Source organism: Mercenaria mercenaria, chromosome 5, assembly GCF_021730395.1.
Source record: "Mercenaria mercenaria strain notata chromosome 5, MADL_Memer_1, whole genome shotgun sequence".
In the NCBI taxonomy this organism is placed as follows: domain Eukaryota; kingdom Metazoa; phylum Mollusca; class Bivalvia; order Venerida; family Veneridae; genus Mercenaria; species Mercenaria mercenaria.
Window position 1 is genome coordinate 91503696 of NC_069365.1, and position 555646 is coordinate 92059341.

The 555646-nt window shown below is 34.8% G+C and overlaps 7 protein-coding genes and 2 long non-coding RNA genes across 39 annotated transcripts; 5 read left to right on the plus strand and 4 right to left on the minus strand.

The window, feature by feature from the left end:
* The first annotated feature begins 34374 nt into the window (after positions 1–34374).
* On the plus strand, positions 34375–36277 carry LOC128557515 (uncharacterized). Its single transcript, XR_008371203.1, has 3 exons — positions 34375–34484; positions 34846–35001; positions 35860–36277. It is a non-coding gene; the product is annotated as an uncharacterized LOC128557515 (long non-coding RNA).
* Positions 36278–51129: 14852 nt separating this feature from the next.
* Positions 51130–292497, plus strand: LOC123558649 (teneurin-m-like). Of its 24 annotated transcripts, none has more exons than XM_053544291.1 (34): positions 51130–51144; positions 62228–62370; positions 104869–104921; positions 129052–129126; positions 135932–135982; positions 166430–166499; positions 196028–196294; positions 201904–202011; positions 220143–220511; positions 231828–232193; positions 237714–237903; positions 240149–240205; positions 247876–248087; positions 250436–250600; positions 252738–253006; positions 257946–258054; positions 258801–258902; positions 262595–262789; positions 266104–266319; positions 268694–268879; positions 269829–269975; positions 270595–270802; positions 272139–272258; positions 272679–272958; positions 273466–273733; positions 274197–274337; positions 274852–275104; positions 275639–275871; positions 277567–277724; positions 278120–279194; positions 281515–281834; positions 284019–284318; positions 284925–286536; positions 287263–292497. In XM_053544291.1, exons 7-34 carry the CDS (start codon positions 196078–196080, stop codon positions 288117–288119), a joined length of 8733 nt encoding a protein of 2910 aa, XP_053400266.1. In that variant the 5' UTR covers positions 51130–51144; positions 62228–62370; positions 104869–104921; positions 129052–129126; positions 135932–135982; positions 166430–166499; positions 196028–196077; the 3' UTR covers positions 288120–292497. The 24 variants fall into 24 exon arrangements, with proteins under 24 accessions (XP_053400266.1, XP_053400281.1, XP_053400282.1 ...); XM_053544306.1 differs by having other exon boundaries at positions 281515–281756; XM_053544307.1 differs by having other exon boundaries at positions 278120–279113.
* A 9195-nt stretch (positions 292498–301692) lies between these two features.
* Positions 301693–326846, minus strand: LOC123557928 (lipoyl synthase, mitochondrial-like). 2 transcript variants are annotated; one of them, XM_045349724.2, is made up of 11 exons: positions 326718–326846; positions 325060–325226; positions 323641–323734; positions 322270–322350; positions 321879–322035; positions 319836–319893; positions 311449–311577; positions 310163–310308; positions 305382–305452; positions 304308–304419; positions 301693–302376 (listed from the first exon to the last, which is right to left on the minus strand). In XM_045349724.2, the coding sequence occupies exons 1-11, from the start codon at positions 326775–326777 to the stop codon at positions 302309–302311; spliced, it is 1143 nt and encodes a 380-aa protein (XP_045205659.1). In that variant the 5' UTR covers positions 326778–326846; the 3' UTR covers positions 301693–302308. The 2 variants fall into 2 exon arrangements, with proteins under 2 accessions (XP_045205659.1, XP_045205660.1); XM_045349725.2 differs by having other exon boundaries at positions 326680–326765.
* A 114-nt stretch (positions 326847–326960) lies between these two features.
* On the plus strand, positions 326961–402157 carry LOC123557927 (uncharacterized). Its single transcript, XM_045349721.2, has 8 exons — positions 326961–327094; positions 347136–347354; positions 356021–356148; positions 364702–364896; positions 370010–370105; positions 383726–383925; positions 387653–387716; positions 390132–402157. Exons 4-8 carry the CDS (start codon positions 364716–364718, stop codon positions 392114–392116), a joined length of 2526 nt encoding a protein of 841 aa, XP_045205656.2. The 5' UTR covers positions 326961–327094; positions 347136–347354; positions 356021–356148; positions 364702–364715; the 3' UTR covers positions 392117–402157.
* Positions 402158–408039: 5882 nt separating this feature from the next.
* On the minus strand, positions 408040–439424 carry LOC123557929 (galactose-3-O-sulfotransferase 2-like). Of its 7 annotated transcripts, none has more exons than XM_045349728.2 (4): positions 419364–419554; positions 418981–419070; positions 417136–417242; positions 408040–415944 (listed from the first exon to the last, which is right to left on the minus strand). In XM_045349728.2, exons 2-4 carry the CDS (start codon positions 418996–418998, stop codon positions 414660–414662), a joined length of 1410 nt encoding a protein of 469 aa, XP_045205663.2. In that variant the 5' UTR covers positions 418999–419070; positions 419364–419554; the 3' UTR covers positions 408040–414659. The 7 variants fall into 7 exon arrangements, with proteins under 7 accessions (XP_045205663.2, XP_045205662.2, XP_045205661.2 ...); XM_045349727.2 differs by having other exon boundaries at positions 418981–419054; positions 419364–419553; XM_045349726.2 differs by lacking the exons at positions 418981–419070; positions 419364–419554 and adding an exon at positions 439249–439424.
* A 4685-nt stretch (positions 439425–444109) lies between these two features.
* On the plus strand, positions 444110–445378 carry LOC123558650 (homeobox protein CDX-4-like). Its single transcript, XM_045350529.2, has 2 exons — positions 444110–444733; positions 444959–445378. The coding sequence occupies exons 1-2, from the start codon at positions 444110–444112 to the stop codon at positions 445376–445378; spliced, it is 1044 nt and encodes a 347-aa protein (XP_045206464.2).
* Positions 445379–452633: 7255 nt separating this feature from the next.
* On the minus strand, positions 452634–455169 carry LOC128557516 (uncharacterized). Its single transcript, XR_008371204.1, has 3 exons — positions 454792–455169; positions 453542–453679; positions 452634–452949 (listed from the first exon to the last, which is right to left on the minus strand). It is a non-coding gene; the product is annotated as an uncharacterized LOC128557516 (long non-coding RNA).
* A 1003-nt stretch (positions 455170–456172) lies between these two features.
* On the plus strand, positions 456173–457406 carry LOC123558651 (homeotic protein caudal-like). The gene is made up of 2 exons (XM_045350530.2): positions 456173–456796; positions 456987–457406. Exons 1-2 carry the CDS (start codon positions 456173–456175, stop codon positions 457404–457406), a joined length of 1044 nt encoding a protein of 347 aa, XP_045206465.2.
* Positions 457407–464833: 7427 nt separating this feature from the next.
* Positions 464834–472146, minus strand: LOC123559231 (uncharacterized). Its single transcript, XM_045351035.2, has 6 exons — positions 472044–472146; positions 470084–470167; positions 467413–467469; positions 466757–467058; positions 466000–466104; positions 464834–465401 (listed from the first exon to the last, which is right to left on the minus strand). Exons 2-6 carry the CDS (start codon positions 470124–470126, stop codon positions 464862–464864), a joined length of 1047 nt encoding a protein of 348 aa, XP_045206970.2. The 5' UTR covers positions 470127–470167; positions 472044–472146; the 3' UTR covers positions 464834–464861.
* Positions 472147–555646: the final 83500 nt, after the last annotated feature.

Below are 555646 nucleotides of genomic sequence, written 5' to 3' on the forward strand. Positions count from 1 at the left end.
AAAAGTTGCTTTCAGTAACAGAGAAGCTTTAAAGATATATCATGCATATATTTCAGTAAAATATTAGCTTCAAAAAAGGGAAAATCCTCATCAGATGTACTAAATTTGGTTAAATATAAGAATTGAATGTGTTTTTAAAGCTGCAGTCACAATTAAATGTCATGGAGTAACAGTTCTTTGTCAGAAAAATGTACTCCAATTTATACACATATAAAGTATGCACTATTTATAACCTATTAAGCACACAGCTCATTAATGTATATTCATGTTTACATATAAGATCCTTTGTAGTACTAATAAACTTTGATAATGTGGCAGTTGACCTCAATACAATCGACACTGTTTATTTTCCAATACAGGTAAATCCAGTAATTGCTTTACAATAGATCTGTGACGGATTATCTTTGACTACCCCTGGACTTATTGGACTCAACTGCCACATTATCAAAGCTCATTAGTATGTGCTTGTTTATTTAATTATGTAATTTGGGCATAATATACTATGCCCCAATGATAACATGATATTTACAAACATGACTATAAATAGATTAAAATGGAACATAGGGAATTCAGCATTTATCTATCTATAAATACTGCATGACACCCTTGCGAGTATTTTATGCAGGTGCGCGTTCTCACCCTGTGACAGGTGCATAAGAGTTTAAAAGCAGGAATGTACAGGAGAAATAAAGTAATACATATTTGTGAGAATTTGAGACAAAGCTGATAGTATTTTTCTAGCATGTTACAATCTAAATATATCTGGATTTTGTTCAAATTACAAATTAGCTCAGTGGTAAAGCATAATGTCCATGGTCAACAGATCTTTTGCCGCGTGGGTTCGAAACTCAGTATTGAGAATTAATTTTTATTTCACTTTTGCATAAAAATTAGGTTTCCTTCATGAGCTCTGTGACAATAGGACAGAGAGGTATCTAAAGCCGATATGGCAGATCAGAATAGTTTATTATATATCAGAGATGATAGATTAAATGCATGCACTCAAGTCATGCAAATAATGAACATGCTATTGTGTTATATAAAGACATATATACAAATTCAAACCATGAAAGAAAGAAACAAGTAATGAAATAAAAATGAAAATAAAAAAAAAAACAAATCTGAATAAAAAATCTCTTATGAAGATTCGAACCCACAAAACGACTTGCTTATATCCAATTGTTGTCTGCAGTTTACCCAACTGAACTATGTTGCCATATACATAATAACTATTTAAAATGAAAGAAATACCAATATTTAATTGTCAAGTAAATGGGTAACCATTATGAATTATTATTTCGTCAGTTATCATGAAATAGACTCGTCCTCGCGTTTCGGCGGGAATCGCGTTATCATTGGGGATTAGTATCTTAAGTTATTTTATATTTATTTTTCTCTTCCAGTCAGTGATTGATATTTGAACCATGTGAGTCCACAGTATATCTACTTGAGAGCGGATGCAGTGATCCAATGGTTATACTGTCTGACTACGAAACCAGGGGTCGTGAGTTCAAGACCCCACTCCTCCAGCTAAAACGTTACTAACACTGGGATAAGAGTCCCATATATGGGTGTTTTACACCTGGCATGCTAAAGAACCAGGGAAGCTTCTTGAATAGGGGCATTTTCTGTATCTTGAACTACCCTCCCATTAAAATTACTAACAGTCTTCTAGAGGAGTTGCCCATATGGGTTACCAGTGGGGACTCCCCTGTCAAATGTTTAGTCATACTTCATGAAGTACTCATGAAGCATTCATGACTTCTTCATGAGGAGACTTCATGAAGTCTTCATGACAAAAACATGAAGTGCAAATGAGACAAATGCATCAGCAGCTCATGAAAACAGATTCGTGAATTATTCATGAAGTGGTAAATGCATGAAATTAAGCATAGCCTGTGTTCATGAAGAATTCATGAAGTTTGTATTTATTAATCTTCATGAAGAATTCGTGAAAATATTCCTGAAAAAAATACTTCATGAAGAATTCGTGCATTATTTTGTTCTTTATTTCAATGTCTCATTTGCACTTCATGTTTTTTCCATGAACACTTCAAGAATAAATATTCTTATAACTTCATGAAGATATTTTTGCTTAAATTCTTGAATATTTCATGAACAATACAAAACATTATAAAAGGACTTTTTTGCCATAGATGATACAGTAATCCATCATATTTTCAGTTACTAAATAATACCTGTACTAATTAAGTAGTATCCATGCACTTGTTATTAAGAGCTGAGATAATGTATTGAAATTCATAAAACATAAATTTTGATTTTCATGAATATTTATTCATAAAACAATTTTTGTAAAAAAAAAAAGTTTCATGAACTAGTCAAGGTAACCAATGGTAAGAGTGAAACCTGCAAGTAATGGGATTCTTTGAACAATATCAGTATAGCTTGATACAAGAAATCAAAGCCTTGAGATGTCTGGTGGTTGCGGGTTTTGCTATGTTTATTTTCATTTTAAATACCAATCTATAAATATACATGTATAAGAAACAAATACTAATATGCCTTGATCTAAGATAAACTCTGCCTGACCTTACATGAACAGCTGGAAGTCAGTGATGTAACCATGGCCGGAATACCTAATCATTGACAAATCTTATATAATCTAAATGGCCAGTGTGAATGGATAGAGGAAGAATAAGAAATGCTTGATCATTGATAATTCATCCGCATTGTTCATGAATGGGACTACTTTGTGTAGCACATGAACAAATTCCTTTAGTTGTGATTTGGAATCAAATAAAGATGCTACATGATTGTTAGAAATACACTTAACTTTGTTTGGGGGATAAACCCGCAACCAAAAATCCTATAGGTCAAAGGGTTGTTCAGTTAGTGGCTAGAGATTGTTTTAGTCTCTGCTGAGTCACTGTGACAGTGACATTTTCCACCCTCAACAAATGAAATGTTGAGTAAAACAGTAAACTGGAGTGGGATTGGGAGCATAATAAGAAGTAAACAATTGCTGTATAAAATACAAAACATTAAGTTAAACAATGTATAATTTACTTTAATCTCAAGATTGAAATTTAGATACTAGCTTCAGGGTCGTGAAAACTTATGACATTTTAGAAGGATATTATATTTTTTAAATGAACAATTTATAACAACACCATAATTACTTTTTTGATATTTAGTATACTCATGTTCCTTTTAAGCCATTCCTAACTGTAGTATGATATATATTTCCTTCTCATTTGCTGCACAAACTTCTCAAAAATTGCTGAATCACATGTGCAAAAAATTTCCCAGCATGCAACAAAATAATGGAAACTGATCATGTGACATGAATTTAACGTTCATGAACATTCATGAACAGTTCATGAACTTATTCATTTATTGTAAAAGGTAAAACTAAGTTTTATGTATAATGAATGGACAGTTCAGAAACTCACAATTGGGTTCAAGAACTGGTACTGAACTAGAAAAAGGTTTTGAATTTTAGTATTTTTAATGAATCATAGATATACTCATTAAATATTCATGACTTTTTCTTAAGAACACATAAAGAATGTTTTAAGAATTTAATATTCTTAAACTGCTCATAAAATGTTCATAATTTTTTTCAAGAATTTTTCTTGAATTCTATAGGTATACTGACATTCATGAAAAAATCTTGATTCATTCTTAAACTAGTTCATGAATATTTCAAGGATTTTATGAATCTGTCAATAATGCTTGATATCTTCATGAAGTAGATCAAACGACACTTCATGCATAAAACTTCATGAAGTTAGATTAAGAAGTAATCCAGAACAGTTCATGAATAATTCATAATGGTGATGAAAAATTCATGATTTCATGAATTCCATTTCGCCGGGGCGAGTATAAATAAGCTTACAAACAAACAAACATATCTACTTAATGGATACAATATATTCCATGTAATGGAATTATTTGGATGGTATTCTCCATGTTAACTAAGAGATCAATTTAGAGCTGTTGGCCATTAAATGTATCCTCATGAATATCGGAATTAATAAATGCTTGATGCGGCATTTTGCATTGTTTAAAACAATGGAATTGTGTCCGTCTGATTGTTGTCCTTCATTACTGAGAAAAATAAGCATAGAATAAAATGTTTTAATCCTTACCCTGCTATATTTCTATAATGAACTTATCCATCTTTCAATTTGGACAGTACCATTAACTGTTTAAAAGGGGTGTTTAGGGAAAAAATACTGACTGAATGGCAACCATTGAAGATCTTGATCAGACTGCATGGATGTATAGGCTGATCATAATCTACACTGGTCGCACAGGCAGAAACAGTTCTGTCCAGCATATTAAAGGTTAAAATTGTTCTTCCAATACCGGATACATTTGGAACCGTTCTCCAATAAACTATGCTAAATTACCTAATAAACCTATAAAGTTTCTTCTACGAAAATATGGGCGATTTTACATTATATTGCGGAGAAATTAAGTTAAGCAGAAATTCAGACCAATGCAATATTTTACAAATATACTTTGAATTTGATTTCATTTATTGTATATTTATATATTTTCCATAATATTATTGAAAATAACTTTAAATCAGGGAGCAAAATATAAAAAAAAAAAATTGAAAAAAAGGAATTTAAATTTGTATCAAAGCTAACAGTAATTACAGGAAATTCTACTTTTGAAATGAATGCATGAGAGAAATAATTTGGAAATTTTAATTTTCCTTTATAGAAGTAAAAAATTTCTGTGCAGCGACTCGTCTTACCTGACTAAACTCTTCAGGCTTTTGTCTTCCATCAAAGGATGCGTTAAAAATGTTACGATTTCTTCATCAAGGGATATGATCACATTTCAAGTCAATAAAATCTCATTAAATTTTCATCCTAATGTCCATTTAGGGTAATAACATGCCTGTATTCAGGTGAAAACAGATTACGTCGGCGACGTGCAATCAGCAATTGCACTATGGAAGTTCCATTTTCGATTTAATTACGAATTAACTAATTACAATTGTAACGCAAAATCAACATAAACACAACCTTGTTTGCAAAATCTATTGGCTGGAACATCTAATGTCATGCTGAAAAAAGCATGTATACAAAAAACAGGATTATTTGCTGGTTTGAACAAGGGGGACATTTTTATCAAAAATGTTTTAAAAAATTTCGACAGTTACTGTTTTAGTAAAAATGATTTAATACCTGTATTGGTATGGTTAGGTGTATGATTTTTTATTTTATTTGTTTGGTACGTATTTAAATAAAAATGTCAAAATTGAAAACATTGAAACATTGTTGAATTAAAAAATATATGTTTATAAAATACTTGCAAACAGAAACAGACAATACTTATTATATAGCTGCTCAAGCTTACTTATATATTTTTTTTATTTCGCAGATCTTTTTTTAATGATATTCAATATGTAAAGATACTTTTCATTCTAACACGATCCGATTCATTTTCATATTAAACAAAGAAGGCAGAAAACAGTGAATTATTAAACAACAAATCACTGTTCTGACGTCACAATTATTACGTCATGGCGTCAAATGGCATAGCCGCGCACTGGAAAAGAAACCGATTGAAACAGGCAAATATTTAATGAATGTCGTCAAGGATGTACTTAAAAATCCTTGGTAACGTGTTAGAATCGAAATAATATATCTCATTTAGTGATTTGCTCTTGAATAAATCATTGTTTGTCGTTCAGATGTGTATTATTATATCACTCGGGCTGCGCCCTCATGATATAATTCCTTCGCATCTGAACTCCAAACAATGATTTATTCAACGACAAATCACTGGATGAGATATATTATTTCTTAACTAAAAATTGATTATACAGTAACTGTTTTCTTTCATCATGTTTGGGTAATTATATATAACATCAGATTTGTAAGGAAATAAATATAATTTGAGCCATGCCATGGGAAAACCAACATAGTGGCTTTGCGACCAGCATGGATCCAGACCAGCCTGCGCATCCGCGCAGTCTGGTCAGGATCCATGCTGTTCGCTAACAGTTTCTCTAATTGCAATAGACTTTGAAAGCGAACAGCATGGATCTTGACCAGACTGCGCGGATGCGCAGGCTGGTCTGGATCCATGCTGGTTGCAAACCCACTATGTTGGTTTTCTCATGGCATGGCTCATTTGTATTTTTTGCTGTAAAATTATTACCATAGATGGAGGACTTTTTAAAATGGACTTCATACTTGTATCAATTCACAAAATTAAATCAGACGGGTGGAAAATCCTTATTTATTTTGTTTATAGATTTGAATTCTACAAATTTATGTTGTTTTGAACCAAACTATAGAATTGTCTACCAGCAAAAAGCAACAGTTTTTCAGAACTTCATGTACAATCTGATAACATTGAATGTCAAACACTGTCAAATTATAAAATTTAAAGAAACATTCAACTACTATAGTATGGGTGAATGTTGCGGCACATTCACTTTCTGCACTATATATTTTTTCTCTAGGTACAACATTAAAGCATCTGGCTTTGTGGTTTGATAGTTACATTGCATGATGTCAAACATTAAGATTTTCACTTCACATGTTTAAATAGAGTCACCGGCATTGTAATTAAGTGATGTTAAAAATAAAATTAATGTTCCACGCCTCGTGGATTTGCCTTTGCTACTGATCAAAATTCTGGTTCTGAATAATTGATTATATAGTCATTAGTCATTAATTAGAAAAGAAAAAAATAGTTATTTCTATTTTATTTATTTATTGGCAATACTCTATTTCTTAGTTCTTTTAGTTCTTACCTAAATAAGGCAATGTAAATCATACAGATTTCCCTAATAGGCAGACGAGTCTCGAACATCAGAATCAAACTCTACTGCTTTTTCGAAGTTCATAACATCAAACCTATATTTCTCATATGAAACTCTTCTTTACCTCACTATTACCTAGCTTTCACTATATGTTTTAGATCAACAATGTTTCTGTATGATCTCACCGTATCTTTAAGTTGCTAAATGTATTAGGTTAAGTCTCTACCCAAAATCTGAATCCAGAATAGCAAATAAAGTGCAATTTGTTTCATGTTGTCTTCGACTTAACTTAATTCTTATATGTATTAATTATTTTCGCTTGTATTTTGTTTAATTTTTCAGACAAACATATAGCTTTAGGAATCACTTGTATGTGAAGAAAACACTGCAAAATACCTTTTGCAAATGAAAAGAATTGCAGATGTTCAGTTATTTTAAAGCACCTGAATTTTTTGACAGGAGAGTTCATTATTATGCCCCGGCCCCCAACCCTTCGAAGATGTTATTGTTTTGCAGATGTCTGTCGGTCGGTCTGTCAGTATGTAGACCAATCCGTTTCTGGATGATAACTCAAGAACGCTTAGGCCTAGGATCATGAAAGTTGATAGGGAGCTTGGAGGTAAGCAGCAGATATCCCTATTGATTTTGAGATGATGAGTAGATCAAAGGTCAAGGTCACAGTGACTTGGAACAGATAAAGTTTCCGGATGATAACTCAAGAACGCTTGGACCCAGGATCATGGAAGTTGATAGGGAGGTTAGTCATGACCAGCAGATGACCCCTATTGAAGTTTTGTACCCTCATCCAGTCACCCCCGCTGCCCGCCCTCCAACCCAAAAAAAAAGCATTCATTTTCTGTTAAATTGATTTTGAAATTGAAATTATTTGCTTCTTAGTAACATCCTTAACTTTTTGCCGGACATATTTTTTTCCTCACAACAAACCCTTTCGTCGGGGGATACCAATTCATCGAATTTGCTTGTTATATTTGATTCCAGTACAAGAGCAAAATGAACATGCACAAAGTAAAATGAACACGCATGCATGCACGCACACACGTGCACACGCACACACACACAGAGTGTATGTTTCAAGTATTATTAACATCTGTATAGTTTGATGCTTAATTGGTATATTTATGGTAAAGTGGAGGTGTCCATATTTTGAACAACTGAGTTTTTGCCCAAAGGCTAAAAACTTATTTTATAAAAATTGTTGTATTACAACATTTTTCAATGACAGCATTTTGCATATTTCACAAGTCATATAAATTTTCTGATGTATTTTCTTCCAACTTTGCTACCTCATACCATATGCGAAATCTTCTATTGCAAGTGGGAGAAGGTATTTTTTGTGCACATTCATATATATGTATAAGAGGTATTGTTTTTTGTTAATTTTTCAAATTTTGAATAATAATTATATGTTTGATATGCCATAATTATTTTCTATTTTTCATTGGTCTTTATAATAATGTCAGATATTTTCTACAGGATTTTTTTTCTCCCAAATAAAACAACCCCACACCATATGAGAAATCTGTAAAATATTTCAATAGACATCACTTTCTGTTGGTGGCCTCTGATAAAATACTTGAAAAATAAATTCATAGTATGATAAAGTTCTATTTTTTCCCTACTAGTTCTATTGCAAATTTTTGAAATAAAATAGCAATGTATCACACTGGCCATAGCTTTATCAGATCAAGTGGTTCCAACGTTGTTTGAGCGGTGAATTTTACGCTGATCAGATGGAGAAATATGGCCGATACTACAAATTTCCTGTATTGTATGTATGATTTAAAGGAATTTCTACCTGTTAAATAACGAATCAAATGAAAACGATGGGTGCACCTGGAGCGCAAATGTGTCTATATTTTAGCACATATGTTCATTTAGCTGATATTTGTACCGTTTATTCAAACACTTCTGTACAGTCCGGCGGGGGAGAGAGATTTTTTACAGTTTTTGACAATGTCGCCTCAAATATAGTGTACAACAAGTAACTGTTCAAACACTTTATATGTAAAGGGCTACCTCTTAAAACAAAGCGTGTGTATTTTCATAGAATGTTTCAGGGTTCTTTGTGAAAAATCGGCCGAAAACCTAATGCAACGTCGTTTCGAGTGGGTCGCAATGCAATGCAATCAAGTGGATACCGTTCTGTGTCTTACTTGCGAAGTCTTATCCTCTCAAAACAGTCATTAAAGCCTAACAATGAATAAATTTAGAGAGTTTGATATCATTATAATGATCCCGCCATTTCTAATATATTGTACTTTTACATTTTTATGCTCCCTAAACTTTTAACATATTTTTACGGACATTAGTAAAAAAACATCAACACAAAAACATAAAGCAAGAATAAACATCGAACAATATTGTCAAGTAGATAATAGTAATAAAACAAGAACCAGTTCACAGATATTTATCTCCTCCACGAATGTTACTGAATAACACGAAAAAACATGCGTTATCCCTACAGAAACGACGTAATAAACCTCTATTTGCCGCCATTCTAAAATGAAAATACAAATGAAATACAGACACCAATGTAAGAAAATAAACGGACCAGCAATACTCAGAGATGTGCCACAGTTGTATTATCTAACTGTCTCTAACCAAATAACAAAAGCGATGTTTGCCAACAGGTACTTATTCGATTCGATACGAGTTAAAATATTGTAAAATAATGTATCTTTTGCTACAGAAGGTTGTCTCAGGATAACCTTGTCGCTTGCAATTTCTAACAAGAGCTGTCCATAAGACAGCCAAGCTCGACTATTCGAAATATTGTCACAGAAGCTGGAAATTATTACCCAAAATGTTAAATATCAAAAGAGTTTTAAGTTCAAAAGGGGACATATCAGAGTTATGGGACTTGATGCTATCAACTAGTTTTATAACCCCGAAGAAACATGTTAAGTTTCAATTCAATATCTGCATTAGTTTTGGGGATAGTAACTTGCATGTAAAACTTTAACCAGAATTTTCTAAGTCCAAAAGGGGGCATAATTTGCTCAAAATACATGTTAAGAGTTATGGAACTTGACCCAGTGAGGTAGGTAATTGATCTAGAAAAAGAATAAATAAGTTTCAAATCTATATGCCTTTTAGTAATAGCTGTATGTACTTGCACGCAAAACTTTAACCAGAATTTTCTAAGTCCAAAAGGGGGCATAATTTGGCCAAAATACATGCCAGAGTTATGGGACTTGACCCAGTGAGGTAGGTAATTGATCTAGAAAAAGAAAAAATAAGTTTCAAATCTATATGCCTTTTAGTAACAGCTGTATGTACTTGCACGCAAAACTTTAACCAGAATTTTCTAAGTCCAAAAGGGGGCATAATTTGGCCAAAATACATGCCAGGAGTTATGGACTTGACCCAGTGAGGTAGGTAATTGATCTAGAAAAAGAAAAATAAGTTTCAAATCTATATGCCTTTTAGTAATAGCTGTATGTACTTGCACGCAAAACTTTAACCAGAATTTTCTAAGTCCAAAAGGGGGCATAATTTGGCCAAAATGAAGGTCAGAGTTATGGGACTTGGTGCTATCAACTAGTTTTATAACCCGAAGACACATGTGAAGTTTCAATTCAATATCTGCATTAGTTTTGGAGATAGTAACTTGCATGTAAAACTTTAACCAGAATTTTCTAAGTCCAAAAGGGGGCATAATTTGCTCAAAATACATGTTAGAGTTATGGAACTTGACCCATTGAGGTTGGTAATTGACCTAGAAAAAGAATAAATAAGTTTCAAAGCTATATGCCTTTAAATGATAGCTGTATGTACTTGCATGCAAAAACTTAACCAAGGTGTGACGCCGACGCCGACGCCAGGGTGAGTAGAATAGCTAGACTATTCTTCGAATAGTCGAGCTAAAAATCTGTCTCTTCCTCTGTTAATTCTTCAAACATTTCGTTACATAAAACTCTCTCTTTAATACCTTATTGTGAACAGTTTTATATTTTGTTGCTTGAAGTTCGAGTTAGCTGTCTTTTCTGGGTTTTTTTTTTTGAGTGTGTTGTTTTTTATTATTATTATTCACTTTGAGGACATGAAGAAAACACTCTTAATCGTTTGCTTGATGACACGTTTCTGTTAGTACATGTATTGCTGGTCCGGTTATTTTCTTTCATTGGTGTCTGTATTTCATTTGTATTTTCATTTTTGAACTGCGACCATATAGGTTTACTACGTCATTCCTGTTTTATGGAGGACAAATAAAATATTGTCTTTTCCTTGGCCAATTTTAACGTTCTCTGTGATTTATCTCTCTGAAAATAAATGAACGCTACACCAGGAATATGAATGAAAATATATACAAACAACTGATTAATACTTTTATCATGGACCAAATTTTATTTAATTTGTATGAACAGCTCAAATGCACGACAAATCAGTAATGAAATCGCAATGTATTGGTTTTATGGGACTAAAATGTAACCAACTGTAACTATACTGATTTAAAGAGTCAACCTGATTTTGGTATGCTGCTCAGTAACATTCCTGGAGGAGATAGATATCCGTGAACTGGTTCTTGTTTTTGCGGACTATTACTATTATTCACTTAATGATATTGTTCGATGTTCATCCTTGCTTTATGTTTTTGTGCTGATATTTTTTGACAATGTCTTCAAAAATATGTTAAATGTTAAGCTAACATAAAAATGTAAAAGTACAATATATATGAAATGGCGGGATCATTAAAATGATATAAAACTCTGTAAATTTATTCATTGTTAGGCTTTAATGACTGTTTTTAGACGGATAAGACTTCGCAAATAAGACAAAGAACGGTATCCACTTGATTGTGTTGCATAGCGACCCACTCGAAACAGCGTTGCATTAGGTTTTCGGCCGATTTTTCAGAAACAACGCTGAATAATTCTATGAAAATACACACCCCTTGTTTTAAGAGGTATCCCTTTACATGAAAAGTGTTTGAACAGTTACTTGTTCCCGATAAACACTATATCTGAGGCAACATTGTCAAAAACTGTAAAAAAATCTCCATCCACCGCTGGACTGTACAGAAGTGTTTGAATAAACGGTACAAATCTCAGCTAAATGGACATACGTGCTAAAACATAGACACATTTGCACTCCAGGTGCACCCATCGTTTTCATTTGATTCGTTATTTAACAGGTAGAAATTCCTTTAAATCATACATACAATACAGGAAATTTGTAGTATCGGCCATATTTCTCCATCTGATCGGCGTAAAATTCACCGCTCAAACAACGTTGGAACCACTTGATCTGATAAAGCTATAGCCAGTGTGATGTATGATTGATCCATGTTATAAGAGAAGTGACTTTTTATAAATCATCTGAAAGAGATATTTTCTAGCCAAATTAAACTGATACTTAGAAACCATGATAAATGAGGAGAAAAAAAAAAAAAAAAAAAAAAAAAAGACTAAAAATAACCTATTTAATTAAGTTCAGTTGGCATTGACATAAAATTAAATATTGCTTGTTTCTGATTATGTCTCAACCTGGCCTTATACATTTTACCACCTGCACTAGAAGTTTAAATTTGATTCTTTCCTGCTAATCACGTAGCCCTGGTTTAAAACAAAAAATGTGTTCAAAACAGATTATCCAGTTTTGTTGAATATTACATTTATTATAATGCACCCCACCCCACCTGAACCTAACCCAACAAAAACAAAAAAGAAGCAAAAAAATAAAACCAATTTTTAGACACTTAAACACTTGCCTAAGGAGTGGGATGTTTTCCATCCATCTGTCTATCGAAAAAATGCACTGTGTTTGTCATGCATACACTTTAACTAATTTTTTGTAATAAGGTATGTGTATAGTGATGGTCAGATTGAGATTTACATTGGTGCCAGTCATAATATGCTGCACTTGCGATCAGTAATTTTTTCGCTTTGTATGTTGGCAGTTTGAATGTTTTTGAGCTTAACTGGTATTGTATAGATGAAGTTTTCAAAAAAATGTTTCTAGAAGATATTGACTCTAAATTCTTTTTCAGCAAAATACTGGAACCAGCATTTTATGGCATTTATTAAAACATTTTTTTTGGGGTATCAGACACCTACAGCGGTAAAAACAACTCTTTAGTTTTTCGATCGAAGATTTAAGCAGTCAAGAATGTTTTTTCATTGATTTGAATAATTGCTTCAGCGGCAATAAAAATAACTTGATTTTGTTTTACAGTAACCATTTTACGAACACGAACCCGTTACCCCTTAGCATCTGGGGTTTTGACCCTAGAGGTCATGTTCCTGTTAGATAGGCGCAATTATTTTGTCAGAAGTTAAAAACCTGATCTCCCGATTATCAGAATTACCCATCATGCATGCATTGTCCTAAGTTGCCGCTGGGTAAAATTAAGAGATGTTTTTAGAACCTTACAATATAATAGTTTGGCGTAAGAAGCAATTTCAATGAAATTAATGTGTATTCGACAGTGTAAAATCATGACCGTTTTTGTTGTTTTTTCATTATCCCCGAAATTGATGTAAAAGATAATGTGAGGGAATGAACTTTACAAATTAAAAGAAGTGTTTTCGTCCCTATGGCAAAATATTAATATCTTATGACAGTTTTGATGTTCTTAGTGTTTTAAGAACAGATATTGTTTTATTTGATTGTTAAAATACATGCAAACTTTTATGCAGTTAAAAAATGAGAAAAGTTTCTAGATCAGCTGAAAATTTGAAATATTCCGGAAAATTGAGCCATTACAGAAATGAAATAGTAAAGGAGACAACTTTTTGTTGAAGGTTTTAAAGAATTTTTTTTAGCTCACCTGTCACGAAGTGACTAGGTGTGCCATTGTGACCGCTTGATGTCCGTCGTCTGTTGCCAGTCATCTAGTGGTCCTCTACCAGGATTGTTCAAATTATCCCCCTAGGGTCAAATATGGGGGTCACATGGTTTGTATAGACTTATATAAGGAAAACTTTGAAAATCTTCTTGTACAAAACCACATGGCCTAGTGCTTTGATATTTGGTATGTAGCATCATCTAGTGGTCCTCTACCAAGATTGTTCAAATTATCCCCCTTGGGTCAAATATGGCCTCGCCCCGGGGGTCCCAAGTTTTACATAGACTTATATAGGAAAAAAAGTTTAAAAATCTTCTTGTCTGAAACCACAACACTTAGACCTTTGATATTTGGTATGTAGCTTTGTCTTATGGTCCTCAACCAAAATTGTTCAAATTGTACCCCTTGGGTGAAAAGAGGCCCTGCCCTGGGGGTCCCAAGTTTTATATAGACTTATATAGGAAAAAGCTTTAAAAATCTTCTTGTCTGAAACCATACGACCTAGGCTTTTGATATTTGGTATGATGCATTGTCTAGTAGTCCTCTACCAAAATTGTTCAAATTATGGCCCTGGGATTAAAAGAGGCCCCGCCCTGGGGTCACTTAGTTATTGTGTGAGTTATATAGGAAAAATACTTAAAAAATCATCTGATCCTATTTCCAAGACTGTTTAATTATAATTACCTGATGATCCCAAGTAATATGATGTCACTTGACCGTGAACTTGACCTACTGACCTACTTTCTTGTTTTTTAAGCCTTGAAATTTTGATAAAGTACACAGTTTTGCACACAAATCGTAAAACTGAACTCATTGACCATGAATGTGACCTACTGACTTTCTTGATATTTTATTATTAGTTTGACATTTGAAACATGTAGCTCATATTACTCAGGTGAGCAATCCAGGGTCATCATGACCCTCTTGTTTAATATAACATGGAAACATGTATCATATATATATATATATAATGTCAGTTGGGTAAAACTAATGGGAAGGCTGAAATTTGTTTGTTTTGTGCAGTGTTTTTTGGAGGTGAAACTAGTTGACTGGGAAAGAAAATACATAAAATTCTGCATTTTTAGGGAGGTATCGTCTCTGCAGAGGTATTGTTAACACAGGTTATACAGTAGATCAGTGTCATCTTATGGAATATTTGGAATATTTTTTTATACCTCTTTTTAATTAAAACCATTTAAGGTAGTTCTGCATGTTTGATAAGGCATTACCCATTTTTCTGGAAAACATAGAATAAAGCCTGGATTCAGCATATGGAAATGAAAATCATTTTAACCGCCTCAATAGCCTACTGGTTGAGCTGCCGTCCGCTTCAAGTGCTGGAGATCATGGGTTTGATTCCCAGCCGCATCGTACCAAAGACGTGAAAAATGGTACCAGTAGCTCCCTTGCTTGGTGCTCGGCATTAAAAGGGAAACTGGCCTCTTCTCTCATACCCTCGTGGTGATGGATTTCATCAGGAATGAGGTGTGGATAGTGATTAATATAAGTTGTAGAACTTTCTTCACCATCGACCTAAAATAAATTATGTATAAACTAAAATCATTTTATGAATTAATGGAACTTGTTAGTAAATTTATTACAATGGCACTGTTTTTATCTTTCTAAAGTTAGAATATGACATTAAAACATCTGACAGTTAGGGGTGGGTATTGCCACGAAAATTGGTATTGCGATATATTGCAATATTGTATGTGGATATTGCAATATACTGCGATATATTGTACCAGTTATTTAATGAACAAAAACATGACGAATCATACTGTTTTTTTCAAATTTATTCAATTAAAAATGAGTAAAATGACTAGTATCAACAACACGAGTGTTTGCTCGACCTTCTCAATAAATAAAAATACCAGTAAACAAAAAATAAAAAGTTTTGACTAGATTATGGGGAGTATTACCGAATATTCAAAAGCGAAAGTAGACTGCATCAAAATATTATTTAGTTTATTGTGCGGCACTACATTCGGTTTACGGATACAATCATATAACACATTTTGCTCAATTCACCGATTATAAACGAGGAAAGTGGTATAGCTGTTGTATGAATAATAAATTCTAGTTGATAGAAAAATTACTAATGAGTCGCTGACAATTCTAACACGATCCACAGCAATTGCTATATAAACATATAGCGAAATCACCTATACATGAATCTACGATAAAATATGGCTGGCTGTTACATTTCACCCCCTATGATTGTGACATTAGAGATTTTACTTCAGTTCCATTACATACGAATTATTTCAGGGTCAAACGGTTGAAACAGCATTTCAAAAACATAAATATGATAAAAAGTCATACTGACTTATGTGTAGGACCGCAAAACACGTTCTGATCTCTACGAACGAATTCAATTAGCTCTATTATGATTCAGCGGTGACGTCATAAATGTATGACATAAAGTGTGACGTCATAATGATGTGACGTCATATAAAAGTTAAATTGTCACTCGTAACACAGGGTCAAATCGCCTAATTTGATGATTCTATTCATAATTAGTTTGCGAGCTGTTAGATTACTTATTTATAATACTTCTCAAAATTCTAATAAAAAAGAAAAAATATCTATACGTTCCATTGGCTATGCAACACTTTCTAAACATACGGGGTAAATTGTAACAGCATATGACCCGAATGACGTATTACGCTGAAAATGTAGTACTGTAAAATATGAATTATTTGCGTTGTTAGAATCGAAATAATAAATATGTTCCAATAATTTTATCAATTAATAAAACATGGGCAGTCGTTTGGATGCGAATAATTAAATCACTCGTGCTACGCACTCGTGATTTAATTATTACGCATCCAAACTCCTGCCCATATTTTGTTAACTGATAAAATATAGGAACAGAATTTATTATTTCTTAAATACGAAATTATATTTATCAAAATTTTCTTATTGGTTTTATTATGTGGAATTGGGTCCGTAAAATAGCTGTAAACCAGTCTGCTACCTGCACCGGAAATGAAAGGAGAAAAATGAAAACAAAGTTGAATCGTGCTGGCAAGAAAAGGATTTTTTTTGTGAATCTTCTTGGTTTACGTTAGTGTTACTTAATGTTATAAAATAACCGGTATTGGAAAATCATATCGCAATATCGTATTGTCGGAAAAAACATCGCAATAACAGGTCTACCGCGGTATATCGCCCACCCCTATCTGACACGTTAAATAATTCAAAATAAAAATTAGCATGAAATGTGCGGTTCACTTTAATCATGGTGAGATATCTTAAAAATAAGCACAACGGACCTATACATTTTCTTTCACCATATTATAGGCCATATGTTTATTTACAACTTTGAGAAGTTTCATTAAAATCTACATTGTAGAAAAAATTTTATTCGCAAAAATGTTATGAAAATTTGCATGAGGTCTAAATTTTTCAAATCAGTCTAGCAAAACCTCAAGCACACGACCTTATCATTTTTTTTTAATTGCAGATTTTTCTCAGTATATTCTGAAGTTTTAAAAAATCAAGAGTTTAATCGAATTCTACATTGTAGAAAAAAAATTGATCCAAATGTGCAGAACTACCTTAACATTAGAAATATCATAATACTCTTTCTTGTTTTTCTGCAATCCTTACTTTCACAATAATATTCTTTACATATAATGCAAAAACAAAACAAAAATAAATCAAAACTGATACAGAAAAAAGCACAGAAATTGCAAATAGCAAGAAGACTAACTGTTGAAGTTTCTGCCCCATTTGTCCTGTTGAGATTCTTGGGTACTTGCAATTTGTCCAGTCCCATATTTTGTCATTTTCAAGCAAGTTAATTACAGGGTATGACACACGTTGGACACACGTTTTACACATTACCTGCTAGAATTATGACTTTTAAATCGCATTTTGATTGGGGAATCGTGATACTGTGTGAGTCATGGTAAAAACAAAGGCACATTTGGTAATTCTGTTGTCTTTAAATGCTGCATAAGACCATATTTAGATAAAAATACTGTAAGGCTGATATTTAATTATTTCCTTCAAATACTTCTCTTATATTCTGGAGTCTTGGTAGTGTTGGTATTTTCAGTATTGGTGGAAAACGTGAAAACTAAACATTTCAAGTTGTCAAATTCCAATACCAGTAAGTATTTTGTCAAACTTGTACTAACACTCATTTTTCATAGGCGGTCTCCTAAGTTAATAGTCACATTGAATTTGCCTCAAAATGTTTCCTTTGCCAAAGTCCTGTTATTATAAAGAGCCACCTTCCACTGAATAAATTTTCTGACCCCATTTAATGGCCACATAAAAATATCACTCCTTTTCTTCCGCTCAATTTTGGACCTGTGGTGAACGTTACTGAAACAGTTGTAATCATATATTTTTTATTTCTTAATCTTAAAGACTAAAAGTATCTTCCATTCAGTAATACCAGAGAACAACATTACATCCTTTGACAAATATGTGTTATACTATCCATGGAAAAAGTTTGTCCTCATGAAAAAGTCTCTACCAGTGTAAGGAAGCCCCATATTTTAAATGGCAATTTTTTTTCCTGAACTGGCTGCTAAACGTGCAAATATACTGTCATATAAAATTCCAGTTTTAGTTATCACTTGAATCTATATGTTTCTTAAAATTGCAAACAGCTAGGCTGTCAGTAGTTGGCACTAGCTATGCTGTAAATAGTTACTAAATTGCCACTGGCCTTGCTGTCAATAGTTGGCACTAGCTAGGCTGTCAATAGTTGGTACTGGCTATGCTGTCAGTAGTTGGCACTAGCTATGCTGTCAATAGTTAATAAATTTCCACTAGCCTTGCTGTCAATAGTTTGCACTAGCTATGCTGTCAGTAGTTTGCACTAGCTATGCTGTCAACAGTTGGCACTAGCTATGCTGTCAACAGTTGGCACTAGCTATGCTGTCAGTTGTTGGCACTAGCTATGCTGTCAATAGTTGGCACTAGCTAAGCTGCCAACAGTTTGCACTAGCTATGCTGTCAACAGTTGACACTAGCTATGCTGTCAAACCTTGGCACTAGCTATGCTGTTAGTTGTTAGCACTAGCTATGCTGTCAATAGTTGGCACTAGCTAAGCTGTCAATAGTTAGCACTAGCTATGCTGTCAATAGTTGGCACTAGCTAAGCTGTCAATAGTTAGCACTAGCTATGCTGTCAGTAGTTGGCACTAGCTATGCTGCCAACAGTTGGCACTAGCTATGCTGTCAGTCGTTGGCACTAGCTATGCTGTCAACAGTTGGCACTAGCTATTGTAGTTAGTGGTAGGCACTAGCTATGCTGTCAATAGTTGGCACTAGCTATGCTGTCAACAGCTGGCGCTAGCTATTGTAGTTAGTAGTTGGCACTAGCTGTGCTGTTCAATAGTTGGCACTAGCTGTGCTGTCAGTAGTTGGCACTAGCTATGCTGTCAGTAGTTGGCAATAGCTGTGCTGTCAATAGTTGGCACTAGCTGTGCTGTCAATAGTTGGCACACGGTAACTATTATAATGATAATAATTTTTGTAATCCAAAATTTCCTTTTGAGTTAAAATGCATGAAAACATGAAAAAAGCTAACAAAGAAATTGTTAGTCAAAAGGTCACAGACTTCCCTGTATTTACTCATTATGCAGTCATAACAAATGGCCTAATGGATAAGGACTGGGCCACATGGCCCCCACATTATTTCCTCAATCACACAATTGGCAACAGTGCTTGTAGGACTTGAAACTTATTTAATCTAATCTTTAGCCTGCTGGCGGCAAGTGATTCTGCCTTTGCGACCAGTGCAGACCAAGATCAGCCTGCACATCCATGATCTTGGTCTGCACTGTTCGCTATTCAGTCAGTAAATTTTCAGTGAACACCCCTTTGAATGATAAGCAGTATTGCCCAAATAGAATGATGGACCCGTCCATTAAGTAAGGGTTAAAAAATATGATCTTTTAATATAGATCTTTAAAGAAATGCAGTACAAACAATTGTGCAAATAATTTCAAACAAAATACTTCACACTGATAACAAATAATACATGGCTCACAACATTAATCGTTAATCTCCAGATGCAACACTGCAAAAAAAGGCATGCAGATTTTGAAAGCTTCCTGACTGCGACATCAATTAAAATTTATGAAAAATGAGACCCTCAGTTCATCACCTCCAATCATTCAAATTTTTTTCCTTTATTCTTTCAAAGCTTTTTGAATCCAGACGTCTTGCTGTTTTTACCCATAATTCTTTTGTTGTGTTTGTATCATGATGTCCTGCTATTTCTCCGGAAATGAGAGTGTGCAGAACCTGAAATCTGATACGGTATTTTGGTCTCGCGAGACTGACCACTTTCACCCGGCGTTGCTGGAATATATCACTTTCAGCCGTTTAAACATGGCAGGATATTTATTATATGAATAGGGGACATAACGCCTTGGGGTGACAAACAATTGTAAGGAAATTATTTGGGTGTTTGTATCCTAGTAATTAACAGTAACATGGTTTTGGTCAAAATTTACACTTTGTTAGTGGACACATGTTTGTGGTGTCTTTAATATAAGCTTGTGTCAAATTGTCACTCTTTTATATTGGCTTAACACTTCTTTGTATTGAAACTGATGCCACAATTTGTGCCAAGCAACTTTTGTTTTCGAAGTTTTGATTTATTGAATAGCCGCACCCACCTCACCTTTTGCTGGTGATGATGATAATGCACATAGTTTTACAGTCTGCAGGCAAAGCAAGTCCAAAAGTTCTTTCAAAATCAAAGATCACTGAAGGTGTTTGCTTGTCAGGGCCCCATTATTGGTCTGTCTCACTCTTAAATCCACTATGTCATAACACAATTTTAGGTGTCAATTTGTAAGTATATACAATGGCAAATTGTACACCTATGTCACCTAAATAACCTGGCAAAAAGCATTTTTAAAAACACTAGTATGACACAGAAGAATATAGTCTTAAATGCTTTCAAGATATTTCTCAGATTAAGGGAACAAAGGTCAAACTTGATTAACATGTATACATACATTTATTGATTCTCTCTTCTTTTCGTTAATACACCGTACCATTTTACATTGGTGCAAGCTGCAGTATGTTGAATAATACATGCATCAGAACATTTTGTTGGGTCCAATTGCCGTAATTCTCAGTGATCCGCAGAAACTCCTTTTCAATTTTCTTGTAATATGAGAATTCTACATAGTACTAAATTGGTACGATGTCGTAATTTAATTTCTCACAGAGAATTCTTGCTATTGGCCTGTTCCAGTGACAGTCCTACAAACCAATCGGAAAACACAATACGCTAGCAGTTAAAATCACATCATATATCATTGTTTTGTGTAATCAATTTTAATTAACAATGTATTACAGTGCGGGTTTTTCCACTGAAACCCAGTTGCTAAGAATCATGGTTCAAACTATAGCAAATAGTGTCAAGAGAGTTGATGGAACATTTCATCTGTTTTCCCGCCTGGGGCGATAAACGTTAAAATAGAAATTAGTGCTTTCAAGTAATAACCAACAGTAAACTTGCTTCGGTAGTCCGGTTTAACACATAATATATCTTCAAGCTGACTTCCAGACAAAAATTAACAGAAATTGTCAAAAGAAATGTATGCGGGTAATGCATGTTTCAGTGCAGAAAATGAAGTGTAGTGCATATTGTGTCTGAAAAGTGTCTCCGGTGTACAATTTTCTTGTGACAATCTTCAGATTTTCATGCTTTTGATTTAATTTCTGTTTTTTTAATTTGATATTAACCCAAATCGTCATGCTGGTAGTATAGATTTTCAGGTTCTAACAAGAATTTATTGAGACAAGATTTGTAAGTCTTGAAGGTTTACTGCCAAGTCAGCATGTAATGAACATAATAATGTTTAGGAGAGTCCTCCTTAATGCTTATAAGATTTTTTTTTGTTTCTAAGTTCTAAGTTGTTCTTAAATTTTTCATTTAATCTGTAAATAATGTTTTGATTCCTAGTTGGGATAAGGATTGGAACATAGTACCAGCCCCTTTGTAAAGAATCAGTCAGCACTTTCTATAGATGTAAAAATAATGGATAGCAAAAGCCACATTATAATCACACAGTTGGCCCTATCTTGCAGTTACTCTTGGTGTCTTTTGTAAAGTTTCACATCTTACCTCTTGCTGACAGTACAAGAAGAGAATCGCTAACCTTCTTCAAGCCAGGTTGATGGTTTCTTCACCTGTGCTGAACAACAGTTTTGAGGAAAAAAACTAGGAAATGAGAAGGGTCAGTGATGTATCTATGAATGTATTACTGCTATAATAGATAGTAGTAAGAAAGCAGTCAGTTCTTAGAAGGGATGAAGATTGACTAAAGAGAAGAAGACTAGGCACAGGGTCATGGCAAAGAATAACTTCCAACAGAATTTTAAATTGCTTGCCACAAAGTTTTTCTTTAAAAAAAGTGACAAAAAGCAATTGACTTACTGAGCCCATATTCATATTACTGCTTTAAGTTTGAGACTTAGACTTTCAATTCTAAATTTTCTTTTTGCCCTATAATTATGTAAACTTTGCATGGATATGACATCTACTCAAACAAAAAGTTTTGCAAAGTTTCAGCAATAAAGAGAGATATAAAAGGAGGTAACAGCAATATGAATTTTTTTTAGTCTAAATCTCTTAAAAGGTTGATGAATACAGGGCCCTGGTATAGTCTGTAAGTATTGACCTGGCACTCATTAATCTTCTCTAATATTTTTGGACGTTTTCGTTCATTTACGCAATATTTGTATTCTGAAAATATCTTTATTACTAAGGTAACCGATGACAGGTTAGTGTAGTCGTAAGGTGTCTGACTTCCAAGCACGTTACCACGGGTTCGAAATCGCCTTGGATGTTTTTTTATGCTCCTGAAGGGAGGCATATAGTTTTTGAACCGTCTGTTGGTCTGTCCACAATTTTCGTGTCCGGTCCATATCTTTGTCATCCACGGATGGATTTTCAAATAACTTGGCATGAATGTGTACCACAGTAAGACGACGTGTCGCGCGCAAGACCCAGGTCTGTAGTTCAAAGGTCAAGGTCACACTTAGACGTTAAAAGTCATATTTCATGATAGTGCATTGATGGGCGTGTCCGGTCCATATCTTTGTCATTCATGCATGGATTTTAAAATTATTGGGCATGAATGTGTACCACAGTAAGACAACATGTCGCGCGCAAGACCCAGGTCCGTAGCTCAAAAGTCAAGGTCACACTTAGACGTTAAAGGTCATATTTCATGATAGTGCAATGATGGGCATGTCCGGTCCATATCTTTGTCATTCATGCATGGATTTTAAAATAACTACGCATGAATGTGTGGCACAGTTTGACGACGTGTCACGCGTAAGACCCAGGTCCGTAGGTCAAAGGTCCTAAACTCTAACATCGGCCATAACTATTCATTCAAAGTGCCATCGGGGGCATGTGTCATCCTATGGAGACAGCTCTTGTTTTCAATGTGATGTTATCGATACTGCTTTTATTCTCACATTATTTTATGTACCACATTTCATGAATTTTAATTGTTTCTCTTGTAAAATTTATTTCTTGAAACGCTGGTGACAGGCAATTTGTCTTTTTATCAAAGATAGGCCTACATTTAAGGATGAGAATCAGACCTTGAGAAACAAAACTCAAACAACACTAAATCATAGAAAGAAAGATTTGTTTGACATGAAAATTGAACAGCATGTAAAGCATGTATATTACTTTATGAAACTAGTGTCAGTAGACTGATAAAAACATTGAATTCCGGAAAAGGACCGCCTAAAGGGGCTCCACTTCCGGACAGTTAAACGCCTTTAAAAACTCACCATTTTTAAAGAACTGTTACACATGTTCGTTTTGATGCATTTGCAATAGCATGCGAGTGATGAAATTTCGCATAACAAGGTGGAACACAGTTTTCAGCAATTGTTTATCTTTATTTCTTTACAAATGGCATTCATTGTCAAAGGGAGACAACTTTTCCGGAATACTTTAGGTACAAATGGCATTCATTTTCAAAGGGAGACAACTTTTTTGGAATACTTTAGGTACAAATGCCATTCATTTTCAAAGGGAGACAACTTTTTCGGAATACTTTAGGTACAGATGCCATTCATTTTCAAAGGGAGACAACTTTTTCCGACTATTTTAAGTAATCGTCGAGAAAAAGTTGTTTCCCTTTGAAAATGAATGTCATTTGTAAAGAAATAAAGATAAACAATTGCTGAAAACTGTGTTCCACCTTGTTATGTGAAATTTCACCACTCGCACGCTATTGCAAATGCATCAAAACGAACATGTGTAACAGTTCTTTAAAAATGGTGAGTTTTTAAAGTGGTTGGACTGTCCGGAAGTGGGGCCCCTATAGGCAGTCATTTTCTGGAATTCAATGTTTATATCAGTATACTGACACTTGTTTCGTAAAGTAATATACATCTTTTACATGCTGTTTAATTTTCATGTCAAACAAATCTTTCTTTCTATGATTTGGTGTTGTTTGATTTTTGTTTCTCAAGGCCTTCTTCGTAACCTTAAAACAATTTTTATCCGACTTTTTCTACAACGTTTTGATAACTTTTAATAAATGAACCATAAAAATCACGATAAGTTTAATCAGGTAAGTGGTAAGTTTTCAATATAAAACTTGGAAAAAAGATGATATGGCCTGACGTAGGACTCGAACCAACAATCCTGAGATTGACAGCTAAACGCTTTGTCCAAACATCTGCCTGCACTTGCGACATCATATCAATTAAGAAATATATATATGCAATAGTTATATCACTATTTAGGTTCGTACAACGAAAATTAATTTACGGAATATTTATGAGTGCCAGGTCAATACTTATGGACAATATGAATTATCTGCTGTAGTCATAAATTAAACATTTTGTTTAACTAGTTATGTACACATAAAAGACCCTTTTAATTAATGTCACATAGTAGGGCTATGTCGACTAACTACTTTTAGCTGGAGAATTACTAATACATGTAACAGCTGCATCCCATCCTGAAAGAACATTTGAAGAATTTTTTTTACACATTTCTAGGAGTTTTCTATTAGTTAGTTTATGAAAATTTTAAAAATATTGCTATAGATTTTCATTCTTGTAATATTTGATGATGCTCCTATTGTTGCACACCATACTGCAGCCAGATTTCATATCTAAATAATTAGACACTATGGAAAAGAACATTTTTTCCGTCATTTTCAGACAATGCTGATTGTTTTCAGCTTATCGAAATCACATTAATTATTGTTGCCAATCAATTCGGTCACTGTTTCATTACATTACGAATAACTGCTTTCAAAAGAATGTGACGGTAGGATCCCAATTTTAATTTGCGGTATTCTCCCAGTTGGGTTAATTTTGGACCCGTTTAGATGTGGGCCTCCCAATGTTTAATCAGTCGCAGACTCACATAAATGTTGTGATTGATTCTCATTCTAATCATTTAATTTTGATAATTTGATTTGCATACCCAGTAAGGGGTTGTCATCTGTATTTTCCAAATGCTTTTTTGGAACAATTGTTACAAGAATTTCACGAATTACGAGAATTCCACGAATGATTTTTATATTCGAGTTATTACAGGGGTCCATGAAAATTATTATCTGATACACTTTCTGTGAGGGAATGCAGCTACAGTTTTTCATACTCAGTAACAATTTCTGATAAAAATTTTATTCTAATATTTGCATTACTTTATATTTCTAGGGCTCTACCAAGATGTCTCATAAAATGCCATGAGAAGTACTTTTGGTTGTTTTTCATCACCAGGTGACAGATAATAATAGAGGTAATGATGATGATTTCTTTGAGGGGTAATAGATTTCAGGTAAGGATTCATTTTTATCTTTTTTAACTATGAAATGAATTCTTTGCTAAAATTTCTTTTCATTTTGCAACAAAAAATTATACAGAGAAATTCATTAATTCTCCTTGATTGTTAGACTTTGATTCCTAGTGGGCCTGTCACTTTCCCCCTCCTACTCTACAGTTTGAACAAAGGGTAGTTTGCCTGTCGTTACACCATTAGCATTGCTGATATGACTCCGGGAATTCCGTTGGGCAGTTTCCTAATCGCAATTCCAAAATTGATAGCAATTCACCGTCCAACGGCCACTTGAACGTGGCAGGAAATTGCTGGTAGTTTAGAAAGGCCGTCATAAAAACAATGCCAATCAAAAACGTTCCCTCTGACAACTGGTTTAATGAAGTGAAACTGATAGAGTGCCGCATCAACTACAAAACACGAAATGTATTTTATAAACATTTGCAATAAAATAGCTATTCAGTGTTTAATAATTCTGAGTGCTCAGTCCTTACAGACATAAAAAGGTCTTCGAGTTCTTTGTCCTACTTCTTGTTATGCAAATAAAGTTGTTAGCACGCTTCAGTAACGACAATATCTTTATCTGAATTTTCTCAAGATGGGAATAAATTCTTTCAAAAGTAGTAATTGCTGTAAAAAAAGTAAGATCCTTTGAAGGGATGTGATGAAATTTTGATTCCATTGTTGCTATGGATGGCGTTATGCCATACAAGTGTTGTTATGGTTATAAAATGGTCATAAAATCTACTGTCACACTTCACAAGTCTTAAACTTAGACAGTTTGATGAAAGGGCGAAATACATTGTCTTTCAGGCTTCTTTTTTTATTAAGTACAGATGTATTCAGTAATTTAAGGGTAAAGACTCAGACTTTTTCATGAAAAGGACTGAGGAATATGTATTTTTATGACTGTCTATCCATTCATCCAAAAATTTCGTTTTGAAAGACTGTTTCGGTCAACAATTTTAATAAGTAGCAAATCCGGTTAAAAAGTCATTTTGTACAATTTCAAAAAAAAGGTTTGAAGCATGTCAGCTCCTGAGTTTATTTGAAGTTTTGAATCTTGTTATCACCAGAGCTTGTTTGAAGTTTTGAATCTAAATGTCAGCACCAGAGCTTGTTTGAAGGTTTGAATCTTGTTAGCACCAAAGTTTGTTGAAGGTTTGAATCTTGTTAGCACCAGAGTTTGTTGAAGGTTTGAATCTTGTTAGCACCAGAGCTTGTTTGAAGGTTTGAATCTTGTTAGCACCAGAGTTTGTTGAAGGTTTGAATCTTGTTAGCACCAGAGTTTGTTGAAGGTTTGAATCTTGTTAGCACCAGAGTTTGTTGAAGGTTTGAATCTTGTTAGCACCAGAGCTTGTTTGAAGTTTTGAATCTTGTTAGCACCAGAGTTTGTTGAAGGTTTGAATCTTGTTAGCACCAGTTTGTTGAAGGTTTGAATCTTGCTAGCAACAGAGTTTGTTTGAAGTTTTGAATCTTGTTAGCACCAGAGTTTGTTGAAGGTTTGAATCTTGTTATCACCAGAACTTGTTTGAAGTTTTGAATCTAAATGTCAGCACCAGAGCTAGTTTGAAGGTTTGAATCTTGTTCGCACCAGAGTTTGTTGAAGGTTTGAATCTTGTCAGCACCAGAGTTTGTTGAAGGTTTGAATCTTGTTAGCACCAGGGTTTGTTTGAAGGTTTGAATCTTGCTAGCACCAGAGCTTGTTGAAGGTTTGAATCTTGTTAGCACCAGAGTTTGTTTGAAGGTTTGAATCTTGCTAGCACCAGAGCTTGTTTGAAGGTTTGAATCTTGTTAGCACCAGAGTTTGTTGAAGGTTTGAATCTTGTTAGCACCAGAGTTTGTTTGAAGGTTTGAATCTTGCTGGCACCAGAGCATGTTTGAAGGTTTGAATCTTGTTAGCACCAGTTTGTTGAAGGTTTTAATCTTGCTAGCACCAGAGTTTGTTGAAGGTTTGAATCTTGTTAGCACCAGAGTTTGTTGAAGGTTTGAATCTTGTTAGCACCAGAGCTTGCAAGAAAGTTTGAATCTTGTTAGCACCAGAGTTTGTTGAAGGTTTGAATCTTGTTAGCACCAGTTTGTTGAAGGTTTGAATCTTGCTAGCACCAGAGTTTGTTGAAGGTTTGAATCTTGTTAGCACCAGAGCTTTGTTTGAAGTTTGAATCTTGTTAGCACCAGTTTGTTTGAAGTTTGAATCTTGTCAGCACCAGAGTTTGTTGAAGTTTGAATCTTGTTAGCACCAGAGCTTGCAAGAAAGTTTGAATCTTGTTAGCACCAGAGCTTGCAAGAAAGTTTGAATCTTGTTAGCACCAGAGTTTGTTGAAGGTTTGAATCTTGTTAGCACCGGTTTGCTGAAGGTTTGAATCTTGATAGCACCAGAGTTTGTTGAAGGTTTGAATCTTGTTAGCACCAGAGTTTGTTGAAGGTTTGAATCTTGTTATCAGTTATCACCAGAGCTTGTTTGAAGTTTTGAATCTTGTTAGCACCAGAGCTTGTTTGAAGTTTTGAATCTTGTTAGCACCAGAGCTTGTTTGAAGGTTTGAATCTTGTTAGCACCAGTTTGTTGAAGGTTTGAATCTTGTTAGCACCAGAGTTTGTTGAAGGTTTGAATCTTGTTAGCACCAGAGCTTGCAAGAAAGTTTGAATCTTGTTCGCACCAGAGTTTGTTGAAGGTTTGAATCTTGTTAGTACCAGAGTTTGTTGAAGGTTTGGATCTTGTTAGCACCAGAGTTTGTTGAAGTTTTGAATCTTGTAAGCACCAGAGTTTGCAAGGAAGTTTGAATCTTGTTATCACCAGAGCTTGTTTGAAGTTTTATTTCTAAATGTCAGCACCAGAGCTTGTTTGAAGGTTTGAATTTTGTTGGCACCAGTTTGTTGAAGGTTTGAATCTTGTTAGCACCAGAGTTTGTTGAAGGTTTGAATCTTGTTAGCACCAGTTTGTTGAAGGTTTGAATCTTGTTATCAGTTATCACCAGAGCTTGTTTGAAGTTTTGAATCTTGTTAGCACCAGACTTGTTTGAATTTGAATCTTGTTAGCACAGAGTGTTGAGTTGAATGTTAGCAAGTTGTTGAAGGTTTGAATCTTGTTAGCACCAGAGTTTGTTGAAGGTTTGAATCTTGTTAGCACCAGAGTTTGCAAGGAAGTTTGAATCTTGTTAGCACCAGTTTGTTGAAGGTTTGAACCTTGTTAGCACCAGAGTTTGTTGAAGGTTTGAATCTTGTTATCAGTTATCACCAGAGCTTGTTTGAAGTTTTGAATCTTGTTAGCACCAGAGCTTGTTTGAAGTTTTGAATCTTGTTAGCACCAGAGCTTGTTTGAAGGTTTGAATCTTGTTAGCACCAGTTTGTTGAAGGTTTGAATCTTGTTAGCACCAGAGTTTGTTGAGGTTTGAATCTTGTTAGCACCAGAGCTTGCAAGAAAGTTTGAATCTTGTTAGCACCAGAGTTTGTTGAAGGTTTGAATTTTGTTAGCACCAGTTTGTTGAAGGTTTGAATCTTGTTAGCACCAGAGTTTGTTGAAGGTTTGAATCTTGTTAGCACCAGAGTTTGTTGAAGGTTTGAATCTTGTTAGCACCAGAGTTTGTTGAAGGTTTGAATCTTGTTAGCACCAGAGTTTGCAAGGGAGTTTGAGTCTCTTTAGCACCAGAATTTGTTGAAGGTTTGCATCTTGTTAGCACCAGAGTTTGTTGAAGGTTTGTATCTTGTTAGCATCAGAGTTTGTTGAAGGAAGTTTTGAATCTTGTTAGCACCCGAGTTTGAGAAGTTTGAATCTTGTAGCACCAGAGCTTGTGAAGTTTTGAATCTTGTTAGCACCAGAACTTGTTTGAAGGTTTGAATCTTGTTAGCACCAGCTGGTAGAAGGTTTGAATCTTGTTAGCACCAGAGTTTGCAAGGAAGGTTTGAATCTTGTTAGCACCAGAGTTTGCAAGGAAGTTTGAATCTTGTTAGCACAGAGTTTGCAAGGAAGTTTGAATCTTGTCAGCACCAGAGTTTGTTGAAGGTTTGCATCTTGTTAGCACCAGAGTTTGCAAGGAAGTTAGAACTTTGTGGGCACTAGAGCTTGCAAGGAGGATTGAATCTTGTCAGCACCAGAGTTCTTAAGTTTGAAGTTTTGAATCTAAATGTCAGCACCAAACTTGTTTGAAGTTTGAATCTTGTTGCACAGCTGGTGAAGTTTATCTTGTTGCACTAGAGTTGCAGAAGTTTGATCTTGTCGCACCAGTTGCAATGGAGTTGATCTTGTAAGCACAAGAGTTTCAAGTCAGATTTGTCGCACCATGATTGCATGAGTTTGAATCTTGCAGCACCAGAGTTGCAGGAAGTTAAACTTTGTGGGCATAGAGTTAGGTTGATTTGTAGCACAGAGTTCAAAGAAGTTAATCTTTCACACCAAATGTGAATTTAGCTTGGCAAACTTATCTTGAAGTTGAAAGCACTAGGTTTCTTTCAGTGATGTTATTTTGACTGATTTATTAAGGTAAACTGATATAAACTGGTGACAGAAGAAGAAAATTTGACCAGACCAGACCAGAATATTAATATGAAAACACATGTCCATATCACTTTTGTCTAAAGATACATTTATTTCAAATCCATGCTATAAAATTGGTTGATTTTCACTTTATTGGGTGTTGTATCCCATTTGAGTTTCATACAAAAATGTTATAGTATTACCAAAATCAGGCAATAACCTTACCCAATAACCTTACCGGAATATGGCAGTGTCAACACAGATAACTCAGATGCTACTGTCAGTATCCCCACAACTGTAACTAATAGTAAGTTTTGATGAAGACATCATAAATAACACTAAAATTTTGTTAAAAAAAACTCCCCATTGCATGGTCAAATTTACAAAAATATTATCAAGATGTCAATTATAACCCTTCTGACTGCATGTACTGAATCTTTATTTATGGTTATCCCCTTCACCCATCAAACTAATCTAAAATGAACAGTGTGACCACAGGGTAAATTGTAGCCCATAAACTATGAAACAACAAATTCAGATAATGAAAATGACAAAGAAATCATTTTAAAGGAAGTTGTAATTAGCTTTTCAGAGTCAATGAATTCATAATGAACCTACCCTGTGTCATTTGTCAATTATATTGGTCCACATGTTATCAGTAGGGACTGCCTTAAAAAGAAATGGCTGTTTTTTTGTTTTTAAGCAGTGCGTGAATTTTTATGCCCCCACTTTGTGGGGGCATTTAGATTTGCCTTTGTCCGTCCGTCCTTCCAAGAATGTTGTGTCGTGCCTAGCTCAAAAAGTATTTAACGTAAAGTCACAAAACTTTACAGGAATGTTGGTCAGCATGTGTAGTTGTGCACCTGGGGTTTCGCTTCCAGATTCATTCAGTCATGTAGGAGTTATGGCCCCTGACTTTGTAAAAATTGGTCATTTTAGTGTTGTGTCGCGCCTTGCTCCAAAAGCATTTGACGTAGAGTCACAAAACTTTACAGGAATGTTGGTCAGCATGTGTAGTTGTGCACCTGGGGTTTCGTGTTCAGATTTATCCAGTCCTGTAGGAGTTATGGCCCCTGACTTAGTAAAAAATTGGACATTTTAATGTTGTGTCACGCATAGCTCCAAAAGTATTTGACATAGAGTCACCAAAGTTTACAGGAATGTTGGTCAGCATGTGCAGTTGTGCATCTGGGGTTTTGCGTCTGGATTCATTCAGTCCTGTAGGAGTTATGGCCCCTGACTTAGTTAAAAATTGGTCATTTTAATGTTGTGTTGTGCGTAGCTCCAAAAGTATTTGACCTAGAGTCACCAAAGATTACAGGAATGTTGGTCAGTATGTGCAGTTGTGCACCTGGGGTTTCGCGTCTGGATTCATTCAGTATTGTAGGAGTTATGGCCCCTGACCTAAGAAAAAGTTGTAATTTTAATGTCATGTAGTGGGGGCATCGGTGTCCCATGGAAACATTTCTAGTTGTACCCCCCGACAACAAAGTTGTAAGGGGGGGGTATACTGGTTTCAGGTTGTCTGTCTGTCTGTCCGTCCGTCCGTCTGTCCGTAGAAGCAATCTTGTGCGCACCATCTCTCCTTATCCCCTTGACACAATTTAATGAAACTTCACACAAGTGATCAGTACCAACAGTAGTTGTGCATGGGGCATGTTAGGTTCTTTTAGAAAAAAAATTTGCAGAGTTATGGGACTTTGTTTTTTTGTTACTATACTATTTACATAGAAACAATCTTGTGCGCACCATCTCTCCTCATCCCCTTGACACAATTTAATGAAACTTCACACAAGTGATCAGTACCAACAGTAGTTGTGCATGGGGCATGTTAGGTTCTTTTAAAAAAAATTTGCAGAGTTATGGGACTTTGTTTTTTTGTTACTATACTATATACATAGACACAATCTTGTGCGCACCATCTCTCCTCATCCCCTTGACACAATTTAATGAAACTTCACACAAGTGATCAGTAACAACAGTAGTTGTGCATGGGGCATGTTAGGTTCTTTCAGTGACAAAAATTGCAGAGTTATGGGACTTTGTTTCTTGTTGACATACTATGTACATACAGTCTGCATATGCAATCTTGTGCGTGCCTAATCTACCAAACCCTTGCACACACTTTAATGAAACTTCACACAAGTGATCAGTACCAACCCTGGTTGTGCATGATGGTGCATGTTACATTCTTTTAGATAAATATTCTGCATAGTTATGGGAGTTTACTGTACTGTATACATACAGTCTATATACATACAGTCCACATAATTATGCAATCTTGTGTGCGTCAAATTGCAATGTACTGTGTCAGTGCATGCGGGGGGATGCATTCATCACCTTTAGTGATAGCTCTAGTTTATTCATTTATCTAGATGATGTCTTTAACAGTATGACCTATACATGAAGTGATATCTATTGAAGTTGTTTTTGTTGTTATACGCCCATTATGTTATAACCCCCTTGTCCGTCCATCTGTCCGTTCGTTAGCAATTTTGTGTCCGCTCTGTATCTCTTGAACCCCTTGAATGATTTCAAAGAAACTTGACACAGATGTTCACCACACTGAGACGATGTGCAGAGTGCATGTTTTGGATGGCTTGCTTCAAGGTCAAGGTCACACTTGGGTGTCAAATGTCATATGAGTTTGTTTGGTGTCCGCTCTGTAACTCTTGAACTGCATGAAGGATTTCAGAGAAACTTGGCACAAATGTACACCACATCGAGACGACTTGCAGAGCGCATGTTTCGGATGGCTTGCTTCAAGGTCTGGTCACTCTTAGGGGTCAAAGGTCATATGACTTTTTTTCTTGTTTATTTTTTATTTGGCAGATCCCTTTTTTGTTCACTTACAAAAAATTTTTTTAATAACTTCCCTTTTATGTTACTATAAATAGCCTGTTTTGTAACTTTTTTATTATTGGCCGTAGGGAAAAACCGAAACCACTTTTCTGTGGCACAACATGGATGGTACCTCCAATTTTTAGGTGTATTTTGACGGTTAGATTTGCCAATCAATTAATCGGCATATTTGGACAAGCCAACTGATTCGATTAATCGGATATAATCGGAAAATCGGTTACTCTAGTTGCATATCTATAAGGTCATCTCACAGTGTATGTTTTATGTAATTACTTAAGAAATGAACCACACAGACGTCAAATATCTTATTTCTATTGTATCCCTTCATAAACACAAGTAAGTTAACAGCATAAAAGTAAAATATTTGTGAAGATAGTAAACTTCAAATCAGGTACTTGTCTTAATTTCTCAATTATTCAGTGATATTATGTTATCAAATTAAAATTGTTTGGAGCAAAAAACATATTAACGATTTATTAATTCTTAGTTTACGACTGGAATGATTTCAACCCCAAAAAATCAAAAAAATCAAAATTCCTTTGCTAATATGCTTGCGTAAGTCTTACGGCATGCTATGGATACTGCCATACTAATGTCAAGAGTTTAGGTTGATGGTTTTCTCAGCTTAATGTTGTAAAAGCCATATATCTTCCAAAATCTGGGTGATCACAGATGACCGCAATTTCTTTCGAGACTTTGGAGGAAGCCATGTTTGTAGTTGTAGAAATAGCTTTATCCTTGGTGAGTAATTGCCAGAAAGAACCCCAGTCAGCGACAACACGATTCGCCCATAAACTTAGCACTCGTTCAGAAGGTGCACAAGTACATTAATGATCAGAAAAGTAGAAGATTGCGATCGACTGCATATGACAATTGCCAGCTCGCAGTTCATTTCAGATAGTTTCAACAATTGAGCTTTTATTTGCCTTTCAAAGTTCACAAGTAGTGTCCTTATCTTTCAGATGTTATGAATTGTGTAGTTCTAGATGTTTTTATATTTTGACATCAAGAAATAGTTACTTCAGTATCAATATTTTCAATGTCATCAATAGTACATAACAAAGTTTTGTTCACCCCATCTCATACAGTATTTATACAGTAGCATTAGATCTAGATCAAAAGTAAAAAGGTGTATAATTTTTGAATGGATTTACAAGGGCAATACTGCAGACAAATTAGCCATTATATAGTCTTTCAGTGGTCACACTTCTAAACAGAACAATTTATCTAAAGGTACTCATTTTAATTTATGTATTGAAGGTTGTCTTACAAGAAAGACTGCTTTTTTACAGTAATAATATTTAAATGATGTGTCTTGATAGCATTCAGGTCAGTATAACTGATGCTTTCTGATTAAATTGAACTATGTCATTTTCAATGACAGATACAGTATATTATTTATTTATAGGTATTCAATAACATATCGTCTTTAAAATGATGCATAAGATAAACATAGATATTTGAATCGTTCATAACTTGTCTTTTTAAGTTTCGCATATAATATAGCCATTTTTCAATGATGATGATGGTCTTTGGTTTACAATAATGTTACAAGAGACACAGATGTTTGACCAGCTTCAGGATTTAGTAATCTTGTATCTGCATCTTGTAACTGTCCATATCTGTCTTAAGAAAACTTGCTTTTTTCATAATTGCCTGACCATTTTATAATTCTAGGGATTGAAGTGGAATCATGGCAGTTGGCAGTGCTTCAACTTGTTTCATAGAACAGACATGAATATGATGTAGAGAAATTGCATTTACCAGGAGCGCACCAGGGGTCAGTTCTTGCTCCTTATTGATATATCATGTTCATATTTACCTGAAATGACTCTTTAATTGATTTTGACTGAACTTAGTTGCCTGATATGTACATCTCCAGAGAATTTAAATATTTTGTGAATGGGGGGGGGGGGGGGGGAGTGTATTTAAATTGTCCCTTAAATGCTCAACATGTAGCATTAAACATATATGGCCCAAGATTATGTTACCTGGTTTTTGCATTTCAAATTGACCAGGAAAGAGGTTTTATTACAAGCTTTTAGCTTACTCCTCAATCCTATCACATTAATATATGTTTGTATGATATATATTTGGAAAAAAGATATTGTTTACACCAATTGTCCTTTATTGTAATTTAGGGCATTGGTCTGAAGTTTTCATAATTGGAACAGGACTGCGGACATTTCAGAAACAAACTTAATTATAATAGATGCAGATTGAAAATGAGAATGTACCAAGGATCAGTTGTTGTGCCAGTTTTGGATATGATCTGCATATTTGATTTGATTTCAAAGGTAAAAGTTTATTCTCTAAAGAGCTTTTCTTTTTTTAAATAAATAATATAATTGAATTCAGTAATAATATTAAGAAGCAAAATTATACTGCAATGTGATGAAATAATCCAAGATGGACACCCATATAGAAATTAGATGATAGGACCAGGAAATGAATGCCTAACTTCTTGTTGGATCTCTTTCCAAGGTGTGTTAATTACTAGTCCCCAAACAAGTCCCTAACTGATGGGCAACAATCCCTTAACACTTGCTAGATTTAATGGATGACAAATCTCTTTCTCTGCAAAAAGAAATGGTTAAAGTTGTAACATTTATTTCTGTTTTCTAATGACCGATTTGTGCAGAAATGCATGAGTTATTTGTCACAAATGAACCTGCACGCTGATTTTATCTGTTTAGAATGAAAATAACCTGTTATTATTTTCATTTAAACACCATATCAGCAACTCGTGTATGAAAGCATTACCAACTAGTGGGTCCTTTTATGGAAAACTAAAGTGTTGAAATTTTACTATCAGTTGAAAAATATTTCTTCACAAATTACTTTGCAATAGAATTTCTCACTCCAAGAGGAGAAGAGACCCATTACAGCATGTCATTATGTGAATTGAAAGATGAAATCAAGAGGCAATTAATGGTCTATGGTTTCTTTTTAATGTTTCTTTCAAAATGATTACTGCTGTTTTCTGCATCTGTTATGAAAAATGAGATGCAATCAGGGAGTAAATTACCCCATTTTGTATGCAAAAAGGGACATTAGCAAATGAAATTTAATGTAAAATTTATCAGACTCTTAAGTAAACTAGCATAAATGGCTGTCTGATAGAAATTCATAATATTTTAACAGTATATAAATAGATTTCAGTGTCAATAGCAGCTACTGGCAGTCTGTGATTCAGTGGGTTTTCCAAGAGTTTCTCTTGATGGATATTGTCCAACCAGCGAACACTGTGGTAATTCTAGTCTGAGTAAGGAAGAATATTCCAAATATGGGTAATGTGAAAAATACCACATCATTCTGAAAAATCACTATAAGAATCTTAGATAACTGCCTGTTTTCCAAAACCCGAGGGCAAGCATGGAATGGAAAACTGATTGCTAGCAAGGTTTTTTATCCATGCTGTCCCGAGGGTGTGGAAAACACCTGCCTTACTCGGGCAGACATTAAGATCATTTTTCTTGCCTACCATTACTATTATTGCAATATTTTCAGAGATATTGTAGATAAAAATTGCTGTACATTATGACATCAAATAATGACATGAGTATGTGCACAGGTAGCTTGTAAGGTGATCTCCTACCCAGGTAACCTTGTCTTTCCCAGTTTAGATATTCAAGAATGTGCTGTCCACAGATGCTTGAAAGTAGTCTAATTTGTTATTAAAAATATAATTGAGCCGTGCCATGAGAAAACCAACATAGTGGGTGTGCGACCAGCATGGATCCAGACCAGCCTGCGCATCCGCGCAGTCTGGTCAGAATCCATGCTGTTTGCTAACAGTTTCTCCAATTCCAGTAGGCTTTAAAAGCGAACAACATGGAGCCTGACCTGACTGCGTGGATGCGCAGGCTGGTCTGGATCCATGCTGGTCGCAAACCCACTATGTTGGTTTTCTCATGGCACGGCTCAATTATCCTTTCTTCTTCTGTTTGAAATATTAGAGCTGTTGTTGTCCTTTAGTTTGTGTCACCCGTGTCTTCTGCACGTTAGCAGGTTTCTCAAGGACTGCTTGATACAATGTTCTCTGACTGAACAGAAGTTTTTTAGCATCATGGAATGACCACACACTGTCAGGTTCCATAACTGTGACTTACAATTTAACAGAATTATGCCCATTTTTATACTTAGTAAAATTTTGGTAAAGATTTGTACAGTCGAACTTCGATGGCTCGAACTCGAGGGTCCCGTTGAAATAAGTTCGAGTTTTCCGTTGTTCGAGCCATCCAAATGGCGGCCATTTTGAATTTGGGAATTCGAGGGCATGATGTGTTACAAACCTTACATCGTAATATATTGTAATATTGTACCTACATGTGTGTATGATACGATGATTTGTAAAAACGAACGCTGAAATAGTCTTTATTATTTATTTTCAAACATGACATAGATACGAAAAAAACACAGATAAAACACTAATATATATATAATCATAAGAATCTGGTGAAGACAGCATCAAATAGAAAGACATGAATAGCAAACCTTTATGAATCATAGTCCAGCGCAAATATTTTCAAATATAAACACGTTAAAACGCAAACAATTAATTCACGGACATGTACACAGAAATATTTGAAAACGGTACTAAATGACGTCAAATGTAGACATAGGCTATAAATAGACACATGAAATCAATACACAACATTAATGAGCATACGTCAGATTATTCACAATATCAGTGAGTCATGTACAGTATACAGTTTTACAGTTTATTGTTTGAAGAAATCCTTGATGGAGGACTGAACCGCCTAACGCTTGTTGAACTCTAATTTGGAGAGAGATTTGTACATAGAGCACATGAGATTGAGTTTTTCACATTTGATGATGGCGTTATATACTTTGTTTCTAAAGGATCTTATTTTCGTTTTGTTCCTTGCATTCCAGTAGCCGACTTGGCAATCTCCCCATTTTCGGGTCCTTTTCAAAGTTATTCAGCCATTCTAAAGCAGTATGAAAGTTAACATCGAATCTCCCGTTTTTATGCAGAAAAAATAAAGACAGACATTGCTCAATTATTTTAAATACTTTTATTCGTATTAATCAATGCCCATTAAAGCATTGCAGTGAATGAAAGTCACTTTGTTTAATTTGTTTGTCGTATATATACGCTAATTACATAAGCGTGTGAAAATTACGCACGCGCCGGTTAAAGGCGAATGTCAGGCAGAGGTGTGAAAAACTTTTAAAACACAAGCCATTCCGGCAACAAATTGGCCGTTCGACTGAATAGGTGTAATTATCACTGTAATTGAGCCGAAGGGACCACCAAATGAGTTCGAGAGTTCGAATTTTTGAAGTTCGAGCGATCCGAGGTAGAACTATATAGAATAAAGAAGGAATAAATTCGGGACCAGGCGAAGAGTTCGAGCGATCCCGGGTGTTCGAAAGATCCGAGTTCGAGCCATTGAAGTTCAACTGTATATAAGTTTAATATTTGTGCAGATGGACAAGGTTGAGATCCTATTTTCAAATAGTTACATCATGCTCTTATTGTCTGATGTAGTAAATTCAGAAATAGACAGGCATGCTGCTTCAGTTGAATACAATGCAATTATAAACCATGAATTATGTTTTATTCTATTTCATCAAGGAACTGTAGCAAAATGGCTTCCCTATCAAAATAGAACAAAGATGAAAGCTGTAAAGAGATCAAAGACAAACTTCAAAGGGACCTCCCCTAATTAGGTAATCAATTTTAAGGAGATATTACACCTATTGATTGCACCACAGCTCAATACCCATGTTGACATAAATATTCATAAAATGTCTGCAAGTATTTATTCAATGTCTGCTAATATTTACTAAGTTGTAAGTGAAAGTTATCAATAATTTAATACCTTTCAATTAGTGTGGGTATTGTCATCAGGGTATCACTAAACAAATATTTCAAAGATATTTCTCTCTGCTAGGGCTTGATTGCTCAGTCTATGGCTGCAGTCTGAATTTTGTTGTATATATCTGAACTCGGATTCTTACTTCAGGTAGATTGTTCTGCTTAGGGCTGGCTTATCCTTGGGGACCGCAAACTGATAGTCTCTATGTAATACATTAACTAAGGTGTTTATTGTACCCTTCTTTCCAGAAGAGGCACACTTAGATTTACTCTTGTCCATCCATCTGTTTCTATCTAGAGTCATGACACTATAAAGGAATATTATTCAGCATGTGAAGTTGTACACCTGGGGCTTATGCATCTAGTAAGAGTTATGGTTTTTGACTTAGTAAAAAGTCTATTTCTAATTTTCTTATCGCAATATGAAATAAAAATAATTTTTACTGAATTTGGCATGCAATATTTAATTACTTTACATATTCTTTATGTTATAATTTTGTACTGTTAACTTCTTCACATAGATCTATAGTTGTGGCTGGTGTTTGGGCAGAGGTTCAGAGGGCAGACTCTACCCGGACAAAACGGGTTAAATCTGTTTGTTTGACTTGGTATAACCTCTTTTTTCCAGCTTCGTTTAAATTACACAAAGGTGGTCAGTTAACCTAACCGTGGTGTTCCTGATATTTGCACCAGTACTGACTAGTCTTGTTTTGACAACTTCTCCACATAGCTTCTGCTATGCAGAATATAAGGCATGCCAAGGATCAGACTCTTGACTTTAAGTCTTTAATTTTCCTTGGCTCCAAACATCAGAAATATTGCAAGGGTCTGAGTCAGTTTAATACAAAGCATTTTGAATGGATTTTGAACACTTTGAGAATTATCTGTAAGAATGTCCTACAAGCTATGTTACAGAAAGTTTTGAAGTATGCAGTGTGTGTAGAGGTTGTTCATTTTTCAGTGTCATATGTACTCATAATGTAAATGAAGTACCTAGAATGCTGGTCAATTGTTGGTCAACAAATTTGTCATATTTTACACCAGTTGACAGGTGATAAGGTGAAATAGCTGCTAATGCTTACATTGTGATCCCAGGTATAATTGCCTTCCCATGTTTGTGTTGGAATTAATACTCAGGTTTTAGATTGGCATGTTTATTTGTTTTGGATTGTTTATTAGATATCAGGTATTTAAATATTTTGTACTTTGACAACATTATTGGTATCCTACAAAGCCAGTCACTCTTCACAGAATGGTAATAGATAAAGCAAGTGGCAGTAAGTTGTTGAAAATGATGATTTTTCATAAGATGAAGGTACCATTGCATAAAAACGTTTTTTCTTGTTCTTGTATTCAGTTATATTCTTGCATTCTTTGAAGATGGCAGGGGTTTAAATAGCCACAATTTCTGTTTATACCAAGCAAAACTGGATAATCACCTGTGAGACAAAATAATATACAGGTGGCCCTGCCTTAGTGGTCACCTGTTTTAAACAGTCACTAACCTTAAAAAGCCAGTCAGCTTACTTCCTGAATTGACATTCTGTTCTTATTTCCACCTGCCTAAAGCAATCACATTGTTATCCTTTAACTGGCTGCTTAACCTTTAGCCTGCTGGCGGCAAGTGATGCTGCCTGTGTAACCAGTGCAGACCAAGATTAGCCTGCACATCCTGGCAGTCTGATTATGGTCTGCACTGTTCGCCATTAAGTCAGTAACTTTTTGGTAATAATGGTACTGTTCAAATTGAAAGATGGACAATTTCATTATAGAAATTTAGCTGGGTAAGGGTTTATACAGGTTTGGCCATATTTGATTTAAGTCCATATTTTCTAATGATTAATAGGTGCTCTGTAAGGCTATATGTTTGATGCATTTAGACTACTGTTGTGAAGTTTCATTTTTAGCTCGAATATTCATAGAATAGTGAGCTATTGCACTCGCCCATGCGTCGGCGTCGGCGTCGGCGTCTGCGTCCGCGTCCGCGTCCCGATTTTGGTTAAGGTTTTGTATGTAAGCTGGTATCTCAGTAACCACTTGTGGGAATGGATTGAAACTTCACACACTTATTGACTGTGACAAACTGACTTACATTGCACAGGTTCCATAACTCTATTTTGCTTTTTTACAAAATTATGCCCCTTTTTCGACTTAGAAATTTTTGGTTAAGGTTTTGTATGTAAGCTGGTAACTCAGTAACCACTTGTGGGAATGGATTGAAACTTCACACACTTATTCACTGTGATGAACTGATCTACATTGCACAGGTTCCATAACTCTATTTTGCTTTTTTACAAAATTATGCCCTTTTTCGACTTAGAAATTTTTGGTTAAGGTTTGTATGTAAGCTGGTATCTCAGTAGTTACTGATGGGAATGGATTGAAACTTCACATACTTGTTCACTATCATGATTTGACATGCACTAAGCAAGTCCATAACTCTACTCTCTTTTTTTTCAAAATTATGCCCTTTTTCGACTTAGCAGTTTTTGGTTAAATTTTTGTATGTAATCTGATATCTCAGTATCCACTAATTGGAATGGATTGAAACTTCACACACTTGTTCACTGTCATGATCTAACATGCACTGTGAAGGTCCCATAACTCTACTTGGCATTTTTACAAAATTATGCCCCTTTGACTTAGCACTTTTTTGTTAAGTTTTTGTATGTAAGCTGGTATCTCAGTATCCACAAATTGGAAAGGATTGAAACTTCACACACTTGTTCACTGTCATGATATGACATGCAGTACAGAGGTTCAATACCTCTACTTTGCATTTTACAAAATTATGCCCCTTTTTCAACTTGTATTCATTCAATTGACAAGGCTGTTGAATAGTCGAGCGTTGCTGTCCTCCGACAGCTCTTGTTTTTCTGGTGATTTTTCAGTAGTAGAAGATTTTTATGTGTTAAAGACAGGGTAAGAATCAGAATATATAAGTTAAAAGTATTTATATTGCTATGTTTTCCTTCATAGTCTTCAGTGTCAACATTCTAATTGAAAGAAAAAAATGACCATCTTCAGTTTTTCACTCCTCCAACACCTTAATTTTCCCAGAAGGGTACAGCAGCTGTCAACAAAGTGTTCTGATTAATGCTGTATTGTCAAAGTGTAACTTTATTAATTATTTACACAATCAAATATAAGTGTATAATAGTACAGATTGTACAGCTACTGGTTGTCACTTCAAAGTGAGCATGCGACGGTCAGATATGACAGACTGGACACTAGTTCACACCTAAGGTGTCCCATATTATATTCCTCACAGCAACATGTCTTAGATAATATTAATGTTAATGAGTTATTTCTCCATAAATGACATTGCTTACTTTGTTTTGTTTTGTCACATCTTTTACAATATTTTTTTGAATATATTTTAGGTAAAAAATGAAATGACTGAGAAACTATTGGATCTTGATTTTGGCTTAACAATTGTTTTTATTTCAGAGCTTTTGAGAAATTCGATAGCTGTGAATTCAGTTAAATTTCATTGGCATAAGATATTCTGATTTTCCTGAAATAGCTATTTTATGAGTAACAAAAATTCTTGGATTCAGCTTAATTATGAAAGCTGGTGTATTATCCATAAAGTTAGAAGAATAGGTTATAGATCATTTATTGACATTCTAATGCAATTAAGTTTGCCGAAATAGAACGTAGCACAGTGAAGGCAAAACTTAATGCATTAGAATGTCAATAAATGATCTATAACCGACTTATAGTTAAAATGCCCTGTTTCAATTTATTGAATGGTTAAAACAACAAAAATCTCCGTCTAAAGAAAAGTAAACCGCGCCCTCTTCAGTCTCTTGGATTTCATTGGCTAGTCTAAGTTTCCGTCTTGATCGAGGTGGTACATGTTTATTAAAAGGTCATTTTAATTTTATTAGAAGTCCCTGTATTTGGCAGTTGTTCTGCCTTCTTGAATATTGTTGATTCAAAGTAGGCATATCTATAAATTCCCATTAATTTTGAACCACTGCCTGATTAAGTGATTCATTTTTTACCATTATGAAATAATATGAAAATAAATTGGTTACTTTCTTGTAAATCCTTCGCGTGTCATTGGTTAAAAAAGATGTTTGAACTATAAGTGGTGTATAGAGCCAGTGCAAACTAATTTCGGCCGTTTCTCAGTACTCTAAATTGAATTACCGAAATGAGTAGATAGCGAATAATGAAAACATATACAATAAATCACAAATCACTCATAATACTGGAGGAAAATTGTATAAAATATGTTTTATGACTAAATATTCAAACATCACTCGTAAAAATGTCTTTTTAGCATAGTTACGATGTCGATAAGTGATTTTTTATTGCAGTGTGGTGCGTACGAAATATGATCATATCAAAAGTTAATATGCATTTTATGACGTCTCGTACTGGTATTGAAAACCACAAATTAATAATATGAAGTCATCTCGTTAATTTTTTTGTGAAACTGAAAACCGTCTATGTAACATCATTATCATCCGCCGCAATTTTTTTTTTAAAAACGCGGAATAGCATTCGAATATAAATAGGTTCATATAATATAATATTTAAAGCACCACACTAGAAGATTTTTTAAATGAAATCTTATTTCAATAACTGCTTCTTCATGTTGTTGAAATTGCTTTTGGTATAAAAATATTGAGATATAAAATTGATATATTCAAAGAAATCATTTTGTAAAGTATACTTTGGTGACAATCGTGAAATTCCAAAATCATATACGAAATTAATGTAATAGAACGGAAATTACCAGTTGTCTTTAAAGGTCCATTACGTTACAAGAAATAATCTCTGTTAGTCTGTAAATGAACACATTTTGGCATTCCAAGTTGTTCAGTAGATCTTGTACCATATAATATATTATATAATTACTGCATTCCTGAGAGGGTAATATGAAAAAATATTCACCTTGAGAGTTATGAATATCGACTGATGTTAATATACCGAAATATATAAACATAATTTTTAATTTTGGTTATAATATGAAAATAGATTGCGAAAAAAAAAAATCAGCATCTATATGAAGGTCCTGCTTTAATAAAGTGACAAATGAAACCTGACATTTTAAGATGTTATCTGGAAGCAGAGTGACTCCATTCATAGATAAATGACAATTTTTGCCTAGTTTGCCACATATGTTAACATTGTGATTCATAATTATTCATTTCACTTCGAAAATTGAATTAATTATCATTTATATTTCTTTTCAAGTTGATGGGTGATATTATCCATAAAAATTTTGGAACAAAGTATGAAATATTTTAGTGAGTGGTGATTTTTTTTGTTACAGAATATTTTCAACAAAAAATTTCATTTGTTGATATATGATATGAATGATATTACAATATAAATGCAGTCATTTCTTGGTTTCCTTTTTGAAATTTTTTGTTCACATTTTACTAATGCTTAAGGGGCATTATGGTTCTACTTAAACAATATATTATGTAAAAGCCAAAGAAGAATTTTTACCAGTTAATTTTGATATGAGAAATAATAGTTCAAGTCTAAAACTATGTATTTCACATTCGAAGTTCTTGTACCCGCTCTAGTCATTTCTATGGAGTTTATAGGAGAGGGCCTGTGGTTGTGCTTAAGGTTCAAGTCTTCTTCTGTTTAACCCTTACCCTGCTAAATTTCTATAATGAACTGGTCCATCTTTCAATTTGGACAGTACCACTTACTATTCAAAGGGGTTTTCACTGAAAATTTACTGACTGAATAGCGAACAGTGCAGACCATGATCAGACTGCACGGATGTGCAGGCTGATCTTGGTCTGCACTGGTCGCAAAGGCAGAATCATCCGCCGCCAGCAGGCTAAGGGTTAAGGTAGTTTTGCACATTTAATTAAGCCAAATTAATCGGATAATGTCCTTTATCCAGAAAACCCAGAATAATGCCTGGTAGGCATTATGTTGGTTGCATAAATGTTGCTGGAAATATATTATATCCTGTGTATTAAGAGTTAAGCAGTCAGTGCTACTGTTTTTCTTAAGGTTAATTTTGATGACTGAAAGGTTTTGTTGTAAAATAATTCAAAATAATAACCTAGCATGAGCTCGCAAATGATATTTGGCATGTTGTGAAAACTTTATGAACAGACCATACATTTTATATGATCATATGATTGGAAATATGTAAATCTGCAACTTTGAAAACTTTCAATAAAATCTGTGATGTGGAACTTTTTAGCTCACCTGTCACAAAGTGACAAGGTGAGCTTTTGTGATCGCGCGGTGTCCGTCGTCCGTCCGTGCGTCCGTAAACTTTTGCTTGTGACCACTCTAGAGGTCACATTTTTCATGGGATCTTTATGAAAGTTGGTCAGAATGTTCATCTTGATGATATCTAGGTCAAGTTCGAAACTGGGTCACGTGCCATCAAAAACTAGGTCAGTAGGTCTAAAAATAGAGAAACCTTGTGACCTCTCTATAGGCCATATATTTCATGAGATCTTCATGAAAATTGGTCAGAATGTTCACCTTGATGATATCTAGGTCAAGTTTGAAACTGGGTCACGTGGGGTCAAAAACTAGGTCAGTAGGTCTAAAAATAGAAAAACCTTGTGACCTCTCTAGTGGCCATATTTTTCAATGGATCTTCATGAAAATTGGTCAGAATGTTCACCTTGATGATATCTAGGTCAAGTTCGAAACTGGGTCATGTGCAGTCAAAAACTAGGTCAGTAGGTCTAAAAATAGGAAAACCTTGTGACCTCTCTAGAGGCGATATTTTTCAATGGATCTTCATGAAAATTGGTCAAAATGTTAAATTGGAGATATCTAGGCCAAGTTCGAGACTGGGTCACGTGGGGTTAAAAACTAGGTCAGTAGATCTAAAAATAGAAAAACCTTGTGACCTCTCTAGAGGCCATATTTTTCATGAGATCTTCATGAATATTGGTCAGAATGTTTATCTTGATGATATCTAGGTCAAGTTCGAAACTGGGTCACGTAGGGTCAAAAACTAGGTCATTAGGTCTAAAAATAGAAAAACCTTGTGACCTCTCTAGAGGCCATATTTCTCAATGCATCTTCATGAAAATTGGTCAGAATGTTCATCTTGATGATATCTAGGTCTAGTTCGAAACTGGGTCACGTGGGGTTAAAAACTAGGTCAGTAGATCTAAAAATAGAAAAACCTTGTGACCTCTCTAGAGGCCATATTTTTCAAGAGATCTTCATGAATACTGGTCAGAATGTTCACCTTGATGATATCTAGGTCAGGTTTGAAACTGGGTCATGTGGGGTAAAAAACTAGGTCAGTAGATCTAAAAATAGAAAAACCTTGTGACCTCTCTAGTGGCCATATTTTTCAATGGATCTTCATGAAAATTGGTCAGAATGTTAACCTTGATGATATCTAGGTCAAGTTCGAAACTGGGTCATGTGCAGTCAAAAACTAGGTCAGTAGGTTTAAAAATAGGAAAACCTTGTGACCTCTCTAGAGGCGATATTTTTCAATGGATCTTCATGAAAATTGGTCAGAATGTTAACTTGGAGATATCTAGGTCAAGTTCGAGACTGGGTCACGTGGGGTTAAAAACTAGGTCAGTAGATCTAAAAATAGAAAAACCTTGTGACCTCTCTAGAGGCCATATTTTTCATGAGATCTTCATGAATATTGGTCAAAATGTTCATCTTGATGATATCTAAGTCAGATTCGAAACTGGGTCACGTGGGGTCAAAAACTAGGTCAGTAGGTCTAAAAATAGAAAAAACCTTGTGACCTCTCTAGAGGCCATATTTCTAAATGGATCTTCATGAAAATTGGTGAGAATGTTCAGCTTGATGATATCTAGGTCAGGTTCGTAACTGGGTCATGTGCGGTCAAAAACTAGGTCAGTAGGTCGAAAAATAGAAAAACCTTGTGACCTCTCTAGAGGCCATATTTTTCACGAGATCTTCATGAAAATTGGTGAGAATGTTCACCTTGATGATATCTAGGTCAAGTTTAAAAGTGGGTCACGTGCCTTCAAAAACTAGGTCATTAGGTCAAATAATAGAAAAACCTTATGACCTCTCTAGAGGCCATATTTTTCAATGGATCTTCATGAAAATTGGTCAGAATTTTTTATCTTGATGATATCTAGGTCACATGTGCTCAAAAACTAGGTCACTATGTCAAATAATAGAAATAACGATGTCATACTCAGTTGAACACTGGGTCATGTGGAGATAGGTGAGCGATTCAGGACCATCATGGTCCTCTTGTTCTATATGCGAAAATGCATAAAAAATATTATTTTCCAGAGGTTCAATATTTTCAAATTGTTTTTTTACAAAAAATCTAGCACATGGCTGTATCTTTTAATTGGCTGAATTTCCTTCAGATATAGTGATGCTTTGAAAACAATATGGTTTGATTAAATTCTACATTGTGGAACAATATTTGTTTCATACATACTGAACTACTTGCAGGAAGGAGTGCAGTTGCCTTGTAGAAGATCTGAGGTTCTACCCAGGTGCTTGTGTCTACCTGAAATAATGCTTTGAAGGGCTTGGTATGATTTTTGTCCAACATTATGGCTGGAAAGGCCTCAGGTGACCTACTGATACATGTTGGTGTGACCTAAACCCTGTGTTGAAATTAAATTAAAATTTTAGCCATAGCATCCAGATGGTCTGTGTGCTAATATTGTTCCAATTTCTTGTATAAATATTAAAAAATAATAAATGCTTCCAGCTGCTTTTTCGTGCATTACCATGTTCATTACCAGATATTCATTCAAACAAAAAAAAAAACACAAGACAGAATGGAAAGATGCTAGTGTTTATGAGTGCAGTATGATCTCATTAACTGAAACAAGATCTGCAATTGCATAATATGACATGACTTAATGGTGACAATTATGTTAAATCAACCGGTGCGCCATCTTTTTCGGAAAATTAGGACTAGTATAATTTATTTGTAGATATGTAAGGTCAATGAGAAAAAGAAGGTTCTTTAAGTACTTATGTATGGTCTCTAAGAATACAAGAAAAATCTAATTGAGAATAATAAACTTTCGAAATATTAGTAGAGGTAAATCAACACAACCAAGCAAAGCTATAGTAGTCTTGGTTTGATTGTGTTTCTGAGAGGTAATGAAATGTGGTTTGATTGTGTTTCTGAGAGGTAATGAAATGTGGTTTGATTGTGTTTCTGAGAGGTAATGAAATGTGGTTTGATTGTGTTTCTGAGAGGTAATGAAATGTGGGTTGATTGTGTTTCAGAGAGGTAATGAAATGTGGTTTGATTGTGTTTCTGAGAGGTAATGAAACGTGGTTTGATTGTGTTTCTGAGAGGTAATGAAATGTGCAACACCCCACAATCCCCTGGTAAAATTGATGTACTCCGTGATCCCAAATGACCAGGAAATATAACAACATTGAGTCCAGATATGGGGAGACATTTTATAACTGCTATACAACACTTACAGGCACTGACCTTGAGATTTTGGCTGAAAGTGATCATTCTTTAAAATTGAAAGTTTGGTTATATCATGAACATTTTGTTTCTAAACTATCTTAAAAAAGCCAAATCAAGAAAAAAAAGTACTTTAGTCGAGGCCAAAGCCTTCTGGAGAAATTTAGTTATATTTTCCTGATATCTAAAAAAAAGTTATTTTTTTAGTTGTACCATTTGGAGGTCAGTGCCTTTAAATACTGCTGTTGTGATAGTTAATAAAATTATCATACAAGGGCCATTGTTTGCATGAAGAAGCTGTATGCATCTACTAGACACTCTATACTAAGAATATATCTGTAACATAACTAGAAATTTAGTTGTATCTTGTTTGTTTTGCTGGGTTTAAAGTCACAACAACAGAAGTTTAGGTTATATGGTGACTTTCTAGGTTTTTACGGTGTATGAAGACCACAGATATCCCTTCAGGAATTGCTTCAGACATGGATGTGTAGAAATACTGCCCTTCTGTAAACCAGCTAGAATTCTACTTCCAAAGCAAGGTGCCACACTCGTAGAGGTGAGTCTCAGTTGATTTGAAGTCAGCAACTTTAGCATTTTGGCCACAGAGGCCCTCAAGTTGAGTAAACTTATGACATGAAGATGACATAGAAATGGTCTGACACACTTAATATCTAACCAGAATATAAAGCTTCAATATTTAAAATATTCATAGCAAAACTAATTATTCATGCATGGACACCTCATCTGCAAAATACAGAATGACACCAATATATGGTTCCAGTCTGCAGCACCACTTTACACTGGGGTAGTTTAATGTAATACGATCTCATATATTCTTGGATAGCATCTCATTAACTGAAACAAGATCCACAATTGCCTAGTCTGACATGAGCTAATGGTGACAATTGTGTTAAATCAACCAATTATTTGACATGAGCTTTTTTGAAAATTAATATGGTATTTTGTACTTAAGGAAGGCCAAGCAAAAACATGTGTTCAAACTGTCTGTATTAAAGCAAAAAAAAAAATGTCATATGAAATAAGAACTTTGTCAGTTTTAGAGACTTCTGGAGAACACAAAAGGTTACAGAATACAAGGCTGTCTCCATAAAATAAGAGGTTATATAGAAACTGAGTGCAGAAGCGAGAAATAGGCTATGATCAAAGAACATAAATTTGCTACAAAACATCAGAGGCACATGAACACGATAAAAAGTGAAACTTAAAAAGATTTGCAACTTGATTAGTCACTATAACTAGAAAGAGAGGCACGTACTAGAAGTGGATTAGTAACCATAACTAGAAAGGGAGGCACATACTAGAAATGGATTGGTAACCATAACTAGAAAGGGAGGCACATACTAGAAATGGATTGGTAACCACAACTAGAAAGAGAGGCACATACTAGAAATGGATTAGTAACCATAACTAGAAAGGGAGGCACCTACTAGAAATAGATTGGTAACAACAACTAGAAAGAGAGGCACCTACTAGAAATGGATTGGTAACCATAACTAGAAAGAGAGGCACATACTAGAAATGGATTAGTAACCATAACTAGAAAGAGAGGCACATACTAGAAATGGATTAGTAACAACAACTAGAAAGAGAGGCACATACTAGAAATGGATTAGTAACCATAACTAGAAAGAGAGGCACATACTAGAAATGGATTGGTAACAACAACTAGAAAAAGAGGCACATACTAGAAATGGATTGGTAACAACAACTAGAAAATGAGGCACATACTAGAAATGGATTGGTAACAACAAAGAGAGGCACATACTAGAAATGGATTGGTAACAACAACTAGAAAGAGAGGCACATACTAGAAATGGATTGGTAACAACAACTAGAAAGAGGGGCACATACTAGAAATGGATTGGTAACAACAACTAGAAAATCGGGGAAAAACTAGAAATGGATTAGTAACCATAACTAGAAAGGGAGGCACCTACTAGAAATAGATTGGTAACAACAACTAGAAAGAGAGGCACATACTAGAAATGGATTGGTAACCATAACTAGAAAGAGAGGCACATACTAGAAATGGATTAGTAACCATAACTAGAAAGAGAGGCACATACTAGAAATGGATTAGTAACAACAACTAGAAAGAGAGGCACATACTAGAAATGGATTAGTAACCATAACTAGAAAGAGAGGCACATACTAGAAATGGATTGGTAACAACAACTAGAAAGAGAGGCACATACTAGAAATGGATTGGTAACAACAACTAGAAAGAGGGGCACATACTAGAAATGGATTAGTAACAACAACTAGAAAAAGAGGCACATACTAGAAATGGATTAGTAACAACAACTGGAAAAAGAGGCACAAACTAGAAATGGATTAGTAACAACAACTGAATTAATGACCACAACTAGAAAAAAGGCACATAGAAATGGATTAAGAACAATAACTAGAAAAAGAGACAACTAGAAATGGATTACCGGTAATAACAATAACTAGAAAGAGAATTGCATTTGATGAATTAATTGGTAACCTACCTAAGATACAGAGTCACATAGATGAAACAAAAGCTGAAAATGGAGGCATATAGACTTGTAATATAATTAGAGATTGGTTTAGAGGGTTTGTTACATAGAAACAGACCTGCATGGTGCATAGAGCAAAGATTGGAAACATAAATAGAAATGGATTGCTAAGATGAATTAGAACAGAGTTTCGTAATAAAGAACAGACTGACTCAATCAGATTCATAAAATAACCAGCATTGAGGAAATTTAAACCTGTATCGGACTTTCGTGTCTTTTGTGTCGGATGGACCATACATGTTTTCAGTTACTCAACATGACTTACCCATTTATTTGTTGTGTCCAGTATTTCACCTTGCCTATAAGAAAAATAGTATTATTATCCAGTACTTACTTTTGACTACATCTAATTTTAGTATCTTAACAAGTACGATATAAAAAACACTTTGTCATGAAGGTCGAACAATTTGATACTAAAATTTTTACTGATATCATCAGAACATTAGTTGATTATGCACAAAGATTTTTCAATCGTGTCGACTGTTTAATTGAGATTTTCAGATATCCAGTTTTATTCATTTAGATTTAGAGTGTAAAATATTTTTTTAGAAGTTTATATTGAGGATATTATTTGTGTTGTTTTTTTTCTTTGCAGTTTGGATTAAAAGCTATTTAATACTGGGTAAGGTGAATATTGCTTATGTCTGAAGGTAGGATTTGATAATATTTGTCCAAGACTGCATGTAATTTTCATGTTTTTTCTCATTGCCTGAGCTAATTGTTGACCATAATGGTAATAAAATACAGTAGTGTTATTTCATTAATCTTGGGGGGTTATAGGAATGATGTCCGTCCCTCCGTATGTAACACTTTGTGTCCGCTCTGTATCTCCTAAACCTCTTAAAGGATTTTCAAATTAATTGATGTCATCATATAAGATTCTTTCACTAGTTGTAGGTGCAGATGGGAATATCTGGCTCGAGGGTAACTGTTTAGGTGGTAACGAGGCTCCTGCCGAGTTACCACGTAAACAGTTTCCCCGAGAGCCAGATATTCCTGCACCTACAGCCAGTAATCGAATCTTTTTCTTGCATACCATATTCAAGAAATTCTTGTAAAAATAAAATCAATCAAACGTCTTTCGTTTTAGAACTATTTCTTATATAAGAGCACATTTAAACATTGGCGGGAAACCAACGTCAGTAAACAGGAAAGACGTCATAACGTCTCAAAGACAAATGGCAAAGCTTAGTTCCGGTTTTGTTTTATCAGTTGCAGAGATTTTTTGATGAAATAACGATTTTTGAATCGAGAAATATACTATCAGGAACAAAGAGGAACTGTCAAGGTATTGGATTTTTATTCCGTTTTATGAAATAAAATATAAATTACTACATAAATCTTCTGCATATAATTATGTAGTTCGTAATACGTCATTTACAGCACGAGAGTCATCTTACACCCCGAGGTGTAAGATGGATTTTTCAAGCACCAGTAAAAATACTGGAAATCCCTGTCTGGCATGCAAGAATACATACACTATAAAATATACTTAACAACGTCAATGCTTCCACCCAGTACCATCAACCCATTCACTATCCGTTAAACAGCGGCTGGGGATATAGCTGTCTTTCAGACTGCCTTGTTTTATACCTATTTTTATCTTCTGGGCAGTGATTCGCATGTGTCCTAGTGACGGTCCAGTATATTTCAGTACTGGATACAATATTTTCTGTATTAGATGATGCAATAACTATGGTTCGAATCCCCATGTTAACTTAATTATAAAAACTGATGACCAATAACAGTATCCACATGAAATTAAACATCAATAAGTGTCTGTAAACGTTTATAGAATAAAAAGATAAAAACTGATGACCAATAACAGTATCCACATGAAATTAAACATCAATAAGTGTCTGTAAACGTTTATAGAATAAAAAGATAATCTAACATTACAATACAGGACTTATCTGGTCTCGTACCTGGTCTAAAAATATACATACTACATATATAAATCTATACACAATGTATATATAAATTATTGAATCCATTGTTTTTTTATTACCTCCCTTTATGATTCTGATTGCGAAAATAGTGCTTTTCTAACCATGCAGTTAAACATACTTTTTTTTTGACAGTTGCTTTACTATGTTAACATAAAATCAAAAGCCATAATTATGGAACTTAAATTTCTGTCAGTTCATATCTATTTGTAATAAATGGAGCCATGCAATCGGTAAATAATAAAAGCAGACAGCATGCCTGTTACATTTCTAAAGGTGCAGTCTAATTTAAAAACCAAATAAAGGAACATTTACAAGTAACAACTAGGTGTCTAAGATTTGATGATACTATTCAGACAGGAGATGTAATGGTTACAACCTTTTTGTGAATATTTCAATACTTCACTGATTATGAGCATGCTAATGATAATTTTCAGTTACCTGAAACTCTTTCAAGTTAAATTGATGTTAAGTGGCAGATTTTTCAGATGTTCTGTCAAAATTGATTAATTTCGATGTTATCGAATATTCTTACACAATATAGGCTGTCTGCACTGAAGTATGATACCCAAGAACGACTTGATTTGTATGCTTTTTAGCACAAATTTAAAAAAAGTAACATATTATGTTTTGTAAAATGGGAAAATTGGGGATAGTGAAAAGAAAGATGTTCTAGGTTTGAGTACTAGTCTGGCTGTACCTTCTGCATCTGTTATTAGTCATTTGTTGCAATTGTACAATTAACAAAATAAAAAATGGCACTAAAGTTCATTTACAATGTATACTGGTTTATGGACAAGGCAGTCACAATATATATTAATTTCTTGTGTTTCCTGTTTTTGGTAGATGTTAACTCATGTGTTTGTCATGGTTTTTTAAAATATTATTAACATAGCTGAAAGAATGATTGAATTCATTTTTATTACCTCCCTTGATGAAATAAAAGTTGACAGTAGTGCTTTTCTTTATCATGTAATTTTCTTGTTGGGGAAAATGTAATACTTCTCTCTTAGGACAACTGCTTTGTCTTTTTAAACATAATATTAAAAGCAATATGGAACTTTAAGTGAGATTGTAGAAAGAATGGATCTAAAATTGATAAGTTTTTTACCTCTTTTCATTTAGATGTGAACAAGCTGTTCATATCTTGATAAATGCTCAGAGAGGTACGTATGTTTTTCCTCTACCATTCAAACTGAAAATCACATATGGACTTCAGTGAGATTTTTATTTAAGTCTGATTTGAACATGTTGTTGGCTCCACTTTGATTTCGGCTTAGGTCTAGCTGTTACATACAGTTTACCTATAATTGTGAGCATCCTCCCTATCATGGCTCTCTTGTTTCTCATTTCCAGTATTGGCTCATAGATCAGCAAGACCTTTACAGAATGTGAAATATTCCAGACCTTTATTATTGTATTGGTTTCATCATGGTTTCATGATTGTGATATGGTAATTAAATTATCCTGTCAAAACAAATGACTATTAATCGTCTGACTGTCAGATCTGAAAGAAATGAATTTCATAGATATGTTTTTATAGACAACAATGAGACAATCTGCAGGCAATGTTCTGGTGGCTGTTTTGATCAAGGCTTGACACCACAAAGAGTGCACTGCACTACTTTTCATCAATATTTATCATATCATGTGAGACCTATATTTGCAATAAGCAGTATACATACAAATAGAATTTTCCACAGAAATCACATGAAACCGGTCATTTGTTCATTGAAAAGCTGCATAATTATAATGTCTTTGTCTCCATACTGTTCATGGTTCTTGTTCATCACTTGGCTTCCACCATAACAGTTGAATATGGAACTACTTTTCATACAGTGCCTTGTTCACTATTTTCTGTGATACATGAAGCTCTAAGCCCAGTTGCAGTTTCTCATGTTTTTTCTGCCATTTATGTAGATTGAACTGAAAGATTTTGTGAGGTATTTAAAACAAGTTGTTTCTGTTGTCCTTATATCTGTCCATTGGTAACAATATGGACGTCAATATGCTGTATTTGAGAGAAACCTGATGATTTTTCTACCAAGTCTGTTCTTTACCCAATTTTGTTCAAATATGGTCAGAAATTTTATACAGATGAAAATCCTTTCAAGATAATTAGTATCATATAATTAGGTCACTGGATCAAGCTTGAGTGAAAATTGTAGTCTCACGTATGATAACAGTTGTATTTTGATAAAGCCTGCAGTTTTCTTGATAAACTACAACTGTTTACAAAACTCGGCAACAAATATAATTATGTTGTTGCAAGTTCATCTAAACTGTTCAGAATGTGTGTTATGATGGAATTTGTCTTGAAGGGTAACATAGCCATACATACATACATTTTCTTTAATTGTATTATACATGTCTCTCATACATGCAAATCTTATAAAACTTTAAGATACGTCCAACCCATTGCCCTTTCAATCATGCCTCTTGTATGTCTAACCATTGCCTTCTCATTCATACCTGTTTCATAGCCTTCTCATGCATGTCTATCCCATAGCCTTCTCATGCATGTCTGTCCCATAGCCTTCTCATGCATGTCTATCCCATTGCCTTCTCATATATGTCTCTCCCATAGCCTTCTCATGCATGTCTATCCCATTGCCTTCTCATACATGTCTCTCCCGTTGCCTTCACATACATGTCTCTTGTACGTTTGACCCATTGCCCACTCATACTTGTGTATCCCATTGCCTTCTCATGCATGTCCCTTGTATGTCTAAACCATTGCCTTCCCATGCATGTCCCTTGTATGCCTCACAGTCCTATTACTTTGTCATGCATGTCTGTCCCATTGCTTTGTCATGCATGTCTATCCCATTGCCGAATCTCATGCATGTCCCTTGTATGTCTAAACCATAGCCTTCTCATGCATATCTGTCCCGTTGCTTTGTCATGCATATTTGTCCCATTGCTTTGTCATGCATGTCTGTCCCATTGCTTTGTAATGCATGTCTGTCCCATTGCTATGTCATGCATGTCTGTCCCATTGCTTTGTCATGAATCTATCCCAATGCTTTGTCATGCATATCTGTCCCATTGCTTTGTCATGCATATCTGTCCCATTGCTTTGTCATGCATGTCTGTCCCATTGCTTTGTCATGCATGTTTGTCCATCCCATTGCTTTGTAATGCATATCTGTCCCATTGCTTTGTCATTCAAATCTGTAGTACATCTAACACATTGCCCTCAAATACATGTCTGTCCTCTTGTCATTTCATGCATGTACATCCCAGTGCTGTTTTATGTATACCAATTCAACTACCCTTTAGATATATATATCCTGTTGCATCCCTGTGGCAAGTTCACCCAATAAAATATGCATGCTAATGGAATTTATCTTGAAGCAATAGACAAGCAGAATACATGTTTGCTAATTAGCCCTCTCACAAAGGTCTGTCCTGTTGCCCCTCTATGTCTATCCTATCACCCTCTAATATAGGTCTACTCCAGTGCTCCTCTCCATAATGCCAAAATGAACACATATTTTCAAATACTTGTTTATTTATCTCTTTTGACATGACGCACAATTACAGTAACAGTGAAATATGAGATAATAGCACATACATTATTTACTATCTCTGTGACACTAGAAAATGCTTTTAGAAAAAGCCATTTTTGCTGTGTGTTTCCCGGAGAATTGTGTTTGACGGTGACGCCTGAGTTCTGTGGGTAGCCGACCATCTGACAATGCCAACTAATACATTATCTTGGCAAAGTGTATTTATTCTATACTTCAAAATCAATTAACAGTGAGGATTTCCAGAGGAGTGCCAGTCCAATTATGAACATTAATCATAGCACCCTCACAACTAACTGATAAAGCTCCTTAATTGATTTTTACTTGGAAAATTTATTGAAAATCATTCCCAAGATAAGGGTTGACCAATGCTTGGGGAATTAAGTTGTTTTGTTTTCTTAAGTAAATGTTGTCTAAATCAACTTACAGGGAAAACCAATCCCCCATGAAAGCCTGTTTCTAGATTTTGTCTAGGAACATCTGAAGCTTGTCTGAATATATACTCACTGAATATACTCTGAAGCCACTTGAGCTATGTTTGAACAGAAAAATCTGTTCTAAACATTTCTGAAAGCAGAAACAAGTTTGTCTGAAATTTTTCTAAACATTTCTGAATGTTTTCAGACCATTTCAGAAGGTTTCAGCTGAAGTCTTTGAAGGCAGTACTAGTGTTGTGTTTCTATTGTTCATATTTTGCAAAAACTGGCAACTATTTATGCAATTTCCTATAATTTGAGAAATAATGTGATAAGTAACTTGAACTTATTAACTGAAACCTTTTTCTTTATCAGGATTGTCAATCATATCTTTGGAGAGTGTGTTGTGAATAACCATGGAAAGACAGGTATAGAGCATGTTAGGAACAAACTTTGACAATGGTCTGAACTTTTTCTCAGAAGAGCCACAAGTTATTGTGAATGTATTGTGTGCAGTCCAGGAAGCTAGAATTGAGCATGATTAAGGTTTAATATGTTGCTGTATTTTCAGGCCCTTCTGGGATCATCCCTCAGTGTAACTATATAACTGAGATGTGCTTTAGCCAGTGCTAGAAGACATGAGGAGCATAGCATATTTCATTACTTCCCATGAACAGACAGGAGTGTTCTGTGCCTCTGCAAGGTCTTCTTGTAGATTGTGTTCAGTTGTTTAAACTTATTAATTTTACATCAGTTGTAGAAAACTTTTCTAAACAATGTTAAAACAGCACTCAATGGCTTTGACCTGAACAATGGAAAGTGATGGCCAAAGTTGTGAGAGTTGACTTGGTATAATCAATGTAAATATTATAATGTAATGGAAACCCGAAAAAATCTTTTGTAGTAGAAATGACATTGACTTGATTTCCCTGTTCTTTATATGAACAATAATAACATCCATCAAAGCTTCTTTTGTTCCGCATATTTATATTTCTGTCTATTTTGGTTGACTGGTTTGATGTATCTACTTTGGCTGTCATTTCTTGGAAATATTGGTGATTGAGTTCCATAAAAGGTTCTTGTGGCTACTATCTGCTACTTGTGGCTCATTTACTTCCCATTTCCTGGACTGTCTATCATTTAGTGCCAGAAATTTATCATTTTTGATACTGCATCTCAGTAACAGTTGACGATGGTTGCTCTGTAGTCCAGTGATGTGTTTTATATGAAAAATAGAGTTTGTAGAGTTTCTGTTAAAAATATGTTGAGAGTTGAATTGTATAGTAATATATATATGGTGATTTTGTAAAGAAGCAATATAATTGTTTTGCTGCAATTGAATTAAGATTAAATTTAATTGTAGTTGTTTTAAAATTAATTCTTTTCAATCTGGTTTGTTTCTATTTAAAATCTGTGCATATCAAGTGGTGTATATCCGAATCAGTTTAAAATTGTTAAAGAAATTCCAGTCTTCAAAAAAGGCTCTAGAACTATCCTCCTATATCAGTATTATTAAAATTGATACCAAATATGGCAGTTTTGTCCTTTAATAGTAAATCGTATTTAATAAATTTCCTAGAAGAGTCATTCCACTGATCTTTAGATTAGAAACATGCATTTGCAATAAATACATGAAGGTATATTGTTGCTATTAAAGATTTTCCATCAACTCTTGTTGTATATAGTTACATTGATGGTGTGCTGGTCAGGGCAACAAAGTTCATATTTAGTGTACATTTACTGCAATTTTGTCGATATAATGGTCAGTTTCAATAAATATAATGAACATTATGGACAATACCGGTCAGTTGCGATCAATGACAATGGGCTATGAGAGACAATCAGTAAAGTCCAGATGTCCATTGATGTCCCGTGATAAGGCTATGATTCAGCTCTTAGGACTGGATGACCAATGGTCAATATTTCAGTAGGAACAATGAAACAATAATGGAAGGAAAATGATAGCCCCACATTAATCGTGGAAAAAGTGACACAACTCCTGTCAAATGAAATGGAACTGTGGGAAAAAATGAGCTCATAACATGAGATGTTAAGCTGCGAACATTACTTTTTTACTGAAAATAATTGCCAGTATATCTTGTGCAAGGGCTAATAAAACAAGACTGATCTTTTCAGACTTACTTTGGAAAAAAGTGTATGAGCTTAATCCTGTTTTGCTGCTGGATGTCTTGAAGGACTTAGGCCCTGGAGACTTGTCAGAACACTAGCATCTGTTAGGTTGTTTCTGAGCAACCAGTTGCAATACTTTATTCTCAGACTGGTGTTCTGCAACTTCCAAATTAACCCTTATCATGCTGGACACAATTGCTTCTGCCTTTGCGACCTGTGTAGATCATTATCTGAACTGTACGCCATTCAGTCAGTATCTTTTTGGTAATCACCCCTTTTAACAGTTAATGGTACTGTCAAAATTGAAAAATGGACCTGTCCATTATAGAAATTTAGCAGGGTCAAGGTCAATAAGAGAAACAGCCTTGGAGTGAACATATAAAAAAAACTGTCTCATTTTCTCAGAGCCCCTGGGATGGTATTCCAAAACTGGTACCACTGTAATAATGATGCTGGAATTGTAATCTTTCATATAATATTCATGTTGTTTACTATCTAATCGGATCAAAATTGGAATGTATTTTCATTCTTTATGCAAACAAAATATTTTTATCTCCATGCAACATCAATAAACCAGTCAGGTGAAATAAAATGTGCATCTAACTTGTGCACTGTTTCACAATAGCCATGCTCAATGTTCAATAAAATTGTCAACATGATTTATGAATTTTATCAATTTTGTCTGGTAATAGAGATTGCATTATCAAATTCTGCATGCAGTAGAATTCATTTATGGTCAATGATGAGAGATAATTGAAATAATTAAAGAGATCAGTCATGATGGCCATTGAGCCATGGTTGACCACTGAGGGCTAGTTTCCCACATTTAAATATCAATTTACATAATTTTTGCATTATGATTGGCAGATAATTGATTGATGCATCTCTATTTTACATGACTGGTTAACTATTGTTACAGAGCAAAGAATGGTTTCATCAAAAATATGCAGCAAATATTTTTATAAGAGTGTAAATTAAATTTCAGCAAAACTTATTTATAATGCATGGCTAAAAATTCTATAAATAAGTACACAGGTTTTAATTAAAAACTGATGCTTGTGTGAGGAGATTTAACTGCTCAGAAGGTCCATGACTATGAATAGGTTCACATTAGAGAAAAAAATGTTTTAGAAAATATCTAGGTAGACTAGCCACTAGCCTGATAATAATGTTTCACGAATTTAAACTTTTGTAATTTTTCGGTTTGATATTTGACATGGGATATAGTCTGGCTTTTTTAAAAACAAAAATTTTAAAATATGTAATCATAGATTAGGAGCTAGTCTAATATCTAGGGTACATTTGTCTCTTCTGATCATGAGACAATATTAATAGTCAACTTCAGTGTGATATTGTTTTGATAATTATGTTCTGTTACTGCACATAATTATCATAATTTTGTTTCTTGCAAAGTGTGGTCTACTCAAGTAACTGGCAACTTATGTACAAACAGCAGAAATGGAATGGATAGATATTGTTTTTGCTCTGCTTTGAAATATGTTGACTGAATATAATTTTAAGTCACAATGACACATAGCAACTTTCCAGTGAAGACCCACAGTTGCCACCTAATGGGCCTCTAACAGCTAGGCACCTGGTGGCACCATAGACTTAGCTGTATAGCTGCCACTCATCCTCAAATGAAGAAAATAAATAAGTGTCCGAAGTTGAGCCTTGAACTGGTAAGGGGCAAGTCATTAGAGAGAATCATCTAATTCTATAAAGAAAATTTGAAAATACTTGATTGGTGAAAAATTTAATTTTTCCTCTGAAAATGGCAGACAAAAGTGTGTGTGTGTAAAAGAAAAATATGAATTTGTTCTGTCAAAGATACGAGGGAGTATTTTTTTTGTTTTACGGAGTGAGTTCCAAATTTGAGTGACCATATGTTCTGGCTGTGACAGTGGTCATCTACTTAACAGTTGTAGCGGAAAAATATGTGAAAACTGATAGTGTTATAATGTTTTTTGCTGCGTGTCCAGTGGTCATTTTATGGTTTATCCAGTCCTTATAAGGTGTTAGATTAGACCGATCATTGTTTTTGAAATGAGTTTCTGTGAAAGCACGGCAATTTTACGCCATTTGCCCTTGACTTAAAACATTTATTGTCAATTATCATGGGCCATTTCGGAAATATCATTTCCCTGATTTAAATGGGCTTAATTACTGAAACGAGAGAACTTAATGAAACGATTTTGTCAGAATGAATGATGTTTATTTTTACCAATGAAATTTTTTTAAAGGGTATCGTATCCTTCCGGCTGTATCAGAGCACAGCCACTGACATTTCCATGTAGATATTAGCAGTTAATTATATGGTAAATTTAAGTGTTAATTCTCCTTTTCTTTTGAAAAGGTATTAAAACTGCGCAGATAAAGTATAATAAAACGTCATTATGTTGGAATGTATCACACGTTCCTTCTTCATACCTCTCAGATAACATATTCGATATCATTTGATTAACGGAAATGAAATGTGATTTTTTAGTTCCTTATTTGATATTCAAAAAATAAATCATTATCTGGCACATGACATCTTTTCCTCAAGTACATGTGTCCAGCATTTCTAACTGGCAGTTCTTGAATCCCATATTTTGAGAAAAAAAATGACTAGATTATTCTTCTATGGAGAATTGAGTTATTTTTACACCATGATTAATGAGATTTGTTCAAACATCAAGTAACGTGTGTCCAGTCTAAACATTTTTAATTGTTCCCTGTCCGAGCATAAATCACAACAAAGAAACAAGGATTTGTCATAATTCGCAAATATCGCTACCAATTAAAACTTTCTCTGGCCGTTAATTAACTAATCATCACCCCGATTAGCCCAGTATGAACTTTTGTCCAGTTCGATTTCAATAAATCCACTTGGTACAATGTCTGCTATTTAGCATTTCACATTGGGAACAAATCCCATTTTGGTTTCTTTGTATTGTTTGTATGAACCCAGTGAAATGATTGTCGGTCGCCCAGGGAGTACTAAGGGCGAGTTTTCTCGGTCTTCCGCCTGGGTCAAGTATGATTATTGAATGGCATGTGAATTATAAACACTGACCAACGTCCAGTTGATCTATCAAGAAAGTTGTCACACGCGGGACGATCCTAGACAAGTATTTGCACAAAATGCAATCACATGGAATCGTTTGCAGATTTTAAATCAATTTTGTGTCAGAACTGACGTTTGTGTTTCGATTGGTGGTCAGTGCCATTGGCCGGAATTTGTTCAGCTGTGAAGATGTTAATTTGCTTTGTTTGTTTCAAAATTAACCTAAGAGCAAGAAAACAAAATGCACAGGTTGTAATCACTCTCTACATCACCCATATTGTCTCTACTGTTAATGTGTTCGGCTTTTACAAAATAATAACACCACAAGCAATATCATTTTTGTACTAGTGTATAAGGAACATGGCCTAAAAGCTAAGAGAATGTCATTCCTAAGTGAAACGAAAATATACCCTACTTAATATAGCATAAAGTATTTTGAATATTTGGTACAGGTTTATGTTTGTTAAAGATACATCTGGTGAGCAAATGCAGACATTTTCTTTCCCACTGAATGAAAATTTTTTGTGAATTAGTTTTTTTTATTGAATAATTACATTCTCTACAACAAATATGGTCATATCTTTTCAGTGCTTGCTCTAGAGAGGCTACATTCAAAGTAAGGATCTTTTTACAGATTTCAGGAGTTTCTATTAAACTTCAAAGATACAGTGGACAGAATCTGTGGCTAAAGATTGTTGCTGAAGTGGTGTTACAAGGTGTGTAGATGTTCAAGAGCCAGACAGTTGTTGTTGTTGTTGCTGCTGAAGAGAGATACAGGTATTTTTTCTTGAGTGCGATCTATAATATATTTGTAGCATTTTGCTCAGATTTTCTTTTAATGAAACAAACAAAAATCAAATCACATCATTAAGGTTGATGAACAAAATGTTTGTATAAACCCATTATCTGATAAGTTGCAAAATTATGTGACAAATCATCAGATCAAAAATGTGATCATCAAAATTCAGTTTTCATCCTATATCATTTGTACACGTAAGAAAAAATTCCAAAAGAAAAGTGTTAGAATTTATATAATAATAAATTTGAGGTAACATATTAACTTGCCGCAATGTAGATAATGAAAATCAAGCATGCTCTTCATTGATAAAGAGGTGGAGTAGTTTTTCTTAGTGGGTTGGGTGGGGGGTGGGGCGCAAATCCTTCATCCACCCCTGCTAATATGCATGTCAGTAAAAGATGTAAAATACAGTTACTGTAATAATCAGGGATTTTATTTTTTTTTTATCCACTTTGACTTTCCAGTCTCCGAATGACGTGTTTTTTTTTTCAGACAGGTGTTTACTTAACAACAGAAAAAAAATTTATTTCATTTTTATTTCTGTTAAGGATTTTTATTGAAATTTTAATGTTTGCTTTTGATATAAAAACACCCTTTAAAGAAATTGATAGCAGTTGAAGTTATAACAGCCAGAATGATAATGTGGCAGTCATTTTGTGACTTTGAGTAATAACGGACTCATCTTCAATAGTTTTGGTTCAGATTTCAGCTTTAACAAATGGAAATATTTTCTTTTTAAGGAATAAAAAGTATGGTATCAGTCATAATGGTGTGTTTTCAAATGAATAATATTGAAATCCTGTTAATACAATATTTGGGCATTCTTTGTTAAATATACTGATTGTAAATCAGTAAATAATGTTGACGAAGCTTACATATTCATGATATATTCACAATCCAAACATTTTCATGTATGCAGAATAGGTAAGACATGTATATCTGACATTGAGAAGTAATAAAAGAAGTTTATAAAAGCATATTCAATGTTTATATGAAACCCTCTGTGAAACGTTAATTTTCATTTTAAAAGTGTCTAACATTCAACTCCTTTTCATTTTATTGTATTTTGTAAATTGAATCATTATAAAAAAGTCTTGCCAAGAACTTTATACCAAAAGCCATTTTTATGTAATACAAGTTATAACATATTTTAAGAGGATTTATTTGCACCTCAAAAAAAAAAAAAGTGATCATGTCACATTAACAAAAAAAAAAAATGAAACATGAATGAAATATTGAAATCATAAATGAATACACTTTGAATTAATAGTTTTGATTTCACCTATAAAACCGTACAACCATACTACTGGTTGTACCCTGTGACTGGAGATTACATGTTTTATAAAGTTACATAAAAACTTAATCTCACTCAATATCTATGTGCTATCTTTTTATTTACAGTTATCAACAGTTGAAAGTGCTTTCTCAAATCAAAAAAAAAATGTGAAAATCTACAGGCATGTCACTTTAAAAGCCATTGAAATTAAAGCAAAGGATTTGTTGTTATAAATTTTTTGTTTTGTTTTAGAGGTCTGACATCTAAATGAGGAAAATTAGCAAAAAATAATTGTAGAGCTTTTCTGTCAATGTGTTTGTTTGTTTATGCATTTTCAATGCTGTTTTACTGCCGTTAGTTTCAAAAACCCGGAAACGAAAATCATAAAACATGATGGAAACCCTCAAAGCTTCAATTAATGACATAAAAGATTTATATTTTGCTATTCAGTAGATTACGCTTTTTTTTGTCTTCAAAAATTGACTTTCACGCTTTTAACCATGTTCTGCGTTTTATCCCAATTTCCTGATGAAATGTAAAACCCTCCCATCCACACGATTGAACTAACGACAAAACAAACGTCAATGATTAGCTGTTAGTCGATCACTGAGCATGTACTCGTGTACTCTCAGCCCGTCCCATTGTCAGCAAACGTGAAATTATTCGCACTAGATTGAAGAATGTTTTACCTGGGCTAAGTGAACAGAGATAACCCATCGGGTTGATATTGAATGAATTGGTAAAAATTACATGAGCCAGTTTTATAAACGTTGATAAAGACAGATAGTGTTCATTTAAATAAGGGCATAAAATTGTGAAAGGAGTTACAGTAGTGTGTATGTAATTAACTCAAATGACTAAATTATATGTTTCGAAAAAGGAGCATGGACCTATGGTTTCGGGTAATTGAGTTTTGCGGATAATAAATAATGTAAGTCTTCAGCCCTGCAGCAAAGTAGGAAATTGAACTCTTGCAGTGGGCGTTTAAAATTTTAACTTTTATCTTGAAACAATAAGTGATTATGATTCAGACTTTCTGTGTCGTAAAAGATTTTGGCCGATTTTGAGTGCATTCGTGGATTACTTAAAAGCATAGTGAATAAAAAAAAAAATTGCAATTGTATATCCAGGCACTGATGTTTACATAGTGAAATCGTAATTGATTTTTGTGGTGTTCTGTGTTTGAAATGCGATATATTTGAATCTGCATAATTAGAGAGAAGCATCTAATTACAGACATTTTTTGCGTAAAGCTAACAGTTTACAGTGGTGCATTCTGGGATGTGACAAATGTTTTTCGGAAGTTGGAAAGGATTGTCAAACATCATAATTTTTTGAAAGGGATATTTTGATTAATTTGGACTTTATTTCAACAGACAGAAGGAAGTCCATTTCAGGTAATATTTCAGAAAATTTTCTTTATAACTTACCAAATGTAGTGCCTTATCTGTTGATTTCTTTTACTTGAAATCAAAATTTTGAATTAAAAGAGTTTTAAACTTTCTGTATAAATTTTAACAAAAGAACTACAGAAAAAGATTAATTGCTTGAAGTTACATGGGGATGAGTATTTTGGAAGTTATCCAGGATTTCGAGAAAATTGCAAACAGAAAATAGAAGGAAAACAACCACGGGCCACATGAATTGTTCTATTAAGCCCTGTTACTCAAGTCGTGTTAGATACTCAGGGGGGAAAACTATGTTGTACTTGTCGCTCATTTTACAAATCAGAGAAAAAATAATCGGAAAATAGAAAACAAAAACAATTTTATTAATGAAATGTTTCATTTCCTATCATGAATTTTAACATTGAATTTCTAACTTTCAACCTTTCTAAATATTTTAATAATTCATTTAAAATGCTTGTAAGTGAATGAAAACACTTTATAGAATGAGATGAGCTAGTAAACAGGGACAGTATGTGCCCAGCCAGATGTATAGATATAATATCAAATTAGAAAAAAATAAAAGTAAAACAGAAATATTATAAATTTTTCAACATCATTTATTTTCATAATTTAGGAAGTAGTAACTTTAATCATTATTATTAAAGTGCTTTATTAATTAAATTTCTTTAGAATGTTTACGTCTGAGGACGGGCTAGGTGATTGTTAGTACACGTGACCATTTTCCTTCGAAATTTCTTTATGTGACAAACCAGTGAAATAATTCATATTTTTTGTAACAAAGATTTGGTTGTTCAGCTAAAGTCGAAAACCAGAAAAAAATGTCTGAAAGAATTAGGAGGGAAGGGTTTTGTATGTCGAGACGTACTCATATTGCAGTTTGATTGTGTTCCCGTTCTGTAAAACATTATTTTTTAAATGCTGCGGCTCGTCAACTGTTTGTTAAAGCTGTAATTGACATGATGGTACGGGAAAGATTGATCTCAGTTTAAGTCCTCGTATTACAAAAAAGTTGATGACACTTTTTGTAACATTTCGAATTCATCCACTTCACAATGTCATTACGGATTATTTTTTGGAGAGGGTATTCTAACAACTAAAGATTTTAGTCCTCCTACGATAGAAATTGAAAGAAAACATTGTGTTTAATTTCTAAACGCACCGAATATCACTTTTTAGTATTTGATTTTTAGAAAGCTGTATTACCTATATTTAACGAGCAACTTTGAATTTATGATAATAGATGTTGTTGTGTTGTTTTTTTTCAAGTATTAATTTTTGGAAAAAAAAAATAAAAATTTAAATTTTTTCTGTAATTAGGACTGATTAAAAATTATCATGTTTTGAAAATTTGTTGAAAATGAAATAGAAGATTCTGAAGTTATAATTACAATAATTTTCATGGTTTTCTTTGAATTAATTTTCTACCCGTATTTTTCTATTCATTTTTTTTTTAATTGAAATTGCTATTTTGGTTTTTGTATTCGGAATATTAAACTTTGCACAGGGACACATTTATAGATTTAAATTTAAGTAAGAATAATTGTCTGTATATTTTAATTGAAATGCTAACACTGTTTGACAGTACTTTTTCCTTTAATTATTTATATTGTAGGTTATTCTTTCAAAAGTTTATAAAAATAATAGAAAAGTTTACGTGCAAATTAAAACATTTGTTTGATTACAAAATAATTCAGTATAAAACTAAAGTCATGAAAATAAGATAAATTTTTATCTCAAATTTATTATTCTGTTTTGTTTTTGGAGTGTCATTGATCTAAATTTTATGATATTTAAACATTTTTATCACAATTTGTCAGGTGTAGGAATACATTGTGAAACAAGGTCATATTTGATGTATATAGGTTCAAATATTTGTTTAATATTATGACAGGTAATTGAGAACTTAAACCTTAGATAAGGCCATATGGCAGTAAGGCCTTCAATCTTGCATTTTTCATCAGTATTAAAACCAACTCTTTGTCATATACTGTGAAATCACTTAATTTTGAGGGCATCAAATTTCATGGTTTCGGTCAAAAAAGCTACTTCGTATGAATTTTTAAACATAAAGTGAATTTCAGTTTTACTTCTTTGTGGGAATTATATTTTGTGGATTGGCTCAGCCATAAAACCCATGAAAATGGGTCCCCCATGAATATTAATAATTTCACAGTATTTCAATCTGACTAAAGTACTTGATCTTCTAAACGAAGATCTGAGAACGACCCATTCATATACGTCTTCTGTATATTTTGGATTTCCAGTATTGCTATTTTTATTTTAACCAATCAGACGACTTGTTGGAATGTCGAAGAGTAAGAAAAATGTGCAGTCATTCCAGGGTTCGAACCCGTGACCCCTCGCTTACAATGCAAGTGGCCTACCGATTGTGCTAACCGGCTATCAAACACATTACGACATAAGAATTGTAAATATCAAAAGTCAAGTCTACAGGTAGATTTGCAAGATATTGTAAGTTAAGCTCTGATTGGCTAGCGAAAGGGTCGTCAGAACGAGGCTATGAATAGGTCGTTGTCAGATCCTATGCGTAGCGTAATAGGAGATGTACTTTAGTCAGATTGACAGTATTTAAATGGACTTGTCTCCAGATTGTTGTCAGAATATGGTAATTTTTCAAAACATAGGAAATCACCTATGGAGTATTTAAATCTAAACTTTGGCTATATAACAGCAAAGGTTAAATTTACTGTGTGACTTTCTATATTCACAGACTTTTTGCAGCTGCCAAAGAAATCATGGCATCACCATGTTTTCACTTAATGGAAGTCCCTTTTTTTTGAAAAAATTGACATAATTCAGAAGAGTGCTCTTTTATGAATTTTTACTTTTTTATTTTATTGTGATGGTCAATAGGAGGTCTGAAAACATTATATGCGGAAACATTTTCCCTAGATATTGAAGTTCATTATGACTTTTATTAACATAATTTAATGAGGTATATACAAAAATAGGTGTCCAAAATAGCCTTTATCATCAGTTTTGGGCCTTCAGTATATAAAAGGATACATATACAAAATAGATAGATAATATAAATTCCTTATCCAAGACTTTACAACAAGATATTTAACATTAATTAATAAAGTGATAATAAAATATCATTGAAATGGTACTGTATTATAATTATGGTTCCTTGTAGGATTCTATATAACCAGTGAGCATTTATGGAACCTATACCTACGATTATGTTTAGAGATAAAACCAAATAACTTTAAAGGTTTAAGAGTCTTGCCCTCCATAACATTGGAATGATTCAGAATCAATTCTTGTAAAAAATGCAAAGTCTGGATTAGGGATTTTCTCCAATCATAATAACTCCTTTCAGGCCAAGCCTTTGCTTCATGATAATTTTTTTTGTTATCAAAGTTTTTTTTTGTTCAGATCTACGGCACCTAGGGTATTTCTGTACATATAATAACTGTTCTTCACAGATTTTTTGAAACCTTTTATAGTAATTATTTGGATAATAGTTTACTCTTTGCTTTATCCTAATTGGAACTTTTGTGTTACTTCTGCATTACACTAATTTTGAATATTAATTAAACTTGTTCATCACATTAATTGGTATTTGTGCATTACTCTGACTGATGCTGTTGCATTACTTTTGCATTATGTAATTGGAACTATTACATTACTAATCCACATTACTCTAATTGAATACTATTGCATTACTTGTGTTTTACACAAATTTGTACTATTGCCTTACTTCCATGTCAAGCTTATTGGGACAGTGGCATTACCACACATTATATTAATTGGGACTATTGCATTACTTGTGCATTACACTTATTGGGTCTCTAACATAAATTGTGAATTATAATAATTAGAACTGTTGCATTACCTGTGAATTACTCTCTTTTGGACCATCCCATTATTTTTGTGTTACCTTCTGCAAGATTATAACTTTCTCATTGGTTAAAAGGTGGTCCCATTGTGACCCGTGATATTTCTGTGTAAGTTCAGAACATTTTAATGTTGGGTTAGGCTTTAATAAGTGGTCAGTAAAACAAATCAGTTACTGAGTTTGTAAGTGACCCTGCATTGAAATATATGGTAGCAGTATGATAAATATAGGGACTCTGAGCTAATGCCTCGCCCCCATTTGTCATACTGACCCCACATATTCCCATGGAGGGTCACGAACAAACCCAGTAATTGATAATGAATTACTGTGATTGAGACTATCCCATTATATGTGTATTACTTTCTTTGGGACTATCCCGATATGTGTGCATTACACTCAGTTGGACTATCCCATTACATGTGCATTACTGCCTTTCGGACTATCCCGATATGTGTGCATTACACTCAGTTGGACTATCCCATTACATGTGTATTACTTTCTTTCGGACTATCCCGATATGTGTGCATTACACTCAGTTGGACTATCCCATTACATGTGTATTACTTTCTTTGGGACTATCCCGATATGTGTGCATTACACTCAGTTGGACTATCCCATTACATGTGCATTACTTTCTTTGGGACTATCCCGATATGTGTGCATTACACTCAGTTGGACTATCCCATTACATGTGTATTACTTTCTTTGGGACTATCCCGATATGTGTGCATTACACTCAGTTGGACTATCCCATTACATGTGTATTACTGCCTTTCGGACTATCCCGATATGTGTGCATTACACTCAGTTGGACTATCCCATTACATGTGCATTACTTTCTTTGGGACTATCCCGATATGTGTGCATTACACTCAGTTGGACTATCCCATTACATGTGCATTACTTTCTTTGGGACTATCCCGATATGTGTGCATTACACTCAGTTGGACTATCCCATTACATGTGCATTACTTTCTTTGGGACTATCCCGATATGTGTGCATTACACTCGTTGAGCTATCCCATTCATGTTGCAACTTTCTTTGGACTATCCCGATATGTGTGCATTACACTCAGTTGGACTATCCCATTACTTATGCATTACTGCCTTTCGGACTATCCCATTATGTGTGCATTACACTCTTTGAGGCTATCCCATTGCCTGTTGATCGTACACAACTGTCTTTGGAACTATCACATCATGTCTGCATTACTGTCTTTGAGACTTTCACATTACATGGGCCTACTTTTGCAGCACATAGTTTATATATAACTCTTACATGAAATTAGGTGCTGCTGACCTGCAGAGAAATGGTGTGTTCAACCTGGCATTTCTTGAATGACAGGAAATTATAGGTATAGTCTGAGATATTTAACTTTTGAAAAGTAGCTTTATTGCATTAACCTTTAGCATGCTAGATAAATTGTCGTCTGCTGGAAATGTCGTCTGCTAAAATTGTAAAGTTCATTGAATTTGCTCCAAAATTGGAAGAAATATTGTCAGAGTAGCAAACAGCTTGGAACCTGATCAGACGCCGATTTAATCGGCGTCTGATCTGGTTCCAAGCTGTTTGCAAAGGCTGTTAAATTCGCCTGCAGCAGGCTAAGGGTTAAAAAGCTATTACATAGCCTGAGTTGCACTTTTCCAACAGACATTTGTACCAGTATCTTAAATCCAACTCCAAAGTATGAAAATGGTTCTTTAACATCTCAAATATCATTTTAATTCTCCTCACTTTCTGTCAAACCTGTAGCTGAAATTAACTTGTCATATTTCTTGAACAAGCAGCATTTAAGTTTTAAATGATATCAGTCAATTTTGATGCATTAGCTGTGCAATTTGCATAATAATATTTGTCACTTTGCCGGAAATCTTGAAGACAGTTTTTGGAATCATGTGTCAGTTTCTTACACAATTCTAATTGACATATCTTATGCGTAATTTTGGAAAAATGATGAAGCACTTCTGGTGGAAAAAACATGATCAGCAAATTCAGTGTAATTATACGATTTGACGTCTTTTTTGAGAAGTCTTCAAGTACTTGTTATGCCATGAATTTTTCAGAAATAGTGGAATAATATCAGTTTTTAACTGACAAGCAGTTTCAAGATGATGAGTATCATATGATTATACATTTTTGTTGAAATTTTTGGTTTGTAGCAGAAATTGCCTGCTGGTGATTTTCGTCTTACATTATTCTTAAAACTGATGAAATAATTGCACCAAAAAAAAAACCTAATAAAGAGATACTGTTGTACATAATTACAAATTCCTAGATTCCAAGTTGATCCTGATGAAACATTTCTAACAAAAACTGCAAAATTTGAAGTTCCGTTTGACATAACTTCACGTTGCACATTTCTAAAATTTCATCCTAGCACTTTAATTTTCAAGTAGAAGACAGGTATCTCAAGTGCCAAAGGGCCTGTTTAGAATGCTTACTTTTTGTCTGTTAAATCAAGTTTTATGTAAAATTTCTACTGCAGAGTCCAACAAAGCTTGAAACAAACCCTAAAAATCAAACAGTTCATTTATTTTAACAGTTCATCACTTTAAATCTGAATTTTTATGGTTATAAAACGGTGTTTGGAGACCAGTCTGAGAACCCCAGTATCTAATTGGTTGTTTCTCAGATCAGCCTTGAAACCGACCAATGAAAAGGCTTCATTCTGAGACTGGTCTCATAACTCAATTTTAAAACCTTGAAATCAGTGACAATGCAAAAGTATCAAGGCAAAAACACAGGAATTATTTGAAAGTGAAAAGTGTATTTTTGGTGCATCAACTTGTGCAGCTTGCGTAATAATATTTGTCTATTCTCAGGACTGCAGTCTAGCTGGCCCAGTACCTTACTTCTTCTAAGTTTCCGGTTGTGCTGAGTTTGCTGAGCGAAATTTTTATGGTCATTACTTCCAGCACTTAAGTAGGGATTCATTTATGCTGAAGAAGGCATGTAAACACAATTGAATTGTTGACTCATTTGTTTTCTTCAGAGGGTACTGTTTTTCAGAAATATTTAAATTTGTGTTTGAGCAATTGAGGTCTGGTAAACTCACTGATTAATTCAGGTGGGTAAGTTTTAGATGTGAAATGAAGACAAAATGTGACTTATGTGTGAGTAATTAAAGATAAATAAATTCATATCTTCACCTCATCACCAAAACAGGATGACATTAGGTCATAAAACTTGTAGAAAGTTTGATAAACTTTGTAAACTTTACCACAATGTATTTACACAGCCCAGACAGGATGTTGCAAAAGCCCTGAAGAATTTCAATAAAGTTAAGAAAAGGAGAAACATAAACCAAAGACAAACACTTTAAAAACAGTCCTTAATCTTCACATAATGAAACTTTGGTACTTTGTCCCCATATCTCAAGTAGATGAAAACAGTTACCTTGTAGAACTGGGGATTAATGTACTTTCATATTAACATTTGTTACTGTCCAAAATGCATATAAATTCAGGGAAAGTTGGTGTAGACAAAATTTAATGTTATAATTTTTTATTTTTTTTTTATGTTTCTGTAGCAACAAGTGTTTTTTTTTTTTTTCATGTGCATTCGGTACATATTTGGTATCATTTAAAGTTTAAGACTGTCATAGAATTTGGATTCAGTCTCATATTGGCCATATTTCTGATGTAGAACCTATTAATAAACTTTAGCGCTAAATATGTAACATTCAAAATGGTGTAGCCATGTGTAGATATCAGATAACAATTAATTACTGATGTAAGCCTTTAAAAATATATAGGAATGCTTGGCTATTCAATTAAATACAATAATGTAAATTTGTCATAGAATGATGACAAAACTTTCTTAAGGGAGTGAAAAAATTCATTTTACACCAGATTATCATAAAAGTGTCATTTTGGTGCAATTTAATTAATTTTGATGTAAATGTAAAAACATATATCCATTACAAAAACTATTTTGAACACCTCCTGTATTGTAATTAGAACTCTGTTTTCAGTTTCATATATCTTGAAATATCTCCTACATAGATAACACAATACTGTAAAATTATTTTATTTCGTGGTCACAAAATTTTGGTTTTTAGTTAAAGCAGCTATTTTATGGGGTTATAAATTTATGATTTTTACCTTTGAACATAAAATTAATTTAAATTTTACTTGTTTGTTGGCATTTAAATTCATATGGATTGTGTAAACCATGAAATCCACTAAAATAATAACATAAAAGCTACTCACCCACAGTTTTGGTGAAATTTTTCAACATGTTCATTTCCACCAAGTTTGACATAGAATATATAAATGACACTGAAAAATGATAAAGTGGATGAAAAAAAAAAAAATTAGATATTGGTAAAAATGCAAAAAAAAAGTCAGTTTTCACCTAAAATGAAATGTCTAGGTTAGTCTCTTTATTAATTTCACAATATATGGTAATACTGGGAGAAAAAAAAAATATTATAGAGACATAATTAATGCAATATATCATATACTATAAAAGAGGTTATTTTTGTCACAAATACGAGACATCTGAGATACAATTAGTCCTGGAGAAAGTGTCAATATTTATTAACTGTGGTATAAAACAGAATATATACCTCTCAGACACTATTGATGTTTCTGATCTTCAGGTACTTTTGCCATTAGTGTAAATATATATAGACAGAAGTACCTAAAACTTAGATTTACATGGAGCAACATAATTTTGAAATTATTTAAAACTAAGATATGAAATGCAAGAATGGCAAAAGAACTATAAACATTATTATAGTGAAACAAAAAAATATATATATATTGAGAATTTAAAACAATTCCATAATGCAGAAGTATCTTTAACTAAAATTTAAAAAATAATCTTTCCTCGAATTAGCAAAATATTAGTACTTATAACTAGAATATAAAGACCCACCCCCCACAAAAAAAAAATGGCAGTATATAGTACTTAAAGCTAAGATTTGTAAAACAACATCAGAATGCAGAAAGTACCAGAAGAAATAAAAGTACCTAAAAGTCAGATATGAAAACAATAGCATAAAAGTACTAAAATAATAACATAATGAGAAAGTACCTAAACACAATAACATTATGTAAAAAGTACCAAAATCTATGATCAGAACAAAAAAGTTGTTTTTTTTTCAGAGTTACGTAAAATTGACTGGATTTAAGTTAAACTTATCACCTTTTGGAGCACAGTGACACTACATGTTACAAAACACAATATAAGCATATTATTTCTGAATATCTGACCTGTTTTGAAAAGGCAGTTTTCGTGCAAAACAGCAGGTAACTTTAGAGAGAAGCAGATTGCTTTATATTGTCAATTGTTGCCGCTCAGCAGTAAATGCCTGGATTTATGAGACCACTTAGGAAGTAAATAAGCACTTTGTTAAATTTAACTGACCATTAAGTTTGGACACTCAAATAACTGACCACTTTATATGGAATGACCCGTTGGTTAGGGTCCAAATAAATTTCCCTGTGAAATGGAGAAAAAATATTTTGGTATAGAATTTTAAATGGATAAATATTGATATTTAATGCAATTTCAAACGATTACTGGTGGTTTTGAATTGTGAGAAAGACCAGACCTTATATGCCATTCATTTTATGTCATATTATAAAGTGACTCGGAGATTATAGTGAAATATATCTTATAAGTGTTTAAGGTAGGCTATAGTTGCAGTGATTTTGCACTTTTTTTAAAGTGATTTTTTCTCTTTCTGATATTCTGTTTTGATATTAGAAATGTTAGAATAAATACAGTAAATTGCAAAAGGAAAATATTGTGATTCTGTGATTTCCTAGGTGGATTTGAAAACAATAAACTGCAGAAAATGTGAAGAAGTAAATGGATTTTCTGAAACATTTAGTTTCATTGGGAATACAACAACCATATAAAAAGGTAATTTAGATTTTATTCAGAATTATATTAAAAAAGAAACTTAAAGCTGTGGTCATTTTAATATCAAATCTTTTAATGTTGTTGGACTTTTAATAAGTTTTATAATTGCAAAATGGTAAATGAAGAAAAATATATTATAAAATTTGGGCTTCTGGGTAGTTCCTTATCAGTTTAAAAGGTATCACAACTTTTAAAAGGGACGCATTTACAAAGATGCACAGTAATGTTCTGACCTCGGGACATACCAGTTTATATACCATATTGCCCCGCTGTAAGTAATTTATTAGCAAATTAAGATAACAGTCAGAATGACCTTGTATATTTGTATGACCATCTTATTACTGTCAGATGGTCATTAGTATACTGACCACTATCTAAATTACTTACATGCCCAGGAGCGAAAAAACTGACACCACAGCTGTAATTTAACTTTGTATCTCATAAAATTAAATAGATTTCAAATGTTATCTTTCTAATTGGCCCAAAGTTTTAGTTTCGCACCTTAAACAGGGCACAAGGAAGGTTTCAAGGTTGCATTTTTTCAGACACTACAGTTATTTTTGTGGCTTTAAAAAATCTAATATATAGGTTTCAGTTCCAAAAGATAGTGTTTAGATCACGAACAAATGCCAGGCCTTTGGTTAAGGCGATCAAACCCACTATCTTATTAACTTAAATTAAATTCAGACAGTTTAAACTATAATTTTATAGCAGTTTTCCAGATTCCCACCCACCAACATTGGCACCAATAGGACGCTCAAACCCAAACAGGTGAGGGGAACCTTACATAAGCCAGCTGGATGGCTTCCTCACATGAAGAATTCTATGCCCCAAGCGAGGTTTGAACCCACATTGGTGAAGGTTAAGTAACTCGAAGTAAGTGACCTTAACCACCGAGGCCCCTCATTATAATTAATGCATTCATTTAAGAGATTCGTCTTGGGTAGCTTCGAATATGTCTGTATCATAAGTAGGCTAATTTATTATTTATATATATTCCTAAGTTATAAGTTACATTGCAAGACAGTCTTCAGATAATACAAATTGCAAAAAAATCACCAGAAACTTGTGAAAATGTGTTTGTATCATGACACAAAAGTTCATCCATTTGCTTAGTTGTGATTGTTTACTGTCCTTTATATTAGACTAATATCAAATATTTGTCAAGCAGAGAACATATGGCCTCTGTTAGCATATGAATAGAAATTCAATATTTTAGATTTATTAGATAGCAAAATTAAACATAATTACAGTATTATATCAGTGCGATTTAGACTTTAGGTGTCATTTTCAGTGTAATTTTATAGATTGTCAAGAACAATGAAAATATAAAATTTCTGCGCATTAATGTTGTGGAGTGGGCGAAAATCTTCTGGCTTTACAGATCTTCTCCTAAGTCTTAAAGAGATATTAATTGTTCGTTTAGGGGGTGAAATGAGGTGTTTTTTTAATAATTTCTGTAAGGGCATACTTAAGGCCTTGAATAATTTGTTTAAAATGTGATTTTGAATTTTTTTTTTGGCTAACGCAGGAGGATTGGGGAAATTTTTATGATAATTCATCTTAATATTGAATAATTTCAATATGTTTTGTTGTAATATTGGGATTACTAAATATAACAGTATTTCAAAATTATAGTTTAATCTATACAAATTGAGTCTAATAATGTGTGTAGGAGTAATTGTATCAAGGGAAAATACTCTTGATGTCATATTGAAGAATTCCAAGTCATTCTAGAATTACCTTTCTTGTTTGTGACTGCATACTACTGTCTCAGCTTGAAGGCTGCAAAAAGGCAATCACTCCTTCCTTATGGGAAACAAACTCTGCACCCCACCCCTAAGCAATGCTCTTTAAGTTCTGTTAAAGTCTGTGAATCTCTCTCTGGATAATATCTCCTGTTCCTAACTTATTTTTCCTTTTCAAATTCTGCATTTAAAGTAAATTTTTCTGCCATTGCCCCTAAATCATTATGTTCGCTTCACCACCTTCCCCCTTGGGCTGTCTTTTCTTTTCTCTGCATCTTAAGATAGCAGTGCCATCATTTGATCAAACATATTATGCAAATGTTATAGAAACAAGTGCAAGTGTTCGCAGCGAAATATTCTCCCGAGGACTGTATAAAATATACAGTTGAAATATGTTTGGCAAGCGGTATGCATAATGATAAGGACTTAACATGCACAAAGAGTGATATTGGTCCTAGATATGGCAGAAACCTGGTATGAAGACACTTAACATGGTGCCAATGGTATTCAAGAAAATTACTTTGACAAAGTAGCAGCTGAAGGGGTCCTATAAACCTGTAGATTAAATATACATTTCTTCCAGGCACTGAAATTGACAGAAAACATGGGAAACTTCACTGACATGAAGTGGTTAGACTAAAAGGTAATTAGGTAAATGATTTTTTGTCAGCAAATTTACCTTGTTTCTGTATATCATGACATTTGTCATTTTGACCTGGTCAAACATGTTGAATCAGTTTCCACTGGAAACAATAGAAGAATATTTTGTTTATTTGAAGGCTGTTATGTGGATGCATGTCAGACAGAATTTATATCAATTTGCTGTTATACCAGCATGCATCTCTTGTAAAATGAAAATTAGAATAATTTTAACAAGACAGAATGGAAGTCTGCAATTTATTTTTGAACCTGAGACAAAAATATTTTAACATCATGTGTTACTGCCGATTAAAACAGCAACAATACTTCTCTTTTTCTGTTTTAAGATGTTAAATATTTTCTGGAAAAATAGGCGTCAATTTCTTCAGATTTCATCCCTTTCTGGTTGAAAATACCCGATATAGTTAATAAGTTATTATTTTGATCAAATAAATTTTGTATTATGCCATGAAGAAAAGTTTATAATTACCTGTTGCGTTAGGAAAGGTCGCCGTGAAATTTTCTAATTCTTGCACCAATTTGTTCTGATTTGTTAAATAAAGAACCCAAACTTGTAAAGAAAATGAACTTTAACTTGCTATTTGTCCAATATTTGCAGATAATTGAAAATTTGTGGTGAGTTGTTTCATAATTAATTAGTTTCAGTTCCTTTTATGGTGTTTAAAATGAAAATTTAATCAGAATTTCAAACAATTTTCTTGCCAGGATTATATTTAAGGTCTCCGATTTGAGAGGAATTATTTCAATGAATTTCTGGTGATTCCTTCTACCTAGTAGTTAAATAGGGATTCATTTATTTGTATAGAGACTATTAAGACAGAAATTATTGAAATAAATAGAAAAGATCAAGAATTTTATGTGTGTATTTCTCCCAATAAAGTTGGGGGTACTGGTATAAAGATGAAATTATCAGGAAAAGTCTGCAGAAGGAACTAAGTAAATGTTAAGGTTTCCAAATATAAAAATAATTGCAATTTTTTTTAGTGTTTTTTTTTTCTCCTTCCAGTACAACTTGTAAAACATGCAAATTTTAAGGTATCTAATTTACTCATGATTGCATGAGCTCTTCATCTGAGAAGGAAGGAAAGGGGTACACAATAGATCAATATAGTATCCCATTTCAAAATAGTAAATAATTCATTGAGATCAGACAAGAATTTTCCTTTGTGCAATTGTTTTCACAGCGAAGGAAGTATTGTGGTAGTTGGGTTTCATGTGTTTATAACTTGTTCCTGAACTCATGATAAAGGGTTTCTGATGTGATTAAAATGTTTTCCAATTCAAGAGATGCTGTTGTGTGAATCAGAGTTGTGTGTAATAATGCATCTTTGTACTCCTGTCTTTAATTCATATGTGGAAGTTGTCCTTTGATTGTGGAGAACAAATTAGTACTCCAGGTTAATATTTTGTTTTTAGGCACTTTGTGGTAATCTATTTTTGGACCTTTTCATCCCCAAAATAATGCATTTTGATCAGGATCAGAGTTATTTTTTGTATTTGAAGTTCAGTTTATAATTCAAAAAGAAAAGAAAGGAAGAAAAATGGGTTTAATTTTTATAACTTGCACAAACTTTGTAAACTTGATTATTGGACAGTATACTAGTATTTTTCACTATTGTTGACAAGCCACACTCAAAGGTTAAGAGCTTATTGTTTAATATAATATATGAGCCGTGCCATGAGAAAACCAACATAGTGGGTTTGCGACCAGCATGGATCCAGACCAGCCTGCGCATCCTGTGAAATGCCATTAGTTAAAGGCTACACCATTTTGGTTGCTGGTACATGAAGCTGAAGTCTGTGAAATGCCATTTGTTAAAGGCTACACCATTTTGGTTGCTGGTACATGAAGCTGAAGTCTGTGAAATTCCATTTGTTAAAGGCTACACCATTTTAGTTGCTGGTACATGAAGCTGAAGTCTGTGAAATGCCATTTGTTAAAGGCTACACCATTTAAGTTGCTGGTACATGAAGCTGAAGTCTGTGAAATGCCATTAGTTAAAGGCTACACCATTTTGGTCGCTGGTACATGATTCTGAAGTCTGTGAAATGCCATTCGTTAAAGGCTACACCATTTTGGTCGCTGGTACATGAAGCTGAAGTCTGTGAAATGCCATTCGTTAAAGGCTACACCATTTTGGTTGCTGGTACATGATTCTGAAGTCTGTGAAATGCCATTCGTTAAAGGCTACACCATTTTGGTTGCTGGTACATGAAGCTGAAGTCTGTGAAATGCCATTAGTTAAAGGCTACACCGTTTTGGTTGCTGGTACATGATTCTGAAGTCTGTGAAATGCCATAAGTTAAAGGCTACACCATTTTGGTTGCTGGTACATGAAGCTGAAGTCTGTGAAATGCCATTAGTTAAAGGCTACACGATTTTGGTCACTGGTACATGAAGCTGAAGTCTGTGAAATGCCATTAGTTAAAGGCTACACGATTTTGGTCGCTGGTACATGAAGCTGAAGTCTGTGAAATGCCATTTGTTAAAGGCTACACCAAGCCCGCCCGCTTAGCTCAGTAGGTAAGAGCGTTGGTCTACGGATCGCGGGGTCGCGAGTTCGATCCTCGGGCGGGGCGTATGTTCTCTGTGACTATTTGATAAACGACATTGCTTCTGAAATCATTAGTCCTCCACCTCTGATAATTCATGTGGGGAAGTTGGCAGTTACTTGCGGAGAACAGGTTTGTACTGGTACAGAATACAGGAACACTGGTTAGGTTATCTGCCCGCCTTTACATGACTGAAATACTGTTGAAAAATGGTGTTAAACCCAAAACAAACAAAACAAACAAATAAAGGCTACACCATTTTGGTTGCTGGTACATGAAGCTGAAGATCATCACAAACTCATGCAAGTTGTGTGTGGAGAAGTTGTCAGTGTTGTGAGCTCTGATAGATGTACTTCACCGAATAATACTGTTACCATATAACGGGTATTTTTTACCTGCTGCTAATTTTTACTATTTTTTACGACCATATCAGATTCGTAAAAAATGGCCTCGTATAAATTCGCTACATTAAGTCAAATAAACTGGTAAACCTTGTGATTTTGTGAATTCTAAAATTGTATAAAATACAATCATGTATTTTTACCCTAAATCCGTAAACTTTTACAGCAGTAAAAATTACCCGTTATAGGGTATATTGTTGAATAAGTATTAACCCTATCATAAAGAAACACAGTTAGTAATTATAAGACATAATGATGTTATATTCCTTTGACACATTTTCTCTTTTGAGCATACCAAATCACAAATACCATCCATCTTACATCCACATTTTCTTTAAATGAGCCGTGCCATGGGAAAACCAACATAGTGGGTTTGCGACCAGCATGGATCAAGACCAGCCTGCGCATCCGCGCAGTCTGGTCAGGATCCATGCTGTTCGCTAACAGTTTCTCTAATTACTATAGGCTTTGAAAGCGAACAGCATGGAGCCTGACCAGACTGCGCGGATGCGCAGGCTGGTCTGGATCCATGCTGGTCGCATACCCACTATGTTGGTTTTCTCATGGCACGGCTCAAATGACATCAATGCCTAACCCACATAGCCAGTTTCAGCCATACTCTACAAAAATCCAATCCATGCAGAAAAGAAAAAAAAAACTTTAAAAACCTTGTCAGAAACTGCTAGCCAGATTTCAGAATAACTTAACGCAAAATGTTCCTTAGTGACCCACAACATTGATCTTAATATAACATGGCTGCTGCAGGTCAGGTTTTAAATTTTCCCTATATGGCTCTTGCAAGACTTTGAAAATCTTCATTTCTGAATCTGCAGGCTAGTTTGCAGACATTTTTGTCGTTAATTCTCTTCTAAAGTTGTTACCTGTTTTATCTGTGAAACTCAGGTGAGTGATCTAGGACCATCATGGCCCTCTTCAATAAATTTAATGAATATGAGTCAATTTAGGAGACATAAAGTCTAGGCTATTAACAATTATTTCTTTCATAACTGATATCATTTGATTGCCAGGGAAAATAGAATTCGATTTTCAGCAATATTTTCTTTCTCTTAATTAAATGTTTCTATATAGACTTAATTTGAAGCTTTGCATGCCACATCAATTTATCATTTGGCACTAAATGAGATCGAAATGTCAGTGTGGGTGAGGCTAGAGATCTATGGTACATTGTCTATGTCGAGTAGCAAAGAGTGATTTGAAGTTACTGTTTATGGTTGCTTCAATTTAATCAAAGAAAACTCAAAATGTCCCGCATGATACAATAAACAAGAAGTTTTTCACTGGTAAACACTCTGAGTCTCATATTCAACTAAACCAATATTTGATGCAAATGTTTTATAAAATCATTGCCTATCTTTTATTTGGTCAACCTGCTTCTAATAGGAGAAAACAGTTTTCTTCCAAACCTGCTAGGTTAATTCAGTATATGATGTCCCTGCACTGAATATGTCTCACTGTGGCATTATTTCTAGGCTTAATTATCATCAGATAGAAGTTCTGTAGCACTCCCACAAAAGTTCATGGACAAACACAGATAATGGAAAACAGCCACAGTCGCCGAGGCGGCCGGAGTTCAACAACGTGTTACTGACACGTTCCATTGTTTGTCCACGTAATGCGATAGCAAATATGGATTATTACCTTTCATTTAGCTCTGTTGACAAGATATTTCGTTCGTCTACTTCACCTAAGAGTTCTTCTTTGAACAAAGGGTTTTCAGAAATTATTGTAAACTTCTAAAATTCATAATTCAGTTCCGTTCCGTGTGTGAGACACGTTTCGTTGTTTGCTCACATATTATTAAACTACAACTGCAAAACTGAATCCAGAAAGAATATTGCCTTTTCTCATTTAATAGCATCAATGTCTTTGAAGCAAGTTTTTTGTCCTTCCTTCAGGAGTATTCATTAAATGTAATTGTTCTTGTGTTTTCCTGTTTTCTACATTTTTCCATTTAGGGTAGAGCATGTGATTGTCCCCCCCCCCCCCCAAATCCTTGAACTTTTTTCTTAATTGGTTGTTGAAACAATCAACCGACTTTGGTTGTTTTACTGCTTCATTGAAGGTTTTTATCGGAGACAAGGATGTTGATATCTTTTTCATATTTGTACGGTCTTGTGTTGTTTGTTTAATGTAGTGATTCATCACCTTTTAAGATAACAATAATGTCGATAAAAAGATGATTCAAAGACCTCATGTGACGGTCATTTACCTTCTGGTACATGTACTTGAAGAGCTGTTTTTTAACTGCTCTTTATTGTTTGGTCAATGATTTCATTTTCCTTATTCATAAGACAGCAACATTTTTGCATCAGATTCTGACCTTTGTATCTTTGGAGAGACTTTTTGAATAGTTGACAAGTTTAACTTCAATGAGCATGTTCACTTGGGAACAACAGTGCAGACTTGGTAATGTTTACTCTACCAAAAAATTCAATGGAACAGGTACATTGACCGCATATTGATGCACGGTTCGAAACTGTAGGGTTACTAGTTCCTGAAATTCAATGCCTAACAGGGACTGACGGGTAAGAGGATTTGATTAAATAACTCGCTCGTTTTTAGAATTCATATTTAATTTTGGTCTTTGCATTGGGCCATCTATACCTGCAAGTAAAAACCCTCTTGACAGAATGTTTGAAAATTGCAAATAAACAATGTTTTAAATTCTAGAAACTTGTTTTGCAAGTGATTTATCAATGTGTGCTTCTAAATTCTAATGTTCTGAACCCAGACTAATTTGCTTATTTTAGTTTTTAGTACCTAAGTTTTAGAGCACTGTCATTGAAATATTAAAGCTTTGGTAAAAGAGCAAAGTAATGGCTAATTCGTCAGTAATGCTACCCATTTTAAAATGTTATAAATCTGTTTTTATGGTAGCTTGCAATGTGCTGATTTCCATAAAAGTCTTTGGAAGCTCTAAAACTGAAGAATAAATTCGATATAGGTTAGAATTATTTATTTTTTTCACGACTCTTTGATAGAGTTACCAACATACCCATAATGCCTGTTTATTGTCGAAACCACACAAATGTCTCAGCATCTTTATAATTATCTTGTCACAAAAACTTTCAGGGTTAGATAGCGGCGGCCCACTTGAATCATAAAAGGGCAATAACTGATTCCCTGCTAATCCCTTTTGGAGTCAAAACATAAACCCACTTCAAAACTAAGCTGGTCACATTCACGTTATTAAGGCCAGTCCACAATTAAATTAGGCAAACAACTACAGGATTTGGAAAATTATTGCGGTTGTAATCAGAAAGGTTTATTTCCAAATCTAATATCTCACGCTGACTCTTTGATCCTTAAAGTCCAGTTTTATCCAATTTCGGACCAATAATTTAAATTAAAAGGAAGTCTAAGGTGATTTTAGTGTCAGCGTACAATGCAATTTTCGTAATTCTGTCCACAGATGAAGCTTCACAAATGGTCTCATACCGATTTTAAAACTTCGAACTGGGAATAAACATAGTTAATTTTATGCCATTATGCCAGTTTGAGTAGGTTTGACTTTGATATTTACTGCAATGTCTTTAGCAGACTATAGTTAGTTTTCTTAATTAATCAGAGAAGTCGAGGTTTTAAGAGGCTTATATTATGTAGCCTATGTGTAGAAAACTTATATGTGTGGCTATAAATGTCTGCTGAAAATTGTCTGAATAAATTATTAAAGTTCCTTGCTTACCATTAATCTACATGGTTTAAACTTCAGGTTATGGTTTTACAAGTACCTTTTAAACATAAAAAATGCAATCCAACAATGTCATCCTCAGTGCAGCCTTAATTTTGCATCAAGTGCATAAAGTTGAGATTGAGTAGTTACTCACTGTAAGAGCAGAATTTTAATAACATAGTCCTGTAACTATTAAGATTGAAAATTCTTAAGTATACCAAAATTGAAAGGATTCTAAATACAAATATTTGCAATCACAAAATAAACAGTTCGCTTCTTGAAAGGAAGTGCAACAAAGGCAATATTTTTGTTCGCTTTCTGACAGGTAATTAGTATTCTCATGGGAACAAACTGTGCTCATCTTGTCGCAGATTTGTTTTTGTATTAATTTCTAATCAAGTTTGATGAAAGTTTATCACAGGAGTGCTCTCTAATTTTGCATTTCCAAAACCACATTTCTATTAGTTTCTCTATAAATAAGTTGCTAAAAATAAAATAATGGATTTTAAATACAAACAGACAGTCTCATGGAGTTTTGCAAAACTTTGATATTATAAAATCAGTTCTCAGTAATGAGTTTTTGTAGACTTTTAATGTTGTTTCTTGTTAAGGCATCACTCTGGTCCTGTTTAATTTGGAAACACTTATTCCGTTAATAATAGTAGGGGAGAAACATGATTGGGAATTAATGCATGAAGTGTTAGTTTACCAACCATTTTTCAACAGTATTGCAGTTACACAGTTACATACCTTTGAACAGGCAATCAATTGACCCTTTTTTCCAGTACTAGTATCATCCTGTTCTCAATAGGTAGTCTTGATTCTGACTACATTCTCTTAGATCATATATATATATATGTATTGTATTTGGTCAGTCATCACAGAATGCATACACCCTGCCAGGGGTTCAAACCTACAGTCAGTCATCACAGAATGCGTACATCTTGCCAGGGGTTCAAACCTACACAGTCATTCATCACAGAATGCATACACCTTGCCAGGTATTCAAACCTACACAGTCATCACAGAATGCGTACACCTTGCCAGGGATTCAAACCTACACAGTCAGTCAACACAGAATGCGTACACCTTGCCAGGGATTCAAACCTACACAGTCAGTCATCACAGAATGTGTACACCTTGCCAGGGATTCAAACCTACACAGTCAGTCATCACAGAATGCATATACCTTGCTTGGGATCCAAACCTACAGTCTGTCGTCAAGGAGAGCATACACCTTGCTTGGGATCCAAACCTACAGTCAGTCGTCAAGGAGAGCATACATCTTGCTTGGGATCCAAACCTACACAGTCAGTCGTCAAGGAGAGCATACACCTTGCTTGGGATCCAAACCTACACAGTCAGTCATCATGGAGAGCATACACCTTGCCAGGGAGGGTTACAAAGAAACATAAATGTATATAATTACTATTATAATGTAGTAATGTGTTTTAAAAACAGCCTCTTATTTGTGATGAGTTTTGTTCTAACATTATGACTCTCTACCATTACACAGAATGGTTTCTCGTTACAACTGCGATATGTCATGTTTCGCAACCATAACATTTTTCTCTCTGTACCATAGGTCAATCATTACCACTTTAGCAACTTCTCGAAATTGCCTCTGACAATGTCATGCGAGTCTCGAAAGCAGTGAGGAGTAAATGACGAAAACCTTTATTGACCATTCTGCCGGCATCTGTAGAGATAGACACAATTAGGCGAAAAGCTGATTAAGTAAGCTTAAATAAGGTCTTCATGTGGCATGTAAGGAGATTGGTTCTTTTGACGTACAATTATCTCCAAGTTTCAATGTGTTGTTGACGAATGCTAAATGTTAGGTAAAACAGCTTTGGTTCTTTCGACGGACAATTATCTCCGAGTTTTAATTTTTTGTTGACGAAAACTAAATGTTTGGTAAAACAGTGTTTGACGAAAAATCTTGGAGTCAGTGTGCTGTAATTTTCTAAATTGGAAGTTTAGAGCTGCCAGAAATACCAGTGCAGGAAAAGAAAGGGTTGAAAAGATGTTGATTATTTTCTTAACAAAGAAGGCAAAGGAATCAAGGAGGTCTGTGAATTAATTATAGTAACTTTTTAGATGCCTACAAACTTCTTTTTCAAGATAGTGTAGAAGTTTCTTTAGTGCTTTAAAACTAGAGAAGGAAAGTTTGGAAAATATTATTATGACAGTAGGAAAAAAATTGTAAAACAGTACCAGAAAAAAAAAATTAAAGAAAAAAAAACGATTCCACAAAGCGCATAAAAAATGCAGTAGAAATCTTTGTAACCTTTGATGCTATGTAGGTTACTCCCTCTGGTAATTCATTGTTTTCTGAGAAGTTCTAAAGTTGGAGAAAATTTTGTTATCGTAAATATGTTGATGAGGATATTTCAATTTTAAATTGCTTTGACTTGTCTTGGCGACAAATTGAATTTGGTACTTGTATGAAAAAAGCAATGCTTGTTCGGCAAAAATTCAGAAGATAGTCTTGTTGCCAGAACCATAAGCTTTTGATACCTTTACCTATTGAGGTTTGGAACACTTCAAATAATAATTTGAATACTGCTCAGAAAAATTAATTATCAAAATATTCATAGTTTGTCTAAGGATTTAGTCTGTATTCACATAATCTATAATTCATAATGAATTCCAAGCACTCATGAAATTTTAATTCATTTGAAACATTTCAAATTTTCCAAGGTGAACATTTTCACCATTTCCAATTGAATTGTAATACTTTAGATCGAATTTGTTTAATTAATTTAAAGGCAGTATGCTTTGTATCGCCAAGCGTCTCGGACAAGAATTGCAAATCGGAGGACATGAATTAGGCAGTGCAGTGGTAACAGCTTCAGCTTTACAATTTGATAATTGATTATTGTTCGACGAAGTGAATGAGTCCTATTATTGGTATAAATCGTCATATTGATCCTTTTTATTCTCGCTTTGTCGTTTCACAAGCTTGGACGCCTTCGCGAGCATCTTTTCAAGAGCTACAGGTTTGTTGTTTAATGTAAATAAATCAGAAGGGATATATTGGACTCGGAGAAACATACAGCTTCAGCCGTCAGTCACTCTCTCGGCGATCGGCTAGGATTTTCATTTGATTTTTATTTCCCCGAGTATTGAAGGATGGATGAGCATCTGGTATAAAATTGTGGTGTTGCGGCAAGATTTGCTCATGTTACAACTTATTTATTAAGTTTCGGTCGAACGAGTCGGAATAGATACCGTAATGGATGAAAATAAAGGAAACTGATATTACGTTAGTTTTGTGTCGCTCTAATGAAAAAATTTTCCGATGGGGACAAGTGTGTTGTGTTATTGAAAACTGAGCGGATAGTTTTGCAACAGTATATACTTATGGTAACAGATTAGAATGAAAATAAGGTAATTTGAAACGTGTGATAAGAAATTAAACAGAAGTAAATTGAATGTTTGAAGTGTAGAAGTGGTGCAATATGTGAAAGCTAAGGTACTTAAAAAAGGGAATGTTGAAAGAAATATGTGGATTTACAAAACTGATATAGAAGTATTGGTATGTGTTCAGTTGAAAAATTGTTAGGAAAAAAGAAAAGTTTATTACTCTAATTTGCAAATGGGAAGTGCTTGACTACTGTTGCTGAAAATTTAAGTGATGTGGGAGGCTGGAGTTAGTGACTAGAGCCAGTTGTCTCCATTCAGAAGATGTTTGTAAAGTTTGTGGTCAGAATTTCTTTTCACCAGGAAATCACAAATTTTCCATCTGAAAGGATATATTAGGATTTTATTTCTCTAACAAAAGTAAGCTGTTGTTTCTTTAATCTTAAAATTAGGATTCAATTATTATGTTGTTTCCCTGAGAAGCAAAATACTGTTGATTAACTTTATGTAAGATATCTGTATAAACTTGTAAGTCTGAAATATTTGATGATAAAATCTTCTGATGTATTAGTCTGGCAGATTTTAGATTAAATATTTTTTCTCCTATTTTGAGAAAATGTTTGATAATGCTTGTATATTTAGATACAATTATGTTAGCAAAATTGTTTCATTTAAAAACGGTAGTGTCTCCATCGTAAATCTGAGGTGGATCGTTTATTTGGACAGACAGACTTAACATGTAGGGATAGAACAGTTTCCACACATTAACATCAGCATTATGCATGTAAAGGAAGCCGGTGTGGATCAGTCTGGCTTGTAGATGGTGGTAGCAGATCCAGCCAGATGCTTGGGGTCTGTGCTTGGTACCATAAATGCAAGGATTCGGTTTTCTTCCTGTAGGAAGTTGAATTTAGTTATTGAGTTGACTTTAATATCAGACGTTGAATGAATAAATAAACAATTAAAAGATTTCTTACAGGTGTTGAGAAAGGGCAGTGAAGGGCAATTGAAACTGGTTTAATGAAAATTTCAGTTCAAAGGTGTATTTTTCTGTGTCATTCACTTAAGAGTTTTTCATCAAAATGTTTAATAACTCACCTGTTGCCCACATTTCTATTCAATTACATGTTTTTGGTTTGGATGTCAGGTATGAATTTGCATAAATAATATTGACAAATAGTATTAGTAGCTCTGAATATGGTTGAGAAAATTTCAATAAAAGTGTGTTGGTTGTACCATGAAAGAACGCTAAATTAAGCGAGAGAATCTGACAAATCCTAAATACTGGTCATCGTATTTACAGCTTGCAGCCATTCAGGGTGATATCTTGAATAAGAATTTTGACCGCTTTGGTAACGATTTTTTTCAAAAAGCGATGGAGGTGGTGTTAATGTTTTATAAAAATGTTTTTGCTTATTTATTTAATTTGATAAGATAGAATCTGTGTTTAGATAAATAAATATAAAGCTCAACATACAAGGTAGAGAAGAGGTAAAAATGCACTAATAGTAGTTTGTTTTTCCTTTCCATGCATTTTTTTTAAATATGCTATTTTCACTTCAGTTTGACAGCATTGTGTCTCTGACCAAGCGACATGAAACTTTTAGATTTTACATAAATCTTTTCATTGTAGTTTATATAATCCATGTAAGTATTATGGAGAAGCAATTTTACATACAGGCTAGTGCATTTCCACTAACTGGCACCAACTTTTTGGCTATGGGCAGCCGGTTAATTCCGAATACCTAATAACAAAAAGCTTTTATTTCTATTTATTACATCGTAACTGTGACAACTATCAATTTTGTGAAGATATTTTGGCTAGACACCTACTTTGTTAAATATCTTTATGGCACCAGAACATGGGTAATTGAAGGTATATAGTAAGTATTTTGTTGTACCAGAAATGCTTATTAAAGTGTTCTGTAAATGGACCCCATTGTTACCGAACCTACAAATTGCCTCACAGATAGATGTATAGAGCTGACAATGATCTCTCTGAAGCCTATGATTTTCTTCTGATCTATGTATGTAGATAAACCTAAACGGAAATTGGATGGCATTAAGAAATGAGACAATATAGGTCTTTTGCTTTTTCTGAGAGAAAGAACACCAAATTGCTATTTAAGTGTCTTCATTCAAAGTTTGTGGAGAAATTATGTATAAGTGAGATGTCTTTTTATTTATTTTGCAATGTTTATATATGGGAAATTTTCAGCTTTTAATGGTGATATAGGACCCTTTTTGCACCATGTTTAGATATGGGAAATTTCCAGCTTTAATGGTGATATAGGACCCTTTTTGCCCCATGTTTAGATATGGGAAATGTCCAGCTTTAATGGTGGCATCATTAGGACCCTTTTTGCCCCATGTTTAGATATGGGAAATTTTCAACTTTAATGGTGGCATCATTAGGACCCTTTTTGCCCCATGTTTAGATATGGGAAATTTTCAGCTTTAATGGTGGCATCATTAGGACCCATTTTGCCTCATATTTAGACATGGGAAATTTTCAGCTTTAATGGTGGCAACCGACCCTTTTTGCCTCAGATTATTTCTGATGACTGGCATATAGGTAATACTATCTGCCTTCCACAAGGCAGCTTGATGGCTTCCTCACTTAGAATAATTTGGGATTTATGGCCATCAGCATACTGTGAAATCATTTATAATTTCGTGGGCATGAAATTTCGTGGTTTTGGTCAAAATGGCAATTTCATGGGGATATGAATTTGTGGATTACAACTTTTGAACATAAAGTGAATGGGAATTTTACTTGTTTGTTGGGATTAAATTTCGTGGATTTACTCAACCACAAAATCCACGAAAATTAGTCCCCCACGAATATAATGATTTCACAGTAAAGGGATTTAAAGTCAGCTAAACTCAACCAGTTTACTGTTGACACTACAGTACAGGACACTGACAGTAACTAGACTTAAAATTTGAGCAATGTTCCTGATGGTAGGGTTCAAGGATATGAAATGCAATCTTGGAATTGTGGAATTTTAAATTTTGCTCTTAAAACATTGCAGTTTTTGAGACTGGTCACAAAACTGTATTTTTTTTTTTTTTTGAGTTTATGTTTAAGTCCAGGTCTAGCTGTTTAAGTGCTTCTCACTGTTGGTCAGAAGTATGGTGCCAAAGAACAGTCTAGGAATTATAAAAACATATTTTAAAACAAAGACAGCATGAAAGAGCAGATCCCATATGAATTGCTTTCAGTAAACTGTGAAATTTTCTTGTCATAGAATTCCCAAGATACTCATTGGAGGGCATTCTTAAAGCAGAGTAGTGGAGCTTTCATATATGATGGAATTCATTTTGTCTTTGTTGCATTAGATCTTATTTTTTTTTTAATTCTCCATTAAAGCACTTGTGATTTTAACTTTATGATCCAAAGGCTTTAATAGAGAATTCTCAAGATTATGCTGTCAGAAAAGCATTTTAATGAACATTTAAAATTCCTAAAGATTGATTAAAAAAGGGAGGTAATAATGGGATAATATAGTTAATAAATCTGTGCATCAGAGGGATAAATTTTGGCATCAGCTTGAAAGTTCCATGCAATAGGGAATATTATTATCTATGTTTCATAACCTCATTTGAATATGTATTGTATTTTTGAATGGCTAGACATCTTACACAAAGCCATTGTAAGCCATTGTACACAAAGCCATTGTAAGCCTTTGAACCTCTGGGAGAAGGGAGCATTGTAAATTATCCCCAAGTTTTGTGACTTTTCATTTCTTCTAAGAATTGTGAAGCATTTTCCTTATACTTCCTGATCTTTTATTTCATCTCCCATTTAGAACTAACCCGAATTTGACAATTCCATGTCCACAATATGTCCCCATTGAGGTTACTTAGTTAAGGACTACTCATAAATATTCATAAAGTATCCATGATTAATGATTCTTGAGATAGGATGTTATCAGGTTGAAATCATAATGTTGTCTCCTATAAAAGGCCAAAATATTGGAGATATTTGTTTCTCATTCGCAAGAAGTGAAAGGCAAAAAGAAATAAAAGAAATAATTAAAATATCAGAAAATTATTGCTATATTTCCTAAGAAGACTTTGAAAACTTAGTTACTGACAAATTATATAAGTTATGGAAACACATAAGAATTAGTTGTTTTTACTTCTTTCCATTCAAAATTGAACCATGTTTGCAGGGGGGTACTGGAGTTAAACTGCATTAATTTTAAAGCTTTATGTTTAACGACCATTAAGTATGTATTGGCCTCCATGGTGTATAGGTCAAGAACGCAGGAAAATTTTATTGCCCAGGTTCAATTCCCAACATGTTTTTTTCTTGATTTGGCATTTTAAAGATTATGTGATAGTTCAGAAACAAAAACACATGTTCTAATGTTCATAATTTGACCAAACCTCGATTTTAAAGAGATATCATTTTTAGGCAGTATTTGGAGGTCAGTGCCTTTAACTTGAGTATTTTCATTTCTTTTCAGTTTTTTTTTTTTTTTTTTTTTTTGGATCTAGCTTTTTTGTTGTCCAGTGCCGGCACTTAATTTTGCTTTAATTGTTTTTCTTGTATTATTACTTTGTTAGGAACAAAGTTGTTTTAAACAACAATTCTAACATAACAAGTATTCATATTTCCAGTATCTGCCTGACCCTTTTATTGAATAATCAGTTTTAAAAAGGGAGATAATTCAAAACAGGAATTAGTGTTTTACTCCAGCTTTGTCATTTTATACCAGTCTCTAGGATTGGCAGTGATTGAAAAGTTTGAGGTCAGATTTTCAGAAAAAGTATCGTGCTCAACGCGAAACTAGTCTAAGTGTATATAGAAATAGAAGCAGATAGACTAGTTTCGTGTTGAGCCCTCGGTATGTTGTTCTAAGAAACACAATGTTATTTTGTGATGCCTTATATATTATTGTATTGATTAAGAAATGTCATACAACTGCAAATATATGCTTTAATAAGCATGTCAGACTAAGTCAGCAGCTTTTCTTTGGGGAATATATGGAATAAAGAGAAATGGATTCTTATTAAACTGAGTTAAAGTATGAACTAAAATCTGAACTTGAAAAAGCTATAAAGCTTTGTCATGTCTTTGTTATTCTGATTTACAATGAATTTTTTCATAGAAAACGGCCTACCACCAGATGTTCATCTTAATGTTGAATAGAAAGTCAACAGTCAGAGACAAAGTCTATTTAAGGATTGTTTTGAGTTTAAGATGTTAAGTCACTTATTTTGGATCACTTGCCTCTCACTGTTGTGAGTTTGAAGCTGCACTTAGGACATACAAATCTTCATGTGAGCAAAACCATCCAGCTGATTTAAGCTGAAAGCCTGCATGTAGTTCTACCCAGGTTCTCGACTGAACCTTAAACAATGCCAATAGAGGCACTTGGGATCTTCCTCCACCATTCAAAGCCTGATATAAAACCAAACAAAACAAGATATATATGTGGATGTGCAGGCTGATCATGATCTGCACTGGTCGAAAAGACGGAATCAATCGTGTTCAGCATGATAAGGGTTAGATTAGGTGAAATCTCTTGATTAGTTACTGAAATAACAGTTGATTAATTAATATACTAAATCGAGATTTATCAAAACTTGATGCATTCCTTAATCAACAGAGTGATACAGGAGTAATCACCGACTGCACGTTGGTCTCGAGACCTACATTTAGAAATACGCTCACCATTTCTAGTACTATCCCAAATAAGGTAATCCATTTTATTACAGTCTGTTCTAAATCCCCAAAGAGTTTCAGAGTCGAATTGTTCTTGATCTGATATGTTTTTAATGCCAGCTTCTCTTTAAATATATGGTCTATTTTCTGTAGATACAAAAATGCCAAAAGAAGGCATAAAAACAGGCTGATTAAAGCTAAAGCAGAGGTGATTAATGTTAAAGTAGAAGTGAATACAAAAAAAAAAACAGTCCAGACTTTTCAAATCTGGTTATGGGACTTAACCTCTTAGACAGGAATAGAATCAGAAATAAATGAATCGGAAATATGTACTATGAAGCAGCAGTGATGTACTTAAGTACTGTTACCTTTTTTATCAGTTAATAGCAAAGAATTATTAATGTAAAGAGCTTGGCACCTAGACTAGCCATAGACTGATAATAAAGAATTTGTCACAAAATTTCAACTTTTGTAATATTTCTCTTATTTTGTGCGATAGTGACAAATGTCAGTCTATTTTAGAGATTTTTGCAGAGACCTTGTAATATTATCATGATATTGGACCTAAAAATGAAAATTTAAAAAAATATATCATAGTCTAGGAGCTAGCCTACTTGGCACCTTGACTTGGACTAATGTTGCCTTGACTGAACATTAAACAAGAGCACCGCCTTGCGGGTGCTGACGCTCATCTGATTTTTTTTGTATAATAGAAATATTGTCCTACCCATGATTTTCTAAGTCTAAAAAGGGCCATCATTCTTGCAAAAAGCAGGATAGAGTTATGTTTCTTGATGTACAGTGTCCACAAATGTTGCAAGTTTTAAAGCAATAGCTTTGATAGTTTATGAGAAAAGTTGCCTTAAACATAATACTCAACCAAGAAAATGATTTTCTAAGTCCAAAAGGGGCAATAATTATTGCAAAAAGCAGGATGGAGTTATGTTTCTTGACTAACAGGGTCTGCTTATGATGGTGAACAAGTATTCCAAGTTTCAAAGCAATAGCTTTGATAGTTTAGGAGAAAAGTTGACCTAAACATAAAACTTAACCAAGAAATCTGATATTTTCTAAGTACAAAAGGGGCCATAAATCTTGCAAAAAGCAAGATGGAGTTATGTTTCTTGCTATACAGAGTCAGCTTATGATTGTGAACAAGTATACCAAGTTTCAAAGCAATAGCTTTGATAGTTTAGGAGAAAAGCTGACCTAAACATAAAACTTAACCAGGCAACGCCGACGCCGACAACCGCTCAAGTGATGACAATAACTCATCATTTTTTTTTCAAAAAATCAGATGAGCTAAAAACTATTTACAATACAAGATTGTTGAAATTTAGGCGAATATTTGTTTATTGTACAGAGTTTGCTTCTCTGGAGTCTCAAGCATATTAAATTTTAAAGAAAATTTATGTGTAGAGAGATACCTAATCTTTTTCTTAACCATGATAGTAGCAAGACCTAAAGCATTTATGATTTTCAAAATCAGGCATTTTTCATATGAGCTGCACCATGAGAAAATAAACATAGTGGCTTTGCGACCAGCATGGATCCAGACCAGCCTGCGCATCCACGCAGTCTGGTCAGGATCCATGCTGTTCGCTTTCAAAGCCTATTGCAATTAGAGAAACTGTGTTAGCGAACAGCATGGATCCTGACCAGACTGCGCGGATGCGCAGGCTGGTCTGGATCCATGCTGGTCGCAAAGCCACTATGTTGATTTTCTCATGGCGCGGCTCATATGTTAACTTACAGTAAAAACAGAACAATGTTGCCTTATTTGTAAATGTTCAGGTTTATAGCTGTCCACAAAATGTAGATGTATTGATTGGTCAAATCATGTGCTCTGTTAGCCACTATCTTCAAGAGATTCTGGTGTAAGTTAATCGGAATTAGTGTTTATTTTGTGGTAGGTCTTCGGGGAGATCTCCGCCGAATATATTCTGGATTAGGCAGATTGCGATCATTATTCCATAAACGACAGCGAATAGTTCAGAATTTCCATCAGTGTCAATAGAAACGGATATAAATAACTGTCAACAGAAACGGACATTCATCGTACCCCTGACGCTCCAAGAATATCCAGAAATCTAGTTAAGCTTCCACGATCAATCAATGCATGCAGTCCTCAGTTTCATCGAGGGTTTCAATTTTCTTCTATTGCAGCGGATTTGTTCACAGAGCTCTATCATGATTATCCTTTAACTGTTCTGCTGCAAATTCTCAAATGAGTTGTACATTGTATGAAAAGTTCTAGATAAAACTAATAATAGATATGGATTGATAGATAAATAAGAAAAGACATAATGAGTTAAAAGTCTGTGCATATCAAACAGTTTACTTCTTATAATTTTTTGGGGGGTGGGGAGCACTTAACATCACACCTACACAATTATTGGTCATAATTATGGTGACATTGCAGCTGTTGATGGTGGAGGAAGACAGGTGCCCCTCTGTGGATTATTTCATCATGAGCATGTACCTGGGTAGAACCACCGACCTTCCATAAGCCAGCTCGATGGTTTCCTTACATGAAGAATTCAAGGCCCAAGCAAGGCTCGAACTTTGACTTACTTCTAAATGTGCATGTACAAAATTGAATTTGTGTCTGAGTAAAGATTTAGAAGTGTTTTCCCATCTTTCAGATCTAACTTTCTGAATAAAAACAACTTTGGAACAAAAGTCACTTTACCAGTGTTTGTTCAAAGGTTTGACTGTATGTTAGACATATTGTTTCAGTGATTTATCATTCTGAATATCAAAAAGTATTTATTTCAGTGGAGCTTGAAGCATTTCTGACACTTACTATGCTGTACATGCTTTATATGGAATTCCCTAGACTAAATCTGCAGACATTTATGTTGATTTTGTTATGAAATACAAAGAACTATTTTGTTGGTATACATTTATGAAATCCCATGTCTTCAGATGTCGACAGATGATAGCAGACATTTATATCTTAATAGCAATTTCATCAATTTCGATTTCTGAATTGTTCTCAGGTTTAGCTATTATTTGATTAAGAAAGATATGCTCACAGTCTAGACATTTATCTAGAACCTGGAAGATCTTAATTTCCATGTTTCTGACCTTTGGTTTCATCATTACACCACATTTGAGATGGTTGTAAGGTTTCATGTTAGAATCTTCTGAAGATTGTATGTACAAATAATTATTACTAATTCTAGATAACCAAGACAATTTTCATGATGTTTTTTCTTCTGTCGAGGAAATGTTACAATTATATATATTATTTTCTAAGGCAATTCACATCAGAAAATAAATCAAAACATGTTATTTTGTAAAGTGATTCTTGTAGATCTGAATGTCAATACAAAAGAGGCTTTCTCTTTTCAATTTCTCCTGTCTGGTACTTGCTATTATATTAAAGAGTAAGTATGCAAATTATTCATGAGGCTTTGTTGCTGTCATTTTTACCAGAGAAATTGAAGGCTGCACAAAGTTGTATCATATTTCTATGCCACCCTTCCAAGTAGAGGGGTATGTTGCTTTGCTTACTGTTGGCCAGTAGGTCAGTAAGTCCATAAGTTCATCCATCGGTTGAAAGAGGATATGGCTTTTGCTTAACCTTTACCAAATAGACTGGTCCATCATTCAGTTTGGGTAGTACCACTATTCAAAAGAGTGTTTGCTGAAAATTTGTTGACTGAATAGCGAACAGTGCAGACCATGAGCAGCCTGCACATCTCTTGATCTGCAGTGGTTGCAAAGGCAAAACCACTTTCTACCAGCAGGCTAATGGTTAATAACTAGGAAATGCTTGGTTTCAGAATGGTCAAACATTGCAGGTCTGTAGATGACTAGAGAGCTGAAATAAGACTTTCTCGAAACACATCGCAATTAGTCTTAATAGTCATAGATCGGTTGTATACGATATAAAAGGGTGTTTCCAATGCAAAATAATAGTGAAATTTGAAAATTTTTGAATTTTGACCATATTTTGAGTAGATGCACCTATTCAGCAGCGATTTCTGGGATTAAAAAGCCAATATTTGGTCTCCAGAATGTCAGAATATGCACAAAATGCATCCCGCTAGGTCTTATTCATGACGGAATGAATGATATTTCAGAATCCAAGTGAAAAATAATGCAAACGAGTGAAACTTTTACCAAAATACAACAAAAGGACCATAGGGCCAAAATTTAGCCCAGTAAATTGGTAGGGGGTGGTTTCTATTAAATGTCTATATTTCTCTAAAATCTCGAAATTTCACAATGAAACTTGGCAATATGTTTGGTATTACATCGTTCTTGAAAACAGAGATGAAAATTGTGTGAAATTTGATAAGAAACATTTCTTATAGGAATAAGGTCAGTAATTTGGTCGAAAATGTGCTTCCATGGTGTAGTCGAAAGAAGTCCATAATAAACAGATCCTAATTTTCCCATTTTTTGCGCAAATTCGTGTAGAACGAGTGCTTTAATCACCATTTTTCACTCCTGGAATACTTTCTGCATGAAATGAGACGGTTTTCATGTTCATACACCCCACATGGCAAGTTTTGCAGATCGAAACCAGAAATAGGTGTTTATTGCGCGGACGAGAGCAAATATGCGCCATTTTTAGGGTAGCAGACCACAACTGACTGGCATTTCACTAGGAACTACATAACCCCCTATTTTCTTTTCATTTTTTCGTTAATTTATGATAGAACTTTCATGAAAAATAGGTGTAGGAAAAACTGATGTTCTCTAAAGATACGTAAAGACGACCTGAAGTTGTCGTTTTTTATATGAAACAAAGAAGGATTTGAATTACTGACCTTTAACCTAGAGAATGTTTGGTTTCACAATTGCCAAACATTGCAGGGTGGTTGCCTGTGGTCTGTAGATGACTAGAGAATGCTTTGTTTCACAATGGTCAAACATTGCAGGGTGGTTGCCTGTGGTCTGTAGATGACTAGAGAATATTTTGTTTCACAATGGTCAAACATTGCAGGGTGGTTGCCTGTGGTCTGTAGTTGACTAGAGAATATTTTGTTTCACAATGGTCAAACATTGCAGGATGATTGCCTGTGGCCTGTAGATGACTAGAGAATATTTTGTTTCACAATGGTCAAACATTGCTGGGTGATTGCCTGTGGTCTGTAGATGACTAGAGAATATTTTCTTTCACAATGGTCAAACATTGCAGGGTGATTGCCTGTGGTCTGTAGATGACTAGAGAATATTTTGTTTCACAATGGTCAAACATTGCAGGGTGATTGCCTGTGGCCTGTAGATGACTAGAGAATGTTTTGTTTCACAATGGTCAAACATTGCAGGGTGATTGCCTGTGGTCTGTAGATGACTAGAAAATGCTTGCTTTCACAATGGTCAAACATTTCAGAGTGATTGCCTGTGGTCTGTAGGTGACTAGAGAATGTTTTGTTTCACAATGGTCAAACATTGCTGGGTGATTGCCTGTGGTCTGTAGATGACTAGAGAATGCTTGCTTTCACAATGGTCAAACATTTCAGAGTGATTGCCTGTAGTCTGTAGGTGACTAGAGAATGCTTTGTTTCACAATGGTCAAACATTGCAGGGTGATTGCCTGTGGTCTGTAAATGACTAGAGAATGTTTTGTTTCACAATCGTCAAACATTGCAGGGTGATTGCCTGTGGTCTGTAAATGACTAGAGAATGTTTTGTTTCACAATCGTCAAACACTGCAGGGTGATTGCCTGTGGTCTGTAAATGACTAGAGAATGTTTTGTTTCACAATCGTCAAACACTGCAGGGTGATTGCCTGTGGTCTGTAAATGACTAGAGAATGTTTTGTTTCACAATCCTCAAACATTGCAGGGTGATTGCCTGTGGTCTGTAAATGACTAGAGAATGTTTTGTTTCACAATCCTCAAACATTGCAGGGTGATTGCCTGTGGACTGTAAATGACTAGAGAATGTCTTGTTTCACAATGCTTAAAGATTACAGGGTGATTGCCTTTAGCCTGTAGATGGTCTTTAGTGTTATTGGGGTCAGTAGGCCAAAGGCCAAGGTAACAGTGTAGTTCCACTTGCCCAAGAGACAAGGTCTGTTAAGAGACCACATGCATGAAGAGACCACTTTTTCAGTTCCTTCTTGTGATATTCAGTAACAAATTATATTGTATTAAGATACCAGCTGTGGTAAGAGACCACTTTTTGCCTTCCTTTTAGGTGGTCTCTTAATGCAAGTTATAATGTAGATCTTTATAACTTGTACTTAGCTCACTCAAGTTAATGTTCTTCTGTTGAATTTCTGTTGCTTAAAAACACACTAATGTTTCTGTGCTTGGACCTTGTTGAGCTTTGCCAAGCTTACAGGTTTTTGTTGTTGTGTCTTAGTTAAAAAGAACTGCAAAGCCTTGTGTCCTGTTTCTGTGTTAACATTGATCTCTGTCCACACATCTTTGATTGCATTAAATGTTGCATGACTAGGGACAAGTACAAATGTCTATTAGAAATTGCCAATAAATCATTGTCCTCTCATTTCCTGTTGGGTCAAGTCTAATGGTGAACAGTGGATGGATGGGTCATTCAAGGACAATACTTCAGACTGAAGGTGACCTCGGCTGACCATTGATGGACAAAGAAATAAGTAAATGATCAGATTAAACCACTTATGGTCAGTTTGTCTGATTGAAACAGTGGTCAGAGTGATTAGTTTTGCTAGATTGGATAGGGTCACAAGATGGTACCGAGATAAACTAGCATTTATGGACATGCTTTTATACAGTCAAAAATGACAGTGGTCTTGCAATTTTAATTTGCCAGTGGCCTCTTACTTAGCTGTTTGCTGTTTTGTGTACAATGCCATTTTCCAATGCATTTACACTAGTAAGATGGCCTGCTGTTTGATAGATTGAATGTTTTTTGTTGTTGAGTTTTATGTCACACCAACACAGTTATACATTATATGGTACTTTCCAGCTGTTTACGTTGCAGGAAGACGCCAGGTGCTCTTCTTGGCATAATTTCATCAAAGGCCTGCATCTGGGGAAAAGCTTCTTGATATGAAAGAATTATACACGGCAAGCGAGGTTTCAAACTCACAGGAGTGAGGGGCGTGTGATTCTAAGTCAGCTACTGTAACCAACCAGCAGGGGAGGCCTCTTCCTAGATTGAGTACAAGTACGAGCCACCTACCCACATGAATCAAAGCTATTGGTGGAATGACCTTAGATGTTATCTGATTATCACAGAGAAATTTGTTGCCCATGGATTGAACAAGCAACCTCTGTTTGAGAAGTCGATGCCGAATGTTAACCTGACAGGCTCCCTTTTTGATATAATCAGACATGCTTTCTTATTTTCATATAATCACATTCACAACAGTCATTCAAAGCTGCTTAATAAGCAATTAATATCTTTTACATGCCTGTGTGTAATTTGTATGCATCTTATTTCTGCTTCTATGTTTCAAGTGTTCCTGTGTCATTTGCACATGTTTCCCTAAAGCAAAGATTTGATATGGAATAGCTTCCTGAAAGACCACTTTAAACAATCCTTTCAACAAGTAAAATGATTCTACTAGACCAGGTGGTATTGACAACTAATTGTTCCTTCGTTAAACAAAGTGCCTGCCTTTTGTTTGAGAGGATTTACATTTCTCTCGGTTTCTTCCAGCTTATTTGCTTTTTTTTTTGTGTGGGTTTTGCTTTTATTTGTTCATCAGCTGTTGCTTTCAACAAAAGAATGATCTTTGCAACTATAATTTTTTGACAGATTTGTTTGATATTAATTAGTAGCGGATTTGATCAGTCAATTATGTAAATGCCTGAGCAAAGCAATTACAAATTTTACACACAAAAGTTTATATAATTTATAAGAGTAGTTGACACATTTCTTATACACATGGCTATTTTCACACAAGTCTTACAAACATTTACTTGTACATCACCATGCATATGTTACTTAATAGTGATCAGCCACTTCCATTAGAGAAGACATGAGTTTTCCAACTACCATGGTTAACATGGATATGCAAACACTCGTCCAATCTCATAAGAGACATGTGAATGCTACCTGGTGACTTTCACAGAAGACTTCTCTGAGCTTTTCTCACATAACATTTTGACTTTTCTCAATAATGCTACCTCTTTCTTTTGTCAAATATTGCCATAATATCTATACAGATTGTTTGTTCCAGAGAACAACAGTTACTGGGTGACATAATACATCATGTACATAATGTGCAAGATAAATCCTGCCATTTCAACACATGACTTTTGTGTTCTATCTGTGACAATGTAAAGCTGGTTTCCATGCATTACTGCAGTCCCTGGTGACATTGTCTAACTATTCATCACTTGTCTGAATCTCCACTGACTCTCCACTGACAGAACCTGTATATCACTTCTAATGGAAGTGAACTATTACAGTTGGTGTGTATAAATCTGTATATTTTTTTTTTCATCTAAATTGCTAGAAAAATTATATTCTTTCTTTCAGACATAAAAAGCATAACCCTGATATGGATTTTTTTCCTGGTTGTTTGGTTTTGATATTGGGAGTACTTAAGACTGGAACTTGTTGTTTTCATACAGCAGGTACACAACATTTTTGTTAATGAAGCTTAACAGAATGATGAAAAAATGAATCCATCAGCTGTTGATGAGGAAACTTCGCCTTTGGTTTTTTGAGATTTCAAGAAAACTGGTTTCAAACAAATCACAGTTTCCTAAATATCCACAGGTACTGCAAGTAGAAATCTTCATCTGCTTTCATGTTCTCTACAAAGACTATCATTACATTGTTGTTGGATGTATTGACATTTTTCTGTTTTTCTGTGTGTAAATGGTAGAAATACCAGCAATCCTGGAAATTGATTACAGTAGTATATTATTTGATCTTCTGACCTAATGTCAGATATTGTAACTGTAAATTTGATAGATAAGGGCGGTATTATCAGTAAAAGGTATATTTTATTGTTCTGTTGCTCTGTTCACAGTAATTTTGCTAAGTGTTCTTTATGTCTGTATGTATATTTCAATCTCATGATCTTTGGACAGAAATAGATTTGATCTTGGCAGTTTATACCCTTGCTGGTAAATATTGCAAGGATGAGCAATTATTTTACTCAGTTAAAAAAAAAGAAAGAAATAATTAAGAAGTTATGCATTGGATCTCTTGTTTAGGGGCAAGATGTTTTGTCAAGTCATGTGTCACTTCAACTTGCCACCTAGGCTTCATGTTTGGAAGTTGTTGGTTTCTTTCAGACAACAGAATCAGATACAGATATCACTGGAATGGCTTACAAAAGTTAATATTATTTATGATACAAAAGTAGGAAATCATTTTGTAGATTTATATGCTGTTCAATTTTTATACAAAACAACTCTTTCTTTCTGTGATTTGGTGTTGTTTCATTTTTTTTTCAAAATACGGACCTAGATGTTAAATAATAAAACTTTTGCATATATAAGAAGTATATTCATTGAATGAGTTGAAAGGATGTTAATGATAGGTATGGCATCATAATTCCTGTCACTTTCATCAATTAAAGATGTCAATTGTTTCCAAATGGTGTCATATTTAAATTAAGTGCGCTCACATTTATGATAATTACGGTATTGAATGAACAAGACGCTATCTTAAGCTCCATCAGCATCATCTTACATTTGCATGCCAATCATTGATTTTTGTCTCCTATCAAGTTACATAATTTAATTAATTGTGTAATAGGAGATTGTCAGGTGATGCGCTATTGACTCGCAGGAGATATACGAGGCTTTGAGGCTTCGCTTCTTTGAGTCCCGATAATATAGCAGCCAACTGCATTAAAATTGTTTTTTGAAATTGTTGCATTGATAATTTGTAAACGTGATTTACAAACATATCAGTCTAGATGAATAGTAAGTGATACTTGAGTAGTGCTCTTTTGATTCCAGTGACACCGGCGCAGCAACTTCGTTAAAGATTTTTTCCTTGGCTGCATTGAAACTGTTTCTTGCAATCATTACATCATACCGTTATTGTCCTTTTTAATCTCTGCCATTGTGAGCTAAAGAGTTTGGTAACAAACTGTCGGAAGCAGTAGAAAATATCGCGTCTTTGGCTTAAAGAATTTTCATGTGAATTTTATTGGCGTCAGACACTTCCGTAATCATATTTATGAACTGATCGTTAGGATTACGATTGTTTGATGTACAGTCAATAATATTGGTCTTTGATGTCTTCTGTGCTACTTGTATAATTTCGTAAAATCTATTTTTGTCTTTATGAGTGTTTATATGAATAAAGCTTATGAGAAAAGGAGGCCCTGGTAATGTCTAAAGTATACTGATGGGTGCTAATTCCAAACCCTGTTACTGCAAATTAAAATGGCAACTTTTAAAGAGATGTTGAAAACATATATTACTCTGTCATAGCAAGGGAGTATCATTTTGAACAAATTTGGAACAAACTTCTTTAGAACTAGTTTCAAATCATTTTTCATGTTCATTAGGGGTTAAAATCGGTAAGTGTGGTTACAAAGCTTAAATGCAGTTACAAGATTTTTAATCACACTAAACTGTATGCAATCTTCTTCTGCCATTTTCAAAAATGGCAGTTCTTATTCACTTGTTTATTACTGGTATTTAGTATGATAAGACAGTTATGACTAACTGCAAAAATATGGCTGTTCAAGTTGCTTTAAATCTGTATCTGCCTAACGCCAAGTCAAAACAGCATAAGTGTACCCTTTTGTAAGAGCCAAAACCCCATAAGTCACAAAACAGATCCTGAGATTTTGCCTATATCACACAGTTGTTTCAACGAAATAATGCACAATGCTTTTGAGACTATTACTAGATAGAAACAAGAGGAAAACTTGCATCATTTATTAAAAGATTATTTTCTCACCAAATTTTGGTTATGCAAGACACTTGTGCCCTAGCTTTAACTATGCACAAAATTTGAACAAGATCTAAGCAGTTTTTGTCTGATTAAACTCCTGAAATGAAGAAATATAGTTCTTCAGACAAACCTTCTTTGATGTATGAGATATATGCCATTAAAGGGCCTATACACCATGTGTGCCCCCTTACTCATTCATTTATATTGGCACTTTTAGAATAAATTGCATAATATGATACTTTATGGTGTCGTTGTGACATCTGTTGGAAACTGGGAAGTGTTTTCTTGTGAACCATGCATTATTACATTATTCATTTCCCATATCAGCTTTCGAAAAATCAGATAAAAAATCTTAATTTTATATTAAATATCAAGATTGGATTTTTTTTATCAAATTTTGCATAACTTCATTAAGGCACGCTGTGTGATTGAGAGGAAAAATGTATTTTTGTTCAGCATTCAATCGGTGTGTCTTTAGGCGGTCTATTAAGATGAGTATGTGTTGACGATACCCCGGCTGCGGAGTGATATTTCACTCTCCTTTGATCAGCGTTGCGCGTACAGATGTCGACCGATCATGCAACAGCAGAAAATGCAAAAATGTGCATGTTCAACAGCATGATGCATTGTCCTTTTGAAAAATAGATGAAGGAAAACTGCTTTGTTAGGCAGTTGAGTAATGAGCTGTGGAAATGGTTATGATATTATACATTTTATTAGGGCTGTCATTGATTGAAAAAAAAATTGATATATTGACTGACAAAATATTGCTACAGGTTATGCAATTTGATTTAACTATAATCAGAGAAATAGACCCTAAGAATCATATTTAAATTCAGTCAGTATCTTTTTGGTAAGGACCCCTTTTAACAGTTAATGGTACTGTCCAGATTGAAAGATGGACAAGTTCATTCTAGAAATTTAGCAGGGCAAGGGTTAGCCCTAACAGAAAATTCTTTTTCATAACAGTTGAAAATGTCAAAGCCATATATGGAGAAAAATATTTCATGTAAATAAACAGAAATAGCTCATTGTAATCACAGGCCCACTACCTTAATGAAATGCAATATATGAGGAAAGTTTCCTGCTTCCATTATTTTGTGAAATAGTTTCAAAGTAAATTTTATTTTTCAGATTGTGTGGAGTCAAGAAAGCAAGCATTGTTGTTGTGGTCTTAATTAACAAATGTAAGTGATTTATAAGTTGTCTCCCTTGATTGCAAATTGTGGACATAATTCCTTTTACTTAATCATGAGAAATACTGTCTCCAAAATGCAATTGCATTAAAAGAAATAAGCACTCTGTTTAGTTTTTTTTTTCTAAATAGCAAGATATTTTTGCTGATCCTATATTACAACTCATATAATTATAATCTACCTGCAAATGGTTGCCAGTGTCCAAGGGAAGTAACTATTGTAAAATAACTGCACTATCAAACTAATGCTCTGCCTGTTTCCTGTTTTCACTTGAAAGATATTTATCAAATATTTATGCACAAAACATCTACAAAATCATAAATACCTCATCGAAAAAAAACAGCGGGCTCTGCATGTAAGAAAATAATTAAGCAGGGAAGGCTTATAAGCTGCATGTTGACATCACAATATCACTCATTTAACTTGACGTTTTCTCTTCTCTGCTTTTTTAATCACTTAAACAGAGGACTTTGGGTAGTTTAGAAAGTAGTTCACATTTCCTTGCCCCCCCAAAAAAGATCATGAAATCACAAATTAATCTAAGAATATAATCATGAGGGAAATTAGTACCTTGCCTCAGGCAAGGTCTTTTCATTTTCCTGACCAATTCATTTCCCCCTGTTTAAATCTAGTTCCGCAGTGAATAAAAATCTTGTTCCGCAGTGAATAATATGATTTTGTTACATATTTAGGGAGAGTAAATAAATGTGTATACAAGCATACAAGACAGGGTTTTGCCGTTAGGCAAATGGTAACGTAATGGTACTTTAGCGTGCCAGTGCCTAATCAAGTGAACGCACTCTTGATAAATTCCTTTTGAGGAATTTTTCCATGTAGGATTCTTTTAATCAAATTTTATTAATGGTAGAGCTACATTGATTGAAATTATGTCAATAAAATGTCTTATTTGAAAAGAAACTAAAACGTGTTTTATTATCTACAATAATTGTGTCGTGATTGTTGATCTTTTAAATTTTGTTGAAGGCACTGCCATATTCAGCTACAGTCTGAGAAAAAATGGATCAGATTTCCTCTGTATAATGCACAAACTGATTGTCATGGAGAAAATGCCTGATTTTTAAATTCAACTGTATTTAAGTGGATAATAGGCAGTAACAGTGTGTTGTATCAGATTTCTATAAAGCATGTTTTTTAGGGACAAACGGAAATACATTTAAGTTTATTTGCATTTTTTTTTTTTGTAAAACGTTACTGTTTAATTTAGGAGATTTGGTCAGATGAAGAAATTGAAGGATTTCTAAGAAACTTGACACAAATGTTCACCACATCAAGATGACGTAAAGGGCGCATGTTTTGGAAAGCTCACTTCAAGGTCAAGGTCACACTTAGGGGTAAAAGGTCATATGACTTTGTTTCATGTCCGCTCTTGAACTGCTTGAAGGATTTTAAATAAACTTGGCACAATTGTTTACCACATTGAGATGATGTGCAGAGCACATGTTTCAGATGGCTCGCTTCAAGGTCAAGGTCACACTTAGGGGCCAAAGGCCATACCTTCGGGCATATATTGCTCTGCATTGTGGTGCTCTTGTTGAAGGAATGGATTCAGAGTTACTCAGATGCACAACCCTCTCTTAATACAGTTTGCTGCAAACATCCATCCTTCATGTGAAGATGGTCTGTATTGAAAACTTTGCTATTTAGAGAATGGCACAATATGTGGGGACATCAATGTCCAATGGACACAATTCTAGGGTTTTTTTCTGTGCTGCAAAATGGTTCTCAAATTAAATATGTTTGTAAGATACCAGTAGGAACATTTTTTCTCTATTAAGGATATAGATCGGAAACTTAGACTTCCACAGATTATCTATAGAATTGGTTACACTGAAAATTCTGGAGGTATTTTATTGCATAATTATGATTAATGTGTCTGGGGGAACTTACTTATAAAACAAGTAACTGCTTGTACTAGGACATTAAGTCTATACCTCGTACTTGTGTAAAAGCTTAAAAAGGAAGATATGAATTTTATTGGTTGTCCTAATTTATCTTAAGAGTTAGGTCCATGTTTCAGAGTAAAAAGTTTGAACATCCTCAAATCATAGAAAGAAAAAATTGTTTTATATGAAAATAACATAAATTTCTTTACAAATAACATTCTGTTTTAAAAGGGGACAACAGAGTAAAGAGTAAAGGTTAATGTGGTCTTTGGTCATTTTCCTTATATTTTCTATCTTTGGGTCACTTAAAAGCCTGGATAACTTGAACATTAATTTTTACTTACTCACTTGCGACCTTGAGCGAACACTTCTTTACTGTACCTTCAAAAGTATGCGCTATTGGATCAGTGAAAAACATTATGAAATAAGGAGAAGACAAAACTGACATTCTAACATGGCTTGATTTGATTTCCAGTTAAACAAAGAAGAAAATCAAGCTCTATATATTCTGCGATAAACAACGGTTGACGCGCGAGAGAATTATGACGTCAAATTGCCACATGACGTCCGATACATTACTCCTGGCGTAAATGAAGCCCAGCATAATATTTATTAAAATATATCAATGACCATGTCAGAATGAAAATAATCAAGGCCTTCTTGTGATTTATCATCTAATTTACCACGGTTCATTGTTCAGATGCTTCAGTATTTAACCACTTGGGCTAACGCCCTCGTGGTTCAATTCCTACGCATCTGAACTCTGAGCCGTGGTAAATCAGACGATAAGCCACTCGAAGGCCTTGATTATTTGTTAAATATAAGATATAAATTTTCAAATTTGGTATAAAATACCATTGGTTGTGTTTAAAGTAGGCATGGAGTCCCCTCAGCCTTCATACATTTTTAACACACACATAAAATATTTAATACTGAAAATTCTTAACAGCAGTTATTTCAGAGATTTCTATGTCAGTATTGCCCTTAATTGTGAAAAAAAAATGTAAAACTCTGCGGAACAACAAACTGTTACACTCTACGACTATAAATCAATTGCTTCAAACACTGAACTGACTAGTATGGAAGAAATATGTTTTTCAGTTAATTAATGTGTCATAATAATTGTTATTTACATGAAGGAAATTTTCCTGGATCTTCCGTTAACGTAGCGGTATCTTCATACAGAAGTAGATCATTGCACGATAATAGGATTTTATGGATGTGTTTTTCCATTCTAGAGAATGATACTGTAGACCATTTTAAGCGAGGATGTAATGTTTCGCTAGAATTGACTAATGGGATTGTTATCGAATGACCATCTTCTTTTTTTTTTCCATTAAATATTGCGAAACAGCTTTATAAGAAACAAGAATGATTTATTATTTTTATGCAATGAGTTTTTTATTGCCAAGAAATGGCACCAGACACAAAAGAATAATGTTATGATATTACTTTAAAAGGGATTTATTTATGGTCTCGTAAAAGATTTATTTTACCAAGATAGACTGTTTTCAGCCTCCCACCAAAAAAATACAACCTCTGTAAATTATACTAACAGTATTTCAGTCATGTAACGGTGGACAGGTAACCTAACCAGTGTTCCTGGATTCTGTACCAGTATAAACCTGTTCTCCGCAAGTAACTGCCAACTTCCCCACAAGAATCAGAGATGGAGGACTAATGATTTCAGACACAATGTCTTTTATCAAATTGTCACGGAGAACATACACCTCCACCAGGGATCAAACTCAAGACTCCAGGATCTGTAGATTCACTTTCCCTATTGAGCTAAGCAGACATGTTTTGTTTAAAGACAAGACTTCATGTTTTCTTTCATGTATAGTAAAGCATTGCTTGGGCAAGCGTCTGTGGCTGGAGCACTTGGGGAGCACTCGGGCTTGCTGAAGGATCCATGTCCACTTTGGCTGTATTCCTTGCACTTTCTTTGTTCTGATTGCTTAAAACCTTGGATAACTACCTCCCTTCTGACCTCCTGCAATTAGTGTTTTCCAGTATACCAGTTTCTTAGTAATTAACCTCATAGGAGCAACAGTTGTATTAAATTCATATTTAACCTTTAACCTGCTGGCGGCAAGTGATTCTGCCTTTGCGACCAGTGCGGACCAAGATCAGCCTGCACTGAGAAAATTTTCAGTGAATACCCTTTCAAATAATAAATGTTATTGCCCAGATTGAATAATGGACCAGTCAATTTTAGAAATTTATCAGGCTAAGGGTTAAGATTTATTCCTGCTTGTGATAATTATATCCATAAATTAGAGTTCATCCTCTTTTTAAAGGTCCATTACTAAGGGAAAGTGAGTTGGCAAATTTTTTCATAGCCAGTGCATAGACTTCTGCAAGACACTAAATAATGAAGATTGGCAGGTCAAAATTTACAAAAGGTCTTTGGAACTCAAAGAAATGTATGTGTATTATGTTGAAATTTCAATGAATCGACAGAATGACCCCCCAGGTCTTTTTAAATTTCTTCATACTTCATAGAAAAATAATTGTACATATATTGCGATTTATTTCGAATTTCTACATACCAACTTTCATTTTCCAATAAAATGAAATAGTTTCTGTGCTTTTTAAAAGAAATTTAAATGTTCACTTTCCTTAGTATTGGACCTTTAAGTTATTTTAAGTGCACTAAAAATAAATGAATTTCCCTAAATAGATTTGGTACCTTAAAATATTGATGCTGCTGTTACTGGAAATATTTTCCACTCGTCTTATATTACAGCCACTTGCGGAAGTCGGTAATTGATTAGAATGTGGTAGGTTTTTCTGTCACATGAGAATACAAATCTCATTATATGGTCACTGTCATATGTTTGTCACACAGGCTTTCTTTATAGAGGTATATAAACATTATGAAAGGCCAATGTTGCCATATATTTGTGGCTATTTAAAATGGTATATACAAATTACTTAATACTAAATCCTACTTACAGATGCTAAATGTCAAATATGCTAAATTTTAATTGTTTTAATGCAAAATGCGTATTGCCCTATTACTAACATGAAATGGATCAATGTTTGCCTCCTTCAGGTAAAGAATAAGTGTGTCAGATGATTGTAGTCAATAGTTTCAGTTTTAGTATTGCATGACAGGTATCTTCTAACACTGTTCGATTGGGCATCTGGGGCTTAAAAACTAGGGCTTTAATTTAATTTGAGCAATTAATGTAGCACCCAGCGGGTTTTTGTTATTATCTTTGTTCCGCTTGAAACAGGCTGGGTAACTACTGCCTTTTGCTCAGTACCTTTCGACTTAATGGTATTGTAAGTTATATTCATTTTCTTGAAATATTAGATATTAGAGAAACAAGTTCTCAGCCCATAGGGTTAAAGAATTTGTCATTTAGCATTATGTATCATCTGGCATTTGGCAAACAGACTTTAACATTAAGAATTTGGCATTCAGTGTTTGTAACTTCTCCAATTGCAATTAGCATGGCACAGGCCTTCCATAGATTGTAGTTGATTCAAGTCACATAATCAGGAATATATCTGGACACTTGTGAATGTTTGTCACAGAGGCTGTATCTAGGTTTACAGGTGATCTATTCAATTGCTTTTGACTCTAAGAAAACAAGAAATGAAGGGGAAAAAACATGGTCAAATGTGTAGCCATCGGCCTTTGTTGTTGACTTGTTAGTAGTGGCACATGTGTGACTGCACACAGCATTGTATGTCTTACACACCTGTTATGTTTTTACTGTTTTTGGGGAGAAAGATCCTGTAATATTTTGTTCCTTCAGACCAGTTTGTTGCTTGCAGGCTCTGTGTCACATAGCACACAGATTACATATTATTACATGACTCCTTATGTTATAATTATCTAATAGATCACTGGTCTATAGTTTGTGCTGTATGACAGGTCTATATTCAACATAATTATGTAAACTGGGCAAAGTCAAGAAGTTTAAAATATCATTCTGTGAAAATTAATTGCTGATGTCCGGTAATAAAACACTAATAATAAATGGCTTGCCAGTCAACGGTCACAACTATTGCTCCTTGGTTCTTTGGATCTTGGGCAATGGTTTTGACTAATTGACCAGCGAATCATTAATTAAGTTTATGATATATGCTGGTATGCCAAAAATAAGTTCATTGTATTTTTATCAACCATAATAATTTATTTACTGAAATACTAGAAATATCACTTGTGCCGTGCCATGAGAAAACCAACATAGTGGCTTTGTGACCAGCATGGATCCAGACCAGCCTGCGCATCGTGCAGTCTGGTCAGGATCCATGCTGTTTGCTTTCAAAGCCTATCTCAATTAGAGAAACCGTTAGCGAACAGCATGGATCCTGACCAGACTGCGCAGATGCGCAAGCTGGTCTGGATCCATGCTGGTCGCAGAGCCACTATGTTGGATTTCTCATGGCGCGGCTCAAAGTCTTGTTAATATCCCTTACGAAAATGAAATATGGAAACAAGCTGGCATTAAGCTGCAAGGTAGCTGTCAATGATCTGGCAACAGTCTGTCAAAAAAAAAAGGTAACTGGAAATAATCTGACTCCTATATGGGAACAAACTTCCAAGAAAAAAATTTTAGCTGAAAATAATATGGACACTATTTCCATATTATTTCCAGTTTCTGGGAATAATCTGCAAACTAAATGACAATAAACTGGCTCATAACAATCAGCATGTAAACACACTGACAATATTGTCAGCTTGTTTCCAGTGTCTGGAAGAAATCTGGCAGGAAAATGGCAAGAAACTGGAAATAAAAAACATAATTTCTATAATCGAATTGAATGAGTACTGAGATACCAGCTTGCATACAAAAACTTAAGCAAAAACTGCTATGTGGAAAAAGGGGCTTAATTTTGGAAAAAAGTATAGTTATGGGACCTGCTTAGTACATGTCAGGTCATGACATTGAACAAGTGTGTAATTAGTTTCAATCTATAATTTTGTAAAAAAAACAAAACATAGGTGCATGTCCAATAACTTCTATTCTTTGAATAATCGAGATAAAAATTACATAAGTGACAATATTGTATGGATTGGCTGTCTGTCTGACAGTACATTGGATATAAATTTACTCAGAGCAGATTCTGACAATGCACTGGCTACACAATGGCAATACACTGGCAATATACCCATTTTAGCAATTTTCACAGCAAAACAAATATTACAAGACACCTTATCAAAATGGCCAAGTGTTGCATTTTTTCCCTCCAAAACTATTTCAGTTTCAATAGTTTTCCAGCACTGATGGCACATTGTAAAGGTACTTTTTCATCATTTTACAGTTACTTGTTTTCATTGTAACACAGATTCTGTCCGCAACAAGTATTTTTGCTAAACAGATACAGAAATTTTAAAAGTCATGTATTTTCGCTACCCTGTAAAATTAAACTTGCAGATTTACCATAATCTTTGTCAAATTTCCTTTGGTTTCAATATTATATTATTGATAACTGAAATATTGCAAATCTGAATTTGTATTAAAATTGAGTCACAAGCAAATGAAGGTTTTAAGTCACATTAAAATTCATATTAAACATTAATAAGGATAAATAGAAAAAAATATATACTGACACTAAACTGGAAACAAACTTCCCATACACTGACAATGCTATGACAATACAATGGTAATAAAGACAATTTTCCTAGGGGGAAATAAAAAAAATTAGTAACACTGAGTAGTAAGCGATATATTGGGATACTTGTCCATCTTTAGCTCAGTAGGTAGAGCGTCGATCTACGGATCATGGGGTCGCGAGTTCGATCTTAGGACTGGGCTTATGTTCTCCATGACTATTTCATAAATGACATTGTGTCTGAAATCATTAGTCATACACCTCTGATTCATGTAGGGAAGTTGGCAGTTACTTACAGAGAACAGGTTTATACTGGTACAGAATTCAGGAACACTGGTTAGGTTAACTGCCCCCTGTTACATGACTGAAATACTGTTGAAAAACAGCATTAAACCCAAAACAAACAAACAAAACTAGTCCATCTGCCACACTAATGTATACCCGCTGTTACATGACTGAAATACTGTTGAAAAACGGCGTTAAAACCCAAAACAAAAAAACACTAATGTATAAGTGCTCATAACTTTGTACTGCATAAAGGAATTTAGTTAAAACTTTAAGTAATGATTCCAGTTTGCTAAAGTGTTTCTCTTGTCCATGTAAGAGAGCCTGGCATGTTGTGACTGACTATAAACTGACAATACAATGACAACACACTGGCAATATGCCAGTGTGTTGTCAGAAAAATATTTCCAGTTGACTGGCTGTGCACTGACAATACAAGGACAACAGACTGGAAAGTCCAAAAAGCCGCTTGTTGTCAGTTGTGTATCCAGTGTGTTGCCAGATTGACATTGCATACCAGTTTGTTGCCAGATTGTTGTCAGTGTTTATTTCCAGATACCTCTATATAATTTAGCTCCTTCAAATAGTTTTATATGAAAAATCAATGAAATTTTGTTAAAACGTCATTACAAACATCACTGACAACAAACTGTATATAAACTGACAGCAGACTGGAAGTTAAATTTTACAGCTGGTTTTCAGATCTGGAAATTAGCTGACAAGCACATGGACACATGATGGTTATTAAGTGGCAACACACTGGATCAGTTTATTGTCAGCTCTGGAAATAGGCTGGCAAGTAACTGGATTTTAGAGTATTATTGACTGGAAACACACTGGACATAAACTGACCACACACTGACAATAGGGAAGGTTTTTCATAAGGGATACTATGACTGATGTTGTGCCAAATTCAATGAATGTTGTTTGCTTTGACCATTCTCCGGGCAAAATATGTTGTCTTTATACTTTTGCCAAGAAAAACTTTTTCTCTCATTATGTACACTTGTCTAGTATAAATGGGTTAGTATTTTTGCCTTTATGATATTACATATCACACTCATAGACTGGCAACAGACATTATGACATCCAGTTACAAAGGTGTGGGCAAATAGAAGACCTCTATGAATATTGTAGGTTATTCATTATATTTCTTAAATAAATGATTAGTTCTGAGGGATATATAGTGTTGTATGATCACAAGCAGTTTCGTATTAGCTGTCCATTAATATACAAAATCGCTTCCAAAGAGGAGTACTTGGTACTGACTGTGGGCAACCGTTGGAAACTGGGCAACATCACACCAGTAGTCTAGTCTCTTAATTGGATCAAGATTAAAATTAATGTCAGTTATGTCCCATTCAAAGCAGCAACAGTATTGTTTCCTTGTTAAATCATATGTCTTACAATAATGAGTTGAATGTGGCTCAAATTGATAAAACAGTTCTTCTGCTAAAGCATCTGAAATATTATTTGTTAATTACTATACAAAAATCAAAATTTATCATTTTGTCACTTGCCCCGACCTTTTGTTGCAAAATGACTGCAGGCTTTAATGTTTCATCTGAAACAAGCTTGTACTATTTAGTAGCAACAGAGTAGTTCTAGCGTTAAAGAGTATGGGCCAAAGAATGAGTTCATGGTCCTTACATTAATCTTGTTGTTTATTTACCAATACATCAGAAAGATCACTGGTAAATATACAGTAACCCAAACTATGGCATTTCATTGAATATCATTTGCTTTGACCAATCTTCTGGCAATATTACCGTCTCCATATTTCTGCCAAGACAAACTTTTTCTCTCATTTTATATACTTGTCTCCATATAAATGGATTAGTATTGTTGCCTTTATGATATTACCTATCACACCCAGAGTCTGAGCACAGACATTATGACATTCAGTTACAAATGTCAGGGTAAATACAAAACTTCTCAGTGAGTATCTAGTGTATTATATACCCTATATAAATAATTAGTTTTATAGGATATGGTTTTGTCTGGTAAGTTTTATATAAAAAATATATCATTATTCAATAGATCTGTCTTTGACAGCTGTCTGTATATAGGTGGAAGCACACAAGTCTGTTTTGGACAATTACAGTTTAGTTCCATTCACACTGTTAAATTATCTTTAAGCAACAAAATAGTAAGTTCAAAACAGTTCCATTACCCAGTCGAAATTGACAGTTCCTACCATGGTAATTCATGGTCATGGGACAATGGTTTAACATGGTTAACCATGGCTGTGGTAATTGGCACGACAGTCATAAAACATGGTGTAAGACCATGGTTGGTGTAAGATGGTCAACCATGGTCATCATTTCGCCTGGGCAGTTTATTGTTTCACTGCAGAAGCAATCAGAAATAATATTTGTACACAGACAAAGGTTGCAAGAACGGCAAATTCATCATAAGTTACTGGCCGTCAGTCCATTCTCAATACAAAGCTATTGCAGTCTTTCAGCCAAGACAATTGCTAAATTTGGCAATGGTGTCATTCTGTGCCAAATAATAAGTATATTTAATTAATTATTTACAGACACATCAAAAATATCACTTGCAAGTATACAATGACTGAATTATTAAGTTATGGAAAATTCATTGGCAGTCATTTGTTTTGACCATTCTCCAGGCAATATTAGGTCTTCATATTTCAGCCAAGACAATTCTTTTTTCTCTCATTGTATAAACTTGTCTGATATCTATGGATGATTATTGTTTTGGGGGTTTTTTTTAACAATATTACATATCCCACTCAGAGTCTGGCCACATATTACATTATGACATCAAGTTACAAAGGTCGGGGCAGTTGGAAGACCTCTGTGAATATTGTAGGTTATTATATATTAAATAAATCATTAGTCTTTTGTGAAATAATAGTAATTTCTGGTTACAATCATGTTCTGTAAGAGTTGTCTTAAAATAAATTGTTTTATTCTAGAGATTGGACTGACTTGTGAGTGCAGCAACAACACACCAGTGGTACTCTCACTGTCTTGCCTGATTTACAGTAGCAATAGTATTGTTTCCTTTATAAATAATATGTTCCAAAATAATCAGCCCATAGTAATAATAATAAAGACTTTATTTATAGGGGTGACACAGTTAGGTCTAGCCCAATCTTCCCTGTGAGCCTCATACAAAACACATATTTACAATGGTACAAAGTGAAACAAAACAGAGGTTGAAAATGACAGTCACATGGTATTTACATGTAATCAATCTTATTAAAGAGCTATATATTATATAATAGATGAAGAGATGCTTCATGACAAATTTTTAAACAAAGGAAATAGATATAAACATATCATCTCACAATGTTGATGACTGTACAAAACAACAACATAATAAAGTCATCAAAGACAAAATTTGGAATAATTACTTTACAATAATTTGAATACGACATGTTAATGTTATTGCTTATGAAGTTTGACCTGTAGAAGACATTCTCCAATGACTTGCGTATTTACTTTTAAAACTTGCAAGACTTTCTGCCTGAGGGACATCATTTGGCAGTGTATTCCAGATTTTTGCTCCTGAGTATTCAAAGCTTTTTCGGAAAAATTCTAATCTTGGTTTAGGAGGATACAAGTTAAATTCTGGGTCAGTTGATCTTAGACTGTGTTTGTGAATAGTATGGATGTGAGTAATATATCTTGTAGTTATTGAGGGCATATATTGTTGACAGACTTATAAACCATAATTGACTGTTTGTACTTGACTCGCTCTGGGGATTTCATCCAGTTTAGTTTAGACAGAATTCTACTGTCCGAAAATCTCTGAGCCATGAGAGTTTGTTACTAATAATAGGGATGACCGCATTGAGTGTGACCTAGTGATAAAAATGTGCTATAAACAGTTCCTGAGAGGGTGCATCAAATTTTGTGTCCTGGATAATCCTAGCTGCCCTCTTCTGAAATTTGAGCATGGAATCAGCCTGTTCTGAGTTACAGTTTCCCCAGATAGAACAGCAATAATCTAAATGAGGTAATATATACACATTGAAAAACAGTTTTCTAATAGGAATGTCTAAGAAGTATTTTATTCTTTTGAGGAGATAAAGTTTCAAATTACATTTTTTTAGAACATTATCAATATGATCTTTCCAATAGTTAAATTTCTGTCAACTTGTACACCCAGAAGTCTTTCAGAACTGGAGAAGTCAATGGGTGCACCAAGTGACTCCATTATTCATAGGCAGGGATGGGTACCATTATTTTAAAAAGTAATTAATTAATTATAATTACAATTAAATTGAAAACTTTCCAATTAAATTACAATTACATTGATTTTCAGATTGTAATTAAGTAATTACAATTATTTTGAGCAAAATAATTAATTTCAAATGAAATTGCTTTAATAAAGACTAGATCTGTATCATTTATTTACCTTTAGGCTATATGAGCCGTGCCAATTGAGAAAACCAACATAGTGGGTTTGCGATCAGCATGGATCCAGACCAGCCTGCGCATCCACTCAGTCTGGGTAGGATCCATGCTGTTCGCTTTCAAAGTCTATTGCAATTAGAGATACTATTAGCGAACAGCATGGATCCTGACCAGACTGCACGGATGCGCAGGCTGGTCTGGATCCATGCTGGTCGCAAACCCACTATGTTGGTTTTCTCATGGCGCGGCTCAATTATACTGCTAGAAAATTAGAAAGGTGTATTTTCTGAATTATCACCTCTTAAAAGATTATCAATAAATGTGAACAAGGAAGCATTTTTGTCTATTTGGGATCAAACTCTCAATGATCTATGTACAAATAATTGAGATTGATTAAATTCAATTGACAATTTAGTTACAAATTTTACTATGTAATTAAAAATTAATTACAATTTGATTAATTGAGTTTTGGCTTAATTAATAATTATTTTCAGTTATTTGAAAAAGTGTAATTAATTATAATTAATTAAGTTATAATTGTAATTGTACCCAACCCTGTGTACCCAACCCTGTTCATGGCGTTCTCAGTCTGTTGTAAATTACTATACAAAGTGTACCAAAGATGGCAGCTTCACCATTTATGTTACTGCAACCTTTAGTAGCAAAGGTGCTGTCTGGCAACACAATAGTTCCAGTCTTAAATAGTTTAAGTTCATAGTGTGTCCATAAATTATATAGTTTATTTATCTTTTGTAAATACACAATGACCAAGACAGTGTTTAGTGTATGGCAGATATATTGGCTGTTGATTGCTTTGACCACTTGGCATTTTTCAGCCAAGACAATCTTTTTTTCTGATATTGTATGTACTTGTCTGGTATTTATGGATGATTATTGTTTTGTTTAAGATATTGTATTTCACACCCAGAGTCTGGTCACAGACATTGTGACATCCAGTTTACAAAGGTCAGGGCAAATATAAGACCAGTGAGTATTGTAGGTAATTATATATGCAAGGGCAGGGCAAACTATATATTATAAGGACCTCTGTGAGTACTGGTATTGTAACTTTATGTATATCCTAGGTCAGGGCAGAACATATGACCTCTGAGTTCTGTAGATAACTATTATATCCTATGTGTGGGGTATAATATTATACTGCTGACACAAGTCTAGTTCTTCCTGTCCAAGACATTGTACTTTTAGAGCATATTCTAGAGAATGGGTACCCTGATGTTGCAGCAAGAAAGTGATAGCATCCAGCAGCACTGACAAAAATTGCTTTTGCAACAACAGTTGCTTATCACACGATTGCAAAGAAGCAACATTGTCATGTTACATGATAAACAGTCTGTTTTTTACAAAACACACAAAAAAATTGCTATCTGCCACTTTCAGTGCATGTTGTCTGTGATTTATTTGCGAAAAAAGAAAACAAAAACAAAATGGCAAATTGTGCGTATAGTTATAAAAAATGGCAACATTACTATCTTAGAAATGATATAACAAGAGGGCCATGATGGCCCTATATCGCTCACCTGTTATCATTGCACTTGAGGATAAGAAGGTCCTCAGAAAAAATATCTAAGTCCAAAGGACAGGAACAACAAAGGGAAGAAATTTAACCAAAAAGAAAAAAAAATTCTAAAAAGGTACAGATATGTCAAAATACACCTAAAAATTGGAGGTACCATCCATGTTGTATCACAGAAAAGTGGTCTCGGTTTTTCCCTACAGCCAATAATAAAAAAGTTACTAAAAATTAGCTATTTATAGTAATGTAAAAGGGAAGTAATTAAAAAGAAAATTATTGTCCGTGAACAAAAGAAGGATCTGCCAAATAAATCTGTTGACATAATTGAAATTTCAGATCAGTATCTTCATTAGTTACAGAGATTATACCAATTTTAATTTGAAATAAAGGGAGGTAATTTGACATAAAATCAGTCCATAGTTATCTACCCTGATTGGCTCAGTCCAACTAATGACAATAATGAAATTTCAAATAAGTCCTATAAGTACTTACTGATATAAATCCATTTTGATTACAATCAGGGGAGGTGATCAGATATAAAATAACTCTTGAACCTACGATTGGATCTGATTTGTCATGGAATCCAAGATTTATTGTTGTTGAAGATATTTTGGAAGTTTGTATCAAATAAAACCATAAATGAAGCCTCTACATGGCTGCAAAAGCCAAAATAGCCAATTTTGGACCTTTAAGGGGCCATAACTCTGGAACCCATGATGGAATCTGGCCAGTTCAAGTAAGGAACCAAGATGTTGTGGTGATACAAGTTGTGTGCAAGTTTGGTTAAAATCAAATCATAAATGAAGCTGCTATTGTGCAGACAAGGTCAAAATAGCTAATTTTGGCCCTTTCAGGGGCCATAACTCTGGAACCCATTAAGGGATCTGGCTGGTTCAACAGAGGAACTGAGATCTTATGGCGACACAAGTTTTGTGCAAGTTTAATTAAATTCAAATCATAAATGAAGCTGCTATTGTGCAGACAAGTCAAAATAGCTAATTCTGGCCCTTTCAGGGGCCATAACTCTGGAACCCATAATGGAATCTCGCCAGTTCAAGAAAGGAATCAAGATCTTATAGTGATACAAGTTGTGTGTAAGTTTGATTAAAATAAAATCATAAATGAAGCTGCTATTTTGCAGACAAGGTCAAAATAGCTAATTCTGGCCCTTTCAGGGGCCATAACTCTGGAACCCATAATGGAATCTCGCCAGTTCAAGAAAGGAACCAAGATCTTATAGTGATACAAGTTGTGTGTAAGTTTGGTTAAAATAAAATCATAAATGAAGCTGCTATTTTGCAGACAAGGTCAAAATAGCTAATTCTGGCCCTTTCAGGGGCCATAACTCTGGAACCCATAATGGGATCTGGCCAGTTCAAGAAAGGAACCGAGATCTTATGGTGATACAAGTTGTGTGCAAGTTTGGTTAAAATAAAATCATAAATGAAACCATTATCGTGCAGACAAGAAATTGTTGACGGACGGACGCACGGACGGACTGACGACAGACGACGGACGAAGGGTGATCATAAAAGCTCACCTTGAGCTAAAAATTTTGACATGTTAAAATCAATGATACCAAGTAATGTCTCAAAATCAGCTTGACATGTTTGAATCTCTTTAATCGTTGCCAAATATCTAAAAAAATAAGCACACAGACCTTATAATACATTTTATTTCACTATGTTATAGACTGTATGTTTATCTATAATCATGAGAAGTTTTACATTGTAGAAAAAAAAAATTATTCGCAAAAATGTCATCAAAATTATCATTTTCCCATAGACTCCCATTATGAAAACTTGTATGGGGTCCAAATTTTTCAAGTCAATCTATAAAAAAATCAAGCATACAACAGTTACTGTTATTTTACTTGCCTTATTTTTCAAAGTAAATTCTGAAGTTTTGAAAACTCAGGGTTAAGTTAAATTATACAGTGTAGAAAAATTTTTGATTCAGACATGCAGAACTACCTTAATGGCATATAGTTCAGTGAAATTAAAGGGAGACAATTCAATTTTGTATAAATGAATACATGGAATTCCTATTCACCTGGCTATTCTGTTTGTTATAATTATGATAATGACAATTGTTTCAATATTTGATGTTTATATCTGTGGATTATCTTTTATAAAATGCAAATATCTTTCATTATATGCCTTATTAATTATTCTATCAGGCTCTGTTATCTCCTACTGAACTTTTGACCACACAGAACTGTGGAGGGGAGTACAGAAGATTTTTCATTTCCACATTGTTTATAGAGGAAAGATAAAATAATAAATTAGAAAATATCAAGACTTATCAGCGTGATTGATTACTCTGCCATGTTTTATCATCATGTAAACCATGTATTTTGACACGCCCCAAGTTTTTTCTGGGTAAATGATGTGTGTTTTATTGTAAGCAATACTCCACAGACTCATTGTCAGTGCTCTATCAATTAGTAATTAATGACCATACTGAAAACTAAATGTAAGACAGGCTTCCAATGCTGATTGAAACATGGGCAACAGTTTTTCTGTTTGATAATTGAAGCATGCTTCAAGGTAATTGGTATAAAAAGGATGTATTTTGTTGTTTAGGTACAAATAAACATAGGATTTCCTTCACGGAAAAATGTACCCAAAAAGTTTAATGTACAACTTGAACTATTTGATTGGAAACACGTTTAAATTATTTGAATTTTGCCAAAATGAAAAAAAAAAAAACAGTTGAAATTAGAAAAAAGCATTATCAAATAAAAATTTTTTATTCTATACTATTGCTCAAGAATCAGGATGTATTGATTTGTGTTGGTTCTGACCCTGCAAAGGGAATGGCAACTATTTTTGCAAAAGAATGGCAAAGATACACAATTTATAAAGCACACCAACTTAAGAGAAAGGTAAATGTTTTTCGTGGCTCTGTTATGTTATTATGCTCACATGCTGAAAAGAAGAGTAGAATTGATTCTGAGAAATAAAAAAATGGTAGACTGTTAATTATTTACAAGCATTGACCTTTGGTATATTTAAGTGACGGAAATGTTTTATATCAAGTTTATATACATCATCGTATCCATTTCAGTAAAATGTTCTTAATTTTAATGCACATTACTCAGGCTAGATGACCGGATCTGTAATTTAAAGAAAATTGGTTCTCTCACGTAATTTATCACTAAAATATAACTGTTTTTGTGTTTACCTTCGGGAAGACCAAAATATAGCATGATAGGAATTGAATGGAAGTTTTGCATGCTGTAGTATATTAACACTTTATTACATTAATTATGCATCATTTAGGCCATGTAAAATACAAACTATAATTAGATGTGAGTGTCTCCATAGTTTCCAGGTATCCTGTACTGGAAGGGTTTATTAGCATCGTTGCTGAAACAAATGCGAGTTTTGTTCCTAATACTTGTACGTACATTAAAATAGTGATTTTTTCCCCTAATAAATTTACATAGAGAGATTCTTTTACACTAAAAGCATGTCTTAAACTTCAGATATAGGTTTTACAAGTGTTTTGGAATGTGTGTAAAATCCTCAAGGATTAAATTCTTTACGTAAGCATACTCACTGACCATAGCTTACATAACATTTTACTGTCATACTGGTGAAAAGGCTACTTTTGGGTTTTTGCTGTCTTAAGAATTAAATCCTCCACAAAAGCATACTGCTGACCATAGCTTACAGTGTTATATAGAGACCGTACCATAGCTCTTCGCATACTTTGATCTTTCAAACTAAAGTGATTTTTACAAATGCACCGGTTACAATAAAAAATGTAAACAAAAGACTCTGTCTATAATCTTTGAAATGTATAAATGACACTCGATCTTAGTCATAATACTAATTGACAGTGAATGCTAATGACTCCATGTGTTGCAGAAAGGTATCTAGTTTGTAACTGTAATTTCCCATCAATTGAAATCCTCTCAAAACTGGTAAAATAGTTACTTATATTTGGACAAAGCTTACGGTCTTTTCCGTTCGACAGCTGCTAAAAGGGCAAATATAAAAGATTCAGTGTAAGTTATATTTCACTGGTACCACCAGTTAGTTAGTTCATACTCTGAACAACACGTCAGAGAAATTTGGGCAGATTTGACCGATTATGACGTTGGCAGCATTATATTATATTTTTTCTTTACACGGAAATTGCTGTTAGATAACAAAGCGAATACGCCGATAATCCGGAGTCACCGATTATTGTTCCAGTTCACGCAATGTAATCCAGGCAATTAAACTGCATAGCTATTAGCTGCTGCTGTTATAGGGAAGTGGTAGAGTGTCTGCCTTAGGTGTGAGAGGTCCTGGGTTCGAGTCCCAGTTAGAGCTTCACTATTTGCATTCTGCTACAGCATAGTTTTGCTGTTAATAGACTGTTCCAGATGTTCTATTTTTTTAGCACACAGTATCATGGATCATTATTTAGCAATCCAGATCAAAGTTAAATGTTAAATCAAATGCACCCAATTAGTAAATATTCACTATATTATGTCCCTTTGATGTTTATGCTCTCCATGTTCGAGAAGAGTTACATTTCCTTGATCACAAAATTTTCTTTAACATGAAAATATTAAATGCTCATAACTCCACACTTCTGGTTAAAATATTGTCTATATTTCTGTTTTTGAAAAATATATGGACACTTGTCTTCATTTCAAAGCTTTTTAACTTCAAACCTATGATTTGAAAAACTTAGGTACTATCTCTATGTTATACTATTGAAAAATTCAAAACAAATTTCAACTGTTGTTATGTTGCTTGGTTGAGTTCTGGATTGTATTATAAATCAAGTTAGAAATATTCTACATAAATTCTGCGAACTCTGCAAGTTGAACTGATTTATTCTGTGCATGTTCTAATGTGTTTTCTGAAGGAGTATCGACTGTCCTCTTTTACAGCTGTTAGATAATTATTTCATCAATATCCAAATATGTTTTTTCTGGAAGTTTAATATGACTTGAAAATCGTCTTATCGCCCCAGGCTCCCTGGAGTAAACTCATTCATCTATCTTGTTTAGAGAGGAAATATATTTTTTATATGTTGTATATTCAGTAGGCGCAGCGGGAATATGCAGAACTTTTGTAATTGTTAAGTCTTAGTTTTTACTTTTATATCAGAGAAACGTAATAACGTCTAATTATATGAAACTGGTGTTTTAATGGTGGTCTCACTAGGTCAAATCAAAGAAAAACTTTGTGTATGCGATAGAGGCTATATTTTTCAATTGATCTTCCTGAAATTAAGTCAGAATGATTGCCTTGATGAAATCTAGGTCAAATTTGAATATGGGTTATCTTGGGTCAAAAAATAGGTCACTAGGTCAAATCAAAGAAAAACCTTGTGTATGCTATAGAGGCTATATTTTTCAATTGATCTTCATGAAATTTGGTCAGAATGATTGCCTTGATAAAATCTACGTTAAGTTAGATTATGGGTCATCTTGGGTCAAAAAGTAGGTCACTAGGTCAAATCAAAGAAAACCCTTCTGTATGCAATAGAGGCTGTATTTTTCAATTGATCTTCATGAAAATTGGTCAGAATGATAGCCTTGATGAAATCTAGATCAAGTTCGAATATGGGTCATCTGGGTCGAAAAGTAGGTCACTAGGTTAAATCTGTGTATGCAATAGAGGCTAAATTTTTTCAACTGATCTTCATGAAATTTTGTCAGAATGATATCCTTGATGAAATCTAGGTCAGGTTCGAGTATGGGTCATTTGAGTTTAAAAACTAGGTCAAATCAAGGAAAAACCTTGTGTATGCAATAGGGGCTGCATTTTACACTGGATTTTCATAAAATCTGGTCAGAATGGTTGTCTTGATGAAATCTAGGTCAAATTCATATATGGGTAGTTTGGGGTCAAAAACTAGGTCAAATCAAAGAAAAACTTTGTGTATGCGATAGAGGCTGTATTTTTCAATTGATCTTCATGAAACTCGGTCAGAATGATAGCCTTGATGAAATCTAGATCAAGTTCGAATATGGGTCATCTGGGGTCAAAAACTAGGTCACTTCACTAGGTCAAATCAAAGAAAATACTTATTTATACTCAAAATTTTTGCTACAATTTTAATGATAATTGGTCAGAATATTTTTTTCCATGAAATCACTATGTCAAACATGTTTACACTGTTATGGTGTGTTTCTCAGGTGAGCGACCTAGGGCTATCTTGGGCCTCTTGTTTAAACTTTTGCGGCATTATTTTTGGGTTTTGAAGGTCATGTGGCAACTTTCCATCTTTTGATGGTTGATGAAGGCCTAGAGTGCTTCTCCAGGCATTTTTTCAGGTTCATGCAGGTATCTAGGCAGAACTAGTAAGCTTCAGTAAGCCAGCAGGTTGGCCTCCTCACATGAAAGAATCCTACACCCCAAGCCAGATTTCAGACCTACGGCAGTGAGAGGCAAGTGATTCGGAGTAAGTGACCTTTGCCGCTCTAAGCCATGGAGGCCACACACAACTTGTTGAAAATGGAGTTTAATAAATGTACTGCATTTTGTATAGATATTAAAAAATATAAGTAAAACAATATCAAAATATAAAGTGAGTGTTATTTGATTTTTTACAGAAAAATCATTATGTTTATGATGGCACTAGAAAACAATAGGCAGCAATTATAAATGATTGAACGCTTATGCCACATGCAATGTCACATGCGAGACAGTCTGTTGCTTATAACACATAATTGTTTATGACATTTGTTTCCACGGAAACTAGTCATTGTTTCTGATCTCAGTTAATTTCTGCAAATGCAGTAGAAAATAATCCTTCATTCGGGAATATTTCTCACTATTGTTTGTCATAACTGCAGTGAAAAAGGAGTATTGCACATTCTGTGCATTTTCAAGGAAGTGTGGACTTTGATATTATTGCAACAGACCGCTCAAGACAACAGGAAAGATGTCTGAACAAATTAAGAGTCTACAATAATTGTGTATATGTGATATAGCAAATAAGGTAAATAGCAGAATAAGCACCATAATGCAGGGTTCAAGACTTTTTATTAGCTTGACTTTTTCAAAGAAAAAGTAGATGTACTGCACCCACCCGGGCGCCGGCCTTGCCGTTGGTTAAAGTTTTTTATCAAGTCAGATATCTCTTTTACTGTCAAAGCTATTGACTTGAAACTTGAAAAGTTATTTACTATCAAAGAGTACACCAGGAAAAACAATCCCCATAACTCTGATTTGAATTTTGACTAGAGTCATGCCCCTTTTTAACTTAGAATTTTTTTGTTAAAGTTTTTACTGGCAAAGCTCTAATTCAGAGTCAGGCACTGAGAAAAGTCGATCGTGCTGTCTTACAGACAGCCTCTTGTTAAAATGTGAAGGCACCTTCATGAAAAAATTATTTCTTAAGACATAGAATGTTGTCTTCATATTGAAACTGGTTAAAGGGCACTTCTGCTATATGTAATTTCTTAAGTAATTCCAGGCCAAACAATGATACTGAAGTCACTATATACGGGAGATGAACGTCTCCTCTCAGACTATCTTTATTTATTTTGTATGTTTAAAAATTCCATTAACTGAAAATTTGTTTAAATTTTAATGTCTGGAGATACGTAAAATAAATGTAACACGAATACTTAGTCGCGGAAATAATAGAATGAGTGATTTAGTTATAACATGCGGTTCTCTTAAATTCTTTCTTTGTCTCTATGGAAATTAATCTGCATTGTTGTTAAAATTTACCCTCGGGAATAATAAATTTCACTTCCCTGGAGGTTTCAGTCTTGTCCAATATTTCTACTGTCTTTCTTTTATAAATTACTTATTCTAAAGAAATTGGATCTAAAAGTAAGTTGGAAATTTCTGCTGTAACTTTACAAGAGCAAACTTGATTAATCCCTTTTCTAGTCTCGCAAGGTTAGAAAAAATCTCCATAATGCCCAGACGATATGAATCTTCATAAGAAACGATGGAATCATTCAGTTACGAAAGAGCGATTTATTCAATCAACGTAGGTATGTTTACACAGCTTCAGTCTGTCTTCTTTCATCCGTAATGAATATCTGTCTATATCTGTTGATACGACTGAAAGGAACGATTCCGAGAGTTTAGTCTGAAGAAGGGTTTTCTTCCGGAATTAGATGACTACATGGTTTAATGGGCTTTACATTGTTTGTTTAAGCATATTTGCACACTTAATGGTAATGCTACTGTGGCGCCGCAAAAAGTAGAAAGCTATTACTATTAATTTTACTTACGTATAGAAGAAAATCGTAATGTTTACATTTTTGTTCCCAACAAGAAAACTACAAATCATGGAAACAATTACGCTAATTTAGTCATTACATAAATGCCAAGAGGACTAAAGGCATCTCAAAAACATGAATGATTGTCAGCGTAGACAGTTTGTACATAAATAGTTCTCACTCTGCAAGATGTATATTATTTATAAGTTCTTTAGCGACAAAATAGCTGGCTGACTATAGCCGGATAGCCCTAACAGGATTGCGGACCAACTTGAAGGCATATTGTTATCCCTCACAGTAGCTTTTAGATGTTTATAGCTATACCATTGTAGCCAAATAGAGTTTCACATAGTTTTATTTCAAGAACTGCCAATTTTTAATGTATTTTATTTACAATGAAATATATGATTTTGGATTTTTTTCTTATATCAGTATATCAGAAGGTTTAATTTCCTTGGTGTAATTTCCTTGGTGTATCAGATATGAAGATTGTTTGGAAGATGACAACTGAAGCCTCCATCGCAGCATCCACATTTCAGTATTCAGAATTATGTCGGTTGTTATAATGACATTTTGGAGTGAAAAATAAAATAGGTAATAAAGCAATATCTTTGACTCGGCACCACTCAAGTAGAGGGAAACTATAATAATGATATTCAAATAGTCGCAGCTTCTTGCCCTCCCATGAATTTCAGTGGAAATCAGTGGAAACCAAATTGTTTTTAGTTTGTCTGAATTGTCAGATGTTAATAAGATCATTAAAAATAAAATCGGGGGGAAAAAACATGAGAAAAGGATCAAGTTGTCTTGAACATGCGCAGAACTAGAGTTATCTCTCCTGATATTTACCCAACTGTTGCTTATGGTGTAAGAATGTGACTCATAAAACAAGATGTTTAATGGGACTGAAACAAGGACTTAAATTGTCAAACGGATTATTTTCATTTGGCGATAGTGTTACTCTCGAAGCTTTTACATCATTCTTCTCATATTGTTCTTCTAAAATCCCAAGATGCTGTCTGTCGTTTTATTTCAAGCTGACACAAATCCTTTCATTTCGTATTTCTCAGGGAAAAAATCAGAATCTCTGAATCCAAAATAAAATGAAATTGACGTTGTCGGGTTCCAATATGTGTAAGAAAACTTGCTATGTAATTGATTATGTTGTAAGCAATAATGTTCGACTTGATTGAAACCTCCCTGAGTCATTGTTTTAATTTTGTGAGATAAACGTAAAGTGAGAGAAATGTCTTGTTCTGCGATAATGAAATAATCTGTCAACGTGTCACACGAGTGGCTACTTGTTGTCTTTTCTGGCAATCCCGCGTATTAACATGGCTTTGCAATTTCTGTCTGTATTTCTTGGGGAAGGTCGACTGCTGTGACTGACAAGCAGGCGATCTTTATATAGATTTATATATTTACCTAAAGAGGATTTGGGAGTTTCTTTCCATTCATTTCCCACATCGCCTTGAATTTAAAGATGAGAAAATTGGTTCAAGCCAAGAACTAATGCATAGCATATATTGCAAGTTTAAATTCTTTTCTACACTTTTCTCAGTATGAAAATTTTAGACTGTCAACATCTTCCTATACTTTTTGAGAGATTTTTATCATTTTCTGAAAAATGATGCCAGATTTTTATATTGAATAATAGAAGAAATCTTGGTAGATATGCATATAGATTTGAGCACGTTTTGTGAATTTGCAAGATTTAGTCCCAGTGTGGTTTATACCTATAGAAATGCATAAAAATTAGCCCCAGTGTGGTTTATACCCATAGAAATGCATAAAAATTAGTCCCAGTGAGGTTTATACCCATATGAATGCATAAAAAATTTCGCTTCCAATGCTTATACGTAAGCTTGTTACAGAAATGATTTGCTCTCAATGAGTATCCGATGAGAAAATCAAAAATAAATATCAGAATACATATAAATAGAACAGCCAAAAAGCTGGCTTGTAATTCACCTTCCAATAATAGTGCAACGTTAAACCCAATAAACATTTTAAAAAGTTAAAAGTCGATTGTGTCTATTCAGTTTTAGTTAAAATTTAATGTTCTCTTTGAAATTTGGTGTAAATTTTTGAAAGAATTTTTTTAGCAATACTGTTTTATTCATGTTCTTTCAGTCAGATTTCGGATGTAATCTAGCGGAAAGGGCAATTCTTGATATAATAATGTTACATGAATGTTGTTCATACATAAATAAACACTTTTTCCTTTTATACAAAATAGGTATTGAAAAAAAAAGAAGAAAAAAGGGAAAGTGAGAGGGTTGCTTATTGCAGCAATGTACATACATGAACAGTGGTAAGGACTTTAACAGAAGTTATAAAAACATCACCAGATGCTCAAATTTGACTTGAATGGTTTTAAAGCTTAACAGAAATCAATAGAAACTAAAACTGGAAATTTTCCTTTCTTTCACAAGTCATTGACATGCTTAAAATTTGATTTTAAATGTTGGCGGAATTAAAAGTCTGTTTTAATGATTTAATTACCATTGATTATTCAATGAAAACCTTGGTGAAAACTTAACAAATATCTGCAGAGAAGATATAAAATTGACCCAAAGACCACAAAGTCATTGGAAAGCATCAATGTGGAACCTTTTATTGACTATAAGCAAAGATTCAGGGGTATATTATTACACATTAAAGTCACTCTACTTGAAACTATCATGAATAATTAATTCTTTTCCAATAGGGAGACTTCCTTATTTAGTTCTAATTGAAGTGTAGAGTTAAGTCTGCGTACTTTAGCAGCGGTGAAACATCATTACAAGTGTAATGAAATAAGTGGATTAGTGCCTTCATGGATTTATCTATAGTTGATAAAGTTTGATATTGTACTATTTTAGTATTTATGAAATTCTTCTTCGAATTGAATTATTTTTAGCGCGAAGCGTGATACTGGATGACTTTATGGAGTAAGTTCGTTAATCGTCATACTTTTTATTAGTGTTGGGGGTTGCATGAATTCATTCATTAGTACACAATAGTGTCAGTAGAATGTTTTTTTGTGAGCATATGATAAATGAGGGAGGGACCAAACATTAGGCCAATAAATGAATATCAGATCAGAGGGGATCGGTCATTAATGCACTTGATGTTTTTTGAGCAGTTGACTGATCCCTGAGGCATAGAATACTCTTCCGTTGGTCACTGGAGATATTGTTCTTTGAACTTGTGGATAAAAGTGCTTAATGAAATTAGATTGCATGTCCAGTTTGAAGTGTCACAGAAAAGTAATTTTTGGTGCGAAATATGCATTACCGGTGGAGCAATGGTCGTGGGAATGTAGCAAATTTCCCGAGTTTAACTCATAAGATTGCATTAGTCACAGTGAATAAATTGAGTTTCCCACTTTACAGATTTTTATAATGGGATTGTTTTCTGCTTTGTTGCAAATGGCCGGAATTTTCTAAATGACCTCAAGGTTGTCTTTTTATGATTTGCAGAAACAGTCACTTTTGCGTCAAAAAGCGTCTAAAATGCTTTTTTCTATGGGGCATGATTACCCTTTAAATTCTTTCAATACTTCAGTTCTTTATTGTCAAAAAAGGACATGACATGTATGACATAGATCAACTGTGTGAGAGATGTTATCATTTTGTTTACATCCTTATCCATAGGGACAAATTGATTGCCGAGTTCTTCTTTAGCCTTTTGTTTTTCCCTAATATTTATAAATTAAATAAATTGTTGCCTTGGTGCAGGACTATTATATTTACTTCTTTTATCTATAAATAGATACAGTGGTTCAGCACTAAGGTGAGGAAATATGTATTATCAGTTGCAGACAGTTTGCAGTTCGATTACAAAGATAAAGGGAGATAAACGGCAGCATGGGTGATCTTAATCCTGTCTTTACATTGTCAAAAATTAGATAAGGGGCTTAATTTAGGGGCCTACAAAACAAGGAAGCATTGTTTAGGGGCAGAGTATTCATCTGTCAGGTGCATAGTTCACAAATATTCAGAATATTTTGGATTTCTTTCCAAGGTGATTTATTTTTAGGGAATTAACCCACATGTAGATTTACTTTGCTTTGCACAATGTTTGGAATAAGCAGTTATGGTAAGCTTTTTATAATAAAAAGCTCATTTAAGCATGCATTCGGAATACTTTTATAACCTCATGATTTACTAAAATTTTGAAACCATCCAAGAAATTTTGATTTATTTGTTCTGGTTGCACTTAAACAAAAACCTTCTAAAATTAAGTGGATGATTTATGATCTAAAGGAAAGTGTAACTTCTGTTTAAAAAAAGGCGACATATTGTTTCTAATTTTTTAACTTCTGTCTTCTGCAGCACTTATGTTTTCATTCATGAATCTGTTCATTTTAAAGACAGATTATATCTCTTATAGAAACACATAAGAATTAGTTGAAAAGCATTTTTAACAGGATTCTGGAGGTAAACTGCCTTTAATAATTATAAAGCTTTATATTCAAAGACTGTTAAGTACAATATTCCTCCGTAGTGTAATGGCATACATGTCATACGTCCCGGATTGTCCGGGATTGTCCCGGAAATCACATACTCGTCCCGGTGTCCCGGACAGTGTTGAAATGTCCCGGAAAATTAAAAATACAGAAAAACAAAAATAACCCCCCAAAAAACTAGTTTTTTTGGCCTATCAGTTGTTGAATTTTACATGAATAAAACAAAATAAACAGTCACCGGTGTCACATTGTTTATTCCTAATTATCCGATAATCAGTTTCATGCCCTCGAGCGGGAGACATGTTGATTAATTAAGCTAGCTCCGATCACCACTCATATTGCGCACTGCGATCTTTTGATGACCCAGATTAATTTACAGTCAGCTATTTTGATGACCCTGATTATGAATTGACAAATTTATGCAATCAGTAACAGTTTTATGATAATTTAATATTAGGAACAATAGCGGAAAATCTTGTTGTTGTTAGCACGTAGGCGGTGAAGCTACATGTAGCCTTGATTGGAAGAAATGGCTGATAACGGTCAATTAAACGATAATTATTTTAAAAGGTTGTAATCTTTCAAAATGTAGATTGATTGTCACACATATTCTAAATTAAACTTTTGACTATTGAATGCCTTTGCCGGCCGGTCCTTGAAAATTGAAATATTTTATATTAATTTTATCTACAAGATTTATTTCATTCCTTTGAGGATTCCATTTTATTAATGATTAGGTAAACTTTTAAGCTTTAAAAAGATACCAAATAAGCTGGATTCTAAATCACGATGACCAGATTAATTCTTCGTATATAGCAAGTCTCCCAATTCAGTTCACCTCGGGAACGCAACCAATTCACGTGCCAAACTATATACGTAAATTACCCTATTTATCTCCCTTAGAAAGCTAGACGACATTTGCTACAAATTATTCCTAAGTGAGGGAACAATGTTTATCTCCGGAAACGGCTGTAATTTTATGATATTTATGCATGAAACAGACGAATAGTAATGTCACAGTGTATGTCCCGGACAAAGGGTAAAAATCCCAGAAATTTTAACTCAGAATCCCGGAAAGGTCCGGAAAAATTATGGCATGTATGGTAATGGTCAAGAATGCAGAAAAATTTGTATGGCCACGAAGCCTGGATTTGATTCCAGACTCAGGCATGTTTTCTTTCTCTTGATTTGGCTTTTTTTAAGACAGTTTAGAAACAAAAATCATGTTCTAATGTTTATAATAAATGACCCAACTTTAGTTAAAGAAAGATCATTTTAGCCAAAGTCTGGAGGTCAGTGTCTTTAAAGAATACAGCAGAAAAGGTCTGTCGAATATTGAAAGGAACTTGCTTTTATGACAGTGCATTATCGGTCAATATAATGATCAGATCCTGGCGCACGCCCGATCTAAAATTGTTCTTCTAGAAAATATACAATACTTTTCTCCAAATTTCAAGACTTGTTTTCATATGACTGGATGAAATGTGATGTTTAATATATCTTATCTATCTGCTGGTATTGTCAAACCATTTTCAGGGATCTAGAATTTTGAGAATTTATAAAAAATAATATTCTTCCCCATGTGTGATGTATAATCTATACTGGATGAAACAGAGATTCTCAAGAAATTTTACAAAAAGCATGTCTAAGACTCGCCCTTACGTGATTGATGAGAAAAAGCAATAATCGTTCATCTTCCACTGGTACATGTACAATATTAAATAAACATGATGATTGACCCTTACTGGCTTCATATGTTAACATGCTGTCAAACTTTGATCTGCTATACATGTATCTAGGGAATGTCTCCTGAATTAATTTAATAACATGCATTGATTGAGAAAAGAAGGCACTCTGTGATTAACTATCATATAAATTTTCCAAGGAATAAATTCTGTTACAAACTCAGATGTAGTATGAATGAATTCATGCAGGCTTTTGGCAAGACAAGACAATACAATTATTTCGTAATTTGTATGATTGTAAGGGGGTGGGGGGGGGGGGGGTTGTGGGGGGAGTGGGTGTGGGGAATATAGCTTTGCCCTATCTGTACATCTAAAAATGTACTAATTTGTTATTAATCGTTTTCTGTATCATATTTCTAGAAAGTCCTGACATTTTTTTTTAGAAAAAGGAGCATTGTTTATAAAATGAAGAAAAAACAGCTTACAAAAAGTTAATGTTTTTTGTTGTATTTCTTGCAATTATACTAAATATGTTGAAAGTTTGTGTAAACATGTCACATGTTTATGGATGTTCTCCACAACCATAAGCTTGGATGTCAGCAGAATGTAAACGGTAGATAAAAGATTTATTGTTTCCATGCTGATTTCACAGAATTTGTTGAATTTCCAAGCCATATGGTGTTTCTCAAATTTAACAATTTCTACAAAACAAATAGTCAAAGAATTTGCCAATTAAATTGTGGAAGTTACAAGTTACTGTAATTCAAGACATTGAAAACATTGTGATTCTTGTTGCGAAGAGCTTGTAGAATCGCTGGTGATAAAATTTATTCCGGTTGGCGCTAGCTTTATGCTTTCTCGTTTATTGTTGTTGATTAAATTTATGTAAATTTGTAAAGTAAAAGCTTAAATAGTTGTCACGTTATAAAACCGATCTGACATTCACTCTCAAATGGTCATAAAACTGGTACAGAAATAGGAAAGTAAGTTTTGTCAAGAAAACATGATTCTCAAGTTGGTTTTCTGTAATCTTTGACTTGCTGGAGATTGAAGGTTCCGCAATGACCTCATTCCCATTTCTGCTTTTTGATTCGCTTGCTGAAGACTACAGTGGTTCCTGTTTCTGCTTTCATTCTTTTACTTGCTGGACAGTCAAGGTTCCACCCAGGCCTGGTTCTGCAATTTTCAGTTTGCTTTGTGATACCCTCAGATAAGAAGTACTGTCTATATATGGGGGCTACATTGGAGTCAGGCATGTCCACTATTCTATCAGTTGGTCCATTCATCCGTACATATTTGTGTCCACTCGTTATTGCCCTAATCCCTGGGAAGTCATTTTTGAAACAAACACTAGTTGTTAACCTCAGCAAGATGACATGCATAGCGCAAAGCCCTTGTCGGTTGGTCCAAGGTCAAGGTCAAACTTGGACGTCAAACATTAGGTAGTGTAACTTTGTGTCCGCTACATATCTTCTCAACAGCTTGGAAGATTTTCACAAAACAAGCATCAGATATTAAACTTATCAAGATGCCATGCAGAGCTCACAACCAAGGTCACCAGGTCCAAGGTCAAGGTCACACTTAAAGGTCATGTATCAAATATCTCAAATTTGTTTCAGCTCCATATCTTCTTAACTGCTGGAAGGATTTTCATACAAACTAGTATCATTTTACCATATCAAGGCAACATGCAGAGTGCATGATGCAGGTCATTAGATTCAAGGTTAAGGTCAAATCTGAAAGTCAAAGGTCATGATCACAACATTGTACTTTCCCTGTAGAAAGGTGGTGTCTGTTAGTAATAGCTCAAGTTCTAAATGGCTCGTTGGAGGGTGATTGTTACACTTGGGCCTGATTGCAGTTTTGGTTGGCCCCTGCACCTGCTTTCGAAATAATGCCTGGAGGAGCATGTTGTGTCTTGAAATCATTAAAACATAACATGTAATGGTATGACTCAAAAGTCAACAAACTAAAAAAGAAACAAATACTAATTTCTATATTCACCTCTGGTGGAATCTGAGGTGCAAAACATGACTGCAATTCATACAGATGACGTCAAGAAAATTTTGCACACAGAAAAGTATATATCCAGTAATAATAATTGTGAAACCTCTTGAAAAAAGCTTGTTTTGTAGCATTTTATGAAGTAAGATTAAATGAGTACTCTTCATGCGGAGTCATAAAAGTACATGCTTTTTATATACTTTTCATGACCCCGTCTTGAAGACGACAGAAAAAGTACAATTCCAAGACAACTTTGACATAATTATGTCAAGCAGTTGGAGGAAATAAAATATGTTTAGATTAATTAGATTTTGATGAGCTCTTTACAAATGTAACACAACTATAGATATATAAATTATTTTTTGTGGGGTGTGGGGGAGGCAAACTCAGTTTTTGTCAAGTGGTAACAAAGCAGCTTTTAAGCTTACCTGCTCTGGATAAGCTGTTATAATGGTGCCCTTGGTGTGTTGAATAATTTTTAAACCAAATAATCAACCAAAAGACAAAAGGAGACATGTTCATCTCTGTATCCAGGGTTGGTTTTCATGTGTTTTTCCCCAAACATTTATGTTAGGTGTTGCGGTGAGCAATACAGGACCACAACCACCTCTTGGTTTAATGACCCAAATAAAAATTAAGCTATAATCTAGCTTCTGTCTTCTGATTGGCTGACAGATTTCATTCTCCAGCAAAAAGTTGGTATAGGCAGTCTGTGATCCAGATGCTTGCATTTCATTATCTTTGCACTGTTTATAGGAAAACAATAAAAATATAATTATGTTAATTAAAAATATGGGATATTTATACATGTGACATAATTAAAAATGTCTTACTGGCTATAATTAATGTGAATAATACAGTTTTACAGGGTAAGTGTTTTGTGCAGCTTCTGTCATCCTGGTATTTAATTTGCTGATGCAATATAGATAATTCATTATGGATAATAAATATATAACCTGTTTGTATTTTCTTTTCAGAGATTGGATTTATAGACAAATATTTTGCTGTCACTGCTTTCAAAATAAGGGGTAAGTTTGTTTTGTTTTTGCTCAATATGTGGGGCCTCCGTGGCCGAGTGGTTAAGGTCGCTGACTTAAATCACTTGCCCCTCATCGATGTGGGTTCGAGCCTCACTCGGGGCGTTGAATTCTTCATGTGAGGAAGCCATCCAGCTGGCTTATGGAAGGTCGGTGGTTCTACCCAGGTTCCCGCTCGTGATGAAATATTGCACAGAGGGGCACCTGGGGTCTTCCTCCACAATTAAAGCTGAAAAGTCGCCATATGACCTAACATGTGTCGGTGTGACGTTAAATCCAAAAAAAAAAAAGAAAAAAGGAATTTGCTCAATATGTAGAGCCCAGTGAAAAAGTGTTAGAACTGTAAATGCTCAATACTGAATTGGAACGGTTGAGGTATATTGTCTAATATAATGCATTCTCAACAGTCTTGATGCATGTGGGGAAGTTGTAAGCTTCTTGATATTGGTATAACTGCAATACTGTCGAAAAATAGCTAAAACCGAGCAAATATAATGCATTCTCAACTATAAATCAGTATAAAATGTACTAAACCTCTAAAAACTTTTCTTATATTGTTTTCTGCAGGTTTATAACTTGAACATTTGTTATAATAGCATTGTTTTAAGAGGTAAGAAAAGATCCCTCCCTAGCACCATATGTTTTGCATCTCTGTACAGAATTGCTAATGGTGCAGAGTTGTCGGTAAAGGCATGTTCTAATCTCTGGCCTGGCCTGGCCCGGCCTGGCCTGGCCTGGCCTGGCCCGATGAGCCCAATTTCCGACTGAGCCGGGCCAGGCCAGGCCAGGCCAGGCCATAGATTTCAATTTCGTGAAAGTGATTTCTTTAAAATCTGACTTTTGGAATAAGTTTGGATATTTCAGACATTATATAAATACATTTTGAACTCCCACTCTGTAAAATTATACACCTGGGAATAAGCCTGTAGCTAACATAACTATTATGTCTAATTTAAAGGTGATGCCTGATTAATTGTTATGACTATTATCAGGGGACCTCCACCTCAATTGACCCTTGACTGGTGGTTTGGTTTTCCCCAAATTGAATAACCTAACTAATTTTATTATTTTGTCTATTGAGGGTCCGAAATTATTGAACTAGCACTCAAGAATATATTTTGTATGCTTCCGTAAAAAAAAAAATTGTGCCCAAACATAAATAAAAATATAAATATTGAAAACCAAATAAAATATAAACATTTCTTTACTGCCAGGTCGTACATGCAGATAAAGCTGTGCTGACAAAACGTTCAGCTACCAATCTCGGGACTGTAAGTTCGAAACACCTGTTTGACCATTTTCATTATCATTTTTTTAAAATTTCCTCTGTAAACTTAGAATGCAGGAAAATTATCACTTACCGTGATTTATTGTTCATTTATTGAAAGAAATACACAAGTATTTGACATTCTTCTACATACAAGTTATTACCATAAAATGTTGTAAGAATAAAACCAGTATCAATAAAATGACATTATATTGATTTAGTGAAAACAATCTGAATTGAAATCGAACCCACGGTAACATGTGTGAAAGTCGGAGAACTTACCACTACGCCTCTGTGCCATTGGTAAACTTTGCATATTATTTTGGTCAATTTAGATATTTTCAGGTTACAAATATGATGTAAAATAAAGAGAGGCACCTGTCAATACTAACGGACAACAACTTTCAATTTCTAAAATAATGCTACCTCCGTTCTAGAACCTGGGATAGTATGGTGTGGGGAAGCGATATATAAATTTTGTAGTTTAGGTTATACACATACTGAATATTTTTGTAAGATTGTTTTTATATTGATCTAAGTATGTGGAAAAAAATCATACAAAGTCTTGTGAAACAGGCTCAAGAGCATCTTTTAGCATGAAATATATCACTTAGAAATAACATAAACACAATGCACCATTATTTTTTTGTGCAAGAAAAATATCAATAATCTAAAATGCCAACACCCTGACAATGAGTTAGAGGTCCCACAGTTAATGAATATTATTTTCATTACTCTTCCATAAATTGAACATCAGCTTAACTAAACCAAACACATTAAAAGTTCAACTGAACAGTTAGAAGGTCAGCTAAGGATAGTAGGGACACAACCTGTAATTACAATTCCCAAAGAGATGTGTTCTCAGTGCATGTAAATATTCAGTTATATTGCAGCAGGTAAACTTATCAATGAAATAAGCCATTAGTTTTAAAACCAAGTGTTAAAGTTGACTTTAAATAATTTGATTACAGAAAAAATGGGTAGTTATCATTTAGTTACACCATTTTCTTCAGTGCAAATCTGTATTTCAAATAAGATGAATGACGGCTAATTAATGATTCTCCAGAGGACTGGTTGACATGCAGCAAGTAAACAATGCAGGTTAATACTGCCTGCTATTGTAATTGTATATTTAGATTTTATGCCATTCATTTCTCTATGTATAATAAAATCTGGCCTGGCCTGGCCTGGCCTGGCCTGGCCTGGCCCGGCCCAGTCGAAAATAGAGCTCATCGGGCCAGGCCAGGCCAGGCCAGGCCGGGCCAGGCCAGGCCAGAGATTAGAACATGCCGTCGGTAAACTGATCTTTAGGGGCCCTCATTACAATCAACTGAAGACTGCGTAAAACAGGTGCAGGCTTCCTTTATTTCTTAAGGATTGACTTTTTTTTGGTTGAGAAGAAAACAACACTGGCATACATTTTTTTTACTTCATTTAGTGAATGCTGAAATATGTGTTACATTTTTTTTTGCAGTTTTTGTTTTTTCAAGGAGAAACACAGATCTTGCGCTGGATTTTTTTTTTTACTTCTGTATATTGAAATTCATGTGGCAACTTACTTTTATACCTTGGTAAATACCGTAATCAGTTGTAAGAGTTTTGTTGTGACTGAGTTGAAAACAGTGTTTTGGAGATAAAAACATACTTTTCTGTTTGTGCCAATTTAAATATCAGCAATTTGTTTTTCTGAAATGTGAACTGCAGAAGTGCAGAAGATAAGGTATTTGTTTGGAATTATTCATGGAACAGTTTTTCAGGTAAGAAAATGGTGCTGCTTGATTTATTACAAGGCTAAATTGGTCTTTTTTCAATAGCAAAATCCAAACAGGAAAAACAATAATTGACCATGTCATCTTGATAAATGTAGAATTTAGTGATGAATTCAAAATCCATAAAAGCATTATATTGAACATGCACAGGGATTCTTCTGCAATGTCCATTTTGTTTCATATAATTAATTGCTGAAATAGTTGGCTATTTATCATTTCACCACCTTTGATAGAAGACATATGAATTACTGGAACTATCAGAAAACAAGTAAATTACACAGATGTACAAGTGCTTGTTTATGAAAGATGGAAGACATTTTCCTTTCATCACAACTTTGCTTCCATTAATTGAGTTTTTTTTTTCATTCAGTCTCTGCAAATATTTTTCTTGGCAAAAGTTTTTCCAAAAATTAATGGAAGTTTTATTCACTGACAGGAAGTGAGGGTATTTAACCCATAATGCATCACTGATGTTTTAAAACAAGTTTAAGGAGATGGTAAATAAATGGAAAATGGATTCCATTGATTAATGATTAGATTAATTTTGAATGAGTAAAGGTTTTGTATGTTCAGGCAAATGGATTTATTACTGGGCATTTCTGATCAATAGGTCTCCAGAAATTTTTTTTAGAGTAGGGTTTTTGAGGAAACAGCACTTTGAAATGAAAAATACGCAAAAAAAGCCTGATACTTTTGCATTTGATAATAAAAAATTGACATATATAGATCAAGATTAAATATTGATATAATTTTATATAACTCAGTCAAACAAGGTAATACAATATATTACCATTTATTTATACATTTATTTTTTTCAAAAAGTTCGAAATTACACATAATAATTATTACGATGAATTAACACTAGGTTGGACTTGGTTGGCTGGTTTGAGCTTTGATGGCTCGAGCACCAAAGCTCACATGAGCAATTCTTGTACTCCCTTGTTGTTCCTATAATGTTTGAATCATTTGAAAGCCTGGATTACTTAAGCATTTTGCCATCATCCCTGTGATTGGTGTTTTACTGTAATACCATAATGTCCCTTAATCTATAATGGTTTTAACCCTTAGCCTGCTGCAGGCGAATTTAACAGCCTTTGCAAACAGCTTGGAACCAGATCAGACGCCGATTAAATTGGCGTCTGATCAGGTTCCAAGCTGTTTGCTACTCTGACAATATTTCTTCCAATTTTGGAGCAAATTGAATGAACTTTACAATTTTAGCAGACGACATTTCCAGCAGACGACAATTTATCTAGCATGCTAAAGGTTAAGTATCACTTTCTTTTGCTGGTCAGTTTTCTTCATGATGGTATAAAAGCTAATAAGATAATATTTGGCACCATGTTGATATTTTATGACATACCCCTCCTGCTCTATCTCTGGATCAGAAGCCTCTCTATCTCTGACACTTGACTGCTGAAAGGGTGTAAAAGTGAAATAAATTTCAAAATCATCACTTGCCATCATGTTGCTTATTATTTTTATCAGGAAACATCAGTGTGGGCAAGCCTCCTTTCCAGATTAACAGATCATAAAGGGAGGTAATTTGTCCCCAGTGAAAGTTTTATGGTTTGTAATTAGTAAGTCAAGTGGTCCCCAGGGGATTCTTTATTAATTGGTGTGTGTTTGATGGAGTTATTTTTGAATTAGGTTTTCACTATGAACAAAAGTGATTGATAGACTGCATCCAAGTTATTATGTCTTTTTTCCTGTATTTCGTCCATTCTGTAACACTGTCAGTTTTTTGCTACGGAAAAATCATTAATTTAAGGTACACTCAGGTCAGTATTTTGACAGAAAATTTAAACCATTATAAGTACATTTTTGTATGAGATAGAAACATTACTTCCATACCTCATGTTTTTATTTCGATGTAAATGAGATGTGAAACCAAAATTTGTAGTCTTGTTTGGCACCATATAACCATATACTGTGTTGGTGCGCCGTAAAACCCAAATAAAATAAATAAATAAATAAATAAAAGAAACATTACATTTCATATTTTGACGCTATTTCCAACAAAAAATGATAGAAAGTGAAAAACTTATAAATTTTTATGTATTAGCTAGGAGTAACATGTGTAGCTTGGATACAGTTCATGAAAAATACCTGAGTCTCTCTTCAGTTGTTGTTTAGAAATTATAATATTGAGCCGCGCCATGAGAAAACCAACATAGTGCGTTTGCGACCAGCATGGATCCAGACCAGCCTGCGCATCCACCCAGTCTGGTCAGGATCCATGCTGTTCGCTTTCAAAGCCTATTGCAATTAGAGAAACTGTTAGCGAACAGTATGGATCCTGACCAGACTGCGCGGATGCGCAGGCTGGTCTGGATCCATGCTGGTCGCAAAGCCACTATGTTGGTTTTCTCATGGTATGGCCCATTTAAAAAGAAACAAGATTCATACTGACTTGAATCTTACCATCTTCAGGAAAATTTAGACAGTCTGTACAGTATCCTATTTCACAATTGCATTCCAAAACACAAATCTAGAATCATTGTTATAATGCAAGGCCAGAGCATTACTGACAAAGGTATATAGTTTAATTTATTTAAGTCGCATCTGGCAAATCATTTAAAAAATATATGTTATCGCGTTGTTTTGTCTTTCAAGACACTAGTAAGTCAGAAGGTGTTACAGCTTCTGCTGTGGCTTTCAAACAAGGCAGTGATTTACTAGTGTCAATGTAAATTCTACGTTTGTTTAGAATTGATCAAAAATGTTTTTCCATGATTTTCGATTTTCCATTTTTTTTTGGAGAGTGCATATATACATGGGTTTGCATTATATCTATGTTAAATATATACTTCATTATACTTTTTGTATATATGTATGATAGATAACATAATGTAATTAGAATCATACATTTTCTTCAATTCATTCAGTAATCCCTGTTAATGTTTTCATCTGAATTACTTCCCTTTAGTATGAAAATATAAGGAAACATGATATATTATTACCATTAATGTCAGTTCCTTTTTCTTTTCTCTGTCTCACCATTGCCTTTTAATTTGCAAAGTAATATTTTTAACTTGTGTAAATACTAGAAATATAAGACCGTCATAATCAGGTTAATGAGAATAACCTCCCTTAAATTTTGGACTTACTGATTAATCTACCTTTTTGGTAACAAAATTTTGCCTTCAGTTCTCTTTAAAATATAATTATAAAAGATAATACCATTTAAGATTATACATCATTCTTATCAAGACCTAGAAGTTTTTTAACTTTTGAAATTTTAAGGATATTTTGCTTATTTCAATGCAGAAATTTTTATAAATATTTTTTTTTTTTTTTTTTTTTTTAAATTTTTATTAATATCTGATTTTTGCATTGGAAAAATACTACAAAATATATAAGGCCATATAATTGACATTCTTATATAGATATATTCTAAAATTTGAAAAAGGTCATGCTACCACCTTCGCAGACCTATATAATTTTAGAGTAATGTGCAGTTTATATCTGAAGGCAAAAGTTGCGAAAAAACCTGTCATGTTTATAAGGCGGATCCAACAGCATGTACCATAATTTTTTCATATTCCACATCAGTATTCCACATCTCTTTTACTGGCTCAAATTTACTGCCTTTCAAATGGGCGTAATTACCTGTCTTTAGAATGCACTGGTGTTTGTCTATTATATTTCAAGGTATTTGTGTTTTCCTGTCAATTAAACTTCAAAGATGTTATGACTGAGTCTGCAAATTTGTTCAAGGCATGAATGTATTTGTAAAGTGAGCAGGCCATTTATTTGTTTGCAAAATTATTAAGAATACCGTACTTACCCATGCAAATGCGACTGATAAAATCTGATTTATATTACAAAGCTGTAAATGATACATAAAATTATAGTCGTAAAGAAATAATACAGTATTTACATAAAGAACCAATAAATACCATATAATGTTTGCCTATTCTCTTTTTAATGGTTACTAACTGTTAAGTCAACATTTAAACTTTTAAAATTGGTTTTTGAAATAGAACCAGAATAACTTTTTATTCGGTTAATGTAGTTTTCGATTTTACACGATTTGAAAATTGCTTTATATATAAACATGATCGATATAAATAATTGCCTCTTCAGATATATCACTTCAGATAATTTCTCTGTTTATGACATTACCCTTGAAATATAAGGACAAAACATGTTAAGAAATATATTTAGGAATGTTTAATGTTCTAAGTGAATTTTAATATTCAAAGTGGATTTTTATTTGGTATGTACAAGTAAAAATTATTTTTTTCAGATTTTTTATTTTTTTTTATTTGAAAATTTGCTAGATTTTATATCTTTAATTGTATGTATTACATTACATTATTAGAAGTGATTTTATTTTATAATTCCAAGTTACAGTTCTTTATATTTGACAATTTTGTTGGGGGGAGGGGGGGGGGGGGGTTAGGGTTAGGGTTAGGGGAGGTGTTTCTGCACTGCTATGAAGTTTGATGTTATGATATAATAATTAGAGGTACAGTGATTTTGTTGTATCGTAACATCACAGTTCCAGTAGGAAAACAAATAGGGTTGTGTTAGAATAGTGGCTTATGCATTTGGAACTATGGCGCATGTCTTCTTGAGACTTGTGTTCTGTTATTTTGATTGACCTGTCTGCACATCATTATTATTCTCTCCTGGTAATTACAGTAATTTCATTGCATGGGAAAAACCTGCACGAGAAACATGCTGAAAACGAGCAAAGCATGCTGACATATGACTGGTACTCAAACATGTTTTATAGAGAGCTTGTTAGCCGGGACATAATCAATGACTCCCCGCCGTTTCAGTAACTCACCGTTTCCAGTGCCCTCTAATAACATGTGTTTTGTGCTATTCTACAATACTGAAAATTTTGTTTATTATTCAGTGTGAACAAAATGATGTCTGCAGAATCTGGTTTATAGGAATGTGAGAAATGTGTAAATTTTCTAGAAAGCTCGTTTTTTCCAGTCTGATGCATTACAGAAGAAATTTTATGTACTATTGCAACAGTTACAGACAATTATATTTCTCTCCAAACACCAGTTTTGTTTCCAGTTAATTTAGAATAATTGTATTTAGCACTCTTACTTATTCTGAAGTTTACTTTTTTGAATATTTCTATTTGAAGAATTCGTTTTTCCCCATAGCTATTTCATTTCAAATTTATTATTGATAATTGTAATTAAACATTTTTTTCAGCAAACATCATCTTCATCAACATCATCATCCACAATATCCACATCATCATCATCATTATCATCCACATCATGATCATCATCATCATTGTCATCATCATCATTTGTTCTGTACATATTATGCATGTAAATAAAATATCTGGAGAGGCCCACATGGAAGATTGGGTTACCCAAATGTGTAGCCTCTGTAAATAAAGACATTATTATTATTATCATCATCATCATCATCATCATCATCATCATCACTGGCACCAAATTCAGCATTGCTACAATCATTATCACTTTCAATGATAGAAGCTCTGTCTTTATCATCATCTTCATAGTCACCATCATAATCATCGTAGTCATCACCATAATTCTCATCATCATAATAATCATTATCCTCATTATAGTTATCACCTGAGAACCATTAATTAATTCTTACAGAATTTGTTTGTTTATATAGAAAACTATAAACAGAAATAATTTGTTAAGACATTGACACCATTGAGCTTGCTGTAAGTGAAGGCACTTTATTACAAGTGAAGTGCTTTGATATTTTGCCAGGGCTCTGATCAGTTATATATTCACTATTACATTAAGTGGTGCCTTTGAATTTATCCAAGATCTGTATAATTTTGTCAAGTGGTTTCACTTTGCCTGTTCTTTGTGAAAAAGTAACTGGATCCTGGCTTTTAGATTAGGTTTTTTTAGCTATTTGGATTTTGTTCCTTGGTTCTGCTGGATTCTTGGAATTTCAGTGTCAGGTTAGTTTAAAGATTTGTTTGTAAGATTCTGTTTATCAGATGTTTATAATTAAGAGAACCAGTATGAACTAACTCCCACACAAGTAACTGACAAAATCCCCACATGAATTAGAAGTGGAGGACAAAATAATTTTAGATGCATTGTTCTCAGTCAGTCATCATCAAGATCATATACTGTGAGATTGGTTAACCCATATCATGCTGGACATGGACACGATCAATTCTGCCTTTGCGGCCAGTGCTGATCATGATCATGGTCTGATCTGATGCCCTGCACTGTTTGCAGTTCAGTCAGTGTCTTTTTGGTATGTCTCTCTTTTAACAGTTAATGGTGTAGTCCAGATTAAAAGATGGACAAGTTCATTTTAGAAATTTAGAAGGGAAAGGGTTAATTTTGTGGCATTAAATTTGGTGGTTTTGGCCTAACCGTGGGGATAAAAATTTGTAGATTATGAAACATTTTGAACATATAAGAATTTTCCTGGTTCTTTGGGGTTTAATTTCATGGATTGAAATGCACGAAAAATTTATCCCCAACAAATATTAATGATTTTACAGTGTCTTGCCAAGGATTTGAATGCATGTGACCTGCACAACATGTTGAGCTTTACAGTGTCTTTCATGCATCAAGGGCTGAACGAAAAACTGTCACAACTCACGATAATTTAAGGAATTACGGCTCTTTTTTTGTTCATCCCTAGAGGCCTATTACTTATGCTTATGAATATTTTGATGAATTATGTTGTAAAACAGTAAAAAAAACCAGGACTGGAGAAGCTGATTGTTCCTTGTCTGTGCCAGGTCTTATTAAAGACCATTAGATTCTATAAGCATCATAGGGAAAAGAACAAAAAATGTTAGTAGCTCATTAAGTTAACAGAGGACTGTCAAACACAATCTGGTCCTGAGTTTGACCCCTGGGCAATAATCATTTGAAATCATTTGCACTTTACTTCTGATTCATGTTTGGAAGTTGTTTAAAGTTTCTTGAGGAACCTAGTGTGGTACAAAATCCAAGATGGCATGTTGGGTTAGCTGACAGAAGTATTGGAATGCAGAACTCCTGTCAGACAAATAAGCAGTTAGAAAACTTGCGACTCAAAATAGATAGAAGTTTTTTGTTTTGGAAGTGTTGAAAGATATTTCCAGATTAAGATCTTGTTTAATCAAGACTGAAAAAAAAAATGATTGAAAAGGTAATCCTAACAAAAAATTAGACATTCAGAATAAATGACAGACATTTCTGCAGGGAAGCTATGTGTTGAAAGATTTTTGCAGCAAGTATCTTGTTTAGTGTGCATTCCTGGTTGCCAGGGTGGCATATCAGATTATATAGAATGTACCCAGGTGATATATAACTGGCATTTATCTAAGTGGTAGACATGGGCATCCTTTCATCTTTTGTTACATCAAATAGTTCTATGTACATTAACAGGAATTAGAGTTGACATGGTACATCCTTGTTCACACTAGTAGATGCTGGTACCATCAAAGAAACCACACATGATGTGTGTATATAAGTTTATACCTAGGAAGTCACCATATCATTCACTTGAGATCTCAAGGGGTTGAGCAAAATTTTTGAGTAATCTATATATATAGCTAAGATTTTGAGCAATCAAAAAATAGACAGTATAAGTGAAATGGGACCATTAAAATCGCTTGAGCCCAGCAGCTTGCGCTGTTGGTGCTTGAGCCCAGCAGCTTGAGCTGTTGGTGCTTGAGCCCAGCAGCTTTAGTTATTGGTGCTTGATGCCAGCAACTTGTGCTATCGGCACTTGAGCCCAGCATCTTGAGCTATTGGTGCTTGAATCCCACAGCTTTAGCTATTGGTGCTTGAATCCCACAGCTTTAGCTATTGGTGCTTGAATCCCACAGCTTGAGCTATTGGTGCTTTAATCCCACAGCTTGAGCTATTGGTGCTTGAATCCCACAGCTTGAGCTATTGGTGCTTTAATCCCACAGCATCTTGAGCTGTTGGTACTTGAGCCTTAGCATCTTGAGCTGTTGGTACTTGAGCCCAGCAGCTTAAGCTGTTGGTACTTGAGCCCAGCATCTTGAGCTATTGGTGCTTGAGCCTTAGCATCTTGAGCTGTTGGTACTTGAGCCCAGCATCTTGAGCTATTGGTACTTGAGCCCAGCATCTTAAGCTGTTAGTACTTGAGCCCAGCAGCTTGAGCTATTGGTACTTGAGCCCAGCAGCTTGAGATGTTGGTGCTTGAGCCCAGCAGCTTCAGCTGTTGGTGCTTGAGCCCAGCAACTTGAGCTATTGATGCTTGAGGCCAGTGCAACTTGTGCTGTTGGTGCTGGAGCCCAGCAGGTTAGGCTATTGGTGCTTGAGCCCAGCAACTTGAGCTATTGATGCTTGAGCCCAGCGCAACTTGTGCTGTTTTTGCTTGAGTCTAGCAACTTGAGCTTTTGGTGCATGAGCCGAGCAGGTTTGGCTATTGATGCTTGAGCCCAGCAACTTGAGCTATTGATGCTTGAGCCCAGCGCAACTTGTGCTGTTTGTGCTTGAGTTCAGCAACTTGTGCTGTTTGTGCATGAGCCCAGCAGGTTGGGCTGTTGGTGCTTGAGCCCAGTAACTTTAGCTATTGATGCTTGAGCCCAGCACAACTTGTGCTGTTGGTGCTTGAGTCCAGCAACTTGTGCTGTTTGTGCTTGAGCCCAGCAGATTGGGCTGTTGGTGCCAAGCAGCTTGAGCTATTGATGCTTGAGCTATTGGTGCTTGAGTCCAGCAACTTGAGCTGTTGGTGCTTGAGCCCAGCAACTTGGGCTGTCGGTGCTTGAGCCCAGGAGCTTGAGCTGTTAATGCTTGAGCCTAGCAACTTGAGCGGTGCATGAGCCCAGCAACCTGAACTGTTGGTGCTTGAGCCTAGCAGCCTGGAGCCAGTTGTTCGAAACTTTAACAGTTGATTAAGCTAACAGCCAATTAACTTTTAGATTAATATTTTGACACTTTAGAAAACTTAGAAAAACAAATGTATGACTTGAGGTTTATAAACACTAAAATGTCTTTACAGTAAAAATAAAACATCAGACTAGTGTTTCCCACCAAGACTAGTATTTTGAATCAAAATTTAATAGGTGATTAGTTTAACAGTCTGTTAAAGTTTCGAACAACAGGGCCCTGAGCTGTTGGTGCTTGAGCCCAGCAACTTGAGCTATTGATGCTTGAGCTCAGCAACTTGAGCTGTTGGTGCTTGATCCCAGCAACTTGAGCTGTTGGTGCTTGAGCCCAGCAACTTGAGTTATTGGTGCTTGAGCCCAGCAACTTGAGCTATTGATGCTTGAGCCCAGCAGCTTGAGCTATTGGTGCATGAGCTATTGGTACTTGAGCCCAGCAACTGCTTGAGCCCCAGCAACTTAGGCTGTTTGTGCTTGAGCCCAGCACTTTGAGCTATTTGTGCTTGAGACTAACAGCTTGAGCTATTGGTGTGTGAGTGAGCAGTTTCACTGTACCTGTGATTGGTTGGGTTGCCCATAAGGATGACATCAAGAACCCTGTGGATCATATCCGAAGATACAAAAGAATTGCTTCAGTTGGAGGAGCTTAATTAAAAGGAAATTAGTTACTGAAGATGGAGAAGCAAGGACTCAAACCCAAGACTTTATAATCTAGCACATTACCAGTGCATTCAGTCTGCCACTCTGCAGACTTTTATGATGAACTATAACAGTCTGCTGTTGCTTTTAGCTTTATTAAACTTTCAGATATTGTTAACCATATACTGAGTTTTATAATGATTAGCTGTCGAATCACATTACAAAGTTAGCTTTAAGACGACCATACAGGATATAGACAAAGTTTATGCATCAGAGAGATTCAAACAGTTCTTGTTGCAGATCCAGTGCATCTCAGCACTTCTAGTATCGAGCCTGTTTCTTGCTAAATTTTAGACTTTGGTTTCTTATCAGTACTTTGTTCAAAGATGAGAGCAGTCATAAATCAAGCAGTACTATTTTTTTAAGGAAAAGAGATAGTTAAAACAAAACTGTTTTCTTGAAATTTCTAGGATTACTCACAGAATGATTCCGAGTGGCGAGTGGTGCTACTTTGCTCTTCATTTAGCTTTTTGAGAGAATGTGCTTCGCTCTTTCAGAGAAAAATGAGATTTTTTTCCCAGCATTGCTATGAAATGTGAATTATTCTCCAAATATAATAAACAAGGTGATGATGAATTAAAGAAAAGGTTTTTATTTTGGAATTGGCTACATTGCAATCAACAGAGTTATGTAATCAGTTCTGTTCATCAGAAGCTTTGAGCAATGAGTCAGGGAAGAAATTAATGCTTTTAATGATGTTTGCAGAAATTGAGAAACAGAAAATGTGAAGAAAATCAGTGAGATGATTTTCTATGTCTTTGAAGTCTGAGACTGTTAAATGTCTCAGGTGAAAGTGAGAATTGCAAAAAGTGAGAATAGCAAATCGAGAATGACATATCGTTTGATTTATTGCCTTGAAATAAAACTTATTTCAGAATTGATAAGCAGTGATTAAGAAAACTGCTTTTAAATTTGTGATAATTGAGTCAATTGAGAAAGTATGGTGGATTTTTGTTCTGGTGTAAGAATTTATGTTGATTACTATTTCATTGATTCATTACTTCCAGTGTTGACAGTTGCGGTAATGATAGTACTTGTAAATAACAAAAGAAATTACATTTATTTTTTTTTATCAGTGACATTTTTTCACTAAGATTACTTAATTAATTGATTTTTTTTAATAATTACTTTTAGTAACCCAGAAATGTAATTTGTTACTTTTCAATTACAGCAATGATAGAGCATTTCCATTACAGAAAGGTTGTTGAAAATAGAATTACTTTTCAGTTATAGTAATATGAATTGTTTTCCATTACAGCAATAGGATTACTTTCCACTACAGTAATGTTCTTACTTTCTAATTACAAAAATAATTTTATGGTAATTGTAAACATATTACTTAATATTATACAGTAATGGTATTACTTTTCAATTAAAATAATTATAGTACTAACTTTCTGTACTGGAATAGGATTACTTTTCAGCACTAGTAATAGGGTTACTTTGTCAATTACAGTTAATTTGGTTCCATTATTTGCATTATTTTTTTCCAGCAAAGTTGCTAATACGTTTGATAATTACTTTGTTATACTCAGCTTACCACCACAACAGAAACAAATGTAACAGACAGTCTACCAGTTTTGATAGGTAATGATAGAAATGTGGTGTAAGAATCACATACCTGTTTTTCTATGACTGTGAGTATCACTGAAATCACTTTAGTCTTAATTATCACTGAAATCACTTTAGTCTTAATTATCATTTCTAGTAGAGGTCCAACAGAGATGAGAGGGGAGGCTTCATATAAATATGATCTATAAAAGATATAAATGTCAAATCATAGGGTGCACAGTTTGATACATATATAGACCGCAAGTAATAAAATAGAAATTAATGAGTTTATAGATGTAAAGAAGGCTTAAATTAATTTAGGTATAAAGTAATTTCTACAATTGGTTTTAAGTTTTTAAGGGATTTGTGGTAGAAGTGAAGCACTTTGCAAATTGGCACGGCAGCCCTATATTGAGTGGCACAAGGTAGGTGGTAGGATGTCAGTCAAGTACAAGCATATCAGACTTAGTGTCATAACATCGTAAAATGTCTGTTATACACTGTGAATTCTACTAACAAACTTTTTTAGTTTTGCTAGAAGTTTTAATTGGATTATTACAACAATAAGCACTTGGTGTAGCAACATTTTTCACACAGAACTTAATACAACAGGAAAGAAGTTGTCAAGACTTAAGGTAATGGCAAAGATAAATAAAGGACAGTCGTTGGGTTTTTGGGTTTAATCTTGGGAGCTGGCATTAATTTTCTCTGTAAATTAAACTTGGTGGATCATCCTCTCCCTAATTTGTCAGTATGTCAGTCATGTTAGACTTTATAAAAAGGATTTTAAAGACTGTAAGTTTTCTTCAATATAAAGCCTGAAATATTGTAAAATGATTAATATTTGTGGGGTGGCTAATTTTTGTTGATTTCATGATGGAGTTAATCTACAAAATTAAATCCCAACGATCAGTAAAACTTCCAATTCATTTTATGTTCAACGTTTGGGGGCATCCGTGGCCGGGTGGTTAAGGTCACTGATTTCATATCACTTGCCCCTCACCGATACGCATGGGTTCAAGCCTCACTTGGGGTATTGAATTCTTTATAAGAGGAAGCCATTTGGCTGGCTTTTTAGGTTGATGGTTGATGAAATAATGCATGAAGTGGCACATGGTCTCCTCCACCACCACCAAAGCTGGAAAAGTGCCATATGGCCTATAAATATGTCAGTTGATTTTAACCCAACAACAACAATGACAAAAAATGTTCAACATTTGAAATCCATGAATTCGTGTCTCCAAAAAATGTCCATTTAGGCCAATTTTTTTACCACCAAATTTCTTGCCCAGGAAATTGAATGATTTCACAGTACTGCTTAAAATAATTGTGAGAAAACGTGTATTAGATCAGTGACTTATTTTAGAAAGCTACGATGTCTCTGGTCGCTTTCCTAAGTGGATACTTCTGTGTATTTAGTATAAAATAAATAGCTAGGAATTCTTGTGGATGGATTATTGCACCTCCCAGTGTATACCCTAGATGTTTGTAGTTCTTGTTAACATAGACAAACAGTATATATTGGAATCAAATGTATGAGGGACAAGAAACCTTAAGTGACTTGTGGCATAGCATACATGTTTTACATGATTTGGTACATCTCCCAAAGAATCTGTTAATTCTCCTGACAAAAAATATAAAAGCCCAATGGCATATATCACTAATAACAATAGTAATATATTTGCAAGAGAAAATAGAATAAATAGTATAGACATGAAGCTTGAAGTGAAGCATTGCATTGTAAACATAGCAACATTTATCTCCACCAGAAATCACTATTCACCTGGTCTATATGTATGAAGGCGGCACCTGGAATATCCTCATATATTCCACTGACAGTTTCATTATGTGGCTTAAATAAGAGAGTGTATTATATGTGAGGCAGACAGATGGATAAGTTTACATAGGAATTGTGGGCAACATGTGGGAAATATAGCATGGTGATATAAAAACAGGTTTTATGTGGAATTAATGGTTTTGATATGTCAAAAGCCCATGTTGTCACGACAACTGATTTCTGAGTGATTAAATGATTGTATAATGGTTAAAAATTCTGTGATTAGATGAATTCAGGTTAGTGAAATTTTATTTAATTCTTATAGATTGATTTTAATTAATATGAAACTAGTGTTAAAAAAATTTCATCTGTAGAAATTATTTCATTGCAATTTTCTTTTAGATATACCTGAATAAACATCAGGTCATGGATATGTTCCAATTAATAAAAAGTAATATATCACTAAATTACAGTATCCCGGCACAACCAGTTTTCAACCGCTTAACAAGTTTTCTGTGCAGTTTTGTACAAATGCAAGTCCAAATCTTTGGTTTATTGTCTAACACTTTCTATCAGCATAAGTGCTATAAAAGCACACCATTTAAGTTTCAAGTTTCTAACTGATCGAATCCCTGGCAGGATGATTTTGAAAGCCATCAGTAGGAAGTCATGCTGAAAATTTACAACCTATATTCGAACATGGGTGGTATTTTCCTTCCAGCAAAATGAAACAGCACTAAACCTTTATTGTAGTTTCATTACAACATGGCAAACATAATACACCCAAAATTCAAGTCTGGCAACAAACACTAAAACCAACATGGCAGATCAATATACTGTAGGTACACTTGCCTAAATTGGCACCTAAATTACAGGGGGTAGGGTAAATTAAATGGCAGCCAAAAGTTAGTGCATTGTCTAAAGAACTATATCATGTGCTCACTTACTCAAGAGAACCAGGGTGTCACATCTGCTACATTGATAGCTGCCACATATGACAATGTATTATATAATTGCTAAGCTTTTGACACTCCAAATATTTCAAGTTGCTTAAAAAAAAGGTTGCAAGGACAGGCATCATGATTGCATTGTCAAAATAATTTAATAATAATATGCTTCACAATTCTGGCAGTAAGCATGTATTAAGCAATAAACATTTAGTGCAAAAGATATATAAATACTGATATTGGCTTAAGCAAGAATAGGTAGTAGACAAGGAAAGATGCAGGTTTTTTAGTAATAAGAAAAACCTCATGAAAACATAGTACTGCTACATTAATGGAATTTATATAATTTTCTAAGTACCAAAACTGAAGGCGAATAGGTTCCTAACATGTTCTGTCTCTGCTGTAATCAGTGAAACAATCACAACTGATAAATTTGGCTTCTAAATATTTTTATCATCCAAAGTCCTAGGCAGTTGAAAATAAGTTGTGTTTGAAAATAGGTTGTGTGGGGATAACTGTGGTGAATGCTGATTAATATTTCGGGACATATTAGATCAAGTTAACCAATTTTGACTAAAATATAAAACCATGGTGATTGAATAGTATCCGATTTACAGTATTTTAACATTTTTATATATTATGTTTTTATAGCCAATAAATATGCCTATACAGACTCATATACTGTCATCATGCATTGTACATGTTTTAATACAAGGAACTCAAGACAGTCTGTCTGGGATTAATGTACATTCCAGATTCAGAAATATCTTTAAAGATATATAATCCCAACTTTTATGGCTGATGCTTATAATTTAGACAAATTTCGAACACTTGGTCTGCTTTTGAGTAATTCTATAATTTGTCATATCTGTAATGAAAAAGATGATGAATACCACTTTTATGTTATTTTGTAGAATCTGTGTCAAGCCAGACACACAATGAAATTAAAATATTTGAAAAAAAAAAACGCGATGAAGTTACCATTGTAATAAGGACTGCCGAATATTTTGCCGAAATGGCATTTGAGTGAAAAAAAACACAACACATTAAAAGCATATAGGCATACATGATGACAGAAAGCAAAATTTGAATATTTCTTTTTTTCCTCATTACTTTTCATTCATTGAAGAACTTCAATGAGCATTTCCGAGAAGTTCAGAGAGCATTTTAGGAGTCGAGGGTTGGAACATGTTAGTATAAAAAGATGTGGCATGTATAAAATGCCTCATTACAATCTGATTGCTAAGATTTTGAAATATTTCCAATTTTTTCTTAGTTCTAACCTGCAGGAAGAATTTTCTTTCATCTGAGTTCCATAAACTCTTTGATAGTTATGCACTCTAGTTTAAAACCCAACATATCCCATACTGGGTTATTGTCCTATAATATTAATTGCATTTGGGCTCCTGCAGGGTAATGTTTTTCAGCCTGACTTGATTGAGATTTTTCCTATACAGATGATCCATGCATTTTAATTACAGCATTAGGTCTTTTATGTGAAAAGTTTTACAACCTGTGATTTTATACCATAAATGCCCTTGAGTAGCATAAAATGGCAATCAAAAATGCCATAATTGAAAATTAAATGACAGTTTTACCAAAACAAGTGAAATTTGATTGTTTAATGGTGCATAGGGGTTCAAGCCGTTTATAGGAATTTAACATGCCACTGCAGTAAATGGCATGGCTTCATAAAGTACCAGCTCATAAAATTGTCATGAAAATATGCCTTTGGTCTCAAAATGCTTCATAAAATCCTCATTAAATCAAACAGAACCTTCTAAAGACTAGATATTGTTTTATGTCCTTCACTTTTTTTGTGAAATTAAAATGCATGTTCTTCCTGTGGTGTAAAAGCCACTAATTTTTATTGTTTTTCTGCTGAAATGTTTCAGGCAGGAGAATGTTCTTTTTTGCGAAGTTATAATGAACAATTTATTAAAGGCCATGTGATTCAGTGCCTTCAAAATTCACATTAGCCAAGATTCAGACCTTTGGCATTACATTCTCATCAATGGCCTTGTGGGAATGGAAACTGAACGTTTGGCTTATTCTAACATATGCTTCTTCATTTCTTTAGGTCATTTTTTATAATGTGAAAGTCACATGGATAAAATTTTACAGAAATGTTTTTCTTACTTGTTTCAAAAATAGTTAAATTAATATGTGTCCTGGAAAGACCAGTCTTTGAGAAATGGAAATATATCTTGTTTGTTAAAATGTAAACTCTTTTAACAGGTAGAAATGTAAACAGGAGTTTTCATGATATTTGCTTTGTGGAGGTGGTCTAACACCAGGTTTGTCAGTATTGACATTGAGAGGCTTTGAAATATCAAAGACGTTGATGTTGTTGACAAAATTTCTGGAATTTTGATAGCTACGACTTAGGTATTTGACATAGACAACAATTCTAGAAACATTGATAGAAATGGTCTAGAAACGTTGACAGAAATGGTCTTTGTATTTGACAGTGACAAAAATTCTAGAAACATTGATAGAAAGGGTCTTAAGAAACACTGTAAAAATTGTCTGGATATGCAGTAGTACCAAAAAGTCTGAAAAGTGACAGAAATATTGTAGATTTTTACATTGACAAAGCATCTATAAACATGATCATAGGTGGTACTGATACTCACTTTGACAATAAAGCTAGAAATATCCACAGAAATGATAAATAGACACTGACACTGATAAAAATTCTAAGATTGAAAATAAGACTTCAGATTTTTACAACTTACACAGGTAAGTGCAACAGAAAAAAATGGATAAAAAAAACAATAGTCATTTTGTGATGTGAAATATAAAATGGTAAAATGATGAGAAAAACAAGAACAGAAAATTTATACTGATCTAACAAAATGACAAGGTATTTTTGATTAAAAGCAGTGGGGCAAAATTGAGAGAACATTTTAGCAACACATAAATGCTTCAAGGAGAAAATTCAGATGAATGATTGGTATATTATATTTTGAGCTGCCAGCTTAAATTCTTAATGTTTTAATTTCCCACAAGGCCTGTTTCACGAAACTTTAGTTCTTTGTATCTTGCATCTCACTTGGTTATATTTCTGATAAAGACTGTGTGATATTCATCAGCATGCTAAGGCTATAATATCAAATTATTATAAAGGCTATGAAACAAGTGGTTAAACCAGTTAAACATTAAAATTTGCCATGAAAACAAATATTTATTGCTCAAAATGTCATAAAATGTTCATAAAAATAATGCAACAGAAGCTGAAGCCATATTGACACCAGTGGTTTGCTTGATTGGCAAACTCTGGTCATAAAATTGTCACACAAATTGAATGCTGTAAAAATTTTATGTTCTTAAATTTAATCGAACAAACACCCTGGGGTGATGGTGAAAAATTAGAAATAAGCTTAGCATTGTTTAATTAGCATCAGTGAAGATCGCAGTTATGCCCAAGGGTGGGCATTTGAAACAATAAGTTAAAGTGATGACTATAAAAATTACAAGATATTCTAACAAATATGTAGATCTCTGGCTCCACTACTTGAGTAACTTGCATCTTGGGAGAGTGTTTTTGTAGTTCATGCTGTGAAATGTAATAGTAAATTTTTATTTCAAGTGAAATGAACTATATAGTTCTGAGTCCTGTCTGCCAGAGTGTGAACATGAGACTTTCTTTTAACAGTCTCAGAGAGTTTACAAGAAATTTGTCAAATTTGAGAAAATGTGGTCCCTATGGACTGATAAACATGTTTTGTCTGTATTGTTTTCATGTTAGTATGGATGAACTTTGATCATACTAGCTCAGTAAAGCATGTATTTGTAGTTGTACTATCTGCAGATCCTTCGTTTAAAGTTTCGTTCATGTTTTCATCACTGATGCCATCAAGGGGCATTTTCTGTCTGAGAGATTGGGAAGTTTTTAGCTTCACCAATTGAAGGTAGCTGTAGACAATGAGAAAGGAAGAGCTTCTATGAAATTCAAGTGTGTGTTTGTCTTTGCATATGGATGTGTCAGCTATGGAGACTTGATTTCATTAATGAAATAATTCCATGGACCAGAATGTTACTGCTATTTAAAGTAATTGTTACAAATTGATCTTGATGATCTACCATAATTAGATTTGTCTGCCCTTTGGATTTGTTTGTCTGATAGGTTCATTAGGCCAAAGATAAATGTTAGCTCTGGAATGTGAGACCTAACATCATAGGTTAGAATAAACATAATTATCCTTTGACCACATTCAGAAGTGTGGCATTAAACAGGTTAGATTTCAAAACATTAAGAGTCAGATGGGTACAGTTATGGCATATGGTTAATCTGGGAAAATACATACTGCCCACTGGAGATACCACCTACCTGCCTTTTACTTATCTCTGTTGAAATGCATTCACATGATGAAATTTTTGTTTGTATGTATGTAAGCTTATTAATAGTTGCCACTGGTAACTCATATTTGCAACACTCCAGAAGACTGCAGTGGTAGTGGGAGGATAGTGCAAGATACCGAAGACGTTCCAGTTCCCACTGGTAACTCATATTGGCAACACCTCCAGAAGACTGCAGTGGTAGTGGGAGGATAGTGCAAGATACCAAAGACGTTCCAGTTCCACTGGTAACTCATATTGGCAACACCTCCAGAAGACTGCAGTGGTAGTGGGAGGATAGTGCAAGATACAGAAGACGTTCCAGTTCCAGAGGCTTCCATGGTTCTTCAGCGTGCCAGGTGTAAAGCACCCATACACGGGACTCTTATCTCAGTGTTAGTAATTTTAAGTGGAAGGAGTGAGGGCTTCCTCTCGGGACCCCAGGTTTTGTAATCAGACAGTGTTACCACTGGACCACTGCGTCTGCTCTTGATGAATTTTCTTTAAATGGATAGTAGTAAAAGTAGTTGTTGATACAGCAACAGCAGGTTAATATAGCAGTTGCTGAGGTCAAAATAGCAGTAGCTGCTTAAGAAATTTTAGGAACAAAAGCAGCAATGTCAGAGTTCATGCAGTGTGTTGTTGATAACATCACAGGACGAACAGGGAAAACTTGGTGCTATAATGCTTTACAGACATTTTAGTGCAACAGAATAGTTCTACTGTTTTGAGGGACTGATTTATTCGGAGGTGTCTTATTGTATTTATCTAACAGACTATCTTGGCTGGTGTTACTGTTATGAAATTTTACAGGGACTTTTATTAACACTTGCTACCAGGAACACACTAGGTAACCAGCAATTTTCAGTGCAGGATGCTGCATCCTGTATGGTAAGCTTTCTGGATGGTTTCACCTGTACTGCTGTCTATCTGGAACACAGGAATTTAAACGGGCAATGTTTGGTAAAAGATTATGTATAAAGATACAAATTGAATTTATCAAAAAGGCGGGAATTACTTACTATATTGAACATTTCAGATGCTTTACTGATTCTGCACTGACAAAATGTCAAAGCTATTCGGAACATTGTCTGTTACTTATTTTGTGGAAACTTCAAATGAATTATTCAAACTCGCTGACAAAAACTCCTTGCTTGGCTTCTGTGGTAGGTATGTGGTGGATACTGTTTGTTAATGGGTAGAACAGAAGTTGTTTTGTTATTTGCTGGACTATGGTTTGTTTCACACAGCTGGGTGTTGTGATACTTTAATGAGCCCTTTTCTGCCAAATAGTTGAGATATCTCCACAGGTAGTGGAGAAACAATATATGCACCAAGTGGTGTATGGTGTCCTGTATGTCAACATTGGTCTAGAAATAATGGTTCTTCCAGAACATGTTGTACACTAGAACTGTTGAAGAAATTTCTATGTTTTTGAAGTAAACTACTGAAGAAAGATGGTCAGTTGAATATGAAATGTGATGCTCAGATGTTGTATGGTAGTAAAGATTGAAAAGCAGTCACTCTGTCAACCTTGGGCTTTTTTTTTTCGAAGCTGTTCTTATGAATTTAAATGATCAGTGAAAAACATTGTTAGTGCATTGATTACTTCAGCACCAAGTCTCGTGCAAGTCTCAAGCAAATTGTGTGGTTCTGGCCGTTTTTGTTATATTTTCGATGATTAGATCACTCAAAGTATTTTGTTCATCCCCTTTTTGAGCTGAAACAATCGATGTTCAGTTGTATATGAAAAATAAAGACTTAACAATGATAATATTAAGACTCGCAGTTGGGTGTCAGTATACTGACAATAAATTTTTGCAAAGTATCATCATGTTTTGATTTTATATTGAGTTGTTGCAAAATTTATTGCCAGCTGTAGTTTAGGAATTCATGGAGAAAGGTTTTGCAGGAAGAATGCCTCTTTTATTATTTCAATATGTCAGTGCATTACAGTAATAATTCTTTCATTGTCACTATATCTTTTGCTTGAGACTAATAAATGTGCAATTCTGTGAATTTTATGTTGTAAAAGTGTGTGCAATCAATAGCAGTGTAAGAAAGTTTTCGAGAATTTTATCACTTTCTAAGGCGTTAAATTGCAGCAAGATTCAATCTTTTCTGCTTTCATTGCCGCAGTCTTCACTTGTTTTTCATCAAATTTGTCTGCTGAAAATCATTTTGCAATTATTTTCTCATTGTCTTAATTTCATTTAAATGAACAAAGTTACTTGGGTGTCAATTGCAGTTTAAGTTTTTAAGACATACTGGGAACAAACTACCTTTTAAATTCCTTTCTTTTATCCTTTTTTTTGCAGACTGAGTTTTTTTTTCATTGCCGCAGAAGGAATGAATAACAATATCTCTAGTTTTCATTTGGATATGAAATACATTGGACCTCAGAAGGCTTTAAACAAAACTACACAGCTAGGTTTATCATTCTGATGTAATATGCATTTTTAGTACTGTAAAATTCTAAATTATTATATATTTAATTATGATTATTTTTTGTGGCCAGGATACGAACATTTAATAATTTTTCACAAAATTGCACTTTGCTGATTATTATTAAACTCTGTTATGCATTGTGGGATTTTCAAAAAAACTTTGCATAAATAGCTACCATAACAAAGACAATATGTCACATGCATAATCAAGCTCATAGGTCAAGGTCACAATGAAAGGTCAAAGTTAAAGCCATTTTTCTTGTCTGCTAAAATTATAACTTCTTAAGCATGCATGTTTTTTCAGATAGATGGGCACAAACTATCAGTACAACAAGAGAGCTTGTCATGTTCTAGACCCATCCTGTACTTTAAAGGTCAAGGTCACACATAGACATCAAAAGTTTAAAGGTTGTTTTTCTTTATTGCTGTATAATTTTTTTAAAGCATGTGCTTACACTTAGGTAACTTAGCACAAAAAATCACCGTAACAAGTTGATTAGTAGCCTTATAGACACATACTCCTCCCTTAAAGATCAAGGTCAGAATCAGAAATGAAAGATTTTACAGAATTTTTTGTGTCCAGTCAATATGTTCTTTATGAATGGATGAATATTCAAGTACTGTGGCACAAACATTCACCATAACTAGACAGTGTGTTCTGTGCTAGACTTTGACCCCTAGCTAAAAGGTCAAGGTCCCTCTTAAAGGTAAAAGATTTCATGTCTTTAACATCTATTTGCATACATGTAGAAATATTCAAATAAACTTAGCACAAATAGTCACATGTAAGACCTAGACACCTTGTTGCAAGGGTCAAGTTCATTTATAACTTAGGTTACACATTTTTTTTGATTTTATGTCATTTTTCTTGCCTGGTCTTTGAATGTATATGAATGGAAATATTTAAAGAACTCGATGCAAAATTCACCATAACAAGACAATGTATTATAACATTTAATCAATCTAAAAGTGTAATAAATATTTATTGTACCACAGTTTATTAAGTTTGAATGATTTTTATGTGTACATTTATCAAAGTCCCATAACTAACTGGACACGGGTACACTTTTATGTCATAATATGACATAGGAGTGCATCTATGTCCTTGAAAGTTGACTTTTTTACATTACTCATGCTCGCACTTTTGCAGTTCAGTCTTGCCGCACATTTTATATTCGGATACAAGATAGCCAAAAACATTCATTTACAGAACAAAAAACAAACCTGTAGAGTTCCATGTTTTTCGACACATATTTTTTGTCTCATTTATTTTGCTTGCCATTTCGGGAACTTTTTTTGAAAGGAAAGATTGAAAAGAATGCTGAGAACTTGAATACAAGACTGTAATATTGTAGTTTAAGTCTGGTTTTCGAAGTTTTTTCCGGCTGCAGATTATTATGTTGTAATGTATTTTGCAGCCGTTGTGTTGCAGGGCAGATAATATTCTGTTGTGTTGCAGGGCAGATAATATTCTCGTTTGCAGTGAATATTGTTAATTGCTTTCAGAGATTAACTTGATTCTGAATCAGACACTAAATTACTCAGATCATTTTTCTTCTGCATTTTTTTTATTGGTAAAGGAGATATATAGCATAACATTTAGATGAAATAACTCATTAGTTTTTCTCTCTTGGCGAGAATTTACAGGAACTAAATCACCACCGCAATATACCAGCCCACTTACGGCAAAGCACCTAGCAGTGCAAACCAGCACCCATATGCTTAGTTTCGATGCTGCTTTATATACATGCCTGGATTGTACTACACATTTGTACTAGTTCAACATTTGCATATATACTCAAATCTCTGTTTTCATGTCTCACAAATCAGTAGTGACATTTTTAGTCTTTTTAACTGATTGGGACTATAGAAGCTATATTTTCTCTCTCTGAAAGTTATATAATATCAATGATATTGTCTTATAATATTACGGCTTTTTTACGGAAGAGTTAGATCAAACAGTTGGTAAACTATTTTTGATTAAAACGGCTCTGGAATTGAACTAGCATGTTTCAGATGGGGTGCTGTCATTTGCCTTACAAAAGTCTTGCGTTACACTGAACTGTGTGTGTGTGTAAGCAAATTTGTAGTCACCACAGTAACCCATGTGTCAGACTCTTCCAGAAGACTGTTAATAGTTTATTTATGGAGGAAACTGCAAGATAAGAATCCGCTGCACTTAAATTTAGCATGCTAGGTGTATTTAAGCACCAATACAGAAGACTTACTCTAGTGTTAGTTGCAAAAAGTGTTAGTTGCAAGATCTTGAGAGATTGAACTCACAACCCCTGGTTTTATAGCTACTGGACCACTGTGCCCACTGCCTACACTAGCTGCACAGTTCTTTGATAAATAGTACTTTCAATTCAGAGTGGCAATCATGATTTATATTGCGCAAGTCTGTGTTATATATTTCACTTTAATTGAATATTTCTTTGAATTGATTTAAAGAAAAATTTGAATTACAGTAAGGAAAAATATTCTCTCAAAATTTTCAAACCAATTACTGTTATTATCCTGCATTTTCCTTGCAGATAAATGGGTGTAACTTGGCACACCAATTTGTTGTGAGGTATTAATGTAGTAAAAGACATGAGGTATTAATGTAATAAAAGATTGAAACACATCTCACTTTGTAATGAAGTGAAATTAATGGGTTATTGAGCTTACTGCACCACACAGGAATTAAATATAGTTTTCCGACTTGATGAAGCATGATTCAGTAACAGAACTGTATGCTTTTTCAGGCAACATGCAAGCATGCTTTTGCCTGCCTGTTTGAGATTGTCCAATTGTCATCATCTTTGTCTGAAAATTGACAAAACATTGTCCCTACTGTAACCTATTTAAAGCCAGTCATTAAGATACAACTTAATACTGATTTTTGTCAAACCCACTGGTTGTGAGCTCAACATAGTTGTCACAATGGCGGTTTGGCGTATGTGCATGCGTCCATCTGGATTTGTTTGTCCGGACCATAACTTTGACATGCATGGAGCAATCTTGTTTATATTTGGTATGAATGTTAATCTCAGTGAGATGGAGTGTCATGCGCAAACCTCAGGTTCCTATCTCAAAGATCAAGGTCACAGTTGGAGGTCAAAGATCATGTCAGATCTTGTCTGGCCCATAACTTTTGACATGCATTGAGGAATCTTGTTTATATTAGGCATGAACGTTTAAGACAGTGAGACGGTGTATCGTGTGCAAACCCCAGGTTCCTGTCCCAAAGGTCAAGGTCACAGCTAGGAGTCTAAGGGTGGGCTCGACATGTTGCCCTGGGCAACTTTGAGTCTTTGAATACCATGGTCTCGTTCATGTATTCCTGTGTGTACTTTATAGTTACTGGAGCATACAGAAACTACATGATGGAAATAGACTGTCAATTAATACAGTCTGTGCCAGTAATATGTTACAGTTTTTCCCTGGAGTTTTAAAGATTTTTGTTACAGTCAGGACATTGTTACAAATAGATTGCCACGATACCAGTAATTATTTTCATAATGAAGATCTTATTACTGTTATAATGACAAAGAAATGTCTTTTAGATCCAGGCTAATGATGGAACGTAATCTTTTATTTCTACGCTTATCATATCTTCAGGATAAAGACTACATTGGCAGCACTCTATTGCTTATTTTATTCAAGGCAATTGAAGAGTCCTGTCATTAAATGATAGTTATGAATATTATTGTTGTAGTTATGCCAGAAAAGCTTCTCCAGATTATTTGAAAATTGATAATTTTCTTATATCTCTCATGAATCACGTATTTATGAAAATAAAAGTTAATGCTCTTTTAATATCACCTATTAGGAAGAACTGATTCAATTCAGATTTGATTATTACATTTTCAAGCTTGTCAAAAAGTAAGGTTTGCCAAGCTAGCTGTAGGTAGGGGCCTCTGGCGATGTAGGGTTGTCACTGTGGGTGTGTTGGATGATTTGTTTGTTTTGGGTTTAACGCCTTTTTCAACAGTATTTCAGTCATGTATGGCGGGCAGTTAACCTAACCAGTGTTCCTGGATTCTGTACCAGTACGAACCTGTTCTCTGGAAGTAACTGCCAACTTCCCCACATGAATTATCAGAGGTGGAGGACGAATGATTTGAGACACAATGTCTTTTATCAAATCGTCGCGGAGAACAAACGCCCTGCCTGGGGATTGAACTTGCAACCCTGTGATTCGTAAACCAATGCTCTCCCTACTGAGCTAAGCGGGATGAAGTCATCCAGAAGGCCGAGAACGACCACCATGTAAAGCGTAAATTTTGTTACCATTTATAATTCGTTACAACAGAAACTGTTGGGTGGATGTGACTTTAAATCCAACAAAACAAAACTTGAATGGTTTCTTTTGTTTTTTCACAAATCCTGAAGCTTTTTTGTAAAACTCTTGCATTATCTCCAAGTTTGTTTCTTATTTCATCATAAAAGTTGTAGGTCTCACCCAAACTCTTGTGTTCTATCTTGCCTATCAGTCACAGTATATCCTGTCTCCATTGATTATTTAGAGTGAACATTGATGTTTGATAAGCTTTCACTTACATTTTCTCCACTAAGTCTGCTTGACTACTTTGTGTCCAACAAGTCTGTTTGGGTTCTTTATATCAGTTCAGGGTCGAATATTGGTTTAGATATTTAGGGATTGAACTTGAGAATGCCCAGTGCTTAAATATCCTCTAATTCAGAAAGACAAAATGGTGTTCAGGTTGTGAAGGGGTACCTGCCTATGCCTGTTGGTTCCTGAAATTGTTAGAAATTTCTAAAAATTTCTACAGTGTGTCTTTGTTCTTGGTATAACACGCAGTAATCTATCTGCTCTAGGAAGCTTGTGTTCTATCTTGTCTATCAGTGTACAACCTGTCTCTCTTGATTGTTTAGCTGTTGATGGAATTGTGATAAGGTATTCTTCATTTTCCTTTTCTTCATTAACTTATAATCATTCAATTTCTACAGTAGTTGTCTGGAGCAAGGTTTTCTGTGTTTATTAATGATTTAATTGAGTTTTGTATTTTTGTACATGTGACATGCATTTTAGTTTCATTGAATTTGATGTAATTATTAAAAAGTGCTGTGGGTTTAAAAAGAAAGGGATAGTATTTATAATTAAAATACATGCCATGACCAAATTTACAGTGTAATTATATTGAATGAACTAGGAAAATATAGACCTAGTTTGTGTAGGATCTACGTATTTTTTTTTTTCAATAAAGGAATTTCTGTTGGAGTTGAAGTGGCACAACAGAATGCAGATTTAATTAATTTAAATTACCATTATCATGGCATATCTAAAACTGACTCTGTTATTTTGGATTATCTTAAGATAAGGAAATTTTGGGGAAATTTCAAGGTGCATCTATATATTTAATCCCCCGCCATGGCGGAGGGATTATAGGAATGGTCTGCGTCCGTCCTTCCGTCCGTCCGTCCTTCCGTCCGTCCTTCCGTCCGTAACAAATTCGTGTCCGGTCCATATCTCCTAAACCCCTTGAAGGATTTTCATGAAACTTGGGTCAAATGATCACCTCATCAAGACGATGTGCAGAACCCATGAGTCAGCCTTGTCGGTTCAAGGTCAAGGTCATAACTCAAGGTCAAAGGTTTGAGCCTGCCATTTTGTGTCCGCTCTATATCTCCTAAACCCCTTGAAGGAATTTTATAAAACTTGGGTCAAATGATCACCTCATCAAGACGATGTGCAGAACCCATGAGTCAGCCATGCCGGCTCAAGGTCAAGGTCACAACTCAAGGTCAAAGGTTTGAGCCTTCCATTTTGTGTCCGCTCTATATCTCTTAAACCCCTTGAAGGAATTTTATAAAACTTGGGTCAAATGATCACCTCATCAAGACGATGTGCAGAACCCATGAGTCAGTCATGCCGGCTCAAGGTCAAGGTCACAACTTAGGGTCAAAGGTTTGAACCTTCCATTTTGTGTCCGCTCTATATCTCCTAAACCCCTTGAAGGATTTTCATCAAACTTGGGTCAAACGATCACCTCATCAAGGCGATGTGCAGAACTTATGAGTCAGCCATGTCAGCTCAAGGTCAAGGTCACAACTGAAGGTCAAAGGTTTGAGCCTTCCATTTCGTGTCCACTCTATATCTCCTAAACCCCTTGAAGGAATTTTATAAAACCTGGGTCAAATGATTACCTCATCAAGACGATGTGCAGAAATTATGAGTCAACCATGCCAGCTCAAGGTCAAGGTCACAACTAAGGGTCGAAGGTTTGAGCCTTCCATTTGGTGTCCACTCTGTATCTCCTTAACCCCTTGAAGGATTTTCATCAAACTTTGGTCAAATGATCACCTCATTAAGAACTCATGAGTCAGCCATGTCAACTCAAGGTCAAGGTCACAACTGAAGGTCAAAGGTTTCAGCTCTGTATCTCCTAAACCCCTTGAAGGATTTTCATGAAACTTTAGTCAAATGATCACCTCATCAAGACGTTGTGCAGAATTCATGAGTCAGCCGTGTCAGTTCAAGGTCAAGGTCACAGCTAAAATCAAAGGTTTTACCCTTTCACTATCCATAGCAGTGGCGGGGGATTTAGCTGTCTTTCAGACTGCCTTGTTATTGCTGTTTTACAGTCATGTAACAGGGCAAATCAGTATAATTGATGTTAATAACTCTTCTTGCTACAGATGAAAGAACATTAATTTTGCTCAGTTATATAACTCAATTTTGTACAATGTGCCACTTTATTACTGCAATAATGATAAATACATGCTAAACTGAAGTTTTGAAAATTTCATTCAAGGTTCAAAACAGGTTATCACTAACATTATTCTCATTTTTGTTTTCAGATTTCCAGAATGAGTGTATAACAATGGATTAAAAAGTGATCATAACAGACATTAACATGTGAGAACAAAGGTAATTATCGGTCTGTCCTTTTTTTTTTTATTATACATTACTTTTTACAAGTGTGCCTTTTGACTACCAAGGATATAAAACTGTTTGGAAAAACAGCGTCAAAATTCCAGCATCTGATTGGTCAATTCTGAAAAAAAATGAAATTGACCAATGGCAAGTTGGCATTCTGAGACTGGTTGCCAAGAGAAGTTTCACAGTCTCGAGGTCAAAGTTCATTTTATTTGATCTGAGGGTGGGACATAATACTATGTTTCTGTGCAAATGTAACACAAAAAAAATGAGTCAATGTCTTGGAAGAAGTTACTTTAGGAATTCTTTTATTGTAACACTGAAATGTTTTGAAAAATGATTTTAAAAGCCTCAAACAAACATTATTATTGTGAGAATTCTGAATAAATGCTTTAACTTGCTGTTACATATCAACAAGTAGAAAAACTTAAGAGATTATTGTATTTACAGAGAAAATAATTCACCAGGGTATTTGTGAGAGAGAACATTGTTCAGATTTCAAGAAGATAGTGATTCTTGGAAAATGTGTGCAAACATCTTGCAGCCTAATTGTATGCATATATTTCAATTTTCTGTTGCATTATGCTAAGTCCCTGTAAATGTGTTTTAATGGTAATTGAAAGGTAGAAAACATACTAAATTATGTATATTGGAAGATGGCAGCTTTTATGATAATTATCAGAACATGAAGTAGACTTGAAGCATCAGTGAAAGAATCAAACATGTGCACCAAATAAGCATGTTTTGATGATATAGTGAACCCTGTTCTAATGGTTATATATTCAGTGGTCACTATTTTTGACATATTTCTTTAAATCTGAGATGGGTTTATCGAAGTTGACAGTTACCCTTACTGCTTGACTAGCACACATGTAAAGAATTTCTTGTGAGAATCAAATGATCAGTCTTTAGGCCTAATTCACCAGCTAGCCATTTGGTCGCAATGGAGAAAACTGCAGTTAGATAATAGACTATATAATATGCCAATGTATAATACCAGTACAGTGAGTACTTAATTATTAAAGGCAAGTTCCTGATTCTGATTTTGAATCTCCTAACTTCTATGGGTTCAAGACTCCATTAGGGTTTTGGCTAGGTTGTGGAAGGTCTGTGGTTCTACACAGGTCCCCACCAGTGCCGGACAACTTTCCTGCAATCACAGAGGGTAGAGGACAGAATTGAGCCGTGCCATGAGAAAACCAACATAGTGGGTGTGCGACCAGCATGGATCCAGACCAGCCTGCGCATCCGCGCAGTCTGGTCAGGATCCATGCTGTTCGCTAACAGTTTCTTCAATTCCAATAGGCTTTAAAAGCGAACAGCATGGAGCCTGACCAGACTGCGCGGATGCGCAGGCTGGTCTGGATCCATGCTGGTCGCAAACCCACTATGTTGATTTTCTCATGGCGCGGCTCAGATGAATTGAATTTTAGACATGAAACATTGCTCATACTACAGGTCTGAAACTCTTCAAATATTCAGCTGGCTGGGTGGCTTCTAACAAGAAGTATATAGTATTTCCTTATATCTTCAGCAATGGCTTATCTTTCCTTAAATCTTGGAATCTGTTTTTCATATCTTGCAGAAAGTCTGGTTGTGTTCTAGTGCCATTTGACAAGAACTTTATTTCAATTAATATAATCACTGCAGGGCTTATGATATAATGAGGTTTTCTTACGGATTTTACACATCCTGACCACCTATCTAGACAAACTTGGCACTATCATGCCCGCCAGTTTCATAGATAATTAGATTTGCTGTGTTATTACAAGTTGGTACAAATGTTCATGGTTAAGCAAACTATCATTCCATTATTTATTGCATAACATTTTTGCATGTGTTTGAGAAATTGTTTGTCAGCCTTCTGGGAGAAAAGTATTACTAGAGAAAATTTCTTTTAATTAAGTTATGTTCTGAAAAAAAAACTCAAATAGTTACAGATGGAAAATAACATAATTAGACATGAAAGTAAATTTAATTGAAGTGCTATTTTTTAATTCAGAGTTCAGAAATAGGTTGTTTTAATTGCAACATTCCTTTATGACAGACAAGAACATGTCAAAACCAATTAACCATTTAAGTCAATTTAGCCAGGTAGTTATTTCCTACAAAACTTTTGAGTTTTTTTTTTTGTTCTTTAAGAAGTGTAATTTCTGAGATACAGTATACACGTTAATTTGATAATGCTGAAGAAATGTATAATTGTTGGAAAAGCTGGATGTATTTTACCCCATTGTGAAATCCATGTTTGCAAATGTTACATAGACCTGCAGAACTTCCACTGAAGGTAGATAAAATATATAATTTTGCAGTGCTGGAGCTGTAATGTTTTACAGATAACAAGGTACAATATATTTATATTGCTAATAAAAGAATATTATTTTACATAAAAAATGAAATGGATTTTTTTTACCTATAAACCTGAATTGGTTTTAAAGGGCAAATGTTACATAGAATGATCTGTTTCAAGTAGCTGATATTTTATTCCACTGTTTTTTGTCTGCCTTGTTCTACTTTTTCCCCATTTGTAGAAGAGTACATTACTGTACATCTACCATAATGTGAAATATCATTATCTCAGATGTTTCTGGCCAGTTCTGAGCCTTTGGTTTTAGGTTTATTCTAGGGTATCTGTCATCAGTGCACTTTGTTTCTCAGCTGGGAACCATCAACCAGTTGAAAGGCAAGCCTCTTGAGCATCCTTGTAACCCTGATCATTTTAGTGGACATGGGTAAATAAACTACCAGCAGGTTCCATATTGTTGTCATCACCATCATCAAGAGTTAATGAAACAAACTGTATCTGCTGTAGATCATATTCAAATAGAAATATAAGTTCAAAGAAGGATTGAACTTTGTGTTTCTGGAAGAAAGTTGATATTAATATAATCCATTTATATACATGTATAGAATAAGACAGAAAACTTTGTTTGTGATTTTGGACATTGATCATGAAGTAAAAAGAGAAATAAACCAGAACTGGAGAAAGGATAGATTTGCTTTGATTTTGGAAAAAACAGAAATGGTAAAAATCTAAAGTCCTTCAGAATTATCCTAATTTTTGTTGACTGATTCTACAAAGTATCCTTCTAATATTCTTATCTTTGTACCTGTAAAGCTGCATGTGATGAAAATGAAATTAATCTGCAAAATTTCAATTGGATTATAGTTATAGATTAGTAGATTAATGCATACTTTTGATAGTTTTGACTCTCAGATGGTTATATAAAAACTGCCAGAATGTGTGAACTGTTTAGTAGATGCAGACATATGGTGCTATAAAGATTTAGTGGAGCTTTAAAACTATGGTTTCCAAGAGATGAAAGGGTTCCTGAAAAGTGATTTTTAATGGGAGAACTTGCTGTGGGATTTATGTTAACTTCCCATCCATAAACTTTTTATCTCTTTTTTGTTTCTGCTAATGCTTCTTTTAATGTGCAATAATTGTATAATCATATTCACAGAGTGTTTGTATTATGAAAGTAACCAATCATTTCTCCAGTATTTTGATATAGTTTGCTCATGTTAGATGTCTATACTGCGGTTTGCAAGAAAAAAAGATAACTTTTACATTTACTTTTGATTATGTATTTAAGTAATGATAGTGTTCAATTATGATTTTTTGTGTTCAGTTAATTAGAATTTCCATATATTTAGAATTTTATCAAGTGTTTAAGATAATTACATGCAGTAAAGTCTCCCGATGGCATTCTTTAAAATTCAATTAAGCCATCTAAGTACATTTGCATTTTCTACAGCAGCAGTTCTGGTATGTTGACATTTTCCAGTTTAACAAGTATTTTATTGTTTCAAAAGATTAAAAGTATGCAGTTGAGCAAATAATTTGAGGGCAAGCACTTTTCAGAACCAGTAGATTGACATTTTTGGGAAAAGTACATTTCAGAGCCAGTGAACCAACATTTTCTAGTAAGGCCAGCAGTCTTAATATAACCAACAGGGAAAGCAGTTTGCTTACCATTCCGGTAGATTAGCATTTTCCAGTAGAGCAACAGTTACTGTACTCTGCAGTACCAGTACTATATTTTCCAGTTTAACATGTACTTGATCTAGTATGTCAACATTTTCTAGTTGTGCATCTCCCACTGGCTGATCAACATTTTCCAGATAGTAATGTACTGTACGTCTCTGGTAGATAAAGATTTTCCATTTGGATGGTACTAAAAAGTTCTAATACATCTACATTTTCCAAATGGAATGTTCTTTCTAATTCCAGTAGATCAGTTTTTTTCCAGTTTGGCATGTATGTTTCAATTCCATTAGATCAGACCAGTACTTGGCAGTGCCAGTAGTAGATCAACATTTTCGATGGTGGCTGTAATTGTTAATAGATTAACATTTTCCTGTAGTGCAAGTAACTGTAGATGAGGATCTTTCAAGTAGGACCAGTACTTAGGAAATTGTTCTTTTCTCATAAAAATGTGATTTGGTGTGGTTGTATTTTCTGAATAGACATGCAAACATTGCTAGGGAGAAGGAAAGGGATTGTTCTGACAGAAAACGTGGATGTGTTTGACTATAATGCTCCTGGAATGGTTCTGACGGAAGGTGTGGAAGTCTTCAGCTGTAATGCTCCTGGAATGGTTCTGACAGAAGGTGTGGAAGTCTTCGGCTGTGATGCTCCTGGAATGGTTCTGACAAAAGGTGTGGAAGTCTTCAGCTGTAATGCTCCTGGAATGGTTCTGACAGAAGGTGTGGAAGTCTTCGGCTGTGATGCTCCTGGAATGGTTCTGACAGAAGGTGTGGAAGTCTTCGGCTGTAATGCTCCTGGAATGGTTCTGACAGAAGGTGTGGAAGTCTTCAGCTGTAATGCTCCTGGAATGGTTCTGACAGAAGGTGTGGAAGTCTTCGGCTGTGATGCTCCTGGAATGGTTCTGACAGAAGGTGTGGAAGTCTTCGGCTGTAATGCCCCTGGAATGATTCTGACAGAAGGTGTGGAAGTCTTCGGCTGTGATGCTCCTGGAATGGTTCTGACAGAAGGTGTGGAAGTCTTCGGCTGTAATGCTCCTGGAATGGTTCTGACAGAAGGTGTGGAAGTCTTCGGCTGTGATGCTCCTGGAATGATTCTGACAGAAGGTGTGGAAGTCTTCGGCTGTGATGCTCCTGGAATGGTTTTGATAGAAGGCACAGAAGTGTTTGGCAATGGTTCTCCTGGAATGGTTTTGACAGAAGTGAAAGTGTTTGGCTGTGATGCTCCTGGAGTGGTTCTACAGAAAGTGCAATATTGGCTAAGATGCTCCTGGAATGGTTATGACAGAAGTTGCGGAAGTCTTTAGCTATGATTCTCCTAAAAAGGTTCTGACAGAAGGCATGGAAGTCTTTGGCTTTGGTGCTTCTGGAATGGTTTTGACAGAAGGTGTGGAAGTCTTTGGCTTATAATGATGCACATGGAATGGTTCTGACAGAAGGTGTTGAAGTGTTTGGCTATGATGCTCCTGGAATGGTTCTGACAGCTGTTGAAGTGTTTGGTAGTGATGCTCCTGGAATGGTTCTTACAGAAGGTGTGGAAGTATTTGGCTGTGATGCTCCTGGAATGGTTCTTACAGAAGGTGTTGAAGTGTTTGGCAGTGATGCTCCTGGAATGGTTCTTACAGAAGGTGTGGAAATGTTTGGCAGTGATGCTCATGGAATGGTTCTTACAGAAGGTGTTGAAGTGTTTGGCAGTGATGCTCCTGGAATAGTTCTTGCAGAAGGTGTGGAAGTGTTTAGCAGTGATGCTCATGGAATGGTTCTTGCAGAAGGTGTTGAAGTGTTTGGCAGTGATGCTTCTGGAATGGTTCTTACAGAAGGTGTGGAAGTGTTTGGCAGTGATGCTCCTGGAATGGTTCTGACAGAAGGTGTTGAAGTGTGTGGCAGTGATGCTCCTGGAATGGTTCTTACAGAAGGTGTGGAAGTGTTTGGCTGTGTTGCTCTTGCAATAGTTCTGTCAGAAAGTTTGGAATTAGCTATGATGCTCCTGGAATAGTTATGACAGAAGGTGTAAAATTGGCTGTGATACTCCTGGAATGGTTCTGACAGAAGTTGTAGAAATCTTTGTCTATGATTCTCCTGAAAAGGGTCTGACAGAAGGCATGGAAGTATTTGGCTTTGATGCTCCTGAAAAGGTTTTGACAGAAGGTGTGGAAGTGTTTGGCGATGGTGCACATGGAATGGTTCTGACAGAAGGAGTAGAAGTCTTTGGCTATGATGCTCCTGGAATTGGTTTGACAGAAGGCACGGGACGTGTTTGGCGTTAATGCTCCTGGAATGATTCTGACAAAAGCATGAACGTGTTTGGCTATGATGCACCTGGAATGGTTATGACAGAAGATGTGGAAGTCTTTAGCTATGATGCTCCTGCAATAGTTTTAACAGAAGGTGTGGAAGTCTTTGGATGTGATGCTCCTGCCTTTCTCAAGGGTGTAATGTTGTGCTTCAAAGACAATCATTTAAACATGTTTTTCAAAATAATCACTGGCAGTTCCCCAAGTTTGGAAAGCGCAATACCTGTTGAATGATATTTGTTTAGGTAACAAATTAACTGGCAGATGGGTTTGGGGTGCACAGTTTTCATGTTTGGAATCTTGTAGGTATGTGCTTAGGACAGTTGCCAGCCTGCTAATTGTCAATTAGACGCATTTACCGATCATTGATGAAGTGTTGTGCCAAAGACATTTAATACTAAATGCATGTTTCATGGATCACTCCCAGATCATGGGAGATATGTTATTTGTGGTGGATATGTTTTGAATATTGTGTTGATGGTTTGTAGAAGGAAACTGATGTAACAGTGTATGGATAGTAATTAGGATAGAAACTAATGAAATGTTTCAGCATTTTGTAAATTTTGTAGTCAGTTAGTTGAAAAGAGATGATTTTTTTTGTAAGGTAATTTTTGGAAATAGGTATACATATTAAAGAAACATGTCAGAATGATTAATATTGTATAAACGTTTTTTTTTTCTGGTGTTTTTTGGTCATTATTATGCCGGTTAGGTCATTATTTAAAGGATCTGTCTAGCTGTTGTTTTTGTGTGTTTTAACCATCCCTGATACAGTACTAGGTGCCAGAGTTGTTTGTTTTTCTAAAACTTTCACAGGTTTCCTGTAAATTGATATATAGCAGGTTTTACAGACACAATTGCTTAATACTTTAAGATACTGATCAAACATGTCGGCCTTGTTTAATCCAAGACAGAGATTTCTGGGATAAGCCTATATAAACATCCTAGTGCTGTAAAATTTACTTTTTTATAGGCCATGTGGGGGGCTCTTGGATCTGTTTCTTAGATAAACATGTAGTTTTTATGTTTTTTGAAAATTAAAGAGTGGTTAACCATTGTTGATATTTAGGAAAAATTCACAGCATGGCCAACATCATGTTGATAGGTAAGAAATGACTTCACAGTGAGCATGTTGTTGAAGAAAAATTCACAACCAGTTCCAAACAGAAACATTGGTTCACAGCATGAATACAATGTTGATGATCAGATACATGAAAAGTGACTTTTCTTGATGTAAAAGGAATGTATTTAATTACTTTTTTTCAAGTGGAATTCTTGTTAACAGTGATGTCTGGCATGTAAGCGGAAAAGAAGGAATTGAGGTAAAATTGTTCCTGATGAAATTTTGGTAATTTGGATTTTTTTCTGGATTTATTTTACATCAATTCTAATGATTTTTTTAATTAAAAGAGCATTTTGTGGAATTTTAAAGTTTTCAAGAAATATTATGATACTTCTTAATGACATATGCTTACAGGTAATGTAGTTAGTGAAGTGTTTTAACCAATTTCCCAGTTCTGGTATAAAAAGCAGTTAAGTTGGCAGATGGAAAATTCGAAGACATTGTGACCCACTTACTTTCATAGTTGTGAGTGTTGAAGATGTCCTCTTTTTAGCTGTTTGAAAAAGTTTAAACTGCAAATAAAAATTAAAAAGCAGTTAAAAAAAATTGGTACATTTTGATTCTGTAAAAGCAGCATGTCAGAATTTGTAGCCGAAAATATGCATGTTGGAATAGTGGATAGCATTTTTCAATGTCTGAATTTTCTTTTTACAAGTTTAGTAGCAACTAAAAACCTGTTTCTGGATTTTACAGATTCTTTTGTTAGTTAATATTTTTTGCAGCTTTCATTACAAATAGTACAACGCATTTTATCTGGAAACAATTTTATTCATTTTTAATGCAGGTATTTCATTGAAAGGATTTTCATCCAGGCTTTAAAACAGTTTTAAGGCATGTCGATTGAATTGCTTTTTAACCCTAAATAATGCCTTGAAAAACGTGCTAATTGTTGGAGGATAAAAAGGAGATCAATCTAGATTCAAGAGGGTATTTCTGCATCCGTTCTACTGGCAATGTAATCAGTTTCTTTGTTATTTAAAAAAAAAAGCTCCTACAGAACAAAAATAATTTTCATGGAAAAAATGGAGGAATTACCGATTCATGAAACAATCAAATTTTTACATCTTTCATTAAAACGCTTGAAAGCTCCTAAAGGAACTCGTCTTGTGTTTCCAGCGGCTAATGGGAGAAATATGGAAATATTGTATGCTGGTTGTCAAACAGTAGATCTAATCATCTTGGAATCTTTGTGTGCGTAATTCAATGTAACTCTTGCGTACGGTCTCGTTGAGACGCATGTTTCGATGGTGCTTGATTGTTTTTTTCGTGCTCGAAAATGTGAATTTTATGTAAATATGCTTACAATTGCTACATGGTTGATCTTTCAAGATAGTTTTGCTTGTGTTATGATTCCATAAATCGTCAAAAAGTGAGCATTTGTATGCTATTAATTGATTACACATTGAGGAAAATTGTCCTTAAAGATGGTTATCACAACTGGTGCTTTACTTTATGTTCCTACTTGTAATGTTTTGCCTTTTCCAGTTTAGGAGCTTTATATTTTTTTTTGTTTATTTGTTTAAATTTGTTGATTCATTTTATGGTGACTCCAGTTTCAGGATTGGAGGGACATGCAAGAAAAGACTGGTGTGTTTGTGTAACTGCAGAGCATTTTCTAATCAATTTGATATTTCCCTTGTATGTATCATCATCATCACCAGGAGAAATTAAAATGTTACAAAAGATTTTAAAGTAATAGCCACCTTCCCTGTTGTCACTGAGTACTTAGACTAGTCACTAGATTGATGGTAAAGATATTTCTACATTTTTTCCTTTATTGTTAAGATTCAATTTGGTACCTCGATTCTGAAGATTTTTTTTAGAGAAACAATGTTAGAATTTATCATGATACTGGAAAATAGGATAGAGACAGGCTCAGTTCACTACATTGAATGACAAAAATGTAAAAAAAGGTATATCATAGTCTAGGAGCTAGTCTACCAAGTACTCAGCCTAGCATTATGGCACATGCCACCAGTGAAGCTGCCATCCCTGCCTCATTTCAAATGAAATCAATTAAATTTATTCTTAATTCATTAACGTTAATGATCCATGACTTTCCTCTACCCTGAAATCACTCTTGACTGCATCTATATGATTTTGTTCAATAAATATATTACCTAGGCATTAATGCAGCCAGACTGAACAGTATTAGGCTTAGTTTGGAGCTTAAATAAGTCAAAAGGATTTATTTACACAGTGTTTCATGTTTCTCAAAGGAAAGGACTGTGTCTAAAGACTGTCTGGGTGTTTTCTTTATCATCCTGATAGTGATGTAGATAGGAAAGTAAGTCTAGAACTCTCTCCAACAAGTAAAGTAAGGAAGACATAAGCAATCACTCAGACCTGATCACTATCTCACTAATAGCATCTTTCACTGATAAGCCCCAAACATGAGAAACAGGACAGCTTTTTAGTCATAAACTTAAAATCTGGAAACAAACCAGACCAGTTTTTATACACTTAATGAATTCACTAATATCCATCTTTTTTTAGCTTGTTTTACTACATAGTTTTGATACATGTGGCCCTTATGCATCTTTGCACCATCCTCAACCATAGTCAACTGGGTAGCAAATGCTTATATTGCATATGATAGACTTAGCAGTTAGTTGGCAGCAACCTACATCAAACTGCCAAAATACTAGTTTTCATGTGTTCATTTACTGAACATCGAGTATCGATCCCTTTTAATGTTTTGATGCATTCAGCTTTCAGAATAAATCGACAAACCCAACAGAAATAATTTGACAAAGAATAACTCTGAACTGTTATCCCGATGTCTTGTTGCTTAGTCATGTGTTTGTATCAGACAGTCAAATAGACCAATTTATAGGCACTGTTGATTTAAAACCTGAATATGTTGGCACCAGTCTTTAAATTTATAGAAATGGGGGATCCATCAATCCTAATAATCAAATCAAACTCCCATTAGTTTTAACTTCCTACTTATTGTCTATAAATTCATATATTCCATCTAAACAGATTTTGGATGAAACAGACAAAATAGATAATGGTTTCATAAAAACTTTATCACAATGCAAAAGATATATGACATTACAATTAGATTTGATTTGTTCAAATACATTTTAAACTTTTAAGTTCTAGAAATAAATTCTCCTAAGATTTATTCTGTAATCATGTTTCATTTTTAATGACATGAACAAAAATACAGTCTTATTTTTGTAGAATTATTCAGACATAATATTTGATCTTTAGATTTTTATCAATTAAAACACAATATAAGTTAAACTAAGATAAGGTCAAATATTTCTGCCAATTTCAAATAGATCAGTTAATTTATTCATAGATTTATGATACTGCAACTGGCAGATTTATAGTGATTGGTATGTTTAGAAAATCATAGCGTATGTTATAACAGTGGTATTTTTGTTATTAAATAATTAATTAATTAATTAAATCTGCTGCATGATGCTATCACTTAAGAAATAATTTATAGCAAAAGAGTGTTTTAACACTATTTATGCACGATGGGCGGTTATATGTCGGCGTAATAATTTCACGAGGGCGCAGCCCAAGTGAAATTATTTGTACGATGTATTACCGCCCGAGTGAATAAATAGTGTTAAAACAAGGTTTCGCTAAAAATCATTTCGATTCTAATATTCCCTTATATATTTAAAACAGTAGATAAAATATAGTAGCGTTCTTTCTTGGTCACAACAAAAACATTGACGTCTGTGACCGCATGTTAACATGACCTCATTCTAGCGTAAGAGTGTTTTAACAGAGAAAAGCATATTAGAATAAGATATACATGAGTTTATTATTTAAACTTCATCCGCATTTTTTTTTCAGTTTGCTAGTGTAGTTCAGTCCTGGATGAATAACATTGTGGTTTAAATTTCGTCAGGTTTCCCCAAACCAAAATGGCGAGCTTAATTAAGCTTGCATTAAGGTCGCAGCAAGATTGCGAGGAATAAATTTTATTGATTTCATTTGAAATGAGGCAGAGATGGCAGCTTCACTGGCGGCATGTGCCATAATGCTAGTGTGTGGCAAACTTGTTTTAGCATGCAGCAAGATTGCGATTGGAACCATTGCAACCATAATTTAAGCTTGCGCAAACTTAAATTCACACGCTTCCTTTGACATACTTAAGATCTTGTAAGGTTGCGCATGCTTGCGATTGGAACCCTAGCGATCTTAATTGCAACCTTGCAAGTTTGCACAATCATAATAAGATTGCAAGCTTGCGCAATATTGCAAACTTGCTTGCACAATCTTGCAAGCTTACACACACTTGTATGGGTGTAGACAAAAACATTTGCTAGTCTCACACAACCTTGTTATGATTGCACAAGCTTGCAAACTGCACTATTTTCCTTAACCTTCTTTAAGTTTGTGAGACAGTTTAAATAACTTTAGAGTCTAAAAATTTAATTATATACTTCCTTTAATTTGACAAACTGCATAGTTTATAAAACTTTCTCACTTTCATAAAACAATATTTGTAATGATCAGTAGATAAAGACTTAAAAATCAGGGACAATAATTTTTAAAACAACTTATTTTGACATAAAAAATTTAATATTTGGTTTAATATATTACCTCCCTTTTATATGTATCAGTGAAATAAAAGAGTTTTAAAAAGGTTACAGGATCACAAGCTAGTTGCAATCTTAAATAGTATTAAGATCGCAAGATGCCCGCTGCAAGCTTGCGAAGCAAGACTATCCGCAAACTTAATCTCTATCGCAAGCTTAGTCGTAATCTTAAATAGTATTAAGATTGCAGGATGCCCGCTGCAAGCTTGCAAAGAAAGACTTCTCCGCAAACTTAATTTCTATGCGAGCATCTGCAAGCATTATACATGGCTGCAATCTTTTTAAGATTGCAGTAAGCTTATGGCAAACTTCTCACAAGCTTGCCTCATGCTTGTATTTTGGTTTGGGTCAGTTGAGATATGACATTAATGATAAAGTAAATTGCTGTTATATAACAGCAGATTATTGTTTCAAGAAAATGGAGAAAATAAAAAAAATGCTAAACAAATATATTTAAATGGTAGAATTTTGATCCCAAGGAAGTTGTGATCTTGTATATTCCTGATTCGATGGACTAGTAATTGTAAACATTTGAAGCCTTTTTATGAAAACTTAGTTTACATCTTTGATCTAGACATTTTAATTAAATTGGTGATCAAGTCTTTTTAGTTCGCTCAATGTCAGAAGCTTCATCATGCAGTGTATTATCTTCTGTTACCCTTACGAAATTTAACCTTCCCTATTGTCAGTGTGTGGTCAGTTTATGTCCAGTGTGTTTCCAGTCAATAATACTCTAAAATCCAGTTACTTGCCAGCCTATTTCCAGAGCTGACAATAAACTGATCCAGTGTGTTGCCACTGAATAACCATCATGTGTCCATGTGCTTGTCAGCTGATTTCCAGACCTGAAAACCAGCTGTAAAATTTAACATCCAGTCTGCTATCAGTTTATATACAGTTTGTTGTCAGTGATGTTTATAATGACGTTTTAACAAAATTTCATTGATTTTTCATATAAAACTATTTGAAGGAGCTAAATTATATAGAGGTATCTGGAAATAAACACTGACAACAATCTGGCAACAAACTGGTATGCAATGTCAATCTGGCAACACACTGGATACACAACTGACAACAAGCGGCTTTTTGGACTTTCCAGTCTGTTGTCCTTGTATTGTCAGTGCACAGCCAGTCAACTGGAAATATTTTTCTGACAACACACTGGCATATTGCCAGTGTGTTGTCATTGTATTGTCAGTGTATAGTCAGTCACAACATGCCAGGCTGTCTTACATGGACAAGAGAAACACTTTAGCAAACTATCATTATTTAAAGTTTTAACTAAATTCCTTTATGCAGTACAAAGTTATGAGCACTTATACATTAGTGTTTTTTTGTTTTGGGTTTTAACGCCGTTTTTCAACAGTATTTCAGTCATGTAACAGCGGGTATACATTAGTGTGGCAGATGGACTAGTTTTGTTTGTTTGTTTTGGGTTTGATACTGTTTTCAACAGTATTTCAGTCATGTAACAGGGGGCAGTTAACCTAACCAGTGTTCCTGAATTCTGTACCAGTATAAACCTGTTCTCTGTAAGTAACTGCCAACTTCCCCACATGAATCAGAGGTGGATGACTAATGATTTCAGATACACTGTCATTTATCAAATAGTCACGGAGAACATAAGCCCCGTCCTAAGATCGAACTCGCGACCCCATGATCCGTAGATCGACGCTCTACCTACTGAGGTAAAATGGACTAGTATCCCAATATATCGCTTACTACTCAGTGTTACTATTTTTTTTATTTCCCCCTAGGAAAATTGTCTTTATTACCATTGTATTGTCATAGCATTGTCAGTGTATGGGAAGTTTGTTTCCAGTTTAGTGTCAGTATATATTTTTTTCTATTTTTCCTTATTAATGTTAAATATGAATTTTAATGTGACTTAAAACCTTCATTTGCTTGTGACTCAATTTTAATACCAATTAAGATTTGCAATATTTCAGTTATCAATAATAAAATATTGAAACCAAAGGAAATTTGACAAAGATTATGGTAAATCTGCAAGTTTAATTTTACAGGGTAGCGAAAATACATGACTTTTAAAATTTCTGTATCTGTTTAGCAAAAATACTTGTTCGGACAGAATCTGTGTTACAATGAAAACAAGTAACTGTAAAATGATGAAAAAGTACCTTTACAATGTGCCCATCAGTGCTGGAAAACTATTGAAAACTGAAAATAGTTTTGGAGGGAAAAATGCAACACTCAGCCATTTTGATAAGGTGTCTTGTAATATTTGTTTTGCTGTGAAAATTGCTAAGATGGGTATATTGCCAGTGTATTGCCATTGTGTAGCCAGTGCATTGTCAGAATCTGCTCTGAGTAAATTTATATCCAATTGTACTGTCAGACAGACAGAAAATCCATACAATATTGTCACTTATGTAATTTTTGTCTCGATTATTCAAAGAATAGAAGTTATTGGACATGCCCCTATGTTTTCTTTTTTTTTTTTTTACAAAATTATAGATTGAAACTAATTACACACTTGTTCAATGTCATGACCTGACATGTACTAAGCAGGTCCCATAACTATACTTTTTTCCAAAATTAAGCCCCTTTTTCCACATAGCATTTTTTGCTTAAGTTTTTGTATGCAAGCTGGTATCTCAGTACTCATTCAATTCGATTATAGAAATTATGTTTTTTATTTCCAGTTTCTTGCCATTTTCCTGCCAGATTTCTTCCAGACACTGGAAACAAGCTGACAATATTGTCAGTGTGTTTACATGCTGATTGTTATGAGCCAGTTTATTGTCATATAGTTTGCAGATTATTCCCAGAAACTGGAAATAATATGGAAATAGTGTCCATATTATTTTCAGCTAAACTTTTTTTCTTGGAAGTTTGTTCCCATATAGGAGTCAGATTATTTCCAGTTACCTTTTTTTTTTGACAGACTGTTGCCAGATCATTGACAGTTACCTTGCAGCTTAATGCCAGCTTGTTTCCATATTTCATTTTCGTAAGGGAAACCTTCCCTATTGTCAGTGTGTGGTCAGTTTATGTCCAGTTTGTTTCCAGTCAATAATACTCTAAAATCCAGTTACTTGCCAGCCTATTTCCAGAGCTGACAATAAACTGATCCAGTGTGTTGCCACTGAATAACCATCATGTGTCCATGTGCTTGTCAGCTGATTTCCAGACCTGAAAACCAGCTGTAAAATTTAACATCCAGTCTGCTATCAGTTTATATACAGTTTGTTGTCAGTGATGTTTATAATGACGTTTTAACAAAATTTCATTGATTTTTCATATAAAACTATTTGAAGGAGCTAAATTATATAGAGGTATCTGGAAATAAACACTGACAACAATCTGGCAACAAACTGGTATGCAATGTCAATCTGGCAACACACTGGATACACAACTGACAACAAGCGGCTTTTTGGACTTTCCAGTCTGTTGTCCTTGTATTGTCAGTGCACAGCCAGTCAACTGGAAATATTTTTCTGACAACACACTGGCATATTGCCAGTGTGTTGTCATTGTATTGTCAGTGTATAGTCAGTCACAACATGCCAGGCTGTCTTACATGGACAAAAGAAAACTTTAGCAAACTATCATTATTTAAAGTTTTAAACTAAATTCCTTTATGCAGTACAAAGTTATGAGCACTTATACATTAGTGTTTTTTTGTTTTGGGTTTTAACGCCGTTTTTCAACAGTATTTCAGTCATGTAACAGCGGGTATACATTAGTGTGGCAGATGGACTGTTTTGTTTGTTTGTTTTGGGTTTGATACTGTTTTCAACAGTATTCAGTCATGTAACAGGGGCAGTTAACCTAACCAGTGTTCCTGAATTCTGTACAGTATAAACCTGTTCTCTGTAAGTAACTGCCAACTTCCCCACATGAATCAGAGGTGGATGACTAATGATTTCAGATACACTGTCATTTATCAAATAGTCACGGAGAACATAAGCCCCGTCCTAAGATCGAACTCGCGACCCCATGATCCGTAGATCGACGCTCTACCTACTGAGGTAAAATGGACTAGTATCCCAATATATCGCTTACTACTCAGTGTTACTATTTTTTAGCTCACCTGAGCAATGCTCAGGTGAGTTTTTCTGATCGCTCGATGTCCGGCGTCCGTCGTCCGTCGTCTGTCGTCTGTCGTCTGTCGTCCGTCGTCTGTCAACATTTAGCTTGTGTATGCGATAGAGGCTGTATTTTTCAATTAATCTTCATGAATATTGGTCAGAATGATAACCTTGATGAAATCTAGGCCGAGTTCGAAAATGGGTCATCTCGGGTCAAAAACTAGGTCACTAGGTCAAATCAAAGAAAAACCTTGTGTATGCGATAGAGGCTGTATTTTTCATTTAATCTTCATGAATATTGGTCAGAATGATAACTTTGATGAAATCTAGGCCGAGTTCGAAAATGGGTCATCTCGGGTCAAAAACTAGGTCACTAGGTCAAATCAAAGAAAAACCTTGTGTATGCGATAGAGGTGGTATTTTTCAATTAATCTTCATAAATATTGGTCAGAGTGATAACCTTGATGAAATCTAAGCCGAGTTTGAAAATGGGTCATGTCGGGTCAAAAACTAGGTCACTAGGTCAAATCAAAGAAAAACCTTGTGTATGCGATAGAGGCTGTATTTTTCAATTCTTCTTCATGAATATTGGTCAGAATGATAACCTTGATGAAATCTAGGCCGAGTTCGAAAATGGGTCATCTCGGGTCAAAAACTAGGTCACTAGGTCAAATCAAAGAAAAACCTTGTGTATGCGATAGAGGCTGTATTTTTCAATTGATCTTCATGAATCTTGGTCAGAATGATTGCCTTGATAAAATCTAGGCCGAGTTCGAAAATGGGTCATCTCGGGTCAAAAACTAGGTCACCAGGTCAAATCAAAGAAAAACTTTGTGTATGCGATAGAGGCGGTATTTTTCAGTTGATCTTCATGAATTTTGGTCAGAATGATTACCTTGATGAAATCTAGGCCGAGTTCGAAAATGGGTCATCTGGGGTCAAAAACTAGGTCACTAGGTCATATCACGTAAAAACCTTGTGTATGCGATAGAGGCTGTATTTTTCAATTGATCTTCATGAATTTTGGTCAGAATGATTGCCTTGATGAAATTTAGACCAAGTTCGAAAATGGGTCATCTGGGGTCAAAAACTAGGTCACTAGGTCAAATCAAAGAAAAACCTTGTGTATGCAATAGAGGCTGTATTTTTCAACTGATCTTCATGAAATTTAGCCAGAATGATTACCTTGATAAAATCTAGGCTGATTTCGAAAATGGGTCATCTGGGGTCAAAAACTAGGTCACTAGGTTAAATCGAAGAAAAACATTGTGTATGCAATAGAGGATGTATTTTTCAATTGATCTTCATGAAATTTGGTCAGAGTGTTTGCCTTGATGAAAACTAGGTCGGTTTTGAATATGGGTTATCTGAGGTCAAAAACTAGGTCACTAGGTCAAATTAAAGAAAAATCTTGTGTATGCGATAGAGACTGTTTTTTTTCAGTTGATATTTATGAAATTTGGTCAGGTTGATTGCCTTAATGAAATCTAGGTCGAATTTGAATATGAGTCATCTGAGGTCAAAAACTAGGTCACTTGGTCAAATCAAAGAAAAAACTTCTGTATGTGATAGAGGCTGTATTTTTCAGTTGATCTTCATGAATTTTGGTCAGAATGATTGCCTTGATAAAATCTAGGTCGAGTTTGAACATGGGTCATCTAGGGTCAAAAACTAGGTCATATCTAAGAAAATGCTTGTTTTATCGCAAGAGACCAATTTTTTGGTCGAATCTTAATGAAAATTGGTCAGAATATTTGTTTCCATGAAATCACTAGGTCAAACATGTTTTACACTGTTATGGAGTGTTTCTTAGGTGAGCGACCTAGGGCCATCTTGGCCCTCTTGTTTTATTTCCCCCTAGGAAAATTGTCTTTATTACCATTGTATTGTCATAGCATTGTCAGTGTATGGGAAGTTTGTTTCCAGTTTAGTGTCAGTATATATTTTTTTCTATTTATCCTTATTAATGTTAAATATGAATTTTAATGTGACTTAAAACCTTCATTTGCTTGTGACTCAATTTTAATACCAATTAAGATTTGCAATATTTCAGTTATCAATAATATAATATTGAAACCAAAGGAAATTTGACAAAGATTATGGTAAATCTGCAAGTTTAATTTTACAGGGTAGCGAAAATACATGACTTTTAAAATTTCTGTATCTGTTTAGCAAAAATACTTGTTGCGGACAGAATCTGTGTTACAATGAAAACAAGTAACTGTAAAATGATGAAAAAGTACCTTTACAATGTGCCCATCAGTGCTGGAAAACTATTGAAAACTGAAAATAGTTTTGGAGGGAAAAATGCAACACTCAGCCATTTTGATAAGGTGTCTTGTAATATTTGTTTTGCTGTGAAAATTGCTAAGATGGGTATATTGCCAGTGTATTGCCATTGTGTAGCCAGTGCATTGTCAGAATCTGCTCTGAGTAAATTTATATCCAATGTACTGTCAGACAGACAGAAAATCCATACAATATTGTCACTTATGTAATTTTTGTCTCGATTATTCAAAGAATAGAAGTTATTGGACATGCCCCTATGTTTTCTTTTTTTTTTTTTTACAAAATTATAGATTGAAACTAATTACACACTTGTTCAATGTCATGACCTGACATGTACTAAGCAGGTCCCATAACTATACTTTTTTCCAAAATTAAGCCCCTTTTTCCACATAGCATTTTTTGCTTAAGTTTTTGTATGCAAGCTGGTATCTCAGTACTCATTCAATTCGATTATAGAAATTATGTTTTTTATTTCCAGTTTCTTGCCATTTTCCTGCCAGATTTCTTCCAGACACTGGAAACAAGCTGACAATATTGTCAGTGTGTTTACATGCTGATTGTTATGAGCCAGTTTATTGTCATATAGTTTGCAGATTATTCCCAGAAACTGGAAATAATATGGAAATAGTGTCCATATTATTTTCAGCTAAACTTTTTTTCTTGGAAGTTTGTTCCCATATAGGAGTCAGATTATTTCCAGTTACCTTTTTTTTTTGACAGACTGTTGCCAGACCATTGACAGTTACCTTGCAGCTTAATGCCAGCTTGTTTCCATATTTCATTTTCGTAAGGGAATTCAATGCCTGTTTTGATGTAATAATTATTGATATCTTTTTGAATATAACTTCTTCATTTGATAATATGTTGCGGCTTGCAATCGGAGGTATCAATTCTAGTTAGTGTTTTCTCTTCAGCGCGTTTTACGTCATATGAGATATAATAAAAACGCAGAAATAGAAGAAATGGCGTACTGTATGAAGGCGATGGCATTTTAGATTATGAGTTATTTGCTGGAAATGATATTACTTCCAGCGGTTTGGAACGCAGATTTATCAACAAAAACGTTGCAACAGTATCACCAGTTATCTAGCTTTTATGATTTTCCCCCAATAAATCGAAATTATTATAGATATCAGATGTTTGGATTTGTTGATGAAGAAGATAGAGAACTAAAGCAGTGCATTGTTGTCCCGCAATTGCTGTTAAATACAGAATTGTGTAGATTCTATGTTATTATATTTTATATCATTTTATTACAGTAATTTAAGATATTTTATCATGAAGAATTTCTGTTGATACAGGAAATAAAGTGAAATTGCAAGCAATTTTGTTATTTAGCACTTTTGATACGTTTTCAAATGAATTCATAGCCCTGTAGCATTAGTGAAGAGTAAGTGAAGAGTAGGTGGAAATAGAAAAATAAATAGAAGTTTTTAATTGGCAATTCATAGTGTTCCAAAATGAGAATACTTAATTGTCTTTTGCAGAAAAATAGATGACATGTGCCAAAATTTTATTTTCATGTTAAATCTATCCTGCAGTACAATGGACAAAGAAGCATTAAAGATAAAGCACTAGTTTGAATTTTTGATTACAAAATATCATGTTGAAATGAATAGTTTTTTGTTTATTACGTAATAACTCTTGCTATCTTGATTAAAGGAACATTCGGCAACATGAATGAATAGAAAAATACTGCTTATGATACAGGAACTGTGGGAAAAGGAAGTGCATGGATTCTAGTTGTCAAAAATTAAATCCTGACAAACTGCATTTCTCCGGTTAATCAATGAACTGTGATGTGTCTTCGAAATGCAATTTCCCCACTAGATTTCATGTCCATCAAACAAGATGAAATGTCAAATCATTTATCGTTAAAAATGGGTTTTATTTACAAAACAGGCTCCCCGAGATCAATCTGCTTCAAAAATCATTTTGCAGAGTGCTTGCGATATCTAAGAAAAATGATATTTTCCAAGAAGGAATTAGAATCGGCGACTTGCAGTATATATGTTTCTGGCCTGTTGAACTTACTGGAGTTATTGCATAATAGCGTGATAAATTAAATAATCGAATTGTCATTTGGATGTTTGATACAGCAATTTGTGTGTTTTCTGGAAGATTTCTGACGGCAGTATTTCAGTCGCGCTGTACAGAGGACTGTGCATTCATTATGTAAAATAATGTTGGATTTTGTCTTTCGTTTAATCTGAATTTCTTAAAATTCTCTTACTTTGATTATACACGCAACATTGTTTTTTGTTTGTTTTTTTGTTTTGGGTTTAATGCCATTTTTAAACAGTATTTCAGTCATGTAACGGCGGGCAGTTAGCCTAGTTAACAGTGTTCCTGGGTTCTGTACCAGTACAAACCTGTTCTCCGCAAGTAACTGCCAACTTCCCCACATGAATTATCAGAGGTGGAGGATGAATGATTTCCGACACAATGTCTTTTATCAAATTGTCACTGAGAACATACGCCCCACTCGGGGATCGAACTCGCGATCCGTAGACCAATGCTCTCCCTACTGAGCTAAGCGGGCGGGCTACGCAACATTGTTAATATGCTTTAGCAGTTTGTCTGCGGATACTTTTGAGCTGGCCCCCCACGTACACTAAACCCAAGGTCTACTACTGTCATTTGCAGCTTATACTAACACAGGCATTGAATAAAGAAATAATGTATAGAAAAACCGTGTTTTAATGTTATTAATACATGGAAAGAGGTTATACATCTGCGGAATAATTTCACGAGGGCGTAGCCTGAGTGAATTATTCTGGCGACATATAACCGATGTTGTGTGTATTAATTTAGGTAAAACACGATTTTGCTATACATTGTTTCCCTTCTAATATTACCCTTTATAATCTAAAACAATAGATAAAGTATAGTAGTGCTCTTTCTTGGTCACATCAAAAACAATGACATTATCACACATTAACATGATGTCATTTTAGCGTAAGCATGTTTTAACAGAAAAGAGCATATAATTAGAATTGGAGTTATTGTCCCTTCCAATGGAATTGAATGGGAGTTATTAACCTTCTACCGCACTTACAGTGCAACTACATTTTTAAACTAGTATGAGGAAGAAAGTTTACTTTTGGAATATGGAACAGTTCAAAAAATTTCTAAATGCGTACAGTTGGCTGTAATGGTATATTTTGTTAACTGATTCATCTCATTAGCCATTTATAACACTTCATATAATATGAAAAAACAAAAACAAGTAATGTGAAACATAACAACCAATTTCTTGTAAACAAGTCATTACCAGTTTAACTGCCGCAGTTGATATCGCATAAAAAGGCAATAGTATCTGAACGGGAAAACCAACATGCCTGCTAACCAATTCTCATGGTAAGACTTCGTTTACTGAGATTTTAATGGAACAATTAGTGATTTTTAGCCCAGGGGTATATTGAGAGGTAAACAAGAGGAATCTAAATACTCTGTGAGAGACAAAGCAATTCATTTATGCAGATTTGAACCATTAAATGAGCTTTATTAGCCGTTACTCTGAGAGACACCCTTCCAAACATGAAATCCTGATATTTAGCAGAATTTTTTTTATAATAGTTGCCGCAGATATGATAGTGCTCCAAATGTTTTTTGTTCTTAATTAAGATAATGGCTGCTTTGGATCAGACAGGAATTAGTGCACATTATTTTTCATGGGAAAAAATTAAGACAGGCTTTATAGTTCAGCTTTGCTTTGCAAAGAATGAAATGGGTCCAGAAACTAAAATTTTAGGAAATTGTAATGGCAGGGTTGCGCATTTGCTCTAAGCCTGCAAAACTAGTATAGCAGAGCTGTAGACTACCAAATCGATAGGAGTTTGAGCTCCTATTGAGGCTGTGATTTCTTCTACAGGTGGAGTCAAATGGTCTGTCTCGAGTTTTGTTGTAAGGGTGGTAACCTTAGATCGTAATATTTGGCGCAACATTTACACGAGAGACTTTCTTTTAGGCACTTTTTTTGAAAGTAGCAATATATGAATTTAAACATTCATTAAGATGCATTCAGTCATAAATAGTATAATTAACAGCATGCAATTCTTCCCACATCTCTGGATAGTAAAAGACATTTTAGTTTAGCATCTAATAGAACACAAGAAACTGTAATCCTATAAGGGAGAATGCAATTTCATTAATTATACATATTCTTAAAAAAATCACTTTTTCTTTCTCCCCATAGGATAATATTTTGTATACGGTGCAGTGTAATTTGTTTAGTAATGAGAAATTTTCCTTAATTTGAAAAAGGTTAAGATACTGGATTGAGAGACATAATGTATTAAAGACATGTAAATTAAATTTTGATTCTAGGTAGTTGACATAATGCAGTCTTCCCATGTTTAAAATGAAGTGCTCATTCTTATTTCAAGTATCGTGTTCTTGAGTTAAACGGTTTTTACCCAACGACAGATGTGCCGCTACTTTGGGACAATGCTCTGTAATTGCTCCCGATATCAACAATTTTGTCACCATTCGATACCAAAACTATCATTTCCGCTCGGGGAAACTTTTTTTGTCATTCGTACACTACGAAATTGAATAGATTTTGTTAATTTTGTATTATTGTACAAGCTTTAATCTAGTCACTGTACAAGATGCGCTGATTAATGAAATTTTACCAATTTAAGGGTATTATGTATAGGATGGCGTACACATTCCTTTGCTTGTTCACGGTAAATTCCGGCATTATTAAAACAGACTCAACAAATTGATACAAGTTGCTATTGATGATCGTTCTGATTACTGCAATTTATTTCGTCCAAACTAATCAACAGTCTTGTTTAGGAGACAAAACCCCGAAAAATCGATCCAAAAGGTCGTCTTAGGGCGACCATTAATTTTGATGGTCATGCAGATGCATTTGTTGTTGACTGTAACTTTTCATTGCTAGCGAATGCATTGTATTAATAAAAGTCGGAACTCTGATAAATGACCATGTGCTCGATGACTTGTCATTTGTTGATTGTCTTTTGCTTTCATGCCTTTGGGTTCGAGATTAAATAGCTGAGAAATGAAAGTGCATTCCATCCAACAAAATGTTCATTTTCTGATAAATGTGTTTTTATTGCATGAAAATGAAATGAGCCGTGCCATGAGAAAACCAACATAGTGGCTTTGCGACCAGCATGGATCCAGACCAGCCTGCGCATCCGCGCAGTCTGGTCAGGATCCATGTTGTTTGCTAACGGTTCTCAAATTGCAGTAGGCTTTAAAAGCGAACAACATGGATCCTGACCAGACTGCGCGGATGCGCAGGCTGGTCTGGATCCATGCTGGTCGCAAACCCACTATGTTGGTTTTCCCATGGCACAGCTCAAATTGGTTATTTCGAGATGAACAGGAAATTTAACTTTCTTAGTTATGAAATTGATTTGCAATTCCTTATAATCCTAAAGGGGACAAGTAATTTTTAAGGTGCTCTGTGCCTATGTCTTAAATGCGATATACAAAGGAACTATATAAATGTTATGTTCAACTTTCATCTGCTCTGTTCCTTTCATTTATGTATTTTAAAATGATATTTATTTTTATACTTGAGCCTGTCTTCTAACCAGCTCCCCCCACCACACCAGTCCACAGTAAACTGTTTTGCTCACATCAATGGGTCTGACCATCAGAATATGTTTGTAGACATTTTAGTTGTGGTTTCTGAACGATTATACCTACAGAAGGCTTTGGTCTACATTGGTCATCTTCATAGAATGATTTCCTGTGGTTGAGACAAGAACCCAAGGTCAAATGTCAAGGTCAGAGTCATCATGAGGCTGAACATGATTACCAGTCAAGCATTTTGAATGCTAAATTGGTAGAGGATTGACAAATTCATTGCATGATTGCCTTTTGGTGAGTAGATGACACTTCTGTTTTAGGTGTCAGTTTGTCACAGGTTAAAGTTGGCTAAAGTTAACCTTTACACCGCTAAATTTCTAAAATGGACTCATCCATCATTCAGTTTGGGCGTACTACACATATTATTTGAAGGGGTGTTCACTGAAAATTTACTGACTGAATAGTGAGCAGTGCAGACCATGATCAGCCTGCATGGATGTGAAGGCTGATCTTGGTCTGCACTGGTCGCAAAGGCAAAATCACTTGCCGCTATCAAACTAAAGGTAAAATAACCTAGAGACTAAAAATGATTTCTTCATATAAATAACTGGAGGGTCTACGACCATCTAACTTCTTACCAAGATTTGTCTACGCGTAATTGATCAATGTTGTTTTGGGGGTTAGGAGGACAAAGGTCAAGGTCACAGTTTCATCTGCTTTCGGCCATTTATAGTAAAATTATTTATGATAAGTAGATGACCAATAAAAAGTGTTAATATTCTTCATCCATTTAGCTGCCTAATGGCAGTCCTCAGAAATGAGTGGATTTCTCAAGCAATTTGGATATGTTAGTTGTCACCATCAGTTGTCTCATATAGCAACAGTTACAGGAAGTCGTCGTTTCATTTTTACTTGTAATCAAGATTTAGATTATGTTGTTTAGGGAGAATTTTGAGATATTTTAATGATGTTGCATGCGGTCATAGAACATCTCCTGAGGGTTGGCGGGAAGATTTAGTTGCAATCTGTAAAATAATTCTAGTTCAGTTATGCAGTAATGGACATGAATCAGCAAGGCCTTTTTAGCTGATGAGAGTATCATCATAGCAGCCGTAATTATTATGCTCCCTTCAAAGATTGATAGCGTGGTTGTTGTTGGTTGTTTTTTTTTTGTTGTTTTTTTTTTGCTCATGTCTGTCAGTTGTTTGAATTCTGAAACTACAGAACACTATAATGCTCAAACTTCATCAGTTGATTGCCTGTGGTCAGACAACATTTGTTTAATGGGTCAGTAGGTCAAATGTCACAAACATCATTAGGCTGAAAACTTGTCTCCAATCATAAAATGGACAATACTTTGGCCCCTGCAGTCTACATATGATTGCATGTGGTCAAGAAATGACCTCGTATTGTTTTTAGGTCAGTTGTCAAGGTCACTGGATACTTGTGATTGAGAATTACATACAACGTTTTCTCCAGTTGGTAGGGGAGGACATCATGTGTGTTTAACAAACAGCTCTTTTTCTTGTTTTCTTTTTATGCTGTTTGTTTTTAAGAAAAATGACATCCCCCGTTAGACATCTGCTCAATTTACTGGTTCATTTAATACTAGTCTCTGTTACATTTTCAACAATATTCCCCCATGATGCTGTTGAACCATTTTCTAAAGGATGACCTACATTTTGAACCCTACAGATGCAGCCTCAAAGCTTGGTCATCCATCATTTTTTGGCATATCCTTAATTGTATTGTCATAATTGGTGAGAATGTTCATAATTTCTGCATTAGACAATAATATCTTATAACAGAGTGCTGAGAAATATTGGTAAAATATTGTTCCTGTGGGAAAATATGGAACTAATAGAATTTAAGATGCCATAACTGCTGTGGAATCTGCTCTGCAAAGTACTGTGCAGAGGATTTTTACATAGGTTCCCTAAAGAAATTTCTTGAATTCAGTTCATTAACTTTAACCCTTACCCTGCCAAATGTCTAAAATGGACTTGTCTATCATTCAGTTTGGACAGTACCATTTATTATTTGAAGGGGTGTTCAGTGAAAGTTTACATGATCAGCCTGCCCGTCTTGGTCTGCACTGGTCGCAAAGACAATCACTTGCCGCCAGCAGGCTAAAGGTTAAGCTTTTATTTATGTTGTTGATTGCAAAAAAGACTTTCAAAAAGTAATGCATTGCTGGTCACTCCATTGTTGAGTTATAACCTTTACAAACTACTGTAAAGTTCTGCATCTCTAAGACATGGATGAATGGACATAAATTTGTATTTTACAAAATAGCGGATTGTTTCCCTTTAGTACATGAAAATTCACAAATAAAGTACAGTGAAACGCCGCTCGCTCGAGCATCGATGACTCGAGCACCCGGGCTCGCTCGAGCAACTAATGTGGTCCTGGTCGATTTCCTTCTATTTTCTATGTGATATTACCATGGCTGGGTCGAACATCGATAACTCGATCGCTCGAGCATGACACCTGGTTCCAGTGTATTAATTTACTCTTTGTTGCTTCTGGCTAACTCGAGCACAGGTGTCAAAATTTTTCACACCTTCGGCGGTCAGAATGTATCGGTTAATTAAACATTTTCACACACCGTGAGGATTGTGTAGTCTATTCCCATCTTAAATGTTTGTTTGTCGGTATATTCGATATTATGATGAGATTTATTATTGATAAAAGCTTAAAGAAAGTTTTATTGATCAAATATCGATCAATTACTGATAACTTAAAGCATCTTTTCTGCGGGATCGAGATCTTAGTAATTCAATCAGCGGTTATTTGCATGCAAATGAAGGAAATGATATAGCCATTTCATAAAATTGAGACGACAATTATAATATGCACTTGTTGAGGAATAAGAATTAAATGTTTCTTCGCATGTACAAATTACATATTGAAACGTCTATCAATAGATAACGTTTGTAATACGTTTGTTTTCGAAAATGTCACAAGTATGTTATTATTACGCATGACCGTAAACTTTAGTTTTCTTCGTTGGGTTCGAAACCTCATTTGGGGCGTAGAATTCTTCAAGCCATCCAGCTGACTTACGGAAGGTCGATGGTTCTACCCAAGTGCCCGCTCGTGATGAAGTTGTACACGGAGGGGCACCTGGGGTCTTCCTCCACCATTAAAGCTGGAAAGTCGCCATATGACCTAAAATTGTGTCGGTGCGACGTTAAACCCAACAAAATAAATAAATAAATTAGTTTTCTTCGTATGTTTGTCAATGTTTGGGTCGCTCGAAACCATGGATAACTCGAGCATTTTGCTTGTCCCCTTGCGACCTCGAGCGAGCGGTGTTTTACTGTAGTTATTGCATATATGAATTAAATGGGTTTAATTTGTATTATCAGATACCACAATCATAAGGTTGTGATGAGGTAGCTTCTTTATTTGTGACCTTTGACCTTGACCACATTATGTCCATGACCTCAATATATAATGTTGCATTCTGGGGTTATTGAGACAGAGACAGAACACAAATGAGGTCAAAGTCACTCTCATTGTGGTGACTTTCCAGGTTTTAATGGTAAAGAAAGACCTCCCGAGATCGAAACTTTGTTCTCTGAGATCAAAACTTTGTTCTACGTAACAAAAAATTGTTAATGGTAAACTGTAAAATACAACTGAAGTATCAGTGAAAATGAATTATATTGTCATTGGAATTAAACTTTGCAGAAAACTATATTTCTATAGGTAATTATAATCACACCTTAGGGATGTTTTCAAGTGTAGCATGTAAAAATTACCATGGAAACACATCAATATTAAGTAGACTGAATCAAAAAACAGTTTCTCTATGGATAGAATAATGATATTCCTTTTAATATGAGAGCTTCGCTACTCAACATGTTCTGAATTTTATAACTGATATGTTTTTAAATGTTCAAACAACTTGATTAAATGAAATCATGGCATCTCAAACATCAAACAGTGATCTTTCGGTGGTGAATCAGCAATGATTTTAATTCTACAGTTATTGATTTGAAAAGGAAGGGTTAAGACATCAATTTTCTTTGAATTACCCTGAAAAAATCTAAAAGAAGTGAGGTTTCAAAATTGGTTTTTGTGATAGAAGAGTATAAAATTACATAATTTCTGGTGGGCTTTAGATGTTTTTGTCATGCATACTGGCAGTTAAATGTTTAGATGGTTAACATCTTTTGTTTCACTATTAAAAAAAGAGATAAAGGTCTGCTCAGATTTCATTTATTATGCTATTCCAAAAGAAACAAAACTTGTCCAATTAGTTCAAGTTCAAGGTCTGATTATAGTCAAGTGATTTGGAGTTTGATCTCTGTGTGGGGTTGTCTTCTCTGTTATGCTTAGCTACTGTCTGAAGAGAAAATGCCCCCAAGAAGTTTATTCTCCACCTCTGGTGAATGTGGGGAAGTACAGTAAAATTTTGTTTGCTTTAACTTGGATATTTCGTACACGACTCTTCACTTGAACTCATTGTCAGGTCCTGGCAAAATATCTATATGATGCAGGTTTTTTGATGACTCGAACTACTGATAACTCGAACAAATTTTGCTTGTTCCGTGGAGTTCAAGCGAACAAAGTACGGGTTAGGTGAACTGCCTGAACAGTGTTCAAAATAGTGTTTTTAAACCAAATTAAACAAATCTGCTGCAGAGAAATAATTTTTTCTTGAGAATTTTTATTTTTTAATTTTAGTAAAGTCACAAGGGCATTCGTTCAATCAGCATAATAAGTTACTGTTTTACTTTTGGGCTTTATCCCGTTATTTTTTCATTTACATAATATGCATAACTGTATCGTATTTTAACAAAAATACACAACAAAATTTCCTTGTATGTTTAAAATTTTATTTTCTACTGTGTTTACTTTCCTCTGACATGTAAGCATTTTGTATTTTTGCCATCGGAGAATTAGCCAAAATCACCAATAAATTCAAAAATCATATCATTTTGCAGACATTAAATAATATGTAACTTTAGTCCAATGAATACAAATTAGACCATCAGGAAATAAGATTATTCAAAAAGGAAGTCAGCAGTTTCGCCAGAATTGGTGAACTGCAAAAAATTGGGTAATTGAATCTAAGAAATATGCATGAAAATTCATGACGGAAATTTAAAACATGCAAAGCCGATACAGGATGTGAAACATTTATCTGAATTGTATTTCATGCGTGTTGCATTTTCCATTTATATTCACATGTTATAAAATAAATAAAAAAAAGTTCTGTGAAATCGAAACAAATTACTGTCTGAGAAAATTTCATGGAATAAAATTCAGTTTGGGCTTTTTTCAGTCTTAGAACTGAAAGAAATTGAAACACTATCAGTTTCTCGGGAAAATTTTCTGTGTTCAAAAATTAACCAATTACACAAATTTTGTATATGACCTTCGCTTTGAATTTTAAGTTAAAATTGAAGTGATCGTAACAGCCATTGTGAAATTTGGAGCTATATCAGGAATTAATGATTGCAAATTAGTGTTGATGAATGTTTTATATTTTTTTCTTCAAATTTTGTGAAGTCAAATTGTTACCATGGCAACAGTGGATTTTACTTCCTGATGATTTTTTCCCTTGTCGAGATTGAAATGAGTTTACTGTTTGTCAAGTTCTAAATATATTGGTTTCTAATTTCAGAACAAAACATCAAGAAAACCTGCTACCATGACAATATTTATAAAAACTTCATGAGAGTTATTTCCCCTGTCAAAATGGAGATGAGTTCATTGAGTACAACACCAAACTATAAGCCTCAAAACAGGGCATTAGGTCGTCCAACATCTAAAGACAAACGGGGCAGTAAAACATACAGCTCATCTGAGGACGATTTCCATTCGGATGATAATCTGCGGCCATACGAGGAAGTAAAGACAGCTCTTCATGACAAAAAATTAAACGCTTTAGGTAAGGGTCAAGGTTATTTGCGTATGAGGATAAGCATGCTGTATGTCCTCGATATCTGTTTGATAGAGTGTTTGCTAAATAGAAGTGCTAGGTTATGGCACAACGGTCTGGGATGTCCATATGTTACGTCACCATCTTTATAAATTATAACTGTATGCTGAATGTGACGGCTAAATTTTAATTCAACTTGCACTGGTTTGGAGTTGAATTCTATTTATTTTAACCTAAAATGATGTAATTTTATATAAATGAAAACAGTTCTGGTGTGTTTCAAAAATTATTAAAAATAGGACAGTACTTGGAAATTTGCTCAGAGAAAGCATCCACTTTTGAGCATGTCTAACCTCATGTATCACAAATGTTACCTCACACATTTTGTCACACTGTACAAGTTTATCAACAACACCAAATAGATCAAGTTTTGCAGTTGCTGATTTGTTTATGGTGCATGCAAATTATACTTGAAAATGAGTTCCCAAAGTTGGATTGGTATATAGGAACTATTTTTACAAGCCAATTTACAATTTTAATGATAGCATTATATTTGACTAGAGGGATTCAGTTGCGAAGTCCATTCAGGCTTGATAATTGACATTATCTTTGCAAGAACAAGTTGTTATTGATTTGACGTCTTCTTATGTCATCTCTCAAACAGAATCTAACAATTTTACACGTATTTGATTTTCCTTGCCTAGAACTAAGCCGTTATTCTTCTCTTGCTAACGGGAAGAAAATGAAAACTGTTTCTTTAATTCTTGACTCAATCAGCTCTTATGTATTACGCATCTTTTCTCCCGTGACCCTAAAAGCTATAACTCAACAAAACCTTTTTATTCTGTACCATCCAATTTGGTATGACAGTCTCGTAATTTCCATTATTTGTCTTTATTTCCGGTGATTTATATCAATATTTAATACCACTATACCCTCCCGACAGTAACATTTATTCCTAAAACATTTAATTCCATGCTTTTATGAAATGATAGAACAGTTTCCACTTGTTTTTTGACGTTCGTCTCTGGAGTAACCTGCTGAGTGCCTATTCATTTGTAACAATAGAATTAATTTTTGGGAACAATATGAGCGCATGCGACATTTTGTGCAACATGTCGTAACTGAATTACATCATTGAATGCTGCAATATGTTCAGCAATAATTCTTCCAAATGTTCGCAAATGAAATTAGTTTGCAAGTTTTGGATTGTTCCTTAATCTGTCTTTTGTCGTTCATGAAAATTCATGATGTTACAACAACATTTACACCAAATTTAGTGCTAGGGAGGTGCTTCATGAAAAAAAACAAAACTAGAAGTGCATCAAGAAATGTTAGTTCAACCTGGAGGTTTTCTTCAGAAATTTTATGTTCACTTAAAGTTGCCAGTTTATTTTAAATATGAAAGCTTGTCAGTCTAAAGTTGGTTAAGTAATGGATTTGTTTAAAACTTTAGCATCTGGTCATACACTTATTTTCACTGGGTATTTAAAACATGTTAGATTTTCACATTTGATTTTACTATCCAGGTCAGAGTTCTTTTAGCATATATTATAAATTTGGTCAACATATTTTGCATAAGAAAAGATATGAATATAAGAACAATGTTTATTCAACACTTTGAAAGATTTACATAGTACATAATTATATGTTTAACAGAATTTCATTAAAATTGCAAGTTTATAAAATTATCATTACCTCCCCTTCTTTATTTTTTACCTCCCTTTTTTCTATATTAGTTGTGTAACTAAGGTGCATTTGAAATTAAAACATTCTGAAGTTACACACAGTTTAAAAACTTGCAGTTTGATTTAGATTGATGAACTTATCCCAGTATAATGTCAACTGGAAATAATAAACCAGATATTGTATTGAAAATCAAGAGAAATCCTCATTTTTTAAAAATATGTTTTGTATTAAAGGGGGATAATTACAAAATCTGATAAAAGACAGTAAAGCATACATTTCTAATAGAAATCTAACTCTGTGTAAATTTGGATCTTCTTGTTCCTAAATAAATGTAATAATGAAATGAAATGGGTACAGTGTCATATGCATACCATAGACAGAGGCGTCCGCAAAGCATTACAGTCGTGTTCTAAAAACACGTCAGCAAGATACATTTTTAAAAAAATTTAATGTATTATTACACTTAAATCTTGTCAGTTATTGTTGTCAGATTATGATTACTAATTTGGCCAAATATTTAAGGAATTACTGTTATTATATGTGTTGTAAGACAAATTTGAAAAAAAAACTTGTCATTAGAACTTTGAACATAACATGGAAAGCCTGATCTAATCCATGTAGGCTAATTCTGTGACAGGTTACGGAAGTTAATTGTAACAGCTTCCTTACGCTAAAAGCAAGCAGACGCATTCTCAATACTTTCAGGATAACACTTGCGATTTTTATTTTCGCAAAGAATACTCCAGAAAAGAAAAAAAAATGGGGAGAAAATATTTTAATACGATGACTGATTGGTTATCGATACTGGTAATTAAAGAAAAAAGCATCTAATAATCAATTGTCTCAATGTAACTTTGTTGTTTTTATAGTACAATTACATCATAAAGGCATGTTTTTTTCCTTTGAAAGTCTTGTCTTCGTTCTGCGTGTGCGTCTGCTTTGCTTCCTGTGGCCATGAGAAATATTGTAATGAATTCTGATTGGGCAATATGGCTGGATCTCCATTCTTTTTATTTTAGTAATAAATACTTGATGATGTTTTTTATGCATATGAAGATAGAAAATTGATACTTTCGTAAAATAAATACATCATAAAAGTGGGGCCCATGTCTGTTTTTTTCCCTCCCAAGTGTTATGAAAATGTCTGTGTTTTATGGAAATTATTGCCATTTTCTATCAAAGTATATCATAAATTGGAACTTATTGGTATAAATTTACACAGCATGTCTACAGGTCTTTGAAAACAGTAGTGTTTTTATCCTGTGTTTATGGAGAATTGCATCCATAACAAATTACGCATATCTTCGGGTTATTGAGTACTTACAAGTTCAGTCTGCTACCTGTCAGAAAAAAGATGTCACATTCAAAGTTGTTTTGTTCCTGTGTCCCATATCTCTACCCCACCTCGGTCCCCGCCTTTGTCCCCATCCCACCATCATATCTTTATTTTATGTGGAGAAGTTGTAGTTTCCTTGCAGAAAACCAGTTGGTGCTTTTTCTGAAATTAAGAAATATTTGTGGTTGATTTGACTACTCTCTGGAGGTTAACTTGAATACCCTTAGAACATGAAATACAATGAAACAACCATGCTGTAAAAAAGAAAACAAAAAGGAAAGTGATCTTTATCTTAAATTTGTTTGTTTGTTTTGTCTTTGCTTGTATTTGTTATTACAAGGTACTCTTTTAAGATAAAAACAACATTGTTTTCAGTATTGAAACCAAGATAAACTGGTTACGTTTTCCTTAATTTTTATCAGTTCATCTATATTGACAATCACTGCCCTAAGGGGTGATGTAGGACCAGTTTCAAACTAGGGTGAATCCATAAATATTTTAATAACTTCAATATAACCAGAAGCTGTGTAAGCTGACATTTGAAGTGTGTCACCTTGCCATGTGTGATTTATGTGACCCTTAAACGGGTCATAAAACAATGAGAACTGCTTGTTGCAGCCTGGGCCACGTCTGCCATGTCATTCAACTTTCCTCTTCCCTTTCTGCAGTTCTGGCAGGTTTTCAGAGCTTTGTACGTGATTCTAGAAACACTTGGACCACCATTTCTATATGTATTTCCTTGAACATTCAGGCTTTGACCGATTATAGAATTACTTAGAACATCTATATTTATTGACAAAGGATTTATTTTAAGTTTGTTGGAGGCATCATTCAAGTTCCTACCTATAATTCATGAACTTGCTTGGAGACAGATTAGTTCTGACTGCAATAGTACGTAAAATGGAAAAAGAAAAAGATGAATTTATGGAGATTAAAAGAGAAATTTTGCTGTATACAATGAGCAAACATCAAATAATATTTGGAAGTAATAAAGTTTAGTTGAAAATAAACCCTTAATGAACAAAACTAAAATTCTTAATATATTATAAGCAATCAGTAGCCGACGGTTGTGCCACTGTTTAAAATATTATAAGCAATCAGTAGCTGATGGTTGTGCCACTGTTTAAAGAATAGAAGCATTGTTTTAATGTGCAATTACATTTAATGTTTTCCTTCAGGTTTTATTGCCTTTTGTTATTATTAATAATTAGGAATCAATTTAAGTTTCAAAAGTACAACAAATAATTATACCGTTTTAAGCGTAAGTACCAAAGATACACAAAACTGGCTGACCAACAGTTCTTACAATAATTTAATAATAAGCAATTATTATCAGATTTTTTTCTTTCAACAGGTTGTATTATTCAAAACACCCACCTGTTATGATATGACATAAGTCTCCTCCCTCGCAGCCCCTGGGGGTGTTCCAGCTATGCTGGACCTTCAGCAACTGCCTATCATGAGGAAATGATTATATTGATGTAAATGTTTAATATGATGTTGACAGCATTAAGCCCCTGGCAACAGAATATTATACAGTGTTACATAGCATATCTCCCAACAATCTTTGAAGAAGAAAGAACCTTGTTTATTTGTCTTAAGATTGTGAGAATTAGGACTAAATTGATATTTGTGGAAATAAAGATAAAGATAAAGATAAAGATCATGTGTCTGATGGCAAAGTAGAGAGTGGAAACAGATGAAATAGATTTTAGCAAAAAGGAAACAGGATTGAATGAAAGAAAACTATTGGAATATGAATTTATATTGTGAGGAATATGGCAGTGTGTTTTGAACAAATAACTTTGTAGGGACTTTATTAGTTTACTGAATTTGGTATAAATGAAGAACTGGTGTTAAACAGGGTGGAGTTTTTAAACATGTTCTGTTCTGTTGTGTTTAGATAAATGAATTGAAGATTATTGGATTTAAGCAAAGTGTTATGGTTAGAATGACAGCAGAAACAATTTTTTTTGATGATGGTAAAAACTTTTAATTTATTTGCTTTTGAAAAAAGGATTTTTTTTAATTATTATAAAGTATTGGTTGTGTTGTTTTTTTTTAATCTATTTATAAATTACATATGTTTATGAATAAAATATGTTTCTTTCGGTTGCCCTTAATTTAATGTTTGAATTAAAGGCATGGTTACCCCCCCTACAAAAAACAATACAATGTTTCTTGCATAAAAAAACATAATTTCTTCCATTTTTAATTATGTTTTAAAATTTAAATTAAAAATTTAACAACATGGGTTTTAAAAAAAAATTTTTTGTCCCCCAATATTAAATGACCTTTCCTCTGTTTTCTTATAATTCTGTTTTGCTAATTGCATTTCTTTATGATTCCCCTAGCCTGTATAAACAGATTGCTTTATCAATTAATACCTTTTGCCAATCTTTAGACCATAGTCAAAACAATTTCTTAAGATGCTAAGATAATTATCTTGTTTCCCAGTTCTATCAATATCAGAATACTGACATCTCTCATTGTCATCTACATCATTCTTTGTACTTACTTACAGTGCCACAAATGTGTTTAATCATTCTTTTAAATCCATTAGCAGTGTCCATATCTTCTTGCTTTCTTCTAGACTCTGATGACGGTGGTGGTTGCAAGCGGTTGTCATGGTTTCTATCAAATGACCAGGAACAGGTCTACAACTATCCAAAACAACTTCTCCTTATCCCCTACAGTGAAGGTTTGAATCTCTTTCCCCCTTTTGGATGTTGTTCAAACTCATTGTTCATTTTGGTTTATTTCTTCTTTTCTTGCTTCTTTCATACTTCTGTTATATATCTATTGTTGCAATTTCGTTTTGTTAATTGTTGGATAATCTTTCAATAATTCTCTTGGAGGCTGTGCTTATAGATCTAGGTATGCTATATAGAAACTAGACCTTCTCTAGACTAGATGCTTGCAGTAGATGCTTGATTGTAATATGTTGAATATTATGCATTACTAATAGGTAACCATGACTGATTTCTTAAGGTGAATCTCTAGGAGAATTTTAGATGAGAAATGTTTGCAGCCTATTTCAGTAAACATTACTGTCTGAAAATAGCTCAGCTGCACTATAATTATTTTATCTGTAAAAGAAAGAAATTTACATTATCACTGTGCTTTATCACTGCGATATGATTTATGGTTCTTGAGAAATGTTGATAATATTAAACACTGTAAAAACATTAAGAATTTCCTGGTAAAGAGTAAGTTTTGATCATCAGTTGAGATACTGATCTTGTTTATGCTTTTTCAAGCTATTTGATATAGAAAACATATTATGGAAATGACAGATTGTATCACAAAGTAAAACAAAGTAAGAAAGCCATTTTCTGTTTGGAGATTAGCGTATTTTGACAGACAATCGTGGATATGTCAATATAATCTGGTACATCATTTTTTTAACCTGCTACTTCTGGTTGTTAAGTTTTAAGATTGCCATGTACAGTATTGAGTACGAATGTGTGCTGTAAGTGTTGTAGTGGTTGTAGGTATATACAGCTACTTCAAAAGCCTTACTGTTGGGTTAGCCATTTGAGGATGAGCTTAGAGTGTCTGCCTGCAGATCACATTTCGTCCAGGGTTCGAATCTCAGTAGAGACTGAGGTATTTTCTCTTCCAGTAATAACACTAAAACAGTTGGTGGAAGCAGAAGCATGAGATTAAGGTAGATGAGCATATAATTGTGAGGAAATATGATCTCTGTTAAATCTAATGGCGTCTCATACATAGACTGCAAAAAACCCGTTAAGTTTTAAGGGGCATGAGGGCCGGGTGTTGCATATTTTGATCATTACCTGTCATGAATAGACTGATCAAATCTAGTCTGCCATTATTTTCTCCTAAAGGATCTTGTTTTTGATGAAAACTTAGAATTTTGTCTTTCAAATTCTGTTGAAAACGTGAGATTTTGTGTTTTGCTGACTTCTAGGGAATGGTTCAGTTCTTTGCTGTCTTTGTTGTTACCATTGATTCTACTACTGTCTTGTATTTATATAAATAATCACTGATAATTGTGTCTCTGCTTTCTGCATAGGTAATTTGTTTGGCAGAAATGATTTAAAGAACATGTTCCATACATTTTTACCACTAGTTTTCATTCCATAACCATAAATCTCTCCAGTGTTTTCCGAACAGTTACCTCTATTAACATACATGCAACAAATGTTATATACATCCAGCCATCTGTCTATCCAGTATGATTGATGACTTGGCCTATAATATCTCCGAAAGATCTACTTTTTCCACTAAATTCTCCAGGGTATTCTTCATGTAAGTTGTCATGAAGATTTGTCAAGGGGGACAGTTTTCTTGCTGTTTCAGGAACACATTCTGTAATTGAGGCAGTTCCTTTGTCATTACAAGGGAATGAATCCTGAAATGTTGCATTTAGTTCTAATGCATTTAGTTCTGATTCTTTTACTGGTTATAGTATAATATTTTCTTAGAAAAGCTATTGTATTTTTTACATTACTGAAATCAGTCATTACATCCTTGTTCTAACTTACAGTAACAGTTAGGTGGTCAGCATTGCACTTGGAATTGAATTTTAGATGTAGTTGTTACAAGTATATTTTGAACATGTATTACTGAATTGATAAATATTGAAATGATCTGAATGTAAATGTCAAAAAACTGCATACTTACTGGTAACATCTCTAATAAAGTTGTTTCCAGAAAATTAAATTTCTGTTGAGGATGTTGCCCTTGCATTATTTTTTCTTTAATCTGTTAAAGGGAGCTTAGCTATTTTCATTTTTTGTACTTTGATGACGAAAGACAAACTTGTAATTAAATTATAGAGGAGGAAAATTATGGTAATAGTATTACTACAGGTTACATGGTATCTGTTAATATCACAGTCACACATACGGCGCGGATAGCTATGCAAAGAAACGTAGTAATCCTTATCGATCCGTACCTGAGCCGTACCTTAAAGTAGTAATCCGTACCAATCCGTACGGCTCAGGTACGGATCGATACGGATTACTACGTTTCTACCCGTGGCTAGACGTAACTATCCGCGCCGTATGTGTGACTGGGGTATAAGACATTAAATTCTTTGCAGACAAAAAAAAGAAGATATTTTGTCTTTGAAAGTGTTTCTGTTTTTTTCTGAAATTCTGTTTACTACGGGGTTTAAAACACATCCAAGAATGCTGATGAACACAATAAATATTCTTTTTGTCAGATATATTTCACCCCAGAGGATACACCAATTTAAAAGATGCCGGATGAATATCAATGAAAGTGGTGTATTACTGGTTCAAATGAACAGTTACCAAGCAAAAATTGCATTGCTGGCACCAATGATATTTAGTGGTCTCTTAAAATTCATTGTTTAAAACTGTTTAATTAATGATGTTCGTTTTAACTTGCATAATGTTTACTGGTCCAAATCATATAAATACAGCTGGCATAAATATTATTTGTGTTTCAAATGTTCTTGTAATGAAAGTGATTTTTCTGTCTGAAAAGAAGTATATCTTCCTGTATGTGGGTGATACTTGAGTTCTTGTATCGTAAAGATGATAGCAGAAGCTAATTGGTGTCAAATTGATGTAAACATGACATAAAATAGTGAATTTCTTTGCCAATGTTATAACTTGATGGTATGTTATGGCCAATTAGTAAAGTCATTGACTCCGGTCATATAAATAACTTAGGCATTAGAGTTAATGGTCAGTGTTACATATACATATTTCCTTGGTTTTTTTTGGGGGTTTTTTTATGTAATATTTCAGGAATATTCTAATCACCTGGCTAAATTAATCCATCAAAGGATCAGTAGACGTGAAAGTACACGATGTTATATCTGACCACTTACAATTACTGATCATCTAGGATAATGTGTAAGCTGAGCAGACGGGTATAAAACATATTAATAGAATTATTATTTAATATGGGTAAACAAATTAGTAAACAAGAGCTATTTATATTTTAGTAAAAATGGATATTTTCAAGAGAGTTTAATTTTCGCTATATTCACATGGCACTACATCTCGCAAAAATTAATCCTCGCGTATAAGTGTACATAAGTATAATTCAAAGTGTTCATATTGACCTGTCCAACTGACACTTTATCCTGAATGATTTGAACTTTGTACCAATTAGTAGAGATTTGTGGTTGCTGATCATTATGTATATACATAAACAAAGTGTGTATGGAGTGGTGTTTGGTACCTTCTTGCAATGGCTGGTATTGATTGTTACTGATGATAAACACTGACATGGTCCACGTCTGACCAGTGTCTGTACAGCATACCAACAAGTCATTACATTATGTGGGAATGAACTTGGATGCTGCGAAATTATTTAATTTCATCAACAAAAACAGTATTTTCATGGAGACATGAATTTGGGGAGGTAAAAACCAAATAAAAACAGGGATATAGTTTTACAAATTTACACAACCATAAGATCCATAAAAATGAGACCCCCACAAATAAAATTGATTTCATATGTTGCATTTTCATTAGTCTGGCTGTCAACTAGATAGTCTGTTTAAAGTTTTAGATGTTCTTCCTAATTTCTTTTTTTCACTTTAACTACCTCGGCAAAATTCTGTCCTGGCTCTGATTATTTTATGTTTTTGAAAGAAAAGGGGAACAATTCTACAGAGCTTCAGGAGTTATCTCCTGTAAACAGAACATAGGGTCCAAACACAGACGTTTCAACTTTCATTACCTCTCTCAGCACAATATGGCAAAAGGTTGCGTTTTCAAAGTTGTGGTCCTGAAGAGGAAATAATACAAGTTCTAATATGCAGAAGTAACAAATACTTAAACACGATTTTTGGTCAGAAGGAAAAATAAGGTTTGGGATGGTGACGATAACTGAATTGTAGAATGTGAACAGTAATTGTTCTATAAAAAGAGTATTTATAAAGAAAATAAAGGCAAGAGTGTCAGGCTCTTCAGATGCTTTATCAATCAAGTGTGGACAGCAATCTTTTCAGTGATCAAGATGGTGTCATCTTTAGTTGATGTACAGTTATTGAACATGATTAAAAGGATGTAAGCAAATCAAATTTACTGGGAATCTGGCAAGTCTCAATATGGTTGTCCATGATTGTGACAGTTCAAGAAAATTCGATTTTGTACCACTGGTAGGGATTTGAATGTTCCGAGTAGACTGCACGAGTGATTTCATTTGCTGAGTGTAGATCTTCAGCGTAATTTAATTTGTACGATCTTTTGTACTGTTCTCAGTTTAGAACTGTTATTTTGTCTGGAAACAATTTGTTTGACAGCAGCGTAATTCTTATTTAGGGATTGGATTCTTTGTGCCAAATTTATATGTACTAAACATTGAATGACCTGCATATTCATGTTTACAATATCGTCTTTTATAATCATGGATATAAAATATTATGAAAAATTCAACAAATTTGCAGTAAAAAATATTGTTCTTACAAGATTTCATATTTATGTCGTAGGGCGCCCCACAGGGTCTCGCTGGTTCAGGGGGGGTAATTGGGGTTTTAGCTCGGGTAGGGCCCCTGTGGGTTCCTTTTCCGCATTTAAACGACAAGCTGCCCAGTGACAGGGGGGTCAGCCCAAGACTGTAGGGCTTACTCAGTTATGTTGATTGATAACAGTTCTTAAAATTTCTATAAATTTATTCCGTGTTCTATTCAGCAATAACAATAACAATGATATAACATTAAGTCCCAATTTTCTGTTGTACTATTCTTAAAGTCCTCAAAGTTGTTTTAACTATTTGTATTCCTGTGTTTTACTATTTTCCTATATGTTTCAATGTATTCCAATGTTCCATGTATCTGAGTGTGGCAGACTGTTATACAAGTCTTAAATTATGCCACTGTGGCTAAGTTATGCCACTCAAACAATACAAATCTTTCTTTCCTCAAGTCTAAAAATCAAATCCCCTCAAAATAAAAAAATCTAACATTTTATTTAAGTTTCTGCCAAAAAAAAGTAACCAATCTGATAGTTACGGGTTGTACCCTAAAAATTATTATCCAATGAAATTCTAGATTAAAAACAATGCTTATCTGACAGATAAGTAAATCTTGAGAATTTCTTAAAATGCCTAAAGTTGTCAATGAAAGTTGACACATATTATCAAACAATAAAAGTGCTAAATTACTTAAGATTGTCCAGAAGCCAAATTGATTAAAGTCCTTTTAAGATGAAATATTTGTCTACATTTTATCAAAACAGAATCAGCTTTATTATAGTGAAAATTTAACAACAAAAAGATAAATTCCTGCCCACAGGAAAAGTAGGATTTCCTGCATTTACACTTTTTGAAATAATTCTTTACTGTAATAACAATTTAATGTAAAGAAATCAGAATAACATTTTAAAGAACTAATAAAGATACTGATATTGTAATTCATACATAAACAAGCATTTCTATAATAATTATAATTTGAAAATCTGATGTTTGAAATAAAACCTAAAATAAGCCAAAAGAATCTGACCTTAAAATTTACATTATCACATATTCCCCAAGTGTAACGCAGCGCGTGTTACGTGAAGTTTCTTTGGGGAATATTTTAGCTCAAAGTCAGTTTTTCGGGTATTTATTATTTTTCGCTCGAGTCCACTTAATTGAGGGAATTAGCATAATATCCAGATTCTGTTTCTTCTTTTATTCAGTTTTCAACAACAATATATGGATGTCCACATTATAACAATAATTTCTATGAACACAATTAAATTAATCAAAACTTTGTAATTATCTAGTCGGATATCTCGACATGAAACACAGAAGTATATGTCCTTCTTATTTCGTAGGTAAAATTCTTCTGTCCACAATTATTATTGACTTTTTATGATGTTCATGACAACAATAAAATCAACCAATAATATTGCAGGAAACCTACATGTCCCCTAGCAACAAATCTCGCATATCGCGATACCTAGTGAGATTTCACGTGATTTCACGGGGCCAGGGACCTTTGTCTGCGTGTCAAAAGATTATTATCTTACTAAACAGATATAAAGATTATGTAATAAAATGCAATAAGTCTATTAACAGACATTTAAAAGCAATTACTTTGACACTGCAATATTTTATCAATCTAGTAAGAAATAAAACATTTCTAATATAATGACAGCGTGTATTTTTTTTAAAGATTATTCACAAAATTCGAGTTTTTACATAGATCTATACAACTGCTTTTTAAACATTTCAAAACAAATAATTTAACCGTTGTTTAACACTTATGTCACTGCATGACATCACCCCCTCGTCTTTTTTTTTTCACTCCCGTGAAATGAAATATGAATAATGTTTTTATAATAATTTTAGAAATAAACAATTTACTTAATCATAACGCCGCTGTCAAAAAGCAATATATATATTTTTTTAAATTTGAAATAGAATTTCCCGTACTTCTGATTTTAAGTCAATTCACAAATTTAAATATTTGTTATCTTCTGAAATAACCACGTCCTCTTTTATTGTAATTCCATTGTTTGCCAGTACTTCTGCCATTGTTTGTATTACAGTTTCGGTCATTTACACCGTTCATATTCTTTGCTAACTCGGACACAGTTTCTGTCAATTTCTTCAACTGTTCTTCGTGATTCCGTCTTACGGATATGTAATGGTAGAAATACTGCATAAGTTGCTCACTGGCCGATCCTATGAAGCGATTCCCTGTATCTTCATGTAACCAGAGAAGGAGTGTCTCTAAATTCTCATCTTGTTTCTTATATGATTGTCTGACCGCCTCGATGTCTTCTTTCTGAGACTCGTTTCGTCGAGACGCCAGTTCCAATTTCAATTCTGCTACACTGGACTCCATCTCAGCTGCAGCATTCCTTAGCTTTTCATTTTCTGCGATGAGTACCTCCTTTTCTCGGCTGATCTCGTCAAGGGAATGTCTTACTCTGTCAATTTCCTCCTGCGTTTGCTTCGCAAGTGTGCTAGCATTCAGAGTATTACATTGTCGTTTTCTCGACCCATTACATTTAAGCAGGGATGTATTCGTAATGCAACTTACGAAGAACATGTCGTCTTCCTCATGGAATGGAAATACCAATTCCATTAGTTTCCGGTTCACAAATTCTGTCATTCGTAGCCTGTCTCGTACTTGTTGTCTTGCTGATTTTGTGATGGTATTCCGCACTCTGTTTGCCGAGCAGGTTCTAGCGAAATGTCCTTGTTTCAGACATTTATTACACATAGCGGACTGCGCGCGGCACTTCTCATATTTATGTGTAAGTCCACATCGCGTACACGTAACACAATTTTTGGCATTGTCGTTCCGGTATGTCCATTTGTTTTGTTCTCGGAAGTCCGGTTTACGTCCACAAATATTCATCTTTTCAATTAAAGTTATATCAACCTATTTTGTGAATTCACAAGTTCCAATATTTTACGTGTAGATGCACTCGCTTTTGTGATGGTACCAAGAAAGTCAAGTGAACATAGAAGCTCCTTGTACCTGGTTTCTAGCACCATCTCCTGTCGTAGGGCGCCCCACAGGGTCTCGCTGGTTCAGGGGGGGTAATTGGGGTTTTAGCTCGGGTAGGGCCCCTGTGGGTTCCTTTTCCGCATTTAAACGACAAGCTGCCCAGTGACAGGGGGGTCAGCCCAAGACTGTAGGGCTTACTCAGTTATGTTGATTGATAACAGTTCTTAAAATTTCTATAAATTTATTCCGTGTTCTATTCAGCAATAACAATAACAATGATATAACATTAAGTCCCAATTTTCTGTTGTACTATTCTTAAAGTCCTCAAAGTTGTTTTAACTATTTGTATTCCTGTGTTTTACTATTTTCCTATATGTTTCAATGTATTCCAATGTTCCATGTATCTGAGTGTGGCAGACTGTTATACAAGTCTTAAATTATGCCACTGTGGCTAAGTTATGCCACTCAAACAATACAAATCTTTCTTTCCTCAAGTCTAAAAATCAAATCCCCTCAAAATAAAAAAATCTAACATTTTATTTAAGTTTCTGCCAAAAAAAAGTAACCAATCTGATAGTTACGGGTTGTACCCTAAAAATTATTATCCAATGAAATTCTAGATTAAAAACAATGCTTATCTGACAGATAAGTAAATCTTGAGAATTTCTTAAAATGCCTAAAGTTGTCAATGAAAGTTGACACATATTATCAAACAATAAAAGTGCTAAATTACTTAAGATTGTCCAGAAGCCAAATTGATTAAAGTCCTTTTAAGATGAAATATTTGTCTACATTTTATCAAAACAGAATCAGCTTTATTATAGTGAAAATTTAACAACAAAAAGATAAATTCCTGCCCACAGGAAAAGTAGGATTTCCTGCATTTACACTTTTTGAAATAATTCTTTACTGTAATAACAATTTAATGTAAAGAAATCAGAATAACATTTTAAAGAACTAATAAAGATACTGATATTGTAATTCATACATAAACAAGCATTTCTATAATAATTATAATTTGAAAATCTGATGTTTGAAATAAAACCTAAAATAAGCCAAAAGAATCTGACCTTAAAATTTACATTATCACATTTACCTCCAAATGTAAATGCTTCAGTACTATCGAGATAAAAATTTGAATTACAGAAACACTATACGGTATTAAAATCAAATGTTTCGGTAATTTGAACTGTTTCTGTTATCTTTTCTTCAGATCTTGAAAGTTTTCTGGAATTTTTTTTATGATATTATGGAATTCAATATGAAATATAAGAAGAAATAAGAAAATTATCCAATATTTTAATGTCAAAGACAGAACTGAGACATGGAGTGCACCTGCTTCAACATGATTCAGCATTTTCTATGTACAATTCAGTTCTAAGAATTTCTTATAAAATTGTCTGCACATGCAACATACCCGTATAAATCACATATTTTAGAGATTTCATTACTCTGCTCTTCCTCTGTTATTATTATTTCTAAAATGTGCTCTCTGCAAAGGAGTTAGATTTATCATGTTTCCTATAAAGTACTCTTCAGGAAGAAGGTATAATTTGTATTCTCAGGAAGTCTACAATTTCAATGCATCCTGTTTTGTTATTTTCTGCTGTTGAGGTGGTTATTTATGATCACAACTGATCAAAGTTTGCTTTTAAACAATTTTAACAATGATTTATATTGGATTATCCTTAGAATTTGCCAGTCATTGTAGTAAAATGCAATACAATTCAAGAGGCAGCGCGAGGCATTGAAGGAAATAATCCTGTATAATAATAATCGGAGCTGTGCACTCTGTTGCAGTTCTTAGAAAACAGATTATTTGCATATTTAATCAAAATTACCCATCAAAACAAAAAAATACCTTTAGAAAATGCTACAGAAGACAGCCAACTTGGTGGCACAGGGTTTTGGCATTTCTTGGAAAAAAATCTCATCTTTAAATAAATATTTTCATAATGATAATTTTGGTGCTGTTGTTGTTATAATTTTTGTCCAACTCATTCACTCTTTGCCTCATGGACAGTCAGACTGGAGACCAAAAGGGACAATGCTTTTGTTTGTTCTGTTGTTGTTTTTTTCTGCTAAATTGTTCGGATTTTACATTAAGAAAACAAACTTAGAACACGGATTATGTTTGCAGTTACTGGATGTCTTGAAAATGTTCAGGCTAATAAATTCAGTGACCATCATGATTAAATTATAATTATTTTGAATGTGTTATTGAGTTGGCTAAACGCTATCAAGCGTTCCCTTACGAAAATGAAACATGGAAACAAGCTGGCATTAAGCTGCAAGGTAACTGTCAATGATCTGGCAACAGTCTGTCAAAAAAAAAAGGTAACTGGAAATAATCTGACTCCTATATGGGAACAAACTTCCAAGAAAAAAAGTTTAGCTGAAAATAATATGGACACTATTTCCATATTATTTCCAGTTTCTGGGAATAATCTGCAAACTATATGACAATAAACTGGCTCATAACAATCAGCATGTAAACACACTGACAATATTGTCAGCTTGTTTCCAGTGTCTGGAAGATATCTGGCAGGAAAATGGCAAGAAACTGGAAATAAAAAACATAATTTCTATAATCGAATTGAATGAGTACTGAGATACCAGCTTGCATACAAAAACTTAAGCAAAAAATGCTATGTGGAAAAAGGGGCTTAATTTTGGAAAAAAGTATAGTTATGGGACCTGCTTAGTACATGTCAGGTCATGACATTGAACAAGTGTGTAATTAGTTTCAATCTGTAATTTTGTAAAAAAGAAAAAAAAAAAAAAAAAAAAAAAAAAAAACAGGGGCATGTCCAATAACTTCTATTCTTTAAATAATCGAGATAAAAATTACATAAGTGACAATATTGTATGGATTGGCTGTCTGTCTGACAGTACATTGGATATAAATTTACTCAGAGCAGATTCTGACAATACACTGGCCACACAATGGCAATACACTGGCAATATACCCATCTTAGCAATTTTCACAGCAAAACAAATATTACAAGACACCTTATCAAAATGGCCAAGTGTTGCATTTTTCCCTCCAAAACTATTTTCAGTTTTCAATAGTTTTCCAGCGCTGATGGCCACATTGTAAAGGTACTTTTTCATCATTATACAGTTACTTGTTTTCATTGTAACACAGATTCTGTCCGCAACAAGTATTTTTGCTAAACAGATACAGAAATTTTCAAAGTCATGTATTGTCGCTACCCTGTAAAATTAAACTTGCAGATTTACCATAAGCTTTGTCAAATTTCCTTTGGTTTCAATATTATATTATTGATAACTGAAATATTGCAAATCTGAATTTGTATTAAAATTGAGTCACAAGCAAATGAAGGTTTTAAGTCACATTAAAATTCATATTAAACATTAATAAGGATAAATAGAAAAAAATATATACTGACACTAAACTGGAAACAAACTTCCCATACACTGACAATGCTATGACAATACAATGGTAATAAAGACAATTTTCCTAGGGGGAAATAAAAAAAATTAGTAACACTGAGTAGTAAGCGATATATTGGGATACTAGTCCATCTTTAGCTCAGTAGGTAGAGCGTCGATCTACGGATCATGGGGTCGTGTGTTCGATCTTAGGACGGGGCTTATGTTCTCCGTGACTATTTGATAAATGACATTGTGTCTGAAAGCATTAGTCATCCACCTCTGATTCATGTGGGGAAGTTGGCAGTTACTTACAGAGAACAGGTTTATACTGGTACAGAATTCAGGAACACTGGTTAGGTTAACTGCCCCCTGTTACATGACTGAAATACTGTTGAAAAACAGCATTAAACCCAAAACAAACAAACAAAACTAGTCCATCTGCCACACTAATGTATACCCGCTGTTACATGACTGAAATACTGTTGAAAAACGGCGTTAAAACCCAAAACAAAAAAACACTCATGTATAAGTGCTCATAACTTTGTACTGCATAAAGGAATTTAGTTAAAACTTTAAATAATGATTCCAGTTTGCTAAAGTGTTTCTCTTGTCCATGTAAGAGAGCCTGGCATGTTGTGACTGACTATACACTGACAATACAATGACAACACACTGGCAATATGCCAGTGTGTTGTCAGAAAAATATTTCCAGTTGACTGGCTGTGCACTGACAATACAAGGACAACAGACTGGAAAGTCCAAAAAGCCGCTTGTTGTCAGTTGTGTATCCAGTGTGTTGCCAGATTGACATTGCATACCAGTTTGTTGCCAGATTGTTGTCAGTGTTTATTTCCAGATACCTCTATATAATTTAGCTCCTTCAAATAGTTTTATATGAAAAATCAATGAAATTTTGTTAAAACGTCATTACAAACATCACTGACAACAAACTGTATATAAACTGACAGCAGACTGGAAGTTAAATTTTACAGCTGGTTTTCAGGTCTGGAAATCAGCTGACAAGCACATGGACACATGATGGTTATTAAGTGGCAACACACTGGATCAGTTTATTGTCAGCTCTGGAAATAGGCTGGCAAGTAACTGGATTTTAGAGTATTATTGACTGGAAACAAACTGGACATAAACTGACCACACACTGACAATAGGGAAGGTTTTTCATAAGGGTTTGACAAGTCCTTGCTATCGCACGATTTCTCATTCTTAAATGGCCTCACAACACAGCGAAGTGATGTAGTTCCATTGGATTGTCTCTAATTTCAAAGAGTTCATTGATCGCATGAAGTTCATTTATGTCAATCCTATTTGCTATGACCAATATATGATGTAATCTGTCATATTTATGACTTGTAATTGTGCAATACTCGAATAAAGCCATGTATTTTCTTCCGCGGTAACTCATTAAGCATAAACACGCATAACGATTCTGCGGGATTTGGTAATACATTTGCGCATATGATTATGGTGATGAATTTTATGCCCTTTTGTCACAAAATAGCAAATATGATGTTCACAAATTCAAATAAAAACTGCATATTAACTTACTAGCCAAATTATCCATTTGTTACCCTGTCCGTTTCAAAAAATAATCTTTAAAATCATTGCGCAAATAACAAATTTATTGTGCTGTGCATTTTATGAATTGCGCAGGCTTACAAAGCTTGCGTAACATCCAGCGAAAGACAAAATATAGTTCCAGAACATACTGCTAGTATTTTATTGAGTGGGAGGGGCCTCCGTGGCCGAGTGGTTAAGGTCGCTGACTTCAAATCACTTGCCCCTCATTGATGTGGGTTCGAGCCTCACTCGGGGCGTTGAATTCTTCATGTGAGGAAGCCATCCAGCTGGCTTACGGAAGGTCAGTGGTTCTACCCAGGTGCCCGCTCGTGATAAAATAATGCACGGAGGGGCACCTGGGGTCTTCCTCCACCATCAAAGCTGGAACGTCGCCATATGACCTATAATTGTGTCGGTGCGACGTTAAACCCAACAAAATAAATAAAATAAATTTATTGAGTGGGTACCTCTGAAAGCATTATGGAATGTCTCTTATCAAAGAGTTTACATTCTCATCCATCAGAGGTTCGTCAAAATCCCGAGACAAACCTCTGATTTATTTCCATCGTTTACTTGGTGAGCATGCGCACTCGTAATTACTATCGGGAGTGGTTTCAGCCAATCATTGTTCGCCATTATTTGGAACTCCGAATTGAAACTTCAAAAAATATGTAAACAAGATACTTGCTTACGATGGATAAAGGCTGTATTCCATGACTGCGATAAATAAAGATTTATTACTGTAATTCGACGTTAAGAGATTTACATCAAGAAATAATAATATTCGTCGTAAATATACATCGAATTCCCTCGATAATATGGAAAGGATGCGGTCACGCTTTTCGCGGACGATTTTGATTGGTTCGCTACGATTTGTCGCGAAACGACGCTGATTGGCTGAAACGTTTTACCTGTAAAGTAACCAAACCATAAATATCGGCGAAATGTGCCAGAGGTTCATCCGGAGAACCACGGTAGACCTCTGGTATGCGAGAATGAGAGTTTACCACATCGATGAAATTAAATTATGACAACTTCATTTTAAATGACCCGAAGAAGATATGTGTAGTACGTTAATTCTTCCGCGAGACTTCGCGGATGAATCCTAACTACATTCTGGACACTTCTCGGCGAACACACGTGACCTGTTTATAACAACACTTCTACAACTTTGCGTGGGTTGAATTTTGCAGTCAGTAAACGGATAAATTATCGGAAGAAGAAGCTCTTACTGGTTTGTTTAGTTACTACTGATTTTAAAAATGATATTAATTCTTATTTTTCGAGAAATAAACAAATCGGCGAAACATTAAATTGTATTTTCTTGTATTCTGGACACTTCTCGGCGAACACGCGTGACCTGTTTATAACAACGCTTCTACAACTTTGCGTGGGTTGAATTTTGCAGTCAGTAAACGGATAAATTATCGGAAGAAGAAGCTCTTACTGGTTTGTTTAGTTACTACTGATATTAAAAATGATTTTAATTCTTATTTTTCGAGAAATAAACAAATCGGCGAAACATTAAATTGTATTTTCTTGTAGTTTTTGAAATCGAAAGTAGATCGTCTATGTTTGGCTACATGATAGATATTATTGTAACAGAAATGATTCTAGAATTTATTTTTATTACACCTACATATAATCTATGTCAGACTCGTATTCTAGTCCTGAGGCATGATCTGAAAGTAAAAAGATGAAGTGACAGTCATACTTTGGATATTGTAATACATGTACTAGAAAGAATCTAGGTAATATTTAGAAATTGAAACAGAAGATTTTCAGTTAAAATCGCACCAAAGGCTGTATCAAGGGTCTACATATTCAAATATTTCTTGTGTTAATACCCCAAACCCTACTTGCAGGAGGGGGTATCCTCCCAGACCCTTCCCCCATATTGCCACTTTACAGTTTGATACATTTGCCCTTTTACCACCTGCCGCAATGCCCATTTCAAAATCTGACTGCAATTTAAAGCGGAAAGAAACACCCCTTCCCACACCCACCCTGCTACCGACCAAGTAAAAATGGCTCAAACGTTTTTCTGCCCAGTCTGGGCCTGTCTGTCTACATGAATCAAAATGGATAATTGAAAGTGGATGGACTTCGGGATAACAGACATGATTTTTAAGGGGTTAACAAGTCTGAAATAGAATAAATGATAGTTTTAACTAAAAAAGAACTGCATTTATTAATATCGGTTACACTATATATTTACACTCGGCAACATTTACATACATGTATCTCTAAACACAAAAGTAAGTATACTTTAAATTGACATCACTTATAATATGATTTAACAATACCTAACATATGACAAGGCTATCGCCAGGCCCATTATAATATCTGTAAAATATCAGTTCTTTCGTCCATCCATTACAAATTGTATGTGGCAATCCGTGCTGTAAAATTTTAATATTATAAATTGTCATATTCAAATTTTATCATGTGCGAATATATACCAGCCGATAATTGCCTCTTCTGGCAATGCCGGAGGCAAATGTTTACTGGAAAAATATATAAAGTCATGGGCAGTATCTTAGTGTCAGCTGTCAAATTGTAGTTTGTACTTTCAACAATTTTATTTCTGCGAGCCACTTCAATTTTAGAGAAATATATTGGGTTTAAATACTTGTATAATGTCAATCAAAGTTTTACTAGGCATCGACCGAATGTTCATTTCATTTATTGTAAAAAAATCTCTCTTTAGTTGGGGGAAAAAAACTGAAAACAAACTGAAACTGGTTCACTATACTGTCAGTACATCAATCATTAGCCGACTCAGGCCCTTCAGGCCTTTGATTTTTTTTACTAAAATCATTTCCAAAATAAAAATGTGAACATTGGGCAGAGGCTTAAAAATTATATAGGTTTATTTTGAGAGCAATAAATTCATACACAGACTGTTGTATTTTGATGCCAAGTTTGAACTGAGATTTTTCTATGCCTCTAAGTTGTTTTATGTGGAAGAGATCCTTACAAGAATGCTAGACAATTTTTCCACAGTTCCACTGAAAATTATTCTGTCAGCTGGAAGCATGTTGTATGTAGTTCCTGCATGCGTCTTCAGCATTAACCTGTCAGGCTGAACCATGTTTTATACAAAGTTTTATCATGCAATTGTCGGGTCTCGGACCACCAAAGCTGTTGTGGCACTCAAATGGGACAATATTGATTTAAAAACCATTTGTTTCTGTAAATAACAGTTTTACACAGGATTGATCGAAAGATTGTACAAATTTATTTCATCATTGGTGATATATTGTTACAGTTTATAACTTCTATCTTAGATATATTATGGCACTTCCATTTAACGATTTGAGGTTTCGTTTCAAATAATTGCAATCTGAGATTTGGTTTCAATAAATTATCTCGGCAGGAAATGTATTCTGACGATAAAAGGTTACATTCCAAATATAAATTCCATCTCGATATGTCTTAAATAATGACAGTGCAACTAATACCAGTTATTGCATTGAATTTTAGTGCTGTTACAATTTAATTAAACAATATCTTCTGCAACGGCAGGTGAATAAGTAATTATTAAAAGTGACACTGGTCTCTAGAGATATTGCTGAAAATTCTGTCATTTGAAACAATGTTGTTTGTTGTTCTGCTTATGTTGCTATTAAACATAAACTTGTCAGATTGTACCAAATTCTGTATAAATCTACTTCATATCAGGTCTCACAACACCAAGCCATTTAAATGAGAAACTTTGTTTCTTTAAATAACAGTTTTACACAGGATTTAATTGAAAGATAGTACAAATTTATTACAGCATTGTTGATATATTATTAAAGTTAATAACTTCAATCTTAGATATATTGTAACACTTCAATAAAGCAGTATGAGGTTTCATTTCAAATAATTGCAGTCTGAGGTTTGGTTTCAATAAATAACCTCAGCAGGAAATGCAATCTAATGATAAAACGTAACATTCCAGATATAAATTCCTTCGCAATATGTCTTAAATAATGAAGTTTCAGCTAATGCCAGTAATTGGATAGAAATCTAGCAATATTACGATTTAATTTAATGACATCTTGTACAACAACGGGGAATACGTAATTAAATTGCAGTCTTCATTTCTCCAAATGTCTCAACTGTAACCTTTTATTGCTTTTCTTAAGCCGTCTTTTTCGTTTGAAAATCGTACAAATTGATTCATACAAAATTAGATTATTAAAAAGAAATATTTAAAAAAATTAACGAAGTCATTTAAGTCATGTTCGAGATATTAGAGTTAATTAAGATATAGAAATAATTACTTTATGAGTTGATACGTTACATTATTTTGGGGGATAATTACGACTTTGTAGATGATGAATTTGAAGATGTGATGTTGGAGATAGTTTCCTGAAAATGAACATTATCTGTTTTATTATGTACCGCCTTCTGTCAATTAAACTTAATAATGTCAGTTAAGATAAGTGAAAATGTGCGGAATTAAAATTACCCCAAGTTAAGAACTGACGTTAGATATAATATTAGACAAAAAATATGCAATTTATCGTAATTTGATGACATTTTCTTATGATCTGATCCAGAGTAGGAGGCAGACTTACATATTTCTGTAGAAAATGTTGGTTTTATGTCCGATAGGGGCTTATTTAAATGTTATTGCTGGAATTTTTTGATAATTTTATCATTGTACAATATCTGATGAAATAGCATTAATAACATTCTGAAAGACAAAGTGAATGTTGATATATTCAGGTTATCTGAATTGAGTGACAATTACTGTTCTCTTCCAGAATTAAGATATTCTGCCAGACATATTTTTCCTGAATTTGTTATCAACTGACATCTGTTTTCGTTTTATTGTAGATTTTTTAACTGTTTCAGCATGAATTAATTTTGGTTTTGATGTAAACAATTTGTATTTTATTTAAATAATCGAGTCTGGATCAGTTTTTCTGTTTTTATCTTATTTTCTGCATTCTATCACAAATCTTTCTAAATCTGTAGTTCATGAGTATCATAAAAACTTATATAAAAATTGATGTACTTCTAATAATTATTATGAAAAGTAAAATGTTCGAAAAAAAAAGAAGAGAAAAGATACACATAAAGAACCAGGGACCGGTTTCACAAAGCCCTCTTTGGACAGAGTTTCAGAACATTTCTTATGTAAATTTATTTTTACTATTCGGTTGTTCTTAAAACTTAAGTGGAATGTAAACACAATGTTAAATGAAGGACGTCTTCTTTAAAATGTTGCAAGTAATATCCTATGAAAGGAAGCAGATTACTTACTGTAATGAAACAGGCCTCAGTACTAGTCCTGTTCCATTTTATAACTTGACCAGTGGTGCATCAGAGTATTTTAAAATTCTAACTTAGTAAAACTGATAAATATCGTGTATTTATTGTAATATGTAGCTATTATATGTTGCACATTGTTGTTATGTTACGTGTTGCTCACGATAAATGTTGTGTTGTGTTTATGTTGTCAGGAATCACAACGGGAAATGAGTACATGAGCACTCCAATAACCCCTCTGATGGACAAAGCAACCAATAAAAATATTCCGACACACAAAAAGCTGAAAGGTCGTACCCATTCTGCAACTTCTACATCATCCAACGGTCGTTTATACAGTTACGTTAGTGGGTCAGACGGCGATGAGGATGAGAACGACAACGACACATCATCATCAAGTAATCGGAGACGTCGGCATTGGAGAAAGGGTTCTCCGCACAGTACGATATCCTCGTCCAATGAAATGGACACTTACAGAATGAGAAACGATCAAGTTTCACATTTGTCACTGTCAGAAGATTCAGATGGTGAAAATGGAACGCCGTCACGATACTCCCAAACAGGTAATATAGTGCCCCTTTGTTTGAAGCGGTGGCTTAACAAAACTAATTACCAATTAGTGACCAGAGTTCAGTTTTTAAAGGTCAGGTCAAATGACTGCTCTGCAGATTCTCATCAAATTTCTTTGGTTTTTTTTTTTTTCAATTGTCATGAACTACACTGTGGATTATCAACAGATTTGGTCTTCCTCACAATAAAAGTCAGATGCGTTGGTTTTTAGCTCACCTGAGCACGAAGTGCTCAAAGGTGAGCTTTAGTGATCACCCTGTGTCCGGCGTCCGTCGTCGTCCGTCGTCCGTCCGTCCGTCCGTCCGTCGTCAACAATTTGACTGTTAACACTCTAGAGGTCACATTTTTGACCCAATCTTAATGAAACTTGGTCAGAATGTTACCCTCAATAAAATCTTGGACGAGTTCGATATTGGGTCATCTGGGATCAAAAACTAGGTCATCAGGTCAAATCAAAGGAAAAGCTTGTTAACACTCTAGAGGTCACATTTTTGGCCCAATCTTAATGAAACTTGGTCAGAATGTTACCCTCAATAAAATCTTGGACGAGTTCGATATTGGGTCATCTGGGGTCAAAAACTAGGTCATCAGGTCAAATCAAAGGAAAAGCTTGTTAACACTCTAGAGGTTACAATTTTGGCCCAATCTTAATGAAACTTGGTCAGGATGTTACCCTCAATAAAATCTTGGACGAGTTCGATATTGGGTCATCTGGGTCAAAAACTAGGTCACCAGGTCAAATCAAAGAAAAAGCTTGTTAACACTCTAGAGGTCACATTTTTGGCCCAATCTTAATGAAACTTGGTCAGAATGTTACCCTTAATAAAATCTTGGACGAGTTCGATATTTGGTTATCTGGGTTCATAAACTAGGTCACCAGGTCAAATCAAAGGAAAAGCTTGTTAACACTGTAGAAGCCGCATTTATGACTGTAACTTCATGAAACTTGGTCAGATTGTTAATATTGATGATCTTAAGGTCCAGTTTGAATCTGGGTCATGTAGGATAAAAAACTAGGTCACCAAGCCAAATGAAATGAAAAGCTAGTTTACACTAGAGGCCACATTTATGACCATACCTTAATGAAACTTGGTCAAATCTTGATGATCTATAGCTCAAGTTCAAATCTGGGTTAGGTGGGGTCAAAAACTAGGTCACTAGGTCTATATCAAAGAAAAGCTTGTTAACACTCTAGAGGCCACATTTATGACTATATCTTCATGAAACTTAGTCAGAATGTTAAACTTGATGATCTTTAGGGCAATTTTGAATCTGGGTCATGTCGGGTCAAAAACTAGGTCACCGGTCAAATCAAAGGAAAAGCTAATTAACACTGTAGAGGCCACGTTTATGACCATATCTTCATGAAACTTAGTCAGAATGTTAATCTTGATGATCTTTAGGTCAAGTTTAAATCTGGGTCAGATGGAGTCAAAAACTAGGTCACTAGGTCATATCAAAGAAAAAGCTTGTTAACACTCTAGAGGCCACATTTATGACTATATCTTCATGAAACTTAGTCAGAATGTTAAACTTGATGGTCTTTAGGTCAAGTTCGAATCTGGGTCATGTCGGGTCAAAAACTAGGTCACGGGGGTCAAATAAAAGGAATAGTTAGTTAACACTTTAGAGGCCACATTTATGACCATATCTTAATGAAACTTGGTCAGAGTGTTAATCTTGATGATCTATAGGTCAAGTTTAAATCTGGGTCAGGTGTTTAAAAAAACTAGGTCACTAGGTCAAATCAAAGGAAAAGCTTGTTAAGACTCTAGAGGCCAGATTTATGACTGTATCTTCATGAAACTTAATCAGAATGTTAATCTTGATGATCTTTAAGTCAAGTTCGAATCTGGGTCATGTGGGGGCAAAAACTAGGTCACCGGGTCAAATCAAAGGAAAAGCTAGTTAACACTTTAGAGGCTACATTTATGATCATATCTTAATGAAACTTGGTCAGAATGTTGATCTTGATGATCTTTAGGTCAATAGGTCAGGTGAGCGATACAGGGCCTTCATGGCCCTCTTGTTTCTTTTAAATTGCCATATTAGCTTTTGTGTTGTGTTGCATGATATTTTGTGGTGAATGTACATAATTATATTATTATTATATACAGCGCTTTCCATGTCAGTTACATACAAAGGCAGCGACTCTGGATGCCAGATTAATAAGCAGTAACAGAATCTAGTGAACAACAATAATTGTTAAACATTTTGTATTATAGAAATAAGCAGGTAAATAATTGTATTATTAAGATAATTTAGGTTTAAGGTGCTTCTTTGACACATTTTGGTGTAGGTAAAGAGGTTAATTTTGAAACTTGCAAGACCTGTAGCATAGTGTACAAGCTGTAGATTTTTTATAACCTTTGAAAATGTTTTCATATCTTTGCAACTTTAAGTCAGTTCTTGACTTTTAAGTCAGTTAATACCACAATATTATGATGCAAGGGGATAATTGTCACAAATATTATCTCTCACTTATCTAAGACCTTTGTATATAATCCTATTAAGGGGATTTTGTCCATCTATTCAGGTATTTACCCCCTTAAGTTACACAAAAAAAGAAAACTATCAGGCGGGTTTGGTAAAACTGTAAAATATCTGATTGTGTTACACAAACAATTGAATAGGTTGAATAATATATAAGTATAGAGTTGGTGTGAAACATTTAAGCAGTTTTTGTCAAAAGGTGTTTTGGGACCATAAATTGCGACTTGGTAATAGGAAACACTATATCAAAGTGGACACGCTATTAGCACCAAATTTGAAGCAAAGTTGCTAAGCTATTTCAACAATGTGCATAACTTGGGACAAATGATTTCAGTTTTGATGTTAAATTCCCTGAGCCCACATTTCATAAATTTTCTGTTTATGAAAGAATAATAGAATTTAAAAGGGAAAATTTGCTGTTGCAGATTTTGATAAGATGTTGCAGTCATTGAAAAGCAATGTTAAAATGATATTTATGCAATATAAACAAAAGTTGTAGCAATTTATAATATTGGAAAAGCATTTTTAAGTCCATTTCAATATTGGAAATATGGAAACTGCAGATCTGTAATAGAAATAAAGAATACAGAAATAAACTGTACACGTTTTCTTTGGTTAAGGAGTTGCTGTGAAGTTTGTTGCATTTAATTAAGTTTTACTATTCTTCAGTGATTCATATGCGGATGTTGTCAGTTTTTTGAGTCTAGGTTATGACAAAATAAACCCAAAGAAAACAACAGTAAGTCCAAGAAAAGAAACTAAAACTTTGATACAGCCCTACTTAATTGAAAATTTTAGGCTACAGAATTAATTGTCTGTATTAGGAGCATTATAGACAACTGCTTGACCTATTCCCTGTAGAAGAAAAAAAAATGGATAATATTTGAAAAATAACAATGTTTTAAAAGTCTGTGAAAAATATGTTGTAGCTTTTTTGTGTCCCAGTTGCTCATGGACATCTAGTTGAAATCCTTTTTCCATGAGAAAGAAGGATGACACATAATTAAGAATTAAATTTTAGAAAAATAAAGGGCAGAAATTACCTACCACAAGGCCGGACAAAATGGCAGCTGCAACCTGCGGTGCATTTTCATTCTTGTTGTTCACAGTTGTAACAAGGTGGAAATAATACATAGCAAACACCTGCAAAATATATCAGCATGTGAGATAATTGATGACATCACTGATTGGCAGCTTTGATTGACAGATGAGAAACAATCAACAAGAGTGATCTCCCTTGAATCTAAGAAGTAACAAGAAATATGCTTTTGTAGATGTGTGTGTGTGGAATTTGGATTATAAAGATTGTAAAGTATTTGGGCAGAAAGGATAGCTTACGTTTTTTGTGTACAATTTGTCTGGAAGTACCATTGTTTTCTTGTTTAATTCATAGTTACTTTCAATAGTGCTGACGGATTTAGGAGAAAATTATGGGAATTGTGAAGTTAATAGTTATAATTTGGAACTAAATGATCATTGATCGTAACAACATGCTTTCATTATACATATGATTATTCTCCCAGTTTATGAAGACTGATACAAAAATAATAACTGGGAAAAATGTATTTACATTTTTTTCTCCCTCTTTCTCTCATATTTTTGAAAATATGATTTATTTATAGAGAAAAATGAGAGGAATTTATACTACCAATTACTAAAGGACACTTCAAGTTAAAATGATTAGCTGCTTTTTGGCTGAATTGCCATTTTTATGATTTATTGGACAATTTTAAATGGGGGAGTCTTCATTCTCTATGCATGGACAAATGGTCAATTAAGCGTAATATCTCCCTCAGTGAAAAAGGTTATGACAAAAACTGTTACAATCAGAGGACTTTCAGCATTCCAACTGAACAAGAATTGTATTAAGTTACACTATAAAGCTGCTTTATAAAGAAAACATGCAAATAAGCAAGTTTTTGAGGTTCTGACGAGCAAAGAAATGTTGAATAGCAAGGCAAAGATGGTTGGCAGAGGATCAGTGTTAATGTGTTTTCATTTGAGCTAGAATGTGAGAAGTGGATTAGTGAAGAGTTAGTTAGAAAACGTGCCGATTTCTTTTATAATGCTCTTCAGTAGAAGATTGGATTTTGACAGATTTAGCAGATTTTTGTGCAAATATTGAATGTGGATTTAAGACTTTGGCTTTTCTGCTTAATATATGCAGAAATATGTATTGTACTGGTGCGATTATTTGGATAAACATTTTTTTCGGAAATTATAGAGTAAAGATGATTTTATTGCTGCAAATGATTGGCTGAGTTTGATTGGCATTATGTAAATTATTTGAAATAAACTGGAATTAGACGCAGGACTTTAATTACAGAGTTAAACTTCTTGTGAAATGGAAGCATTGAAATAGTCTTGTGGAAACTTTTTTGCATGGTTTACTGATGAAATAACTTGGCAGAAAGAAGGTGATATTTTTGTGGGAGCAACAGTGATATACAAGAAGTTTGTTTATAAACATTCACTCTGGTATAAATCAGATTACTCCTGTAGGTACACAAAAATATAACAGAAAAACAGTGTACTTGAGAGGAATTTTCTGTGAAGAACTAAGTTCATTAGTAAGATAAACATTGTTTGTGATTTTATGTGAATACGGGTAGAATATTGTGTTTGCGACTGGAATAAATATGTTTGGATGTGACTGCACCTGCGACAATATGAAACGATCAAGTTATCATGGCGGAAGTGCGTTTTCGTTCAGCTCTGGAATATACTACCAGATAGGGTCTGACCAAGGAGGTATTACAATCTTTTAGTGAATTAGGGGAAGAAGCTAGTTTTCATATAAGTTCCAGGCTGTTTGTATTTCATACATGGAATTTTAATACTACATGTATGTATAGGGTTCAATAAGTGACTCTGATGGTCGCAAAGGCAGAATCACTTGCCGCCAGCAAGCTAAGGGTTAAATGATTACATTGATTTGATATGCTTTAATTCAGTTTTCTGTAGAAATAAGTCTCTACGGCTCCAGATTTAGTTAATTTTTCTGATTATTTTAAGCTGAACCTTACACAACATAAAATATTTTCACATAAATACATATGATACATTCTGTACATATTGACACAGCCGTGTTGTTTTTTTCATACACTATTGAAAACTAGACCAGACTGAAAACATGTGCAATATTAAATTATTAATCAAAAGAAAAATATAAACAAATGTGTTGTGGGAGTAGTCATCTGGATTTCTAACCCTTTATCAATTAATATGGCAATTACATGCCATATGACAACATAATTAATGGTGTAATCATATAAAGACAACACTTCTACTTGATGGAATTTATTTATAGATAATTACTGCAAAATCTCCCTCAGTATGTGCTTATCTGTAATCATTATCTAATGTGCATGCATCTGTAGCATCTGGTAGTAATAAACATGGACCTCCTGTTGAGTTATCTGACTTTTTACGTTTCATCAAGGTCTTGAGTTAATTACCTCCCTTTACAAACATTGTTTTTTTATCAGTTTAAACAAGTTCATCTCTATTTATAGTAGATGTAGAAATAAAATCTACAATTTTTGACAATTGAATATCCTGTTTGTCCAAAATGTGGTTTACTTGACGATCTTCTCATTCAGAATTACCTCCCTTTGTGTATTTTAGTGTACTGTGTTATTCAGCCAGACATGTTATAAATTGTAATGTAATGTTATAAACTGATTTTTTGATAGTTTTAAAGTTATTACAAGTCTTTGTTAAATTTCTGTAATGCTTTTAATTTCATGTTAAAAACATTTGAGCCGTGCCATGAGAAAACCAACATAGTGGGTTTGCGACCAGCATGGAGCCAGACCAGCCTGCGCATCTGCGCAGTCTGGTCAGGCTCCATGCTGTTCGCTTTAAAGCCTATTTGAATTGGAGAAACTGTTAGCGAACAGCATGGAGCCTGACCAGACTGCGCGGATGCGCAGGCTGATCTGGATCCATGCTTGTCGCACACCCACTATGTTGGTTTTCTCATGGCACGGCTCATTTAATGCAGCTATCCAAATAGTTGTTATGTATAATTCAATCATGGTACTTTAATATTACACACATAGTGAGCGTAATAAAGGGAGATAATCATAAACAATGAATATTACACAATATTTCCTACTATGTTAAGCAATATTCAAACCTTTGGTAAATACCTGAGAAAACATTTTTCAGACATAGAATTTAACAAGAAATAGACAAAGTTTATGTCCATGACAAAAAATATGGCAGTTCTATTATAAACAGAGTCATTATGAGCCTTTAAACCAATATGTGAACACCAGTCTGGTAAAGCCTTATTGCAGAAATCTTTAAAAGTTAAAAGTACAAACTAAAAGTACAAACATAATTATATCCAGGTTTGGGTGTTTCCTGGACATTCAGTTATCATCAGATTTCAGTGCCAGTTATTCCAAGGTGAAATGATTACACCTTTTTTATGCTTCACACTGTGTATAGGTATCATTCCATCAGCTAATATTATTTTTTATTGCTTTCTACCCAAGAATATCATTTTTTACCGGTTTTGGACAACTTCCATGAACAATCAGCACAAAGTGTGGATTTGTATAATGATGAAGTTTATGTTTATGTAGGTATAACTGTCAGACATGGTGAGAAATTGCAAAAGAAAAGTGGGAAAATTAGAAGAAAAAATAGTTCACTTGAAAAAACTTGGAAGCATATTATGTGAAACATGATTGATTTAGCAGGAGTATTGTCTGCCATATTATGTAGCGTTTTTTTTTTGTTGTCTGTTAGTTTCTTCGTAATAAAATTTTGTTTGCACTTAATTTTGATTGTTCCAGAGTTAGATACAGTCAACTTGCCTTAGGGACTACCAGAAACGTTCTGTTACTAAGATAACATTCCAGATTCATTTATTTATACATATTTAGTTAATTAGTTGTACAATCAGACAGCTCTTCTGTTTTGGAGGTGTAACTTAACTACCAAGAACACACCTCTATTTTGCAGTGCAGAATGTTTTTTTCATTGACTTTGTAAGTTTCAGTTTTTCTGCAAAAGTATAGATTTTTTTCTCATACTGTTAGTAATAAGTTTCAGTTATGCTACAAAGTATAGATATAAGCATATACTGTTGGTAGTGACTCAAGAGAGTCAAGGTCACAATTTTCTTCTAGCAGATACATGTAGTTTTGGAACTGTATTCCACATCAAACATGTTAGAGTAAATATCACCAGGGACCAATGGTTGTTTGATCTGTATGGTCAATATTTATTCACCCTTTTTATAGCAGAAATCTAAGAGATATTTATGGAAATTGGTCTTGATTGACTCCAGTCCCTACAGTATTAGAGACTTGCACTTAAACCCTCTTTACTCAAGGGAAACAACCTGTTCATATAGTGAACACCGTTTTCAAATCTTACCGAGTCAAAGGGATATTTATTGAACTTAGACACTTTATTTTATCTTAAAAGAAAATTCCACAGACCTGCTTGTTCTTAAAATGTGTACATTGTGACCCTTTTTGCTAGAGAAATATAAAGTGAAAAGCAACAGTTTTGATTCATCACTTCTTAATATACAATTAAAATATTTGTCCCCTCTGTATAAAGACCACCTGAAAATAGACAATGTTCTGGCGGTCTGAAATACATCATTATTACATGTTTACCGAAAATCAGAAAAAATGTTTTGTCATAAAATTTCATCTGAGTATATTATGAAAATTGTCTCCCTTGTGGACGTTTACATCTATCATACCATCTTTTTAGTGGCATTGCTTATCTCATTACAAACATTTGTTCCATTTATTTAATAATAAAAATCTCTCTAAAATGTTCCATTTTACCCCCATGAGACTGGTCTACAGATCTGCATCAAATATTTTTTCAGAAATTGTGTGAAGCTTTCCTGATACCCATGACATGCACAATTCCCAAATGAGGCTTTGTCAAAAATAGAAAAAATATGGATCTGTGAAAAACTGTTTTTTTTTTAACCATCTGGAATGCCCATTTTTGTGTTGTTTAATTTAGCTGCTAGGGCTATATAAAAAAGGGATCGGCTAAGTATTTTAAGGTGTATGATTGAACTATATATGAGAGTTTGTCCATTATGCAGCATTGCACAGGAATCAGATGAATAAAAAATGGGTGCATAAATACTGTCTGCTCATATTAACCCTTACCATGCTAAATTTCTATAATGGACTGGTCCATCTTCCAATATGGGCAGTGCCATTTATCATTTGAAGGGGTGTTTACTAAAAATTTACTGACTGAATAGCGAACAGTGCAGACCATGATCAGACTGCACGGATGTGCAGGCTGATCTTGGTCTGCACTGGTCGCAAAGGCAGAATCACTTGCCGCCAGCAGGCTAAGGGTTAACTTTTTGCACATATTAACTTTTAACAAACTAATATATTTTACTCACAATGGCAGCTGGCAACTTCTGGTCAGTTATTCTTTAATATTATTTCAGAATGACAGACTGTTGTTCATGGTAGTTTATTACTCACACATGATTCTTTGTATCAAATGTGGAATACTGAAATACGGAATCCTAGAATACATAATAGTACAATTCAGAGTGGTAGAATACGGAATAGAATTAAAATTTCTGATGGGTCATAATGGGTGTGCTACCTTAACTATCACAACCATATTTCTAGATTCTGAAAATAAAAAGAAATAATGAACAAACTTTGTGTTACATAGCAACACCTAAATATAACGGCTGCTTAAACTGCAGTTCATTTTGAATTACAGGCTGAATACATTTTTTTAGCTCACCTGAGCACGAAGTGCTCAAAGGTGAGCTTTAGTGATCACCCTGTGTCCGTCGTCCGTCCGTCCGTCCGTCGTCAACAATTTGACTGTTAACACTCTAGAGGTCACATTTTTGACCCAATCTTAATGAAACTTGGTCAGAATGTTACCCTCAATAAAATCTTGGACGAGTTCGATATTGGGTCATCTGGGATCAAAAACTAGGTCATCAGGTCAAATCAAAGGAAAAGCTTGTTAACACTCTAGAGGTCACATTTTTGGCCCAATCTTAATGAAACTTGGTCAGAATGTTACCCTCAATAAAATCTTGGATGAGTTCGATATTAAGTCATCTGGGGTCAAAAACTAGGTCATCAGGTCAAATCAAAGGAAAAGCTTGTTAACACTCTAGAGGTCACAATTTTGGCCCAATCTTAATGAAACTTGGTCAGGATGTTACCCTCAATAAAATCTTGGACGAGTTTGATATTGGGTCATCTGGGGTCAAAAACTAGGTCACCAGGTCAAATCAAAGGAAAAGCTTGTTAACACTATAGAGGTCACATTTTTAGCCCAGTCTTAATGAAACTTGGTCAGAATGTTACCCTTAATAAAATCTTGGACGAGTTTGCTACTGGATCATCTGGGGTCAAAAACTAGGTCACCAGGTCAAATCAAAGGAAAAGCTTGTTAACACTGTTGAAGCCGCATTTATGACTGTATCTTCATGAAACTTGGTCAGATTGTTAATATTGATGATCTTAAGGTCCAGTTTGAATCTGGGTCATGTAGGATAAAAAACTAGGTCACCAAGCCAAATCAAATGAAAAGCTAGTTTACACTAGAGGCCACATTTATGACCATACCTTAATGAAACTTGGTCAAATCTTGATGATCTATAGCTCAAGTTCAAATCTGGGTTAGGTGGGGTCAAAAACTAGGTCACTAGGTCATATCAAAGGAAAAGCTTGTTAACACTCTAGAGGCCACATTTATGACTATATCTTCATGAAACTTAGTCAGAATGTTAAACTTGATGATCTTTAGGGCAATTTTGAATCTGGGTCATGTCGGGTCAAAAACTAGGTCACCGGGTCAAATCAAAGGAAAAGCTAATTAACACTGTAGAGGCCACGTTTATGACCATATCTTAATGAAACTTGGTCAGAATGTTAATCTTGATAATCTTTAGGTCAAGTTTAAATCTGGGTCAGATGGAGTCAAAAACTAGGTCACTAGGTCATATCAAAGGAAAAGCTTGTTAACACTCTAGAGGCCACATTTTTGACTATATCTTCATGAAACTTAGTCAGAATGTTAAACTTGATGGTCTTTAGGTCAAGTTCGAATCTGGGTCATGTGGGGACAAAAACTAGGTCACCGGGTCAAATCAAAGGAAAAGCTAGTTAACACTTTAGAGGCTACATTTATGACCATATCTTAATGAAACTTGGTCAGAATGTTGATCTTGATGATCTTTAGGTCAATAGGTCAGGTGAGCGATACAGGGCCTTCATGGCCCTCTTGTTTCTCTAGGAATTATAATCTGTTCTGGTAATAATGTAAATGTTTTTTGAATATACCTTGTAATACGATGAAAATCGCTCATTTGCAAGTTTTGCTTTTGCCAGAATTGAATAAATTCCTCGAAACTGAAATTAGTTTCTGTAATTTTCAAGGTATGATTTCCCAGGTCTCATAATTTTTTTTGCAGATATATCTTTCAGATTCTTTAATAAACTTTATAATGCTATTTTTGATTTTTTCTTTTTGTTTAATTGAAATTAAACAGAGTGTAGGACAAAAAAATTCCATAAAATTTTAATGTGTTTATTGAAATTGAACTTTAATTTTGTTATATTGTTTTTCATGCCATTTATATTAAATTAAAGTGAATTGTTGTTTTTTTTTCATGAATACTTTAATGATGTAGACTTCAGTGTATTCATTTGAAATCTGACTTGTATTTGTGATTGCTTTCAAAAGATTATGCCATGATTTTAAAACGGTTTTGAAAATCGGCAGTTTTGTGTGAATAAGAGATTAAGAATGTTACATGTGCTTTTCTTTTCCAGGAACAATGCCATTGCCCCCACCTAGTGCACCGCCCCCGCCCCCACCACCAATTGAGGACATTCCACAGAGAGGTCAGACCACACCTCAACACCAACAGTTGTGTAAACATCATCAGTTGTTACAGCAACAGAGATCGTTACAGTTCGGACCACAAATAAGGGGAAATTACTCTGATGTGGAAAATATTCGTAGAGGACTACCTAGTGATAATCATGAGCATCTGCGGAGGTTACATTCAGACTCAGAATGCATGTGCGCGCACACACGAGGGGCTAATCATTATTCAGAAGGGGATAGTTGTGAATATGAACCCCATTATTTAGTGCAAACCCCAAATGGAAGTGTATTTATTCCACAGTCACAAGGTGAGTTATTTCCCTTTGAATTACATCATTAAGGTTCTGGTACCTTATTTATCTCAGTGAAATTTTATGGGGCTTCTGCTGCTAAGAAGTTGAGTATGAGATATTCATCCAACTTGCTTGTTGAAGTTGGTTTACCTGCAACAGCATATAAGGTACTTCTTACTTTTTGCTTACACGTACTGTATGACATCTGTCATGTGACACGTAAAAATTAACTCTAAAAGGATATTCTTTTACAACATTGATCATTCTTGCAGTAACAAATTACACATGTAAAATGGAATAAAGGCAGACAAAAGTATTCACAAAAAATTAAGTTCAACGACTACATCAGGAAATAAAAATATTGGACCTAATTTCATTTTCAAAAAGGTATTGACAAATTCTGATATATCGCAGAATTTGTTCTGAAAGAAAGGCCATATTTCAAAGAGAATGTCAGTTATTTGTTATTTCATTTTATTGTTTCCAGAACATTATGTTTTCAGGCGAGTCAATATCTAGCGACAAGTCATGCGGCAATGACACTTTGAGAATAATGGCTGCCACTTTCCCATTTCTGTAATATTCATCTGTCACATTGCTCTGGCTAAAACACTTTCATTTGTTATGATTACATGCTCGAAAGTGTTAATTTTGCAATTAAGCTTTATATAAGGAACCTTTTCAGGACAAAACGACAAAATGTTGTTATTTTTTTCTAGTTCTTGACAACATATTTTGAAAATCATAAAAATTACTGCTCATTTGCAAAAGATGTGCCAATTTAAATTTGTCCCCTACAAAGAAAGTTTAGAAAGGGAGTAGGGTGTGTGCAGATGTGGAGATATAAGGGTCATTTAATGGTCGGCATGTAGGTTGGTTGGTCCTACAAAAGAACTGTGGCACAAACTTCTTTAACAATTTTTAAGGAATTCCAATTAAATTTTATACACATGAGCATATATGCCTGACATATATTTTAATAAGTGTTAAATGGGGCAATGAAAATTTACAGAGTTATACACCTTGAACTTTGAAATTTGTATATAGCACACTATTGGTACATGGAATGTTACGAACACAAATAATTAATTGTATGATGCTTATACTGAAATGCTGGTGACGCCATATTGCAGGGGTAGTATTCACTTCCTGGCCAGTTCTAGAATTAAGTGGTATGTACATCATTGTATATAACACCTCAGTTTCTTCTTGAGAAGATGGCACATTTCAGCAAGGGAAAGTGGCAAAAGAGACGTGTTGACATAGAAAAAAAATCGAAGAATTATATCTTCATTGACATGGTTTTAAAGCAAGACGTCTTTTATAAATATTGTCCATTGCCTCTCATCCCATTTTGCCGTGTGTAATCAAACCAGCTTTATCCCGGAAATTACTGGTTTTCTGAATTTAAATTTTTTTTCTTTCCAGAGGACAAATTTACCCAAAAGGCAAAAATGAAATTAAATACTGACACTCGCTTTATTTAAAAGTCTGATTTAGTTTCTAGGGATCAGAAATTAATTTGAGTGATTTAAAAGCGTAAGTGAAAGTTATTCACTTGCTAATCTGATAATATTACCAGCAGATTCACGATCACAGGAAATAATTTCTGATGATGAGACTTCCGTTGCCTTTGTTTTTTCGCCTCATGATTTTAAATTAGCTAAAATGCCTTTTAAAAATGAAGATGAAAATTAAAGTTCATTGGACTCAGTTAGCAGAAATTTTATTTAATGTGGCAGAAGGAGGCAAGTGTTGACAGTTTCAGGATTGAGGATTTTATAATAGAAGAAGTCTGACAAAATCATGCAAAACTTTTTGTTATGTAGAATGATAATCCACATTTTTGATTTGCGCAGTGTAGTTTATCCATTAATATAAAACTTATCCAATTAATAAATTACCTCGCTTAAATTTGTTATGCAAGCATTTTTTTACACACATGCGCATCCAACTTTGGTTAAAACTGCTGTGTTCTGAAATTTGACTTCATAGGAGCTTATTGAATTATTATAATTAAAATATATAAACTCACCACCTCTCAAACTCTCTAATAGAAGATTGAATCCTACTTTTTGTTCTGACTGCCAGGGTTTTTGGTGCTATGCCTTCCAGCTAATCAAGTCTTGTGAATTTCTTCTTCATCTCTGTTCCATGTGAAAAAGTTGTGTTTGTTAGGCAGAAACATGTAAGGTTAATGGATGTACAGAAAAATGTTGATTCCCATAGAAGAAAATACCTGAGTTATCCAGAGTTTCGAGCAAAGGCAGAAAACGAAAGGCAGACTGCAAGGGCAGAAGTTGAATTGCACTAGCAAGCCGAATGCTGAAGCCATTAATGCTCTTTCTGACTTCAAATCACTTGCCCCTCACTGATGTGGGTTTGAGCCTCATTCTCGGGCATTGAATTCTTCATGTGAGGAAGCAATCCAGCTGGCTTATTAAAAAGGAAGGTTGGTGGTTCTACCAAAGTGCTTGACTGTGATGAAATGAAGCTTGGAGGGGCATTCCCCCACCTTCAAAGCTGGGAAGTCGCCATATGACCTGAATTGTGTCGGTGCGACATTAAACCCATCAAACACAACACAAACACCATTGCTCTCGGTTTACTGCTTGTCTGAAAAAAATATGTCAGATTATGATATGCAGTCTTTATGATGGTAAATTTCATCTTGTGACCAATTTACATGTTTCCATTAAACAAATTTTACATTTGTAATATCTAAAACATAATTTGATATAAATGAATGAGAAAGTTTGTAATACTGTATTTCCAGAGGCAATTTGTTGAGATAACATCCCAATCATAGAGACAGGCTAGCATGATCACCATGATTTCGCTTGATTTGACAATGATAGATTAGTTTGAAATACAGTTAAAATTGTTGTAGCTGGTCCAGAACTCTGGAACCAATGATGTTCTGCTAGTTAACAGGAAATTAATCCAATCAATCACTGTCACACCAGGGGGAGCTGTGAGTAGCTCCGATCATGGTCATTGGGAAGCTCTCATGACCAGCTGCCATGCTGAGAAAATCATATTGAACATGTTACTGGAAAAAATCAAATTTAATGTTTATATTAACAAGAGTTTTAGTGATTTATGACTGCTTAATGAACTTGTAATATGGAGCAATGATTTCTGCTGGGCTGAGGCAGAGTTGGTTATCTATAGACTTCAAAATCCTAGAAACTAATGTGTCGGCTAAAATATAATGTTATGGTTTATACTGGAAATAACAAACTTGACCCTTACCCTGCTAAATGTCTATAATGAACTTGTCAGTCTCTCAGTTTGGACAGTACCATTTACTGCTAAAAGGGGTGAATACCAAAAAGATACTGACTGAATGGCAGACAGTGCAGATCTTGATCAGACTGCATGGATGTGCAGTCTGATCATGATCTGCACTGGTCGCAAAGCCAGAATCAATTGTGTCGGAGCATGCTAAGGGTTAGGACCTTCTTTTCATACATCTAGGATCAACACAGAACCAGTGATCTGAACTTTGATCCAGTGTCACTAGTCCCACTATAACAGTTACACAAACTGTCTGGATTCTGCACCCTATTTCTATAACAAAAAATCCAAGGCTCGTAGGTTAATATCCAGTAATAGTCCCCTCGCTTCTCAGAATGGGCAAGTAATAAAGGGAGATAAAATAACCCTTCAGATTTCTGTAAGTTAAGTCACCATTAGGGGTGTTGATTGGGGATTGAGGTAGAAATCACTATAATATATTATGTAAATGAGATAATTACCAGATATTGCTACCAGGTGTTCAAATTTGAAGAATTTTAAACATGCAAATGTTCAGGCAATCACAGAAAATTTCAATGTGCTCCAGATATCACTAGTCATCATTGCAACAAAGAAGTTCTTCCATACACTCATATTAAAACAACTGTATGAGTAAATAATCATTCTATTTAAGAAAGAGAAATAGATGTATCATTCTTGCTTTTAGATAGCACCAGGTTGATTGATCATCTGTTGCCCTAATGGCTGCAATTGTCTGTCTTTATTTGATGTAAAATAATTTTGTTATCTAAAATTTCCGAATCATTACTTTCGGAATTAATTTTTGACCGATAAGACTTAATGACTGTCTGTTGTTTGAACAAAAGCATCACTTTTGTTAAGTTACATATTTAAAACACATTTGTTAGAAATGGCCGTGCCACAAAGCAGTTACTAGTAAATGGTAATGGATTCTAAATTGATGTCATGGGAGTTTAAATGTCTTTTAAATGGCTTTAGATTCATACAGATAAGTCAAAATCACATTTTCTATAGTTTCAGTATTAATATTTGAAATTGTCATTAAAGTTATTTCTTTGATATGTGATCATTAATGCTTTATTTGTTGATTTATAGGGATGCCATAGGCTTATCTATCACAGGGAAAATAATTTTTGTTATGTAAGGGAAGTAACTCTAAGAAGAATAATGATTATTTCCAGGAAGAGTGATGTAGAAATAGTATGATTCTACACTCACTCCAAACATTTTTTTTAGGGGCGGATTGGGCTGAGGGCACTTAAGTTTACCCTTGTTGATATATCTGTCTGTTTGCACACCTCTCTGTCTTGCTGCATGTCCATCTGTCCATCCAAAATTAAGTCACACATATCTCTAAAAATGTTTGACTTGTACCCATACAAGTTCTTCCAGAGAAAACATATGTAAGTGGCACAGTGTTAGATATAATGTCAATTACCCCACGGTCAGCATTATTTTGTGTTTAGTTGTTGTAAATTGGTTTCTGTTGTGTAACATTTCTGACTCATTGCTTTTTTTTTTATAAAAGATGAACCCTAATGACTTTCTCCAGGAGTTCACCTGAAAGGTGTAGGATAGGGTAGCTGTCATGCTAATATCAGTTACTCTCACCTTTAAAGTAACTGACCATTCGCATTCTTGGCACAGGCAATAAGTAAAACTGCTTTTACCCTGCTCATTCTGCATAACCATTATAAGCCTGGAACTAGTTGACCCTAACTCACAGAAACTTAAGTAGGTTCTGCTCTTCTGTGAGGAAGGAAGGATTAGACGTTACCAGAGTTACTCTAGTTTGAACTAGACCTGAACTCGCACAGTGTCAGTACGAAACTCTGTAACTTTCATATTTAAAAATAGATTTGTTAGAAACGTTCCTTAGTAATTATTATGACTGATTCTAAATTTACATCCTGGGAATTAAATGGCTTTTAAATGGCTTTAGATTTGTTATAGATAAGCTAATATGGCATTTGCTTTTAATGATTGATATTTTGTTTCAGCATTTACATTTGAAATTGCCATTAGGGAGTATAGCTTTCCTTTGTTTCAAGGGAAGTAACTCTTTAGAGAATATTGAGTATTTCAGCAAGAGTAATCTAGACTTGATTTTACTCATACCAGATGAGTGTCTTTCAGAGGTTCTGCTTTGTAGTGTTGTATTTCTTTGTAAAATATGGACAGTTGGTTTGTTCAGTGTATACTTTTTTTTTTACATTATCAAATTTACGATGAATTATATTGTTCATTTTTCAGTGCTTGGGCCAGATGGGCAGCCAAGATTTCCCCGTACGGTACCTCGATCAGGGTCAATTCCTTTAATGAGGAACAATGACCTACAGAGCCCTAATGGTGGTGTTGTACGGCCCCTAGAACCTACCACAATGCCAAGACAGTTTGCCGCACCCCCGGACCAACAACCCCAAAATATTGTGCTAAATGATAGGTAAGAATTAATAAATTTTTATGCAAATGGCATGCAGCAAAACACAAGCACTACTTTCCCAGCTAGTTATCATAGGCATTTTTTTAGCCAGTTGATTTGACATTTTTTTTTCTCATCCATTATGTTTGTCACAATAAAACTACTTCACAATTTTTGGAGGACTTTTATATCTACAAAGTCAATTGGAAGATCTTTTGGAAGTATAGAATACAACCAAGCAAGTTGATAGCAGAGTTTGGTTGTGTAAATCTGTTTCACAAAAGGTAATAAACGATGCAACTGTCCTAGCTTCCGGAAGCACAGTCTTACAGAGAACTATATTATATAAATACAGTGAATGGATCTTGCAAAGGACCACAAAATTGAACCATCTAGCTATGTGACAGTCAGTGGGGCAGCAGTATAGAAATTTGAGGCCATTTGTTCGAATTATTTTTTCAGCCGAACAATTTATCTCAGTCTGGTATGTGGGTGAATAAATGAGCACCTTTTTAAGTTTTAGTTCTTTTGTAAATGACAGAATGCAGAACCAGCAAGAGAGAAAAAAAGATAACTCTTACTGCCTTCTTTAAATATCTTTCTGGATTATTTCCCTTGCGTCACTGACTACCAATATTTGGCAGTATTTGATACTCCACATTTCTATGCATATGCATGCAATATTTTAGTTATGAATGTAATGTATGAAATATATCAAATGCTGACAGCAAAATGAAAGAAGGATTTCTGTTTCAAAAAAATAATGAAAAAAGCTATCAAGTTTTGGCCACAGGGTCAAATTTAGATAAAAAAAAAAGATTAGATTATATTTTGTTACCGTTGTCCTCAATAATTTCCTCAGCAGAAAAATCAATGCCAAGTTTTGTTGTTGTTGTTGTTCATCTTGATTGGATTTAGGATAAAAAATGAATGAAAGAATTTCCTGGAGTGTGTGACAAGGTTTAACAGGCAACTTTTTTTGCCAGATTATGATATCCATTCAAATTAGTGGTTAGTTTATTTGACAGTTCTCATTTCTGTCACTATGAGCTGGTCTCCTAATAAGACAAAACTTATCCTAGCTTCTAAATATAGTCAGTAATGTTCATTTTCTTCCTTTTGATTGTTATTCCTATGGATGAGAATGCAGTGTCCTGTATCTGCTTGAACATTAACCCTTACCTTGCTAAATTTCTATAATGAACTTATCCATCTTTCAGTTTGGACAGTGCCATTAACTGTTAAAAGGGTTGCTTACCAAAAAGTACTGACTGAATGGTGAACAGTGCAGATCTTGATCAGACTGCACAGATGCGAAGGATTTCACCGTGTATTGTCTTGTCGATTAGAACATGTTTTGCAAAATGACCTACCTTTGGCTATTCCGGTCTACTTCCTCATATTTAAAACCGCATTTTATTCCAGATTAGTATCCCTTCCTGGTGTAATTCGAACGTATTAGAATGGAATAGATTTTAGTTTTGCGTGTGTTGTTGGCAAATAAAACACGTTTTGAGTTTAGATGCGTAGTAATCTAATCACAAAGGCCAAAGTTTTGAGTTCAAATGTGTCGTAATTAATCACTCAGGCCTTCGTGATTAGATTACTACTGATCTGACCTCAAAACCGTGTTTTATTTGCCAACAAAGCATTAAAAGCTAAAATCTTTTTCCCAAATAAATAGATATTCTGCTTGTTTTGTTATGTTTCGTTCACTTTTACTCATTATAGATAGACTTCTTGCAATATCAAGTTTGTATCTTACTAGCTAGATATATAGAGCATGATAATTATTTAGCAGTTTAGTATCATGAAATAGCTTGTTTTATTATTGACGTTTACTTTTGATTTGGAGTCACTTAGTCAAAGCTCCAAGGTCTTAATAGTTCGTTTTTAAGAACCAGTCTCAAAATCTTAGCATATGATTGGTTCAGTTTAAACATTATCCTAAAATTGACCAATGGTGAGGTTGGATATTTAGACTGGTCTCCAAACTTTGATTTGTAGACTTTGAGCCTGGCTTTCAGGTGATGAAATAAAGAGTTTTGAGATCTGTCTCGGAATACAGCCTCGCCATTGGTGAATTTCCAAATGTGCTCAGAAATGAGCAGTCAGATGCAGGTGTTTCCAGACTGGTCTCAGAACTGTTAGTTTTATAACCTTGGGTCCTTGTATTTAATGTGAAAAGAAAAAGCTTTGTGATAGTTTGTCAGCACATCCTGCTTGCACTAACCTTGTGTTGTTTTGTTCTCTCTTTGCATGTCAGAGTGCCAAATGGATCGTGTAATCCCCAGAACCATGAATATCAGGAGGCTTGGGACACGTAAGTTATCTCCCTTTATCTAGCTAAGCTTAGGAAATTATCTTGGAATGGGTTAGTTCCCTTAGTTAAAATACACCATTTAGGCTATATACCAATAAAAGAAATTGTTCTTTGTTTCATATAAAATTAGCTTCTTCAGTTGAATTTTGATACAGTTCTAGATTTTCACTCTATCCAAGACCTATCCATACATCTGCTTCAAGAAAACGGAAAGAAAATTGGGTGTTGAATAGTATGGAGTGAAATGAGAGTGAAGTGAAGTCAGGTACCCTCAATTTGCCACATTTCAGAAAGCGGTCTGCAGAATAAACACTCTACTTTTGTTTTCAAGTAAACAGCTCAAAAACATGCGAATATCACCAGGATAAGTGTCTTATTTTATGTAAAATACATTCTACTTGTGAATTTGCTAAATGCTAATTTGGCCCTGGGTTTACGCACAGATACACTAAAAATGGAAAAATTAGGATCAATTTATTAGGGACTTTTTTTTCGACTACACTGCGGAAGCACATTTTTGACCAAATTACTGCTATATAACCTTTACATTTTGTTATATGAGTTATCTCCCTTCATCTTTTGACATGGAATTATAGATTCCCTTTTGGGTAAATGGATAATTGCTATGGTATCCTTCCCCCCCCCCCACTCCCTCACACACACATTGCAGAAGAGGAGGTATATTGTTTTGCTGACTGTGGGTTGGTATAACTAAAGAAGCTGTGGTCTCACAATGGTCAAACTTCATAGGATGATTGCCTGTGGTCAGTAGAGAACCTCTGTTGTTTGGGGATCACTAAGTCAAAGGTGAAATACTCAAATGGCAAGTGTTTCCCCAGTGATGAAATTAAGATAAAAAGTTTTAAAAAATTGAACTGCATTTAATTCTGTTCAAAGCAAAGTAGGCTTAACACCTTAATTAGAAATGGTTCTTCCTGTACTTGTCAGCAGAAATTATGTCAGGAAGCTGGCTTGTCTTCTAATACCAGTTATTTCAAGGTTTCTTTGTGCCTGCTAAAAGATATAAAACTTGATACCCACCATTTTCGTAATTAAATTGACATTTTAAAATCTTTAACAAGATTTCAGTTTTGTTTCCTTTCAGGAGAAACTTTTTAGAAGAAAATTTAGGAACACATTTTTCTGGTGATGCGTTATCATTTAAAATAATTAGCACAATAATCGAGGAGAATTTAAGTAACTGGCGATGCAGTGCAATAGGAGAACGTGCACAGCATGCTCAAAAGATCGATGTTGCACAATTTAACGATGCATTTTTGCATGACAAAAGAAACAACAAAGACACAATGCACTCACATGTGCAGCACTTGCATGACCTCAAATGCCTGGGGGATGTATTTTTGACAATTTATCGTGGCCAATTATGGAGCTTGAATTCACCCTAATGAGATTTTCTGAAAGGATAACGTAATTTGTTGAAATGTAAATTTCTGTAGTGTTTTCATACTGGTCTCTCTCGTGTAACTCAGCTTTAAAATATTCTTAATAGAATTTTCTGCATTCTTGAACTTTAAAAATATGTATTTTTTTTTCATTCCTTTTCATATTGTGCTGTGATTCATGTATGTTTAGAGGTATTTAGATAATCGCCTAATGAATGTTTTGTGTTCATTTAATGCTTAACTGATATGTCAATATTTTGTTTTCTCATTCATTAAATTTAAGTGGGAAGTTTGAGTAACTAAAAGTTCTTTGATGTTTTGAGTCAGTGAGCAGTTCTTAGCCTCAGTACATGAAATATGGAGAGCTATTAGCACCATCTGCACATCAGCGTCGTGTCCGCATTTACAGTTTCGTTCAAGTTTAGATGCATTTTCACTTGATTTATGTTGTCACATGATGGACTGGCTTCAAACTTTAAAAAATTGTTCCTTACCATCAGCCATGTCATGACACAAGGGTCATAACTCTCATGTCAATATTTCATTAATTATGCCCCCTTTTCACTTAGAAGTTCAGGTTAAAGTTTTAATGCACTTTCACTCTGTCCCTTTTATTATGCTTTGAATTTTATTCAAATTTAAAACAGTTGTTTCTTATCATCACCCACATCTTATGACACAAGGTGCATCACTTTGGCAGAAATCTTTCATGAATTCTATCTGTTTTATACTTAAGAGTTCAGGTTAATGTTTTGATGAACTGTCACTGTATCGGGAACTGTTGTCCCACATCACCATCTGTATCAGTGGTATAAGTCATTTCAGTGATAGCTCCAGTTTCCTCAGGTATGCCCTATTTTGATGAACTGTCACTGTATCGGGAACTGTTGTCCCACATCACCATCTGTATCAGTGGTATAAGTCATTTCAGTGAGAGCTCCAGTTTCCTCAGGTATGCCCTATTTTGATGAACTGTCACTGTATCGGGAACTGTTGTCCCACATCACCATCTGTATCAGTGGTATAAGTCATTTCAGTGATAGCTCCAGTTTCCTCAGGTATGCCCTATTTTGATGAACTGTCACTGTATCGGGAACTGTTGTCCCACATCACCATCTGTATCAGTGGTATAAGTCATTTCAGTGATAGCTCCAGTTTCCTCAGGTATGCCCTATTTTGATGAACTGTCACTGTATCGGGAACTGTTGTCCCACATCACCATTTGTATCAGTGGTATAAGTCATTTCAGTGAGAGCTCCAGTTTCCTCAGGTATGCCCTATTTTGATGAACTGTCACTGTATCGGGAACTGTTGTCCCACATCACCATCTGTATCAGTGGTATAAGTCATTTCAGTGAGAGCTCCAGTTTCCTCAGGTATGCCCTATTTTGATGAACTGTCACTGTATCGGGAACTGTTGTCCCACATCACCATCTGTATCAGTGGTATAAGTCATTTCAGTGACAGCTCCAGTTTCCTCAGGTATGCCCTGTTTCAGTATCACACATTGAAATAGCTGAGCACGCTGTCTTCATTGACAGCTCTTGTTGTTTTACTCTGCACAGTACCACATTTGTTTGATCAGCTTTTGCAGAATTTATGAATTTTTAAGCGCAAAATGATTAAATTACATGCATTTGATTTCCCCATTTTATTTTAACTTTTATTCATTTGTTTGATTTAATTGCATTAAGGCTAAAAATTTAAAATGGGTTCTTGCTGCCAGATGTTCAAATGGCCATTTAAGTACAATATTTGAGTGAAATATGGTGTTTTTGTGTGTCCTCTGTCTTTAACAGTGTTACTGTTCATGCAATGGAGATTCTATTTCTTTAGCAGTCTTGATGAAACTTACACAGTATGTATATATGGCTGCAAGGCCTTCGATAATGGGCAGAACTACTCCAGTAATACTGGAGTTTTGTGAAATTCATTTGTCACATTTTTTTGACAGTCTAAACCTTACACAAAATATATATGCCCCTACGGTCTTGGGTCAAGTTTGATATGTTGTGTGGTGTAAATACTAGAATCATTGCCGTTGAATTTGTCAAAATTGTTTTATTCACTTTGTTAAAACTATATATAGAGGCCATATTTCTTGAGCATTTTCATGAAGCTTTGATAAGTTAAATTGTGTACATAACAGTCATCATAATATCTTGGTCAAGTTCATAAAATGACAAATGAGCAAGATTTCTCAAATAACACCTTAGTTATGGCCCTTGTTGCAGGTGACATATTTTACATTGCTAACACATTAGAGGTCACTTTTCTATAGCAATATCCATAATGTATATAAGATCTTGGACAGTTCCATAAAGGGCAAAATTGCTTTAGTAAATATAACCAACACAAAATGTTTTCACAGAAACAAAAACAAAAACAAAAATTGACTCACAGTAAAGTGTTTTCCTTGTTACCTTTGGTTGAAGTTAAGACTGTACAATGACTTCACATTCCCCATGTTTCAGATCTGTAGCTCATCATGTCCACTTTACCATCTCATTTCAAGCACTATCTCAATGCATTTCTGCCTAACTTGCAAATATTATTTTTTTCGAAATATTCCCAAGTGTCACTAAACCCAATCCATTCTACGAAATATTTATTGCTAGATCAGCATTTTTTTTAATTAATTTTCATACTGCATTAATATAGCTGGTAGCTGTCAGAAGTTCATGAAGAACTTTGTCTATTATAGTTATTAATTAGCTGAAAATTAAAGCTCAGGACTAGCTCACCATGTGCAAAAATTAATGAATATTTTTCTTTTATGCATTGTGTTTTTTACTTAAGCTTCATTAAGTTAGCCACGGTGTCCATGTGCCAAGAAGCTGTGGGCTCTTAAGCTGTAGAAACAAAATATGTGTTATTTTGAGGAAAATATAAGCAAATTAATGATTTATTGGTTGGAAATTGATGAAAAAAAACTTTCAGACTACTGTTCTATAATGTGAAATCATTACATGCCAATATTTGCATGGATCATGGTTTTATTAACTGAGTAAAAAAAATAGCAGATTTTGACTTTACGTGGTAATAAATGCTGAAGGATGTTGGCTTATTAAAGACCCACTGCAGAATAACTGTATTCTTTTGTATAGGCCAAAACAGTGTCTTTAAAGACTAAACATTTTATTGAATTAATGTAGCAGTATGCCAAGTATTTAGATAAATTTAGACCATGTTGTTTATCTATGCTTTTAAAACTGTAAAAAAAATACTCGAAAGAGATTTACTTAATAAGTTTGAAGATGAAGTTGTAAAAACATTAATTCAGGAAGAGCCTAAATTTTCCATCTGTCTCTTTGTAGTATAGCTGTATACAATGACTTTAATGAAGTTCTTGGCAAGGGGAGGAGGAAGTGGGAAATGTAGATCACTTTTTTGTGTAGGGTCTTTAACCTTTCTGAACTTAACAATTGTAGCAACCAAAATCTCATTGTATTTTCTTCGAATTCCTATTTCTTTAGTAACTAAAGTTTGATTGAAACTTGACAAAAGCAGTCTTCAGGTTGAAGACGAGGTTATAAATATGCATAATGGCAATAAAGAATCAATTACAGACTATCAGTGATGTTTTTAATTATAGAAAAAAGAACCGCTTAAAAAAAGGAGAGAAAAAGCCGTAAACAAAAATCTCAGTATTTATCAATTTTATAAGGCACAAAATAATCACAAGAAGTAATAAAACACATTAGTCACTTTTGGTTCAGTCCTATAACAACAATAAAACATGCCAAAAGCTTAAACATTTCAAAGTGGCCTCTGACAATAATAGTAGCAGTTTATGCAACAAAATTGTAATGCATTTGAATTATGACATTTTCGTCAAAATTTAGAGGTTTTTAGCCTTCTTTATTTTCTCTGAAGATTCGAAGGATGTCAATTTGCTGTATTTTATGTGCACATGTCTAGGAACTTTCAGAAAGAATACAATCATATAATTATTGATTTAGCCGAATGATAGTTTCTGTAATGGTAGAAAATTGAGTAAATCATAATTTTCACTGATTAGCGGTAGGCAGGGCGGTGATTTCCAATGAACAAACAATTCTCCAGCAACTGATTGAGATGTTGCAATGCTTTTTTGTTTAGATACAGTCTTTGTTGTTCTGTTGTTTTAACATGCAATGGAAGTATTAATTTTCTGTCGAACGTGCAAGATAGTATCATTCTTTTATTTTTTTGTAAGCAGCTAAAAGGCAGGTTTTTTTTATGAAAGGTATGATGGCTTACTTTTAAACGACAAAATTTATTATCCAAATTTGGCTCTGCTCCTTACAGAAAATGCAAAAAATTGCACATCAGTTGAAATAGAGTTTTTTTCAAGTGTCTTTTTATGTGAAAATTAGAATTTATTTGATTGAAATATAAGTTGAAAGTTAGTTCTGCTGGATAAATTTTATTTGTTTAGGAGAATCATCAAAAAACATTTTTGTTATGAAAACGGGTATTAAAGTGATTTCTGTTGAAAACTTTTAGGCAGCATAAATCAAGTAAAAAAATATCTCGGAAGTCGGGAATAAAGAAAGGATAGATAAATTCAAGTGACATTGATCGTTCTGTCTTGGATTAAGAATAGGGTACGGCAGTTATTTGTCTTTGATAACAGAGGTCTGAAGACGTAAAATCAATCTGACCTTTGGTTCTGTCGATACTACATACTGGTACAAATAAAATATAACAACAGTATTTTCTGGCATGTGTCGGAGTTGGACGGAATGAATGAAATATTTTTTGTAGAAGATAGGCATACAACTAATAACAGTTTGAATAATATATGAGATATAGGATTATATGTATTTTAATATTCAGCTCTTTTTGCCCTTTAGGTTAATAATTTTAGTTTTATAGTTGTCTAATATCATTTGATATCTGTATTATTTGGAAGAGATTGAAATTGATGGAAAATACAGAACTTGGGGAAAAAAATGAAGTGATATTCTTGGGAATATGCAGTATCTGAGTTTGTAGTGGATAGAAGCAGAATATAAAAGGCTTCATTAATATCGTTTCATAGCAGTCCTCACCTAATAGAAAATTGAACGGATCGTAATGGCAGGACGTTCCAAGTTTTTTTAGATATTGACGATACAGTTGTATTCGATGTATATAAATTCAATATAATTCATTTTTTTGCTTTAGATTATGGAAAATAATTGAATCGTAACTGGAAATCTTGCTGTAACAGCAGTTTGACGATATTACAGTAACTGTTTAGAAAAAACTTCTTATTCGGAAATTATTTAGAGCGTTATTAAATCCTCAGAGAATTATATGCAGAACAGCAGAAGGAGAATTTTGAGGGAGCAAAATTATTGGTGAAGTAAGATAATCTGAGTAATTACAAATTTGATTGTTCGGAAAATAATTGATCTTCCGGAGAAAATTGCGAAAGGTGTTTCTAATGCACTTTCTCGGTGAAATCAAAGAAGGGAACTGTTGAAAGCTGTTGCGTTTCCAATTTTCAAGAGGAATTGTAAAAATAAAAGTGCTTTTAATTCTAAATAGATAATTATTATTACTGTGTGGAGATTTTAACATAGCCGCCTCTGAAAATGGTTGCTAGAAGGAAGGTTGCAAAGTAAGTTTTAGTTAGTTAATTTCTAACATTTATAAAAAAATTCATTTTGTTCTGAATTTTTCTTGAAATGGTTTTAATAGCAAGACAAATTCAAATTCATAAGTTTTGCTTTCATAAGTTTTGGCATTTTTTCAAAAATTAAATTCTTCACAAAATAATGCTTTCAGCGCAGACTTAAGTAAGAGTTATCCAATTATTTTAAGGACCAAAATGGTTTTGAAATGAATCAAAAAGAAATAGGAAAGTAAATAAGATATATTGAAGAAAGTGTTTTGTAAGAAAAAAACTATTTAACATGATTTTAACATCTAAGTTTCACATGAAGCCTATTAAGCAGTATGACCATTTTAAGATTTGCTGATAATTTGAAACGGCCCACTACTAATAGTAAACACGGTCGTTTATATTTCTGAAATATTGTTGAAAAAAGACACTAGATCTAAATAGGCACACACACAGTGTGAAATGAAAAAAAAAAAAGACAATAAATTCCTGGAAGGCATCTAAGTTGTTGGCAACCTTGAAAAAAATATTTTAAAAAATAGGTTATGGATATTATTTGCCCATGTTGTATCTTTGGGCAACATTGGGGCAGTGGGTTTAATTTATCGTCAATCCACGCAGTTTAACAGTATCAAAGTAACGTTATATCATTGTGTGTATTTTTCTATTTTCAGGCAAAACTTTGTATATCCACACCAGTTCACGACGACCAGTCCCACAATTCCTTTCTACCCGAGTGGCCAGCTGGCGCACTATGACAAGTTTCACAGTACAAAGCATGAGTGGAAGGAAAAGTTACGGGAGAGATGTTCGTGGCGATGTCTCGCAATTATTGTTCTAGTCTTAATGTTGCTCATATCTCTTGGTGTCATAGCTTATTTATTAAGTAAGTATAGCATTATTTCTTTTATTAGGCATTTAGTCCTAAAGACACAATTTAAGGCCATATTACGTCTTTCCAGCTTTTGATGGTGGTGGAAGATCTTGTGTTCCCCAGCAGGAATTATTTCGGGTGCAGGCAGACATCTAGAACTGGTAACCTTCAGTAAGCCAGCAGGATAATTTCCTAACCTGAAAGAATTCTATACCCGAAGTGACATTTCAACCCCGCTGTAGTGAGGGGCTAGTGATTTGAATTCACCAGCCATAACCACTCAGTCATGGAGATCATCCAAAAGATTTAAGCTTACAGATTCATTGTTGTGTCTTAGTAACAGGTCTGACTAGTTTCGTTTCTGTTTTAAACTTTTTTGGTGTATATTAACTTCTGAATAAAGACCAACGACAAATAAATACCATATTTGGCTATCTAAGGTTTAGTCCTTATATTCAGACTGAAGTGCATTTGGAAATTAACGTTTTGTGTTGCGCCAATAACACACTTAAATACGGTACTGTAGAAACTCAGTATAATAACTCAACCTGGATAGTGGCTATTTGCAGCAATTCTAAATTAAAGTACATGTTTTTCTCATTGAAAGATTAATGGATTCTCCAATAAACCAGAGAACCTATTACCCAGTGTGCTGCAGTAATTTTTTGCATTTTCTTGACTTTTATTTTTTTCTGACAGTGAGTTACTAGACTTTTATAAGGGAAAATAAATTAGAATCTGATATGGGAAGATTCAGTTTTAGATTAGATTTTAAATTGGAAAATGAGGAAATTTCTTTTCCCTTGTAGCTATGTCAGCTTGCTCACTGTTCTGTAAAATTTCTGTCAGATTGCGCTTTTTGAGTACATTTTCATGAAATTTGTTTGAAGTCCAAAAAAAAAAAAAAAAATGAAAATTGATTGTTTAAAAGTTGAGTTGAGTTTGTAAAATTTGTTTAGTTTTAATTATTAGAGGTACAAAGTTTTTCCTTTTGTCTTATATGATTAGTGTAAAAGTAAACAAAATGGCTGTCATTATGATCAAATATAGAAATATTCGTTACCTTTTCCCTGTAGATTTTAAGCCATTTTGAAAGTTCTTCCATTGCTCTCTGTGATTAAAGAAGACTTAGAAGAAAGCATGAACATTATAACAACGTTGCCTTTCCCTTTAATATAGAAGACAGCTATCTTAGTGCCAGTCTGGGAAATTTCCTGTTGACATTATATATATAAACAATTTTTTCTTGACAATAAGCGGATATTGAAATATCAGCATGGTGTGTATCCGAGAAAGATTTTATGATGGAACATTTGTCTGTCTGGTCTTATACAGGCCCTCAGCATTACTGTATATTATCAGCCTGCATTGTTTTACCAGGTCTCGAAAAACATTTGAGCCACACCATGAAAAAACCAACATAGTGCATTTGCAACCTGCATGGATCCAGACCAGCCTGCGCATCTGCGCAGTCTGGTCAGAATCCATGCTGTTCGCAAACGGTTTCTCTACTTGCAATAGGCTTTTAAAGTGAATAGCATGGATCCTGACCAGACTGCGCGGATCCATGCTGGTCGCAATTGCACTATGTTAGTTTTCTCATGGCGCGGCTCATTTTTGTTCCGATGAAGTCTGGGGCATTGCTATATGGTGATTGTATTGCTTTGTCTCGTACAGAAGTGTTGCCTCAATTGTGAAAACTAATCATGTGTAATACAATTTTGGCCGAAAAAGAATCACATTAGGGATGTTTGCAAAACAAAAACACCAGCATCTATGTTTTAGTTATATTTTCTAACAAAAACTTCTTCTTTAACCCTTACCGTGCTGAACACGATTAATTCTGCCTTTGCGACCAGTGTAGATCATGATCAGCCTACACATCCATACAGTCTGATCACGATCTGCACTGTTCGCCGTCCAGTCAGTATTTTTGTGGTAAGCATTGCTTTTAACAGTTAATGGTTATGTCTAAATTGAAAGATGGACAAGTTCATTATAGAAATTCAGCAGTGTAAGAGTTAAATCTCTGGTTATTTGCAGTGCTAGTTATGTGTCTTTTATTCATACTGTCAGTTTATTCAGGTTACTATTAATGCTAGTAGCAGTTAAATTTGCAAGCGTTTAAAGTCTGTAGATTTCTGAAGAGCAAAGCAAAAAGTGATCATGCGTTTTCACCAGTTTTCTGAATATGGAAAATATTCTAGGTTTACCACTCCTGCAAATAGGTCTTGTGGGAAAAGTCTGATAACACTATTAATATCCAAATACAGGATTTAACTTCTCTTATTTTAACAGGTTAAAATGTAATTATTGGTCCCTATGATGAGAAATGATTTGATTCTACTCTTTGTTTTCAGAAACAAGATACGTGGATGATGCAGTAGAGGTTGACGCAGGTACGACGTCACGTGATGGCGGAGGAGGATACGGTAATAACAGTACACCCTGTTCCCCGTCTTGTCTCGTCTATCTTCAACAAAAAAATGTATCGTCTGTACCTAGTGGTAGTTTAGTGCATGCAGGTAAGTGGGGTAGGAATCTTGTGATCTGCCTCACTAAAAAGTAGTTCTAAAAGCAAGCAGAAAAGTAGTACCTGAGATTTTGGCTTTTAGCAAGAGAATGCTACTGTAAGAAATAAATTGATACACGATAGAGTTGTCATAATAAAATCATGTTTGTTTAAATTTTTAAACTATTTTATTGAGTATACACAAAATGAGGTACCAATATACTTTTCTGCTTTTCATTAATATGCTTCAACAATGAAAGTCTTTTTTTTCTTCAATTTTCTCCTCAGCTTTACTGAAAGGACACCCATAATTCAGTAATGTTAACAAAAAGCCTTAGTTACCTTTTTTGCATGTTTTTGTAGTGACTCTTTATTACTGATTATAGTCTGTTTAGTTCATGTTGTGACCACCATTTTTCTTGTATCCATATTTGTCTTTTTTCTCCCTGAATGATAATGAGCAAACTTCAGTATACCGGTAGCTTGATATTGGTAAGGACTGCTTCGTAACAGGCTCAAATCACAAAAAAAAGTCTTTAGCGTTGTATGGCATTTAATCTGATTTTCAACAAATCTGTTTCTATTTAAGATACATTGGAGACTTTATATTGTCTTAGATATATCGTATTTTCCTGAATTTTTAAAGTAGTTCTCCATACGGAGATAGATCTCATCACTATGTATAGAACAGGTCTAATCTCCTAATAGAATTGATTATACGCCACATAAAGTAGTCCCGTAAGATTCTGTAGTGATCCTAAAGTACAGGAAATGAAGACAGCCCATCCAATTAAACTTGTCTAAATCTGTTAATGATAAACCCTAGTATAAAAATCCTATATCCTAAGATTTTACTTAATGTTATAAAAGCTGAATGATGGGATAAGTTAAGAGGGATTTATTTCAGCAAAAATTGCTGATTTGCTTGCTTAATTGAATGTGTTTTTGGGGCAAAAACTTTGATACATATCCATGTGAAATTGGAAAAGCATAAGCCAAGACTCCATAACTCGTTCGTGCCAACACATAATAAGAAAAATGTCAATAGAAATCAGGCATTTGAATTTGGAAGTGAACCTGTTTGTTATGTTGACACCACTTTATCTGGTAAATGACCTTTACCTTAACTGCAGATCCACAATTATTTGTCAAGTGGATAAATTACTTTCCCCAGATATTTTTTCCCATTTATATCTAATTAGATAAAACATGGGCCACTGTAAAAGCCAATTATCAATTTGTCTGACCGAGGCTTATTATTTAGCAATTTGACCAGAACTTTCTCTGAAGGATGGCATATGCGAAACAATCTACGAAAGTTTCTCAAAAGGGAGGATTGTGCAGCGAATATAAAAACCAATTTTCTCTACTTAAGATGAACAAAGCTTGCTTGCATGTAAAATTAGATGAATTGTTGTTTGTACGAATACTCTTCGACAAAACACAATTATCGTTGAGTAGAATAGAACTTGTCATACTGTCACACGTAATTTGGTAACTTCTGTTTATTTGTTGCCAAGAGGTTTGAATGTCTATTTCAGTAGAAAATGACAGTGACAATTTTTGAAAACTTAAAATTCTCATATTGATCTTCAAAAATTGTCAAAACTGTCACAAAACATTTTTCATTACAGCTAAATGACTACAAAAATAGATGTATGTATTAGATGTGAAATTTTATTGCTACATTAAGTAATTATTGTGTATTCTCTTACTTTGGGACATGGTCAAATCTTGTACAGCTTTGCCAGAAACAGTTAGGTTTTATTTTGGTTTTCTCAGTATTGGACCATTTCATTCTCAGGATTGGACCATTTCACCCAACTATCATTATGGTAATTAAAATGACGAAATTTCAGATTACTAAAAAAATGTGTTTGTGTTTTAGCAACAGTATAACTAAAATACAGTAAGTTTTTTGTGACAAATGCAAGCTAACAAGCTTATTTTTGTGTATTCGGTGTTTGTCGTTCTGCATGGAGAGCATTAACCATGTCCAAATTGTTTCAAAGTGCTGTATTTTACATAATGATATCAACCTAATGAAATATTAAACTGCTTTTTGTAAATGCATAAGTAAAACGAGTCTATCAGCGAAAACAAAAAGATATGATTTAATTTTTAGTTCTGTCTGTTTCATCCATCTACAGCAGGAAGTACCCTGGCTCCGCCGTCTTTACCTATAGCACAGTATCAAGTTGGCGACAAAATGGAACAAACAATTCCACCAAAAGCTTTCTGGACATCACAGTTCAATCAGCCCGATTCTAAGTTTGTGAAAATTAATTTGACGGTACCAGATGATGGCATTTTTGGAATTTACGGACGACGCGGTGCTTCTCCCTCCATTGCTCAGTTTGATTTCTTCGACATCATTGATGGACGCACTCTTAGCTCGAGAGTTAAGCGATCGCCTAAGGTAAGTTTTACTTAGTGGGAGACTTTACGCAATCTGCAACAAAAGAAAGGAACATTTTTAACTTAAAATTGGCAATGTCAAAAAAGTTAGAGTAAATTTCATTTACAACATTCATAGAATTATACAATAGGGATAAAACTTTTTTCTTGTCATAACATGTAGAACGTGGAATGATTGTTTGGTGCACCAGCGTGTCCCAGTGGATTCTACAGAATGATGCTATAAGCACAAAATGCTATTCATGCGTAGAACATGTAAAAAGTTTGAATGACTGTTATGTCGCTAACCATTCACTTCCTTTAAGACTTGTTCTAATAATGCGCTATGGGATCTAACCATGGAACGTGCATACATGTATATGAAAAATGATGTTAGCACATGATCTCGTGTTAAAACGGTCTTCTTGAAAATGACCATAATGGCAGTTTCATTCTAGAATTTATATTCCGTCCTGTTCCCGGGTTTCACAAATTGAGAAGTGAACGCATCCTGAAAGAAACAACTTTTTTGCGTAAACATAATATAACCGAAGCCATTGTAAGAAACATATTTATCAGTCTCGAATGTCGGTTTCCAGTCCCTAGGTAGATATATGGACAATATAAATAATGAGAGAAGGAAAGCCGAACACAGAAATATACCATGGTGGTAATTATAGGATATTAGTCTTCCAGGAATTTATATAGCAGCTTTGTGAACATCCAGGGATCCGGCAAGAAGGTTTTATGGTAATGTAAAGATTAAAAAAAGCCTGGAAAAATGAGCATCAGAAAAAAATGAATTTATTTGGAACTTTTGTCTCTCTATGGAGCAAGTTTTAAGCTTTGAAGAATGATTATTGAGTTACTGGCTAATACGGTCAAATTGTTAGGCTTTGAAAAATTATTTCGTACTTTGTAAAATTGTGTTATTTCTTATTAAACTAGATTAAAGTTAGGCATTGCATAGTAAGAAAATGGAGCTGAGACCTAGACCTCATAAAAAGATGTTTTTGTTACCATAAAAAGTCTGAAGCCATTCCAAGAAATATATTTATCTGTCTTAAACGTCAGGGTTCAAGTCCCAAGGTGTATATATAGATAGTAAAAAATAATGATAGAATGAAAACTAAACATAGAGGTAATTATAGCAAATTAGTCTACAAGGAATTCATACATCAGTTTTGTGACAAGTCAGGGCTGTACTAATAAGGTTTTATGGTAAATTAAGGATTAGAAAATGTCTTGAAAAATACAAAGATAAGAAATAATTAGTTTCTTGGGAATTTTACCCAGTATTTATAAACCATTATCATTCTGAACACTGTTGTTTCTGCGTTTGCGACCAGTGTAGATCATGGTCAGCCTGCACATCCATGCAGTCTGGTCAAGATCCACACTGTTCACCATTCAGTCAGTATTTTAGGTAAGCACCCCATTTAGTAGTTAATGGTACTGTCCAAATTCAAAGATGGACCAGTTCATTATAGAAATTTAGCAGGGTAAGGGTTAAGCAGACTTTAGGTTATAATGAAGCATACAGACTGATGTTGCAACTATAAAACATGTAGGTCATTTAATTTTTGTTAACATAAGAATTAAAAAAGCTTGGCAGATTTTAGAATTTTATAGCCAAGGAGAAACATAATATATCTATGGACTGCCATATTTTATAGATATATTTGGTTGTTGTTTCTAAATTTGATAGAATATAATGACAGTAAATTCTGGTTACAGCTAATTCTGGATGCCAGCTGATATATAGCTATTTTATATTTACTGGCAATTTATTATGATTGTGTTCATTATAAGTGGTTTACTGTAGCTGCTAATGGGGATCTCAAGCACTATTCCTTCATATGCATAAAATTAATTAAAAATAAGGCAGAAAATATAGTTTATTCCTTTCATGGATATGGTAGTTATGTTACTGCATATTTTCAAATCTCACTGTGATATTTTGAATCTTCACAATATTAAAAATCTCAGACAGCATTGTTCTCCTGGACAAATTGCAGTTCATCAATGTTACTGCCCGACAAATAACTTCTTTCAAGAATTGCTGACCACCTGTCATATTAGACCACAAAAAAATGACGGACAGGCAATCTCTGTCTGTATATTAGATTATATTTTCTATGAATAATCTTCGGTCTAATGACTGAGGTAAATCATTGGAAAGAATGCTGTGTAAAGATTAATGTTTCCGCCAAATTAGCTTTCTTGGAAGACTTACGACTTCTAATTACCAATTTGGTGTTTTTAGTATAGTCTGCGTAAAATAATATTTACATCTGAATATAATATCTCCATAATAAATGTTGCCGCTTATTCCCCGTTTATAGAAAATATTATATTAAAGATAAGAAAATGGACAACTTGTAAGGCAATATTTCATCTGCAAGTTATAACGAAGTTCTGCCATCAGAGAAGGGTAGGCAAACAGGAATTGCAGTCAGAACTTGTTGAAATAGGGAAAATACAGTCAACTCCTGATTACTTGAACTTCTTTAGACCATTAACCCTTCGCCTGCTGGCGGCAAGTGGTTTTGCCTTTGCGACCAGTGCAGACCAAGATCAGCCTGCACATCCGTGCAGGCTGATCATGGTCTGCACTGTTCGCTATTCAGTCAGTAAATTTTCAGTGAACACCCCTTTAAATAATAAGTGACGGCCTCAAATTGAATGATGGATCAGTCCATTTTAGAAATTTAGCTGGGTAAGGGTTAATTGTCTGTAGAAATGACCTACCCGTTCATTTGTTCTGTCCCTTGACATACCTTTAACTGTTGAGCAATAATATAAATGAAAAAGGGAAATAAATGTTAGTATAATTGAATTTAAGAGTAAAGGTGTGTTTTGCAACGCAAATATAAAATAAATGAAAACTATGAGCAAAATGTGTATCAGATTACTCTGTACTCTCTCGATATATATAAAATGTATTTACCCTGTGTGTGGGTGTGTGTGTATGTGTGTGTGTGTGTGTGTGTGTATATATATATATATATATATATGAGGCTTCAGCAACACATATACATCATAACATACACATATACAACAGCATATATATATATATATATATATATATATATATATATATATATATATATATATATATATATATATATATATATATATGAGGCTTCAGCAACACTTACAGTGAAAAATACCTGCAACATATAACATAAGTGGAAGTTCATTAACCTGTAAAAGTAAAATGCTTGGTCCCTTGGAATTTGAGATATCCAGTATCAACAGTAAATTTGACATGAACAATTGCTTATCTGCAGTAACAGGGGAAAAAATGGGATTACTGTGTTTACTTACTCTTTTTCAAAGCATTAATTTAACCTCTGAGATGAAACTGTCATGATATTGAATATAGGTAGAACTTTGTATTGAATATTCTAAAAGCAAAAAAAAAGATACTATGAGAAATTTAATTAAATTTTAGATGCTGTTTTAAAGTATTAAACCAGTAGGCAATCACCTTTTACAGTTCAACGTATGAATAATTTAAGAGAGCAGAAAATTGCATTACGGCTGAAGAAAATTTGCAATTTACTGTTCTTTCAGTGGATAAAAAGCAATCCAGACTTGGTTCCCAATATGTAGAGTACTTACAAATTCCAAAGATCAGTCTGTAATATTATTTTCTACAATTCTTGTCAATGAAATCCTTGAGAAAAAGCAATTGCTGGTCCTTCTGTAGACATGAGTCTGCGGTGAAGGTTGCCATTAACTTCTAGACAAGGTGGAATAGTTTTGTAAAAAGGCCATATCATTCAGACAACTAGGAGTTAACTTTTAAAGGGCAAGGTCGTATATTTCTTGTATGGTATTGCAGTGATGTCAAGGTCATACAATACTGAAAAGTCTTTCATGCAGACTTGACAATGGCAATGTCTTCAAACAATACTGAAAAAAGTCATGCCTTTCAAATTACCTGGTGGGTCGTTTAATATTGTCAGTGTCATGGAGAAGGATTAGGATAAGGTCTTTCATTTCATTTTAAATAATACAATACTGAAATATGTCACCATCTTGCAAAGTTGGCAAGGGCAAGGTCATTTTACATTACTGAGAAAAGGTCAGCACCAGGATAGGGTCAGCATACAGTACTAAAACAGATTCATGTCATGCAAAGTTGGCAAGCATTGTATAATAATGGAATAGTTCATTGTCATGCAAATCTTGCAAGGGCAAAGTCATTGTACAATATACTGAAAAAGGTCAATGTCATGCAAATCTTGCAAAGGCAAGGTCATTGAACAATACACTGAGAAATGTCAGTGTAATGCTAAGTCAGCTAGGGAAAGGGTATCATACAATACTGAAAAAGGTCAATGTCATGCAATATCAGTAAGGGAAAGGCTATTGTATAATTGTATAATTTAGGTCATTTCATTCAAGCAACAAGGAGCATCATTTAATAGTATCAGTGTCAAGCAAAATGGGCAAAAGAATTAAACTTGCTTCTGTAGTAAATATTATCTACACAAATGCACCAAATTGCATTGGCTGTCTATTAAGCAATATCAGACGTTCAGTTGACAGTGGGCAAAAATATTTATCCTTTCCTCGCAGCGGCAAGTTTTGTTGAGATCCCTTGAGTTGATAATGATGTATGAGCCAGTCTTTCTGTTATTTTTTTTTTGCAGTAATGATGACTGATGCAAACTGCAAGAAACTTTTTCGCTGTATCAGCAGAAGACTGAGTGAAATTTAATGAATTTTGGCATAATATCTGTCTTCATATTGCATGAAGTTTGGCATCTTTATACTTTTTGCTTTTAGGTGTTCAATTGTTGAGAGAATGAAACACTATAAAACTGTAGAATTTTGGATGCCAGTTTGGGAATAGCAAGTCATAAATGAAGTATCATGCAAAATAATTATGCCTAAACAAGAGTCATAGTAACACAGAGTTTTAAAAAATGCTTTTGATTTGTTTGCAGACCCTGGAAACAGCGTTGAGCAAGTATTTAGAAGCTGGTGTATGGTTTATTTCTGTGTACAATGACCAGGATGATGCACAAACTGTTACACTGAAGACAGACTTTTACAGTAAGTTATAGCCTTTACTTTGAACCCCCACCCCAACTGTTACACTGAAGACAGGCGTTTAAATTAAGTTATAAACAGAAATACCCCAAATCATTACACTGAATACAGACGTCTGCTGTAAGTTATTCCTTTACCCTGAGACCCCACCCCTACTGTTACACTGAAGACAGGCGTTTAAATTAAGTTATAAACAGAAATACCCCAAACCATTACACTGAAGACAGACTTCGACTAAGATTCTCCCACCCCTTTAGTATCGTACTGAAAACTGTCTTTACTGTTAGGAACACTTTTCCTAAGCCATACTTCATTTGATTTCCATTTACATAATTCCAGTTAATTTTGCTCTTTTACTTGACCCAGACTTTCTCTATAATTGACCAGTGATTACATTTTGTGTGCTTCAATACCATTCTGAAATTACATTGTCTGGACATTGGTCATTATAGGGAAACCCTGCAATTTCTCGGAACTCTATCAGACAAGACTTATTTCTGATACAATGTCAGTAATAGGAAATTAACTTATGAATGTGTGTCTTAATTTAATTTGAGAAAGAATTGTTTAGACAGTGTCATTTCTGTGAACCATGTTCTGTTTACTTCCTGTTCGTTGCCATGGTGATATGTGGTTGCCATGCAAAACTGTTTTCTGATAGATACAAAATGCTTAGCTTAAAAAGCATCTATTTATAGAAAAAGAAATAATTATGGCTGTTGAAACTGTCATGTTGTTTCTATTTTTAGAACCGGAGACTGGTTGTCCTGGTGATTGTTTTCTCCATGGAAGCTGTGTAGATGGACAATGTCAGTGTTTCCCAGGTTACACAGGATGGGACTGCAATCAGAGTATGTATATTTGTAAACCTTTACATGTCATGAAATATTATGGCTGTCTTTGCTGTTTTAACATCTGTGGTTTTACAGAAAGACCTTGTGTGTGTTGAGCTAGCTCTCTTTATGTCCGAAGAATGCCACATTGTCTACCAAGGACATGTAATGGAGCTTCATTACAGGTTCTCTACCTTAGAATGATAAAATATGGTGACTTTAGTTCATGAAACAACTCTGAGCCATCCCAAAATACTTGTACTAAGTTCTGGGGTTACTAAGGGTGACAGAAACAGTTTGGCTTTCTTCAAAGGAACTCGAAAATTGCTGACTATTTCTGTGCTTATGGTGGTGTTTTTATTCACCAGGAAAAGTGAATTGAAATGACTATAAGCAATATTTCTAAAGAGTCGGTCTAAAGATGCTATATCTTTCTGACAAATGTTTCGACAAAATGGCAATGAGGGAAACAAACTGGTCACAGAAGATTCTTTCCGAGGCCAGGATTTTATCTTTGGATGAAATTGGGATTGGGAACTAAACAAAAAAGAATGTTCTGTTTGAAGCAGTTTAATCATGAAATCTCTTCCATGATTTCTTTGATTTTAATGACCAAATTTTCAAGGGAAAAGCCTTTGCAAAAGATGTTTTGTTAACATTGATTTTATCAAGCTTGTTACTGCTGCGTGAAAAAAACATGGAAATGACAGGCATAACAAATTACGTGCCAGAAATGTGGTGAATTTTGTTTGACTCATGCACACAACATTTTTGTGAAATGCTAATCTTGACAGAGTGCTAAAGATGTGAAAACTTGCACAACAATAAAGCTTTTCGCCAATAACTTGGAAAGGCCGCAGCCTTTCTTACTGGGTTTAAAATTGATACACAGGATTTTCTCTGCAATTTTCCTGGCCAGTTGGTGCAATTTTCTCCTTGTCCAGATATCAACTTTCAAATTTGAAGATTTAAAGAAAATTCATAATTCAATTGAATTCTGAGTGAAAGGAATTTTACTTAGGGAATGGAGGAGTGGTTTATTACAGATAGCATTTTTTTATGCATTTTTTTTTAGCTCACCTGTCACAAAGTGACAAGGTGAGCTTTTGTGATCGCGCGGTGTCCGTCGTCCGTCGTCCGTCCGTGCATCCGTAAACTTTTGCTTGTGACCACTCTAGAGGTCACATTTTTCATGGGATCTTTATGAAAGTTGGTCAGAATGTTCATCTTGATGATATCTAGGTCAAGTTCGAAACTGGGTCACGTGCCGTCAAAATCTAGGTCAGTAGGTCTAAAAATAGAAAAACCTTGTGACCTCTCTAGAGGCCATATATTTCACAAGATCTTCATGAAAATTGGTCAGAATGTTCACCTTGATGATATCTAGGTCAAGTTCGAAACTGGGTCACGTGGGGTCAAAAACTAGGTCAGTAGGTCTAAAAATAGAAAAACCTTGTGACCTCTCTAGAGGCCATATTTCTCAATGGATCTTCATGAAAATTGGTCAGAATGTTCATCTTGATGATATCTAGGTCAAGTTCGAAACTGGGTCACGTGGGGTTAAAAACTAGGTCAGTAGATCTAAAAATAGAAAAACCTTGTGACCTCTCTAGAGGCCATATTTTTCATGAGATCTTCATGAATATTGGTCAGAATGTTTACCTTGATGATAACTAGGTCAAGTTCGAAACTGGGTCACATAGGGTCAAAAACTAGGTCATTAGGTCTAAAAATAGAAAAACCTTGTGACCTCTCTAGAGGCCATATTTCTCAATGGATCTTCATGAAAATTGGTCAGAATGTTCATCTTGATGATATCTAGGTCAAGTTCGAAACTGGGTCACGTGGGGTTAAAAACTAGGTCAGTAGGTCTAAAAATAGAAAAACCTTGTGACCTCTCTAGAGGCCGTATTTTTCATGACATCTTCATGAATATTGGTCAGAATGTTCACCTTGATGATATCTAGGTCAAGTTCGAAACTGGGTCATGTGGGTCAAAATCTAGGTCAGTAGATCTAAAAATAGAAAAACCTTGTGACCTCTCTAGAGGCCATATTTCTCAATGGATCTTCATGAAAATTGGTCAGAATGTTCACCTTGATGATATCTAGGTCAAGTTCGAAACTGGGTCACGTGCGGTCAAAAACTAGGTCAGTAGGTCTAAAAATAGGAAAACCTTGTGACCTCTCTAGAGGCGATATTTTTCAATGGATCTTCATGAAAATTGGTCAGAATGTTTACCTTGAAGATATCTAGGTCAAGTTCGAAACTGGGTCATGTGGGGTTAAAAACTAGGTCAGTAGATCTAAAAATAGAAAAACCTTGTGACCTCTCTAGAGGCCATATTTTTCATGAGATCTTCATGAATATTGGTCAGAATGTTCATCTTGATGATATCTAAATCAAATTCGAAACTGGGTCCTGTGGGGTCAAAAACTAGGTCAGTAGGTCTAAAAATAGAAAAAACCTTGTGACCTCTCTAGAGGCCATATTTCTCAATGGATCTTCATGAAAATTGGTGAGAATGTTCAGCTTGATGATATCTAGGTCAGGTTCATAACTGGGTCATGTGCGGTCAAAAACTAGGTCAGTAGGTCGAAAAATAGAAAAACCTTGTGACCTCTCTAGAGGCCATATTTTTCACGAGATCTTCATGAAAATTGGTGAGAATGTTCACCTTGATGATATCTAGGTCAAGTTTAAAAGTGGGTCACGTGCCTTCAAAAACTAGGTCATTAGTTCAAATAATAGAAAAACCTTGTGACCTCTCTAGAGGCCATATTTTTCAATGGATCTTCATGAAAATTGGTCAGAATTTTTTATCTTGATGATATCTAGGTCACATGTGCTCAAAAACTAGGTCACTATGTCAAATAATAGAAATAACGGCGTCATACTCAGTTGCACACTGGGTCATGTGGGGATAGGTGAGCGATTCAGGACCATCATGGTCCTCTTGTTTGAGAGAGAGAATAGGATGCTTGGTGCATTTCTAGTATTAGGCACACTTGATGAAGTAGACAGACAAGTACATATTTCTCTTCTGTTTTGCAAATAAAAATGACTGATTTCAAGGAAATGTATTAAACATGAGTAATTTGATCTGAAATATTTATTGCATATGGTAAGCTTCTTGTGGCAGGGAATTTCAATAAAATTTAGTCTGCTTCTGTGACAAGACAAATTAATGACCCAACGGAGACTTTCTTTATGGCGTGTTTGATGAAATTAGAAAAATACACTCGCACATAACGTAATAGAAAAACTCCCTCTTTGGTTACGATAATATCATACGTTTATGTCCTTTACCAGACAAGTTTCCCTCAACAGTAACCAGACTTTTCATTTTGAGTAAAGTAGGATACATTGTGCAGAAAAATCTCAGTTCTTTTCAGCTGCCTTTTATACTTTTATGAAACTACTCGTTAAAACATGAATGATTTTTCTCTCCAGAAGTCTTCTTACTGGTAGCATACATATCTGTAACAAATGCCATTGTCCTGTCGGAAGGTCAAGGTCATTATTTATGTATAACAATAAAAAAAAATTTTTTCTGCAGTTTTATGCAATGGTAATGATTAGTACATTAAGGATTGCTGTAAGTCCCATAAGGAAATTAATAAGGTCACAATTTCTAAAGGCTTTTATTCCAGGAAGGTGTCAAGGTGAGCTCCTGAGGGTCATTATTTCTAAAAATAACTTTATTCCAGAAACCTGCCCGTTGTTATGCAGTGGAAATGGGATGTATATCAGAGGTCAGTGTCAGTGTCACACGGGTTGGAAAGGAATTGAGTGCGACATCCGGGAGAACGAGTGTGTCGTGCCAAATTGTAATGGAAATGGAGTCTGCGTGGATGGAAAATGTGAATGCCATGAAGGGTTCAAAGGGGTGGATTGCGGAAGTGGTAAGTCCTGGACTTGCAGCTTAAGGGGTTTTATCAATATTAATGTGTTAAAAGTGGTAATCTTTAATCTCTTTGCTTTCCGTGGTGTAGCTTGTAGTTATATTTTAAACGGAGATTTTAATATACTAAAGTAGGAAATAGAAAACAGAGGTGATTTAACATGTTGTAGTCTAGCATTTAGAATTTTACAGATGATTTCAGATTTGATAAATACATAGATTATTATCATATCTGAGATACCATTTAATTTTAGTCATATGATGTTAAAACTTGGTCAGTTGAAGGGAAACATTTCGATGGAAGACTGTAGAATTTCAATTCCGGTGAAAAATTAAATAGAACAGATTATCTTTTCAAAAATAAAAAAGAACATATTTGCTTAAGCCAACATGTTTTCCTCTATTATCAGTTATTTTGGAGCATTCTGTATTATAAGTTTTTCAGTTGTGAGAGAAAAAAAAACAACTAAACATGTTACATGGCCCTTGATTGAATTGTTAATGCACCGAATTGATTTCAGAGGTTTTATGTATTTTTTGTGAAACATACTGTCATATTTATTGTGCAAATGTGAAGTGAAACTGTACCACCATTTCATGCGTCTAGACTTTAATTTTCTGTTTTGTTATTTATGGTGACACTGTCGTACATTATTTGTAGCGTTTTTCATATATTTTCCAATTTCTGTGTAGATTTCGGATAACATCATTGTAATATTGTCACATTTTGTCGTGTTTTATTGCTATACTATCAAAGTCTGTAGTTCTTCTTGTGTTTTGCTCTCACTCTTAGTGCAAAGGAGGCTTTACAGAATATTCTAATCGCTGAGAATTTTCATGACTCGAGTTATTCGGAATTTTGGTGGTTTGTGAAAATGAAGAATTGACTTACTCTGAGTAAATCATGACCATTTCTTGTTAAACAAGTTCTATGGATATCAAAACTTAACTGAACCTAGTTGAGCAGCACCTTCAGGTGTATGTTATTTATCAGTTAGTTTTTGCTAACAGGTTTACTTTTTCAAATTTACTCTTTTTTAGCTCATCTGATTTTTTGAAAAAAAATGGTGAGTTATTGTCATCACTTGAGCGGTTGTCGGCGTCGGCGTCGGCGTCTGCGTCGGCGTTGCCTGGTTAAGTTTTATGTTTAGGTCAGCTTTTCTCCTAAACTATCAAAGCTATTGCTTTGAAACTTGGAATACTTGTTCGCCATCATAAGCTGACCCTGTATAGCAAGAAACATAACTCCATCTTGCTTTTTGCAAGATTTATGGCCCCTTTTGTACTTAGAAAATATCAGATTTCTTGGTTAAGTTTTATGTTTTGGTCAACTTTTCTCCTAAACTATCAAAGCTTTTGCTTTGAAACTTGGAATACTTCTTCACCATCATAAGCAGACCCTGTACATCAAGAAACATAACTCCATCTTGCTTTTTGCAAGAATTATTGCCCCTTTTGGACTTAGAAAATCAGTTTTCTTGGTTAAGTTTTATGTTTAGGTCAGCTTTTATCCTAAACTATCAAAGCTATTCCTTTAAAACTTGCAACACTTGTTCACCATCATAAGCTGACCCTGTACAGCAAGAAACATAACTCCATCCTGCTTTTTGCAAGATTTATGGCCCCTTTTGGACTTAGAAAATATCAGATTTCTTGGTTAAGTTTTATGTTTAGGTCAACTTTTTCTCTTAAACTATCAAAGCTATTGCTTTAAAACTTGCAACTCTTGTTCACCATCATAAGCTGACCCTGTACAGCAAGCAACATATCTCCATCCTGCTTTTTGCAATAATTATTGCCCCTTTTGGACTTAGAAAAATCATTTTCTTGGTTGAATATTATGTTTAAGTCAACTTTTCTCATAAACTATCAAAGCTATTGCTTTAAAACTTGCAACAGTTTTTCACCATCATAAGTGGACACTGTACATCAAGAAACATAACTCTATCCTGCTTTTTGCAAGAGTGATGGCCCTTTTTAGACTTAGAAAATCATGGGTAGGACAATATTTCTGTTATAAAAAAAAAATCAGATGAGCGTCAGCACCCGCAAGGCGGTGCTCTTGTTTTTTTCAGTAATTGATTTTCTTTAAGTGCGAGTTTGATATATAACTTGTTCATCTGTATCATTTGTGCAAATTTTAGCGCTTCCTTTCATTGGAAATTTTCTGACCTGAAATCTGACAAGACTTTTGTCGCCGCTTTTTGCTGTGCTTTCAGTAAACGGCAATTCTGTGCTTACTCTTGCTTTTAGCTAAATGCTGTCTATTTGTTAGAAAATATTATATGAGAAATAGATCAGACATTGTCAAAATTTATAAGCTTCTCTTTATGAAAAACTATAAAGTATTCAAACCAGTCTATATTTTGTCATAAAAATGTCTCGTATTCTGTCATCAAAATAACTGTTTATGACATGACTCTAATAGCCTGATTATGGTTTATTGGTTATGGTGAAAGTAAATTGGTTTGCTTGCAGACATTTCAGGAGGAGGGTCTTTTAGTTAATGCATTTTCACAAGTTTTTTTATCGAACTTATTACATGTATATTTTACGCTGTCAAGAGTTATCTCTCTTAATGCAAATATAAAAATAAATGGAAGAATGCTTATTGAAATGCTATTTTTGCAACAGCTGCAAATGGAATTTATAAATCTTTTATATTTAGTGCATACAGTCCCACCTGCCCTAATGGTCAGCATTGAATAAGCAGCCACCTGTCATAAACAACCAACTCACATCCTCTTACCAGTTTTATTCTATAAATGACTTCCATTAAACTGTCTTGTGCGGTAAGCTGATTTCACACCAAAAAGCATATTTTGACCTTAATTAGGGTCACTTGACACCTTTTCTCAGCCACTAATCAGCCAAGTATTAGTTCTTAATCAGCAATGATGAAAACAATAAATAAAATTAAAAGTGAACATTATTTACCGTCATCTTCCATTTATTTTTGTTCAAATAAAGCTTTATATTTTGCTTTCTGCTTTTTCTATTGTAACCGCTTTGTGACTGTAATAACCATGCACTCTTCTACTCTATGTAACTTGGAAAAATGAGGCCCCAACTTCACTGCAACAAAGAAAACTTTGCTTCAAAAAGTCTGGGTTTTTTCTTTCATATCTACTTCACAATCAATGTCTTAAGTGGCTTGATAATAATAAAAATATTTGAAAATTGAAAACTGAAAACTTCCTGTGGGAGTGAAATCAAAGTATAAAAGTTAAAACATACTAAGCATATTTCAGTGAAGATGGGGCCTCAAAATTTTATGACTTTTTCACATCTTTATATCTGAAATAATTTTTCCAGTTGACTGCCTTATGCCTAACTGCTCGGGTAATGGGGTCTGTGCCCTTGGTGAGTGTGTATGTTATAAAGGGTTTAAGGGGACTGACTGCAGTATCCCTGATAAACTCAACATTACACACTTGTGCACGAAAAATTGCTCGGGTCACGGCATATACAATGTAGAGGAGGGAAAATGTGAATGTGAAAGATTTTTCACTGGGAAAGATTGCGATACAGGTAAATGGAAAGGCCCATTTGTTTTGGAATACCTTTGTTATTTTCCCTGTGCATTTAAAATAACATGTCAAATTATTAAAACTTTTTTGTATTTAAGACTTGCGGCATGTTGAAGATGAAACTTAGATCAAAGTTCTAGAAAAAATTTGCTCGTCAATTATTGTCAACTAATAAAAATATGATTTTGAAAGAAACATAGCATGTTGGATTGAAATTCACATGCACACATGCAGGCACGCACGCACGCACACACACACACACACATAAATAGCAAATCATGTTTGGAATACCTCAGTTTTATCCATATGGAATTCAAATATCATGCAAAATGTTTATAGATCAAAATGCAATTTGAAAGCTAGCATAGCATAATGGGGTAATACATTTACTAAGAAATGAGGAAAACTCTAGATTTTCATGTCTGGCAGTGTTTAAGAATATCAAGATAAAGAAAAATCTCATGTAAATCAAATAATAAAGCATGGCATGTAACAGAATGGTAAATTATACATAATCAGACGGACAGCAATTTTACCATATTGTTGTGTTATTGCTGGCTATCAGTGAATTTTTCTCTAGAAACTTGATTAAGACTGTGATTTTTGTAATACAATTCTATTTACATCTTCAAATTTCAAGGCAATAATTACTTTCTTTGTCTGCAGGGTGAAAAACAGCTGATAACATGCATTTTAGATTGGATGTTACTAAATTTGTTTCGTGGGAACAATATACCTTTGTGAATTGGGAATGAGAATATATTGTATATCCACTGGCATACCAAATTTGTACTAACAACTAGTTATACTTAAATCAAAACTTCCAGCAGTAGTAATCTCCCCTAGCAATTTGTTAATCACTGCAATTACAAATACCATGTGACCATGAAAGTCACATGACCTTTGAGAAGAAATTTGAATGTAATTTTCTTATTTTCAGTTCTATTTTTTTATTTCACCAATTTTCATTTATCTTTAAATCTCTACAATTTCATTAATTAAAACGTCATATGATGAAAAAAATGTTAAGATTCTTGAAAAAAAAAATTGTTTGCAGTGGCAACAGTTTCTTTACTGTAAGAGGATACTTCTGCATAGGAGATTGCCGAAAATATAGTTTTTACGAAAACCTGTCGAATACTAATAAATTATTTATACTAAACTTCTCTCTCAAACTAACCATTCCATCATTACAATACAAAATGTCAATTTTCAGATCTAACAGTAAACAATGTAACAGGTAGCTAAGGCAATTTGTTTCCTGAATATTTTTTACCCATAATGCATATTTCCTGAGTCTATTCCCACAATTCATTCTGCTTTTGTTTGACTTCCTGTTAGAGCAGACTTTGTATGTGCTATTATTTGCATGGTCTGCCTTTGCACAGTTTTAAACTTCTGTTCCAAGAGAACCAAAAGGGGATGTTACTCTGAATTAAAACTGTGAAAAGGGGGACAACTCTGTAGCCACATTTGTCAGAATGATCTTTTCCTTGCTTTTGCTGTGGCATGCTTGCAGTATTATAAGCCTTGGCTATAGGAGAGATCGCCGTGACGTCACGCGTTAACACCTGTTTATCTGGTGGTTGGCAAAACAAGTGTTTTTAACACCATTTGCGTATTGAATCAGAATTTTTAATTTTTAATAACTTTTTTGCTCATTTATGGATTTTAAAAATTCAAAAAGATTTGAAATACTAACAATCTTCATATTTTTGTATCCAAATATCTTTTTTCAATGAATAACCGTTTTAAATGACATATAATTTTAAAAGCGGCGTAGTGATTTTCACAACCTTTAGTAAAACAGTGTAAGTTAAGCGTTCATAACTAATCCATTTTATTTCGAAATAACAATTAAAAGTAATCAATAAATTGCTTGTTTTATAACCTTTCCATTGATCAAAAAATTATTTATGTAATTTATGTTTTAAGAAAGTTTAGACCGTTAGAAAAGCATCACTGTTTACAAAAAACATGGACAATCAGCTTCTGCCCACCCGATCACTGTCTTATCAGTTCTAAAAATAGAAAATACACCGGATTTGTATACAAACACGATCTCTCCTATACATATGATATTGTAAGACTTTTGTTGTATGCAATTTGTATGTTTCATGTGCTTTGAAAAGATCTTAGATGATACATTTTAACTGATATTATAATTATGTATAAATTGTTCTAAGTAGGGAAAAAGTTTTTACCAATTATTTTTGATATTATTATTATTTTTGGTGTGATTCAAACATCCTGATAATATTGAAAGAAAATGCTGTTATTAAATGACAGAATTATGGAGCGTTACAATTCCCATGCAAAAGTTTGAAAAATTCATTGAACATGAAAGGTCAGGATTATCCTGTTTTTGTTTACAGAGAAATGTCGGCTAGAATGTTACCATGGTTACTGTCATAACCAGCGCTGTCTGTGTTATGATGGCTGGAGCGGGGCACTATGTGACCAGTTGAAATGTGACCCGAGATGCGATGGTGTCCGTGGTAATTGTAACAACGGGACTTGTCAGTGTTTGAAAGGTTACAATGGAAAGCATTGCAGTCTGGGTAAGTTTGATTGTTCTGTCGCAGTTACACTTTAGCTTTACTGATGGAGAAAGACCACTGATGTACCTGTGCATATTTCAGGCTTGGGCTGGCTTAAATAATAGCTTAATAGTTAAAACCATTTTTTAGAGCCAGCAGGGATAGCTGCGTGGCCAAACTAGGTCTTGAACCTACAGTGCTGAAGGGCAAAGTTGTTCATAGCTGAAAACCACTTTGTCATAGAGGCATCTTCATTTGGTAAATAAGTATTTGGTAAAAACAGAGTATCAAAAACGCATATTTTAGAAAGGAAGATATGGTGTGGATAAATTCTTTGTATTGATAAGATCAGGCATATTTCAGCAGTGACCGACCATGTTATTCATAGCAGCCGAAGGTGAAAACAATGGCCATATTACCTTTTCGGAAAAAAAAGAATATATTTTGTTTAGATTTAGTAACACTTTGAAGCAGAAAGCTTTTTGAAACCTGTGAAAGGAATGAAAAGTTCTTGATTAAAAATGAAGGGAAAAGTCTCCTTTGTGACAATGTGCACATCAAATTTAGTTTTGTCATTCTAACAAAAATATCAAGTACTTTGCTCTTATTAAGAAAAATTGACAGGCACCCAGACATTGACATTGCAAGATTTCTTTTAACCTTTTAACAATTTTGCTGTTGCTGGATAATTATGAGTAAATCAAGAAGTGTGTTTGTGCAATTTTGTTCCATACATATTAAAAATTGATATGCAACAAAAATTAGATATGGCAATTTTATGAGAAAAGTTCAATATCGTAATGGAATTCTACAAAAAAAAAAGATGAAAAATTGCACATTTGGTTGTCATTTTATGCCGTTTCTGTGCATTGGGGGGACATCAGATACTGGCAACTGAATCGTAATTTGGAAAACAGCAGATATTTCAGATATTTTTGACATTTTCATTGACGTTAGATGTTAATTTCAGACGGATGCCCAAGCGACTGCAGTAATAATGGTGTGTGTACCCTGGGACTGCAGGGATATAGTTGTAAATGTCGCCCAGGATGGAAGGGCGAGGCTTGTGATGTTTCCATGGAGATGCAGTGTAAAGATCATGTTGACAATGATGGAGGTAAAACATGAAATTATTGCAAAATTACCCATCATGGTACATATGATGTCAAATCAAAGAACCTTTCTTTGATGTTTGAGAACAAGTCATACATCTGTTCTCAAAATACCAACTTTGCATTTCGGAGATAAAGTGATAAGACGATGGATCCAAATGAAAGTCTGGATCTGTGAAATTATATCCTTGCAAAATTGAAAAGTAATATGTCATTGAAACTGGATAGCTCAAAATGTTATACAGTTATGTAAATACAGAATGATCAAGACAAGTGTAATATTTCAAGTGCTTTACTTGGCATGAACAAGATTATACTCTGTTTAATAGTGGTCTAGTAATTGGATCTTTAATTTTTGTTTGTTTTATAACAACTGTGAACTTCATTGTAGACAGCATTTGATAATATCACTATAAACAGGTATTTAATACATGTGACCGTATAGAAGGCTGTGCAGTCTGTCCGGGGACCAAACCCATATCCCTTGCTTACAGAGCGAGAGCTGTACCGATCGAGCAAACCATCTGCTTACAATTATTGTCCCCATTTAAGTAATGAAGTCCTATACCATGACACATACAAGACAGCTAACTTTGAAAGGTTTGTTATTTTATCTTATCACAGATGGACTGCGAGACTGTATGGACCCAGACTGTTGTTCAAGCACAGAGTGTGAAGATAATCTGTATTGTCGAGCATCACCAGACCCCGCGGAAATCTTGCTACGTAAACAGGCACCATCTACAACTGCGTCTTTCTACGAGAAAATGAAATTCCTGGTGGAAGAGAATAGTGTGCAAATGGATACATCTAAGAATGCTTTTAATGAAAGGTAATTTTGTTCAAGATATCTTAAGATTAACTCCTGTTACCAAAGAAGTGTTCCTCCATTCATAGTTAATATCATGTCATGATATCATTTTTAAGTTTACATGGTGTTTATTGATAAATCTTGTTCATAAATCACATACATACAATTAAGTTGTTTAAAATCAGTATACTGGAAACATGCTTTCCTTGAAAACTTAAACTTGTTCACTTCCATATATAGCTTGTTTTACATGACATAAATTGGTTTAAATCTCCGATTAATTATTACATGTCAACAATTTATCATGTCAGAAGATGGCATTTTGAAACAATTTGGTAATATGTATCTTAACACTTAATGCAAGGCTATAGATTCTGCTGCAAAGTTAGAAATATTTGTGTGGGGTTAATTTTTGCTCATTCGTATTTTCTTCATTTGGTGGAAATCGTTCATTATGTAAATTTGGATGGTAATAACTTTTCAGGGTAAAATTTACATCCTACACAAATATTAAGCCGGATTCAGCTAGACCATATACCGTAGATACCCATGTATAATGCGCAGTTTTTTGACCCCCGGGACCACCCCTGAATCGTGGGTGTGCATAATACACAGGTATAGACAATTTTTCAACTTCAGAACAAGTTTGTTACCAATGTTCGCCATTTTGGTAAAGGAAAACTACTCCCCGCGCTTACTGTCTCCGCTAAAATCTAAGATTGCCATTGTTTATTTTTCTTTCAAAATTAATTTCATATAAATTTAAAAGTATTTTGACGAAAGAAATGTTTACAAATCACAAAAATTATGATACTAATTAAAGATCGAGAATTATCTTTGACCGAGGTCAAACTGTGAACAACATAACTGACACGAGGTGACACGTTAATTGCCGGTAATTACTGGCTTTATGATCGTGACAAAAAGACTATCACACCTTTTGTTATCAGTTTGAATTGAGAAGCTCATGTCATTTTGAAAGATACCATTCCGAAATATTGAATCAGCTGCTATTTATTTATTCAAAATAGTGAATTAAAAAAGGTAAAACAACAAATGTAACAATAATTTACTGGTTTTATTTTCGAGAAAACAAAAATCAATAGTACCGTGAGACCGATGCTGCTCTCTGCCGCGGAGATAAAATTTATTACCGGTGTCGATGTAAACTCTACTTTCGTTTTCCATCCACCTCAAAATTGACCAAAATTTTTTATTTATTTTTTTTCCCAGGATTTTGGACTAAGATTGGGGGTGCGCATTATACACGGGTGCGCATTATACATGGGTATCTGCGGTAATTATCTGAACTTACGGTAATATAAAATACTTCATCATGTTTATTTTTATATCTCAGTCAAGTGTCAGTTATCAGAGGAAAAGTACAATCTGTGGACAAGACGCCGCTGGTTGGTGTGCGTGTAGACATTGATAAACAACCTTTGTATGGTTACACTCGTACCCGTGAACATGGACTGTTAGTTCTCATATATTATTTTATACCCACATACCCCCTTATAACTGAGTCTGTTGCAGTTATATTGGAGTTGTGCATCAGTGATAGTTCTAGTTGATACTATCATGTGGTTATAGACTGATGGAATAGTTATTACATTTTCTAAGATTTTACTTAAACACTATGAAATGTTGAAACTATTACTGGTATAGATATCAGGAAATTTATGCTAAAGAAGTAGAACTTTTTTATAGGGGGATTGTTTAATATTTGTACATATGTCTATTAGTCATTCAACACAACTTATTAGTGGTCAAAAGCTTTTTCCTTTAATATGTAACCCTAAAGAGTCTGAAATATATACAGTCAGTGTTACTGACAACATACTGGTATTAAATTAGTTAAATGTAAAATTAGTTAAATGTAAATGTTACGTTGCAGGTTTGACATTTTGGTCAATGGTGGTGGATCAGTGACGTTGAAATTCTCACGGCAACCGTTCCTGACTCGCACTGTCAGCGTTCTAGTACCCTGGAATCAGATCATCACCATGGAAACAGTTGTCATGGCATTGATCGAGAGAGATATACTACTTCCTGACCCGAGCCTCTGCGGAGTGTCACATGACCACTACAAACTACAGCCTGTTGTACTGTCCACATGGCAACATACACAACTTGGATCCTGTCCAGAGAAAAGTACAATCATCCCTGAATCCCAGGTACATTTTGTGCAATATTCTGTATAAATTGTCATTTGGTAGAGCTCACTGATGTGTGTGAGTTGATGCAATGTATTGAAAATAATTGTTATATAAATGAAGGTCAGAATATTGATTGAAAGATATTCTGAGCACTTTGTAACTAATTCAGAAATGAGGATGTAGGGATGTAGAGTTGCTGATGCTGATTTGATAATGTTTCATTAAAGTCTTTGTGCTCTGTATAATTATGAATAGTAATGAAACAAGGGAAAAGTAATAGCTGTTACCAGATGCCTCTTGAGGTGGCCCTCTAGAGTAAAATATAACAGTATTTTTACTATCCATTCTTTAGAATAGAATATACAGGCCAGCATAGCTAAATATCTAAATATGAATCCTGAAAAAATGTGTTGTAAATGATAGAAGGTATATATTTAGTTTAATATAAAGTTTAAACAAACTGAAGAAGAAATCGTTTTAACTGTTGCTTGAAAATTTTTGTAAAGCTGTCCTCTTATTAATCAGGTTCTACAAGAGAGTATAAGTATCCCGGGAACCAGTGTGAACCTTGTGTACCACAGCAGTGAGACCCCCGGGTACCGGTCAGTGATCATGATTCAGATGACCACCAAGGACATACCTCTAGCGTTAGCTGTCGTACATCTCAGAGTGTCGGTGGAAGGCATTCAGTTTGAGAAAACATTTGAAGCTGACTCAGAACTGAAGTATACATATGCTTGGGATAGACGAAATGCATACAGACAGAAAGTTTATGGAATAGTACCAGTCAGGGGTAAAATACTACTATATTATTTTTTTTAAAACGAGCACAGCACTATAATCTCCAGTACTTTATGTAAGGAGAACATGTGAGGAAATTTCAGGGAGTTAATCATTTGATCAGTAAATGTGTAGAAGCCATGTTTCTCAAGATACTATGCTGTGTCCTTCTTAAAAACTGCTAAAGCCAGTGCATATAAATCACACTACATTAATATTGCCTACCAATAACAAATTGACTTTCAATGCCAGTTTGATTCTGCCTAAAATATTTTTCACTGGTTTAAGGCTAAGATTTTCGTCTGCCGTCTTCATAGAACTTTATTGTTTGCAAAACTTGATACCATATAGTCGAGACTTGTTTCTGTTTGATTTTGTTAATACTTTAAAAGAGTTTGCCTGTCTTGAGATGAAAAATTTTCTATTTTGGTACGAGAAATTGTTTGAATAATTCTTGAATGATTATCTTTTGACAGTGAATGTTGGTTACCAGTATAGTGGGTGTGGTTATATTTTCTGGGAGACACGTAGCTCAACAATGAGTGGCTTTGACCTTACCTCGTCTGAGATAGGACGTTGGAACCTGGATATACATCATACATACAACTTTCAGGAAGGTAAAAAAAAAAAACATGTCATTTAATGACAAATATCTGAGACACATCTTCTCCATTTTGTTTGAATACTGAAGTAAATTACACTTTGTGGTCTTCCAAGTTTCATGGAGTTTTCTGGAGCCTTGATTTTGTGGGTGTTTTTTTTGCATGTAAAGTTAAAATGAAAGGAATTTTTATGTGTTCTTTGGGATATAATTTTATGGAATGATCTAACGATGAAATCCACCAAAAATAGTCCCCTGCCAATATTAATTATATCACAGTGTATTCGTGTCCTTTGATACTTGGTGAATAAAAACCAAACATAAATGTTTCATATAAATTTAGCAAGTTATTTTTAACATTTTTGTCTGTAACAAATTTTGTTTGCGTCCTGTTTCTTGTAGCATTTATTAGATCTTTGCAGCATAGAGTTATAAGGAGACTTGTTGTGAACCAGCTATTTTTCACCAGCATATAAATACATGCTGAAAATATTTCTGAAAATGTTAAATGCATAAAACATTATTTTCAGGCATTCTACATAAGGGAGATGGTACAAATATCTACTTGAAAGAGAAACCAAAGAAATTGATCAGTATCCTCGGCAGTGGACAGCGACGACGTGCAGATTGTGATGGTTGTAATGGTCCTGCACGTGACAATCGACTTCTTGCTCCTGTGGCACTGGCCAGCAGCAGGGATGGTAGTTTATATGTGTGGGATTATAACTTCATCCGGAAGTTGTCACCAAGCAGAGAAGAAATTGCCAGCATTTTACAGATTATGTAAGAAATATTTGTGTGTTTCATAAAGATTTTAATGCAGTTTTATGTCATGGGTTTAACAGTCTTAATATGTAAATTTGGCTTTCAACATACTGATTTCACAGTATTTAACAAGGCAATTAGTCTGATGAAATATTTTTGATTACCTTGTAATTGGCATGTCTTTCAAACATTTTGAAAATAAACATCATTTGATTACATGCTTTGAAAATTCTCTCAAATACAGTTAAAACCCGGTATCTCGAGCTTGCTTTTCTCAAAATTCCAGTAATCTTGAAAACATTTTCAGGTCCCGTTGCGAAAATACGTGCGATAAATATCATTTTAAGTCGAACTACGGCTATTTCGAAGTACAATGCTTTATCCCATGGAATTCGAGATATCAAGTTTTAACTGTAATAATACCTTTAGCTTGGGAATATTAATGGAAACTTCACAGCAGTTTCTATTAAATCTGATGATGATTACTGTCAATTTTCTGTGAAAATATGTGTAATTCGCATTTAATTACTTTTAAGCATGTTTTCATTACAGGACATATACCTCCCATAAGCCGTATATGACTGTGAGTCCAGTGGATAGTAGACTGTACATCTCTGATTACATGAATAGGAGAATTATACATGTAAAAACCATGGGACCAGTCCGGGAACTTGAGGATAACTTTGAGGTTGTGGCAGGGACTGGGGATGAGTGTACTCCAGGGGAGAGAGACCTTTGCGGGGATGGAAAACAGGCATTGACAGCAAGATTCTTACATCCAAAGGGTGAGTAAAACTTCTTTCAAGAATTGTTGCCATTATATAGCATAAATGGAATAACTCCTATACCAGGTACGGCAAAAATAAACACATGTTTGGGAAAAAAATAATTGGACCTTATTTTCCAGGTGTTCTTAGGTGTCTTAAGGTGATTATATTAAAATGTAAGTTTTGTAGGCAACAAAGTAAGAAGAAATAGAAGTTATTAAAATGTTCTTCAAAAGTTCTTCAATTTCATGCATTGTTTTTGCAAAAGGCCTCCATTGCGATATTATTACCAGCCTAGAGACACTAGAAAATCATTTATTTTTGTGTTTTTGTCCAAAGTGGCTGTCATAGGGACTTAAATTTGTTGATTTCTACACTTGAAGATAAACCGTGTAGGAATTTATTTGTTTCTCTGGATTTAATTTCACGGATTGGCACAACCTTGAAATTCACAAAAAGTAGTCCCCCAAGAATATCTGTGATTCAACAGTATCAGTTTCATGGTCTATCAGATCAATATTACTGCTCAAAATACAATATTATTTCAGTAAAACTTGTTTTAGCGTGAAAATTTCTTTACGCTTACTCATTCCACATGAGTGATGTGCAAGTTTGATTCCTGAGAATTATCGCAGATATTGGCAGACCAGAGCTAACAAATGGGTTTTTAAAATGAAAATGTAATAAAAGTAAAAACAAAAATCATGAAAAAGTCATGCTTTCAATAGATTCATGTTTGCTGCGTATTGAAGAGAAAGAAATAAAATCGAGGAATGTGACCATTCAAAGGAATTCATCTTTAACTGCATATATGATTTTTATGCAATAAATTTTATACGATTGAATATGTTAACATCGAATAACATTTAACATCAATTTAGATTCTTGACGAATCATGTCTAATTATCTTGAAAAAACATGGTTTCTTGCATGATAACTAAGCTCACAGTTTATAATTTGAATTGCAGATTTGTGAAGGAAATAAATGCAGATAAAATACTGCTTTTTGTGCGTCTTGATATTTCTTCATGATGGGAACGAAACTAAGTGCAAAATGTTAATAAAGAAAATGTGGAGATATTTGAATGATGATTAATACTTCTGTGGCAAGAGAAGTCTTTCACTCCAAATGATTTTTGTTTGCATGGCGGGTATTTTTTGGGTTATAAATCTTGAGGTGGAAAAAAAAATATGGAATTCCTGTAGAATTGCCAAGTTAGTTTTCGTATAATTGCATAAAGTTTTTTGAGTCAGTTCCACTTAATTGCATAATTTGTCTTTAAGTTCCTGCTGAGTGTCTCGTAAATGATCAGAGACTGCTATGATAATGATCAGTTACTGTTAAATAATTTAATTTCATGGCTTTGGCCAAAACTGCTTATATTGAGGGATATGAAATTGTTGATTTCAACTTTACAACATAAAGTGGATGGGAATTTCAGTCCCTCCTTGAGATTTAATATTGTGAATTAACTCAGTCACATAACCCACAAAGATGAGTCCCCATAAATATGAATGTTTCCAGTGTATCATTATTCTTATTGTAAACCCCCCTACCCTGTCGTATGGTGGGACAGATGAGGAATTGTTCTATTTTCATCACAAAAAGGTATGGCAGTCAACACAAAAATAAGTCAGGCATGAATAATGTTCATTTGTCACTTTGAAAACTAAATGAAATCAAATGCTAACATGAAATTTAAATTGTTTCAGGGATTGCAATAAATAAGGACGGAGTGATCTACATCGCAGACGGAGCCAATATACGTAAGATTGATACCAATAAGATTATCTCAACAGTGATTGGTTCACAAGATCAGCCAAAGGCATGGAAACCAATGTCATGTGACGAGAGTATGCCCGCTGACCAGGTAAACTTGTTTCTCGAGTAGCTATATCAGGTAGAAGGACAATTTATGAATTTTACAAATAAAACAGGTTTGTAATTAGATTTATAGGTTGCTGAATGCTGTAAAAAAAGAAAAAAAAGAAATATTTAGGCACAGTTTACTTAATTACTGTTAATACACATTAGATTATAGATATTGAAGTTGTTGTTCTTTTTGTATTGAAATTTGAATAAAATTTATTATAGAATTATGAAATTCAGAATTTAGTTGCAATACCCAACTTTGCCAGCCTTGCAACAGTTTAGTGATACAGATTATGCTTAAAAATGGTTTGAGATTGTTAAACATGAAAATCAGATCTGTTATACATGCCTTGTGTTTGTACCTTTACATTTGATGTAAATTTTCTGTACTAGGTGAGGTTGAACTGGCCTACAACACTGGCTATTGACCCTCTGGACGATACACTACATATTCTTGATGATAATATTGTACTGAAGCTCACCAAAGATAACCGAGTTGTTACTGTTGCCGGGCGACCAATAACTTGTCCACAGAAGGATGTCAGCTTCTTACCGATGGGTGTTTTAACTGATGATGAGCAGGCTTCTAGTATCGCTGACCATGTCAAACTTGTGCAGCCAGAGAGCTTGTCCTTTGGTCCGAATGGAGATTTGTATATCCTAGAGAGTGATACACATCATATCAATAGAGTCCGAGTCGTCACCACTGACGGACGTATTCATCATTTTGCTGGCACAAAATCAAAATGTGACTGTCAACAAAGTAACTGCAGATGTTACGATCCTACAGAAAATTCTGCAGCACAAGCTTTATTTGAAGAACTTACGTCCATTACGGTAACTCCAGATGGTATCGTACATTTCGCTGATTCTGGTAATCTGCGAGTATTTTCTGTAATCTCTGAACTTCCAACTCTAAACTGGCTTGGACAGTATGAGGTTGTTTCCACAGAAACAAAAGAACTGTACATATTTAATCGCTATGGTCAGCAAATACACACGGTCAACCTAATGACTGACCAGTACATGTACAATTTTACATATAATATCAATTCCTTTTACGGTAGACTGGTTGCAGTTACTGACAATGCAGGAAAGAGTGTTCAGATTGAAAGAGACTATGACAGACAAGCAAAGGAAATAATTTCTCCAACTGGGGAGAAAAGTCGTCTGCAGACGGACAACATGCAACGGTTGCAGAAATTTCATTCTCCTGATAACACAAGCTTCACCTTCACCTATGATGCCACTTCAGGACTCCTGCAGAGTAAGAAGTTGTCCGACGGGAAAATCTACATGTATACTTACGATGAAATGGGACGTCTGCTCAGTGCTATCCAGCCAACAGGGGAGGTCACCCATCTACACACCGACGTGAATGCAACAGGTTCTATTGTGCACGTGACTACAGATAACAGTAACACAGTTGCTATGGCAACCTATGGCAGTGTACAGTCAGCTCTGCATGGCAAGTCTCGCTAGAATACACTCTCTCACCTTTCAGCTTCTCGGGTCAAGGTTTTTTATAGAGGAAAATTTTAATAATCTTTTACTTGGTGCAATTTTTTTTCATAACAGATGAAAGTCAAGAAGATTAAGTTTGGTTAAAAGTACCAGTTTATGTTCCAAAATTTGATCAGTTAAATGTAAGATGAGGTAGAATTGTAGGGCGGCATATAAAAAAATGCCAAGTACATCTCATGAACGTCACTGCTGAGGTCTTGACCACACTTTCTCTTACGGTATAATTTTTTCCAAGAAACTGGCTTAAAAGCGTTCTAAGTATTTCTCATTTTTGCCTAAAAAATTGGTATTCAGTAACAAATACAAATAAATTGTATGACCTTGACCTGAGTTGTCTGATCACTGATCCTGGTTCTCTCTGTTTACACTTGCATATCATTATAAAAGTTGAAATTCATAAACAAAATTTATTTATGCATAAGCAGTAATCAAATTTTCAATGAAATACAGAAGTTCATAATACTTGGTTCTGATACTTGGTAAGGGTGATAGAAAATTTCTTGTGTGTAATGTATACAAATAAAAATGTAGATATATGAAACGGATGTGGAATGAAATAGCATTATGTACATGTACTAATCCTGATTGTATTGTACAAGTATGCATGTAAATGCCATGTTAGTTTGTGGACCAGTCATCAGGTAGGACATGTAAAATTACTTACCTCCCTTTGCTACTCTTCCCAGTCGAGGGGATTCTAAAAAGTCATAAATTCACTTGGGTAGTTTTGTAGGAGATTTACTGTTTTTAAAAAACAAATTCAGACTGCTTTTGAATGAATGGTTCCCAGCAACATTGTGAACAGAGTTTAAACGATGTAAAAGCTTTTTTTTTAAAAATCCAAAAGATTAACATACGTTAGAATTCATAGTTGTTTCTGTATGCAAATTTCTGGTCTAAAGTTTAAAATGCCATCTGTGTATTAAATTTGCATATTTCGTTGAGTGAAAACAGAACAGAAAACTTTTATAATGGCTCGGGTTAAGATTTGGCGAATTTTATAGTCAGTAAAGACATCATCTTCCATTCATGTTGTTCACATATCTCTGCCCTTCCTCTATCAGGCAGTAGTTTACCCACAATGCCTCGCTTCATATATACACACACCATTGGCATAGAACAGTTTGCTTTCATATAAACCAGTATGTAGAATTTGTGTGTTTAGATGTTAGATGCATAATTAAGTTGAAACATTTATACCTAAACATTTTGTTTTTCTTCTCTTCTCTTAAAGATGTGCTTTCTGAATCTTGTAGATCTATGGCAAACCTCTTGTATTAAGAGCAAAAAAATGCAAATCTATAACTTCATGCTTATTCATTCTTTAATTATAGTTTGTTTAACCTTTACCATGCTAAATTTCTATAGTGGACTAGTTTGTCATTCAATTTGAGCAGTACCATTTATTATTCAAAAGGGTGTTCACTGAAAATTTACTGGAATAGTGAATAGTGCAGACCATGATCCATGCAGGCTGATCTTGGTCTGCACTGGTCGCATGGGCAAAATCACTTGCCGCCAGCAGGCTAAAGGTTAATTTACCATTTTCATTCTATAGTTGCTATGACAACTCCAGTGTCTCTTTACTTCAGCATTAAAAATGTATATTCAGCTCCCATTGTATTCTACTAGTATCATATATATGCTGATAGATATCCATTACAAATATATTCTGCACTGTTTTATGTAGCAGCTTCATGTATTCTCCATGCAGACGTGTCCCTAAAATCTGTAGGCCAAATAGACTGACTCAGACTGCCATATAGAATATTGTTACCCAATGTATATTCCGAAATAAATGAAACGTTTTAGAAATTGATCTTCTTCAGATGCAAATGGTATTTGAACCAAAGTTGGCATTTTGAAGAATAAAATGTATAATTTTCTTTCTAGCACACCTTTCATTCCCTGTATTTTGGTATAGACTGTTCCATAAAGCTTACTGGACTTGCCTAAACAAAAATGCAGGGATGTTCCACAAAATTAAAACAAAGAGTTCAAGGAAGCTTATGTCTTTTAATAGCATGAAGAAAAAAATTGTTTTAATATTTGTTAAAATGTTGCCTTTTAAATTCTGCTTTTAGTAAAGATTTGATTTCACATCCAGTACATCACAGTACAGGTACATTTTTATTTTTGTTGCAAAGAACTAATGACACTTAATGACTTTCGAGCAAAATGTGTGTTTTGTTCAGATGTAGAATGTTTAATGATAAAGTGAAGACTCTGTACAGTATAAAACATGTCTTATCTATCATTTTCAGGAGCCTCAGAAACAAAAGTTACATATCTCCCAGATGGCGCTGTGGTTGTCGTGTTTCCTAGCAACCTCACTATTGCTCTTGAATCTGGAGGGAATCCAGTTCTCGAGAATCAACACCGAATGCATTTCAAGCGCAAACTTATTGCTCCTAACAAGCTTGTTCACCGGCTGGAATGGCGATTTTTCCTGCGTCGTAAAGGTCGCCCGAAGGAGAGTGTTCAGAAACTGGGTCGTCGTATGAGGGTAGGGGAGGTGTTTACGAGGCATGATAGCATGCTTGACTCGCATGAAGAGGGCGGATACAAGGAGAAAGCCCTGTTGGTATGTGAACATTCCTTCGCTTGTAATCTTGTACACCTAATATCACTATTGTCACAAATTTAGAGATAATTTTAAAAATGTACAATTGGAATCTCAACATATTTTACATGTCAGTTAACTTTACTGAAAGACTTTCTCTTAAATTAATATCAAATAAACTTAATTGAAACATTTTTGCTAAAAGAATAGGATTTTCAGCCATACATTTTGCTGCAGAGAATATTGAAATTTTCAAGTCAAGAAGACTTGTGTTTCATAAAAAACTGTAATAGACAGTATTATATACATAATTATGTAATATTATTATTCTAAAGTTCTTATTCTGTCAAAGATAGGAAATAGTCAAAAAAGGTAATTGCAGATATGGCAGAAGTAGTTAATTTTAATTACTGCAAATTTGAAGCTTCACCATGTAATTAACAAATGAGCCGCACCATGAGAAAACCAACAGAGTGTGTTTGCGACCAGCATGGATCCAGACAAGCCTGAGCATCCGCGCAGTCTGGTCAAGATCGATACAGTTCGCTTTCAAACCCTATTGCAATTAGAGAAACTGTTGGCAAACAGCATGGATCCTGACCAGACTGCGCGGATGCACAGGCTGGTCTGAATCCATGTTGGTCGCAAATGCACTATGTTTGTTTTCTTATGGCGAGGCTCAACTGTATTTTAGGTGTACACGACTACGTAAACATATTTAATGCTTCACCCTCCTCTTTCAAAGTTTTTTTCTATCAAATTGCTGTTCTCGAAATAATATATTTCCACGTATTTATTGTATATGAACTTGAAATCGCATGCTTATATTTAAACATTAAACTTTTCTTAGAAAGTGGCTTACATGTGTATTAAGAATGGCACTCTTTTTAAGCCTGTTCCATATTAGAAATGCATGCATTTTTCGTAATCTGTTATAAATCAACCCTTCTTCCTTCTTTTACGGGTGCATTATTTCTAAACGATGCTTTAATTATTTATGATTTATAATAAAACATTTTCTTGCTGAATTTTTTCAAATATCCAATATTAAAACTTAACTTTTTTGAGTGCATTTTTTCTGTAATTAATGGAAAAATAAGTGCATGCCTGCATTATTGCTTAAGTATTTGTATATATGTATTACGCTGAAAAAATAACTGATTTGCCGTTCATATAAGATATTATAGATAAATCTACCATATTGACAGGTGCTACATAAATAATTCACTGAAAGCTTGGCTAGTAGATATAGGATGTTCAAGTTTGCCTCGTTCAATTATGAAATGTTTTGAATGATGGTATTTGGTTACTAGTTACGTATGTTGGATTGGATGATAATTTTAACTTGTAGAAGAAAATACGATACTGTATACAACACTTCTTTCTAGAGGGGTTGATTTATTTCAGACCAGATAAAATGTTTACAATGTTTACATCTCTGTATTGGACAGGTGCATAAAGTGTTCTTGTATTTTAAATGATTTTTTTTTAAGGTCAATTAATTTTTTTGTTCATATCTATTTTATTTTTCTCCAATATTCATAAAGTAAATGAAGGCAATTTTTTTTTTTAGCAAAGACCACTTGAAGATGTTTATTAAAAGTACTACACAGATATTTTACTTTTCGCTGTAACAAGTGCTTGTATGACAAGTTGTTACATGTAAGACAAGGTGTTACATGTATGACGTAAGACAAGGTGTTACATGTAAGACAAGGTGTTACATGTATGACGTAAGACAAGGTATTACATGTATGACGTAAGACAAGGTGTTACATGTATGACGTAAGACAAGGTATTACATGTATGACGTAAGACAAGGTGTTACATGTATGACGTAAGACAAGGTGTTACATGTATGACGTAAGACAAGGTGTTACATGTATGACAAGTTGTTACATGCAGGTTTTTACTTTAATTATATAAGACATCATTATAAGGGTTGCTTTGCTCTTAAACACTGAATGAAGAAGGGAAAAAATCTCAGCACTGATAACAGTTACAATCATACAGTCATGCTCAGTCAGAGATATTGTCAATATCATCATATTTCATCACCTTGTTTTTATTGTCTTGATGTAAATAAGCCTTTACTTGTTTGTTTGTCAATCTTTCAAACTTTCTGTGTAGTCTTTATCCTCTTAAGAAAGAACACATCCAAGTTGAGAAGATATTTGAGTTTTCAGTTTTTATTTGCTTGTCTAGGTAAATGGAGAGAACCTTCTAACCATAGAGTATGACAGGGATACACATACAGAGACCATCCTCGATAAAGATCTGCACGAGATTATTACAACTGCATTTGATAATTCTGGTCTCCCCACCCACTTCCTGCCTGCCAAGAACCATCACTCTCTCAATGTGACCTATAATGCTGGAGGGGAGATAATCCACTGGAAGTATGGAGATCTGGAGGAGCGGAGAATATTTGAGAGTGGCGTGCTGAAGGAAAGGACGGGAAACAACGGAGCGCAGTATAGGTACAACTACAGATATGGTAAAAAGGTGAGGAAGTTACAAATAATTCTCTTCAAATGTTAACCCTTACAACCTTACTACCCTAAATTTCTATAATGAGCTTGCCCATCTTTCAATTTGGACAGTACCATTAACTGTAAAAAGGGGTGTTTACCAAAAAGATACTGACTGAATGGTGAACAGTGCGGATCATGATTAGACTGCACAGATGATCTACACTGGTTGCAAAGGCAGAACCAATCATGTTCCATCATGGTAAGGGCTAATATCAAAATGCAATCATCATCTTTGATCAGTTTCATGATGGTACTCGGAAACAGCTCTAGGTGAATGTCTAGAAACTTTTCTCTAAACACAGGTTTAACTTTGGATGCAGGAAATACTTCTAAATCAAACCATAGTATTAGTTAATAATATATGTGTTTTCTTTATAACTGAGAAAGAAAATGTTCAAGTCTGAAGTATTTCTGTCCCTAGTTATGGTTGTTACAAAAATCTTTTGCTGTCCGATTTAGCAAAAAATATTGATCAAGGGAGAATACTGTGATCTGACCTTGTGTTTTGTTGATACTGAGTAAACTGTTGTCTTAGTTTTTGAACAATGTAACCTACAAATTAAATTTCTTATTTCAGCCAACGGATATTCATCTTCCGAGCGGTCTTCAGTATTACCTACAATACGATGAGGAGGGGAATCTCATGATGTTACGAACCCCTGGCCTTGGACGCCATTACTTCTACAGGATCATGATGGCAGGCTCACAGAGATTCTTTTATCAAGTTCCAGATTTAGATCTTCCGTATATAGAGGATTATAATGGCGGAGGAAAACTTCAGCAGGTCATATTCCCAAGCGAGTATCGTAAAGTGGTGTACAAGTACAATCATTTCTCACAGCCAACACTTGTCATTTTTGGAGATACGGAAATTAATTTTGAGTACGATCCGAATATTTCAATGATTTCGTCAGCTGAGACGAAAGGTAGAGGGTATAAGTTATTGGAGACTTTTAGGTACGATTCCTCGCTGATCAGTACTTACACCATAGAGTTCCCTGATGACGTACGTCTGCTTGACGGAAAGTTTGACTACATCTATGACAAAAATTTCCGGATAATGTCTGTTGAAGGGGTTTTTGCAAAGAATAAAACAACATCAAATACGTACAGTTATGATGATACAAATGGCTTTTTGAAGAAAGTAAAGAATTTGAATATACAGTGGCCATTGGTCGATCGTGAGAAGATATATGACGAGCATGTTGTAATGAGTCGTGAACTTGATATGTATGGACGATTACAAAACACTCAATATGTCTTCCGTGATAATATAAGATTTAAACTTGGCATCAGTTACGATGAAATGAACAGGATTGGAAGTTGGAACAGGTTGATCGGACAGACTGATGCATGCCAGTACAGCTATACCTACGATATAGACGGGAACTTGATTGAAGTGAGTCAGGATGGGGTGACGAAATGGCGATATGGTTATGATAATAACGGTAATATAAACAGAATTGAACAAAATGGATTAAAGTTTGAAATGGCTTTTGATGCTGGTGACAAAATTAAAACTTTTGATAAAATGAGATATAAGTTTGACTTGGACGGTTTTATGGTACAAAGGCACGATGAAGATTTGTTGTTTAACTCTTACGGTCAAATGGTGTCTGTCACGAACTCTGGATTGTTTAAATTTTCATACCATTATGATCATCAGAGTAGAATCGTGTCGCAGGGGGATCGTCTCGGAAACATAATGCAGTACTTTTATGCGGATGTCACAAGGAAACATTTAGTTACTCACACATATAACCATAGTAACCTGGAGATGACACAGTACTTTTATGATTCAAAGGGAAAACTTATTGCATTTGAGAGACAAAACAAATTGAATTATGTCGCGACTGATCCCATGGGCAGTCCATTGGTTATTTTCGATGAAAATGGTCTAATTATCAAACAGATTAGCTACGACCCATTAGGCAAGGTTATATCGGACTCCAATCCAAATTATGAATTCAGTTTTGGATTCCAAGGCGGATTATTTAATCCAACAACAAAACTGGTGCACTATGGGAAGAGAGTGTATGACACGATGATTGGACGATACGTGAATCCTGATTATAATGCAATGCTAAGGAATCTGCGATACCTTACGGAAGACCCCCTCATGATGAACAATTATCATCACCGATTCCTGGTCAACACACATCTTCAGGATAGACGATTCCCTACATTAGGTAAATATATCGATAGATTTTATATCATTTGATTTTTGTATTGAAGTAACTTATGGAAACTCTTTATGGAAACACTTTTACATACAAGTTGCTCATTGGTTCTAGCATTTGTATATATAAACGCAATTATAAATATTTTCCAAATTGTTATTCATGATTAAATTTTCCTGTAAATTCAGGGTGATCTGATTTATCTGCTGTTTAACCTTTAGCCTTCTAAATTTCTAAAATGGACTTAACCATCATTCAGTTTGGGCAGTACCATTTGTCCACTAAAGGGGTGTTCACTGAAAATTTACTGACTGAATAGCGAACAGTGCAGACCATGATCCATGTAGGCTGATCTTGGGTCTGCACAGGTTGCAAAGGCAGAATCGCTAGCCGCCAGCAGGCTAAAGGTTAATATATTCAGAAACTTTCTGTATGAAGAGTATTTCTGTGTTTTATAAAAAGTTTATCATTACTCCTAGACATGTCCTTGTTACTGATCAGCCTTGATATAATGGCATGCATTGACCTATCTTACATCCTTAACCAATTTATTGATTTCATGAGAGACAAATTTTCTACTGTATCTTGTGTTATTTAATCTTGTGAAATTTTTGGTATAGAGGTGAATGCACAATATTTCATAAAACTGTTTTAAATCTTAGTAATGATATATCTATAAATGTTACTGAATTAACTTCTTGGATTTCACAATTTCTTTTTGTACACCTTCAACAGATACTGCAGAATGGCTGAAGCTGCTTGGATTTGACCTTGACAGTATGGCACCAAATGTTGGATATGATGGTACTGTACGACCACAACCTGATGCCATCAATCACAATCTCCTACCAACGTCGTCTGCTTTTGAATGCACATTCCATCGAGATATGCTCAACATGTTATCAATTTCAACCGTTCCACAGTCCAGAGTTTCCCCGATCCAAAAATTTGTGACAATTGCACCAGCTCCAAAACAAGTCTTATACAGCGATTTACTTTTGACTTCAGTTAACAGCGAGGTTATGACTGCCTATTTAGATAGTTCACCTGCATGGTCAAAGAAATTTAGTGCTTTTCTAAATCAGTCTGAAATTCTCGATCTCCGATACACGATTCATGGCCGAGAAGTGTTATATTTTGTTAAGCCTGACGCATCAGTAGTAAATGATGAGCTGAAGGTACTTGGTATCCATGGAAATGCAGTTACGTATGAAAATAATATCAATGTAACTGTTAACAGACACTCACACCAAGATGGGTATAGGATCCATTCCTATACAGAGACAGACGTCCGTTTCCATGGAAATTTTTCTGTGATTAACATTCGTTATGGAAGTAACTTTGACCATGAGAGACAAAGAGTTATAAGACATGCCAAAGAGCGTGCAGTCCATCATGCTTGGGCTCGAGAAAAGTGGTTAATTCAGAATAGTTTACCTACGTATCACAGTTGGACAGAGCACGAGAAAACTGATATAGTGACTACAGGTTATTCAGATGGGTTTGATATTCAGTATGAACGTGACCCGAACAAGTTTCCAAATATAGCAGATGACTGTAACAATGTTAAATTTGTAAAAGTGAAAAGATAGGAAAATATGCTGTGAAAACTGTTTGAAAACAAAACCAAAAGCACAAATTGTGATATTTATGAATGATAAAGGAGTCATGCCATTTAAGGCATAAGTTTAAGCAAAAATTCCATGACTGTTTTCTGTCGGTTCTTGATGTGCATAGTTCAAACTGGTACCAGTGTTTTTGCAGAAACTGCATTAAAAACCAGTCTGTAAAGTATTGGTTCCTAGCTTCATCCATATGGTGGTATCAGTATTTATGTATACACTATCTAAGAAATCTATGATAAGTTGATTGCTGGCTGTATATAAATTGATACCATAAATTTTTATACACAGACTGTACTCTAAAGGGAATGTGTAAAGTTATTCAGTGTGTAAGAAATTATGCGTAAAGAGGAGATTTAATGAACAGGTCTTCTACAAAGTCAAGACTTCAAACTGCTGATAAAAGAGATAGTGACTCTTCCGTTACTCCAAAGGGGGGTAAAAAAATCATTAAAAAATCAAAATGTACTGTACCAGGGGATATGAACATGTACAGTGATGAGAATTATTTGCCAGTGAGATAAAATTAGAAAATAAGGTTTTGAATGTTTCATTGATTGAAATAGGATTTCACAGTGATATTTATAGTAAGAACTATAATTAGGCCACGATTGTAATGTAATACTATTATGGTATTTAAATATTGAATTTTATAGAAAATATTTCATATCTTGTTATGAAAGTCCATTGTAAAACAGGTCTAATTTTACGTGGTAGAAGTACTTTGTGTACCAAGTAGAAAAAAAAGACATTTAAAATTCATTAGTGATAATGCTACTGCAATTTTACAAGTGAATATTATTTTAACTACAGCCCAGTATCGGGCTAGTATCGGACTGAGTTTCCGGGGCAAATTTGAGTTACATAAATCTAGTGTTAAAGGACCTTTTATGGAAAATACTTCTTTCGATGATTGAAACCCATTTATGATGTACATATATATTACAGTGAATATATATGTTGCTATGCTATGTACAAGTATTGTTAACTGTACAAAATAGGGTACTTGATGTACCATGTATAAATCTTAGTGCTACACAAATTGTTTCTTTTGTTCTAGTCATTACTGATGAAAAACAGTATATGCCATGTATATGCCATGTACCGTGTACATGCTGTGTGTGTGTTGTGTACATGCTGTGTATATACCATATATATGCCCTGAACATGCTGTTATATGTAGTGTATATGCCATGTACATGATGTGTAAATGTTGTGTAGATGCCATGTTTATGTCTTAAAAAACATGAATATAAAGTGTAAATAGTGTATGTATATATTGAACTATATATTTCATGACTGTGATTTTCAGTTTTCGTTCCAAAGTACTGAAGACCTAACTAAGCTAGAATTCTGCTTTTTGTAGCAGAGTTAAGTTGCTTTTTTCTAGTACCGGTAAGTACATTTAATACATGTACAGTATTATAATGAAGTCCCTTGTTTCTGTGAGAAGGGAAGTTATTTTGAATAAAGTCTTGGAAGTTACAACAGTCAGGTGAAAGTGGTAACAACTAGTCTATTTTACTTTTTTAGAATCGTAACTTCATAGGCAGTTACGAATAAATAAACTGTTGAGGCTTGAGTCCGACAATGCAAAATTAAAGCAGATAAATTATTATATTATCTGTGACATGTCACAGTAAAAGGTTTCAAGTAAAGTCCATAAAATAACTGTTTATTCATATCTTTAAAAATATGATACATGGATAGAATAAAATGTTTAATCTTATTTTAAAAAATGGATGCCATATTCTAGAACTATAGTTACTTAACGGATAAATTTTATAATGGATAATTTTGATGGGACATAAATGGATCAACTTTTTATATCATAGAATGAAAGTTTTGGGAGGACATTCATTTTTAGCTCATCTGATTTTTTGAAAAAAAATTATGAGTTATTGTCATCACTTCAGCGGTTGTCGGCGTCGGCGTCTGCGTCGGCATTGCCTGGTTAAGTTTTATGTTTAGGTCAGCTTTTCTCCTAAACTATCAAAGCTATTGCTTTGAAACTTGGAATACTTGTTCACCATCATAAGCTGACCCTGTATAGCAAGAAACATAACTCCATCTTGCTTTTTGCAAGATTTATGGCCCCTTTTGTACTTAGAAAATATCAGATTTCTTGGTTAAGTTTTATGTTTAGGTCAACTTTTCTCCTAAACTATCAAAGCTATTGCTTTGAAACTTGGAATACTTGTTCACCATTATAAGCAGACCCTGTACATCAAGAAACATAACTCCATCTTGCTTTTTGCAAGAATTATTGCCCCTTTTGGACTTAGAAAATCAGTTTTCTTGGTTAAGTTTTATGTTTAGGTCAGCTTTTATCCTAAACTATCAAAGCTATTGCTTTAAAACTTGCAACACTTGTTCACCATCAGAAGCTGACCCTGTACAGCAAGAAACGTAACTCCATCCTGCTTTTTGCAAGATTTATGGCCCCTTTTGGACTTAGAAAATATCAGATTTCTTGGTTAAGTTTTATGTTTAGGTCAACTTTTTCTCTTAAACTATCAAAGCTATTGCTTTGAAACTTGCAACACTTGTTCACCATCATAAGCTGACCCTGTACAGCAAGCAACATAACTCCATCCTGCTTTTTGCAATAATTATTGCCCCTTTTGGACTTAGAAAATCATTTTCTTGGTTGAGTATTATGTTTAAGTCAACTTTTCTCATAAACTATCAAAGCTATTGCTTTAAAACTTGCAACAGTTTTTCACCATCATAAGTGGACACTGTACATCAAGAAACATAACTCTATCCTGCTTTTTGCAAGAATGATGGCCCTTTTTAGACTTAGAAAATCATGGGTAGGACAATATTTCTATTATACAAAAAAAATCAGATGAGCGTCAGCACCCGCAAGGCGGTGCTCTTGTTTTGCCTTTCTTGTTCATTTAAAGATGCTTTGGAATAATTTGCCAGTATATTGGTTACAGATGGAAATTTCATTTCATGAATTCCTTCATGAATACCATTCATTGTACCTTTTACCGTGACAGGTCACCTTTGATTGACCAATATATGTAACATTAATTATATGCCTATTTATATCAATGATAGATCTAGTGTGCCATTTGTGTGTTAAATGTTCAAAATGTTAGATTTTCAAAGGAGAAAATATCGACAGTTGTAATGTTCAAATTTGTATGTTCAAACATTATTGTTTATGTTTATGAACCAAATATTTAAAAATCAAAACTGTTCCATTGATACATTTCATAGTAGTACAGAAGTAATTGTTCAATTTTCTTTAACATATTTTTTTCATTCATTCTAAACTTGTGTTCTGTTTAATCCATTAACTTTGTGTTTTTTGTTCATTTAAAGAACTTTTGTGTTCGCTTTTTGTATGTTCTCTTAAAATCGTTGACTTGAGAATGTGTGTCACTGAAATCATATTCAGACAAGTTTTTATCATAAATACATAGAACTATATTATGTAAGATCGCAATAAGTTTTATCATCAACTTCCATTTTATAAACGTCTTTTTTTCCCCCATTTTGTTTGACACCATTTTGTGTATTTTATGGTAGTTTATAAGTGTTTAAAGCATAGGAAATTATTTTTAACCCATTTTTCCAACTTGGCTGTGCCAAAGAAATTTTATTTACTTCATTTTTGTAAACTCTGAATATGTACTGGAATTATTTTTAATCTCAAGAATAAAGTCCTCCTTCTGCATGAAAAGAATATCATTCAAAATTATGGACTGTATAAAGTTGTATTTTAATTTATGGACTTCTTTTGATTTTGTGTTATCTGAATTTCACCAATAACAAACTCTTATAATACAAGGTGCGTTCTTTGAAGAAGCTTTAAATACGTTCCTTGGAAGAGATTTCAGGCCAAAGTTTGGTAAGGTAAAATTTGTCACAAGATAAAAACAGAACTGCTAACAAGTATAGCCTACAAGTATTTCTTAATTTAACGGGAAATGTCCTTTGATCTCTGAATCGATTTGAAATCCTTAAAACATATGCAGTATTAGATTGAAATATTTTGATAAAAGCATGACATTGATAGCAGTTGCCATGTCAGTTGTCACAGAAGTTCTCACAATGTTTGAAACTTATCCCAGAATTGTTACAATTTGATAGGGCTGAATGTTTAAAAATGTTTTTAAAACTCTGCATTTTTGTGAAATAAATGCAGTTTGCATGTTATATGATGATAAAAGTTATAAACTATGAAAGAGTAGATGTTGTTTTAATGGTTGGGTAAATTTTGAGTTGTTGCAGTTTTGTTCTTGATACTTTTAGTCTGTTTACGAGTCATTTTATATTTTGTCCATATACATTTTGTATTTTAAATGAAACTAATAAATCTGAATATATAACACTGATTTGTTGTCTTCTGTCTAATTATCTAGTTTAACTTTAAATGCCCCGCCACACAATTATGTGGGGGTGCATATAGCATTGCTGCTGTCTGTATGTACATCCATCCGTACATCCCAAAATCTTGTATCCAACTCCTCCCACACTATTAGCGTGACTTCTTTTGAACTGTCACAGATGTACAAGCTTGATGTGCAGATTGCCTTAAAGAAGGGATTTTTTTCTGTGAATATTTTTGCAGTTATGGCCCTTTGATATTTTTTACTATATAGAGGATGGCTAAGTATGTGGGGACATCCGTGTCCTATGGTTACAATTCTAGTTATTATAACTAAATCATATATCTGGAATTCAATTACATGAGTGGTCATGGAAAATTTTCTCCAGAAGACATCCTGTCTGAAGTTGCTTGACCCTTGACATCTTGAGACATGTGCAGACTTGTAGACAACAAGGCACAATGGTTGGGTTCAATGAGGTCCTACTTTTAGGCAATTTTTTCTTCAATGACTGGTGTCTACGGCGTGATATTCCAGTGAGGCAGCACTATAAAGTTGGGCATTGTGCTCACTGCTACAAGGGATGGATCCGTAAACCGATCTATAAACTCCGCCCCTTAGTTATTGTTGCTGCTTCCCACAAGCTTCTTTCAAAATGGCGGATAAATGTACATTAGCAAATGAAGCTCTAGAAAGTATTTCAGATGATATCTATGTAAAATACTTACCAAAATGTGAACCAAAATGCACAAAGATAGCTGTCAAAGAGGCTTAGTTGTTTTACTAAAGATTATCATGTACACGACAATAAGGTTGACTCAGAAGAAACCACGGTAAAAGTTAGCGCCAAATGCTGGCGTTATCAAAGAAACAAGAGGGCCATGATGGCCCTATATCGCTCACCTGTTATCATTGCACTTGAGGACAAGAAGGTCCTCAGAAAAAATATCTAAATCCAAAGGACAGGAACAACAAGCAAATTCGATGAATTGGTATCCCCCGCCGAAAGGGTTTGTGGTGAGGAATGGCAAAACAGTATATCCGGCAAAACGTTAAGGATGTTACTAAGAGGCAAATAATTTCATTAGTCAAAATCAATTTAACAGACAAAGAATGCTATTTTTTGGTGTGGGGGGGAGGGGGGTTGACTGGGTGAGGGTAATGAAAAAAAAATTGCGGGGGGAAGGGGAAGCGGGGCAGATGCATGCTTGGGGAGCTGGGCTTGACTGGGTGGAGGAGTGAGGTGGGGGAATGTTACAACTTTGCATGTTGATACATATTCACGGAAGGTTTGAAAAAAAATAAAAATGAAACTTTTTTTTTGGGGGGGGGGGGGGGGGGTGTGACCAAGGCCAGGTGGTGACCAACTTCACATGTTTATAATAAATGTTCATGGAAAAGAATGAAAGAAGTTTAATGTAATTCTACCAATTGGTTGGTTTGTGATGTACAAATCTGTAGATTTTTAAACAATTAAAGGGCAATAACTCTAAGGAAAATTGACCAATTAAAAAAAAAATGTACAGGCATCATCGAAGTATGTTGGTCCATATTTATTTCAAGTTTCATGAAATTCTACCATCTTATTACTGAGAAATTGCTGCAGACGTGGATTTTTCATTAAATCAAGGGCAATAACTCTAAGGGAAATTCACCAATCAAAAAAAACAAACTTGACGGGCATCATCACAGTATGTTGGTGCATGTTTATTTCAAGTTTTATGAAATTCTACATGATAGTTACTGAGAAATGGCTGCGGACGGACATTTTTGGGCATTTTTCATTAAATCAAGGGCAATAACACTTAAGAAAATTGACCAATCAAAAAAAAGCTTGACGGGCATCATCGCAGTATGTTGGTTCATGTTTATTTCAAGTTTCATGAGATTCTACCTGCTAGTTACTGAGATATGGCTGCGGACGCACGCACGGACGTGACGGATGGACAACGCCATTTCAATACCCCCCTCCCGATTTCATCGGCGGGGGATAACAAAAGGAAGAAATTTAACCAAAAAGAAGAAAAAATTCTTACAAGGTATAGATATGTCAAAATACACCTAACAATTGGAGGTACCATCCATGTTGTACCACAGAAAAGTGGTCTCGGTTTTTCCCTATGGCCAATAATACAAGAGGACCATGATGGTCCTGAATCACTCACCTCTTCCCACATGATCCAGTTTTGAGTGGTTTTGACGTCGTTTTTTCTATTATTTGACACAGTAACCTAGTTTCTGAGCTCATGTGACCCAGTTTTGAACTTGACCTAGATATTATAAAGATAAAAATTCTGACCAATTTTCAAGAAGATCCATTGAAAAATATGGTCTCTAGAGAGGTCACAAGGTTTTTCTATTATTTGACCTATTGACCTAGTTTTTTAAGGCACGTGACCCGGTTTCAAACTTGACCTAGATATCATCAAGGTGAACATTCTGACCAATTTTCATGAAGATCCATTCAAGGGTATGGCCTCTAGAGAGGTCACAAGGTTTTTCTATTTCAAGACCTACTGACCTAGTTTTTGATCGCAGTTGACCCAGTTTCAAACTTGACCTAGATATCATCAAGATAAACATTCAGACCAACTTTCATACAGATCCCATGAAAAATATGGCCTCTAGAGAGGTCACAACGTTTTTTCATTATTTGACCTACTGACCTACTTTTTGAAGGCACGTGACCCACTTTCGAACTTGACTTAGATATCATCAAGGTGAACATTCTGACCAATTTTTATGAATATCCATTCACAAGTATGGCCTCTAGAGAGGTCACAAGGTTTTTCTATTTTTAGACCTACTGACCTAGTTTTTGACCGCACATGACCCTGTTTCGAATCTGACCTAGATATCATCAAGATGAACATTCAGACCAACTTTCATGAAGATCCATTGAAAAATATGGCCTTTAGAAAGGTCACAAGGTTTTTCTATTATCTGACCTACTGACCTAGTTTTTGACAGCACGTGACCCACTTTCAAATTTGACCTAGATATTATCAAGATGAACATTCAGACCAACTTTCATACAGATCCCATGGAAAATATGGCCTCTAGTTAGGTCACAAGGTTTCTCTATTATTTGACCTACTGACCTAGTTTTTGATGGCACGTGACCCACTTTCGAACTTGACTTAGATATCATCAAGGTGAACATTCTGACAAATTTTCATGAAGATTTCATGAAATATATGGCCTCTAGAGAGGTCACAAGGTTTTTCTATTTTTAGACCTACTGACCTAGTTTTTAACCGCACGTGACCCAGTTTCGAACTTGACCTAGATATCATCAAGATGACCATTCAGACCAACTTTCACACAGATCCCATGAAAAATATGGCCTTTAGAGAGGTCACAAGGTTTTTCTATTATTTGACCTACTGACCTAGTTTTTGAAGGCACGTGACCCAGTTTCGAACTTGACCTAGATATCATCAAGGTGAACGTTCTGACCAATTTTCATGAAGATCTTGTGAAATATATGGCCTCTAGAAAGGTCACAAGGATTTTCTATTTTTAGACCTACTGACCTAGTTTTTGATGGCACGTGACCCAGTTTTGAACTTGACCTAGAAATCATCAAGATGAACATTCAGACCAACTTTCATACAGATCCCATGAAAAATATGGCCTTTAGAGAGGTCACAAGGTTTTTCTATTATTTGACCTACTGACCTAGTTTTTGAAGGCACGTGACCCAGTTTCGAACTTGACCTAGATATCATCAAGGTGAACGTTCTGACCAACTTTCATGAAGATCTTGTGAAATATATGGCCTCTAGAGAGGTCACAAGGTTTTTCTATTTTTAGACCTACTGACCTAGTTTTTGACCGCACGTGACCCAGTTTCGAACTTGACCTAGATATCATCAAGATGAACATTCTGACCAATTTCATGAAGATCCATTGAAAATTATGGCCTCTAGAGAGGTCACAAGGTTTTTCTATTTTTAGACCTACTGACCTAGTTTTTGACGGCACGTGACCCAGTTTCGAACTTGACCTAGATATCATCAAGATGAACATTCTGACCAACTTTCATAAAGATCCCATGAAAAATGTGACCTCTAGAGTGGTCACAAGCAAAAGTTTACGGACGGACGCACGGACGGACGACGGACACCGCGCGGTCACAAAAGCTCACCTTGTCACTTTGTGACAGGTGAGCTAAAAAAAGTTACTAAAAATAAGCTATTTATAGTAACGTAAAAGGGAAGTAATTAAAAAAAAATATTGTAAGTGAACAAAAGAAGGATCTGCCAAATAAATATGTCGGCATAAAAAAAATTTCAGATCAGTATCTTCATTAGTTAAATAGACCCATTTTAATTTGAAATAAAGGGAGGTAATTTGAGATAAAATCAGTCCATAGTTATCTACCCTGATTGTCTCAGTCCAACTAATAACAATAATGAAATTTCACATAAGTCCTACTGATATAAATCCATTTTGATTACAATCAGGGGAGGTAATCAGATATAAAATAACTCTGGAACATACAACTGGATCTGATTTGTCATGGAATCCAAGATTTATTGTTGTTAAGATATTTTGGAAGTTTGTATCAAATAAAACCATAAATGAAGTCTCTATATGGCTGCAAAAGCCAAAATAGCCAATTTTGGACCTTTAAGGGGCCATAACTCTTGAACCCATGATGGAATCTGGCCAGTTCAAGAAAGGAAGCAAGATCTTGTGGTGATACAAGTTGTGTGCAAGTTTGGTTAAAATCAAATCATAAATGAAGCTGCTATTGTACAGACAAGGTCAAAATAGCTAATTTTGGCCCATTCAGGGGCCATAACTCTGGACCCCATTATGGGATCTGGCCAGTTCAAGAAAGGAACCGAGATCTTATGGTGACACAAGTTTTGTGCAAGTTTGATTAAATTCAAGTCATAAATGAAGCTGCTATTGTGCAGACAAGGTCAAAATAGCTAATTCTGGCCCTTTCAGGGGCCAGAACTCTGGAACCCATAAAGGAATCTCGCCAGTTCAAGAAAGGAACCAAGATCTTATGGTGATACAAGTTGTGCGCAAGTTTGTTTAAAATAAAATCATTAATGAAGCTGCTATTGTGCAGACAAGGTCAAAATAGCTAATTCTGGCCATTTCAGGGGCCATAACTCTTGAACCCATAATGGAATCTAGCCAGTTCAAGAAAGGAGCCAAGATCTTATGGTGATACAAGTTGGGTGCCAGTTTGGTAAAAATCAAATCATAAATAAAGCTGCTATTGTGCAGACAAGGTCAAAATAGCTAATTTTGGCCCTTTCAGGGGCCATAACTCTGGAACCCATCATTGGATCTAGCCAGTTCAAGAAAGGAAATGTGATCTAAAATCATAAATGAAACCACTATCGTGCAGACAAGAAATTGTTGGCGCACGCACGGACGCACAGACGACGGACGAAGGGTGATCACAAAAGCTCACCTTGTCACTATGTGACAGGTGAGCTAAAAACACTCCGTCTTTGCTAGATTTTCCCAACAGGAAAAATATTGAGTCCTTATGCAAATACATGGTATAATTATAATCTTAGTTATCTTTTAAGCAACATGTGAAAAGAAATTAATTACGTCTTAGATTACTATATAAATTATTTGATCAAAATAGTATGTCCACTTCTGTCGTATAGAGACTGTATTTGCACGCTAGGCTTATACGATAAAAATATCAAACATCATGTGCAGTCACATATGGTGTAAGTGATTTCTTACATCAAGATAACATTTTCAACAGATAAAGAAATTTATTAATTGGTTCAACAGCTTTATATTAACGTTGCGTAATATTCGACTGCTCTTATTTTACAAGTATGTTTTGCAATCGTGCTGCTGTTGCAACCGATTGTGGAATTGTCGATCACCGCTGTGATATCAGTTAAGTTAATTATTCCTATTATATTATAATATACATTTGTAAAATACCACGCAGCTGTCTTAAAAATAAACAAATGTCCATGCTTGGTGTATATTTCAGAACTAATTTTTGCGTGAAAACTTACAAAATTTTGAACATTTGGTAGTCATATTAATTTTATTTTCAGTGCGGTCGGACATTGCTCGCATACCATAGGGCTGATTAAATCTCCTCCACAATTAAATTAAACAATTTCCAGACCAGCAAAGTTAAACAAGTGGCACAAACCAAAAGGGACAAAGATCTTGCCGAAACCTATTAACCATGTTTTTGTTAGACCGGTGGAAACAAGGAAACGAAAACCTGTGATCCGTTTACTTGACAGTTCATAAAATTAAATATGTCTTCATGCTGCAAGCAAAAAAAAACAACAAAAAAACAATAAAGAGAAAACAAACAGATAAAATGAATCCATTTGCATTTATTGTATCATAGTCGTAAGGTAAAAACATATGAAACAAAAAAAAAGATCAGCGACATTCTAAACTGCATCGACATGTGCGTATCTTTATTTTGTTTCAAATTGCATTTAAAAGGAAAATCAGTTTAAACTTATCAATTGTCAGACTTAGTTTAATAAAACAGAATGGTGTCGAAACAGGGGATACTGTTGTCATACTTGCTGTCTACAAATATGAAAGACATAACATAATATAATAAATAATGAGAAAGCATTAAAATTCACTCCTGAATATTTATCTTTATGCTCCTGATCAGGGCTCCGGAAATTTTGATAACTCAATCGGTCCGAAAAGAAAATCCTGACGTCGGCGCTACCCCACCCACCACATTCCCAATATTACATATTTTGTAAAACGTGATAGGGTAAAGAAATAAGCATGTCATGCATTAAAACTGAGTTACCAGTCACCGCGCGTTACCATACAATGAAGACAGTTATTCAGTGTTATGTGTGATCGTTACTTTGTTTAAATTTCGATGTTTTTCCGAGAAAATACGAGGCATTGACACCGTGTGCGTAATTAGTCTTAAAGCCAACGCACGTGACTTCATTACCGTATACACGACAGATACTTTGTGATGTTTCCTCATTCTCTGACGGAATTCTATAAAATACAATGCGTCAAAGTGAGTTACACGACACATATTCTCTGCTAAACAGCCTCAGTATATAAAGAATACTCTGCCGCGGACCGAATGTGTACGTTATTTGAACGCTGAGATCGAATTTCCCGCATGTATAGTACCAAAACGTCACGCGGGTTGGCCACGGATATTTCATTTCACTTACGTTGTACTTCAATAAGCAACTACATTTAATAAAGTTATATGTTCTCTTCTGATGTAAACAAAATTTCATTTTGAAACGTTTTTTAAAAGACCGATTTGATAAACAGTGCCACTCCGGTTTTCTTTATCATTCGTTGTTGCCCGTCCATTTTTTTCTTTTTTGTACAGTCGGGTTGCAAAGACGATTTTCTGCATTTGTTTCAACTGGAGCCCCAACAAATGAATCATGTAATTTTTTCAAATCAAGTAATTATAAAAATTATTTTTATCGGTTTTCCGTGTGATGTCTCATTAAATCAAAGACCTATAATGTACAATTATAGCTCTTTGATTAAATGCAACGACCATTTGTTTGTTACCGTGATCAAACATAGCCTTTTGAAATAAACCATCCGTCGGATTCTAAATAAAAGAAGTGGATCCCCGTCGAAATGATTTGGATCCAGTCAGAAACGTTAGGAAACCAGTCAAAAATGTTTAATACACCGCAGTCGGCTGTCTGCAAACATTAAAGGATGTGCCGCGCGAGCACTGATTGCGTCACGCGCTAATTACGGACCGATTATCAAAGTGACAATCAGACCGATTGACACTTTTATTGATTATCTGAAGGTGCGACCAACAATTTCCTACTTGGCAGGTGATCGTGTATTGAGATATAAGACCGAAATTTATACTTTTCTCCATTTTTACGGGACCGATTTTTTTCGTTTTTTCACTTCACGAATCGGTCTGAAAAGTCAAAAATCGGTCCAAAACCGACAAACCGGCAAATTTCCGAAGCCCTGCTCCTGATTTAATGTCTAATTAATAAAAGCTTATGTTTTATGCTTAAAGTTACTGTGCCGTGCACTGTCCAGATCTTATTTATATGTTTTGAATATTACCATGCACATTAGTGACACACAGCAGTGTCAATATAAAGTTTATTAGAGTTAGATTTGAGCAGATTGCTTATTGATCCGTTTAACGTTCCTCAACGCTTACATTTTTCTAAATCGGCCTTTGGTTTACGGAAAAAATAAATCTTCCCCCTTCTATATAGCCTTTCCGGGTACCGCTCGTCAGCATTACATATTCCTAGCGCACACCTCAACACCACTTCCTTCGAAAAAAAGTATCAAACTTAAAAGAATAAGTCAGTAAAGGTTTCTAAGTGAAAGCTTGTGGGAAGCAATGGCTGGCTAGCAACAAGGTAAGTGCACTGAATAATCCGCGTTATCTTATTGGTCAATATCATGGATAACAATTAGTTTGATTGACAGCCCGGATCCATCCAGTAGACACCGTCGTTTATATGACTGAAAAATTGTTGAAAAAGACGTTAAACCCGAACATACACACCCTCTTCAATGACGGAGACAAAGAATGGTGTAACATAAAATCCACAGCCTGTGGTGTTAGTCAGTTATATGTAGTTGATGTTTAATCAGTTTATTGTAGAAATACATGTCAGTCAGTTAGTTCACAAGAAATGTCATATGGAGACTTCCAAGTTTTTATTAATGTATAGAGCACTGGTAGATACCTGGGTAGAACCTCTCAAACAGAATGTATACTTTATTATATCTCATCTGCAGGCTAGTAGTTGAATAAAACCCTAAATGGTATTAAAAGGGGCAAGTAATTTAGTCATCAGCCAAAGATGCCAAATAGGTGTCCCATTACTTCATTATTATTGCATGATATCTTGCTAGCATTAACTAACAGTACACTTGCTACTTGTACACATGAATCCAACGTGAAGGACCTGATTATTGAACTTTCTATATCAACATGGTAAATCTTGAGTGTTTTCTGATAACTAACTTGGTAGCATTAAGCTGGTAACAGGACTTGACAAACTAGTAAATGATCATCACTAAAATGATCTTCAAGCTACACCCCTGGATGCTGAACCCAGAACATCAACTCTAGTGGATATTGCATATTTGGCATGCATAAGGCAGTCTGTCAGTTATTAATGTTAACAAAAAATTTAGAACATGGAAAAGACAAAAAACTTCAGTAAGTGAAACTAGTTTTAAATTTTATTTTGGTTCAACAACAAAATTATTAACATGAAATATCTTATCAAATGCTAGTCATCACGTCAATGAACCTGCGGTAAGTTCTTTAAATCTGTAACAAAGTCAAATCGATTACATATCTTCTATCTGTCCATTATCCTATCCTTTTCATTTAAAAAAAAGTCTTAACTCAATTTGTGTTCAAATTATAAAGGGACATGCTTCCTGATTAATGCCAAACAAACATGAAATCAATTAATCTGTAAATACAGAAATCCTAAATTAACATTCTATTCAAGTTGATATCATAAAACAACTCCCTTCTACATCACATTTTCATTGCATCACTAAATCGGATCACTTTTCCACAAATTTTACAGACTGTGCCTGTGATTTCTATAAATAAATTCTGCCTGGAATCTGTTACCTTAATTTTATTATTTATTTATATGTTCGAAAATCCAACCAATCTGAAGGCATTCTCGTTTTACTGCAGATCACTTCATTCTTGTGCCACTCAACAATGTTTGAAACAAATTGAACAGTTACATAAACTGTGTCCTTTCAAAATCATCCATCACAGACTGTGTCCGATCACCAAAATTTTTCACAAGCAGACTATGTCTATTTAGTTCCCTTTGACTGCTTCTCAGTTTTTCGTTTCTCTAACAGATTCTTTAAGAAAAACTCCCCTGAAATAAATAACATGACATATTAAACTGGAAACAAACATATCAGTATTTCAAAACAATGGTGTGTATAACTAGGTCACAACCCTACACAGACTAGAACAAGTCCTGAGACCACTTTAAACAAAAGTGCATGCTTATTTTCATGTCCCTAAATTCAACAGAAAATAACATACAATTAAGACCACAAATGAAAGAATGGGAAAAGTCTTCTTTATTATTCCTAAATAATTAGTCCAACATTATATTAACATGTAAAACTGCCCTTAGCACTAGGTATGTTTTATTAACGAAGCACAGGGAAGTGAAACCAATAATGTAAACAGGGCCTCCTCTGCCATTTACCAATGTAGCCAAATGCTACAAATTCAAAGAACTGGCTACAGATTTTTGGAAGTAGCGACAAGAATTTTATTAAAATGTGGTCAAATTTCAGCAATTCAGCTTCAATTGGCAGTTTCTCTCAAAAATTGGTTACAACTTTCTGAGGCCTAGTGGAGGCCCTGATGTAAATCATAAGAAGGTCAATCAGTTACCTATAACTTCTTTATTGTTTAATAAAACTGTAGGTAACCATTAGCAACTCCAATATATAATTTGTCAACTAAATGATCTACTTAATGGATTCTCTTAATAGGTACTGTGTAACCTGGCATTATTAACAAAATTAATATGCACGTAAAAAATAAGAAAATTTGATATTAATTGTATGCTTCTGAATTAAATGTAATGTGGGTAATATCAACACGGGTGGTAAACGCGCAATCCCATTCCCACTGGAAATACGCTAAAAATGGGTTTTGCGACTTCCGGTGCTAGTGTTGCGCATCAATATATACAAAATCGAGGTAGGTGGGTTTTTGTTTTTGTAAATAATGACACATTTACGAGTACTTTCAAGAAAAAGCAAAATGCTATTCGACACAAAAATGAATAAAGATCATATGTGTGACATTCCAACTTATTAATTTAAGAATCAGCTCTGTTATCACGAAAACTCTGCTGGCTCGAGCTGTCAAAAAGCATGGAATGATGAAAAATGCAAATTTTCTAACTCTTGTGCATTCTTTCTGGAAATGTGACGCTTCTTATGATCAAACACGTGTAAAACAGTCATAATTATTACATACACTTGAATGACCTGTTGCTTTTGGGGGAAAGATTGGCAAAAAATAATCGGGAATGGGATTGCGCCCCGGGAATGGAGTTGCGCATTTACATTATATACATTAGGATGTATATGAGCAATTCCATTCCTGCTGCGCAATCCCATTCCCGATTATTTTTTTGTCAATTATGTCCCCGTAAGCAGGATTTGAAGCAAATAATTTTGACATTCGTTACTTTATAAAAGTTGAGTTATCATAAAAAGCATCAGATGTCCTCAGATTAGGCATATGAGGTCAGAAACTTCCATTTTTGTTGATTTCATACTTTTTTAACGCTTCGTGTCGCCTGAGTTTTTGTGATAATAGAGCCAAATCATAAATTACAAACCAGATATTTTACACATATTATGTATTATCATTCTTGTGTCGAATAGCATTTTGCTTTTTTCGAGAAAATTTATTCTTGTCTCATACTAAGCAAAATCATAACTTCACATACCTCAATTTCGTCTTTTTTTTACGCGCAACACCAGCACCGGACATTGCTCAACCCATTTTAAGCGTATTCCCGGCAGGAATTGGATTGCGCGTTTACCACCCGTGATCAAGTGCCTTTACACTGAAGTCTGGCTGAAATATAGCCAGTGAACTGAACTAGTTTTGTGGCAGTTTAGATAAACTGATATATTACAGATATCCAGGGAGTGCTATTTGGCTTTTAAGTAAAGCCAAATAAACCCTTGCACCTATTAACAGAGAGTTACTAAACAATATAGACATGATTCCAACTATACCAATATGAGTGGGATTACGCAGTTTACATACCAGCTTTATACGAGGATCTAACCAGAGGTCCACTAGCAGTGTAAGCAAAGCCAAGTTTGTTACCAACATCCTCCCAGAACTTGAACTTGTCTGGATGTACATACTCCTTCACCTGTTAATGGAAATTTTGCTTTTCAGTTTTTGTTTGGTTTAGTCACACTGATATATGGTGAATTTTTCCAGCTTTTGATGGTGGATGAAGACCCCAGATGCCCATCTAAGCACAGTTTCAGGCGTGAAGAATTCTAACCTCAAAGCAAGGTTCTGAATCCTCACCAGTGAGGGGTAAGTGATTCAGAGACCTTAACCACTTGGCCAAGGGTGCCCTTATGTTAATGAAATAAACTCTGCTTTAAGTTTAATACCAAGCATAGTATCTTTTTCATTTATTTTGTTTGTTTGTTTTGGGTTTGATGCCGTTTTTCAACAGTATTTTAGTTATGTAACCGTGGGGCCATTTTTCAACAGTATTTTAGTTATGTAACTGCGGGCAGTTAACCTAACCTGTGTTCCTGGATTCTGTACCAGTACAAACCTGTTCACTGCAAGTACTACAACTACCAAGTTCCCCACATAAATCAGAGGTTGAGGACAAATGATATCAGATGGAGGACAAATGATATCAGACACAATGTCTTTTATCAAATCGTCACGGAGAACATACACCCAGCCCGGGGATCAAACACACGACCCTACAATCCGTAGATCTGCTAAGCGTATTTTGTAATTAGACATTCACCTAATAGCTCACAAGCTAACAATGTTATCCTGAAATGCTCAACTGGCTAAAAAATCTACACCGAAGGCCATCATTCTTGCAAAATGTAATTCAGAAAATATATAGTTTAACCATCTCCTAGATAAAAAGGCATATTGGAGCTTAAAGATTCTAAAGATATAGGTTAGCAGTAAATTATATAGAAAAGGCCCAGATTGTAGAAGCATCTCCACCCTTCCACATGTAAAACACCACTAGAAGGAACTTTCATTTAAAGTAATACTGTAACAGTATAGGGCATCATGAAACAAATCATTGTTTTGATGAAACACATTTCGTAAAAATGTTTCACCCACCTTTATATGTCTCTTTGTTGGTTGCATATACTGTCCCAGGGTTACACAATCAACATCTATCTTCCGCAAGTCTGGAAACACAGTATGAGGTTAGTGTCTGGTGTTCTCAGAAGTAACTTGTTTTATCCATAGAATGGCAGACTTGTAAAGGGAAATAACTATACATGTCTTGAAATTATCATCTCCTCTGATTTACTTATTCTAGATTGCAGTAAAATATCTAACAGCTCCAGAAACAGTGTCCTTAACCTTATGTAATACATTCAAATTCTTTCTCAGATGTAACTTATACATCCAACAAACTGAACTTGACCACTGTATACTGTAAAATTATTTATGAAACTTTGAGGTTATGGCCAGAACAAATGTTTCAGAGGGATATGGAATTCAACTTTTGAACCTAAAAAGAATAGGAATTACACCTGTTCATTGTGTTTTTATTTTGTGGACTGACTAAACCACAAAGTCCACAAAAATTTGTATTAATAATTTTACAGTACATACTTAGACAATTAACAATATACAACATTTTTATTCTTACTCCTTCTTTTCTTACACCATCTGCTTTAAAAAAAACATCCATTTAAAGGGGAATATGCAACATTTGGCAACAATGCTCGTTAGAAAGAACAGAACTAGGTGAAACATTAACACTGAAAAAGTATCAAAATCGGACTACAAACAAGAAAGATATAGCCGTTTGAATATCATCTTTGTAATGAAATGGCAGCCATTTTAGGCACAGTGACATCATCATTTTTTCCTTATATGGGCATTACTATAAATGGTAATTCAGTGAATATCAACTAAGAGAATCGTATTTTGCGGGCCATAATATAAAATGAACTTTTGTTTGTTTGTAAAAGCGTATCTCTGTGTTTAATTGTATTTAAGGTATTGGACCCCTAATAGTAATGTTTAAACAAGAACTGTCCGTAAGACAGTGCGCTCGACTTTTCTCAGTGCTTGACTTTGAATTAGAGCTTTGCCAGTAAAAAAAAATCCAAGTTACAAAGGGACATAACTCTGTCAAAATTCAAATCAGAGTTATTGGAATTGTGTCTGTTGGTGTAGACTTTGATAGTAACTATTTTGAGTTTCAAGTCAAAAGCTTTTATAGTAACAGAGATATTTGACTTTATCAAAAATTTTTACAAAAAATTCTAAGTTACAAAGGGGCATAATTCTGTCAAAATTCAAACAGAGTTATGGGGATTATTTTTCCTGGTTTAGACTTTGATGGTTAATAAATATTTTAAGTTTCAAGTCAATAGCTTTGAAAGTAACAGAGATATTTGACTTTATCAAAAACTTTAACCAAAAATTCAAAGATAAAAAGGGGCATAATTTTGTCAAAATTTAAACAGAGTTAAGGGGATTGTTTCTCCTGATGTAGACTTTGATGGTAATTAACTATTTTAAGTTCTAAGTCAATAGCTTTGATAGTTCAAGAGATATTTGACTTTATCAAAAACTTTAACCAACGGCGACCCCGACGCCGGGGTGAGTGCAATAGCTCTACTTTTTCTTCGAAAAGTCGAGCTAAAAATGGCATTTGCTTGGTATATTCTTAAAGCAGACCATGTTTTAAACTGTGTTGCAAATTTTTAACAACTTTTACCAATCTGTTTTTTGTAAATTTTGTATAATTTATGGAATTTCCTCAAGCTCAAGTAGAGACAAATTTCAATGTGATGGCCACTATCTAAAACGTTTGCAGAGAATTCATTACCAGGGCTTCGGAAATTTGCCGGTTTGTCAGTTTTGGACCGATTTTTGACTTTTCAGACCGATTTGTGAAGTGAAAAAACGAAAAAAATCGGTCCCGTAAAAATGGAGAAAAATATAAATTTCGGTCTGAAATCTCAATACACGATCACCTGACAAGCAGGAAATTGTTGGTCGCACCCGCAGATAATAAACGTGTCAAATGGGTTGATTGTCACCTTGATAATAGGTCCGTAATAAGCACGTGACGCAATCAGAACTCGCGCGGCACATCCTTTAATATGTTTGCAGACAGCCTCGACTGCAATAAATTAAACATTTTTGACTGGTTTCCAAATGTTTCTGACTGGATCCAAACCTTTTCGACGGGGATCCACTTCTTTTATTTAGAATCTGACGAATGGTTTATCTCAAAAAGCTATGTTTGATCTTGGGTAAAAAAAAACAAATGGTCACTGCATTTAATGAGACATCACATGGGAAACCGATATAAATATTTTTTATAATTACTTGATTTGTAAAAATTACATGATACATTTGTTGGGGCTCCAGTTGAAACAAGTGCAGAAAATCGTCTTTGCAACCAGACCGTACAAAATAAAAAAAAAATAAATAAAAATCAAAGGCCTGAAGGGCCTGAGTCGGCTAATGATTGATGTACTGACAGTATAGTCTACCAGTTTCAGTTTGTTTTTAGTTTTTTTCTTAAAATTTCATAACACAGCTCGATATTTACCCAAAATATTATATCCGGATACGATTACACTTTTCTCCAATTTTCAACAATATATTTTACAAATTGTGATGATACGGAGACATTTAGCAGCAATTGGCAGTATCTGACATTGAAGTTTACGGTTAAATTACCTCTTATTTAAATCTTTTCATAAAAAAGTTGTTTCGTTTCGTGAAAGCAGCCAAACATAGACGATCTACTTTCGATTTCAAGAACTACAAGAAAATACAATTTAATGTTTCGCCGATTTGTTTATTTCTCGAAAAATAAGAATTAAAATCATTTTTAATATCAGTAGTAACTAAACAAACCAGTAAGAGCTTCTTCTTCCGATAATTTATCCGTTTACTGACTGCAAAATTCAACCCACGCAAAGTTTATAGAAATCATACGATGCGTGTATACGTTCAATGTGGGAGAATTAAGGCTGATCGGCTATGTTACCTAACGCATCCAGACGATTCAGATTTTGTTTTTAAAAAAGCATTGTGTGCGTTTCTGTAATTTTATATACGTTTTTATACGCTTAGAAATTATTAGACATGCGTATTTGCATTATTTCTATACGTAATTTACGCTAATACGCATCTGATCTGGAGCCCTGTGGAACTATTTTTTGTCTTTCGCTGGATGTTACGCAAGCTTTGTAAACCTGCGCAATTCTTAAAATGCACATTTATGCTTAATGAGTTACATTCGAGTATTGCACAATTACAAGTCATAAATATGACAGATTACATCGTATATTGGTCATAGCAAAGGGAATTGACACAACTTAACTTCATTCATGCAGTGAACTGTTTGAAATTTGAGAAATCTAATGGAACTACATCCCTTCACGTGTTATTCGGTCCATTTAGAGAATCGCTGAACAGCAAGGACTCGTCAAAAGGCTTTCAGCCTTTAGCCGACTCAAAAAAATAAACACAAATGATAAAGAAAACTGGAGTGCCGCTGTTTATCAAATCAGTCTTTTAAAAAATGTTTCAAAATAAAATTTTGTTTACATAACGGAAGATAAATGTAGTTGCTTATCGAAGTACAACGCCAGTGAAATGAAATATCCGTGGCCAACCCGCGTGAATATGTGTCGTGTAATTCGCTTTGACGCATTGTATTTTATTAAATTCCGTCAAAGAATGAGGGAACATCACAAATTATCTGCTGTGTATACGGTACCAAAGTCACGTGCGTTGGCTTTTAGACTAGTTAGGTACACTGTGTATGCCTCGGAAATTTTATCCTTGAAAGTATTTTCTCGGAAAAACATCGAAATTTAAGCAAAGTAACGATCAAACATAACACTGAATAACTGTCTTCATTGTATGGTAACTCGAGTTGACCGGTAACTCAGTTTTAATGCATGACATGCTTATTTCTTTACTCTCTATCACGTTTTACAAATATGGTATATTGGTAATGCGGTGGGTGGGGTAGCGCCGATGTCAGGATTTTTGTTTCAGAACGATTGAGTTCTCAAAATTTCCGGAGCCCTGTTCATTACAGCATTAATTTTGATAAAAGAAACATCAAACTATTGTTAAACAATTATAAAACACAAAATAATACTATAAATATCATTTTTTCTAGGGTGCCTCAAGTAAACAGATTTAATGAAACAGAATTCTAACTCCAGCATTGAAAAATTAAGGTCGAATCCTTAGGGTCTGTTTTGAATTTTGCTCACTTCCTTCAAAAATAACCTTGGGGCAGAAGTAAAACCTACCTGCATTTCTTCCACAATATGTACTCTAAAGAATGAAGGCAAAATAGAGAACTTTTACCACATGTAACTCAATATTTTAAAGATGTCTAACTCTCCTAATTCAGAGGTAAATTCACTTTGAACAGCAAGAAATTGCTTATAAAATGAAAATTTTCCACTTTTGTACAATACATCCATGATAAGTCTTGAAAGAAGTAAAAACTTACTAGAAAAAAAGAAAATATGGGGGAAAAAAATTTTGGTCCCAGTGGGGCTTGAAGCTACGCCCCCCTGAAAACTGCAGTCGAAGTAGGTTTATGGTAGTATTTGAATACTCTTCAAAAAGGAGGTACTGTATTAAGGGTCCAAAACCTTAAAGTACTTTTGCCATCAATACCATATTTGGTAATGCCTATATAAGGTAAGAATGATAAGTCACTGTGCCCAAAATGGCTGCCATTGCATTAAATTGTCAATATTTAAACTGCAAATATCTTTTTCATTTGTAGTCCAAGTTTCATAAAAAAAATTTGCCATTTTTTATTGTTCATTAATTTCCTTCTAAATATGTACATAGTCAAATATTGAATATTCCCCTTCATTAACATGTACCTTCTAATACCCGTAAGATCTGAGCATCAGTTTCTCCGAGACCCAGCATCAGTGATGTCTTGGTAACCATATCTGGTTTGAGATTCTTCACATGTTCCAGTACCTTCAGAGATTGCTTGTAGTTGGCCCGTGGATCTCGCACTAACCTGTAGATTACAGGCCAGTTATTTTAAAAATAAACAAAGTGAAAACAAGATGGATGTGATATGAATTATACGTAAGTCCACATTTCATGTTAATTAAAAATACTACAAGGTGGGTTTACAGATATGAGATTAATTGATACTCTGTTATGGACCAGCTACAGTTTCTACATTGTTTGCATACACCTTTAGCCTGAAACCAGAAACTTACCATTGCATTTCTGCGACAGTTTCTACATACACATCAGTTTCTACATACACATCAAGCCTGGAACCAGAAACTTACCATTGCATTTTCGCGACATTTTCTACATTGTTTGCATACACCTTTAGCCTGGAACCAGAAACTTACCACTGCATTTCTGCGACAGTTTCTACACTGTGTGCATAAACATCAAACCTGGAACCAGAAACTTACCATTGCATTTCTGCGACAGTTTCTACATTGTGTGCATACACATCAAGCCTGGAACCAGAAACTTACCATTGCATTTCCGCGACAGTTTCTAGGTTGTTTGCATACTCCTTTAGCCTGGAACCAGAAACTTACCACTGAATTTCCGCGACAGTTTCTACATTGTGTGCATACACATCAAGCCTGGAACCAGAAACATACCATTGCATTTCCGCGACAGTTTCTACATTGTGTGCATACACATCAAGCCTGGAACCAGAAACTTACCATTGCAATTCCGCGACAGTTTCTACATTGTGTGCATAAACATCAAACCTGGAACCAGAAACTTACCATTGCATTTCCATGACAGTTTCTACATTGTGTGCATACACATCAAGCCTGGAACCAGAAACTTACCATTGCATTTCCGCGACAGTTTCTAGGTTGTTTGCATACACCTTTAGCCTGGAACCAGAAACTTACCACTGAATTTCCGCGACAGTTTCTACATTGTGTGCATACACATCAAGCCTGGAACCAGAAACATACCATTGCATTTCCGCGACAGTTTCTACATTGTGTGCATACACATCAAGCCTGGAACCAGAAACTTACCATTGCAATTCCGCGACAGTTTCTACATTGTGTGCATACACATCAAGCCTGGAACCAGAAACTAACCACTGCATTTCCATGACAGTTTCTACATTGTTTCGTACACCTTTAGCCTGGAACCAGAAACTTACCACTGCATTTCCGCGACAGTTTCTACATTGTGTGCATACACATCAAGCCCAGAAAGTGCAACTGTTTCAACACTGTTAAAATCTCCACGGAAGTCAGGAGTCAAACATTCCACCAGTATAGAGGATTTCCTGCAGAAAATAAATCGTAGTTTACATAGTGCCAGCTCATCATATTAAGTTTTTACAATTGTTTGATGTTAACTCAATGTCTTTTAAGGATGTATTTACATAAATATATGTTATCAAAAGAAATTATGAATCTGAAATGAAAATGTGGGTTTCTGAAATGTGTGAAAGAAGTATTCATATGCATATGAAATTTGCAGTTTAATGTCAGTATTGGAATAAGTATAATGGCAGTTTTGTATTACTCACTTAAGTTTTTATCCTTTTTTCATAAAACAGGTATAGAAGCATTTTATGTACATAATTGAAAAAGGTCTTATCAAAATTTCATTATAGACAAAAAATATTCTGTATCATGATAGTAATGTCTGTTTTTTCTGTCATAAATACTTACAAGGCAGTCTGAAAGACAGCTATATCCCCCGCCACTGTTATGGATAGTGAAAGGGTTGATGGCATTGGGTGGAACCATTAAACATTCGAGCTGGCAGGGGTGAATTTTGAATTCTGCACATTGTCTTGATAAGGGACATATTACAGCCAAGTCGTATTAAAATCCTCCAAGGGGTTTAGGAGAAACAAAGCAGACATAAAATGGAGGGCTCAAACCTTTGACCTTTAGTTGTGTCTCTGACCTTGAGCCAACATGGCTGACTCATGAGTTCTGCACATCGTCTTGATGAGGGGATCATTTCACCTAAGTTTCATGAAAATCCTTTATGGGGTTTAGGAGATACAGAGCGAGCACAAAATAGACGGCTAGATCATTTGACCCAGAATTCTGCAAATTGTCTTGATGAAGTGATCTTTTGACTCATTTGGACTGATCGACTTCTCGTCAAGCTGATGAGGACTGGAGAAGGAGGTCACATGCTAAGGTGGATTAAGTCATACCTCCACAACAGGAGAGCAAGAGTCAGTTTAGAACATGCCAGCAGTAGGAAGTTCCTGTTGCGTCATGGTGTCCCACAAGGCGGAGTCTTATCCCCTACACTCTTCTTGCTTTTCATCAATGATCTAGTATCTGAACTACCGAAAGGAGTTAAGGCTGCTCTCTATGCTGACGATCTGGTGTTATGGTGTAAGAGACAAGAAGCCATCAACAAGCTTTCAGCTTGTGTATCGATCAATACAGAGAAATCGTCCACCACACTATTCTCCCTGTCGTCAAAGCAGAGGGCGGGTAAAATCAAGATGGGAAATATTTCGCTGATTGAAGCAGACGAGGCAAAATACCTTGGAGTGACCTTTGACAAACGGCTAACCTGGAAGCCCCACATAAGTCAAGCAGAAGGGAAGGCCCGTAGGAAGCTTGCCATGATGCGAAAAAACTTGCTGGAACAACGTGGGGAGCAAATGAGCAAATACTCAAGACAGTATATCAGGGAACAATGAGACCCCATTTAGAGTATAGCTCAACTGCCTGGTCCACTACTGCCAAAACTAACCAACAGGCTTTAGACAAGGTTTAGAACCAAGCATTGCGGATCATGACAGGTGCTACAAAGTCTACACCAATCTCCTTCATGAAGAAGCCAACAGGCACACAGCCGTTACAAGACAAAAGACATGCAAAAGTTCTGCTTCAAGCAGAGAAGTTCAGGTCTTTTCAAGACCATCCCATGAAAGCCAAGCTAGATGACTACATAAAGAATCAGCCCAAATGTAGCAGCTTCGTACATGAGGCAAAGAAACTCGACCGATAGTTCAAAACTGAGCTGAGCATACCAATGACTCCCCTAGGTAGTGAAGACATTATAAACCCACTAGCAAATGATCTGTCCTCAGTGACTGTGAGACTTGCTGTTCCTCGTCTTGACCGCGGGAAGCAAGAGGATGAAGGCATTCGGAAGAGCCTCACATTTGCTATGATCAATGAAGACTATCCTCCGGAATCACAGACTCATGTCTATACAGACGGATCAGCCACATGCGCCGTCAAAGATGGAGGAGCAGGAGTTTTCATTCAATACCCATCTGGCAAGAGAGAAACACTACATGCAGCCACAGGAAAACACTGCAGCAATTACAAGGCAGAGACTGAAGCACTCATGAAGGCCGTCTCAATGGTTGAAGACTCAGCAGAAGAAAGCTCCTCAGTCGTCTTTCTCACAGATGCACTGTCTGTCATGGAAGCTCTGATCAATAATAAAGCTCCGCAGCTAGCCAGAGCCTGAGTATAACCTTCAAAGTAGCACTTCAGTGGATTCCATCCCATTGTGGACTTGCAGACAATGAAGAGGCAGACAAACTGGCTAAGCTAGGAGCTCAGTCAGAACAACCAACAGAACCTGTGAGTTACAAGGAGAAAGTCACCATCATCAAGGCACTAACAAGACCAAGGATGGAGGAAGATGCTTTTCATCTCCTTGATCAGTCTGAACAAGTGATGATGGTCAGGCTCCGCTCAGGGCACAACAAGCTCAATGCTCACATGTACAAGAAATACAGACTGGCATCATCGCCAACTTGTCCATGTGGTGAAGAAGATCAGACTGCGGAGCATATACTTCAGAGATGTAAAAGGCATGACCAGGAGCGAGCTGCAACTTGGCCGATAGATACCTCAATCCAACAGAAACTGTATGGAGGCATTGACGACCTGCAGCAAACCACAAGTTTCATTGAGGCTACTGGTCAGACAGTGTAGTCGCGAACAACAAGAAGAAGATTTGACCCAAGTTTCATGATTATCCAAAATGGAAGGATCAAACCTTTGACCTTGGGTTGTGACCCTGACCTTGAGCCAACAAGGCTGACTCATGAGTTCTGCACATCGTCCTGATGAGGTGATCATTTGACCCAAGATTCATGATTATCCTTCAAGGGGTTTAGAAGATACAGAGCAGACACGAAATGAAGGCCGTGTGAGGCTCAAACCTTTGACCTTCGAGTTGTGACATTTACCTTGAGCCAACATGGCTGACTTATAGGTCCTGCACATTGTCTTGATGAGGTGATCATTTGACCAAAGTCTGATGAAAATCCATTTAAGGGGTTTAGGAGAAACAGAGTGGACAAGAAATGTTACGGACAGACAGAGACCATTCCTATAACTCCCCACGTGGCTGGGGATTAAAAAAGATACACATGCTTCAGTCTGGTTCTTGTTTTATAAAAAGTGTACTTTTTTCATTAACTTTTTCTTTAAAACAAGAGGGCCATGAAGGCCCTGTATCACTCACCTGATCTACTGACCTAAAGATCAACAAGATTAATATTCTGACCAAGTTTCATTAAGATATGGTCATTAACGTGGTCTGTAAAGTGTTAACTAGCTTTACCTTTGAATGGACCTGTTAACCTAGTTTTTGACCCCACATGACCCAGATTCGAACTTGACCTAAAGATCATCAAGATTAACATTCTGACTTAGTTTCATGAAGATACATATTAAATATGGCCTCCGGAATGTTATCAAGCTTTTCCTTTGATTTGACCTAGTGACCTAGTTTTTGACCCTACCTGACCTAGATTCGAACTTGACCTATAGATCATCAAGATTAACATTCTGAACAAGTTTCATTAAGATATTGTCATAAATGTGGCCTCTACAGTGTTAACTAGCTTTTCCTTCGATTTAACCTGGTGACCTAGTTTTTGATCCTCCATGATCCAGATTAAAACTGGACCTTGAAATCATCAAGATTAACATTCTGACCAAGTTTCATGAAGATCAGGTCATAAATGTGGCCTCTACAGTGTTAACAAGCTTTTCCTATGATTTGACCTGGTGACCTAATTTTTGACCCCGGATGACCCAATATCAAACTCGTCTAAGATTTTATTGAGAGTAACATTCATTAAAATTGGGCCAAAATTGTGACCTCTAGAGTGTTAACAAGCTTTTTCTTTAATTTGACCTGGTGACCTAGTTTTTAACCTCAGATGACACAATATCGAACTCGTCCAAGATTTCATTGTGGGTTCTACTCTGACCAAGTTTCATTAAGATTGAGCCAAAATTGTGACTTCTAGAGTGTTAACAAGCTTTTCCTTTGATCTGACCTGGTGACCTAGTTTTTGATCCAAAATGACCCAATATCAAACTCATCCAAGATTTTATTGAGGGTAACTTTCTGACCAAGTTTCATTAAGATTGGGCCAAAACTGTGACCTCAAGATTGTTAACAAGCTTTTCCTTTGATTTGACCTAGTGACCTAGTTTTTGACCACAGATGACCCAATATCAAACTCGTCCAAGATTTTATTGAGGGTAACACTCTGACCAAGTTTCATTAAGATTAGGTCAAAATTGTGACCTCTAGAGTGTTAACAGTCGAAATGTTGACGACGACGGACACAAGGCGATCACAAAAGCTCACATTGGCACTTTGTGCTCAGGTGAGCTAAAAAAAAAAAAAAGAAAAAATGTTTACTCATTTGTAATGCTGCGAAATCATTCTTATTTAGTTGCGACTGGTTTTCATAACAAGAGGGCCAAGATGGCCCTAGGTCGCTCACCTAAGAAACACGCCATAACAGTGTAAAACATGTTTGACCTAGTGATTTCATGGAAACAAATATTCTGACCAATTTTCATTAAGATTGGACCAAAAAAATTGGTCTCTTGCGATAAAACAAGCATTTTCTTAGATATGACCTAGTTTTTGACCCTAGATGACCCATGTTCAAACTCGACCTAGATTTTATCAAGGCAATCATTCTGACCAAAATTCATGAAGATCAACTGAAAAATACAGCCTCTATCACATACAGAAGTTTTTTCTTTGATTTGACCAAGTGACCTAGTTTTTGACCTCAGATGACCCATATTCAAATTCGACCTAGATTTCATTAAGGCAATCAACCTGACCAAATTTCATAAAAATCAATTGAAAAAAACAGTCTCTATCGCATACACAAGATTTTTCTTTAATTTGACCTAGTGACCGAGTTTTTGACCTCAGATAACCCATATTCAAAATCGACCTAGATTTCATCAAGGCAATCACTCTGACCAAATTTCATGAAGATCAATTGAAAAATACATCCTCTATTGCATACACAATGTTTTTCTTCGATTTGACCTAGTGACCTAGTTTTTGACCCCAGATGACCCATTTTCGAACTCGGCCTAGATTTTATCAAGGTAATCATTCTGGCTAAATTTCATGAAGATCAGTTGAAAAATACAGCCTCTATTGCATACACAAGGTTTTTCTTGGATTTGACCTAGTGACCTAGTTTTTGAACCCAGATGACCCATTTTTGAACTTGGTCTAAATTTCATCAAGGTTATTATTCTGACCAAATTTCATGAAGATCAATTGAAAAATACAGCCTCTATCGCATACACAAGGTTTTTACGTGATATGACCTAGTGACCTAGTTTTTGACCCCAGATGACCCATTTTCGAACTCGGTCTAGATTTCATCAAGGTAATCATTCTGACCAAAATTCATGAAGATCAATTGAAATATACAGCCTCTATCGCATACACAAGGTTTTTCTTTGATTTGACCTAGTGACCTAGTTTTTGAACCGAGATGACCCATTTTCGAATCGGCCTAGATTTCATCAAGGCAATCATTCTGACCAAAATTCATGAAGATCAACTGAAAAATACAGCCACTATCGCATACACAAGGTTTTTCTTTGATTTGACCTAGTGACCTAGTTTTTGACCCGAGATTACCCATTTTCAAACTCGGCCTAGATTTAATCAAGGTTATCATTCTGACCAATATTCATGAAGAAGAATTGAAAAATACAGCCTCTATCGCATACACAAGGTTTTTCTTTGATTTGACCTAGTCACCTAGTTTTTGACCCGAGATGACCCATTTTCGAACTCGGCTTAGACTTCATCAAGGTTATCATTCTGAGCAATATTCATAAAGATTAATTGAAAAATACCGCCTTTATCGCATACACAAGGTTTTTCTTTGATTTGACCTAGTGACCTAGTTTTTGACCCGAGATGACCCATTTTCGAACTCGGCCTAGATTTCATCAAAGTTATCATTCTGACTAATATTCATGAAGATTAAATGAACAAGAGCTGTCCATATGACAGCCAAGCTTGACTATTCGAAATATTGTCACAGAAGCAGGAAATTATTACCCAAAATGTTAAATATCAAAAGAGTTTTAAGTTCGAAAGGGGACATAATTTGACCAAAATACATATCAGAGTTATGGGACTTGGTGCTATCAACTAGTTTTATAACCCCGAAGAAACATATTAAGTTTTGAATTCAATATCTGCATTAGTTTTGGGGATAGTAACTTGCATGTAAAACTTTAACCAGAATTTTCTAAGTCCAAAAGGGGGCATAATTTGCTCAAAATACATGTTAAGAGTTATGGAACTTGACCCAGTGAGGTTGGTAATTGACCTAGAAAAAGAATAAATAAGTTTCAAAGCTATATGCCTTTTGGTAATAGCTGTATGTACTTGCACGCAAAACTTTAACCAGGATTTTCTAAGTCCAAAAGGGGGCATAATTTGCCCAAAATACATGTCAGAGTTATAGGACTTGGTGCTATCAACTAGTTTTATAACCCCGAAGACACATGTGAAGTTTCAATTTAATATCTGTAGTAGTTTTGGAGATAGTTACTTGCATGTAAAACTTTAACCAGGATTTTCTAAGTTCAAAAGGGGGCATAATTTGGCCAAAATACATGTCAGAGTTATGGGACTCGACCCAGTGAGGTAGGTAATTGATCTAAAAAAAGAAAAAATAAGTTTCAAATCTATATGCCTTTTAGTAATAGCTGTATGTACTTGCACGTAAAACTTTAACCAGAACTTTCTTAGTCAAAAAGGGGGCATAATTTGGCCAAAATAAAGGTCAGAGTTATGGGACTTGGTGCTATCAACTAGTTTTATAACCCTGAAGACACATGTGAAGTTTCAATTCAATATCTGCATTAGTTTTGGAGATAGTAACTTGCATGTAAAACTTTAACCAGAATTTTCTAAGTCCAAAAGGGGGCATAATTTGGCCAAAATACATGTCAGAGTTATGGGACTTGACCCAGTGAGGTAGGTAATTGATCTAGAAAAAGAAAAAATAAGTTTTAAATCTATATGCCTTTTAGTAATAGCTGTATGTACTTGCACGCAAAACTTTAACCAGAATTTTCTAAGTCCAAAAGGGGGCATAATTTGGCCAAAATAAAGGTCAGAGTTATGGGACTTGATGCTATCAACTAGTTTTATAACCCCGAAGACACATGTGAAGTTTCAATTCAATATCTGCATTAGTTTTGGAGATAGTAACTTGCATGTAAAACTTTAACCAGAATTTTCTAAGTCCAAATGGGGGCATAATTTGGCCAAAATACATGTCAGAGTTATGGGACTTGACCCAGTGAGGTAGGTAATTGATCTAGAAAAAGAAAAAATAAGTTTTAAATCTATATGCCTTTTAGTAATAGCTGTATGTACTTGCACGCAAAACTTTAACCAGAATTTTCTAAGTACATAAGGGGGCATAATTTGGCCAAAATGAAGGTCAGAGTTATGGGACTTGGTGCTATCAACTAGTTTTGTAACCCCGAAGACACATGTGAAATTTCAATTCAATATCTGCATTAGTTTTGGAGATAGTAACTTGCATGTAAAACTTTAACCAGAATTTTCTAAGTCCAAAAGGGGGCATAATTTGCTCAAAATACATGTTAGAGTTATGGAACTTGACCCAGTGAGGTTGGTAATTGACCTAGAAAAAGAATAAATAAGTTTCAAAGCTATATGCCTTTAAATGATAGCTGTATGTACTTGCATGCAAAAACTTAACCAAGGTGTGACGCCGACGCCAGGGTGAGTAGAATAGCTAGACTATTCTTTGAATAGTCGAGCTAAAAATACAGCCTCTATCGCATACACAAGGTTTTTCTTTGATTTGACCTAGTGACCTAGTTTTTGACCCGAGATGACCCATTTTCGAACTCGGCCTAAATTTCATCAAGGTTATCATTCTGACCAATATTCATGAAGATTAATTGAAAAATACAGCCTCTATCGCATACACAAGCTAAATGTTGACAGACGACAGACGACGGACGCCGGACATCGAGCGATCAGAAAAACTCACCTGAGCATTGCTCAGGTGAGCTAAAAACTACCCATTTTCTGTCACCTTCAGAAAATGAAATTTTAAAATTCATGTTCTATTGAAATAGCTGCTTTATCAGAAGCAAAGCAAAGTATATGATTTCACAGTATATGACTGAACTACCTTCCAAATTCTGTCTGGACAGTATATGACAACTTAAATCTAATGGAACAATACTAATGATATAGTACCCTTTCTTTATTTCTCTCACAGTTTCTGCAAAATGAGCAGCTCCACCATCTGGTAAATCTATAAAAGGAATAACCATACCTTATCTTTCTGTTTGTTTTTATCAAATCATAACACATCATTTTGTAAAAATATTAAAATATGATTTTCCAGTTGTTTAATTTTTACAGAGATATTTACTTTTAAAGCTAAAAGTCAGGTTGCTTGAACAGAGAATATTCTAACATCAAGCTGCAATATGCTCTCTATTCATACATAGGTAACATACAGCAAAATGCATTTCTCATATAACAAGAGGACCATGATGGTCCTGAATCGCTCACCTGTCCCAACATGACCCAGTTTTGAACTGAGTATGACGTCGTTTATTTTTCTATTATTTGACATAGTGACCTAGTTTTTGAGCTCATGTGACCCAGTTTTGAACCTGATCTAGATATCATAAAGATGAACATTCAGACCAACTTTCATACAGATCCCATGAAAAATATGGCCTCTAGAGAGGTCACAGGGTTTTTTCATTATTTGACCTACTGACCTAGTTATTGATGGCAAGTGACCCAGTTTCAAACTTGACCTAGATATCATCAAGGTGAACATTCTGACCAATTTTCATGAAGATCCATTCAAAAGTATGGCCTCTAGAGAGGTCACAAGGTTTTTCTATTTTTAGACCTAATGACCTAGTTTTTGACCGCAGCTGACCCAGTTTCAAACTTGACCTAGATATCATCAAGATGAACATTCAGACCAAATTTCATACAGATCCCATGAAAAATATGGCCTCTAGAGAGGTCACAAGGTTTTTCTATTATTTGACCTACTGACCTAGTTTTTGAAGGCACATGACCCAGTTTCGAACTTGACCTAGATATCATCAAGGTGAACATTCTGACCAATTTTCATGAAGATCTTGTGAAAAATATGGCCTCTAGAGAGGTCACAAGGTTTTTCTATTTTTTAGACCTACTGACCTAGTTTTTAACCACAGTTGACCCAGTTTCGAACCTGGCCTAGATATCATCAAGATGAACATTCAGACCAAACTTCATACAGATCCATGAAAAATATGGCCTCTAGAGAGGTCACAAGGTTTTTTTATTATTTGACCTACTGACCTAGTTATTGATGGCACGTGACCCAGTTTCGAACCTGACTAGACATCATCAAGGTGAACATTCTGACCAATTTTCATGAAGATCCATTCAAAAGTATGACCTCTGAGAGGTCACAAGGTTTTTCTATTTTTAGACCTATTGACCTACTTTTTGACCGCAGCTGATCCAGTTTCGAACTTGACCTAGATATCATCAAGATGAACATTCAGACCAACTTTCATACAGATCCCATGAAAAATATGGCCTCTAGAGAGGTCACAAGGTTTTTCTATTATTTGACCTACTGACCTAGTTTTTAACGGCACGTGACCCAGTTTCGAACTTGACCTAGATATCATCAAGATGAACATTCAGACCAATTTTCATACAGATCCCATGAAAAATATGGCCTCTAGAGAGGTCACAAGGTTTTTCTATTATTTGACCTACTGACCTAGTTTTTGAAGGCACGTGACCCAGTTTCGAACTTGACCTAGATATCATCAAGGTAAACATTCTGACCAATTTTCATGAAGATCTTGTGAAAAATATGGCCTCTAGAGAGGTCACAAGGTTTTTCTATTTTTAGACCTACTGACCTAGTTTTTGACCACACGTGACCCAGTTTCGAACTTGACCTAGATATCATCAATATGAACATTCTGACCAACTTTCATAAAGATCCCATGAAAAATGTGACCTCTAGAGAGGTCACAAGCAAAAGTTTACGCACGGACGCACGGACGCACGGACGCACGCACGGACGACGGACGACGGACGCTGCGCGATCACAAAAGCTCACACTGTCACTTTGTGACATGTGAGCTAAAAACACGATACATATATTATTCAGCACAGTCTATCAAGCGCTAAGCCATTAATAGCTCAACTTTTGAGGTCAATAAAAACTGAAAAACAATGACACACACACTGTGACAGAATACATACCATCTCTGTCAACTGAGGTAAGTACAACATAGTCCAGACCCCAGGACACTATTGCTGACGCTGTGTTTCTTGGTTCATCAGGATCAGGGGGCGGGGGATTTCTTGCTGTCTTCACTGAACAGAATCTACACCCTCTTGTGCAAGTGTCACCTAAAACCTGATATATACAATAAGAAGTCTATATAAACCTATGTTACTCACCTGAGATTTCCTTATCAAAACTAAAACACTGCTGTAAAAAGGTTTTAAGAAAGCCTAAGACTTTTAGTTCAGAACATTCTATAAAATTAAAGAACATTATCTTTCACTAGTTTGAACATTTCTGTAACATACCACAATACTTTAAGAAAATTCAACTGGAGAGGTAAGTTTTACAGAAATACAATATTACCATAATAGTAGCTGTAGCCGTGCCATGCTCACCTCCACCCCAACATTCTCCTATATTTGGACATTTCGCCTCCTCACACACCTAAAATGGTTCATCATGTAAGTATACTGTAACATATCATTTATCACATCTGAGAATACTTGTGTAAAATGCTACCATAACTGCTTAACATATCTTAACGTGTTTTTGCAAGATGGGGGATAAAACTGGAAACAAACTTATTCAATCAATTCTTAGATTTTCCAAAATTTTTGTTCTTTTTATTTCAATACCTTGAGCAATATCTCCAAACCACCATGCTGATATAAAAGACACAAACTACAGGAGCGGCCATGCTTATGTAAATTCTGAAGCGTTTGATTGTATTTCATTTATTAAGTCTTCATTATGAATAAATAACAAAACCTGACCAACTTCTATTTTCTTTTCCTTTGAAATAAAACGCAACAAAAACTTAGACAGAAAGAAGACTAATTTCACCCATGCGGCATACAAAAAAAATGTTTCTATGGTCCCTAGACAATTCATTAGATAATACAGCATGACTTTACAGCAATATTACAATAATTAAAGATGCTTTTGGGTACAGCAACTTTTCATTAGTGTCTTAACAATTTGATTAACTACAGACACAGACACTCTAACATCCACAATGATCAATATCTCAAATACAATGTAATGTTTCGTTAAGATAATTTTATATAATACATGGTATTTATAAACCTTTACACAATGCCAGGGGGATTTTGTCAAGGGAGGGATTCTGTCCATATTCCTACATTTAATACTGCAAAATGACTTAATTTCATTGCCATAAAAGTTGGTTGTTTCTGCCATAACAGCTACTTCATGGGAAAATGGATTTATAGATATAAATTTTTGATATCTAAGATAATATTAACCGAATTTTATTCATTCAGACCTCTGACGCAATACTGCAAAATATTTGATAAAAAGATTCTTCATGGTAAGCCTTTACTTAAATGACTACAGTTGGAGTTATAGTCACACTGACACAATTTAGATCATATAGGGACTTTTCTAGCTTTTGAAAGTGGAGTAAAACCCCAGGTGCCTAAGCATTGTTTTATCATTGACAGGCCACTGAATAGATCCACTGATCTTCTGTAAGCTAGCTGGATGGCTTCCTCACATGAAGAATTCTACATGCCAGGCTAGGTTTTGCACCCACACGGATGAACAGCAAGTGATTCAAGGTCAGTGTCCTTAACATCTTGGCCATGGATGCCCTTAAGCTGATCAGTAGGACTGAAGTCTGATCCTGTCTGACTAGCTTTCACAAGAGATTTTACAACTGTAATCTAGAAACATTTTCAAAAAGAAAGAAGAAACATAACTGAAGTAACTTACTGTATGAAGTTTGAGATCCCGGAGATTCTGTTTGATACCATGATACTTTTTACCTACTGGTATATTGGTCTGTAACCATTTGGGAAGTCGAACCCTGAAGTAGAACAATATCTGCCCATTGGATCACCTGTTTATTGACAAGTGCTGCAGTCCTCGCGATAGTTAAGACTGGTTTTGAGAATACCCATAGGGAAATGGCTTAGTTACACATAAGTTTGGGAACAAGTCTAAATAATTTTTTAATAAAATGGAAAACTTATTGTCATTATACTGACAGTCTAAATCAATTTCCTTCAATAAACCTGTACAGGCATTCTCACATATCAGAGGTCTCCAATGGTTCCCTAACTGACATAGGTATTCTCACATATCAAAGGTCTACAATGGTTCCATAGTTGAACCTTTGGCACATTTTGCTGATATTTTTAGTTTTCATCCGTTTACATTACAGGTGACAGGTTTCAGGCAATCAGAACTGCAACCAGGTCAAGTTTCTTTCAAAGTAATATAAACTTTACTTCATAAGGTAAGGCTTGCCTTTTTCTAACACTATCATATTAGCGTAAGAGTGCAAGTTTATATTTCTGTCACTTAGATGAGATAAAAAGTCTTTTTTTTAGAGCAAATTTCTGTTAAAACATCAAACTCATTAAAGGTGGTTAGTCACATTTAAGCAACAATATATGACATTTATCAATTTCCGTATATTCTGTTAACCCTTACCCTGCTAAATTTCTAAAATGGACTGGTCCATCATTCAATTTGGGCAATACCATTTATTATTCGAAGTGGTGTTCACTGAAAATTTACTGACTGAATAGCGAACAGAGCAGACCATGATCAGCCTGCACCGATGTGCAGGCTGATTTTGGTCTGCACTGGTGGCAAAGGCAGAATCACTTACCGCCAGCAGGCTAAAGGTTAATAAAGATATATGAAATAAACAAAAAGGCTCATTTTATAGAGTTGGATCCCTTCTAGAAAACTATGTTTTAATGTTGTTTTTATTATTATTACTCCCCATTTAATTAAAATTATATAAAAAGCAATTTATTTCTTTTCATTTTGATATAATTTCTAGTTTTACATTTACATTCGATAGATATATTGGGATATTTCAACAAAATGCACGGAAAAGAAAGTTTTAAAACAGCCTTTAGCTTCCAAATTTATCTACCGGTATTTATAACCAAGATCGACAAAGGCAGTGGTAATAACTTTACAAACTTTCTAATTGATATCAGCTAAATATGAAATTGTCAATGCAGATTTTTAACAAATATAATACAATAGTTCTTATATTCGTATAATTCCATATACTAGTATCATAAAGACACACAAACTACCTTGCTGCATTGTAACATTTCTAATCTAACATCAATTATTATTACAAAGGTATTTAGAATATTGTGTTCATACCTTTCTCCTTTTTTCTGTATGATATTATCACCAATATCTGTGCCTGCGAGACTGGCCTCAATAAAATCACTAAGGTCTGGCCCATCTAGAAGCTGTTTCTTTTTGTCTTCTGTAAGGTCTTTACTACTGTACACTCTGCTAGTACCACATAGCTGACAGCTACATACCTGGAAATAAACAGATATAGTTAAATAAATGCCTAGCTATACCAGCTTATTTAAATTGCCTTCCATACTACTGATGACTATTTAACACTGGTGTTTGCACTTTGCAATTATGAAAGAATGCAGTGGCTTGGTTTTTCTAAAGAATGTGTATCAAACAAATAACCCTCTATAAAAGGGAAAGTTATCAGTTTTCCATTTATAAACTCAAAATCTACTGAAATTGGGTAAAGAGCATTTCAATACTGTTAAAAACTACTACTCTAACAACTCAGAAAGTAACAATACTGAATAAACTAATTAATCAATGTTATTCAATTTTGGCTTTTTACATTCTTCAGTGAAAACTGTACACCTATTTCTAGCCCATACTAACTTCATCAAATACAAATCTTAACTGTCCTGTGAATTACTAGGATGCACAACATCACTGATATAAGTACCAAATTATCACTGGAAACAGAAAATATGTATTACAAATCAAACTGCCCAGTTTTTATTTGAAAACAATAAAATGTAACCTTTTACCAAGCTATATTCCCAATAACATCAGCTACCATCATCCATTTTCTTACATTCCTCATAACATTTCAATATAAAAACCTCATAAAAGCTGCAAAATATTAATTATTATTCAAAGCGAAAGACTCATAAAAATATTTTGGCAATTAATGGCTGTTTACAAATAGTTCAAATATAAAAAATGCTCAGAATAACCTACTTTAAGATAAAAGTTATTAATTTTGCACGGTAACTGACACGTAACATCATGACGTCAATGACATTATTTTTAGGCAACAATGTTTTGTAGTGTTTCAGCGATAATTTATTCATAATTATTTAACCATTAAGCATCATATCAGAGACAGGTTAATGATTTTGTTTCAGAAAAATATATAAACAAACAGATGTATTTATTTTGTTGTAAACATTGTTGTAAATCCTCATGTCAGCTTCCAGTTGGGCATGAGCATGTACAAATATTAAGGTAACATACCTCCTTAAGCAACAGCACGGTTTTAAAATAACAGACTTAACTAAGTAATTACAAAAGATTTTTTTTTGTTAAATTGGGGCCAGATCATCATATAGCTTAAGATACTTCAGCGCACACAGGTTATATGCTGGATTTGGACGGAAGCCTCTAAAGCCACGTCTATGAAAAAACAAAATATGAAAAGGCTGCATTTAGAGTTTTGGAAGCCAGGACTAATCATCATACTGCTATGGCAAACTTTGGGATCAGCAGATCTCCAAACAGACAGGCCATCAAGACAAATGGAAGATCACCATGCCTTTCTAAGGTTACACTGAATTTCTAAATAGGCACTCGAGTGTTGAAGCCCAAAAGACTAGTGTATTATGAAATGTTTGTGTTTTTTGTTAGTGTTCTCAACACCTGAGAGCAGATGCGTGAATGCAGAACTGACAAAGGTAAATGGCATGTCTCAATTACTTGGCAACGTCTCAAGACCATTTTCCAATCATCTGTACCTTCAACAAATCCCTAATCGTCTTGGAGTGGAGATTTCTTAACTGCGTTTGTAAAGCCATGTTTTCCAGCTGTCAAAAGGTGAAGGTCGAAAAAGTAGAGCTCGATTCGCGGATAAATTCTCTGTATGATATATAAATGGAGGCGTTTTAAGTATTAAAATAATAAATAAACAATAACAAAATCTTACATTCTTACGAAAGTTTTGACAATTCAGTTTATTTTTAGTTGATATATTGAAATACAGTTTGATCTTTGAAATCTTTTTTCTCTCTCTCAGTTATGTTTTGATGGTGTGTTGTAAGGCACTTCCGCCGGTGTAAATTTTATTTTTCTGCACAAACAGAGAAAGACAGAATATTCAACAAGACTGGTAAAAGTACGTAAAATTATCTATGCTGCTGTTGTGATTAATGTTTTTTTTTTACATTACCTTGCTATGTATTGGAATTTTTCATTGGAATACAGTTAATTTTTAGCACTTGCCATTTATACTTAAGTTGATCCCCAAGATTTTTTCCTTCTTTTATCATGGAGGTAATATAGAGATGGAGTGCGGATGAAGGCACTTCAAAGGTACACTGTGCAGCACAGCGGCTTTGTTATTCTCTGATAAGTACCTGTCAATCAGTAGCAACTAGGTGTTTTAAAATCGCATATCAAGTTGTTCCTTACCGCGTTTATCGAGTGAGACCCGATGAACATCCGGAATAGTCCGATAATGGGATCGGGATGTTCTGATATTTTCCGTTTAGTAACTACCTGACTCTTCAAATACACATTCTGTCGTCGTTCTGGAAATATTGTCATCTTGGCAAGTAAAGTTGACGAAATACATGCATTTTCATGTCATCCACGGTAATGATAATTGATTTACATCGAAATTGTTCTTTTTGGAAAGACTTTATTGTAAGTGTTACTTATGGCAAATAATGATTACGAAAACTAAGATTTAGAAGGGATTTTCTTTTCAAATGAATTGATTCAAGTAACAGAGTTGTGGAGTGATTCTGACAATGACTGGCCATATTGTCCACGTGAACACCCAAACGATAGAGAATGGATTAATTGCAAACATGTAAAATGCGAATTTGAATGGTGGCACTATTTGTGTGCCAATTTGAAAGCTGAAACTTTACTGGAGGGTCCCTGCATGGATATGTCCAAAATGTAAAGACAAGAAAGATATGAATACGAAATTTCACTTTATAATAAATGAGATTATAACGTAATATTACTGACCAACAAACCCAATTTTAGCTGTACAGAGCGTATATGGATATTAAAACATGTCTTGTCAATATGCTTGTACATTCTAGGCGAATAAGTGAAATGCACGGCACATATTTAAAAAAACAAAAAATCAAAAAAAAATCATGTGCATCTTTACAGGCACTGACCTCCAGATCGTGCGACAAAATTGTAGAAAAATGTTCAACTTTAACAGTGAGATTTTACACCAGTTTCATATCTGCAAAATAAATTAAATAATCGAATAAATAAATAGATATAGATAAATACACGAAGAAGGCATTTGGTAACTGAATAACTACTTAAATAAATAAAATTTAAGTTATATGAACGACCTACATAAACTTGTAATCAAGACCAATTATAGAAAACATGTAGTCCAAAACATGGTCATTATTTAAAATGCTCACAACTGCTCACGTTTTTAATACCCAGTAAATGAAAATTTGATACCTTAACTTTAATTTAGCATGTCTACATTTTTTAGGAAATTTTAGGAAATCTAAAAGAATTTAGTTTAAAATGACTACATAGAAAACTGTAAACGCTTACTTTAATGAGTCACTGTTATCTGAAGTGTTACAATATCACAGAAACGCATGCTTTAAGTAGTAGTACATTTACTCTACCGATGAATCCCCAGCAATGCGCATTGTTTGTATTAATTAGTTTCAAAATATGACACGTGCGCATATGTCACCCACAACTTCCATTTTGTTGAAATTTTGATGCATCTGCTGATTTACGGTAAAACTGAGTGCCGCACAGTGTGTTCAAAGGATTATGTTAATTACATGTGAAATGGTGATAATTAAGTGACTGTGGTGATAAATCTCGTAGGATTCTGAAAGGAGCTCAGCAAGGAACAACATGTGGTATAATAAATAATTATCACCAATTATCTCGTCCGCACTCCATCTCTATATTACCTCCATGCTTTTATAAAGTACCCGTAAAAGGACATTTTCCCAATTTAAAAAGTGATAGTTTTTCCGAATTTCCATTAAAAAATCCCAAAAAGACAAAGAAAAATGGTCAAATTGTTAAGTGGTTTGGTAATTTATTGACTCGTATGCAAAACAGATCCTAACTTTGCAAGTGTTAATGATTGCTTATCTAGGGCTTTATAACTGTTGATTAGAAAAACAGAATGACAGCAACAATTCCCAAATTGAGGAAAAAAATGCAGCCATTTTTCCCGATTCAGTCGACACCAGACCTTTTCCTAAAGTGAAAAAAAAAATCACTGGATTCATTCTGTATTTGTATACTGTAGGCTGCCGGCTTAACTCAATAGGGAGAGCACAGATCTACGGATCGCAGAGTTGTGACCTCAAGCCCTGGGCGAGGCGTATGTTCTCCGTGACAATTGGATAAAAGACATTGTGTCTGAAATCATTCGTCCTCCACCTCTGATTCATGTGGGGAAGTTGGCAATTACTTGCGGAGAACAGGTTTGTTCTGGTACAGAATCCAGGAACACTGGTTAGGTAAACTGCCCGCCGTTACCTAACTGAAATACTGTTGAAAAACAGCGTTAAACCCAAAACAAATAAACAAACAAATGTATACTGTAGGTCCCAGACATGTCACTTATTAGATATGTAGCTAAATCTAGCAATACATAATTGAAGACAGATAAATGCTTTTAAACAATACAACATTACACCAGTTGTAAGCAACTTATTAGTCCAAATTTTATGACGTTTTGGGACACAGTGGTTGGGAAAGGAAGGCATGATGCGCGATTTCACACATTGATTTCAGTTTTAAAAACACCCATTGAAATTCCCATAAAATGCGCGAAAATCCCAGCAGAAGAAAACCTTATATGAAGTCGCGATGTTAAAAAAAACGAGCCAGTGACGTGTCGAAGTGGTACGAGGGATACCTATCAAATTTGTGGAGTTTCCATTTACAATTGGATGCAGCAATCCAATCAAAATGTTCGTTAGAAAAATCTCTTAAGTCACATGTTGGCCGGATTTTCTGTGTTGCGTAGTTGCTGAGAAATTATAAAAATAAGAAATATGTATTGACGATTTCAACCAGTAAAAATGTGTATTTTATTTTCAGCTGGGTATCGTTAGAAAGGTATATCTATTAATATTAGCCACAAGTAGTTTTTGTTTGATTTGCATTTGAAATGAATAGAGCAAAGCATGGTATAAAAGACCACTGCCGGCACAAATTCCAATTGGTGACAAAAGTGGCGGACGTCGCCGCAGTTTTCATGTTTGACATTTTATTTGTCGTAACAGTAGACATGGAATGAATTAGATTTCGAGTGTAAATAAAAAAGACTTGCATTGCATTACATTTTCACTTCTGTATTTCTTTATAGAATATTACAATAAGTTGAAATGTAACAATTTAATAAGTGAAAGTGAAACTAGAGATAGAAAGAGTATGTGTTTTGGATGCATCAGATTATGCACTTTTTGTTGAGATATTTTTCATTGAAATTGAAAAGCCCATTGAATTTGAAAATCCCCCATTTATTTCAGGGTCAAGGGGGTTGGGGGGGATTTTTCACATTTCAAAAATTTCTTTCTCAACCACTTGGACAGTGTGATAACTTTTGACTGTTGCTGTCCTGCCACGCCCAAACTTATTATGCATATTTCTGTTAGGAAATCCCCAATGAAATCTGTTAGGAACGTTTTCTGGTACATGTACAATGTTTATAAATTTGTAATGATTACATCTCTGAAATAAATTTATGTTGACATTAAAAGCATAAAATTGCCTCGCTGATATTTTTTTAACGTATATTTTGAGTTTTGTTTCTGCAATTTAGTGTCATTGGAAGTCAGCTGTGTTTTGAATCTCAGGTGACTGGGTAGATATCTCCTTGCACCTGTTCATGATTTAAGTCTGTTATTTAAAATAATGAGTTAAATTTTACCCATTTGAAGTTTCTACATGTCAGAATATCCATGTTTACTTTATTGGAGCAAGTAAGTCTGACCAGTATTTTATGACTTTTGAGGGGGGATTTTTTAATGTCTTTGTTTTCCAAACAGTAAAATGCAGATATGGGTAGGCTTAGAGGGATGACAACTAAAAAATATTAGATCATAAAATAAATCATCCCAATAAGCCAAATGAGTAAGGCTAGAGACGTACTATCCAAAGTGTAATACAATAGTTTATTAGAAAATATACATCATTCATAAATAAATTGATAACTGGATGCTTAGAAAACCCCTAAAAGTGGACAGGCTAGGCATCCAATTACTGGAGACCAGATGATCCAGAATCATCAAACCTCACAGGATTGTTATGCAGCATGGAAAGTTGTGCACCTGGTGTTTTAATTGAGATCTCACACAGTCAGACCAGACTTCTGGCCCTTGACTTAGTCAAAAATATACATTAAAAGGGCCTAAGTTTGTGATGAATGTATCCAGTGTTCCCATTCACGTACATATATATATGAAACACAAAACACAGAAAAAACATACAGATTTTAAAACTAAGTGTTTTTGTACATGCAATGCACGGTCATGGCACCATCTATATCTGCCTTGAGCTAGGGCTTCTTTGCTGGATGTGCTCTAAGGAGCATTTTGTATTGCACAGAGAATGGAGGCTTTGTCTTCAGACAAGTCCGAGTTTTGCTTATGTGGGTAGGACGTCATACACAGATCGGAGGAGGAACTAGAGTTTGAGTGTATCCTCCTACCAGATATCTTGCCATGAAAGGTCTCTCCATAGTCTCCCACTTGGTCCATCGACCCTGGCCTCCCATCTGTACTGCTCGTACTATTCTGACTTCTTCCTTCAAGCCTTTCTTACTTCAGTCTGAACAAGTTCTCCTCTATATGGCTGTTGTGTTCCAAAGTTGGACTCCTCTTTGGCTTAATCCCTGGTGGCCTACACAAGGGGTCCGGACAATGTTGCTATGGCTTAGTTGGTTTGTTGCATCCTCCACTGCTTTGCTGGCTGACCACCTTCTACCAGTGAGAACTTCAAAGCCTACATTGCGGATTTTGTCATCCTCAGAGCCAAACCACTTTCAAAACTGACGATTGATAGTGTGTGCTCCATTGTCTCCACTATTGAAGAGTATCTCATAGTCATAGATCAAGAGAGGCCAAAGGAGTCTTGGCAGCAGGTTGTGCTAAAAGATCCAGGCCTTGAACTTGCCTGGGAGCCAAGTCTTTATGATTCTCTTCAGCCAGTCTTCAACCATGCGTGTTGCTTGTACGCTGTTGTTGCGGTGACTTAGACTATCATCAAACCATAAATTGTCCAAACACTTAATTGATTTGTCGCCAATTGATGGTATTTCTTTCCCCTGTACTGACAGCTTGAACTGGCTACAAACTTGACCTTTCTTCCCGATAAGTGACTTCTCTGACTTAAACTTCATCCTGACCCAGGTGACCATTTCTTCCAGTGCAGACAACACCCATCGTGCTTGGATGTGTGTCTCTGTTGTGATCATAAAGTCATCCATGGAACCTCTGTTGGCTGGGAGTCGGATATTGGAACAGGTTTTCGGGCATCTGGTTTCCCGGTCCCCTGCCTTGATGATTAGGTTCATGCCCATGATGAACGGTATGACAGACACTGAACATCCTGTGACGGTGTCCTTTAGTAACCGCTGCCATGACATGGTGTAGTTATCAACGGTGAAGCGAAGTCTGATATTGCTGAAGCAGCTGTTCACTATACCCCAAATGTGTTCTGGGACATGGTAGCAAAGGATATAATAACCAAACTACAAAGCAAAATGAGGACTGCACACAGGGTTCAAATTTGGACAAGCACACAAGCTAACTGCTGGTGGAATTTTAGAATAGCTAGTGGTCTTGGAATGTACTAGTCAATTTTAGCTAGTCAATAATGTACCAAGCAAAGGTTTTCAAATCATTTTTTCATCATGAAAGGGACATTACTTTTATTTATGTGTAAAAAGGATTTTTTTGATTTTTCAACAAAACTGTTACATAATGTATACAAAAAATGATTACAAGTAGAAATGTAGAATACATCTAGCTGGCACTCAAGGTTAACTTCATAGGTTTCACTTTAGCTGTTAAGCCGATAATGGCACTATCTATTTTTAGCTCATCTGAGCACGAAGTTGTGACCCAGTCTTTATGAAACTTGGTCAGAATGTTTGTCTTGGTGATCTCTAGGCAAAGTTTGAAACTTGGTCATGGGGGGTTAAAAACTAGGTCAGTAGGCCAGATCAAAGGAAAATCTTGTTAACACTCTAGAGTCTACAGTTTAAATTTGAAACTCATGAGAATTGGTCAAAATGTTTGTCTTGATGACCTCTAGGTCAAGTTCAGATCCAAGTCATGTGGGGTCAAAAACTAGGTCACCCAACCAGATCAAAGGAAAAGCTAATTAATACACTATAGGCCACATTTTTGACCCTGTCTTCATGAATTTTGGTCAGAATGTTTATGTTGATGATCTTTAGGCCAGGTTCGAAACTTGGTTATGTGGGGTCAAAAACTAGGTCACTAGGCCAGATCAAAGGAAAATCTTGTTAACACTAGAGACCACATTTTAAGTTTGAAACTCATGAGAATTGGTCAGAATGTTTTGTCTTGATGACCTCTAGGTCAAGTTTGAATCCGAGTCATGTGGGGTCAAAAACTAGGTCATTCAGTAAAATCAAAGGGAAAGCTTGTTAACACTCCAGAGGCCACATCTATGACTCGATCTTCATGAGACTTGGTCAGAATGTTTGTCTTGGTGACCTTTAGGAAAAGTTCTTATCTTGATCATGTGCTGTCAAAAACTAAGTCACCTGATCAAATCAAAGGAAAAGTTTGTTAACACTCTAGAGGCCACATTGCACAGGATAACGGGATATAATTACCAAACCACAAAGCAAAATGAGGATTGCACAGGATATAAAAACCTAACCACAAAGCAAAATCAGGATTGCATAGGATATAAAAACCTAACCACAAAGCAAAATCAGGATTGCACAGGATATAAAAACCTAACCACAAAGCAAAATCAGGATTGCATAGGATATAAAAACCTAACCACAAAGCAAAATCAGGATTGCATAGGATATAATAACCAAACGACAAAGAAAATGAGGATTGCACAGGAATCTGGATATAATTTCCAAACTACAAAGTAAAGGATATAATAACCAAACTACAAAGTAAAGGATATAATAACCAATCTATAGAACACAATGATGTACCTTGCACAAGATAAAATGATCAAATTACAAAGCACATTTATAATGAACAGCACAAGTCAGCTATAGCTTTCCATAAGTTCTCTCTGTCTGGAAAATTGTCTTCAGGTTGGCAAGATAACTATCAGGGTATTGCCTGTAAGCAAAAAGCTTAGATCAATTTTCTCATTTTTCTTTCCACAGAAATAGAATTACAAAAGACAATAATTGGTTATACCAAAAATATCACAGTAGAAGCCTAGCTTAGGCAGTAATTTAGGTGTAATTTGAAAGTTATTTCTCAGAAATAGTGAAAAGCAAGCTTTAAAAATGTATTAGTTGTCATGGTAATAACTCGCAAGTAATAATTTCAGAAGGATTTAATAGATTACTTGCATAATTTGCAATATTGTATCAGAATTTTTCTTTCCTCAGATGATGACTTTTCCTTTTATCATTTGAAAATCTATGGGTGGTTATTACTGTTTCTGGATGATATGAGATTTTATCCTGTCACTTGCAGTATTTTCGACCCGATATCAGGGTGCCGTATATCTTTCTTGATATACCGTCAGTTGATCATGTGACCAGTGATATACGGTCAGTTGATCATGTGACCTTATAATCGATATTGTTGTCATAAGAAATTTTGCAACGAAACCATCATCATTGTGTTGGAAATGTCCGAACTAAGAAAATGAGTGGTCAAATAATGAGTTTTTATTCAAAAACGAAGAAGTTATTGCGATTTTGCCGGTAATCACGTCATTATATAAGTGACGTCATACGAATATGACGTCATTAAAGAGGTTGTCGCACACTTATTTTTGTAAAATAAATTGCCAAATATCGGAAAATGAAGTAATGACAAGATAAATAGAATAATAGGTTAGTGCCTAAGATGGAGAAAGTTTATCTGGCTCGGCTCCGGACGTTATCAGGTTCGCCTTCGGCTCACCCGATAACCTCCTCCACCTCGCCAGATAAACTTTCTCATCTACGGCACTAACCTATTATTCTCTATTTACCAGTAAATGTTATGGTTCATCATTTGTATAGTTCCTGTATCACCAGCATTCATATTCATGTGCTTCAGCAGTCTGAAATTCAGATGTGACCTGAAAAATATTAAATTTCCTGAAACTTTTTCCCCAATACTGTTCTCAATACAGCTAGATTTGCAAAGCTTTTTAATTCCCTGTATTAATTATAAAATTACAGTAGATTTGCAAAATATTAAATTTCCTGTAACTCTGTTGCCAATATAGCTAGATTTGCAAAATGTATTTCCTGAAACTTTGTTCCCAATACATCTAGATTTGCAAAATATTAATTAAAAATCTGTTCCCAATACAGCTAGATTTGCAAAATATTAAACCTGTTCTCATCTGCTCAGCTATACAGTCCAACTTTGTTTGCTCAACAAACATCTCTATTTATCCAAACTCAGAGCCTGGTACTGGCAAAATCCTGATATAATACATATTATTTTTGATTGCTCGAAGATGGATAGTTAGGACTTGCAATCTATACCTTTTGTCCAGACAATTAATATATTGATGTGTACATAAACCTCTTTGCTCAAACAACAAAATGTGCGGAGTTGAAGCACAGTAATTGACAAACAGTTTGCACATTTTAGCACTTTTATACATCAGGACATTCAGGCACCATACTTTTTGATGTTCTCTCAATTTTAAAATGAATCACTTACCATCTTAATTTAGTGATTAAATGCAAACAAAAGTGCTCTATTTAAAAAGTATCTATGATTATGTATAACTCCTCTAGATAAATGCAATACGTTACGTTTGGCTGTGATAACATGATATGCTCGAACTGTGTAATCCTTATTAGTGTTAAACAGGCGCATGCTTCTTTAAGAATTTTTATATATAATAATATATATACAATGACTTTTACAGATCATATGAAAATATGCATTTTCATATAATTTCCTTCTTCAATATGGAACACATTTTGAATGGAAAATATCTTAAATGTCATAGAATATACCATACTTGTAAGTCTGGTAAGGTCTCATTGTCACAGGGCCTAAAAAATTTCAAAATGACTTAATTGGCAATGTTTTTCCAAGAAAACATTATCATTGTATTATATATATTTAAGCGTATATGACTCATGAAACAATACTGTATCCTAGATACATTACTTCCACCTGTGAGTCTGTACAGCATAATTGTTAACTCTGTTAGCTAATAGACTACATTGTATACTGATGACGCAAACAATTTCTGACGGTCCCACGGGTTCAAACCAATGAAATTGGACTGTACTTCCAAAAAATATCCTGGAACTTTGTTTTCCTAATACAACTATACTGATGGAATTTTGCCAAGCTTTTGGTTATAGTAGAAGCTAATTTCAGTATAAACAAACTGACAAAGCAGAACAGAAACAAAATTTTATCCAACTAATGTCTAAATTCCAGACCTGAGAAATATTGATAAAAATGTGTTGAGCATAGTATTATTTATTTGTGGATATTTTTAGAAATCAAAGGAGAATTTAGCAATTTTTATTTATACCATAGACATAAGAATCCAGTGAAATTGTTAGCTGTCCACTAGCAAAAAATGTGAAAAGATCATTTGGCAAAGGTTTAGGTTAATATGTCTGGAAAGATTCTTAAATTGTCCAGTTTCCAAGATTCATGAAGATTGATTCAGTCTTGTTCAGACTTAATGAAGCTTATCTCTGACAATGACAAGTCAGTAAGGAAAATATCTTGACTTATTTGATTTTCTGCTGTCAGTTTAGAAACTTCACACATGATGTTTTTTGTTGGACCATTGTCTGTTTTATGGCGTTACCATGGCATTTCAGATGGATAGTAAGCTCTATTGCTGGTATCTGCATCATTGTTGATCACAGAGTAGACATATTTTCACATTAACCTTTACCCTGCTAAATTTCTAAAATGGACTGGTCCATCATTTAGTTTGGACAAAACCATTTATTATTAAAAGGGGTGTTCACTAAAAATTTACTGACTGAATAGCAAACAGTGCAGACCATAATTACTAAAGCCTGCATGGATGTGCATGCTGGTCTTGGTCTGCACTAGTTGCAAAGGCAAAATCGTTTGCTGCCAGCATCATAGTGAGGCTAAAGGTTAATGGTTGATTTGAAAGGACATGGTGGATTTGAAAGGACATGGTGGATTTGAGAGGACATGGTGGATTTGAAATGACATGGTGGATTTGAGAGGACATGGTGGATTTGAGAGGACATGGTGGATTTGAAAGATGGTGGATTTGAAAAGACATGGTGGATTTGAAAGGACATGGTGGATTTGAAAGGACATGGTGGATTTGAGAGGACATGGTGAATTTGAAAGGACATGGTGGATTTGAAAGGACATTTGAAAGGACATGGTGGATTTGAAAGGACATGGTGGACTTGAGAGGACATGATGGAGGACATTTGAAAGGACATGGTGGATTTGAAAGGACAAGGACATGGTGGATTTGAAAGGACATGGTGGATGTGGATTTGAGAGGACATGGTTGATTTGAAAGGACATGGTGGATTTGAGAGGACATGGTGGATTTGAAAGGACATGGTGGATGTGGATTTGAGAGGACATGATGGATTTGAAAGGGGATTTGAAAGGTCATGGTGGATTTGAAAGGACATGGTGGATTTGAGAGGACATGGTGGATTTGAAAGGACATGGTGGATGTGGATTTGAGAGGACATGGTGGATTTGAAAGGACATGGTGGATGTGGATTTGAAAGGACATGGTGGATGTGGATTTGAGAGGACAGGGTGGATTTGAAAGGACATGGTGGATGTGGGTTTGAGAGGACATGGTGGATTTGAAAGGACATGGTGGATTTGTCACATTTGATGGATGATCTTAGACATAATTATACTTATAGGCTGATATTATTAAATATATATGATCATACTTTTAGCAAGGTTATTGTAAGTCATTGAAACAGATTGGTCCCATATTCATTGCTATTTTCTGGTTCACAGTCAGTTTGCCAACTTAGCAGTTAGTCTTGTGAAAACATTAATCAAACAAGATACTTGTTTTCAGACCATATACTCCCATACTTTCTACTTAAAATTTGCTATGGATATGATATATGCCTTCTGGAAGACATGCTGTGCTACCATAGAATAAAACACCCATATACCGAAAATAGGCATCATTCCACATACCAGACAGTGTTATACATTTTAGTTACATGAAAAATGGGGATAATGGCCCAATCAGATAGGTTCATGTTTTGAAAAGAAATTGAAACTACACCATATCAGTTGCTTTGCATGAAAATTGAACAGAATATAAAATATGTATATTAATCTGCAAAATGATTGCCAATTTGCTGATACATGCATTGAATTTCAGAAAAGGACTGCATAAAGGTCAGTTCAGTTTTCCTTAAAAACGTACTGTTACATGCAATTAGCAATAATGTCCCGGTGCTGAAATTTCACATAACTAGGTTTAACGTAGTTTTCAGAAATTGTTTACTTTTATTTCTTTACAGATGGCATTCATTTTTAAAAGGGAGACAACTTTTTGAAAACATTTTAAGTATCCAGTCATATTGGACAGTACAGTAAAATGGTAGGTTGTTGGTTTCTGTGGATTGGTGACATATTGCTAACCCAGAAGACAACATTTTACCAGTAGTTTGTTTAGTATACCATATTTAATTACAGTTGCTGACAACTCATGATGTCAGAAAACAATAACGTCAAGTCATGTCTTGACTTGAAAAAGATAGGAGTATCATAGTTCACTGTCACTCTAAAGTAGTACTGCAGGAATATCTTGTGATCAGCTTTATCTGTGAGTAGAAACAAAAGGCATTTAATGGCAAGAAAATTTTAACAATTGGTAATGGAGAAATGTATTTCATCAATCTTGTTTGATATGACAGAGTCGCACTTAAATGTTGTACAGAGTAATAGGTAATGATGGTGGCTTAGAAAAGATACATATATATTTTGTTTTTGTTCTGATATTTGTAATTTAATAATTTTAACTCTGTCTTTCCTTGTTTACCATATTTTCTAATTTTATACTTGATCCAGAAATCAAGATTTAAAAGTACTATTCCTGGTTGTATATTTTATTAAACAATTTTGTCATGATTGTGTGAGGATGTCAGCATTTCCTGATTTTCAAAACTTTCTGAATGACAGAAATTGTAGAGATAAGATTTTAACTCTGTTTTGTAATTTTCTATTCCATTAAACATTTTGTAATAAAAGGAAGATTTACAATAACAATATTTCTCCTAGTTTTACCCTTGGGAAAACTTTGTCTAGTTGTCAAATTGAGAAATTTTCCCCAGAAGTGCTAATGCATGTAAAGATTTGTAATGGTTGTAACCCACGCACTTGATTGACAAAATACATTATGTAATAAATACTGTAAAATCACCATGACTGTGAAAGTTTTTGCTTGTCAAGCTTTTTTCGCAGGATTTTACAATGCTTGTTAAATGCTGGAAACATTGGTAATACAAGTTATTGTTATTACAAATACCACAGGGACCTCTGTGGCTAAGTGGTAGTCACTGACTTCAAATCACACCGATGTGGTTTCAAGCCTCAATTCGGGTGTAGAATTCTCCATGTGAGGAAAGCATTCTGCTGGCGTATGGAATAAGATCAGTGTTTCCACCAAGGTGCCCGTCCATGATGAAATAATGCACAGAGGGGCACCTGGGCTCTTCTTCCGCCATGAAAAGCTGGAAAGCCGCTGTATGACCTATAATTGTGTTGTTGTGTCATAAAACCCAACAAAAAGAAAAAAATACCAAATTTCTATAGAACCTTTATCATGATAAGTTTGTTCAAAGATGCTTTACGGTACAAACACAGTCACTCAGGGCACATAATTCCTCCTCTGCCAGAGCAGAGCAGTTTAAGTAGAGTAACAGAGCGAGAGAACAACCCAAGAACAGAGACAGTGAAATCATTTAGATACATATATGACTAACATAACCAAGCTCTTTTTAAATAGACATCCTTGTTCTTTAACATGCATGGTGTAGAGCACAGTGGCGGAAAACAAGGGATTATGGCCAGTGCTTTGTAAGTGGGACATACAGCATTTCAGAAATTTTAGCACCCCAGATGACCCAGTTACAAAGTCTTATGATATTTTATTTAGGGTAAAGTTCTGACCAAGTTTCATTAAGACTGGGCCTAAATTGGACATAAATTGTTGATGATGGACAACAGACACATGGTGATCACAATAGCTCAAGTGTAGCACTTTGTGCTCAAATCAGCAAAAAAGGAAAATAATGGGACTTTGTTGAAACATGCCTCAAGACCATGCTAATAGATTTTACCTCAGTGCTTTTTAGCTCCACTGTTCAGATAATAGGGGTGCTATTCTACTCGCCCCGCGTCGGCGTGAGCTTTCTTGTAATATGGTAAGGTGTTATACGTAGGTTATTTTTAGCTCACCTGAGCACAAAGTGCTCAAAGGTGAGCTTTTATGATTGCCCTGTGTCCGTCGTCAGTCGTCAGTCGTCAACAATTTGACTGTTAACACTCTAGAGATCACAATTTTTGCCAAATCTTAATGAAACTTGGTCAGAATATTACTCAGAATAAAATCTTGGACAAGTTCGATATTAGGTCATCTGGGGTCAAAAACTAGGTCACCAGGTCAAATCAAGGGAAAAGCTTGTTAACACTCTAGAGGTCACAATTTTGGCCCAATCTTAATGAAACTTGGTCAGAATGTTACCCTCAATAAAAACTTGGACGAGTTTGATATTGGGTCATCTGGGGTCTAAAACTAGGTCACCAGGTCTAAAAGCTTGTTAACACTGTAGAGGCCACATTTATGACTGTATCTTCATGAAACTTGGTCAGAATGTAAATCTTGATGATCTCAAGGTCCATTTTTAGCTCATCTGATTTTTTGCAAAAAAATGATGAGTTATTGTCATCACTTGAGCGGTTGTTGGCGTCGGCGTCGGCGTTGCCTGGTTAAGTTTTATGTTTAGGTCAACTTTTCTCCTAAACTATCAAAGCTATTGCTTTGAAACTTGGAATACTTGTTCACCATCATAAGCTGACCCTGTATAGCAAGAAACATAACTCCATCCTGCTTTTTGCAAGATTTATGGCCCCTTTTGGACTTAGAAAATATCAGATTTCTTGGTTAAGTTTTATGTTTAGGTCAGCTTTTCTCCTAAACTATCAAAGCTATTGCTTTGAAACTTGGAATACTTGTTCACCATCATAAGCAGACCCTGTACATCAAGAAACATAACTCCATCCTGCTTTTTGCAAGAATTATTGCCCCTTTTGGACTTAGAAAATCAGTTTTCTTGGTTAAGTTTTATGTTTAGGTCAGCTTTTCTCCTAAACTATCAAAGCTATTGCTTTAAAACTTGCAACAGTTTTTCACCATCATAAGCTGACCCTGTACAGCAAGAAACATAACTCCATCCTGCTTTTTACAAGAATGATGGCCCCTTTTGAACTTAGAAAATATCAGATTTCTTGGTTAAGTTTTATGTTTAGGTCAATTTTTTCTCTTAAACTATCAAAGCTATTGCTTTGAAACTTGCAACACTTGTTCACCATCATAAACTGACCCTCTACAGCAAGCAACATAACTCCATCCTGCTTTTTGCAATAATTATTGCCCCATTTGGACTTAGAAAATCATTTTCTTGGTTGAGTATTATGTTTAAATCAACTTTTCTCATAAACTATCAAAGCTATTGCTTTAAAACTTGCAACAGTTTTTCACCATCATAAGCTGACACTATACATCAAGAAACGTAACTCCATCCTGCTATTTGCAAGAATGATGGCCCTTTTTAGACTTAGAAAATCATGGGTAGGACAATATTTCTATTATACAAAAAAAAATCAGATGAGCGTCAGCACCCGCAAGGCAGTGCTCTTGTTAATCTTGGTTATGTAGGATCAAAAACTAGGTCACCTGGACAAATCAAAGGAAAAGATAGTTAACACTGTAGAGGCCACATTAATGACCATATCTTAATGAAACTTGATCAGAATATTAATCTTGATGATCTATAGGTCACGTTCAAATCTTGGTCAGGTGGGGTCAAAAACTAGGTCACTAGGTCAAATCAAAGTAAAAGCTTGTTAACACTCCAGAGGCCACATTTATGACTGTATCTTTATGAAACTTAGTCAGAACGTTAATCTTGATGATTTTTAGGTCAAGTTCAAAATCTGGGTCATGTGGGTTCAAACACTAGGTCACCGGGTCAAATCAAAGAAAAAGGTAGTTAACACTTTAGAGGCCACATTTATGAGCATATCTTAAAGAAACGTGGTCAGAATGTTAATCTTGATGATCTTTAGGTCAGGTGAGTGATACAGGGCCTTCATGGTCCTCTTGTTAAGGTTAAAGTTTTTCGACAACCTTTGTTTTTCTGTCATATCTTTGTTACTATTGCTTATATCTTACTGTAAGTTCATATAAACAAGCAATTAAATATGGCGGACAGTGTGGTAGCTTTTTCTGCTAGCTGACAAAAGTTATCTAAAATAGTGTTTAAAGAATTTAAAGGAATATTTTTATCACTGGAAAGTTAGTTTACGGATATATAATGCTCCATATGGTATTTAATTGAGATTTGAGAACTTTGAAATGGATCTAAACGGTGATTTTGCAGTGACAACAAAGAACCGCTTTCAAATTTTACAAGAGCGGGAAAATAGCACAATGAATTCTTCAATAAATACAAGTAATACCAATAATGACATAACTAGACATGATTTTGCTAACAGTTCCATTGATAGTAAACTTAACTACATGTTTGATGAACTTAGAAACATTAGAATTGAGCAAATTAATTGTAACAAAGGAATGGTGAATTTTGAAAAAACTTTGACAGGGATGAATGAAAAGATGGGTCAGGTGATTCATACCACTAACAGGCACACAGACTTTATGAAATCACTAGCATACAGGTCCATAGATATAGAGGCCAGGTCACGTAGAAACAATCTCATATTTCGTGGCTTTAGTGAAAACAAAGGTGAGAACTGTTTTATGATAATACGGGACTTTCTGAATAACCACCTTGATATTGACCCCAGGGATATGTACCTAGCCCGTGCACACAGACTAGGTCAACGGAAACCCATGCAACAGATACAAAGAAGGCCTTTAATTGTGCATTTTAGGGATTATTGTGACACTGTGTTAATCATGAGTCGTGTTAAGCTGCTTAAAGGCACGCCATTCTCGGTGGACTATAATCTACCTCGTGAGATACAGGAGGCTCGAACTAGATTATGGCCGCAGTACAAGATGCTAAAATCCAGGGCACCACAATCGAAAGTTCAAATTGTTTACCCAGCCAAACTTATACAGGACGGAAAACTCATCAAGGATGAAATGCCAGACTGGAACAAATATACAAAAATCAGCAGACTTTCGCAGCTGGATTATATAGTGCCCAAAAATGGAGACCATTCTACACAAGATCAACAAAACGCTGGTGAATCAGTGAACACGTCAAACGGTGTTGATACATGTGCAAATGAACAGGTTCGAGACAGTAACTTTAGTAACAATTTACCTTGTGTATCCCAGGGCAGTGCGTCTGTACCCGTAAATGTCATCCACACACCCCCACAATATCCATTTCCCTTTCAATCTGCCCTTCCTCCTATTTTTCAGCAACCGGGTATATTACAAAGTCCTGTAAATCCAGGGTATGTAAATAGTCCAGTGCATATGTACTCAGCATTATTTCCAGGAATTCTTAATCAAACCAACTGGCATGTACAGTCACTACCTGAAACATCTGTTCCTGGTAATGTAGACGCAAGTGTTCCTAGCGTTATGAATACCCTATCCCAGGCAAGTCCGATGGAAATGCCCACCACAAATTCTCAGGATAGCTTGTGCAACTCGCAATGCCCTTCAGTCACTAATACCTCCACTGTTGATCCGCAAAGTCAGCAAATGACTGACTCAGTGTTAAATAACACAAGCATGGTAAGCAGTGAAACCAAGCAAAATGTTAGAATGCAGTCTAATGTCAATGTCCCTGTTCCGCTGACAGACAGTAGTAATAGTCCAGTTAAAAAAGGCACTATCTTGCACAAACAAATTAGCACTGACAAGCAAAATACTGAAGAGACACAACTCAAATCTATTTTTGCAGACAATATATGTCAGTCACAGGCGGATAAACAGTCAACAAATTCCCAGACGAGGGGGCGTGCACGAAATTCTCGGGCTGTATCCAGGTCAGTGAATCGCTCAAATTCGGCTAAACCATACAGAAGGAACAGTTCAAGCACAACGCGTAGTAAAAATGACACGGTTTTACCCAGTGCTATAAATAGCACATATACACAGGTAGACAATTCAGCAGACGAGGGATTTTCCCCTACAGGTCTGAAAGTAGGACAATAGGTCATTGACCAGAAGGTCTCGCTACGTTGTGTATTGTTGAATATACAGGGTGTTTCGACAAGGCGAGCAAATAAATTATTATCACCAGAAGTACAGACTATTTTTAAAAATCATGATCTGATCTTACTCACTGAAACTTGGTCTAATGATTTGACAGAGCTACTAGTTGAAAATTTCGAACATTTTGTGTTACATAGAACGGAAAATAAGGAAACTGCCAAACGTTCATCAGGGGGTATAATAATATACTTGCGAAATGATTTTGTTTCCTCTGAGACTTTAGTATTTCAAAGTCAAGATGACATTATCTGTATAAAAATAAAGGGATCTAAGTTAGGCTTAGAAACAAGACATCATGGATCACCCAAACAGAAAAAACTGGTGTTCATTGTTAAAAGATTTATTGTGTACTCTTGGTTTTTATGAAGTATGGTTATTTCAGACTGTTGGAGACTCTATGATATTTTTGTATAATGTAAGACAAAGATTAAAAGATCAATTCTTACAAAATTGGTCTGGTAGGTTAAATGAGTCCAGTAGAGCTTTGTTTTATAGATATATTGCTAATCATAGATTTCAACCATATTTGGATATCATTAATGTTAAGAAATTTCGTATATATTTCTCACGTTTACGTTTATCTTCTCATAGACTGTTCATTGAAACTGGTCGTTGGACCAGACCTGTAAGCACCCCAGTAAACGAACGAAAATGTAACTTATGTAACAGATTAGAGGATGAATATCATTTTACTTTAGAATGTGTTTTGTATAATGACCTAAGAAAACAGTTTATACCAGCCTATTATTTCAGGCGACCAAATATGCAGAAATTTATTGAATTAATCGTTACAGAAAATAAACGTGTCATAAGAAACTTAAGCAGTTATGTAGAAAAGGCATTTGCAGTTAGAACAATGGAACTTTACAGAGGCAACACTTTTTAGAAATCAACATATTACGTTGTCTAAGATATATAACTGATCTATAGTTTATAACAATATATAAAGATACTTATAGACTCATTGAGTGTATGTATACGCATCATTACTATGTTTGGTAGATACACATATATTTCGTTATGTTGTTTAAATACATAATTCTACGAATGAATTTATAAAATATTTACATAGTAAAAATTTAACGTTCTGTATATCTACTGTATTTATTTGTTTGAGGTTCGTTTATTGTAAAATACAGACGTCACACCTTGTTAGTTTTGCTTTCGAGCAAGACGTGACTCTATGTCGTGCTAATAAACTCATTGAGTGTACGTAGACGCAATATTACTACGCTTAGTATATGCGCATTTATCGCATTATGTTGTTCCACTCCAAAATTCAATAAATGGACATGTTAAATATTTACATAGAAAATATATTGTTCCGGGTATCTAATGTATTATTTTGTCTGATATTTAAAAATTTTAAAAATCCAGATGTCACACCTTGTTAGTTTTCGTTTTCGAGCAAGTTGTGAATCGATCTGGAACTTTGGAATATTAAGAAATGACAGGAACATTTATGAAAACATTTTAATAGAAAATATTAGTTTTGTACGTGTGATATACAGAGCGTTATAATTCAGATTGTGTGTGAATTGGTATTTTGCATGTATATTCATAATGTCTTATTGGATAGAATGTTGTTGGTAGATAAGCTTGTTAAATAATAATATTATTATGAGAAATTTACATATGTCATTAGGATATACATGTATACGTCTTTTACATGTCACCATATTTATATGTATTTGTTGTATTGCCTCATGGGTCTCAGACCTTCTGGATGGAAATAAATAAAACTAAACTAAAACTATAAACATTGTCCAGCATACAAACAAAGTATGTGCAGGGGCTGAGCCCATTATACCCAAAGTCAAGGTCACCAATTTGTTATTCTTGGAATTATTATCATGTTAAAGAATGTCAGTACACCTTCTATCTTGACCTTTAACCCCTCTGAGTAGTAGGGTCTTTTTATATCTTGGTGTATCTTCCTTTTAAAGTAGAGGTCTCTTATTGAGACATAAATTCATTTTACTGTCAAATCACCGAATAGTGGAGCGCGCTGTCTTACTGACAGCTCCTGTTAAATGTGGTTATGTCCCTAGTACAAATTTATTCAAAGTTTCTCCATTGTAGAGTGTTTGCTAAGGAACCACACATTACAGTGACAGCACAACCTGTCTAGAGGTGAAGAGTTTTGATCCTTAGACTAGGAGTATGCTGTCTTTGAGTATATCAAGTTGAAGGCCATACATCTGAATTCATTCATCCCTCCACCTCAGATGAATTTGGATATGATGTGTGTATGATATTTGAGGAGAACAAATTAGTAAAGGTTTCAGGAAGACTGAATCTCTAAGTGTATATACAGACCATCACAACCGTCTGTAAATAAAATTCTTGAGATAAGTCTTCAGAGAACAAAATCTTTATCATTTTTGTTTCCAAGAAAAGTTTTTACCCTCCAGTAAGGTGTCTGTTTACAGCCAGCTCATAATTCCTTCATAATTGGTCACTACTCTTCTTGAGAAATGTCAGCTCATGTCTGTAATTGACAGTAAACATTTTTATTACAGGAAAATGTGACATCTCCAGACTGGGTTCTATGTCTGACAGTATCACAGTCTGTCACTGTGTGACAAGGACAGACTGGTTACCTGATGCTGAAGATTTTACAGACTGGTTCACTGATGTGCAAAACTTTTAAAGGCTGGTTGCTGATATGCAAGGGTTAAATGACTGGATAAAGGATGAGGTTTTCCAAGTTGTGGAAATAAAATGTTTTTACAAAGGGGGTAAGTATAATTTTTTTGAAATCATCTTAATTTTTCAACAGTAGTTCCAGGTGTTAATTAAAATGGTGTTAGCAGTTAAATGTTCTTGTATTGGAAAGATTTACAGCTCCACAGAAACCTACTTCTGTCCATAAAAGGTTCTGGTGACAGATTGTGCAAGCTTTTATTCTGTGGTACAATTTTTTTGTATTATGAAATCGTTAAATCACAGTCCTGTGTGTGAACATTTTCTTTACCTTCTATTTCATATTTATATGACCTCCTGAGAGTTTTTTTCATTATAAATGTTGGTTACCTGCTGAGATGTTATTAGGAGTGAAAGTTCTGCATTTTAATAGATCAAATTTTTATGCAAGTTGTAGTTTTAGTAAAATGTTATGCTGAAGTAAACTGTTGGATTATATATGCGGCAAATTGTAGTTGATAGCTTGAATATTTGCATAAAACTTGTTTCATAATATCAGAATTACTTGTGAATACAGATCAGAATTAAATGAGTGAAATTCATTTGGACTTTGTTTGTCTTACAATAGCTTTCATGCTTGTTTTGACTGAATAGTTAAAAAAGTACCGATTAAAAGTGTGTGCAAAATAGGATTGATACTACAGGTAATACAGATATTTGGTTCGATTGTTCAAAGAATACTTAGAGTTAATTGAACTTGCCAATTTGTTCCCAGGCATTCATGTCTGAATCACTATTTTATTAACTTTTTAGCTCACCTGAGCACGAAGTGCTCAAGGTGAGCTTTTGTGATCGCCCTGTGTCCGTCGTCAGTCCGTCGTCCGTCCGTCGTCAACAATTTGACTGTTAACACACTAGAGGTCACAATTTTGGCCTAATCTTAATATAACTTGGTCAGAATGTTACCCTCATAAAAATCTTGGACGAGTTCGATATTGGGGTCATCTGGGGTCAAAAACTAGGTCACCAGGTCAAATCAAAGGAAAAGCTTGTTAACACTCTAGACTGGTCACAATTTTGGCCCAATCTTAATGAAACTTGGTCAGAATGTTACCCTCAATAAAATCTTGGACGAGTTTGATATTGGGTCATCTGGGGTCAAAAACTAGGTCACCAGGTCAAATCAAAGGAAAAGCTTGTTAACACTGTAGAGGCTACATTTATGACTGTATCTTCATGAACCTTGGTCAGAATGTTACTCATGATGATCTCAAAGTCCAGTTTAAATCTGGGTCATGTAGGGTCAAAAACTAGGTCACCAGGTCAAATCAAAGGAAAAGCTAGTTAACATTCTAGAGGCCACATTTATGACCATATCTTAATGAAACTTGGTCAGAATGTTAATCTTGATGACCTATAGGTCATATTCAAATCTGGGTCAGGTCAGGTCAAAAACTAGGTCACCGGGTCAAATCAAAGGAAAAGCTTGTTAACACCCTGGAGGCCACATTTATGACTGTATCTTCATTCAACTTAGTCAGAATGTTAATCTTGATGATCTTTAGGTCAAGTTCGAATCTGGGTCATGTGGGGTCAAAAACTAGGTCACCTGGTCAAATCAAAGGAAAAGCTTGTTAACACTCTTAGTGGCCACATTTATGACTGTATCTTCATGAAACTTAGTCAGATTGTTAATCTTGATGATCTTTAGGTCAAGTTCAAATCGACATCATATGGGGTCAAAAACTAGGTCAACAGGTCAAATCAAAGGAAAAGTTAGTTAACACTTTAGAGGCCACATTTATGACCATATCTTAATGAAACTGTCTTGATGATCTTTAGGTCAATAGGTAGGTGAGCGATACAGGGCCTTCATGGCCCTCTTGTTTATGTAAATTTGTGTCTTGGTAACTGATAGTGGAAATTGATTGAATCTTTAAATATAGTTGATCAGTTTGATGACCTGATCTTCACGACACAAGTTTCTTAATGTAGGTGTTGCATGTTTGCAGAGTTATGCCCCTTTTTTGACTGAGCAATTTTTGGTCAAGTTTTTGTATGTAATCTGATGTCTCAGAAACCATCTTTGGAAAAAGATTGAACTTCACATAGTTTTTCACTTTGGTGTTATAACATGCAGTAGTCAGCTGCCATAACTTTGTTTTGCTGTTTCACAGAGTTATGTCCATTTTTCAGCTGAGCAATTTTTTATGTGATCAATATTCTTATTAAGCATAATGGGAAGTGAAAGTTTTATCATTCAAAATTTTTGCCCCTTTTGTACGTTTTAATCTATGTTTTAACTAATTAATTACAGTGCATTCGCGGTGCTACGAATCGCAATTTAACGAAATACCAGAATACTACGAAAAGGTGTTGTGGTCCCGGCTGCTTTCCTTCTTATTTCTATGTAACAAAGTCGCGGTTTTACGAAAATGCAATTTTACGAAAAATGCGCTGTTACGAATGTATTGTTATGCCCTTAAAGCCTGTTTTTAACTTGTTTTAGTTGCGATTTTACGAATGTATCGTCTAAGTTTTCACACCTTCCATAACGGCGTGAAAATGCTTTAGAGTGGAAAGTGTCACTATCATTTAGCCGGGCGTAAACAGTGATTAAAGTGTGAAAACTTAGTAATTAAATTCGAAGCACATATGCTATATACTATGCACAAGTTAGTGGTTATTTTTTTCTCCTATAACTATCCGATCGGATGACATACAAGTCACACTTGCTTCGATATCTATACGTCTCAAACAATCACTGCATAAAGAAAATAAAACAATATTTAAGTCCTGATCGTCTGTATATTGTCTTTTTATTATACCAAACAATTGGTAAAGGGAAGCTGAGTGTATCGGAATAGGCAACTGTGATTTTTTCTCGTGCAACAATGTACCCTGTATGTGTTTTATGTACAGTGAATAAAAAAGTGAAGAAAAAAGAACCAGTTCTACATTCTACATACGATCTGAGTTCAGATTCGAATAAGATTTGTAGTAAACCCAGATGTATATATAAAATTGGTATAGAATCTACATTTACTCCGATACGAAAATCACACGTTTAAATATCACGGGTCACGTATATAGATATTAATGTGCTATATAGCGAAATTTCCTATGCTACGCTCGAACGAAAATGCGATATTACGAAAAAAACGGCCGGTCCCTTGGCTTTTCGTAGAATCGCGATTGTACTGTATTATGTTACAAGGCTTTTGAATTGTTGAGTGTTACTGACTCTCCCATTGATCATATTATGCCTATGACGAAGACACAGGAAGCATATAGTGTTTGAAGTGTTTGTCATTCAGTGCACCTGTTTCTCACTAAACTCTTACAGTTTCTATCCATTTCAAATGAAACTTGGTATAAATCATCAGTGCCAAGCTGACATGCACATATTTTGGACTTTCCATGTCCATTTCTTTAGTTATGCCCCTTTTTGGACTTTGAAGTATTACAGTTAAATTTTTGCCTTGTTTACTCAACTCCATCCTCAGCTTCCATTTAACGTCTTGCTATACATCATCGTTTTCTGGAGGTTCAATTCCATCATTTATCTGGAGTTAATCCCTTTTGAACTTCATTTATTATTCTACCAAGCATTTTCAGAAGTGATGGTTGGGGGGGTGTTGAGGCATGATTGTGTCATCCAATGTTGACATCATTCTTTCTTATGCCAATAAAGTTACACAGAATCTCAAAGCCTGTGTGCTGCTTAACTCAGTAGGGAGAGCACAGATCTATGGACCACGTTGGTCTAGCGTTCAGTCCTGTACCTCAGATTCATGTGGAGAAGTTGGCTATCACTGGCAGAAATCAGGCCATTACTGGTACAGAATCCAGAAGCACAAGGTTAGGTTTTAAAACTGCCGATTGTTACATAACTGAAATACTTTGGAAAAAAGCGGTGATAAACTCAAAACAAACAAACAAGCAGATCTCGAATCTCAAACATATAACTGCATTATTTAGTGTCTGTTTTAAGAATAGAATCTTACATTAGAGGTGTTCCTTTGTTTAAGAAAATGTACCCTTTGATGTCAGGAAAGTTTTTTGAAAAACCTGTTTTGTATAACAAACAGAAAAATTGAGTAGTTCTTGTTGAAGGCCTTTCAGAGGATTGACTTGATCTAGTTAAATATACTGAGTATTAAATTTCAAAGTGTTTGCCTTAAATTGAAAATAAAGAAGACACAAAGACCAGAAGCTGAGTGCTTGATATAAGTTTGTGTTTGTATAGGTTTTATTGGGGATATAATGTTCCATTCACTTATTTCAGAACGTTCTTTTTCAGTAATTTTAATTTTTCATATTGGTATCCTAGAAGTATTTATGTATAAATTTTAAGTCACATAAGGCTTTAAACTTTATATTGAAAACATATGATAAAGCTTTCCAAATGGATGTTATGCAAAAAGGCATTGCTTGAAATGCTGCACATGAACTTTTACATTTAGAACTGTAAAGTGGGGTGGGGTGGGGTGGGGTGGGGGGTGAGGGGGTAATCAAAATCAATGTATTGAATAAAACTTTGTAATATGTTATATAATCAATATTCAAACCTTTGACAAATGTTAGAGAAAACAATTACTGAAAATAGGATTTCACAAGAAATAAAAATATTCTATCAATTAATCTATGTTCATAATAAAAAATGTGGCAGCCACATAATAAACAAAGGCATTATGAGCCTTTGACTTCTGTAGCTTACCTGGCACCACAGTGGGAATCACTGTTATTGGTAATGTAGAATTCTTCAATATAAAGAAAATTATCCTTTTAACCTCTGCTTTTAAGCTGAAGAAAATTACACACATATACACTAAATAGTACTGGTAGGTAAATTGGAAGGTTGTTTAGATTTTGGTATTTGTCTAGAATTTAACTGGTGTAAAATTAAGCAGGGATGAAAGTGTTTTATTTGTTCAGCTGAAATTGCTTCATTCTGAGAATCAATGGAAACGTCACTTCAGATGTGGAGAAACTTATTGAGTGACTTGATAAATGAAGACATTCTGGTCTGTTTAATCAATTTTGCGAACATTGTTTAAATACTACTTTAGTGAAGAGTAAAAGAGTGCTATTGAACATTGTAAGAAGTATCTACTAAAACTTGATTAACACTATTTTGCCTATTGATTTATTTACTTCAAAAAGACACAAAATATGATTTTATGAAATATACCAGCTATACCCAATTAATATTGATGTTCTTTTTGCACCTCTGGATAATTACAGTATCATCTCTCCTTGAGAATAGATTCTTTGGTTATGAAAATTGAGCATGCAGACCAGACTATGAATGCAACTTTTTGATTGGTCAGTCTAAAATGTGTGCTAAGGAACAACGAATCAGATCATAGAATTTTGAGACTGGTCTCCAAAGTCAGCTTCCCAGGCGAAATGAAGGTCATATTACCATGGACTACCATGGTCTACCATGGTAGTTCATGGTATTTGACCATGGTCGACCACGTTTTGTTAAATGGCACCACGGTTTTTTGATAGTCAATAATCACCATGGTCGACCGTGGTTGGGGACCATGGTCGACCATGGTTGACCATGGTTGCGTACCACAGTCAACCATGGTCCACGACCATGGTCGAAAATGGTGATTATTGACTATAAAAAACTGTGGTGCCATTTAACAAAACATGGTCGACCAGGTCAAACCGTGGTTGACCATGGTCATGACCATGAACTACCATGGTAGTCCAGGTAGACAGATACCTGACGGACAACTAGCAAACACAAAAGCTCAAATGCTCATGGTGAGAACCAGTCCTCACATGAGGTTAAAAATGGACAGAAATAAAATCAAGTGTATATCTGACTACTTAAATTTAATTCCTTTTTCATTTATTGATGTATCGACTTGCAATTTTTTTTACATTTTAAAGAAGTATGCAATATGGAGGGAAGCATCTCTCAGATTGTTGATATCTTGTTCGATGATATTATAATTTATAATGGAACATTGTCGGTGGCTTAATTTTGATAAAAGAAACTGACTGTCCTATAAAATCATATTGGAGAAAATTTCAAAATTCTGAGAGACCGTTTCTTCGGTAGTAGTTACTTATGTAAATATACTGAAAATTTGGGTATATTACGTGAAAAAATTACTTTGTAACGAGAAATCAAAATACACTTTTTTGATATATCTTAAAATCAGTATATTTGAAACAATGTTTTGCACTTTACAAATTATAAGGTTTGTTTAAAATATATCAAAATATTTCACCAACACAGATAAGTAATTAAATGTATAAATATAAATTTGAAAGGGTCGTGAAAATGTATGACAATTTCAGTCTATATCTGTTTTTGCAAGTCAGTCATTTATTTGTCATAAAATTGCTAAGATGACAACAAATTATAGTCAGACTATGAAAGTTTACCTTTGAATCTGTCTATAAATGCAGGAAAACTATTCTATATCTAGCAAAACTTTTGGAGCCAAAATGCAGTCAGGCATCTTTGGTGCATTGTAAAACTTGATAATTGTGAAAATTACTAAAATGACCATGGTAGTCCATGGTCAACCATGGTTGAAAAAAGTTGACCACGGTAGACCATGGTCAAACTGTTGATTGTCTTTTCTGACCATTGTCGACCATGGCTGACCATGGTCAACCATGGCCAATCTTATCTCACCATGGTTGACCATGGCCAACCGTGGTCCTGACCATGTTTTCACCATGGTATTTGATGGTTGATCATGTTAGTTCATGGTCAGCCATCAAAAACCATGGTGACCATGGTCAACATTTCGTCTGGGTTGTACACTGTATGGTCAGAATTAAAAGTATTCATCATTAGACTTAAACCTAAGTACTCAAAAGTTGTTTGTATGAAAAAATAAACATAAACCAATCAAAGGTGGTAAATCAGATTTTGGTTAGTTAGCCAGTTGATTTGTTTGAAACTTTAACAACTGATCATTATATTATACACATACTTGTGTTCACTAAGTTCTTAACACATGTTAAATTTTCACTGGAAGTATTTTTCAAACTTGATTTTCCTACACTGCCATGGTCGCCCAACCTAGATTCTAAGCGTTATTTTATTAATAAACATACTTTGCTGTATAAGGCATAAATTAATGATAATAAAATAATTTCAAAAGCATTGAATTTGTGAAAGATACATATTTTGCTGTATAATTCATTGGAAATGCAAATTTGTCATATTATTATTACCTCCCTTTGTCTACATAGATTGAAAATAGATGGCTTCTGAGACTACAGTGCAACCCCTGCAGAGCAACACCCTTTGGGAGATTTAGATATTGACCTCTGTTGAGAGGTTGTTGCTCTATATAGAGGTTAAATTGATAGTAAATTTCAGCTATGGGAAATTTAGATGATGCTGTTGTGGAGAGGATTTTGCTATAGAGAGGGCTGCTCTGGAGAGGTTGCACTGTACATGCGGTTTTAAAACTTTCCCTTTGTTTCATACAGTTAAAATATCTTGATATCTTCCAGGTACAAAATTATATTGAAACCAAAAGATTTTTAATTAATAGTCCACTTTTCAAATATTTCTATATTACAGGGAAGTAATTACAAAAGTTTATAAAATAATAAAACATGAATATCTAATATGGATCTAGCTTTGTGTAAAGGGTCTTTTTGTTCCTTAGAAGACATGTAAGATTTTCACAGGATTGAGAGATTCAATTTTAAGATTTGATTTTATATGTGAGGATAGAATTATTTGCGCATAAGAATGACTAAATTTGATAATTTTTTGTTGCCTAAGATATGATAAAAAGTATTAGAACTATAGATTTACATTTTCCAAAAAAAAAATCTAGCCAAAATTTAATAGATTTGGAAGTTTGTAAAACTATTATTACCCCCCTTTACCTACTTTGGTGGCACAACCAAGGTAGATGGGGGATATAAATGAATTTGTAAGGTGCCACATGGTTTTAAACTTGCCTTTTGGTTCATATTGTTGAACTATCCCAAAATCTATCCAATGGAAATTTTAAAGCTAGAACTGATATGAAGGGAAATACTTCGGTTTCTGACTACTTTCATATTGTATGGGGGGCTATGACAAAATTTTATAAAAAAGTAGTAAAGCACATTTCTAATAGGGATCTACCTCGATGGCATATTGGGTCTTTTTTTCCCCTTAAATAAATCCCTAGTGGGATATGACATTGTGGGAAGTGAAAAATGTCATAAAATGTTAAAATGTGATTGACCACCTTTAAAACAGCACAGAAACTTTTAACAGCTAATGTCTTTTCTTTAATTCTTTTTATTCAGTTCTCTAAAATACAGCACAGAAACTTTTAACAGCTAATGTCTTTTCTTTAATTCTTTTTATTCAGTTCTCTAAAATTCTACTTTGAGACGGTAAAAGAGCTGCAAGATTTGATAGACAACAAGTGTGTTACTGAGATTCTGTTTGGCAGTCTTTTCCATAATATCGTGCAGCTTTCCAATTTGTATTGTATTCCTTTGTTTCAGTTTGACGTTTTGATCAAATCTGAAGACATTAGCCAATATTTATATGCCGCCCTCTGAGAAAATAATCTTGATTTTCTGAACGTTATTGGCAAATATTGTTCTGCTTAAAAAAAATGGATAGATAACGAGCGTATGTATTGGCAAAACGTAATTTGCGGCAAAATTCTACGTTTATTTCTACTCCATGTGGTAGTGCAGTAAATGAAAATCCATTTTTGGTACAAATTGATACGTATTGATTATTTCCCGCCATTTTTCACAGGTTTTGGTCAGAGTGACAATACATCAGCAATTTGCCACCATCTGCCTACAGGGATTACAGTTTTTGCAAACATTTCTGATATGATCTGACATTTGACCAACTCTGGATTTGTGGAATCTAACCCAAAGGTATTTAGATTTCTACTATAATATGAATGATAAATAATTTTTATTACAGTTAAATATTTTTGAAGGTTCCAATTGTTTGCAATATTTTTTTAGTTTATTCACAGTGAAAAAATACAGTGATACTGGAGAGATTTTCTAGTTGGGGATAAAAATTGTTATCATTTTAATTCTTTTTAAATAAGACTTTTAGTGTGTTTTATATGAGCTGTCTGATCTGAAAATGTTAAATTGTCTGTTTGGTAAAATTTAAAATGAATTCTCTTGTGCACCAAAATTGGTGTTGATAGTTCCTTACACTGTTTTCTTTTTTTTTTTAAATAATACTTTCAGAGCCTACCTTTTCACTTGTTTCACATTGATTATAATTGATTAAGTATTCAAAGATTTAAAAGGACTGTGCGATCAGATTTCATGTGAGCTATATTTTTTCTGAAGTGAAGAAAAGGAAAAGATCAAACACAATGAATAATTGAACAGTCTTGAAACAGATATTTATAATCTCTCAGATTGTAACAGAGTAGATATTGCTAAAGGAAGTAATGCATTAATTCTGTATAAAATCTGATGTGTTGGGAAAAGTAAAGAGAATGTTGTTCAAACAGTTTCTGCCACTGGCTTTTCAGCAAATGACTAGGCTTTAACCATTTTAAAACATGTCAAAGCAACTCTGGCTAAAAATCCTCATTATGGCATTTAACCTTCTGGCATTTAGCATTTAGCCTGCTGGCGGCAAGTGATTCTGCCTTTGCGACCAGTGCAGACCAAGATCAGCCTGCACGTCTGCTCTGGTAGAATCATTTGCCGCCAGCAGGCTAAAGGTTAAGTGCCATCTGTCTCTGTATCAAAGAAGCATTGTTGGGGTGGGGGTGGGGGGAGGAGGTTCTGATTACCTTCAGTGATAGCTCTAGTTAACATGAAACATTGTTTGAAATATGCGAATGTATGCCATACCTAAAGATAAACTATAAAACTGCAAGTCATTCCTTGAATGTAGGGAGACTTGATTTCAATCCAGATTTAAACCATGATTTCAGTGTTTTTCTCAAATGCCTTCCAGCTGAAAAAAATGATTGCAACTTGCCTTTATTTCTAAACAATATTCAAATTTAGATAAATTCTGGTATGTCCTCTAAATGTTAGACTAAACAGCACAGTGGTATATGATTTTATATCCTCATCTAAAAAGCAATAAAATGACATTATAATGCTGTTAAAGGATACTAGAAATTCACCGATTATATCTAAGCACAATTTGAAACAAGACTTATGGCTGATTTATTACAGTGTTACATAAGGAAGGATGTGGGTTTGTTATTAAATTTTTTCATTTACATTCTGTAATTCTTTTAATTTTCTTAATAATTAAGCTAATTTGGTGCTGATATACAGAAGCAATCATCCTGAAATTGTGAATATTGTATCCTCGTATAAGTCTACGGTATGCTTAACCTTTACCGTGCTATATTTCTAAAGTGGACTGGTCCATCATTGTACCCCCCGACAACAAAGGTGTAAGTGGGGGTATACTGGTTTCAGGTTGTCTGTCTGTCCGTCTGTCTGTAGTCACAATCTTGTGCGCACCATCTCTCCTGATCCCCTTGACACAATTTAATGAAACTTCACACAAGTGATCAGTAACAACAGTAGTTGTGCATGGGGCATGTTAGGTTCTTTCAACAACAAAAATTGCAGAGTTATGGGACTTTGTTTCTTGTTAACATACTATGTACATACAGTCTGCATATGCAATCATGTGCACGCCAAATCTTCCGAACCCTTGCACACAATTTAATGAAACTTCACACAAGTCACTGATCAGTAACAACCCTAGTTTTGCATGGTGCATGTTACGTTCTTTTAGATATATATTCTGAATAGTTATGGGACTTTGTTTTTTGTTACTATACTATATACATACAGTCCAAAATGTCATAATTATGCAATCTTGTGTGCGTAAAATTGCAATGTACTGTGTCAGTGCATGTGGGGGGTACATTCATCACCTTTAGTGATAGCTCTAGTTCAATTCGGGCAATACCACTTATTATACGCCCGAAGGGACATATTATGTTATGGTCCTGGTGTCCGTCCGTCCGTTAGCAATTTCGTGTCCGCTCTGTAACTCTTGAACCCCTTGAAGGATTTCAAAGAAACTTGACACAAATGTTCAACACACCGAGATGACATGCTGAGCGCATGTTTTGGATGTCTCTTTTCAAGGTGAAGGTCACACTTGGGGGTCAAAGGTCATATGAGTGTGTTTGGTGTCCGCTCCGTTACTCTTAAACTGCTTGAAGGATTTCAAAGAAAATTGGCACAAATGTTCACCACACTGAGACGACATGCAGGGTACATGTTTTGGATGTCTCATTTCAAGGTCAAGGTCACACTTAGGGGTCAAAGGTTATATGAGTGTGTTTTGTGTCTGCTCTGTAACTCTTGAACTGCTTGAAGGATTTCAAAGAAACTTGGCACAAATGTTCACCACACTGAGACAACGTGCAGAGTGCTTGTTTCGGATGACTAATTTCAAGGTCAAGGTCACACTTAGGAGTCTAAGGTCATATATGACTTTGCTGTGTCCGCTCTGTAACTCTTGAACTGCTTGAAGGATTTCAAAGAAACTTGGCACAAATGTTCACCACACTGAGGCGACGTGCAGAGTGCAAGTTCTGGATGACTGGCTTCAAGGTCAAGGTCACACTTAGGGGTCAAAGGACATATATGACTTTGCTTTGTATATATTGCTGTGCATTGCAGTGCTCTTGTTTTTATTTGGCAGATCCCTTGTTGTTCTCTTACAATAGTTTTTTTTTTAATTACTTCCCTTTTTATACGCCTGTTTGAAAAACGAGACGTATTATGGGAACGCCCCTGGCGGGCAGGCGGGCGGGCGGCGTCCACAGACCTTGTCCAGAGCATATCTTCTACATGCATGGAGGGATTTTGATGAAACTTGGCATAGTTGTTCACCATCATGAGACGGAGTGTCATGCGCAAGAACCAGGCCCCTGGTCTAAGGTCAAGGCCATACTTAGAGGTCAAAGGTCAAATTCAAGAATGACTTTGTCCGGAGCATATCTTCTTCATGCATGGAAGGATTTTGATGTAGCTTGGCACAGTTGTTCACCATAATGAGAGGGAGTGTCGTGCGCAAGAACTAGGTCCTCAGGTCTAAGGTCAAGGTCACACTTAGAGGTCAAAGGATACAAGAATGAAAACTTTGTCCGGAGCATATCTTCTTCATGCATGAAAGGACTTTGATGTAGCTTGGCACAATTGTTCACCATCATGAGATGGAGTGTCATGCGCAAGAACCGGGTCCCTAGGGGTAAGGTCAAGGTCACACTTAGAGGTCAAGGATACAAGAATGAAAACTTTGTCTGGAGCATTTCTTCTTCATGCATTGAGGGATTTTGATACAACTTGGCACAAATGTTCACAAGCATGAGACGGAGTGTCATGCACAACAACCAGATCCCTGGGTCTAAGGTCAAGGTCACACTTAGAGGCCAAAGGTCTGATACAAGAATGACTTTGTCCGGAGCATTTCTTCTTTATGCATGGAGGGATTTTGATGTAACTTGGCACAATTGTACACCATCATGAGACGGAGTGTCATGCACTGATCCCTTCTTTTGAATTACTTCCCTTTGCTGTTACTATAAATAGCTTATATTGTAACTTTTTCATTACAAGTCGTAGGGAGAAATCGAGACCACTTTTCTGTAGTACAACATGCATGTTACATCCAATTCTGAGGTGTATTTTGAGCTATCTCTACCTGGTAAGGATTTTTGTATGGACTTGTAATTTTTTTTTTTTTTTTTTTTTTTTTTCTCTTTAAAGATTAACTTCCCTTAGTTGTTACTATAAATAACTTACATTGTAACTTTTTTATAATTGACCGTAGGGAAGAACCAAGACCACTTTACTGTGGTACAACATTGATGTTACTTTCAAATTTTGGGTGTATTTTAAGGTATCTCTACCTGGTAAGGATTTTTTTTGTGGACATAGAAAAATAAAAGAATTACAATAATTTCTAAAAAAAAAAAACATTGTAAACAACTAGAAAATTAAAATTCCATTTGCAAATACAGGTGCTAGTGTAAAGAAATTTGCTGTGGCGGGCGTATATTGTGACATTCTGGCACTCTTGTTTGTTACTATATATAGCTTATTTTGAAACTTTCTTATTATTGGCTGTAGGGAAAAACTGAGACCACTTTTCTGTGGTACAACATGGATGGTACACCCAATTTTTAGATGTCTTTTGACATAACTTTACCTGGTAAGAATTTTTTTGTGGACTTAGAAATTATTTTTTTTTGGAATTTCTTCTTTTTGTTGTTCCTGGCCTTTGGGCTTCAACAGTCATGTTCTTTAAATTTTGCTCCCATCCTGTGATGTAACCCTTCGGGCGTTTATTGCCCCACTTGGCGGTGCTCTTGTTATTCAGAGGGGTGTTACTGAAAATTTACTGACTGAATAGCCAACAGTGCAGGCCATGATCAGCCTGCATGGATGTGCAGGCTGTGCACTGGTCGCAAAGGCAAAATCACTTGCCGCCAGCAGACTAACGCTGTACTGTGCACATTCTTATCAGATTATTTCAGTAGACAGTCATAATATGTTTCCCAGTTTCAGATCTAAGCTGGCCATAGTTTCGAATAGAAGCTATTCTGACTGGTTTGTGAGAGGCCAGTTGTTCTACACAGATAATGCTAGGAGTTGCACAAGATTCAATGACTAGGCCAACTGCAGCTGCTTACTACACACTCAGATAGCTTCTTTGAACAGACATTTCTGTTGTCTCTTGTTGTTAAGTCCGTTGAAGGTATAGCTTGTATAAGGGCTTTTCTCTATTAACTTTAGGTTTAAACACTTGCTCAATATTGTCTGATGTGAATATTCTGTTTAAGAAGCTTTCATTTTTATTCATCAACAATTTTATTGATTACTTATTAGAAATCAACATTTTAGCCAACTTGAGCAAAGCGACTCAAGGAGAGTAAATGTGACACATGTTGAAACCATTAAACCATATGGTGCACATTTAAAGCATCTGTGTTTTGCTTCAACTAATACAAAGTCTTGATTCTTTGATAAAATTGTCAGTTAATGCCAAAAAAACCTCTAAAATGTGGCTGTCACTTTTTATGCCCCCGAAGGGAGGCATATAGTTTTTGAACCGTCTGTCCGTCTGTTGGTCTGTCATTCCGTCGGTCTGTCAGTCTGTCCGCAATTTTCGTGTCCGGTCCATATCTTTGTCATTGATGGATGGATTTTCAAATAACTTGGCATGAATGTGTACCACAGTAAGACGACGTGTCGCGCGCAAGACCCAGGTCCGTTAGTCAAAGGTCAAGGTCACACTTAGACATTAAAGGATAGTGCATTGATGGGCGTGTCTGGTCCATATCTTTGTCATCGATGGATGGATTTTCAAATAACTTGGCATGAATGTGTACCACAGTAAGACGACATGTCGCGTGCAAGACCCAGGTCCGTAGCTCAAAGGTCAAGGTCACACTTAGACTTTAAAGGATAGTGCATTGATGGGCGTGTCCGGTCCATATCTTTGTCATCCATGGATGGATTTTCAAATAACTTGGCATGAATGTGTACCACAGTAAGACGACGTGTCACGCGCAAGACCCAGGTCCGTAGCTCAAAGGTCAAGGTCACACTTAGACGTTAAAGGATAGTGCATTGATGGGCGTGTCCGGTCCATATCTTTGTCATCGATGGATGGATTTTCAAATAACTTGGCATGAATGTGTACCACAGTAAGACGACGTGTCATGCGCAAGACCCAGGTCCGTAGCTCAAAGGTCAAGGTCACACTTAGACGTTAAAGGTCATTTTTCATGATAATGCATTGATGGGCGTGTCCGGTCCATATCTTTGTCATTCATGCATGGATTTTAAAACAACTACGCATGAATGTGTGACACAGTAAGACGACGTGTCGCGCGCAAGACCCAGCTCCGTAGGTCAAAGGTCCTAAACTCTAACATCGGCCATAACTATTCATTCAAAGTGCCATCGGGGGCATGTGTCATCCTATGGAGACAGCTCTTGTTTTGTTATCAACTAAAGATATATCAGTTTCTTGTTGAACCCTATTGTCAGTAAAATTATTGTTTATCATAAATAATATTTGTCAAAAGTTTTAATATCATTTATCGTTTTTTATTGACTCCCTATATGGCTCTAACTATAAGTCCCTGGGACACGTCTTGTGTCAGAAATTGCAAATATGGTATATATAACATTAGATTCTATGACTGAGTATGTCACACATATCAGATGTTGTAATATAAAGTATATACCAGTTCTGTTTTTGTAATTATATAAGGGTATATCATGTCAACAAATTTGTTTCGTAATGGTTACCATGGTAACAAGCATTGTTTGCAGGGTGTGGTTTCCACATATAGCAACAAAACATTATGACAGACTTACATAATCTGAATGAATAGATGTGTAACAACACTATATATAAAATATATCTTTATGAAATAGGTCATAGTTCTAACAGTAGTGTCCATTAAATACATGAACATGTTTAAAGTGCCTTAAGGCAAAAGTCTTCCTGACATACTATAACCTCAGCCATGTATTTTATACTCTATTACAGTTCACATAAATGTTTTCTCTTTCTGTCACATTGTTGTAATTGATACAATGTTGTTTCTTTATGAAGCTCTATATTTCTGAAACACCAAAAGCCTTATACAAACTGCCAAAAGCAGCAACAACTGTCAGCTGTTGGAATATAAATAAAGTGTTTTCCATCAGGTGTGTCCCAAAAACACACTAATCTTGTGATGTAAATGTAACAAATGGAGCATTTTGTCCACTGGAATGTTCTCCAGGAAAACAGCAGCTGTATATATAGATTTACCCGGAAGGAAACACTTACATAAGTAATTGCTACCAAGTTTTCACTATAGTAGTGGTTGTGCAGGGAAGATGGCATCATTTGTTCAATTCACTTATCACTTTAGCAAACAACACTGGACTTTCATTTGACAATACTTCAGTGCTTTCATTCATCAATATTGTAAGTCTGAAATTCTGACATTAAATTTCAGAAAACTTAAATTTGCCAAAACTCCTTTCACTAAACTGTCTTTTTTTTTTGTAATTAGACAGTTTCAATAAAATCTGTAAAAAGATCCTTTGGAAGCAAAGAATGCAACCAAGAATAATATCAGTCTGTTCATGAGAGGTAATGAAATGTGCAACACCTCCCACGCCCCCTAGCACTGGCTTAAGTGGAACTCCAAGCCAAGTTTCATGAAAAACAGTTTGAAGTCAGAATTTTAGATTTGGCATTGATAAAAATGGCCCAGTTAGTAGAGTAGGCTAGTAGAAATTGAGAAAGTTACCTCATAAACTTCAAATCTTCATTGCAATCACATTCTGATGAATTTTTATGATCCCGGCATCTACTGATGTGGGAGGCATATAGTGATTGTCCTGTTCGTCCGTCCATCCGTACGATTGTCCTGTTTATCCGTCCGTTCGTACGAGGTTAACCAAATGAGACTGTTTCGTCTAGCATCAATACCCCTTACTCAGAATGACTTGATACTAATGCAGATGTAACCTGTGACCATTCCTCATCTTCAGACATCACCTGACCTCAGTTTGACCTTGAACTTGACCTCGTTTTGGACTTTGGAGGTTGCTTTGTATCGACAAGGATGCCACCGGGGGCATCAAGCGTTTATTGAATGCAGCTTCTTGTTTTATCAGTGTATAATTTGATTAAATGAGCCGTGCCATGGGAAAACCAACATAGTGGCTTTGCGACCAGCATGGATCCAGACCAGCCTGCGCATCCGCGCAGTCTGGTCAGGATCCATGCTGTTCGCTAACGGTTTCTCTAATTGCAGTAGGCTTTAAAAGCGAACAGCATGGATCCTGACCAGACTGCGCGGATGCGCAGGCTGGTCTGGATCCATGCTAGTCGCAAACCCACTATGTTGGTTTTTCCATGGCACGGCTCAAATCCTGATTTTACAAAACTTCAGGGTATACTTAGAAAAGTGTGCAAATTTCTTGTTTTGTGCTTGAGTATATCCTAGATTGGTTTGAAAAATTTGAACCTCATGAAAGCTTTCATAGTAGATTTTGATGAAACCTTTCACAGTTCTAAATCAACTTAAAGTCTGTTATGTGGGCAACATGTTGGTCCATGTGCTTGTTTTTGAGACAAATGCCTAACTACAAATTTCAAGTGGAATTGAAGGCGTTATTTGGAATTATTTAACTTGCCAACAATTTTGTCATCAGTCTTTATCTGTAGGAAGAAAGTAATGATGCTTTGGATATAAGTGTACACAATGGATGACATTATAAGGCAGAATTTTCTTTCCATATGCCAGGTCAAGGCTTTATTCTATGTCATGCTCATAAATGATGTGATGCCATGACTTCCAGTTTGTGATGCAGAACTACCTTAAGCTAAAAGGAATTGGAGAGGAAATTAACGTATGTAATAGAATGTACATAAAAAAGCATCCATCTTGTTTTCAGAAAATCCAGAGAGAATGGCAAATGTTGCAGTTACCCCACAGTCAAGCAACAATGGAACAAGCTTCGAGCAACAGCACGTGCAGCATGTGTACGAGGAAATTGCGGCCAGCATGAACGATATTCAACATAAAGCATGGCCAAATGTGAAACGGTTCCTGAAAAAGTTCCCGCCTGGTTCTCTGATAGCTGATGTTGGTAAGAAGGTGTATAATATAGTGTTAAACTTTGCAGTTTCACAGTTTGGACTATTTCATTGGGACATAACTTTGTGGATTTTAAAAATTCTAGAAAATTTTATTTGTTCATTTGGATTTGATTTTGTTGATAGATGCAACCGCAAAATGCTCAATATAGGGGTTCACACAGACCTTGAAAAGGCCTTGGATTTGATGGTAGTCTTTGAAAAATCCTTGAAAATGACTAAAATAATGTAAAAAAAAAAAAGATGTAAAGATACTTGAATTTTAAAGAAAACTGATAGGATTTCTTGTAAAACTCCTGTTTCAGCAGCTTGCTTAGTGGACAGAATGAATTTTAGATAGAAAAGAAATGAAAATGATTTAAAAAAAAAGTGTGTAGTCATGCGGAACAGAACCTGTTTTCACTAGTAGCATTCATAAATAGGGGTCTGACAATTTCACTATAACATTGTTTTTGGAAATAGCTGATGAAAGTTGTTTTTACCAAAATTTCAAGACATGCTTTTCGACATAAGTAACCATTAAAAAGTAAACAACTTGAATAGGACTTGAATTTTTGTCTCCAATGTTTTGTGGGATTGGTGAATACTATTCGTGAATAAAGTTTTTACCTGATTCTCAATAAACTGTATTTTTCTAATTCTTAACGATGTTTCATAAAAAAGTTAGCCTAGCTGTTAGCAGGGACATCAAATCAATTGTTTCAAGGAAAATCCTGGTAACTAATCATTTCAGTTGTAATATAAATCTGCCTTATCATATTACATCAGCTTTTGAAGATGTAATCCTTGCCTAAATGAGGTAATAAACGTGACTTATTGATGAATTCTGGGTATAATACCAGCATTTATACCTGTTGTATAGAGGGTGTTATTGAACATTATTGTATAAGTCTGTAAACAGACTGCATGTATGGTAGAAACATCTGCTGTCTTGCACAACAATAGTGCCAATTAATGGCTTTTAATTATGGTACACTAATTACTTTCAGTATCTGATGTACGTACATATGTCATGACTTATGCAACAATGTTGTGGAAATTTATCAAACTCATTCGCTTTTACAAATACAGCTTGTTTTAATATGAAGGCCATTTTTGTCGAGCACGCTTGTGGAAGCGAAGACATAGTTGTCGAAATGGCTATAACTTTGACATGCATGGAGCAATCTCATTTATATTTGGCATGAATGTTAACCTAAGCAAGACGGAGTGTCTGTGCAAACCGCAGGTTCCTATCTCAAAGGTCAAGGTCACACTTAGAGGTCAAAGGTTAAATTCAATAATGACTGTCCGGAGCATTTCTTCTTCATGCATGGAGGGATTTTGATGTAACTTGGCACAAATGTTCACAACCAAGTGATGGAGTGTCTTGCGCAAGAACCAGGACCCTAGGTCTAAGGTCAAGGTCACACTTAGAGGTCTAAGGTCAGATACAAGAATGACTTTGTCCAGAGCATTTCTTTTTCATGCATGCAGGGATTTTGATGTAACTTGGCACAATTGTTCACCATCATGAGACGGAATTTCATGTGCAAGAACCTAGAATTACTTCCCTTTGTTGTTACTATAAATAGCTTATATTGTAACTTTTTTATTACTGGTCGTTGGGAAAAATCAAAACCACTTTTCTGTAGTACAATATGCATCTTACATCCAGTTTTGAGGTGTATTTTGACCTATCTCTGCTGGTCAGAATTTTTGTTTAGACTTAGATTTTTTTAAAGATTTACTTCCCTTTGTTGTTACTGTAAATAACTTATATTGTGACTTTTGCAATTATTTTTTATTTGGCATAAATGTTTGCCTCATTGAGACAGGGTGTCATGTGCAACTCCTAGTCCTTTGACAGCTGGTGGGCTCGACATGTTGCCCGTAGGCATCTAGTCTACATTCCTACTTAAGGCCATTAAAATTGAGCTCTGTTATTATGATAATGTTAAGAACAGGTGTTTCCATGTTAGTTTACAATTGTATTCAGTAGTCATTGGGTATATAGGAGTGAGCTTGTCTGTCGGTCCATTGGTTTTCATGGTTTCTGGACAATAACTCATGAAAGGCTTGACAGATTTAGATAATTTTTAATAGGGAGGCTGGTCATGACCATCCGATGACACCTTTTGATTTCTAGATCAGTAGGTCACATTTGACAATGACCCTGAACAGTAAAACGGATTCCAGATGATAACTTGAGAACGCTTTGGCCTAGGATCATAACTTTTAGTACACAGGTGTAACATCATGAAATATAGCTCAAATTCAACTTTGTGGTCAGTGGGTCAAAGGTCAAGGTCACAGTGCCCCGAAACAGTTAAATGGTTTTCGGATGGTAACTTTAGAACGCTTGGGCCTAGGATCATGAAAATTGATCGGGAGGTTGGTCATGACCATCAGATGACCCCTAATGATTTTGAGGTTGGTGGGTCACAGGTCAAGGTCACAGTGACCGGAACAGTTAAATGGTTTTCGGATGATAACTTTAGAACGCTTGGGCCTAGGATCATGGAAATTGATCAGGAGGTTGGTCATGGCCATCAGATGACCCCTATTGATTTTGAGATTGGTAGGTCACAGGTCAAGGTCACAGTGACCTGGAACAGTTAAATGGTTTTTGGACTATAACATCAGAATGCTTGGACCTAGGATCACGAAACTTAATAGGGAGGTTGGTCATGACCAGCAGATGACCCCTATTGATTTTGAGTTCAAAAGGTCAAAGGTCTCAGTGACCCATAACATTTAAACCATTTCCGGACAATAACTTGAGAGAACGCTTTGGCAGAGGATCATGAAACTTCATTAGAGGTTGATCATGACCAGCAGATGACCTGTATCGATTTAGAGGTCAATAGGTCAAAGTTCAAGCAAGTTCGGCTGTGACGTTGGCTTAGTTTTGTGATAAGGCTGTATTGTGGGGGTATAATTCATCGCTCCTGTAACAACTAGTTAACCCTTACGCTGCTAAATTTCTATAATGAACTTAACCAATTTGGACAGTACCATTAACTGTTAAAAGAGGTGCTTACCAAAAAGATACTGACTGAATGATGAACAGTGCAGATCATGATCAGACTGCATGGATGTGCAGGCTGATCATGATCTACACTGGTCGCAAAGGCAGACTTACTGAAGGTTTTTACTGGCATAAGGTGTCTGCTCACTTAGCTCTAAATAGGGAGAACGCAGATATATGGATCGCAGGGTTGTGAGTTTGCTGAGGCATATTTCTCTTTGGGCATTGATAAAAGAAATTTTGTCCGAAACCATTCTTCCTCAAGCTGTTATTCATTTGGAGAAGTCAGCAATTTCTTGTAGAGAACAGGCCAAGTGTTCACAAAACATTTTCAGAGTTTGATAATGAAACTTTATTTGTCATTTATATCTAAGTAGCATGTTTAAAACTAAGTTTTAAGTTAATAACTTTTTTCAAGTGGCTATTCAGTATTGATGGTCAGTCTCAGTTGGAATTTAACCTTGAAATTTTAGTAAAATCGATATAAAAATTTCAAACTCAAATTCAGTTGAGACCGAAAAATATTTTGTGAACATGTGGCTAGATTAGTACTGGTACAGAATCCAGGAACAAAGGTTAAGTAAATTATCTGCCCACTGTTACATAACTGAAATACTGTTGAAATTTACGCTAAACCCAAACCAAACATGTAAACAATTAATGGCTTAAATCAGTTTTTTAATGGTTTGAGAAGAGTTTTTAATGGCAATAAGTAGATATTTTCATGCATTAAGAAGATATTTTATGGCATTAAAGTAAATGGTTTTAAGTAGATTTTTTTTATGGCAATAAGTAGAGTTTTAATGGTGTTAAGTAAAGTTTTTAATGGCAAGAAGAATATTTCAAGCTATTATTTTATGACTACCGAAGTAACAACAACGGATTTCATGTTACACATTTAATAAACCATTTAAAAACATGTTGTTCCAATTACACAATTTAATGTCAATAAAACGAACGGTATTAAAAGTACACATTGATCTAAGACCTAAACGCTTGATTAGTAGATAGGAGTTGTGTGGCAGAAATGGCCGCGAGAAAAGGTACTCAAGGAGTCACCACTGTCGTACCAAGAAAACCTGCTGCGGGACGAGCGAGCAAGCGCACGCGTAAACAAATAATTTCAAATTTAATGTTAAACAAACACATTGCCTAGTACACACGCACGAGAAACTAGGAATTACCGAACACTGTCATGGGCAAAACCCTGTTCACGTACTTAAACCAACCAGCAAAACACATGGGTTTACAGGACTTTACACCGTAACCCTACACACGGGTTTTCAAACTTTACACACTGTAAACCTACACACTGGTTTACATAACTTAATGCTGTAACCCTTTACACGGGTTTACATACTTTTACACCGTAAACGTTTACATTATACAGACACGTACAGGCAGCATTACTAACACGGACCAACCGACATATGTATACGATATTACATGATATCACGGACTTTCTAGCATTTGTATACATTATTACCTGAATCATACAGACTAGCGGGCGTGGACGCTATGCGGACATAATGGCATTTGCATACTTAAACGGACAAACTTGAAGGTGTACATTACTACTTACAGGGACAAACTGGCGGTTGTGTACATACACGATAAATCGACTCTGGTGATTTATGTGAGGCAATGAGTATTACTGAGATTGTAACGATTTGAGAAGATTTGATGTAAATAACCGCTACCAACTACCAATGGAGAAACCAAAGTATAATAGACAGCCGCAATTTACATAACGAAATAACGTATAAAATTATGGAAAATGATTCCAACGTGCGCTCGCCCGTACGCCCCGCACAACCAATTGAATTTTTGTGTTTCAAGTTGTCACTGTGACCAGCAGAATTGGCCATGCTATGTAGTAACTGTTGTGGGTTCTGTGTGACAAATGGAGCCAGTCACACCATCCAATTGTTGTGGGTTCATTTCCTTCTATAGGGATCTTGTGCCTTCTCCTACCACATTTGTACTGTTTTTTGACAATGGATTTTGCTAAATAAATTTTATTCAGGTTTTATTCCAGAAAAAGGTTTAATGAATGTAACATTTCTGCTTATTGTAGTGACATTGGAATATTTCAGGTTGTGGTAACGGCAGGTACTTGAATATCAACAAATCTACATACAAAGTTGGTGTGGATGTTTGTTCAGGGCTTGTAAACAATGCCAGAACTAAAGGTATTCTTCCAGCATTCATTACTTAGCCAATAAGTAAATTCTCCACTAATGTTTGTTCTGTACAATATAATGGAATGGTTATATATGTATATTGATCCACCATTCAGTTTGGTACTTGTAGCTTCAGGGTCATAAAGCTTTTTTGATTAGATAAGTCTCTAAAGAGTTGAGTATTTTGATGATATTAGTATTAAACTTATCGTTTTATGGATCAATGTGTCCTAAATGTGATACGGTAGCTCAATTATGAAAATAATGATATTATGTTAAAGAACTTTTTTGTTATCCCCAGCAAAAGGCGTAGGGATATAGTTCTGGCGTTGTCCTTCTGTCCGTCTTTCCGTCCGGAGCCATATCTAGGAAGTGGTTGGGAATATTTAAATAAAACTTCATATACATGTTCACCACAATAGAGAAATGCGGCCCGTCAAGTTTCAGTCAGATTGCCCAAGTAAGAAGTTTCTAGTGTTAACTATATTGGGTTCTATAAATATGGCAATTTCTGCTTCATAACTTGTGACATATTTGACCTAGAACTACGGAACTTAAACTTAATTTAGATCACCATAATATGGTAGTGCACACACAATTTTGTCAGGATCTCTTTTGTAACCAGAGTTATTGCCCTTTAATTGTTTTTAAAAGTCCACATATTTGTACATAACAAACTAACAAATTGATAGAATTTCATTAAGAAAATAAATGTTTAGATTCTCATCCGAATTTTGATAAAAAATGGGGCGGGTGGGCACTTTTTATGTTTTAATTTGGAAATATGGTAGTCTGGAGGTCAATTTGACAAATTATATTTAAAATATCACAGTATTGATATTCTAGTGTGTGTGGCTGTGTCTTTGAAATGCTTTTATATGTAAAACCTATTTTGAAATACATATATATATGAAGAATCTATATATGAAAAAAATGATTTCATGTCATAAACTTTTATCTTGTTTATAATGTGATAGTAAATCATTTTGTCTGATGGTTGATTGTATCCTGTACAAATAAGTAAATCAACAACAGCAAATTAATATTTGTCTGTTCAGTGTATTTGCAAATTCAAAATATTTAGTTCTGTCAAAGTACAAGGACCACCTGTAAAGAATTTAACAATCAATCTGTCATTCCTGCTGGGCATGTGCTAAAAGCTATATACCTGTGGAACCGATGATGATGCTTTTGACTTGGAGCTTAAAGTATAAAATACAAGGAATCTAGTAGTTTTACACCTGAAAAAAATCCGATGTTTCTTAATTAGATGCACTTGCATACATAACATATTTAATACTATTTCCAGATCTATGAAACAAATATCCCGGTAGTTCAGTATACTTTGCATGTGAAAATGGTATGTCAGGCTTCCCCACGAGGGCAAATGTCCATGTTAAAAACAATTGAAATATTGAAATCCAGACAGCAGATACTTACTTCTAATCAATAAAAAACAATAACAATCAAATTAGGATAAGAAAATACATGGGCTTTACCTTTTTCTAAAAGTTTTTGAAATCGAAAGTAGGTTGCCAGAAAGTCTGCTAGTCGTCATGTGAATTGTCGATATTTTATGATCATTTCTCTGAATTTATTATAATAAGAGGTAATGTCATGTTAAATTTTAATATCAGATACTGTCAAATGCTGTTAAATTGTCTTTGCATCACAACTATATGTCAAACATTTTCTTTACACTGGAGAATTATGCAATGTTTATGAAAGTGTACCAGTATCCGGACAAAAAATTTTGGATATCCGGATTTTGACCAATAAATTTCGAGGCGGGGGGTTTCAGATAGGGGCGGGCGGGGATGAGAATCTAAAAACTAATTTTATATTGCCTAAACTTATTTCATTTTTTTTCTATGAAAATTTATTTTCAACATGTGAAGTTGTGTACCCTCAAACCTTCTGCGATCATGCATCCCTCCAAGGTCACCAGGTCCAATCTAAGGAAAAGCTTGTTAACACTCTAGAGGCCACATTTATGACTGTATCTTCGTCAAACTTGGTCAGAATGTTAATCTTGATGATCTTTAGGTCAAATTCGAAATTGGGTCATGTGGGGTCAAAAACTAGGTAACCAGGTCAAATCAATGGAAAAGCTAGTTAACACTCTAGAGGCCACATTTTTGACCATATCTTAATGAAACTTGGTCAAAATATTAATCTTGATGATATATAGGTCAATTTTAAATCTAGGTAAGGTGGGGTCAAAATCTAGGTCACCAGGTCAAATCAAAGGCAAAGCTAGTTAACACTCTAGAGGCCAAATTTGTGACCATATCTTAATGAAACTTGGCCAAAATGTTAATCTTGATGATCTTTAGGTCAAGTTTAAATCTGGATCAGATGGGGTCAAAACCTAGGTCACCAGGTCAAACCAAAGGTAAAGCTTGTGAACACTCTAAGAGGCCTTATTTTAAGTTTGAAACTCATGACAATTGATCAGAATGTATGTCTTGATGACCTCTAGTTAGTTTCGAATATGGATCATGTGGGGTCAAAAACTAGGTCACCAGGTCAAATCAAAGGAAAAGCTTGTTAACACTTCAGAGGTCACATTATGACTGTATCTTCATGAAACTTGGTCAGAATGTTAATCTTGATGATCTCTAGGTCAATTGGAATCTGGGTCATGTGGGATCAAAAGCTAGGTCACCAGGTCAAATCAAAGGAAAAGCTAGTTAGCACTCTGGAGACCACATTAATGACCGAATCCTAATGAAACTTGGTCATATTTTAATCTTAATGATCTTAAGGTCAAGTTTCAATCTGAGTCAGATGGGGTCAAAAACTAGGTCACCAGGTCAAATCAAAGGTTAAGCTTCTTAACAATCTAGAGGCCACATTTATGACTGTATCTTCATGAAACTTGGTCAGAATGTTAATTTGTTAATTTTTAAGGTCGAATCTGGGTAATTCTAGGTCAGGTGAGCGGTACAGGGCCTTCAGGGCCCTCTTGTTTTATATTCTTTATTTTTTACTTTCCGTCAATATTTATTATCAAGATGTTAAGTTTTGTACCCTCACCCGGTCACCCTCCACAGCCCCCAAAAAAAGTTTTTTTTCCATTCCTTTTAAAAAAAGAATTCAAACCTTCCATGAATATTTATGTACATGTGAAGTTGTAACCACACCCCCACCACCACCCACATTCCAAATTTCTTACTTGTTTGTGCTCTCTTAAGGACATCTGTTCTTTTAAGTTCAAATGTACATGTTAAAAAACAGTGACACTTGGTGCCAAACTACTCAAATACAATATTTTGTTCTAGTTGCACTTCAAGCTCACATTTCAAATAACTCCATATAATTCTTAAAGCTAAGCTTATTACACATTAGTCAGGATCAACATAACATACATTTATTATGTACACTGTTAAATTGATCTTGACTAATGAAATTATTTGCTTTTTAGTAACATCCTTAACTTTTTGCCGGATATGCTTTTTTGCCATTCCTCACCACAAACCCTTTCGGCAGGGGATACCAGTTCATCAAATTTGCTTGTTCATTTTGCTTTAATGATTGTGATTAAATAACAGAGTGACATTTTTTTTTACTCCATTCATAGTCCAAATGAATGCTTATCACCCCTTGTGTAGAAATAATATTTTCCAGTTTAGGTATCAATTTCATCCATGTTAATTTGCAAGAAGAATTTTCTCCAGATAATTAACACCTTCAGTCTCTCATTAGTGTATCCTATTCCCTGATCAATGCCTTTTATTCCTGCTAATTGCTGATATGTTCTAACTTGATGATAGCTAGTCTATTTTAAACGTACAGACCCATAATTATTTCCATTACTGTCAAAAAACATATGAATATTTAATGAATGTTATTATTGGAGGAATATAATGTGGTTATGTAGTTACCATCCTTAAAGATAATAGATCTGTGAAACAACAAAGTTGTCAACTAATGACGGGTGTTGGAGTAGCAAATTTTCTTCACATCACATTGCAACTTACACATTCCATGGGCATATCCTTGAAAAACACATGTTTTTATACGCCCCCGATGTCCGACCGTCCATTCATTAGCAATTTTGTGTCTGCTCTGTAACTCTTGAACCCATAAGGATTTCAAAGAAACTTGACACAAATGTTCACCACAGCAGGACGACATGCAGATCCCATGTTCTGGATGGCTCGCTTCAAGGTCAAAGTCACACTTTAGCCCTCAACAGACGGTAGGTTTTGTTTTACAACACCAATTAAATTTAAAATGTACAGCCAAATATTATCATGTGAACGATGCTATTCCTTGATTTCGTAAATCTTAATTCTTGACTTACAGATTAGGACATGTTCTATTTCGTAAGTTTTGTCTTACGTACCACCCATGTTGACAAGCAACAAATTGGTAAATAATTAGTTGATAAGAGGCAAGTGAATGAAATTCCAGAAACAATTGCTCAAAACATAAACACAAATCTGAATATAAAATGGCTTCCAATGCATAATGGAAAAAGGATGACACTGAAAAGTTAAATGATTTGAGCCGCGCCATGAGAAAACCAACATAGTGCGTTTCCAACCAGCATCCGCGCAGTTTGGTCCATGCCATTTGCTAACGGTTTCTCTAATTGCAATAGGCTTTGAAAGCAAACATCATTGATCCTGACCAGACTGCACGGATGCACAGGCTTGTCTGGATCCCTGCTGGTCGCAAAGCCACTGTGTTGGTTTTCTCATAGCATGGCTCATTTGTGTCATGCATAATCAAATTCATGGGACATAAATATATTTTATACATAAATATTATTTTTTATTATTAATGGTTACATTCTTTTCAGTACCTGATGCACTATGTTTGCTAGGTAAATCTCTGTGATTTATATGGGAATGGAATACTGTCTGTATGTGAAAGATGTACAATTTTAAAATTTTACATCTTTGAGATAATTAGTGTTGTACAACTAGAACCTACCGTCTGTTGAGGTCTTTAGGGTTCAATAGTCATATGAGTGTGTTTGATGTCTGCTCCGTAACTCTTAAACTGCTTGAAGTATTTTAAAGAAACTTGGCACAAGACGATGGGCAGAGCGCATGTTTTGGATGTCTAACTTCAAGGTCAAGGTCACACTTGGGGGTCAAAGGTCATTGCTATGTAATTCTTGAACCCGTGGAAGGATTTCGAAGAAATTTGAAGCAAATGCTAACCACATGGAGACGATGTGCAAAGCGCATGTTCTGAATGGCTAGCTGCAAGGTCAAGGTCACACTTAGGGGTCAAAGGTCATACCTTTGGGCATATATGCTCCGCAATGGGTTGTTTAAGCAGGTTTTTGGACTGTAACTTTAATAATTATATTAAATCAACACTGTGTTTTTTACACATCAGTATAAACCAAATTTTATTACTTACAATTAATGCATAAACATGACACATCTTTTAGACAGAGATCAGGGCCCCAATTGATTTCCATTATGAAATGAACTGATCTTGTACTTACGAAAGAAATTAATAGAAAGAGTGTGCTGAATTTTTGTGTTCAAGTGATCAATAGAGAAAATGAAACATAATCGAAATTTCAGGCATTCATGGATTTTTGAAGATTTTGGTGCTTAGGCTGGCTTAGCTTGAAGCCATCATAGAAAAGAGAAATGTGTCCCAAATTAACTTAACTGTAACAACGTAATGCTAGTAATTTACCAATTAATGGAATTAGTTGTTTGCTTTGCTTAAACATAATAATAAAGTCCCAAAAGAACTGACTATTTCCTCCATTTTTGGTTCAAATTAACTTTATTTAATCCCTGGTGTATAGGTAAAGGAGAACTGTTTTCATGTTTAGGTGAAAATTTATCCATGCTAATGTCTTAGGGAGAAAACAACTTCCTAATAAAAAAACATCTGCAGTCACGCATTAATATAATCATTTCTCCAATAAGTTCTTGTCATTTCTGGAAAAGCACCGATAAGACTTTAATTGTGACTGTGCACCTTGCGTAACTTTTCTATGAAAGTCCCCGTAAGATAGAAAAGAAACGTCACCATATTTCTTTGCTCAAGTGACAGTTAGTGTCGAAAAAAAATAGAAAAGTTGTGTGGCCTGTAAAATAAGTAGAAAGGGCATACAGCATTTATTATTCTCTTGGTAGCCTAGAAGAAGCACGCCTACTTTGAGTGCCTGAGATCATGGTTTTGCTCCCAGGCTGTGTCATACCAAATACGTGAAAAATGGTACTTGTAGATTCCTCACTTAGCGCCCAGCATTAAAAGGAAGATCCTCTGACTGGTTAGCCTGGTGTCAGTATTATGTGAAGGATGGGGTATTATGTTAAGTGTCTACAGTGTGATATACCATTGAGGCAGCACTGCAAAGTTGGGCATTGTACTCACTGTTACAAGTAGACATTGTTGTTTATATGGCCAAAAATTGTCGGAAAGAGACACTCAGCTGGAACATATGCGCACTTGTTATACCATTAACAATTGTAAAATTTGTAGAAATAGCCTGAAGTATTTATTACTCCAAGAAGAAAGTGAGAAAGAAAGAATTTAGAAGTACTTAAAATAGAACTCATAAAATATCAACATAAAAATGTGAATGATATTACTGTGCCAATTCTTGACATTTTGATATATATTCTCTGTTGTAAAAAATTGATACTATGATAAACAGTTGCATTTATTTAATTGTTGCCTGGAAATTGTGTATAATGATGACTTGCATTTTTAGCTCGACTATTCGAAGAATAGTCTAGCTATTCTACTCACCCTGGCGTCGGCTTCGGCGTCACACCTTGGTTAAGTTTTTGCATGCAAGTACATACAGCTATCATTTAAAGGCATTTAGCTTTGAAACTTATTTATTCTTTTTCTAGGTCAATTACCAACCTCACTGGGTCAAGTTCCATAACTCTAACATGTATTTTGAGCAAATTATGCCCCCTTTTGGACTTAAAAAATTTTGGTTAAAGTTTTACATGCAAGTTACTATCTCCAAAACTAATGCAGATATTGAATTGAAACTTTACATGTGTCTTCTGGGTTATAAAACTAGTTTAAAGCACCAAGTCCCATAACTCTGACCTTCATTTTGGCCAAATTATGCCCCCTTTTGGATTTGGAAAATTCTGGTTAAAGTTTTTCGTGCAAGTACATACAGCTATTACTAAAAGGCATATAGATTTGAAACTTATTTTTTCTTTTTCTAGATCAATTACCTACCTCACTGGGTCAAGACCCATAACTCTGACATGTATTTTGGGCAAATTATGCCCCCGTTTGGACTTAGAAGTTTTACATGCAAGTTACTATCTCCAAAACTAATACAGATATTAAATTGAAACTTCACATGTGTCTTCGGGGTTATAAAACTAGTTGATAGAATCAAGTCCCATAACTCTGACATGTATTTTGGGCAAATTATGCCCCCTTTTGGACTTAGAAAATTCTGATTAAAGTTTTGCGTGCAAGTACATACAGCTATTACCAAAAGGCATATAGCTTTGAATCTTATTTATTCCTTTTCTAGGTCAATTACCAGCCTCACTAGGTTAAGTTCCATAACTCTTAACATGTATTTTGAACAAATTATGCCCCCTTTTGGACTTAGAAAATTCTGGTTAAAGTTTACATGCAAGTTACTATCTCCAAAACTAATGCAGATATTGAATTGAAACCTAACATGTTTCTTCGGGGTTATAAAACTAGTTGATAGCATCAAGTCCCATAACTCTGATATGTATTTTGGTCAAATTATGTCCCCTTATGAACTTAAAACTCTTTTGATATTTAACATTTTGGGTAATAATTTCCTGCTTCTGTGACAATATTTCGAATAGTCGAGCTTGGCTGTCTTATGGACAGCTCTTGTTTTCTGCTGCTTGCAATACTTGAAGACATAACAGAAAATTATTTTAAAATCATTTTATTCTTCAGCTCATGTCATAGACAAGCATTATGTTTCCACTGTGTTAAAGTACTATTTAATTTGGCATTTTGTCTTGTCAGTATCCCTTCTGATGAATTCAGTGAGAAGTGGCAGAATGCTTTTATATCTAAATCAACTTTTTATTACTTAATGCGTAAACATGGCACGTCTTTTACGCAGAAATCAAGGCATCCATTGATCGCCAGTGTTAAATGTACTTTTTGGGATGTTTACGAATGGATGCAATTTTCATGTTTTTTTGTCGTGACAAAACCTCTTGATAAGAAAGAATATACCACAGTTGGGCGTTATATTAATAGCATTAAACACAGTGTTTGCATGTGTTGTAAAAGGAATTGTTCACACAAACACAATTTTCATGTTGCTTTTGAATGTGAATTCTTAATTACAGAAAACATCCTACTGTTTGCAATGAGTAAACAGCATTTGGACAATGTATATATGAGCCGCGCCATGAGAAAACCAACATAGTGGATTTGCAACCAGCATGGATCCAGACCAGCCTGCGCATCCGCGCAGTCTGGTCAGGATCCATGCTGTTCGCTAACAGTTTCTCCAATTCCAATAGGCTTTGAAAGCGAACAGCATGGATCCTGACCAGACTGCGCGGATGTGCAGACTGGTCTGGATCCATGCTGGTCGCAAAGCCACTATGTTGGTTTTCCCATGGCACGGCTCATATATTGTTTTGCTGTGTGTTCGTGAGTAGATCATTTGGTTTCCAGTCACTTTGGCTTTCAGATGTCAATGCCTTTGGTCAATATATTACACATGTAGTCTTTGGGGGTCAGTTTGTCAGAGGTCAAGGTCACAGTTTCTCAAGACTGACAATAACTAGGGCTTTGAACCATTGGCCATCAAAAGAGAATCATGGAGTTGAATTTTTGTTATATATTTCCAAAGGTTCAGCCAAAATGTCTGTTTCATGGGGACACCTATTTTATTTTATGGGTTTCAGTTTGATTAAAAAAACAAATTTCACAGATTAGTTTAATCATAAAAATCACCAAAATTTGTCCTTCATCATATAATAATGATATCACAAGGACTACAGAATGTGGTTAAGTTAACCCTTACTCTATAATGAACTTGTCCAGCTTTCAGTTTGGACAGTACCATTAACTGTTAGTAGGGGGTGCTTACGAAAAAGATACTGAATGGCGAACAGTACAGATCATGATCAGACTGCATGAATATGCAGGCTGATCTTGATCTGCATTGTTCGCAAAGGCAGATTACTGACCATAAATCGTTTCCAGCATGTTAAGGGTTAAGAAACATGAGAAACAAAACATCTTGGCGATAAAAGAATTGATTGTTTCAGAAGAGGTTTAGTATTCACTGGAGCTTTGAGAAACAGCAATAAAATGGTCATAATAATGGACAAGTAGATCGGAGAGGTACTTACAGTGGATCACTGTCAGAGGTACTGTCAGTGGTGGTATTAATTGTTCTTACAATGTACCTCATTTCTCTCAACACAGTCATCATAGCCTGGGTGCTTAGTCATAACTTAATTATCATAACTGTATGTCAAAACTGTGAGTGTATGGCGCTTAGTCTTTATAAATTGATTTTTGCTCCTTTCTAACAAAAGATTGAGATTTACTGTTGACATGGTAATAGTAGCAATAGTTCTACTATTGGTAATACAACATATCCTCAGACAGCCTGACTTACAAGTCTGATATAGGCATCATGAAGCAGTTATAAGTCTTGAATACATAATGCTGTGGAAAATGATTTTGCCTTTTAAGTCTGTAAATGTGAGCACTCTACAGAACTTGGTCTTAGGTCTTAGGTCCACTTCATGGAAAAAATAGTACTAGTGTCAATTTTGGGTTCAACCCATGACATCTGTTTTCAGCTGCAGTCAACTTACCAGCTAGACCACAACTGCCCTTGGTAACTATATACTGTAAAATCATTAATATTCGTGGGGGACTAACTTTTGTGGATTTCGTGGTTGAGTCAATCAACGAAATTTAATCCCAAAGAACAAGTAAAATTCCCATTCATTTTATGTTCAAATGTTGAAATCCACAAATTCATATCCCCATGAATTTGCCGTTTTGACCAAAACCACGAAATTTTATGCCCACGAAATTAAATGATTTTACAGTATATATATACGTGTGTATATATATATATATATATATTTATTGGTGAAGAACTAGATGTTTGGCTGTGAGGGAATGCCAGGATAAGACTTACACTAATCAATGTCTGTTTGTTAAACAGTTCTATTTCAAGACCAACATCTCATACAGTAGATTTGATATTTTCAAGCCACCTTTCAAAGAGGAAGAGAGTACATTGTTTTGCTAATGTCAGAAGTCTGTTTGTTGGTCAGTTTGGATGTCCATACACTAGTAGACCACTTAGTTTCCAATCTGTAAGTAAGGAATTCTTTAGCCTATAGTGGTCAAACTTCAATGGATCATTGCCTGTGGTCTGTTGATGACTCCTATTGTTTTTGGGGTCAGTAAGTCAAAGGTCGAGGTAACAGTTATCACAAGAATGAAAATGGTTTCTTCTTAATTACTATAGAAGACTTTGATACCTGTGGTAACAGATGATGTACCTTATTATTTTGAGGGTGAGTAGGTCAAGGTCAAGAGACTGCTTTTTAATTTCATAGGATTATTGCCTGTGGTCATGAGATGACCCATATTATTTAAGGGGTCAGTATGTCAAAGGTCAAGGTCATATTTTCTTACAGATAACTGATGAATACTTGGTTTGATGGCTGTCCATCTTCATATTTCTGTGGTCAGGAGATGACCAGTAGTGGTTTGTGGGTCAGTAGGTCAGAGGTAAGGGTCAACATGCGAATAGTGAAATTTGATCCTTGCAATGTATATGATATTACAATTATCAGCAGCTTTTTGAAGAATTTTGGACTTGCAGCTCATTACAGTTAGATATAATGCTTCTGTTTGATCTTTACAGGTTGAGTGCTCTGTATACAAATATAAGCAAAAACAAAAACATAGAAGGGTATTTTTGTAATTGCTCAATCCTTACCCTGCTAAATTTCTATAATGAACTTGTCCATATTTCAATTTGGACAGTACCATTGACAGTTAATAGGGGTGCATACCAAAAAGATACTAACTGTATGGCGAACAGTGTAGATCATGATCAGACTGTACAGATGTGCAGGCTAACAGTGTAGATCATGGTCAGAATGGACAGATGTGCAGTCTGATCATGATCTACACTGGTCACAAAGGCAGAATCAGTTGTGTACAGCATGATACAGTTTTAAAGTACAAGTAACATTGAGTTCATTGAATGGAAACAACAATATAAAGAGGCAACACAAAATAAAATCTGTTTCTGAAATTGAAAAATGTAAATTGGTTCTGTTTAAAGGGTCATATTGGCTTTTTATTTGGATAATATTGTCACAAATTGACATACGGGCCTTATTTTATATGTATTGTAAATGCAGGTATTGCATCATCTTTTTGTAAATTTTTGAGTTATTGAGGTAAATGTCAGATTTCACGCATGAAATACCTCTCATATTTTTCTGTATTTCATAACTTAAATTTCCATGTAAATTTCATTAAATTCTGTTCAGTAATAAGAAAGTTGATATTTTATAAACTTCAGTAATTTATGTTTTTATCCCCAAAACCACTATAATGGGCCTCAAATTGTCAATTTAAATCCGCGCCAAAGTAGTTAGATTCCCCGGCTATATCGTGAATCCCGTGGAAACACAAATAGTCGGAGTCCATGGCTTAGCCATGAATCCCATGAAATTTTGTATTTGGCGGGACATTATCCTTTAAATAGACTGGACTAGATATGCCTTGCGCACACCACCTTCCGACTTTATAGACGAATCTATGTCTGAATTATTTTCTTGCTAGAAATTTATGCTCGATCGAGCTTCTTCCGCCAGACGATTTTTCCTGGTGATGTCATAACCCGGAAGTACAATGCCCGAGGTTCACTTGTCTTCACTCGCCTGGATGTGATATTCCCAGCGCAGAGCTTTCGTCCCATGGTTGTGCCGTAAACCGCAAAGACGATGATTTTTGTTATCCTCTGAAGTCAGCTCAGGGATGCAATCACCTACCACCATAGGGAGCCAATACGGAATCAACGTATTCACGGTTTAAAGGGACTGTATTTTGAATTTAGAAGCTATGTTTTGTTTGTGCTACTTAAAGTTCACAATTACATTAAAGACCTGTGTCACGTCAGATTAGAATGGAAGTATAAGAACTTTTGTATCTAGAGATACTGAACTTTCTTTTTTTTTTTCTTTCTTATAATCAGTTTTTTTTTCTTTTCACATCTATTCATTGTAAATAATCATCTTTTGTAAATAAATTTGTAAATATTGTAAAGGGTGTTGATTTGTTCTGATGGTTACTGTCGCCGGTACGGCCTTTCCTGTCACAAATATCATCTTTGGGTTTGCAGGTTATTTAAATCGTCATACCTATACATATTTTTTAATCATACTGTAAACACCTGCTGCCTCTAATTAGAGCCCTACATTCCCTAATTATTGCCTTCTGTTCTAAGTAAATTGCTTCTACAATCTAAATTTATGGTAGCCTATGTGTTAAAAAGGCTTGGAGATGTCGATTAGTAACTCTAAGAAGGGTGTGGAATTTTACAAGTTTTTTTGTATCTATGAGGTCAGAATATATGTAATTTTATTATCTTGATAATTTTACCAGAAATGGTTATGGAGGACATTCCTAAACTCAATATTATTTCTTGGCAATTTCTATAATTATGCATCATTCCTTGAAGTTAAAACTCAACAAACAAATGAAATTCCCATTTATTTCATTTTTTAACTTTGAAATCCATGAATTTAGTTTCATTGGAAACAACCTTTCTGTTGAAACTACAAGACTGTATTCCAGAGAAATTAAATAATTTCACAGTAGCTCAGTTATCCATCAGTATGCCAAATTAAAGCAGGTCTACCCTGGATACAACAGATGTACAACAATATTCACAGGCTTTCTTATTCATTTGATGAACCATTTTATACCGAATGTTTCATACACTAATATGATTCCTGATAAATGTTTGTGTTGGCCTCAAAGGTAAAGCATTTTTAGGCTATAGCGCTTTATTTCCCCATGTTTAGATACAACTGTCATGATTCCCGTTAATTGGGAATTTTGTATTTTACCTGCCATTGCTCATGGAAAATGTGAAACAACATTAGAAAATGTTGAGCACTACTTGTAGCAACACTAGAGAACGTGGATCTACATTAATATGGGGCAACGCTAGGTAGTGCGGAGCAATATTAGACAATCTTGAAAACCGTTAGAAAATGCGATTTAAGTGTGCAATATCATTCCTTTAAAGACATGTACCCTCAAAAATCAGGTTGTTTAATGCTTTAACAGGATACAAATGAAAGAAGAGACAAAATAGCAAATATATAGAACAGCTCTTAATTGGTTAAATTTATATTCATCTGGGTATTTCTAATTTAGCATAATTATGATTTTAGACCGGAAAATGAACTACATTTGGGGGCTGAAGCAAAGTAATACCTGAATAACCATGATTCATTCCCTGAATAAACACAACATATGGCATTATACAAATTATCTTTTAGATTCTGTCAAAGAACTGCCAGAGACTTTGAAATAGAAGTCACTGGGAGCTTTGTAAGTAATGCCAAAATCATCCTTTTATTCACTGGATTGTTTTTACAGGTTACGAAGTTGGTTATGCAGACAACTTGAATCTCCCCTTTCGAGATGGTACTTTAGATGGAGTGGTCTCCATTGGTGTAATACATCATTTCTGTTCAGTTGAGAGACGTATCAAAGCACTACGAGAGCTAGCTCGGGTCCTGAGGCCTGGTGGCAAACTGATGTTGTATGTCTGGGCATTTGAGCAAAAACATCGAAAAGTAAGAAATGTGTATTGTTATTTTAAGGATATTAAGGAGGATTTTGTTCAAATGTTTTGAAATAATTTCAGCTTAGTTGTTGATGAATGCTGATGGAGATCTTTGTAGTCACATTTTGTCTGTCTGTCTGTAAGCAAGTTTTGATAAACCTTCAGGATAATGATCCTTGAGTTGTCCTTTTCCAAATAATCTAAAATGAAGCAGAACCCTGCCTTCTCAGCTTGCCATAGCAACAGAAGAAAGAACTTTACAATTTATTTCCTCCAAAACCAATCACAAAATGTTACAGGTACAGTCATAAATTAAGTTAGTGATTCTACTTGCACTGTTTATTTTGCCAGATCTGTGCTGCTTGGCACACTCATGAACTTTGTCCTTGATACTTGTACTTAAACATTTAAAGTTTTCCTCCCCAATTCAATAGGGTGAACACAGTATGCTTCTCAATAGCAATAAAACCTGGATATATCCGGGTATATATGAGTGAACTTGTCGGTCTGTCAGTCCATTGGTTTTCATGGTTTCCGGACAATAACTCATGAAAGGCTTGACAGATTTAAATAATTTTTGGTACACAGGATAGAGGTCAAGGTCGACTTTGAGGTTAGTAGGTCAAAGGTCAAGGTCACAATGACCCTGAACAATTGAACGGTTTTTGGATGATAACTTGAGAACGCTTGGGCCTAGGATCTTAAATTTTGTAACACAGGTGTTACGTGATAAAATACGGGTCAAGGTTGACTTTGTGGTCAGTAGATCGAAGGTCAAGGTCACAATGACCCGAAACAATTAAACGGTTTCCGGATGATAACTTGAGAACGCTTGGGCCCAGGATCATGAAAATTGATGTGGACGTTAGTCATGACCATCAGATGACCCCTATTGATTTTGAGGTCAGTATGTCACAGGTCAAGGTCATAGTGACCCAAAACAGTTAAACGGTTTTTGGAAGATAACTTCAGAACGCTTGGGCCTAGGATCACGAAACTTAATAGGGAGGTTGGTCATGACCAGCAGATGACCCCTATTGATTTTGAGTTCAAAAGGTCAAAGGTCAGAGTGACCAGGAACATTTAAACAGTTTCCGTACAATAACGTGAAAACGCTTGGGCCGAGGATCATGAAACTTCATAGGGAGGTTGATCATGACTAGCAGATGACCCCTATTGATTTTTAGGTCAGTAGGTCAAAGGACAAGCAAATTCGGCTTTGACATTGGCTTAGTTCTGTGACAAGGCCGTATCGTGGGGGTATAATTTGTCACTCCTGTGACAACTCTAGTTGCTACTGAGAAGACGTGTCCCTGTATTAAATGATTATATTTGGAACTATGTGCTCAGCTTAGTGCATTCCAAATATAAACATTTAATAAAGTCAGTCACCTCTATTCATATGACATTAATTTTAACAGCTTTGTTTTCCTGGAATTGAGTCTCAAATTGAGTTATGAATTCTTCTCAAATCTAAATTGAAAAGCAAAATGATGTTTCTTATTCTGTTACTACCAAGCTTGGCAATCTGTTTCTGAATTTGTTTATAATATTGCATACTGTATAAGGGCTGTACCATGAGAAAACCAACATAGTGCCTTTGCAGCCAGCATGGATCCAGACTAGCCTGTGCATCCACGCAGTGTAGTCAGGATCCATACTGTTCGCTTTCAAAGCCTATTGCAATTAGAGAAACCGTCAGTGAACAGCACGGATGCGCAGGCTGGTCTGGATCCATGCTGGTCACAAAGGCACTATATTGGTTTTCTCATGGCAAGGCTCATAAGAAGAAATGTTTGGGATTTTTGCAAATTCATGAAATTCTCAAAAAATATCAGCCTGTTCATCAAGGTATTTTTAGCTCACATGTCACAAAGTGACAAGGTGAGCTTTTGTGATCGCACAGCGTCCTGCGTCCGTCTGTAAACTTTTGCTTGTGACCACTCTAGAGGTCACATTTGTCATGGGATCTTTATGAAAGTTGGTCTGAATGTTCATCTTGATGATATCTAGGTCAAGTTCGAAACTGGGTCACATGCGGTCCAAAACTAGGTCAGTAGGTCTAAAAATAGAATAAACCTTGTGACCTCTCTAGAGGCCATACTTTTCAATGGATCTTCATAAAAGTAGTCAAAATGTTCACCTTGATGATATCTAGGTCAAGTTCGAAACTGGGTTACGTGCCACCAAAAACTAGGTCAGTAGGTCAAATAATAAAAAAACCTTGTGACCTCTCTAGAGGCCATATTTTTCATGGGATCTGTATGAAAGTTGATCTGAATGTTTATCTTGATGATATCTAGATCAACTTCGAAACTGGGTCAACTGCGGTCAAAAACTAGGTCAGTAGGTCTAAAAATAGAAAAACTTGTGACCTCTCTAGAGGCCATACTTTTGAATGGATCTTCATGAAAATTGGTCAGAATGTTCACCTTGATGATATCTAGTTCAGGTTCGAAACTGGGTCACGTGCACTCAAAAACTAGGTCAGTAGGTCAAATAATAAGAAAACCTTGTGACCTCTCTAGAAGCCATATTTTTCATGGGATCTGTATGAAAATTGGTCTGAATGTTCATCTTGATGATATCTAGTTAAAGTTCAAAACTGGGTCATGTGCGGTCAAAAACTAGGTCAGTAGGTATAAAAATAGAAAAACCTTTTGACCTCTCTAGAGGCCATATTTTTCATGAGATCTTCATGAAAATTGTAGAGAATGTTCACTTGATGATATCAAGGTCAAGTTCAAAACTGGGTCACATGCCTTCAAAAACTAGGTCATTAGGTCAAATAATAGAAAAACCTTGTAACCTCTCTAGAGGCCATATTTTTCAATAGATCTTCATGAAAATTGGTCAGAATTTTTATCTTGATGATATCTAGGTCAGATTCAAAACTGGGTCACATGAGCTCAAAAACTAGGTCACTGTGTCAAATAATAGAAAAAACGATGTCATACTCAGTTCAAAACTGGGTCATGTGGGGATAGGTGAGCGATTCAGGACCATCATGGTCCTCTTGTTTTCTTAGTTATCATGTATTACATGCTTTTGATTTACTTTTTTTATCATGGCTGATTCCTAAGAGAAATTTTAGAGGCAGATATATGATTGTAACAAATGTACAATATTATACAATTGCGTGTTGCAAAAATTTTGCAAGTTAAATTTTCAGAATCCATTGCTCTATCAGTTTTAAGTTCATGTTTACTAATCACTGATTGACAAATAAATACATGCACTTAATACTGCTGCACACAACTGACACGCTAGTATAGTCAAGTTAAGATTAACAAACTTAGCTTTGGCGCTTCAGTTTCTGGGGAATCTTGAATATTTCCGCTTAGGAAAGCTTGAAATCCCCAATTTACAAACTTTCTTGCCTGCAAAGATATCCCCAATATACAGTGTCTTTTAAAGATTTATTTAGTAAAGGCAAAAGCATTGTCGTAACCTTGATGATAAGGTCATATATCAAAAAAATTATTTGATTACCAAAAAACTTGCTGGCAGATGGTAGACAGACAGTGAATTACCACCTAGACTGTATTTTGATTGCCTAGAAAATATGAGTTGATTATTCTATGTTATTCTATTTTAATATTTGTTTGAAGATATAAACATGGAAAAGGAAGATTCCATTGAAATATTGATTCCATTTAAAGAGCAAAATGTTTTTTAAGTATAAGGTCATGGCAAAGTAAAGTAGTTAGATACAGAAAGAATGTTTATGATTTCAGTTTGACAGTCAGGATGTACTGATTCCATGGAGGGGTAGTAGTAAGATCCGACCAGTACGCACAGGTGAGTTTTTGTAGCATTTAAGTTTAAAGTTTTTGTTTTTGTTGTTTTTATGCCCCCGAAGGGAGGCATATTAGTTTTCAACTGTCGGTCCGTTCGTTAGTTTGTTAGTTTGTTCGTTCGTCACAACGTTAACTTTTTGCATGAAGGCACTTTACTCTCGAACCACTGCACCCAGGACCTTCAAACTTCACATGCTGATAGTACTTATTGAGTACACGACCCCTACTGACTTTTGGGTCACCAGGTCAAAGGTCAAGGTCACAGGGGCCAATGTTAACTTTTTGCATGAAGGCACTTTACTTGCAAACCACTGCACCCAGGACCTTCAAACTTCACATGCTGATAGTACTCATTGAGTACACGACCCCTACTGACTTTGGGGTCTCAGGTCAAAGGTCAAGGTCACAGGGGCCAATGTTAACTTTTTGCATGAAGGCACTTTACTCGCGAATCACTGCACCCAGGACCTTCAAACTTCACCTGCTGATAGTACTCATTGAGTACACGACCCCTATTGACTTTGGGGTCACCAGGTCAAAGGTCAAGGTCACAGGGGCCAACGTTAACTTTTTGCATGAAGGCACTTTACTCGCGAATCACTGCACCCAGGACCTTCAAACTTCACCTGCTGATAGTACTTATTGAGTACACAAGCCCTATTGACTTTGGACTCACCAGGTCAAAGGTCAAGGTCACAGGGGCCAACGTTAACTTTTTGCACGAAGGCACTTTACTCGCGAATCAGTGCACCCAGGACCTTCAAACTTCACATGCTTATAGTACTCATTGAATACATGACCCCTACTGACTTTGGGGTCACCACGTCAAAGGTCAAGGTCACAGGGGCCAATGTTAACTTTTTGCATGAAGGCACTTTACTCATGAACCACTGCACCCAGGACCTTCAAACTTCACTTGCTGATAGTACTCATTGAGTACACGATCCCTACTGACTTTGGGGTCTCCAGGTCAAAGGTCAAGGTCACAGGGGCCAATGTTAACTTTTTGCATGAAGGCACTTTACTTGCAAACCACTGCACCCAGGACCTTCAGACTTCACATGCTAATAGTACTTATTGAGTACACAACCCCTACTGACTTTGGGTTCACTAGATCAAAGGTCAAGTTCACAGGTGCCAATGTTAACTTTTTGCATGAAGGCACTTTACTCGCGAACCACTGCACCCAGGACCTTCAAACTTCACATGCTACAGTATTTATTGAGTACACGACCCCTGTTGACTTTGGGGTCACCAGGTCAAGGTCACCAGGTCAAAGGTCAAGGCGCTGCGGGGGCATTTGTCACCATTAGTGACAGCTCTTGTTTGTACATTGATTGTGTTAATTCAGTCTCGCTAGGAATCAAATGCTGTATGCCTTTCCTGCTGTACATAAAGTCTGTGTCAACAGTATCAGAGTTGATTACAATGCTTATACAGGTCTGTAATTGTATTTGTTGCCTATGATGAAGAATCTTCCAAAAAATGCAAGTTATTTATTGTCATAGAGGAGTTTGCATAAGATAAAGATTCTTCATTATCAGAGGCCTTCCTTGGTTGTTGGACCTGTCAGGTGTAAAAAATCAGTACACAAGACTGCAGTCTAAAATTGTTAGTATGAGAAGGAGCACACTCCACACCTTGCAACTGTGCCGCAGATCTGCTTTGTTTCACAAAGCTGCTTACTTCACTAAACATGTCAGATCAGTTGCTTTTAATTAAAAATTTTGGGCGGATGCTTGCCCATTTTTCACAGGTTACACACCATCAGTTTCTTTTTTATCAACTTTGACAACTTGCTCAAATCAGAAGTTTAAGATTCGCTAAGAATGTTCCTTATTGCTGTGAAATTTTAAATCTTAATATTTCCTTTAAAACACTTTTGCTGTACTCTGACACAGTGTTTGGCTTTAGTGACTAAGTGATTAATTACGGACGTAGAATGGCTTGCCCGTCATGTCTGTGGGTTTGAAATCCTTTTGGCCATGGGATGCAAAGTGCATGTGAGTTAGCTACATACAGAAGGGTCTAAGTTCTACCCAGGTACCTGCCAGTGCCTTAAATGATATGTTGAGGGGTTACCCCCACCATTAAAACTGGGATGATAGTCATGTGACCTTAATTGTGTCAGGTGATTTAAAACTAAGGAAAAAACAAAACAAACAAAATCATGTCACACCTGTTGGCAGAGATATGTTGATCTTGATTGCAAATATTATAAGACTGACTTCGGAGCTCAATTTCAAATTGCCATCTTGCTATCTAGATTGTAATAAAAACCAGCCAATCAAATGCTGAGGTTTTAGACTGGTCAACAAAAATTCAGTTTCGTAACCAGTCTGTTGAATGGTGTTAAATGCATTGTTACTTTGTAAACATCTGCAAGTTACTGACCTGGTATTTTCTCTTTCTTTAGGTTCCTCTTCATCATTTGGAATGTCCAGCACTAGCTCAATCAGTGAGGATGAATCAGTGGTCCAGTCTACAGAGGCGAGTGAACAGCAAAGCAGTCAAAATTCCCAACAGGCATTGCGGCGTCAGAGTTCACTCAGTGCAGATGATGTCACAGCTTTACTTGAGCTCAATGAGTTTAAACCAAATTATTATTCCCTGGACTTCAGTGTCAGTCCGCAGCACACAAATAAAGAAGGCAGTGATAGTGAGCAAATATATGTGTGGAATAAGGGTGGTTTAAGAAAAGAGCATAGTAAGACGAAAACAAACAAAATAATCAGTGAGTGCCGGAAATTTGAGGCCTCATTACGAGCCATGTCATCAGGTAGTTTAGATCTGATGGAATCTAAATGCAAGGATGAGCAGTCAGTGATGAGAATAAAAGAAACTAAACAAGGTATAAAAAATGATGGAATTGAGAATGTGAACTGCACTGCAAGTGATATTGACTTGACTGGAACAGAGAGTATGAATGGGATTGTAGATGAAAAAGAATTGGGGATTGCACTTGATTGGAATGTTGGGGATCTGGAAACTGATGATTTTGAAACAGAAATTCCAAATCCTTGTACAATTTGTGACACTGATTTTAATGAAAATGGCTTAAATGGTGAAAAGATTGAGAATAATGGACAAAACATTGTTGGTACAGAAAATGACACAAAACTTTTACATTCTACCACAAACATCAGACGGCAAAATCATTTTGAAAGAACATATCATCCAAAAGTAAATCCTTTTATGAAACAAGATTCCTTGGATCCATACACATTCAATAATGTCCTATGCAGAGATAGTAACATTAATATTGATAAAGGAAGTGCTGAGGTTGTCAGCACAATCCAGGAGGATTCTCAGGATGTCTGTGTAGAATTTAAACCTTGCTTGCAAAGTAAAGGTGCCCAAAAAAAGGAGAGGTCTTTCTTCAATGCAGTAAAATCAAAACTGTTGGAAATATTTGATGATAAGGATGAAAAGACACGAAAAAAGAAAAATAGTGTGCCGGAAAAGTTGAACATAGCCACAAACCATGTGAGACATCCAGAAAGTCTGTTATCCAGTGAGCAACTTGACCTTGCTTCAAAGTTAAACTTCAAGGTCAGGGAGTTTCCACTCAGTAGCTGTCTGGATGTAGTGAAAGAGGACAAGATTTCTCCTAGAGGAAATCTTCTGTCGGACAGTGGCATAGACCTGGATAATGATAACTCTACATTGGTGACTGGAGCAAGGAACCAGCTGAAGGAAAATCGTCTATCAGGAACCAGGGAAACAACATCTTTGGAGGGAAAACTTTTTACAGAAATGTGCAACGAAATCTCACGTGACAGGTGCCATAGTGAAAGTGCACTTCTTAATGGAATTTACGATGGTTACATAAAAATTGATATCGACAGATTGTATGAGAATGGTGATATTGGGTTAAACGATTTTCACGGTAGTGCCTTACAGAAAAATATTGGAGATGTCAAACAAGAACACGATGGAGAGATATCTGATCATGATTTTGATGGCGATGTTAATAATTTGCAAAAAGAAAGTTTGGTTGTAACACAAAAATTGTCAACTGAAAAATACAGTCTGACAAAGCAACATTCAGAGAACTGTATTACTTCCAGTGAGAATGGTAGGTTACAGGAAAACTGTAAAGAATTGATAGAAGATAGTCTGTCAAACAGGGAGTCGTTACCATCAGAGCGAACTTGCAGAATTGGAGAAAGCAGTAGAGAGGTATGTGCAGAGCAAAATGGGAGTACAGTGGCTGAAGTTAAAGATGACTCAGTATTTGATTTAGAGGATGAAGAAATGTCGTCAAAATTATGTAGATATTATCACGTCTTTCGAAAGGGTGAAATCGAGACATTGATCTCAAAACATATACCTGACTTACATATCGTGCAATGCTTTTACGATCATGCAAACTGGTGCATTATTACTGAGAAATTGTAGAGAGGTATTAGCAACACTTTGATATAGTTGGATGCAAAACATCTTCATGTAGGACTGTCATTTATTTATTGAAAAGAAGTATATGTGACTTTGTGTGAAAATGGCTCCTGTCAGTGAATAAAGATATTTAGCTGTGTAGACCCTTTATATGCCCCCTTCCACTAAAATGGCCCTGAATTACTCCAAGTATATTTTATATTATTGGGTATTTTAGCCAAAACAAGTATAGGCAATAGTAAAATATAAAAGTGAAATTTTTAAAATTTCGACACCTGGAAAGATTCATAATCAAGAATTAATTCATATTTTTTGGTCTCTCATTCAATAATTATATATTTTTATGTTATATTTCCTTTTTCAGCTGAAAATGCCACACCAGGGGTATTTCTGCAAAGTTTTTTTTTCGCACTAACAAGTATTTTCAGAGGACTTTTACATTACTCATACAGTTGAAGATCTAAACTGTTGGTAACTATTTTTCTCTCTATTTGGATTTCTCCCAATGACCTAGTGGGTAGTCACAAAGTCACATTATATACCCTTTTTACAATAACATATTAATAGACAGATTTTAGTAATATATCAATACAAAGTTAACCTTTAGCCTGCTATATTTCAGAAATGGACTGTCATTCAATTTGGGCATTATCACATCATTCAAGGTGGTGTTCACTGAAAATTTACTAACTGAATAGCGAACAGTGGAACAGTGCGCACTAGTTAAAATCAGCAAAGGTAAAATCACTTGCCACAAGCAGGCTAAAGGTTAAGTTGGGAGAAAGTTGAACTTTATTATTGTAACTTTGAGATACCGTGTTTTATGACAATGGAGGAAATTCTAGCACTTCTGTAACGTCAGATTTTCCTATGAAAAAAAATGTTAACAATATATTACCTTTTCAGTTTTATGATCGCAACACCTGCATGTTAATTTGTTTTTGACTCCGTTAAATTGTCATTTCTCTTGTAAAGCAATTTTACAGTGACAGCACTAGTTTTATGCATAGATAGGAGAGATACTACCTGTAAAACATTGCATTGTGATTGCCAAAGCATTAATTTCTATGAACATAAATCACAAATCTAGTCACAAATCTTCTAGTAAACATTCTGTTTCCATATATAGTTTCCACATGTCCTTGATAATCAGTGTTAAATGGTGCTATTTTTAGCTTATTGTGAAATTATTATATCCTGTTAGAAACTTGTTTCCTTGGAGATGAATCCATGAGAATGTTGATATACACCATTAATGATTTGTTTTAGCTTTTTGTATTCAAGCCAAATCATTGAAGATATGTGAGACTATTTGAGCCGTGCCATGGGAAAACCAACATAGTGGCTTTGCGACCAGCATGGATCCAGACCTGCCTGCGCATCCGCGCAGTCTGGTCAGGATCCATGCTGTTTGCTAACAGTTTCTCCAATTCCAATAGGCTTTAAAAGCGAACAGCATGGAGCCTGACCAGACTGCGCGGATGCGCAGGCTGGTCTGGATCCATGCTGGTCGCAAACCCACTATGTTGGTTTTCTCATGGCACGGCTCATTTTATGATGATTTCTTAGTTCCGTCAATTTTCGAAATAAAAATTACAATTAAAAAATAGAATTCCCATAGCTTTTATCTTTGAATTTAAAATTCATGAATTAATGTTATGCCAACAAAATGATTAGAATTTACATAAGGTAAATAATTGGGGCCTTTCTGTGGTTTATCATCTGATATACAATGGTTCTGAGTTAGATGCAATTAAATATAACCACAATGGCATTAACGATGAACCATGGTGTGTACAGGGATAAACCATATGAATTAAGGTACATGATTAATTGCATTCCAAAAAATATTTCTCCAGTCACAAAAAGAAAGCTCCCTGTATTCAATAAGAGCTGTAGTAGCATTATGAATTTATACAAATATCTAGAGACATTTTTTCCCCCATAATCTAATAATAAATGGAACATACTATTGTTTTGTTGACAAAAGTAAACATAATCGTCTGAATCCGAATTTTATACTTTTTCTCCATTTTTATTGGACAGATTTTTTTGTTGTTGTTTTTTTTTCATCATTTTTTAAATCAGTCTGTAAAGCGAAAAGTCGGTCCAAAATGAACAAACTAGCATATTTCCCAAGCCCTGATAGAGATTATTATGGATATTTTGTCATCATTTCTTCATTTTGAAAAATTGTAAAAAATGTACAATGCAGCTTGCTTCACCCTTCAATTCTGTTATATCAAATGGGTCTGATTTGGAATCTCCCAAGTTCAGTTTCAACTCTGTCATAAATGACTTGCAGTAGAATTATTATATCGCTGTTTTAGATAATTAAGTTATTTATTGTGATTGCATTTTATATTGTGATAATAGTTATTCCATTTTCAAATAGATTTTGTCTTGTATATTATGGGTTTTGCAGAAGTAAGATGTAGTTTGTTTGTGCCAGTAAGAAGATATTGTACATCCACAGTTTGATGCTAAAGGTCAAAGTTACAACTGTATTTTCAAAGAGTGCTCAAAGTTGATTTCATAGGAGATATTGGAAAATTGATTCAAAACAGTCTTAAAATGAGTTCTAGTTGATATTGTCTGCAGAATCTACTTATTTGTTTACTGTTCCTTTTAGAGAAATGGGAAAGGATTTCAGTAAAATGGAAAGGGACTTGATAATTATTTTTGGTATTTCTGAAACAGCCGATATTATGTTCTTCAGGGGACATACCAGCTTCTGTTATTGTGCAATTAAAACAAGTCTAAGTGAAAATGAATGCTAATTGACACTATATTCAGATTTTTACTCATTTTATGCTGCAAAAGCCTTAATATTACAACTTTGTTTCCTTTTATAGCATCTTAACGAGCTCGAGGCACCATAAAATCTGGAGGAATTCTGCGGATGATGCAGCATGAAAAAACATGTTTTTTTTTCCTGAATTTGAGATGAGTAGAGTCACAAAATCATTTTTATGTATTTGATATGACTGCTTACCATGTTTGATTATCCTGTCTCTTGTGTACCATGTTTTTATAGTGCATTCTGTATTTACATAGATATTTTGTAGAGATGCATTTTTATGTACATTTTGTAATTTTTTTACGACTTCAAGTGATTGTATTGTAGTGATAGTTAGATACAGTTAGTTTATGATATGATAGTAGAGAAATAAGGTTCAGATAGTAATTGTATTGTTTTAAATTTTTGTTTTTATTTATGCATATTCATTACACATGCATTCCAGACTGTGCTAATACATCCTAATCAGAAATATACATTCCTTTGAACATGCAGTCATACCTGTGCGATAGACCTGCTGGATGCTTCATTTTCAGGTTTAAATGTTTTTACAGTGTACAGTTACTGTAAGTACATGTAACCTGTAAAGGCTGATCACTACCAAATCAAATGTAAACTTGCGCTGGTATAAAAGTAGTCCAAATATAAATAGTCCCAATCTTTCTTCTTTTCCTTGTGCCATTTCTCAGTTGCATTGTGTTTGCTTTTACTCTGCTGCATTTCAGTATGTATGTGTAGCATTCCGTCGACATCGGCATGTTCTTGTGGCATGCTAGATAAAAATGGCGGCATAGGAACTTTAAGTCTCGGAAAGAGACATTGAAAGAAATTCAGAGGGTTGTTTTAAAAACATTACTATGTACTTGGTGGACTTTATATGAAATAAGGAACAGCCAGATTTAGTGGTGCCTAAGTAAAGACATATTTTAGCGCTTCAAAACATGGTCTTAATGTACAGGTATGACAATTTTGATCTCAATTTTTTTAAAGTCACTGATTTTTCTATGCTGTTGCATGTGAAATACAAAGCATGATAGAAAAATAATACATATCAGTCATGTGTAGTTTTTGATTCTCTATTCCATTCAGTGTGTTGTGATTAATGTTGTGATTGATAGCTAGAGGGGGCTTCTTTGGGAGGTGTTAAGGTCACTGAATTCCAGTCACTTACCTCATGCTACTGTGGGTTCATAACCTTGCTTTGGGCATATATTTCTTTCAGCTGTCTTATTGAATGTCAGTTGTTCAAACAAGATGCCCACAATATATTGCCTGAATTAATACCCACATGGGCACCTTGGGTGCTCCTCCACTGTCAGAAACTGTAAAGTCGCCGTATGACCTAAAATCAAGTGTTTGTGATTTCAGCCCCATCAAAGGCATGCATGAGTTAATGCATTATGTTGTGTTTGCAGAAAAGGTTACATGTTGTTCTGTTTAAAATGGTAGTTTATAGGAAAATGCATTTATAGACATGTATACTTGTCTTTTACAAGAAGGGAGATAATCTTTGTGAAAACAACAGCTGGATATGTTGTGGGAGTATATGGCCATGGTGTGCATCATCACTAAAACCTAAAATCAAAATTCTACATTTATACAGCTTTTTCTGTATGTATTTTTGGATGACCAAAGATAATTATGTGTTCATTTTAATATGATAACATCATTTGACAACCATGTTATGTTTGAGTTAGAGTCATTATAAAATCATTACAAACAGTTTAGCATTACAAAATGAGAAATAGTCAATATCAAGATTTATTACATTTGTTCAATGTTTTATTAAAATAAACTGGTAGATTATATTTGAAACTGTGACTGTTTCAAATTTAGGGATTTTCATTTTATAGTTTTCACTGTTATGACTCTACATTTTCATAGTGGAAAAGAAGTTAAATAATTCTTTTAGATTTTAAGCTTTGTATTACATTTTGATAAGGTGGAGCACATATCTTTATGTTCTGTAATTATTTATTTACATCTATATCTTTACTGATTTTTAGCTCACGTGTTATTGTGATCGCTCAATGTCCGGCGTCTGTCTGTCTGTCTGTGTTGTCTGTCAGCATTTAGCTTGGGTATGTGATAGAGGCTGTATTTTTCAATTGATCTTCATGAAATTTAGTCAGAATGATTGCCTTGATGAAGTCTAGGCCAGGTTCGAATATGGGTCATCTGGGGTCAAAAAGTAGGTCACAAGGTCAAATCAAAGAAAACCTTGTGTACGCAATAAAGACTGTTTCTTTTTCAATTGATCTTCATGAAATTTAGTCAGAATGATTGCCTTGATGAATTCTAGGTCAGTTTCGAATATGGGTCATCTAGGTTCAAAAAGTAGGTCACTAGGTCAAATCAAAGAAAAACCTTGTGTATGCGATAGAGGCTGTATTTTTCAATTGATCTTCATGAAATTTGATCAGAATGATCGCCTTGATGAAATCTAGGTCCAGTTTGAATATGGGTCATCTGGGATCAAAAAGTAGGTCACTAGGTCAAATCAAAGAAAAACTTTGTGTATGTGATAGAGGGTGTATTTTTAGCTCGACTATTCGAAGAATAGTCTAGCTATTCTACTCACCCTGGCGTCGGCGTCGGCGTCACAACTTGGTTAAGTTTTTGCGTGCAAGTACATACAGCTATCATTTAAAGGCATATAGCTTTGAAACTTATTTATTCTTTTTCTAGGTCAATTACCAACCTCACTGGGTCAAGTTCCATAACTCTAACATGTATTTTGAGCAAATTATGCCCCCTTTTGGACTTAGAAAATTCTGGTTAAAGTTTTATATGCAAGTTACTATCCCCAAAACTAATGCAGATATTGAATTGAAACTTCACATGTGTCTTCGGGGTTTATAAAACTAGTTGATAGCACCAAGTCCCATAACTCTGACATGTATTTTGGGCAAATTATGCCCCCTTTTGGACTTAGAAAATCCTGGTTAAAGTTTTGCGTGCAAGTACATACAGCTATTACCAAAAGGCATATAGCTTTGAAACTTATTTATTCTTTTTCTAGGTCAGTTACCAACCTCACTGGGTCAAGTTCCATAACTCTTAACATGTATTTTGAGCAAATTATGCCCCCTTTTGGACTTAGAAAATTCTGGTTAAAGTTTTACATGCAAGTTAATATCCCCAGAACTAATGCAGATATTGAATTGAAACTTAAAATGTTTCTTCGGGGTAATAAAACTAGTTGATAGCATCAAGTCCCATAACTCTGACCTTCATTTTGGTCAAATTATGTCCCCTTTCGAACTTAAAACTCTTTTGATATTTAACATTTTGGGTAATCATTTCCTGCTTCTGTGACAATATTTCGAATAGTCGAGCTTGGCTGTCTTACGGACAGCTCTTGTTCAATTGATCTTCATGAAATTTGGTCAGAATGATTGCCTTGATGAAATCTAGGTCCAGTTTGAATATGGGTCATCTGGGATCAAAAACTAGGTCACTAGGTTATATCAAAGAAAATACTTGTTTAAACTTGAGACCACATTTTTGGTCCAATCCTAATGAAAATTGGCCAGAATATTTGTTTCCATGAAATCACTAGGTCAAACATACTTACACTGTTATGGTGTGTTTCTCAGGTGAGCGACCTAGGGCCATCTTGGCCCTCTTGTTTATATTTTGGAAAGAATTTCCTATTTTTATGCCCCCGAAGGGAGGCATATAGTTTTTGAACCGTCTGTCGGTGTGCCCGCAATTTTCGTGTCTGGTCCATATCTTTGTCATCCATGGATAGATTTTCAAATAACTTGGCATGAATGTGTACCACAGTAAGTCGACATGTCGCGCGCATGACCCAGGTCCGTAGCTCAAAGGTCAAGGTCACACTTAGACGTTAAAGGTCATTTTTCATGATAGTGCATTGATGGGCGTGTCCGGTCCATATCTTTGTCATCCATGGATGGATTTTCAAGTAACTATGCATAAATGTGTGGCACAGTAAGACGACGTGTTGCGCGCAAGACCCAGGTCTGTAGCTCAAAGGTCAAGGTCACACTTAGACGTTAAAGGTCATATTTCATGATAGTGCATTGATGGGCGTGTCCCGTCCATATCTTTGTCATTCATGCATGGATTTTAAAATTATTGGCCATGATGGTGTGTACCACAGTAAGACGAAGTGTCGCGCGCAAGACCCAGGTCTGTAGCTCAAAAGTCAAGGTCACACTTAGACGTTAAAGGTCATATTTCATGATAGTGCAATGATGGGCATGTTCGGTCCATATCTTTGTCATTCATGCATGGATTTTAAAATAACTATGCATGAATGTGTGGCACAGTAAGACAACGTGTCACGCGCAAGACCCAGGTCCGTAGGTGAAAGGTCCTAAACTCTAACATTGGCCATAACTATTCATTCAAAGTACTATGGGGGGCATGTGTCATCCTATGGAGACAGCTCTTGTTTGTATTATTCATATTCTTTTGCATTGCGACATCATGACTTTGATGTGATGTTGCCCTGTACATTCGACAAAAAATAAACATTGAAAAAAAACAACAACATGAAATGAAAAGAAAATTTTCTGGTATTTGAATCAATCTAAGGTCAAAATATCTTTAATTCTTGAACACCAGATTTAATATGTTCACTCATGGTCTTGCAAAATTTTGATGAAAGATATTTCAACTTACAGGGAAACAAACAAATATCCTCAATATCTTTACAAACATTACCAACTTTGTCTTTTTTGCCAGAGACAAATTTGGTTGTCTCAAACATTTACTGAAAAGACACTTTTTTCAAATGCTACATATAGATAATCTTTTTTGACTACGCCAAACATTCCTGAGATTATAATTTCATATTGCTTTGTTTAATTATAGGAAGGCTTTTCATTTGTACTTTTGTATTTGTCTTTCAATGAAACAGACCTATTTCAATGTTTTTTACTTTCATTTGATGCTTTCATTCCAGATATTTAGATACAGTATGTTTCCATGTTGATTTTTTTACTTAGTTTGACGCTTTCATTGCCACTACTGTAGATAGATAGTTTTGGAATCAGAATATTTTTATGATTTGAAAGTCACAAGTGTTGTACCCTCATTATCTCGGGTCTCATAGCCATTAAATTTTATGTCTTGTGAGATAATGTTGCTTTAGCTACTGTCTAACCATAAAAAATATTTATTTACCTAACTACAGTTGTTGAGTTGACATTATGTCACATAATATTATTATGATGTCACACATCTGATAAGAAATTTGCACAAACATGTTTACATTAACATAGTTTAAAATGAGTGGGTGATGATATATTTTGCTGCTGTGTAGTAAATTGGAATCTGCTTTTGTATCTATATTAGTAACAGTTACTATGGTTTTGTGCCAAGGCAATGATTTATTTTGTAATCATTTTTGCTTAGATGACAAGTGATAATGATTCAGTTTTGTGCAATGCTATTGCTTTATATACTTTGAAATTGATGTAAAGTGAAGATAATTTAATTTTTATTTAATTCTTGCCTCGTTTTCAGGTTTTATTTATTTAGATATATTTATTTAGAGCTTTGAGCATAATCTAGTCTTTATATACAGTCTTATTGTTATAACAGTAACAAATACTTTGGACTCTAAAGATCATGTCAAAAATATTTTTACAGTCCATAGGTTAAGCTTAAAGGTCTATAATGACCAGGTACTATTTTTCAGCTCACCTGAGCACGTGAATCAGTTATTTTGATCACTCTCTGTCCGTTGTTCATCCAACTGTGGCTCATCTGTCCAGACTTTTCTTCGAACAACTTTCCTCTGAAACCAATTTGTGAAAGTTGATCAAACTTGGCATGGACGTTCCTTGGATGGTATTCTACCAAAGATTTTCAAAGAGTTTGATTCCATGCAGAGTTTTGTTTGAAAAATGAATTTTTTAAAAAATTATCTCCTCCTTGGGGGTTGGGGGTGGGGGTGTCACCTGTTCCTAAAACAAGCTTATAGCATTGTGTACATGTACCAAAAAATCATGTACCCATTTGAGTCAGGTGAGCGATGCAGGCCATCATGGTTCTTTTTTAGCTCGACTATTCATAGAATAGTAGAGCTGTTGGACTCGCCCATGCGTCGGTGTCTGCATCCCGGTTTGGTTAAGGGTTTTGTATGTAAGCTGGTATCTCAGTAACCATTTGTGGGAATGGATTGAAACTAAACACACTTATTTACTGTGATAAACTGACTTACACTGCACAGGTTCCATAACTCTATTTCGCTTTTTTACAAAATTATGCCTCTTTTTCGACTTAAAAATTTTTGGTTAAGGTTTTGTATGTAAGCTGTTATCTCAGTACTAACTAATGGGAATGGATTGAAACTTGACACACTTGTTCACTGTCATGATCTAACATATACTGTGAAGGTCCCATAACTGTACTTTGCATTTTTACAGAATTATGCCCCTTTTTCGACTTAGGCAAAAGAGATTATTTTATTGACTTATGTTGATTTTATAAAATTTAAATGTGATCATGTAATAATTTTTTTAAAAAACATGTAATTTACCATAGGCTCAGTGGCCCGCTAGTAAGTCCATAGTCTGTTGTAATAACATTTGCCTTGTAGCTGTTGGCCAGTAGGTATGGATTAAGCTAAAGTACAGCTAAATTGTGACATAATCTTTACACAGTAGTGTTTTCCTATGCATGCTATACACTACACAAGGTTTAGTATTATTTTTAAATACAGACAAACATGTGTTTAGTATCTAATCAAGAGAGTGGCACAATCTGGCTGCTTAAAGCAGGTGACTGTTTAAGACAAGGTGAAGTTACAAGAAAAAGTAATTTTGAAAAGTTAGCTGACTGGCTGTTTAAGGCAAGTGGCTGTTCAATACAGCAATACAGGTGGTCACTGTGGCAGGTTCAGCTGTAAATACTCCCTTGATCTCTTACAGTTCCTGACAAACAAAAATACTCCAACAACTTTAACATGTCTCTTGTGTTTACATTTAAAATGAATTAGATATTAAGATATGTCTTTGTATTGTGTCTGAAATTGAGAGTTATAAAATAATATAATTATATAATATATAGAATAAAATTGCCAAAATACTTTAAATGACAATGTATATAACATTGTTTTTAGTGGAAAATAGATCTGTAGTCATTGTAGGTCGTACCTAGTAGAAATATGGTCCCATAGAGTAGACTCAGGTTGTAATAATTTTATCTATTGTTTTTGTTATAAGGTTTGTGATACATGAATAAAGTCATGGTACTATAAAGTATAATATGCTTTGGAGTTGTTTTCAGCACACTGGCCCTTCTTAATTGATCCAGCAACGAGCATGGTCTATATCTTCCCTGAATACATGACCACCAGGATTGAAGGTATTGTTCTGTAATTTAAATACACAATAAATAAATAAAAAAAAACAGATGACGATACAGACTCTCCTTGCTTCTTGACTGCAGTCTTTTATCTTCTATGCCACCTCATGGAAGATGTTGCGTCTATAGCTTGATGCTGGTCTAACAATCTACTTCCTGTTACTGATATCAACTGAACATATTATGATGCATAAATGTACTAAATAATTTTGTAGCATCCCGTTCGTTACGTGAACAAACGTTGATGTGGTACTACAGGTCAAGGGTCAAGGCTACAGTAAAATTTGATCGTGAAGTGTTTTTTTTTTCAAACTCCGGCCTAAATACATTAACGTTCACAGAATATTTCCTACATTCAGTACAAAGAGGATATTACATGGGTGTCTTTTCATATTGAATTTATTGAACGAGTTTAATAAATTCAATGTAAAAAGACATAAAATGTAATATTCTTTTTATCACATGTAAGCTTTTCCTATTGAAACATCATACTTTCCTCTTCTGTAGAGTCTGTATATTTAACACCGACTTTAAATAAAATTTGTATCTGTATCTTGTATCTTCCTTTACCAAGCAAGTACTTGTACGAGTATACGCCAGTAGGTGTCAGTACAATATTGGAAGAGGAAGAAGAAGAACGTCCGCTATAAGTAAACGATGTCAATGTCAAAGCTTTATTACACTAGCGTATTAGTAATAGAAAGAGCATGGAAACTCGAGGGTAAACGATTTGTACGAGGGGGCGTAGCCTCCGAGTATAAATTGTTTACCCGAGAGTTTTATTGTTCTTTCTATTTTGTATCATAGCCATCCATATATGGTAGTTGTAGGCGTTCCACATTGCCATATACAGCAGTTCAGTGGGTACTTAAAATCCTTGCTTTACAAATATGTAAAGCCCAGGTAAAATAAACCAATGCTAGGGCAGAAAATCAATAAAATACACTTCACTGTCTACTGTTCCAGACACGCTGGCATACTTTTCTATCCAACAGTGCGGTAACTAGCGTGCGGGTATTAAATACCTGCACACTTTTAGTTACCGTACCCTGTACTCAGTGTATACGAATTACCTGCACCAAATTTGTTAAGAAAACACACCGAGCAATGATACAATCAAATTTATGTAATGGCTTTATTTCACTCCCACGGCGCCAACATGTGATAAATGACTCTAATGACCTTTAGAGAATGTTTGGGTCAAAGGTCGTAGAGTTTGCAGGAAGATAAAACTTGATATCGAACTCCAATATATGATATCATGGTCGGTTGCTAAACACCAAGGCGACGCATGCTTAGTTTTCGCGTTTGTAGGTCAAGGTTCAAGGAAATTTTTCTTCGTGAGTCGAAAATTACTGATCTATTGGACAGGTCTGTAACGTTCAAATCTAGCAGTGAGTTGATGTTCCAATTCTGCCTCACTGATGCCTGTCTACACGTCTGTCTGTTTGTTTTACAAAATATTTTCTCCTATTTTTGAGTAACGCATGATATTTCATCACGACGTCATTTTTACTCGCATGTCACTTCTTTATATCTTCATGTCTGTTAGTCACACATACTTTAGTACTCAACTTCTACAGTTACGCCCCAAGCTATAAGTCACCAGCATGGAATTTATTTGTTTGTTTTGGGTTTAACGCCGTTTTCAACAGCAGTTCAGTTATGTTACAGCGGACAGTTAACCTAACCAGTGTTCATGGATTCTGTACCAGTACAAACCTGTTCTCCGCAAGTAACTGCCAACTTGCCCACATGAATCAGAGATAGCGGACGATTGATTTCAGGCACAGTGTCTTTCATCAAATCGTCACGGAGAGCATACGCCCAGCCCAGGAATCGAACTCACGACCCCGCGATTCGTAGACCGACGCTCTCCCTATTGAGCCAAGCGGGCGGGCAGCATGGAATTTAATGTCAAAATATTTTTTCTTGTGTTACGTCAGTTTTTCGTCATTACAATACTACAAGTACATTTTTACCATGTGTACTCAACTCCTAGTTTCCGTCCATATAACATCAACATAAAGTGGACATAAGCATATGATCGGGACTTTTATGTCTATCATTGTATGAGATATGCCCCTGTTTGGACTAACAACATAAGAGTTTCATTCAATTGAAATGAAACCAACATCAAATATGGATATATGAAATATTGTTCAGAATATCCTTTAGAGTTAGGTCCCTTTTCAACTAAATGATATCTTTCTATATTAATTAAGCATTTTCAGGGAGCGTGTGCCATTTTTAGCTCATCTGATTTTTTTTTGGGAAAAAAAGAGTTATTGATCGGCGTCGGCGCTGGCGTTGCCTGGTTAAGTTCAAAGCTATTGCTTTAAAACTTGCAACACTTGTTCACCATCAATAGCTGACTCTGTACAGCAAGAGACATAACTCCATCCTGCCTTTTGCAAGAATTATGGCCCCTTTTGGACTTAGAAAATATCAGATTTCTTGGTTAAGTTTTGTTTAGGTCATCTTTTCTCCTAAACTTTCAAAGCTATTGCTTTGAAACTTGCAACACTTGTTCACCATCATAAGTTGACTCTGTACAGCAAGAAACATAACTCCATCCTGCCTTTTGCAAGAATTATGGCCCTTTTTGGACTTAGAAAATCGGATTTCTTAGTTAAGTTTTGTGCTTAGGTCAGCTTTTGTCCTAAACTATCAAAGCTATTGCTTTACAACTTGCAACACTTGTTCACCATCAAAAGCAAGAAACATAACTCTATTCTGCTTTTTGCAAGAAATATGGCCCCTTTTAGAATTAGAAAATATCATTTTTTTGTTGTTTTGCGTTTAGGTCAACTTTTTTCCTTAACAGTCAAAGCTATTGCTTTAAAACTTCGACCAGTTATTCGCGATTAAAAGCTGACTCTGCACAGCAAGTACTGTAACTCTACATTATTTTTGCAAGAGTTATGGCCCCTTTTGGACTTAGAAAATGGTGGGTAGGACAATATTTCTTTTATACAGAGACAAAAGAAATCAGATGAGCGTATGCACCCGCAAGGCGGTGCTCTTGTTTATCCATATTTTACGCTCTAATCAAACTCGGATTTTTTCGTTATATTACTGTAGCTGTGGTGCCTGTTTACCTGAAATCTCACTATTACATGCACACAGAGTTTTTCACAGTTTTTTTTTTCAGCTGTGATTCGTTGCCTAGCAACAATTTGTTTAGCACAGAAATTCTAACTTAAAGGTAAGAGACACACAAGTAATAGAAAGAGCATTGAAACTCGCGAGGGTAAACGATTTCTACGAGGGGGCGTAGCCCCCCCCGAGTATAAATCGTTTACACGAGAGTTTTAATGTTCTTTCTGTTTCGTATCATAGCCATCCATATATGGTAGTTGTAGGTGTTCCACGTTGCCATAACCTTAGGACGGCCAGCACTCGCCAGGCACATGTATGTTTTTGACAACACAGAAAATGACGTCACTCGACCTTCAGCTATTTCCGGAAGTAAATAAAATGAAAGTAGAAATGCTAAACTTGAAAACGAAAGCCGCATTTTGATTCGTAGATAGTCAGGGGTCACGCGCAGGGGTCACCCCGTCTAAATGTATGCGCCTGGACTTCTTTTTTATTTTTTATTTTTGCTATTGGGGAGCCAATTTTCAGCACTTTATTACGAATTGAAATTACCTGGGCTTTAGTACAGCATGTCAGCTTTTAATCTATGAAAAAATATTTGAGCTCTGGATAAACAGAAATACCACAGGGGTCCGTAACGGACGAAGGGTACATCGATAATTTTGGAACTTCATCAAATCGCTCAAAATGTCATTTTTGATGTTGTCTGAGAGTGTCAGTATATGCCTCAGATGTAAGATATAACCGTATTTGAGAGCTGCAGACCTAGACATTTCAGAAATATTTTAAAAATAAGTTTCGTGTAATAAATGTTGTTTCTACGGAAGCGAGAAATCAGACACTAAGTAATAGAAAGAGCATTGAAACTCGAGGGTAAACGGTTTGTACGAGGGGGCGTAGCCCCCGAGTATAAATCGTTTACCCAAGAGTTTTAATGTTCTTTCTGTTTTGTATCATAACCATCCATATATGGTAGTTGTAGGCGTTCCACATTGTCATATACAGCAGTTCAATGAGTACTTAAAATCCTTGCTTTACAAATTTTTATGTAAAGCCCAGGTAAAATAAACCAATGCTAGAGCAGAAAATCAATAAAATACATTTCGCTGTCTACTGTTCCAGACACGCTGGCATTCTTTCCTTATCCAACAGTGCGGTAACTGGCGTGCAGGTATTAAATACCTGCACACTTTTATTTACCGTACCCTGTACTCAGTGTATACAAATTAACTGCACCAAATTGGTTAAGAAAAAACACCGAGCTATGATACAATCAATCATAAATAATGGTGATGCCATAAAAACACACGAAAAAGCAATGCATTCAATTTAACCACGACACTGCAGTTTTTGTAGACTACAGTTTCTGTATTCTACTACATATTCCCTCTCCTGCATGGACTACTCGTGTGGGTTCGCATCGTTGAAAGGACTAATCATGTAGTTATTTTTTGTGAATGTTATATATATTCTTTTCATTTATCGATTAATAAAATTTTAAGTGTTCAACAGAAGAGTTTAGAGATCATTATGACATGCTTACATCCAAATTACATGTACAAAAATGATTACTTTGTTTAGCTGATATTTTTATGACCTTTTATATATTTGGTGCATTCACACGAGTCATATGTATCATAAAAGGTATGTTGATATACTAATGCCCCAGGTACTTCACAAACATTAAAAAAAAAAGAAAAGAAAGAAACCTTGTATTGTTTAGCTGTCATTTTTACATTTTGTATAGTAGATATCATTTCAACAGTTTGTTTTAGATCATTTTATTGATGTTTGATTTAAGACTGAACATGACGACACGGGCCATCTCTAACGGATATAGCTGCTCTCTGGCCACTGTTTATCATCTACTTTTAATTCGCGCATATTTCAAATATGCGTGCACGCGTATAAAAGTATGCATGCACCAGTAAATATACACGAAAACTTACACATTTCTGCATGCATATTCTGTGGACGTGCAGGCCTGCATCCATATCTTTACAACTATACAAGAGCACGCGTAATGACAAGGGACCTGTGCGTAAGTTTTGCAGTGGATATATTGTGAGACTTTAAGAGCAAAGAACGGATATATTTCTCGAAGCAAGCTAATAATCTTTTTTATGAGGCTCTATACGCATCTTCATCTATTATTATTACTATTATACAAAAACTTGTTCTTTATCCTAAGTAAAGTTAAAAAAACAAAACAAACAAACAAAAAACGCCATTATTGATTATTTTAGCGTGAAGACACATTTAGATGTCACAAATGATGCCACACGCCCGACATGAAATTTTCATGTAAATATGAAAAAGAAATTGATACGGAAAAAATATTGACGTTTCCGGTCCTACTGCAAGTACATGGAGATTGAAGGCCAACAGTTTTTACCGTTGACTGGTAAAATCAGATATAAATTTTCATATTTTTCTTGAAGTATTGACTTTAGATAAGCAAAATCTAATGGTCCTATAGCACAAATTCTGAACCAGCGATTTGTATACGGAGCTGAGTAATAATGCGTCGCCGATCATATACTATTACAATTATACAATTAAAAAAAATACAGGATATACTCATTATCCTCGTATTTCATAGCTATTTTTCACGCATATAGCTATACACCCATTGGTCTGATCTAGCCTCTTTGATAAATATTTGTTAAAAAAATCTGACCTCATTCAATAGTTTATTCACTATTACAGTAAACGCCTCAACAATATAAAATGCATGTACATATATTATTGGAGTGTTTTGCAGATCTAGACATATGGGTCATTTTTAAATTATAACCATGAACACTTATATATAAAATTTACAAAATGACTGAAAAAAAATATAACAAAAAAAGCAATACCTTGACGTATAAAATAAAACTGCAGTGTAAATACCTTATAACATTTGCACATGTATAATATTACAAAAGAACCACCAATGCCTTCAGTGGCGCACCTGTATAGTATATATATATAATAATATATTTAACCAAACTTATCACGCAACACTAGTTATTTTGTCAACATCTTCAAAGTTACCAAGAGCAGAATAAACTTTCCAAAATAAGCACGCCTTCAGAACAATAATTTCTATGTATCCAAATTTCAGCAGCAGAATGTAATGAAGTTATGAAAGAGCTTTTTAGGACAATAAATCAGAACAAAACAAAACAATATATTTGTCCAGCTATACATGAGAAGTTAAACTACTTTTGTTAAAATACGACGTCTTCCAAAAACTATGTAAATTCAGTTTAAAAGAATATTTGGTATATACTAAGTGTTGCGTTAGAAATTTTTTAAGTGCATGTACCGAACACAACATCAGTACACTTTACAATGAACCCCATTTATAAGGAACACAGTCATGTCATAACAAAATAATCAAACCTATGTTAAAGACCTTCTGCGAACTAAAGAACTTTAAAGACCGAACCATTCAGTTACGATTTAAATATTTACAGTGTGTTTATATGTGGGAATAAAGACCACTTGTATACAACAACCACTTTTGGGCCCTTTCACAAGAAAGTGCATTGTTTATACACAGGTAATATGTATAATGTAACAGGATACAGTCACATGACTTAAAAAGTTGTCATTATTTTCAAGTTGACTGCATTCATACTTTAAAACGCACTGCATACATTTAAGTCGGAAACGAAACCTGGGGTGGTCCTTGATGCAAGTAGTCTGTGTTCACAGGAGAACTTAATCACAGGTTTAACTGTATAACGCTTAGGATGGCCATTACAGCCCTACATCGCCCATATGAGTATATGTATTATTACTATGAGATATAAAGTTAAAGCTTAATTACAAAAAGAAATTTTCAAAAATCAGATAAAATACTACTTTTAACTTCTTAATAATGTTTTTCTACTATCTGACCTAGTGACCTAGTTACTTTCCCGAGGTGACCCAGTTTTTGAGACTGCAGGCAAATCCAGATTTCATCTAAATTATTTACAAGCTGAAACCTCCTAGAATTAATATGATATATCTATGATTAATTTGAACAAGTGATCCAGTTTTAATATATATAACAAAGTTTTGAAAAACTGACTAAGTTTCATGTAGATTAGGCAGAAAATGAAGCCTCTAAAGGTTTGTAGTTTCGAACTAAGGTTCATAAAGATTTGGTCAAAACTTTTATCTATAGAGTATCAATAATAAGATTACTGAAGACGGACAACTGATGACGGATCAACCACCAACACTAAGAGTTCAATCTGAAACACTTCGTATCAAAAGTTTCAGGTGAGCTTAAAATGAACACTTTCAACTATTTTTACTAAAACAGTTCATGTAAATTATGCTTATAAATAGAGTATTAACACGTGCTAGAAGGCAAAGATATCGCTTTAAATGTCTAACTATCATAATAATACACTTCACTTTAAACGGGTCCCGGAATTTAATCGTAATGATCATAAATATCACCACTTCACTGAAACGTTTGTTAGCCGTAAATTTTATCATTTTTATATGTTAGACTTCTTTCGCAACATGAAACATTTTTAAAAATGTACACCCGACAACCAAAAGGTCAATAAAGAATGCATTATACGTGTCAAAATTTTGATCTACTCTTTTCATCCTCATATCCGGCACTACAAAGAAATAATAATTTACTTTTGGCCTAAAAGGTCCATTACTAAGGGAAAGTGAGTTGGCAATTTTTTTCATAGCCAGTGCATAGACTTCTGCAAGACACTAAATAATGAAGATTGGCAGGTCAAAATTTACAGAAGGTCTTTGGAACTCAGAGAAACGTATGTGTATTACGTTGAAATTTCAATGAATCGACAGAATGACCCCCAGGTCTTTTTAACTTTCTTCATACTTCATAGAAAAATAATTGTACATATACTGCGATTTATTTCGAATTTCTACATACCAACTTTCATTTTCCAATAAAATGAAATAATTTCTGTGCTTTTTAAAAGAAATTAAAATGTTCACTTTCCTTAGTATTGGACCTTTAATGTAAGTTTACCACAGGATACAAACTACTACACTAACACTCAATTAAAGTGTCATTTACATTATATAATATGGAGTACACAAACTTCCGGTGTGCTTTCGTTGTAACGTTGTAATCTCATTAGCAAACCTTAACTGGTTTATGACGAGTATTTTAGTCCAAACATAACCTTCCTGTCTGTAAACTATGGTAGCATATTTCTGCCACGAGATAGCTAGGTAACTATCGCGATACTTTAAAAAAATTATCTTGATAACCAAAGCTTTCTGAAACAATTATCTCGATAGTTAAAAGTTTCCTGGAAATATTATTGCGACAATTTACATTATCATGAAGCGTTTGCCTAAGTGCCCACAGCTGCTATTTAATAGCTAGATAGCTTCTTCCATACTTTCAGGAATTATCCTGATATTTTTGACTTTTCTGAAAAGTTTATCTCAATAGCCTAAAGTTTCCTGGAAATAAGAAATCATATCTAGAAACAAGAGCTGTCGGATGACAGCGCGCTCGACTATTCGAAGAATTGATTGAAGAATGGGGTCAAAATATTTCTGTAGATTTTCAGACAAAAGAAAAAAAGGGATTAAACAAAACATGTTCCTGTATTTGTGGATTTCGATTAGTCTTGCACTAAATGGCAATGTGTGACCATGATGGCAAATATGTTAAGTTATATGTTAGGCAAAATATGGACTTGTATGAAAAATTTAACTAATTTTCAAGTCCAAAAAGGGTCATAATTCAGTCAAAATAGTTGACAGAGTTATGTACACTTGTCATAGATGGAAATCATGTTGATATACTAGTCTTAAAAGTTTCAAAGCCACAGTTCAAACCGTTTTGACAAAAATTTCAAAGTCCAAAAAGAGCCATAATTCAGCCAAAATAGTTGTCAGAGTTATGTACTCTTGCCTACAGATGGAAATCATAATGACAAACAAGTGTCTAAAGTTTAAAAGCCATATGTCAAATAGTCTTGACAAAACATGGATATATACGAAAACAGAACCAATTTCCAAGTTCAAAAAGGGCCATAATTCAGCCAAAAAATAATGACAGAGTTATGTACTCTTGCCTATTGATAGAGACTATAATACTGAACAAGATATAAAAGTTTCAAAGCCATATGTCAAACACTTTACACAAAATATAAACAGGTATGAAAAAACCAAGATTTCTAAGTCAGAAGGGGCCATAATTCAGCCAAAATGCTTGATGGAGTTATGTACTCTTGCCTACAACTGGACATTGTGATGGTAAACAAGTGTTGAAAGTTTCAAAGCTATATCTCAAAAGACTTTGTCAAAATGTAGACTGGTACGAAAAACTTAACCAAGATTTCTAAGTCAAAAAGGGGCAATAATTCAACCAAAATGCTTGATGGAGTTATGTACTCTTGCCTACAACTGGACATGGTGATGGTAAACAAGTGTTGAAAGTTTCAAAGCTTTATCTCAGAAGACTTTGTCAAAATATGAACTGGTACGAAAAACTTAACCAAGATTTCTAAGTCAAAAGGGGCCATAATTCAGTCAAAATGCTTGACAGAGTTATGTACTCTTGCCTATAACTGGACATGGTGATGGTAAACAAGTGTTGAAAGTTTCAAAGCTTTATCTCAAAAGACTTTGTCAAAATGTGGACTGGTACGAAAAACTTAACCAGGGTGTGACGCCGACGCCGACGCCGACGCCAACGCCGACGCCGTGGTGAGTAGGATAGCTCTACTTATTCTTCGAATAGTCGAGCTAAAAATAATTTAGTGGGATAATATTTTCAGAATAATGCACATCTTTCCTGGAAATTATGAATATTGTAGTGATAGCTACCAAGCATCTCGTGGTAGTTTCAAACATTAACACAACATTTTGCGCTAGATACAAATGTAGAATAAATATCTAGAAAATATCAGTTATTGCTAAAATGTTTTCAGAAAACTGCACACATTTCCTAGAAAGTTTACTCTATTATCGCGTTAGCTACCTACCTATCTGGTGGCAGAAATATGCGATAATAAGAAACCACTCTGCTGATGCTTCAGAGTGTATGTTACCAGTCTGATTACGCTATATGTTCATACTAAGGTAAAAAGTTACCACGAACAAATCATAATGCACGGGTTTTAAGGCTGGTCTTAAACCTAGATCCCCAAAATAACGTCATAGAACGGACCCGTAACATGTAGGCCTATGGGGAAATTAAGCTAAATGTAACCTTGATTTTTTATGTTATGAAAATGAAAAAGAATAATACAGGTCAATGTTAACATCACAGAAAAGCAACTGTTTTGACTCTGTATCACGAAAGACATAGGTGTCATACAACTTAATACACAAAACTACCGTATATAAGTAAAGTTAAGTCTTATAAAAATGTATAAGGTAATGGTAACGCCACTCAAAAAACGAGCGGAACAATCTCGTCAAAACGGGTGAACTTTTACAGATCATAACACTAAAATGATTGTCCATTATGAGATCCTACACAAACACGCACGCACAAACATTGTTTCACTAACACAACTTGCAGACTTTCTCCTGCTACTAACTCACTACTAAACATATCAACCTCGTACAGATTACACTATGCTGCACACCCTAGACAATGCATAAATACTGATTACATCAAAAATAAACCATTATTAAACGCTTACAGTATTTCTGACATGCAAAATGTGACTGAAACATAAATACCAGGCCTGTGCCTTCCCTAGTTCGGATACCAACCCTGTCTACAAGGTTATAAAATAAGAATGGAAACGAGTCTCTTGAAAAACAACATCCCCATCTGTCAATTTCAAAAATGGAGTTCAGAACCAACCAATCAGATACGGGGTTCTAAGACTGGTTTCAAAACTCAGCTTTATAGCCTTGGACAAAGGTATCCAACTTCTTTTTTATACTCAAAGGCCAAAACTGAAGCGCTATAACATTTGGTATCTAACAAGCTGTTTAACTAAGTTAAATAAAAACAAGAGCACCGCCTTGCGGGTGCTGACGCTCATCTGATTTTTTTTGTGTAATAGAAATATTGTCCTACCCATGATTTTCTAAGTCTAAAAAGGGCCATCATTCTTGCAAAAAGCAGGATAGAGTTATGTTTCTTGATGTACAGTGTCCACTTATGATGGTAAAAACTGTTGCAAGTTTTAAAGCAATAGCTTTGATAGTTTATGAGAAAAGTTGACTTAAACATAATACTCAACCAAGAAAATGATTTTCTAAGTCCAAAAGGGGAAATAATTATTGCAAAAAGCAGGATGGAGTTATGTTGCTTGCTGTACAGGGTCAGCTTATGATGGTGAACAAGTGTTGCAAGTTTCAAAGCAATAGCTTTGATAGTTTAAGAGAAAAAGTTGACCTAAACATAAAACTTAACCAAGAAATCTGATATTTTCTAAGTCCAAAAGGGGCCATAAATCTTGCAAAAAGCAGGACGGAGTTATGTTTATTGCTATACAGGGTTAACTTTTGATGGTGAACAAGTGTTGCAAGTTTTAAAGCAATAGCTTTGATAGTTTAGGATAAAAGCTGACCTAAACATAAAACTTAACCAAGAAAACTGATTTTCTAAGTCCAAAAGGGGCAATAAATCTTGCAAAAAGCAAGATGGAGTTATGTTTCTTGATGTACAGGGTCTGCTTATGATGGTGAACAAGTATTCCAAGTTTCAAAGCAATAGCTTTGATAGTTTAGGAGAAAAGTTGACCTAAACATAAAACTTAACCAAGAAATCTGATATTTTCTAAGTACAAAAGGGGCCATAAATCTTGCAAAAAGCAAGATGGAGTTATGTTTCTTGCTATACAGGGTCAGCTTATGATGGTGAACAAGTATTCCAAGTTTCAAAGCAATAGCTTTGATAGTTTAGGAGAAAAGCTGACCTAAACATAAAACTTAACCAGGCAACGCCGACGCAGACGCCGACGCCGACAACCGCTCAAGTGATGACAATAACTCATCATTTTTTTTCAAAAAATCAGATGAGCTAAAAAGATCACCGAGGTATCGAGTTTCAGCGTCTTCCCATCTACCAGTGGTTCAATATTCAGGTGACGAACCACTGCAGACTTCTGGTAAGTGAGAAAGACTTCGACTGTACTTTTGATATTCGGTTAACGTTAATGATTATAAAAGTCAGTCTAGAGACCAGTCTCTAAATTCAAATTTTCCATTGGCCAATGCAGATTGTACCAACGAACAACCAATCGGATGCCTCAGTTATGAGACTGGTCTACAGCAAACTGATTTTACCACCAAGGACCGTCAATTACTGCATGCATTGATCTGTCATTTCATTATTACTTTTCATTCTTACAATTTCTTTGCTTTTGACGCAGAATACCGTGACCATGCATTTTCTATCAACCGTTTCATCATCGGCAACTCGGGCTCCATCATAAGTCTACAATCCTTCAATGTTACCGTAAAACTCTCACCCCATTTAGTTTTAGGGACTGTAAAAATAGCAGTAGTATTTCTCTGTCCAACTGCTTTGTTGCAAAATGTTATCACCTCTCCTTGTATTATTTTGAAGCTTTCCACTTCCTCTTTTAAATCATTACCTTGAGATTCAACCTTTATAGTAAACACTTTATAAAAATGTTCATACAATTTAAAATCGGCACTATTCCATTTCCTGAGATTTTCAAGGTCTTTACTGTCTAAATCAAATTCTGGTTTATTTCTCATAGCATTAAGTGGGACGTACAAAATATCTTTTGTGTCCCAACATAATATCCGTTTCATGAGAACCAAAGATTCTTGAAAATGTTCTAATATCAGCACTAGTGAATAATCTCTATCAACTTCTTCGATGTATTTGTCAACATACGTATCATCATGGAACTTGAGTTTTGGAATTCCAAAGTCAAAAGACATCCGGTTGTAAACAAAGTATGTTTGTATTCTTGTCTGTAAAGGATTTTTCAAAAATTCACTAACAACCTTTTCCTGAGAAAGATTACCTGCTGACAATTCTCGTAAATGTTTGTAGAACCCATAATATGACGCAGCAGACGTAAAATGACTGACTGGTTCTCGGATTATTCCGACGTAGACTGTGTCGTCCGGCATTATGGAATGAAAAGCTTCTCTATTATAGACCACGTGATTGCACAGAATATTGTAAGTTTCGTTCGCCGGAAGTGGAACTATTTTATTTTTGGAAACAGTCTCTCCATATCCTAAGTAATTAAACCCGTATCCTGTTGATTTTCGTGGAAGAACTATATTTAGCTTATGTTCAATAGCAAATCGTAGGAAAATGTTCATAAGCGTTGTACTTCCAGCTTTGTGAACTTTTAGAAAACTAACATCGAACTTCTTTTCACTGCATTTTCTACCGTTGTTAGTTTCCACTATTAATCCTTCTTGAACGTTTCTAAGGGTATTTTTCTCAACAGTTTCATTAGTTTTAACGTCCTTGACATTGTCCCCGTTAGGCAGTGAATCGCTATACAAGGCATTCAGTACGGACTGGTTGCTATGCAGTTGGTTGTTAGCGGCCGGAAACTGGGCGATTACAATACCTACGCCACCAGATGATGCCACATAGTGACTAAACAAGAAGACCAGCAATACCAATATTACAAATAATCTGAAAAACACAAAAAAGACTAAATGCAATACATGTCCATTGGAACCTGTATTTATGGAAGGCCGGTGCGCCATGCATGCCAAATGCCAACTATTTAATGCTAAATATCAATTATTTAATGCTAAATGCCATAAATGCCAATTATTAAATGCTAAATGTAAATTACTTAATGCTTAATGCTAAAAGCCAAATACTAAATGTCATTTAGCTAATGCTAATTGCTAAATGATAAATGCTTATAGTTAAATTCTTCAATTTCACGAGCTAATGATTTCTATCTCTTAACATATATAATATTCCACCAGTCTGACTTGAAACAATAACATGTTCTACCGGCAGCAAGAACATTGGACCGAAACTGTTTACACTTAAAATGTTTAGAAAAAAGTGTTTGATAGAGACAAAGTTATGTAACAAAGGCCAATGACTATTCAAAGGATGCATTCATACATTGATATATTCAGTTCCTTTTAATAAGCACTTTGCAAAAAGCATTTGGAATTTATTCTTTCGCATTTTTCAATTAATGATTAGCATTTTATCGTTTGACAATTACCGTTTGACAGTCAATATTTGTCATTCAGCATTTGGCACATAGCATTTTGCATTAATTAACTATTTGTCATTTATCATTTGGCAGTTAGCATTGCGCACCGGCCTTCCATATGTATTAATATAAAGCCTTTATTTTCAAATACATATTTTTTTCTGGAGTCATATGGATAGAATTTCAGACTCCTGTCACCCAAGAGACCAATACTAGTCCCTGTGCATGAAAACAATACTTTGTTATGTATAAATTAACCAAACTTTATCCGGTCGCTGAATATATTTTGTTTAATACAGCAATTACACAAAATATACGGCACTTATAAAGCTTAAATTCTGTACTTGGATATCAGATAGACTTAATCTGTGCCCTTGTTGCATGTGTACGGAGAGAAAAATTTGTATGTAATTGGTTATTATGTTTAATTAAATGCAAATATTTTCTATGTCCTGATTCACAAACGTTTTTATCAGTTCAATCATCAATCCTGTGATTCCCTTTGGCTTCAAAAAGCCTTGTGGACAGAATAAATAAATATAAACATATTTACAAGTACACACTTAACATGTATTCGTATTATTCCGAAAGGCACATAATAAACAAATGAAAACATTCCTTCTTATTATAAAAACTTTACTTACAGAAACGGCCTGCTCTTCCCAACTTGAACAAACATCTGCCAAGGGGCATCCGTCGGCATTCTGCGACACCAGCGAGAGTACAACTTGAATTTAGGTACCAGACATCTCTAAAATAAACAAATACATATGCATTGAATTCTCGTGTATAATCGTAAGTTGTGTATGGGTTCTGCGACGACAAAACTAGAAACTTTGACCAATAAGTGTGACATTGACCTTGAAGCTAGTGACCTGAGTTGTGCACTCTGTATGTCGTCTTGATAAGGTAAACTATCACGTTCCGGTGATTTAAAAGATAGAAAGCGGACACAAATTTGAGCTATCGGATCTTTGATCTCTAGACTATGTGTGACCTTGACCTTGGAATTAGTTAGTTACCTGGGCTGTACAATTTGCATGCCGTCTTCTTGAGGTAAACAACTGATGAAAATCCCTTCAGTGGTTAAGAAGATATGTAGCAGACACAAATTTGCGCTATTTGATCTTTGACCTATTAGTGTGACATTGACCTCGAACCCAGTGTCCTTGCTTGTGCGCTATGCCTGTTGTCTTGATTGGGTTAAAACTGATACTAGTTTTATGAAAAAGCATTCCGGTGGTTCAGATTTGGAGCAGGCGCAAATTTAAGTTATTCGTTCTTCGATCTCCAAATGTGACCTTGATCTTGGCCTAATGACCTGGGTTGTGCACTCTGCACGTCATCTTGAAAAGGTAAATTTTTGATACCAGTTTTACAAAAAAATATTGAGGCGAGTTATAAGTTATGGAGCGGACATGAAGTTAAGCTTTCTGACCTTTGACCTCAAAAAGTGACTTTGACTTTGGACCGATTGACCTGTGTTGTGTGTTCTGCACGTCGTCGTGATGATGATAGTAACAGCTACAAGTTTAATGAAAATTCCCCCACGGTTAAGACGGTTTGGAGAGGAAGAGAAAACGAACGGACAGACAATAGCAATTCTTAATGATCCCCAAAACTGCTGGCGTGAAAAACCTTTGAAAATACACGAAATTTAAAGAAATTTTCTTCTTTTACATGCTTTATCACAATTGCATTTCACAGAAAGGACATCCATGGCAATATTTTCTCGCGTGTTTTATATTTCGAGTTTGTTTCTGCAAACTTACATCTTTCCAAGAGCTCATCCGTATTTCATATATCGTTGTGTATTTCATAATTATACATTTGTATTGTCAATTGAAGAAGCTTATTAAAGCGAAACATGTTTTGACAAAACTGTGTTGGTTTATGAATTTACAATATCATCCATACAGTAAAAACACTTGTGCAGTGAACTTTTGCTAAAAAATATACTTGAAACTGTGGACATAAAGACATTATACTCGGATTTTACCGCAAGGTTTTCCGTATTACACGGAAGTCTGATCTATGGCGTACCGTCTGGGTCAAAAACCAAGAAGTAGTATATGTACATGCAGGTATTTTTGTACATCCGCGTATAAAATTGTACCTGAATGTATAAGAATTGTACTTGCTTGTTAAGCCTTTCGGTTAAAAGCAAGGAGTAATAGAATTATTCCTGCAGGTAGTAAAATATATCTGAAGGTACAATTCAGAAGTGGACCAGCATAAATTATATCAGTTTGTACTTGCAGGTATGAAATTATACCTGCAGGTTGAAATCAGAAATGTACGTGGAGGTATATATTTACACCTGCTGGTATCGCTTTATATATGTAGGTACATTTTGGTTACTTTTAAAATTTATACGTAGATGTATAATCAAGTACCTTCACCTATAGGCACTGGTACATTTCTGATTTAAACACGCAAGGATATTCTACCACCAACTACAAAAATATACTTTTACGTAAACATTTTACCTGCAGATAAAATTTCATTAATCCCACTTGTACCCTTGTACATTTGATCCAAATGGTACACCATACGTGCACGACTACGATACATATGAGCTATGCCATGAGAAAACCAACATAGTGGCTTTGCGACCAGCATGGATCCAGACCAGACTGCGCGGAACGCATGGATCCAGACCAGCCAGCGCATCCGCGCAGTCTGGTCAAGATCCATGCTGTTCGCTTTCAAAGCCTATTGCAATTAGAGAAACCGTTAGCGAACAGTATGGATCCTGACCAGACTGCGCGGATGCGCAGGCTGGTCTGGATCCATGCTGGTCGCAAAGCCACTATGTTGGTTTTCCCGTGGCACGGCTCATATAGTTATTCCCATCTATTCAATTTCTTACTATAGTCCTACTGTTAACACATATATAAGCTGGAACATCCGTTATAAGACATGAACTTTATCAGCGTGACTTTAAAACCAACACACAAGGTAGATTTTCAATTCACTACTTTAACGTCAACGTTTTCCATCATGACCCAGAATGACCAGGATGTTCTGGTAATTATTTAATTCAAGTCATTCAACACTAATAACCACTTATGAGCTTAACAAGCCATTTCCTATTGTCATCTACTAGAGAAACAATGACAGACATTTATTTAAAAGTTCGACTATTTAAGGCTAACTATTTTTCTTCCGTTATTGGTCTGTGACGACGTTTAAAATACTTTCATCTTATTCTTTGAAAATACATAGAATAGGCATAGGAAATAGAGATCAATATAATTACACCTTTACTAATCCTACCAGGTGTTCTGTATTACAAAAGTGGTTCTACTGTGACATTTTGATACAAGCAAAACTGTATTATCTGCACTATTATTTACCTACTGGTACTTCATTTTATTATTGGCTTGTTAAAAGTTAATTTTTTACCATATGTAAGTTGACAGAATCATAGGAACCATGTCTTGAAGGGTAAATCAAACACAAATGAATAAATCCTAAATGATTTTGTTGTGCAAAAAAGTATGATATTGCGTCTTAAACAGTTTTCATTTTCCACTCAATTGTGTAATTGCAAGGGAAGTAAACTAATAGATCGCTACTTATAAGTACTAGCCCAAGGCAAGAGTTGTCATTCTTTGTGGATCACAACTTTAAATTAAAACTTCTGTTATTGATATTAACAAAACTATCATAAACTTCAAATTTGTGAAATCATTTTTGGTTATTTCAAGGACTTGGAAATCAATTTCTAGACTTTATTTAATGTAATACTATCATTGAAAATTTTAGGGTCTATCTCTACATAGAATGTCTGTCTAACTTTTCTTTATCCACATACCGTACCCGTACCGCAACCGTACATTAGAACAGAATTTATTCATCCAGTGATGTCCATGAGACAGTGCGCTCGACTATTCGAAAAATTGTAAGTCGATCAAGGGCCTTAACTAGGCAAGATTTTCGTACCTGAGTAATTCTATTACGCTTAATTACAAATTAAAATTCTAAAAGACAAAAGAAACGCACAGGTTGGAAACTGGTCATAACATTTTATAGTGGAGCTTGTATGTTACTGACAACTGTGAAACATGACAGTAATCAGTCGTCAAAAATGTCTTTTTTTTTTCAAAAATGATACCTAACCACTTGTTTCAAGCAAAATAACACAAATTATCAACAGGTTTTAAAAGAATAGAATCATTGAATCGTGATTGATTACATGTTATCGGAGATGCTCGTCAATTTCGTCTAACGTTAGAGACCGCTCTTATGTCAGTCATGTCCTCCTGTTGGAAGTTATTTCATTTATGCAGCGCAACCTCCCTGGTAGTCTGGCTACCGACTAGATAATCTTTTTTTTTTTTTTTAGAAAAAAATTCTGTAAATAATTCTGACTTCATCAGTCCTGGCTCTGATTATCTAATATTTTGAGAAGAAAAGGGACATAATTATACAAAATTTGAATAGTCTCAAGAGTTCTCTCCTATGAACAAAACATAAGGTCTGAACACAGACTATCTCCCTGGTAACGACAGCCTCTTTCTAAAATGATAATACCTTACTTCATAACAAACATTCTGCCAGGCAACAATTTCCCGCCTGATATGGCTGCAACAGAACATGTGGCAGTCCACCTGAAGGACCGTCGGGGTGGGTGCCCTACCAGATTATTACAACCACTACATCACAAAGGCGTAGATCTCGGTGGACCAATTATACGAAATGCTTAGAGGATTAGTTTTATTGACTTTTGACTGTTTAACTAAATGGAATGACAACCTCTGGATATCAGATAGTTTTAAATTTTTCACACGTGCATGCAAGGCACATGCTATGTAGGATTTCAGTTTTATTTAATCGCAAGAATTGCCTTAATTAGCGTGTTTTGGCTCAGTATGTGCACCATAGAATAATGCCGTCAACACATTTAACGTATTTGTACAAACAAAACATGTTTTAAGGCGCCTTACTGTCGGTTCAATACTCATTTTCGCAGCACTGATGCTCCTTTTGTATAAAACAGACTGGTTCGTTACGACCGGAGAAGAATATTCTAACAACGACACAAACTTCCGTCTAATTGAATTGGATCGTACTGCATCTATTCCACGAAAAATTCGATATCCGTCCTATAGAGGAAATCAGTGGAAGTAACTACATGAAAAATTGTTGACACATTTGCTGCATATTCAGATTGATTTATTGGTGGCTGTCCTAAGAATTAATATGCACAGGCATGATTTAAACCTTCGTCTTTGCACCTTAGCAGAACAGTTGTACTGTTTCATTTTTACCTGGAGGTGTCACCACCTTAACCGCTCGGCCATAGAGTCCCTGACATGATTGTATGGTATAGATTTGTAAGAAACAATGTATACAGTATTGTACCTGTCATTCCGTGTGACAAAAATTGACAGGATGCAATCAGTATCACCATGTTGTTACATGATAACATTGACAAGAAGTTAGTGTGTTTACAACAAGTCGTTAATGTCCTTTTCAGCAAATGTAAGAACGGCATAACGCATGTTGTGTGCTTTGATTGTTAGTTTAATACTGATTTTTTCCCACTTGTATTTCGGTCGTGTAAAAGTTCTCTTACGCATTAGTCTCCCCTAACAGTAAAGGATATTTCGTTTTTTTTTTTTTTTGTTGTTTTTTTTCATCATAACAAACAGTTTAATACGGTTTCATGTAGATTAAGTAGTAAATGCGATCCCTAGAAATATTTTACTCTGATTTGACCTAGTGACCTATTTTTTCATCCAATATAATACCCTGACAGTGCCAGAATTTTGTTGAGTGTAGAAAAGCCTACTGAGTTTACGGTCGACAAGGACGAACAAAGGGCGGTTACAATACGTTAAACCAAAAGAAGTCAAAAATGACAAAGTTAATAACGTAAAACGTTTAAATCGACTGTTAAAGTCTCATGAGACTTTTAATTTTAGATACAGAGTATGCTTAATACCATGGTTAGAAAAGCACTACTTTCAATATTTCATAAAGGGAGGTAATCAAAACAATAGATTAAATATATACCTCCAGCTAACTGAACCAAATATTAAAACCCTTGACAAAGATATTAGTAAACAATTATCGAAAGTAAGATTTATCAAAATGTATTTTATGTTTGCAATAAAAAATGTGACTTCACATTATAAACAAAGTCGTTATGAGAAAAGTTATATGATATTAGTTTAATGCATGAACTAAAACATATAAATAGAAAGTGAATAATGAACATATGTTATATGAAGACATGTATGCAAATACAAACCACCAAAGAAAGAAACGAAGAATAAATGAACAAAGTTGAAAACAGACAGGAAAAAAAACATGTATCCGGAAAAAATCGCCATGAGGATTCGAACTCATACAAAACGGTTTATGGATATGCTATTGGTTACAGGTACCAATAGTTTACTCGACAAAGCTATTTTGCAATATACTTACTGGGCAGTTAAAATGAAGAGAAAAATACTGAAATGGCCTTTTCAAGTATTGCACAAGCACTAAAATTGTATTTTATGTATTGTCATGAAATGGACTCGTCCTCGCGTTTGCACGGGAATCACGTTATCATTGGGGATTAGTAGTGCTAAATCGAAAGTTTTAAAACCTCTCGCGCCTCCCCTCGATCAAAACTTCTTGGTTGGTCCACCTTTGCTTTCGAAAAAGTGTTTCTTGTTTAATGTATGAAAAATAAGATTTCATTTTTTTTCAACACTCCAGTCTCAAGTTAGTACATTTATCTGTTAGTACCCACACCTAAGAACCTTGAAATACCTGTTCCAGGTCCATTTGTAAAACTTTCCTCGAAATTTCTCTGTATATTATAGATTACACGCACTGAAGAATAATTAAAATGACCATGCAACAAAGAAAATCGACTTATAAAGTCCAGTTACCCGAAGTCGAATACTAGTACACTCAACTGAAGTCAGTTATAAATCTAAAACATACAAGCAAAGGAACACAGAGGTTACACAAACAACATATATGCTCTACAAGTTCTTTATAAGCAAATATTCAAATTAATCTGCTTAGTCAATAATTTGTTTACATACCTCTTTCTTAAATATCCGAAATAAATACTATTATAACTTGTCCTTTTTTTTCCGTGTAAACCACAGGGACTAGATTCTTTACACCAACCACAATTATAGTCCAATTAGTTGGTCGTGTCGTACAGACATCGGGAATATTTTTGATCCGCGTAAAGGTTTGACAATAAAAATATTGTGTCAAACCTGAACGTCAAATGACTTAGGCTGTCATCCGTAAATTTCATTCGTTACAAAAATGAACATGCTGGTATGTGACAGCCGGCCGAAAAGGTTTTTCAACTACAAGGGAGGCGAATATGCATTTATGGAACAAATACAACACTGTTCGTGTGATTCCCGCTTGGCAATTTGTCCGTAGCTGCAGTAGGCACATATATACAAAGTTACATCACAATATGTGCTAGTTTTAATAATGAGGCAACGCAAATCACAATTTAAAGTATCAGTCTGAATTTCAGATGAATATGAACTCTGGTGTATGTTCAGCACAAATTTTGTGCTTGCGTAAAAGTCTTACTAAAAAACGTTAAACATTAACAACTTTACACATAGTATTTAGATAAACCCTTGGACCGCTTAATTAAAATGCCATTTCAAATGTAAATTTAGGGCACTTGTTATGACTGGTATTATAGCAAAAAAAAAACAAGTTTTGTTAAACCAATCCCTGTGGAGAGTAAGTTTATACGATTATGATGTATATATAGTGATACTGACCCCTGTGGAGTAAATGCTAAGTGGGAGATATTCGATACAGCAGACTGATCACCGATGTTATTTCTTTATTCGACAAGTTATATGAATAAAATAGAATGTTAATGCACTAACTGCCACGTCCATGCTACCACACGCCTACATAAGGGTATAGTTTTTATGCAATCTTTACAAAACCCAGGGTTATATTTGCAGATTACGTTAGACTGGTTTAAAATAACAATTGCTCTACCATTGTAAAATGCGATTTTTCAACACAACAAATTGTATAAAGCACGAGAATGTATCTGTCAAGCTGACATTCCGTATTTTACACCCTCATTGTTGCATTAGAAAGATAATAGCCAAATTATTTTTGCTACTATCTTCCGTTCGATTAAATCTATGTACAAAGAAAAAGAACAATTTTACTACAGTAGTAAGTCTCTATAGACCTATATATTATACGACTATATATTATGCGTTAACAATAAAAATGTCCCTACCTCGCGTTGTTCGCTGATTAAACTCCATATGAACTAACGAAAACTATGTTATATGTGTTCTTTTCGTCTGTGTAAACTTTCGTGTATTCATGCTATGGAAATATATAATTGGCTTCTTCCGTAGCTGACGAATTTTCTCTGAGTGAAATGCGCTTTTATCGATCTGTGCTGACAGAGTGTGATCTACGGAACAAAGAAACCGCGTCATTTTGAATAAAAGTTGCTATGACTAATAAATTGGTATGAATTCAAAATTTTATGTTGTTGTCTGTAGGTGTGTCTGTTCGAAATGGTGAACGACCGCTATAGAAAAAAATCAGAACTCTGGTTGCTATGAGAACATGTAGATACTATTTCAAATTAGGCCTAAAAAATGCTTTGTTTCCGGTAACATGCATAAAAAAAATTAGTGTAAGTAGGTCGGATTTTTTTTTTTTGGATTTTTTTTATTATGGGATACAAGGCCATAAAAACATTTAGAGTCGGGCTAAAAATTTAGGGTAGGTCGGGATACCGGAAACAAACAATTTTTTTACGCCTTATCACAGTTGTAGATATGATCAATGTCGTAAGATTTATTGCCCCTTTTGGACTTAAAAATCATTTTCTGTTAATTATGTTAGGTCACTTATCCTAAACTACAAACTATGCTTTAAAAACTTGCAACACTTTTCACCATCATAAGTTGACCCTGTACAGCAAGAAACATAACTCCGTCCTGCTTTTTGCAAGATTTATGGCCCCTTTTGGACTTAGAAAATATCAGATTTCTTGGTTAAGTTTTATGTTTAGGTCAACTTTTTCTCTTAAACTATCAAAGCTATTGCTTTGAAACTTGCAACACTTGTTCACCATCATAAGCTGACCCGTACAGCAAGCACATAACTCCATCCTGCTTTTTGCAAAATTATTGCCCCTTTTGGACTTAGAAAATCATTTTCTTGGTTGATATTATGTTTAAGTCAACTTCTCATAAACTATCAAAGCTATTGCTTTAAAACTTGCAACAGTTTTTCACCATCATAAGTGGACACTGTACATCAAGAAACATAACTCTATCCTGCTTTTTGCAAGAATGATGGCCCTTTTTAGACTTAGAAAATCATGGGTAGGACAATATTTCTATTACACTAAAAAAAATCAGATGAGCGTCAGCACCCGCAAGGCGGTGCTCTTGTTTTATAATTGTGTTCAGGTCGTACATTAAATTAATGATCTAATAGCATTATTTGATTTTCTTGAATTATTAATATAATATTCATAACTATGTTATTTGTCAGAATGTGTGAGAAATTTTATAAATGTACCTTTTGTAACAACCATGAAAGATATTGCAAAAAGTATCGAGAGGGCGTTATTGAGATAGACAGATACATTCTTTGTTCGTAATATGAGCCATACTGTACATGGTACAGAAAACGTTATTAATGAAGTATGAAAAAATAGTTTGCACATGACAAAATGGAGAGAGTTCACGCATAAATTAACATGTTTCAGAGACACGATATTAACTTGGACAGGATTTTATTTGGTAACTCAAACCAACCACTACCATATTTTCACATGTACTAACCTACCGGTACATATCGGATAGCAAGAAATTTCTTTAGTTTTATATTATAGTTCCACTGAGACATTTTCTTAATACTTCCCTCTCTCTTCTAGATTTTTTTGTTCGTTTACCGCAAAAATGTTTCATCACATTTTTGTTTATTTTTGTATTTTCTTAAATACCATTATCTTCAATTCTGTTTGTTTCCAAAGACTAAATCCCCGATACAGCTATGATGTATCAAACATTTGCACAGCATATTTCATCCGCGAGGAAAAATAATTCTTTAAGACTATAAGTCTTTCATTCTTCTCCCTTCCTGCTTATCCTGTTCAAATTATATACATGTAATATAAATGTATTTAAGGATGTAGTATACCTTGTCACCAGGGGAGATTCAAATTAACCCTTACCATGTTGGACACGATTTATTCTGCCTTTGCGACCAGTGCAGAGCTATTCAGTCAGTATCTTTTTGGTAATCACCCCTTTTAACAGTTAATGGTGCTGTCCAAATTGAAAGATGGACAAGTTCATTATAGAAATTTAGCAGGGTAAGAGTTATTTGAACCGTAATTACCAGCCACTTATAACTCGAACATAATTATCTATCTGCATGCTTTCTCTATAATTATCAATAAATTAGTTTTTTGTAGACTGCAAAGCGATCATTTGCGGGATAAAATCATTTTACTCGCAAGAGTTATCACCCATTATATTGAACCGTACAATTCGGTAGTCTAGAATTACGTACGTTGAAATGAGAAAAAAACTTGACATTATATTGCAACATCATTTAGACATTTAACTGGAACATTTTAAAACCAAGAGCTATCTAGCAAAATATTTCTTCTCTAGAAAAGAAGGTTATTTCATTTTAGATGGCAATTAAAATATACATTCCTAATTAGGCTCTTACCCTATGCATTGGGCATCTTCAAAGCGAAAAAAATTGGTAACAAATTGCTTAAATGCCACTGACAACCTTCAGTGACCACACTGAAAAACGTATAATTACGGTGGTACAATCCTTGTTTCAAACACCTATGAGATGCCGAAACGAAAGGAATTTGGCGTAATTAAATAAAATGTGAATATCCTCAGGATTTTTCTCCCAAGAACAAAATATGGACAGAGTGGACAACCACATTGTCTACGGTATCGTACACACAAGGAAAATAGCTCGATTCATGTAACGTTTTTATTTCAAAAAGCGTCGAAGACAAAAAAACGAGTGCCTTCCTCGGCAAAAAAAAACAAAAAACGTCTGCCATACGTACGATACCAAAACGTCACGTAGGTTAGCCACCTTGGTAATGGCAGGCTATCATTTACGTTTTGCTGCAATCCCATTTATGCCAATGATCGTCGGCATTTCAGTTTTTGTATAAGACGCTATTCTACCAAATAATACCACTCGTACTGTGTTCCTAGTCACAATGCACTCACTGCATTTGGTCCGTATGTTCGCTGAATGTAAAGGCAACACAAACAATCGAGTTGTCAGCCGCTTCGAGAAAGAAAGGTTTTGTAACTTTTTTATGACTGAAGGTTTCGACTCGGGATAAAAATACCGTTCCCGCCCGACAGTATATTATTATTCAGCGGCAGTGTTCAGTTTGTACGCACAGCCTTTTTTTACTGCCGCTAAATAGTATACTGCTGGATGGGTACGATGCTCTTTGCTTCGATAACAAAAAAGTGTCATGACCTTTCAAACTCGATGCGGCGTTAGTTTTCATGTGGACAACTCATTTCTGTTGATTTTGACGTTGCATTCTGCGTTTTCCCATTGCCAACGACTTCATACCCAATAACAATACAGACAATGTATACTTACCCGCCTTTTTATCTTCACCCACCCGTTCATTATGAATATGTAATCCAGACTACTTGCAAAAAGTAATTTTTACCGCATTTCGGATCTTTTGTAGCCCTGTCAAATATTTTCTTATATCTTATAAATAAACTTATCACCTGGCACAACGTCTACATGTATGCCAGTCAGCACAATCATTTGAAACGTTAAGATGAAACAGTCAGTCTGCCACTTGACGACAGATTCCAATAGCCTGCCATAAATATTGCTCACAGGATTTACTACATTTTGTAACAAGATAACGTACAAAATAACACCTTGTTTCAAATTAAATATAGCAACCTGAAGATGCCATCTTTGTGTCATAATAAATCGTTAGAAGAAGCAACAATATGGTTTTTGCAGCATGCTATTCCACAAAAGTTCCTATTGCTTAACCTGTTATTTCAAAATAAAATCGGTCAGCTTAGATATAGAATAAATTGTTTGAACACATAGAACTGCCACTGCGGCAGCTGTTTCTGCTAATACGGCTTATGTTACTACTGCTCTTACTGTTGTTACTGCTACTGTAGGCGGTTACTACTACTACTGCTCTTACTGTTGTTACTGCTACTGTTGGCGGTTACTACTACTACTGCTCTTACTGTTGTTACTGCTACTGTAGGCGGTTACTACTACTACTGCTCTTACTGTTGTTACTGCTACTGTAGGCGGTTACTACTACTACTACTACTGCTCTTACTGTTGTTACTGCTACTGTTGGCGGTTACTACTACTACTACTCTTACTGTTGTTACTGCTACTGTAGGCGGTTACTACTACTACTACTCTTACTGTTGTTACTGCTACTGTAGGCGGTTACTACTACTACTGCTCTTACTGTTGTTACTGCTACTGTAGGCGGTTACTACTACTACTACTACTGCTCTTACTGTTGTTACTGCTACTGTTGGCGGTTACTACTACTACTACTCTTACTGTTGTTACCGCTACTGTAGGCGGTTACTACTACTACTACTACTGTTGTTACCGCTACTGTAGGCGGTTACTACTACTACTGCTCTTACTGTTGTTACTGCTACTGTTGGCAGTTACTACTACTACTGCTCTTACTGTTGTTACTGCTACTGTAGGCGGTTACTACTACTACTGCTACTGCTCTTACTGTTGTTACTGCTACTGTAGGCGGTTACTACTACTATTGCTACTGCTCTTACTGTTGTTACTGCTACTGTAGGCGGTTACTACTACTATTGCTCTTACTGTTGTTACTGCTACTGTAGGCGGTTACTACTACTACTACTACTACTGCTCTTACTGTTGTTACTGCTACTGTAGGCGGTTACTACTACTACTGCTCTTACTGTTGTTACTGCTACTGTTGGCGGTTACTACTACTACTGCTCTTACTGTTGTTACTGCTACTGTAGGCGGTTACTACTACTACTACTACTGCTCTTACTGTTGTTACTGCTACTGTTGGCGGTTACTACTACTACTGCTCTTACTGTTGTTACTGCTACTGTAGGCGGTTACTACTACTACTGCTCTTACTGTTGTTACTGCTACTATTGGCGGTTACTACTACTACTGCTCTTACTGTTGTTACGGCTACTGTAGGCGGTTACTACTACTACTACTACTGCTCTTACTGTTGTTACTGCTACTGTAGGCGGTTACTACTACTATTGCTCTTACTGTTGTTACTGCTACTGTAGGCGGTTACTACTACTACTGCTACTGCTCTTACTGTTGTTACTGCTACTGTAGGCGGTTACTACTACTACTGCTCTTACTGTTGTTACTGCTACTGTAGGCGGTTATTACTACTACTGCTCTTACTGTTGTTACTGCTACTGTTGGCGGTTACTACTACTACTGCTCTTACTGTTGTTACCGCTACTGTAGGCGGTTACTACTACTACTACTACTGCTCTTACTGTTGTTACTGCTACTGTAGGCGGTTACTACTACTATTGCTCTTACTGTTGTTACTGCTACTGTAGGCGGTTACTACTACTACTACTACTGCTCTTACTGTTGTTACTGCTACTGTAGGCGGTTACTACTACTACTACTACTGCTCTTACTGTTGTTACTGCTACTGTAGGCGGTTACTACTACTACTACTACTGCTCTTACTGTTGTTACTGCTACTGTAGGCGGTTACTACTACTACTGCTCTTACTGTTGTTACGGCTACTGTAGGCGGTTACTACTACTACTACTACTGCTCTTACTGTTGTTACTGCTACTGTAGGCGGTTACTACTACTATTGCTCTTACTGTTGTTACTGCTACTGTAGGCGGTTACTACTACTACTGCTACTGCTCTTACTGTTGTTACTGCTACTGTAGGCGGTTACTACTACTACTGCTCTTACTGTTCTTACTGCTACTGTAGGCGGTTATTACTACTACTGCTCTTACTGTTGTTACTGCTACTGTTGGCGGTTACTACTACTACTGCTCTTACTGTTGTTACCGCTACTGTAGGCGGTTACTACTACTACTACTACTGCTCTTACTGTTGTTACTGCTACTGTAGGCGGTTACTACTACTATATGCTCTTACTGTTGTTACTGCTACTGTAGGCGGTTACTACTACTGACTACTACTGCTCTTACTGTTGTTTACTGCTACTGTAGGCGGTTACTACTACTACTACTACTGCTCTTACTGTTGTTACTGCTACTGTAAGGCGGTTACTACTACTACTGCTCTTACTGTTGTTACTGCTACTTAGCGGTTACTACTACTACTGCTCTTACTGTTGTTACTGCTACTGTAGGCGGTTACTACTACTACTGCTCTTACTGTTGTTACTGCTACTGTTGGCGGTTACTACTACTACTGCTCTTACTGTTGTTACTGCTACTGTAGGCAGTTACTACTACTACTACTACTGCTCTTACTGTTGTTACTGCTACTGTAGGCGGTTACTACTACTACTGCTCTTACTGTTGTTACCGCTACTGTAGGCGGTTACTACTACTACTACTACTGCTCTTACTGTTGTTACTGCTACTGTAGGCGGTTACTACTACTACTGCTCTTACTGTTGTTACTGCTACTGTAGGCGGTTACTACTACTACTGCTCTTACTGTTGTTACTTCTACTGTTGGCGGTTACTACTACTACTGCTCTTACTGTTGTTACTGCTACTGTTGGCGGTTACTACTACTACTGCTCTTACTGTTGTTACTGCTACTGTAGGCGGTTACTACTACTACTGCTCTTACTGTTGTTACCGCTACTGTTGGCGGTTACTACTACTACTGCTCTTACTGTTGTTACCGCTACTGTTGGCGGTTACTACTACTACTACTACTGCTCTTACTGTTGTTACTTCTACTGTTGGCGGTTACTACTACTACTGCTCTAACTGTTGTTACCGCTACTGTTGGCGTTACTACTACTACTTGCTCTTACTGTTGTTACTGCTACTGTAGGCGGTTACTACTACTACTACTACTGCTCTTACTGTTGTTACTGCTACTGTAGGCGGTTACTACTACTACTGCTCTTACTGTTGTTACTGCTACTGTACGCGGTTACAACTACTACTACTACTGCTCTTACTGTTGTTACTGCTACTGTAGGCGGTTACTACTACTACTGCTCTAACTGTTGTTACCGCTACTGTAGGCGGTTACTACTACTACTGCTCTTACTGTTGTTACTGCTACTGTTGGCGGTTACTACTACTACTGCTCTTACTGTTGTTACCGCTACTGTTGGCGGTTACTACTACTACTACTACTGCTCTTACTGTTGTTACTGCTACTGTTGGCGGTTACTACTACTACTGCTCTTACTGTTGTTACTGCTACTGTTGGCGGTTACTACTACTACTGCTCTTACTGTTGTTACTGCTACTGTAGGCGGTTACTACTACTACTGCCACTGCTCTTACTGTTGTTACTGCTACTGTTGGCGGTTACTACTACTACTGCTCTTACTGTTGTTACTGCTACTGTAGGCGGTTACTACTACTACTACTACTGCTCTTACTGTTGTTACTGCTACTGTTGGCGGTTACTACTACTACTACCACTGCTCTTACTGTTGTTACTGCTACTGTTGGCGGTTACTACTACTACTGCTCTTACTGTTGTTACTGCTACTGTAGGCGGTTACTACTACTACTGCTGCTACTTATTACTGCTGAAGCAATGATTAACTACTGCTGCTGCTGCTATTAACTACTACCGCTGTTACTATTAACTACTACCGCTGTTACAATTAACTACTGCTGCTGCAGCTGCTGCTACTATTAACTACTGCTGTTGCTACTTATTACTACTGATGCTACTATTAACTACTGCTGTTGCTACTTATTACTACTGATGCAATGATTAACTACTACTACTGCTACTATTAACTACTACTGATGCTGCTACTTATTACTGCTGCTGCTACTATTTACTTCTACTGCTGCTGTTACTACTATTAACTACTACTGCTGCTACTTATTACTACTGAAGCAATGATTAACTACTGCTGCTGCTGCTACTATTAACTACAGCTGTCTGTTGTTACTTATTTGTTTTGCAGACAATATTAGACAAATAGCATTCTGTATTTACTTTTTTGGCATTTAGCATATGGTAACTAGCATTTGGCATTTACCATGTATAACTGGCAACTATTGCATAGTTGCATATTGTTAAGCAGTTATCCCTTATTACTTGTTGATCATACAAAACTTAAACTCCGATAATAGTAGGAATGCCATCTGCAACATTTTTTTTTTACACAAAATCAACGAAAAACGTTTGAGGGTGTTGATTTGGACAGAATTTATATGCAAAGAAATCTCAAGTAAAAGGCAAAATCAAGACATAAAATCTAAAGTGTTGAATACTTTTAAAGTCCTTTTAAGCTTTTATTAAGTTATATTCCTACGTGTCCATGCCACAATTTTCACGAAAAAAATATACTTATACTAATTAATTAGAAACGAAAAGTATATACGGATGTTGATTTGCCAGATGGTCATCGACATGCAAAATCAAGTCAAAAGTCATAAAATTACAGGAGCACTTGGTAAAAATTATTATCATTTCATTCAAACCACAGTGTTTGTGGTTCCCATATCTTGCCATCCAAATTAATTGCCTTATTTTTTCAGTTCACTTAGAGATAATCTTCTTTAAAGGCCTAGATTCACTACTATATAAGTGTCCCCCCCCCCCCAAATCCAATATACAACTCCCATCTTATCTGCTGCTTATCAGCGATTATATAACCGTAACTGATTAGAGGGCAATTAGCACAGCAGGGACCCCAACTAGACCATGAGAGATTTGCAGTGAGATTGAAAAAATTAATTTTCTTCATGAATGTGGAATGATAAAATAATAATAGTTATTATTTTGATAATAACTATTACTTAAATGTTATAATACAAATAATAAAAATAATAAATAATAATATTATTATTATCATAGTATATTATTAATTATTATATTACATATAGGAAAAAATGATAAAAGATACAGTATGATATTGAAAAATAATGATATAAAACCACAAGTATAGTGAAAACTCAATTCTTTGTGCTGACAAAGAAAATAATATAAAATTATTGTGTTCTATACTCAATTTTATTTCAGTTTGTTCCAAAAGTACTTTTTCATGCTTGCTTTGTAACTTTGAAATGCACATACGTTTTCATTTGACAAATGTTATCACAGTGTTCGCCAGCTTAGATAGCGAAAGTACATTTCTGAATATCCATCTCGACAGAATTTGAAAAAAAAACAGCATATTTCTTTGGAAAGTTCTCATTATTCATTATTGTGAAATAAAATTTTCATATCTATACTGTTTTGATCAACAATATTTCTTTACATAGAAATTCAAAAAACCAGTAAACTTTAAATTCATTAATTAAAATAAATTTTTTTGTTTCCCCTTCTCCATGATACACTTGAGGAGCTCATCCAAACAATGACCTTGTTTATGAACCATACTGTGATGGTCATTAGCCCAACTGCTGTGTAGACAGAATCCCTTGCCACTGCAAATCTAGGCCTTTTAAAGGCCTAGATTCACTACTATATAAGTGTCCCGCCCCCCCCCCCCCCCCCAAATCCAATATACAACTCCCATCTTATCTGCTGCTTATCAGCGATTATATAACCGTAACTGATTAGAGGGCAATTAGCACAGCAGGGACCCCAACTAGACCATGAAGATGTGTGCAGTGGAGTTGAAAGAAATTAATTTTTCTTCAGTGAATGTGGAATGATAATAATAATTATTATTATTTTGATAATAACTATTACTTAAATGTATTAATAATAATAATAATAAAAATAATCATAATAATATTATTATTATTATCATAGTTTATTATTATTATTATATTACATATAGGATGATAAAAGATACAGTAATGATATTGAAATAATAATGATAATAAACACACAAGTATAGTGAAAACTCATGAGTTCTTTGTGCTGACAAAAAATTAATATAAAATTATTGTGTTCTATACTCAATTTTCATTTTCAGTTTGTTTCCAAAAGTGACTTTTTTCATGCTTTGCTTTGTAACTTTGAAATGCACATACTGTTTTCAATTTTAGACAAATGTTATCTACAGTGTTCTGCCAGCTTTAGATGAGCGAAAGTCACATTTTTCTGAAATATCACAATTCTCCAGACAGAATTTGAACAAAAAAAAAAAACATGCATATTTCTTTAAGAAAGTTTCTCATTATTTTATTATTGTGAAAATAAATTTCTCATTATCTTATTACTGTGTTTGATCAACAATATTTTTCTTTACATAGAAATTCCAAAAAAAAACCCTAGTATAACTTTAAATTCATTAATTTAAAATAAATTACTTTGTTTCCCCTTCTCACTAACTGATACACTTGAAAGGTAGACTGACTCTCCAATAAACAATGACCGTTGTTTATTGGAACCATACTGTGATGGTCATTAGCCCCCAACTGTGCTGGTGAAGACAGAAATCCCTTGGCCCACTGCCAAAATCTAGGCCTTTTAAAGGCCTAGATTCACTACTATATAAGTGTCCCCCCCCCCCCCCAAATCCAATATACAACTCCCATATTATCTGCTGCTTATCAGCGATTATGTAACAGTAACTGATTAGAGGGCAATTAGCACAGCAGGGACCCCAACTAGACCATGAAGATGTGTGCAGTGGAGTTGAAAGAAATTAATTTTTCTTCAGTGAATGTGGAATGATAATAATAATTATTATTATTTTGATAATAACTATTACTTAAATGTTATAATAATAATAATAATAAAAATAATCATAATAATAATTATTATTATTATCATAGTTATTATTATTATTATATTACATATAGGATGATAAAAGATACAGTAATGATATTGAAAATAATAATGATAATAAAACACACAAGTATAGTGAAAACTTCATGAGTTCTTTGTGCTGACAAAAAATTAATATAAAATTATTGTGTTCTATACTCAATTTTCATTTTCAGTTTGTTCCAAAAGTGACTTTTTTCATGCTTTGCTTTGTAACTTTGAAATGCACATACTGTTTTCAATTTTAGACAAATGTTATCTACAGTGTTCTGCCAGCTTTAGATGAGCGAAAGTCACATTTTTCTGAAATATCACAATTCTCCAGACAGAATTTGAACAAAAAAAAAAAACATGCATATTTCTTTAAGAAAGTTTCTCATTATTTTATTATTGTGAAAATAAATTTCTCATTATCTTATTACTGTGTTTGATCAACAATATTTTTCTTTACATAGAAATTCCAAAAAAAAAACCCTAGTATAACTTTAAATGTTATTAATTATTCATTAATTTAAAATAATTACTTTGTTTCCCCTTCTCCACTAACTGATACACTTGAAAGGTAGACTGACTCTCCAATAAACAATGACCGTTGTTTATTGGAACCATACTGTGATGGTCATTAGCCCCCAACTGTGCTGGTGAAGACAGAAATTCCCTTGGCCCACTGCCAAAATCTAGGCCTTTTAAAGGCCTGATTCACTACTATATAAGTGTCCCCCCCCCCCCAAACCCAAATATACAACTCCCATATTATCTGCTGCTTATCACGATTATGTAACATAACTGATTAGAGGGCAATTAGCACGCAGGACCCCAACTAGACCATGAAAAATTGTGCAGTGGAGTTGAAAGAAATTTAATTTTTTTCTTCAGTGAATGTGGAATGATAATAAAAATTTTATTATTATTTTGATAATAAATTACTTAAATGTTATAATAATAATAAAAAATAAAAAAATCATAATAATTATTATTATTATCATAGTATTATTATTATTATTATTATTTTACATATAGGATGAAAAAAGATACAGTAATGATATTGAAAATAATAATGATAAAAAACACACAAGTAAGTGAAAACTTCATGAGTTCTTTGTGCTGACAAAAAATAATATAAAATTATTGTGTTCTATACTCAATTTTCATTTCAGTTTGTTCCAAAAGGACTTTTTCATGTTTTGCTTTGTAACTTTATTGGAAACCATACTGTGATGGTCATTACCCCCCAACTGTGCTGGTGAAGAACAATTCATCAGAAAATATTTGTACTGTTTTTCAAGGAATTTGTTCAATTTTCAAAGTTTCTTTCTAAGAGTTTTACTTCATTTTTAAAGACCACAATTACTGCCTTGTTGTGAACATGTAGAAAATATTATAAGTCTTCTTATAAAACAATGTTTCACATTTTTGATACATTTCATGTTTTTTTGAAAAGGGGAAAATCTGGGTGAATTCCCCAAATTTTCACAATAGATACTTTTTTGGCAGATGTGAAATAGTACATGCACTGTTAAAGGACGTGGCTTAAAGAAGCTGCATAAAAATTTGATCTTTTCAAGGAAAAATAAGTTTTCTAATACCACTTGCATTTGGCCTCCATTACATGTTCATTATCATTAAAGGCAAAGAAAATCTCCTATATAAGTGACCCCCCCCCCCCCCAAATACCAACTTTTTAATCCCCAATATAAAAGATCCTGTCGCCATCTGATAAGGGTCCATAAAACCCCTGTAAAACTTGACATTAGCCTAATTTTTGTCAGAGAATCATAAATTTTATGCCTACGGGTAAATTGGTTATTTCCTGTGTTTTGCATTTCATTAATTGAATGCTTTGTTTTTTTTAGTCTTTTTCAGCATGTACACAAAAATTATTTAATTGATAAGATACTAATTTTGATTGCTCAGTCATGTTGAGAAATTTCCCCTGCCAATTAAATTATACTCTTATGCAAAGCATTTCTCACTATAAAAAATATTCAAAACTTAATAAGAAAATTACAAGTTTGTTTATTCAATGATTATGATCTTTTATCAAAAGTAACCCATAAAAAATTAAATTTGATTGGAAGGTAGGGCATTTTCTTCCGGGGGGTGATAAAATATTCAGCATTAAGGCTTTCATTGCCGGACAGCTACATATTGTGGGTGAAAAGCAAAACAAATTGACGGAAAATGGGTCATTTGATGATTTTCCACCTTTGTACTAGAGGAAGAATCCAGGCGCTTCCCAGGCACGTGGGAAGCATTTTTAGAGTGGGACGGGAGCTGGGACGGCGTTACATTTTTAAAGTCAGCCGACCTAAACAAACCCAGTTCCATGAATGTTTAAAACAACGTTTTTTTGTGTATGTGTTTTTTTTTTTTTTTAAAGTGGTTGTTAAACCTCAAAACAATACAAAACTGCAGGACACAGCTTAAAATGACTCGTTGTCAAAAGATTGTTAAGAGAATAGCCTTAATTGGTCAAATTATTGGAGGGGGCGCCCTGGGTGTGAAACTGAAAAGTAAACCATTGTTTCGAAAATATACCATTGAATTAATTCAGTAAAATTTGCAATAAAAGGGTGGACATACAAACTGTCTTTAGAGCCGTAGGGCTATTTCACTATTCTTACGGGAGAGCCGTAGGAATAGCCTGTGAAGCTATTCTTACGGGACCGTAGGAATAGCCACTTCCCAATTGAAAACTCAAAGAGATAGTATCTAACACATTTAAATCAGCTCAGAACCTGAAAACTGTCTTTTCTTTGTAAGCTTATTTATAGCCGCCGCCAGAAATCCATATTGTCTCAGAAAATTATTATTAACTCTATTTGGAGGAAGCTACGAGAGAATCTTCCCTGGTTCTTAATCAAGTCATATGTAAAGCATCCATGAAATGGGGATAGATTGAATGTTAGAAACGTTTTTTTTTTCCAGAAGGAGCGAGTGTCCGAACTCAAAAATCCCTGCATGGTTTTGTCACAGTACAGGTTTGGTGACGTTAGGGATGAATATGTGTCAGGCAGTCAGTGAGCTAAGTCGGTAGAGCACTTGCCCTGCAAGCGAATGGTCATCGGCTCGAACCCCAGACTGGCTACACATTGTTCTCATTCTCACCCTGTCACATTTGGCACACAACGTGGCGCCGTGACGGCATTACAATGGTTTGCCACCGACGCCTGTAATTGTTAGATTTATAAAGTACCTGCTGAAATTTGACGACGATTTTCAAAATGGTGGGGAGATATGTCATTGTATAGGACTTGAATATTAAAACGGGGATAAACGTAGATCTGGCCGGGTAGCTCGGTCGGAAGAGCATCGGAACTGTACTTCTAGGTCTCGGCCTGACTGCACATTTTTCTTATATTGTGACAGATTCGTAGTCAGACAGTGATACCACTAGACCATTGCTTCTGCTCTTTTTACTATTTACACTTTGATCAAATCTGGATAAAGTTACAGTTTGTAAAAGGTGTACTCCCGTGAATATTATACACATTTAGTAGTTATAAATTGACAATATGTGTATACATGTATTACATGTATCAATGATATAGCTCAAATATGCATAACTTCATGGTGTACAAACATAAATAGTTTGATGCCCCGCTGTGACTGACTGGATTTAATAAAGTTTATTATGCGTTCAAAAGCGTTAAAATTGCTCTGTATCCCACTTCATTTACTGAATATAACAAATAGAACATGCATGTTTGACTAGTGACAAGAAAGGGAACATTTATTCATCATCACACGTGACAAGTATCTAAAACGCCTTCTTTGTCTACTATCATCACTAGACAAAAAAATATCGTACCATGTTGAGCGTGAACTCCGTGCAAACATCAGTGTTTTTCTCATTGTTGCTCATAGTTCTTTAACAAAAGAAGTCATACAATTTAAACGTGATTGAAGTCTGTATACGCTATATAAATCAGTATTTTTTAAATAAATATCCATATTCAAAGTATATAATATCTTAACAGTACCAAGTAAAATCCAAAGTTGTCAACAACTGAGAAAGACTGTTTATAAAATATAACAAGTGCGATTTAATACATCCAGAAATTCAATTTTAGAGGCATAATCCTCACACATGGTGCGTTTATGAATTTGATTTATGCAAATTTTCACGGCAAAATGGTTTTGAAAGAGATGGTGTACCGGATTTTTTCGTCTTAAAAGTGACTATAAATGTAATGAAAAATATTTTTCTGTAGATATGTGAATGCATGAAGACACTTTATTCTAAATAATGGGCGAATACCAAGCATGTTGAAATTTGTAGCGCTTTTAAATTCTAACAATAAATGATTTTAAATAAGTTAGCCACATATTTAATTACGTGTTTATATTGATACATTGACCTACTGTTTGTATAAAATTATGAAAGAGACGCAATTTCAAAATCAGATTGATGAAATAAATAATGCATTACATTACATTCTGTTCTGTTCTGTTCTCTTCTGTTCTGTATGACCGCTACTGAATTGTTTTAAACTTTAAACTTATGTATACTTGTCTGCTGACTTATGGAGGGACCGGCACGGATCTCGGCCTCCTGGATCCAGGCACGGTCAATAATATACTACAGAGATCGCAAGTTCGATTATTTATAATTATTTTGTTGACGGACATTTTTATATTATCTGCGAGCGCTGAAATAATCTTAAGATGTCTAATAAAGGAAATACATTTCAAGCATGTTTTTAAGTTTTACGTTTTCTGATACTATTACAGTGTTAACATCTTAACTGACTAAAGACAAAAATATTTTATTTTAACGGGATTGTTTCAGTGAAATAAAATAGCACATAAAACTTTATCTTAACAGACTCGTCATTTCACTTGAACAAGGATAGAATTTAAAGGGGCGGACCCGGTGCCTATATTTGATAGCCTTGAATTGATATTTCTATCATTTTTAAAGAAATCATATCTGATATTATAAATATATTATAAATACTGAATCAGTAGTATTTATAACTTCTTAAGCGGAATGTCTGGACGATAGTCAAAACTTTTCGAAGATGTATAACATGGAAATATGAATTGTGTCAAATATTTAGGCTAAACTTGCACAAAATCACAGTATCTTTGCAAAATCATTTCAAAGCGTTGGCGTATGCCCCCAACCTCCCTCAGTCCCAACTTAAAATTTCGTTCCTCTTAACATAAATGTTTTGAAAAAATGATACAAGACCACTTGACAATTACAAATGTCTAAACTCTGGGCCTTGCAGGTTTGGAGAAGAAGATGTTTTAATCCTTTCGTTTTCGTGAATGGAATTCTTTGAACAACATTTGTAGAGGACCATCTAAGGGACATTCAGGCCAAGTTTCCGGCCAACTTCCACCAAATGTATTTAGAAGATAACATGTTTCAGTAGAAATATTGACACAGGACGGCGGACGACGGACCATCCACCTTTACTAACAGCTCACCCTGAAGTTCAGCATACTAAAGTGAGATGAATACATTTTTTAAAGAATAACGAAATTACTTATTTCTGTAGGCATTTTTATTCTTTAAATAAATCTCCAACAGAATATAGTAGGAAAAGTGAAAAACCTTAAATCTTTAAAAAGGCTATATACGATTAAAGCGGAACTACTCTAGTAGTGCACATATTGATAGTATAATGATTTATCAGTGACATTCGGGCTTTATTGATAGTGTCAACTGCACGTTTTAATTACGTCTCTTGTGCCCGGTCTTGTACTCTGTAGTGTTTAGCCGTTATGTCTTTAACTTTAAGCCTGCTAAATATCTAAAATGGACTGGTCCGTCATTCAATTTGGGCAGTACCAGTTATTATTGAAAGGGGTGCTCACTGAAAATTTACTCACTGAATAGCGAACAGTGCAGACCATGATGTCTGCATTGGTCGCAAAGGCAGAATAAGTTGCCGCTAGCAGGCTAAAGGTTAAAGCTTGTATCTCTTTGCTATATCTTATTCATCCTTTCATATATTCCCTTTTCAGACTGTTTTGTTGTCATTATACCAGATTCCTCGAAAACATACCTGGAAAATGATATATCCCTGATGTGACATGTATGTCATGCATGTGCCATACATTATGATAAGGCAGTTCGTGACCGAACTAACTGGTAATATAGGAGCTAAAAGATCAGCGATTACAAAATTCAGTAAAGTAGGAGCGCCGGAATTTTCCTCTGGTATCCATTCCCTAAATTCTCTGACTAATCAGTAATAATTGTTTCCTCCAGATAATGTACTGCTTTTTATTAATTAACTATTCCAGAAAACGATGTTACTTCGTCCTTAAAGTTCGATCTTCCAGTTGGTTAGAAATGCAACTCCAGTTGTAATGAAGATGAACTTCGATTTTCGGGTTGGCTCCAAGTTCAAAACTAGCACAAAATTTTGAATCTCAATCGGTGTTAGTGCAAATTTCTCGACGATGCCAAAACACCTTCGATCAGCCTTAAAAGCAAATATAAATGAGCCGTGCCATGGTAAAACCAACATAGTGGCTTTGCGACCAGCATGGATCCAGACCAGCCAGCGGATGCGCAGGCTGGTCTGGATCCATGCTGGTCGCAAAGCCACTATGTTGGTTTTCTCATGGCACGGCTCAAATGATCATCTCAAGAAAGTATTTTGACAACTATACTTCTAGGAAAAGATAACTATTGAGATATACAAACATTATGTATTACGTTATGATACTCATAACTACATGGTTTTTTTTTCGTTTTTTTTTTTACAAAATTGTATCCATTGAATTTTGTAGAATTAAATCCTTAATATTTCTCTATTTACGGGTCAAAACTGTTTTTATTTGTCTTTTTCTCTCTCTCCCCCCCCCTTTACCTATATATAATTTTTGCAGTGATTCCTCCCGAAGGCATATATTCGTCTACTGACATTGTTTATATAACTTGTTGCTCGCAATTGCGCGGGCCCACGATTATGTTTAGAATTTCCAGATTAATACAAAAGCATGTCTAGCTAACAGCAAAAATGTTTTTGTTTTACGTTTCTCAGTGGTCGAATTTCGAAAACAGGAAAGAAAAAAACGGTTTGTTAGACTTAGTTTATGAAATAAGAAGTAAAAGTCTACACGTTCTTCCTACATTGTGTCCAAGGTTTTAGGATATGCAAAATATGTACCAGAAATCAGATTGAAAGTGAATACCATTTCTTACTTTGTTGTCCGTCATTTGAACATTTACGCCAAAAATTTATCAAAAACAGTTCTTGGGCATATTTTACTAAATTTACAAATGTTATGTCTAGTTCAAATGTTAGAACCTTTAGAAATCTTGCAAAATATGTGTATAATGCAATGAAAATTAGGAAGGAAAAACTTACAGTTATTGCTGCTTCTTAGAAATGTGTAATATTTATGATGTATATTGTATTTGTTTGTTGTATTGTATGTATATATTTTCAACCTCTTGGCCATATTTATTTAACGTCTTTGTAAATGGTCAAAGGCATTGTATAAATACTGATTTGTCAATAAACTGAAACTCACACTATTACCTGAATGAAACCCCGTGACTTAACGAAACTTCTGACAATATCTTTCATTTTACTAATCGTACATTTCTTGACTTTTTTCCACAAATTTTGAAAACTGATGCTATGGCATTCTTTTATTTATTCTACTGCCTCAGTTTGTTCTTTAAATGGTCACAAAAATACACATAAATGTTTAGGAATTAGAAACGAGCGAATTTATGACAAAAACAGACATTCTTTCTATCCTTTCATATCTCGGGAACAACTTTAAATTTGGTTTGATAGTTGACTATATATCAGTGAAAAGTCAAATTGTACGCTTTTGTATCCTTATTCCTTATCAATCATATTTTCTCATTGTATAAAATTACTGTTTGTATAAGTATTTTTGTGACTTTTTAAAAATGGGTAGAGTTCGTGAAAATAAAATGTCATCTTAATATGTTATCAATGACATATTTTCCTTTATGTGTAAGAAATTTGATAAATATACTACATGTATTGCAATTATCAAATATATTGCAAGAAATATCCAAGGGTTAGAAACATATAAATGAAGATTACTGAATAAAAAAATACCGAAATTTGGTAATATGTGCACTTACGTATCGGTAAAAATCCAGACTGTAGACAGAGCTTATAGAATTTTTTTCTATACCAATATTTATTTCTAACTTTAATTGCATTAGAACAATTAAAACAATTAAACATTGAAGCATGAATTATTAAGAAAAAGATTACCTTTAAACTGCACAGACATCTGATTGCACTTAAGGTGTCTCGTAAATTACATGTTAACAATTTATCGTCGTGTTCCTTCTAGCTCATCGATTTCCTATCGGCTCGATTAATCAAACTCGATTCCCCATAAATTAATCGATCGATTCATAACATAATTAAACTTGATTCTTCATAAATTAATCGACCGATTCATTACACCGTTTTACTTAAAATAAAAAGTTGTTAAAATGAATTAATTACCACTGAAATCAAGATGATCTGGCTGGGAGACAGGATAAACAGATAGATCCAGTCTCCTGAACTCGATTTTTATCTGTCTCCTAAATTGGTATATAAAGCTTAACCCCCACACTCCTTCACAAACATATTCTTTACACAGTAACAAATAAAATAAATACGACTTATATCGTAACTGATTGCCAAAATTTGATATTGTATCTCAAAATGACTGGGGTATATGGATACAACATGCCTACTGGATTTCAGGGTGGAGCCAGTCCTGGATTCGGGTCGATGTCGGCTGGCAAAACATCCTCTGAGTCAACAATCAGCGGTTTTCATCCTTACACAGGTTACAGCGCATGCAGTCTAAGAAATGTGTATGGAACAAATGTTGGAACAGAGCTTTGTGCTGGGAACAATGTCTCTTGCGCTACAGAGCCGGGAAACTACTTTTCAGGCAGTGAACACATTTTGGGGACGGACGCCTTTTTAGCAAACAATTTGTATTGCCAAGACTTTTTACCACTTAACGCTAAATATCAACAAGGAAGCTTCCAACAAGCATTCAATGCAAACTTGCTACAGAATCTTTGTGTGTCAAAAGCCGAAGTGGGATCCAGCTTTCCAGTTTCTTCGGCTACCGCCAGAAAAGACCGAAACCATCCTTTTTACTGGCGAAAGCGCGTGGAACCAGCGGAAGGTATGACTAGAACCAAGGATAAATACAGGGTGGTTTACACAGAGAAACAGAGAAAGGGACTGGAAAGAGAATACAACACAAACAAATTCATTACAACAGAGAGGAAGGCAAAGATTTCAGAAGAACTAAATTTGTCTGAAAGACAGGTATGTTTTTAAAGTGTTTGTCAAGGATATACTGTAAGTGTAAATTAGCGAACATATTATGCATGGCCTGTGAAATGTGGAAAAGATTGCATAAAATCATTTTCTATTTATACACACACACACACATATATATTTGTCTATTTATTATTTTGAATATTACATACATTTAAAATCGGAACTTTTTCAGGCCACCGGTTACAATAAACACGTGTTTTTATTTTACAGATAAAGATATGGTTTCAAAACCGAAGAGCGAAAGAGAGAAGAGATTCTAGAAAAAGCAAAGAAATAGAACAAACAGGGAAATGTAATGAAGACGATAACAGTGTTGACAAGCCTTTTCCAAACAGTTTAGCCGGAACCAATTTCTCTACTTCCTGTCGTTTTACCGGAAATGCTGCCCAATCCGAAGAGAGGTTATACCATTCCGGACAATGTCGCTTCATTAATCATTCTGAATCGGACAGATTCAGCACGAATAGATCTTCAAACGCTTGTCTCTTTGAATCACGTGATTCTGAATCACTGACACATTCTGTAACTCCATTTGAACTGAACAGATCAGTTGAAAACAAGTTCATCACGTCATTAGATGTTTCACCATTGACAGGGAATTTAAATTTTGATTTCGGACTGAGATTGTAAAAATACGCATGAATAAAAGCTAAAATAAACGAAAATCTTTAGTTGATATTTATTCTCATTGTTCAATCTTATTGTAATATTTGTAATATATCCTATGTATACCAAACAGTAGATGGATTCTATTTTTATCTAAAATATTGACCTGGGAAGTGGGATCAATCTCAGGCTAAGCCCTTGGCCGGTATCAATTCTTCTGGGTCGACAAATTCTCACATCGACCTCTCTGAAAGGCAATACTTAATTATATCACCGACTTAAATATTCTTTTGGACGTCACGGTTATATTAACTTGAAGAAATAGAAAAAAAATGAGTATATGATCCTGAGACTTACATCAATTAGTCCGTACAGTCATTAGGGTTTAGTAATTTTGTGACTTTTGATCTTTAGGGTAATCTGATTTTACGTCGATACTTTCGTCGCAGATGGGAAATCGAAATCTAATTTCGAGCTAGTTTGCACTTTGAGTCAACTGGAAGGTCAAAATTCAACACCAGACATGTTGAACTGCATACTAGCCAGCTCGTAAATCAAAATTCAGCTCAATTACATATCGAATTTTGAGCTAGAATTGAAATTCAAACCAACTTGAAGATCGTAATTTGAATTTTAACACGACATATTGTAGGCTCGGCTTGATTGAGCCTGTTCATGGACGGTAGTTGAAATGCAAGCTACCACCCACGCCCCTAGCCCCGGGTTGAGCAGAATTCAACATTTACACATGTTGTAAGTTCCAGAATATACTCTAGAGACATCCGCAGATGTATTCATACGGCGGTGCGCATAGAACCTTCGATGTGCAATTCCATGAAAAGCGGCTTATTTGATCCCCAGTTAAAACAAGCGCTTTACCCTAAGCGAGAATACAATGTGCAGAACTAAACAAACATGAATTTTGACGCAGTCTGAGGTTATGGAGCCTGCTTATCACAGATACTGCAAAAAGACAAAATTTATTGGTTAGAGACCACCAATTATTTCCCTGTATACTTATAACATTATGGTGTGTACGGCCTTCCATTAAATCGAAACATGTATATCTAATTACACGTTTTTCAAGAACTATCTTAGTTCTTCCAAACTATCTGACGAAAACCATTATAAATAGTGATACTTTATTTAACTTGGATGAATTTGCAAATTAATAACTTGCAGCTAGTAAACAGTATTAAAACATTTTTGTAACTGGAACTTTTGACATTTGACTTAAGCTTACAAAAACAAAACAATCATACCAGTTCACCAATACCCTGACATGTTCTAAAACTAACACCCGGGCTTTGAATTAACGCCCCTTTTATCACATATAGTACACTTATTACGATTTGGCACGCATAAAGTCTAGATCTAGGATAAAGATGTAAAAGAAAACAAAACCGTTGAAAAAAAAATGGCAAAATTATGAGGATTCACGGGCGTATTGGCGTATAGGTAGCTACGCGCCTATTAAGTAATTTCCATGTGAATGAGATGACGCCCTGTTTACATCGTTGGCAAGACTGGAGAAATTTCGTTTGATACAACTTTTTTTTTCAAAGAACACATAAAATGAAGCAGATTTTGATAAAATTTATAGTAAAATACTAAAAAGGCAGTAAAAGTATCAATTTCGAAAAATATAATGACTTCTTTGGTTTGTTTACATGACTGACCAATCAGAACGCACAGACGTTATTCCAAAGTAAACTTTTACCTGATTCCCAGTACGTTGCCTGTACCTTTTTGAATTGGTGGTCTTTGACCAAAAGCAGGAACCATGTCAAAGGGGTGATTAAACAATACACAAAGCTATTAAAGCGAGAGTATTAGAACTAGCCAAAGCGAAAGTTCAAGCTGAAACATACATCAGTACAATAACACAACATAAATGTCGTTCTGAACGATATGGGCACATTTGTTCAATCTTTAACAGGCGAATAAGCTAAACATTGATTAACTTTTAGAGTTACATTTCAACATTTAAGAAGACTTAGTAAAACATAATATGTTTTAAGAATTATGAACACTAAAACGTCTTTACAGTAAAACTAAAATATTATACGAGTGGTTTCCATCATGCCTAATATTATGAATCAAAATCAAGTCAGTAAAAGTTTCCAACAACTGGGCCCCGAAGAAATCGAAATATAACAGTTCTGACTGAATGTACGGGGAGACCTTTTACGGTCACCTCACAGCACAAATAATGCTGCTGTTCATGGACAATAGTGAAAATGCGAGCTACCATCCGCTCTCTCTAGACCCGGGTTGAGTAGAATCAATTTCCAGCTAAGATTAAAGTTCAAGCCAGCTCGAAATTTAAAAGATCTCAAAAAGATGTATTTTGAGACAAATTTAAGATCGAAAGTCAAATTTTCAAAAAAAGCCGAATTTCGTGCTCGGGAAGAATTTCGAACCAGCCTTGAATTTCGAACCAGCCTTGAATCAGCATTGAATTTCGAACCAGCCCGAACATGGAAATTCAAGCCTACAAAAGTTGAATTATATCTATAGGGCTGAATTTCAAGCCAGCTGGAAGATAGAAAATCAAATTTTCAAAATGTTGAATTTCGAGCTGGGGTTGAATTTTGGAACTTCAAGCCAGATCGAAGATGGAAACAATTTTTTCTTAACGTCGACTTTTGAGCTGGGATTGAATTTCGATTCAGTTGGAAGATCGGACTCTAAATTTTCAAAAAGGCGCAAAAAACCCAACCAAAAAACACAACAAGAAAACAACAAAAAAAAACAAAACAAAAACAAAAAAAAAACAAAAAAAAAAACAAAAAAAAACAGAAAAATAAATAAAAGAAATTATAAAAAAGAAAACAACAAAATATTGAATTTCGAGCTGGGGATGAATTTTGAGCAAGCATTGAACTTCAAGCCAGCTCAGAGATGGAAACAATTTTTTTCTAAACGTCGACTTTTGAGCTAAAATTGAATTTCTATTAAGTTGGAAGATCGGAATTTTAATTTTCAAAAAATTGCAATTTCGACTTAGGGAGATCGAAGACCGAAACCATTTTTTTCTAGATGCCGAATCTCTGTCTGTTCTTGAATATCAAGCCAACTAGAAGATGGAAATCTGGAAATCCATATTTTGTAAAAGCCCAATTTAATCTACTGCAAACTTATTTTGCCTCCACTTAATTCAACAGTGATTATATATAACTAAGCAGTTAACAAATGTAAAAAAAAAATAATCATACATGTGTGTAGTCTTAAATAGAAATAGCTTTATATACCCTGCAGGTAAACAATGCCGTTCCTGAGAAAAACATTATTTCAAATATATTCTTCACAAAAAATACTATATTGCCATTTCCACGATATGTGATACGATCCAAAAATTTGAGTTTCCATCTTCCAGCTTGCTTGAAATTCAGTCTCTGCTCGAAATTCAAAATGAAATGGTGTTGAATTTCGATCTTCCTGGCTCAAAATTCAAAGTTAGCATGAAATTTAGAGCTCGGATTTCAAAACCACCTCGAAATTGAATATTGATCTTCGATCATTGACATCAGGGCCAGCCTTTCTATATCCAAACACATTCTACTGTAATTCCCAAAATGTAGACAATCAGCAAAAAAATGTTTTAACTATTTTGACATCTATATTTTTAGGAAAAATATTATTGAGAATAAATAATCAACGATTTCTGCCTGAAATATGTGTTTTAAGTAGCTTTTTTTTTTCAAAATCGTATTCAATGGAATTTTGTAAAAAGAAATCCTAAATATTTCTTCATATTATGGGTCTAAACTTTTTTTTCATGAAAATTCAATACGTCTATTTGTCCCCTTTCACCCTTATTCCATTTGTGCAGCGATTCTTCCCGAAAGCGTTTTTGTCTGCTTACGTACATATCAATACACATGTATGTCGTGTTTTCGTGTTTTTCATAAAATGCTGCTCGCATTTGTACCCATCCACTATTGCGTAAAGAATTTTCGGATAAATACAAAAATATCTGTCTAGAAAAAGGTCAAAAATTTTCTTGATTCATGACTCTTGTTTTTTTTTTCTTTTTTTTTGTCCTCTCAACTAAACTTCCATTGACGTTGACAATATCTTTCATACAACTAATCGTACATTCTTTTTAAAATTTCCACAACTTTTGAAAATTATTTTGTAAACAATAAAGTAAAATTTCAAGAAAATCAACTGATGCGATGGTATTATTTTCTTCATTCTACTTTAAAAAATAACCGTGAAAAATACACATAAGTATCTAGAATTTAGAAACGAGTAAAAATCATTATATGTGACCATGACTGAGAAAATGGGTCCAGATGAGGAATTTTGACAATTTCAGGTTTTTGCATATTTAGAAAGTATATTCATTCAGAAAAAAATCCTGAAAATTTCAGATGAAAATCTTCAAAATTGTCAATTTTATGACAGATTTTGTAGCATAGATATTAAAAATAAAAACAGTACATTTCAGTTATCCTTTATTTCTCACATACTGGTAATGGTTAACAATTCTGAAATAAATTTATCTTTTGTTACAATTGCATGATATAAGTAAGATCCCATTCTTAATACACAAAATGATAATCAATTAAAATCTAAAACAATTTCTATAAATAATATTTCTAAAATTGTGTTTACCATGGCAACAAATATATTAAAATCCCTTTTCTATGATAAAACTTTAAAAAAACATGTTAGCTTGAAATAAGGATTTTAAAAGTAAAATATTTTAAGGCATATGTATTTACAAAAATAAACTGAAAATTTCCCATGAAAATATTAAGAATGTTTGGTTTTATGACAGTTTTTGTAACATGGGTAATAACAATAAGAATAAGACGATTTGTCATTGTTTCTTCCTAACTTGTCTTTTACATGCTGAAAAATAAATGACTACTTTGGAAAAAAAGAACCTTCTATTACTATGAAATTTTATTTTTGTGATGCTTACTTAAAACAGAAAAAAAAAAGCGAATTTAAATCTTTCATATTTTCTATGAAAGCATTATTCAAATTGCGTTACCATGGCAACATATGCAATAAATTGCCTTTTCTACAATAGTACTTAAAATAAAAGCTTAATTTAAAATAATGTTTCTTGTAAGTTGAATATAATGAAGTATATGTATTTGAAAGTAAAATTTGAAAATTATATGTGAAAAGATATAAAATGTTTGGTTTTATGACAGATTTCGTAACACGGGTAATAACCACAAGAATAAACTATTTCAGTCGTTGTTTCTTCAGTTTGTGTTTTTCACTTATTGGTAATCACTGGCTGTTTTTAAATAAAAGAATCTTCTTTTACAAAGAATATTTAGATATTCACTTAAAGTGCAACGATCTAGCTGGCTAAAGTCCTTCACATTTTCTTATAAAAACATTATTAAATTATGTTACCATGGCAACATATGCATTTGATTCTGTTTTCTACAATAGTACTTTAAAACAGAGCTAAATTTGGAAAAGTGTTTCAGATAACTGAATATTATAAAGTGGTATGTATTCAAAAATATTATCTCAAAATTTCATGTTAAAAAGTTAAAATGTTTTGTTTTATGACAGTGTTTGTAACATGAGTAATAACTATAAGAATAAGACATTTCTGTCATTGTTTCTTCATAACTTGCCTTTTACCTGCTGGAAATATAAATAACTATTTTGAAGTAAATGAAACATATATTAATATTGATTTTTTTTATTGTTTATGCTTATTTTAAAGTAGAATACTAGAAAGTACAGCTAATTAAAATTTTTCCATATTTTCTAGGAAAATTGTGTTACCATGGCGACATATGTTTTAAATTCCCTTTCCTACAATAATACTTAAAAGCAAGAGCTTATTTTAAAAAAGTATTTCTAATAAGTTAAGTACTCAGGAAAGAAATCTGAAAATTTCACATAAAAACTTTAAAACAGCCATGTTCTATAACAAAGTAAGTTATGTAAGAATAAACATTTTCAGTCATCCCTTTCCTCATAATCTGTTTTTTCACTAGCTAGTTATAACTGACAATACAAAAAGTGAACATTCTTTTACCATTACATTATATACTGTAGATCCTTATTGAAATACAAATCCATAATTTCAATGAAATATAATTTGAATTATGTTACCATGGCAACATACAAACTAAATTCCTTTTCTAAAAATACTTTAATAATTAACACAACAGCTTAACTTTTGATGAAGGTTACACTGCTACAAACTCTGATGAAAAGTAGATATTTATTTCCAGCCAATACTTTAATGTTGGTAACTGAAACTACAACCTTTACTTGATGTTTAATCTTAACAGCTAAACACATCTATATGAACAGCAAAACAGGCTAAAGTGTTGTGTATAAAAACGTTTGAATTCAACAACAATTTCTATCTTTTACATTCACTTCCTTTTTTCAGTTCTCAGAAAAATCCTCGCCAATCACAATTTCAGTTTTCAGTTGAAGTGGTTTGGGACAAACAGAATCCTTTGACTTTTCAGACAAATACTATTCTCTTACGAGTCCAAACAGGTACCATTGTCAGGCTGTGTCATTCCATGTCAATAATATTCGTTTGGCAAGGGGAGTAGATTTTAGTAAGTTAACTGGACTGTCACTTTTAACACTAACAAATCCATGTGTTTTCTGCAGACATGATAAAGTGGTAATACTGGGTTATCTTCTCAAAAGTTTAAATATTGTGATAAGATATTTCTTCACTGGTAGAATGTGACTGGATTTAAATCATTGTTGACCAACTGTGCAGTGTTATGGCCTTTCTTTGATGACTGACACACTGGTGTCAGCAATATCATGTATTATTAAAGGTCTCAGCATTCACCCTCCTCCACAGATTCTTCTGAATTCAAAAAGTGCAAGTCAGATTCAAACTTTGCATGTCTGTGATCATTGTTGAATATTCAATCCATCTGTGATCTCCTGTAACAAATAAGGAAAAACATATTATTTTAAATAATTAACCATATTATTTTTAATAATTAACCTAGGAGTCTCTTTAATTTAATAAAAGCAGATTTAAATCACTATTTGTTAATAGATGATTCTTTAATTTCTTAATAACCAGTGCTTCTAAAATATTGACAAACAGACTGACAACAGCGTGCTGTCATGATATAAAATGTACTTTGTTTGTAGATTTGATTACTGCAAATAGGATGTTCTAAAAAACATTTTTTGCATTTATTGGTTAACCCTTAACCTGCTAAATTTGTTAAATTGACTACTCCATCTTTAAATAGAGACAGTACCATTTAAGCTTATATGGGGTTCTCATAGAACATTTGCAAAATATCAAACACTGCAGATCATGATCAGACTGCACAGATGTGCAGGTTGATCTTGATCTGCACTGGTTGCAAAGACAGACATAGCTGCCTCATGCAGCCTAAGGGTTAAAAGTATACACTGTTTTAACAGCTATCAAAAATGGTTGTTACCTAGTAAAAATCTCCACAGACTGTACCACAGCAAGATGTTATTTCTATTCTAGCTAGTAACATTGTCAAAATGGAATACCAATACAGGTAGTGATGTACCATGCTCACAAGTTGTCTGCCCCTTAACCAACTGAGTTGCTTCATAAACAAGAGGAAACACTTCCATTCCTGAAAAAAAAAGTCTTTGGTAAAAGTATCTGTTATCTTCATGAAATCTCAGAACCTTTACAGTCTTCATTCTAATCTTTATTCTTGGTGCAATAAAACTGGTAAAAAATTCAATCACATCACAATGTCTAAGTCAAGAATGGGTTAATTAAATTTGAAAATAATCACTTTAAACAATTAAACTAAATTACAATTAATTGATTTACATTGAATACTTAATTGAACTATATTCTACAAGTTAATGAATAATCAACTTATACACATGTATGTACATGTTGTGTTCAGCATTCAAATCATCCATGTACTTATTGAGTGCCACAGACTTTTCTCAGGCTAATAGCCAATGTAATGAAGACTTTACACCAACTGATCCTCCTCAAAACCAGATTGTTGAAATTAAATTTCAATAATGCCAGTTTTGTCACTTTAAAGCCATTTAATAGTCATAGTACAATGTACATACATTGTACAAATCATTAGTGTAGAAGTAGACTTATTTTGAATTGACTCCAACAAAACCTAGACAGAGGTATAAATAAATAATATATTGCATTAAAATTTTAATAAGAGCCATTAGCTGCATGTTACTTACCTGATTCCTCAAAGCACATCCAAAATATGTTACATTTTCTTGGGATCTTAAAGTAAACAGGCCAATTTCCTGGCTGTTGTATGGTATATGAACCAGCTGTATAGTGGAATGAACCATCAAAGGAACAAGGAATATCATCTGAAAGAAGATACATTACATGTACAGTAAACATCACTAAAATCAAAAACTTCATGAATACTAAATTAATAATGTGATTGTGAAAGGTTTCATTTACTTACCACAAAATACTATAAAAGTTATTATACTATGAAACTATTTTTTACAGGATCATAAATTGTTTTACACACAGCAAGGCTCAACAATTTCAAAATTAAAAAGATTTTCATTATACATGTTATATGGCATAAATTCCCACTATCCAAAAAAAAAAATCATCCTGTTACAAAACATTCTGAATCAACAATAATAGAAAAAGAGAGTTGTCACCAGACAGAATTAACATGACTTATGAGACACACAGCAAAACAGTTACCATTTTATACATGGAAGTGTCTAGACATCAGAAACCTAGCCGGTGTTCTAGCCAACCGATAACAGGACGCCTAGCCTATCCAAATTTCTATCCTATAGGGGTTTTCTAGGTGTCCGGTAATCAATTTTCAAATATTGTATACGCCTTGCAGGTGAATATTCAAACCTATGCCAAAAATGATACAATAAAATTTATTTCCTTACAGTATTCATATATAAAAAGATCGCCGAACAGCTAGAAAAACATTCGCGTGAGGCTAGTCGTATTGTTGCCGGACAGCTAGAATGCAGGTAGGCGTCCGTTACCGGGCATCTGCATATTTCCTTTAAAATACCTTGCCTACTACGCGAGAGGGGACTTTTCGAGAAATGATGTGACACAGGCAGGCAATCTATAAGTCTGCATCAAATTTATTAATTATCATTGCTACATCATGTACATGTATATTGTATTTCCCATAATAATGCTTACTATGGACAATGAACAAATTTGATGAATCCTGGTCACCTCGAGTAAGAAGCTGCCTGCCTTCAATAATCTTTGTGATAACCCAACTGGCCATTTTATATTAAATACACAGGCATAGTGGAATCATCTGTGTTTTAGTGGCCACAAGATAAATTTCATAATTTTCCCCTCGGTATGTTTTGGATTCACTTCCGGTAAAAAAAAAAAACGACTTATTTCACAGTGTTTCAGTGAAAGTTTCATATATTTTAGAGAACTTCATTAACAACTGTTTATAAACGGTACTTACCAAATCAGTAAACAGTATTACAAGTCTCAGATCCCTTCATCGTTGAACAAAAGGTAGTTAAACAAAAGTAAACATCACATGCTTCCCTGTCCGAAACCGGAAACATAGCGAAGGGGAAACAACTGATTTTCAAAGAATTATTTTGCCTCAGGCGTAATACCACTATTTTTTTACAGGTCTGATGTCTAAATATTCTTTCTGTAGTAGGCTGTCATCAATCATGTAACAGGCAGTCGTACTTAAACGGTCAAACTTTTGCTAATTAAAACATGTGTAAGAAAGCTGCGCGCGTAAACTTGGCGCAACTTTAAACGTCGTTTCTCGATATTACGTCATGCCGCATCTGGACCGGTTTTCAAAGACGACGTCACATATAACGCACGTAATTATACATTCTTCATCTTTTCATATCTAGGGAACAGTTTTAAATTTGGATTGATATTTGACCATATTTCAGTGCCAGAAAAGTCAGAGAGTACGCCACATGATAATTACTACATCTGTGTGTGTGTGTTTTTTTTTTGTGACTTTAAAATGGCTAGAGTTCGTATAAATAGAATGTCGTCATAGCACCATTTTACTTTGCTTGTTGAAATAACATATCATCATTAATGAGTAAGAAATTTGTTAAATGCACCACATGCATTAGAATTACCAAATATATTTTGCAAAAAAAAAAAAAAAATCTAAGGGTTAGAAGTTTCGATAATTATAGAAATAAAGTTGGGTTTTTTTTTTGTTAACATTATCGAAGAAAGAATTTCTAAATGTTGTAATATGTGCATGTACATATCAGTCAATGCAAAAATGTAAAAAAAAAAAACATCATATAAAATTTTATTTAATATTTTTCTACCTTTTAATTGCATTAGACAATTGAAAATAATTGAACATTGAAACGTGAACGATTAACAAAAGAAGACCTTTTAAATGTAACAGACATATGATTGCACTTAAGGTGTCGTGTGAATTACTTGTTAACACAATTTATCGTCGTGTTCCTTCTAGCTCATCGGTTTCCTATCGATTAATTAAACTCGATTACCCATGAATTAATCGACCGATTCATAACATAATTAAACTTGATTCTCCATAAATTAATCGACCAGTTCATTACACCGTTTCACTTAAAATAAAAAGTTGTTAAAATGAATTAATTACCACTGAAATCAAGATGATCTGGCTGGGAGACAGGATAAACAGATAGATCCAGTCTCCTGAACTCGATTTTTATCTGTCTCCTAAATTGGTATATAAAGCTTTACTCCACATGACTGCTTCACAAACATATTCTTTACAACAAATACAATAAGTTTGGCATTAAAAAATAAATTTTATTAACATAATAATTTATTGCTAAAATTTGATATTATATCTTAAAATGGCCGGGGTGTATGCATACAGCATGCCTACTGGATTTCAGAGTGGAGCCAGTTCTGGATTCGGGCAGATGTCAGCTGGTAAAACTACCAATGAATTAACGCTCGGCGGTTCTCACTTTTACACAGGATACAACGCAGGAGGTCTAGGAAATGTGTATGGAACAAATGTTGGCACAGAGCTTTCAGCTGGGAACAATGTCTCTTGTGCTACAGAGCCGGGAAACTATTTTTCATGCAGTGAACACATTTTGAGGACAGACGCCTTTTTAGCAAACAGTTTATATTGCCAAGACTTTTTACCACTTAACGCTAAATATCAACAAGGAAGCTTCCAACAAGCATTCAATGCAAACTTGCTACAGAATCTTTGTGAACCGAAAGCCGAGGTGGGATCCAGCTTTCCAGTTTCTTCGTCAGCCGCCAGAAAAGACCGAAACCATCCGTTTTACTGGCGAAAGCGCGTGGAACCAGCAGAGGGTATGACTAGAACCAAGGATAAATACAGAGTGGTTTACACAGAGAAACAGAGAAAGGGACTGGAAAAAGAGTACAACACAAACAAATTCATTACAGCGCAGAGGAGGGCAAAGATTTCAGAAGAACTTAATTTGTCTGAAAGACAGGTATGTTTATTAAGTGTTTATCAAGGATATACTATAAGTGTAAATTATCATTTTCTATATATATCTAGTATATTTTCATTATTTATTTCTGTAAATATATCTTTTCATTATTTTAAATATTCTATACACTTTTAAAATCGGAACTATTTCAGGCCACCGCTTACAATAAACACGCGTTCTTATTTTACAGATAAAGATATGGTTTCAAAACCGGAGGGCGAAGGAGAGAAGAGATTCTAGAAAAAGCAAAGACACAGAACAAACTGGGATGTGTAATGAAGACGATAACAGTGTTGATAAGCCTTCTCCAAAAAGTTTAGCCGGAGCCAATTTCTCTACTTCCTGTCGTTTTACCGGAAATGGTGCCCAATCCGAAGAGAGGTTGTACAGTTCCGGACAATGTCGCTTCATTAATCATTCTGAATCGGACAGATTCAGCACGAATAGATCTTCAAACGCTTGTCTCTTTGAATCACGTGATTCTGAATCGCTGAGAAATCCTGTAACTCCATTTGAACTGAGCACATCAAACGAAAACAAGTTCATCCCGTCTTTAGACGTTTCACCATTGACGGGGAATTTAAGTTTTGCTTTCGGAATGAGATCATAAACATTCGCAGAAATACATAAAAGTTAAAATGAAATATTTAGTTGATGTTCATACTCATTGTTCGTTTTCTTATATACATAATAATGAATAAAATGATTTAACATGAAAGTTATTTTGCTCCTTTATCTATAAAACTATAGTAATTTCCGTTCATTCTATAACCTTTTCATTTCATTTCTATGGCTGCAAATTCTAGCGGTTTAACACTTCTTCAAAAGTTGGTTTTTACTGGGAATCCCATGACACGGTATTAAAATGCTCTCAAGCAGGGTCTTTCAAAAATGAGTGACCCTGTCTCAAGCAAGCAAAATAGGAAAACGTCACAGGAACGTAAGTCAGGTGAACAAGGCGGATGCACAACTTTATTAGTTTTTTCTTGTTCCAAAGAAAACAAATGACTTTTATGAGCTGAAACATTACCATGAATAAGCTCTATGTATGGTGGCTGATTTCTGCCATATCCACACGGGAAAATTGGATACATCATAAAAGTCACCAGAAAGGCCGAAAATAAGTTTGGTCAGGTAGTTGGCTGCAGTTCTCGGTCTACTCCGTGATTTGCGGCCGGTCCCTTAATTGCCAGTTTACTGTTATATCAATATATTTTTATCATAAGAATTAAACAAATATCATCTATAAAGGCTTCTTTACAGTGCTTGCAAAGATAACTGAGAACGTTTATAAACAAAACTAAATTGGTGATTTTAAATTCAATATTGAATCAGTGAAAATTGTAAAAATCGGCGTACTTTCAAAGATTTCGATGGAAAATACCACGAAACCACTAACTGCTGTCGACGACACTTAGCAGTATAAACTAAAGTAGCATGCGCATACACTACTTTCGGATGTTTACAATGCCGTAAGATACCGAGGCAGAAACGATTAAAGATTCTGTGGAAAAATAATCAGGATCCATGCTGTTCGCTTTTACGGCCTATTTGAATTGGAGAAACTGTCAGCATGGATCCTGACCAGACTGCGCGGATGCGCAGGTTGGTCTGGATCCATGCTGGTCACAAACCCACTATGTTGGTTTTCTCATGGCGCGGCTCATTACACGTTTTCAAATTATCTTACAGAAATCTCGGAACTACATTGTTGGTTGTTTACATCCGGGGATTTTAGACGTATGGGGAAAACCGACGAAAGTAGGCCGACTATACTTTCAATTTCACATTCTAAGATAGGTTTTTGTACTCCATGAAAAATAAGCGTTTATAATGTAAAAAATGGAACTGAAATATAACAATTGCAATTGCAGTTTTACATTAAACTGTCGCAATATATAGAGAGTTTCATTTTTGTAAACAAATTGTGATGAAAAATCATTTAATCAATTACCTGTAATATTTATTTAAAATTACAAGCAAATTAAACTCCTATTATTGTATGTAGTGTTGTCAAGTTTCACTTGTTTATTTAAATATATGAAATAATTCAATTATTGTATTTGTATGTACATGTTCTTACAGCCATTGTATTAGTACTCCGTATTCCGTTGTATCGTATCTATACTCTATGATCTAGTTTAGTTTGTTATACTCCATGTTTGTTTTATCGTGTCCAGTCATATGTCCATCCGTGCATATAACCTTGCTTTTTGCACACACAAATTATACTCTGGCCAATAAACGAAAAAAAGAAGAAAAAAAGAGAAAAACATGGTTGAGTTTCAATTTACAATATCGTAGTACATATACATGGTTTTCTGGAGTTCCGTGAGAAAACGGAACCGAGCTAATATAAAAAAAGCCATGTTTGTTTGTTTGTGTAATTGGGTTTTAAGCCGTGTCAACATTATTTTAATTACACTACGACGGTTTGTTAACTTAACCAGTTCGGACCCTGTGTAAGAACTGACTTTCTCTTCAGAAGCTACTAGCGACCTCTCAATATCACATGAATGTAGATTTAAACATGATTTGTCATCTGTCAACACAGAATAACCTTTTAAAAATTATTTGGCAAAATTTTGAACTAAAAAAAGTGAATAGTAAAGTTCAGACATTATATTCATTTTTATATACTTCTGTATTCCTACATGTTCTTCCATATTTTTCTAATTCAGTAAAAGGGAACACATTTTACATACCTCTTACTTTGTTAGACAGAGGTCTATATTTTTCTGAAAGACCTCTTCGAACAAAACAGCATGCTTTTTATGATGATTTTATCACGATTGATCATGATTACCTAATAAAATAGTCAGTGCTAAATAAACGTATTTTCAAGAAAAATGTGTATAGTTGTATAAACATTTCTTGTTATTCAATGTACCTTACATGTAGGCATGATTAAGATTGAATAAAAACAACAAATTGTGGTAAACGCGCAATCTAATTCCCATTGGGTATACGCTTAAAATGGGCTGCACGACGTCCGGTGCTGGTGTTGCGCATTAATATATACAAAATTGAGGTAGGTGTTTTTTTGTTGTGCCCCCCATGAGTGGTTGGGGCATATATATTTGCTCTTGTCCGTGCGTCCGTCCGTGCGTCCGTGTATCCGTGCGTCCGTCCGAAGTTCGTGACAGGCCTAGCTCAAAAGTATTTGATATAAATTAATGAAACCTTGCATGAGTCTTTATCATGATATGAACTTGCGCACCTTCTATTTTTCGTCTTGCTCCGCCCCCTAATGTTAGAGTTATGGCCCCTGAAATAGTCAAAAATGCACATTTTCACCTTGTGACATGCCTAGCTAAAATGTATTTGATATAGATTCATGAAACCTTGCATGAGTCTTAATCATGATATGAACTTGCGCACCTCCTGTTTTTCATCTGGGTCCGTCCCCTATTTCTAGGGTTTTGGCCCCTGAAATAGTCAAAAATGCACATTTTCACCTTGTGACATGCTTAGCTCAAAAAGTATCTGAAATAAATTGATGAAACCTTGCATGAGTCTTTATCATGGTATGAACTTGCGCACCTTCTATTTTTCGTCTGGCTCTGCCCTCTATTTTTAGAGTTATGGCCCCGAAATAGTTAAAAATGCACATTTTCACCTTGTGACACGCCTAGCTCAAAAAGTATTTGATATAAATTGATGAAACCTTGCGTGAATCTCTATCATGATATGAACTTGCGCATCTCCTATTTTTCATCTGGGTCCGTCCCCTATTTCCAGAGTTTTGGCACCTGAAATAGTCAAAATATGCACATTTTCACCTAATTATGTGCCTCACTCTAAAAGCATTTAATGTAAATTCATGAAACCTTGCTTGAGTCATTATCATAATGTGACCTTGCACACTTGGTATTCTTCTTGAGAATTTTAGCGTTTATTACAGAGTTATGGCCCTTGAAATAGCCAAAATGGTGGATTTTTGTTTGTGATACTCATAGCTAAAAAAGTATATGGTATAGAATAATGAATCCATTTCATAATTTTTTTTAAGGCTTTACCCCATTAAGACTACAAACATTTGAATGATTTCCCCTTATTTGTGACAAATGTACCAGTGGGGGCACACCCTGTGTCCTACAGACACATTCTAGTTTTTGTAAAAAAATGACACATTTACGAGTGTTTTCGAAAAAAAAGCAATATGCTATTCGACACAAAAATGAATAAAGATCCTATGTTTGAAATACCAACTTATTAATTTAAGAATCAACTCTGTTATCACGAAAACTCTGTTGGCTCGAACTGTCAAAAAAAGTATGGAATCATGAAAAATGCAAATTTTCTAACTCTTGTGCCTTCTTTCTGGAAATGTGACGCTTCTAATGATCAAACACGTGCAAAATAGTCATGGATATTATATACACTTGAATGAAATATTGCTTTTGAGGGAAAGATTGACAAAAAAGTACCGGGAATGGGGTTGCGCCCCGTGAATGGAGTTGCGCGTATACATTATGATATATACATTATGATGTATACGAGCAACTCCATTCCCGGTGCGCAACCACATTCCCGATGATTTTTTTTTGTCAATTATGTCCCCATAAGCAGGATTTGAATCAAATGATTTTGATATCCGTTACTTTATAACAGTTGAGTTATCATAAAAAGCATCAGATGTTCTCAGATTAGGTATATCAGGTCAGAAACTGCAATTTTTGTTGATTTCATACGTTTTTCACCCTTCGTGCCGCCAGAGTTTTTGTGATAACAGAGCCGAATCATAAATTACAAACCAGATATTTTACATATATGATGTATCATCATATTTGTGTCGAATAGAATTTGGCTTTTTTTCGAGAAAAATTATTGTTGTCTCATACTAAGCAAAATCAAAACTTCACATTCCTCAATTTCGTCTTTTTTACGCGCAATCAAAATAATAAGTGAAAATAAATAATAACCACTCTACCACTGACAAACTGACAAAGCAACAATACAACCGTGATACTATGTATATATATTGTGAAACTTAATTGTAACTTTTATTCATATTTCATTTTGTTGTGGTAAGGATACTATTTTATGTCTGCGTATGGTTTCCTTGCAGATCTAAAATCTGCAAATTCTACAGGTTATAAAATTTCTATACGAGTTCTAACCGACTTAGATATAAGCCCATAGTGGATACAGTTATATGGTGCTAATTGTACACCATACTTTAAGGATCCTTTAAAGCCTTTTGAAACCTCCACTCGGGTGAATTTTTTCATAGTTTTTATACGCCACATAGGCCTTGGTGTATCATAAAGAATGCACCAAACTGTTCATAATTAGTAGAAGAAACTTTCAAAACAGGTTATTCTCTTTTGAATAACATATTTTGCCTTATATGACATGCACTTTGACTGTTCGTGTTATGTTTCGTAGAAGAGTAGAAGATATCAAGCTTCTTTTTCATATGTATTTTGTCATTACTTTTACAATTATTGTGTGTCTAACATATTTCTCCAGGTACCCCGGCAATTGTAAGTTGTACAAACCATGTACATTTAAAAGATAATGCAAAAATTGCATGATTGCGTGATTCACGTGCGAGGATGCGTCCATTTCATGACAATTGATAAAATAACAAGTCCTATTGCTTGTTCATTAGTTGATGAGTAAATATCAGTATTGTTTCATTGCTATTAGCTGGGCTTAAACGTCGAACCGATACAGTTTTAGGTCACATGGTGACTTTCCAGCTTTGATGGTGGAGGAAGACCCCAGATACCCCTCCGTGCATTATTTTATCACGGGCGGGCACCTGGGTAGAACCACCGACTTTCCGCAAGCCAGCTGGATGACACGGGCGGGCACCTGGGTAGAACCCCCGACTTTTCGCAAGTCAGCTGGATGACTTCCTCACATGAAGAATTCAACGCCCCGAGTGAGGCTCGAACAACATCGGCAAGGGGCAAGTGTTTTAAAGTCAGTTACCTAAACAATTCGGCCACGGAGGCCCCAGTGTTTTATTTTAACTGTCCTATAAGTATACGGTAAAATTGCTCAGTCATGTAAATATAGATAACAAAAGGAAATCAGTAAACCGTTTTGTAATAAGTCTAATTCTGCTGAGGATTTTTTTTTTCAGATATATATTCTATTTGTTTTAAGTTCTGTTCCCGTACTTTTCGTTTCTTTGTTCGATTGTTTGAATTTGCATTTATATACCAAACTGGCACTATCCTGCTACATGTATTAAGAAATACAGGAAAGTTTTACTATATAATCTTACTTAGGTTGTGCCCTGTCGTCAGACAGCCCTCTATTTAATTTTTCATGGAAGATTCCAGCACTTTCATGTATCACCAAGAATAAAATAAAACCATTGTAATAAATCCAGAGTAATCAAACACCCTGATGATGGAATCTTCTAGAAAGCCATATATAAATATCTTATTGACATTAAGTCTCAAAACCAGGACGGGCTTTACAGTAAACAATGAATCATCAATATAAAAAATTAAGTAAACATTATGTGGAATGACATATACATAACATCACAGTTGATCACAGTGATTTTCTGACATGCAGTGCACTGGTTCCATAACTGTGTTACGCTTTTTCGAAAATCATTATGACCCCTTTTCTTATTTTTGTACCCCCCGACAACAAAGTTGTAAGGGGGGGTATATTTTCATGTTTCTTCTGCCTGCTGTCGTTCTGTCGTACAAACGCAATTAGTAGCGACAACTTTCACATTATTCCCTTTGACTAAATTCAATGAAACTCACACTGGTGATCAGTAACAAAGTAAGTTTCATGGGATGTCAGTTCTTTTAGAAACAAAATTTCAGAGTATCGGACATTGTGTTGTTCAACCATTACTTTAAAAATAAGCAAAAATCTGTGCGTGCATTCCTCATCCCATTCAACAATTGTAAAATCAACAAGTCCATCCAAGTATACTAAATTAGTATGTTTCATGCTATTAGCTCTTTAAAAAACATTGCAGATTTAGGCACTGTGACTTTCACTTTGATTACCATCCCCTCTCATATACACTATGGAAACAACTTGTCGCACCATGATGCTCACCTGGTAAACCCCGACCACCAATTCAGCTGAACTTCCACATAAGATTACCAGTGACCAACAATCGGCATGGGGCAATAGGTTCTTTAAGTAGACAAAAAATTCGCCAGGTATGGCACTTGTTTTTTTTTAACTGCCATATAATAGATAATCGTGTAAATTCCCCTCATACAATTGATACAAAATGAAACTCATAAAGTTGTCATAACTAAAGTGTTGTGCTGAGGATTTTTCTTTCAGATAAAATAATTTGTTAAGTTTGTCGTACTTTGTTTCTTTTTTTGTTTATTTCATTTATATAACACAATCTGGCCACTATCCTCTACATTCCTTAAGAAATTACATGAAAACTTAACACAAGTGATCGTCAACACCCTCATAATTTTTCATGGAGATTCAGCACTTCATTTAAAATAAAATAAACTGTCCAGAGTTATGATGGGACTTTGAGTTTTTTTGATTAACTAAACCGATACAGTAACATTCTATATAAAAAAAGTAAAATTATGAATCATTGTACATCAAATTGCAATGATACTGAGTGTCGTCATACTGGGTACTTTTCAATCATTATGACCCCTTTTCTTATTTTTGGTTATGTGTTTGTATGTTAGCTGGAAACACTTCTGGGAATGGATTTAAACTTAGGTCATTTGTTGACTGTGATGGTATGATACGCAGGTACCAAAACTCTGTTTTTATATACTAGTATCTATGTCCCTTTTTCGCCTTAGCAATACATTTGTCTCATTAATCATCAGGTCAGGGGAAAGTTCCACCACTCAGACATGTTACCCCATTTGTATCTGTTTATGTCTGTGGTCTCATTATTTTGTTGGGGACAAGACTTTTGAAGAGTCGATCGTTGCTGTCTTTTCGTTCTTTTGATAGTATTTTACCACAGACATCATTTTGGAAAATCAAGTAGGATAAGAAATGAGATGATGAAATATTTTTGGCAGAAGTAGATACTGAAAACAAAATATTTCTGTAGATATTTTAATCATAAATAACATGTTTCCATTTATAAAATGCATTTAATAATTGGTCGGCATGATTCAAAATAGGATACTATATCACCCCGTTTTATCACATAAATATCATTTAAGTGTTTGTCTAACGGATAAACATTTTGCTCGTGAAATAATCTTCTTGTAATAATACTTAGCACTGACTGGTCAAATCTATGGCACCGCCCATCAAATGTAAGATTCATATGACAAATTAGTTTCTGTAAACTTCCGGTAGGCGCAATGCAATCTGTGTTCAATGAGCATGTCACCCACGCCTGAACGACCGCACGTGACATCCGGTCGTAGTGAAACATTACCGTTGTAGCCCAAGTTTCTCCGAATGGTCTAAATTTGCAGCGGTCTTCACCTAAGTATTTAAATGTTCTTTTGTCCGTCTGTTTGGTTAAACTGAGTTTTTCTCTGTCAGAGGTGGAGACCGTGTATAACATGCTGTAATCCTTTGCATACATTATAGCAGAATCGATATTGTTGGTCGTAAACCGTACGGAACTATCCATCCACCACACGAAACCAAATTCCATCAGTAATTGCTGAATATGGAAAGTATTTATAGCAATACAGTATGACATTCATGAAAGACGTCTTGATAAAAAATTTCATAATAAAAGAAATTATCTATACTGGTTTTTTTACCAGGTTGTGAAAATGAAATATTCGATGACTGGAAATATATAAATTTCAATCATATTCTAAAAAAGTTATAGAATATCAGAAAGCTGTTATAAAATAAAGAAATATGAAAGATACAGTTTTATTTCTATATATAAATATAATATTATACATTAGACTAGTTCTTAAAATTGTTATGTTTTCTTTTACGTATATTTCAAATGTAGTAAACGATGCCAGTCTATATCATTGTCTGATAAACTAACAATCATAACTCTGACAAAATCTACAGATAAGATTGGTATTTGACTCTAAATTATATTAATAGAAAATTTAAAACAGATGTTTTTGTAATATCCTTTAAGTAGTCTATATTTACGTATCTTAGTAGTAAAGCAAAGTCGCAACGAAAATATAATAAAACTGATAAAAATACAAAAAGAAACGTACTCAGAATGATTGTTTCCAAACAAGTTGGCGAGTTACTTTGGTAAATCAGAACGTGGTTTTAATATTTACCTGAACAATAATAGGCTTGAATGCGTATGTATGTAATTCTTTCACATGTGGCGGGAATTGCTCAAACGGGAACCGTCTAACCTGACACCTGCAGTGTTTCATAACCTATAGTAAAAAAAATGTTTTTTTTAGAATCATTTTGCCTTTTCTTAAACTGTTATATATCATAGTGCCTGATTTCAAACCACCCTAGCTGATTTCAACAGACATGTATATTAACAGGGAGTTGAATAAAATACACCATCCTTTCTTAGAAGTAATATTGTATATGTGCTAAAGAAAGATTTGCACGGCTGGACAAGGTATAAGAAATATAAATTTATATATTGAAGTGCTCACAGAGACTTAAGACTACAGCTAATATAAACCGAACTTATCTCCCCAGGGGATGGGGTTGGGGTGCAAGTTGCCGCTCAGATGCGGCACCCAACTAAGTTACATTGCTTGTTTGTTTTATCCGTTTGTTTGTCTACTTGTTTTACTGTTAAACTTTTATATACAAAATCATTACTCATACATACATACTCTGCCATAAGGTTTTATAAATTGATTGTATTGTTTGAACGTGACATTGCTGTTCCTGCTGAATCTTTGTTTTTGTTTAAGGTCATTTCATGTGAAGATTCGAAAAGATTAATATCTAGAAAAGCAATCGGTAAACCTCAATTACTTCCGTTCGCTCCAAGAATCTTGGAGTAAGACTGGTATATTACCGGAAAGGTGTGTACCTGTTGGATGTAAACGAAATAAAACTTACAACTCGTAGCTGCCTTGCCGTCATACCTAGATCATAAACAATAATTTGCACGTCTTTTCCATACTTGGGATTTTTCATAAACCTCTTGTGAAGTGATAAAAATAGACCCTGAGACTGTGGATAGTACCTCCTGTCAATTGCGGTCGCGAAAACTGGAAACTTTTTCATTCGAAATGGCTCGGTCATGTTGACGCCGATCTTCCACAGATAGTCGTCTGCTATTCCACTTGGATAGTTCTGTATGACATTTAAATTATCTTCTAATGATCTGTTGAAGGTTTCGTCGCAGAGGAATGAAAGTTCTGAAATGAACCAAGATAAATCAGCCAATTTCATGGAAGTTCAAAATAAAAACGAAACTATAATGTTGTAGGTCTACTAATACAAAAGGAGTCGTTTTGTAATACAAATACAAAAGAAGTGTTGCGTACATAATAGAAAAAGGAGCTGTTGTGTTTTTATACAAAAGGTGTGGTTGTATACACATACAAAAGGAGATGTTGTGTATATGAGCAAAAGGAGTTGTTTACTTATAAAAAAGAAGTTGTGTACTTATACAAGAGGAGTTGTTGTGTACTTATCGAAAGTTGTTGTGTAATGTAATTCAAATATCCAGACGACAAAGAACTTAAATTGTACAAAAAAATGTAACTTACCTTTCGTATTATCGGCTGGAATAAAGGCAGGCATTACGAAGGAGTCGTTTTGAATTCCTGAAAGTACAACAAATTACATTTACAAACTTTTAAAATAAACTTACTTTCAACTAGGAGAACAACAACTATTAGAGCATTAAGACAATGTTATCTGTTATTCTTATTAAAGTCATTCAAAGAAATGTGCCTGCAAAGGCTTTGTTATACGAGTCAACAATATGAATATGTGGCGTAAATAGTTTTATAAACTGTACTGCAAAAATACATTCATAATGGATTAGCATTACCTATGTTTGTGTTGAGTTACAATTTTAGTCACACAAATCTCAAAAAGAAAATTTGCTTTATTTCAAACGATGAAAATATGTTTATATTGTTGTCAGCATTATCAGTGCACCATCTATATTGGATCTGATGTACAGAATATGCGCACATAAATCATGATTTTAACGCTGATATATAAATTATATGTCCATAACATAAAGATGCCATTTTCGTAATTCGTCTCATATACTGAAAATATTGTTATATTGTGTCAAAATAATGTCATTATTTATATTTGATTTGATTTACCAATCTATCCAAATACAACTCATAATATTGTAACACTGGTATGTAAATGATGCACTAAATTTTGAGTTTTCGCGCAATTAGTTACACAAACTGAACATTGGTGTTCATTCTCGAACGATTTGTGTACGATTTTGTAAAGTATGTCAATTATGCCTTAAAGTTTGAATGTATCATATGTGCAATTAGTCACACAAACTGAACATATGTAAAAATTTAGAACTGTTCCGAAACGCTACCAATCTTCTTATTCGAGAAGCAAAATCCGATTACTTCTCTTAACTTGCCATCAAGCCCAAGAATGGATCCTTTTCCCCAGGACTGGTGGAAATCCTTTATTTCCACACAAGTAATACAATACCTCCCTTACAACATCCTATTACCCAACAGCCTACTTTCTATGCCACTTATAAGGCAACTTGTCTGAATGACAACCCTGAACTTTTAGGCTGACAACCCTGAATTAAGTAGGAACGAAGGACGTTTGCAGTCGCGAAATCCTGTTACCTCGTATTGTGGTAACAATTCCAGTTCAACTTGATTTGAAAACTTTTTTGCAAACATTAAAATAAAATCATATCAAAGTTCCGATTGACCAACCGTGCATCACCTTGGTGCTCAAACACTGAGAAGTCCAATCACTGTCCGGGTTTCCACTGGCCCTAATTTTTTTCCGCCACAAAATACCGAAGTCAGTTACACAATGGGGTGAGGGGCGATGCCTGCAAGGCATCTTTCAGCAATTTGTCATTTTTATAATCTATTTCAATATTTAATTGTTAAAACTCTTATTGGGGGTCAGGGGCTCTCCCCCTGGAAATATTTGGAATACAGGCATGAATTGATGGCCTCTGGTGTATTTTTAGGTCCAAAATCTTGAGAAAATGGAGGGGTTAGTACCCTCTTGATGAGGGGGGGGGGGGGGGGGTCAGGGGGCCTTCCCCTGGAAAGTTTTTTAATACAGGCATGAAATTCTGGCCTCTTGTGCATATTTTGGTCAAAAATGTTGAGGTAATGGAGGGGTTTGTACCCTCTAAATAGGGGCGGGGTGGTGGGGGGTGGGGGCTCTAATAAATGATAGTAACGTATTGACAGATTTATACCCCAGTCACACATACGGCGCGGATAGGCACGGATAGAAACGTAGCAATCCGTATCGATCCGTACCAGAGACGTACGAATTGGTACGGATTGATACGGATTACTATTATATAAAATGGTACGGCTCAGGTACGGATCGATACGGATCACTACGTTTCTATCCGTGGCCAGACGTAGCTATCCGCGCCGTATGTGTGACTGAGGTATAAAGATGATTTGCTCTATTCAGCATGCTTACTTAATTTCATGGCGGTTTCATGCTAACATCACGCTTTAACCTTTAGCCTGCTGGCGGTAAGTGATTCTGTCTTTGCGACCAGTGCAGGCCAAGATCAGCCTGCACATCCGTACAGTCTGATCATGGTCTGCACTGTTTGCCATTCAGTCAGGATCGTTTTGGTTAGCACCCCTTTTCACAGTTAATGGTACTGTCTAAATTGAAAGATGGACAAGTTTATTATAGAAATTTAGCAGGGTAAGGGTTAAATAGTTTGACGTACTAGCTTTACCTTATTATACAGTGTATATTTGATTATCTGAAAAGTTTTTCCTGCTACAGACGTGATTCCACTTTTGTTACCTTAAAAGGTTTTTTTTGTTGGGGCCACTTAAAACAACAGCCTTTGTTCTTCCGAATTTGTGTTATGCATATCGCAAGACGTATTTCCTCTACAGTCATTAAACCTCACAGGGTTGTCATTCAGCATCTGAAGCTGTACACCCTTATGTTTTTATTGGGATTTCACATAACCAGACCAGAGTTATGGCTCTTGAATTAGTCAAAAAATGTACATACAGTGACAGGGGTAGGAGCACCAGTGTCCTGTCGACACATATCAAATATTACTTTTTTATTAATCACAAATACTTGAAGGCTGAAACCTTTTAAAAAAAGACCAAGGTTTGAACTCCAGCTATTGGAAGTGTGACCATTTTAAAGAAAAAAGGATAATTAGCTATGTGACGTAGTCATGCCGCTATATATTTCCTGTCAACTTACCATCAAGTGAGATGCAGTACATGATAAACATCAATATCGCCATACTAAAGCTGGTTAAACATATCTTTATGAACAAATACAGACCTAGAAAAGAAAAAAAACAACAGAAAAGTTAATCAACATTTTTAAATGGTGAGAGCTCAGAATACCTTCAAATTGTTTAAATCCTGCAACTGAATAGAACACATTCATTTAAGATTATATGTAGTCCCGGTTACTCATACATGTTTAATTAAGGAACAGACAAAATATTTTCAAGAGTTGTATATAAGAATATAATGAATTCACTTTCATAGTTTTTTAAGATTAACATATATACACAATCTACTTCTATTCGCACACAAAGTTTAACATTAAATTATATATTTCAGCGACTTCTATTCGCAAACAAGATTTAATGTATATATATATAAGCGATTTCTATCTGTACAAAGTTTAATCATTGAAATATATCCAAGCGACTTCAGTCCACACAAGTTATATTCCAGAGACTTCTATTCGCACAAATGTTTAACATCCACATATTGACTTAGTCTAATGTTCCTTTTCGCCCAAAGTTTAAACATTAAAATATGTTCTCATGACTTCTGTTCGCACAAATGTTTAAATTGTAAAATGTATTCCAGCGACTTCTATTTGCACAAAAAATAATATTAGGATATAGGGGCTATTCTAGCGCATTCTATTCACAAAAATATTTATTACACATTTCAGGGACTTGTATCCACGCGAATGTTACAGCTCTCTATATTAAAGTTTTTAAACACGAACGTATTATCCGTGGGCTTCTACCGGCACTCTTGGAGTGCCATTTACTTTGCCTTTCTAAAAATAGCATTAAAATTAAAACGCGCCTACTTTTACGCCATCTAAAAGTAAATTGGATTAACATATTTAAATGTAAGTAACTAATTGATAATAAAAGTTTAAATGCTGGGATACATTCTTTATTCTGTTCATTTTTCTTTTGTTTGTCTGTTTCTAAAAGCACGCTGACGAATATTGTGTTGTAACTGTATAATATTAATATACTGTACTTTACACAAGTGTTCATATATTGTTTTACAAAATATTGTATTCTAAAAAGTACCTCTCACTCGATGTAACTTTTCAATCAACATTTTCAATTATTATTTTTTTCAATATTCCAAATGCATTTATCCTTAAACACAACTCTTTATACAAACATGTAACGTTTTGTGCTGTAACATTAACTGGTAGCTAGAGCAGGTATACCCGGAAGTACTCGATATGTTTTACAAATAACATGTCGCCCATGGCAGTTGGGTGGATGCACATTAACTTCATTAAATTTTATCTCGATTTTAAAACAAATGAAACGTGTAAAATACTATTTCATATTTTCAAAAGAAGGGACAGAACAGAACTGAACATTTTTTTTGCATGCGTCATACAAGTAAAAAAGCATACTTTTTAAAACAACTGTGATGCAAAAGATTACAAAAATACTAACATTGCCAATTCATCAGAGCAATTTGTAATAAATTAATTCCAAATAAATTGATTCTAAAATCCGCAATTATGGAAAAGACTAGACTAGCTCCTGGACTATGTTATATTATTATTTATTTATTTTTTAATCTTTAAGATTGTGAGTATAGCCAGTCTATATCATATGTACAATTATGATATTTCAATCAGTTCTATGAGAAATGTCCTCTAGAACAGACTGGCATTTGTCACTATTAACTATAATAACAGAAAAATACAAAAGCTGATATTTTGTGACAAAGTCTTTATTAACTAGTGGCTAGTCTAGAGAAGACTGATCTTCGAACCAGAATAAATAATATAAATTTTACAATTAATCATGTCTAAGGTGTCTAACAGTGTATGGTAATTTAATCTAGATAAACAAAGTATATATAATAAGTTAAATTATATGTGAAAATACACGAAATAACAAATCAAGATGAATAAGACAGATTTTACTTCTTACACTTCTTTCTGACGCCGAAGGAACCTTTTTTTTCGATTCTTTGATTCGTTGTACAAATTTCTTGCTAAGACAAACCTCGTTATGGTGCACTTCCAAACGCCTGCCGAACGTCATCCCGCTAAACGTAGCCCCGCTGAACGTTACTATAGACGTAACGTCAAAAGTTGCAACCCATTAATGTAACATAAAAACGACGTCAAAATCATGAAAAATCAGTAGTTTACACAGAATAAAAACGGGACGTCTAAATGCTATTATTTCATTTCAGGCATATTTTTGTTTCATGTTATATTATAAAATCAATGCATATACTTATATTAAAGCGTACTTTTAAATGTAATAAAAACATTTTAACAGTACAGATATTACCGTTTATAACATCTGAATGTTAAAGAACATTTTTCTGTCTCGTAAGTTTGTGTTTCTTTATAACTGTGAGATTTCACCCACAATGTCAAGAATGGTTTCGAGTAAATAAACCGGTAACGAAATAGTGTTTGCAATGAATTTCTTTAACAACACACATTATTAAACTTGAATTAGTGCGCGTTTCTGTTTTCATTATCATCTTGTATGAAAGAGATCCTGTTTTCGGATAGTAAAGACCGCGGTAATAATCTGAAATATCAATTTTTATGGTTCTCTTTGAAAATCCACTTTTTAAAACAAATGACAGACCTTTCTATCATTGTAGGTATATTCATTGTATTTTGCGTTATTGAATAGAAGACAGAATAAAACGTATTGACGTTATTTCCTTTTGGCGTTAGTTTTTTTAAAGTGTGACAATTTTAAGAACTCATTCATCTGTAAATAAAAATATCATTTTTGAAAGCATTTTCAAAATTATACTATCATTTTACAGAGAAAAGTAAGCGAAATTGATCAAACTTGTTAAAATACAAAAAAAAAGAAAACAGTTTTTTTGTTATCGCAGTTCACAAAGCATTGTTAATTTTTCATATGTTTAATAATTGAAAACGTGACAATTTTAAGAACTTGTATTTCTGTAACTACAAACAAAGAAAATGCTATTTTTTAGCTTAGCGTTGCTTATACAGATGCTGTGAAAACAGCGAAGTAAAATAATCTGAAAATTGTTAGATTTTTTCAGATAATGAATTTTTCTCAGCATTTTATAGCTCAACATGTCTTAATTTTGTATTATTTTAAGTGAAAATTACATAACTCAACGGCCGCGGAAAACACATCCATCTTGTTTTTTAACGTATTCACAACCGTCAAAATTACCCCACAAACGTTATCACGTTCAATGACAAAGCATGCAAAATTTCCCGCAATTTCAATCACGTAAAATAAGAATAATTTCCCTAAAGGTACTGTTTGTTTAAAAAAATGTTACAAATTACATACACTTTTTCGTCATTTTTTCACGCAATTGGTGTTGTTTTTTCATATAACTGTGATTAAAAGATAACTTTTTTAATACTTTACTACAGCCTAATTATTGCTGTATATTTTGATACTTTTTTCAAGAAAATAGGATGAATAGTCATTAAAAACTTTACATTTATTTATATCACTTGAAAGAATTTTAGCATGGGTCGCAACTTTTGACGTTACGTCATAGTCTCCCGTCACATGTCGCCCTATCCAGCTATATCGTAACTATTTGTATAAGACTATCATCTGCACGTCATTTTTTTAAAGTTTTGTAAGAATGACAATCATGTCTTTAACACATCAATACTCCATCACACAGAAATAAAATTTACAGACTCTGATCAAATTTAAGAACTATTTCATTCACATATATCCAAACTCCTTTGTTACTTTTTAAGGACCCTATTGTCCTTCATAACAAAGAGATAACGTTCCCAATATTGCGCCCTTGTTTCACATTAGTGTAGATATTTCACTGCAAACACTCGGAATTTCAAGTCGAACTTTTTCGAAATAAGAGTCGTAGTAAATAACAACAACAACAAAACAACAACAACAAAACAACAACAAAAAAAAAACAAAAAAAAACAAACAAAGATGTATCATAGTAATAAAACAACAGAATCTCTTTACTGCCGAAACAGTTACCCTAGAGCCGGATATTCCAATCTGCACCTACTACCACCAGTGAAATCTTCATTTTTTTGCAAACGGATTTGTGATACTTATGTTATATATGGGAAGTAACCCTTTAATCCCTAACATAAAGAAAAGTATCAGTTACCTCATTTCTAGCGATCCCCTCCCCCTCACTTCATCCATTATTCAAACGGTCGTTTTTCTTCCTTTTTGATGTTTTACCTATCTTTCACTTATAAGTAGATTCCGATAGGTTCAATTTACATGACATTGATGGAGTGGAGAGGGTTGTTGCCTGGCATAACTTAAGAGTCAAAAGCATTCGCTTTTTTCATCTAAATAAGAATATGCTATAAGATATTGTTAAAGATATCAAATAGCCATCGTGCACTAATTCAAAATATTCTATCTTTAGGTATTTACTTTTAATGAAGAAAATTCACACCAAATAGATTTAACTGTATCAAATATATATAAATTATTTGTGTATGTAGAGCTAAATTCTTAATCAAACGTCATTCAGTAACATTCGATTGATAAAAAAACTTCCTGTTTGTTAATGGCTGTACACATTCATACTGTGTTTAGCTATACATGTATAAAGTACGGTGTTCCGTTTGGACAATCGTGACTTTTTATTTAATACTTATCCGCGATGCACGATGGTTCGATGACGAAAACGCGATGGCGCGATGATGAAACAACGATGGTATGATGGTGAAAATGCGATGGCACGATGATGAAATCGCGATGGTGCGATGGTACGATGGTGAAATGTCGATGCAATATCGCGTTTCATCATCGTACTATCGCGTTTTCACCATCGTACCATCGTGCCATCGCGTTTTCATCATCGTGCCATCGTGCTATCGCGTTTTCACCATCGTGCCATCCCGATATCACCATCGTGCCATCGTGTTTTCACCATCGTACCATCGCGTTCTCACCATCGTGTCATCGCGTTATCGCCATCGTACCATCGCGTTTTCACCATCGTACCATTGCATTTTCACCATCGTACCATCGCCTTCCGGTGGTCATGCGCAATGGTACAGTATATGTGTCAGTGAAATAGCCTAGGCTTGATACAATCTCATTTTCACATTGCACTATGTAGCTTCTACATCCTAACAAGAATAAGCTGAGTTTGAATAATACCATGTGACTATTACACCCAGCTTTTTATTTACTTTCATGCATACATAAAATACAAAGGACGTGGCCTTGAAGATTTTACAGTTTTAATGAACTGAGCAGTGAACATTTTATAAAACATTTTGCAAAACAGCAGAATCTAAATGGTAAATTTCTTCTCATAAAATACATTGAGATACATTTATCTATTGTTGACAAAAATACAAGTGCACGGGACTACGCATTTCTAACCGGAAGGCGATGGTACGATGGTGAAAACGCGATGGTACGATGGTGAAACCACGATGGTACGATGGTGAAAACGCGATGGTGCGATGGTGAAAACGCGATGGCACGATGGTGCGATGGTGAAAACGCAATGGTACGATGATGAAAACGCGATATTACATCGACATTTCACCATCGTACCATCGCACCATCGCGATTTCATCATCGTGTCATCGCATTTTCACCATCGTACCATCGTTGTTTCATCATCGTGCCATTGCGCCATCGCGTTTTCGTCATCGAACCATCGTGCATCGCGGTTTAGTATTAAATGAAAAGTCACGATTGCCCTAACGGAACACCATAATAATGTGTTCCAGTTTGTTAGTGGCTGTACACATTCATATTGTGTTTAGCTATACATGTATACAGTGTTCCAGTTTGTTAGCGGTTGTACACATTCATACTGTGTTTAGCTATTATAAATTTATACAGTGTTTACTATCTTAAACCTAATGCATAATACACAGTGTGACACACACTTTTTAGCTCTATATTTACATAAACAAAATGGAGACTGTTCATGTTTTCAGATACAAATTCTTGGTGTAATATACCTTTACACTAAGTAAATACGATTTTAACATATACCTACCCTTTTAAACTTTCAGAAAGTAGGAATCAATATTTCCCATTATCATGTATGTGGTGTTTGTTCTCTGAAATCTCATTTGAAAGGTTGGGTTATGAAAAATGCATAACCATATGGAACGCCTTTACTGCTTCATGTTGCTTCCGGTATTATTGCATTTTATCTGGAGCTTACTTCATAACCATTCGAGGTACTGACTTCAATTTTGGTTTTAGGTAGATGGCGGTAAGACATTGTGCAGAGTGGGTAATCCAGGTTTATAGGTCAAAAGTCAGAGCGGGGTTAAATCTGTCCGTCATATTTTCTGGCCAGAGCAACAAAGTTGAAATTCAGTCGGTGTCCTTCTGTGTCCTGAGCACCTACCTACACTTCAACTTGGTAAGACAAACTCTATTATCTCTGGTTCAAAGCATAAATTAAGGTAAAAAAGTGCTTTAAATATTTCGTGTAATGGTACTAGTATCCAGGCCACCAGTTCTGTTAAGTATCTTGGTGCTACTTTGGATTAGAATCTAATTTTTCCGGTGATGAAATTGCACGGTCAATGGTTACAAAGTCAAATGCCCGGTTGAGATTCTTGCAAAGAAAGAGTCAGCTCTTGGATCTTCATACTAGGAAACGTTTAGTAATGTCCTTAAAACAATGTCACTTTGACTATGTTTGTTCTTTTTGGTACCCTAGTTTGACCCAGTATTGGAAAAATAGGCTTCAGTCTACCCAGAATAAACTGGTTCGATTTGTCTTGAATATGGATAGTAGGTCTCATATTGGGTTAGATCAGTTCAAGACTCTTAACTGGTTACCTGTCTCAAAGAGAGTAGAACAGATAACTCTCTGTCATGTGCATAAAATAAAATCAGACATAGCACCAAAATACGTAAAAGAGCATTTTGTACCTCTTACTCATGTCCATGACCGTTGTACCAGATCCAGAGTGTCTGTACTTTCTGATTCAATTGATAATACATGTAGCTATACTTTTAGTGACACAGGGCGATTTTCTTTACCAAAGGTAGGAAGCTTTAGTAGAAAATCGTTTGCCTTTAATGGAATTGTATTGTGGAACAGTCTTCCTCAACATCTTAGGGATATTGAATCTTCCCACACATTCAAGCATGCCGTCAAAGCCAACCTTATGGCCAGTTCATTTCATTCTAGTCAGTCTCAATTAGTATTTGAATCTTTTAATATGTTTTATTATGAGAATTCTTAGTTTAAAGTTATTTTTCTCAAAGTAATTTATTATTACATGGCTTTTATTTCATATAATTTATTTATGTCGAGCTGTATTTTTAGTCAGATGTTCACCAATGTTATATGTCACTTGATTTAAATTACCATGTTATGTACACTTGTGCCAAAAATAAAACTACTACTACTACTACCTTTATACCAAAATAGAAGTAAATACATAAATTGGTTATTAAGTTATGCTTAACCTTTAAGCGCCATTTTTGCCGGTGCGGCGTCCAAATATACCAGTACAAACAATTCCTTTATAATATAACGATGTAAGTAACCAACTTATTAAGGAAGAAAGAAACGAATCATATAATTGAACTGATAAAAATGGTATCAAAGTTAAAATTATTAAACATAGACATGCTCATTATATAAAGACAATGTTGTGTAATATCACAATGATTTTATTCAAAGACAAATCACAATTTCTTAAATAATCAAACGCCGTATCAATTAGGAAGGGCTTTGAATTTTTTTGTTTTAATTTTTTTTCTGTTTTAGCTTATACTGACAAGTTTGACAGAAAAAAATAGGTTGCTTTATGCAGTGTGTGATTATGTGTTTCTTAAATATGTGCAATAACTTTCAATGAGTTCATTCCCTGTTTAAGTCATTTACATTTTTATCATAAAATAATCAACAAACCAATTTTATTAATGACACGTGATTCTCTTATGTTTATGAAAATTTTGTGTCTGGACACATATGTTAAAACTGCTAGACCTCCGTCTCGATAGAATAGTCGATAAATTGCTAAACCTCTTTATGCCGTATACCCCTCTAAACCGGACAAAAAGCTCGCTCCTGTGATATTGTAATTATACTGCAAAGTCATTTGTCTACAATATAAAGATGTTTAGGGATAATAAAACTACGTTTGTGAACCATATAAAGACATTTGTACATAATTTAATGATAGGTTATTAGATTTGTATCGAGAAATATGCAAGAGTTTTGCAGCGGAAATAGTGTGCGACGTTAGGAGCGCAATATTATTTCGTGAAAGAACGAGTGCATATCTCTTCATGCAAATCTAATAATCTTATTATTACATACGCATTTTCACTTAATTTTTTTATTCAAATGATTCAGTTATGTTATTAAGCCTATTTAAAATTGAAAATATCGTCGTTTAAAGATGTTTTTCACAATTATTTCTAGCGGACAGATTTTTTTGTAACTTTGCATATTTATAGACTGATGTATGACAAGTTAAAATAAAAAATAAAACTAATAGGTACCCGTGCTTCCTTTTTCAATATTCAAAGTTTATTAAGAACACCAAATCGGTATTTTTGTCTGAAGAAACAGTACATACATGTTATAATAAAACTACTGCAAACAATTATTTATTCGAAGTTTCACTCTGATGTTACTTTTATGCATCCGAATTAATAACACCACTATAACTATGCATAAAATGTCAACATATAGATATATTAACTCAGAAAAATTACTCTTGACAGATGTCGAAAGTATCTGAAACTTAGAAAAACACGAAGTATTTCTTAATGATATGAAAAATCTAGCGGACAGATTTTTTCCAAATTTTATATTATGTAAGCTAGAACTAAGACAAAAAAATCTAAACCAAAAAAATAATATCAACCCGTGCTTGTTTTCAAGAAAAATTAAAAAATATTCACTCCACCCACAAAAGTATTTTTTCATTACCCCACCCACCTAAAAATATGAACATTTTTTTTTCTTACAAAACAAATTGCACAATGTAATTATCAGTTCCTTAACCAATATTCTTACTCACATGCGGAATAATGCTACTTTAAGGTTGCAAGCCTTTAGATCAAACACTTTTTGAGATACGTGCTACACAAGCTTTCACATCCCATTTACGTATATATTTGACCACGTCAAGGGACATAAATCTGTTATTATTGAGTGAAACCTCAAATAAAAGCACTGGTGCACAACTTCGCATTCTGAATTTAATTCTTGTGTGGTTTCATGACTCTTGGCGCATATAATTTTGAGGTAAATGCGACACAAATGTTTAGACCCTTTATGTACAATTTGACTATCAGGGGCCATAACTCTGGTCTTACTACGTGAAATTCGGGATGGGGCACAAACAGTATAACAACATTTTTAGGAAGTCACATTTGAACTTGAAGGAGATATATCTACGTTAAGATTTTCTGGAATTTTATTTGACTTGGAGTCGGCTGCATCATTACTGGACGAAATACTTTACTTTCAAATCGGCTGTCCACAATGTATTCGATTCGAGCACTTCCTACAACTGCTCCTCCAATAAAACACCATCACTTTTAAAGGTAAAATGTGGATGCACGACCTATATTGTCAGTACATACGATATATTTTGCGCGAGTGCCCTCATATCCGACAATTATGCACTTTCGGCGGCGAATTCTGAACTTTACAGTGGATATCGCTTGCTGCGCGATTGAGCTGCGCACAAAATATTGTGATGAACTCCTTTAAGAACTTTTAAACCCAACGGCATAAATGAAACTGACGTCACAAACGACGTCACACCCGATATAAAATTTGAACGTCAATATGGAAAAATATGGACCTTTTAGGTTCCATTGAAACTTAACGGAGTTTTTAAATGAGTATGGAATACAGGTATTTATACGCAAACTATCAATAACTGTCCACAATACCAATACATATGTAAATAAAATATTATTATATAACAACTTCTGTATAGATCTATAATTTAACAATGATTGTGCACAATATCAATACATGTACATGTGTACAGAAAGTAGTGATAGCAACAGAGGCCAACAATACCGGAGGCACTGAAGGCGTTCCATATAATTCCATTGTCTCCAGATCTGCTCAGTCACAATATACAGTCGGGAACATTGAAAACCATTTCCGATCAATAACTAAAGAACCACTTGACCCAGAATGTTGAAACTTCATAGGATGATTGGTCATGAAGAGTAGATGACCCCTATTGATTTTGGAGTCACTCCGTCAAAAGTCAAGGTCATAGGGGCCTGAACATTGAAAACCATTTCCGATCAATAACTAGAGAACCATTTGACCCAGAATGTTGAAACTTCATAGAATGATTGGTCATGAAGAGTAGATGCCCCCTATTGATTTTGGGGTCACTCCGTCAAAGGCCAAGGTCACAGGGGCCTGAACATTGAAAACCATTTCCAATCAATAACTAGAGAACCACCTGATCCAGAATGTTAAAACTTGATAGGATGATTGGTCATAAAGAGTAGATGACCCTTATTGATTATGGGATCACTCCGTCAAAGGTCAAGGTCACAGGGGCCTGAACATTGAAAACCATTTCTGATCAATAACTAGAGAACCACCTGACCCAGAATGTTGAAACTTCATAGAATGATTGTACATGCAAAGTAGATGATCATCTATCGATTTTTGGGTCACTCCTTAAAGGTTAAGGTCACAGGGGCCTGAACATTGAAAACCATTTCCGGTCAGTAACTTGAGAACCACTTGACCCAGAATGTCGAAACTTAATAGGATGATTGGTCATAAAGAGTAGATGACCTCTAACGATTTTGGGGTCACTCTGTGAAAGGTCAAGGTTACAGGGGCCCGAACATTGAAAACCAATTCCGGTCAGTAACTTGAGAACCACTTGACCCAGAATGATGAAACTTCGTAGGATGATTGGTCATGCAGAGTAGATGAACCCTAACGATTTCAGGGTCACTCTGTTAAAGGTCAAGGCCACAGGGGCCTGAACATGGAAAACCATTTCCAATCAATAACTTGAGAACCTCTCGACCCAGAATGTTGAAACTTCATAGGATGATTGTTCGTGCAGAATAAATAACTCTTATTGTTTTTGGGGTCACTCCGTTAAAGGTCAAGGTCACAGGGGCCTGAACATTGATAACCAGATGCGATCAATAACTTTAGAACCACTTGACCCAGAATGTTGAAACTTCATAGGATGATTGAACATGCAGAGTAGATGACCCCTATTGATTTTGGGGTCAGTCTATTAAAGGTCAAGGTCACAGTGGCCTGTTCATGTAAAATCATTTTTTAGAAATAACTTGAGAACCACTTGACCTAAAATGTTGAAACTTAATAGGATGATTGGACATGCAGAGTAGATGACCCCTATTTATTTTGAGGTCACTTGATCAAAGGTCAAAGTCACAGGAGCCTGAACAGTGACTTGAGAACCACTAGGCCACGAGTGTTGAAATTTAGCGGGATGACTGGACATGCCAAGTAGATGATCCCTATTGCAGCCAACCATCAGTGTCTCTTTGACTTTCGCTCCTGACCCCTATTGACTTCTTGCCTAAAGGACTTTGCATTGGGGGAGACATGCGCTTTTTTACAAAAGCATTTTCTAGTTGTTTATTTTTTTAAATATTCTGAAATATCGCAGGATCTGTATTCATTAACAAACACAAAATCAAGATGTGCATTATATTTCTCTTTATACATGGGATGTAAATTGCGCTTCTACGTGATAGTAAAAGAAGGACATTTAATTACGTAATGCAGTTCATTACAGTGAATATTCGACAGGTTATACAAACATGTCTGTTAAGTGAAATACCACTGCAGCTCTAGCTTCTGTTGGCAATTTGGTATATCTAGTTCTTAATTTGATAATATATTTCGAAAATTATGAGGGAGTTTTCGCAAGATACTGATGTTCCGAAGTTAAATTCGTAAATTCACTTGAATTTCTCAGTGTGTGAAGTTGGCGAGTAGTTCGACTTCGACATTGAACATTGGATAAGAGAACGAAATTGGACATTTAAAGCGTGAAGTTGGCGAGAAGTTAAACATTCGACATTGAACATTGGATAAGAGAACGACATTGGACATTTAAAGTGGAAGTTGGCGAGTAGTTCGACTTCGACACTGAACACTGGATAATAGAACGAAATTGGACATTTAAAGCGTGAAGTTGGCGAGAAGTTAAACATTCGACATTGAACATTGGATAAGAGAACGACATTGGACATTTAAAGCGTGAAGTTGGCGAGATGTTAAACATTCGACATTGAACATTGGATAAGGGAACGACATTGGACATTTAAAGCGTGAAGTTGGCGAGATGTTAAACATTCAACATTGAACATTGGATAAGAGAACGACATTGGACATTTAAAGCGTGAAGTTGGCGAGAAGTTAAACATTCGACATTGAACATTGGATAAGAGAACGACATTGGACATTTAAAGCGTGAAGTTGTCAAGTAGTTCGACTTCGACATTGAACACTGGATAAGAGAACGACATTGGACATTTAAAGCGTGAAGTTGGCGAGAAGTTAAAAATTCGACATTGAACATTGGATAAGAGAACGACATTGATTGGACATTTAAAGCGTGAAGTTGGCGAGAAGTTAAACATTCGATATTGAACACTGGATAAGAGAACGACATTGGACATTTAAAGCGTGAAGTTGGCGAGAAGTTAAACATTCGACATTGAACACTGGATAAGAGAACGACATTGGACATTTAAAGCGTGAAGTTGGCGAGAAGTTAAACATTCGACATTGAACATTGGATAAGAGAACGACATTGGACATTTAAAGCCTTAAGTTGGTGAGAAGTTAAACATTCGGCATTGAACATTCGATTTCAGAACGATATTGGACAATCAAACCAAGAACGACATTGGACATTCGAACCTAGAGCGACATTGGACATTCGAGCCGAGAATGACATTGGACATTCGATATCAGAACGACATTGGGCATTCGAATCTAAACGACATTGAATAATCGAATCCAAAACGACATTTGACATTCGATACCAGAACGACATTGGTCATTCGAATCGAAAATAACATTGGATACTTGAATCCAAAACGTCATTTCACTTCGATACCAGAACGACACTGGACACCTGATTTCAGAACGACATTGGACAATCGACCCCAGAACGACATTGGACATTCGAACCTAATACGACATTAGACATTCGATTTCAGAACGACATTGGACATTCAAACACAGAACAACATTTGACATTCGAATCCAGAGCGACATTTGACATTCGAATTCAGGACGACACTGGTTTTTCGAATCTAAACCGACATTGGACATTCCAACCCAGAACGACATTTGACATTCGAATCTTATACGACATTGGACATTCGATATCAGAATGACATTGGACATTCGGACCTAGATCGACATTGGATATTCGAATCCAAAGAGAAATTGGGCATTCGGTATCAGAACAACATTGGAATTCAAATCTTAAACGATTTTGGACATTCAAATCCAAAACGAAATTAGACATTAGATATCAAAACGACATTGTGCGGGCGACCAAACCAAGAACGACTTTGGACATTAGATATCAGAACGACATTGGACATTCAAACAAACAAAAAACGACATAGAACATTCAAATCCAGAACGAGATTTAAACATTCGAACCCACAACAATATTAGGCATTCGAATCCAAAACGACATGTGACAATCGAATCCAGAACGACATTGAACATTCGAATCGAAAAAGACATTGGACATTCGATACCAAAACGACATTTGACATTCGAACCGAAAATAACATTGGATACTCGAATCTAAAACGACATTGGACTTCGATACCAGAACGACATTGGACATTCGAACCGAAAACGACATTGGACATTCGATTTCAGAAAGACATTGGACATTCGAACACAGAACAACATCTGACATTCGAATCCAGAGTGACATTGGACATTCGAATTCAGAACGACACTGGTTTTTCGAATCTAAACCGACACTGGACATTCCAACCCAGAACGACATTGGACATTCGAATCTTATACGACAGTGGACAATCGATATCAAAACGACATTGGACATTCGGACCCAGATCGTCATTGGATATTCGAATCCAAAACAACATTGGACATTCGGTATCAGAACGACATTGGACATTCAAATCTAAAACGATTTTGGACATTCGAATCCAAAACGATATTAGATATCAGAACGACATTGTGCGGGCGACCAAACCAAGAACGACATTGGACATTGATATGTTAGAACGAAATTGGACAATCAAACAAAGAACGAAATTGGACATTGGTTTGTCAGAACGACATTGGACAATCAAAACAAGAACAAAATTGGACATTCGATATCAGAAAAACATTGGATATTCGAACACAAATCGACATTGGACATTCGAATCCAAAACAACATTAGACATTAGATATGACAATCAAACCAAGGAGACATTGGACATTCGATATCAGAACGACACTGGACATTCAAACAAAAAAACGACATAGAACATTCGAATCCAGAACGAGATTTAAACATTCGAACCCACAACAACATTGGGCATTCGAATCCAAAACGACATGTGACAATCGAATCTAGAACGACATTGAACATTCGAATTCAAAAAGACATTGGACATTCGATACAAGAACGACATTGGAAATTCGAATCCAAAACGACATTGGACATTCAAATCAAAAACGACATTTGACATTTTACATCAGAACGAAATTGAACATTCGAACCTAGAAGGACATTCGACATTCGAACCAAAAACGATATTGCACATTCGAATCGAAAACGACAGTTGACATTCAATGGAAGAACGACGCTGGACATTCAAATTCAAATCGACATTGGACATTAGATATCAGATCAGCACTGGACAATAAACCAAGAACGACATTGGACATTCGAACTTAGAACGACATTGGACATTGGCACAGGTTCCTCAAAGTAAGCGAGTTTTCCTGATAGTATCGCTGATCATTTTAAATCATTTAAAAAGAAACAGGAACTAGTTGGTTAAGGTTAGATCTCCCGGCACCATTTCTTGAAAGACTGCAAGTCCTGCTGAAAGTGTCGCAGACCATTTTAAATAGTTTGAAATTACACAAGGATTGCTGTACGGTGTTTTCTTCCTTGGCACCGAGTCCTCCTGAAAGTGTCGCAGGCCATTCTAAATGATTGAAAAGGAATCAATGACTATTGGGACGTTGTTTTCTCCCTTGGCACCATATCCTGAAAGTCTGCGAGTCCTATTGAAATTATCAGAGACCGTTCTTTATGGCTTGAAATTATACAGAGGCTTCTAGGACAGTGTTTTCTCCCTTGGCACCGATACCTTGAAATCTGCGAGTCCTCCTGTCCTGAAAGTGTCGCAGACCATTCTAAATGATTTAAAAAGAATCATGAACTATTTGATTATTATTATATCTCTTGGCACCAGTTCTGTGGTACTTTAAAGATAACTCGCAGACTTTCAGAACCGGTGTCGAGTGAGAAAACATCGTCCAGATAGTCCTTGTTCCTGTTTCAATCATTTAAAACGGTCTTCGACACTTTCAGGAGGACTCGCAGACTTTCATAATCGGTGCCAGGAGAGATAACACCGACCCAGCAATCCCTGTGTCCTTTCAAAACATTCAGAACGGTCTGCGACACTTTCAGGAGGACTCGCAGACTTTCTGGAATCGGTGCCAGGAGAGATAACTACGACCAAGCAGTCCCGGTGTTCTTTGAGACCATTCAGAATGGTCTGCAACACTTTTAGCAGGACTCGAAGATTTTCAAGAAACGGAGCCATGAGAGATAACACCATTCAAGCAGTAACTAATTTTTTTAAACCATTTAAAACGGTCTGCGACACTTTCAGGAGGATTCGCAGACTTTCAGGAACCGGTGTATCTCTGGGTTAGGATGTGAAATAATGTACTGGGTTCGAATGTCCAATGTCGTTCTGGTATCGAATGTCCAACGTCATTTTTGATTTGAATGTTAAATGTCGTTCTGGATTCGAATGTTAAATATCGTTCTAGGTTCGAATGTCGAATGTCGTTCTAGGTTCGAATGTCCAAAGTTGTTCTTGGTTCGAATGTTGTTCTGAAATCAGATGTTCAATGTCGAATGTTTAACTTCTCGCCAACTTCACGCTTTAAATGTCCAATGTCGTTCTCTTATCCAGTGTTCAATGTTGAATGTTGAACTTCTCGCCAACTGCACACACTTTGAATTTACCGTTCCGGCATTCAAAAATAAGTCTCACAATTTCTGATTTACTGACTATGCCAATCGTGATTGGTTTACTCAAAACTTTGTACCGTTCACAATGAAATGAAATATTCTGAACAAATTTTCATAAAATACACTTGAATAAAAACCTCACAATTGAAACGTACTAAAATGTAAATACTGAAGAGAAAATAAACTTCACAAGTGTAACCCTTACCCTACTGAATTTCTATAATGAACTTGTCCATTTTTCAGTTTGGACAGTATCATTAATTGTGGGGTTGGGGGCTTACCAAAAAGATACTGACTGAATGACGAACACTGCAGATCCTGATCAGGCCGCACTAATGTGCAGACTTATCATGATCTGCGCTGGTCGCAAAGGCTGAATCAATCGTGTCCAGCATGAAAAGGGTTTAGTCCATACACAACTGTTTCAATACAAACAATAATTTCTCGAACAAAACTATCTGAAAACGGTAAACAAAAATGGTTACTAATACGAGTCCAAGTATACTCAAAAGTAAACAGGTTTTCAAGTATAATGAAAACTCGATCATTTTGGTGAAGCAGCAAATATATGAAAAAAATCCTATAAATGAAAAGTGATCTTTAAACTGATATGAATTAAAGAAAAATGAACACCCATCAGCAGATGATGGTTAATTGACTTTCACCATAAACATGCAACTGCTGTTATTAGAGTCTGATAATTCTGTGACGACTAACGCGCTTCCCATGATCTTTATAAACTATTCAAGGCACAAGCACGATTTTTTCGTGGATATCTAGGTGGTTTCAAAAGCCATGTACGATGAAAATTTTGACACAGTGCTGAGTTGGTTTTGGTAGTTTATAGTTTATTTGTTTATTTCAGTCTCATCCATTTACATGTTTACAGTATAAAAACATGACATATACATAATAAAACACAAGTAAATGGCCACTCAAATTTGAATTACAAGAGACTATATATATAAAATTTCTACATATCACATATTTCACATAAATCAATTCTCATATATTACAGTAAAAAGCAAGACATGTCTGCTAATCATAACACAAAGATGTGTCCTAAAATTTAATTAAAAAAAAAGGGTTATAAGACACTGAACCAGATTAGACAGGTGCACTAAATGTGCGCTAGTAAAAAATGGCTTAAAGAATCAAGTATCCCCACCAATCAGATTGGTAGAGAACAGATTAGCAGATATCTCTTACTTAACACTAAAATACTGTAATTATTTAAAAGAATCTACATACAATTTAGTAAAAAAAATTTATAAATAAATAAAAGCCTATCTATACAGGTACATTAAACTGTGTTTATATTATATAAAGTATTACTTCTTTTTTTAAGTATATCATTACAGGTTTTTGCAACTATTCTTATCAAATTTGGATGTGTGAATAACAGAACCAGTTTATCATTGTCATTTAGACTCCCAAAGTTTACAAATATAGAAGTGACCTTTTCTAATAGAAGTCTTCGTTCAACAGTATAAAGCGGACAGCATAGAATAACATGTATCTCTGATTCTACAGCATTACAACCAAATGGGCACAATCGTTGATTTTCTGTTAAACCTTCGTAACGACCCGTTTCGAGTCTTATGGGTGCAACACCGCACCTGAATCTAGACAATGCAGATCTATGAGAGAAAGGCATAAGCAACTTACAATAAGGTTCTACATTACACTCATTCTTAAACATTCTGTAGGTTCGTAACTTATTTTGACCAGCACCATTGACACCAGTTAATCTTGAAATGTCAGTAGACCATTTTTCTAAATGAGTATTTAACAAAACAGTAGACATAGTTTCAATTAAGCGTTTTCTTGAGAAAGGTAATTGCAAGAAGTCATTTAACTCTAAACACTTAAATTTTTCTTTAACAATAAATGGCCAGTTCTTACATCTTGAGTTACCTTTCTTAAAGGACCAGCTAAAGATCTTTTTATTTATACGTGTATTTTCATAACTCAGACAGCGATACCAATGATTACATACTGAAGTCCACTGATCTATAAGGATTGGCTTCCAACCCATTTCACCATAAACAGCCACATTTGGTGTATATTTTCCTGTTCCAAGGTAGAATCTCATGGCCCGGTGGTGGACTGCATTTATACATGAAAATACCTTAGTTCCCCAAATTGAGGAGCCATATGTTATAATTGGGACAACAATTGAATAATACAGTTTTGTGTATACATCATACGGTAAGCCTCCATTGTTTTTAAAGCGAGCAATGAGAAGACCCAGGGCACGTCCAGCACTCTGGGCAACAACTTTTGCTGTTACATTATAATCAAGGTGTTCTGTCAACATAATACCAAGGTACAAATACTGACTGACATAATCTAATTTTGATTCACCACATACAAATAAATAATCAGATCTTTGAACAGAGGTAGGTCTAAAATGTACAATATTGCTCTTGCTGGTATTAACAGACATACAATTAATTTTACACCAATCATTTAACATATTTAACATGAATTGCAAATCAGCTTCATTTTCAGCAATCAAGACAATGTCATCTGCATAAAGCAAAATACACACCTTTTGATTATCAATATAGACACCTTTCTCTGTACTTTTCAACATTAATGCTAGATCATTAATGTAGATATTAAAAAGAACAGTAGACAATGAACAGCCTTGACGTAAGCCTGTATTGACAGAAAACCAGTCAGTAAAATATCCATTAAGTCGTACACATGAAGAGATATTACTGTAAAGAGATCTTACTGCCGATAGCATTTTGGTTGATATACCAATTTCAATTAATTTTTGCCAAAGGCGGTTTCTGTTAATGGAATCGAAGGCCTTTTTGAAATCAATGAAAGCACAAAAAGTTGAGAGACGGTTTTTCTTGCGTGTATCAATGATATTTGTCAAACTAGAGATGTGATCTACAGTGCTACGCTTACTTCGAAAGCCATTTTGCTCTTCAACAATAACATCTCTTTCATCAGTCCAGGATACAATACGGTTATTCAAAATACCAGAATACATTTTATACATTGTAGCAGCTAGTGATATACCACGGTAAGAGAGCGGATCTCTTTTGTCATTACAACTTGCTTTGGGAATAGGGGTTATGATACTCTTCGTCCAGAGTGAAGGGACCTGACCTGTTTCAAAACATACATTGAACAAGCTATGCAGAATAAACAAAGAAGAATCATTTTTTAGAACCTCTGAAGGAATATTGTCAACCCCTGCTGCTTTACCTAGTTTGGCTGTTTCTATTGCTTTTACAACTTCTAATATACTTATTCCATTATCAAGCGTGTCACAAGATACTTTATGTGTAAAAGAATTAACATGAGCTGTAGAACTATTATCATCAGTTTTTACATTTAATAAATTACAAAAATCATTTTTCCACTTTTGCAAAACAGCTTTGACTTCGTAAGAAACAGTTCCATTCTCAAGAACAACTTGCATAGGAATAGAGATATTACGGTCAGATATAATACCCAACTTCCCAATACTTTTCCAAAAATTTTCTGTATTTTTATCATTTAGGTCAGACAAAATATCATTCTGCTTCTTATACCAATAGAAACGTTTACATTTTTGGACCTCTCTATCAAATTCTTTTCTAATAGATACATATATGTGCTTAAGATTGTTTTTTCTGGCTCTTTCTTTACATTTTAGCCATTCCTTTTCAGCCGTATGTAGTTTCTTAAAAATACTTGTTAAATTCGGATTCCACCACGGTTTCGAGTTTCTGTTTTTCCTTGTAATAGTAGTACCAGAGTATATTGTCTTATGAGGCAGCTTTTCATACATTTCATGCTTCACAATTTCACACCAGCCACTATAGGCTGTATCAATATCACCCTGTGTACGCAATCCCTGTTCAAGCCTATCAATAAGCTGATTAACTTTTGTTAGAGTACAAGTATCAAGTAAAAAGTCAGAGGGAATATTTTTTAAATCAAATCTGTCATAAGGAGCTACACATTCCTCAACATCTGAAAAACTATTCAAATTATCTGATTGTTCAGTGTCTGGTATATTGATTTTCCATGAAATTATAGAATGATCAGGTATATTTTTAGAAAAACAATTATGTATACCAATAGTATTCAATAAATCAGAGATATGTGTCACATTAAAATCTGAAAAATAATGTAAATTTTCATGTGTGACAAGGCAATAATCAACAACGGCGCAGCCTTTTGATGAAATTGATGTATAATCATTACATATGTAGTTTCGCCCATTTAATATACACATACTACAGTCAATCAAAAATTGTATCAACATGTCACCATATGAATTGCAAGTAAAGTCAACAATATCACGACTTACAATGTTATCTACACCTGCAATAATATCATCATTATTGCCACAGCGGCTATTAAAATCACCACATAAAAAGATTAATCCTTTATTTTGGTACTGATAAATATCACTAAGTAAGTTTTCATAAAATGAGTTTGCATCTGAAAAACGTGATGAATTTTCAGGAGGAAGATAACAAACACATGGAAAAAATGAATAATTTTCATGCTTGTGAGCTAATTCTAACCACATTATTCCTTCATGTGAATTATTTAAAATGCTTACGTTGAAATCATTTAAAAGACAACTCTTTACTAAAAAACCAACTCCACCTGAACCGCGTTTTGCATTTTTGTGCGCTTTCCTATTATTACCATACCAGATATAATTATCTAGATCAATAGTATCTAAGCCTAACAGGTGACTTTCAGCAATTCCTAAAATGTCAAAGTTTAAAAAATCTATACATTGCTTCCTAAGTTTAAAATTATCCGAACTACTGTCTATATTCCATCCACGGACATTCCAAAAACCTGCGCTGACCTAAAAATGCCCCCTCCTGTTGCTGGAGCCATGACCTCTCCCGCGTTTATTGCCATCACCACGACCTTTCATGTTGGACTTGGACCGAGAGCCTGAAATGTAATCAAGTCTATCAGAGTGTCTGTCATTTCTGTAATGACCTTGATTGTTTTTATTGTTATTATTTGCACCCCTTGAAGAATAATCATGTCTATCTACATTTGTATGAGAACTGCCATTTCTGTTATCACGCCCTGAAAAAGAAAAATGTCTGTCTCTACTTTTACTTCTATTTTGGCTATTTGAATCCCTGCGATCACGAGAATTTGCACGATCACTATTGTTCCTTGGATGATCTCGCTTGCCGTTATGTTTGATATGGTTTCCCTGTAGCTGAATTTCACAGCCACCCTCCCGAAGAGCACCAACAATGACTTTAAGATTTTTATTTAAAGTTCTCTCCTCATATGATTGGTCTTTCATGATGAATACATCTTTATATTTTGTAGATGCCTTCAAATCTGACTTTCTAGCTAAAATATCTTTTCTGTTATCAATTGATTGCAGAGTTACAATTACAGTTCCAGGTTTAGCATCAGAACCTGAACTCTTCCTTTCAGATTTCACAATATGAATATTTCTCAAACCCAAACCGTCGTGAATCAGGTCATTCACTTTCCTATTTAGATTTTCCCCTTCGTGGTAAGGTAGTCCCCGTATAATCACGTTTAGAAGTCTATAATTGTCTTCTTTACTCACTGTTTCAACTGTTAAGTGTGCCACTTTTTCATCAAGCTCAATTAAATCTGTGCGGATATCGTCTCTGAAAGATTGCATCTGCGAATCAATATCCTTCTTAATGCGAGAAACCTCACTATTCATCCTTTTATCTATAATGTTTGCAAACTTCTGAGTAATACGAGATTCAAGCGTGGATTCAAGTTTATCAATGCGATCATGCAGACTACCTTTCAATGAACTGACATCCTCTGATAATCTACAAATTAACTTTGACAACTGTTCAATGTCATTTGTTTGAGGTGTATGGGATTTTGTATGCAAAGTTTGACTACAATTCATACCATTTTCTTTCCTTCCAGGTGTATCTCCATAAAGTGAGCGTCGAGCTTGAGCAATAACTCTCTGAGATGAGCAATCGGGTTCATGTAACTCACTATCAAATGTATCAGGTTTGCTCTTTTTCTGTGAAATCAAGATCAAATCCTCACTTAAGTGTCTTTTCCTAGCGGACCTTGGAGTATTACACTTATATATGCCATTGTTATTCAAAGAAGTGATCACTGAACTCACATATTCATTTGCATCCTTCAAATCTAATGCTGTTCCTTCTGCGATCACAACTTATCGACACGCGAAAACTTATTTCTTTGTAAGTCAGCCGGTGTCAATGACACCTGAATATTCTGTCCCGTGCGTTTAGTCCGCAAATAAAATTTCCACTGAATTTCTCCTATAAACTGGAAATCACTCACTTCACAACTAGTCCCAAAATAAAAAGTACTTAATCATGTACAAATCAGCACAGTATGAGTTTTCAATACTCGCTCTAACACAGTAAACTTTGAAATTATTCACAACCACGCTACGCAATTCAACCTGTAAGGTCTCACACAACTATTCATCCATGTATGAAAAGTGATCTTTAAACTGATATGAATTAAAGAAAAATGAACACCCATCAGCAGATGATGGTTAATTGACTTTCACCATAAACATGCAACTGCTGTTATTAGAGTCTGATAATTCTGTGACGACTAACGCGCTTCCCATGATCTTTATAAACTATTCAAGGCACAAGCACGATTTTTTCGTGGATATCTAGGTGGTTTCAAAAGCCATGTACGATGAAAATTTTGACACAGTGCTGAGTTGGTTTTGGTATGACCAAGTTACAAGCGTTTTATACTGGTAATGCTTAATCTTTAGCCTAAAGGCTTAGGGTAGGAAACAGATTAGGCTCTACATAAAAATGCGCTATTTTCGGAATATACCAGTCGAACCGTAATTTTCACACAAACGAATTCGTCCTAGCCTACTGCAGATTTTTCTTGAAACTTGTCTCAAATTATCACCTCATTGTGACAACATGCACAGCCCTTAGGTAAAATCTTACCATGGAACAGTAAATTTTCGGATGATAATACTAGCCGGATTGTATTGCATGGCAACACTCCATTTACTTGTCTTTGCCTATGTCAAAGGTCACTGTTACAGGAATCACTCGATACGTAAAGAGTTTTTTTTTTTTTTTTTTCTAACAGAGTTTTATTACTTCAGCGAATTAATAGATGTACATGTGAAGTACATTTGTTGTTTTTAAAGTACACTAGATCTAAGGTCAAGGGAACTAGGTAATGACGGTAAAATACTTCTATTTGATTTGATAACAGATCAAAGTTCAGTTAAGATTCTTGGATGAGTATCTTTAAATTTTACGGCATGATTTTAGTGGTTTATTCATTCAAAAGTCAAATCTGCAACAAATAATTACGTACGCACTGTAAAAAAAGCAATTGCCACCGCACCCCCGAAAAAAACTCCCCCGCCCCGCAATTATATCGTGTTGCCAAGATGTTCACTTTTGAGCTTGACCCCTCTCTCCACCCCCACCCCTCAAATATGCCCTTGAAATTTATCGTTCTGCTTTTCTGCTGGAGTTATTCTGCTATTCTTCTATACAGCTGGAGTTTTTCTGCTATTCTTCTATACAGCTGGAGTTTTTCTGCTACTCTGCTATTCTGCTGACTTCGCATAGACCCTCTGTTAAACCGTAATTTTCACACACGAATTCGTCACAAGTGTGAAAATTCGTACGGATTCCTCACACATGTATGACATATTTGTGAAAATTTCGTTGGCACTAAGAGGTTGTTAAAAAATGGGGCTCGAAAGTTTCACAATACCTACTTGTGACTTATTTGTATGTATTTGTCACGCAGTGTGTGAGGAATTCGTACGAAATTCTCACACGTGTGACGAATTCGTTTGTGTGAAAATTACGGTTCAACATTATGCAAGAACTTAAAACTGTTCTTCTCCATCCAAAGCCACTATTGTTGGATTCTGCTCATCCGGGGATAGAGGGCGAGGCCGGTAGCATGCATTTCCATAACAGTCCATGACAGGCTCAATCAAACCAAGTCAGCAACATTTGGATTTATGTCGTGTTGGGCGGCATTTGGTTTTCAACTTACTAAGTTATATTTAGGAGTACATCATCAAAACATAGAATCATCTGGTAAACAGATAGCTTCTTTACCAACAATGTACCTGTCACTTGCATGGTCTACCATACTTTCCATATAACTGGATGTTTTATATACTTTCAAAAAGTTGAATGCTGTCGGGAAAGAAGTAAAAATAAACAATTGCTGAAAACTGCGAGTCACCTAGAAATTAAATTAAAATTTCAGCGCTTGGACATTATTGCAAATGCATCAAAACGACAACATGCAAAAAATTCTTTGAAAATGGTGAGTTTCTATTTTAGTGGTTTTGAACTGACAAAAAGTCTGCCCTCTTTATGATGTCCTAATCAGAAAGTCAACGTATTATCAATAAATTGACAATTGTTTTGTAGAGTAATATACAGCTATTTCTTTCTATGATTTCGGGTTGTTTAATTTTTTTTCTGTCAGAATATGGGGCTAAGCGTAAATGAACTTCTCACGGGGGATAATGAAACATTGGTATATTATTTCGAACCTCAAAGGCGGATAAACATCCAGCATCGGTTAGGAAAGAGCAAGAACCGTAAACTGCAATAATAATTCATAATGTTGCTGGCTCGATTTGATTGAGCCTGTTCGTGGACTGTAATGGAAATGCAAGATACCGTCCACACCCACTAGCTCCGTATGAGCAGAACTCAACATAAACCTTAAAGCGGCATGCCTCCAGATCGTTCGACAACAAAAAAAAAATAAATTTTTTTTAGATATCTTGAAATAATGCTATATTTCTTAAGAAGGCTTTAAAACTTAATTACTGACAAACTTTACACATGTTACGGAAACACATGGGAATTTGCTGTTTTTACTACTTTTTACGATGAAAATCGAAAAGCGTTTGTCACGCTTTTACTCAAGGTAAACTGTCTCGATTATAAATATCTATATTTTGAAGTCATTATTCACTACTTCAGCTATAGCGCTATTGGTTATGACGACGGGAAAATGTCTTTATTGCCGCGGCGGTCCGGGGTTCGATTCCCGACGCGGCCATCTTTTTTTCTTGATTTGGAATTTTTTACATATTTTAGAAACAAAAATTCATATTCTAATGTTCATAATATGACCAAAACTTCAATTTGAAAGAAAGATGATTTTTTAGCCAAATCTGGAGGCATGCTGCTTTAAACCTCCTTTCGTTTGTATAAAAAAAATATACAGGTTTGAGTCGTAAATTCGGCCAGGTCGTAAATATTAGGCCACCCACTTTAAAGCTTTTTTTTCGAGTCAGATGCTTGAGAAGGCATCTGTGTCATCGCAAGCACTTGCGTTAGCAACAAAGTCGGCTAAAAACAACAAGTTGAGGGGAGTAGAAAAAAAGATGTCCTTCCCTAAAGTTGTGTACCCTAACTTGCAAATATTTTGTCTCGCGGGTCGCGTGACGTCATCGCACGCGCTCGTTTATGCTGTGGCCCGTCAAGGGTAAATTCAAATATAACTTTTTAACACGAAAATAACATGCGCTAACTAGCATAAAACGCGTTAAAACCAAGTAGATTCTAAATGAATATATTGTCCCTCAACGTCATTGAACTTTCACGTCTACGTTAGTTTTTTTCACGTTGACGTCATTTCCTTTTGAATTATCCGTTTTGGGAACGTAATACGTTTTTGCTTTGACACGGAACGCGCATATATAAAAAGGTGTTATAACAGCACGTGGGCGCAAGAATCTCTTTACTCTCCTGTTAAAACACCCCCAAAAAGTGACAAATTCAGCTATATAATGCTAGAATGTGTGATAAACAGTGACGTAAAAATTAAACTACGTCATACTGGCGTGAGAAGGATGACAGGCGCTTTGTAAATCTCTGTTGGAAAATATTTCCCACGAGGTATGCTATTGAAAATTGATCGCAGCTAGTTGAAAAAAGAATGATTTTGGATGTAGCATCGATTTATTTCCAAGACAATGTTGAAAATATAACCAACTTTACGTTTAAAAAGTGGCCGAATATTTACAACCTCTAGAAAGTAAAATGTGGAGGCTAAACCTGTCTATTATTTTAAGCACGGTTTTATTGTGTACTATATTGTAAACAGCCGTTCAAGATAACAATCAATGTTGCTTGTATTAAAGCACATATGGTAGAAATTTAGTACAAATCTATTGTATCAAAAAAGAAATATTTATCAAAAAACACAAAAATGGCCGAAATTACGACTCGAACCAGTAGATTTTATATGTTGTTCAATTTTTATGTTAAACGGCACTTTCTTTCTATGATTTGGCAATGTCTCAGTTGTTTTTTTCTGTCAGACTATGGGGCTAAACGTAAATGAGCTTCTCACTCAGGGTGATGAAACATTGGTATATTATTTCGAACCTCAAAGGCGGACAAACATCCAACAGTGGTTGAGAAAGAGCAAGAACAACCAGTTATCGCAAAAGGAATTCGTGTTATTGGGCACCGGTGTCAGTTTTTTTTTTCGTGTCGCCGAACGTCGAAGTCAAACTTCGCATTTTACAAATAAATATCCAACAGAGAAAGCCACGTTCCAAAAACGCAGTCGCTCAAAACAAATAAAGGAACACAAAGGGGCACTGCTTTGCTACGGTCAGTGGCAAAAACACCAAAGGGGAGCTTTAACCAGTTAACTCCCTGGAGTCGAAATGCGGCTATAGGCGTTATATTTTCTACCCCTGTAGCGTCGATATCCGACTATACGCGCGTTATCAGGACTCCCCAGAACGGAGGCTGGCGAGTATAGTCGCGGCACGAGATCATGCTGATTGTGACATGTACTTGTTAATTTTTGATAAGCTTGGCAAAAGCAAAATTATTTTGCATACTTGGTATTATTTCTTAGATGTTATAATTATCCATTGTCCTAATTAGTTCCCCTGTTAAAATAAGTGTTTGCAATAATGCGGTCATGTAAAGAAAATAAAAAAGACGAAATCCACTGTGTTTCGTTCATACTGTATTTCAAAGGAGCAAAATAATGTCGTCTGCCAGAGATCTTTCTTAAAATGAAGCTAATATTCATTATCATGCAGTTTCTGACATATCAGTTCCGTCGGATGATGATTCCGAAGATGAAATTCCATCATCAGAGAACTGAATGGTCGGAAAATGTTAAGTTTTAGAAGGCTGAAATATTAGTACACTTACATCGCATACGATACAAACGGAAAAAAAATGAACACAACGAAACATATTTCATAAATTACAAAAACAACGTGACTAAATAAACATATGATTGTAAATATAATAATTTTTTAAAGATAAATGTAAATATTACAACTTAACAGTCTCAGCGCGTGTCATATAACGTTTGTGTACATGTATACATAAAAATTAACCATCGATATTCACACAAAAACGGGTGTCAATTTCAAGTAATTGAAGTATGCTTTATATGTAATTGTATCATAGCTCGGTGTTTTTTCTTAACAAATTTGGTGCAGGTAATTCGTATACTCCAAGTACAGGGTGCGGTAACTAAAAGTGTGCAGGTATTTAATACCCGCACGCTAGTTACCGCACTGTTAGATAGGAAAGTATGCCAGCTGTCTGGAACAGTAGAAAACAAGTGTATTTTATTGATTTTCTGCTCTAGCATTGGTTTATTTTACCTGGGCTTTACACATTTGTAAAGCAAGGATTTTAAGTACTCACTGAACTGCTGTATATGGCAATGTGGACCGCCTACAACTACCATATATGGATGGCTATGATACAAAACAGAAAGAACATTAAAACTCTCGGGTAAACGATTTATACGCGGGGGCTACGCCCCCTTGTACAAATCGTTTACCCTCGAGTTTCAATGCTCTTTCTATTACATATTCTGTGTAAATATTCTATTTCTATTTATAGGAATTCAATGTCTTTACATGTAAAAAATGTAAGAGAACCAGAAATGTTCAAATATTTTAACGCAATAGGTTTGTTATAATTGTGAATATTTCGAAGTGAAAATATAATTCTATTTGGATATAAGTTACGGATGAAATAGGATATATAACTATCTGTTCAAGCTTTGAAGATTTTGTAAGTTTATTTTGATTTTCACCCATTACTCCCTGCATGATTTCAATTGACTGCATGCGCGTGAGATTGTGATAAGATCAGAAAATGTTCTTCGACGTTAGGTGGTAATTCGTATTTCGCCGCAGCAGTATGTTACGATATCGGCCTCAGGGAGTTAATGGTGCACCTAACTTCTGTCTTATCTTCACCCAGTTCAAAAGTCTCAAGACCTGTGTAAATAAGTTATCTCCACCAGGAGAATCCCTAACACAACAACTGACAACAGAAGGCTAGTTATGTAAAATAAGAAAATGCTCTTGTAAATTTATACCAAAAGCAGTCTTTAAGAATCAAAATGCATGTGCGCAGTTCAATTTGCAGGAGACACAGCAACAATGGAAACACCTTTACGGACCCGATAAAACAGGCCATCACCGGGCCCAGCAGACAAAAATCAAAAATATTTGAATACACTGTCTGAAAAAGAGGTTGAAAACTTAACATGCGGTTTGTCCAACAACAGTTGGCCAAGCCGTAGCTATTAAATGAAATCTTTAAACAGGCTTTAAAACGCAATAAGGGAATTAAGACTATCATTTCAATTTATTTTAAATCAACACATATTACAATAATTGTCTGTCATAACATGAGGAAATTTCTTTCTGAGCCCGTAAGTCAATTTAAATTACAAGTCTCGATTCCTAGCTACGCCAGCCGCGGTGTGACCTCTGGCAAGGAACTTTATCACGAATCCCCCAGGCGACCCAGTGTAAATGGGTACCAGCAAATTGCTGGGGGTAAGGTATAATTGGATTTAGATGTTCTTAAAATAGGTTCACTCAAAATGCTCTACAGAGCTTATGTTTATTGTTTCACAAAGCGACGGTAAATAAAATTTACCTTCTCCTTGACTTTCTATGAAATAACTTTTCCCACGGGTTCTTGCATTTGGACGAACAAAAATATTGTCAATTTACTGATTTAAAGTTTAAAATTAAATTTGTCCGCTAAAAATAATGCTTAAACCGACGGAAATATTTACATACTCTGCGAGAATAAACGATGTCAGTACCAGCGTGTCATGACACTAACAGCGTGCCGTTTTCTGGAATTGAAACAGAAGAGATTTGTAGCATAAGTTCTGAGTAAAATTTTAGAACTGAAAATAATGTCAAATAGGTAACGTCCGGTTTGGCAGAAAAATGAAACAGAAGTTCAATTGTGTTACAATAAACATTCATTGTAGTAACAATTATGTTCTCCCACCAACACACACTGAGGGAAGCATATTGTTTTTGCCCTCTCCGTCCGTAAGTCCCTCTGACCTCATTTCCGACCAATAACTGAAGAACCAATTGACTTAGAACCTTTAAACTTCATAGGGTGGCATGGGTTACAGAGGATCCCTATTGATTGTTTTTTTTTTTTTTTTTTTTTGGGGGGGGGGGGGGGGGGGGGGGGGGGGGGGGGTCACAACATGGAAAACAGTTTCCGATTAACAACTTGAGAATAACTTGACCGTGGAAGTTGAAACTTCATGGGATGATTAGATATGCAGTGTAGATAATCCCTATTGAATTTGGGATCACTCGATCAAAGATTAAGGCCACAGGGGCCAGAACATGGAAAACCATTTCCGATCAGTATCTGGACAACCATTTGACGTAGGACCTTAAACTTCATAGGATAGTAGAATCTAGGGCTTACACAGTAAATGTCCCCTATTTTTTTAGGAGTGGGGTGTGGGGGGGGGGGTCACTCCATCAAAGATCAAGGTCGCAGGGGCCTGAACATAGAAAACCATATTGAATCAATAACTTGAGCACCACTTGACCCGGAAAGTTGAAACTTCATAGAATGACATGCAGAGTAAATGATCCCTATTGATGTTGGGGTCACTCTATTAAAGGCCAAGTTCACAGGGACCAGGACATGGAACACCCTCTCCGTTCAATAACTTGAGAACCATTTGACCAAAAACCTTCAAAATTCATTGGGTGATAAGACTTATAAAGTTAATGACCCTCTATTGTTTTAGGGTCACTCCGTGAAAGGTCAAGGTCACAGAGGCCATCCGTCCTCCACAATTCATATCCGATCGATATCTGAAGAACCATTTGGCCTGAAACATTCAAACTTAATAGGATGATAGGGTTTACAGAGTAGATGACATTCTATTGTTTTTGGGGTTACTTGATCAAAGATCAAGGTCAAACCGTTTCTAATCAATATCTTGAGAACCACTTGACCAAGAATATTGAAACTACTTTTGATGATTGGACATGCAGTGATTTTTTGATCACTTTATCAAAGGTCAAGGTCACAGGGGCCAGAACATGGAAAAACGTTTCATATCAATAACTTCAGAACCATTTCACCCCGAACCTTCAAATTTTATAGGTTGATAGGACCTACAGAGTATGAACCCTATTGATTTTGGGATTAGGCGGACAATGGTTAAGGTCACAGGGGCCTGAATATGGAAAAAGTCTTTCCAGTCAATAACTTGAAAACCCCTAATCAAAGATTGTTGAAACTTCATATGATGATTGGACATGCTGAATAAATTGCAGCCAACAATTAGTGTCTCTGACTTTCGCTCCAGTCTCGTATTGACTTCATGCCTATTACTACTATGTTTAGGGGGAGACATGCGCTTTTCTACAAAAGCACGAACGTTTACGTGTAGCTCAATGACTTTGGGTTGTGCGTGTGGGCGTGAACTTTTGTTACCTTTTTGCTTGCTATATTAAATTTTGAAAGAGTTACACGTGACTCTATTGTCCCGTCTCCTGTTGTAAAAATACTAAATGTAAAAGCTGAAAATTGCATGCTTTTTAAATTGACATTATGCGTACCTTACTGTACACGGTGTGTTTTGGTGAATGTTTAATAAAAGCAATTTAAATATTTTCAAGCCATTCCTTACAATCAAAGTTCCCTCTTATGCTGCACACGTGTGAAACAGGACAGGGCATAAGTTTTCTACAGCAAAAAGCTCTTCTTTTATCCTCAAAGACTAGACATGTGACTGAAAAAACAACAACAACAAAGTATAAGCTCCAAAATCACCAAAGAAATTAGAGCCGAATACATTTCATTGATAGTTTTAGAAGTAAAATTACCAAAAAAAAAAAAAGCAAAAAATAAAATAAGAACAAAATGAATGAAAAAAAAAAAGAAGAAAATACATAGAAAAAAAAAAACAAACAAGAAAGGCACTCAAATATATCTAACTAAAAAGATTAAAACATAAATTGTTTTTCATATTTTGCAATGTTTCGGTATTTATTTTCCATTGTAAGGTTTGAAAACTTTTATCCCCTATTGTTGGAGTAACTTTCTGTCATACACGTAGGGAGTGGGGATGGAGATGGGGAAGGTTAATACTTAATACTTTGCCATGGTATAGTATTATTCAATTTCAGGTATACATTCTATAATAATTTGCTTAAGGGTAATGTTATTGCATGTGAGAGTAATGTTTTTGCCGTGTTTTGGTAAAATTCTGCCATGTTTTAGATAAGATTTGGCCATATTGGAGTAATGTTCTCCCAATTTAAGGTAATACTTTACCATGTAAGGGTAACGTTTTGCCATTTTTTTCATATATTAGTATTTCTTATACTTGTCTTTTTGTTGTCAGTGGTTAACCTTAAGCCTGCTGGCGGCAAGTGATTTTGCCTAAGCGACCAGTGCAGACCAAGATCATGGTCTGCACTGTTCCTATTCAGTCTGTAAATTTTCAGTGAACACCCCTTCGTATAATAAATGGAATTGACCAAACTGAATGATAGACCAGTCCATTTTAGAAATTAAGCGGGCTAAAGGTTAGCTGGTATGCTTTATGTCAATTTTTATTGTACAGGGTCTGGATTTTCTCGCCTTTTCATAAAAAATGCACTACTTGTTGGCTTATAATATTGATTTTTTTCTATACTGATGTTCATTTTCATAAATACGTGATTTTCTATGGCCTATTTGGAGAACCACAATAGTTAGTATCAGATTTTTTTTTGTTAATTAATGAAAGCGCTAGTTTGCAGTGCAAATAAAATGCAATGTCCGCATCAAATTAGTTCGAAAAATTCATAATTGGTACAGTACAGTTTGATTTTCCTGTTATCAAAAGCAACAATAATGGAGTTAGAATGCGAAGGAATTAGATCATAAGGGCGCAGTCCGAGTGATATAATAATACGCGTCTAAACGACAACGATTTTATTCAAGAGCAAATCACTAAACGTTACCAGGGATTTTAAGTACATCCTTGACGATATCCATCTAATATTTGTTTGCTTTCTTTTCCAGTACGCCAGAAAATGAATTGTTGTATAATGGCACACAATTTTCAGTCCTCTTTGTTTAATAGGAAAATGAATCGGATTGTATTTTTCTCGAAGAACTCCAACGGATTGTTAAAAAAGTGACGTTTCAAATGGCCGAAATTTACATTGGAAAATGCACTATAGGCCTATTGATAAATTAAATAAAAAGTTCCTATCAACACCGTTTATTTTGTCAAATGATGAAAGAAATTATCTAAAGATATCTGTAGGCCTAGAGGTCTAATAGCGTGCTAAACCAAGTGAAAGGAATTGGTGTGGGAAAAAAACAACATTAGAAATGATGTGCTATCAAATAATGGTCATTGAGCATAAAACATGATGAAATTAACTGTAAGATTCTCAAGCTGAATTTCTAGGCTATATCTTATGTTTCAACTCGCAAAAATATATTTCCGGGAGAAGAATGACCCCGAACCCCCGACCCATTATTGCCTTCAAGTGCCGCTCTATTTTTAATACGGGCCTGGTCTATTTACTTTATTATTCATTTATTCGTGATTTATATTTTTTCTAAATTGAAGATGGGCTCAACCCCATGCTCCCCGCAGTGATTTTTAGATATTAGAATCTAGGTTTAGACTAGCTCTATATTATTTTTAGCATTTTCATTTTTTTTTCATTTTGCCAGCAAAGTGTAGGCCCGGGCTTGTGATGCCTACTTGGTTTTGAGAAATAAATATGACATTAAGAGAAAAGATCATGAAAATGTGGTGATAGCAACCTCCGCCAGGCGCGTAGCTGGGACATTTTACATAGTACGCAGGGGTAATGTGGGGGTCGGGGTATCCTCCCCTTGATTATTTTTTTAATGTGAGAACGGCAAATGGTGCACATTTTAGCGTATATTTGAAGTATAAATATTGCAAGAATAATTCATTCTTTCTCATTTCTTTTATATAAAATGTATTGTTTTACTAGATATTCGTGTAATATTGCACATGTAAACTGTGGTTCATGTAGGCCTACACGTGTGCAAATATTTATTCAAAACAGATGGTTCGTGGTAACACACTTTCAAAATATTATTATGACTGCATTGCAATGCTGCAAACATGTCGCCGGCAATACAAACATGCAAAGCAATGCTGCAAACATGTCGCCGGCAATACAAACATGCAAAGCAATGCTGCAGAACGGTGACAGGATGAAAAATGTTTTACAACAGAAAAGAATAATAAATAGTAAAAGGCAACCTAAAAGCTTAAAACGTTCTATCTAAATCGAAATTTGATATGGTGGAAAATATCGCGACTGTAACAAAGTGTAACAGAAGCAGATGTAAGACGTGTCCAGATTTGCTAGAAGGAGACTCAATTAAATTTTCAAATGGTAAAACGTTTACTGTTAAACAGGATATGAATAGTATTTTAAAAAAAATGTTATTTATTCTATCATCTGCGCGAATTGCAAACAATTTTACATCGGTCAAGCAAAGAATGAACTGTGCCGACGAATGACACTACATAGACAACAAACTAATAATGATGAACTACGTATCCTGAAAGTAAATAAACATATCCATGAATGCTCGGGTGGGAAGTTTGAAATATTCCCTCTTTACAAACATCTGACTAATAGTGACAGTTTCAGAGATGAGAAGGAACTTTATTTTATAAACGTTTTGAAACAATTAGTTCTTGGGGCCCGCGAGTATGGCGAGCTCCTTAAATTTATTGTTTATGTGCACTGTAACTAGAATCTCCTTTTTATATATGCTTGCTCATCTATCTTTACACGTGAAATAGTACTGGTCATAATTGTTTAGAACGTACTATATTGCTTTGTTTTTAAATTTTTATCTCTTTTCTTTCCTGAAATACAGTTTTAGCTTTAAATTTTATTACCTCCCTTTAATTTTTGATGCAATTTCTATAATTGGCTATATACCACTTTTGTCATAAAGAACGTGAAGGTTATTTGAGCAATTCTTTCTCTTTACTGTATCCACAATTGATTTTTAAGCTATTATTACTTTTTAAGTAATCATCTTGATATTATTTCTTAACTGATATATCGAGCATAAATATGTTTTAAGTACAGTTATTAACTCCCTTTTAAATGGTACAATATATCTGTTTCAAGTTTTGTGTGCATACATACACAGGGTATTCTTGAGTGTATAATACATTTTTCTTGAAGTTTGCCGCAACGTCTGTTTACGACGTTTCTCGTAATTTTTGTTATGACGTGACGCCATTGTACATTATTTCAAAATGTAAACTGCCTGAAGATATGTGTATTGAAAGTGCTTGCAGTGAAGAATTAAAATAATTGTAAAACACAGAAGTCTGCTGCTGTTTATTCCTTACAAATTGAACTTTTATATATTTTATACCTGCACAAGGATTTTACTGACTTTTTTATATATCATTATACGATAGCTGTTAAAAGGTATTTTGCCATAACAAGCTTTGCCATCGTGATTCCGCGCTTAACGTATCGCCTGTCCATGATGGAGAAGCGTGACACGCGAAATGACGACGACGAAGCGCGAGGTCATGATTGCAAAGTGCGAAATTAAGCAATGTTCGTGATTTCACGCTCTGCTTTCTCTATGAATATGAGGAGCGCGAGGCCACGACGGCGAAATGGGAGATCGCAAAATTTGAGCAATTTCGTGCTTCGCCATTTGCGTATCACCTGCGCATGTTAGCGAAGCGTGAAGAGCGAAATAACGGTGGCGAAGAGTGAGATCACGATGGCGAAGTGCGAAATTAAGAACATTTCGAGATTTTGCGCTTGTGATCTCGTGCTTTGCCATCATGATTTCTAGTGATGGGCCGACAATCGGCGACAATCGGATAATCGTCGGCGTGGCATTCATGATCACGATCGCCGGCTTCACTTTTCCCGGACCGATTAATTACTTGGCACCTTAAACGGATAATTTAGTTGTTTCTGACCTTTTTCTTTTTGGTGTTTACGCTTCTTTTGGTCTATTACGCTAAGGGAAACTACTCTTTTGCAAAAAATGACTTCTTCCAACGTCTCGAAAGAACTCGAGGTCATCTTTGATCACCCAGATTTTGGAAGATACATATATATGGGTTTTACAAATTTAAGCCGGGAAAACCATCATCCCAAACTCTGGACATAAGTATGGCAGTATGCATGCCGTAATAAGACTTACGCAAGCAAAAGTATTTTCATTTTTTCATTTTGTGGGGGGATTGAAAAAATTCCAGTCGTTAACTAAAAATTAATAAATCGTTATCACTTTTATTTGCTCCAAATTATTTTTAATTTAATAACACAGTATCACTGGATTAATATTGTCCAAAGAGCTATAAAAATAAATAGTGTATTTTCTACTTCTTTGTATTGTCTGACTGCACCCTGGTGAAATTAAGACGAGTACCTGATTTGACGTTTTCTATCTTCACAATTGTTTTACTTTTATCCGGTTAACTTACTGTGTTAATGAATGGAAACAATAGAAACAGGATATTTAATCTCTGTGTGGTTCATTTCTTAAGTAATGATATAAAACATACGCTGTGAAGTGAACTTATAGATATGTAACTAAAATAACCGATTATCCGATTATATCCGATTAATCGAATCGGTTGGCTTGTCCGATTATGCCGATTAATCGGTTGGCAAATCTAACCGATTTGCCCATCACTAATGATTTCGTGTTTCGCCGTCGTAATCCAACGTTTCGCTTATCACCTGTGCATGATGGAGAAGCACAAAACGCAAAATTATGTTTGTGATCTCGTACCTCGCCAATGTGATTTCACGCTAGCAAAATTAATGTATACAGTTAACTTCAAATATAACGAACACAGTTATAATGAATTTTCGGTAATTTTTTTTGTTATAAGGAACAATTTAAAATGTCCCTTCAATGTAAAACAAAGTGGCTTTAGCAAACATGATTATAGAAACTATCGGGTGTAAGGAACATATTTCCACGTCCCAGTGTTGAAATATACATTGAAATAACATATATTAGGCTATAGCCTAATGGTCTTTTAAGAAGTTTTATACAAGGGTTGAACATTAGCATTGGGCAGACATTGTACTAACATACTGATTCATAAAACAAATATTAAAAACATAGCGTGATGGCTGATATATCTCAACGACATCTAAAACCAAGTACATTGTATTACACTGAAAGCTTGATCTGATAAATTTTAAGAATCTTGTTTAAGGTATTAGATCACTAATAGTAATGTTTACAAAATGGCCTTTGCTTGGTATATTCTGAAAGGTGACCGTGTTTTGCACTATTTTGCAATTTTTAAACAACTTTTACTGTGCCGTTTTTTATAAATTTTGTATAACTTATAGCATCTCCTCAAGCTCAAGGAGAGACAAATTTCAAAGTGATAGCCACTATCCAAAACGTTTGCAGAGAACTCATTTTACCATTAATTTTAATAAAAGAAACATCAAACTATTGGTAAACAAATATAAAACACAAAATAAAAATGTCAATATCATTTTTTCTATGGTGCCTCAAGTAAACGGATTTAATGAGACAGAATTCATACTTCAACATTGAAAAAATAAGGTCGAATGCTGTGTTTCTGTTTTGAATTTTGCTTACTCCATTTAAAAATAACCTTAGGGCAGGCGTAAAACATACCTAAATTTCTTCCAAAATATATAATCTAAGAGTGAAAGCAAAATAGAAAACTTTCACCGCGTGTAACTCAATATTTTTAAAGATGTGTAACTCTACCCCTTCTGTTTAAGTAGTAAATTCACTTTGAACACCAAGAAATTGCTTATAAGATTCATCTTCTTCCATTTTTGTACAAGAAATCAATAAGTCTTGAAAGAAGTAAAAACTTACTAGAAAAAAAGGAAAATAAGGAAAAAAAAATTTGGTCCCAGTAGGGCTTGAACCTACGCCCCCCTAAGAATTGCATATGGTAGGAATCGAAAATAACTTAATAACCATTATGCGTGAAAATTTCGTCTGTGCACAGTATCATATAACATATCCTATTCAAAATTTCTTTTATGCTTGAAAGCCACCGATTTCTTTTCAATTTTTGATATTGTGTTATCACGCCATGTACCCGGATAATCTTAACTCTGTTCAGCGACCCTAACTCAGTGCCAACATGGCTGACAGAAAGACGATGTATGTAGTTAATTTCCTTGTCTTTTTTCATGTTTTTATGTGAGTATGCATGTTAGCGTAAAACTTTTGATAGTCATAATATCCTGTATGATGACATGTTTTGTGCACTGAATATTTCAATCGAATGTCAACACTATGTGGCTGGAATTCATTAAAAATGTACTCAAAGAAGTCTTCAAAAATGTGCATGTTTTTATGTTTCTAACTGTTTTAAAGTACCAGAAATTGCCATAAGACCTTACTTATTAAATGTATTAGTTCCATAAATATCTCTTTGACAATGTTTAAAAGTATCAACGTTTGAAATTGATTTTTATAGCTTAAAAATTGTATTGATAATGAGGTAGGTATAAATTTCCGGATAATTCCTAACTGGTATAGGAAACCGTGCTGGATAAATACAAACTTAGAATGGATAAACACCTAACCAAACGAAAACGGCTGTTCCTCTGTGCTTTTTTATGGACTGTTGACACTCAAAGTTCTTTGATCTACCCACCCCTGCAGGGATGTGGGATTCATATGTCCAACTTATCCGACTCGTGATTTTTTGCCGGCAGACAAGTGCATTTTTCATTCTGTGTGTCCGCGGACAAGCATACTTTTTCAGGTATAAAATGAGAAAACATAAAATATCATTTAGATTGTGTGTTGCTTCAAGTGTGTGGAGGTGATAAAGATAATGGGTTCTTTGACTAGGTCTCGCGCACACTGTAACTCGGTGACTATGATAAAATATCAGAGAAGATTTAGATTCAAGAAGATTTATTTAACGTCGGATAAATATAAACATATAACACTAGCTTAAAGCTATTTTCCGACAAACACATGTAAATAAGCTTAACATAAGTAAAACAGCTGTAATAAAATGCAAATATGTTAAAGCACATTAAAGCAAATAAGCATCTGGCTCTAAGTAGGTAAGAAACAAATCACAAAGTATCACATACATGTTACAGCGCATTAAAATAAAATAGCACATAGGTACTTGCAAATAAAAGGAAAAAGTAATTTACCACATACAGATTTAGCACATTTAAAGCAACATAAAAAAAAGATTAGCTGACACTACACAAAAATAAGAAGAGTCACATTTTACAACATGCATTTACAAAAAAAAAAAACAACATAAAAGAAGAAATCATATACATGCTAAAGGAAACATAAGAACTACTTAAAGTAGCTGAAGAAAAATATTTGCATCATCAGCATATAGCATTCTGTAGCTAAAACTAAAAAGGGAAAACAAGGGTTACACACAGAGAACAAAAAGGACATTTAAAGACATCAGAAACGTAAACAACTTAAAAAAGTATGACAAGTTTGTAAGTAGAATTCCAACTGCTGAGACAATAAGTCACTGTCAAGGGAAATATTTGAGCCAGTAGTCAGCCAAATTAAAATCAAAAGCACACAGAGATCGCAAGTATGACTAAAATAAGTCGGAAAGTTTTAAGAGTCTTTCTCTGAATTCATCTGGCTTTGCACCATTGCGTGGGCAGTGTTTCGGGCATGACCCCAAAAGATCCCGAACACTGCTTACGCGATTTCAGACTTTTATAAACGTTAAAAGGCAAATATTTCAACAGCTTATTTTTTACCACAGTTACTGAGATATGCTTTTCTATTTTTATTGTCCTAAATAAAGACCTCGATCTCCAGTCTATTTGCGATTTCATGAAGGTTTAATATTACAAATCAGAGCAAGTTAAATTTGACTATGGACAAATGGGTTTTAAGTGTCCGTGGACAAGTGAAAAATATAAGGATACCCACACCCCTGTTCCGTCAGTCCATGCATCATTCCCCCACCACACCACACACATACACACTTTTCTTTCCTATTTACCGTCTGAAAAATATCATATTTACTAATTAATCATAAATCTAATTCAATTTAAACAATATCAAAAATATCAAAAATATTCCATTAGCACCTCTATAAAAATCTCTTATACTATACGATATACAAGATTTGAAACAAACACAATTCTTCTGAAACAGTGTGTGTGTGTGTGTGTGTGTGTGTGTGTGTGTGTGTGTGTGTGTGTGTGGGAGAGAGGGTTGGGGACTACAGAACTTCGAACATCGGTGGTATTAAATAATTTCTTATATAAATATAATAATTTTGACTTTTATACTGAGTTATTTTTGAGGGTTTATCCAGATTTTTCCAAATATTGCTATTTGCATAATATTAAAATTATGAAAATATATTTGACTGTAGTGGGCATACATATAACATCTTGTAAAATTAGTGACAAAGTTTGAAGACAATACCGCTTATAAAGTAATGTTTACAATAATCAGACCATGTACATGTCAACTCATTCATTTCTATAGAATACTAGTCAGTTAAGTTTTTATCCGTCACGCAATTTCGTGTAAGTTAGGTTTTTATCCATTCCTCATGTAAACTGAGTTAGGTTTTTATCAAATCAAAGTTAGGTTTTTATCCCTTTTCTCGCTGTCAGTACATTTGAACATGTATTGTGTCAACATGAAGTGGGTTAACAACATAGTGTAAACGGGCCTATAAAGCAGTAATTCTTTGCTTTCAAACAACAAAATAGTCGAGGCATCAAAAGCATAGAAGTATTTTTAAAGATTTTTTGTAAAAGTTTTCATTGAAAAAGTTGCCTTGTTCGTCGTTTTTCCACCTGAAAACACAATGATTGATATATTTAATATGATACATTTTGAAATAAATATATACTTGATCAATGGAGATAGATATAACAACAGAAAATTCCTTTATACATCGTAATTATACAGAAAACAAAGTTGTATCGGCTTTACATCCGCCATGTTGGCACTGAGTTAGGGTCGCTGAACAGAGTTAAGATTATCCGGGTACATAGCGTGGTTATAGTTCTATTATAGAAGTTTGCCTTTTTAAACCGTTAGCATAGACAGCGTACGATTGTAATATTTCACATGTTCAGGATTATTACAAAATAAGTAATCAAATAGTAGGATAGAGCGCTCTAGATAACGAAATAAATTGCAAAACTGTACCTAAATTGTTAAACAGAATATGAAGTAAGCAATCATTGCGTATGAAGCAACTTCCGTTGCATGATATAGACTTCTTATTGCAACGAAAGAGATTAGCCAATTTAATTGTGTATGCTTGCCAGATTTTCACTACGCAGCTGCGTATCTGCGTAAAGGCAGCTACGCGCCTGTCCGTGCAGGAATATTGTCTACTGTACAGTACCGATAAGGGGAAGTAACACTGTGTTATTGAAAAAATCATTGTGACATCATCTTCTTGTGTATATATAACATGACGTAGACCTGAGAAATAATTTGCATATACGTAGAGCTCTACGTCATCATTCGATTGACAATCACATTTAAATGGAGGATTAAACCAAGGTCAGTCAGAGTAAGTGAATCTCTTTCTTCAATTTTCTTTCAAATTCATATATCTACACACTGGTTATTCGGGTACCTACTCGTGTGAGCGATACCGCCCTCATGTGATTTATGTACATGTTGGTGAACAGGAAATTCACACATTTAACAGGTTATTATTCCGTATTTAACTGAAGATTTGAAAAGTTTTAGTATTGTCAATACTATTGAATGTGTAAGATCATACCTTAACTAGATCTATATCCATGTCAAATATCTATCTAATATAATCTGTATACAGTAACTGTGAAAAAATACGTTTTTTTGCTGCGAAAATGAAGATATTTTAAGGCGATGGTATATATTTTCACGAATGATGGTATTATTTCGGATTATATGAGGAAATTTTTGTTAGGAAAATGAAAAGCATTCTATGTGTTAGCCGTTACTTTCATTTCACAAAAAATGGAATCACAGTAAAATTAGATCGATTTTTACGAAGACAGTGTGTAGAAAAAAAGATACCTCTGACGATGTACCATGGTACCATCCTCGTTGTTTCTGTCAATCGAGCGGATACCGTCCTCGTTTTTGAAATGAGCATTACATTGAGGCAGACCCATTTTCTAATTTAGCGATAACATGCAATGACCAGCCAAGATAAAGATAAAACTTTCGTCTTTTATGCCATCCAGCTACTGGAAGCAGCCTATCCGGAGAAAAACTTCTCACCTCGCTTCAAATTCGCTATCAACTTAGTATCAAGATCCATCTACATAGACACATTCTTATGTGTACTTTCAATTGAATATTGCTTCCGTACATTTTGTCTTGTTATTTAACTTGTTACGGGGTATAAAATGTTCATAGCAAAAACAAAATTAAATTTGTTCAGAAATTCTATGACTTTTGTCAAATATTTTATTGCAATCGACCCATGTTTGAACTTTCTAAGCTTCATTTTGACACTTTTGAGGAATAAAGCCAGTAATTCGGTCGAAAATGTGCTTCTTCAAGGGGGCACCAGTCTTGAACGAAGACATCACTGCCGAGGTGCAACACTGCAAGGTATTGAAGGGGGTGCCTTTGCCCATGTTACACGTTAGGCAGGGGTTCCGGGGTTTTCAGGGAGACTCCTGGAAATTTTTGAAATACAGGCAGGAAATGGTGTCCTCTGGTGTATTTTAGGTTTAAATTTTGAAGTATTGGAGGGGTACGATACTTCCCTATTGATTGGGGGGTCAGGGGCTCTCCCCTGGAAAATTTTGAAATACAGGTATGAGATGGTGGCCTCTGCTATATTTCTGGGTCTAAATTTTGAGAAATAATTATTCCTTTGCCAAAATAGTAGGGTGCATCTTTGATGAGTATGTCACTTCTCGGCCAACTGGGGAGGCACGGGTCCACTCGGCCGGGCCCTGGATCCGGGCCTGATGCATGAAATTAGATAGTTTATATTTATAGGCCTACACTCCACACTGCAAGTTTTGTGGATCGAAACCGAAAGTAGGGGTTTATTGTGCGGACATGAGCATATTTTAGGGTAGCAGACCACAACTGACTGGCATTTTACTAGGAACTATTACACTCCCTCTTTATTTTCATCGTTACTTTAAGTTATGATAGAACTTTCATGAACAATAGGTGTTGGAAAAAGTGATGTTCTGTTAACAGGCGCGTAGCTAGGGCATTCTTCACAGTACGCAGAGGTAATGCGTAGGGGTCTTGGTATCCTCCCCATGATATTTTTTTTTCATCAGAGAACCGCAAATGGTGCATTTTGGCGTGTATATGAAGCTAAACATTGCACGAAAACCTTATTCGTTCTTAATCTTTTACATAAAATGTATTATTTTACTAGGTATGTGTGTAATATTGCACGTGCAATTTGTGGTTCATTGATCCATGTTATATGTGTGCAGTATTCAAAACAGATGGTTGGTGGTAACACACTTTCAAAACATCATTATGATTGGATAACAAGAGATGTGTGTATAAGTATATATTCGAGAGTTGTTAAAAGTAATTTTGCCATAACTCCAAACTGAATACTAGTCAACAAAGACATGCTAAGGTTCATGATATTGTTACAAATGTACCAAATAAGAAACTGATGCCTTGCATAGAGAAAATATTTCGGCGAATGTCATCGACGTCTGCATTATATCAACTTCGTTAAAATGTATTATTATCTTTTCTTCAACTAAAACAGTATTCTGCAAAATGTTTCTTACTCCTTTTAAATTATTTTGCAGTTTGCAATCGTGATCTTGCGCTTAGCGCTTCATGCATCTCTATCTCTGGCGAGCTGTAAAGCGCGAGATAGCGATGGTGAAGCCATCGTGATTTCGTGCTGTGAACACTTTGCGTATTGTGAAGCGTGAAGTGCGAAAATCACGATGGTGAAGCTAAGCATCACGGTGGTGAAGCGAAAAATTTCGAGAAAAAAAACAACAAAAAAAAAAACACAACAACTCCATTTCGTGCTTTGTCATTTTGATCTCGCGCTTCGGGTATCGCCTTCCCATGACAGAGAAGCGTGAAAGACGAAGCGCGAGATCACAACGGCGAAGTGCGAAACTATGAAAATTTCAGGCTTTAATATTAGCATTGGGCAGATTTCGTACCAACAATATTGAATCATAAAACAAGTATTTAAACGTAGTGGGATTGTTGATATAATATTATCCAAACGACATGTAAAACCAAGTATTACACTGAAATCTTGTTTTGATGATTTTTAAAAATGTTGTTTAAGGTCTTTCGAAATATTATACATATAATTTAGTTACGTAATACGCATTGAAAATATTAAATCACCAATTATATCGAAAGAGCATATTGATCTCACTGAGAATTGGTTGTCAAATACTGTAATATCGTATGACTTGTACCGGTGTCAATAGCGTAAGATTTAACTAGGTGTAATGAATGGATTTCTATTGAATTTTATTTTCTATGATAATTTCATACACTTAAGTACAATTATAACATAATTCTATGATATCAAAGGCTGAGCGTGAAGCTATTATATCTTTTTTTTTTATTTATATACCGAATATACCGTTACAATAGTTTCGCGCTCAGCTCAAGATAAAGTAAATATTTTGCGAGACAAATTACGTCTGCAGTGTTATACAAAAAGTCATATTCAAAAGCTTTTAGCCTTGAAAATGTAATTTTTTCCCGATTTCTCAACCAACATTTTATTAATTGTTAACACTGTATTATAATTTTGTTATAGAAATTTCCTCCTAGACAGCGTATGATTGTAATATTTCACATGGTCAGGATTATTACAAAATAAGCAATCAGATAGTAGGATTATGAGATAAATTGCAAAACTGTACCTAAATTGTTATAAAACTACAAAGACAATTGGTGAATTTCAATGCACGTTAAATCAACTAATCATATAAATCAGTTTGCTATATAAATAATGTCTATAAGAAACAGGTTCGCTTTATTTTTATTACAAAGTCAGGTTATAACGAAAACGCACTTGCTTGTCCCGATGAGTTCGCTAAAACCGGAGTTTACTGTACTTCAAACACAATATGAAGTAAGCAATGATAGTGTATGAAGCCATCTCCGTTGCATGACACTAGCCAATTAATTGTGTATAGTTGCCAGAATTTCACTACGCAGCTGCGTATTTGCGTAAAGGTAGCTAAGCGCTTGATTAAGATAGGTAAAGAGGACATGAAGTTTAGTAGGTTTGCAGGTTTGTCGAACAATTCAAGCATCGAGGAATTTGCTTATCATCAAAATGTTGAAAATCGTCTGTTACTACTTCTGTATTGCAAATGGTGATTATGAATCTAAGGGGAGTAAGTTAAAGTATACACAAACAAATCTGCTCTTATATTGTGCCTTTGTATTGTGCCTTTGTAGATTACAAGAAAGCGTTTGATTCTGTCGATCGTATGTGTTTATGAAATGAATTGCTGCAGCATAACATTGATGACAAGTCTTTGAGGCTAAATATACAATATATGATAAAGCCAAATCTTGTGTAAGGAGTAGCCAAGGTCTATCAAATTTCTTCATTATAGCTCAACTGGTGTACGACAAGGTGAAAATTTATCACCGATCTTATTTTCTGTTTTCTTGAATGATTTAGTCTCACGTATGCCTATTTTTTTCAAGACTAGTGGAATTATCAAACAATGTAAAGGACGATGATGATATTTCAGAAATGTTTTCAAGTTATTTTTGTTACCTTATGCAGACGATACAGTGTTATTTGCAGAATCTGAAAATGATTTACAAACTGCATTAAATAGATGTTATAATTAGAAATAGAATATTGAACTACTAGTGTACAATTATTAATGGTAAACAAAGTACTTTACAGGTTCATGTAGAGACTCCATCAGAAAATGTAAATTATTGTTCTTGGATTTCATATGTAAAAGAACTTTTAGAACAACTTGGATTTGCTAAATACTGGTTGAATCAATCAGTATTTTCACCAGTGTATTTTCGCAATATTGTACAACAGAGGTTGAAGGCCAGTTTATTCAATCTTGGAATGAAAAAAAAACTTTGCAAATTTCCAGAAAATGTTTGTGTTACAGAATATTTATAACAACCTTTGAGTTTGAAAATTATTTTAAAGTTTTACCAACAAATCTCGCAATATCCACGTGTCATTTCCGATGTAGGAACAATTTGTTACAAGTTGAAAAAGGGATATTTTTCAATATTGAGCTCAATAACAGGATTTATTATCTGTGTAATAATACATCTTTATGGGATGAATTTCATTACATTATAGAATGTCCATACTTAAATTTAGACAGAGTAAAATATATACCAAATGACTTTCAACAGTCAAATGTAATGTCATTTCAACGTTTATTTCATAGTAATGATAGTATTCTTCTTTTTAAGTAAGCATTGTTTGTACAGAAAATACTTCAGTTTTTTTTGGGAGGAATAGGCTTTTGTCACTGGCAGTTATTTGCTGGCCAGTTAAAACACTGTTTTCAAACCTGGTTAATTCTAAATGTACACCGTCTTTTATCTTTTAGCTTACAAAATATTTGTATCAGATCTATTATGACCGTAAAACTACTGTTTTTATGTAGGCCCTTTAAGTGTTTGTTTTGTTAAATTTGTTGTTATTATAATACTGATACCAGTATGGGTCCAGTTATAAATAAAATCTTGAAATCTTGAATCTCGCAGATTTCCTCCCTTGACGTACATTAACGTTTACAACCGCTGTGAGGAGTGTGTGAACAAACATTAAAAAGAGATTGGATCTGATAACCAGACTTCCATATCTGCTTCTTTTTCTTCAGTTACAAACCTGGTTAATTCTAAATGTACACCGTCTTTTATCTTTTAGCTTACAAAATATTTGTATCAGATCTATTATTACCGTAAAACTACTGTTTTGTTTTATGTAGGCCCTTTAAGTGTTTGTTTTGTTAAATTTGTTGTTGTTATAATACTGATGCCCGTATGCACACCCTGGTACCGGCGCTCCCAAGTACAGATGGCACTCACACATACAGCGCTCGATAAGCGATTTTGGAGGAGCGGTGGTTTAAGTATTTCTTATTGTATCTCCGGTAACTCAAAACTTTTCTTAAAATGAAAGATATCTGCGCCCTGATGAATAACTGGTGACTATGTTTTGTGAGTGTCACAACATTCCATCTTGAAATAAATAAAATACGGCGAGGTAAACGTGAACGTTTGACTCAAAAATGTCAAATGTCAAAAAAAACACGTAAAATACTCAGTAAATACTGCAAATGTATTCATTTTTGATACAGTATCGTATAGTCATGTCTTCCTACAATAACCAGTTCAAATTTCAAGACTTAATTTGTTATATCTAAAGAATGACTCGTGTTTAAAGATGATATGGGGTTTCAAAACGGCACTCACATGGCACAGGTGTTATTTTTTTGGCGCTCAACAAGTACAGCTAGAGAAAAGTCTTCAGAAATGTAGACCTTGTTGTTGTTTACTCTCAGTGTTGTGTCTGTATATATGATCATAAATCTTTATACCGTTAAAAAACTGACTCTAGAAGTCGACCTTTTTATGTTAAAACTTACGGCGACAATATTTTAACATTATTGTTTATGAAAAAGCTTGTTGAAAACTGATAAATGCTGAAATTTGATATGTCCTAGGATTTCGTTGAAAAATGAAAAACGTGCTTCAAAACATTCTCAGTGGATCAGTGGACGGTAAGGTTTGCAAGAAGATATGTGTGTGCTTGCGTGCGTTTGTGCATGCGTATGCGTTTGGTTAAACGCCGTTACTAAACAATATTTCAGGTCAATCTCAACGTTTTTGAGTACCAGTATAATGCTATGAGCATCTGTATGAAATATATATATATATATATATATATATATATCGATACTTTTTGTTGGGGTGTGGAATAAATGTTTGATTACAGAGTTAGTAAAACTCATTTATAACGGACTGACAAGTTTTTTATTCTTTTCTTTATTTTAACAACTTACCATACGCCTACATTGAATGTATAATAAATGTTGAACTTCTTACGAACAATATTTTACTTGTATTATTACATTTAAGATTCAGTAAACACTCATAACAGAGAAATGGAAGATTTTTACGGTGGCTGATTTATACCCTTTCATCAATTCGCCACGCGACCCCGTCGAGCGAAAACTCGAGAATTAAAAAAAGTTAAACGCGGAGTGTTTAGCGAGCAAAAATTCGATAACATGTGCGGAGCGAAAACACGATTAGGGGGATGGGGGGTGGGGGGGGGTCCAGGCGTTGAGTGAGATTCAAGATGTAAAGCGCGGCTGGGTGCCCGGGTGCCCACCAATGTTATGCCTTTCAAACCTCAACTCCTTGCTCGGAGCCCGCTGATCAGCCAGTTTTCGCTCGACTACCCACAACGATTTACATATTAAATCTAAACTTTTGGTCTGCGATTCTCCATAGAGAAAATACCTGGAATAAGAAAGGGCGGGAGCGTGGATTGAAAAGATGATAATTAGTGGGGGCGCTGAGCGAAAAGTCGATATTTACGTTATAAATCGGCGCCCAAAATTAGCGGAAAGATGGAATGGCCGATATATCAGCCATTAAAGAATTTTGTTAAAATGTCTGTTAGGTTCAAAAGACGCTCATATTTTAATATCTTATGAATTCAAAAAATTTATTTAATGAGTTCTTGTTTGGCTCTCTCATGAATTGATGTGAGTCATTCCGATTTAATAGCAGACATGAGACGTGATGACTAGTTCTATTAACTACTGTTTAATCCAGCATAAGACTGTTCTTGGTGGTGTTATCTCTACCACACATAACTAACCAGTCCGATTCATCTCTTTTCCGTTGTAGTTGCCTTAGAGCTGACGATTTCTCCACATTTCTGAAGACCTTTCTCTAGCTGTACTTGGTGAGCGTCAAAATAATACACATCTGTGCCATGTGAGTGCCGTTTTGAAACCCCTTACCATCTTTAAACACGAGTAATTCTTTAAATATAACAAATTAAGTCTTGGAATTGGAACTGGTTATTGTAGGAAGATATGACTATACGATACTGTATCAAAAATGAATACATTTGGTGTATTTACTGAGTATTTTACGTGTTTTTTTGACATTTGACATTTTTAAGTCAAACGTTCACGTTTAACTCGCCATAGTTTGTTTATTTCAAGATGAAATGTTGTGACACTCACAGAACATACTCATCAATTATTCACCAGGGCGCAGATATCTTTCATTTTACAAAAAAATTTGAATTACCGGAGATACAATAAGAAATGCTTACACCACCGCTCCTCCAAAATCGCTTATCAAGCGCTGTATATGTGAGTGCCACCTGTACTTGGGAGCGCCGGTACCAGGGTGTGGTATGGGTCCAGTTATAAATAAAATCTTGAAATCTTGAATCTCACAGATTTCCTCCATTGACGTACATTTAACGTTTACAACCGCTGTGAGGAGTGTGTGAACAAACATTAAAAAGAGATTGGATCTGTTAACCAGACTTCCATATCTGCTTCTTTTTCTTCAGTTAGTCACCTGTAAGACACTTATACAGTAGTGTATATTGTATGCACTTGTAAATAAGTCGCATAATTAGCACGAACTTAATGGATGGTGCACCTATAATTACAAGATACGATAAAAGGCAGATTTATGAAGCCGCAGCCTCTCCCTATACGAATACATGCCCAGAGAGAGGGTCCACTTTCCCTTTCAGGAAGAAAAAGAAGGTCTTTACATAAGCACTTTTGCTCGGTGTGCGACAAGTTTGGTCGCTTTCATAATGAGATTGAAAGAGAAAAAGAAAAACTCCAAGTAGGCAAGATGATAGAATGTAGAATAGAGGGTGGGTGTGAGGGAAGATTTGATATTGGTGAAATACTGCTAACTCACTTCTTTACATTTCTAAAGTTAACATTCTAATCAAATAGATCTACTAAAGGTCGGGTTTCACATTTCCAGTTCTTCTTTTCAGATCCTCAAATCGATTACCTTTAATTGTTCATTTAAGTGTACCGTGTTGCGGAAGTAATCGCTGCGGGGAGTTTTATAAATGTTCATTGACATAACGAGGACGGTACCCATGTGCAAACGGGTAGGTATCATTGTTTATTTTCATCCATCGTCAGAGGTACCATCAAAAACAGCGACAGGATGCATATAATTGAAATTTTATCAACAAAAATAACTTGCAGGTACACGATCCATTCGTTTTCTAGTTGAGTATGCATAGTTTTACCAAGGAGAGTGGCAAATTCAGATATCTCAACTTCGAACAAAGAAAAATACGTCTCAAAACGTCAAATTACATGAATTTCGTTACATTTCTTCAAATTTTGTAGTCATATCAATATTACTGAGGACTGATATTTTCACCAGTGCGAATTAATGCATTTCCTCGGACGATTCTGTCTTTAAAATGTTCAACATGCTTAAATATGTGTCATACGTTGGCATTGTTTTTATATACCCTATACAACCTACCTGTATATAAATCACACGAGGGCGGTATCGCTCACTTGAGTAGGTACCCGAATAACCAGTGTGATCTAGATCTAGTTGAAATGTGGCGTACTATAAATATGTTTGACCTAGATCTATGTTATATTTTATCACTATCAGACTGTATACTTCGACCGCGTGTTTTGAGCCATGACGGAAAATGCACTTTTTTACGGTGTTCCGTTAGGGCTAGCGTCTGTTCCCTGTGAACGCGAAGCAAGAAGGTACGACGGTTCGATGGCGAAGGGCGACAGTACGATGGTGACAACACGACAGTGTGATGGCGATGCGCAACAGTACGATGGCGAAACTCGACAGTACGATGGTGACAGTCTTCGCCATCGTACTGTCGCACTTCACAATCGTAGTGACACCATCGCACCGTAGTCCTAAATATAAGACCTGCCATAACTCATATCAATTTATAAGTTCATTTTGATTGATATTTTACATTTTTTATTTTCCATGTTATGTCAGGTCTTAACGTTGAACTGAAATAACGTATAGCATAAAAATCGCTTCAGATTTGAATTTTGATCTGAAGGTTTTTTAACGACTTTCTGGCAAAAATGACTGAAACTTTCACATTGAGTATGAAGAATAATCATAAATGTGCTTTATGGCAGCAATTAAAAGTTATATTTTACCTTATTTGTTATTAATTAACCGATTAATTAATCCAGTATCCAATCCGTTGAAAGTTTTGAATAGTGGCACGGTAATAACCAAGGGTGTTCCGGATGTAAACATGATTTGCATATTAGAATCATTTCTTGAACAAAAGTTACCTTTTCTTTATCTCGTACAGAGAAACTAAAAGTTACCTTTTCTTTATCTCGTACAGGGAAACTATAAATGTCAATAATCTTTCTATTTCCAGAAGAGACATTTAAAATTTATTAGGATAAAAATAGAAAATTATACATTTATGATGAAAAAAAAATCAAAATTACAATGAAAATATTTGGCGGGAAATATTTTTTCGTCTACCGCCGATCAAATTTAATTGGTACTTTCAATTTCGAAACAAGATGGTGGCATGTCAAATATAAACATTCGATGTCAAAAAGATGAAGCGTCATTTCGTGGATAATAATGGATTGTAAATCATTTTAACCTTGCAGAGTTGAAGCAAAGGTATTTTTGTTCCTATTAGGTACAAAGTTTACCGACTTTATAATGTTATAGAAATTGATTTTATGCTACACTTCTTTCATACTTAGCGTTTAGACGTCGAAAAAGGCTTTAATAGTAAAAATGTAAAATGTCAGAATATTGACTGTTGAACGTCAAATGACAAATTTTTTACGTCTAATTATTTGGACTACATCGCTCCGTCGCGCTTCGCCATCGTGCTGTCGCGCTTCACCAACTTTTCTCTGTTAACTTAAGGGCCGACTTTAATGTATAGAATTATTACTAAACATTCAGTTTCTATTGCTGTCTAATGTCAAAGTGATTTCATGGACCTACCCCGATCAAAATACCCGGAAAATGATGTATACTATATAAAAGCCCATAACGAACATTAAACTAACAAGGTACACCGTAATGCGTTGCAATTGTATCCACCGCATTTTTGGTCGATTATTCCATATGCCTGCAATGAAAATTCACTGATTACGAAGAAATAGTTGTTGCTTGACATTGCCGTACTTACGATTTGATGCAAACGTGCTCAGGGGCCGTTTTGTACAAGATTTTACCATTTCTGATGGGAATTCTACAAAAACGGCAGTCCCTCATCAAACTGTACAGAAGTGTTTTCATTAATGACAAAGAATTGCACTGAGCAAATGTTTGTGGCTGGAAGAGTACATGTGGGTTTCCTGTCTCATAGGTTGTTTTCAGTGAAACGTGAAAAACTCCTTAGAAAACTTACCGATGACAGCATAAATGTAGTCAGCCGGCCATATTTCTCCACCGCTTCTGCGACGATTCCTCAACCGCCGCGGCGTTGGAACCACCGCTTCTGCGAAAGCTATGACCAGTGTGGTTTCTTCAATTAAAACTTTAGAGCCATCGGTTAAAGACAGGGTCGGTGGGGTAAGTGGGAACAAACAACTGTTAGTTAAAATTATTGCATAAATTTTAACCAAAAGCTTTATAAGCAAAATTTATACAACAGTGTATTTTTATTATTTTCAGCTGACAATATATACTTTCAACGTTTCGGACTGTCACTGTCGTAATGTCGCGCTTCGCCATCGTACTGTCGTACTTCGCCATCGCACTGTTGTGTTGTCACCATCGTACTGTCGTACTTCGCCATCGCACTGTTGTGTTGTCACCATCGTACTGTCGTTCTTCGTCATCATACCGTCGTACCTTCGCGCTCACAAAGCAGTTGGTCTATAATTTCAAACGAGTGGTGGGTCGTCCTTTTTATAAACAGGACATTAGTATACATTGGCAGAACTTGTGGTCCGACCATATTGCTATAATTCAATCGATTGTTAATATCCATATGTTGATGTAATGATATAAATACATGTATTTTAAGCAATAAAATATGTTTAAACTAAACTAGTATACATTGGCTAATATCCACTGAGTAGGAAATATACCTTCCTCGAGAGACTTATTAAAAATACAGCTTAAACAAACCCGTTAACCGGTTGCGACCAAAACAGTTCGTGGCGGACAAAACAGTTCTCCGATATTTTTGCCGGCATCTATATGGGGTAAGTATTTTCGATCCAAGAATCGGTTAGTGCAAAATATGTTGAAGGTCTTTATTACTATAAAAAGTAGCATGAACAAAGATCATGCCATGTGTTTCCCGTTTAAAAGTAACGTATATTAAGTAAGTTATAGCGAGTTAAAAGTGTGATTTTGTTGAAAAAATGCGAAAACGAAAGTTTATCGCGATATATTTAATTCATTTTTCAACTTAGGGCTATTGTATTAACGTCAGCCTTTAAAATAATGTTTGCTCTGAATATTGTGCAACTTTTAAACAATAAAGCGCAATATTCAACGAGACAACCAAATATGACCTGGTCTAAAAAAAGTGTGGCGGCATTCGAAGTTCAAAGTTAATTGTGTGGCGAGACAGAGCAGTTCCGTGTATTTTGTGATTTTAGTTTAATAAATAGTGTCTAAATAGTGACATCGAGCCCGAGTAACTCTTAAAAAGTCATGTTTATATTCTGACAACAGCAGATCATTTATTGAACATCAAATAAATTTACGTTTTGAAGTAATGGACGCATCGAAATGAAAGCAATAGCTTAATCAATGAGGAAATCAATGAGTGTCTTTGCTGACTCAATGGCAGGAACTCTGTAACCCGGAACTCTGTAGCCCGGCATATTTATCCAATAAGTGAGTAAAAATGGAAATATTTGGCAGCCGATTGGATGTTTATGTCAACCCCTGATATTTTGTATTTTGTTATTTTCAGCGTTCTATATTGACGTGAAGCCATCAATGATAAACCAATACTTTAAAATCATATATAACCGTTTTAATCCTATACCTGACCTATATGTCAGTCCACTTGCCTTTTTCCCTTCTGTTCATTATTAACAATTACTAAGCTGTCACCCGTAACTAAATCTCCAATGCTCGGGTACTATGTGTAACACTTCATTACACATGATACCTGGTCACTGTAGTGTTTTAGTTGCATGTTACTGAGGTAACAATACATATTTTGTACAATAAATATTTAGTATATTTATACTTGTTTTCAGTTGTCTATCTAGCTTTGACATAGAACCCACTCAATAAATAAATGTATACCGACTGGGATACGTTGACATGTAGACTAATTAAACTATAAACCCTTATAAAAATAGCCAGTCCATAGTTCGAACAAAGGCCACTCACTTAGATCATTAGGGAGAGCTATGAGTTCGAATTCAAGTCCCCGGACGAAACTGACGGTCCTCTGTGACCCTGAACCAACAAATAAACAAGTTCCGTATTTAACAAAACTTGAAAATCTATTTCAGATCTGATGTAATAAACTACTTATAGATTAATTGCATTCAGACCTCGGGCAAATAGTAATGATTATTAAGTAACAAGTCTAAGTTATTCATTAAATGTATGTAACTGATCAGCATGGCATTACATGAAAATCCAAAAATATGTTCTTTTTCCAGTTTTTATTTCAAAATATACTTGTAAAATAGTACCAACTATGGACTGGCGATGTATATAATCAATATACGCGTATTTTACATCAGTATATGCATAAGAAATGCATAATGTCACTGTACTCTTTAAACATTATAAATAATAAATCCTTTAACAGACACAATGCACGTTGCTTTACCGGTACCGTGGCTAATAAAACTACGCAAATGTCTATAGATAAAGGTACTAAATCCAAAGCTTACGTTTGTCTAAATTTTCACTCACTGAGACATTGCTGAGCTAGTACCGATTGCTTTTGTCAGAGTAACGAGCCTGATATCACTATTTAGACCATTTATTAAAGTAAAATAAAAAAATACACAGGACTGCTCTTGCTCGCCACACAAATAATTTTGAGCTGTACAATTCCGCCACACTTTTTTTCGACCATGTCATGTTTGAATGTCTATAACTCATTGAATATTGCGTTTTGTCGCTTAAAAGTTGGATAATATTCAGAGCAAATATTATTTTAAAGTTTGACGCTAATACAATAGCCCTAAGTTGAAAAGTGAATTAAATATACCGCGAAAAACTTTCGTTTTCACATTTTCTCAACAAAATCACACTTTTAACTCGCCATAACTTACTATATATAGGTAACTTTTAAACGGGAAGCACATGGTATGTTCTGCATTCATGCTACTTTTTACAGAAATAAAAATCTTTAACATATTCCGCACCAACCGATTCTTGGATGGAGAAAACTTACCCCAATGCAGATGCCGGCAAAAATACCGGTGAACTGTTTTGTCCGCCACAAACTGTTTTGCTAGGAACCGGTTAACGGGTGTGTTAAAGGACCACTTATTAAACTGATCAGCTCCTTCCCTCAGAATTCGATTGTGTATAAGGTCGGGGCCAGTGGCTTTTCCGAGTGGTAGCGACTGCAAAATTGGAATCAGTTTATCAGGTTCGAAATGTATATTAGATAGTTGGGTACTAACATTGTAGAACGGTGGTTGGTGATCAACTTGAGAATCAGCGTTTAGTTTTGTTTGAGCAACAAAGAAGTTATGGCCCAGTGGATGTGTTGCCTGCTTGTCACGCAGGCGATGCTAGTTCGAAACTAGTGGTAGACGAGGTACATGTATTTTTTTGTAGAAAAAAATATATAATTGGATAGACCTGTTACATTTACTTTCGTTTTTGTTTTCTTTGGTAAATATTGTGGGTTTTTTTTTGTATTTTCTTTTAAATGTTGAAAAAAAATACCGTGCGAGAAAAAAGTTCAGCTGACCGGGTTCGAACTCCGTACCTTTCAATTACCACGACAGCGCCATTATCCTCTGGGCTAAGTATTCATGCAGGCTATAGGTAAAAACGCATAATGATACTGTAGTGTAATACAAGTAAGACAAGAAATTGTTACGGATGCATGACTGTGTGGCCACTCAACCTAAAAAGTAACTTATGGTTGAATAACGTGCTTGTTTTATTTTTATCATTAAGTATACGATTACGCTTTAATGTAGGAGAAATATTACTTCATTCTACATGCTTTACAAGTAGATCTATGAAATATGTATTTCTTAATTCTGAAACTGTTTCGAGCAAAAATAACTATATTTCACTTTCATGTATAGCATAGCCTTTAGCTCAACTGGTCACATTCCTTGACTATTGAAATACTTTACTAGAGCTATCATAAATATGATTAAAGGAAAGGAAAGGAAATTAAAGAGCAATTAAAAAAATCCCTTATGCACAACTAGGTATCAATATTGATCATTGCTGAAAGTTTGAATAAATTATATGAAACTATGAATGAGGAATTCAGGTCAGGTCCCCTCTTTTTACTTCAGGTTAAAGTTTTGATGCACTTTCACTCTATCTTAAGTATTTCTAAATGGGTTTGATTCAAACTGGAAGTAGTCGTTCCACATCATCTCCCACATCATATGACACATTGTCGATAACTCTAGTACCAATATTTAATGAATTATCTCCCCCTTTTACTTAGAATTTCAAGTTAAAGTTTTGATGCACTTTCACTCTATCTCAGTTATTACTAAGTGGATTTGATTCAAACTTAAAGTAGTTGTTCAACATCATCAGTACATCACTCACATCATATGACACAATGGCCACAACGCTTGCTCCAATATTTGATGAATTATCTCCCCTTTTTACTTAGAATTTCAGGTTAAAGTTTTGGTGCACTTTCACTCTATCTTCTTCTCTCTTATAACTTAATATTTTTGACACAGACTCAAGCTATTTTGCAATATCTCCATCCAACATTGGAGTCATTAATTCTTAATTTGAATTTGTAAGTTATATGGTATGTTTTAAATTTGAGTGTGTAAATTGTCTCTTGTAGTTCTATAGTTAGAACGGTCATTTACAATTGTTTTATGCTGTATGTAAATTTCTGTGTTTGTAAATGAATGAGACATAAATAAAATAAAAAAAAGAAAAGAGAACAATATGGCGGAATGAGAAGTTAAAGAAACATCGTAGCGAAATAAACATATGATAAATTCATGACCAAATAAAATATTATTTGAATGAAGAAATTACAATACTTTTGTAGAAGTGTTGGTTTACCCCTGTCGATAATGTAAACAAGCACCGTAAACAAGACTGTAAAACTCCACTTCCGGTTCCCGGTTTTAGAGCGTTTTACTCGAACTACGTGATCCGACTCGACTCGTTTCCATCCGGGGAATAAACGCCCATGGACGCCCATGGTGTATATTCAGTAGATAAATAAGGCGACAAGTAAATAGATTTTACCAAGTCAACCACCCGCCAATCTTAGTTAAGTGTGAAATATTGTTGGCATGTATGAATGCTGTACATAAAATTTTATGGTTCTTGTGTAAGACGTCTGAAAATAAAAGCAGGTAGTGCGAATTCTAAACCCCGCTCCACCAACTAAAATTTCTTCAGCTCAAAGAGTATGTATGTGTTCTGCACCTTCGGACATGCTTATAGTCTTGTTACCCACACTATTCCAACTAAAATGACTATAACTTTTAAGATATAGTATGCCTAAATTTCATAAGTTTAATTTGAGCAATAACTACACTGTATCTATGGTAACAAACTTTGTAAGTAAACAATGAAATTAATATATGTTATGTCACTACACAGCTGGGAGTGCTTTTAAGAAAGTCAGTTGTGACTGGAGCTATATACATACAGTTTATTCATATATTTAGCCAAATAAGATATATTAGGTGAGGCTTTTTCAAAGCTCATTAGAACTTATTTTAGTAAAAGATGAGAATAGATTATCTTTAAGATTGTGTTCGGTCTAGTATATAGATCGTTTAAAAAACTACTGGAAATTTACAAGACTCAACCGCTTGATGTATGGTATTCGATTTTGAAACCGAACCTATTGTAAAAATGTACTTTATTATGCCGGGTATAATTCCATAGAGATCTGGACCGATGGTAATCCATCTTCAGTGTTGACTTAAGCTTATATCAAAACTGCAAGTGTTGACAAATGCATGTGGGAAGACATAAAATCCAACATTCGTGATCATAAAAGACACTTTTACATTTACAGATCATTTGTCCATCATAGATAGTATTAAAATACGAGTAGGTTATTTTTTAAAGAGTAGACTGGTAAAGCTTAAGCAAAGGATATTTTATAAAAGTTGATAATTATCTGATTCATTTATACTTCATTTTGAGGGATTGATGGAATGTATATTCATTGGTATGTCTTCACTTTGCTTCAAAATTTTACAAATATGTAGATTTTATTGACATAATATCAAAACAAAGTCAAATGCAAACAACTATATGAATTATTCCGCGCATTTTAAACACAATATTTACATGCACAATAAGCAAACTTTGATAAATGTTCACACACAAAAATAATTTCGCCATAAACATAAAACTGACACCTAGTTCAAATGAGCAGACAGACAGACAGACAGACAGACATATACTTTATTCACCCAAGGTATATATAATACAATATGAGGATATGCAACATGTGTTTTAACAATGTAATGTTTGTTCCGGTAGCAGTCAACAGAATATAAAATATATACCTTATAATACTGTATGGTAACTACAACGGTAGCCGTGTGTTTGGATTTGTCCAATATGGCCGCTCAAAGCAGCAAATAATGGAACAACATGTAAGTTCTTAAAGATATTTAATACGTCGTGCTACGCTTCCTTACCAAACTTTGTTCAGTAACCCTGGTAACGTCCAAATATTAATTAGGTAATCGCCAGCTGACACGGCGATCGGAAACATATTTAGCATAAAAATACCTTATAAACTCATAGAAATTGTTCATTTTGCGTCAGATGTTCCAAACTTTCATTTTTATTAGCTCATCTGATTTTTTGAAAACAAAAATGATGAGTTATTGTCATCACTTGGTCGGCGTCGGCGTCTGCGTCGGCGTTGCCTGGTTAAGTTTTATGTTTAGGTCAACTTTTCTCCTAAACTATCAAAGCTATTGCTTTGAAACTTGGAACATTTGTTTACCATCATAAGCTGACCCAGTACAGCAAGAAACATAACTCCATCCTACTTTTTGCAAGATTTATGGCCCCTTTTGTACTTAGAAAATATAAGATTTCTTGGTTAAGTTTTATGTTTAGGTCAACTTTTCTTCTAAACTATTAAAGCTATTGCTTTGAAACTTGCAACACTTATTCACCATCATAAGCTGACCCTGTAAATCAAGAAACATAACTCCATCCTGCTTTTTGCAAGAATTAGTGCCCCTTTTAATCTTAGAAAATCAGTATTCTTGGTTAAGGTTTATGTTTAGGTCAGCTTTTCTCCTAAACTATCAAAGCTATTGCTTTGGAACGTGCAACTCTTGCTCACCATCATAAGCTGACCCTGTACATCCAGAAACATAACTCCATCCTGCTTTTTGCAAGATTTATGGCCCCTTTTGGACTTAGAAAATATCAGATTTCTTGGTTAAGTTTTATGTTTAGGTCAACTTTTTCTCTTAAACTATCAAAGCTATTCCTTTGAAACTTGCAACACTTGTTCACCATCATAAGCTGACCCTGTACAGCAAGAAACATAACTCCATACTGCTTTTTGCAATAATTATTGCCCCTTTTGGACTTAGAAAACCAGTTTTCTTGGTTGAATATTATGTCTAAGTCAGCTTTTCTCATAAACTATCAAAGCTATTGCTTTAAAACTTGCGACAGTTTTTCACTATCATAAGCGGATGCTGTACATCAAGAAACATAACTAACTCTAACCTGCTTTTTGCAAGAATGATGGCCCTTTGTAGACTTAGAAAATCATGGGTAGGACAATATTTCTATTTTACAAAAAAATCAGATGAGCGTCAGCACCCGCAAGGCGGTGCTCTTGTTATCTATACAATCAAACTATGTGGACTATTGGATGTAAATATACTTTATGATAAGCTCTGGTAGAAGCATGCATAAACTGTGATATGTACAAAGCACCTAAAATTCAAAATGACCCTAAACGTATAGTGTGGTGAAAACATGAATGTAACGGGTTGGATAGCAAGTGTACATCGGTTTGGATGATTTAATCTCTTTCGATGTTTACGGTTTGGACTAACACATTTAACTGCTAATTTTTAAAATAATGTTTGTTTCTCTAAGTAATGTATTCATATTTTACAATAGTGCTTGTTCAAATATGTCTTCCGGCAAACTTAACATGGCCTTCAAGCATTTATTTTAGATTACTTTAAATGTATGTTAAAAAGGGGATTTATAATTCAAATACACTAATATGTTGATCAATGTGAATGCTAATTTTTCTAGTGTATTTAATCAAACTGATGTTACTGCTAATAATTTTGAAAGCAGTCTTTTCAAAAAATTTTGAAATGAGTGTGCACATATCCTTGCTGATGACCGGAAAAAATGTGTTAAAACTAAACAAGTGATCAATGCATGCTGAAGATTGTTTCAATTCGCTACACATTGACGCACACATCACAAGTAATATTGGCTTTAGCACTTACTCAAATGAACATCCTCGTGGAAGACATAGCTCCATGATCTACCGGAAATACGTTAAGCGACAGGTTTAATGTATAGTGTTTGCCACACAGGGCTAACACCTTATCACCTTGCAGTATGTACCAACAGATTTATACCACAGTGGTGGTTTTGCTAATGAAAGTGCCAAGGCGACGCCCAGATGTTTGTTTGTCTCTTTCTTCTACGTTACGTAATTTATTACGTTATAGTATGTGTATATTATATTTTGAGTATAGTAGTGTAATAATGTGTAAACCTGTGCATACACTGCAATGGTCAGCACTATACATCTTTGAGGAAAATGCAAACGCACAGCCCCATTAGATGGGTTTTTTTCCTGTCTGTCAAAACAGAGCTTTTAAAAGGAAATGATTCACTTGCTTGTTTACTAATATTCATATACTGACTTCTGTTCTAATTTCACGACTGTTTATATACATTTCTATGGAAAAATGCAAATATCAAGTTTCACAGAGGGCAATAAAGATCGACTATTCAAATGCCGTGTCACGAAAGAAAGCTAACTGAATGAATCAGTTACATTAACAAGTATCAAAGGCCCAATCATTATGATAAGACGTATGTTTTAGTCATAGAAATTTCTCCTCTTCCGATGCTAAATAAGATATTGTACATGCATGCTTACGTACATTATCTTGACCATAATTTGCTAAGTAAAGTAAAAATAGCGACATAATTTCTTTGAAACAAAAGAAGAACCTGACGCCTGTGTACTACATGTCGGATAATCAGAGTGAATAAGTGTTTTAACTTTCATTTGATTCTCAAAAGTTATATGTGAGGTACTTGCTTATAATACATATCAAGGCTACAACAGTATTTGTTAGCTCAAGGAAGCGGCATAACTGCAATGAAGTAAAAGTCAGACTTACAGATCCTTACTATGCATGTTAGATCATCACTGATATTGATTACTGAGATACCTGCGTACGTATAAAAAGGTACAAAATGCAGTTTAGTAACTCGGGAAAAGGGTCATACCTTTGTAAAAAGCAAACTAGAATTATGGAACCTGTGGTCATCACATTGAATAATTTAGTTTCAATAAATTCCTACTAGTCATTACTCAGGGATTTTTTTAAGGCTGATTTTGGGGCCGAATATGGGCCCCATCACAATTGCAAAAATTTGCTTATTTTCCCAATTCTTAGGTTTAAATTTCCCAAAATTTTACTGATCGTTGAGTGTCTGCAAGTTTCTCACTGAAGAAATACCAGTAAATTTAGAAGACACTTTCAAAAGACAAAAAAATATAAAACAAAAGACTTGTAATATGACATGAAACAATAACAATGCTGAAATAAAGGTTGTATGGTGGTAAAACTAATTTTTTGTATTTCCCAATTTTCAGGTTTTACGCGCCATTTTTCCCAACTGAATGGGCCCCGGGTCCAAGTTTCTAAACGGTAAACAAATCCCTGTTACTGATATAACATCTTACACATAATTAACAAAGAATACGCGGAAGCCGACGAACGGATGCGTGCAATAGCCCTTCGTATTCTTTAAGTATAGTTGAGGTAAATCATCTTGTGGAATAGTGAAAATACAATGTAACTAATGTGTACACTCACGGGGCTTCTTTTAAGTTGGTAGGTAAAAGGGCAAACAAACGTTTTTGTTGTGGGCATATTTTCTATGCATTTACTAATACCGCTTCTAAACAAGCAATTAACAAATGTGATGATCAAATGAACATTTATTTTAAAAGAGTTTAAATGAAATTACCCTCGAGACGGTAGATTGAACCCATGGTTTCAAAACCGAACGACTTGAATATCTAACCGGCCTGGTACTCAAACGTACTTACGCTTTTTTAAACTCATTTTAACCTACCTATCAGGATATCTAGTGATTCATTTGAAAATATTCCCGGAAATAAATTCTTTATTATACGTAAAACATTTTATGCACATTTAACAAAAATGAATACAGTAGGTACAGAGTTAATTTCGAATCGTTTGTACACAGTTCTTCAGTTTAGCTTGGATATTCAGTTTTATGACCGTTAGTTTATTTCTTTCCCTAGATTTTACGCAATCTATACAGAAGGTTACCTCTGATATCCCAGAAATAACTGAAGGAGATATATGTGGTTATTTCTAGTTTTATCAAAATTGATAACGATTTTCCGTGCAGGAATGTGAATTAAGTTGCTGTCCAAACCGGTGCATAGACTAAATCCAAACCGTTACCTTCTTTTCAGTTATTTGTATCCAAACCGTTACACACTTGATACATGTGATTGACTTACGACAGTATGTTATTCTCAAAAATACCGTACTTTCAGTTTAGAGACAAATGACAAGATGCGTGAAAATGTTTCTTCTTTCTTCATAACTGATTTTTCTGGTACAATTACAAGAGGTTTGATATTTTACATCATTTAAATGTTTCGTTTTCGCTTCTTGATTCCCATAATCTGCACGTTTTTAGCACTTAGTTATTAAAACTGGAATGATCTGATCTTTTTAACTTGAAACTTAGAATGAAAACTGAAAATGTTATAAATCTTTATGTAAAAATTTGTGTTTAATCATAACGGTTCGATCCCCGGCCGCGTCATACCAAAGACGTAAAAAATGAAACTAGCAGCTTCCTCGCTTGGCGCTCAACATTAAGGGGATAGTGCTATCACTAGTCAGACAGGTGTCAGTATAATGTGACTGGGTGGAGTATCATGCCACGTGTCTACGGCGTGATATTCCAATGAGGCAGCACTATAAAGTTGGGCATTGTGCCCACTGCTACAACCCAGATAGCAGACATGCTTTGGCCCAACGTTGGGCCAACGGCAGTATCTTCATTGGCCCAACGAAGATTTTCGACGTTGGCCCAACGCCATTTTGCTAATTGGCGCAACGTTGGCCCAACGGTTGGTACACCGTTGGCCCAACGACTGGTATCCTACACTCATCGTTGGCCTTTCATTGGGCCAACAACTGATATCCTACACTCATCGTTGGCCCTCATCGTTGGCCCTCCATTGGGCCAACAACTGATATCCTACACTCATCGTTGGCCCTCCATTGGGCCAACAGTATTTTTTCGTCTATCACGGTTGGTCCAACGTTGGGCCAACTCTGTTTCTTTGTTGGCCAAAGATGGATGCCAACGCTATCCCAACGATTACGAAATTGAAAAAAGACTAAAACTAGCATTGTTTAATACATGTTTTATTTTCAAATAGTTGTGATTTTGTTAACATTTAACAAAAAGAAATCTAACATTTATTTAAAGTTTGTTTGCAATTTTCCTGAAGAAATATAACAGAATATTTCATCACTACAACATGTAAAATATTGATTCCAGTCTTTTATAAATCTAAATTTTTTTCTTATTTCAGTCACTAATTAAATCCTACTAAAGTGAATTACTGTCTGTATATTAAGTCATTATATATCCAAGTTCTGTTTGTTTGTTTTCTTTTCTCACTGAAGTTGCAGCTTTTTATATTTTTATTTTTTCCTGTGCACCACAGTGCTAGGCACTCCATTATTACTCCCTTGAACAGCTCCCTGTAAAAAACAAAAATCATAATGTTGATTAAACCATCTACCATAAATTGATAACAATAACTAATTAATGTATGAAATTAATTTTTGTCTGTATTTAACCGAGAAAAATATGTTAGAATTAACAAGAAAATGTGTTATTTTATTTACAGAATTTAATACTCAACACCGGCTTTAGATATTAGTATTTAACATATGTTCAATACATATGGATATAACATGCATACAGGACATAAAAAGAAATTCTGTATAAGATTCCATATCTTTAGGCCATCCTTAAAAAATTGTTTGTTTGCAGTAACGCGACCGACTCACGAAAATCGCCGCGACTCAAACAGTTTTTTAACCCAAAACTCGGAATTTTTTTTTTATCGGTGCCGTGTTTTTATTCTTTCCTGTTTCGTTATTTCTTTTGGGTAACTATTAGTATCGCTAAGTTTTCCTAAACAGTGTTCGTTGAGGTTCAACTACATGAATGATCGTTATGACCGATAAGAAACAAAATATGTGAATGTTACGCTTTCTGTATACCGCTAATTAACAAGTGACACAAATACGATAATAGGCTGCTCTTCTATGCATTGTTTATCAATTAACTTTTACACATTGATCAATAAATACCTTTGGCAATGACGGACATTATTGTACCAAATACAAACCGCGAGAAGCCCACGTGTCAGTCGGCGCGTGGCATGATTGACATCTGCCAGAAGCTGATTAATATACCAAGCTCCGCCTACTGCCATACTTCCGCTTATGGCGGCGAACAATATTGGAATACACCGGGATTTTGATTGACAAGGGGCAGTACTTTCAAACCCGAGACGCATAAAAGAAAATTTCCTCGGGTCAAGCCGACGCACGGGATATTTTTTGTGCGGGTCAAATACGAGTTTTTCTCGATAAGTGCGAGTGAAAACCCAGAACCTCGGGTCTACCGAACGCCCTGCCGATTTCCTGATATACTACAAAAAATTCATGCAAAAAGTTGTTTAGAAAATTCCACATGGACAAATCGTGGTACATAGTGTTATCTGTGCAATACTGCAGACGTATTTAACCGAGTTTTAGATTTGTAAAATAATGATTTTTCTCGTACGTAAAACATCTGGGATAGATAAATTCTTGGATATCATTCTGTCATAATTTCTCAAACAATTTTGCAAACAAATAATAATTTTAATTTCGATCTTTTGTCGTTGCATAATCTTTTTAATCTGCCCCGAGTATAAAACTGCAGTGACACTGCACAAGTCACTTGGAAAGAGCACAATAAACGTCAAAAATATTAGACAAACAAAATTTTCTTACCTGAAAATTTATTTATAAAAGTTAAACATCCTTTCAATGCAATGACTAAAACCAGCGAAAGAAATCCATAATGTTTACATTTCTAGATTTTACTATTTAAGTGAAATTAAATTTCCATGGGTCCACTTTTTCCTATTTTTCAAAACCCAGACTTTAGAAACATAGTTATTATTACTTAAACTTTCTGTGACTTAAATAATGTAACTGAAATTCATGCAAATTTTTGACACCTGCCATCAGAAACTGGGTTTAACCTGTTTGACAACTGTTTCTTTTAATGTGTGCCGACAGTAGCAGATCAAAGAAGACAGTAGCAGATCAAAGAAGACCTGTATTCTGTGTGATGTCATAGTGATGTCACTGCTATTGACATGTATTTAATTCAAGAAGTGACTGTGAAATGCTTTTATGGGTTTTTGTGTTTTGACTTTGAGTGCATTAGCACTGGGAGCGTGATTTATTTTTTGCTGATATGGAATTAACCTAGCTTTTTTTAATTGTATTCATATTCAGATTAGGCTTTTCTTGGTTAAGGCAATCATTGCAAGAGTGAAAAAAAAAACACTTTAATTTGCAGTTTAATCACATTACATTCACAAGGATAAGAAATTAGGTTTACATTGAACAAAGAAGTATATTTTATAGCTTTTTGCATTGAAGGATAAGAAAACAGAATCACTGATATTTTCAGTGAATGTGTTATTTACTTTAAATCAATAGACTTAAACAAAGACAGGAAATAATAATAATAATAATAAAAAATAAATTTAGTTCCATTTTCAACTTGCATGTCATGGCGCTATTAAAAATCTTTCCACGTTTCCCTAAAATCACTCCACCTCTCCCTAAAATCTCTCCACTTCTCCATAATCTTAGCTGAGGAAGAAATGACTTCTCCCTAAAATATTAGCATAGCTTTAGCCCTGGGTAAACAATGTAAAAAAATTAAGTATTGTCTAAAAATTACATGATACATAGGCTTTGAAGGAGTGCTGTGCTAGTAATCAGACTCAGGTCTAAAGGGTAAAATATCAAAGATTTTGCTATGTACTTCAATGCTGTCCATTGGAGTAGCAATCCTAAGGAATGTAATGTTTTTTTTTATTATCCCAGCCAGTGCAAGGACATTCAAAAGGTCTGGCCAATTATTTTTGTTTAATATATTGATAATCTTAAATTTTTAAGTTTCATATGGAGATAATAAGCTCTGTTTCTGACTGGTGTCAGGCTATCTGTTGTTTTTACTGTTATTAAAAAGGTGATATTAATATTAGTATTCATACTATGTGAAAACTACCACCCTTGCAGATATGTTACAATCAAGTTAGCATTCTATAGAGAAGTGTTAGTACCCAAAAGGTGTATAAACCAGAGGGTTAAAAAGAAAATGCAGGTGTTGTACAATTAGCATACAAAAAAAAAAAAAAAACGAAAAAAAAAAAAAAAAACCCTACCTACCTACTCACACTAAAAATTCTGGGTCGCGTTACTGCAAACAAACAATTTTTTAAGGATGGCCTTATCAAAAATATTTTTAAAAAAACTTCTACTTACAGTTTATAGCTGGAAGACCGGGTTTTTTGTTAAATCTAGACCTATCACATGTATAATAGCTTCCTTTACTTCACATGTCTATAAAGCTAGAAATCTGGCCTAGAGAGTATAATTAACCACATTTTCTGGGATTTCTTACATAACTCGGGTTAACGAGAGTTCATGTTCTGGAATATTCAACAGATTTATTGTAAACATTTTATGATTGTATAAAATTAGATATTTGTTATAGAGTTAGTAAGGGTTTTTTTTCAATACTTTTTTCACAATTTTTTCAAGGTAGAAGATTTGAAATAGTTCAAAATATCATTACGGCTGCAGATAAGTTTTTAGTTTAATTAGCCCAAATTTAACTGATTACGAATTGGTGCAGAAAAGTGTTTAATAATTAATTAAATATTGCATGTTACAGCTACACAACCTGTGTATACCTGTGGGGGCTTGTGATAAAACAGTGACCTGTAAAATATACAATTATTATATTATTACTTCTAATAGACCAACGTTGGCCCAACGATGTTTTCTCTGTATAAGTCTTTCCCTGAAAATCAATATCGGGCCAATGCAGAGATATCTGTGACTGAAATTTAAAGTTGGTTCAACGTTGGCCCAACAGCTGTATTTACAATACTTATTAATCATTGTTGGGCCAACAGTGGCCCAACAACGATTATCCTTTGACGGTTTTCCGTCGTTGGCCCAATGACTTCATGTTTACAGGGAAGTAGACACCGTCGTTTATATGACTGAAAAATTGTTGAAAAAGATGTTAAACCCGAACACACACACACACACACACACACAAACACACACAGAGAAAATATCAAAACTTACGTGATGTTTTTGACATTTTTTTGCTCGGGAGAGGCCATATTGGACAGATCCAAACACACGGCTACCGGTGTAGTTACCATACAGTGTAACAATTTAGAAGTATGCAGAAGTGTCAAGGGGGAACTCATAGAATCGTTTCTCATAACTCATATACATAGGTGCAAATTACTTATAATCTTTCTATTCCAGATTGGCCTATCATATCTTGTTCATTAACACAATTATATTTAATTATAAACACATGCATATATCACCGATAAGCAAAATAAAGGTAACTTTTTCCTTGCGCGGAGTAGACGAATGACTAATGTAATTAGGTCTGCGAATGAGGACACATTTACATATGCACGAAAAAATCAGAAAAAGTGATTAATAATGCCGTTCATTACCGATACAGTCATTATTACATAGCGTGCAGATACGTTCTTGGTAAGGTGTCCCGTCGTAACGACCTGTTTCTACCGTTAGTCTATTATTACTAGTTCGGAATTTGAAAAACGTTTGATAGTCTGTTCTTGAAAGGATATTCTAACACGATCCGCAGCAGTTGTTATATAAACATATAGCGAATTCGTCTATACATGAATCTACGATAATATATAGCTGTTCCATTCCACCCTACGATTGTAACATGACTGTGTGATTCTACATGCAGACTAAATACTCTACTTTTTCAGTGCTAAATAGTAGTAATAAAAAGTACATCAAATTTTCTAAAACAAACAATTTCTAAATGATGAATTTATTTGTTTATATTTTACCGTAACCGGTAAGTTTCAACTTCAACATCGGTGCATTTAGATCTATATCTGGTCGTGTGCGTAGTTTACAATTTCTGCGTTGTAGGCCCCACAGATGTCAACTAGATTCTACTTTGACAGTAAATAAATTATAATTCGTGTTCCAGTCTTAAGGACTCAAGTGTTTACGTGTTTATATGCTGCAAAGTTCTAGCGTGTATGTTTCAGTGCCATCATGTAGGTGACGTGTACTATTTTTAGAAACTGCATATATAAATTTTGAATGACATATTTACTTCTATTTCTATATCCGACCTTAAATGTTATTGAAAAAAATAACATTTCCACAGCAGTAACTATTTAATACTTGAATTTAAATTTACTGACAATTCCGTTTTATGCAACGCTTTCCATTCGTGGGGAGGTTTTTATAATAGCATATGACCAGCCGAATGACGTATCGAGCTAAAATGTAGTCCTGTAAAATGCGAAGAATTTGCGTGGTTAGAATCGAAATAATAAATATTTTCCAATAATTTTATCAGTTGATAAAATATGGGCAGTCGTTCGGATGCGAATATTAAATCACTCGTGCTACGCACTTGTGATTCGAACTCCTGCCCATATTTTATTAACTGATAAAATATAGGGACATATTTATTATTTCTTAATTAAAGTATTTTTCCTATTCCAAGTTATATTTAAAGCCGTTATAAAAAAAAGTCCTTTGTTTGAAAGCTGCATTTGACTATGCCAGTTTTGCATGAACTGGCCGATTAACGTTTGTATTATTAATTTCTGAATGTTTTTTGTAACTGCTGTGTGAAGGTTTAGCTACAGATCTGGCCGTCATACTTTCCTTAATTTTTGAAACCCATTTAAAATTTACTTTGTTATTGCGCAACATGTATTTGTATAATAACAAAGAGATCTTACATTCCTTTCCTAGTAATAACCTATTCCAAAACGATAGCATATTTGTTTTCACGATGATTGATACAGGTATTGTTCTTAATACCATAAAGCATACTGGTTGGGACCATTTTCCGGACAGGACCAGTTTCCGGACACATGTAATATCCGCTTTATTTCGTTGTAATTCATGAAACTGTTTCATCAAGATCATTTAGATGTTTGTTCTTCATGTCTACAACAAACCGCTATTTTATAAGACTGTATAATGTTTGGGTTTTTGATGATAACTTACCTGCGTTTACAAAACAACTTTCTGTCTTAATGGGGCATGACAATAACATTGCGCATGCGCAGTAGTTCACACATGCCGAGGTATCAAGTGGGGAAGAAATAATCAAACTACATAATGATTGTCTGCTGATAACATGTTCTACTTTTAATTTCGCGCTAAAAGTTACGTAAGATGCAGGGCTGTCGATTTTTGCACTAATTTTATTCTATTTCCATTGGAATTATCAAGAATTCGTATGAGACGAAATTCGAGTTTTTTATAGTCAACCTCGGTTTGCTTTCGTAGCTGCTATTGAACGTCGGGTTATGTTTCATGTGCTTTTTTGAAGAGATGAATGATAAAGAATTGTGTAGAAATAGTTTAATTACTTAATTTGATATCAAATTAACAACAAAACACCGTCGTAATATTTGTCCGGATACTGCGGTTTACCTGACGGGAAAAATAACTTATTTTAGTGACCCTATTTGAGGCCCCATGGAACCAATATTTTACGCCACAACGCAATGCTGATTACAACATCGGATGTGGAAGGAGCTGAAGTTTGTGCAGCGTGGGCTTCATTTATGTCAAATATTTGTTTGGGGAATAATGGAGCCGAAATATGAAAATGTGTCCGGAAAATGGTTCCCAACCAGTATAGAACGTTGTCCTTTTACGAGCATTGTTTATTCTCCTGAGAAATTTCGAGTAAGGCCAGGTTTTCATATCCATATATTTCTATGGCGTACCATATTTCGGACAGGTAATTACAGTATGCTGATAGAGTTTAATAGTGAGGTCGACTGGAAAATCTGTATTCTAAGATTTAGTAAAAAAAATGTACATGGCTTTACTGGCCTGTTGGACTACGTGCTTCCTAGCTTTCAAAAAGGACCCGTTGCTTGAGAATGTAACTCCTAACTGATTTAATAAAATTTCAAAGTAAAAATGATGCACCACCTTTAACTCCGCAGATTCGTCACCCAAATCCAGAAATATATGAAATAATATGTGTATTTTTTTCAAACTTGCTCAACTCGGACATCCTAAAATTAAAAGAACAGTATTGCATTTAAGAGTAACATATTAGAACGCATTAAAAGTAGATAATACATTTTGAATGTCTAGGATACCCTTTCATTAGCTACACATTAAAGTTACGAACTAAATATTGCATCCTGCACATGCCTGTTGAATAATCTTATAAATGATGCGGCCTTTTTTTTATATTTGCTTGAAAATAGGACTTTAGGTTGAGATTTTATACTTCTGTCGGTACATGCATGCATGGCGACATAGAATAACCATTTTCAAAATAGGTTTTTCTAGGCGTCTGGTATAATAGATTAATTTGTTTATGAATGGTTAACGCATTTATTTGATTTAATGATTTACCATGTTTTGTTTTCCTAAGATAGCAGTATTTACCATTATACTAATACAAGTTAAAACTTAAAACTTAATAGATTGTTTAACTACACTACTGTTTCTCAAATGTGACAAAGAATGGCATCAGATGTGTTGTTAATGAATATTTGAACATACTGACATTACATTTATACAGATAATTAGTAAAATAAATAAAAGCAGACACAACAAGATTTTTGAATGATATAAAGATAATAAATGTTTTATGACTCAAATATGCAGCACATGTCTTCTCCTTGTGTTAATGCAGTGCCCTCAAATTGGATTGTCTCCCTTACATTAGCATAAATTTTGCATTGGTCTTGATATTGCTTTGGGCAATACATTGAAATAAAGCTCGCATATTACTCCATAGAAAACAACAAAACTTTCTGCATTTGGACCGTTTTCTATATGAGTCATGTTGTTTTATAGAAATGTTATGTCTGTAACGATATAAGACATTTCTGTTGGCTCATGATAACGAAATTTGTGTTTTCATGTAACAGAAAATGAAGATATTTACATAAATTTCTTTCCGTTTGTTTAGAAACTTTAAATCCCCCCATACATTGAAAATCGAGGATTATATACGAGCTTTCCCTAAAGTAATTTTCTTTGAGAAAAACGCAACTTGGGTGGAGATACATGTACTTCCATTTTGTTTGAATGCTCTTGTCCATATAACGGTACCGTTTTTGTCTAGAGGTTTGCTCTTTAAGATATGATAAAATAAAGTAGTAAACTAAGCAATACGGTAGTTGACATAGGCATTGGCATCCCCGCGCCCCCCTCCCCCACCAAAAAAAAAACGAACAAAAAAAATACAAAAAACCGAACAATTTAACATACACTAAAAAAAAACATCCGTGTTAGTAAAAACACGAACGTATATTGGTATGATTGTCAGTTTTATTAACTGGCCTTGACACTATCTTTTGTCAGATTATTGTAAATTGCAAGGTTGTCCATAGAAATCAATGTTTATACATATATATAGAGGAAAGAATGTGGTTTCTTTCCATGAATCAAGTTTCTGATTTTTTCTTATCATTGTTGGAATCTGTGCATCATAATTATATAGAAAATGTCATTGAGATCCGATCTTAATTTCTAAAAGGAATCGCCTGATTCATCCTGTCTACTTATATAAAGGCACTCACCTCCAAATTGGCTAAAAATTATCTTCCTTTCAAATTGTCATTTAGTCATATTATGAACATTAGAATATGAATTTTTGTTTCTAAAATTTCAAAAATCAAAATTCAAAATCAAGAAAAAAAGATGACCGCGTCGGGAATCGAACCCCGGGCCGCCGCGGCAATAAAGACATTTTCCCGTCGCCGTAACCAATAGAAGTGAATAATGACTTCAAAATATAGATATTTATAATCGAGACAGTTTACCTGGAGTAAAAGCGTGACAAACGCTTTTCGATTTTCATCGTAAAAAGTAGTAAAACCAGCAACTTCTCATGTGTTTCCGTAACATAAAGTTTGTCAGTAATTAAGTTTTAAAACACGACTTAGTTTTGTATAAACAATGATATACAATAGGGTTATTATAACAGTAGCTTGATTTGGGATGCAGTATTCGGCTCGAGTGGATTTTGCTAGATCGGATCTCACGAGGCGCGCAAGCGCCGAGTGTGATCCGACCTTGCAAAATCCACGAGAGCCGAATACAAAGTCCCAGATCCAGCTACTGTTATAATGACCCTTTTATTATATACATTTACCATTTTGATTCTTGTTTTGTTCTTGAACGAAATATTCAATGTTTATCGATATTAAATGGAACTTAATGAAGTTTTTATGTGCGCTATTTATAGAAATGTGTCGGGTCATGCATATTGATGAAAGTAGCCCTGCAGCATACAATACGGAAGGTACAATACGGAATTTTTGTCTGTCTGATCATATTTAATTGTCAAATATGGAAAGCATGCTATATTATAAATGTTTTTTATTTGCTTTTTTTTTTGTTTGTTTGTTTTGTTTTTGTTTTCTAGCTTGGATTTTCATCTAAATCAGACAGACATGATATTGCTCGTCTTTTACCCCTCCCCCAGCTTTATCGTGTCTTCAAACGTTTCATTAGTCCAAATATATTAACTTTCAGACGGAACGTATGTAATGTATGTTGATTTGTATTGTTCTCAGCCCCTCCCCCAATTCATGTTGATATGTATTGTTCTCAGCCCCTCCCCCAATTCATGTTGATTTGTATTGTTCTCAGCCCCTCCCCCAATTCCTTAAACCAAAGCTCTGTTCTATCCTGTTTTGTTCTCTCTTTTTTTTCATTTTTGTCCAATGAGACAATTACGAACGTTGAATCGTCAGTTATATGTAGTAAGTTCTGTACATTAACACTGTTTAAGTTAGATCAGTCCGACAGAGCTTAAGAAACCCAACAGTTTTTAGTTTCTTTATATTAAAATTATAAATACTATCGTATTGTTCACATAGTGGAGAACACCTACATATGTGCTAATAAGTTGTCATATTTGAAAAACCTCTAAAGTATATTAAGGAGATGTCACGGCTGAGATAGTTTAGCATTATTACAATACACAGTCGGTATTGAAATTGTGTTTCCAATACATGTGCTCATTAGATAAATCCTCAATATCTATGTGAAAATAAGGGATGTGTTTTGTATGATTGCAACACTGTGAGTTGCTCTAATTACTGACAAATGACTGAAACAATAGGAATTCGTACGAGAGATGGATAGACAAAACGACAGTGAGGTAACAATATATTCTTTTATTGTTCTAATGTACGAGTTGTAAGCTACAATAAAGAATACCCATTTTGTGAAAATCAAACTGGAAGTTAGAAATAACAGAAAAAAGTTAATTAGGTCATGAGTCATCATATACCTGTCAAAATTTGTCATTAGTTTTCACGAGCTGTCAAAATTACTTTTATCTCTCTATTCTGCAAATGCATTGTTTTTGAAAGTATCTTGGACGGATATTGTAGTGTGTAACTTACTTTACATTCCACATTAGTATTTGTGCTTGAAATTGCTTTGTTGAGCTCACCGACGTCACATATGAATGTCTATTGTTTTAGTTTACTGTCTGTTATAAAGGTATCAAATCTCAATATTAAGATATAAGAATTGTTCCTTTCTGGTACCGTAGACAATGGAAACTATTTGGTTGAATCATAATATAACAGTTTTTGGAAAGAACTGACTATTCTTTGGTTTTTTGTTATTTGCCGGACATCACCTTAAGAAATTGAAAAGTTTAGTGATTTTCACTATATGCTCAATATCAACCGGGCACATTTTTATGCAATCTCCCAGACATATGTATCTTTTTGACAACACAGAAAACGACGTCACTCGACCTTCCGCTATTTCCGGTAGTAAAGAAAATGAAAGTAGACATGCTAAACTTGAAAACGAAAGTCGCCTTTGCATTGGTCGATAGTCAGGGGTCACCCCGTCAAAATGTATGCGCGTTTTTTTTTGTTGTTGTTGTTGTTTTTTTCTAATGGGGAGTCAATTTTCAGCATTTTCTAACGATTTGAAAATACCTGGGCTTTAGCACGACTTGTCTGCTTTTCATCAAATCCCACAGGGGTCCGTAACGGAGCAAGGGTACATAGAGATTTTTGGAACTTCATCAAATCGCTCAAAAGGTCCATTTTGATGCTGTCTGAAAGTTTCAGTATACGCCTCAGATATTAGATATTTCCATATTTGAGAGCTGCAGACCTAGACATTTCAGAAATATTTTTAAAATGAATTTCGTGTAATAAATGTTGATTCTACGGAAGCGTGAAGGGCCATCAGATGCTAAATACGTTTTATTACGTTACAGGTGTGGAAAGGATATAGGCGATGGTGATACTTTTAAAACAAAATGGGGATAATAAGCCAGCTACTCACTAGGTGGCGCTAGTAAAATAAGGGGTAAACAGTGCTGACCCAGATTCTTATCTCAAATGGATTCTTAGAGGAAATCAAAATATTTTGGATGGAAACTTATACAATTACAGAGAGAATTAATAAAAAGAAGGGCATCAATCAAATGCAGAAAGGAAGATTTGTTAACAAGGTTTGTTTTTATGTTGTTATAATCAAATAATTCTCAGACAATAGTATTAATCCATTTAAACCTTGAGAAACCAGTACACAGAGGCAAATTATTATGTCTTATATTAAATACATGTAGGCCATGGTGTGCATTGCAAGTTGTATTGGTGCTATCTTTATTGCATCTCATTATTTGTAGATTTAGTGTTGCTTATATAAAGCAATAATACTGGAGAGTAGCCCTTTGGATAACATTTTACAGGTTAATGACTTATGCTAGCACTATATCTTGTTTGAGGAATTTATGGTGTCTATCTTTTTCTTACTTTCAGACCTGAAGCATATGACAGAAATCAAGACTTCAGGGATGAACCTATTCTCCTGCCAGAACCTCAGGATTCAGACTGGTCCACTGAAGGGTTTCATCAACTGCAAGCAGACCATAGGATCCACTTCCCTAAATTGGGAAGCAATATGAAAAAAACAGCAATTAAGAAATTTGAAAAGCATACCGGATATAGTGTCAACAACTGCGGTTTAGTCACATGTAGAAAAAGTCCTTATCTGGCTGCAACACCCGACGGAGTCATCAATGAACAAACAATAGTTGAGGTGAAATGTCCATATGCTTGGAAAGAGGCAATTATCCAACCTTGAAAATTTTTTCCATACTTGGATTATACGGACGAAAAAATGGAGCTAAAGAAAACTTCAAACTACTATTATCAGATACAGTGACAGATGTATATATATTGCTTTTTCATTGTGTATACATTCAAGGATATGTTTGTACAAAAAGTTGAACTAGATCATGCGTACTGTAAACACAATATTTTACCAAGGCTAGAGCTGTTCTACAAAATGTATCTGTGGAAATATATAGCTGAACATTTGTGAAATAACATTGATGATGATTAATTAATGTAGACATTTGCAGTACAATATGATGTTCAGTCTATAAAAAGCTATTATGCATTTGATAAATAATTGTTTGTAGTTGAAATAAATATATAACAGTCCAGCATCAAAAGTTCATATTTCTTGGTATTTCTGCACAAAACAATAATAGTTAAGCAAGTTTACCAACAATACATCTACGGAAATTAGCTATGTTGAAGTACACAAATGTAATCCTTGATTAAGTTTTGTTTTTGGCAAGTTCAAGATCTTAATATTTTGAAACAATATCGTGTTTACTAGGTTGCCACAGTTTTGTCTTATTCCCAGGATCTGCTATTTTTACTGCTACTCTCCATAAATCCTTTAAATGTTGTTCTTTTGGAAAATGAATTCCTCCATAACCCTTACATAGTGGTACACAACAATACCGAACCATAATCAAATTTTTATTCGTTTCATCTATGAACTACTCAAAAATCCTTTAAATAAATGTATTTAAGTATTTATTTGACTATTTTCTAAGATTTTATTTTGTTCTGGGTCAAATACCAAGGAAATTGCAAATTAATTAGTGTTTAAGGTCGAATACCTAGGAAATTACAAATTAATTAGTGTTTATTATGCAGAATCTCTACTACATTCTATAGTAAATCTAAGGTCAGGCGGGATAATGTTTACCCTTTATTTCACCAGCGCCCTCTGTGGAGATAACCAGAGGTAACTCTGTTCTTATTATCCCCATTGGAAGCAAGAAGATTTTCAGTTAGAATAAATATCTACACATCAAATTGAAGATGAGAAATTGATTTATACAGTCATATCTGCTAAAATATTCACAAATTCAAAGACGTATTTGAAATTAATCATTGAAATAGTTTTCCTATATCTAAAAGTTTTATCAGCCGGGAAACCAATATCGACTATCAGATTATTTTCAAGTGGGACAACCTGCTATGCATTAATCAATCTATGCATTAATCAATAGAAGCTAGGGATTCATCTTCAGTTTATTACTGAAGCAGTGAACCGTTACTGTTAAACCTAGTATATATTATCGTTATTTGCAACCTGATGTGTGTTAACTGATGTGGTTATTTCTTCACAGGATATATCAGGCAGGATGAATATACAAGTTTACAAGCGAGAAGCAGGTATTAAGTTTCTATTTTATGAACAAAATGTAGTAAATCTGAAATGTATATAGGACAATCTCCTGTTTTACTTTTGTACACTAATAATGAAATATGGTATTTGCACCTGTTCTCAAAAGATAGAAGTTTTGAATTTCTTAATACTTCATCAAAGTTGCTACACTGATTTTGTAATTATTTTTATAGCGCTTCTCTGCAAAGATGTAATTTTATCAGTGTCCGATTTGTGACAAAGTCTCCAGACATTGCAACAATATTCCATGGTTGACATAATATATGCATTGTTAGACCACGATAATCCGTAAATAGCCAATCGCAAAGCAGACTTGTACCCGTCTATATTTCATATACAACAGTAGCGTTGTATATATATCGGGGGAAACTTGGGCAAAAAACGCGTGAATTTCGTGTCAATTTACCATCTAACAATACAGGCTAAAGCCGGAGTTAAATGACCTTGCAATATTCTCACCAGTTATAAATGGAATAAAAAAATTATGACTGACTATATTAATATCGTAAAAATGACCCCATGTTATTGGATATCAATAAAATTGAATTACAATAAACTACATATTTGTAGTGTAGAACAAACTAGGTAAAAACGTAATTTACACATTCACTGAAACGTTTCCAACAGTTGTAACTTTTTATGTTTACTTGTTATAAAATAGACATGTCAGCACGATCCTTACATTTGCAACAACTGGATCCAGTTGTTCGAAACTTTAACAGTCGATTAACTTTATCAGTAGATTTCGACAATTTAGAAAACTTAGAAAATCAAATGTACTTGTTAAGGATTATAATAAACACTAAATCATCTTTACAGTAAAATTAAAACATCATACTAGTGTTTCCCACCCACTAAGACTAGTATCTTGAATAGAAATTTAACAGGCGGTTAGTTTAACAGCTTAATGCAGTGGTCATGGGTTCGAGCATCATTGGTGTCACGACCATGACTTCTCATATGACCCCAGTACTGGTTTTCATAGGAAACGGACTCGAGAGTGGTTACAATAAGCTTAAAGCTTTCATCACAATCGAGCTAAAACAAATTAGATAAACTAAACTAAACTAAATTACAGCCCGTTAAAGTTTCGAACAACTTGGCCCAGTTAGAAAGTAGAACAACTACATCTTTCTTACACGAAGGGCACGATATAGTAAAAGGCGTTCGTAGTCCTACGAGCATCTACGCACTAACTATATCCTGATAAACAAAATAAATAAATAAAAATAAAATAACTAAATAACTAAATAACTAACTAACTAAATAAATAAATAAATAGATAGATAGATAAATAAACACCGTCACTGGTTCCTGTTTAAATAAGAACACAAAAGAATATAACCATAATTATTTTGTCACTTTACACCGATTGTTGAAAAGTGATTTCTAATAGAATCTGATAATTTGTATGTGATTATGGATGTTACCAGTAAGCACTAGTCCATTCTTAAAATGCCAGATTACTTCAAATAACAATATTTTTTTTATCCATCATGTTTACCTCCGATTTGCTGTCAGCCTTTTTTTGTAGTTTCGGAACCTGGCTATCTTCTTGAATCAACGTATCTGTCATCGTGTTTCGCCAAAATGCAAACCCCTCACAAAAACTAGTTGTTCAGCATGCAGTTCAATTTTGAGTATTTTTGAGAAATCCATATTTAACTGTTTAGCATTTGTGATTGCAAATGACTCAAAGTGTTTATGAACGTTAAATCTTAGTAAATCCGGTATTTGAGTAAAACTGAATTTATACAAATAACCTGCATTCTTTCATATGCCCTACTGACAAATAAGCGCTAACGGTACAAAGATAATATCACTCTTATAAAAACACGTTAATCCTAATTTCTATAGAACGCGTGGGAGAGCTTTCAATAATTGCAGTTTTTATGTCACGTGGTCTAAGTCGGATAGACAACGAGTGCCGTTGTCTACGGGATATATACAACTCGCTTTGCTCGTTGTATATATCCCGTAGACAACGGCACTCGTTGTCTATCCTATACTAATACAATAGTTTCATCTAATCTGTTAAGAAAAATGCAATTCTTCTAAGTAGAGCAATTTTTGAGTTTAGTTTATTGGCCACGGTACTAACGTGGGATTGCCAAGACAGACTTTCATCGATATATAAACTTTCCGACACTTCACGTTTCCAATGACCGAACCGTCTAAAATTAACTCAAGTTTTTCGGCGACGCCGTCTAAATTGGTTTTCGTTACCTATGCCACGTGACTTCAGTTTGCAAATCAAACTACTTGATAACGCATTGTAGATAATTTATCAAAATGGAAGATTTATGCAACACGCTGCCTGATTGGACCACTGGCACCAGATCATAAAGAAAATGCCTCCGTACGTGTTATACCCTACCCCTAGGTATTCTATAAGAACCATGGTCATGAACGGGAAAGTGCACTAACCCGTTTCAATCGTACATTTCTCAACTTAAACGCGCAGTTCGGTGCATAGGTACCTAGTATATTGAACAAGCGATAATTTATCTTCCATCGTGCACCAGTCACATTGTCTCAATATTCCATATTTCTGAGATTATCAACATATTTTATGCTTTCGTCAACGTTACAGAAAAAACTTGCTTGAACTTCCCTAATGAACATCCGGTCTAGAGGTCACGGCAGTGCGCACATGTTTGGCGAAACGTAAACAAACAAAAACAGATTTTTAAAAAATCACAATTTTACACTAAAACTCGAAATGATGAATGAAATTCATCTTGTATATGATCTTTAATTTGAAATCGTACTTTGGTCTGCATCTGTTCTGTATATTTTATTCATTTTGCACATTTTGCTGCATTTTCACATTTTAGCGAACACGTGTAGTAAAATGACGATTGACATACATTTTCACAACAGCCAATCAGATTGGTTTTGTAATCTAGAACGGAACTTCACCAGAATTAATAATCATTATCTCTCACCTTAATTTACAGACATCCAAAATCACGATGTTCTATTTATAACAAATATTGACGGGGGCCAAAATTCGAAAGTGTACCCTGCTACCTGAGAGAACATTACTAGTAGGCATTTCTAGCCTATCCCGATGCTGACTTGTATGTCGTATGCCGATTAGATATTGGGGGTTTTCTCAATGCATTTAAGTACACGCAGGTAATTATAGGGCAGTAGCTAGCGGTAATTTATTTCCAATGATCATTAAACATTGTTTAAGAAAATAAATCAGATAGATATGTTACTGTAGCTAATTGAAAATATAGCATTTTTTACTTCTTTTCAGCGTTCGTATCTGCAAACAATTAAGAGACACACGTACGTTCACTGTTTGTAGGGTGCCTCAACCTATGTTTAAAGTCCGGTGCTTTCCATTACGTTTGTACATATATTGTTTGCATTTATATATATATCAGAACAAATGTATGTTTAAGTGACTTCATTTGTTGTTAGTATTATCAAACTTTTAGGATTTATATATTTATAATTCGAAAAAACGACCTGAAATGAAATATGGTGGCTGATTTGTGATATTTCGTTATTTCGATCTACCGCAGTGATACAACGATAAACATCGTTATGGCGACCTGACGAACGTCGTCACGCATAATGTCGCCCTGCCGAAAGTCGCTATGGGGCCCCGCCGAACGTCGCCCTGCAAAACGTCGCCCCTCCGAACGCCGTTATGGTGCCCTGCCAAACGTCGCCCCACTGAATGTCCCTACAGATGTTAATCCCACCAAAAGTCGGCCCGCCAAATGTCGTCCAGTCAAACGTCGTTTCCGCCCTACCGGAATGACATGAAAGTATCAATTTAATTCGAGATAAAAGATTGTAAGATTTTAATATTGATGGAATATCTGAATATCTGTATGCCCTTTATGAAGTGTTACCAGAGAATATTGCACAATCTCACGACCATTTCCCTCCCCAAACTTTCCCACCCCACGATCTTAAATTACACGTAATCACTTGCCCTTCATCGATGTGGGTTCGAGCTTCACTCGGGGCGTTAATTCCTCATGTGAGGAAGCCATCCAGCTGGCTTACGGAAGGTCGGTGGTTCTACCCAGGTGCCCGCTCGTGATGAAATAATGCACGGAGGGGCACCTGGGGTCTTCCTCAACCATTGAAGCTGGAAAGTCGCCATATGACCTATAATTGTGTCGGTGCGACGTTAAACCCAACAAAATAAATTACACGTGCGCGCATTCATCTGTCCGATCGTCTTATCTTTATCCTGATTAAAAACTTGTCTAACATTGGACGAGTACCTTACGCTTACCTCAGCGAGATGAAATTTCGTGCGAGCACTAGATCCCTCTTTGAAATGTCAATGTTACACTTGAGTGAGTGGGTTTGGCAAAGATTATGGAAAGCCATCGAGTTATGCGAGTTTAACACTCGTTTTGTTTGTTTGTTTTGGGTTTAACACCATTTTTCAACAGTATTTCAGTCATGTAACGGCGGGCAGTTAGCCTAACCAGTGTACCTGGATTCTGTACCAGTACAAACCTGTTCTCCGCAAGTAACTGCCAACTTCCCCACATGAGTTATCAGAGGTGGAGGACGAATGATTTCAGACACAATGTCTTTTATCAAATCGTCACGGAGAACATACGCCCCGCCCGAGGATCGAACTCGCGACCCCGCGATCCGTAGACCAACGCTCTCCCTACTGAGCTAAGCGGGCGGGCTCTTAACACTCGTAGATAAATCTGTTTTACGGCTAGTGATATGCAAAACACAGGCCCTGAAGTCAGGCGGGGCGACGTTTAGTAAGGCAGTGAGACATTCGGTGGGGTGCCAGTTGACGAGGCGCTAAAACGACGTTAGACAGGGCGACGTTTGGTGAGGAAACATTCAGCGGAGCACATTTTGCGGGACGAGACGTTTGGAGAGGCGACATTTCACTAAGCGCCATAACGATGGTCTGCAGGACGGCATTTTGCATGTCGACATAAATACGTTTGTTGTTATGTCTCTGCGACAGAGTAAACACAATACAAAAAGAATGGTAGCAGAAAATACAGTGATATATAGTGATACAGTGATTCCACTTTCCTTATGTGCGAATCCGGAAATGATATACGGTCGGGGCATGATACAAAATATTTAGCATGGACTGGAGCTATATAACTTGCGTGGGCCTGTCATTAGACTTCTTAAGAAGAAAATACAGACTGTCTGTCGATCAGCCATATGGTTTTCAAATACAAATTACGACCAAAGTATCGGGCGGTCACCATATAGCTACATAATAAGTGGCATTTTGCGTGGACAGAGCGAAATCTGGAGATGGAAGTTGCATTGTCTGTTATCGCAGTCCAGTTATTGTTTAGATGAAATCTCGAGATACTAAGTCGAAATTTTGAGTATTTGATATTAGAAAATCCAATGTTCGTGTTATTTAATTCATAATGCCGAAGTAGTAAGACGAAATTTCGAGTAAGGTATATCAAACTTTTCAAAATATAGAGTTAGAAAGGTAGAAACTCGAAATTAATTAAGAATTATATACATACTTTATTAAATAATACGTAACAACTGGCATCATTGCCCTTTCGTGTAATGTAGCCAAAATTAGTTTATCTATTTATTCTAGTACGTTTATCCATTATTTTACATTTATGTTTGATTTTTTTACCTTTATTTTTGTTGAAAATATAGATACAAAAGTCTGAATTCAAAACGACTTCCTGTTGAAATCTGATATTACTAAAATGCTCGGGAAATTCATTTGCGTGTGCAACTTCACTCTAAAACGTTTAAAAACTAAGCGATGACATATCCAGAATAAAATATTACCCACCAGATTGGTATGAAATAAATTGATAAAGTCGTGGCATTAATGCTACTCTTACACCACGTTATATCACTTGAATATTTTGAGACGTCCCCTTACACAGGTAAACAGGTAAATACGTCCTTAATCCGGTATACAACTGTCATCGGGATAGACTAAAAATGCCTAGTACTTACTTGTTACAACGTAGAAACAGTCCCGGATTTAAGATATGTTTACCCAAATAAAACTATTTCTGTTTCCGGTCTTAAAGTGGCAATTAGATTTTTAGCTCGATTATTTGAAGTAGAGCTATCCTACTCACCACGGCATCGGCGTCGGCGTCAAACCTGGGGTGCGTCATACGGCTTTGAAACTTTATAACTTGTTTATTACAACAGTCTCTATCTGTAGGCAAGAGTACATAACTTTGTCAACTATTTTGGCTGAACTATGGCTATTTTGGACTTGGAAATTGGTTCAATTTTCGTACACGTCAAAGTTTTGTCAAAACTATTTGACATGTGGCTTTGAAACTTTTAACTTGTTTGTTGTCATGATCTCCATCTGTAGGCAAGAGTACATAACTCTGTCAACTATTTTGGCTGAATTATGGCCTTTTTGGGGCTTGAAAATCAGTTAAATTTTTCATACGTCCATATTTTGCCTAACTTGTCATATGGCTTTGAAACTTTGACCACTTATTTACCATCATAGTTTACATACGCAGGCAAGACTACATAACTAGAACAAGGACTTTAGCTCAGTTATGGCACATTTTGACATAGAAATTAGTTAAGTTTTGCATACTATTCTATTTGTCTAAACTGTTGGATATATGGCTTTGAAACTTAGAACACTTGCTTACCATCATAGTCATACGTTGTCATATAGTGCAAGACTTATCCAAGTCCACAAATACAGGTACATAAGTTTGTCTTATCATTTTTTCTTCTTTTGTCTGAAAATCTCTTGTAATATTGTGACCCCATATGTCCATCAATTCTTCGAATAGTCGAGCACGATGTCAACAGTCAGATCTTGTTCAACATGGGACTGTGAAACCTACCATCAGGTCACATAAAATACGGAGTCATACTGGATTTGGCCCAGTATTTACGACAGTAGCTCAATGGTTCCTGAAGCGGAAGAAATGTGTTGAAACTCCACTGGGAGTTAGACCACTCCGTTACTGAGATCGCTCCGTGACTATCATTACTCCATGGATAAGATAAGCACGCTACGTGACTGACATCACTCCATTGCTAAGCACGCTACGTGACTGACATCAATCCGTGGTTCAGACCTTAGACAGGTTCCCGTCCCTGTTTGTTCTGACACAATTCTCATCATTAACAGTGAAAGTAACGCCAGCAGGTTGTTTCTATATTTCCTTTTTTATCGCCCCCTGTCTCCGAATATAGGTGTATGGTTTAGCCATTAGATAAAAATGTGCTATTTACTCGTACCTATAAAATGCTTGCAGTATTTAAAAGAATCCATGCAGCCAGGGAGCCAGGCTATTGAGACCTCTCTGTGGCTGAGATCGCTCCGTGACTGAAATCGCTCCGTGGCTTAGATCTCTCCGTGACTGACATCACTTCGTGGCTGTCATCGCTCCATGGCTGAGATCGCTTCGTGACTGACATCGCTCCATGGATGAGATCGCTCGCTCCGTGACTGACATCGCTTCATGACTGAGGTCGCTCCGTGACTGACATCGCTCCGTGGCTGAGATCGTTCCGCGGCTGATTTCGCTCCGTGACTGAAATTCTCTAAGTCGCTCTCTAAGTCGAACAGTTTTCATCTGATCTTCACCAAACATGCTGACAATGTTTGTGGGCATACTATCTCGGCCAAGTTCGATAACCACCCAAATCGCCCCAGACACTCCTTGATTTTGACTTTTGAAAAACCGCGAATTTAGCCTTGTCCTCTCTCTATGTCTCGGCCAAGTTCGATAACCACCCAAAATCGCCCCTGGCACTCTTGGATTATGGCTCTTGAAAAACTGCGAATTTAGCTTTGTCCTCCCTCTAAGCCAAACAGTTTTCATCTGATCTTCACCAAACTTGCTGACAATGATTGTGGGCATAATATCTCGGCCAAGTGCGATAACCACCCAAATAACCCTAAGCACTCTTAGATTGTGGCCCTTTAATTACTAGAAAAACTGCGAATTTAGCCTTGTCGACTCTTGGATTATGGCTCTTGAAAAACTGTGAATTTAGCTTTGTCCTCTCTCTAAGCCAAACAGTTTTCATCCGATCTTCACCAAACTTGCTGACAATGATTGTGGGCATATTATCTCGGTCAAGTTCGATAACAACCCTAATCGCCCCAGGCACTCTCTGATTATGGCGCTTGAATTACTAAAAAAACGGCGAATTTAGCCTTGTCCTCTCTCTAAGTCGAACAGTTTTTATTCGATCTTCACCAAACTTGCTGACAATGTTTATGGGCATAATATCTCGGCCAAGTTCAATAACCACATAAATCACCCCAGGCAGTCTTGGATTATGGTCATTGAATTACTCGAAAACTGCGAATTTAGCCTTGTCCGCCCTTTAAGTCGAACAGTTTTCATCCGATCTTCACCAAACTTGCTGACAATGTTTTTGGGTATAATATCTCAGCCAAGTTTGATAATCACCGAAATCGCCCAAGGCACTGTTGGATTATGGCCCATGAATTACTCGAAATACTGCGAATTTAGCCTTTTCCGCTCTCTATGTCAAACAGTTTTCCATCCGATCTTCACCAAAATTGCTGACAATGTTTGTGGGCATAATATCTCGGCCAAGTTCGATACCCACCCAAATCGTCCCAGGCACTCTTGCATCATGGCCCTTGAATTACTCGAAAAACTGCGAATTTA

What these genes read in the sequence shown, in the direction of transcription:
- LOC123558649 (XM_053544291.1), top strand. Translation starts at nt 196,078, where the DNA reads ATGAGAGTTATTTCCCCTGTCAAAATGGAGATGAGTTCATTGAGTACA. An exon ending in CCTTATCCCCTACAGTGAAG is followed by an intron (nt 202,012 to 220,142) that starts GTTTGAATCTCT and finishes TTATGTTGTCAG; the next exon opens with GAATCACAACGGGAAATGAG. An exon ending in AGAGTATGCCCGCTGACCAG is followed by an intron (nt 277,725 to 278,119) that starts GTAAACTTGTTT and finishes TTTCTGTACTAG; the next exon opens with GTGAGGTTGAACTGGCCTAC.
- LOC123557928 (XM_045349724.2), bottom strand. Translation starts at nt 326,777, where the DNA reads ATGGCTTTACAAACGCAGTTAAGAAATCTCCACTCCAAGACGATTAGG. An exon ending in GTGAGAGAAATAAAGAAAGG is followed by an intron (nt 311,578 to 319,835) that starts GTACTATATCAT and finishes TATTTTCTGCAG; the next exon opens with GAAATCCTCTATACTGGTGG. An exon ending in TAGATCCTCGTATAAAGCTG is followed by an intron (nt 302,377 to 304,307) that starts GTATGTAAACTG and finishes TATTTATTTCAG; the next exon opens with GGGAGTTTTTCTTAAAGAAT.
- LOC123557927 (XM_045349721.2), top strand. Translation starts at nt 364,716, where the DNA reads ATGGCAAATGTTGCAGTTACCCCACAGTCAAGCAACAATGGAACAAGC. An exon ending in AAACAATGCCAGAACTAAAG is followed by an intron (nt 370,106 to 383,725) that starts GTATTCTTCCAG and finishes TTGTTTTTACAG; the next exon opens with GTTACGAAGTTGGTTATGCA. An exon ending in GATCCGACCAGTACGCACAG is followed by an intron (nt 387,717 to 390,131) that starts GTGAGTTTTTGT and finishes CTCTTTCTTTAG; the next exon opens with GTTCCTCTTCATCATTTGGA.
- LOC123557929 (XM_045349726.2), bottom strand. Translation starts at nt 439,302, where the DNA reads ATGAGCAACAATGAGAAAAACACTGATGTTTGCACGGAGTTCACGCTC. An exon ending in CGGAGTTCACGCTCAACATG is followed by an intron (nt 417,243 to 439,248) that starts GTACGATATTTT and finishes TGTTTATTTTAG; the next exon opens with AGATGTCTGGTACCTAAATT. An exon ending in GGGAAGAGCAGGCCGTTTCT is followed by an intron (nt 415,945 to 417,135) that starts GTAAGTAAAGTT and finishes TGTGTTTTTCAG; the next exon opens with ATTATTTGTAATATTGGTAT.
- LOC123558650 (XM_045350529.2), top strand. Translation starts at nt 444,110, where the DNA reads ATGACTGGGGTATATGGATACAACATGCCTACTGGATTTCAGGGTGGA. An exon ending in TAAATTTGTCTGAAAGACAG is followed by an intron (nt 444,734 to 444,958) that starts GTATGTTTTTAA and finishes TTTATTTTACAG; the next exon opens with ATAAAGATATGGTTTCAAAA.
- LOC123558651 (XM_045350530.2), top strand. Translation starts at nt 456,173, where the DNA reads ATGGCCGGGGTGTATGCATACAGCATGCCTACTGGATTTCAGAGTGGA. An exon ending in TTAATTTGTCTGAAAGACAG is followed by an intron (nt 456,797 to 456,986) that starts GTATGTTTATTA and finishes CTTATTTTACAG; the next exon opens with ATAAAGATATGGTTTCAAAA.
- LOC123559231 (XM_045351035.2), bottom strand. Translation starts at nt 470,126, where the DNA reads ATGGCGATATTGATGTTTATCATGTACTGCATCTCACTTGATG. An exon ending in GTACTGCATCTCACTTGATG is followed by an intron (nt 467,470 to 470,083) that starts GTAAGTTGACAG and finishes TTGTACTTTCAG; the next exon opens with GAATTCAAAACGACTCCTTC. An exon ending in CGGCAAGGCAGCTACGAGTT is followed by an intron (nt 466,105 to 466,756) that starts GTAAGTTTTATT and finishes TTTTTACTATAG; the next exon opens with GTTATGAAACACTGCAGGTG.